Below are 576,716 nucleotides of genomic sequence, written 5' to 3' on the forward strand. Positions count from 1 at the left end.
TACAATGGCCTGAACTCCAGGAGGTAATAACCAGACCTGGAATCAAACACTAGATTTCTAAGGGACAGGAGACATCATTGTGGCAATCAGAGAGACCAAAGTGGTAGAATTCCATGCCTTTGCCTTAATACTACATTTACAAGCCCTTGTGAGAAGGTGTCAGTTTATCACATAGTGGATAGGGGCAATATCAGAGAAATAAAGTATTGCTACTGATTGTTACTGTATCATGAATATTTCTGAGCCTTTTGCCATCACATCACAAAATAAAGACTAGATAAAGAAAATATTTACAATTTTATGTGAGGTGGCAGAGTTGGGAATCATAGGTGTATGCTATTAGTTTCATCTTAAATGCAGAAATGTGAGGTGTGGTGGATCTTCAAACAAGGGCAGATCTAACACAAAGAGAGATCAAGCCTTGCAGTCTATAACTTTTAATTAAAAAAAAAAAAACTATTTTCACCTTGTCTTTACCTTGGCAATTGCTGCAAATTATCTGCATGCTAAGAAAACATTTGTGCTATGTATATGTGCATAGCTGAATAAACACATCTAGAAATATCTCTCCCCCACCAAAACTGTAAAATGGTTATTTTGTTTATCTGATCCGAAATCACTAAATTTGTTGACTTCTCACATTCTGGCTAGTTATTTTAGTTATTCTGTTAATGATTTCACTGCCAGTACATCGTTATTTAATAAAAAGCTGGCATAGATAATGAAAACATAAGCTGTCTGAAAAGGCAGCTCTTTTAACCTACCAACTATCTCACTACTTTCTTTATTACCCTAGTGCTGTTATAAAACATATTACTTTGCCTTCACTCCTAAGACGTTCCTTAGGGGCAGTATCCTACATCCCATAATTCACTGAATAGCTAAAGCTATCGTCAAGGCAGCAGTTATATCCCCAAGAGTTTTGATAAATAATTCATTGAAAACATTCATTTTCAGAAGATCCACTCAGCTATGAGCCTGGTTCTTCTTCAAGGCAGTGCAAATATTGCTTCAAAATTGAAAATCTAGTTCAGCATGGACCAACCATTGGGAAAACTGAGGCAAAAGGCACATTTTGATGTGTAAACATTGAAGTAGGTTGCAAATATCTGCTTATTTGCAAATTCATTGCTGTACTGCAGAGTAGCATTTGCAACCTAGTGTGGGATAGGGGAGAGAGAGAATCCCCACACTGGGGAGGATATTGATGGCTGTGGGCACTACCAGCTGTTCCTGGCAATGCCTTAGGGAAGAGGCAAAAATCCCAGATGGTGCTGCTCCTGCAGAGGCGAGGGAGGTCTAAGATAAGTATTTGACCTTTTGCTGGAAACCAGCAAAAATGTAGATTTGCTTTTTCTCTACATAGCCTTACTGAAAGTGAAAGTTACAATTCTCACTGCCTGTGTTTTAACAAGTAGAATTGTATTCAATTTCAACTTTGTCATGTAAGGAATACTGTACCTGTCTGTAAAAATAGTGGCCACTTGTGTTTGGTGAAAATCCTGCAGGATTTTCTTGCCATTGCTGCCCCAACATCTAAGTTCTGACATCTTTCCTTCCCAGTTACCATGACGATGTATTAGATCAGCCCACATGATCTCTAGGATTTGGAAAGTTTTGCTTAGGCATCACTGCTGGAGCGTGGGAGCCTTTACAAAAGCTAGGAGGCTTATGTACCTAGAATACAAGCAACCCACAATGAAATTTTTGCCTTTGAATGTAGCACAGTGTCTGTCCAAAGTACCTACTTAATCATGTCTTTTCTACTTTGGATACAAGCCACATAAAGGAAGAAAACAAATTTTTCTTTGCTGACTGTGTTCCTGGAATATAGGTATTTAAGAAATATTTGTTGAATGAATAAATGTTCAGTAGATGAATGGATAGATAGACAGATGGACTGAAAATAGGCAGATACATCCTTATAGGACTTTGGGCCTCACACAGTTCACTATTATTTGAAACAAATCATTCCATATCGCTTTAAAATGGCATTAGGGATATATGCTAATCTCAGGAAGAAGAAGAAAGTCTTGTTAAACCTTTACTTTGACTCCACTAGGTACCTACAGTTAGTGATGTAAAAGGAAGTGATGTACAGTTAGTGATCCACTTAGGAACACAGTGTCTATTAAACCCATTAGGATTCCTGAACTGAACATTTTTTGCATCATGTCATAACAATTTTAATTCTAGTAAATTAATATGTGAACATGTGGCTAGAGTAGGAGATTGACTAGGATCTGCCTTGTCAATCACATCTCTAAATACAATTTCAATAATTAGTACTTTTAACCAATTCCAGACCACTTAGTTTCATAGAATGTAAAATGAAGTTAAGGGGTTTTATAAGTGAGATTATAGCAAAGGTTTATAAATAATAACTGAGAGTGAGGCAGTAACATAATTAAAACTATGCATTTGAAAACCTAAAATACAAATTAGTTCTCTCTCAGATATCATAGTACCATAACCATATTATCCCAGCATTCAGAGGGGAAAAAAAAAAACACTCGTAAGCATTTTATTTTCTATGTTGAGGCTACACATAAACACCGTTGGGGATGGAATCATGTCTCCCACGAAAGGCATATTCAGGTCCTGACCACCCACCGCCACCCCCCCCACCCCCCCCACCCCTGTCCTGTGGGTGTGAATCCATTGCAAATAAGATCTTTTGTCAAAGTTAACCTCATTTTAAGATGTTATATTTATTGAAGGTGTGGCCAACCGAATCAGGATGGGTCTTAATCCTATTCAAGGAGGCTTTAAAGAGAAGGCACAGGATGAAGCTAGAAGCCTGCAGAGGCCCAGAAGAGAAAGGAGAGGACATTGACATGTGACAGGAAAGCTTAGCAACCCCAAGGATTGCCAGTCTCCCAGAACACTACCTATCCCAGGAGGAGCAAGCTTTCCAGCCTCTGAAACCGTGAGAGGTTACCGTTATTTAAGCCAACCTATTGTGTGGTACTTGTCTTAGCAGCCGAGAAACTAAAACAAGCACAAATTTATTTTCTTTTTTGTAAGGAGTCCCTGCTAACATTGATCACATAGCCCTGCACTACAAAAATACGTTCTCTCATTAGAGAATGGACATAGACAGCATCCCAGAGCAGCCAAAGCCAAAATTATTATTATTAATACTACTAGTAGTAGTAGTAGTATTTGCCTTAGCAATACCATCTGAAACCACTGGTTCCATGGAAAATGTGTGTGGATCTGCATTCACATATATTAACACTCCCAGAGAACTGCAGAAACATTGAACACCCATTCAAGGATCAAAGAAGAAACTGCTAGACTAATTAATGATACACCTCTCAAAATTACTGGTACTTCAGAGATGGGCTACTTTAATTTGTTGGGTCTTCTTATAGCTGGCAGAAGTTATGCTGAAGATTCTTTCACCTTTTCAGAGAAGGAGACAGTAGAAGAATAAGAAACAGACTCTATTACCACCAAGGCCAAAAAGAAAAAGAAAACTAGTTGTCTGAGGAGATATGATAAAAGAAAGAATCTGGAGAAATGGTATAAAATGTATAGATTTTATAAAATTTATAAAATTTGGTACCGTTTTTCCTAAAAAGAAACAAAAAATTTGAGGAAATATGATAATGCCCTTTGACTTTCACCACCCCAATAGTTTGAATACACTGAAAAATCAGCTCTCCTAATTTTTATCTTCGTCTTTGAGATTGCAACAGCCTCCCAGGACTTCGTTTTATGCATAAAGTTATTATGCTCCTTTGTATCAGGTCTGTTGTAAATGTTCATTATAATCACTGCTGCTTAATTTAGCAGATGGTTGGAACTGTACAAGTCTTCTCAGAGGAATTTAATATGGTTATGCCATTTCCCAAGTTGATTAAAAAGAAGAAATTAGAGATTCAGTAATGTTTAGTTTCAGTGTTAGTTTAGAATCATTGCTATAAATGTTTTCTTATTTCCACTTCTCCAATTTTGAATATCTGTGACGTACTGAGTTGATTTTCCATTTTGTTAGTTCTTGCTATTCTTCCATGAAGAAGTAAAGATGAATAAACCATTGTATCAAAATCCCAGGTTTTGCTATTTGATTCATCAGGAACCCAAAAAAGGACTTTACCATTATATTTGCACAGCAATGTTTCTCATCTGTTGTCAGCAAATACAAGGTGGATAGAAATTATTTTTTACACCAAACATCTGGTGTGTGTTACTTCTTCCCCTGATGAATACCTTGAGCCTGATCTTAAGATATCACTGATCAAATATAATTAGCAAAAAACAGAGAAGCTTCATCCAAAAACTTCTCAGAATTTCCTGCTTACTCAGAATGCCATCTATATTCTTTGTTCAATGGCTATTCAATTGACCAAGGCCTGTTTTAGCAGGATCAGACATTTTGAAAGACAAGAAACTAAAAGGGAGAGATTGTTCATAGTTTTGTTCTGTCTCTAAGTAACAGGGTCACTTCTCTCCACCCTGGGGGCTCTTCCAAAAAGGTAATTTTTCTAAACCAAGATTTCACTATTCATAAGGGCTTATTCTTATATGTTATTCAACCTTTTTGAACTTCCAATTTCTATGCCCTCCCAGCCTCCTACTGTTCCTGTTGAACTTTTGCCACCACAGGAAGCAAAGGGAGAGCAATATTTGAGGGTATTCATAGCTGGTTGACTTAGTCAAAGAAGCTCATTACTATGCCATTATGTTTCATATTCAGAAGCTTTCTTCTAAGGAAGTAAAGGATCTTAATTCCAAATAGGAAGTATGCTTTGCAATTCCCTTGTGAAGCTGGCAAATTATATTAAAACAGACAGACAACTTTTCTTCTATGGAGTGTTGAGATTGTAATGGAAAGCAGTTAGGAGACCTGAGTTTGTGTTTGTGTCTACCACTTACTAGCACTTTAAATCCTCATGTTTTAGTATCCACTTCACAACCAGAGCGTATAGTCATGAAGATTAACGGAATAATGTGTATATATGTGGAAGTTCTCTATGAAGCATAAAATTTGGTTTGTGTACAAGATATTTTTTTAACATGATCATCATCAGTAGACTCTCCTTTCTCCATAATGCAGTTGAAAAAGGAGTGATAAGATGCCATCTTCAAATATTCTTGTGCTCTGCCTTAGATTGTTCATCACTGCTGCTTTCCACCTAGGCAACCCCTAAGGAGATAAAAGAACAGATTTATTCTCCTCTGCGCATGGTCAGCTAAATGCCTTTTACTCCAGTCACGAGGATGGCAACTACCTGGCAGTGACGAACAGCAGCCATACCTTACTGAAACCAGACTTGAATCTGGCTTCCTAAGAGAAAAGTTCCCTCACCATGGCAAAGGTGGAAAAGCACATGTTTCATCGTCAAACTCATTTCCTAATCACAATGTATGAGCCTGTCTTTCAGCAGTTAAATCCTGGGCAGTTACTCAGTCTTGGTAATTCTTACAATCTTGGTTCCACCCTATTCTCGTAACAGAGAAAACATAGGGAAACTTCTAACAGTTTGGAGCACTTGGTATGTCTTCAAGAAATGGCATTTACTGTCTTTGTCCCATCCCCAATTCTTTTTCTGTTCTGTTGGCAGCAATCAAGAAGCAATCAGGACTATTTATTGCAGACCCCCCATCTCCCTTTAAAGGAGTACTCACCACCGCCACCTCCAAAACAGCATCTTCCTTTGAGAAAGTGTTCCCTTTTCCTTCCTATAAACTTCTACGACAGTCATTTGGACAGTTATCCTTTTGTCATAGTTCCTAGGGACCCAAAGTAGCTTTCCAATTAAATCCTCATTACAGAATTATTATCATGCTTTGCAAAACAGAATGAGGGGGAGAAAGAGTTAGAGACAGCATGTGTAATTTTCCCTTACGCTATAGCATTTTGGTTTAAGATTTTGTCTCAAACTTAGTTTCATTTGAAACCAAGGCAAAGCCTTTCATCTGTAACTCATTCTTTTATGAAGACTTACAAACTTTTACAGTCAATTTTGCTGTCGGCTTGCATTTATTTTACTTGGGCTCCCTTAGTGGTTATGCCGAGAATAAAATCAGTTGTGTGAGTCAAAGATAAATTCTTCTTGCAAACGCTGATAAAAGAGTTGTGGTTATTAAAACTCCTCATGATAAATGAGTCAATTCAAAGAATCAGAATTTTTGAACTATATGAGACTTTAAAGATCATTTACTTCATTACCTTATTTTTGAATAGTTACCATTATAGAACATTTTCAAATGTCCTGGAGTATTTTGCCAAGTGCATCACATATGTTATATTGTTTAATTTCCATATTATCTCTATTTAACTGATGAAAAACTGAGGTTCTGATAGAGAAATGAGGGAAATGAGAAGAGAATCAGGCCCTTTTCCTTTCCTCTAGGGTGCTGGCTTTTACTCTTTTACTAATCACCCCATTTTTGCACAGTGGCTGCTCACACCTCCAGATTTCACCTCCATATTCAAAGAGTTAAGATGCCAACCTGCTATGAAGAAAGCAAAGGCTTTCCAGAATTCCCCGTAGCAGACTTCCAGTTGTGTTTCATCATCATGAAATCACTGCCAGCTGGACTGGAGCCTGGAAAAGCAAGAGAAGGGAGGATTGCTATTGACTCAGACCAGGGATCAGCAAATTTTTTCTCTCAAGGGTTAGATAGTAAATATTTTAGGCTTTGCAGATGATATAGTCTCTGTAGTAACCATGCATCCTGCCATTGTAACCAAAAGTAGTCACAACCATGTGTATGATTGTCACTGTATCTAATAAACTATCTATGGACACTGAGATTTGAATTTTTTATCACTCTTCCATGTAACAAAATATTGTTCTTCTTTCAATTTCTTTCAACTAGTCAAAAGTGTAAAAAGCACTTTGAGCTAAAAAGGCTGTACCAAAACAAAAGGTGGGCTGATTTGGCCTGTAGGCTCATTTTTTGCTGAACTCTGGCTTAAATCAGTGACAGGGCATCAACAGCTCTGGGAAAATAGCTGCTACAAAGTTAGGATTCTAATTGTTAGCTCTAAGGGAGAAATGAATCCTGGATAGGTAGGTTTAATTTTCTTCATGAAAAGGGCTTATCTAAAGTATTTGGTATATGAATAGGTCATAATATTTTAGTTCCTTTCTCCTTCTTCCAGTCTTATCTGGCATCTTTTCTTATTCATAAAGGCATTTTCTCTGCACTATTAGAGCACTGACATCCAGACTCTGGTTTACAAGTAATTAATGTTAAGAAAGTCCATTGGAGAGCTATCTATTTTTCAATCAATATAGGATTGATGACCTCCTGTTGCCATGCTTTAAGGGAAAGTTGGAGAGCCCTAAAACTATGAATCAGAAACTCTGTTCAGGTTTCATGATTCATAGTTGTCTATTTCTCTATTGAGAGAAATGCAAATTAATCCCAGTGTGGAAAAAGATACTCTGTGTTCTGCTTTGGCCCAATCCCGTTATACATTCTCCACTTAGGAGAGAAAAAAAGAAATAGATTTTCAGCAAGCAAAAAACAGGCTTCCTCTTTATACATTTAATTATAAATGCAATTTCCTTTATAGCCTACTTACAGGAATACCCTAGAATGTTGCCAATAGTATCACAACTTGTTTATTCAAAGGTTATGTATTAAGAGAGCTTTTTGATATTAATAAAGCAATTTGCTAGTGTTGCTGGAAAAGGAAAATGTTAGCTTTATCCAGAAAAATGGAACAGCCCATTAATCAAGTTCACTCTATTGAAGACAATTATATGATAGAGAGGACAAACAGACCCTTCAGATAAGAAATGCCTAAACGGATGGAACTTTTAATAGGGTTTGGCATGGAAGTCTGCAGGGAAAGTGATTAAGTAAACTAACTTTAATCACCTTACAGACTATATATCTAAAGTATTAGTGGATTCAAAGATTAGCATTTAGTATTAATTGAAAAAATCCTATTGAATGTAAGAAATTCAAGAAAAAAATTATTGCAAATGGACAATTTTATTGGTGTTCATTTATTATCTCCTGTTAGATTCTAAAAGGTAAAATAGAATATGTGTGTTCTTAAATATCTGCCTCATTTTTTATATGTTACCACAGCAGCACACTCTTGGTAGGTTTGAAATTTGGTCTCCATCAATCAGAATTAAATTCTGCAGTAGGAGGCATTTAAAACTATTTGTGTAAGTGTAGCTGAACAGTATAAGGTTGCAAGATAAGGGTACACGAAAAATAATTCTGTTCTGAGGGAATATAGTACGTAAAGAGGGGGTCTTTCTTTCTAGCATGTTGAATTGCAAAACTCCATTGACCAACACTAATGAATACTTAGGATTTACAGGTCAAGCATTATCTAAAGAGGTAAATAACCTTAAAGCTACTTGATAGAAAAAGAAATGTTTCACAATATTGCCTCTTATTTCCTTGATTCATTGCAAAATCTATTTTAATTTAAATAAATGTTTTTAAAATGGTCCTAAAGAAATTTTCAAATATTTAAAAATTCTGGGTTTCCATCTTTGAACATTTCCAATACATCTCTTTAAGTCCATGTAGCAATGGAAAAAATGTATATTAATAGCACCAGAGTCACCTATTAGGGGAGAAACTGTCTGGGATTAGAGCAGGAGTCCTATACTCAAATGCCTCCAGAGGCCAGGCCAGTAATGAAATGGCAGAAGCAGAACTAGGCAGGTGACAGTTACACAAGCAAAGTCCTGATCGAAGTGGAACAGGGGCTCTCAGCTGCGCCTCTTTGCTGCCCTGCAGACACATGGTCCCCAGTTGCCAGATATTTTGTTTTTCTGGAGAAGCCAGAAACTTGTATTTTCATTTGAAAACTCCAGATTTCTAAATATTTGCTGACACTTTCTGTGGGAGCTAATCCAGCCTCTGAGGTGGTCAGTTTATAACCTCTGTTTTAGGAAAACACCTGGATAATCCACTTTAGATATAGTATGACAGCTCTGGAGAGGCCTTTGCATAAGAAGTTAACAGGAGATTGGAGATTGGGGTGAGCCTCAGGAGGGGACACTGCCTAGGAGGGGAATAAAACCTGTGGCCCCTACAGCAATTTTAAGAACACAAAATGTTCAACATTCAATTTCAAGTTATTTGCATTCTGACGCCTCAGACCTTTATAGTCTGCTACATATGCAAAGACCCTGTGCAAATGGTTTGGGGGTTAATCAGAGGAAGGTCTGTGGTTTTGCAACTGGCAAATGTCAGAGCACAAAGAAGAAACATCCAGGAGAACAGCAGAAGTAGGGACTCAGAGCCTCAGGATGAAAGAGCCTGGCATTGACAAAGCTGGGGTGCAGCACCAGATATCATAAGGATGTGGGGTGGCCAAAAAATCAGACCAAGCACAGCTGGTACCTGGATCTCTAGAAAAAACTTCAAAGAGAGGCATCATTTTAAAAAGAAGCAATTAATACCCAAACCCCAGGAATGGTAAACAAAGAAAAATAACAAGGTAGTTGGACTAAAACTAAATTATTTTTGGGAGCCCATGTTTCTTTGCATTGAGTTATCTTCTCCTCCTGCTCTGTTCATTCCCTGACCCTTCCACCACTGAGGGATGTAGTTGGAATCCATCTCCAGGCTTGACTGAAAGTCTCTGAGATGGAAACACTCCTGAATTGAATCTGGTTCTCAAAGGCTAAGAGAATGAGAAAGGAGGCAAGAATTCTTTGCTTTGTTATGTTCATACCCGTCAATACCAGCCTTGGGTTCAGACTGAAGCCATAAGATTAGAAGACAGAGAACCCGTTTTTTTTTTATTCAGTGCCATCTTGGACAAATCATATGGCCATTCTCAGCTTCTGAAACCTCATCTGGAAGTTGAACTTTAAGGCTAATGAAGTTTCTCCTGTTCACCAAGTTGTTTTGAAGAGCTAAATATAAAAGTTATGAAGCCTTTTAAAAACTAAAAAAGGTTCTGCATGTAAAAAATATAACAGGAACAAATCTCCTTTGGAATGAAAGGAGGAAGCCATTAAAGCCCTGTTCATACTGTTTTATATCTACAGGAACAACAAACTCTGCCCTGAAATTCCAAGAATCAACTTAATGGAGTGGCCATGTAGTGGGATCAAATGTCCTCTGTGGAGTTTAAGTCAAAGAAGAAATGATAAAATTGGGGTGTTCCAATGGTCACCTCATTTTCATCAGAGCTCAGGATTAGGGAGTGTGGTGCTTCCCGTATTAGAGAATTGGTTTTGTCTGGTCACTGGCTAATGTCTCCAGGACGAAATACATTTAAAACTAACATATTTAAAGGTCAATTTGGTAATTTCTCTTATCCTGCAAATGGTGAGTGGCAAATTTACATTTGCAGTATCTATTCTTTCTCTGTGTGGTATTTCTTTTCCAGAACAAGGACAGGAAAGTGCCCCATATAAAGGGCTGCCTCACTGAAACAGCAGCAGCCCGACTGCGGCAGGCAAGGGAGAGTGTGAAGGGAGAGGAGCCAAAGTGTTCGTGTCCTAACAAATGTTATCCTAACAAATGACTGCCCTCATGTTTTGACTCTTGCTTGTCTGGATTTAAATCACTCATCGAAGAACAAAAGTCTTAGTCTCCTATTTCCTGTGTTTCAAAAGATTTCAAATTATGCCACATTCCTCCTGATGACTTCTCTTCAGGAGGATCAGATGTACCAAAGTTTATGTTTAGGCTTATGTTCAGCTGTGGACTTCACAACCACATTGTGAGTGTGTGTGTGTGTGTGTGTGTGTGTGTGTGTGTGACAGAGAGGAGGTAGACAAGGATGGTGAAAGGGAATCCAATACATTAGCTAATAATCATAAAGACTTGCAGCAAATATTTTTACTTTTGTTACCTGCAGTAGGAAAATGACATGCTGTTCATATTTTATAATTATCCTCTGGCCTATAAAGAGCTTTCATATAGCTAGTGTGTTCTGAAAATCTTTAATTTCACATAGAATAGCCTCAGGGAAATATATATAAAGCTAGCCAATTTCTTATGAAGGATCAAATCCAAATTGGTTATTTTTTAAAGGAATCTTACACATTGTAGCTACAGGCAATAGGTAAATGAACTTGGGATCACTGAAGCACCATGACCAGGCCAGAAGAAATGACCAAGCAGTGTCATCAGATGACAAGAATGACGTAAGAAAATGGTTTAGTCTATCCTAATGCTGCTGTGTACAACTTTTACTTAAACCACAGGTGTTTGGCTAAGTATGATTCATAAACTTATCCTAAAATGAAGATTTCATGCCTTAAAACCAGGGCCCCATACTGTATTTAGTCAGGTAGAAGTTTCAGGTAGTAATACCTTCCACGTAAGCAATTCACAAATAATCCAGCATCAAATCTTTCCTGACAAGCTTTGTGTCCATCTTCTGTTTCAACGAGATGCATTCACAAACTGTGGTGGGTTAGTGTTGGGGTCTGCATGGCTATAACCTGCAGCTGGTACACTGTATATACATCAGATCCACTGTCAATGTGGAAATTCAGCTATGTCATCTAACTGCCCTAAACCACAGCTTCTTCATTCGTAAAGCACAGAGGTCAAATCTCGTGTTTTCTCTTGTTCTCTCATACTTTGATCACAGATTTTAAGAATATCATTTTTGTGGTCACTTGAGAAATAGCAGCATCTTCAGCATTACTCAAAGAGAAAAATTACAGAACAAATACAAGTCAAAATAATAATTGGTTCTATAAACAGAAGTGATAACAAATTAACCAGTAAAACACCTTGATTCCTTTTATAGAAAGAGATGGGCTTTGCTGGTATATCCACATTTGATAAACAGCGTCAACAGGGTAATGGGATAGAGTTAGACTCAATGGGATAAAATAAAACCTAACGGTTATTTTTTTCATCCATAGCCTTTATGCAAAATTATTAAAATTTAATAGAATTTTAAGAAAGTAATATCAAAATATTTGGTGGTATAAGACAAAGTTGTTTTTTTTTTTTTTAATTCATACTACTTTGAAGACATTCCCATACTGTCAGTATAATAAAGTATAGGCAAAGGCACATTTAAAGCTTAGTAGTGTATTGTGAAGGAAGCATAAAATGTCCATAGACATTAAGTATAATAAAATATTTAAAACAACCCAAAAAGAATAAAAATAACTGGAAACCTATCAAGGTTATTAACTGGGCCTATGTAATAAATTGATATTGCAGAATTAAAAAGCTACTTGAGAGTTGAGTCAATAAGGCCATTATTTGCTAAATGAGATTAGAAAAAGAGCCCACATTGAAATCAAAAGCAATCACTTCTTTCCATGCTCCACACATTTGTACCCTCCCTTCTCCTCCCTCACCAGTTCTGGTTTTCTGATAATAAATGATCTTTTACACTATAGAAGAAGAGTGTCTGGCTGAAAAAAAAGACCCTTTAATTCTTCTGAAATATTTTTCCTTTCTTGGGGCAAAAATTAAGTTGAATGATTTCTTCCTCAATGGAGAATTAGATGTGTTTCCTTACATTTTAGTGAAAAGGTGTATTTATGAAAACTGTTATCACTGAATAACAGTGGTTTAGAATACAAAAAGATTTAGAGTGAATTTCTAAATCTCAACTTTTTAGAAAGTTATTTTAAAAATATTATCAAAGCTCTCATGAGCAAATAGTAAATGTAATTTTCATTTATAGTACATTTTATGGCTTTCTACTCAATAATATACTAGGCTAGAAAAACATCATCAAGTAAGACATTGCCATCATTGGCTTCAATCCAAGTTAAAGTTACATCCTAATTTAAAATCAGAATAATTTATGCAATTATTTCATATAGCAAGGCCTCTTAATAACTGATGTTTCTATAACTTATTGCATAACTCCCACTAACTGGTTTTGAGATCTTGGTCAGATCACATATTTTGTGAACCTTATGTTCCTCAGATAGAAAGTACATGGGTTTAGCTACATGATCGCTGAAGTCTTTTTTGGTTCTATCTAAATTTTTACTAGTTACTTCCTTTAATCCTCTGACAGTCTACAGTACCTGAGACAGTTAAGAGAAGGTAAGTGATTTGGGGGAGATAAAATTAAAGAAATGCCAAGGGGGTCTAGAAACCTGATCTGCAGACTCACGGTTCATTGCCTGAGTGTCCATGTGGTTTGTCCAGTTATCCTGGACACCAGTGAGTACAGGACAACTCGGAGACAGACTTGCTGCCTCATAGCTTTGCAACTTTGGGTAAGTTACTTCACACCTCTGAGCCCTGGCTTCCTTATCTGTAAAAGCAGAATATAAGTGGAATATCCACAAGACATTTAGCAGAAAATGAATTCCTCATAGCTAAATTTTGCCATATATTAAAGCAATCAGGTAATACATACTCATATTATACAGCAACTTTACCAAGACAATCAAATTCTCCATTGGCCAGTGTGCTGCTTGTCTACGATCCCATGCTTCCTTACAACTGACTCCTAACTGTGCTACACCCACCTTTCTCAGCAGCATAGGACTGTGCTTTCAGATAGGACCAGACTAGATAATCTATGTCTCTTAAATTTAGTCATTTTTACCAAATAGCTCACTGACACAGGGAACTGGCAAAGACTATGTCCTGCCTGGGATATTTCCTAGAACATGTTTTCACAAGTTCAAAACCAAAACAAACCTACTAGAATGACTATTATTTAAAAAGCAGAAAATAAGTGCTGGTGAGGAAGCATAAAAATAGGAAACCTTGCACATTGTTGGTGAGCATGTAAAAAGGTAGAAATATTTTCCACTGTGAAAACAGTTTGGCAGTTCCAGAAAGTTAAACATAGAATGACCATATGACCCAGTAATTCCGCCTCTTGGTCTATAACCCAAAGAACTAAAAACATGGACTCAAACAGGTATCTGTACACCAATGTTCATAGAATAATTATTCACAGTATCTAAAAGGTAAAAGCAACCCTAGTATCCATCAGCAGATGAACTGATAAACAAAATGTAGTATAACTTTACAATGGAATACTATTCAGCCTTAAAAAGGGAATGAAGTTCTGACACTTAGTAAAACATGGGTGAACCATGAAGATGTAAAGTTGAGTGAAATAAGGCAGATGCAAAAGGGAAATGTATGATTTCACACATATGAAGTATCTGGATAAGCAAATTCTTAGAGTCAGAAAATAGATTACATGTTATCGGGCTGGTGGGGGGGGCATGGTGGTGAAAGATGGAAGTGATTGCCTAATGGGTACAGAATTTCCCTCTGAGGTGATAAAAAAGTTTTGGTAATGGATGGTGGTGATGGCAGCACAGCATTGTGAATGTAATTGATATTACTGAAGCATACACATGGAAGTGGTTAAAATCAGAAATTTTGTGTTGTACGGGTCACAATGAAAATTTATAAAAAATCAGAACAAAAAATACGGCATAGCTGGTAATATCTGCAACCCTTATTAATTATTATAATAGTAATTAAGTAATGATTAACAGTTATTGATTATACATTACTAATCACAATTTTTCTCATTTAGGAAAAATGGCTTACACAATATATTTGTTATCAATGCTTTATTGCTGAAAACAAAATTGAAATACTCTGGCACATAAAACAATTATTTCTACAAAAGGAAAGCCTACAAATCTTGATAATTTATACAAATAAGTTTCTCAAAAAATAAAATTTTAATTTAGTAAACTTGTCTGTGCTCTATATTTTTAGCACTGTCTGTAATAATCAATCATAAATCCCTGAGCGGAGACATTTTTGATCATGTTTTAACGCCCCCCCACCCCCCCCACCCCCAACTTGGTCAGTTACTAAGCCCAGCCCTGTATAAAAGGTGTCAGGGACAATTAGTTATTAAAGATCCATGCATTTTGTGACACAGGCCCAATTATGAATGCTACTTGGGAACTGGGTCAACATGGAGAGCCTCTACTTTGCAATCAGTGAACATATTAAGAATTAAGTGTTTGAAAGGAAGAAGAATAACAATAAAAAAACATAAAAGGTTAAGATCAGGAAGTTATGATAGGTCAATAACTATTTAAATAAATAAAAATGTTAGACATTGAATTCATCTCATAGTCTTATATTAAATTCTTTTTTTTTTTTAATTTTGCAATTGCCAATGCAATAGAAGATGAAAAACACACTTCAACCTACTATGTTGGTTTGACCACGGATTTGTTGGTGGTGGTGTTAAATATTCTGAAAACACAATGATTTAGTTATAATTTAACTTCTGGCCTGTCAATGAAATGTTCACAAAATAATATAATAATATACATGTTTAGGAGGGTCTTAACAATGCCATTAAAAAAACCTCTCACTACATATGCCCTTATCACAGAAACATTAATGCCACAGGGGCCCTACTTTAAATTCCTTATCCCATTGTATTCAGATACACGGCAAAACATAAAATATGGAGAAAACATAATATGTTGTGTTTGCATGTCCAGCTTCCCTTTAATAAGGATGCTGATCATATATACATGGAGTGTAAAAGGAAAGGAAAAAAAGCTAATTTAAGTCGCAAAGAACTGGTTTAATGACTTTAAGTTTTATACTGTCATTTTGATGTGGTAGAATAATAAATAAATAAATAGGGTATACTATAGCTACTTTCTCTATGAAGAACTTGAAAATAGACTGGTGTTCTATGAAATTAATTTTTAGTAGCCAAGTTTAGTAGCAAAGTTTTACTGCAGCACAAAAAATTTCATTAAACGTTCTTCTCTACCTTCATTTATAGTCTTTAACTCCTGAAACAATCATTGAAGTTGTTAATAACAGGTAATGAAATAAAATACCAAATTTGCTAGTGAAAAATAGTTTTCAGCTGAAGAAAGCATTTGGCAAAAGACCTAGAAACACGCAGGTAACGCTACACTCTATTTCAGCTTAAATAAGTCATTTTTGACATCTTATAGGAAGAACAAAGTAAGAATAAGATAAAAATTATTTCTTGAAAACTTATCAGCTTTGATGCTTAGGTATATATTAGAAAGTGATTTAGCATTCCATACCAAGTCTTTCTAAAATGCAAAATCACTGGCAACTATTATTTCACACTCCTTTGGGTACACTGGATTTTTGAATCAGTAATATTATGGGAAGCACAAATCACCTCCCTTTTGTAGATAGCTGCTGCTTAATTATTGCAATCAGAATATTTATCAACTTCCCTTTGATATAATCCTTATGTAAGCATGCGTAAACTAGAAATAGCTATTTTAAAAGGTCATTTCAGAAGCCTGAGAATTAATACAATGAATTCTACTAGCCAGTTTTGGGAAAAATGTTGGCAACATTGACAGGCCTGCCTGACAGTCATAAGGCCTTCCCAGTTCCTCTTACAACATCAGTGTAAAGTGTGGTTAGTCCTACTCTCTGATATTCTTTTCAGAACATGAAAAGGAAAGAATGTGTGAAGGAGAAAAATCTGTGACATCTAAATCATAAAATATTATGGGCACTAGCCAGGAAACAGGTGCCGATTCTGACAGATCCTGACATAGCAATATCAAAAGGAAAAAGAAAAAAAAAAGTTTTTCAAGTTGAGAAATTGATAAACAGGCTGCCCCAAGGAGGGAGGACAGCAGCATTAGGACAACCAGCCAGCTTACTCCCTATTAACGCCTGACCTTAATAGTTTACTGTGGCTGAATGGTCACTCTGACTTCCTCTCACAGTGTTTATGGAACAATTTTGAAATTAGCTTTCAAAAATGAGCACCATCCTTAACTCAGATCCTCCCCCCGGCCCCACCCCTTTTGAAAGAATGCCAAAAGATCCTGTTTTAAGTGCTCTGGTTTACAGTTCAATGGGTAACAGTTACATCCTTCAGGAGGTTACCAATGTTCCCCTTTTTGGTGTTTATGGCTGTGCCAACAGCAAAGTGGATTCTCCCTGAAGTGGCAGTGACCTCGGGAACTTCTGTCCCTGGTCATAAAGTTTAAAACGAGTCTTGCCACAGCACTGCTAGGAAGTTCTGTTTGTTTATGAAGCCAGCTTTCAAAAGTGCAAGACGAGATACTGCCCTCCTGTGTCAGGTCGTAGAAGTCTTCAGGCCTTGCTTTTCCATGATGTTCCACAATTTGCGGAGATTGGACTGCGTGATGACATCATCCGGCTTGAGCTGCAGCGCCCGCAGGTAGTTGGCCTCGGCCTTCTGGAGCTTGCCGTTGAGGTGCAGGATGGCTCCCAGGTTCATCAGAGCAGCCGGATACTGCAGCAAGAGAAAGGAAGGAAAACTATTAAGAGGCCATTTCAAGCTTTCCTTCGTGGAAGACCAAAAATCTTCATCCACTTAGGTAAATGATTCCCTTATGCCTGGAGGCATTCTGTGGCAGCAATTTAGCAATTTATATACATAGGCAAAGATAACTAAGGAGAAAAAAGTTTTCAAACAGCTGCTGTGAACTCTATGCTTTACATGGGGCAGGCAGCTACAGAAATAGTTTTGTTTTCCTTTTTTCCCTTTAATGAGAAAGCATAGGTTACATATGGAGACCCAGGCACCTAGTCAAACTCTACTCTGCAAAAAAAGTTAAACGTGATACAGTTTCAGCTGGTAAGAACAGATTTTTTTTTTTTCCAACTCAGTGCAAAGAAATAAAAAATTAAGTGGGAAAAGTTCACAAATCTATGCTTACATATTCTTTTTCTCCTTAGCAGCACCCCAGGCATTTAATAATAATAAAAAAAAGTACTATAAAAGTTTACTGGTATTTTCATGGTAAAACCATGAAAAAATTCAAATGCAACAATTGCTATCCATTCCAATTACCTAAGTAATTTGTCAAGACAAAGTGCTTATATTTTAGAAGCCAAACATCTTTTAAACTTCTAATGGTGAATGCTTGCAATAAATATAACAAAATAAAACATATCAAAATAGATAAAATATGGTATAGAAATTTAACCTTTATAAGAAAAAAATTCATGATTGTTTAAAAGCAGTTAAATAATTTTCAATCACAAGAATTTTCAGTCACAGATGTGATAACTGCAACACAAAACTATCATGTGAAAAGCGAAAGTTTTTTAAAAAGTATGTTATGTAACACTAGTTTAATGCCAGGGTTTCCAGCCCCCAATTCTTAGAAATTAATTAACAAGAATAAAAGTCTTTCCCAAAAGAAAAAAATCTTTTGCTTGCTATGTGTAAATAAGGGCTATTCTGCTCTTATGTTTTCCTTGGAACATGCTAGATAATAGAGAGCAGCTTACAGTTTGGCAATTACATAAATGCATATTTCAAATAACAATTAAAAGTGTTTAATGATACCATTATACTCTCATTTATGAGATAGTGTCAACCATTAACTGTCCTTGAAACTCTGTGCTAGGGCCTAAAAAAGTCCACAATATTTTCACTATTTAATATTTTCACAATGCATACATTTTTCAGTGAATTCATGTGACTCCATTCTTTACAGTAAAAAACAATTACTGTTGAACCATAAACAAATGCTAGGGGAGAAGGTGGAACAGCTCAGAATAAACCAACTGGGAAAATGATCGGATTTGGATTATAAAACATTTAGGTTTCAGTTCCTGCTCAACCACTAACTGTGACCTTCGTGAAGTCTCCTAATGTAACTGTGCCCCAATTCTAAATACTTAAATAACATCAACTTCTTAGCATGTTGTTAGAGAGATAAAATGAGAAAATAAGCAATTAATGTAGCACAGTGCAGATACATAGTATAGACACTTTACAAATGCCAAGTTCAGTCTTTGTCTCATTTTGTTTGAGGTCTAGCACATGCATGTACGTGAGTTTTATTTGCTGTATAGCCCTTATGCTTTTGATTTAATGGCTACATAGTATGTCCCTGGATGCATATCAATATTCTCTTATGTCCTCAATTACTGGGCATTATTTTCAATTTCCTCTTATGTCCATTTTCTTTTCCAAAAATAATGTTGCCAATATAAGCTATTCCTGACCTTCGAAAACCTTTTGGTCAAGATGACTCTATACTTATCAAGAAAAATACAGATGGTCAATTTCTAATTTTAAACACCAATCCAAATAAACGTGGCTCTAAATTATATGTGCAGTGAATTAGTTCTACAATGGAAACTGAAAATAACACCGCCTACTCTGTCTTCCAAAAAGAACTTTGTTATCAAAGCAACCTCTATTATCTGTGAGTTCTTTGATGCCTGGATACATTTCTGAATTATGTCCTTCACATTGCTTAGCACAACTACCAATAAACAGCTACTAAAGTGATGGTGAAGTTTGTTCATGGCTTGATTTGCTGGAGATGCTAAGTAGATCAAATGTTCGGACTTCTTGCTATCCTGAGGGGAAAGACAGGAAATTGGGAGGAAGAAGCACAGTAAGAAACCATTCCTTACTATCCAGAAATAGAGGCCCAGTGATGGGGCTGAGAGAAACCAGATGGCTCTGGGAGATAGTAGTTATGTCTTGAATCACTTTATTATCAAAGTGTCTCTACCTAACTATAACTATAACTCAAGGGGATTATTTAAAAACCCTCAGAGGTTACAGAGTCAGACTGCCTAAGTACAAATGCCAGCTCCACTGCAGTGATGCACGCTCTTGGACAAATTGAGTGCGTACTTGAAATATCAGTTTCTTCTATAAATGGGAGTAACAGTCCCTGCTTCATAGGGTTTCTATAAAGATTATATGAGCACACAGACATAATGGTTTTCTTCCTCTTCTTTTTATTCCTTCTCATCGTCTCACAAAGACAAAGCAGAATCTTCCTGTGGGTCAGCCCAGTGTAGCTGCAAGACCACTGAATCCAAATGCTAAGGACTTTTTAACTGGCTTTATCTTTAGCTTTGTAGCTTTTCTTATGTTAACCTTATAAGAGGTAAATATGAAAATTTGTGGTGAAGTATAGCAAGCCATACTCATAGGTTTTGCTATTAAATTGCAGCCTGAGGTTTGTCTGTGCTTGGAATGCTTCAAGGTCATCTCCCTGCCACCAAATGATGAAAAATTATTTAAATATTATTCTAAGAAATTGGGAAGTTAAATCTGTTGTCAAAAACGAATGCTAATTTTAATGGTGGTTTTGAACAAACTAATTCTGCATTATCCACACTTGTGTGTTACTCTCATTAAATAAAAATAACAAAGAGCTGACATTATGAAGTTAATGTAGGATAAAAGATTTCATGAAAGCTATCATACACTCATTAACTGCTTTCCCTAAAGAGCAAAAATCTATGTAAACTAAAAATATTCATATTTAAGTACATCATTCAATATTTTTAAGAAGCTATGGAGTTCTATGTTCTGTTTTAATCCACTGGTTTGAATGTAAATATGTCTATTTTAATAATTTAAAAAAAGGTTTTATTAAAAAACCTACATGCATTCATTATATAATGCTTAAAAATTGCTATAACATAAATAATATGATAAATGAACTAGACCTAACATATATAGAACATCATACCCCAAAACAGCAGCAGGACATACATTCTTCTCAAGTGCTCATGAAATATTCTCCAGGATAGACCACATGCTGGGGCACAAAATAAGTCTCAATAACTTTATAAAGATGAAAATTATACAAAGCACTTTCTCTGATCATAATAAAAATGAAGCTGGAAATCAATAACAGGTGAAGAACTGGAAAATTCACAAATATGGAGGTTAAATAACACACTCTTAATCCATGGGTCAAAGAAGAAACTGTAAGGGAAATCAGTAAATATCTTGAGATGAATGAAAACAAGAACACAACATATCAAAACTTACGGGATGCAGCAACGGCAGAGCTGAGAGGGAAATTTATAGCCCTAAATGCCTACATTAAAAAGGAAGAAAGAGCTAAAATACAAGACCTAACACCTGCAGAAACTAGAGAAAGAAGAAGGAAAGAAATAAAGACTGGAGCAGAAATAAATGAAATTGAGAACAACAACAACAAAAACATTAGAAAGAATCAATAAAAACAAAAGTTGGTTCTTTAAGAAGATCAATAAAATTGACAAACCCTTAGCTAGACTTCCCTTAGTGAGAAGATGCAATAAAATCAGAAATGAGAAGGTTTCATTAACATGGACCCCAAAGAAACAACAACAACAAAAAGATCATAAAAGAATACTATGAGCAACTGTATGCCAACAAATTAGACAACCTGGATGAAATGGACAAACTCCTAGAAACAAATAATGACCTACACAGACTCTATAAGAAATAGAAAACCTCAACAGACCAATTACAAGTAAAAAGATTGAGTCAGTCATCAAAAACCTCCCAAAAAAGAAAAGCCCAGGACCAGAGGGTTTCTAAAGTGAATACTACCAATCATTCCAAGAACAACAGCAATCCTGCCCAAACTCTTCCAAAAAATTGTAGAGGAAGGGACACTATCTAACTTATTCTATGAAGCCAACATCACCCCAATACCAAAGCCTAAAAAGATACTACAAAAGAAGAAAATTACTGATCAGTCTTTCTAATGAATATGGATGAAAAATCCTCAACATACTTGCAAATTGAATCCAAAAGCACATTAAAGTAATTATACATCATCACAAAGTGGGTTTTATCCCAGGTATGCAAGGGTGGTTCAACCAAAGAAAATTAATTAATGTAATACACTACATTAACAAATCAAAAGGGAAAAAGCACATGAACATCTCAATTCAAACAGAAGAGGCATTTGACAAAATCCGGCATCCTTTTTTGATAAAAATACTTTGAAAAATAGGAAAAGAAGGAAACTTCATAAACATGATAAAGGGCATATATGAAAAAGCCAGTGCTAACATGTATTCATTGGTGAGAGACTCAAAGCTTTCCCTCTAAGATCAGGAACAAGGATGACCACTGTCACCACTGTTAGTTATCACTGTGTTAGAAATTCCACCTAGAGTAATTAGGCAAGAAAAAGAAATAAGAGGCATCTAAATAGGAAAGGAAGAAGTAAAACTTTCACTATTTGCAGACGACATGGTCTTATATTTAGAAAGTCCCGAAAAGTCTATGCAAAGCTACTAGTGCTAATAAATGATTTAAGCAAAGTGGCAGGATACAAGGTCAACAAACAAAATTCAGTAGCATTTCTATAAATAGTAATGAGCTGAGGAGGTAATCAAATGGAGAAAAATTCCATTTACAATAGCAACCCAAAAAATAAATAAATAAAAAATCTAGGAATAAACTTAACCAAGTATGTAAAGGACATATAGTCAGGAAAATACAAAACATTGCTAAAATAAATCAAAGACGACAAATAAATGGAAAGATATTCCACGTTCATGAATTGGAAGGCTAACTGTTGTTAAGATGTCACTTCCTCTGAAATTGATCTACAGATTCAACGTGATACCAATCTAAATTCCAACAGCCTACTTTGCAGATATGGAAAAGCAAACTATCAAATTTATTTGGAAGGGTAAGGAGCCTTGAATAACCAAAAACATCTTGAAAAAGAAGAATGAAGTTGGAGGACTCATGCTTCCTGACTGTTTTAATTTGTTAAAGCTGCCGAAATGCAATATACCAGAAATGGGCTGGCTTTTAACAATGGGGATTTTTCAGTTTACAAGCTTACAGTTCTGAGGCCATGAAAATATCCAAATCAAGGCATCAACAGGAGATCCAGTGATTCTGGATCCTCTGTCCAATGGCAAGGCAGAGGGTGATGTCTGCTGGTCCATCTCTCCCAGGTTTCCCTGCTTTCAGTTTCTGGCTGCTCCATCTGTGCCTTTCTTTCTGAGCTTCTGTGTGTTTCTTTCTTTAGTGGCTTTTCTCTGTATCCTTCTCTCTCAGCTTCTGCTCTGTTTCTCTGAATTTTGTCCTCTTATAAAGGACTCCAGTAAGAGGATGAAGAACCTGGGACATGCCTCAACTGAAATAACCTAATCAAAAGGTCCCACTCACGATAGGTCAACATCCACATGAATGGATTAGCTTTAAGAATATAATTTTCTGGGGTTCATAAAGTTTTAAACTACCATACTGACTTTAAAGCATATTATAAAGTGGTCACACAGCATGGTACTGGCATAAAGATAGACATATTGATCAATGGAATTGAATTAAGAGGTCAGAAATAGACCCTCAGATCAATGGTCAATTGATTTTTGACAAGGTTCACAAGTCCACCCAACTGAGACAGAGCAGTCTCTTCAACAAATGGTGCTGGGAGATCTGGCTATTCATATCCACAAGATTGAAAGAGGACCTCTTCTCACACCTTATACAAAAATTGACTCAAAATGGATCAAGGACCTAAACGTAAGAACCAGTATCATAAAACTCCTAGAAGAAAATGTAGGGAAGCTTCTTCAAGATCTAGTGATATGTGGTAGTTTCTTAGACCTTACACCCAAAGCACAAGCAATGATAGAAAAAATATATAAATGGGACCTCCTCAAAACTGAATACTGTGATTCAAATACCTTCATCAAAAAGCCAAAAAGCCAGCTGACTCAATGGGAGAAAATATTTGGAAACCACATATCTAATAAGGGTTCTACATCCAGAATATATAAAGAAATCTCACAACTCAACAATAAAAAGACAAACAACCCAATTAAAAAATGGGCAAAAGAAATGAATAGACATTTTTCCAAAGAGGAAATGCCAATGGCTAAAAAGCACCTGAAAAGATACTCAGCTTCACTAGCTATCAGGGAAATGCAAATCAAAAGCACACTGAGATATCATTTTACACCTACTAGAATTGCCACTATTAAACAAACAGGAAACTACAGGTTTTGGAGAGGATATGGAGAAATAAGAACACTTATTCATTGCTGGTGAGAATGTAAAATGGTGTAGCCACCTTGGAAGATGGTTTGGTGGTTCCTCAGGAATCTAAGTATAGAATGGCCATATGATTGGGCAATCCTACTACTAGGTATATATCCAGAAGAACTGAAAGCAGGGATGTGAACCAACATTTTCACACTGATGTCCAAAGTGGCCACAATGATGTTCACAATTGCCAAAAGATGGAAACAATCCAAACCAATGAATGAATAAACAAAATGTGGTATACACACACAAAGGAATATTATTTAGCAGTAAGAAGGAATGAAATCCTGAAGCACATGACAACATGGATGAATCTTGAGGACATTATGTTGAGTGCAGTAAGTCAGAAGCAAAAGGACAAATATTGTATGATCTCACTGATATGAATTAATTATATGTAAACTCACAGAGATAAAATCTGGAATACAGGTTACCACGAGATAGAATGAGGGTAGAGAATGGGGAGCAGATGCTTAATGTGTGCAGAATTTTTAACTACATTGAATTAAATGTTTAGAAATGGATAGAGGTATTGGAAGCACATTATGGTGAGTGTAATTAATAGCACTGAATTGTGCGTGTGATTATGGCTGAAAGGGGAAGTTTAGAGTCATGTATGTCACTAAAGGAAAGTTAGAGATTAAAACATGGCACTCTATAACACAGTGAACCTTGTGGTGGACAATGACTCTGATTAAAAATACAAGTATAAAAATGTTCTTTCAAGAACTAGAACAAATGTACATCACTATTACAAGGAGTTAATAATAAAGTTGTATATGGAAAAAAAAGCACCTATTACAAACTATGGACTATAATTAACAGTAATATTTTAATATTCTTTCATCATCCGTAACAAATGTATGACACCAATGCTAGGGGTAAATAATGGGGGAACATAAGGGGTATGGGACGTTTTGGGTATTTTTTGAATAATGAATATGTTCTAAACTTGATTGTGGTGATGAATGCACAACTATGTGATGATACTGTGAATGGATGTATACTTGGGATGGATTGTATGGCGTGTGAATGTATCTCTATAAAACTGCAGAAAAAAAAATTACCATAGCTTCTTATTTCAGTGAATGGAAACTGATGAAATTTATATACAGATATGCTAAAATGTAACATCAGTAACTATATAATATGGAATTATTTTCCAAAGCCATCAAAATGCACATACAGCATACAGCCCTCTGTATAGGGGAATCACTTTGGAGACATCTCTCTGGTTTTACCTTCCTTTCTTCCATCTCCTTCCCTAAGCCAATATGCGTGACATCTTTGCAGTACGACCCCAGCAATCCTCCTTAAATCTGAATCATTGTCCCCATGTCCACAGCCATTATTCTATTTCAGGTCTATTAATTTCATACCTGACCATTTTCATTTACTCTATCACTTTCTAAGTATTCACTAAAACATTCCTACGTGGTAGCCTGATGGAGAAGACAGACACAATATCTGTCCTCATAAAACTTACATTCTAGTAAGAAAGGCAGACAAAAGGCAAGAAAGCAAACAGATCAATAAAATAATTGCAATGTGTAATTCTAAAAACAATTGGGGAATGGATATATTATAGAAATAGTAAGGTGATCAGGGAAGAACTCCGAGGAGATAACATTTAAGCTGAATATTTTCTCTCTTTGCTTCCGGTCAACTTTAAACAAAGCCATAGTATTACTCTGAACAAACTTCTAAAAAAATCTACTGTATCACCTTGTCACTTATTGAGGCACAGTCTACTTCCTAACTTAGCAATCCTAAGGTTCCTTCACACCTCAGTGCCTCCTTACCTGGTGACCTCATTGATCACTACTCTTTTTTAGAGCTTCTTCAATTTGCCAAATAAAGCTCCTTAGGCTTCCCTAAATACTTTGCCTATTCTTGCCTCTATATTTACTAACTACATCTTATTCCACCTATTTTGCATGCTCTCCTATCATTTCCTCTGACCCTTATCCAGTACTTTCATCAAAGCTTGGTTTACTTCTCTCATTAAAAGTATTTAACAGAGTATAAAGCTACTGGCCCTCAATCCTATCTGGAATTAAAATGTATGAACCGCTATGGGCAGAAAATGGAAAGGTAGGCATCAGTGAACAGGAAACTTCAGCAAATTTTAGCAAATGGAAAGAAGTGGAAAACTTTTAACTGCCTTAGAAGGGGAAAGAAAGAAGTTACAGCCTATAGACCTTGTAGAGGAAATACCAGAGAGAATGGGACCAACAGACTGTGGAAACAGAGAAAGGCCTAAGTCTTAGCGGTACCACGTAGAATGAATGGTAGGGATGAGTTTGGGGCAGGGTAGGATAAAATCGCACGTATGAAACAGTGGGGCTACTTCCCTGCCTCCTTGCACAAGACTGCCAATAGTCAGGCACTTTTCCACCAGGATTATTCTCCAGAGAAATTCTGTGAGAAAAGTGCTTTTACTGAGAATGCCACATCAAACCAATCTATTGAGCAAATATTTTAGGCATAATACATACATTTATGTGCATAAGACTCTGAAACTTACCCCTTCCCTCGTATCCTTTCTTTTTCAAAGGCTACTAGAGGGGAAGACTCACAAAATGAAAAAAGAGAAAGCTGAAACCAGAAGATCCAGGAGACAGTGGTCTAACCCGGGGGAGGGGTCAACAGAGAGGTCCCAGCTGGGCAGCCAGCCTAGAGAACCATTTAGAAGACCCCAGGATTGCACCTGTGAATGAAGCTAAAATGTAGGATATAGATGCACCGAATGATACCACAGAAACTCATCCATAAATGGTAACCAATTCTCTACACAGACCAAACACTCAGATCTACCCTAGACAGATGGTTTACCTTAAAGGTCTGTCTTAGACAAAGTGATTAACCTAAAAGAATTTGAACTAAAATACACTAAGAAGGAAAGTAAAACATTGATATATTACATCTCCTAGGTAGGATTCCATATTTTAAATCTGAACAGAAAGTATCAATATTTTACAAAAGGTTTAGTATAGTAGGTTTGGTAAATAAACTCTTCAGGAACTTTTTTTTTTTTTTTTACTTTAGATGATTAAAAACATAAGATTTTATGTTAAGAAGAGAAATCCTATCTATAACTGCTGAAACTAGAAATAGAAATTCAATTATATCATTTAAATATATGAAAAATAACCAAGAGAGGACCTAAAACAGTAATATACCTATTTTGGGAAAAGTGTGAGTAGAAACTGGTAGAGGTAAGTGAGCTAAATTTTCACCTCCCTAGCAGGAAATCAATAGATAGATACTATCTAAAGCTGAAAGTTTAAGAATATCAGGAAAAGTATACTAATTAGAGGTAATCATTAGAAGAAATAAAAATAAAAACAGCTAAAATAATTATATTTAAAACTTTTAGAATAATAGTGAGGCATCACTGTTGGATTCTGAGTATCATCACCCTACCCTAGGTAACAACTTACAAAGTGTCAACAATTATTTTGACATGCTTTTGTTAAAAATTTATGAATAAAACTAGATACAGACTCTACTTTTTCTTATATGGTTGCTTTCTCTCTTCAAGGCCAGGGGCTTTATTTTGTAAGCCTCTCATGTCTCCCCTCCATGCCAGGATAGCTTAGTAGATGCCTGTTGGAATGGCCACAAAGTGTGGTCACGCAGCAGTAGCACTTGGGAGCTTGATAAAAATGCAGAATTTCAGGCCCCCACCCCCCACTGAATCAGAATTTGAATTTTAACAATATCCCCTGGTGCTTTGTCTGCTCATTAAAATTTGAGAAGCACTCTTCTAGAGGTCGTTTCCAGATCACAGATTTTACAGCTTTTGTGATGAAACTGCCTATAAAAGGTTATAACATATAGAACTAAGTCAGTCAGATCAAATGTCTAATGTCCTTAAAAGTAGAATTGTTCTCTTGGACATGCACGTGTTTAAGTTAATAACTGTTAAAATGTAATTTTATTAAAAGAAGCTATACATGATTAAAGTGATCAGAAAGAGAGGTATGAAAAGCATTCTAACAACCAAGAGCATGTAAGAATTTCTAATCAGACTTAAAGACTTCCTAGTTATTTAACCAAAATGCAAGAATTCCAGGTGTCTGGTTGTTTGATTGTATATTGCTGTCACTGCTCTCTGCCAGTTTAACTCATGGGCTGGGAAACAGAAACCCAACACAACTGCTGATGTCTTTCCTCATGCATACTATTTTTTTTTTTTTTATTAAAGACAGCTGATGAAATTTTCAGCATTTTAACAAAGGCAGTCAGCAGGCTAAAGCAGTAACATGGGGCTTGCCGATCGGTACAAAATGACACCAACTACTACTTCATAGACTAAAAAGGAGAACCAGACATTTCTTGTTGCCTTCAAGAGGACAGACACTCTACATCAAAAAGACTGACTGGCAGCCACACTGAGGCAGCAAATGACATCTTCTTTCAAGTCTCTAAGAAATTCTGCCTTTATTGTTATTTTACTGCAGTCTTTGGCTTATTCCTCCAGCATTGAAAGAAACAAGCCAAATCAAAATAATGGCTATTTATAGGGTTGGGTAGAACAAAGGCAAGATTATGGAGATCTGATTCTAGTCTAAGGCCCGTTAGACAAGGAACCCAGCTGAGTTCACTGGGTTTTCTAAGCATACATTTTCCTGGCCTTTGCCAATTATATATTCTTTGAGGGAAACCTATGGGGGAGGAATATTAGAGACCATCTGGGGATTTAGGATTGGGGATTTATATTCCTACTGGGAATAGGATTAAAATGTAGAACTTTGAACAGAGGACTTAGTTGGGGCCCAGAAAAAGGAAAGTATGAGTTGGTTGATATTTTCTGATTAGGCAGGTGTTAGAAACCACACAGCATATGGGTTCTCTGGATTTGTGTTCTCCCATTAGTTTCCATGCTCTTCCCTTTTATGAAGGATAATCAACAAGCAAGAGAAGCCATGGAAAAGATGGGGATAAGAGCTGACAGACGAATATGTTTAATTTTATATTTCTATTCAAAGGTTCTACTCATGTTGCTGAAATTATTTATGCATTCTTCTATTTTTTATTGCATGAACTAAGTAGTTTTTAAGAAAGACTGTCTGAAGTTAGCCTTACCCAGAAAACTCTAATACACTATTATTGTACATTTTTTGGGATATTTTCAAGACAGCCACCTTTATCTTTCCTTCTGAGTACAATTTGCAAACTTAAATGAGTTCTCACAGCCTGAAGTTTTTAATGTATTCTCATTCTTTTTAGAGTAGTTACCAAATGACTTAATAAAGACTGCATACAGCCATTCAGCTGTACTCTATTTAAAATGCTTACCCAATTAAACTTTCTGGAGCAGTAACTGTACTGAGATGCTTATAAATTAATAGCACAGGCATTTCAAGAAACAGATTAACTGAAAAGAGCATTTATGCATAAATGTAAGGGATCTCTACATTTATTTGTGCTTTGTACTTGGTAAATATTTAATAAATAGTTCATTAATTAAAGTTTTTAGGATTACCTGCCTAGGCTTATGGAAAAGCTGCAGCATGGACCAAGACAAAGTTAGATACCTTATCTCCCATCAGCTCCAAAATTGCTTTGTCCCATTAGCATGTTTAATGGTCCCATGCCAATCTAGAAACTTGAATAAATAATCCTTGATTTCTTGCTTTCTTCCATACACACAAATATACATACTCAATTCAATTGTTAAGTCTTGGCAACTTTACTCCCAAATCTTCCTTAAATCTGTCCTCATCTCTCTAATTAAACCCTGCTCCCTTCTCCCACCATGGTTTAAGCTGTCATCTGTACAGCAATGACAATAAAATTATCTTGACAGTGAAAAAGAAATGAACAGGTAGCTGAATGGATTGATAAATGAGAGACTAAATAAATGAATGAATATATGAATGAACCATATGCAGGTTCCTTTCTTTAATATAAATACTTCAGGCATATAAATATTTCAGGCATGCAAAAATTTCAGATAATATAATAAACACTGTGTACCTACCTAATGAATAAAACTTTATAAATACAATTGAAGCCTCCAAGTATCCCTCACTCTCCTATACCTGATTACTCCCCAAGATAACCATTATCCTGAAATTGGTATTTATCATTCCAGTGCATGCTTAACACTTTTATTTTTGTGTATCCATAACAAATGTATAATGTTATTTCGTAAGTTTTAATTTTCTAGATTTGTTATCATCCTGGAAGCATCCATCTGAACTTGAATTGTTTTGCTCAACATTTTGTTTTTCAGATTAATCCATGCTGATATATGCAACTGTAGTTCCTGCATTTTAATTTCATTGAGTAACTATTTGTGATCGACTCTTTAAAACAGCGCTGCCATGAATATTCTTGTGCTTATCTCTATATGTACGTACAATGATTGGGTTAATGTGTCAACTTGGCCAGGTGATGGTGCCCAGTTGTCTGGTCAAGCAAGCACTGGCCTGTTACTGCAAGGATTTTGTGGCCAGTTAATAAACCTGAAGGCTGGTTAATTAAATCACCAGTCAACTGATTACACCTGTGGCTGATTACCTCTAGGCTCGCCTAAGGGAGTATTTTCCTTAATGAGAGAATCCAATCAGTTGGATTTAATCCAATCAGTTGACAACTTTTAAGAGAGAGAAAAAAAGAGAACTTTCATCATCTTCTTCAGCCAGCCAGCCTCTCCTGGGAAGTTCACTGAAGACGTTCATCAGAGTTGCCAGTTCACCGCTTACCCTACAAAATTTGGACTTGTGCATCACCACAGTTGCGTGACACACTTTTATAAAATCTCATACTTTGGGAAGACTGTTGCTGCAAAGGAGAGGCTAGGCCTCCCTCTAACTGTGCCTAAGAGCCTCCTCCCGAATGCCTCTTTGTTGCTCAGATGTGGCCCTCTCTCTCTAGCTAAGCCAACTTGAAAGGTGAAATCACTGCCCTCCCCCCTACGTGGGATCAGACACCCAGGGGAGTGAATCTCCCTGGCAACGTGGAATATGACTCCCGGGGAGGAATGCAGACCTGGCATCGTGGGATGGAGAACATCTTCTTGACCAAAAGGGGGATGTGAAAGGAAATGAAATAAGCTTCAGTGGCAGAGAGATTCCAAAAGGAGCTGAGAGGTCACTCTGGTGGGCACTCTTATGCACAATTTAGACAACCCTTTTTAGGTTCTAATGAATTGGGGTAGCTGCTGGTGGATACCTGAAACTATCAAACTACAACCCAGAACCCATGAATCTTGAGGACAATTGTATAAAAATGTAGCTTATGAGGGTTGACAATGGGATTGGGAAAGCCATAAGGACCACATTCCACTTTGTCTAGTTTATGGATGGATGAGTAGAAAAATAGGGGAAGGAAACAAACAGACAAAGGTACCCAGTGTTCTTTTTTACTTCAATTGCTCTTTTTCACTCTAATTATTATTCTTGTTATTTTTGTGTGTGTGCTAATGAAGGTGTCAGGGATTGATTTAGGTGATGAATGTACAACTACGTAATGGTACTGTGAACAATCAAATGTACGACTTGTTTTGTATGACTGCGTGGTATGTGAGTATATCTCGATAAAATGAATAATAAAAAAAACACAAAAAGACAAAAACAGAGAAACAAAACTCATTAAATCATATAAAAGTGAAAAAAAAAAATCTCATACTTACAGATATCTCCTGTTGGTTCTGTTTCCCTAGAAAACTCTGACTAATACAGTACCTATGTAAGAGTTTTCAGGAGTGGAGTTGCTGGATCATAGGGAATCTTCAACTTTGCCAGTTATTATCAAATTATTCTTTAATGTGGTTGTATCAAAATGCATTAGCATGAACATGTACAGGAGACCCCTTATGCCATATTGTTAATATAAACACTTTATATTGTCTGACTTAACTTTTACTGAACTGAAAGTTGTAAAACTGTGTCTTATTCTGTGCTTAATTTGTTTTTTCCTGATTACTAACAAGGTTAATAACATGAGTTTGTTAGCTTTTTTAGAGTTAGGAACATTTTTGTAAGTTTATCAGCTATTTATATTGTCTTTTCGGTGTCCAGTCTGTTCTTAATATTTGGGCAGAGTAAGTTTTGTAAGTGTTGTCACCTCCATGATGCTACTTGAAAGGTAAGGCCACAGAGCTCTTGCTATCTCAAAATGCCCCCGAAATCAATTTCATGGCCTTGTGTTTCCTTGATCAGAATCACTCTCTCAAGACTGGCATATGGATAATTGTTTCAAAAAAATAAAAATATGTTTTATACAAACCAGAGAACCACTGACATAGGTCCAGTGTCAGTGGGGTTATCGGATGATTGCAGAAATCTGAATGGCCAGTGGGTGGGCTGCAGAGGGGCTGCAGGATCCACACGAATGTCCACAGTAACTTATGGGGAATCCTGCACCAAGTACAGGAGAGGATGCCGCCCCTTGCCACCCAGCAAGCAGGATCAATTTTTCTTTAGGGCCCCATCTCTACTTTATCCATAGTCCTTTCTCTCTGGCCTTCCTCTTAGTTCCTTTTCTCAGGGACAAACAGAAAAAAATTTAAGATGAACAGAATGTTCACATCCCCTCTCTATACCACTCTCCATACTACTGGCACCACCTTAGTTTAGCATTTCACCCCATTCCAAATCTCCTATTGCTCTTCAGCATTTTTTTCCCTTCAATTTCTTCCCTACTCCAATCTATCTTCCACCTGGCCATTTGTCTTTCTAAAACACAGATTTGACCATGCCAATTGGGGGAAAGGGTGGGGGGACAACCCTGTGAGTATAAAAAAGAACTCAGACTTTCCAGCCCGATACTAAGAAGTACTTTATAGCCTGACAACCAAAACAATCCCTCAGTGCACATCTGGCCTGAGCTACATGACATATCTACTATTGTCATGTACTCTTTTTGATCATTCATTCCTTATCATATTATGCTCCTGTAACAAAGTCCTTCTTCCTTTGTTTTTGACAAACTTCTGCTCATTCTTTAAAATGAATTTAACAATCTCTTATTTATCGTCTACTTCTCTATGCAATTCTCTCATTCTTTATGTACGTAGTGTTATCTATGTACATTATTGCAATGCTTACCACAGTGAATTAAAGCTAGTTGTGTAAGTGTCTGTCTTCTTTGCTAGAGGGTGAGGCAGACAGTAAATGTATTTTAATTGCCTTTATAAGACTGGTGCTGGGCTCAGGAATATGAAAAACTCTCAGTGAATTCTTGCTTGCTGAAAGAAGAGAAATTCTTATGGTTTGGCAGAAAGAGCTGATCTAGTAGAGGTACATTCTAACCCAATTTCAGTGTAATTTAGCAAATATTTATTGAGTACCTACAATATGCCAAGCTCTCTACCAGACTCTCAGGATAAGTAGTAAACAAAAACAATGTTTTTTTTTAATTGTGATTGTTCACATACCATACAATTATCCAAAGATCCAAAGTGTACAATCAATTGCCCCCAGTACCATCATACAGCTGTGCATCCATCACAATTAATTTTTGTTCAATTTTTAGAACATTTTCATTACTCCAGAAAAGAAATAAAGACAAAAAAAAGAAACTCAAATCCTCCCATACCCCAACCAACCCCCCCTACATTGCTGACTCGTAGTCTTGGTATAGTACATTTGTTACCGTTTATGAAAGAAAGTTGAAATACTAAGTGTAGTATATAGTTTGCAATAGGTATATATTTTTTTCCTATATGCCTCTCTATTAGTCACTTCTAGTTATAGTGTCATACATTTGTTCTACTTCATGAGAGAGATTTCTAATATTTGTACAGTTAATCTCAGACATTGCCCATCACAAGGTTCACTGCTTTATACATTCCCATCTTTTAACCTCCAACTTTCTTTCTGGTGACATACATGACTCTGAGCTTCCCCTTTCCACCACATTCACCCACCATTCAGTACTGTTAGTTATTCTCACAATGTGCTACCATCACCTCTATTCATTTCCAAACATTTAAGTTCACCCTAGATGAACATTCTGCTCACAATAAGCAACTGCTCCCCATTCTTTCGCCTCGTTCTATATCTTGGTAACTTATATTTCATGTCTATGAGTTTACATATTATAATTAGTTCCTATCAGTGAGACCCTGCAATATTTGTCCTTAAGTGTCTGGCTGGCTTATTTCACTCAGTATATTGCCCTCAAGGTTTCATCATCAACCCATTTTTTTTTTTTTTAAGATGGTTTTGCTCACACTCCATACATTCCATACTAAGTAAACAATCGATGGTTCTCCTGTATAGTCACATATTTATGTGTTCACCACCCTCACCTCTATCTATATAAGGAAATCTACATTTCTTCCACAAAGCAGGAGGAAAAGTCAAAGAAGGTAGAGAGGCAGAAGAAAACAAACAAACAAACACAACATGACAGCTAGGAAGCAGCAAAAAGAAAGATAACCTTAGATCAAAGTAGAATAAAGAGTCAGACAACAGCACCAATGCCAAGAGTCTCACACCTCTCCCCTATGCTCCACTCTTATCTATATTTACCTTGGTGTACTGCCTTTGTTACATTAAAGGAAGCATAATACAATGATTCTGTTAATTATAGTCTCTAGTTTACATTAATTGTGTTTTCCCCCCAATACTTCCCTATGTTTAACACCTTGCAAGGTTGACATTCATTTGTTCTCCCTCATGAAAAACATTGTACATTTTATCACAATTGTTGAACACCCTGGGTTTCACTGAGTTACACAGTCCCAGTCTTTATCTTTCCTCTTTTCTTCTGGTGTCCCACATGCTCCTAACCTCCCTACTTCAACCATACTCACAGTCATCCTCATTCAGGGCACCCACACTGCTGTGCTACGATCTCCCAAAGTTGTGTTCCAAACCTCTCACTCCTGTCTTTTCCTATCACTCTGTAGTGCTTCCTTTAGTATTTCCTGTAGAGCAGGTATCTTGTTCATGAATTCTGTCATTGTCTGTTTGTCAGAGAATATTTTAAGCTCTCCCTTATATTTGAAGGATAGTTTTGCCGGATATAAGATTCTTGGTTGGTGGCTTTTCTCTTTCAGTATCTTAAATATATCACACCACTTCCTTCTTGCCTCCATGGTTTCTGCTAAGAAATCCACATAGTCTTATTAAGCTTCCTTTGTATGTGACGGATCGCTGTTCTCTTGCTGCTTTCAGGATTCTCTCTTTGTCTTTGACGTTTGATAATCTGATTATTAAGTGTCTTGGCATAGGCCTATTCAGATCTATTTTGTTTGGGGTATACTGCACTGCTTGGATCTGTAATGTTATGTCTTTCATAAGAGATGGGAAATTTTCATTGATTATTTCCTCTATTATTGCTTCTGCCCCTTTTCCCTTCTCTTATACTTCTGGGACAACAATGACACATACATTCCTGCATTTTGTTTTGTCCTTAAGTTCCTGGAGATGTTACTCCTATTTTTTCATTCTTTTCTCTATCTGCTCCTTTGCGTGTAGACTTTCAGGTGCCTTCTTCTCCAGTTCCTGAGAGTTTTCTTCTGCCTCTTGAGATCTGCTGTTTTATGTTTCCATTGTGTCTTTCATCTCTTGTGTTGTGCCTTTCATTTCCATAGATTCTGCCAGTTGTTTTTTTGAACTTTTGATTTCTGCCTTATGTACGCCCAGTGTTTTCTTTATAGACTTTATCTCTTTTGTCATATCGTCTCTAAACTTTTTGAATTGATTTAGCATTAGTTGTTTAAATTCCTGTATCTCAGATGAAGTGTAAGTTTGTTCCTTTGACTGGGCCATAACTTTGTTTTTCTTAGTGTAGGTTGTAGTTTTCTGTTGTCTAGGCATCTGACTTCCTTGGCCACCCCAAACAGGTTTTCCCAGACAAGAACAGGCTTAGGTTTGTCTTAGAGGATGGACACACCCTGTGCTTTTTTGCTCAGCAGGTGGCGCCTGTCAGCCTGTCACTACAGACTGGTGTAAGGAAGTGTGGCCCATGGCTGTTTTCCCAGGCTCTGGGGTCTGATTCTGAATGGAAGGCAGGTAGTGGAGCTGGGCCCCTCTTCTTTCCTCTTGGGAAGCTATGCCCCCTAGAGAGAGGTCAGTTGCATATAAATAGGTTCTTTATTTCTCTGACTCTGCTATCTCCACCCTTGTCTGGGTCAGAGTGCTGCGAGTTTAAAATAGCCGAAGCTTTCTCTACTGTGGAGCACTACGAGCTGAAAATGGTTGAGGCTTTCTCCACTGAGCTGCCCAGGTTGAAAGAGAGAGAAAGGGACAGAAAGTCCCCTTTCAGTGTCAGTCTGCGGCACCCAGATTCACCTGTTGGCCAGAGATAGCACCCAATCCTTTGGGCTCCCCGTCCTGAGACAGATACATCCTCTGGCTCTCCAAGGTCAGTCGTCACCAAAAGCTCGTTGAGGATTTGTTGTTTGTATTGAGCGGTTAACATTAAAACCCCAGTTGGAGCTGGGCTGAGGTATATTTGCTTGTTCAGAGAGCACTGCTCTCTAGCACCGCCAGGCTTTTCAGTTCAGGCTGCCATGAGGGAAGGGGCTTTCGGCTCGGGTCCACAGTTTTTACTTACAGATTTTATGCTGCGATGCTGGGCATTTCTCCCATTTCAGACTGTTGTACGATGAGACAGTAGCAGTCGTCTCCCAGCAGTTATTCCAGATTTTTTAGTGGTTGTTCCTCATTTTTTATTAGTTGCTCTGGGGGACTAACTGACTTCCACTCCTTTCTATGCTGCCATCTTTTCCTTCCTCTGTAGGATTGTTTTTCAGTTTTTTAGTCTATAGGGGGCTTTAGCTAACTTTAATCACATGCTTGGCATTTACTACAAACTATTAGGAGGTGTATATTCACTACCTCATTTATGCCCCGCAAATTTATGAGGTAGGTAAAATTGTTATTCACGCATTGTTCTAAGCACTCTAGTGGATTGAACCAATGAAGGATTCACTGTTCTCAAGGAGCTTACAGCCCAATGCCTAAATAGAAATTCTTCTGCTACAAAGAAGAATCAGGCTCGTCTGTAAGGCAGATACTAAGACTGAGCTCTGAAGGAGAGGTGAGGTTACTTCTGTATGCGTATGAGTCTATTAGATACTATGAATTATCAGGTCATTTCAAGACTGTTATAGTTACAGAATGAGAATGATATAAGAACTTTTGAAATTGGTGGGTCACATCAAAATCAATTTGTTAATTTTTAAAAGCATTTTTAGTAGACTGCTGAGAGCAGAACTGGGAATGGAGAGTAGCCCAAATATAGAAGAGTCTATATTTCAATTATTTGGAGATTAAGATGTCAACAGTGATGCCCAAGATGCTGACAGTTCTGGAACCAAACCAAAATGGAAAAAAAAAAACCTTATTAAAAATGCAAAATTAATCTAACAAGCTAATGCATCTTAACAAAATTCTACGATGAAGCAAAAACCCACAAGCAATGTAATGCTGCCAATTCAGAAATGACAGCTCTTTGTAGTCATATTTTGATTACAGTCATACTTTGAATAAAGAATCTTTGCAAAAAGATTTACCAAATTGTAGATATGGCAAGGAAAAATAACACATGCAATTTAGCAATGGTGAGGCAAATTCTGACAGATGATAGATACAATTTATTTTGATTCTCAGTTTCAACACGGTATTTGTGTTTTTGAAATAGCTTTGAATAAAACAAAGTGGATAAAAGGTGACAAGCAAGACACAACGCTGTAGTAAGGGAGTCATTTCAATTTGTCACTAACATATTTTATCCTATGTGCCCAGTCCTTCCTGATACAGGTGCCCCATCTCAGCGGGTGTTTACAAGAATGTTCATTTACCTTTTATGATGGTGTGATTGCCACATGTGAAGAGCTGTTCATTTCTGTGGCAATCAAAATGCCAACAGTTGTGGTTTGGGGATAGCACATAGTGATTGTAATGGATCATATCAAAGGTGGTGGTTATTTCTAACAGACTTTAAATCGCATCTACTAAATTAAGAATAGAACCTCAGAAATTACTCTTCACTAAAAATGATCCTATTTCAATAAAGCTGGATTTCTCGATGCCCTTCATTTCATGGGAACTTCTCTCACACAGTCCAGATGGAAAACCTAGATTCTAAGCCACCTAAATTTCAACTGTAGCTTATAAAATCCAATCTGTACCCTGTCTGTTTTGATTTGCAACAAGCATGTAGCTCACCATTTGAAACAGATCTACTAATTGAAAGCTCTACCTAAGTGAGAAAACATGCTGGTGACTCAAAATACATGTAGAGTAGAGAAAGAATGAAAATAAGTAGAATTTAGGAAGGTTAAAACATCTAAGTTAAGAAAATTAGGAAAGAATGCTGCGATGAGCAAACATCGTCTATATCTCTATCACACCTAGAGCTGTCTTCCCTTCTAATCTAGATTGCTGCTACAAAAGCCTACAGCATCTTCTTTTCCTTTTCTTCAAACCAAATTCCTTGCCCGTTTCTATGTCAAATGTGGTTTAAGCAACATGAGTCATTCTACACTTTATTCATTTCTTTTTAGCATGAAGAGGAGGGAAGAACATGTGCAAACTTCCTCAATCGTATTACACACAGGGATTTCCAGCTCTGTAGGCCCAGCCAAGTGTGTATATGTGAGGTATGACTTTGAATATAAGTAATCAAATGATTGTTCATGTCAAGGAACTGAAAGACATTACTGGAATAATCATATAGTTTTAAAGTCATATTTCAGAGATGTGTTGGAAATTGAGATTTTGGTTTATAATTATTTAAGAACTCAATTGTTATGAAGGAAAGAGGCAGAGAGTAAATGTTTTATTTGCTGTATTTTTTTTGCTACACAAATTAACCATGTGACCAAAAAATAAATACAGTACAGCAAGAGGTGTAGAAACACCATGTTTACATAATTCAAGGTAGACTGGAATAAAGACCCTTACAGATGTCACATAAATACAACAATCAAATTCCAGAGAATTTCTTTAACTTATGTACATCACTTTTCTAATGAATTTCTATTCTGACTTTAAATATTTGTGATCTGACAGAGGTCAATTGAGAGATACTAGGCTTATATATTGTGGAAATGATGATTTGTTGCTGATAACATAACAAAAATATTCACTTCTAAAAATTATGGAAATAAGCATGTCAGAAACTCCAAAAAAGTGAGCTAAAATAAAAAAAAAAAAAATTTTAAACTGCTCACAAAGCAGATGGGGACCATGGTGTGAAGAAGCAGAATTAATGCAGGGGGTGACAGTGTCAATCAGAGCAATCACATCTTGACATGATATTTGAAGACAGCAACTGTCCACTCTCAGAATGAATTTGAAGAAACATGTTTCACTGAGAAAATTCATCACAGCCTTCATGCCCACAGCAAGTGGAAAGTATTGTGAATGCTTGGAGTTACAATGACCAGATCAAACATAACGGGCAGGAGCAAAGCAATTCTTCCAGAAACTATAAATCTTTCCAAAGACTAAAAGTAACATGTAAAACACACTGTCTGATGCATGGCATTCTATTTGCACTTTCATAGGGCCAAGACTTTGTTGATACATGCTTGGAAAAATAATGATGCAAGGTCTTCACACGTCATTTCAGAAAAATATTCCATCAAGACACACCAATCAAGCAAGGTGAAGCCATGCTGTACTCCAAGCCATTGCACTTGCCAAGGTGTCACACCTGCTGAAAATGTAAAAGTAAAATAAATGTGGCCTATGTGTGTCTAAACTTATGCCAAATTAAGGGAGATTTAATGGCAGAACTTCTGCCACTCATATAATATAAGCTCACATAACTTCAAGATCTCTACATTTTACAGTACATCTTGCCTTTATTTCTGAAGTGTTCATATGTAAAATTGCCACATCCAGACCGTACCAATCATCTCCTAAGTAGTCACATTTTTACACTGACTTGGTGGCATTTTTCTGAGTAATAGTCTCCAAAATTTTATACAATACAGAATTTCCATCGTGTTTACTTTCTACCAATGTCTCATCTTTTCATTCAGCAACCTATTCTTGAAAACCCAACTCCCTTACTTTCTTGCTTTACATTCTTGGTCCATTCTGTTAATATAAAACAAAGAAGCAAGCAAACAAATAACATCCAACAGAGTCCAAACAACTGCTAGCCTCAAATATATTTACTGCATACTATTTCACCCAGACTTATAAATAACAATGAAAAGGAGACTTGAAAGGGAAAGTAAAACAAAAATTATTTCAGACCCAATGATTAATTCCCATAGGCCATGTCTGATTCTTTTAGACTCATCTTCAATACTGACTTAGAAAACAACAATGCTTATATGATACATGTCAAATATGTCTACAAAATCACAAAGCTGTATGTTTTTACCTACTCAAAAAAACAAAATTTTATATTGGCAATGCAACAACCTTGAACTAATGATCTGATGTTATACTACCTTAAAATTTGGCCACATATAGCTGATTCTATCTATGATTCATGTATGAACAAGCAAAACAAAAAGGCATATCTTTTGAATTCCTTTGTGTAAGAAACAAGAGGAAGAATCTTTTCTGCTATTACATATTAGTTATTTTTATAACAAAGTATTTTATGAATAATTTACTATCTAATTAAATTGTAGGCCATTTGTCTCATAAGTATTTAATGTCCACTGTACATAAGTCCAATTGCAATATCTTGAAATGGCTTATTTTCAGCTCATAGAAATTAAGCCACTCTCTAATGCCTATAATTTGACAGTTTTATTTACTTCAGTCAGATGGCAGTTGAAGAACTTTGTTAACTTCTTTGGTTCATGCAAGAGAAGTAGGAATTAAATGCTAATTATAAAGTTGATACCCTTAGAAAATTGAGTCCTGGGTGCTAAGTGAGCATTGCCATTTATAATAGCCATGTGAAAAGGCAGCCTACAGCAGAGAAGAAGGGGGTGGATGTGGCAAGTCTGTGGGTCTATACAGCTCCAGAACCTTTCCATGGAAGGACAGGTAGCATGGGCATCCCAAGAAATGGGGATTCATGCATGGAGAAATCAAACTTACTAAACAAATGATTATAATCATTAAAATGATTTTTGAAGTTCTTCAATTTTCCTGGTCATTACAGTCAACTTTCTTTACTTCCTTTTTTCAATGTAATTCTTTTCATGTGTTCATACATTCAATCATTCACTCATGCAACATTATCACACACTTATTATGGCACTGGGGATTTAGCAATACACAAGACGGACAAGAATCTGTTACATTCTATTTGTAGGATATAAATAACAAACACAATAAATAAGTAAAAAATATAAGATACCATATTGTGATGAATGCCAAGTTAAAAAAATAATAATAAAGCAAAGAAAGGGGTTAAAAAAATGTATGCAAGCAGAAGGATTAGCCAAGTCTGTGGGTCAAATCAAAGCCCACTCATTGCCTTGATTTGTACAAGCTATGAATGGTTCTACATTTTTAAAAAGTGTAAACAATCAAAAGAAAAATATATCATGACACACTAAAATTATATATAACTCAAATTTCAGGGTCCAAAAATAAAGTTTTATTAGGGTATAGCCACACTCAATCATTTAAATATTGCCTATGGCTGCTTTTGCACTACAATGGCAGTGTTGAATAGTTGTGACAAAGACTTAATGGCCTGCAAAGTCTAAAATATTTACCATCCGGCTCTTTACAGTAGAAGTATGCCAATCCCTGGTTTGCAATATTAAATAGGGAGAACTGGGAAGGTCTTAGGAGAGTATGGCATTTGAATGAAGAACTGAAGGAAGTGAGCTGTACAAAGAAGTGACATTACATGATGTATGTTTTCCCAGGACCACACTGACTGCTTGTGTTGAAAATACACTGATGAAGAAGAGTAAATTTCAGTAATATAGGGTGGTGGTGATGGTGATGGCTTTGGCCAGGGAGGTGGCAGTGGATATTGCCGAATACAACTGGAAGAGTGAAACCATTTACTGCAATGGGGAAGACCCAGGGTGGACGAGGTATGGGAGGAGATCAGGAGCTTAGATTTGGACTAGAAGCTTGAGGGGTCTCTCCAAGTAGAATAGTGAATAGGCAATTTGGACAGATTAATCTAGAGTTCAAGGGAGAGATCTGGGATGAAGATGTAAACTTGTTAGCCATTAGTGTACACTCCCTTTTAAAGCCATGAGAGAGCATGAGATCACTGACAGAGTGAGTGTAAAAAGTAAAGTGGTCCTATAAAAAACACTCATCACATGCCTGACCATTTTGCATTTTGATACAACCCCTGACACTGCAGGTAAATTTCAATTTGATGCTATCTCAGCAGCAGAGCAATTCAAGATAAAACTTAATTTCAGCCTCATAGAATGAGGAGAAAGGAATTCTCCTTCATCTGTCCTCTCTCTTTATCACTAAGCAGCAAATTAGAGAGCGAGCCCTACTTGAGCACAAGTGCTATTACTTCACAGACCCAATATATTTGTTCCTTTCTTCTTTTTCCAGAAAGAGTAAATACCACCATACCTTCCCTGCTGCCAGTACTGAAGTTTACAAGATGGGTAAGGGACTCATGCACCTGCTTTCCTTGCTATCTATACAAAAATCAAACTTTCCCTTATGTGGCCACGAATGCACCCACAGCCACATATGCACTCTAAGGACTTGATTCTAGCAAAACACTGCCCAACTAAGAGAAGCTAGTGTCAATATCTAAGCTAGTTACAGATTGATTACTGTCAGTCACCTGCAATATTTTGGAATTACCTTTATATTATTGATTTGTTACCTACTTTTTGCAGGCAGTTTTACTAGCAAGAGCAGCATTAGCTGGCTGTTAACCTTAAGCATGACAACTCATTTCCACTCTCACTGCAATCATTTGTTCAATATGTATTGCATACAAAATCCCTAAATCTTGTTCAGTCCTAGTGTCTTAATGGATCAGAAAGTCTATCTTTCTGATTAATTATACCACTCATGCCTTACATTTGTTTGCTATTTTAAATTTTTCAAAGCACATATATTTATATGGTCTTATTTATTCTTGACAATGTTTGTCACAGCATTTGGATGGACTGACAATATCGTGTAACTATAATTTAGGGGTGCAAGGTAAACTGGAGGATGGAGACATGAGAGACAAAGATATTGAGAGATACAGGAAACCCAGTTGTACCACCTTCAACTTGCTATGATTCTTCTTAAATACACTAAAAAAGTAATTTTTCTTCTATGGAATCATTTTCAATATAGCCTCTATTTCTTGCTTTATGAACTGTAAGAATGAAAATAAAATCAAAAAGAAACGACTTGAGGAAACAAATTTACATCTTTCTAATTGGCCCATTGCTCACAAACACTAGGGTTAAAACTGCAATGGTTAGGTATTTCAAAACAAAGCACTAATGACCAAGATCATTTAATCACACCAGATTCTCTATTGACATTTAGACTTTAAATGAAAATAATACCATTAAGAATCATGTTAAATGCCTGTATTATTTTAATTTATTTGATTTATAAATTTACTTGTCATTTATCAAGTTCTATTGATTGAAAACTGACTTAAAATGTGGTCAGTATTGCTTTAACTAGCTGAAGAATGAAGAAATTAAGATTATAAAAAATGAACTGCAATTTTGCTAAAACAATCCAATAATAAAATTAAGAAATGTGCTGATCAATTAGAAGCCTCTTAGAATATGCTGGTGGAGCCATGCTTGTTTTCTGAGAGAAGGTTCCAGAAGTTTAATAATAGCTACTTCAGTGTTTAATAGGTTTAGAAAGATTAGCTTAACAACAGCCCATTCTTGCTAGTATATATTAATGAAAAAATTGTTTCAGGTAAGTAAAATGTAGGACAATTGCAAACACATTAAAAGCATTTCTATAAGATTTTTCCCCAAGATGCTTTATCTACAGAATTACATTTTGTTCAGATAGATTATTCTTAATAGCTGATAACCAAAACACCTCATATTATAAGGATATTGATAAGTTCATTCGAAAATGAGGAATATCTTTTATCAAAGAGATATACCAAAACAGTAAGTATATTCCAATATGGCAAGTGGAAACAGATCTAGATATACAGTAGGAAGCCCTGGATTTTAATCCTCACTTTAGCATTTACTATCTGTGTGACTTCGGAAAAATTACCCAACATTGTTGTTTCCCAAATGAAAAAAAAATTCTGCAAAAATTAATGTCCAGCCTTCTTTCTGGAATATGATAATGAAAAAGTAATAAAGTATAAAAGTAGTCTGAAAAAATGTAAAACTCTAGAGAAACATAAGATATTTTATAGCATGTAATCAAAACAAAAGCTGTAATATTTCCATGGGAATGTGCAAACTTCCAGGTGGTATTTCCTTACTAGAAAAAAACTAAATCAAGGGTTAAGATGCATTATTTTTAAGTGTAAGGTAATCCAAAATGGGGGAAAGACAGAGAATTTTATTTGGGGTGAAACAGATTATGTTTAGTGGGTTCTTCAGTTGAAAAATAACAATAAGCCTGAAGACTCAGTCTGACTTCCTCTCCAGAGACAACTGAGGAGACATAAACATCTGTGCACACAGCATATAATAGAGATGTATTTCTTAGGCACAAAACTGATTTGTGCACTGAAATTTTCTTCCTCATACTGGAAGAGTTTAGTCTCTGGAAAACCTTTAAATGTACTAATAGTAACACAAGGAAAATTCAAAACAGATATGCTTAAACTTTTGGCTCTAAATTGGAAGTGTGCAGTTGAAATCTATAGTCAGGAGCCTAAAAGGATGTTTTGCACAGTAACAATTTTACTACAGAAAAACAATATTAAATCTTACTCATTTGTTTGCTTATGGGGTTGATTCTACTGGGTTTGGAAATTTCCATTACTGCTATAAATCATCATAAATGCCAATGCCTAACACCTACTTTGTAAGAAGGAAACATGGATTTAAGCTTTTAATTAAGAAATTAGGGGCTGGCTGGGAAATAACTAGGAAAGGAGAATATCTCATATTTCATTCTTTCACAAAGTAGAAAACTCTGGAAAAGTATTGAATCCTTATAGGGAAGTATTGGCATTAAAAAAATCTGATGATTGTCAAGAAAAATGAGGATATCTTTGCTATTATTCTATGTCAGCAACAGTAATGAGTCCCTCCATCCATGTCTTAATGTAGCATAGTATTCATTAAAAGGACATACCCTAATTTACAAAACAAGGTTCTTGGTGGGTATTTTGGTTGTTTCCCCTTTTTTCTTTCTTTTTTCTATTAGAAACAATATTGCAGTACACTGAGATGATAATTATAGGTTTTCAAGGATGAATTCACGGGGTCAGGGAGAGGGACAAAAAAGGACATATGGGCAGAAGTTGTTCAAAGGAACAGAAGAACAAAGCACGTGAAAGTTCAGAGCACTGTGTGTTCATGGATGGCAGAGGTGGTGCTGGGAGTTTAGGATGCGATAATGGGTGATGCCTTGTAGCACGGTTGTGTGCGTGGGGAGAGAGGCAATGGGGCACCCCTGCAAAGAGTGTGTCCTTTATATATTTGGTTTCTGAAAGAACTTTTGTTTGAAGAAATGGTTTTGTTTCTAGTAAAAAAGTGTGAAAAGGAATGCCATCAGCAACAAGTCAAATTCTAAATAGTAATTTGAAAAAGGGATATTTTAGAAAGGTGTGGCGCTTGTGACAACTGGAGAACAGATTTGAGGGACCTGAGGCCTGAGCATTTAGACACCTCAAATTCCAGGCAAAGAATAATGGAACCTTAAGCAAAGGCAGTGAAAAGACTGACAGAGAAGAGATATTTCCAAAAGTTATTTTTTGAGATTTTCTGGTAACATTTGGTGAACTGTTGTAGAGGTATGGGTTTTAGGGATGATTTTCCCAGACAGTGATGGTTACAGTGAAGATGAAATCAGTGAGAGGGAGTTAATAAACTGGTGAAAGAGATGGAGGTAGGAATTTAAAATTCTGAGTTGGGACTGAGTATGGCATATTGTAGCCACTAATAGAAAACAAGATTGATGAGCTCAGAGAACCAAGGTGAGAGATACGTGAGATCTTACTAAAAATATCGGCTGAGACCAAGTCATGCAGGATCTCAAGGCCAAGCTAAGGAATTTAGCCCGTGAAGACAGACAACCTACCTACATGCTGTCATTCCGGGTAGCTCCATATTTGTCACACTGGTAACACCACACTTGCTTTGGTTTATGCCTATGGTGGACTTGAGGAATGTGGCAGAAAACATTATTCCAAACTGTGGCGTTAAAAACCCACAAACTGTGGTGTTAAAAACTATAAATATAAATCATATACTCTTATAGGTATGTAGAGGGTCCATTTGAAAAATCTGTGAAGTGCCTGTACAGTAAACTGAATATAAGCTACATGCGTTGGTTCAAAGGGGTATATATTTGATGCATGTAAGACTTTTCTTACAACCACGTACACACTCATGATGTCAAATTTTTATAATAGTAAGAAATCATCAGTTCTGACTTCAGGTCTAGAGGCAGTATTCTTCATCGGAGTTTAAAATTTCCACTTCTAATATGTAAGAAGAAAGAGCTTGTTAAGCAAATTAATATTGTGACGAGGATTTCCTGGAGGCGTATTTAACCTGCTTGCAAGGCCAAGTACTTCATAATAGAAGGCTTACATGGAAATGGGAAGCTACTAAATATAAATTAGTTTGTTCATTAAAGTGATTTAGCAAGGCTTAGAAACACATTATCATCAATTAGGTCACCATGATAAAGTAAGAAAGCTACATTTCTATTAAAAGTCATTCATTCATTCTTTCACTTATTCATTTATTCACTTGAGAAATCTGGTCCTGGAGTCTTTCATATCTCAGAATATGGCAACTAGATCCTTCTGAAAGTTGCTCAGGCAAAAAAAATATGGAATCTTCTTGACTTGTCTCTTTCTCTTGCATCCTACATCAAATCTATCAGTCAATCCTGTTAGCTCCAGCTTCATATTATACACAATATTTGTATAATATATGAAAATATTTTATTTATATTAATAAAGATATAGATAGATGCAGAATCCTCCCATGTCTTAAATGATTTCTTCTCAGTAACCTTTGTACACATCTCTTGTACCTGGCCCTAATATGTCAAGTTTTTCAGAAGTTTGGGAATAATGGAACCTCCTGATATCTTTCCGTGGACTCTAGGTTTAGAACATCTGTTCTGTGTATTCTCTCTGGGTTTTATCTGATGACTCCAAAACCTGTATCCCCAGCCCTAAACTCTCCACTGATCTGACTCATATTCAAACCCCTAACAGGTTTCTAGGATATCCAACAGTTAACTCCAACATGTTATCTTTGCCTTCGAATATACCCATCCTTCAATATCCCCTATTTAAATAAGTAGTGCCAGGATCCACTTGGTTACCCAAGCTAAAAACACTCGTCTTCTTTATCTTTTTGTTCCTACTAAGGAATCATCAAGCCCTGCCTAATGAATTCCTAATTATTTCTTCAAATTTGCCTCCTCTTCCTTCCTCTACTACTGCCACTCTAGTGCAAGTCTTTATAATTTCTCAACTGGATTACTGCAACAGTATTGGGCTTTCTACCCCCCAACTCCCCTCTGTAAAAATTCATCCTTTACAATGCAACAGGAACAAGCTTCCCTAAATGGCATTTCCCACCTATAACCATTAAATGGGACCCCTTAGTGAGGCAGGTAAAGCCTTGCCACTGCAGTTCAGGCTCCAACCATTTTTCTTACCACTTTAGATATCAAACTTTATACTCTTAAAATATAGGGCTGCTGAAATTTCTGGCACACACCAGACTATTGTTCACACCTTCCTTCAAATGCAATCATGCCTCCCCCACCCCGCCCCCCCCGCCACACACACACCACCATTTCTTGGCTAAACCCTATTCCTCCCCTTCAATATCCAGACTTGGCATTCTCTTCTCCTAGGACTCTTTTCTGGCCTTTTCAACCCCCAGGCTTGACTACCTGTCCATAACCAACAATTCCATGGCACCTAAGGACACAGGATTTATAAAACTGCATTGTCCACAATCTACCAACATATCTTTATTAAATATTTTCTCTCTTCCACCATATCCCTAGCCCTTTCAAACTTCTATCATGTGCACACCAACCCTATCTCTCTTCCTAAGTGTTAAAAATACATTCTCCAAAGCTCCACTGCACTGCATTAACTCTCATCTTTTAGAAATCAGATCACTTATTGTGTCTTCAGGGAGGTCTTTCTTGGCACCGTCAAGTCTAGATCAAATTTCTCCATTAAGCATTCTCATAGATCATGTACATATATTTTTCATACTCACCATTGTTCACATTGGTACAATTATTTGATTAATGTACCAATGTCTTCTTTGTTCACTCTTGAAGTCCTATCTACAAATAGGCACCCCACAAGTATTTATTGGTTAAATGGAGGAAAGTAATTTAATCTCTGTGTTTCAAACCTTAGATGGTCTGTTTCTCCAGTGCTGATTTTAAGGAGTTTATTAGTGCTCGCTTCATTCCCTAGACCTTAATTTACCTCCTCTTCCTTTCAGGCTAAGGGAACAGGAGAGGAATTTTCTCTGCAGAGATTTAGCAGGTAGAAGTTCAGCATAAACTCATCCATCTCATTCCCTTGCTACCTTCCAGGCTTTCAAAGAAACAAACCCAACAAGCTGACAACTTATTTAATTCACAGAAAAAAGTTTAGAGTAAGCATTATAAAAAATATTTTAGTGCCTTTTCCCCCTGCTTTATATAACACATTTGGGAATTCATTGGAGGTACTGTTACATTCACTGAACCTGGCAGTTTCAAATCTCAGGCACAAAGGAAATGGGAAAGTCTGGAGAAGTCTGGAGGGTTGTGTTTTACTGTTTCTTTTTTCTTTTCTTTCTTCTTCTTTCTTACCTTCTCTCCCTCTCCTACCCTCCCTCAGTTACATTTAGACCAGGGCAGAAAACACTGTAAAAATATATACCATTTTACAGGGACTTGATGACAAGAAATTCTGTGCATCTTAGGTTTGTAAGGATTTTCTCCTCTAGTGTTTCATTTTCATTATCTTGTTAAACTGTTCCACATGCTTCTAAGACAATGACTGATAGAGGACTTTGCATGCACGTGCACACACATGTGCACACATACAGTAACATCCTGAACAAGCAATCAAGTTGCTGGCATGCCTCCAAGGGATAACGTGTGGATCTTTCAGGGAAGGCTTTGGAGAGAGAGCTTTGAAGCAGTGCAATACTTCAATACTGAACACATCATCTCTCAAAAAATGTTGCTATATTACTGCCATTAAGCATCAAATTAGCTTGCTTAACCAAAGACAGAAGGATGCATTATGCCTGTCTTTCACTTTGCCACCTATTTCTCAAGACAATGACTTAGTAATTTTGCCTTTCTTTTTACAGTTCTAGTAAACACAATCTGACACTATTTGATAGAAGGGTGCCTGATAAGGAACCCACAGTAAAAGTTTCATTTTTAATCATGGGAATAGCAAAAACACGAATGTTATTCCTATTTAATTGAACTATGCAAAACATCCTGTTATAGAGAGAAACTTGCATTCATACAGGTAAAAGTAAATAACAAAAACAATATAAAGAATATGGCAGAGAACGCTGATTGCTCTCTAGTACAATATTGTCTTCCCTTCTTCCTGCATATAAGGATATCAAGCTAGAGACAATAATTCCTAGTTTCTCCTGTGGCTAGGATTAGCCCTGTAATTAAGTTATCACCCATGAAATGTGAGCAGAAGGAATATGTGTGCCTGAATGTTATTGTGTAAAAGAAAACCTTTTCCTGAGATTCCTTTTGTTTTGCTCTCCTGTAAGCTAGGACAGATCCACACCCGAACCAGCATTGACCATGCAGAAGAAACCAAGGCTGTAAGGACTGAAAGAGGAATAAAATGGAAGGAGAAGACTCTTAGACTTTATTTGAGGCTGGGAGCAGATAGACGGGCCTGGCCTCTGGGCCAGAGGGAACACTGTGAAAGCTCACACATTGGGGGAAGGCAGGATTATCTCTGCAGCAGAGTGGCAGTTTGAAGACCATGATGAGAGGAGGCCAATTAGGGATGTCTCATGAAGAGAAGCATAGCTCTTGAAGGAACACAAATGGTTATTTCAAAAGACATTTAATAATCTCCATTTCTCCCTCCCCATCCAAACCAATAAGTGCAGGTAAATACATATTCTTTCACACTTACTTTCACACCTTCCCTGATGGGCATATAAGCTGGTAATGTTAAACTATAATGATAAATCCAAAACTTTCAGTTACATATGTATTTCCTGAAGTAAGCTTATAAACAAAATGTATTCTTTTGAATAGCTATGCAACATTCTTATATGGACTCCATAACTCAAACCATAAACAAAAATAAACTACAGTTGAATTAAAGATCAAAATCGAAACTCAAAAAAAAAACTCTCAAGGTGAGGGAGGCTTTCTTAAGCTAGACAGCAAACATGCTATAGTGGAGAAGGCAGATATCTTGATAAGACAAAGCAAATCCAATAGATAAACGGGCAAAAGATATGATAGGAAAGTCTCACAAAAGATGATAAATGATCAATAAACATTTGAAAAGCTGTGTTATTGCAGCTGTAATACGAAAGATGCAACTTGTAACAATAAGATACCAATTTTTAGTCTCCAGATTGATAATATGAAAGATTTGCATTCTCCAGATTTGTCAGTTATGCTGGTGGGAATGTGAATTGCTATGACTTTTTTTCAGAAAGTAATCTGGCAATATAGCAACTAGTAAAATTAAAAATGTTCATCTTCAAATCAGTAATCCTATTTTTAGGAACTTAGAGAAGTAAAAACAAAATATGTAAGGAAATACTTAAGCGGAGGCTTTCTGCAGCACTGTTTATAACAGAATTTGGGGAAAAATCATAACAAAACAATTGAAATGGTCATCAACAGGGTAAAAACTGACAAAATGATGGAAATTTCCTGGTTACATTTTCCTTTTCTTTAAATGGAAAGAAGTCTTTGGCTATGCCAAAGCGTAGTCTCATCTGTGCATAAGTTAAGGAAGGGAATCTGGGGCAAAGCGTAACAGAAGAGCAGTGAGGGGAACATAAAATATGATGTGGTGGCCTTTACAGTAAAGAGGGTTTGGACAGAGAAAGGCAGACATGGTGATTAGCTCTAACATTTCTCAGTTTTGGAGAACATGTTACCATTCTTTGGGAATTCTGTGAAATTATGTACGCGAGTAAAGTTAGGTCGTAGAAATTTGTGTATTAAAGGAAATGTGTGACCTTATTTGGTAGTCACAGTATATTGAGGTTTTGAGGTATCTGGTTTCTATCTAGTATGACTGGATGTATTTGCTGATCTGCGAATAGTTCAATGTCTGAAGTGGTGGGTGCAAGAAAAATTTGACTAGTGTGAACTTCACTCAGGGGAGTGACATGATCAGATTTCCATTTTAGAAATATTACTCTGTAGCAGCCCAGGAGATAGATCTAAAAAACAGGCAGGCACATCCCACAGTGGTATAATCATGGCCAGAAAGTATAAGGGCAGCGGTGGTAGAGAGGGAGAGGGGGAAGACAGATTTGAGAAAAGAGAGATGGAATATCCACCCCCCGCCCCAAGCTTAGAGCAATTAGGAATGAAGTGTCTTGCTTGGATGCCTAGGCAGATGATGGTACTACTTATAAAGTCTGGGGATATAGGAGAAAGACTTGGCATTAGAATATCGTCTTATCCAAAGAGGTTAAGATTTTGCAGAGACTTGAGATGCCTCAGCTGCATGACTCAATGCATAACAATGAAAATATAACCTTCATATTAAATTATAGCAAATAATTTTCTCTCCAAAGGGCACAAATGTGACACTCTTAGCAGGGTATGATGTTAGAATAAAGTACTTTATATTTCATTTGATTTCTCCACTGTAATTGGTTTCTTTTTTCCCCCTCAGCACATGGATTTAAGTAATTTCCTCAGAATTCAGCCTAAACCTAGGAAAATACATCTACATCTAACCTTCCCTTTCTAATGCTTCTGAAAATTACATACCTTATTGCCACACTTAAAACATCTAAACCATCATTAAAATGTTATGGAATATTATGACTATGCATAATCTTTCTAGCCCCATTAAGAATCTGGTGTGAAACTGAACGTAGAAAAAATCTAAATATTGGGACAGGCAGAAACTCTCTCAATTTTTGCTATCATGAGTCTAGTTCAAGCCCTCCAGAACACATGCCACTTACAGTCTTAGGATACATGCTTTGAATTCCACAAAATGCAAGGAGAACAAAGAGCACCTGTAGAAGCACAAAAAATAAAACTCTACTTTTTATTTTATTTTTTTTTTAATTTTCTTCTCATTATGAAGCCAACCTTTGTTTTGCCTTTATCAAATCGAAGTATGTGACTGTAAACCCTAAGGGTCAGTGCTACCTATAGAAAGAGCATGACTTCTGAGATGTCAGCATGTGGAGCCTGAGGATTCCCTTTTGCTCAGCAAATCCCAGTGCTTCAAATTGAGCTTCTCTCAGTGAGACTGTAATGATATAAGGATTAGTTGTGGCTTAAGTTGTTTTTTTTTTTAAATTAAACTTATACTTCTTACCTAGGCATCACGCTGGCTAGATAGGCCATGTTTGATTTAACTTCAGGATGCTTACTGTGCCCAGATGCCACTTAATTTGGCAAAAACTACATAAAAAAATACAAAAAATATGTCTGCAGTATTGTGAATTAGTCCTCATCTGAAACACCATATAGCTAATAATTCCAATATCATAAAGCCAATAAAAGTAATAATAATTATAGCAACATTTATTGCTATAATTCAATTTCCTCAATTAATTCTCATGCCAACCTCATGCAATAGATATCATTAAGAAATTGACTTAAGTTAATTTGTGCAAGGTAATACAGCATTTAAGTAGTTGAACCAGAATAAAAGCAAAAGTTCTATTGGATTTTATAATATAGTGAAAGCACAAATGCACAGATGCTCTGGAAGAGCACAAGTTAGGAAGTACACATAAGGAAGTGATCCAAATGCTCATTATTGCTTTCATTTTAAAAACAGATGATGATGATGATGATGATGATGACAGCTAACTTTTGAGCACTTACGTATGAGTTACTATTTTAAATGCTTAAAAATCTATTAACTCATTGGAGTCGCAAATCAATAAAATGATTTAAGTATTAATGTCCCCATTTGACAGATGAGGAAACTGAAAGACAGAGAGGTTAAGTAACATGCCCAAGGACACAGAGTAGTTGCTTAGCTGGAAATAGGTGAGGGAAGCAAAGCTGATCAAGACAAGACTCTATTCAGTACACAGTGGTTCTCATCCTGGTCCACATTAGATCACCTGGTGAGCTTTCATTGCACCAGGATACTGAGCTCCATCTTTGAGCTCCAGGTCCAGGCATTAGTTTGTTACAAAAGTTCTAAAACAGCCAGAAAACACTGTATTATAAAAAGGTAAGATTAATATTTTTATTCCTGATGAATAACATTTGGGCTAAAGGTCAATGACAGAAGGCAGATTTACAAACCAGTAGTAAATAACTAAACTATAATACTACTATTAACTTTCCAGCAGTAGAAAATTTATTAGTATTGATTATAACGAAGAAAATTGGAGATAGCGTAAAACAGAGTCCCAGAGTGGATGTAGAGTATTGGGTTTACTTAATGAGCAAAGTCCACTTTCTTATCAGTTTTAATTGGATAGTAAATTCATCCTATTGTTTCTTGAAACAGGGCAGGAATGCACTGTAGGGAGAGGCCTTGCAAGATATTTTTTAATTGAGCTCAAACAGATGGTTTAATTTCTTAGATGTTAATTTCTTGCTCATAACACTTTACTTTTGACAGACACCAAGAGCAATATTTTCAAGGCATAAAGAAATATTACTTCAATCCAAGTAATACACACCACTATTTTTCCCACTGTTAAATGAGTAGGGTTTCAAACAACAAATGAAGTCCGAAAGACAAATCTAGGATGTGAAATTGTAGCATGAAGAAAGCAATTAAAAAATTATGTCAGGGGCAAATAGAGAGACTATGAGAAAAAGGTAAGGTAAATAAAGGAAAATGCTTGGAAGAACGTTATCTGGTGGGAGAAAGTCAGAGCAAATCTGACTCCACCAAGGCACTTTCTCAGCAGCATCGGTAACAAAATGTAACCAGATTCCTGATCTTTTTACTCTCACTTTGGGATTCTTTAACCAAAGGAACTCACAGAGGAAATAACAGCAAATGTAAATCGGGGAGGGGGCTTAAAACAGAGTGCTCTTCTCCAGTGTAAGCGTGTTGATTCAATGACTCCATTAAAAGCAAACAACACAGCCAAGCTCCACATAGGAGGCATGCCAATGCTTCTGGCCCTTTCTTTCCATACCCTGTAGACTCACTAACAGGCTTGCCACACCGAGGGCAGGAAGAGTCTGGAAAAAAGATACTCTCCTGGGAAAGCATGCAAGTTGAGCCAATTTGTTATTCTCATCTTCTTTAAAAGTATTTCTTAACCACAGTCAAGTTTCTTAAAGTTCTGGTTATTTCTCTTTTGGAGACTGCGGTCTTTCTCTCATTCTTATGGTTGACACAAAACCATGATTCACATGGTTGTGGCTTGTCATATTAGGTCTTTGGCACACTTGCACACTCAGTATAGGTGCCTCACCGATGTTTTTGTCATTTCCTCCATTACCGGTGTTTTCTTCTGTTATGGCTGCAAATATCAAAATAGGTCATCCACAGACGATAGCACAGGGGAATAAGTATAACAAATTCTAGTCTTTCATTTTTTTCCCCCTAATAAAATTGGCTAAGGGGAAGGAACTCTTTGTCTCATTGTTCATATTCTAAATTTTTCCACAGACCCTATGTGCAGCATAGAATTATTTCTTTCATTTTATAAAAATGTAAATCTTATATAGGGTAAATTACCAGTTGAGCAGATGCCCTTTTGGGATTAATTTTTTGTGAAAACCCTTGGCAGATTTTTAATAAAGTCTCAATGAATTTGTAAAATCAACTTCTATCTATTATTTATGTGAATTTTCAAGGGTAACATAAGATATGTAAAGTATCCACATGACCAGACAAAGCAAAGAAGTCTAATGGTTATATGTCTTTTCCGGATAAGAATAAAATACATTTTATTTAGAATATACAGATTTGTAGCAACTGTCCCAAAGATTTATATGCATTTATTCTATCAGATTTGTTGTCACTTCCACCATGGCCTGTATTCAGAATCTGAATTGATGAACACTTAAATGGAATCCAACTGTCTGAGTGATTTTGAATTTCATGAGAGTATGAATTCCTTTTAAAATTAGCTAAGGCTCCCAGATCACTGTGATCACTGTCTCTAATACTCAAGTAGAGAGATAAGGGGACCAAAGGACCCAGAGGGATGCTCATTGGGACTGGGAAAGAAAATTTCATGGCTCTACATTCAGCAAGAGTAAAAAGTCAACAATATCCTTGAAAATCTCTTAAAAGTCTGTTGAATGGCTCCTGGAGAACACTACAGTACAGCCTCTCAATGTGTTCTTGGCAGTCAATTTTGTTGTTTCGTTTTATTTCCAGCATTTTAAAAGATCACTGTATGCTGTGCTGAGCATCTGTGTTATCACTGGCTTACATTTAGAAGCCAAGTGTTACTGAGGGGAGATCGATGTACATAACACGTTTAAAACACCAGACCTGCATTCAGTGCCATAAGATGTCTGCACTGCGAAGCACAGGAAGCTGGCACAGGCTGAGAGGACAACAGTTTTACATGAATTCCTTCACAATATTTGCTGAGCACCTATTGTGTTCCAGGTAGCACTCCATGTACAGAGTAAAGAGAAACAAAGAGAACAAAGTCCCTGCCGTTGCAAAGTTTATGTACTAGTGAGGGGAGGCAGATAAGATACAAATATACAAAGAAATACATAGACTGTGGAGAGTGATAATGCCAGGAGAAAAGGTACAGCAGTTTAAATGTTTAAATGTATGAGGTTTCACATGAGGCAGGAAAGGAAGTCTTACTGATAAGGGGCTGTTTGAGCAGGTATCTTAAGGCAGTGCTTGAACAAGCCATGTCATCCTCTGGAGGGAAAGCATGGCAGCTGGAAGAAAGAGAAAACATAACTTGCCTTAGGGAAGGAGCATTCTTGAGCTGAAGGGTACAATGCCAGTCTAATCACTGACTGTGCAAGCCAGTAGTTGAAATCAGCTTCTTTATTTAAAAGCATTCTCTCTGTGCTGTGGATTTATAAATTCCTATAGTGTAAAAAGTTGAGCAATTATTATGAACCGAGGAGTGTTTCACATGCTTTATATGTGCTATTTAACTCTATAACTAACCTTCTGAGATAGATATTATTACCTCCATTTTACAGGGTGGACAAATGAAGTTTAGGGATTTTAAGCCACAGGCTAAAGGCCCCTGAGTCAGAAATAGGTAAACCCTGATTTAGTACCCAAACCATCTGATATGGATTGAATTGCGCCCCCATAAACACAAGTTCAAGTCCCAACATATGGTCCTGTGAATGTGAACACAAAGTATATAAGATCTTTGAAGACATTATTAGTTAATAGGAGGACAAACAGGATTAGGGTGAGTCATAATCCAACATGACTTCTGTCCTTATAAGCAGATGAAATTTGGACATAGTAAGACAAAGAACAAAAGAGAACCATGTGACGGAGGAAGATATTGAATTATGCCACAAGCCGAGGAACATCATGGGCTGCCAGCCACCCACCAGGAGTTAGAGGAGAGGCATGGAACAGATTTTCCCCTTTAAGGGGATGCATGGCCCTGCTGACACCTTGATTTTGGACAAGCACAACAAAATGTGGATGGCCAGAGGAGTATAGGAACAGTGTTTGTATATGCTATTTAAGTTAAGTTGATATAAAATCAAACGTGATTGTTATAAACTTAGGATGTTAAATTTAAACCCCATGGTAACCACAAAGAAAATATCTGAACTCTATATATACAGAAGGAAATGAGAAATGATTCCAATTAGTATACTACAAAAAAAATCAAATATGAAAGTAGGAATTAACAAAAGAATGGGCGGGGGGAGAAAAAGGTTTAACACTTACAAAGACCAAACAGCAAAATAGCAGAAGAACATCCTGTATTATCAGTAGTTACTGTAAATGTAATTGGATTAAACTCTCCAGTCAAAAGGCAGAGTTTGGTAGAATGGAAAAATTAGCATGACTCAATTATATGTGTTTACAAGAGACTCACCTTAAATTCAAATACACAAAAAGCTTGGAAGGAAAGAATGAAAAAAAATATACCATCCAAATGATAACCAAAAGAAAGCTGGTGTAGCTATGTTAATAATCAGATAAAATAGAATTTATGTCAAGAAGTGTTAACAGGGACAAAAAAGGTCACTAAATACTGATAAAGGTGTCAATTCAACAAGAAGACATAACAATTATAAGTGCATATGCACCTAAGGGCAGAGCCCCAAAATATATTAAGTAAATATTGACAGATTTGAAGGGAAAAATAGACAATTCTACATTAATATTAGGAGAATTCAATACACCACTTTTGAAAATGGATAGAGTATCTAGACAGAAGATCAATAAGAAACAGAAGACTTGAACAATACTATAAACCAATTATACCTAATATACATATATAGAACACTTTATCCAATAGCAGCCGGGTATACATTCCTCTCTAATGCACATGTGTCATTCTCCAGGATAGATCATATGTTAGGTTACAAAATATGTCTGGACAATTTTTAAACTATTGAAATCATAAACCGTATCTTCTCTGACCACAATGGAGTGAAGCTAGGAATCAATAAGGGAGGGAAAAATGGAAAATTCACAAGTATGTGGAAATTAAACAACACATTCTTAAACAACCAATTTGTCAAAGAAGAACTCCCCAGGGGAATTAGGAAATATCTTGAGGCTGCCTTGTACTGCTAGAAGAACATTTAACGAGGAGATGAAGACCAGATCCTTAGTCATGCTCTGCCACTATGTGTGGGACTTCATGAAGTCTTGGTGCATGCTACAACCTGAATGAAGTCTGAAGACATCATGTTGAATAAAATAAACCAGACACAAAATGACAAATACTGTATGAGCTTACTGATAAGAAATAATTAGAAGAAACAAATTCATAGAGTCAGAAACTAGAATACAGGTTACCAGGGACTGGAGTGGGGGTAGGGAATGAGTAGTTAATGCTTAATAGGTACAGACTAATACTTTGGGGTGCTGGAAAAGTTTTGGTAATGGATAGTGGTGATGGTAGCACAACAATGTGAATGTAATTAACAGCACTGAATTATATATTTGAATGTGGTTTCTTAAAGTCCCTAAGTAATCTTTGAAGATCTAAAAAAGCAAGGTGATAGAATTCATGTATTTTTTATGCATTGTTGTATAAGGTATGGAAGATGCAAACTTTCAAGACTTAAGCTGGCTAAAAAACTCATCAAAATATGAAGGAACAATTAAGCATTAAGCCTTTTGATACTGATTGTAAGTGCACCTGCTACAGTTCTAAGAGGGCAAGGACCACAGTATTTGTTTCTCATTGTATCTCCTATGCCTGTTCTAGAATCTGACATATAACCCTATTGTCTGGCTTTAAAGCCTATGCTGTTTTATTCTTCCCGTGTTTCTCCAACAGGGATCCACAAGCCATCAGGGGGTCCAAAGGTATTTATTCAATGGTTTATAAATTAACCTCAAGAATTTATCAATTTTACAAATCAGCACTCCTCTACCAAATGACTATTACAGAATTATTCTGGACAATTTATATCACCACATTTTAAATATGAACTTCTCCTTGATTTCAGTGCCTAGGATATTATTTTTGATTGTTACTGACTTTTTTAGGTGATTAATGTAAGAAGAAAGGACTTAAGAGCATGGGTTCTGAAATCAGACAACAGACAACATGGGTTTGTATTCTAGCTCTGACACTAGCTGTGAGACCCCCTGCAAGTTATGTTGCCTCAGTTTCCCCAACTTTAAAAATAGGATTAGAACTTAACTTTTAATGTTTAATCATGTGCAGATGCTCTAAGGCTGACATTTAAAAAAAAAGTCAATTGTCTGGTTCCCACCATTATCAATTTATTCTTCTACAACTTGTAAAGACAAAAACTTTTGAAGTGAGAATTCAGGACAGGCAGCAATGTGGACTGTAATAGTGGTTTTTTTTTTTTTTTTTTTTTTTTTTTATTATTATTTTTTTTAATCATCATTTTATTGAGATATATTCACATACCACGCAGTCATACAAAACAAATTGTACTTTCGATTGTTTACAGTACCATTACATAGTTGTACATTCATCACCTAAATCAATCCCTGACACCTTCATTAGCACACACACAAAAATAACAAGAATAATAATTAGAGTGAAAAAGAGCAATTGAAGTAAAAAAGAACACTGGGTACCTTTGTCTGTTTGTTTCCTTCCCCTACTTTTCTACACATCCATCCATAAACTAGACAAAGTGGTGTTTGGTCCTTATGGCTTTCCCAATCCCATTGTCACCCCTCATAAGCTACATTTTTATACAACTGTCTTCGAGATTCATGGGTTCTGGGTTGTAGTTTGATAGTTTCAGGTATCCACCACCAGCTACCCCAATTCTTTAGAACCTAAAAAGGGTTGTCTAAAGTGTGTATAAGAGTGCCCACCAGAGTGACCTCTCGGCTCCTTTTGGAATCTCTCTGCCACTGAAGCTTATTTCATTTCCTTTCACATCCCCCTTTTGGTCAAGAAGATGTTCTCCGTCCCACGGTGCCAGGTCTACATTCCTCCCTGGGAGTCATATTCCACGTTGCCAGGGAGATTCACTTCCCTGGGTGTCTGATCCCACGTAGGGGGGAGGGCAGTGATTTCACCTTTCAAGTTGGCTTAGCCAGAGAGAGAGGGCCACATCTGAGCAACAAAGAGGCATTCAGGAGGAGACTCTTAGGCACAAATACAGGGAGGCCTAGCCTCTCCTTTGCAGCAACCGTCTTCCCAAGGGTAAAACTTATGGTAGAGGGCTCAACCCATCAAACCATCAGTCCCCTATGTCTGTGGTCATGTTAGCAACCATGGAGGTGGGGTAGGCGAATACCCCTGCATTCTCCACAGGCTCCTCAAGGGGGCACTACATCTTTTTTTTTTTTTTTTTTTTTACCCTTTTTTGTATTTTTTATTTTTTTTTTTTTTTTTTTTTTTAACTTTCCCTTCTTTTTTCAAATCACCTGTATGAAAAAAAAAGTTAAAAAGAAAACAAACATACAATAAAAGAGCATTTCAAAGAGACCATAGCAAGGGAGTAAGAAAAAGACAACTAACCTAAGATAACTGCTTAACTTCCAACATGTTCCTACTTTACCCAAAGAAAGTTACATAATATAGCAACATTTCAGTGAACTTGTTCCTACTACAACCATCAGAAATTAACAGACCATAGTCATTTCTGGGCATCCCCAGAACGTTAAATAGCTTATCTGTTCTTCCTGGATTATTGTTCCCCCTTCCTTAATTGCTCTCTACTGCTAGTTCCCCTACATTCTACATTATAAACCATTTGTTTTACATTTTTCAAAGTTCACATTAGTGGTACCATATAATATTTCTCTTTTTGTGCCTGGCTTATTTCGCTCAGCATTATGTCTTCAAGGTTCATCCATGTTGTCATATGTTTCACCAGATCGTTCCTTCTTACTGCCGCGTAGTATTCCATCGTGTGTATATACCACATTTTATTTATCCACTCATCTGTTGAAGGACATTTGGGTTGTTTCCATCTCTTGGCAATTGTGAATAATGCTGCTATGAACATTGGCGTGCAGATATCTGTTCGTGTCACTGCTTTCCGATCTTCCGGGTATATACCGAGGAGTGCAATCGCTGGATCGAATGGTAGCTCTATATCTAGTTTTCTAAGGAACTGCCAGACTGACTTCCAGAGTGGCTGAACCATTATACAGTCCCACCAGCAATGAATAAGAGTTCCAATTTCTCCACATCCCCTCCAGCATTTGTAGTTTCCTGTTTGTTTAATGGCAGCCATTCTAACCGGTGTTAGATGGTATCTCATTGTGGTCTTAATTTGCATCTCTCTAATAGCTAGTGAAGCTGAACATTTTTTCATGTGTTTCTTGGTCATTTGTATTTCCTCTTCAGAGAACTGTCTTTTCATATCTTTTGCCCATTTTATAATTGGGCTGTCTGTACTATTGTCATTGAGTTGTAGGATTTCTTTGTATATGCAAGATATCAGTCTTTTGTCAGATACATGGTTTCCAAAAATTTTTTCCCATTGAGTTGGCTGCCTCTTTACCTTTTTGAGAAATTCCTTTGAGGTGCAGAAACTTCTAAGCTTGAGGAGTTCCCATTTATCTATTTTCTCTTTTGTTGCTTGTGCTTTGGGTGTAAAGTCTAGGAAGTGGCCTCCTAATACAAGGTCTTGAAGATGTTTTCCTACATTATCTTCTAGGAGTTTTATGGTACTTTCTTTTATATTGAGATCTTTGGTCCATTTTGAGTTAATTTTTGTGTAGGGGGTGAGGTAGGGGTCCTCTTTCATTCTTTTGGATATGGATATCCAACTCTCCCAGCCCCATTTGTTGAAAAGACCATTATGGCTCAGTTCGGTGACTTTGGGGGCCTTATCAAAGATCAGTCGGCCATAGATCTGAGGGTCTATCTCTGAATTCTCAATTCGATTCCATTGATCTATATGTCTATCTTTGTGCCAGTACCATGCTGTCTTGGCAACTGTGGCTTTATAATAAGCTTCAAAGTCAGGGAGTGTAAGTCCTCCCACTTCGTTTTTCTTTTTTAGAGTGTCTTTAGCAATTCGAGGCATCTTCCCTTTCCAAATAAATTTGATAACTAGCTTTTCCAAGTCTGCAAAGTAGGTTGTTGGAATTTTGATTGGGATTGCATTGAATCTGTAGATGAGTTTGGGTAGAATTGACATCTTAATGACATTTAGCCTTCCTATCCATGAACATGGAATATTTTTCCATCTTTTAAGGTCCCCTTCTATTTCTTTTAGTAGAGTTATGTAGTTTTCTTTGTATAGGTCTTCTACATCTTTGGTTAAGTTGATTCCTAGGTACTTGATTTTTTTAGTTGCTATTGAAAATGGTATCTTTTTCTTGAGTGTCTCTTCAGTTTGTTCATTTCTAGCATATAGAAACATTACTGACTTATGTGCATTAATCTTGTATCCCGCTACTTTGCTAAATTTGTTTATTAGCTCTAGTAGGTGTATCGTTGATTTCTCAGGGTTTTCTAGATATAAGATCATATCATCTGCAAACAATGACAGTTTTACTTCTTCTTTTCCAATTTGGATGCCTTTTATTTCTTTGTCTTGCCGGATTGCCCTGGCTAGCACTTCCAGCACAATGTTGAATAACAGTGGTGACAGCGGGCATCCTTGTCTTGTTCCTGATCTTAGAGGGAAGGCTTTCAGTCTCTCACCATTGAGTACTATGCTGGCTGTGGGTTTTTCATATATGCTCTTTATCATGTTGAGGAAGTTTCCTTCAATTCCTACCTTTTGAAGTGTTTTTATCAAAAAGGGATGTTGGATTTTGTCAAATGCTTTTTCAGCATCTATTGAGATGATCAATTGATTTTTCCCTTTCGAGTTTTTAATGTGTTGTAATACATTGATTGTTTTTCTGATGTTGAACCATCCTTGCATGCCTGGAATGAACCCCACTTGGTCATGGTGTATGATTTTTTTAATGTGTCTTTGGATTCGATTTGCAAGTATTTTGTTGAGGATTTTTGCATCTATATTCATTAGGGAGATTGGCCGGTAGTTTTCCTTTTTTGTAGCATCTTTGCCTGGTTTTGGTATTAGATTGATGTTAGCTTCATAAAATGAGTTAGGTAGTGTTCCATTTTTTTCAATGTTTTGAAAGAGTTTGCGTAAGATTGGTGTCAGTTCTTTCTGGAAAGTTTGGTAGAATTCCCCTGTGAAGCCATCTGGCCCTGGGCATTTATTTGTGGGAAGATTTTTGATGACTGATTGGATCTCTTTGCTTGTGATGGGTTGGTTGAGGTCTTCTATTTCTTCTCTGGTCAGTCTAGGTTGTTCATATGTTTCCAGGAAATTGTCCATTTCTTCTACATTATCCAGTTTGTTGCCATACAGTTGTTCATAATATCCTCTTATAATTTTTTTAATTTCTTCAGGATCTGCAGTTATGTCACCTTTTTCATTCATTATTTTGTTTATATGGGTCTTCTCTCTTTTTGATTTTGTCAGTCTAGCTAGGGGCTTGTCAATCTTGTTGATCTTCTCAAAGAACCAACTTTTGGTGATATTTATCCTTTCTATTGTTTTTTTGTTCTCTATGTCATTTATTTCTGCTTTAATCCTTGTTATTTCTTTTCTTGTACTTGGTTTAGGATTGGTTTGCTGTTCATTTTCTAGCTTCTTCAGTTGATCCATTAGTTCTTTGATTTTGGCTCTTTCTTCCTTTTTAATATATGCGTTTAGTGCTATAAATTTCCCCCTTAGCACTGCTTTTGCTGCATCCCATAGGTTTTGGTATGTTGTGTTCTCATTTTCATTCGTCTCTATATATTTAGCAATTTCTCTTGCTATTTCTTCTTTAACCCACTGATTGTTTAGGAGTGTGTTGTTTAACCTCCAGGTATTTGTGAATTTTCTAAGTCTCTGATGGTTATTGACTTCTAATTGTATTCCATTGTGGTCAGAGAATGTGCTTTGAATAATTTCAATCTTTTTAAATTTATTGAGGCTTGTTTTATGTCCCAGCATATGATCTATTCTGGAGAAAGTTCCGTGAGCACTAGAAAAGTATGTGTATCCTGGTGATTTGGGATGTAATGTCCTGTAGATGTCTGTTAAATCTAATTCATTTATCAGATTGTTTAGGTTTTCAATTTCCTTATTGGTCTTCTGTCTGGTTGATCTATCTATAGGAGAGAGTGATGTGTTGAAGTCTCCCACAATTATTGTGGAAACATCAATTGCTTCCTTTAGTTTTGCCAATGTTTCTCTCATGTATTTTGTGGCACCTTGATTGGGTGCATAGACATTTACGATTGTTATTTCTTCTTGCTGAATTGCCCCTTTTATTAGTATGTAGTGGCCTTCTTTGTCTCTCAAAACATCCCTGCATTTGAAGTCTATTTTATCTGAGATTAATATTGCTACACCTGCTTTCTTTTGGCTGTAGCTTGCATGAAATATTTTTTTCCATCCTTTCACTTTCAATTTCTTTGTGTCCCTGTGTCTAAGATGAGTCTCTTGTATGCAACATATTGATGGTTCATTTTTTTTGATCCATTCTGCGAATCTATATCTTTTAATTGGGGAGTTTAATCCATTTACATTCAACGTTAAAACCGTGAAGGCATTTCTTGAATCGGCCATCTTATCCTTTGGATTATGTTTGCCATATTTTTCCCTCTCTCTATTAATATCCTTTATTGTACCCATACCGAATCTCTTTAGTACTGAACCTTTCTCCAAGTCTCTCTGTCCTGTCTTTGTTTCTCTGTCTGTAGGGCTCCCTTTAGTATCTCCAGTAGGGCAGGTCTCTTGTTAGCAAATTCTCTCAGCATTTCTTTGTCTGTGAAAAATTTAAGCTCTCCCTCAAATTTGAAGGAGAGCTTTGCTGGATAAAGTATTCTTGGCTGGAAATTCCTCTCTCTCAGAATTTTAAATATATCGTGCCATTGCCTTCTCGCCTCCATGGTGGCTGCTGAGTAGTCACTACTTAGTCTTATGCTGTTTCCTTTGTATGTGGTGAATTGCTTTTCTCTTGCTGCTTTCAGAACTTGCTCCTTCTCTTCTATGTTTGACAGTGTGATCAGTATATGTCTCGGAGTGGGTTTTTTTGGAATTATTCTATTTGGAGTTCGCTGAGCATTTATGATTTGTGTATTTATGTTGTTTAGAAGATTTGGGAAGTTTTCCCCAACAATTTCTTTGAATACTCTTCCTAGACCTTTACCCTTTTCTTCCCCTTCTGGGACACCAATGAGTCTTATATTCGGACGTTTCATATTATCTATCATATCCCTGAGGTCCATTTCGAGTTTTTCAATTTTTTTCCCCATTCTTTCTTTTATGCTTTCATTTTCCATTCTGTCATCTTCCAGGTCACTGATTCGTTGTTCAACTTCCTCTAGTCTTGTACTATGAGTGTCCAGAATCTTTTTAATTTGGTCAACAGTTTCTTTAATTTCCATAAGATCATCCATTTTTTTATTTAGTCTTGCAATGTCTTCTTTATGCTCTTCTAGGGTCTTCTTGATTTCCTTCATATCCCGTACTAGGGTCTCATTGTTCATCTTTAGTTCTTTGAGTAGCTGCTCTAGGTGTGTCTCTTCTGGTCTTTTGATTTGGGTGCTTGGGCTTGGGTTATCCATATCGTCTGGTTTTTTCATATGCTTTATAATTTTCTGTTGTTTTTGGCCTCGTGGCATTTGCTGTCCTTGATAGGGTTCTTTTAGGGTTTGTAGACCAGTTGAAGTCCTTATCTCTAATTTATCAGATCTACAGCTTCGTGGAGTACACTTTCTCTAACTAACCAGCAGGTGGCGTCCACGAGCCACCTGTTCTCCAGAAGCCAGATCTCCCCTGCTTAGCCTTTTTGGTGAGTGGGGGAGTGAGTCTTGTGGGGCCCAATTGGTGTCCCAAGCTTGCGTGTGTAGTTGGTGTTGCCTGCCCTGTATGTGGGGCGTGTTTCTGGGCAGTCGGGGAGGGGGGGTGGCCCTAACAATCAAATCTCCCTGATGATCCTAGAGTTTTAAAGCTACTGCAATAGTCTAATCCTTCAGTTCAGTCCTGCCACAGTTTGTCTCTGCCACTGACCCACAAGTCTTTGGTATTGGTGTATGGCTCCTGAGACTTGCAAGTGGGCCCCTCTTCCAGGCTGTGCACCCCGGGTCCTCTGTTGAGGGATGACTGTGCTATGTCACAGGTGAGTGCCGTCCCCCCAGGGCAGTTCTGGGCTGCTGGGCTGTGTTGGGAGGCTCCCAGTCTGCTCAAATGATGGCTGAATGGGGCTCTGTTAATTCACACTGCTCCCCCTTCCCAGCTCTGGGACATTCAGCTGAGGTTGCAGGGAAGGCTAATGTCCACGCCCAGTTTTGTGGTGTGTGCCTGTTATTTGAAGCACTTCCGTCACACTGGGTTGTCTGGGGCAGCTCTGGGCTATGGGGCTGGCGATGGGCAGGAGTGTTTCCTGTCCACCAGGATGGTGGCTGTGAGCGGACACCCCCCTTTTCTTGGGAAGTTGTGTTGTTTAGTGAATTTTCTCAGCCACTGGATTATTGCCTTTTGTCTCAGAGCTCTCTTAGTTCTGCTCTTGACTTGACGTGCCCAAATTTCAATTCTTTGAAGCTTTCTGTATTGAGCTTCTTAGAGTAATTGTTTTAGAAAAAGCAAAAAGGATTTAAAAAAAAAAAAAAAAAAAAAAAAAAAACGGCCCTCCGCAGAGATCTAATGGGTTATTGAAATGCTAATAGACAAAGCAACCAGGGCCATTAAGGAAAGGTGCCCTGGGCAGAGAGATCAGCCTTGCTTCGGGATTTGCATATGCGCCTCAAGGCCTGATCTCCGCCCTTCCCCTTTCTGTGTTCACCAGAACTCCAAAAATCCTCTGCTTTTACTTTGGAGCTTCTCGTGTTGTTTTCCTTCTATGCCCGTCTCCTCTCTGCTGGGCTGGCTGCTCTCAGAGTCTCTGGTGTCTGGCCTCAGTCTATCTATGGTTGGAGTTTGAATCAGTAGAATGAGTTTCCGATGAGAGCAGCCACTGCAATTCTCCCTTCTCCTTCCTGGAGCTGACAGCCCCTCCTCCCCCGGGACTGAGCCTGGCAGGGAGGGGCGCGGGTCCCCTGGCCGCAAAAACTTACAGATTTCGCTGATCTCAGCAGTTCCACGTTTTCATGAGTGTTGTATGAAGTATGCCCAAAGACAGATTGCTCTGTGGTGTCCAGTCCACGCAGTTCCTGGCTTTTTACCTACTTTCCTGGAGGAGTAACTAAAACATACAGCTCACCAGTCTGCCATCTTGCCCCGCCTGTAATAGTGGTTTTAATACACATTATCAATTTTAGTCTTTAATTCTGCACAATAGGTCTTATTCTTACTCAGAAGAATCCCCTCTTTTTTACATCATTAGGTAGGTGGAAAAGTTTTCTAAATTTCCAACATGGCAACACAGTTTGTACAAATTTAAATATAATGGTAATGGGTTTAAAGCAACAATATTGGTGCTATCAGGCTGAGGCTATAATCTATCATCTGTTCTCCATAAAAGTTTCCTAGTTGTAGGAAATGTTTGCAAGTTACTGTGTCAATCAGCATTCTGGAAAGTAAAATGATAATGTCATATTACGCAATCAAAGGAAACTAAGTACATGCATATGTCCACAGTAAAGATTTCCAAGGCTAATTAACTACATAATCTTCCATGGGTAGCAAAATCATTCCATCCTCAATGCTTGAGGAATCTATAATTCTAAATTCTAGCCTAAGAAAACTACACCAAAAATGAAATATTAAAGTGGAAAAAGTTAATTAAATATAGGGATATAATAGGAATATCTTTCCCCATAAGAAAATAGATAAATTCAGGTAGATGTCTATGTTTCGGGGGTTTGTTTAAACAGAGTGACCTACAGAAATGCATTTTAAAAGTCTTTTGGTCTTTCAATATTTTCATATGAAACTATTTAAAAAATATAGTTTCATAATTTGCAGTGTCATTCTAATAATGCATCTAATTGTGGTTGAAGGAGAAACGATGCATATTATGATTTGTTATTACAGGTTTGATTTGCTGATAGTTAATAGCATAGCTGTGGTTATAAGTAAAACCATAGATAGCTGAACTAGATGAAACCTATGGTTATAAACATTTAACAAATAACGTAATTCTTTAGGAACTGACAGTTGAACCCTGTTATGAAAAAAAGAAAAACAATCATTGGTTTCTGGAATTACCGTGAGAAATGTGCTATGCATTTAAGAGAAATAATTGGTCTTGCAGAAATGCTAAATTTATATAAGATGAAGATTTTTTGTTAGTTTTAATGGTTTCTATTAGGATTCTGACATAATCAACCAGTGAAAATTACAAGTGAAATAGAGAAATAAACTAGTACAAGTTTAGATTTCATCAAGGGAGATCAAGCTATCTCTTACATGATTAAGCACTTAAGAATAGAGAAACTATACGAATAACAAAAAAAGTGCTTTATAGTAATCACTGGAAAAGTGTACATTTATCTACATCTTGTTGAGATCTGTCATATCACATTTTCAAAAACAGTTGCTTATCTCTTCATATGAATTAAGAAATTAAAGTTTTTTATGGTTACAAATAATTGAAAGTAGCTTATACATATTATCATTCTGACATACAGATAACATTTCATTCTAACAAATATTTTTAAAATTGCTTCCCTCTTAAAATTCAGCTTTTCTAAAGGTGAGAAAGATACTTTTTGAATGAATCCAATTTGGTGATTAAGTGACCATTTCAAACTCTTTCTTCACAAAACATCTCTAATGAGATCACATTTTCTCTCTTTAATTTGCCATTTACTCTTCCAAAAGGAAATGTGCATAAGTTGTAAAGCTAAATTTCTGGGAGTTATTTCAGTATAGATCATTTAAGTCAGTAACATAATGAAAAATGGAGATTAAAACCACATAGGAATAATGAGAGTTTATCAAATATGAATGTTCTGTTCTTCAGAAATTGAATTCCCTATAGTTTTAAAATGTTCATGTAACCATAATGCAAGTTCACTGTAACTTATGAAACTATGAATACTGCCACAACAGTAGCAATTTGCTGTTGGCACTTGATATCTAAGGAAATAACAGTCATTTATGAGGCAAAGACTGAAAGTTTTTGTAGCACGTATATTTACCCCCCTGCCCAAAACAAAACAAAACAAAACAAAACAAAACAGCTGCTCTTCTCAGCTCTTGAGTAGGGCTTGCTATCAAAGATTACATTACAGCAATGTATTTAATCAGTTCTTTTTCAAGTGATAAACTGTTTTATCCAATATTATGCAAGTGACATGGAGTTTATATTAGTTGGGAAAATGTCATCCAGGTCATAGGACCTTTAAGAGAAATTAATCTACCAATCTATTAATTTTCAGGATACGGTCAACTTTTATTTTTCTTTAGGGTAAAGTATAATGTGATTTATCTGTAGACATGGGAGAGGATATAGATACTGATATGGGTAAGACGGAAAACAAGGAGCAGAGGAAAGGTAAGGAAACAGGAAGAGATGGGATACAGTGTTACAAGAGAGTTAGAAGAGGGACTACAGATTTATACACGTCAGCAAACCATTTTGTTGATGTTTTAGTGTATATTTAGGAAAAATAAGGCTCCGTGAGATCAGTCGGGAAGCAGAAATATAAATCTCCACAAGGATAATATAAATCAGTAGGCCAGCTGCAGGAATAACCAAAAGGGATTCTGAAGGATGTGGAGATTGGGGTTGGGGGAGAGAAGTGCCCCTCTAAAGAGAGCAGCCATTGGTTCACTCTAACTGATACTCCCAGGTAGGAACATGGGCCAGTGTGGTTAGAGCAGAAGAGTTTAAAGAGACGAGGAATGCAGTTTTCCTGGAGGAGAAAGAACTAGAGTATTAGTGCTTGGTCCCACGATTCAAACAATTATAGCTACAACTCCATGCAAATGGAAACCTCCAAGAAAGTAATAAGAGTAATAAGAAGCATGCTTGGAATCAGAATATAATTAAATGAAATCTCCCAAAGGTTTTGCTGTGCTCCAAACTAAAGTTCTCAAGTTAATTTTCTTTATAGTGAAGAGCCACTTATGATCCTGCCCCAAATTCACCCATCCCCATGCTTTTTTGATGCCTCCCCGTCCTCCCTCCCCCTCCCTCCTCTCTTCTGCTTCTTGTTTCTCCTCCTCTCTCTCTCTCTCTCTCTCTCTCTCTCTCTCTCTCTCTCTCACACACACACACACACACACACACACACACAGTGCATATATATCTTTAAAATAACATTTAAACATGACTGCATGTGGATTGTGATGAATACAATACCCCGAGGATGGATAAACTGTGAACTCAGCTTAGGTTAGCCCTAGTTAGGACTACAACAGGCTCAAACCTATAGTTAGTAGTTAAGTGTGTTGTACTAACCTTCTTTGTCTTCTAAGCATGAAGATTTATAGAAGTTGAAAAACAGAAAGACAAACAGTAAACACTTCAGAAATACACTTCTGGTTTGTGTAACACTTTCAGAATATAAATACAACACAAAGTAACTAAAACGTAAGCAGAGACAAGTGAATGCACCAGAAACTAGACTTGTAACTTGTTTGGAGAAGAGAACTTCAACATGTAAGTAATTTGGAAAGGAGATCTACATCGGAAAGGAGATTGAAGACAGAATAGGTGTGATGAAATCAAAATTCATCCAGGCAAAACTGACGTTCTCAGTTTTGTGAGAAATGGTGAGCATCTATTGTGTTGAAAGTAGGCAACAAGAATTAGATATTTTATTTTTACTGATGTGTGCAGAAATACATAATCTCAATGTGATGGAAGCTATTCATGAAAGGAAACAGAATAAGAGTTTGTTGACTTAATTTGGGTAAGTGTTAATAAACCTCAAATCTTTGGTTTTGTTTTATTCCTCTCTGGACCCATTTAATAAAAGATGTGGGGGAAGCTAATGACAGTTTCTCTCCTCATTAAAACCTGTTTATTCTGGGTTTGTCAATTTAGCTCACTCCATTTTCTTACTGTAAAATATACAGATGTATACAAAACTGAACTAATGAATGAGAGTGAGAAATAACGTGCAATTGTAGCACACAATTTACTCAGAGTCAATCTGGTGATTCTAAGAGCCATATAATATTAATGCCTCAAAGTCAAGAGACACATGGTATGTAATTTTCCCACATCACAGAAGTCTGAAAAGTTTGGAAAAGGCCATATGGTTCCACCCCCAACTATAAGAGAAATGTGGTTTAACTGCTTTCCAGACAAATTATTATTAACCCTGTCATTTTTTCCTAACAAAGTGACTACTCTCAATAATCCCTCCTCCCAAAAAACTTCCTTTTATGGTCAAATCTAAATCTGCCCTGCTTAACTTAATTTCATGTTCTCTTGTTCTAATTAGGGTCGAGGAATATTTTTTCCATCAGAAAACAACCATATACTGGAAATATATTATATCCCTTCCATCAGAACAGCCAAATAATTAATTATTAGCCTATTCCTCCAGATCCAGTCTCAGTAGCTTTTTCCACCTTGTGGCCAACAACCATATTTACCAGAAAAAGTATAGCCCAAATTGGAAGTAATATTTTGTAGAGTATGTTGACTGTATCAATTGGACTCTGCAACTGTAAGCTTATTTCTTTGAATCTTCTTTTTCCATGTTTCTCATTCTGATCTTTTGATATATAATCATTGCTAAAGAGCTCAAATGGATAATACTGGCTTCAATTTTAAAATAATGCTCTGCAATAATTTATACCTTAAATTCCCGGGAAAGGTATAATGCATGTGTGCTGTTTTCTGTTGGATAATTTAATCCTTGAAGTACATTGCCCTCTAATTCATATATAATGAATACACATGGTGGGATTTATATATCATAAAATGATATATGCTAAAAATGCAAAGTGTGAATACTGTATCAAGCTTATAAAGAGTCAGATGGCTGAATCAGAAGTAGGAGTAAATTACTGGCGATTTGGGAACTTCATTTGGAGTTATCACAAAATAACTGAATGTTTAATGCTAATATCTCACAAAAATGTACCTCAGCTGGCACTTATCACATATTGACATTACATAAGTATTATATAAAATTACATATTGATATTACTGTACGCCTCAGCTCACCCAGTTGTCCACAGGTCTTTAACCTCAAATTCTACCTTTCTTTCTCACTATTAGCAGATGACAAATGATTATCATTATGGTTATTTACTACCTCAGCTTCCCTCCCCACCATTTCTAGATTTTTTCCCCCTATAAAGTCATCTATCACTTTTTCTTCTTCAATCCCTGAGGAGAAAGTGATTCTTCAAGATCTTCGATATTTTCTTTGCCCTAGGCACTCCTTAGACACAGTTCAGCCTCATGTTTAGACACACGTGCACACACACAGTCTTCTCTTACCATGTTCCTTCAGTATTTATTAACTTCATAATTAATATTTCTTTGGTATTTCCCCTTTTCTTTCATTTACCTCCCAACTTCTTTATAGAATAAGTTTTATAGTCCCTGCCTCCTGTTCTCCATTTCCTTAACACCATAAAAAGTTCTTTCCACATTGCTTGCATGAAACTGTACTCTTTAAGGTCACCAATGATGTCTTATTCTTGAAAGTTGCTGTACTTTGGCAGTGGTCAACGCTCAGCAACACTGATTTCTTTGTCTTGCCATTGTCATGGTTCCCCTTTCTTACTACTTATACGTGTCGTCTACAATCCAAATGTAGAGGTTCATGAGGTGTTTGGAATTGGGTCTCTCCTTTCCTTTTGTATATTCTCTCCAACGGGGGTCTTATCTGCTACTTTGTTACTATCTCCTCTCTGCAAATGACCCCCACATCTCTATCCCTAACTCCAGTCTTTTTCCCTGCTTGATACGAGTATCTAAGAGAAAATCAGAATATTCTGTCACTCAGAATTTGCTCATATACTCTTCTTGAAATAAACACAGTCCTTTAACTGCCCATTTCTTTCCAAATTACCTAAATCCAAAATTTTAAAGCACTCATTGGGGCCAACTAATTTTCCTATTTACATTTTATCAAATAATCCACTGGTTATTTTGCCTGATTGACTGTTTCCACTCTACCGCATATCTGTACTTTTCGCTCTACCACTTTATGTCTGCACTATCACAAATGAACTTTTGTTTGGTATTCCCAAGGCTGCATCTGCCAACAGTACTCCCCCAAACACAACACCCATTCTTCACTGCATCACATCAGGAACCTTCCTAAATTACTACTTTGATTATGTCATCCTGTTTAAGAAAATTCTTCAATACAAACTTCCAACACTTAGCTTGGTATTCAATGCTTTGCATCTGGCTTTATCTTAGTTCCCAGACCTATCTTCCCCTTCCTGCCTCCTCACCACCCTCCACCCCCCTCCACATCCCCACCCCTGCAATATAAACTAATGATCCAATCACCACGTCTGCTTGCTGTTGCTTGGACATCTTTCATTATTTCATGACTTCTGTGTTCATACATATGCCTCTTCCTGCCTGAATTCTTTCCTTTCTCCTCCTCTTGCTAAAATCCTCATCTATAAACATCCTATCATTTCAAGACTGTCTAAGCTTGTCAACTCTGACTCAATGCTTTTTCAGGTCATTCCAGCTGATAGTAATTTCTCCCTTCTGAGCAGCTTTCAAGCACCTAGCTTATATAACTCACAAAGCACTGATTATACAGTATTACTCACTGCCCCGTGGTGTGAGGATTTGTTTTCTCCTCCATGCCCTCCCCACATTAGTACATTTCTTAAGGTAAGGGATAATTTTTCATGTAATTTTAAAACCCTACTGCACTTGGCAAAGAGCCTTATACAAAGCTGGCACTTGATAAAAATAAGTTGAATGAATTCAGATTAAATGTAATCACATCCAGAAAAATGCAAAATGTATAGACCTAATCACTGGTGATTATGGCCTTCTGACTCTAAGTTTACTAAAAGTCAAGTAAAAACAGGTGACTTTGTACTATGCAAATTCCCTATTCTTCATGTTTAAAAAATTTTTAAACCCATAAATTAATGCAGAATTAGGCTTAATTCCTACAGGAAGGACAAAGCAGTTTCACTGAAATATTCCTCTAGTGTTCCAGAGTCAGCACTTTCATGTGCATTTGTGGAAGAGAAGACAGTTGTCTTTTCAAAGTAATCTTCACAAAAAGATCAGTTTTATTTATAAATGTGTAAAACTAAAACTGGAAAAATGTGAAATGGTGATTTTGTAAAGCATTTTCCCATTATAGAAGTGTTTTAATATATATTAGGTTTAATTTTAGAACAATCACCACAAAAAAATTCAAGTAAATTGGATTAAATTCAATGGTGCCATTTATTTGTAATAGATATATTTATCTAATTATCTATTTCAGTAAACAGCAGAGTATGAAATATTCTTGATGAAGAGACAATATCAGAATATAAAATTTAGATATTTTTTGCTACTTTCTCATTTGATCGCTGGAATTATATGTACATAAAATAATCCAAAAGGTCAATTAATAATTTTTAAAGAAGATTGTGTAGAAATATTTGGCTTTTCTAGAATAGAAAAATAAAGAATTTCTTTATGGGTTATACTGAAGAAATGGAATTGAAATTTTATTAAAAGATAAATATATCCCACAGATAATCAACAATCTTTTGAATATGATGATAATACACAAGGGATGCACCCACATATTTTACTTTGTATAGTCATGACCTGCCATGAGCTTTGCTAAAATGTCCACAATCCCTCACATTCCACTTCAGATTCTTATAGTTATGGTACTAAAGCAACAGGAAAAAATGCTTGATGAATAAAAAGAGTAAGATTAGATTACCACACAGACAAGGAAAAAAAATACAATGGAAATATTTAAAAAGGGAATGGAGATTGAGGTATGTTTGCTATGTTCTTGTTGAATAAGCAATTAACTGAAATCTATTAAGTCAAAACAGAATTTAAAAAGAATGTTTTTATGAACAAAGGTGATAAAAATTTATGAGCAAGGTAAATATTAGATGGATGCTTTTAGGTCAGATGCATAATTACTAATAAACTATTAGATGGGCTATTGTTTAAATAGGTCTCTTAATTCCAGAATAGAATTTTATATTATTACCACAGTTTATACTTTATCAGTCCTGCCTCAATGACATACCTAGACTATGTACAGACACTGCAACACAAACAGATTAGGAAAGGACCAAGTCTGTTTATCCATCAACTGTAATGTCATTTATTTATTGTTAAATATCAAGTTGTCTATAAAATACTGAACTTAGTGTTACCAGGTAAGGAAAGCATCATAATTGAACAACATAAGTTTATGTTCAAAAGCAGTCTGCAGTGGTTAAGAAGAAAACAAAGTTTTAGGGCTTCAGAAAAAAAAGTAGGCTTGAGCTAGAGATTAAATATTGACTGCGTGACTTGGCTAGTCACTTAAAATAAACAATCTCATAAATCAGGGTTAAATTTGTGGTGTCTTGGGTCTTTTCATTTTTGGGTTAGGTCAGGCAGCTCCAATAGCTGTTTCCTCACTAATCTATTATAACATGCTTAAGAAGACCGTTTGACCAACCACTTAACACAAATAAAAGTGACAATCAAGTGACCAGACATCAGTGAATAAAGGTTAGACTTAACCATCATTTATTATGTATATTTAGAGCATTATATTAACACCAAGGGAAGAACAATGAAGGTGAGAGGAGGGAAACCTGATCTCTGACTTAATAAATTTAAGACCTCAAATTCAACCCTCTTTTTTAGAAGTGCTGTTCAGATGCCCAACTCAGGAATTTAAAAAGCCATGCTTCTTGCACAACTACCCCTGCTCTTTTTAGCTCCCTTTCTTGTTCCATTTTTCTCCAGAACACATCACTATCTGGCATACTGCATGTTTTGCTTATTTACATATGGTCTATCTCTTCAGACTAGACTGTAAGCTCCTAATGGGCAGGCATTTTTGTCTAGTTAGTTCACTGATTTTATTCAGTACCTACAACAGGATCTGGCACATAGGACACACTCAAAAAATATTTAGTGAATAAACAAATTAGAACTATTATTACTTTGCTCTTTCAGAATTCTGGCTTGCATTTCCTCTGGAAGATACGGCCACATTTTTTCTCCATCAGTCTTTCTCTTATGCAAGGAGGGATCTGGGTTACAATGTGACTCCACTGTTTATTACTTGTGATGCTAGGTGAGTTAACTTTTCTGGGCTTCAGCAAACTTTAGTCATGAGAAGTGAATGAGGGAACCGTGGAGCAAGCTGCTATACAGTGAGTCATGGGAACACAGGCTCAGGCACAACAGAGACTCCTAGCAAATAACAGCTTGATTACTTACACAGTGGGTCCAAAAGAGCAAGGGAAGGGGATCTCATTGTGGCCAGTGCCCCAGGGAGACCACCTGCTCGGATAAGGGTTGGTGGATGCCAGCTCCACACCCTGCTATGCCTCAGAGATGAAGGACCTATTGTGGCTGGTCCCCTGGGGAGGCTGACTGCTCAGCAACTGCGCACCACTTGCTTTGCATCAGAAACTGGGACACCTGCACTGCTTGAGTACAGAGCTTTTATACACTCCTGTGGGAGGGGGCTCTGCCAATGAGCAATCCTTACGCCCTGGCAAGCAGCTTGGGCTGGTTAAGATTTATTGTCTCCCTGTGGTCTCTCCTGAAATAGAAACATGCAGAAAACCTACACGCAAACAGCACAAGTGGAAAGATACAAAACACCTGCAAGCAAACAAAGAAGAGTGGAAACATAAACACCTACACACAAACAAGCAAGAAGGAAAAAGGAGGGGGATGGACAAGGACTGGGAGATGGCAGCTGAGTGTGACACATGATGCACCTAGCATGTTGTCTGCCTATAGTGTTTGCACATAGGAAGTGCTCAATAAATTTTAGCTGTTATGGTTCTTCCCATTATGCTTTTCTTATGTTGCAAACAGCTTACCAGTTCTTGGAGCACTGCATAATTAATGAAACTGAGGACATTTAGATTCAGGACTAAGGTTACATGTAGATGAATCTCCCCCAAAAACCTACATTCCATGTGGGCCTCTTTAGGGAGCATTCATCCTCCTCTTTAGTACTTTCACAACACTATACATACTTAGTTACAGGATTTGACACACTGTATTTGAATTAGTTGAATATATTCAGTCTTCATTGCTCCACTGTATGGTCAGTCTTTCAGAGCATAAATCACAAAGTACTATCACAAAGCAGACACTATTGATGCTTGCCCAACAGATGAGTTACTGTAAAGAAATGACTCATCCCATTATTTGTAGTCACATCGTATGTGCAATTTCATTACTGTTTCAAAATTACATTTCTCAGTACATGGTCTAGATTTGGAGAGCAGGACACAGGGTTTGAGTGTTAAGAGAGTGATGCAGAGTAGAATGTGTATAAGAATAAAAGCAACGTGCTGGAATTCAGTGATGTGCTGTGAATAAAAAGTGCCTAGAAGACTGACACAAAACCACTTTTAATTTTCTTATAAATGGTTACTCTATTTCAATAATAATGATCTAATTTATATCCACCTTACTTTATGGAATTGTGACTACTCAGGGAAGAATTCTAATGAAAACATTCTTGATAAAGTTGAAAAGCATAGTTATTAGAAATGAAGGTTGTAGAATAGAAAAGAGGCTCAAAGCTCGAGGTTTCACTGCATTTAAGAATCTAAAGATATTTGCGATGTTAAAAAGTTTGTAGATATTTAACACTGTGGCCAAAAGAAACCACTTTTCAATGAATTAATTTAAAAATTCACCCAAATGCAAAGTATTTTGTCCCGGCCCGCGGGACGATCAACGGAAGCTCCAAGTCCTGCAAAGGAAGAATGGTATGGGACAAGAGACACGAAGAACAACAGCAAGACAGGTTTCTGACCAAGCTGCAAAATTTTATTGAAGAGGCAGGGTATATATACTCTAAGGGTGGAGGGAGTGGCTAGTAAGGACGGGTGGCGATCTAGGATTGGCTGCTGCTGTTGCTAGGGTGGAAGGCAGATGTAGGGGGATTGGCGGTTGCTATTGCTGGGGGTCTGGGATTGGTGGTAACTGTTGCTGGGGTGGATGGCCAATGGGCGGCTACTGTTTAGGCGCGAACTAGCTACTGCTTAGGCGGGAACTACTGTTACTTCCTTGAAGAAGGCTAATTACAGCTTAGGCTGTTCTTGCATCAGCCCTGGTGGCCATGTTGCATGTTACCGGTATCGCTGAAGGTGAATATTATATATGCTACCTTAATTGTCCCCAACAGTATTTAGTAATGTTAAAAACTGTATTCAAATGATAAAAATTTGCATCCTTCTATACAGGCTAGCAAACACAACAATTTTTACCTCTGGAAAAAGAAAAGAAGCTTCAGACGGGCAGATTTCATTGTTCAATTCACCATTAGGTAGGTTTTCAGAATAAGAGATCAGAGAGAAAAAACCCAGTACCACAATAACTATCACATGCTGTGAAACTGTCCCTTTGAGTAATGCCTCTCATTAGAAAAGTACTTACATTAGGCCTCAGCCTGGCCGCCAGATCGTAATACTTCTCAGCTGCTTCGTTGAGGCTAGCCTGTCTGTGAAGTAAAGAAAAATCAAAACATATCATTTAATTTAAAATTGAATATGGGCAAAAAGAATCACTGTGCAGCAAAATGATACCAACACTTTTTATTACCATCACACCAATCAAACACAAAGTTGCCCAAGTGGAAAAAGACCATGAAAAATGGAATGCTTGCAGTGCACTGTATTCAAAGCTTTATATATTTTGTATCCTAACATAATCTTATTTAGTATATTGAGTGGGTATTATTATTTCAAATTTAAATATTAGGAATCAGAAAAGTTAAATAGCTTTTCCAAACTAACTCAGCTAATATTATAGTCGGGAGTATCCAACTTTAAGATGACATATAAAGATCTTAACTATTTAATAATTGTTAAAATTAATAATTTGTTTGTTTTGTATTATGGAAATAGTGAACCTTGGCAGAGGATTAATTTTTTTTTTATTCTACATCTATCTAGAAACCCACTCTCCTTCCTACTTGGGTGAACCTAGCACTGTAGGGAGGCTACAGAAAGTAAAAGGCCAGATCCTCCTCCTCCTTGCTCTGTAACTACAGGGTGGGTATGTGAGCTATGCTCTGCTATATAATGCTCTCACTTGGAACTCTGATTCCTGAGGAGAGACAGAAAGGTAAGGGATGGCTAGAATTCTCTCAAACAATGAAAAGAAATGGGACTATGTCCTGGCTAGCCTCTCCCAGTAAAGAATTGCTACTGTATGTCCTTGCTTCTTGGCCTCCAAGGCTACCCTATTTTCTATAATTTAAGCCCATGCCCTCCAGCCTATAGTGAATTCTGTAGCCCCACAGCCTTCAAACAGCCAGAGTCAGTTTCTATTGCTTATAGCCTGTGCCAGTTTGGATATATTATGTACCCACAAAAGAGCCATGTTTTAATCCAATCTTGTGGGATATCTGGACTAAGTTGTTTCTATGTGACTCGCCCAATGATAGGTGAGACTTTAGATTATTTTCAACGGCCCTGCCCATTCAGGGTGGGTCTTAATTAGTTTACTGGATTCCTTTAAAGGGAGCTGACAGAGACCCAGATGCTTGCTGATGCTTGCTGATGCTTGGAGATGCAGACAGAAACACATTTGGAGATGCTAAGCTAAGATAAACCCAGAGACATTTTGGAGAACACCATTTTAAAATGCAACCTAGGAGGAATGGACCAGCAGATGCCAGCCCCGTGCCTTCCCAGCTGTGTGTTCCAGATGCCATCAGCCATTCTTCAGTGAAGGTATCCTCTTGTTGATGCCTTAGTTTAGACACTTTTATGGCCTTACGACTGTAAATTTGTAACCAAACAAACCCCCTTTATAAAAGCCAATCCAATTCTGGTATTTTGTATAAGGGCAGCATTAGCAAACTGGAACACAGCCAAATACCATGAACACCATCGTTGACTTGTACAAAGAAGAAGTGCACTGAATTTTACAGACAAATTTGTGTACTGCCTGTTCCTGCAATTCACAGCAAGACTTAGGTTCAGCCAACTGTTTGCAAAAGACATCAAACATCATAGTCCTGAGGAAGCCCAGCAAATTAGCTTTCAAATCTCAAGATGTTTTTCAAGCATGTCATGCTGTTTCAGAAGACCTTTAAAGATGGCAGATAACAAGAAGTGACCTAAGAAGCTCTTGCAGGTGAGCTGGAATTTGGTGACCATATTTGAGGAGTAAAGAAGAAATGCTACAGGAAAAAGCCCAATTCAACTTCAAGTGATGTATACAGTGTAACTATGATGTGATGTAAATGGCTTGGGGTCCTGAAGTTAAAATAGAGTTTTTTTCTCTCGAAGCCATGATGTTAGGAAGCTTTCAAGACAAGAAGAGGACAGAAAGGTCAAGATTAAAGAGGAGAAAACAACAATTAACTTTCACAATTAGAAAACACATTCAGTTTTTAAAAGGGGAGGCTAATCATACCCATAAAATTGCATTTACACTTGGGTTAAGCCAAATAAAAACTATTAGGACATATCCTGTACAACCATTAAGTTACAGAAGAAACTGAAGATAACATCCCTCTGGAGAGTAAGGCATATTCTTCTAATTTTTTAAAGGAAAAATAATTAGAAACACTATTTTTAAAAGCATGTTACAAGGTGCTATTAAAACTTACATTCTCATAAATGTTGGGTTTCAAATTCAATATTTCAGAAAGTATTTTAGTCTGATATAGAACAGTAAAAATTTCCTCACTAGTGTATTTAATGAAGATTGTCTCCACCAAATTGTAGAATCCCTTTGGTTCAGATAAATATGGAAATTTGAACCAGAATTCATTTGGTCTTACCCTGGAAGGGTTTTCTCTAGAGAAAAATAAAGGTATGGAGGTAGGAAATCAGAGTAATTTAATACTACAAAGGAGTTACTTTGAAGCAAGATCGACCAATAGATGTCTAACATGGAAAGTATAGCTACCACTGAAAGTTACCTTAATGGATGTTCAAAGGTGATAAAATAAAGATCAAAAAAGAAACTGAGAATCCATTAGATGAAATGCTTTTAAAATGATAATCAGCTCAATTGAAAAAAATCTGCCCCCCCAAAAAAATGTTTATTAGTTTTTTCTTTTTTTTTAAATCTTCATATACTTCAGTGGTTTAATTCCCCCCAAAAAATCCAGTTTAGAAAATGTAGTTTCTTAATTTAGAGATAGAATAGACAATACTCTCATGAAATGAAGGCGAAAAAAGCCTAGAATTTATTATGTGTGTCATAACTGTAAAAATTTTCACTCTAGGACATTGCTTCTAATGTTAAATGGTATTTGGTCTTTACTGACTACTAATCAGCAGGAATTTAAGGCAGTTCATGGAAAACTGTGGGGAAAAGAGTATACCAGCTCTACCAACTGAATGTTCATTTATATTCTCATTTTATTCTCTAGATAAGACTCATGAGGAACTTTACAATGTTGATTTTATGGTGTATGCTGTATTTTATGCTTCTTTCTGCAAGAAACATCCCAGGAGTGCTTAATAAATCTTAATTGCATAGATGACTGAATCATTAATCAACATTTGAACAGTGAAGAAATTAGCATTATTCCCTCAGTCCCTTGGGGGCTAAGGGGATTTCAATAAATGTTATCGAGAACCTTAATCAACAGATTGTTTAAGGACTCAGGTTCCCAGGACTATCAGGATCTAACTGTTTAAAGAAACTGGTAAAACACACCTTTCTTGCCTGCTTAAATCCTTTCTTCCCATCTTATTTCTTTTCTTGGACAGAACATTTCTAAATCCCCTATCTATGGATCACTTAAGAATATAAGGAACTGATTCCTTCACTTACAATTTACAATAACATTATGAAGCAATTGCTATTATTGACCACATTTTAAAGTTGATTCAAATGAGGCCTAGAGGAAGTTAAGTGATTTCCTCAAGGTTTTACAGCTGATAAGTGGTTGAGCTGGGAGTCAAGGACTCTAAAGCTCAAGTTCTAAACCAAAGAGGATTATGCTGGCATGTCTGTAAACATGAAAAAGTAGCAAAATGACACTTGATATATTGTTCTGTTCTGATACATTGCTTACTTTGAGACAACAAGCAGTGTTTTGTTTTCCATTGCTCCAACACTGTTCCCCTCCCTCCTTACACGCATGCAACCATGACCACTCCTAGATCAACAACCAAGAAAAGAAGAAACCACACTCCCTGACTATTATGTTTAAAGACCACCACTTGAGTGTAAGAGATGTGGTTTGAAAAGGTGAGAATATTTATAGTTATAGTTTTTATTTCCTGCCCCACTCCATCCCCCCAAATTGATGTACTTCACCAGACCCAACTGAGCAGGAGAATTTTAAGATCAGAATGAAATGCACTGTTGTGTTTTTTCCCCTTCTACTTCATCCTCTCTCCAAGGGGGAAAGAGTAGGAACTCAAGGCAAAGGCAAAGAAAGAACGGATTTGAAAAGGTTTAAAAAGTGCCCAATACTCACTGTCTTACCCCCACAATCTAAAGGGACAATTGGATATGGATGGGAGTCATAAGTTTCCCATGTGTCCAGGTGGAAGACTCAGAAGATAGGTAAAAGGGAAAGCAGTTGACTTTGCCAAGTGATTTCTCAAGTCAGATGTGGACAACCTGTATTCTGGGTACTTTACAGAGCCGGAATGAGACGGTGAGTAAGAAGAGATCACTCGAACCAGGAAGATATCCTGGGTCCAGATGGGTGAACTATCCCCCCATCTAACATGCCACCCAGAGTCAACATTAAATTAGGTTCCATATCTAGTGAATAAAGATTTAATCACTATACCAACAATGGGCTTATCCACTGGAAACTCAGATGGAGGATCCTTTCTCATTACCAATTCCGCCCATCAGCTATATGTGAGCCTTCCTCTCTCCATACTACCTATGGCCTCTTAGGGTCAAGAAAGGAAATAGAGAAAGCCTGGATGGTATTTGTAAAGTAGACTATGAAGTAAACCTTGAATTCCCAAGAAATCACTGAATAGGGCTAATTATATTTTATTAGCCTTGAGATTCGGCTTTTCTGCTATTAATGAAAAGGTAATCTCAGAGTGGAAAACAAACAGACAATAACAACAGTAACAAACATCATCTGCATATTACAGAATCAATTTTTTGCACATGAGACTCTGAAACCTGTTTAAAAATAGAGAAATCTATTTTATATATCTAATTCTTCTGTCTCATGCTATTTTATGATAGAAAGGTATTGTTGGAACACAATTTTATAGTCCAATGTTCTTATAAGAAAAAAGTATGAAAAAAATTTGGGAATCAATTATGTTATAAAATAATGTACCTGTGAAATGTTTGGAGAGAATCTGATTAAAAAAATCACAATTACCTGCATTTTTATGTGTTCTATGAGAATTATAAAAGCAAAGGTTTCTAAATTTAAAAAGACTTCTATAAAAAGTAGAAAAAATAAATCTAATAACATTTGGAAGTAAGACTCTAACTACAATTATTAATAGTACTGAATTGTCAATTTTGAATTACAATAATTATTTAATGTGGATAATAACCACTGTTTGCCTTACCAAAAAGGTAATAATTTTTTAAAATTTTGGTGACTATATTCAAGGGTAACATGAATTGTTTTTCTTTAAAAAAACAAAAAACAAAAAACAGAAAACTGTTTGTACCATGAAAGCAGAAGAAACAGTAGCTGGGTTTTCCTGGGTTCTTGCCAGTCACTAAACTAGCACTTAGCTTTAAGTTACTCAAAGCAGCACTAAATTTTTCTAGTTGAAAAGTTGTATAGCAGGAATGGAAGTGAAACAGAAATGAACAAGGACATTAAAAATGTACTGAAAAAGCTTAAAATAGCAAAACCAAGTGATTATATGTAAGAGTTCTGAAGTAGAAAAGATTCATGACCATCAAGTCATCTTAGATGAAAATTTCTTCTCTGTCAAGACACCAAAGGAATGGCTTCATGACTTATAACTATTCTTCTCAACCTAAAGTTAAAGGATGGAGAGGTAAAGCAGAAATGTAGCAATAACCAGGAGAGACTGTGCTGTGTATGTAAGTCTATAAAAGATCCCTCTGAGTCAGAAATTTCTTGATGTCCTATGAGAGTTTGAGCCTTTCAGAGGCTGATAAGGACACAGTCAAGTCTGCATCTAGAAAGATTACGATGAAATGTACTAGAAAGTTAAAAGGGAGGAAATGAATATTAGCAATGTTAATTGTAATATTCATATATAGTAGGTTACTACTTATGTCCAAGGTGTTATGTTTGGCTATAGAGAGAGAGTTGGGAGGGGTGAAAAGGGGAAAGGCAGAATAGAACTTCCTTCTCCTTGGGATCCAAGAACCAACACAACAGCCATCACCTAGAGCTTATTAGAACTGCAAACTCTCAGGCCCCACTCAAACCTACTAAATCAGAATATACATTTTAATAAGATACCCAGGTAATTGAGAGGCAACTGGGTTGGAAGATACTTAACCCCAACCCTAACTTTTACTGCCCTTTGCTTTAAAGGACTTACATCCTATTACAACCTAATTGAAATAAGATCCTCCTGGACCATAAGTTGACAATGAAAGACAATTTACAATTGGAAAATCTAAGTGACTCTTTGTTACCAGACCTTTGGTAATAAAGTGTGAAGGAAGAAAGCATATGGCTAGAAGACCTTGGATGGCCAAAAAGGAGCAGAACCCTCATATGTAGACACATACATCATGTATTCTTTCCTCCCCAATCTGCTTTGGGAAAATAATCTGATGCTACTCTTTTCTTGCTCAAGATTTTTAGTTTTGTGTCACTTCTGTTGAGAATTATAAAGAAGTTACTATATTTAAATTCTACATTTTTAACATATTTAATTATACAAGATTGCTGCGTTTGAGTACAGAAATTAAAAACAAATACTTCTTTCTCCTATATCCACTGTGCTCTCATAAACTGGGGAAACAATGGGAACTGAGGGGTGCACGCATTTTTGTTTTCTTTATTTCCTTTGGGAGCAGTGACAGCTTGGGTCCTCAGGACCTGGAAAAAGGAAAGTGCATGCTCATCTCTCAGTAAATACCCCCTTTGTCAGATACTACCATCATGGCATTTCTTTTGAGAATCCAAACTTGGAGTTCTCTTTACTATGTATTGGAGAGAGCTTACTTCCTAGGATTTACACATTTGATAACCTGCTATTCTCTCTATAAATTCTTTCTCCATCACTAAATTCAAGAATCACAGCTTCTGGGCTGTCACTACGATATAAAGACTTGAGAGAGCCAATGTGCCACATTGAAAATAGTATTGTATTTGGCAGAAAACACTGGGTTTACATCCCAGCTTAACCAAATGTCAGTGGTATTGACTCTGAACCTCAGTATTCTCATCAGTAAAATGGGAATATTAAGTGTCTACTTCACAGATACGCAGTCAGAACTAAGAAAGTGATAGATAAGAAATGCCAAATATAGTACCAGGCAGAAAGGAGATATCTGAATAAATGCTGCTTTTTTTCCCCTTGCCCTATAAGTGGATGGGAAAAAACAAAAAAACAAAAAAACCTTTCCATGAGAGACTATGAATGAATGTTGTAAATCAGGTAAAGTTTGTTTTTGGTGCCGTTAGTCTTCTTCTCAGATATTAAGTGTTCTAGTTTGCTAATGCTGCCGGAATGCAAAACACCAGAGATGGATTGGCTTTTATAAAAGGGGGTTTATTTTGTTACACAGCTACAGTCTTAAGGCTATAAAGTGTCCAAGGTAACACATCAGCAATCAGGTACCTTCACTGGAGGATGGCCACTGGTTTCCGAAAAACCTCTGTTCGCTGGGAAGGCACATGGCTGGCGTCTGCTCCAGAGTTCTGGTTTCAAAATGGCTTTCTCCCAGGATGTTCCTCTCTAGGCTGCAGTTCCTCAAAAATGTTACTCCTAGTTGCACTTGGGATATTTGTCCTCTCTCAGCTTCTCTGGGGCAAGAGTCTGCTTTCAATGGCCGTCTTTAAACTGTCTCTCATCTGCAGCTCCTGTGCTTTCTTCAAAGTGTCCCTCTTGGCTGTAGCTCCTCTTCAAAACATCACTCTTCAGCTGCACTGAGTTCCTTCTGTTTGTCAGCTCATTTATATGGCTCCACTGATCAAGGCCCACCCGGAATGGGTGGGGCCAAGCCTCCATGGAAATATCTCATCAGTTATTGCCTACAGTTGTGTGGGTAACAGCTCCATGGAAATCTAATCAGCACCAAAACGTCTGCCCCACAAGACTGCATCAAAGAATATGGCTTTTTCTGGGGGACATAATACATTCAAACCAGCATATTAAGTTTCTTCCTTCTCTCTCCAGCTTCTAGTTCTTGGAGAAAATGGGATAAATTCATTCATAGCAAATGCTTCAAACAGAATAACTGATTCAATATTTCCCTCTCACAACTCCATGGACATAATACTACTGAAGTCTAGTAGTTTAAATTCCTTTGATATTTTCCTTCAATGCTAATGTATTAGTTTCCTAGAGCTGCTGTAACAAAGTACCACAAGCTGGGTGGCTTAAAACAACAAAAGTGTATTCTTTCACAGATCTGAAGACAAGTCTGAAATGAAGGTTGGCAGGGCCCTGCTCCCTCTCAAGGTTCTAGGGAAGAACGCTTCCTTGCCTCTTTCAGCTTCTGGTGGTCCCAGGGTTCCTAGGCTTGTGGTAGCCTAACTCCAGTGCTCTGCTTCTATCTGCACGCAGCCAACTTCTCTGTGTGTATTTCTGTGTCCTCAACTCTTTCTTACAAAGTGTCTTAGTTTCCCAGAAGCTATGACAAACACTACACAATGGTTTGGCTTAAATAATGGGAATTTATTGGCTCATGGTTTTGCAGTTAGGAGAAGTCCAAAGTTGAGGCGTCAGCAAGACAGTGCTTTCTTCCAGAAGACAGTATTCTGGTCCTGGCTGCTGGTGATACTTGGCTTGCATCTTTGCCTCACGTTACATGGCAGTGTTCTCTCCTTCTCTCTTTCAGATTTGATTGTTTTCTGGCTCCTCCCTGTGGCTTTCTGTGCTGGATTTATTTTGTTTATAAAAGACTCCAGCAATCAGAGTAAGTCCACCCTCATTCAGTTTGGCCGCATCCTGACTAGAACAACATCTTTAAGAAATCCCATTTATGATGAGCTCACACCCACAAGAATGCAGACCAAGACCAAAACATGGTTTTCTGGGGTAAATCAACCTACCACATAAGGGCATCAGTCATTAGATTTAGGGCCCATCATAATCCAGTATGAACACATCTTAACTAATTACATCTGCAAAGATCCTATTTCCCATAAGGTCAAACACAAGTCTAGTTCTAGGTGGACATGAATTTTGAGGGGATACTACCCTAATCTGCTATTATTTATGCTCTATCTGGATGTTTCCAGGACTTTCATTTTATTTGAAATACTAAAAATGTCAACATGTACAGTCAACATTCATGATGAGAGACCAATCAGTATCTGTGATTGCTCTTCATATATTTGTTAATTAGTTATATGTGAATCTCACCTTTCCAAGGCAGAAGCCAGAATTCCCACAAGTCAACAGGTTGGCATATAACTCAAGTTCCCACCAACCACAAGGGATTCAAATTCAGAAGTCAGCATAATGGGCTGGCAGCTGTGTCTAGAAGAATCATCTTCTAATGAATGTGTCATGGGCTGTGCTGGGTTCCCTGTGGGTGGTGGTTATAGGATTCCAGGACTGTTAAAGCTGCTGAGTTCTATGGAGGGCCCTGTTGGGTGGTTAGTTGGGCATCATTCCTGCCTGTGTAGAGAGCTCTCTGGCCTGCCGAGAGAGTCTGTGGGCTAAAGTACACCCTTTAATAAATGTCTTTTCTGCTTAAACTAGCAAGAGTGGATTCTGTAGTCTGTAACTAAAAACCCTGATCCATTCATGAAGGCATGTCTATGACTTGATCTATTTTCATTACTTTTGCATTTAATGTAAGATGGTTTAAGGCTGTCATCTAATCCTGGAAATTTTCTCTGTTTCTTGATAAGTGCTTTTCTGCTCTATGTTCTCCTTCAGAATTTCTATCTATATTTGCATCTATATATACACAAATAAAACTATACATGCATACATATTATTTATAACTACATATTCATACACATACTATAATTATATACATATATACACATATACATATGTGATCATATGTATGTGTGTGTAGAATTCTAAATCTATCCTCTGATCTCTTATCCTTTCAGTTATCATTTTCATATCTTTAGTCTTCCCCATTAACGTCTGGGAAAATATCCATTGTTTCTACGATCTACAGATTTTTAGTTGCTCTATCAGCCTATTAATTGTACAATGCCTCCATTGTAGTTAAAAATTCAGAGATCTTAATAATCTCTTAGTAATCTTTTCTGATGTTATACTGTTCCTCTTTCCAACTACTTATCTTATTTTCACAGATGTATTCTGTATCAGTTATGATAGGTTATGTGATATTGCAGGAATAAATATATCCTAAACCTTAGTAAATTAACATGAAGTATATTTTTCACTCATGCAATGTATCCAATGCAAGTGACAAGGGAGGTTTGTCTCCCTTTGGTCACCTGAAGATCCAGGAGTCAGGGAAAGGGAAAAACACTGACTTTAACAGCTTTGGCCCCAAATTGACACACAGCGCTTTCTAACACATTCAGTGATCCAAGGAAGACTCATGGCCATGCCCAATTCAAAGAAGGCAGCAAAGTGCAATCCTACTGTTTTTTCTGAAGGGTGGAGGGCCAAACATATTTGGTGAACACCATTAATGCTACTTCCAGACCACACAGTGTTCCTTTGAATCACGCTGATAGCAGGAATTAGAGGTATTCTAACTTTCTTGTGTTTTTAATGTAAATTTGCTTCAATGAGGACCCTTTAACCCTGATACCTCTAATTTGTTGTTTTCATCTGAATTGCCAAATTGAATTACATATTTGAAACTTTTCTATTTGCTTATTCTACAGAGAAAATATGTATCAATTATTGAGGGTTGAAATGAGCCTGTTAAAATTTTCTAAAATTTCAAGCCTAGATGCAGAGAAAAGTTACAAATTTTGATCCATTCTAGCTTCAACTAGTTTCCTAAATGATGTCTGTGGAGAGAAGGAAGGGTTTAGTGGTCTATGAGGATGAGGGCAAGGACCTAACCAGTGGGCAACTTTGACACTTTTCCCTTTGAAGTGTCATTTTCGCATTTGTTGGATTTGGCAGCCTTAAATTAACTGAGGAAATGCCCAAGCTGTCTACCTAGCTTGTCTATTCATCCTATGGAATAATTACCATCAGACTTCTACCTTTACCTGACATGCCGTCTCTGTGAAGTATAAACCAGAGTAATCTCAGTGATTTGGAAGCAAGTGCTATGTAAGCTCCACATCTGTTACACTTCTTGAAGGTCCCAGAAAGATAAAGATATCCCCCCTGATGCCTGGTCCCAGGCCCTTACTTCTTCCAATTTGTCTCACATTTATTTAGCAATTGCAATGAACAGGACTTTTTTCCCGCTTTTTAGTAGATTCTTCCGGTCATTTCAGTGGCAATTAGCAAGGGAGCATAAGTTAAATCTGCATGTGCAGACCACATCTTGAACTATAAGCTTTCCCTAAATTCTGATTTTAGATATTAGGACCTATCCATTAGTTTAGCAATGAAGTCACACTTGAGGAGACATTGGTCCTCTCCATTAAGCCCAAATGGTCACCAAACTTTGCCAATTGTGTTGCTTATATCTCTCTCAAGATAAGGGCTCTTGAGGGAAGAATTAACATCAAACTATTTAGTACTAAATGCCACTCCCAAGGGAAAATTCGTATGTATTATTAAATAAGCAAAATCTTGACAGCTAATAATTTTAATATGACTGCATTTAAAGGAAAACCAATAATCATTCTTGTTCCTTTTGGCAAGAACAAAATAAAACAAAAAAACCTTTGAATAGTCTTGATTAATAAAGAAAGAGGCTGGTGCTCAACTAACACAGCAAGCACTTAAATACTTGAATGTGACAGAGCCAAAAAGCAGGAACACTAAGCAAAAACAGTCATGGAGACCACCACCAAGTTCATTAGGATTTGGCCAGACTGCTGTGGTCATCCTTGTAATCCATATATGAAGGGGCCGACCAACTGAACATTAATGAAGAATTCAGACTGCAGAAAGCTAGCGAAGGTTCTGAAAAATAAATGTAAATATTTCCACATTGCCAATTTAACAAAAACTTTCCACTGGTTTCCTGTGCTATGATAACTAAGAAAAAGTTAAAAGTGATATATTCAACAAATGCATTTTTCCTAATGTTCTTATAGTGAGTTTCCATTGATGGACCTTGCATTTCAGGTGCTGATTCAGTATACAGCAAAATGCCTTTTAGATGAAAGCATCTATTATGATTAAGATGAATTAGCCTATAGAAATTTGTGCTTTCTCAACCTTGTCACTAAACCTTTTAGGGACAATGGTTTATTGTCACTAAAAGCATAGTGTTTCATTCATAAAGAACAAAATCCACTTCCCTATAAAAGCACCTAACCTTGTCATGCAAATTATGGTGACTTTTAAAAATTTTCCTTGCATTGAAGATTCTTGCAGATTGGCTACAATTTATTTGATAAATATACCAGTAGTCAATTGAATCCTGACTTCTCTTTGTAGGTGTCAGTCTTCTTGGGCTTATCATAAAACAAGTATTTTATGAATGCTGAAGATTAATATGAAGTGAGGACAATTAACTGATACCTCAGTCTACTTTTCCCTCTCAATCAGGATTTAAATTTCTTATTCAAAACTTACAAAAGACAATGTAGGAAGATATTATGATACAGTCCTAATAACAAACTTAAATGATAAACCCAAACAAAACTACAAAGTTTGCTTTAAATATTGGTTCTTAGTGGGTGGGGTGAAGTGAAGATGTGGTTATAAAAAGGCAACATGAGGGCAACTTGAGATGGAAATGCTCTGTATTTTGACTGTGATGATGGATACACAATCCACACGTGATAAAACTGCTTAGAACCAAATAGACATAGACACACACACACACACACACACACAAGCACGCAAGCACACAAAAGGGAGAGATACAAGTAAAACTGGGGACAGTTGAATATAGTCAGCAGGTTGTATTGATGACAATATCCTGGCTGTGATATTCTACTATAGTTTTGTAAGATATTCCCATTGGAAGAAATTGGGTAAAGGATACAGGGGATCTCTTTGTGTTATTTATTTTTTTTAAAGTTCTTGTGTCTTTACAATGATCTCAAAATAGAAAAATTCAATTAAAAAAACTCAACTTTTTTCAAATGTCCATGTTTTAAAACCATGCAAACCTTGACCAACTCCTGTGTTAATTTTTCTTCTCTTGTTATAGTTGATATAATTACAAGCCTATCTCTACAAGCCAAACACAGAGCTTGTCGTGTGGACTTCACTTAATGAACATCTAGGTGGGAACTTAATAGAGTGAAATTCAGGTAAGAGTACGGGTGAAAGGGTATACATATTGCTAACAGAATAAATTACACTTTTAAACAACCATATAAAGCATTTGAGTTTCTTAAAAATCCTTTAGTTAGCCTAAAACACCATTTCTGGATGCACTGTCTTTTAATATTCACAACAAAATTGATGACCTGCCTTTTAATCATTTTTACTCTTATTGCCATTAACCTTCATAATAACCCTTCTGAAAACAGAAACACTAAGGGTCTAAAAATCTTCAATATGTAGCAATAGTGTTAATTATGGGGCCATTTTGAGAATTTCATAGGTCTTAAATGGATTTGTATTTGATAATCCTCTCCACAATCACAATGAATATTATTCATATAAAAACACAAATTCTGAGATGCATTTGATTAAATAACATATTTTGTTTTGTAGACATTTAATTAAACACATACTAATTTTAATTTTGCAGTTTTCTTTTTGTATTTTATGGCCAATAATTGGGTGGTGATGGGGTGTCTCAACAATTTTCAGAGACTTGGAAAGTCATATGCCCTACATATTGTACATATAGAATCTAACAGATAAAATAGTCCTGACTGATTTTTACATGGCTATTAAGCATAATTCATTTTAAGAATGTGGAATAAAGTAGTATAATATAGAAATTAGTATAACTAATTCTAAGTAACAAAATAAATGCATATTAATGCAAACCTCGACATTATTTTAAAGCATATGTTTGGAATATTGCTTTCTCAAATGCAGGATTTTGGTCTTTCAAGGTATAGTAGCAAAGACTAACCTGAGCATGTGGGCAGCATTGAAGACAACATCAAATTCCGTGCTGTCTAGTTCAGCTGCCTTTTTTGCCATCTCAGCTGCTTCGATGAGGCGAGCTTCTTCCAGAAGAAATTGACCTGCAAAGTAGAAAGAAAGTGCACATAAACTTGGAGAATAATAATCCTATGAAACAATAACACTGCTATTATAGAAAAAATATAAAAACAGTGATAAGATGATTCGAAGCTGAGATTTACATGTGCTGTACATCTACACACCCATTATTTAGTTATGTTTTATATGTCTTTCAATTAATTAAAGAACATTGCAAGATTTCTTACTGGCACATTTTTAAATATTTTTTCTTAAAAATACCTCTGAAGAGTATTCAAGCAATAAATAAGATGAACAAATTTCAAGGTATATGTTACAAATATGAGTTGAACTGATTTTAATTATAGATCCTTTAAACTTCTATCTATTATATGTATGCACAAACAGCTGTATCCATACTGAGATACAGCCATTTCTTATATTTAAGTAACATTAAAATTATTGGAAGAGAAGAAATGGGTGTAGTTTGCATTAGCTCTCTCTCAGCTAGATTTAGCAATTAAAGTGGAACAAACGTTAAGTTTAGATTTTTGAGATTACTTTCAGGTCAGCTTTGCAAGGTTAGGATCATTACAACCACAATCACACAACTCTTTGAAACTGAACCTCAAGAACTGTTGTATAATTCTTTCCCAGAAATATATTGTAACGGTAAAGAAAACAACATAAAAGCTGGGCTCCATTTTAAAGCTAAAATATTCAAAAGAAGAGAGTCATTTTTTAAGCTAGGGATTTATTAACAGCAAAAGAAATGGTGGTAGACTCCATTCAATATGGATATTTGACTAAAAACCAAATCAAATCAACCCTTGGTAGAGAAATGCTGATGCCATCTGTGTGACTGCCAGGCTTGTGGGAATATGCACCAACGATGGACTCGACTTGCTTTGGGTCCCCTTGTTTGCTTAAAGTTCAAAACTTTGACAATATTAAAAACAATTATAAAAATGATATTCAAGTCCTCCTCTACACACAGAAACAGAAGAACTTTAAAAAGCATAAATGTTCCCTTGTGGTTGTTGGAAGAGCCCAGTATTTACTGTTTATCTAAGAACTATTAAAAAGTATCTTCTAATCCAAAAAGACCTAGTTCTTAAAATGTAAGGGGAAATTTTCTGTTTTAAGAGTCTGTAGTAAACCACAGTCACTGTATTTTAATATTTCTAAGGTTTAACTGATTCAAAATTGGCAAGTCAAGATAAGCCTACTGTAATATAGGCTACTTTTAAAAATAAGTAAAGTTTTGAAGACTAAGACTTGAGACCCATTGCCTATTTCTACAAAAAGCTTTACATCAAGTTCTTAGTTAATTATCTAACATTCTGTGCCTTTTTCATCTCCCGTAACAAATAAACATAATTCTTGGGCCAGAAAATTTTTTAAGGAAACAAAGTTGTTAACAATTACATTTATAAATAGGAAAACACAAGACATATGAAACTCAGAAATGCAGATATGAAATTAAGGTTAAAGTACAAGGTTTTAAAAAGTAAAACAAAAATTAGGCAGTCTGTGATATACTGAAAAATTAATATCTTCTCATATACAGCTTAATAAAGATAGCAGGCTAACCCAATTTTTCAGTTGGTTATGATTATTACAGATTGTTTTCAAATGAAAATACAATATTAATTATTACCTGTCTTCAAAGCATAATATTTAACTAAATGAATATATTAATAAACATATTAATAAGTATATTAACTGCTTAGGTGACATTTAAACAGAAGAAATGTAGGAATTTACTAATTGTTCTTTTCTTTTCCAGACAGCTATTAACTCTAAATGATTCCTATATTAACAATTAGGAAAACTGCAACAAATAACAGGTTATTTTCTTGAAATTCAGTACTCCAGACTGTAGGGGGAAAAGGAAATATAATTAGCTCTGGTTAAAAAAAAAAATAAAGAAAGAAAGGACATGATAGAAGCAGAGAAGAACATTATTAAGAAGTCTATGTGTTGAAGATAATGGTACTCAATAGCAAAAGGGTAAATTTTACATGGAATGCCCCAGGCAAAGAATTTCAAGCTTTGTCGATGCCGTTGATGCCAAACACATCTGCAATGTTCACCAACAAATAGGGAATACAACACTAATTATAATTGTATGAAACCAAATTATGTTTATCATAATTTAATAACTTCTTTATGCTTTAAGTTAATTTTTCACATAAGATTCACTTTGTAGAGTAAACAGCTTCCAAGAGGTACAAATGCTACACTGATACAATTTTTAGTATTGTAAGTGGTGAGAGAAAATGTTCCCATATCATCACAGGAATTATCAAATTAACATTCAGGAAAACAATTTCACAACCTATTAGTTATATATTTCCATAATTTTGCCCATTTTGGACAGGCCATATATTTCAATAGGACAGCTCTAGTGTTCTGCTATGATAAAGGCATAAAATATCAAGAAGCATGAACTGTTTTGTTTCATTTTTTTTAAATGAATTTGAAATTTTGAACCAAACTTGATAGTAAATGTTAAGTACTGCTATGTTTTAGCAGACATCTGTTTAAAATATAACCTAGAATTGAGGGGAAATATAGCAATAAACACTTCAAATACATAGAACCAGCACAAATAGGCAAAGACAGTAGGTTTCTTAACATCTATTTAAAGAAACTAAATTGATATGTTACTGGGGAATCATAAGGAACAAAATTTGCTCTAACCATTCCTGGGAGACCACACCTTGAATCATTCTTTCCCACCAGCTTCATGTATTATTGTTCCTACCAGATAGAGGATCAGCTACTTTTTACTACTTTACGTCAATGTAACCTGCTACTTTACATCTTTACTTGTCTTGAATCTCTGGCCTCTTTCGTTTCAGGCAGGTTTTTCTGCCCTGCCCCACCCCAATCCCCAGTCCTGTCTTGCCTACATATTAAAACTGGATATCTTTCATTTTAATGACCTAAAACTTCTATCTCCCATGAAGTCTTCTCTGCCCAGTTTTCAAGAGTGATGGAATTGCTTATAAATTTAGGTTGACCATAATATTATTTATTATTGAATGCAGGGCACTTCTAAGGATAAAAGGGGCCCAGCAAACCCACTTCTAGGCATATGCCTAAAAGAAGTAAAAACAGGAACTCGAACAGCTATCTGTACACCAATGTTCATGGCAGTATTTTTCACAAAAGCAACCTAAGTGTCCATCAACAGCTGCGTGCATAAATGAAATGTGGTATATGCATACAATGGAATATTATTCAGCCACAAAAAGGAATGAAGTTCTGAAACATGGTACAACAGGTGTGAACCTTGAAGATGTCATGTTGAGTGGAATAAGCCAGCCACAAAAGAACAAATATTGCATGATTTCACATATATGAAATACCTAGAATAACCAAATTCATGGAGACAGAAGGTAGATTACAGTTTACCAGATGCTGGGAGATGGGGGTAAATAGGGAGTTATTGCTTAATAAGTATAGAGTTTCTGTTTGGGGTGATGAAAAGTTTTGGTAATGAATGGTGGTGACTGTGGCACAATATTGTGAATGTAAATTAAATCACCGAATTGTACACATGTAAGTGGTTAAAATGGGAAATTTTGTGTTGCATATATTTAAACACAGTAAAAAATTTTATAAACAAGAGTAAACCAGGGTAGTATTATTAATTATGCCGGGACAAGGGGTATAATCCAGAAATGTACCAATATGGCCACACCACTTAAATCATATTTGGCAGGCTGTGGATCTCAATCCTCTTGTCTTTATGGCTTTTGGGAAGTGAGCTTTTTTACATAATAAGGCGTGAATCACTGCTAGTAGAAGTGATCAATATTAGTAAGAGAAATGATTGCTAGTCTCACAAGTGTTCTTTGCTGAAGAAAACAGGGGTCTACTGTTGAGCCCACCAAGACAGACAGATCCTGAGGCTTTGTAAGAAGGAGCAGTTACAGGGGCTCAGATAACGAGGGAAGGAAAATTCCAAAATGGAGCCAGGAGAGAGGGTAAGGAAAGGAGAGAGAGAGAAAACTTGAGGAAGGCATGGAGTTCAGGGGCCCATCCTCACTGTAGGATTCAGCAAGGTCTGAAAGGTTACCTTTTTCAGTGATTCTCAAGCTTTAGAGTACATCTGAATCACCTGAAAGACATGATAACACAGAGCTAGGTCCCATCCCCAGAATTTCAGATTCAGTAGGTCTGAATGAGGCTTGAGATTTGAATTTTTAACAACTTCCGAGGTGATGCTCATCCTACTAGCCCAGTGTCCACACTCTGAGAACTAGTGCCTTAAGTGAACAACTTAAAATATTTTGCAGCATACTCGACTCTGATTATGTCTGAGATTAGCTACTAGTTAGACTGGGCTCTTCTGGTAATCAACTGCATCTGGCATTCCCATCTCTGTATTATAGGACCTGCTAACCAGGTTATACATATATGTGTGGAGAGAAAGATACATGTGTATGAATAAGACATGTATTAAATATAAGCTCATTTGTTCTTAAAATAAGAAGAATTAAGAATTTGATCTCTCCTGTACAGGAAGAGATTTAAGAGGAATTGCTTGGCTTTCATACTCAGTAGATAAATACATTCTTTGTATTTAGTAATTGAGTAGAATTTTAAATAAAATACCCCTAAAATACCTCGAGTAAAATATATTTTGTTCTTGTGTGTGTTGCACTACCAATTTATCATTATTCCTTTGGTTTGTTATTGTTCTTATCCAAGTTAATTATCTTGTCTCAAACCAAAGGAGAAAAAAAAGGAAAACAAAAGATGAGGTGAAAAATTTTAAGAAAAAAGTTATTTGCATAGGGCAAAATGGAAGAGAAAGGGAAATGTAGAGAGATAGTATTTTGTAGAGGTATGGACACAAAGAGGTAAGTCTAAAAATGGAGAAGGACGAAATAGCAGTTGACAGTGCTGGATTCAACTGTTTCAGCATCAGTTATACCATCTCTTCTCTGGACAATTCTCTAACTGAACCATTTAAACAACTTAGTAAATTTTTACCAACATTTCAATGTGAGAGGCTTGTGAAGATCAGTCTGTCACTAATTCCTGGATTTAAAAGGCTGCCTGTATGGTGGAATCCCATAAAAATGTAAGGTGGCCTTAAGCCGTAAGCTCAAATACTGCTTTGTAAAAATTCTACATATGAACTCCCTGGATTAGTTGGGATTGGCATTTCTTAGTAAAATACTATGAAAAATTCACTCTATGATCAATATTACTAAATTAAGGAGTTAAAGCAATCTGTCATAGGTATCCCAATAATACAGTGCTCTTTAGAAAAAATATTCATACATACATAGCTTTAAAAATTGTTTAAAGGCAAATAAAAATCTTATTTATAAAATCATAATCTGAACAAAGCATTTGCATTTAAAAAGATTCCCAGGGAGTGGGAAGAGGGAGGAATGAGGAGTTATTACCTCAAGGGTACAGTGTTTCCATTTGGGATGATGAAAAAATTCTGGTTGCACAATATTATAAATGTATTCAATGCCACTAAATAGTCTAAAAATGGTTAAAATGGTAAATTTTACATTATGTATATTTTACCAAAAATTTAAAATTAAAAAATAAAATAGTACCCTTTGGAACTATTTCAATGTGATCCTTGAAATATAGGCATAGCCATCTGACCTTGACCGCTACCACCCTGTCTCAAGCCATCATCATCTCGCCCCTGGATTACAGCCTCCTAACTGGTCTCCCGGCTTCTGCCCTTGTCCTACTACAGGGTACTCTCAACACAGTGGTCAGAGTGATCCCTTTAACATGGAAATCAGATCACCTATTCTACTGCTCACTCAGAGGAAAAGTGAGTCCTTACAATGGCCTACACCATCTGATATGATCAGCAGTAGCTCCCTCCTTCCCTAGTTCTCTGATCTTCTCTCCTACTACTCTTCCATATATATATATTAATATATATAATATATGTATTAATATATATATTAATATATATATATATATTCCAGCCACCTTGACTTCCTTGCTGTTCCTTGAACACATCAGATATACTCCTGCCTTAGGGACTTTTCATTTACCATTCCCTCCCTCTTGCTCCAGATATCCCAGAGATATACTGTGGGGATTAGATAAATATACATTCAGTGAAAGGAGTGAATCAACTGATCATATCACTATGTTGCTACTTGCTTCATCTTCAAGAGCAGGCTAGAATCTAGCCAGCATAGTTCAACAGGCACTTTATTCATACCCTCATACCTTAGAGCAATATACAGTGATGGCAATAACTAACGGTCAGCATTTGGAATAGCTGCCTAAAGGAGATGCTGCTAAAGAGAGGTTGCTTGGTAATGCATGCTAATTATGCCTGGGAGAATTAAAAATATGGAGGAGAAACCTTTCCTTTGCCCCTCTGAAGGGAATCTCATAGAGGCTGAGGCCCCAGCTACCCTTGCACTTTAAGTATGCTCTCGCTCATTAAAACCAAACCACTCTCTTCCCTTTCCTTCTATTAGTTTTGTTGCTTTGTGTTTTTGTGCTCTAGGCAGCCCAAGTTAATAAAAGCTCTGTTCTAGTGTGACAGAGCCAATGTGATAAATGTGCCATAGTTACTGGACAGGAAAACAGGCAGGCTTAACAAGCAAGGCAAGGACACCCAGGGGATCAATCTGGACTGCTCATTTTGAGGTTGGAAGGCCCCAGATCTGTCCCTAAGTGAAAATGAGACCAAGAATTTGCTCTGAATTGCACAGGTGGCAAGGAATGTGTCTAGTGCAAAAGAGATGAGAACATGTCATGGCCCTATGCTCAAGTAGAAAAGAGGTCAGGATGGCTAGCATTGTTTTTAAAAATTTATGTCCCCCCTGATTCTTTCCAAGAGAGTGATAGAGATACCTGAAAACCACTGAGAGAGTCATGAAGACTGTAGGATGCAGAGTGGGAATTACATGGGCAAGGAGGAGAAATGGTTGGCAGGAGACTGGGAAGGTGTTAGAGGGAAGTGATGGAGAGGAGAAAAGGAGTGGAGCAAGGGTTAGAGAGGGGGGAGGAGCACAGTCCCATTACAGTTTTAAGTAACATATGGATTCCATAGAGATTAAGTATGCTTCATAAAAGATAATAAACTCATATTGGGCTTTAAACAACCTGAGGCGTTTCATCATCTAAAGATGAAGGGCAAGACATAGCCAGAGAAGGGTACAACTTAATCAAAGACACAGGGGTAGGTAGCCTCATTTTGTTATGGGATATTATGCATTCTTACACTAATCAGTTGTAAAGAAAGAGAACAGATAGAGAAAAGGACTCAAACATGGGTGCTGAAGTAACTCAGGAAAGGAGTGTGCCTCTGAAGCTAAACTATGAAGGTGATGAGAATGGAGAGATGTGGCTCTCATTCAAATTTGAGTCACATGTGGCTCAAAGAACTGAATGTTTACATCCTCTTCTTAGGAGGAGCTCAAAGTCTCCCAATGGTGCTCACACACCATCTCAGTTGGCTTCTGAAGTATTCACTTACAGATGCGTCAACTGAGGCACACTGGAGGTAAAAGAGCACACAAGCGGCCCTCTCTCTCTAGCTAAGCCAACTTGAAAGGTGAAATCACTGCCCTCCCCTCTACATGGGATCAGACACCCAGGGGAGTGAATCTCCCTGGCAACGTGGAATACGACTCCCCAGGAGGAATGTAGACCCGGCATCGTGGGATGGAGAACATCTTCTTGACCAAAAGGGGTATGTGAAAGGAAATGAAATAAGCTTCAGTGGCAGAGAGATTCCAAAAGGAGCCAAGAGGTCACTCGGGTGGGAGCACAATATAGACAACCCTTTTTAGGTTCTAATGAATTGAGGTAGCTGGTGGTAGATACCTGAAACTATCAAACTACAACCCAGAACCCATGAATCTTGAAGACAATTGTATAAAAATGTAGCTTATAAAGGGGGCAACGGGATTGGGAAAGCCATAAGGATCACACTCCCCTTTGTCTAGTTTATGGATGGATGAGTAGAAAAATAGGGGAAGGAAACAAACAAACAAACAGACAAAGGCACCCAGTGTTCTTTTTTACTTTAATTGCTCTTTTTCACTTTAATTATTATTCTTGTTATTTTTGTGTGTGTGGTAATGAAGGTGTCAGGGGTTGATTTTGGTGATGAACGTACAACTATGTAATGGTACCGTGAACAATCGAATGTACGATTTGTTTTGTATGACTGTGTGGTATGTGAATATATCTCAATAAAATGAATATTAAAAAAGAAAAAAAAAAGAGCACACAAGCTTTGGCAAAGCCAAGAATTGCTGAGTGGGAACAAATGTTTCAGTTATGTAGAAGACAGATAAAGATAGAAACTGCAAACAAGAATCTCAAAGTACATTCATCACTAAGTCAAAATAGCCAGGACTGGGAAAATGATCCTTTATGAAAGTAATGTGCTTATTATAGAAAATTTAAAATAGAAAACATCAACAACCCCTATCACAAAAAGACTTCCAAGGGTCCTCAAACCTAAAACATATATTCCTAACATGCTGGTGTTTTTTTGTTTGTTTTGCTTTGTTCTTAATGATGGAGTTAGTTTGTAGAATTTAATCATATTCCATGTAAAATTTTGATTCAGATTTTTCACCTCATATAGTGACACAGGCAGTTGTCTCTATTATTATATGCCGTTCATAAATTTAATTTGGGATTTATACTATTTCATCAAATTCAAATAACCATAATTTATTTAATCATTTCCCTTTTTCAAACATTTAGAGGATTTCCCATTTTTGCTTTTAATAAATATCAATGCTGTGGTATAAAAATTTTGTTATTATTGTTGATATTGTTGATATCAATATATTATTATTATGTTGATAATATTAAATACACAAAAACAATTCTATTAAGATATCCTCCCAAGGGAAGAATTACTGAGAGAGAGTGAGGGAATTCATTGCTCTTGGAACTTGAATTTATTTCATTTCTAATAAAATAACATTCTCCCATCTTTAAAAACAGTTGTATTTCCTTTTGGGGGAATCATTTGTTTATATCCTTTGGTCTTTGAATTCTTCCTATTTTTCCTTGCAGTTTTACAGAATTTCTCATGTCTTAAGTTGATGCTTCATCTTTGTGCTTTAATGGAAATTATTTCCTGTCAGTTTACTGGTTGTCTTTTATATTCATTCCTTTTTTCAAGCACATTAGTCCTTCACTTTTTCCTTTATTTGTTGATTTTAAGCTTAGAAAGTACCTTCCCTATACCTTCCCATTTTACTTATGGGAAAATTTTAATTCTAAACAACTTTGGAAAGTACCTCATGTAAAATACACACAGGTATGAAGAGTAAATCATTATTAAATACATTTTAATAATAGAGAATTTAAACATGAAAACCTCAGGTAAGAAATGAATTAGTTTGGAACAACTGTTAGAAAAATCCTATTGTAATTATACATCTGGGAACTGCCTGTGCTGTCCTTGAAGCAATAAAGGGACACTAAACACTGATATTAAAAAATGATTTTGTCTTTAGCATTAAACATGATTGTTAGCTCAACATGACTTCGCAATGCTTCATCCAAAATGTATTTTCATTTTTACTCAAGCCAATGCTATTATTTTATTATTTAATTTTAAAAATTACTCTTGCCATCTCTGAAGTGATTAAAAATGAAATTTTACAACATAGTCAACCTCATTCCATAGCTATCTTCTAAGTAGTTTAATTATGAATAACTAAGAATATTTACTGGTCACTCTCCAATTCAACCCATTACACATTTTTTAGCTTCTTTTTTCAGAAGAAAAAACATTAAACCTAATAATAATCTAAAAATTCCCTTCAGTGTCTACCTTTAAAAATGAAATTTAAATAATTCTTTCTCAGTTACTTATGCTGAAAATTTCTTATCTAGGAAGTCACTTAAAAATTCTGAGCTTCCATTTTCTCAGTCAAATGGAATTGGGATCCTCTCCTATCTCACAGGGGCGACACAATGATCAAAACAGATCAGGAATGAGAGAGCACTGGATAGAAGGTGAGGCATCTTATAAATGCTGTGAGACTTTCTGGGGATCCTAAAACTGATAATAGATAAAAATCAGAATATGGATTAAGGACTAGAGTAGTTAGGGCTAGAGTGGGAAAACCACTCTGTATTTTTAAATGCTAAACTTGCTTATTTTTAAATTGAGCAGACCTATTCAGTTTAGTCAGAGCTGTTACTGTACTGGTGGGTACTATATGGCTATTTGACATGCAGAGTCTGTAGCGCTCTCCTGAATCCACCAGGCCTTCAGAATATTTGACAGTAATTCTCCACCTCCTAGCATGGTCCTTCTGTCTTCTTCACTGCTTTATCATTAATACCAGGCATATTTCCAGGAACAGAGTACCCTGTCTAATAATTTGATGGGTATATTGAAGGAGAAATCAAAGAATGAAAGAAGAAATGGTAGGTGAATTGAGAAGGAGGAGGAACCGGGGGAAGAGGAGAAGGAAAAGCTAATGTGAGTCCAATATGAAGAAATCAATTAGTGCTATTTCTTGTTACTGCAAAGGCACACAGATCTAGGTATCTATTTTTAAAAATCCTACAATTTTCTGTGGGCCCAAGAGAAAGAATGACAACTGAATCTCAGTGCTGGAAATGTTAAATAGTTGTCTGGACCAGCCCTCTCCCTCTCCCCACTCCCCAATGCTTCAATTTTCTCTAATATCCTTATAAACCCATACCTTAAACCTTCAATAGGCATTCATTTCATTTGCAAATGGCCCCTTTCAGAACCAGGCAGCTCTAAGTTAGGTCATTCCTCCTTCTATTGAACCATAATGTGTCCTTTCATAACTATCTTCTTAGTTCTGCCATTGAACTATTCCCCAAACACATGTGCCTTCTGCCTGAAGCATTCTTTCTGCTTTAATGTTCTCCACTGCACCACCTCCCATCCCCCAACTTTTGTCTGGTGCACCTCTTCTCATTATTCAAATATAGTTTAAATGTGAGTCCATTCAGCATATTTCTCATGCACGCCCACCCCAGTTCATGGTCCTTTTCTCTTTCTCCTTTTTAAAACCAATTTTTTGCAATTTTGATTACATCATTATTTTACACTTTGTACCTTCCTCACCAATTTGCAAGCTCTACTGGAGGCTGTCTTGTTCCCTACCATGTCTCCACATCTAGTACTTGTACTCATATTCTTTCATGCATTCTTGTGGGGGCAGATGTATTAGTGTGGATTGGGCTGGAACCCATTGGTTCAGTATCCATGGAGATATGACCCACCCAACTGTAGGTGATAACTCTGATTGGATAATTTCCATGGAGGCATGGCCCCACCCATTCAGCGTGGGCCTTGTTTAGTTTCCTGGAGCACTATGTAAGCTCAGAAAGAAGGAGCTCACAGCTAGCTGGAGCTGAGACAGACATTTTGAAGAAGGCCGTTGGAAGCTGATGCAGACATTTTGGAGAATGCCATTTTGAAACGCAATCTGAGAGCAAGCAGACACCAGCCATGGCCCTTCCAGCTAACAGAGGTTTTCTGGATGCCAATGGCCTTTATCCAGTGACGGTACCCTCTGTTGATGGACACTTTGTGGCCTTAAGACTGTAAGTGTGTAACCAAATAAACCTCCTTTATAAAAGCCAGTCCATTTCTGGTGTTTTGCATTCCAGCAGCATTAGCAAACTAGAACAGAAGTGAAGAGCATCACCCAGAGAGAGTATCAATAATGGGGAAAATGGGACAGAAGACTTTATTCTCAGAAACTCAAAGTAAAGAGGTTGACAGGAAAAGAATAAACTGTCCGAGGTCCACATAAAAGAGTACTTCCTTTCCAATAATAGCACTCGTCACAATCTGCTCCATTTTAACCCTTTATGCTTTTGTCCTTAATAGTTGGTGAATTACCATCTGCCAGGCTTTATACATAGTAGATATCTTATAACAAATGTTTACTGAACTGAGTTGTCTTCATCTATATAAATTTACTGCATTGCACCTAAAGAGGATTTCAAAACTTATATGTTCCATCGGACAAAATGGTTTTTCTAGTAATTCTTGTTTTTGTTTTTAAATAGGGAATTTTTCTCTTGGCCTTCATTCCCTTTGCAGATGTTTTGTACTGAAGCCACAGGAGGATCCCATAGAGAACCTAATGAATATGGGGCCACATGAGACATCAAGGCATCAAATCCTCACTTTGAGATTATAAAGTAAATCCCATAAAGACTTCACTTGATCTGTTTCATATGGGCATGTGAATACACTGTAAGCTTGATGACATCTGAATATACAATATTATAACATTGCTGATACCATAGATTGAAACCTATTTTCTCCACATTCCTTAAAATATTTGATAGAAGACCAGTAAAAGATTGAGCATATACTAGAGACAAAATGAAATCTGAATGTTGGAAAATATTTTGGAAGCCCACATTACCCGTTTTACTTTACAGATGAGGAATCTGAATCTCAGAAAATAAGGGTTACACAGAATCCTATATTTAACCCAGTTACTGAACCAATTTTACAAACCTGTCTAGCTATCTTTCATGGAAACTAACTTGAAAAAAAAAATGGCAAACTGCAAGGCAGTCCCCAGACATACAAACAGCAGATTCAAAATAAAAGCAACAGATAATATTTTTAAACAGTGTTTTCTAACATCCATTGTATCCAATATAAATTCCTAAAATTTCCTCTGTATAGTACAAATTGAACAGCATTTTCCAACCTTCTTGTATCACTAACAAGAAAATCAAAAACACAATCACCCAGGAGAGTTAATTTCCAATAGAACAAAACTCACCCACAGTGGCATTTTCATTGGCATTTGCAAAAGTAATAAAAAGGCTCCAAACAACACATCTATTTCATTTAAACATTTATTTTTAAGCTAAGGAAGTGTTATTATTCATTCAATATTGAGTATAAATCCCCTATGAATATACATAACTAGTAAGTTGAAGAGGAACTAATATGATTCTCACAGAATCTATGTGCTGGACAAAAGTAATAAAACTTCAAAGGGAACGGCCTTTCAGTAAGTTATAGAACCAACATCGGATTCTAGAAGGGAGAATGCTCCTAACTGAGCTCAGCAAACATTTATTGAACATTATTGCATATTGGTGGTAGAGACATGGAAAACAGGTCCTCATTACTCTTAACTACCTCAGAATAATTTCAATATCAATATTTCCATTCCTACTACCATTCCCAACTCCAAGCCACATGATCTCTTCTCTAATACATAGCAAAGATCACTAAAGAGTTCTCCTTGCTTTATTCTGATCTTTCTCGAATCCTTTCCATTTCTCTTAGAATAAACCACATCCTCCTGAGCCTGGTCTACAAGGTCCTATGGGCTCTACCTCTCCTTCTTCTCCTGCTTCATCTCCTACCACTTTCCCATTGGGTTTAATATGCTCCAGGCACATTGGCCTTCTTTCTCTGGGGTGGACACAGGCTTGTTCTTGCCTCAGAACTCTGGACTTGCTGTTTTTTCTGCAGTAATGCTCTTGCCTGGCTTTTCAAATATCTGGCTTAAGCTTTGAGATTTCATATATCACCTCCTTAAAGATGCCTCACCTGATATCCTGTCTCAAGAGAAACCCCACTTCCCACCTCACCACCCTCTAAAGGTGACATCATTCAGCTTATTTCCTACATTAGTCACTTTCTGAAATTATCTTGTATTCTCACTTACATATTGTCTACCTCAGTACTTAAAATAGTATTTTGTACCTAGTAGACATAGCTTACGCATGTTAAACTTAAAAACCCCTTCCCTAAGAATTTTAAGCTAAGCCATTGCTTACATGACCTTTATATCCTAAAACTATGCACAGAAAGACCAATTGATCAAAACTATCTATCAATGTTGTGAAAAAAAATGAAACAAATGATATGGGGGGAGGGGGGAAGCAACGATAGGAATCAAGGGACCCAGAATTTAGTTACCTACAATTAACTTGGTCAAGTCAACTTCATTTCTCTAGGTTTCAGTCTACTTATTAGTATATCAAAGGAGTTATATTAGATCATTTTTAAAGAATTTTAAAGCTCTAAAACTCAGTCCTTCGAAGTAGATCCCCCCAAATAAAAATTATTAATATTCCTTTATATGTACATTTCTTATAACCTCAGCACAGTGACACAGGAATTTCAAGCACTCAGTTGTGTGCCTGCTGTCCATTTGTAGATTATTTTGCCTTAACTAGTGCTCCTTTTTGATGATCCATTTTGAGTCTCTTCCATTTCCCACTCCAGAGGAATGCAGTTATTCCTCCTTTAGAAAATATACTTCTAATAATATATGTCTGCCCTCTTCCCAAATATTAAAATAATCCAGAGGTACTAAGAAGAATTAGACTTTACACATGAATTAAAAGGAAAAACATGCTATTTTCCAAATAGCACAAATAATGAAGAATTTTTTGTAGTTTCTGTCAAAACTAAAATCCAAAAATTTTTCATGAGAGAATACCTCCTAACAACATCACTGAAAAAAGAATTTCAGGAGCATGATGGAAGATAAAAATAATTAAGAAAAATGGCAGAAATTGGTAAAACAGACATGCCAGAATAAAAAATGGGTCAACTCATAAAATTAACACATTAGCAATTTTTGTCAATTTCAATTAAATATGCAGCAATGATGAAGTTTAAAGGAGTTGATTTTGAAAAACCTAAAGCATATAATAAAATAGGGGAAACAAGCTTAGAAGAGACAGTAAGTAGAATTAGTTTAAGACAAAGGCAAGGCAAGTGGCAAGATAGGAAAAAAAAAAATCCTGTTTCATAAAACGCAATGACAAGAGGTCTTTTAGTACTCAGGGAAACTAATCATGGAACTTCCTTTAATGCATGGTTGCAGTACCCAAGATAGAAGCCTTGAGAAAATCCTAATTTAAAATACTTTCTACAAGGAAGCCTGCAGAAATAAATTTTATAGCAAAATTAAATTAGTTGCCTGCTATCTTAACATGGCTATATACTGCACTGTAAAAGAAAAACAGGGATGGTTATGGAATAATTTGTGTAAAATTACATGCTGTAGTATGCTGGAAAGAGTATCACAATCGTAGGTTAATAAACACACAATAGTGTAAATAAGGAAATGGACTTTTGCTTGGTTAGGTGTCACCTCCATTTTATTATTTCCATTCTTCCACCCTCGCAAGCTGTCACTGATTTATCTTTATTAGCTGGAAACTGGGAGAAGGAATTTAAGATTATACAAGCATATTGGCTATATTTGTTTAAGATTTAATTTCCATCCACCTTTAAGTTTACTACTTGAAAATAACTACTATATCAAAGCCATTAGCGATAAAAACAACATTTTTTTTCCAAGAGATCAGTGAAAGTAAATGACTGGGGTATCTTGAAAGCTATTCTAACTGCAGATTTGGTAGAAATAAGAACATTTTACCAACACTAAACCAGCTATATACTTGCCCCACTTAACACATGACTCACCACTAATGATATAGGGGAGTGTGATGGAGTGGTTACATAAACTTATTCTGGACTGATTAAGGCCAAGGCTAAACTGAGATATCTGTCCTTCATACCCTTTACAGCTTACGCTTGGCCACAATCCTAGGCATTTAGAAGCTGGTTTACCCCATATCTTTCAGAGAGAAAGATTCTGAAGCCAAAAGTAAACCTCTAAAACTTCAAAATACATGCTCAATGTGTAATACTTCATCATTTAGAATTTGAAAAGGGAGCTAACATGTTGACTATGCATCAGACAAGGAGCTAGATGCTTTCCTGATGAGTTCTCACTGAAATTCTACATTGACCTTGAAAGAAGGTAAGTGTAAAATTACCTTCCCTATTGAAATCCAATGAAAATTACCAAAGGAAAATATAATGTATCAGCCTCTTTGATCTGACTGTTTTGAATGTGAAGGTAAGAAAATTTAGCATGAGATTAAATCTGCAACAATAAATTAAACCTCCTCTCGAAAGGTACCTTGCCAGCAGGCATTTACAAAATCTGAATCTCATATCAACATTAATAGTAAATGTGGGTGCTATGGAAAAAACTATCAACCACTCACCATAATGCATGTAACAGTTTCCTTTGGTGGGATCCAGCTCAATGGCCTTCAAAAAGAACTTTTCAGCCTCATTCTTACGACCCTTGAAAAACAGAGAACATGGATGATTCAGCAACAGATCACGAGGTATTCTTCACCTCCTAGGCCCAAATGAAGTAGACTAATGTCTTCTCGGTAATTGTCACTGCAAAACACATACATACTTATATACATAAATAAATAAATAATTTTCTTTTATCTAAATGAGGATGATCCAGAAGATCGTGCTGAAAGAAGACTGAGGTTAGAATGTTGGGAAACATTAAGATTAGAAAAATTGAACATGCCAGTGAGTTCAGCAAAAAGATTGAAAAGAAGAATCCAGGGAAGCAAGAGAAAAAGTGATTAAATGGTATCACAGAAACCAAAAAGGTTTAACCAACAGTTTTAAGAAATGGTGGGGAACACTATCATTTTCTACTTTAATTTGTATTAGAAAAAGTATTGGTCATTAGAGCTTTTGAGATAAACTTAAAGATTCATTTTGTCCCACTCACACACTTCATATATGAAGACCGCACAATTTGGTTTAGCTCAAACAGCTACTGCTTATCCTTGCTTCTATCACCCAGGACTATACTACTGTTAATCCAGGATTTAATCTCAAGATAGCTCATCTTCCTAGCTATGGTTTTAAGCAAATAGTCCCATCATTCTCAGAAGAAAATAAACAAAAAAATAGGGGGAAAGCTTTGTATGAGACAAACTGAGTTTTAATGAAACCAAATCACAATGAAGGCAGAGTCCAAAAATATACATTCTTCAACTCTGCTATTCCCTGATTATTGCTTCTGAACTAAAATTGCTTACACAGTAACACAAATGGGGTGGCTCAAGGTAGGAGAACCGCCCCAAGAAGAACTGTCCTGGAGGAGTTCTGTCTTGTTGGGAACGGTGGGAATGACCACAAGTGGCAGCAAGACACTGGGTGATGTCCAGTAGTCATGATCCAAGGGAAAGAGAAACGTTCTTATCCACTGATTCCTTCTCATTTATACTATATCTACCATATGAACTCAGGTTATATTTTATCTTTCTTTGCATATATTTTAAAACACTACTATAGATGTAAATTTCTAAAAGTTAGAGGCCTATAACCTTATATTCTACATTCCATGCAACATTACACCCTGCCTCCCATTTTGTTCATTCACACCTTAAAAAAATTCACTCTGTTTCTATATCATGTTTTAACCCATTATCTTAGCAGCTGGGGACTAGCCTATAGCTTCTGCCATGTATAGCTAGTGATAACCAAATGATCAGACAACTCGCATCCTTATTTCTTCTTTCAGTTTGGTAATGCTACTAAATTCAATAACTCCTCTTCAATTCGCAAGTCTCAGCAAATACCCAATAATTAATATTTAAAAATTCCCTGCAATGTTTCCCACAGCATTTCAACTTCAAAGGAAAAAAGGAAAGCATAGGCAACATGCTTCCTACACATATCATATTTTCATGAAGTTAGGAAGAATCAGCAACAATCTTAAGAAGTTTAGGTTTCCTAAATGAGTCACTAACTGTAATGAATTCAGGCAGACTAACATTTGAATTAAGAGGAAAGATTCTGGGCAGGCAGGCTAGCTCCAACATTTTTTGGCTCTGTGACCCTCAGAAAATTATTTCATCTCTTAGCTGCAACATTTTCAATTTAAAAAAGAGGATAACAATAAACTTAATTCCTAGGGTTATAGTATTACTTGAGAAGACACACATAAAATGGTAATTACAGTAAAGTAACTAGGTGTATTGTAAGACTGTAATAAATGTTATAGAATGCAGAGTTCTTAAGGACAAAGAATATGTTTTGTCATATACACAGCCTCACAAACACATGGTCAGTCCTTGAATCATCAATGGCAAATGCCATACAAAGAGCTATCATGAGTATCATAATGACAATAAAAAGAAAAATGCAAAATGAAAGCTATCATCAATAAAGAGTAAACACCAAGGTTATATGCAAAGATAAAAAGGGTCGATGGATTTTCTTTCATTTAAGTCTTTAAGGAAAGAAGAGAAGAAACTTGGTCATTATCGATGCCAAAGTAAAATGGTCAATAAAATCTGTGTGTAGTCCTTGGCAAAACAACAGCATGTAGCTTTAAATCATGCATCAGAATGCAAAGAACAGTGGTCTCTGGTTGCTCAGTGGACCAGGTTGTTAAAAGCAATGAGCCCCGCGATGTCACAGAAGCAGAATAAACACATTCAAGGCCAGAACACTCTTTTTTCCCAGATGAAATATTGCACCACTGTGCAATGATCTGTCTTTCTCCTTTGCCCAATATTTACTTAGTCAAGTTTCAAATAAGAAGTAGGAAAACAAAATCCTTACAAGAGTATGTAAAACCAAAAGGCAACCAAATGCGTAAAGCCAACCAGACACACACATTACTGGGCCCCAGAAAGGGGTCACAGTATTTGAGAGGTAACCCTATGTTTAATCAAATGTACTCTTTCAACTATTATCATTTGCAAGGGATGGCAGTTAAGAAAGTGGCAGAAGAAAAAGTAATTTCTCAGCAGGTTTTTCTCACTGCCTTTTAGATGATGCCAGACTCTTCTACAATTAAGCATTAGGGAGTACCCACTAGTGGTACAGACTCCTCATATTAAGCGCCGTTGTGGATTTAACATATTGGTTGGATATGTGGCCACATGTGGTCATTGCAGAAACTGAGAAAAAGGGAATGTGGTGTGCTATGCCAAAAAGATAATGTGCATTGGGGGGATTCAGTTTCTACTGCCAGCTCAGTGATTTGTTAATTTGCTTGTCTCCTTGTTTTTTGCAGGTTGAAAGTGATTTACTGACTGTCTACTATTTAACTTGCACCGTTCCAAGTACTGGAGATACATCAATGAACAACACAGAGTTCTGTTCTCAAGTCACAGTAGTAATAGGCATACAATAAATGTAGAAACCAATAAATAAGGGAATGTGCCACAGAAAACTTTGGGAAAATCAGTTCATTTCTCCAACTCACTGGACTTGGAAAAGACAGGCCTGTGTTTGAATTCTGCCTGCTCTACTCATTTAACTGTGTGACTCTGGGTACATTTTATAATATCTCTGAGTCTCCTGTCCCTGATTTAGAAAAATGAGCATAGTTAATACCAATTTCACAGGGTTGTTAACAAAAATCACAAATCGACTGGAAACAACTAGCTTCATATCTGGCACATAAAGCTGACATTCTTTGATCTGTCTTCTTAATATTTGCTTGGAAGAATTCTTCCTTCCAAATTCAATGACAACAATAGATTACTAAAATTTGAAAAACCATAAATCATCTTTAACCAATTTCTCCTATTCAGAATCTCCTATCTTAGTGAAAACTAAATTTCATGATTTTCCTATAGAATATTTCTCAGTATTGATGCTTTTCCATCCCCCCAAACACAAGCCCAGTTCATGTCACATCAAGAGTACTACAATAGATATTAAGTTAGCTGACTCACCATACTTCATTTTATCGTACTTAACAGGGCCAGATTAATGTTCCTTAAACTGAAGTGTTTTTATATTATGCCATATTATGCCATTGACCAAAAATACTTATATACTTCCTGTTTCTACTCTTTCTCATAATCAGCCTGGTCTTTGAAGTCCTCCCAAAACTAGCTCAAATCTTCTTGGATAAATTCTCTGTACCCTATCATGCCAATTTCCTTATGTCCTGATGGAAGTTCTTACGTCTTCCCTTAATTATTTGTTCTGACATGGGGTGTTATTCTATTTCTTCATTCATTCACATCCATTTTAGGATTCAAGTCACAGCTGAAGTTCCTTTTATAATGTCCTGTGTCATGGCTTCAACTCACAGTGATTTCCCTTTGCTTTTAATTATGACGATACCATAATTTTTTTAAAAGAGGCATTATTACCACATATTACAGTTACAAAACTTACCAGTTATGTTTTTGCCATAATTAGCTATGTAACCTAGAATAAGACACCAGACCAAGTTCTTTAATAAATAAAATAGAGAATTTGACAAGTTGAATTCTAAGTTTTGAAAATTATAAGTCTAGGTAAGTAATTATAGTTTGTACATGATAATTCAGTCTACTCCCACAATCAAATCAGTTAAAGCAGCAAAAATCCAGTATATTGAAGCAAAGAGCAATTGGCAGCATAAAATGTTGGGAAGTAAAGGATATAAAACAAAATTATAATACAATTGGTAAATACTTTGTGCAATCTGCAGTTAGTAAATTAGTGATCATACAAAGAACTGACCAGAATAACTTTAAGCAGCACAGGATCAAGAAAGCAAGCAAGGAAGATGAGAACCAGGGTAAGACATTTTCCTGGCCAATGGCTTCAACCATACCTAGGAATTAGGGATTTGAGATTATGAATTTATTTATATTATACTTCTATTAGCATATTTTTTGCAACACCATACTGAGCATTAGGAAAGAAAAGATAATATTTAAACTCATGAAAAACAATGCCATCCCCAATAAGGCTTAGGCCTTGTCAAGTCCCCTTCTGATGGAGAGCAATAAGACAAACACATGTAAGAAAAAAAATCAGTAAAATGTATAGCCTATTCCACAGTGTGCAATCGGTTTTCAGCTGATTTATTTTGTTTTCCTAATTAAATTGAACATTACTATGCCCACTTGAGTTGGGTATACAAGACAAGCAGCATCTCTTCCTATGGCTGATGAACACTTATATCAACTACAAAATATATGAATATAAAAATAGACATATATATATTTTTATACACACACACACACACAGAATCCCCTGATAATACCTGGAACTCTCACTTAAAAAAGTATATAGGAATATGAAATGCAAGAGAAAATTACCCTGTTGTGGACTTCAGCTTGAATTTTGTTTTATTTTTAAATGTAAACCACATGCAAACTTTTAAATTTATGTTTAGTAACAAATTACTTAGGACATTCATCGTTCCCTCTGCAGCATGTCATACTATCATAGTTAAGAACTGCTGTCTTACCAACTGACACCTGAAAACACCAAGATCATGCATTCCTTATGACTTTAATGCATATGATTGTTTCCAAAATTGAAATTAATGCATTAATCTTTTCCTATAAGACAGATTATTTCCAAAAGGCTTTACTTTTTATTCTATAGCTATCCCAGTGTTCTGTAAATATAATAGTCAATAAATAAATGAGCTACCACTGTTTTATTTATATAACTTAATATCTTGCAGTCACTCTCTTAGTTACTCATGTTCACGTTAGCAGAAAAGTACACAGCTGTGAACGACATAGTAGTTTCTCCATTTCACATTTGGAAACTGTCACACCAAATAAGGTCTCTCAAACTATAAAAAGAGTTCTTCAGAACTGGTCCACATTCTCAACAAATATTTATATCCTAACCAGGGTTTGTTCAGTATTGGCAGGAATACCAATTAGAATTATACAAAGAGCAAACCAGAGCATTTCCCTTCAGAGGTCCTATTCCTTATGTAGAGGCTGCACTGAGCTCTAAATATTTTGAGCAATGAGCTTGCTGTAGGAAGAGTCTCCTTCTGCAGTTGTGTATCTAGTGGCCACTTCCGTACATTTAGTGTTTACTTTCTGGTAATGTTTGACGATTGTGTCAATTTTTATAACCAACTCAAATCATGTCTTCATTCACCTTTTAAGTGGACATCTTCATCAACAATAAATGGGGGGGGGGGGAGAGCAGGCAATAAAAAAAGGCCCAAAACCTTATGTGTAGTTTGGTAAGAGTGTTGCTTAACCATAAAGCATAGTTTAAGGAGAGCTTAAAGAAAAACAAGCAGGCTTGAAATACTAATTTCTGAGAACCATTTATAAATAAAAGGAACATTACTGGAGGAGAGAGACATACATCTAGAGCAGACTTAAAAATTTAAAAAGCTGTTTCATGGTTAAACTAAGTGTCTTAAGAACACAGAGGAAGGTCCAATTAAGTCTACTGAGAAGGGTAAGAAAATGATTCAGTTGATGTGATGTTTCACTCCAGAGGTAGATTAAGCTCCTCTTATGTGCCAGGCTGTGGCCCAGGTCTTGGTGATCAAGGCAAAGCTCCTGCCCCATGCAGCTTACATTCAAATGGTGGAAAAGACAGTTTACACACAGACAGGTGATGCTGTCAGTTAGTCTTAAGAGCTTTGGGGAGAATTAAGGCAGCCTAAGGGGATAGAGCAAGGCACTACTGGAGGGTGGGGTTATATTAGACGGTAGCCAAGAAAGTGCACTGGCTTAGACTAGGCTGAGAGCAGTGGAGGTGCTGAGAAGTGTTAGATTTGGGGTCTCTTTCAAACATAAGGGTTGATGGATTGGGTGTGGATATAAGGTAAAAAGAAGAATCAAGGATGACTCTGGACGCTTGTGGCTCCTGGGTGAGTGCAGGTATCATTTATTTATATGGGGAAGACTGTGGATCAGGTGTAGTAAGATACAAGGGTAGCAGGGTAATGGAGTTCAGTTTGATTGAAATGCTAGGACAATAGAGTTTGGAGACTAACTCAGAAAGACCCGTTCAGATAGGAGGCCATAGACTAGATATTGGCAGAATGAAAAGAAGGTAAAGGGGGAAAAAGAAATTACCAAGAATGGTAAGAGGGGCATGGATGGGGAAAAAAACAACCTCACCTACTTACATTTCAATCTTATGTTACCAATAAAAGCAGAAATATTATATTAAAAAAGCAGTATATAGCATAAGCATACAGGCCCATTATAAATTACCACTGCAAATTCTAAGTAACTTGCCTTTCACAAACTCTTATTTTCAATATTAGATATTTTAAAAAATAAAGGCTATTCAAATTTAACTCTGTTGCTTAGTACACAGCTTTGATATTATGAGTGAAAAATGTTAGATATTGAGGTATAAACACAAAATGGCAAACTCCTATAAATATTCTGTAACTGGAGGTGTTTAGCTTACTCAGATTTCTTGTTATATTACAAGTTGTCATTTCCTTTCTACATCTGTTCACTCTTGTATCTTCCCTTCAAGCTTAGAAAGGTCATTCACACATACTGTAATGACATTTCAGTGGAGAGAGTTAATTTGACAGAATACAACCACATCTTAAGCTCCACCTGGGCCACTGCATTGCATTTCTATACTAAGCTCAAAGTCAAGTTAAAACCAATACCTTATCATAACTCTTATTCATTTACAATGTTAGTTCATAAGAACAGCATTCAGATCTTTTTTAAAATGTCTGAGAAAGCTGATATGAAGGAAGAAGAATTTTTGTTGTGAATCAAACTTGTAATTGCTATAAATTTTAAAAAATTACAAATTTTATTTTACTAAAATCTTACTTTAAAAAATTAAAATTTACTTTAAATTTCCTAAAAATTTACTTTAAAGGTTTGCATATAATTTTTAAAAATTAAAATCGACCATTATTAGACTTCAGAATTATGCATACAGCTTTACCTTTGAATCACAAACCAAACAGCAAAATCTGCTTTTAATAAAAACAATGAAACTGCATCAACATAGTCAATGATTCTCTAAATTCAATAAATATTTACTGGGAATCTACCATGTGCCTAGCACACTGTTAAGTGCTAGAATGAAAATGGTGAATAAAAACAGGCACAACCCCTGCCTCCATGAGCTTCCTGACCCCAAACTGTTACAAGTGGATCAGAAACAGGGAATGTGGGTTTGCCCTGTAACAGCTGGTTTGACATAGCTGGAGTATTCAGGAAAGATTCCTAAGAAATTGATGTTTTAATTAAATTCCTGATGTGTATGATTAACTCATTAAATTGGAGCCAAGCATATTCTAAGTAGAAAAGCATCAAAAGTAAAATTCCTGTGGCAGGAAACACACAAAAACAATTGAATCCCAGGATGAATGAGGGAGAGAGAGTAAGTGAAGGTAGGTCATGTGATAAGGAAGGGAAGAACAGAGCACACCTGGATTTTAGGTCATATTAAGGAATTAGGTCATTACTTGGAGTTTTGTAAAGATCATTCTGAGTATGGTATGGATAACAGGTTGGAACTGGGACAGAAGGGACACAGGCATATCAGTTCAGACTTATCACAGAGTGATGGGGGTGAGAGCAGAGATGAAGATTAGCAGACTGACATGAGAGATATTTTGGTAAAGCAGACAGGATTTCATGATGGATAGGATGAGGAGGGTTGGGATGAGCTTGACAGGGGTAACAAGATTACTACCAGGGCTCTGGATTGTGAAACTGAAGGGAAGGTGGTAAATACCTCGTGTACTGAGACATATAATACCAGAAGAATACCAGGTTTAGGAAGTGTTGTGGGTTGAACTGTGTCCCCCAAAACAGTATGTTCAAGTCATAACCCCCAGTACCTGTGAATGTGGCCTTATTTGGAAAAGAAGTCTTTGCAGATGTCATCAAGTTACGATGAGGTCACTCTGTATGAGGGTGGGCCCTAAATCTAACATGAATGGCATCCTTACAAGAAGAGGGAGGGGGATGACATTGTCAACATGGTGACACAGGACATTCCAGGAAAAGTCTCCCATCAGAATCAACTAATAAAAGAACACATTCCACTTGCTTGGAACTCTGGAGGGTGTAGAGATTGGAGAAGGACTCCACAAATGCTGACTCAAAGAAAAAGGAAAAGAATTTCCCAAACCAGGTAGGAGATTTTTTTCATGGACCTGGCAGTCTGGACCCCTCCTTCTCACTTGGTCCCATGCAGCTCAGGAGTCACAGAAGCAGCATGGCCTGGCTCCCTTCTGCTTTGGATGCAGACCATAGAGCCACACCCAGCAGTGAGTCAGAAACCTACGCATATCCAGGCACAGGGACCCAAGTCCACAGAGACCCAGGGAGGAGCACAAGCAGCTGAGGAGTACCACATCCAAAAGGGCCTCCAGCGAGGTGGATGGGGGGTAGACCACAGCAGAACTATTGGCAAGAAGTGAACACACTCAATCCAGTCTCTGTTGGTGAGACACCTAAAAGCAAAACAGACTGTTCTGGATTGACCCACCTTCTGGATTGACAATATCTGGGTCACAGGGGTCAGACACCCTAATGGGAGAGAAACTGGAAGCACAAAAGCTTCACAGGAAAAAAAAGGGCGAGGAACTGAGCTGCTATAAGATAAGATGGGTCCCAGAACTGAAAAGTGTAAGGAAAAGGGGGCACTGAGTGAGGAAGAGAATTTAAACAAATCATAGGATCTGGGGAGAAAATTCTGCACAAAAACAAACAGAACAAAAGAGGACTTCTAAGGAAAATGGCAGAGTAGGGAGGTCCAGGACTCAGTCCTTCCACCAAAATGGTTGGTGAACATGCAGGAACTGCCTGAAACAACTTTTCTAGGGTTCTGGAGGCCAGAAGAACATTGTACAGCAATCAGGGAAGAGTGGGCGGAAGAGGCTGATAAACTATAGTGGACAACAGTGAGTTGCTCTCTCCATGCAGCAACTGCCTGCACCCAACCCCCTACTCTCAAGGCAGGCCATTCCTTGGCTAGCTCAGGGGATACAGAAAGACTTAAAAATCCTCTTCCCAAAGAACAGGGGTGGGCATGACTGATCAGGGATCATGGATTTTGATCAGCAAAGTCAGATCATTGGGTACCAGATCTGAGCCACCATTTCAAACACCCTTGGACACCAGAGATGGCAGGCACTGTTTTGGCCCCACCCTGGACAGGTGTCAAGGCAGTGGAGATTTAAAGATGAAGTGCTTCCCTCAGGGCTGAGGGGAACAGTTAGCTGAAGGGCTGCATTTGCTGGGCAGGCCAGGAAAGTACAGCTGTGGGAAGTGGTCAAAGAGGCTTTTGTCATCCTTCCTGATCCCCTTCCCAGAGTACTTTGGAGCTGGTATGCACTCCCTTCAGGGGTCCCTGGCCTCATTTGGATTTGGAAATACTAACTTGAGAGAATCTGCTCCAGGATGATACTCCTCTCAGAATTCCAGGCAAAAGTAGCTAAAGACAATGAAAGGACTGTTAAAAAACTATAGAAATGAAACAAATAGAAACAGAACAGGTCAAAATTCCTGGAGAAGGAAGAGTAGAGTGGAAGCTTTCTCCTGGGGTGAAACAATTACAAGAAAAGTACAATGTTAAAAATTGTATGGCACACCCAGGGCAAGAAGCAGATAAAGAAGAGCTGAAAAATAACCTGATCAGTTAAACACAGGCTATTGTAATGGTCTAGAATAAGTTGAACCAAGTGTCAAAGAAGACCCTTAAAACAAAGCCAATCAACAATAAAACCCTAGGCAAGAGAGAGAAACAGACCTTCAGAGTAAACTCATCAAGATAATCAGATGCTTAGACGTCTGCAAAAAATTACAAGCCATATTAAGAAACAAGAAGATAGGGCACAGCCAAGGGAATAAATTAAAGTTTCAGAGGAAACACAGAATTTGGAACAAGTAATGAAAGTGTTCAAACAATCTCCTAAATCAATTCAAAGAGATGAAGGAAAATATGGATATGGAGATAAAGAATATTAAGAAGACAATATGTGAACATAAAGAAGAAATTGAATGTTTAAAAAGATACATAACATTTTGGATGGTTTCTGTGCTGTGTGAATATATCTAAAAAAATTTTGAGAAGATACATAACAGAAATTATGGGGATGAAAGGTACAATAATAGAGATTAAAAATACACTAGAGGTATACAAAAGCAGATTTGAACAGGCAGAAGAAAGAACCAGCAAACTAAAAGACAGGACAATTGAAACCATACAGTGAGAAGAATAGATAGGGAAAACAACAGAAAATATTGAGCAGTGTCTCAGGGATTTGAGTGACAGCATGAAGTGCACACACATATGTACCCCATGTATCCTAGAAGAAGAAGAGAGGGGAAAGAAGCAGAAAGAATATTTGCAGAAATTATGGCCAAAAATCTACTAACTCTTATGAAAGATATAAATATACATGTCTAAGAAGTGTAACCATATCTCAAACAGAATAAATCCTAATAGACCTACCCCAAGACACATGCTAATAAAAATGTAAAAGCTGAAGATAAAGACAGAATTCTGAAAGTAGCAAGAGAAGTGATTCATCACATACAAAGGATCCTCAATAAGACAAAATACCTATTATCAGCAGAAACCATGAAGGCAAGAAGGCAGGGGTGTGATATATTTCAGGTACTGACAGAACCTGCCAGCCCAAAATTCATTTTCTGACAAAACTATCCTTCAAAAATGACAGAGAATTTAAATATTCACATATAAAAAGAAACAGAAAGTTAGTCAAAAAAAGACCTGCCCTATGAGAATTACTAAAGGGAGTTCTACAGGTTGAAAGGAAAAGACAAGGGAGATTGGCTTGGAATAGTGTGAAGAAAGGAATATCTTCAGTGAAGGTAACTTTTTAAAAGGGTAAATGCAAAACCCAATAGTGGGAGACAGAAGAAGATGGTGGCATAGAGAGGAGTGGAGGTTAGTTTGTCCCCCCGGAACAACTAATAAACAACCGGGAAACTAGTAAATAATTTGGAATAACAGTGAGGGGAAAAACATGACTGTCCACTCATCATACAACAACCTGAACTGGGAGGAATGCCTGAGATCACAGCATGAAATATGTAAGTAAAAACTGTGGATCCAAGTTGGGAGCCCCATCCCCCCACGGCCCAAACTGCAAAGTGAATACAGCCCAGCTGAGCTCCAACTGGGGTTTTAATTAACAAACATGGACTGCTCAATAGAAGACAAGAATCCCAACAAGCAGACAGACGCTTTGGGTGATGACTGACCTTGGAGAGCTGGAGGGTGGCCACAGACTGGCCCTGAAGGAGACTTTCTATCCCTTTTTTGGTTCAGTGGAGAAAGCCTCAGTCATTTTCAGTTCCCAGCACTTTGACAAGACAAGGGTGGACATAGCACAGGCAGAGAGTCTATTCAAATGTAAATGACCTCACCCTAGGGGGCACACCTTTTCCCTAAAAGGAAGAAGATGGTGTCAAGCTCAAATACCTGCCTTCCATTCAGAACCAGACCCCAGAGCCTGGGGGTAAACAGCCACAGGCCACACCTCCTTACACCAGTCTGGAGCTACAGGCTGACAGGCACTACCTGCTGGGCAGAAAAGTACAGTGACTTGAGGCCTCACAGGGTATACCAATCTTCTAAGACACCCTCAGGGAGACATGATATTATTGCCTCCTGCTTAGACCTGAGCCCATTCCGGTCTGGGAAAACCTGATTGTGGTAACCAAGGAAATCAGATGCCTAGATAACAGAAAACTACAATGCACTAAGAAAAACAAAGCTATGGCCCAGTCAAAGGAACAAACTTACACTTCAACTGAGATACAGGAATTTAAACAACTAATGCAAAATCAATTCAAAAAATTTAGGGAAGATATGGCAAAAGAGATGAAGCATATAATGAAAACACTGGGTGTACATAAGGAAGAAATTGAAAGTTCAAAAAAACAACTGGCAGAATCTACGGAATCGAAAGGCACAACACAAGAGATGAAAGACACAATGGAAACACACAACAGCAGATTTCAAGAGGCAGAAGAAAACACTCAGGAACTGGAGAACAATATACCTGAAAGCCTACATACAAAACAACAGATAGAGAAAAGAATGAAAAATATGAGCAACGTCTTTGGGAACTTAAGGACAAAAGAAATGCAGGAATCTATGTGTATTGGTGCCCCAGAAGGAGAAGAGAAGGGAAAAGGGGAAGAAGCAATAATAGAGGAAATAATCAATGAAAATTTCCCATCTCTTATGAAAGACATAAAATTATGGATCCAAGAAGCACAGCATACCCCAAACAGAATAGATCTGAATAGACCTACACCAAGACACTTAATAATCACGTTATCAAACATCAAAGATAAAGAGAGAATCCTGACAGCAGCAAGAGAAAAGCGATCCATCACATACAAAGGAAGCTTGATAACGCTATATGTGGACTTTTCAATAGAAAACATGGAGGCAAAAAGGAAGTGGGCTGATATATTTAAGATACTGAAAGAGAAAATCACCAACCAAGAATCCTATATCCAGCAAAACTGTCCTTCAAATATGAGGGAGAGTTTAAAATATTCTCTGACTAACAGACAATGACAGAGTTGTGAACAAGATACCTACTCTACAGGAAACACTAAAGGAAGCACTGCAGACAGAAAGGAAAAGACAAGAGTGAGACATTTGGAAAACAATTTTGGGAGATAGTAGCACAGCAATGTAAGTACACTGAACAAAGATGACTGTGAGTACGGTTGAAAGAGGAAGGTTAGGACCATGTGAGACACTAGAACAAAAGATAAAAGATAAAGACTGGGACTGTATAACTCAGTGAAACCTAGGGTGATCAATGATTGTGATAAAAGGTACAAATATGTTTTTACATGAGGTAGAACAAATGAATGTCAACATTGCAAGGTGTTAAAAATAGGGTGGGATTGGGGGGAAAATACAATCAATGCAAACTAGAGATTATAATTCACAGAAACATTGTATTATGCTTCCTTTAATATAAGAAAGGCAATATACCAAAGCTAAATACATATGGGGAGGGGAGGGGCTAGGGGAAGGGTATGGGACTCCTGGCGTTGGTGAAGTTGTCTGACTCTTTACTCTAATCTAGGTTAATACTATCTTTCCTTTTGTTGCTTTCTGGCTGCCATGTTTTTTTCTCTCTCTTTTTTCTTTTTCTTTTGTCTCTCTACCTTGTTTGACTCTTCCTCCTTTTTGGAAGAAATGGAGATGTCCTTATATAGATAGTAGTGATGGTGCTGAATACATAAATACGTGACTATACAGAGAGCCAACAATTATTTACTTAGGATGGAATGTATGGTATGTGAACAAAACTGTCTTTAAAAAAATGGGTTGATGAAGAAATCTTGAGGGAACTATATGGAGCAAAATATGACAGATACATAAAGACTAATATTGCAGGGTCTCACTGATACGAACTAGTTATAATATGTAAACTCATAGACATGAAATATAAGTTACCAGGATATAGAACGAGGCTAAAGAATGGGGAGTGGTTGCTTATTATGAGCAGAATGTTCACCTAGGATGAACTTAAACATTTGGAAATGGACAGAGGTGATGGTAGCACATTGTGAGAATAACTAACAGTGCTGAATGATGTGTAAAGGTGGTGGAAAGGGGAAGCTCAGAGTCACATATGTCACCAGAAGGAAAGCTGGAGGTTAAAAGATGGGAATGTAGAAAGCAGTGAATCTTGTGGTGTACAATGTCCATGATTAACTGTACAAATATTAGAAATCCCTCTCATGAACTAGAACAAATGTATGACATTATAACTAGAAGTTAATAATAGAGGGACATATAGGAAAAAATACATACTTATTGTAAACTATATACTACAGTTAGTAGTATTGTAACATTCTTTCATCAACAGTAACAAATGTACTATACCAAAACTATGCATCAATAATGGAGGGGGGGATGGTAGGGGTATGGAAGGATTGGAGTTTCCTTTTTTTGTCTTTATTTCATTTCTGGAGTAATGAAAATGTTCTAAATATCAAAAAAAAATTAATTGTGGTGATGGATGCACAGCTATATGATGGTACCAGGGGCAACTGATTGTACACTTTGGATCTTTGGATAGTTGTATGGTATGTGAACAATCTCAATAAAAACTAAAAGAAAACAAAACCCAACAGTACTGTATCCTCAATATACAATTCTACTCTTTAATTCCTATAAGAGTCCAAATAAGACAAAAGATGTTATAAGAGACAAAGAAGGACACCATATATTAATAAAAGGGGTAATCCACCAAGAAGAAATAACAATCATAAATATTTATACACCTAACCACAATGCCCTAAATACATGAGGCAAACACTGGCAAAAAAAAGGAAAAAATAGACATCTCTACAACAGTAACTGGAGACTTCAATATACCACTCTTTATAGATAGAACATCTAGACAGGATCGATAAGTAAACAGAGAACTTGAAGAATATGATAAATGAACTAGACCTAACAGACATATACAGAACATTGCACCAAAAAAGAGCAGGATATACATTTTTGTCAAGTACACATGGGTCATTCCCCACAATAGACCACATATTGGGCAACAAAACAACTCTCAATGAATTTTAAAGGACTGAAATTATACAAAGCATCTTCTCTGCCCATACCAGAATGAAGCTGGCACAGAACTAGAAAACCAACAAATATATGGAAGTTAAATATCACACTCTTAATCAGTGGGTCAAAGAAGAAATTGCAAGGGAAATCAGTAAATTTCTTGAGACAAATGAAAATGAAAACACAACATATCAAAACTTACAGGATGCAGTGAAGGCAGTCTGAGAGTGAAATTCAAAGCCCTAAATGCCCAAATTAAAGAAGAAGAAAGAGCTAAAATCAAATGACATAACTGCACACTTGGAAGAATTAGAAAAAGAACAGCAAAGTAACCCCAAAGCAAGGAGAAGGAAAGAAATAACAATGATAACAGAAATAAATGAAATTAGAATTAAAAACAACAGAGAGCATTAACAAAATCAGAAGATGGTTCTTTGAAAAGATCAATAAAATTGAAAAACCTTTAGCTAGACTGACTAAGAAAAAAAGAGAGAAGACAGAAACAAACAGAATCAGAAATGTGAGGAGGGACATTACTACTGACCCAATGGAAATTGCAAGGATCATATGATGATACTATGAACAACTGTATGCCAACAAATTAGAAAACCTACATGAAATGGACAAATTCCTAGAAACACACAATCAACCTACACTGACTCTACAAGAAATAGAAGATCTCAACAGACCAGTTACAAGTAAAGAGACTGAACCAGTCATCATAACCTCCGCACAGAAAACCTCAGGACCAGATGGCTTCACGGGTGAATTCTTCCAATCATTCCAATTAGAATTAATATCAATCTTGCTCTAATATCAATTAATATTAACTTCAATCAATATCAACCCTGCTCTAAAATTAATTTCTAATATTAATTTCAATCAATTAATCTCTATATCAATTAATATCAGTCCTGCTCTAATATCAATCCTACCTAATTGATTCTATGAAGCCAACATCACCATAATACCAAAGTTAGATAAAAATACTACAAGAAAAGAAAATACAGACCAACTTCTCTTATGAAAATAGATGCAAAAATCCTCAGCAAAATACTTACAAATTGAATCCAACAGCACACCAAAAGAAGGGGACCCATTAGCCAAAACCATCTTGAAAATGAAGAAAGTAGTTGGAGGACTCACACTTCCTGACTTTAAAGCTTATTACAAAGCTACAATGGTCAATATGGCATGGCACTGGCATGAGGATAGTTATTATAGACCAGTGGAATCTAATTGAGAGTTCAGAAATAGACCCTCATATCTATGGCCAACTGAATTTTGATAAGGCTGCCATGTCCACTCAATTGGGAAAGAATAATCTTTTCAATAGGTGATGCTGAGAGAATTGCTATCCATATGCAAAACAATGAAGGAGGACCCCTATCTCACACCATATACAAAAATTAACTCAAAGTGGATCAAATATTTAAATATAAGAACCAGGACCACAAAACTCCTAGAAGAAAATGTAGGGAAGCATCTTCAAGATCTTGTGATTGGCAATAGTTTCTTAGACTTTACACCCAAAGCACAAGCAACAAAAGAAAAAACAGATCAAAAGGACCTCCTCACAATTGAAAAACTTTTTTGTATCAAAAGACTTTATCACAAAAGTGAAAAGACAACCCACTCAACAGGAGAAAATATTTGGATATCACCTATACAATAAGGGTTTAAACATGTCCAGAACATATATTAAAAAAATCCTACAACTCAACAATAAAAAGACAAACCACCCAATATAAAAAAAATGGGCAAAAGCCTTGAATAGGCATTTCTCCAAAGAGGATAAACAAATGGCTTGAAAAACACAAGAAACGATGCTCACCATTTTTACATATTAGGGAAATGCCAATTAAAACCCCAATGAGATACCATTTCACACCCACTACAATGGCTACTATTAAGAAAACAGAAAATCATAAGTATTGGAGAGGATGTGTTAAAATAGGAAAACTTCTTCATTGCTTGTGGGAATGTAAAACAGTGCAGCCACTGTGGAAGACAATTTGGCAGTTCCTCAGAAAGCTAAGTGTAGAATTATCATATTTCACAGCAATCCCTTTACTAGGTAGAGGTCTTCAACTCAAAAGAATTGAAAGCAGGGACTCAAACAGATACTTGCACACCGAAGTTTACAGCAGCATTATACAATTATCAAAAGATGGAATCAACCCAGGTGTCCAACAAACAATGGAACAGATAAACAAAATGTGGTATATGCATACAATGGAACATTATCCAGCATTTAAAAGGAATGAAGTTCTGGTTCCTATGACAACATGGATGTATCCTGAAGACATTATGTTGAGTGAAATAAGTCAGACACAAAAGGACAAATACTATATGATTTCACTGATATGAAATAATTAGAACAAACTAATAGAGTTAGAATCTAGAATACAGGTTACCAGGGACTGGGTTGGGGGTAGGGAATGGGGAGTTAATGCTTACTTTGTATAGTAGTTCTATTTACGTTGAGTGTAAAGTTTTGGAAATGGATGGTAGTTACCGTAGCACAAAATTTTGAGTGTAATTAATGGCACTAGAATATATACATGAATGTGATCAAAGGGGAAATTTTAAGTTATATATATGTTATGAGAATAAAAATTAAAATATAAAGTGTAGGGCTGTACAACACAGTGAACCCTATTGTAAACGTGGACTATAGTCAATAGAAAACTATAAAAACGTTCTTTCATGAATTGTGACAAATGTCCTAATGCAAGGTGTTAATAATAGGGTGGTATATGGGGAAAAAATACAATACACCCTAATGTAAAGACAAACAAACAAACAAAAAACAAAGCTGAGAAACAGAACAATATCAGCTTTCCTGTAGTGTTTATTAGCCTATTGTTTTACCTTAAAGTCCATAGAGAACAATACTATATACCAAGCTCTATGAGTTAATACATGTATTCATGAATAATGAGTTACAACATATAATCAAGTATAAAGGCAGGCTGGCTGCTTGTACTGTCCATGTACAAAAAATAGGACATTGTTTTTCAAGCAAGGATTATTTATTTAGTAATCTGGGAGAATGTAATTGTATCTGACTTGGCTGTTAATAAATTCATTAGAACCACCCCCCCTCCCCCAAAAAAAGAAGGAAATTTGGACACAGAGACACAGACAAATAGGAAGAATACAGCCACGTGAGCACAAAGGCAGATACTGGAGCTGTGTTGCCACAAGCTAAGGAAATGCCTGGGAACATGAGAAGCTGGAAAAGGCAAGGAAGTGTTCTTCCCTAGAAACTTCGGAGCCTTGCCAACACCTTGACTTCAGATTTCTAGTCTCCAGAACTGTGAGAGAATAAATTTCTGTTGTTTTAAGCCACTCAGAATTTGGGGTACAGAAGTTCTAGGAAACTAACTCAGGCAGTAAGATTATGAGCTCAGTTTTGGGAACTGCAGAGGCTGAGATACCTTTGGGACAACAGTGATGTCAAGGATGTGATTTGTTGGTAAGACCAAATCAAGAGGCAGAAGAAAAGGTAAAACAGTATTCCAAGAAAGTAGACAAATGTGTCAAATGCTGAAAAATATTCATTGGATTTAGTGACACAGAAATCATCAAAGTCCTCAGAAAGGTGCCCGAAAGACTGGGAGGAAATCTGGGAGGGTGGTGTGTGGAAACAGATACTCCAATTATAGACAACTCTGCCAATATGTTTAGCTGAGAATGGGAAGGAAGAGTCAGCGTCAGCTGGAAGAGATGAGATGCAATGAGGGTTTCAAAAAAGAATACAGAAAATAAAAATAAAATCATGACAGGACATAAATATTAATGTCTGGGTTTTTTTTTCTTAGTTTAATTGAAAAATAGAAGGTAAATAACCAAAAAGTCTATTTTTAGAAGTCCTAGCTTTCCAATTGTGGCCAAGGCCAAATTAAACCTTCCCAGAATTCTCCAAGCTGAGTCCTTTTTTCCTGGACGCTCAACAACACTTGATTCCTACTTGATGTTGTGACATTTGGCATCTGGTACCATAATTAGCTTTTTAATCTCCTCTTCTAGGGGAATTGTTTAATCATCACTTAGTCAAGGGTCAAATGCATAGCAGGTAGCCATAATGCATGGAAAATGTTGAGTACCTTGTAAAAGTAAACACACAGTGCATGTTTCTTAAAGGTATACTCTCCTTGGGAAGTACTGTTGCTAAATTATAGAGGGTATAGTCTCCAGTAGGAAACTCTAGGGCATAGTATCCAGTGGGTATCTCTGATAAAATTTTGAGGCCTGAGTGATACCTAAAATTTCACCCCCCTGTCATCAATGTCAACACATCCTCTCCATATGAGAAAAAAATAAACCATACATTTATCAGTGTTCTATGCCCATAAGATGGCACCAAAAATTCATGGAAAATGGTGTCCAAAATGAAAGCTTACTTTAAATGGATATACAGTCAATGTGATCTCCATTTAGGGAATTTCTGCAATTGGAAATCCCCTATTAGCATCTACTCCAACCATTCGGCTTGGCTGTTTATGCAATGGGCGCGCCCTGCTTGTCACGGCCATCTCTGAGAGCACTCACTTGATCACCCCAGCCCCAAACTGTTTGACAACAGCATGAGGAGCAGCTCTGGTGACTGACCTCTCCAAGGCAGGCCTGAACTCAGAACTGACACTCAGCTGCAGTAGTTTAAACCATCTGATGATGGCTAAGAAAGCTGCTTTGTAAGAGAAAAGTAGGAGCCCAAACAACAGCTGCTTTGCAGCTGGGTCACAAAGGAGAGCAAGAAATCCCTCCACACCATAAAAGGTAGCAGATGATGGGAAGGCAATTGCAGTGCCTCCATTTGTCACTGGCAAGGTGCCACTTGCTCCCAAATCCAAATGCTCTCTCAAGAGGTTGACTCCAGATGCAAAAACTCCCTAATTTCATACTACTTAGTAGAAAGCTTCAGCAGTAAAGAACATAGAGGGTGTATTTAATTTATTTAGACATGAAATTTCTTGCTGATTTAAACAGCAAAAGAACGGTTTTCTAAAAATAGCTCTTTCTAAAAAGAGCTCTTGATTCAACAACAGGAACCTGAGTTCTAGTCTGGTTCTAACACCAAGAAAGTGAACACCTACAAAAGCCACTCATTTGAATGGTTTCATTTTCCTCAATTGAAAATCAAAGAGCCTGGGTTAACTGAACCCTAATGGCCATGATTCTCTATACTAGAAGAATAGAATTCAATTCAAGGCAGTCATTACTGTTCAAAAATTCAGATTAAAGAAAAATTAAATTCTTAATTCATGTCATCCTCTCCCATTGCTTTCCACTCTACCAGAGCAGGGAGGAATTTGCACTCATACTAACAGCCCCACTAGCAGGCACCGAGATTGCGGAGATGAGCTGAGACCAAAAAACAGGAGAAGTTCATTTTAAGTACTAATGAATGAAACTAAACAGAGGTGGGATACATGATCCATTTATCCTCTTCTGGAAGAAATTTTAAGGTAAAGATACCCATCAGAGGTAGAATATCCTAGAAAAATTTTTATATGAACCAGACCGTATACATATGGCAAGTGTAGACTGTAATTCTAAGTAGGAGAACTTTTTTTTTTTTTTTTTAACTATTTCATTATCAGTGTGATCATGAATCCCAGCTGGCCTGGAACTGTTTTGCCTATCCTCACTGTCCCATTGTAATTATTATATCACTCTCTTCCACATTTGGACAAAAATTTTACAGTCAGATTAATACTTGTTTAGTTGTCACAAGTAATCAGAGAAGTAGAATGATGGCTCTTCTATCCATGGCTGTGTCCCACCATATGAAACTACTCGCTATGACCTCAGCTTACCACTCCCCAAGACACTCTTAACACAGAGGGCATTACCAAAGAAATCCTTTCACATCTACAAGACTATAGGCATTTGTCAAGCATAATTAACTTCTCATTCATCTTCTCTGCTTACCAAAACATATTTTTCAATTGGTCTGTTGTCACAGAACACTGCAATTCTACTTTATATTAAGAACAGAAACATAGGACAGCTTACTATGTGCCAGGCCCTATCTCATGCATTTTATGTATATTGTCATATTCAATCCTTATAACACTCCTACGAGATATTATTATTATCCCTGAGTTGCAAAAGAAGAAACTGGCACAGAAATGCACAAAGAGGTTAACTACCTTGCCCAAGATACGAAAGCTTGATTTGGTGGAACTGGGATTCCAACGAAAATAAACTGGCTTCACAGTTTGTGCTATTACTTTATTTAGGCATGTCCTAGAAATTCAGGATCAGGAATCAATATGCTACTTAAAGACAAACAGGCTTTTAGAGTGAGTATCCACTTATTCATTCCTGCAGCCACTATCCATACGTTCCTCATCACGTATTTAGTGAGCAACTACAATATCCCTGGCCATTGAGTCAGGCATTAGATATAAACAAGAGAACTCCTGCTCAAAGACTGTGTCATATCATTGCAACTTTGGAGTTTGACCCTTCCCAATTGTAAGATAATATTCAAAGGGCTCTCATTAGACATAAACATAGTACATAAGGAGAAAACCAAGACCAGAGCATCAAGACCAGGCATCTATTCTGTCTGCACAAATCAGGGGAGGCTTCAAAAAATGAGGTGACATACTTTGGCTGACCCACAGATGGTTGAAAAGTTGGCTGTGCATCAACGTAACCAACTGTCTAGTTGGTTCAGTGGCAGTTGTTTAAAAGTTCCCTTTACAAGATCCAAATTTTTAAAATGATTTAAAAAGTCTGTTTTTTTCCTAATTTTAAACCAACAAAAGTACTTGTAGTGTACAAAGTTTAACTTGATACCAATGAGCTCAAAACACATTTATTTGATAGCATCAAATTTTTTAACAACTAAACTTATCAAATTTCTACTTTCCACCAGGCTAGATTCTTGAGCCACCTTCTGCGAATAATAACTTTCTGAGACTTAAAAAGAAGCAGCATTGTTTACTAAGCAACATTCATTTGCTTTTACCTCTAGTATGTGAAGTAATGAGAGGTTTTGCACATAAGATTATAGGAATCTTAAAACGATGCAGAAAGGGGAAAACACACATATACGGCAAATGGTCAGACACTGGCACACTACCAGCAGAACGGGTCTGTATGTGTAAATGCAAATGACAAGCACATCACAAAACTGAATCATTCCCAAGTTCCAGCAGTGTAGTGTGCTAGCTGAAAAAACCACGTGTGTTTTGGCATTATTACAAAATAACATTTTCTCTTTCTTTCTCTGACAGTAAGGGGAAAACGTGGAATTTCACAGGAAAATGTGGACAAAGAGTGGGAAAAAATTGAGTACCGAGATGACATGGTGATGGAGAATAAAGGTTTGAACTTTTTTGCCTTTAGATAGACAATTTCATGGTAGTTTGGCTCAGGGCTAAATTATCATTGTCAACAGCTAAGACCTTCCTGGCCTTGGTAGAAAAAAAATGTGCAATAACTGCTGCACAGGACTCACTAAACATCAGCCTCCCAAATGCTGTTCATCACATTCTGGAGCTTAATTGACACCTGAGCTGGCAGGTTTATCTGTGAGATCCAAGAACTAAATAAGTCCTGGAGACTGAATCGACAGCCCAATCATAAGAGCATTTTTACCAAAGCAATGCAGAGGTATGGAGGAGGGCAGGGCAATTGATTCGACAGCATTCCTTTCACAACTGTTGTAAATATAGAGACGTCTTTGGAAGGAACGTGCTAATCTTCTCAGCTGATCAAAATGGGATGTATGCACCCTTTGGAGATGATGTCGTGCCATGGGAAACATGAACATAGTACTTTGAAGGCTTGGGGAAAAGTAAGCTATTAAATTACTAAATCATTTGAAGTAGTTTTTAATGATAAAATAAGCATGGATATATTATCAAAAAGAAATAATGGCATAGAGGAAAGGGCACACGCTTTGGAATCAAATAGACCTGAGTTTGATCATCTCCTCAAGGATGATTCCTACAAAGCTGGGCTACTTGGGCTTGTTACTTAACATCTCTGGAAACTCAATCCCTTACAGGGATAATATTGGTACCTCCTGGTAAGGTTAGTTACTGAAACAGCACATGGAAAACTCTTAGAACACCACCTAGCATATAGTAAGTGCTCGACAAATGTTGGTTGTTATGATATTTATGTAACAGGGACAATAATAGCCACAATGCAATGTCTTAAGAGGTTTAATTGACATAAAATATATTTAAAAAGATAGCACAGCAACACATTGTGAGAACTCAAAAAAATAAAGATACTTCTTTTCTTAACTAGATCCTTTGTACCTAAATCTTTTTACCCAATAAAATATGATTATTTTTGATAAATTTAAAATACCATCCCTATAACACACCCACTTGAAGCACTTTGTGATCCGCAACACTTGGTTTTCAACCAAATTGTCTCTTGTTATAGAATGTTTCAGAAAACTGTAGGCAAATGTCACTTTTAGGGTTCAGGGAATTTGAAGAAAAGAGAAAACAGAGAGAATTCCAAAGCTTGAAACTAAAGCTACAGGAAGAAGAATGAGGGGCCTCTATTTATTAGAATGGAAACTCTTCATAAATACTGGTGATATTTTAAAATATATTTTCCCTCAGAAATATGGATTTTTCCAAAGGTCCATTTTCTCTCTGAAGTACTGACATGATTAGGCAAGCTCAGGTTGAAGTAGTTAGCATGGTTCAAGCTGCTACTGATCTTAGAATAATAAGCAAGTAGGAGAATTATATTTGACTCTGCATAATGCAATATACAGATATCTCCTATTTCATAGAAGCAAAATTTTAATCAAGATACAATTTTATTCAAATCTGTCATACTTCATATATCTTTCCTCAGCGTAAAGGCCTATAGATGAACATTTTTATTTTTAAAAATGTTATAATTAAATAAGACTGGATAGGCAATGGAAGGTAAGACAACAGGATGTGCAAGAAACACCCAGGGAAGACACTATAAGGCAGAAAACTTCTGTAATGAAAGATGAGTATGAAACAGAGTAGAAAAGGCAGAGTTTGGGTGTTGCTAGACTAACTGGATCAATGATCAGATGAAATCAGAGCAGCATGAAGTACACTAAGCCATGTGCCTGAAGAAGGGACAATTACAATAAATCATATTATCTTTAAGAAAGATTTTATATAACAAGGCATTTTCATTCTTTCAGGGATTGTCATCATTGCAGAATTGAGTGGTCTAAAAAAGCATAACTAATCCATTCATTTCACAAATATTTGGATATAGATGATGTCATTATGAAAAAAATATTCCTCAGATTTCCAAAAAATAATTGCTCAACTGTCTTCTAGTACTATCGTTATTTATATAATTGTGACACAAAAATTTGTCACACATTGAATAAGTAATATTCTGTTAAGTTAAAGTTAATACTTTTTAAAATCACAAATGCATTCTAGCATACATCAAAACCTAAAATCAGGCTGCTGCTTCTATAATATTTACCAGTGTATATTCAACCTAATTAATTCCTGTAGGAAGTATTTCATATTATTCACTATCCTATCAAATTTATATATCAAGATGATTCTTCAGGTAAAAAATATAAATATCACGATAATGCTGGTAAAATAAAATATTATTCCTGGCTTCCATGCATCATACTTTATAAAATGAAAGAATAGGGAGGGGATTATCTGTATTCTGTTATACCTGTCAAAGGAATACCACCTATTATCATCACTACCAGTGTTCAAGAAATTCTACATATTTGCACAATCTTCCAGGATTACATTCTAAGGAGCAAAATGGATGGCCAGAAGCTCATAGTCAACTACGTTGTTAAATATGGAAACAAGGGATATTTTTGATTTTTTGCTTTAATTCCTATCTTCCAATAATGATCAGTATTTTTATACTCATAGGATTATCATATCATATCATCACAAAGAAGAAAGAAATAATTTTTACATACAAAGATATTGTTATCCAACTATTTGACCCTCTAAATTTCCTTTTCAATCCCTTCTTAATCCTGAGGATCTCTGATATTTTTAAACAACAGGAGGAAACTATAAAATGTAAGACTTCTCATACCTTTTCCTTATTTTACCCACTTAAAAGCATCATTACTTTTTCCTGTTTGTCTAATTACTTGTATAAACCTTCACCACTGACATTTACTTCTTCAAAATTTTCTTTTTTTAAATTTTTTTCTTCTCTCCTCCTTTCCTCCCAACATGCCATACTTAAATAACTTATTCAACAAATATTTTTTATTGCCATATAAAGTCCTTCATCAGGATCTAAAAAATAAATTTTATTTTTAGATCTTGCCCTAGATGAGCTCCAGAGTCCAGTGGAGAAGATACATGAGAAAATAGCTAACAATAATATAAGGTTATGTACCACTTCTTGTGGGGGCAAAGAAACAGAATTAACCCAGTGGGGATGGGTAGTGGTGTGTCAGTGACAGCCTGAAGGAAGGTTATATGTGAATTGGGTCAATCTCAGCTACAGAATAATTTCATACACAGTCATTCAACAAATACTTATTAAATAACTGTGTGCTAAGCACAAAGCTAGTAACAGTAACGACAGGCATGGTCCCTACTCTCACTGCCTAGCAAACAATAGTAATACAATTGCACGCACCTATTGTGTGCAATAAGAACCCTAGAGAAGTAATACGGCTGCCTAGAAGAATCAGTGACTATTTCATGAATGAAGGAGTGACTGAGATGAGACTGAATGAATGGGGAGGACTTTGCCAGGTGGATAGAGAAGAAAAGGATATTCCAGGCAGACAAAGCAGCAGGTTTGGAAAATACAAAGAATGAGTAGATGTACATAGTTAGGAAGCTACCAGAAGTTTGGTATTGTAGAGGTGATGGCAGATGAGGCTGAACAAGGAAAACTGTGACCAGATAACAAATGATGCTCTGTGTCATACGAAGACACCAAGATATCACTGAATAGCAATAACGATACTGTTCTTGCTGCCAATGGCTAACATTCATTGAGCCTTTACAAAATGCATACCAGGTAATGTTTTAAATGCTTTATATATACGCATAGACTCATTCAATCTCTCAAAAATCCTCTGAAGAAAAATTATTTTTACCCTCATTTTAGTCGTGAGAAGGATGAGATAAAGAAAAATTAACTTGACCAAGCTTACAGAGCTAATAATTGGTGGAAAAAGCCAGGCAGTCTAGAGCCCATGGAGGTGCATATCCCTTGTAAGGTGATGGAGTACAAATGGAGAAGACAGGCAGATACATGATCAAATATATTTTTCCAAATATTTGTTTCCATATTTTTGAAATCTTCAGAAAATGTCTACTGGGCGTTTACTACATACAATACACTATGCTTTGTGCCATGGGAAAACAAAAATGTATGACATATCCCATTAACACCTGGGATTCTCAAGCTATTCAGATATAAATATAGATAAAGAGAAAGAAACAGAGATAGAAATAGACATAGAAAACTGTGGGGCAATTTCGGAATATGTAACATACATTTAATTGGAATACCAGAAAGAAAACAGAACAGAAGCAATATTGGAATAATGGTTGAGAATGTTCCAAAATTAAAGACAGACACCAAACCACAAATCCAAAATACCCAGAAAACACCAAGCAGGGGTATCTTGTAGTGCCAGAAATTAAGAAAGTGCTCAAACACACACACACACACACACACACACACAAATGATGGAAGGATGTTAAAGGGACACAGGCATCAACAAAAGAGCTCCCAAAGACCAAAGCTGGAACAATTTGAGCAGTAAAGTAAATAAAGCAGTATTGGATTATAACACAAAATATAAGATAAATATCCTTGAATCCATATTAATATAAATAAATGGTTGAATAAATAAACAAATGGGGTGAAAGAGATATCTTCCATGTATGAGAATTCCAAATAATTTACACAGACACTCTGTCTTGAAGGAGGGGAACATAACTCCCTACTCTTTAAGTGTGGAATGTGTATAGTGACCTTCTTCTAAAGAGTACAGTATGGAAAGCGAGGGAAGAATAGAATAACTTTATAGCAGAGAAACCTAACAAAAACTACCTCAAGCCAAGTCATCAAGATGAACATAAATAGTGATAAGGCGTATTGACAATACGTACCCTTGAGATAGTATGATGAGAATGGCACTTGATCTCTGTGGTCTTCCTCCTAAAAACCCATAACTTCAGTCTAATTATGAGAAAAAACATAAGCCAAATCCCAGTTAAGGGTTTTTCTATAAAATATCTGACCAGTATTCCTCAAAATTGCCAAGGTCATTGAAAACAGGTGAAGTCTGAGAAACTCAAAATCAAGAGGAAACTGAAAAAACATGACTACTAAATGCAATGTGATATCCTGGATGGGATCCTGGAACAATAAAAGGACATCAGGGAAAAACAGAAAATTCTGAGTAAAGTAGGAACTTTAGTTATAATAAGGTATCACTTTTGGTTCACTAATTGTAACATGTGTACTATGCTAATGTAAGATGTTAATAAAAGGGGTAACTGGATTTGGAGTAAATGAGAACTCTCTGTACAATCTTTGCAATAATACTACAAACTGAAAGAGTTTTTAAAGTATTATTCATAAAAACTCTGATGTCAAGGTCACAAAATTTTAGCCTTTGTTGATCCCAGTTAAAAATATGAGTCTTTTAACATTCTCTCTTTTTCCATACGTTTGAAATTTAAGAAAAATAAATTCATAAGAAAAGACTTTCTAAAAAATGAATTCCAGACGGAAGAAGGAGTGGAAGCTAGTTTGTCTCCCTGGAACAACTAATAAACAACCAGAAACAACTAGTAAATAATCTGGAATAACTGAGGGGGGAAAAACGTGATGGTCCACTCATCATATACCAACCTGAATTGGGAGGAATGCCTGAGATCGCAGCATAAAATCTGTAAGTAAAAACTGCAGATCCAAGCCGGGAACCCCCTCCCCCCACAGCCCAACTACAAAGCCTAGTGGTGCTAGAGAGCAGCAGTCTCCCAGCAAGCAAATATAGCTCAGCTGAGCTCCAACTGGGGTTTTAATTAAGAAACATGGACTGCTCAACACAAGCTATGAATCCCCAACAAGCACACAGAGGCTTTGGGTGATGACTGACCTTGGAGAGCTGGAGGGTGGCCGCGAACTAGCCCTGAGGGGGCTTTCTGTCCCTTTTTCGTCTCAGTGGAGAAAGCCTCGCCATTTTCAGTTCCCAGTGCTCTGACCCAGACAAGGGTGGAGACAGCATAGGCAGAGAGCCCATTCAAATTCTAATGACCTCTCTCGGGGGGGGGGTATCTTCCCAAAGAGCAAACAGGCGGGTACCTTCCATTCAGAACCAGACCCCAGAGCCTGGGGGAAAACAGCCACGGGCCACACCTCCTTACACCAGTCTGGGGCTACAGGCTGACAGGTGCCACCTGCTGGGCAGAAAAGCAAAGTGACTTGAGGCCTCACAGGGTGTACCAATCTTCTAAGACACCCTCAGGGAAACCTGAAACTGTTGCCTCCTTCCAAGACCTGAGACCATTCTGGTCTGGGAAAACCTGATTGGGATAACCAAGGAAACCAGATGCCTAGACAACAGAAAACTACAACCTACACTATGCAAAACTAAGTTATGGCCCAGTCAAAGGAACAAACTTACACTTCAACTGAGATACAGGAATTTAAATAACTAATACTAGATCAATTCAAAAAGTTTAGGGATGATATAGCAAAAGAGATGAACCATATTATGAAAACACTGGGTGTACATAAGGTAGAAATTGAAAGTTCAAAAAAACAACTAGCAGAATGTATGGAAATGAAAGGCACAACACAAGAGATGAAAGACACAATGGAAACATTCAACAGCAGATCTCGAGAGGCAGAAGAAAACACTCAGGAACTGGAGAACAAAGCTCCTGAAAGCTTACACACAAAAGAACAGATAGAGAAAAGAATGGAAAAATATGAGCAATGTCTCTGGGAACTTAAGGACAAAACAAAATGCAGGAATGTATGTGTCATGATGTCCCAGAAGGATAAGAGAAGGGAAAAGGGGCAGAAGCAATAATAGAGGAAATAATCAATGAAAATTTCCCATCTCTTATTAAAGACATAAAATTATGGCTCCAAGAAGCGCAGTGTACCCTAAACAGAATAGCTCTGAATAGGCCTACACCAAGACACTTAATAATCAGATTATCAAACATCAAAGATAAAGAGAATCCTGAAAGCAGCAAGAGAAAAGCGATCCATCACATACAAAGGAAGCTTGATAAGACCATGTGGGGATTTCTCAATAGAAACCATGGAAGCAAGAAGGAAGTGGGGTGATATATTTAAGATACTGAGAGAGAAAAACCACCAATCAAAAATCCTATATCTGGCAAAACTGTCATTCAAATATGAGCGAGAGCTTAAAATATTCTCTGACAAACAGACAATGACCGAGTTTGTGAACAAGATACCTGTTCTACAGGAAATACTAAAGGAAGCACTGCAGACAGAAATGAAAAGACAGGAGTGAGATGTTTGGAAAACAATTTTGGGAGATAGTAGCACAGCAATGTAAGTACACTGAACAAAGATGACTGTGAGTATGGTTGAAAGAGGAAGGTTAGGACCATGTGGGACACTAGAACAAAAGATGAAAGATAAAGACTGGGACTGTATAACTCAGTGAAACCTAGGGTGATCAATGATTGTGATAAAAGGTACAAATATGTTTTACATGAGGTAGAACAAATGAATGTCAACATTGCAAGGTGTTAAAAATAGGGTGGGATTGGGGGAAAAATACAATCAACACAAACTAGAGACTATAATTAACAGAAACACTGTATAATGCTTCCTTTACTATAACAAAGGCAATGTACCCATAATGCAGATGGGAGGTGGGGGTATAGGGGAAGGGTATGGGACTCCTGGCATTGGTGATGTTGTCTGACTCTCTATTCTACTTTGGGTTAATGATAGCTTTCCTTTTGTTGCTTTCTAGCTGTCATGTTTTTCGTTGTTGTTGTTTTTCTCTCTCTCTTTCCCTTTTCTTTTTCTTTTGTCTCTCTACCTTCTTTGACTCTTCCTCCTTCTTTGTGGAAGAAAGGAGATGTCCTTACGTAGATAGTGGTGCTGAATACATAAGTACGTGGCTATACAGGGAACCAACGATTGTTTATTTAGGACGGAATGTATGGTGTGTGAACAAAACCGTCTTAAAAAAAAAATGGGTTGATGAAGAAACCTTGAGGGCACTATAGTGAGTGAAATAAGACAGACACACAAGGACAAATACTGCAGGGTCTCACTGATATGAACTAATTATAATATGTAAACTCATAGACATGAAATATAAGTTACCAGGATATAGAATGAGGCTAAAGAATGGGGAGCAGAACATTCTTATTATGAGCAGAATGTTCAACTAGGGTGAATTTAAATGTTTGGAAATGGACAGACGTGACAGTAGCATGTTGAGAGAATAACTAACAGTGCTGAATGGTGTGTGAAGGGGATGGAAAGGGTAAGCTCAGAATCACACAGGTCACCAGAAGGACAGTTGAAGGTTAAATGATGGGAATGTATAAAACAGTCTCTTGTGATGGACAATGTCCATGAGTAACTGTTCAAATATTAGAAATCTCTCACACAAAATAAAACAAATGTATGACACTATAACTAGAAATTAATAATAGAGGGGCATACAGGAAAAAATATATTCCTATTGCAAACTATAAACTACAGTTAGTAGTATTTTAACATTCTTTCATCAAAAACAAATGTACTATAGCAAAACTATGAATCAGTAATGGAGGGAAGATGGTTAGGGGTATGGGAGGATTTGAGTTTCCTTTTTTGTGTCTTTATTTCTTTTCTGGTATAATGAAAATGTTCTAAAAATTGAAAAAAATAATTGTGGTGATGGATGCACAGCTGCATGATAGTACCATGAGCAACTGACTGTACACTTTGGATCTTTGGATATTTATATGGTATGTGAAAAATCTGAATTTAAAAAAAGGAAAAAAAAACGAATGTGACTCAATCTGCTAAATGTGGAGGGTGAGAGTATTCCAGACAAAGGAACATTCTCAAAGTCACATCAACTTCTTCTGATGTAACATTCTGTGCAAGAAATAAATAATGGCATATAGTACAGATATGTCACAAAAATGTTTTAAATATTGCAGTGAAGACATTATTTCTATTTCAGGAATTAAAGATAATTAAACATAGTTTTGCATCTGGTTGCAAATTAATAGAGTGAATTTCCTCTTTCAAAGTTATGACCAATATTTACGAAGCATGAAAAAGTTATTTTGTTCTACTAGTATTCCGGAGATTGCAAATACATCCTCAGTCACATTATAACATATCCACATGCAGCTCAATTTATTTTTGTTGCATATTCTTAAATTGGACAAATGGCTATTTTTAGGGCAGCTATAATCCCAACATGAATAACAAAATTTTTACTTCCAAAATGTCTACCTTAGCTCTCTTTGTCATCTTATCCGTTTGTAGTGGCACCTCTGTCCTGATGAAGCACACTCAGTTTTATGAAATGCTCAGATGCTTAATACTTATGAATTTTATATTTCAATAGATAACTGGAAGAAAATGCTTTCCTACATGATTCATAGTAAACTACTTGGCAAGCAAGTGTGCAAGTGTTCTGGGTTCAACTAAGTGGACCAGGCAGAGACTGCCATCACTTTTACCTACACTGCATTTCTAAAACTTCTCTATTCTCTATGTTCTGCCGTTTTCAGTTTAGTATATTATAAAATGCCTCAAAGTTCATTTGGCAGAATATTCTTTCCTCAGGACAAGAAGATGTTCAACTTGACAAAAAGTTTCCATGGCTAAGTATACTAAATGGGGCTTTAAATACTTTCAGAGTCATTAATGGCTAATATGTATACTAACATACTTTAAGAAGGAAATATAGTATACAGCTTTCCCCATCCTAATTTGACTACTAACTCATATTTTTATAGAACATCTAAACATAATAATATGATCCATGGAATACATTTTGTATTGTTTTGCTTAGTAGACACTATCAAAACAATAATGACAGTGGGAAAATCTTTGTGGCAACCTTAAATTTCACCATATTGGAAATTCCCCAATTTATTTTCACATAAAAGCAATCGTTTTATGTGAGAATAATCCATGTAACATTATTTGTTGAGTCAACCTCGCTGATATTTACAGTCAAAGCAAAGGTATCAAACACACCAAGTGATATATATATATACACACATATATGTACATGTATTAGAACTACTGAAGTGGGAAGGGGGTATAGGAATAAGTGGTAACTTGAAATGGAGCAGAGAAGATAATTACCACTTATGGCAAATGTTCACCCAAAGTAGAAAGTGGAAAATAAACACCCTCGGGAGAACATCTTGGGCCAGAGAATATATTTCAACTTAATTCTGTATTACTCAGGTAATCTCTCTGAGATAGGCAAAGAAATCTTAAAACATAAGATAATAGGCTCCTGATCAGTAAATTTTGGCTTAAAGTGAGTACATTTCTGATTGAAGAAGACAGAAAGGCTATTCCTTTTCTAGCAACTTCTGTTACATCCCAAGAAATAAGAAATAGAATTATATAGTAGATAATATCTTTGAGTTCTAGTCTTTATTAACAAAACTTTATTTGACTGACCATTATATCTAATAACTACATGACTTATTTCTCCATCATATGACATTATAATACATGGTTTTATACATCGGTCAGTGCCTGTCTTAAAACACAATGCCACATGGCGAATGTTAAACCAACCAAAGGGTCCTTTATATGTGTTAATCCTTCTGCGTGTTGCTGTCTTCCTTCTAAAGTAGTGTTATTACAGTGCACACTGAATTACAGTATATGTTCAAGGCTACACTTTTGACAAAGAGCCTCAATTATATGCACAAACGAGTGTCCTATGATTTTAAGCCTTTTAAAAGAATGATGCTTTCTACTCTGAAGAGAAATTACTAGGCAGGTAAGTGCTCAGGTGCTCTGGATGCAACTCAATGTTCTATCAGTCAACCAGGTAAAGGTCATGTCACTTCACTCAGGCCCATGCCCCAACCCCTTCAGTTTAGGATTTCATAATGTTTCCTTCAAAACTTAAAATTGGAGGAAATCTATATATATATATATACACGATATCCTCCTTCTTAAAAAAACTATATTTAAATTAAATTTAAAGCAATTTTAAAATTCAATATTACTGGCTATTTTCTTGTTACTTCATACATATAAACATTTAAATCATTTTACAATTATCCATGATAAAATTCTTTTTTATTTGAAGACAGATAATGCCTTTTCACTTTGGAACTACATTAGAAGAAAATCTAAAAATTAAATGGAGATTTGCTTTAAAAATTTGTATGCAATTTGAATTTATCAATAGGCATATATGCACATGAGACACCATGTGTGCAAGTTTTATCATAAAAAGTTAAACAAAGTTTAAAGAACAATTTAAATAGTGCAGCTTGTGGGTAAAAGAAGGGGTAGAATAATTAGTGGACTTTGAAGACAGACTTGATCCAACCTCTGTAAACCTCAACTAGGTCAGAGGATTGCATGAGGAGGCAGTAGAATAGTATATATGAAATGCCTAATTCAGTGCATGATAAATGTATGAGCTAATATCAGGAAGTACTGTGATTGAAACCACCACTACTGAAGAGGCAGGGCAAGGGACTGCCCCATGTGTTATGCTTAATTCTTCCTTAGTTAGGAAAGCAATAGATGATTACTTACGCCAAGGGAGATATGAAATGAATAAGAAGTTCAGACCATCCTAGAAGCTCAGGAATTGGAAGAAAATTAAGCTGAGCCCACAATTAACTCTGTTAGGAACAAGTATAATTTAAACAAAAACTAAGAATATAATTGACTTTTCTGCAGATCTCAGGCTTCAGACTGTTAAGGCTCATGGGCCTCAAAATAATGCAGATAAGTGTAAAGAGAAACGACAAACATGCTATTGACTTGGGAACATGTCCATAGCTGGGTTGCTTTTAAAACTACTTATGAGATTGCAAAAATGAAAACTTTTACATTCTGGAACAGATGTAGCTTCCTTTACATGTGTAGGTAAAGGTATAGTTAAATATTCATAACCAGATGCCACAGTAATAAACAAAAAACAGGTAATCTACTTTTGAAAAGTATTGGGAGGAGAGATTTTTCTTTTCAAAATGTATGTTACTTGTACCACCTTTCCTATGGATAAATGTGGACTTAAACAAGATGCTGTTTTAACAAGGAAAGACACTGAAATTTTCTTCTATTTGATATATTATTTGGAAAAAAATAACCAAGCCATGACAATGTAAAAACATAAATTAAAAGCAGAGTTTCACTTACATTAAAATGCTTTCATTCTTTATTCTATGACATAAGAGTCAACATGATGGAGTAGAAAGAATAGCAAGCTGGAAGTCATAAAGTTTAGTCACGTAGCTTAGTGTATTGATGGGGCTAATTTAACAAATTAGAGGACTGTTGAAAGGAAACAAAGATGCCTACAAATTGCATTATAGGTGATCTCCATGTCTGTAATGGAAATTGAAGAGCAAGGAAATAAGATTATGGTACCCACATAATGGACCTTTCTGAAACAAAAGCCATTTCCACCAGTCATAAGCATGGTAGCTCCCAGGTGGAGCAGCTACAGATGACTTTGATTATGAATTTCTCTCAAGTAGAATGGACTGAGGACTTCTTAAAGCCAAGCCTTACTGCTCTTTCTATCATCATTGTTTATTACTGAGCATGACACAAAGTTCAGGCTCAGTAAATATATTATTGAGTGCAAGTTTTTATAAAGGATTGGCTTTTTAGAGTCCTGCCAAAAAGCCAAGCTATCGTTAATAGGCACACCCCTTTTTCATTACATCTTTCCAGAAACATGGGATATATCAGACTACTGAGAATCATGAGGGTCTGAACCAGCTGGGCTATTTAAATTGCATTAAATAACTACTCACCACATATGGAAAACAAACCGACAAACAAAATAACAACAATGAAATGTGAGTTTGTTTAAAAAAACAATATAATCTTATTTTAAAATGTACTACCCCTAAATGAAAAGGTAACATTTCCTTTCAAGCTGCAACATGTATATGAGATATAAAGCAGCTAAACTTATTTTAGGTGGCTTTTAAGTCCAGAGTATTTGAGTATTTAAATTTTTATTGTTTCTGAAAATATCTGACAAAAGAAAATATCTCTAATGACTAATGATGCCTTCCACTAACCGATAAACCAAAACGGAATAAAAGTTTGGGACACTCTGGAGATTAAATTTGGATTTCAAGCCTCTGAGTTTCAATTGGTGCCAATAAGTAGAGTATTCATGAGACCGATTCTAGATAATAACATGCATATCTTGGGGAAAGAGGAGCTAAAAAATGAATTGCCAGATTCACTATGCTTCACAGAAAAAAAAGCAATACAATGTCAAGTATATTATCTCCAGAACGCTAAAGCATAAGGTTTCCAGTAAGACAAACTTCACATAAAATTAGCTGAATACTGTATTGAATGAAACTCTCTTCTACATTTCGTCCAATATTTTAATAGCATGATATATGTGATATTATGCCTTCCATTTTCATAGAATGAAATTTGCATCTTGAATTGGACATACCCATAATAATCAATCAGAACCACAGGAAAAGGTACTTTTTGTTCCCCTCTTCCTCTGATGTAAACAGAACTGTGCAGTGATTATAATAAAACAAGTTAAACAACTCAAATGTTAGTCAACATACAAACCAGAAGAAATTTTGCTCGGGAGGAACAAATGAAAAAAAAAAAACCAAACAGCTTTAAATAGTAATAGTCATTACAGAAGACTCAAGGAAATACACAGCACCACACTTCTAATATAGGCTATGCCAACACCATTTTTGCCTGAGGTATAGAACTTTTCTGTTGAACTTCAAGTACTTTCACAACTAGAGCTTTATGTAGCCCAATTAACTTTGGCTAGACACAGAAGTCTGGCTGAAAGCTTCCATGCAGTAGCCAAAATAAAGGTTTTCTGTATCAAGAATTATTGTCAGAGTCTCCCATATCCTTCCTTCTCTCCTACTAATATAAATCTGGAAAATAAGCTAACAGCCAAATAGCTTTAACTACAATTTAAGTCAATATTAATTTTACTGGCTCACAAAAACTGCAAAATATTTGGCTTAAATAAATCGACCAGGGTAAAAAGAAAGACTGAAAAAAAAAAAAAATCAAAACAAACATGTGCATACAACTAGAAAGCCCACACAGCTTTAGAAACAACTATAAAATCATCTTAAATACTACAATAATGGAAACGTTATTTCTTCCTTTCTCTTACTGTATGCCCAATTTTAAATTCATGGCATTAGCCCTAGGTAACAAAGTTCAAACAAGGAATAAATCACAATTTTAAGCAGAGCAATTCCATCTCAGCTGGTGTTTGGTATTTTAATTGGACATGACATGGGTATGAAAGTTCTATATATTTTAAAGGGATGTCAACTGGGCCCAACTATATTTAAACATGGAGTCTACCAGTGACCCTCAGGTGGAACTATTCCCTGCAGTGCCCTGAAAAATTTGTAGCAGAGTTAACATGTAGGACATAAAGTGCCAACAGCCTAAAGCTGAAGTCCTATGTCCCTGACCTATCATGTCTAATAATGAAAATACATTTAATCACTCAAACTAAACTAGAATTTAAAGATAATATCTAAAAATAAGTTATTAAAACATGGAGAAAAGGGGCCCTTTTTTTACATTTGGGTTACTTTTATAATCTCTGATCAGTTAGAACAGGTCTAGCAAGAAAAAATAACTCCACTTTTATAATTATTTTATACAGAGTGAAAATGAATGAGAATCAATTCAGAAAACCCTGAGGTTATATCAAATTCTACTTAATACTCTATGACCCTTGGGGATGTCCCTTCAATCTCTGAAACTCAGATTCTTTATTTATAAAAAGGGGTTACTACTCATCCACTAAGGGCTGTGGTGAGGCTTCTGTAAAATAACAAGAGACGTGCACCTCCTGCCCCCATATCCCCTTCTACGGTCTTGAAGGGGCACTCTGTGTCCACTCTATAATTGTGCCACTCTCATTCATTTATTCGGTATTTATAATTGAGGGTTAGAGCAACGCCAAAGATGGAGTGGAACAAATGAAAGGATAGATGAAAAAATGATTATTGGGCTACAGGAAACAAATATCAAAAGTCATGGACCCAGGGGAACCTAAGATGGCGGCTAGGAGAGACAGGGCAAAAAAACACCTCCATGAAAAATACTACATAAAAGCCAGAAAGTGACCCAGAACACCAGTTCCAGCAATGCACCAGCTGGACAAGGTCTGCTAATCCACAGGGACCATACACTTCGTGAAACCAGGAGTCTGCGTTCTGAAACGACTGAGTAAGACACTGCATATCTGGCAGCCATGCTGCAGTGTGGGGAAACCAAGGGTTGGCGTTTGGAGATGGACTACTTCTTTTTTAAAAAAAAAAAACAAAAGTGGCTGCAGATACGGCAGCAAGAACCACACAGTGAAGCACAGCAGGAACGGGCTGTGTGAACACCTCAAAATCTGGCTTGGAAGACAGCCTTTCATGTACCCGCTGCTAATTGTCTTGGAGCGAGGAAGGCAGAGGTTAGCCAAAAGGGGAAAAAACCACGCCCCTTGCAGCCATCTTCCCAGAGGGCTGGAAACCCTCCTGCCCGGTGCTGGGGCCACAGCCCAGAGCCGTGCCAAGAAACCCAGTATTATGGGGGGTGTTTCCAGTGGCACGCACACACACCACAGTGTTGGGAGTAGACAATAGCCTTTTGTGCACCCACAGCTAATTGTCCCAGAGCTGGGAAGGCAGAGCTGTGCCAAAGGGGGAAATTGGCACACCCATACAGCCATCCTTACAGCAGGCTGGGAATGTACCTAAACGGCACGGTGGTCCAGAACTTCCCTTGAGGGACAGCATGTACTTGTGACATAGCACAACCTTCCCTCAGCAGAGGCCCTAGAAGGGCACAGATTGGAAGAGGGACCCACTCAGAAATCCCAGGGACCATATGCCAATACCAAGGACTTGTGGGTCAGTGGCAGAGACAATCTGTGGCAAGACTGAAATGAAGGTTTAGACTCTTGCAACTGCCTTAAATCTCCAGAAACACCTGGGAAGTTTGATTATTAAAGCTTCCCTCCCTCCCTAACTGCTCAGACATATGCCCCACATTCAGGGCAGACAGCACCAACAACGCACCCAAACTTGGTGCATCAATTGGACCCCACAAGAATCAGACCCACACACACCACAAAGACAAAGTTGGGGAGAACTGACTTGAGGGGAACAGGTGACTCACAGACACCATCTGCTGGTTAGAGAAAGTGTATGCCACCAAGCTGTACATTTGACAAATTAGGGATTAGTCTTTGAATAACCCTACATATCCTAAAAGAACTCTATCAAGTAAACCAAATGCCAAGAGGCCAAAAACAATGGAAAATTTTAAAGCATATGAGAAAACCAGATGATATGAATAACCCAAACCCAAACACCCAAATGAAAAAATCAGAGGAGACACAGTACTTGCAGCAATTAATCAAAGAACTAAAGACAAACAATGAGAGCATGGCACAGGATATAAAGGAAATGAAGAAGACCCTAGAAGAGCATAAAGAAAAAATTGCAAGAGTAAATAAAAAAATAGATGATCTTATGGAAATAAAAGAAACTGTTGACCAAATTAAAAAGATTCTGGATACTCATAGTATAAGACCAGAGGAAGCTGAACAACGAATCAATGACCTCGAGGACCACAGAACGGAAAATGAAAGAACAAAAGAAAGAATGGGGAAAAAAATTGAAAAAATCGAAATGGATGTCAGGGATACGATAGATAAAATAAAACGTCCAAACTTAAGACTCATTGGTGTCCCAGAAGGGAAAGAGAAGGGTAAAGGTCTAGAAAGAATAGTCAAAGAAATTGTTGGGGAAAACTTCCCAAACCTTCTGCACAATATAAATACACAAAGCATAAATGCCCGGTGAACTCCAAATAGAACAAATCCAAATAAACACACTCCAAGACATATTCTGATCAGACTGTCAAATACTGAAGAGAAGGAGCAAGTTCTGAAAGCAGCAAGAGAAAAGCAATTCACCACATACAAAGGAAACAACATAAAACTAAGTAGTGACTACTCAGCAGCCACCATGGAGGCAAGAAGGCAGTGGCATGACATATTTAAAATTCTGAGAGAGAAAAATTTCCAACCAAGAATACTTTATCCAGCAAAACTCTCCTTCAAATTTGAGGGAGAGCTTAAATTTTTCACAAACAAATGCTGAGAGATTTTCCTAATAAAATTCCTGCCCTACTTCAGATACTAAAGGGAGCCCTACAGGCAGAGAAACAAAGAAAGGAGAGAGAGAGATGGAGAAAGGTTCCGTACTAGCAATATTGGTTCAATAAAGGACATTAAGAGAGAGAGGGGAACAATATATCTGACAAACATAAACCAAAGGATAGGATGGATGATTCAAGAAATGCCTTCACAGTAATAACATTGAATGTAAATGGATTAAACTCCTCAAATAAAAGATTGGCAGAATGTATCAAAAAATATGAACCATCAGTATTTTGCATACAAGAGACTCATCTTAGACACAGCAACACAAAGAAATTGAAAGTAAAAGGATGGAAAAAATATTTCACGCAAGCTACAGCCAAAAGAAAGCAGGAGTCGCAATATTAACCTCAGATAGAATAGACTTCAAATGCAAGGATGTTAGAAGAGACAAAGAAGGCCACTGCATAGTAATAAAAGGGGCAATTCAACAAGAAGAAATAACAATCATAAATGTTTATGCACCCAATCATGGTGCCACAAAATACATGAGACAAACACTGGCAAAACTAAAGGATGCAATGGATGTTTCCACAGTAATTGTGGGAGACTTCAACACTTCACTCTCTTCTATAGATAGATCAACCAGACAGAAGACCAATAAGGAAAATGAAAACTTAAACAATCAGACAAATGAATTTGATTTAACAGACATATATAGAACATCACATCCCAAATCACCAGGATACACGTTCTTCTCTAGTGATATGGAACCTTCTCCAGTATAGACCATATGCTGGGACACAAAAAAAGCCTCAATAAATTTAAAAAATTGAAATTATTCAAAGCACATTCTCTGACCACAGTGGAATACAATTAGAAGTCAATAACCTCAGAGATTAGAAAATTCACAAACACCTGGAGGTTAAACAACACACTGCTAAAATAAATGGTTTTTAATGTAGAATGTAGGGGAACTAGCAATAGAGAGCAATTAATGAAGGGGGAACGATAACCCAGTAAGAAGAGATAAGCTATCGTGGGTAAATTTAATGTTCTGGGAATGCCCAGGAATGACTATGGTTTGTTAATTTCTGATGGGTATGGTAGGAACAAGTTCACAGAAATGTTGCTATTTTAGGTTATTTTCTTGGGGTAGAGTAGGAATATGTTGGAAGTAAAGTAGTTATTTTAGGTTAGTTGTCTTTTTCTTACTCCCTTGTTATGGTTTGTTTGAAATGTTTTTTTATTGTGTATCTTTTTTTAAAAAAGTTTTTTTTAATATAGCTAATTTGAAAAAAAAAGAGTTAATTAAGAGTTAATGACAATCAATGCAATATATGATACTGGAGTGGATCTAAGAACGGAGGAGAAAAGCTTAAAGGGAGCATAAGGAAAAACTGGAACATAGAATTTAAGCTTTATATCCATACTAATTTTCTTGAATTAACTGCAGTTAAGTTAACAACATAAGTGAATATCCTTGTTCATAGGAAATGTACAGGGAAGTGTTATGAGTTCAAGGAGTATGATATATGCAACCTGCTCTCAAAGGTTCAGAAGATGATAAATGGGTAGATAGATAATCGATAGAAAGATAATAGATACAGTTGAAAGAAAGAGAGGGGGGGAGGGAAGGAGGGAGAGAAGAAGGGAAGGAAGGAAGGAAGGAAGGAAGGCAGGAAGGTAGGAAGGAAGGAAAGAAAAAGAAAGGTACTGCAAAGGTAGCAAAATGTAAAATTGGTAGATACAGATATCTGGGGGTGGGGGGTGTTGGAGTTTTCTGTATGGGGTTTGTATTGTATTTGCAACTGTTCTATATGTTTGAAATTCTTTCAAAATACAAATTTAAAAAAAAGAAAAAAGAAAAAAAAAGTCATGGACCCAGCCCTTAAACACCTTTTAAAAAAGGGGAATGCACAAAGGCTGGCACAGGGTTAGTTACCAAGGTAGTGAAATACTGTGTGGTGGAAGAGATGGAAAGATGAGAAAAAATTACTCTCTGCCCTATGTCTACTGTCAAAAGACAGACATTGATTTATGGCTGCCATTCAATTCGGGAAGTACTGTTTTAGAGATTCTAAGACCAGTGTTATGGAACTACATGGAAAAGACAAAAAAAAAAAAAAAAAACACAAAAAACTGCTTGTAGAGCCAGGCAAGGCTTCACAGAGGAAATAAAATCTGAGCTAGCAGAGAGAGGAAAAGAATATTTCTGGCTGAGGAATAAGAAAAGATTTGACCTATAGAATGTGCCAAAGCATTTTGGGAAACCTTAAATCTCTTTGGACTTTTCTAAATACTATAAATGACATACAAATTCTTAAAGAAAACCTTGTAAGAAAAAATATTAATGTACAGAGAATCATTCTACTGAGTAATAAAAACACCAATATATTTTTTTCTAATTCGTCCTATAAAATATAATTTTTACATGAAATCCTACTCTACAGTTTAAGTCTAAAATAGTTGCCTATTATTTTTATGTATTTTGCTTTTGGTCAGCTATGACGAAAGACTAAACACACCATTCTGTTTCTATTCTTCTTCTCTGGAGACTAGTAGCCAATTCAATTCTATAATGTCTTATTTAAAACATTCAAGATATCAAAATATAGGGCATTTCCACTTTACCAGTTCCACATTAACGGCATATTACCAGGCCAAGAAAACCAAAATTAGAAAAAGACAATCCATTAGGATCATAAATTTGCCAAATCTCATAATTTAGACAGAAAGTGTTAAAAGACGGTGTGGGGTTTTGGCACTATTCTAATGGAGCTTGTATTTCATTCCATAATACTGCTTGTATTTCATCTATCAGCAAGTTGGAAACTATAAAATCTTGGTGGTAGGGGGATTAAAATTTGGATTATGATACATAGAGTTATTCCTTCCTTCCACATTTCAGTGAATTAAAACTTCCCACATCTTATAGAAAAAAGGTCTTCTGAAAAGAATAAAGCAACTTTTAAGATCATATTTTTGGTAGAGGAAGCTTAAAATATTTAACCTTGAAAAGAAAAAAAGTAAATATATAAGGACAAAGTTTCTATACCTAGAGTAGTGTCAAAGTCTAGGCATATTTAGAATTATGTTCACCTAAATTTTCAATTTTTTTCTTTTCAAAATGACTTTTCCTTTTTGGAAAATCTGGCATTTGAAACCTTTGTGGATATGTTTTGAAGATGGTCATTATATCAACCTAATTTAAAATGTTTCTGTTTGAATTTCGTAAGAACATTTCAAAATATTGCGAACAAGAGGTATATGAATTCTACTCACAAGTGGAGCTGTATGAATTACCTTCTTACTAGGATAGAAATTGGAAAAGGTTTTCATAAAGCAAAACAAAATTTTTCCCAGGTGACTAAATTAGACATATTGTGATGTTGCAAATGGCAGAAATTGCAACTTACCCTTTCATTCTGAGCAATTTTCTCCCTTCCCTTTTCTCTGTTTATTGTATTGATTTTTTTTTCATAATTTCTTCTTTCACATAACCTATTTATTTCCTCATCTATTTTGTTTGCTTATGGGATGATTTCTCCAACTTGACTCTCTTGTCCTTCAAATGAAAATAATGTTATCATTTGTTTAATTTCTAAGACCTCTTTCTCATTTTCTCCATTTTTTTTTTTCATGGCACATGGCTTCATGAAATATTATATATTTTCATCTCTTTCTAGGGGCAATTATTTTAGTTTCTTCTGTTCTCATAGGTTTCCTTATCCTATTAATTTGTTTTAGTTGCAATCCTTTATATTTGAGGCTTTCCTAATATGACTGATAGTCCTTGGTTGCCCATTGATATTTAAAAGTGTATTAATAAAAGCCAAATGGACAGTGACCAACTTAACTTGTTCATACTGAAAAGGGATGTTGACATTATGGAGAAGAGGGCTGCATCTGATTGATGTTCTTGGAGGGCTGGTGCCTCTGGGTTTTGGGACATATCTGGCATAGGAACTGCCCAGATATCCCTGAAAATTGAGACGGTGATCAAATGAGAGAGAGGGGTAGCAACTGACAAAATAGGATTTAACAAAGGATTACAAATACTGAATCTTTATATAAATATATATATTTTTAGTCTCTAGGGTACTAGACTAACTAGAAGAAAATAACTGACATGGTGGAACTGTAACATATAACATGCTTCGAAATCTGCTCTATAACTACTTGTTAAATTGTACTTTGAAAGTTATCACCTTTCGGTATATATATATGATACTTCACAATAAGGAAAGGTGGAATGGTAACCCATAATATTCTTTGAAATTTGCTAACTACTTGTTAAATCGTACTTTAAATGTTATCACTTTTCTCTATATATGTTATATTTCACAATAAAAAGAAATAAATGGGGGCAGGGAAGGGCTGATGATCTCTGCTATCACAAAGGATGTTGTCTGCCTTGACTTTGGTTTCGACAGTTCCTTTACAAAATACTATGACTGTCTTCGTATAGCCCTAGCTTAAATTTTGAACATGACACAGCTGGTTGTCAAGATAATCAAGCTGCTTTGTCATAGAAGTTCTAATATCTGTGAAGTGCGTATGTGCGAGTTACTGTGCTGACTGGCTAACTATGATATCAAATTTGATCCTCAAAGTAAACCTATGAGGCAAATGGTATATCAGATTTATACAACGAAAACTGAGAGTCAGAGAATTTGCTCAAGATCACACAGCTGACAAATAAAAGAGCTAAAATGAGGGTGGGGGGAGGGAGCCGAATGGAAGTTGCTAACAGGCTTCCAACTTGGATGGATTCACTTTTCCATGTCTGATTTGGGAGCCAACCATTTTTAGTAGGAACTCCACATATATGTATGTGGAGAGCTTGTCCCTAGTTCAGTTTCTCCAGATAAGAATTCAACAGTCCTGAGGGCTGGTGTTGGGGGATGGGGAGGGGAGATTAATCTAGGTTGCTGGTATTCGCTGTGGGTAGAGAAGGTATATTGAGGATCTGAATACTCCACTGGAGGATTTCCAACCACTCCTCTTTTCAGCCCCCTCTGCATTGCTCCTTCGACTGTACAAGTTGTTCCTGAGTCCTGGACCTCTCTTATTCAATTGCTCCACCAATATGAGCCTCCTTTCTCCTGATTTGGAGTTAAGTATCTGGTTGCTGGCATTGCGCACATGGGGGATAGATGTGATTGAACCACATGTAGATTATAACTGATTATCCAATTTTATGCCCCTCACCTCTACTCTCTTCTAAACCAGCTGCCTCCAAGTCTTGAGCAGCTCCATGTTTCTATGGAATAAACCAGGCTTTTTCTCATTTTTATCTCATTCCAAAAGTCCTTTGGACTGTGGTTCCTCTGCTCTGATAAATCAGTTATTACACCACCATCCACTTTCTGTCTTCCAAAAATTAGCTTAAATATTGTATCCATTGACGTATCCTCTCTCATTCTGTTTGCTATTGTGGGGTAATTCTTTCTCAATATTTTATACAGTAAAACTTATTCTGATTCGTCCACCTACATGAACACAAATTTCTTTGTTCACCCTTCTTTTTTTAATGCATTTTTTATTGTGAACTTTAACATATACACTTTTCTTTTTGTACTTCACTCAGTAAATCTATATTTGCATTCTTTCGAAGAACATCTTCAGTAAGTTCTTCAAAAAAGTTTGTTAGCGAGCTAATTTTTATTTAATTTCTTGGCCTAGGAATTCCCTGACACTGCAAGTAATGTGAATTCATAAACCAAATGTCAGTAAAGGAAGGATGGAGTGACAAATTCCCTGTAGAGACCACATTCATTCTCTACCCAGCCCATGCAGAGACAGGCAAACCTTATAACTGTCTTCTTGTACCATAATGCAAAGTCTTTGTTATCCTTTCACCAAGGATATGAGGTTCCTTGCTTTGTTTAGGCAACTAATTCTTGGTCTTGGATTGGTCCAGAGCCTTGTCTCCTATTCTAACAAGAATGGAAAGTGGAAAGAAATGAAAGGGAAGGGCACAGGAAAGAAAGGAAAAGAAAAGGAAGAAAAGAGAAAGAAAGGAAGAAAGAGAGAGGCGAGAGGAAGAAAGGGAAGGAGAAAGAAAGAGAGGAAGGATGGGGGAAGGAGGGAAAAGGAAGGAAGGAAGAAAGGAAACAAAAGGGAAAGAAAGGGAGGGAGGGAGGGAGGAAAGAAGGGAGGAAGAAAGGAAGGAAGGAAGGAAGGAAAGAAGGAAGGAAGGAAGGAAGGAAGGAAGGAAGGAAGGAAGGAAATCCCCTCCCCATTAGTTTCCACAACTGGTAAACTGTCCCAAGTCAGCTGTAGGATCAGCCTACTGTTACTGTTTTATTGTTTAGTTAACTCCATATCTAGCTACTGGGAATTTCTTTTACTACCATTTAGGCTCAGCTGAACATTAAAAGCATGTTTGCTAAATTTTTTATTAAGCATATCTAGATATTTTTAGTGGGATTTCTGATTACTAGTCTCTCTCTCTTTCTCTCTCTCTCTCCATATATATAAAATCTCTTCACTAGCATCTTAATGGCTTATTAGAAAGGATACAAGATAATTCTAAGTACATAATCTACAATCTTCAGGAGAAGTCAAATGATATTACTTTTAGATAATTATAAGATACTACCTTTCCGTGAATTCACTTAGGAATCTACCTTTCTGACCATTTACTCTACGTTTATCTAATGAAAACACATAGATATGAAGCTTAGTTCTGCCATTTATTACCTATGTGACTTTAAAACATTTACGGAAGCTTTTGAACAATTCCCTACTGTGCAGAATGAATATATTAATATTACTTTGAAACATAAGAAATTGCCATATTTGTAGGTCAAAAATGGTAGAATATCAGCAATTTCTTATGATTCAAACTAATACCTCTTTCATGGAACTGTGGCTTCCCAGAATGTTTGTCACATATTGAGTGGCTAAATGATGGTTCCACTTCTCTTACAGAATGACTTCATTTAGAAGGAGTTCCAGGTGACTGTGATCAAAGTTCAAAGTTGCATAAGATGTCAGCTATTTAGAAAGATTCAAACTTAGTTCTAACATTATAGAAAATTTGAGTTAACAATGGCTTGTAGAACATCATCTTTATGTAAGTATTCTTATAATAATCAATTTAGTATATAATCACATATTTTGGGCTATTCATTTATATATTCCCATTAACTTACATCAGGGATCATGACATCTTACATCCTGTCTAGGGCAACAACCTTGTCTAGGACCCTAGCAAAAGTAATATATTTCTTTCTATCTTTTCCATAAGAGTTCTAACTTAGTACCATCATCATTACATCCTAACGACCTGTGCTATCTGGCTCAGAACAAGTGCTTCAACCTCCATTTACCCATTTCCACAATGAGAGAACCAATCTCTCAAGAGTGAGGAAGACAGTTACTCACTGTTAGAGCTAATAGTTTGCCATAGGTGAGATGAGCAGGGATGTGGTCGGTCTTGGATCTCAGTGATTCCATATACCAATGCTCTGCTTCGGGGAGTTTGCTTAATCGCATATATGCTTCACCTGGAATGAGAATTATGACGCTCAATCTGAGAAACTGCTTTCCAACCGCATTTACTATACCAGCAGCAGCAGTAGCGTCCTCATGTTTACATTCAGTGGAATTTTAAAAGCTGTGCCATTATCTCATTTGATTCCCAGAGATGTCATCATCATGTCCACTTTACAGATGAGAAAACTTGGGTTTGGAGAAATTAAGTGACATGGCTAAAGACAAAAATTTATTAAGTGGTAAAGCTTTGGTTTTTAACCTAGGAACATCTGACTCCCCAGCACATATTTTTTCACCATTTCTTTTATTATTTAGGGGCTGGTTTGTCCTTTCTTCTGTAAAATTTTTGTTCTTTTCAATACACTATCATTCCTTTAGGAATTCAAATATTTATAGGCAAACTACTAAGTGGAGAGCATTTTGCAGGCACTGGAATAAAGATGTGTTACCTGCCCTCCAAGATCTTACAACCCTGTTGAGAAGTTAAGACTAATGGAAAGAATAAAAAAAAGTTGATTAACTATTAATGCCAGACCCTAGTTTATCCAGAAATTATTTGAATTTCATATTTTAATAACTAAATTAAGCTTACCAGTCTTACTTGGAAAATCCAATGAATATACAACAATTGTCAGGCATGCCCAACACCATGGAAAAAGCTAGTCTGGGGCCTTTCAGCAATCAGTCCTTACTTTCAAATTAGACAAATTTTAGCTACCAAATGGCATTTCACTAGCAGGCAAAAATTAAAAAAAAAAAAAAAAAATGGAAATAAAGCCAAAAGTATATCAATTGCCTGCTTATAATCATCATTCCTTAAGGTATGGAAGAATATTAAGCTGATGGATAAATAACATTTTAAGAAGATTTGTATATTTAAATTAAATAATATAGTTTTAATCAGCACTGCAAGTGTAGATGCTATTCAGTTTTTGAGGCCAGGCAATAGATGGTAGCCTGAATATTTTCCAGGCAAACCTTTATAGTTTAACCATTCATAACTAAGACAACTTTTTCCATTTAGAGGCATAATCAGAGGCTTTTCCTAAATTTATTACCTTTACTAGTCAAACATCTTTGCTTCAAAGAAAAAACTAGCTTCTTTTTGTTTTAATCGTATTCCTCTCTTATTAGCACAGCATTGCCAATACAAATATATTTGATGAGTTGAATTGGTTTGAGTCTTCTGAACTTTTCAATACTCTTTACTTGGCTGGTTAGTAAAAAATACTGGTGACAATATACAATATGCACAAAAACGTATGTATCCACTTACACACATCTATGTGTTTCTAGTTATAAGAATAGTCCTTAAACTATGCTAGCATAAAAATGATAGCTGGAAAATGTTTTTCTTCTAAAGTTTAAGAATTTGTTTAGCTTAAATCACATGATTAATCACATGATTAAATCACAGGATGAGATGAAAGAAATATTGAAGTAAATAATGTTATGTAAATGCTAAACAATGGAATGGCATACACAAAAATACTCATACAGTTTGATAGAATAGTAGGATTAGGTATGGAATATTTTACATTTCCTTTAGCTTCTATAATAATTCTGTTTTTACTAAATAACTCTTTACAAAACCAGAAACACCATTAAGACTTTTTTTTTTTTGCCATGTTGAATTAACAAATACTTCCAAATATAGAAAGTAATCATTTTTCTTAGGGTGAAATGAACCACTCCTCAAACCAATAATAGATATAATTTATATGACAGCATAGATGCAAAATCGCTAAAGAACTGAACATTTTAAAGTAATTAATGGTGACTTGTATCCAAATATTTATGTCAAAAATGGATTCTAGAGTCAGTGAGAAAACACAAATTAACCATAGAGTTAGGGCTGAATGATGTGCCTGCATTATGGGTTCCTTTTGGAATCAATATGAAACTCTATTTTGGGTCTTCAAGTGCTCAGAGGTCAATTTGCAGAAGTTGTACAACCATTGCATTTAATATCATTTCTATTTTTCATTTACAAAAAAATCAACTAATTTTAGAATACTGGTAACAATAGGTCTTCTGTACAAAAAAAAAGAAAGAAAGAGCGACAGAGAATCTCAATTCCAAAGTGCTTTAGGGATCCAAATCTTAACCCAAGTTATTGAGTTCAGACATGATAATATCTGAAAATCATTTCAGAATCTGTACTTTTTCCCAAGTCATAAGCAACTTATTAATTTGTAAAACTTCAGAGACAGGGAAATATCAAAGGGTTATAAATAAGTCACAGTGCATCTTGGTAAATGTACAAAAACTGATAAGTAACTAGTCTACTTAGGTACTACTCATTTCAACGAAAGAAAACTTCATGTAACCATTCATTGTATTTCAATAATAACAACAATTGTGACAACAATTTTCACTGAGTGTTTACTGTGAATGGGGTTAAGGAGTTATGGATGGCAAATGTCTGACTTTTGTGCAGCTACTCCTGTCATCGTATATAATTTGTTTCTCAATTAGCCCCTCAAGAAGTCCTAACACATTACCCCTCTGAACCACTATATTGTTCAGATTAAGTTTACAAGATGAAACCTGTTTTCATTCTCTATACTTGGTGCTTTATATACATAAATATCCCTAAATAGCAAATGATATATATCTAATGTATATATATTACATTTGCTATTAAAGAATAGATTTACCTAGATTTTACAGATGAAGAAATTGAGAAGCAGAGTGGCTAAGTGGATGAATCTGCTGATCTCTTGACTTATAAATGCCTTTCTGCATTTCTTGACTTATTTATGCATTTTCTGCATAAATGCATTTTTTGATTTATGCATTTCTAGACTTATTTATGCATTTTCTGCATAAATGCATTTCTTGACTTATTTATGCATTTTCTGCATAATGGTAGCACTACAATTAAAACCCAGGACTACCTGAATTCAAAGCACACAAACTACCCAACTTGCCAACTCAGGTGAAAATTATACTTTCTCACTCACAGCAAATTATTTTCTAGCTTCTGACACATCAGTTTGCCTTGGGCTTAAACCATTGAATTGAAAGAACAAGGAAGAGCAAAAACAACCCATGGCTGATGTTTAAAAATGCTTCTGATGCATACAGAGTATTCAATTCTTAAGAGGGAACAAGTGGCATATAAGATGCTTTTTCATTCTAAAGTTGACCTTAAGACAAAAGCAGTCTATATGTGTGGTAATAAAATCAAGATGCAAAAGTAAAATGCAAGAAAATGATCATGGATGAATTAAAATGTTTTAAAAAGTCAACTCAATGAAACAACAAACCATATCAAAGATAACAAGTATTTGCTATATTATTGGCACTGTCAAGGTAGGAGATTTACATTTCTCATACCCATTTTATGCATGATGAGGAAGGCTCAGGTATGATAAGTGATTTGCACATGGATAATTAATAATCCTATCTTAAAAAGGTCAAATGACTCCAAAGCCTATGATTTCTTTTCCATTCCATCAAGCTGCCTACCATATAAAAACTATTATTTGTTGAATACCTATATGGTCTTAACATGTTATCTCTCATGCTTTGACATGAACCCTAGGCTATAATTAACACTGAGTCTTGTTTTACAAATGAAGTGACTGTGGATCACTGAGCTTAAACAATTTGTTCAATGTCAAAAACACGTAAACACCAGACTCAGGATTCAGATTAGAGTTCTTCCTGGCTCATTCCACTAAACCACTCAGCCCAAATATTATAAAAAATAATCAGGGAGAACAAAATAACTAAAAACTGCCATCAGTGGATTTAGTTTGGGGAGAGAATGGAATGTATGTAATACTTCAAGCTTGATTAAAATATTAAAATCATAAAAATCCCATAAAGGAAATGGCCACAGGAAAAGAAAGTTCAGTAAATTCAATAAGTAAGGAAATGAAGATAGGTTGGGAATGGGTAGGGGAAGGGGGTTAAGTCGTCTTCTCTGGTACTGTGATTTTTTCTTAACAGAATAATGGAACAAAAAATGTTTATAGTACCCAGGAGAAAAGAAACAATGATGGCTATTTTTCCTTCTCATCCTGCAAAAAATGACATAATAGAGGTACTTTCACAAGAATGAGAATATTTGCTGTGCGATGATGTAGTGATCAGGTTCATCACCCAGATTTATTTCCGATTCACTCACAGACAAAAGAGATTTGGATGTCTCCAGGCTAGCTTCAGGCAGATATAAACCAGTTTCAGACGTAGAACAAATAATGTCATTCTTTCTTCCTAAAAAGCCCCAGGACTAAATAAGCCAGGCAAAGGCTAACTCCTTAAGGAAAGAATGTTGGATTATTGATGGTGCAATAGTCTAGATCTCAGTGATGCTCATGTACCTATGTTTCAAATTACTGGACAGAGCCTGCTTGCAGATAAAGGGCAGGGCATGTAGTGGAACATATTATGCATATATTCCAGTGTAACCCTTTATTTCTCCCGCCCCTGTCATGCATTTCTACTTTAAGACTCCATACAGATCTTTTTTTTTTTTTTTTTAACTTTTCTGACTACCCTTACCAAAGTAGTCACTCTTCACTCCACTCCTATTATAACCATTACATGTTTTTACTTATTTTTTGATTCTTGAATATGTCTTTTGCATATCAATTGAGGTTAACCAAAATGGTTAAAGCATGTGGTAGTAAACATAAAGGATAAAAAGATATCATTTGTCCCTGCTTTCATGGTACTTACAAAGATACATTTTTTTAGCTTTGTATATATAGATACAAAGATAAATTTTTATGAGTGTTTCCCAAAGATTGACTTTAAGTGCACATGAAACAAACAAAAAATTTGAAAAGTTAATATTTACGTATTTGATTTAATCCGTGTTTAAAAATGTGATTTCATGATTTATGGTTTAGAATGAAGAAAAAGATTACATAATAGTACAGATGGTAAGGGCTCTGGGCACAATCATGAGTGATACATACGTGGCTGAGCGGTGGACAGTTCCGAACTGCGTATAGCTATTTATAATTCAGGGAATTATAAGATTATCAGGCCTCACAGAGGTCATGGCATTTTTGCTGGTTTCTGGAGAATGAAAGTACTTACAAATAATCCTTTGTGATTTCTAGCAGGATTCCGCTGCTAATGCAGTGAAAGTATCTCATTGAAAATACCGTTAATTTTAGAATGCACTATTTGAAGGATGAGCATTCTATCTCAATCCATCTAATTTCTGGGCTCTCCAAGTTCTTCCATTTAAAATACTTACTGGTTTTTCTACTGTTGGTTTCAATGTACTGGTTATTTTTTTCAATAAACATTTTTACAAATCTTCAAGTTTATGTTTTTTCCATTTGCAACTGGGCAGTGATCAACGAACAAAGGTTGAAATCAGTACTATCAAATGCTCTGAATTTTCCAGAAAGTAAGAGACCATGTATATATAATGTCGGGGTGGGGGTGGGGAGGCTGTGTGTGTGTGTGTGTGTGTGTGTGTGTGTGTGTGTGTGTGTGTGTGTGTGTGTGTGTTGGGGAAGGTAATACACCTGCCAAAAATGTAGTAATGTCATGGAAAGAATTACAATGATAGTAAATAAAGTGGTTTAACATAACTGAAATAATTAGGCAACACTAGAAAGAAACATGCAACTAAGTGCTAAATTCAAAATTTATACCAGGGAAAAGAAAAAAGAATCTTGAATGTGGTAGCAGCTAGGAAAGAATTAATGAAAACAATGGTATTCAGAGAAATAGGACTTGAATATTTGCAGAAAAATGGGAAAGGAGTCTATTAAGAATCAGAAAACTAAAATAGAAGCATTTTCAGTTTTATACACATCTTTTTAGGAATATATCCTGGACCAAGCAACATATCTCTATAATATATCCTGAATTAATTATACTAAAATTTGCTATATTAATGTTAATAACTAAGACATTTTAAGTCAGAAATTTAAAAATCCCTATTTTTAATGAATACTTGAAAATGAAATACTAATGGCCCACAAAGTCCCATGCCCATAATTAACAATGTTGGCAAAATAGGATTTGCATTCCATGACAAAACTTATGCTCTATTTTCATACTTGAATATGGTAATAGCTTCCATCAGTGTACAGATTCTTTTGGGAATAGAAAACAACCTTCCCCTACATATCAGGAAAACCAGATACACACACAGCAAAATAAATACAATTGGTAATGCAGTTAACTTTAACCTTAATTATATTACTCGACCATTCTAAATGTAACTTCTTGTTTTCCTGATAACTGATTCTCAAGATTGTATCCTTCACACAAGATTTTCTTTTTCCATATGACTATATCTTTTAAGAACGCCAAATTTTGAAATCCAGTCAATGAATTTCCCTTAGTATAGCGTAACATCACCTCAATTTTTCTAAGCACAATTGAATCTACAGTGAAGTATTTACTATCAAGTAAAACATTCATTCCAGGGCTTTTGCCAAATAAAAGATTCAAATATATCCTTTTTTCCATATTCATTTCCACTGAAGCCTTACGAAACAGTTAGATTTTTCAAACAGTATACATTAAAATGATTTGGGAATAAGAGAATAAGAAGGATATTATTAGGTATTAATTTGAGTATGTTGACTTTCTCAGAACTCAATTTAAAAATAAAGGTTTTAAGCTTCAATCTTTGGCTTTGCCACTAAATTGGCAGAAGTATGAATTAATGTAACAGCAGGGGTTGTGTAGTTTTAAAAACACTGAAATACAATCAACTGTCTCATATCGTATTTCCAGGAAAGCAAGTGATATCTAGACCTTAGCATGATCTGTAGGCAACCCTACTATTGGCATTAAAGTACTGAAACTCCCATAGGGACCATATATCTTCTGACCCTGGGTTTAATTGAATCTTTAAACAAAATATATTACCTACTTGATACAGTTAAACTGGAGGTTGGCCTTTGTAATGTAGAGAGTAATGCCTACCAAATGAATGTCTGTGACTAGAGAACATAATATGAAATTTATATCAAGGATAAATGGTAAAAAGAAAAAAATAAATAAACCACTGTAGTTCTATAATTAGAAATGAATATTTAGGAGGAAATTTTATGGTTTGTCAATAAATTTTATATATTTATCCTTTTTGATACATAGGCAAAAGTTCATGATTTCCTTATCTTGCTGGCTGCATATCTTAAAAAGTGAAGTTCTAAAATGTTTCAAATTTATCTTTCACTTTTTCTAGACTGATGAACCCTATAAACCTGGCACCGGTCTCCCGGTCTTATCCATTTTGATGATGTAAAAATAAAAAGCTAAATGAATATACTCATCTTAAAAAAATAGAAGTTAATATTCTTTTTTGGAGATCTATAGATTCTAATTCAGTTATATGGCCATACTTATATTTGAAGAGCCAACTCGCTGATTCCAAGAGTGCCAATGAATCAATCGCCAGAACTCAAAATAGGGGAAGCAGGTGGTATAAAAAGCTTAACACTACCGGAGTGTTAATGCTTCCACACTTGAGAGATGTGAAGTTCACATCTCACATAGTTAAAACCTTCCTTCATCTCCTTTTCACAGTCAGCATGCTAAATGCCTCAAGCAATCCACTAAAGAGCAAGTAGTCATAGCAGAAAACATTAAGTGTATAAACCATCATGTTAAAAATTTATTCGGAATATCCCTGCTTTAAATAAATTCTGGAACAAGATGAGGTGTAAATACGCATGTTCACAAACACACACACACACACACATTCACACAAAACAGAATAATCCTACAAAATAAATGATTCTGCTAAAACATATGCCATACAGAAAGCTGAGGGAGAAATGGCCTTTTCTTCAAACCATTGCACAGACTTAACACAGCACACAAAGTGTACATCTTTCAAGTATAGTTAGGATAAATTTAAAAGTGATAACTTTTTCCATTTTGTTTTCAAGAGGTGTATACGATGTCTCATTTTGTCAGTTCTTATCTCAAGAATAGTAGAAATTCTTAAGATCACTGATATACATTTATGACAATTAACTTTTTCATTTTCCAAGTTTCTTTCTCAAAAATGCAATTCTAAAATCTGGACAAGCTTTTTACACCAAAAAGTGCTCTATTAAATTTATTGTATTTCCTATCCTTGGTTCTGTCCCCATTTTCTGTTAATAGCCCATTAAACTGGGGGAATCCCTCACAATTAAAAAGCTTTTCTTACAAAACTGAAAATTAAATCAAATGATTCATCTACATCTTATGGGATAAAATAAGAAAATACCTTTTCAATTTCAAACCTATGTAAGTGAAAGATCCTAGATGCAGGCTGATGGAGAAAAATATATTTTCCAATATTGGGATGGATTTTTATAAGTAGCAGGGATGTATATATTTTTAAAAAACTAATAATCATCAAAAAAGAATAAAAAATGTATGAGCAAATTAGAGGCAAATAGGGTAATAAAAAGCAATGGGTCATTATTAAGCAATGGAAGACTGCAATCCTCTCGTAAGATAAAAACATATTCCCCATCATAAAAACATATTTTACATAAAACATAGTTTTACATAAAACCATATTTTTTAGAGAACAGGAAAATATGAGTATACATACAAATTATAGCACCAGTATCAGGAGAATTTAAAAAGCTAGATTTTTTTTTTTGTCCAGGCAACATAGTACAGCATACATATTATGGACAAAATATTCTCAGGTTTAGAGTAATAAAATTTTCCTTCTATATGTAGGCATTCATTTAGTGATGAGAGGCTCTAATGAGTTCTAGACCAACTGTGAAATCTCTTGGAAAATTCTATGTGAGAATTAACCGCATCTATGATTTACATTTCATACCACTATCACCTCTGTCCCACTCAGCATTAGTGACATTAAAAACATTTTTTTTTTTTTGCACACTGAGGTTATTCTAAACACAGTGATTATAGACTACAATGACAAGACAGTAACCCTGGATTCTCTCTGATTCTGTGAAACACATTGTGCCCCTTTGTTCTAAAGATCTATTGCCAACATGGAATAGCCTAAATCACTTACATAATGAAACCCAACAATTACTTTATGTTGAGAAAGCCAAGTAATTTTATAATAAATAGTGAATAGGCTTAAAATGACCTTTGGGATTGGAAGGGCTCAGACTGATAAAAATAATTGAAGTTACATCCTATTAGTGTCCCATAATCTCTTAGGGTTATTCAAAGGCAATGCTTCAGTAGAGATAATAAGGGAAATAAATGATCATAGAGCAACAAAAATTGAAGATGTTTAAAAATTATCCCATATTATTTAATGCACCTATGACGAGACAAGAATTTTCCATTTTATTCTTTTTAGTTAGACTGAAGAGGTTTTTGTTAGGTAGTTTATTTCTTGCTGATTATTAAATGCATACAGAAAAGCTATTTTGAAATTGTAAAGAATATATGAATTTCAATAATATAGAAAGACTAAATAGAAAGCACATTTGAATTTCAGTCAGGAAACTACATTTATGGTTCTGCCACAAACTGTGATGTAGAAAAGATCAACTCAACTCTTTGGTGTTAATTTTCTCCCTTGGGGAAAAAAAAAAAAAAGACTATGTTAGGAATTTTAAGATATGAATCTTCAAACTCTATTCTATGATTCTAAAATGCACCTATAACATGAGAATAAAAGGAGAAACTGAGGTCCAATAAAAATACTATAATGGGTGTCAGAATAAAGAATAATTTTAGCTAATAAGTCTAGAGAAAAAATGCCATTACAGAAAAGGAAGAAACTATAAACTAAATATGACAATTTTAGTTTAGAGGATGTGCTCTGTTAATGGAATTTACTTAACTGCACATAAAATGAGAACGCTGTTTCAATTTTGGTAAAGTTAACAGTAAAAGAAGGATTTTGATTGCTGCTGAGAGAAAAGGAGAAATGGGCCTGGAGAAAATACACAGCAATTCTAGATATGGCAGAACCAAATAGAATCCTTGTTGAACTTCAGGAACTGCAAGGTCATAACTATGATAAAATGGTATCTGTGGAGAAATGATATTTATACTGGTATATAGATAAAGAACTGTTAGGGAATATAATCATCGACTTTTGTAGTTTAAAACTCCCCTAAAATAATGTTATGCTGGAAGCAAACGTTATGAGACACTTATTAAGCTAGGCATTTGGCCATATGCTTTACCTTCATTCTCTCAATCAGTTCTCCAAATGACTTCATGAAGTGGTCAGTGCTACTACAGCCATCTTACAGAGGGGGAAACTGAGGCTTGGATTAGGTAACTTGCCCAAGATTACTTAGTTAAGTGGCAAAACCATGATTTGAACACAGGCTATGAGACATCAGAGTTCACACTAACTCGCCATTTAATCCAGCTGGCTTTCTAAAGAGGAAACTGAGGCCCTTATAATCACTCATCCAAATAAAGTCACTTGTCCACATTCACACACTGGCTAAAAGCAATTTTAATAGTTATTTTGTCATTTGGTCTCTCAATATTTCATGTATTCTCACACCTGAGTAATTATAACAATGCACTAGGTTCAAGATTAATTTTGGCTTATAAAAAATAGTATATATTTCATGTTATTTCTATAAGCTTGATCTTATGAAAAGAATAATGAGAATATATTTTTAAAAATATTTCTAAATGTTTACTTATAAGCTGCTATAATAAAAAAATAAATTTACAGTCTTAGAATAAAATGTGGAAAGATGTAAGTCAGGAAGTAAATGAACCAAAATTGTCACTTTCTATTAATAGATAAATGGGGAAAAGATAGTCATTTGGTGTTCAGGATTAGTCAACTGGTATGCAGTAAACACAGCAATGAGATAAGTTTTTCATAAAACGTTCAAAGAAAAGGAAAATGATAAGGACTAAGTTGTTTTTGAGAAAAGCAACTACGGTGAATTATTTATTAGATTACTTATAACAAACAAAATTGTGATTTTTTTTCTCACATATTCCTTTTTTCTCCTAATACTCAATGAAAGGAAATATAGAATGGGGAAGGCGGAGAATGTTTGTATATACACACACCAATGCTTGAGGGTAGTGGTTGTGAAGGGGTAATTGAATGAAAGACATGAGAAAAATAAATACTTACAGGGTAACTCTAGCCAGACAGTTATAATCCATCATTGATCCCTAAAGGGCACTAATAATATGTAAATGTGCAAATTAGAAAACACATTCAAGGCTGTTTATAAATTTGATAGGATAATCAGTACATGCTGACAGGCTAATGAAACTGATGAACTGATAGGATAGCTTATCTCCTGGGCCTTTTTTTTTTTTTTTGGTCAAATGGAGGCTAATCAAATGTATTAGGAGTTAAAGCAAACACTTGGGATTTCACCCACTTGATTAGGAGGTGAACTGGCTCTCTAGGAAAATTATAGTTTTGAGAACAACTGAAATGGCAAAATCCTAGTCAGGTGATAAGACTTTCACATAAAATTAAACAGAGGACAGGCATTATAATTATGAAAAAAAAATGTAGAATTTTAAATTATGTTCAGATCTCCCATAACAAATTGTTAGAGTGCTTTTCAGAGTCTGGGTAAAGCAAATACCTCCTTCTATAATGACAAATGAGACAAAGGGCTAAGCAATAACCTCAAGGGACACACTTATCTTTTGCTGCCTGTGTGTGCTCAGCATCTGCAAAACCATATGACAGAAAGATCCCAAAGTGCAGCCGAATTTTCAATCAAATTTTACTTTAAATAATTGAATGAATTTCTGAAATCATTAACTATAGTTAATTCCTATTAACAACAAAGATGCCATACGCAGTCTGTTGCCAAGGGTCTCAGAGTCCTTTCTCAATTTAAACACATCTTATTTGACAGCTGAGGAAAATTGAGAATAAGACCTCCTCAAATGTTATAGTTAAGAGTAAACTCCTAAATTAAAACTGTTGCTTTAGAGAAAGCAGACCTTTTGGTATTCATTTTGACATGAAAAATCATCCACATGGAAAAGTTAATTTAACTTATGAATCTGCATACTGTAGGAACACTGTATAGACTTATTTGTGTGGAAAGATGATGCTAAAACACTGGACATTAAAAAGAGACGTTTTAATTCAGAAAAGTTTAAGGGTAAGGATATAGTAAATGAAGAGATTTTACCTTATAATAGTAACATCAAAGAGAAAAAGAAACAGCAACTAAAAACACTCAGGTAGGTTTCTTTAATAATAGTGTTAAATCATTCCACTGCTGCACAGGTTACCTGTGGTGGGGATGGGGGTGGGAGTGGGGTATTTCCAGAGACATGGGAAGAATACATTAACGTCTTTCAAATGATAAATTTTCTTCTGTTTACTGACTGTGCCCCATAGTTCTGAACTATTTCTAAATTTTCTGTCATTTAGAAAAAGAGACTGTTCTTGCCAGGCATACATTTTCTGCTTTGAGAGGACTTGAGATTTTTTGTGTGTGCACAAGCCATATAGCTACTATGAAAATTTTCACATCATGATATATAGAAGCAAAAAATATTCCTAGAGATCATTTAGTCTAATTTCATTTATTTTATATGCATGGGGAAGGCCTAGAAATAGTAAGTAATTTAACTAAGTTTAATGAAAAGGAAAATCCTAGTTTGCAATTTGTGCTTTTTAAAAGAAACATTTGATTTTAGGACAAAAGCAACACTCCCTTCTCTTCTCTTCCTTGTCTCAAAACAGTAATGCTAATCAGCAGGGCATCTCAAAATGTAAAGAATTTTCTAATAGTCACATGCTGAATAGGTGGTTTTCAGTTTTGCGCCCCCCCCCCCCCCCCCCGTCAAACAAATATAATTTATACCTGGTAGTCATGGATTAACCACAGGTGAAAAGTGGATATTTTATTAGAAATTCTAATTCTCGAGCTCTTTTACCTAGAAAAATTCATGCCTTAGCTTAAAATGCATTCTGACTAATAAGAGAATTAAGGTAATTATTCAAAGTAGAAGCAGGAATAACTGTAGACCCATATTTACAGTCATCACAGTATTTGTTTGACTATAAATTACTACTTTAAAAAGACCTACCGAGATCCGAGCCATGATCAGTGAAAACCGTACAGTTTGACTCAGTTAGTCTCATTTTTTATAAGCATTAAACATCATGACTCTCTCCACTATAGCATTCTTACTTTTGAGAATCTGCCAATTCAGAAAATTATAGGATCAAAAATTATCGCAAATTTGATTTAATTTACATTAAAGTGAATGTGTAATTTATTCATCTTTAAACATACTTGGAAAAACTGCACATATATATAGATACTACTTTTTCAATCAACAGACTGTAGCTAATACTTGATACACAAATGGGATTGTCAGCTCTTACGATAACTCCAGAATTTACCAGTGGTCCTTGGCCAATGTGTTGAATTACTATCATAATTCATTTATTTGATCTTGTCAGAACAAGTGTACTTTGCTAGAATTTGAATGTAACACCAATTTTGAAAGTTTCTTTGTGAGAACTGATACAATTTTTTAGAATTAAATTTAGTATAAGCATGGGTTTTAATTTCTCCACAGGTCCCTGAAACATCAATTAAAATATTAACATTTTACTTACCCATCATGTTGTACAAGCTTTGTGGAGCAAACTGCCTTGGCATTTTCTGAATTGCTTCCTTGTATACACCAAGGGCATCCTAATTTAAGAAATAAAAACAAGGGAAAATTACCATTAAAATACATAGATATTCACTGAAAATAAGATAGTACCATCCTTCCAAAATTAAAACTTTCCACTGCTATTTCTAAATGATTCACTAGAGGAAAATAATTGAGCTGTTCTTTTGATACTGTAGAGTATCAATTTCATGAATGAAAATACTCAGCACAGTCAATGAAGAATGCCATAAAAAAATTTGGTTTAACAAGGAGTCTAACATTAGCTGTTCTTTTATTTTTATTTTTAAAAAGTTTTTATTCTGAAAAACTTTCAAACTTAGAGGACTGTTGCAGAAATAACAAAAAACCCATACCTCCAAGATACCCAGATCTAATTTTAACATTTTGCCACATTTGCTATATCATTCTCTATCAATCCATCATCTGTCTATATGTCTATCTATCTATCCATCTATTTTCTGAACATTTAAGAGCAGGTTGCTCATAAAACTCTTTGAACACATAATACTTCCATGTGTATTTCCTAAGAACAATGATGCTTGTTTACTCACTTAACTGACCTTAAGTGAAGTTATCAAGTTCAAGAAATTTAACATTGATATAAAGCTTACATTCTATATTCCAATTTTTTTCTTGTCTCCCAATATTGTCTTCTTGATCCTTTTACCCATCATTCTTAGATCACATCCAGGGTCTCATATTACATTTAATTGCCATCATCGCCTAGTTTCTCTTTCATTGTATGTATTTGTATATGTTTGTGTAAACATAAATACAACATAGATCTTCCCATCCCACTCCTCCCAAGCATACTATCCTGTGGAATTAATCACACTCACAATGTTGCAGTACCCTCACCACTATCCGCATGTCAGAATTTTCTCTTTATCTGTGGCATCTGACATTTTGATTATATACGCCACGACATGGACCAGTTTGGGTTTAATTTGTTTGGAGTTTCTTGAGCATCTTGGTTGTGTAGTAGTTTTTTCAAACTTTTGATTTCTACCTTATGTTCACCCAGTGTTTTCTTTATATCCTTCATCTCTTTTGCCATATCTTCCCTGAATTCGTTGATTTGATTTTTGATTTAGCATTATTTCTTTGAAAATCTTTAATTGATAATTTCATTAAAGTGAAACAATATCTCAGGTGTATCTTAATTGAGGTGTAAGTCTGTTTCTTTGACTGGGCCAAATTTTTGCTTTTCCTAATGTAATTTGTAGTTTTCTGTTATGTAGGCATCTGGCTTCTTTGGTTACCCCAATCAGATTTTCCTAGACCAGAATGGGTTCAGGTCTCAGAGAGGAGCAGTATGCAGCATCAAGTTTCCCTGAGGGTGTGTCTTAGAAGATTGACAGACTTTCCTGTGAGGCTTCTAATCGCTGCGCTTTTCCTAACCGGCCAGGCGGTGCCGGTCAGCCTGTTGCTCCTGACTGGTAGAAAGAGGTGTGGCCCCTTTAATTCTTAACTGAGGTTGTTTCTGTTTTGACTGTTTTCCCCCAGGTCCTGGGATCTGAGTTCTGAGGGGAGGGCAGGCCCTTGAGCTGGGCCCCACCTCCTTCCTCTTAGGGAAGATGCACCCCCTAGGGAGCTATCTTCTGCATTTCCATAGCACCTTTGTCTCTCTGACTCTGTCAACTCCATCCCTGTCTGGGTCAGCGAGCTGCAAACTGAAAATGGCTGAGGCTCTCTCCACTGAACCACTCAGGTTGAGAGAGAGAAAACAGGAAAGAAAGCCCCTCTTCAGAGCCAGTCCACGCTCCCCCCACCCCCCCCAGTTTTGCCTGTTGATGAGATAGAGCACCTGGTCTTCTGGACTCCCCTTCCCGGGGCACAGGTGTTTTCCGGTTCTCTAAGGTCAGTCTCTAAAAGTCTCTGAATATATTTTTAATTAATTTTTTTCCTCTCCATCCCCACCTCCTCTCCACTGGTAGCAACTTCAGGGCACTTTGCTGCTTGTCTATGTTTGTAGCTTGTATTCAGTAGTCCACATTTGTTAATTAAAAACCCAGATGAAGCTAGGCTGAGCCATATTCACTCGCTCCGAGAATGCTGCTTTCTCCCACAAGGAGGTCCTGCAGCTCAGCTTGCCATGTGGGGAGGGGGCTCCTGGCATGGTTCCACAGTTTTACTTACAGATTTTATGCTGCAATTTCAGCCTTTCCACCCAAACCAGGTTGGTGTACGATGTGTGGACAGTCACGGCTGTCTGTCAGCAGTTGTTCCAGATTATTTACTAGTTGTTCCTGGTTGTTTATTAGTTGCTCCAGGGAGCTAACTAAATTCCATACCTCTCTATGCCACCATCTTAGCTCCTCCTTGAGCCTTGAACTTTTAACCCAATCTTGTCGGGTGGAATCTTTTCATTGAGTGTTTCCAAGGAGATGTGACTCATTCAAGCATAGGTAATACCTTTGACTAGATTATTTCCATGGAGAGGTTACCCCGCCCATTCAATGTGGGTCTGAATTAAATCATTAGAGTCCTATAAGAGCTCACAGACAGAAAGAGCTGAGAAAGACTTTTGGAGAGATGCTTGGGAGCTGACTCTTTGGAGATGCTAGCCCAGAGTTTGCTCCAGATAAGCTAAGCCAGAGACATTTTGGAAAAAGCCATTTTGAAACCAGAACCTTGGAGTAGACACCAGCCACATGCCTTCCCAGCTAACAGAGGTTTTCTGGACGCCAAAGGCCATTCTTCAGTGAAGGTATCTTCTTGTTGATGCCTTAATTTGGACACTTTTATGGCCTTAGAACTCTAAATTTGTAACCTAACAAACCCCCTTTATAAAAGCTAATCCATTTCTGGTATTTTGCATAATGGCAGCATTAGCAAACTGGAACAGTTTTGTATAGTCATATCTTTTGTTAAATTTGGGAAGCTGTCAGCCATTATTTCTTTTAATATTCTCTCTGCTCCTTCCTCTCTCTCTTCTTCCGTGACTTTCACAATACGTATAATGGTTTTCTTGATGATGAGCCACAGGTTCCTCAGGTTTGGCTCACTTTTCTTCATTCTTTCTTCTTTCTCCTTCTCAGTCTGGCTGATTTCCATTTCCTAATCTATATGTTCCTCAGTTCTTCTGCAAGTGCCAATCTGCTGTTGAAACCCTCTAAGGAATTTTTAATTTCTGTTACTGTGGTCTTCAGCACTGTTTAGTTCCTTTTCATAATTTCCGTCTCCAGATTTACATTCTCTTTGTGTTCATCTGTCATTTTCCTGATTTCCTTTAGTTCTTTATCCATATTTTCATTTAGCTCTTTGAGCACATTTAGGACAATTTTTAAAAAGCCCTTGTCTGGTATGTCCCAGGTCTGTTTCTCCTCATTCATAGTTTCTAACATGTTAATCTTCTCCTTTGTCCAGGCCATCACTTTCTGTTTCTTTGTATCTTTCATAATTTTTTGTTAAAACCTTAACATATTGATATTTTAATGCGTTACTGCTAGAATTTTAAAGTCTAAGGCATTTGTTCCTTATACTTGTATCCAGTTACTGCTACGTCAGAGATTTTCTTGAATGCAACGAGTTAATGAAGAAAGAGGAAAACAAGAGAATATGTTTGCCAGTTTTTTACAGATTGACCTGTGCAAGTGCTTTCCTTCAGGGATAATCCATATAATGAGTTTATAGGATAACTCCAGGCCAAAGCATAGGGGCCTCCCTGATCCTTTCTGCACATGTGTCTTATTTTGGGTACACACATGTGGCCTAGGAATTCCTCCATTTATACAGATATGAATGTCCCTCTTTCCTGACACCCTGGCACTGCACTGTATGGCCTATAGCCACCACTCTCTTGCCCCACCAGCCATGACTTGACTGCTCTCCTTCAGCGTTATGTAGAAGAGTTCTGTGAACTGCCTTCTACATACAGGGCAAGCTCTGGGATGGCAAGCCTGTGACAGGTGTGCTGGTTCAATCCCTCAGGCCAACACCTGTTCCCAGTGTGTACACATGGGTAAATTTGCTTCCCCTGGAACTGGGACCAGGCATCCACACTGGGAGTAGGGACCACTGCAGCCCTGAGTTGGTAACAGGATGGGGGATGGGCCCAGAGCACCACAAGGTCCTACTGCTTTAGGTAGCCTTTTTCTTGATTCAGTCCTTGCCCTGTTACTGAAATCCATTAGCTCTTTTCTGGAGCCTTGAGAAAGACTTTTCTGCCATTCGTGCTGGTTATTCAAAGTTTCTGTAGGGAAGACAGAGCCCTAAAGCTTCTCATTCTGCAATCTTAGTGGGGCTTCTCATTATATTTTTTATTTGTTATCTGCTTAAATCTAGTCTTGTTAAAGGCTGCCTTATTTTCATTGTCCCATGAAAACATACACGGTAACCTCAACAATAAGAAATTCTCTATTATTCTTTGAATCTTCTATCTTGAAGCTGAAGGGAAGTTGTTCAGGGTGGGAATACAATGAATCCAATCCCTTTCTATAATTTCAGCACCAAAATTCAGATAGGATGGAGGGTAAGAATTGTTAGGCTAAATAGTTTTAGTATGATCTTCACTTTATTGTTATTAAACCTTAATCTCCTATCATGTTCCAATGCATTATGTGATTATTTAATCAAAAAAGTTGTTCTCCAGAACTGGCTCTCTCATAAAGGTCAAAACCAACTATGCCAACCCTAGTGAAGCTCTATCAACTGCCATTTGCTAGAAGTAATTTCTGGTGACATTTTTTTATGGTTTTTCAGCAAAGTCCTTGTGGTATTATACTCTCAGAAGGGTTATCCTGTTTCTCCTGCTAGATTAATGAGATCAGGTATCACCATGTAATGCTCTTTAGTTTCAACAGAAATTTTATAGTTGACACAGAAAAGTCAATAAGTGTTTGGAGGTCACCCATGGTCATTTAAGTCATAGTTACTTTAAGTTAGGCAATCAGGTGGGATCTAAATTAAAAAAAAAAAAAAAGAAAGAAAGAAATATATCTTCCAGCTACTGAGAATCAACTGAAATTATTAAATATGATTCTTTTTGAAGTTGGATCTTCATCTTTATACTGCAGTTTTCAAAACTTTTGGAAGAGTAAGTGGAGGGTGGTATGTTAGAGAGAGAGAGATGGAACGATGGTAATGAACATGAGGGTATAAATACAGGCAGACATGTTTCCCTCGAGAGAAGCTGAGTTTCTCCTATTTCCCTATTTACATCCTCTCTCCATCACTTTCCTCTCCTCCCAATTAAAAGCCATATAGTTAATTTTCCTTTCACTATAGTTTTTTAAATAATTAAGAAAAATAGGTAGGTTTTATATCAATTCACTTGTTTAATATTCAGAGTACTAACAATATATATTCTTACGATATCAAACACTGGATATAGGGTAACAATTCTAGAATCATAAAATCAAAGCGATGGTGAGCAAATAAGCTTGAAACAATGTATGCTATATCCCATTAGTTACAGTACATATTGCATGTTATAATTGCTCTGAGAAACTCCACAGTAAAGAAACATGCTAAATTTTCCTTAGCAGAGGTTTTTTCCAAACTAATTTGACCTCAAAATACTTTTAATGAACACACATAACTAGCTTCTCAATGCATAGTAGTGCTCCTGCAATGAGATTGTGAGTAAAACCCACTGATAAGTGAATATCCTCATTCTTATGAAATGTACACAGCAGTATTAACTATACAAGGAGCATGATGTATACAACCTACACTCAAAGTGTTCAGAAAATGGCTGACAAATAGACAGACAGACAGGCAGATGGGTGGACAGATAAAATGATAAGGCAAAAAAATTAAAATTGGTAGGTCTGGGTATCCAGGGGGATAGGGATATGGTGGGGCTCTCTGTATGGGGTTTGTATTAGTTTTGGAACTGTCCTGTAGGTTTGAAAGTTTTTCAAAATAGAAAACTAAAAACAAACAAACAAAATACATTGAGACTGGATCAGAACATGGGGGAAGGGAAAGGACAGATATGTTTTAGCTTACCTCATAGTGTCCCTGCTCATGGTAGAGCTTTCCCAGGTTATACAGACAGCTGGTAACAGAGCTCTTGTGTGCATGAGGGTCCTTCAAGTTTTCATCGGGAATCTCAGAACACTTTAAAAATGTTCGTCGGGCTTCTTCTGTCTTTCCTTGGTTCATTAGAATAATTCCTGTGTTTAAATATGCAGCTGAAGGAAAAAGAGTAGAAATATAAGTGTGAGATGATGATATGCACTGTGCCTAAATAAAGTTACTTTATCTTTCATTTAGTTTTGGTGACATTTTTTATTTCAAAAGAAAAAAAAATACTTATGGAACCAATACTTATGGGATAAATAAGTATTGGTTATCATTGAAACTACAGGTATCACTGAACACTACATTAAATCATTTCTGCACTAAAGGAGTTCAAATTATTTTTGAGCTTAAAATCTAGTTGGATAAAGTTGTTTCTAATTTAAACACTTTTTAATGTAAAAGGTATCAAAATATGATGAAATTGAGAGAGATGAATTGTTAGAAGCTCATCATTTGAGTAACAAGCATTCAGAAATAGAAGCCTTGTGTTTTTTCACTATCAGGTTATAAGTGACAAAGATAATTTTCACTGATAAAGGATGTAAAGGCATATTTTTAAATAATTCAAATAATACTTACAAGCCAGTGTAGGCCTACTCCCAATCGCCAATTTATAATAATGTAGTGCTTCTGCAAACCTGCTGTTCTCCTGTAGAAGTAACCCTCTGCATAAGGAAAACAGAAATTTGGAGACAGGACTGTATTACTATATATAAACCACAAATTTTTATTTTACATTCCAAAAATAAAAATGGTTAACTGGAGCAATAAAAATGCTGACCTAGTACTATAAAAAATTTTTAAAATAGAAGGAAATTATTCCTCAGGAGAGAAAATACTGGATAGATATCAGTTGCATTTATGTGGCATTAGAAAGTATTAATTTTTTCAAAAAGCTTTTTACCACCACTGAACTTTCCCCTTTCCAGCCATCATTTCTCTCCCACTAGAATTACAAACCACCTGGATTTCTTCTTGGAGCACGCACATTTTCTCATCACTTCAGAAAGGAAACTTGTCTAAGGCAGTGATATATATAGAAACATGAGATGCCTCTCTGACTAGCCATGTTGCCCAGGGAATTATTGGTCCATGACTGCCTGAAAGGCAAAACTAGTCTGGGTCAATTGGAACAAGGGAGTCAGAATTTAATCAGACACCAAAAAAAGGAACAAAGAAACAGACTGAAGGCTATTACCCACACTACTATTTTCTTATTATTTGGATTTGGTCAAATAAGCTTCAATTTCAGAACACTGGACAAATTTCAGTTCATTTTTTTCTGAGACACATCTTTCTCTAATACATCATGGGTTTCCCTAGGCAGCAGCTATATGTAATCCAGCCATTCCCTGACCCGAGCCTCATGACCTAAATGAGAATCAATTATAACCACGTCTATGAAAATGCGGTGTCAGGGAATGGGACTAAGTTCAAATAACTCTTCTGGAGTACTTTTCTACCTATCCCAGTGCAAGTATCTCACAGACACCACAGCACATTTGTGGGGACTGCGTACTCTTGTTCTCCTCAAATTGCCGATTCAACTTGCCAGCTGCTGAGGCCATTGAAAGGCTATATAATGGAGATTTGAGGGAAGAGAAGGCTACTGATAAAAATTTACCATTTTGATGAAAATTTTTAAATACTCACTTTATTATTTAATGGCCACCATTGAGAAAATATCTGAAGTAAATCGTTTTGAAATTGAAGTATGCTCATTTGAGACATCAGCATATATTATTAACAACTTCATTAATTCTAGTCTTTGTTGAAAAGTCATTTGAATAGAGGAAAGATTTCCAAAACAATTAAGAATACTTTCATATATTCATGAATGTGTATTTCCTTAAAAAATCTTGAGCAACAATTAATTTGGTTATGAAACTGATATGCTGTGCTGTTAAGGGCACTTTTCCACTGCTGGGTACAAGAACAAAGCATCTTGCAGAATGCAAGTATTTCTGAAAATGCTCAGTGGTCTTAAAAAGTGGGAAAACTATTTAATGAACACACATATATTTTCAAAAGGAATACTTTTCCTTACATCAAAAATTTTATTGCTATAATGCTCTCTAGTCCATATACATTATCTCACTCCTGAAATTTACCTACAACCTTAAATGTCTATATTGCTTTCCTTTCACATGCAAAGAAAGAAGGGCTTCTCCTTTGATACGAGGCTAATGATAGCAGAGAAGAATTACTAACCAGATATTTAATCCTATTTTTTTTACCTTCTTCAAGGATCTCCTCTTTGCCCAATATCTTCAATCTCTTTTCCCATTACAGGTCCCTTTCTCTTAAACTACAAATATGTTCATAAGCCTCTTAGAATGTAGGGGGAATAAACACCTACAGACTTTAGCCATCCCTGTATCTGATTCTAACCACTACCTTATTGTTGTTCTTCCCTTCAAAGTCAGATTTTCTTTAGAATTACCCTATGGTACACATGTCCAATGCCTCAAATCCCATTTAACCTTGAATTCCCCTGAAATGTCATGTTCAAACTTCTATTAATTATCAAACCCATGTGACCTGCCCACCAACTGCAGCCACTTGAGACTAGTGAATTCATTTTCGGGAAATTCTATACTTCTTTGGCTTCTGGGATATCAGAGTCTCTTTGGGACCATCCTACTCAGAAATGAAGAAGAAAATACCTCTTCATTCATATGAATATATGAATATGAATTCTTATAAATTCATATGAATATATGAATGAACCAAAAGAAGTTGGTAGTTCCCAAGATTTTGCCTTTGTGTCTTCTCTCTATAAACACTGTCTCTTGGTGACCTCATGCACCCATGTGGTTTGTCTATATGCCGACTGCTCTCAAATCCATGAAGTAGCAGTCTCTCTCCTGACCTCCAGATCTGTTTTCAATAGCTTATTGAGCCATGTCAAGCCAGGTGCTCTCTGGAATTTCAAAATCATCACATCCAAAATTGCAGACAATATCTCCCACTCAAAAAGACAGAAAGACAGACAGATGGTGGTAGATGAAATAAATAAATGAAATAGAAGGAAAAAAACTCGTATCACTCTGTACCCTTTTCTCATCCTCACAATTCCTGTTTTGTGAAATCTCCAAAGTCCAGCAATTCCTATTTTCTTAGACTTTTATTCTGCCCCTCAAGGTTCATCTGCATGGCTCTTTCAGGGCCCTTTTTATCATTCTGACACCTGAATAACTGCAGTAGCTCACTAATTAGCCTCCACATAATTGCATTTCTAAAGGGCAAATATGCTATTAGGCTAGACAGAATGAACAAGAGGGGGCGAGCACACGTCTTTGAAAATGTGCCTAACTAAAGCTCATAAACCTCAAAAACTGATACATTTAGTCTCATGGGATGCCCAATGCTGAGACATTATAGTCCTGTCATTTTCCAATTTATAAAATATACAAAGAGGGGAAAATGATAAATAGCATGATAACCACACCCAGACACTCCTGTCTGGCCGGATTACTTGAGGGAACCTAGTGGGGAATTAGTTGCACAGAGTCATGCAGCGGCCAAGTCTCCAGTATTATATATAATGTGGCTCTTTGAACAAGAGAGTATTGTCCTCAGTGATATCTGAATAAAGCAAGCAGTGGAGGGAGTCCAAGTTAGATGGCTACTGTGACTGATTTCTCTTGGGCTATGGTTTAATTATCAACTTGGTCCTAGTATGCATGCTACAAAAGTGAACATGAAAGAGATGCACTGGCCTTGGATGCACAGTCTATTAGAGGAGACAAACAGGAAAACAAACAAATGGTATGGAAAATTAGTATGCTAGAGGACAAGGCCACAACAATGCCCGGGAATTGACAAGGAAAGCCTCACAGAAGAAGTTACACTGGCAGAGGTTTGAAATTTCATACACAGCAGTAGCTGGGAGGAAAAAGTGTTATTATCGGCCTCATGTTGCACAGGAAGAAGAAGCAGTTCAGAAACGTTAACTACCTAACTCTAGATTTTAGGATTGTTGAGAAGCAAAGCTAGGGTTTAGGCATGGCTTCTCTGATACTCAATTCCAGAAGAAAAAATTCAGAAGAAAAAGAGATAAAATAATTCAAACCTAGTTACATGGGTATTAGATTTACTCTAAAATTCTCTGAATTTTGTTTTTTCAAAAACTATATTATACCATTAACTTCCACTGAAGCATGGAAAGGGAACTGAGTGCCATTTTGGCAGTGCAGAATGAATTTGGGTCAATTCAAGAACTAAATGATTGGGATTCTGTCACTGCTGTTTTACAGATTTAAAAAAGCTTTCTTTATTTTACTGAAGATAGGACAGTGGGATAGAAACCCTTCACAAAGCAGTAGTTATGGTAAAACTAACAACAACAACAACTCAATTTACTCAGCACGCATAGTACTTGACATATATTATGTCATTTAATACCCAACCTATGAGGCAGGTTATTATTTCTAGCCCCATTTTACAGATTAGGAACCTCAGTCAAGAAAAAGTTAAGCAATGTGCCACAGGTCATGCATCTACCAAGAGGTATGCCAAAATTTAAACCCAGCAGTCTGGTTATAAAGGAGGATCTATATTTTAAAAGATCATTCATACCAAAGGCTTATCCATAACTGTTTGACATTATTGACATACGTTGTTTACATGCTGATCATGTCAACAAAATCTTCTGGTTTCTACATATATTAAGAAAAAGATAGCATATATGACATATTATGAAGCCAGAGTCTATTCTGAAATAACTGCATTCATAGTATATGGAGTTGCCTTACAATTAAGGAAACTGGCCCAAGCTATGTATTAATGTGAAATTAAAGTGCCTTTATGAGGAAGGATCTGAAAAAAAATGTTACTGGTCCCCAAATTAGAGTGGCAGGATCCCCAAATTACAAGTGGTGGGCTATCTAAGCATGTATATGGAAATATTATAGAATTTTTAATAGAAGAAAATATTTTACTTCTCAAATTTCTCCTCCAATGTTTGTCTTTCAGAATGACAGTCACTGAAATTAAGCAGTCAGTGAAGAGGAATACAAATTGGGGAAAGAGAAAGAATGAATATTTGCTTTTAGTCAAGGAAGAAAACATGTCTGGATATATAAACTATTATTCATTGTAACCCCTAAATTCTAGAAGACCACTTTGCTTCAAGAAAAATAACGAAATGTTCTTTCCTAAATCCTTTCAGTGTTTTTAATGATTTTTGATTATATGTTTTAGAAATTACTATATCATTTGTAGAATTTCTTTCCCTTTGAGAGTTTTGCCCATCTTTACTCCAGTCTCCCTAACAACGCTGCCTTTGTCTAAGACAAATCACAATGATCTGGACACTTGATTGATGAAAACAAGTCAAACCCATGATAACAGTGGATTGGACAGAGTTAAATGCAAACATTAAATGTAAATAGTCATACAAATCCCTAGCTGGTTCTATATACTTAGAGACAGAAGTGGAACATTTATTTAGCACAGGGGTTCTCAAACCAGGGTTAACTTTGCTCCTCCCCCTCCCCCGCCATGGGACATTTGGCAGTGTCTAGAGACATTTATGCTTATCACAACAATGGCATCCCTTACTGGCATCAAGTAGATAGTCCGGGGATGCCATTAAACATCCTACAGTGCACAGGGCGGCCTGCTATAGCAAAAAATTACCCAGCTGGAAACGTCAATAGTGCTGAGGTTGAGAAACCACAATTAGCATTTCAAATTCACTAACTGCAACACATTTATTCAGAAAATAAGGGTCCCTCCTGCCCCTGCAAATCACACAGAAAGTACATAGAGAATAGAGACTACAAGAAAGCAAAATACAAGGATTATATTATTTTTCAATAAAAAGCTATCATTAGTTATACTGATTGTTTTCACACAAAAAGACAAAAATGAAATTTTCTAAAAATTAAAAAGAAACAATTGTGCCCTCTCCTATCTCTGTCAATACATGTGAAGAAATTGTCACTGCTCTTTTTAATAAGATTCCTCCCAAGATAGAACTGTCAAGTCATTCAAATCTTCAAGTAAAAGTGACCTTTTGCCTCAAGTCCCAACAAACGTCTTTAAAAATGGATGAATTGTGAAATATTCCAAAGCTGATAATAATAAACACATCAGTCAATGAAAAAATATAATGTTCAAGAATATATATTGCAATAACTACACTACATCCACAAAGAACAGCAAGCGAACAGAATGCTGCTTACAGAGAACTGACGTACCTTTAAAACTAGAGAAATACTAAAGCAAGGTAAGTTTCTTTCTTTTTTAAAATGCTATTAAATAATAATTATGTCTTCCCTACTAAGTATTAACATTTATTATACAATAAATACTTTTTTTAAAAATGAATTGCTCATGGTGAAGATTGGCAAGCAAACAATCACAACCCAGTGCAAAAAGTGCCATGACAAAGATGTTTTGTGAAAGGGACACCTTCACAAGATTACAGGTGTGATGAGGTTCCTAGAAAAATGAGACCTGAAGGATAAAGTCAAGAAAGCAGTGAACAGTGTTCCAGTTAGATGATGCCATGCACACCAAAACTCATAGTAATAGATGATGGGATCTTTAACCTACCAATAGCAAAAATGACAAGCTGCATGGAAATAAATGAAATAATCTATGTAGGAAGCACTTGGGAAGCTACAAAGCTAAAAACAACTGAAAATTAAGAGTATGTTACTGAAAATATGCCAGTAAAAAACAGTTTCGCTATTCCCTAATCAAAGGATATTTACCATTCAGAGTAAGTCAGATAATGTAATGTTTATAGGCATGGTTCACAAAATAATTTATAATCCCTACTATCCAATTACCAAGAAAAAAATGTTCAACTTAAATTAAGACTTTTAAAAAAATTTTTACTTTGTTTGATTATAGTGTAACACATATATCTACTTTGATGTGAGGATTTTTCTCTCAAAGATAAAATACAGTAAATTTTGGATGTTCAGTTTTCTCCTAATGTATTTATGCATCTGAAATTTCCCAACTGAAATTAGTTGGCTTTGGTTTGGAGTCATGTTTGAACTTTGCGCTAATCCAAATTTCCTAATTAAATTTGTTAATTTAGCTAGTAACTCTAATAATGAGGTTTTATATAATTTAACTGTCTAATGGCATGACTGTTGCATTTCTTCTATGTTTTTCAAGAGTTATGCTAAGTTTGGAGCTGTGTTTACAAAAGGATATGTGGAAAAATAAAACTTTAATCTCGATTGTCAAACAAGCAATAATTATTAGCATGGCACACTCATGCCCCCAAACTTGTTTGATAAAACAGATATTGGGCCAAAATTCTCAAGTGACCACAGCAGCAATAAATGGAATCAAACTGAAAGTCCCTTTTTGAATACAGATACTGTAACTGAAATGAATTTTCTACTACTTGGATCAATAATAGTATTTCAAAGTTTTAGAGTGACACAAAAACTTAGAAATTAAGTACCTAGTATGCAGTAGGCACTGAACACATAAAAATAAATATAACTTTATCAATCAGGCAGTACAGGTTTGGTCATGTGACTAATCTCTAGCCAATGAGATAAAAGCGCAAGTGACCTACGCAGCTATGGGAAATGTCCTTAAAGAAGGAATATGTTCTCCTTTACCCTTCCTCCTTTAAACTGACTATGCGATAGAAGCCCTGTGCTGAAGATGGTGGAAAGCAAACTAAAACCAGCTTAAGAACCTGAGTCTTTCATGAAACTACCCTAACAGTCTGGGACAGCCAACCTCCAGACTTCTTTTGGCAAGACAGACAATAAAATTCTAACTCGTCTAGCTTACTCTTATTTGGGGTTTCCTATCACTTGCAAACCAGTCTCCTCTGAGCTGATAAAATGACACATGTTGTGGTGTTTTTCTTTGTTTTTTTACTACATACGTTCATAAAATATGTAACATCAAATATAGCTCTCATTGAGAGTTTTTAGAAAAACTTTTTTTTAATAATATTTCAATGAATAAAAAGTATGAGTTATCTGGTTTTGTGTGATAACCAGACTAGGCACCTGCCAAGTATAAAAAATGAAATTAAAATATTTAATTAAAATTACATAATTTAAGAGAGTAATGGGTGCATGAAATTGGAACTTTTAAATTAAGCTCCTAGACATCAGAGTGGTCAGCATTATCACTCTTTACCCAAAAGAGTAATGGCATTAGTAGTGTTTTTTAAAAAGCATTTTAATTAATCCTCTCAACCCTCTAATAACTAGAAAGAAGAAAACTCATAGGAATTATCAAGTGAAATAGAAATATGTAGGATTTTCATCTCAGATAGAAAGACTTTGTAAGATACATGTGATTGAATTTGAGTGCCAAGGGAGATACCAGAGACAAAGCTATATTTTCTGGTCCCACATGGCACTTCTGTGGGTTTCAGGTGACCCTGGGATAATAGATTTTACATTTGAGGGCCAAGCAAAAAAATTCCCTCTGCTCCTTTTTTTTTTTCTCAAATCATACATGTAAGTTTATTTTTCTACCTTTCCTTTTCTTTATTAAAGTATTTCAAATACTGTTTAAAACATTTTTACAAAGACTGTAAGGTAGAAAAACAGTAATAGAGTCATGAATGTAAATGATTAATTTTTATTTAAAACACATAACCTCAACTTATTAGAATAAAACTTAATAAGTTTGCTAGGCAAAACATAATTGAATTGTATAGTTTTTAAACTATACTGTTATTATATATGAGCATACCATATGGGCTGTGAACAAAATAAAAAGATGCCCCCTTTTTGCAAAGGTTAAATTCCACTTGAATGGGTAATGAGCAAGGTATTTCCCACTCTGTACTTTCTTTGCATGAAGAAGAATGGAGATGGAGAAATGGAGAGAAAGACAGAACAAGCAGGTGATATGAACTAGACAGAAGAGCACATATGATTTTGTTCCATACACTGTTGCTTCTAAGTGTCACATAACTGCCAAGCAGGTTTCCGAAAATTCCGTTAAATCTCTTCTCTGGTATCTTTCGTTTGACACAGTCCTATTTATTTGTTCTAAATTGGATTTTGTTTAGACTTTCACAACTAAATAAAGTATAATAATGTCACTCTATTTATAAAAGATTTCTTTTTAATTCTAACCTGTCAAATATGGAGCAGTAACCATCTAATCAAAATGACTTTTTATAATCAAATGTGTTATGTAACCAAAAACCTTATCTATTAATATTAGGGGAAAAACAGAACAAGTTGTAGCTTTTTTATTTTCATTTTCATGTTAGGTTTGCTTAGGGTCTAAAGAAAGAGAAAGATTTTCTCACTAATATCACGTCTTAAAAATTAGTGAAGGATCAATTTCAACATTGTATTCATTACAAAGATGCTTTTCCTAAGTTAAAATTTGGACTATGATGTCTAAACAAGCCCTTATAAGCTATATGTCTACTTCCACTCTATGACAAGTCCTAAACAAGATGTTTTACATACATTATCTAATGTGCTGCTCTCAATAAATCTATAAATATACCCACCCCCATTTTAGAACTGACAGCCAAAAGATCAGAAAGTTAAGCAACTTAAGTCATGTAGCTAATTATAGTTGGACTAGGATTCACAGAACTACATTACATGCTAATATATGCATAATTCATTTTATACATCTTGTGAATATATAATTAAAGCCATATTTTCCTCTACACATCATAAAATAATAATAGGTGTGAATATATTTTCCTAGTTAAAAAACAGTATCCAATGGGAAGTTGGAAAGAGAATTAATACTGGGTGGCAAGATTATATGATACATATATAACATGATAGCTTTTCTGTATAATTCGCATGTAAAATATCATTATTATTTTCTCATTAGAGATATGAAACATGGGGAAGAGAATTTAAACAACTTATCCATGATAACACATGTGGCAAGTCTCAAGATCAGATTCAACTTCAGGGCTGCCAGGCTATCTTCCCACTATACCACACTGGTTCACTGGGAATAACTTGATGTTCTCAGTTTAAGGATTAATAATCGTCCCCCCTCTCTTGCTTATGTACATTCTGCTTCCTCATTATCTGAATCAACAAATTTCTCTTCTTTTTTCTTACTTACACATGCTCTTCTCAAATCACAAAGTATTTGGAATTTGCTTCAAGTGTGGAAAAACTGCAACCTCCAATGGCAATCACCCTCCACTTCACCAAGAAATACACCATTACCAATATGCTTTTAAAAGAATTATTCTTGTCTGGATCCACTCCTCTTCACAGAAATGTCTCCCGGTAAGTATAGGCATATTCCCACAAAGGGATATCCAGGGAATAGTTAGAAAAAGAATTAAAATAACAGCTAACAAACTCTTGAGCTCTTACTATGCATCAGAATTATATTCAGCAGTTTCCAGGCATTATTTTATTTAATCTTTATGGCAACACTAGTAGATACCGTAACCCAATTTTGCAGAGAGGAATAACGATTAATTTGCTCAAGGTCAGTAACAGGACCCCATAAATGGAAGATTAGAACCCAAGTCTGTTGGATGCCAAAGCCCATGCTCTTAAATATTTTGTGAAACTGACTCCAAGGAACAAGGGTGCCACCAAATTTCAAAAAAAAAAAAAAAGAAACTTTTCCTCTTTTCCTTCTTTCCATAAAAACAAATACTTATTCTTCCAGGCCTGTAAAAATTTTCTGGGATCACAGTCAAATCTCCCTCAAATCTTTCTTTAATCTTCTAAAAGAATTCTGTAATTTAAAACAAAATTAAAAACTGAAAAACAGCTAATACAAATTAAAGGCACTAACCACCAATGATTTAACTTTAAACATAAATAGAGACTCACTATTTATTCTTTGCTATTTATAGGAGCCACTCAATAGGGATGGCTACTTATTATGTAATTTCTTGAAGGAAAAGCACATACCAGTTTCTCACTATGGAGAAACTCATAATCTGGAATACAGGCATGGGCCACAGCCTTGCCAGATCAGTAAAAGTCAATGTAATTAGATTGTTGATTGGTTTGTTCATTCCTTTAAAAAATATTTTGAAAGTGGCATTATGGGGATTTAATGAAGAGGAGAAAGATAATCTTAAAAAGCAGTTATAAAACTGTACAGAGAGTACTATGATAGAGTACTATGATAGAGTATCAGACACTGTGGAAGTCCATAGCAGAAGAACCTAACTTAAGCTAGTTCACTCGGGCAGGAAAACAAAACAAAACAAAACTAACATTTGTGAATTCCACAGGAATCAACACACTCAAGAAAATATTAATAATAAAAAAAAGCTTCAGGGCCTGATTACATTAGAGATATGGTTGTGACATGGGTTAGAGATGTCCCTGTAGGCAAACAGTGATTTAGTGCAACGACCTGACTTTTACCACAAATGTTCAGCAAAGTGGGTGTTTTCTCTGTCCCTTAACAGCAGTGTTCTAAGAAAAGTCTGCTGTTGAAGTGATAAATTATGAAAGGGGAAAAAGTATCATGTATCTCACAGACCAGCAGGAATAGGAGTTAGGTCATACAAGCGGTTTCTAACTTAAGAACAAGCAAGATGAGTTCCAAAACTGAAAGTCTAAGTCCATCTTTTTTTGGCTTGGAATAGATTTTTCACCCTAGAAACAATTCACTTGCAGGCTTATCCTGAAATACCTGAAGGATAGAAGGAAAATATTTTTAATAGTGTTTCTAAAATTGCATTTGCAGGTTTAATTCTGATGCTGGGAAGGGACACCCCTTCATCCAATTCAGAGAGCATAGAAAGCTAGATTGAATTCCTAGCAGTATTCATTACATATATTTTCTAGCAGGGTAAGTGGGAGACAAATTGGTGGTTGAAGGTGGGGGAAGGGGAAAAGAGCTGGAGTGGGGCTGAGAGTTGCGGATAGAATGACGGTAGGCTGGGGATGAAAGAGGGAAAAGAGCGAAGTGATGATTATTGTCAGCAGCACTCGCTTTTATTTTCTTCTTTTCTATCCATTCCACCCGCACGTTTTATAAGGGTACTGGCCTGCCCTCTGATATAACCCCAAGAGAAACTTCTCTTCCCTGAGTGTTCTTCCCTTGACTTGCTTTTTTAAACAGGGCCTAGGATTTGGCCAGCTTGTCTGTCTTCTGCACCATCAATTGTTGCTTTAATCAAAGTCAAACTCACCTCTCCAACCCTAAGCTTCAGGAGACTGAATACGTTACCTTGCATTCCAGCTTTGCACCTACCCCTCAAGTTCTTAAGATTTGGAGATTTTCTAAAGCTTTTTACTACAAACAGGCAAATATGCAAGGGGATACTTAAATACAGACAGACAGAGACAGACAGACAGACAGACACACACACACACACACACACACACACACACACAAATTACATGCCAAAAAATGGAACATAAATGGTGTTAAAACCCGGTCTCCATTTAGATTTTAAGACAGCTTGGACTCTTCCCCTATCTGGGTCTTCTAGCCTTATAGAAAGTGCCTCCCTCTCACTTTCCGAGTCTGAATGATAAGATATGGTTATTCTAACCAGGCTAGACCTGATGGGATCACTCTTCCCTTTTGCCTTTTATCCAACTTCCATGCCATGAAACACTCTGGTCTAATTCTTTCCAACAATAAGAATCCCTGGGGGCAAAGTCAAAGGACAGCACTATGATTAAAAGCAATGGAGATTTGAAACAAAGACCCCCAGGGCTCTTGATTCTGCAGGGGGTACTAGGATAGAGGGTAATCCATGCAGCACCTTTCCACATGAGGCATTTAAGTCAAAGGTATTTTGACTCAATCATGAGCAGCATGAATAAACATGCACTCAACAAATATCACTGAGCACCTACTGTGTGCTAGGCCCTATCGTAGGTAACCGGGATACATACAAAAACCCTGTTTTCATGGAGCTTATATTTTAGTAATATACACAACAATTATTGCTACATAATGAATTGTTACTTCACTAGAGGATGATAAATACAATATGAAAAAAAGAATAAAGGGGAACAGGAATGTGGGACTGATGTAGACTTTTCAATTTAAATAGTGTAGGTAAGGAGGCCTCACTGAGAGGGTAACACTGAAACAAAAAATTGAAAGGAGTGATATAAAATATAATTTATCCATAGAAATAACAGTAAATATAATAATAATAATATGTATCATAGAAAAATCAGCAGCAGCAGACACAATATTATTTTTCTTAATTCATTATCATCTAAATATCCACATATCCCCAAACTTCAATTTTACTTTAAGCAGCTTTTCCATTATATAAGCAAAACCACAGTTAGGTTTTGTATGAAAGAAAAGCAAATTAAATGGAAGACAATATTACTATATTTTCTGAAGTGTCTAGGGAATAATTCTAAAGTCACTGTAATTGGAAATCTGCACAGGGCTGATTGGAACTACACAAATAAATTTACATCTGTTCATTTTTCTTCTGGAGCAGAGGAAAAAAGACACTTCTTTTTCATAATGTAAAACCTCCTCCTGAGAAAACTGAAATTAAATTACATGAAACCTTGCTGCACAGACATCAGCCTGGACTTTTCAAGTAAGAATAATTTTAGGAAACCTACTCCTCCCCAAAAATATTTCTGGCCATTTAAGCAACTTCCAATCAGTTTTAAAGTTAAACCAAACAAAAGGCATTAAAACAAGATGTGATTATGAACTTCTTTATAAACCTGTCCTACAGTCTTTTGAATGTACATCCTCAAATTTACCTACAGTGCTCTAGATGGAAATGACTATAAAATTAAAAACCATTTGAATGAGATTTCAGAAAAATGACTTACATCATTTTTCCAACATGGAAAATAGTTTACTTCACTCTATACAAATTAATCTTGAATGAAAATTTCTCCACAGAAAGGCATGACTCCCATAGTGCCTTTCTGAAAATACATTTTTAACGGAAAATCTACAATAGAAATGAGCATAACAATGATTTCTCCTTCCATGCTTCAATTTCTAAAAGGATTCTGATTTCCCCCAATTCTGCTTTGAGATCAGCTGGGGAGGGTGAGACTTAACAGTTAGTTCCAGTTGACAATCCTAGACTCCCATACCGTGACGTATATTTTCCATTACTGTAAAAGCAAAGAACATGAAATAATAAGTAATTTGATTAACTCTATTTAAAACCATTTAACTAGAAATGCCAAAGACCTCACTTTGTGCTGGAAACAAAGATGTAAATAATTTACATCCTCTTTCCCTAAAGAGCTCCTAGTGTGAATCTCAGTTCTGTGGTCACTGTATCCACAGACTTCATAGAATACAATTACTCTGAAATAGGATACCTTGTTGCTTTGTAACGGCAAAATTTTCTTCTCTGACCACTACATTCAGGAGAAATAAGTAATATTTCCAAGTTTCTAAGACACAGGATTGATGCAAATATCTTTCATTCCTATGGGGCCATAGTAACCCCAGAGACATTTTACTTGGCTTCTCTATAGTACATGGTTTTTGACCATTTTCTCCTCTTCATACTATGTCACCCATCAGCTTCAATGACATCACACATCCTGGTCTTCTTTGCTTCTCCTTGAATATAACTTAGAGTTCCATTTTTTCTGTCAAGCTCCTTAAATATTAGTATATCCCAGGGTTTCATTGTGGACCTTTTTCTTTTATCCTTATACAGAGTACACACACACACACACACACACACACACACACACACACACACAAAATATTACTTACAATAAGTTTTAATTTATATACTTACATAATTATGGCTCCAAAATCTACAGCCTCTATCTGAGCATGCTCTCATGAGCTCTAGAAGTACATTACAGTTGCCTAGTGGATGTCCAATAGTCACCTTGAATTTAAAAAGCCAAAATCCAAACACTTTTTTTCTCCAGATCACCTCATTCACATGTCTTTCTAGTGTAACTCCATGTTTCACCTCTTCAGGCTAAGTTAGGTCTCTTTGTCTTTTCACAACAAATAATATAAGCATATCCCTTAGAAAAGAAGTCACGGGGTTACTTAACTTGTGTTTAAATCCAGATTTCAAGCAGCTTAAGGACAGAAATGCATTCTCTTTGTCAGCTTATTCCCAGAATCTAGTACAATCCCGGTCACTCTAAAGGCACTCAGTATTTGTTAAATGAAATTAACTGATCCTACTTCTCACATGGGAATTTGAAAATGTGCTCGTATCTATCAGTATACTCAAAAAGCATAGTCAGCATTCATCTAACTTTACAACTGGTCGTTCTCCACAAAAACCGTGTGGAAAGTAATTTTGGCATGGGTGTGATAAGTATTGAGGAGTTTAGAATGGCAGGAAGAGATTTCCCCCACAAAGCTAATCTGTAAAGTTAACTCATAATGAATCAGAGAACAGGTGTACAGATAACTGAGGAAAGAAAATGGCTCCCAAGCTAGGAAGTATGAAGTGTCACTTGTCTGAGAGTAAGAATCAAACAACTGAGTTCAACATGCAAAAGGGTGCATGGAAAAGCAGGTGGTAGGACTTGGATGCTCTGTAAACAAAGATTTCCAGAGGCAAATGCCAACAACACATTCCGGCACTTTCCAGGGAAAGCAGAGCTTCAGCAAAAGGATTTCATGGCATCAGGCTGTCTTAGACTAATGCCATTATACATGTTTCATCCAATACTCCTTAGCTTGATGCTCCAAAAAATTAAATGGATTGAACACTCTGGTTGATGTGCTCACCAAACAAACATGATTCCCATGCAGACTTGTCTAGACTTTGGGCCTTTCCATTATCTGTGTCAATTTAATGAGGAAAATAGCATTAAAATGCTGGTGCACAGGTAAGTTCTCAACCTTGTATGTGTTTTCATTTAAGTAGGCCTTTCCAAAACTAATTGCCCCAGGCACCTAGCCAGATCCAGCCTCTTTGCTCAAACCACTGGTTAGAAACTTACTGCTTTGCTACCCAGTCCTACAAGATGAGCTTGCATGTTACATAGTCTGTAATTTTAACTAATAATCACATATATTAATTATTCTTAACATCACAAAAACTACAATAGAAAGTGTTTCATCTTGAGTGTTGCGGTTGTTTTGTTTTTTAATTGACCTGGATGGATTTTAACTCCAGCTTTCCTATAAAACAGTTTCCAACTTCCCCTTTACCATTCTGCAGAATTTCAGGACATTATATAGTAATTCTCTTGCCTTAATCCATGCCTGGCATCTTGATGAGATAGACTTAGCTAAATTGGTTGAATTTAGTACATTGTGGCCAAAACACAAGAATGGATAACTAAATACTAAAATATATTTAAGAATTTATATGCATAAATGCATATCTGTTGATGAAATCATTAAGCAAGGTCAATTTCACCCAATTTCAAATAGTCACTAATCTCTACTTTCAAAAATTTTCTCAATAAAGGTTAGAGGTATATTCTTAGCATATCTATTTGTCCTGTAGGGATACTTAATATTATGGTAAGTCTGCAAATTAGAATTGAAAAATACTAAAACACAAATTTAAATAATGTGTTTCTATGAACAAAAGTCAATTATGTAAGCACTTAACTTCACGTACGATTTTAAAGGGGCTGTTGATATCTTAAGGATGTTGCAACATTTTATCATATCCTTTTTAGTAAATTAGAATAGATTCATATATGCAATTATTTACCTTTTTGTTCCAATCAACAAATGGAAATATCAGAATTTGTTTTGTTGAAATGTTCCTTTGCTGGTTATCCAGTTAAGTAATAGATACATTACTTTCTCTTACCGATTCAGGAAAAAAATATATTTTTCAATATGTCTGTAATAAAGAAAATATTTCCAGGGTTTGGGGGAGAAGGGAAAGAGAACTAAAGCTTTGATGCCAGAGTTTGTGACAATATATTCCAAAATCTTTATCCCACATCAGTATGTTTACAATAAGCATGTTCTCTCTGTGGGATTTTATTATTCTCATGCTTTATGGACAGTGACTGTTTTCATACGTGTATGTATGTATGCGCCCATGTATGTGTGTGTCTGTATGTTTATATAAAATGTAAAAAAGCTGTGGAATACATCAACATGGAGAATCAGAGAGGTGAGAATAGCTAGTAACACAAGCTGGGAAAGAAGTAGACTAGCTATGTAGACGTATAATGTATAGGACTGTTGTCCAACAAACTTGGACTTAGATTCTGGCACTGCCTGTGGTGAAGCAAATATAAATACCTCTCATTGCTTAATTCATTAATCAAGATATGCATAGTTTAAATCCCATATGCCTAGCACTGTGGTTGGTGCTGGGGAGAGAACTGCACCCAAACATCCCCTGCCCTTAAAGAGACTACAGTATAATTAAGGGAAACAAGTTATCACAAATATAAATATGATCCAAACAAAAAAGTGCCAAGTATTAGTTGCTCTGGTGATCTTTGGGATGGGTACCCATCTTTCAACCTGAAAGTAGGGAGAGGTATTGAGAAATATTCCCTGGGAAGTATCACCTAAACTGAGATATAAAGGATGTATAGGTATTAGCAAGATAAAAAGGGTAGGAAGTAGGATGGAAGGGATCAGAAAGGTATGGGAAGGTAGAGAATGTTGCAGACAGGATAAATAGTGTGTACAGAGGCATACCAGCAAATAAGAACATTATATATTTGGGAAAACTCTTAGAAAGAAGCATAGACTAAGAATCAGATATATGATAGAACAACAATCAAAGCTTTGAATCAGACATATTTAGAAAAACAAAATCTTCACAACTAGGAATGACCAGTTAAAAATGTAATGAGAGAATTAAATAGGATCCAATTCACTTTAGCAAACATAATTTTAAATAAACTAAGAATAAATAAACCTCAAATATGTGAGACCCTTGTGAACAAAAATATAAAATCTTAATGAAGGAAATTATAGAAATTGAAATAAATGTAGAAATACATGTATCTAGAACGTAAAATTCAACAGTATAATGATGTCAATTCTCCTCAATTTAATATTTAAAATCACTACAAAACAATCAAAAACCCAACTAGACTTCAAAAGCCACCTAACAAGTCTATGATAAAATACATAGGAATAATCAAGAAATGTTTAAAAACAGATAACAAAGATGGGCTATTTGTCTTTTAAAATACAAAATTTAGTAGAAATTATAGAAAATAAAACAATTTGTTCTTGGCATAGGAGTGGAAATATTTACCAATAGACCAGAACAGGGTCTACACAGTGAACCTATGTATACCTAGAATTTACTCTAGGTGACAAGTGACTTTACAATAAATTATGATAGAAATAATGATTTTCTTTTGGAAAAAAAATTATGCCTTTACTTAATATGAAAAATTATTAAATATAGGACAGATTAGGGACCTAAACAGAAAAGCAAAAATGATCATAAAAATATTTTTAAAACATGGGATATTTTTAATGTTAGTTGCACATTGACTTCCTCACAGAGACACCAAATACAGAGGCTTTAAGGAAATGCACATACAGATATTTCCATATAAAAATTATATAAATTAAGGTTAAGTATAGTAAAAGACATGGGCAAAACTGGAAGAAAATATTTGCAAAATTCATGTTTGTTTAGGTATATGCGTAGTGTTCCAGTTTGCTAGAGCTGCTGTTAAGCAAAAATACCGAAATGGACTGGCTTTTATAAAGGGGATTTATTAGGCTGCAAATATACAGTTGTAAGACCATACAAGTGTCCAAATTAAAGCATCAATAAGAGGTGACCTTCACTGAAGAAAGGCTGATTGCATCCAGAAGACCTCTGTCAGCTGGGAAGGCACAGGGCTGGCGTCTGCTGATCCTTTTCTCCATGGTTCTGGTTTCAAAATGGCTTTCTCCAAAATGTCTCTGGACTTCTGCCTTCACTCCTCTCTCTCAGCTCCTTGCTTCTTTCTCCCAGGGTGTTTCTTTCTAGTGTCTTGGGGGTCCTCTCTTCGCTTTACCAGTGCAAACAGGCCTCATCTCTTAGCTTAGCATCTCCAAAAGTCCTTCTGTCTGTATCTCCAAGCATCTACAAGTGTCAGCAAGGGTCTGTGTTGGCTACTGAGTTCTCTTAAGGAATCAGTGAACCAATCAAGACCCACTCTGATTGGGCGGGTTCCACACCTCCATGGAAATAATTTAATCAAAGGTATCACCCACAGTTGGGTGAGTCACATCTCCATAGAAACACTCAATCAAGAGGTTCCACCCAACAAGATTGGGTTAAAAGATCATGACTTTTGTGGGGGACATAATATATCCAAACCAGCACATGTAGATACACATATACATAAAAGTATATGTAAATATATATGTAAATGTAAATGTATATGTATATGTATGTGGGGGAGGGGGTGTGTTTTACTTTAAACCCCATAAATCATAGGAAAAAGTCTACCCAAAAGAAAACTAGGCAAGAAATATCAACAGTTACTTTGCAGGAAAACTACAAAAGGCCAACAAATATTAAGAAACATTATTCAATTTCCCTTGTCATTAGGGAAATGGAAAATGAAGCAACATAGTAGTTTTGAAAACATTCCATCAGATGCTAATTCATGCATTTTATGTATAGCAGGCTGAATGGTGGCCCCCAGAAAGATATGTCCATGCCCTAATCGTGGGAGCCTGTGAATAGTACCTAATATAGCAAAAGACCTGATTACTTAAAGGATCTTGAGAGGAGATGCTTACCCTGGATTTTCCAAGTGGGCCCTCAATGCAATTGCATGCTTCTTTAGAAGAAAGACAGAGAGAACAATTAGAGACACACACACAGGACAAGGCAATGTGCAGGCAGAGCAGAGAGAGATGCCTTCACAAGCCAAGGCATGCCAGCAATCAAAAGGTTAGAGAGGCAAGGTCAGATTGTCCCCTAGAGCCTCCGTACGCCTAGTTTGTGTAATTTGTTACAGCAGCCCTAAGAATCTAAAATGTTATGTAACAGCCCTAATAGAAACAACTTAATGTTCGTCAAAAGGGCCATATCTGTACACATAAAATAAAGCAAAAAAAAAAAAAAAAAAAATCAATGGTGATGCACACATGAAAAAAACAGGAGTTTGTATGTATGACTATATATATATATATACATATATAAATACTTATTAAAAAAAACTTAAAGGATATAAATGGATGAGGGTAAGGGATATGAAGAATACTGCAAGAGGGACTTTAACACTTTACTCCATATTTTTAAGTCCTGGTTAAATGTTTTACAAGATTATGTTCACATATTGATTAAGCTATCTCCCTCATTCCAGGATGAGTTCAGGGTTGCTGAGCCATCGAGCCACAGCTCTCATGATTCTGAAGCAATGGAATTTCACCAAAATCTCTCAGTCCCAAGCACTTAAAGTCAGACATGCCAAGCACTTCCAGGGCACTCTTCTTTGATAGCCTCTTCTGACTCCTCTATTTGGGGAGACTAGTCTGCTTACCTGGCATCCCCTGGACTCGACTCTGTCCTAACTCTGTCCTCAATTCACACACACACACATCCATTGAGCCTGACAAGAAACTCCTTCCTGAGCTATAGCCATTTGGCTGTGGCTTACATCCTCCCACATTTCTGCCATCCTCCCTTTCATGGGCCAAGCTCTGTTTCTGATCTCAATGCCTTGTTTTGAATGGAGCTCAACAAATGGCTTGGCTCCATGTCAGGTAGGCCCACAACTTCTCTTATGCCATCTCTGATCCTTCTCCTTACCTCTTGTCTTAGTTTGCCAGGGCTACTATGACAAATACCACAGGCTGGTTGGCTTGAACAACAGGAATTTACTATCTCACTCTTTTGGAGGCTAGAAGTCCAAATCAAGGTATGGGCAGGCCATATTTCTGTAGCATTCCAGTTGTGGCTTGCTGGCAATCCTCCATCACTGTGCAACAGGTCTCCTCTGCCTCCTCCTGTTTCCTACTCCTCCTGCTCAGGGTCTGTGTCTAGATTTCCTCTCCTTACGAGGACTCTGGTCATATTGGATTAAGGCCCACCCTGATTCAATTTGGCCTCATCCAAATAGGATCTTTGAAGATCCTACTGACAAATGAGTCCATACCCATAGGACTGGGGGTTAGGACTTGAAAATGTTTCTGTGAGGGACATGATTCAATCTAGCACATCTCTCAAGGGTCCTCAAACATTGGCCCTGCATGTACAGATGCATCCATCGTACCCTTATTAGGATTGGATTTATGGTCAGAACTCTGGACCCCCTTTCCCTAATTACTATACTCTCCTAAATTAATTTTATCTCCCTCGGAGACCAAATTCTTGGTATCATGCAGTATATAAACTGTCTAAAGTTCTGTGCAAAATTTTAGCTTCTTAAACAAGTCTTTTACCCACCTCCTTCATTCCTGCTCCCTCATTAAAAACGATAGCTTGGGCTCAGTCTCTCCTAAAATGAAGCTCTTAATAGGGGACCAATCCGAATATAAATGTGTTTACTTCTGAAATGGCAAGAAAATGCAACAACAGTAGAAGTCTGATTCAAGAAGGCTATTTATAACCTAGAATTGTTTAGCAATAATGATCAAAATATAATTATACCACTCAAAGAACGTGCTTATCTAATACCCATTACTAATCTTATCACTTACATTGGAAAAGAGGTTCTTCTCTGCTGATACGGATTTCATAAAATCAACAAATGCAGTTACAATTCCTCTAGGTACACGGAATAAAGTGATAAATATAAAACTGCCACTATTCCAAGAAAATGAATATTAATGCAAATAACCGCTGTACATCAACATTAAATATATTGCTATTAACTTTAGACAGATATTCCTTACGGAAATATTTGTCTATTTCTAGTTTACTTATTCTTGCTTTCTGAGGCAGATATTGGTTATGCTTCCTAGTATTTCTAGAGATGATCACATTTTTTTTTAACTCCTCTGATTTTTTAAATGGAAAGAATATAGAATTGAATAGCATTATTGAAACATACCACCATAAATCATGGAATGAATACCATCTGATAATGGTGTTTAATTTTTTAATATGTTACTCCACCCCATATACAAATTTTAAGACATGTATATATTTATATTCTAAGTGTAATTGGTCTGTTGTGGATTCTGTTATTTTGTTCTTGATTGCTTGCTTTTTTACTTTGTTTTTGAATTTCTTTTGTTCCTTTTTTGGTATTAAATTTAGTCAGACATTTTGCTATCAGTTATATTTTGTATCATAAAAATAAATGGGAAGTTTAATATAGGAATTATCATTTATATGAAGATTTGATAGAGTTCACTTGTAAAATGCCTTGACTTAGTTCCTTTTGGAGAAAATTCTTCAACATATTTTTCAAATTTTTCCAAGGTTTTTTCTTTGGATTGCCTGCCTCTTCTTGGGTCAGTGTTGATAATTTATATTTCCCAGAAATGTATCCATATTACTACAATTTGTCATATACATTAATAATTTTGGGGGGGGGGCTTCCACATAGGTGGTTGTAACTGTCTTCTCATTCTCAATGTTATATATTTGGGATTTTGTATTTTGTCCTATTTTACCCTTGCCAGAAATTAATCATATTTGTTGAACTTTTCTAGAATGAGTTCTTAAACTTATTCACCACTTTTCATTGTTTCTCAATATTCTATTTCATTAATGTTTTCTCTTCCTTTCCTTAGATTTACTGGTTTATTTTATTGTTCCTTTCCTAGCTTCTCAGATTGGGTGATTATTTATATTCTTAAAACATAGAACAAAAATGACAACTAACTTTGGGTGGCAAAGATTCTATTACCCACAGAAATGAACCTCTCCATTATATAAGATAATCAAGAACTGATTATACTACATTATCTGCATTCTGTAATCGAATGCTTAAATATTCAATGTTCTATTAAATTACTTGTTTAAATTCATATGGAACAGACTGATTGGGACATATCTATAACAATGAAATGTCATCAACTGAGCATTTTTTTTTGCAGTGAAAACAATTGTTTCAGATGATCTGAGTGGTGCAGTCAAAAGGCTGAAAGCTGACTATGTTTTTATTTAATCAGACAGTGTAAATTATTGAATGATGCTGTGTCCCAGAGAAATTATTACACTTAAAAAGAAAAAAATCAATATCATAATGTCATCTGATACCAAGTCTTAAACAAGTTACCCTTATGAAGTATTAGATTTTGGCAAACTTGGCAATATGAATGAAAGGCTAAATATAAGGTTGTTCAATAAATGCAAAACATCTATTGCTATAAAAGTAGAATAAAGTACTGTTTTAAATTTCATATTATATGACAATTAGCTCTAAGCCTGTATTGATATGATATCAAAATGATAACTAATGAATTTAGAAATCAAAAACACTTTATATGGCACTATCTTCATGAAAGAAACTCTTATCCCAGTTGTGGAAACTTAATGATCTTTCTAAAAAAATTCTGCAGTATGAGTTCATAAAATCAGTAACTCATAAAAATTGAACTTACAGTCACTAATAGCTTTAATTACCAATTTACTTTTTTTATATAGAAAGGTTATTTGACTTATATTTTTTTCAGAATTTGAAGTATTTATAGAGATTCTTTCCCATGCCCTTGATTTACTTCTTCCAGCTTGAACAGAAAAGCTGTTGTTGCAATGACACAATGTCAGAACACCTAAGGGTCAAATCTTAATTCCTCTTCTTACTATTTGAGTGACCTGAGACAAATTACCTTTGAAGAGTGCTTACCTCGCTTTGTAGGCTTCAATCTAAAGAAGAACTGTAATAATACATGTAAAGAACTAAAAAAAATTGCTTGGCATCTAGAAGTAATATAAGTAATTGCTACCAAAAGAAGAAAAACATGAATTCATTCCTCCATTTCCTATATAGGAAATATATCTCTTTGTATGCAGGCTCTCTGATATAACTAGATATTGATCCTGCTGAAAACTGTCTCCAAAGTTTTAAATCTTTTTAAAAGAATGTTTCTGAACTTTCAGATTTATTCACATATCACTTGTAGTATTATTTATTAAAATTCTTTTGTCCAAATTCATCCTGTTTTTTCTTTACTCTTACCTGAAATAATATTCAGGTAAAGATAAGTTAGATGTGCAAGTTATATTTTTTAAACAGAAAACATATACAGAAAAACAAAACATAAACAAAAAAACAAGGATGTTATTAATTTAAGGATACTCTCTGACTTCCTAAATCGTCCTTTGTCTTATCACTGGTGGTATCTCATTTTAGTAATGGCTGTTTTGAAGTTACATAATGATGTATGCCTCCTTATTAGCTTTCTAATAAAAATCTCTAATATGATAAACAGGAACCTTTTCAATGAATACACAAAGTTACCTGCTACTAGCTAATAGGTTATGCACATTGAGTATATTCAAAAAGTCTAGGTTACTGACTAAAAGTTAAGGACCCAACAGAAACTTACAATTCTCAATAGATTCTAAAACTCATTAACGAATACAGGTATTTCCTGCCAACTAATATAAACAGGATTGTTAGTTTCAGGATTTGGTAATTAAACATCTTTAAAAGATATAACTACAGCTGATGATATGAGATATGGCTAATGCCTGCTATTGCCACAGAGCACAAAGCAGTGTTATCAGGCTAAACTTATTGGTGAGTGTGAGCAAATCAAATTCCTTTTCTTTCAAAAGTTGAAATAGAACAAGAGACAATTTCTGTAAATCCAAGAAAATGTTGTAATGGAAATAGTACCTACATCTCAAAAGGAAAGTATTTTATTGGCTAAATAGTTTCTAAATTGTTTAAATGAAAACTTGGATTTTTTTTTCTACCTATGTAAACAGATAGAAAAAAAAAAATGTTTGCTCCTAAAGACATATTATGCTGGTTTGAATCTATTATGTCTCCCACAAAAGCCATGTTCTTTAATGCAATCTTGTGGGGGCAGACATATTATCTTTTGATTAGGGTGAGATCTTTTGTTTAGGTTGTTTCCATGGAGATGTGACCCACTCAACTGTAGGTGAGAACTTTTGATTAGATCATTTCCATGGAAGTGTGACCCTGCCCATTTTGGGTGGGTCTTAATCAGATCACTGGAGTCCTTTAAGAGAGCTCCTGGAGAGAAGGAGCTCCAAGAAGCTGAGAGAGACATTTTAGAGAGAAGCAAAAATATCTAATCCAGAGTTTGCCCCTGGGAGAAGCCAATAGCCGACAAAGACCCAGATGCTTGGAGATACAGACAGAAGGACATTTGGAGATGCTAAGAGATGACGCCCATGGTTTGCCCCAGATAAGCTAACAGAGGACCCCCAGATGCTTAGAGAGAAACACCCTGGGAGAACAGTACAGATGCACAGGAGCTGAGTAAAGCTAAGAAAGACAGAAGCCCAGAGACATTTTGGAGAAAGCTATTCTGAAACCAGAATCCAGGAGCAAAGGACCACAGACGCCAGCCACATGCCTTCCCAGCTGACAGAGGTGTTCCAGACACCATTGGCCTTCATTCATTTAAGGTATCCTCTTGTTGATGCCTTGGTTTGGACACTTCTATGGCATTAGAACTGTGAATTTTAAACTAATAAATCCCCTTTATAAAAGCCAATCCATTTCTTGTATTTTGCATAGCAGCATTAGCAAACTGGAACACATATGATGCTAGGCTTATTTATGATAGAATTGTAAAAGATCTACCTGACATTTTATTAATGTTTGATAAAATCATCAAAGAATTCACCTATTTTGAAATATAATTATTGGGTTTCAGAACTCTGTCAACCACATGGATTACATAATCCAATACTTGCAAATCTTTGCCAGCAATTCCTATGAATCTTATGTCTCTGGATTTACGCTAACAGTTAAGTGTAGTCTGAAAACCAGTCACATTAATAAACATATTTTGGGACCATTTATGACATATCCCATTCCCTCATTTTCAAAAACTGATCTTGTTAATAACTACTTCTCTGGCATGGATTTTGTTTATTCGAGTTTGAAAGATTTATCCATAAGCTTTCATAGATTATATATGCATCCATATGAAAAGCTATAAAGTATAGCTTTTAAATTATACATAAAGTAGATTTGTCTAATTGAATAAATTTCTTTTCTCAGCAAAGACTAAGCCTGAATAAACATATTTGTTTATTCTTTCAACCCATGCCCAACAGGTAATACTAAGAAGTAGGTAACATTTTAAACAGGCTGTGGATAAAAGAGTAAAATAAATTATATGAAGAGGGGTCTGTTGTTCATCATACTTCCCCCCACCAAACTTATGAAGAATGTGCACCACAAGAAAACTGGCAAACAATACTACCAAGCATGAGGCCCCTTTGACAACATCACTTTCAAATGGAAAAAACAAAAACAAAACCAAAAACCAAAAACCAAAAACAAAAAACAAAACAAACAAAACAAAACAAAAACCCCACTACACTTATTTATTAAACTAATAAAGTTCTTTTTCATAAAATAAAAATACTGTTAATCAATAATATACTTAATTTATTTAGATGAAGAGGACATGGGGGGGAGCCTTTGTTGGAGTATTTAGATATATTCATTCAAGGAAAGAAAAAGATGCAAACTCAAATGACTTCAGTGAAGAGGATGATCATATATATGGTGAAGCATGTCACATGGCAGAGAGTGGGTAACAGACTGTGCAAAGGAAACGGTGTTCTTCATCTGAAGGCATTCCAAGTAAAAATGAAAAAAAAAAAAAAAAAACCACATAAACACTGTGCAGGTTAACACAAAACACATGTGCTGGCCTAACTCAGCCCCCAGGCCAGTAGATTGAGATCCATGTGTTAAAGGCTGGGAGGTTAAGGACAAGGCAAATGAATGCACAGGAAATTAAACTGACCTTATCTTGTCTGCTTTCCCTTCAATATCTAGTTTTGTTTTTTTTTCCTGTTTATTTTACAATAAACTTAGCCAGTACAAAAGATTTAGATAAAGATGCATTAAAAATTAAAGTTTACAAACTATTTTGATCTCTTTACCATGCTCTAAACACAAGCAGTAACACCTCATTTTGCCTGGGGCTAATCCCCTCCTTCAGGGAACTGGCCCCGGCTATTCCAGTCCAACTGTGGAGACACAGTCAATGGAGATACCTCCCAGTCCCTGCCACCTGCCTGGTGTTTCATCCTAGGGACGACATATAATCCCAGGAGGGTGGTCAGAGACATTTTTCCAGGGTTAATATGGATAACAAAACAAAAAACTTCTCTTTCCTTCTAAGATTTGAGAAGAGGCAGGATGTTATAGACATGAAGGTGCCAGTGGCCTTCTTTACCAAGTTATGAACTGGGTCTCACCAAGAATGGTGAGGAAAGCAGTCGCAAGACAGATAGATTCCTGAAACATAAACAAGAACCTGGATCTAACTGTGCCTGCAAGTAGTCAACCCCAGGAAGCTTCAGTTACGGGAGTCTAATAAACTCTCTTTTGCATTTAAGCAGGTTTAGACTAGGTTTCTGTTGCTTACAAACAACATATTCCCATAAATATTAAAGACAAGGAAAATTTCAGCTTAATTAATGTTTATCCACACTCATCTCACTGTTTCCCCTAGGGCTTTCCATTCAAATAGGACCAACTTTCCCCCAGGAATTTTTTAACTCAAATTATCCCCACCTTACTTATAAGCATCAGTACCTTTAGAGAGCAGCAAGAAGAAAAAGAGGAGGAGGAGGGAGGTGAGGAGGGAAACGAGGAGAAAGAAAGGGGAAGAGGAGAGGAAGGGAGTACAGGAGGGGAAGAGGAGGACAAAGAAGAAAAAAGAGAAAGAGGAGGAAGACAAGGGGAGAATAAGAGGAGGAGGAGGTGGGAAGGCACAGAGAACAACCATTATTTTTTCTGTAACTCCCTATACTCAGTACATACATATTCTACTTACACTTTGACACAAGCGATTTTTAAACAGAGGAAAAAATTTTTAGCAGTATTCATAATCAAGTCATCAAGAATATAAAGTACCATACATGATAGACTTATGTTATAAACCCATATAAATATTAATGGAATATTTAAAAAAAACATTTAAACAAATTTGTATGCTATATGAAATAATACTACAAAAAATTCAGCTATGATACATCAATACACATGAATACTCATGATATAGCCCAAAACAAAGAAATTGCAAATCCCATCCACCTAGCAGTCTCAGAGGCATGATTAATGAAAAGACTGTTTCAGAAAAACAGCTACCATAATCTCCATTTCCAACAGTTCAATCAATAGTCCCTCTCACCGCAAGTTTCAAAGATGAACCAAACAAGAGAAAGCAATGCATACTCACAAATTATACAGCATGTCAGCCATGTTGCTGCGGTAGTACAAAGCATTTCTATAGGCATTTTCAGCTTCAGAAATTTTGCTCTGACTCTTCAGAACATTTCCAAGGTTACCCCATGCTGCCAAGAAGAAAAAGAAGTATTCAGACTAAGCCTCAATCCAATTATACATGACATAATATCAGTCCATCAAATATCACAGGGAGAGAAAAACTTTATAAAACATTGCTGAGAAGGAAAATTTACTTCACTTATACTCCAACATTTCATTAAACCAAGAGATTAAATAAAAATCAAAGCCTACACATATTTAAAGTAATTGTTATGTCTCAAAGTTGATATACATATAATGTTCATCATAAGGCCAAGAAAAATGTTATATTAAGATCATCTGCAAAGACTTCATGCTCTTTCAAATTTCCGTAGGGGTCTCTTCATGGCCTGAAAGTACTGCCTACTTATTGGACAAAAAAACTGCAAGAAATCATCATAAAATAAACAAAAATTTCATTCAAATATGAACAAGCTGATAAATGATACAGAAAAACTGGAGATGAAATACAAGATAACTAGACAAGATCAAAGCTATAAGAGGTTTAAAAGTCATCAGAACGTATCAGTAAAACATGTTTCTTTAAACAGATAAGTCTGTATTTAAAATACATACCTTATTTGGATACAATATCTGTATATACCCTCCCTACTAATAAGCTCATTTGTGGGGAAATCAGTACCTCCATACATAATGATACAAAAAAATCTATATTCTACATGTGCTATTTATTTTTCACCCCAAATAATCCTAATTTCTCAATATTATAAAGACTCAGTATCAAGCCCACACAGCATTGCTCTCAAATAGATTTATTCCTCAAACTTGGCTGTTTCTCTTGTCTTCTCTGCCTTCTCTTAGTAAATGGGGGTGTCAAGTTCAGATATCAAAGTCCCTGCCAGAAAGAAGATGGGGAAGAGAACAACGCAATTGTCTTGTGTGTGTCAAGATACTTCTATTTGGGTAATTACTGATTGCACCTGAAGAATGACAGAAGTTCATAATGTATAAGTTCAAAATGCACACTTCCACAACTGCCTGTGGGCCTGTAAGTAATTCAATACCCCTGTCTCTCAGTTTACTCACCTATAAAATGGAAAAAATAACTAGTATCTTATGGCTTTGTGGTAAGAATTACATGAGTTCAAATATGTAAGGTGCTTAAGACAATGCTGACATGGGGTAAACATTCAAATATTTCCTATTATCTTTAATACTGTTTTGGTTGATGCTGTTTGCAATTTATAATAGTCAAGCATTGCTTGTAGAAATAATGTTAAATATATTACACATATGCCCTCATACTACCATCAAAAAACAGCTATCTTTTGTATTCAGAAATTCATATACTTCTTTTTGCCTCTGACGGAAGGCAGAGAAAACAACAGGAACTCACAATTTCCCAGCACCCAGTGATGTCACACACAGCACCAGGCACTTAATATGTATCATCTCATTGAGATGACACCACAGTTGTGCCCATAAACGTCATGACCATTCTGTGGATGAGGAAACAGACTCAAAGGCACCAAAGAATTTGCCAGGTTAATACTCAAATAATAGAGAAGGGGTTCTAAATCAAAGTTGGCTGCTTCCAAACTTGCTCCACTCTCCACCTACTTTCCCAGTCATGTTTTGTCTTTTGCTTCAATCCAACATGCACACTATAAATTAGTCTTGGCATTATGGAGTCATTAGAAAATCAAGTCCTTAAATTTAAAGATAAAACAGATTAAAATAATTGTCAATAACCCACTAAATTCAACAATGAGAAATACAAAATAGGAAAAACAAATAATAAAGTAAATTAGGAATAGCTTCTAATTTAATAGGCATACCACAGATATTTTATATCTAGCCTCCCATCACCAAAACTAATAAAGTACAGCTCTAGTGACACTTCTAATACTTAGGCTATCCCCTAAGTGCCCTGCAAAAAAATTCTGCTTCGATTTTGGCATTAGTAAAAGAATGTATATTTACATATTAATATTTTTATTGGAATCACTCCAGAAAAATGCATTCAAATATTAATTAAAGCACCAGACAAAACTCATTATAATGCTATGCCATCTAATCCATAGTCTTGCAAAGCATTTCTGAAGAAAACATTATAGCAAGGAGTTATCTGCTTGAATATTTTAAGGCATATTTCCAGAGAAACAAATTGACATTCAAGTACTTATATTGCAATTAAAATATAAAATGGCAAGTGATTCTTTTAATAGTCCATAGATATAAAGCTATGTCTAAAATATATTTTCACTCATTTGATTGCTTGTTCATTTGTTAATAAATGTATTTATGCATTAAACACATATTTCTTAAGCACATACTTTCTGCCAGGAACTTTACTAGGGGCTGAGTACTCAATACTGTACCAATAGTTACAGTCCCACTCATATGGAACTTATGTTGGAGGTAAGGGAAAGTGTGAAGAAGGTAGATTTTACACAACAAAATAAATGAATTAACTTCAGAAAATGTTAAGCACTACAAACAAAACAAAACAGAATAAGATGAATTTGATGAGGCTAACTTAGATAGATAGGGACATCTTAAAGATAAGGAAACAGGTGACATTTAAGACCTTAAGTATAAAGAGTCAGCCTTGCAAAGAGTGGCAATTCTAGGTTAAGGGGAATAGTTAGGATAAAGGATCTAAGGCAAGAATGAGCTAGATACTTTTGAAGAACAAAAAGGCTAGTAAGATAGATACTGTATGATTCCACCTATAGGAAATAACTAGAATATGAAAACTCATAGAAGCAGAAATTAGAGTATGGGTTCCCAGGGGTGGTGGGGAAGGAAATGAGGAATTTATGCATAATAGGTGTAGGGTCACTGGGGTAATGGAAAATTTTCAGTAAGGGATGGTGGTGAGGGTAGCACAACATTGTGATTAATGCCCTCAATTGTACGCTTGGGACTGGTTGAGATGGGAAATTTTATGTTGTATATATGTTACCACAATTTAAAAAAATGACAATTAATTGTAACATTGGATTGATCTAATAACAGAGGAGAAAATGCTCAAAAGGACATTATAATTGAGACAATTTAAAAATTGGAATAAGGCCATGCTTCCTATCAATGTCAGATTTCTTAAACTTGACAATTATACTTAATGTAGTTAGATAAATGCAAAATTCTTATCCTTAGGAAATATACAAGGAAGTATTAACTGGTAAAAGGGCATGATATATGCAACCTACTCTCAAATAGCTAGAAAATATAAAAGATGAAAGAGATAGACAGAAAGACACATCAATAGAGATGGATGGATGGATGGATGGATGATGGATGGAAGGAAGGAGAAAGAGAGAAAAAAGAGAGATAAAGAGAGGTAAAGACAGGAAGAAAGGAAGGAAAGAAGGAAGGGAGGGAGGAAGGCAGGCAAAATATTAATAGTTGGTAAGTATGGATATCTGAGTAGTGGGTAAATTGGAGTTCTGTAATTTTTGTATTATTTTTGCAACTGTATTGTAAGTATGAAATTATTTCAAAATAAAAGCATTTAAGAAGGGGGGAAATTAGTGAGATGGGTAGCTTAAAAAATGAAAAGAAGGCCAAGATAAGTCACAGATAGGCAAGGGTCCAATCATACAGGAGTGCAGACAACAATAGGAAGTCTGAGGGTTATTTTATTTGCAATGGATTGGGGGGAGGTTTTCCGAGAAGGTGTTTTGTGATACGATTTACATTTTTAAAAGAGCTCCTGCCTCCTATGTGGAGGTGGACCTCACTGAGAGGGAACAAAAGGAGCAACAGGAGACCAGGAGGAAGGTAATGACAATTAACCAGGTGGCAGACTGGGGTGACTTCTACCAGGATGAGAGGAGATGGTTATTTCAAAGAGAGAAAACAACTTTGAAATTTAAAATCTTGAACAAGGTTAACCATATTGATACCATGATGTGAAACTAAATGTCATACTTTTTAATCCAAATGGAAATCTCATACATCTTTATTATCAATATATAACCAGTATGCCTAGGGAAAGAAAAAGAAAGTTCCCAATGCAAACATATAAGTTTTTTTTAATTGTAATTGCTTATGGATGAGAAAGAAAATAAAAAGAGCCAGAACTTGACATCCAGAACCTGATGTCCAGAACTTAATGTCCAGAACTGATGTGACACTCACAACCAAGCCCTTTTGTCTCCTGTGCACTTAAACACTCACACAGAATACCAGAGTAACCAGAAAGGATTACTCTGAGACCACGATAAAATGAGACAAAGCAAGCCCACTTCATAATTTTGTCTAAACCCAGACAAAAACAAGGTCATTGTATAACCCACAAAATACCGAATATCCCCCTCTATTGCTAAATGCATTATTTTTATATCCAATCATAGAATTATCCCAGCATCCAATCCTTAGATCAAAACCAAATCCTCCTTTCTTAGATCAGACCAAAGTCCGAATCCTACAATAGGGGACCATAATCAGACATCCCAAGGTTACCCATAATATAGTGTAAATAATAATCAATTCTTTTCATAAAAATTTATTTAGCACATTCCAATAAGAAAATGAAAAGTGAACAAAAATATCAGAGTTGAATTGAGAAACATTATAAATCTAGCTAATACAGATATATAATAGTTTAAGGGAAAATGCATTAAAGTATAAAAAGTACATCTTAAATGGGACAACATGATGATAATTTCAATTCTATATAACTCACTGAATTTTTTATCCCATTACTTGACAAATTTGATCACATCAACAAAGTCAACCTGATATTTTCCCATTATGTAGATTTTTAAATCTAATTGATCTGACTACTTGAGAGTATCCAAACCAAAAACAGATTCTAAAGAAAATGGAGGAATATTCCAAGGCTCAAGGATGGGACTAGTTAACATTATACAGATGTCAATTCTCCCAAAATTAATCTATACATTCTATATAATTCCAATCAGTATTTTAGGGTCACCTACTGAGGAGTTCAAAAACTTACTCTAACCATAATATATAAGAGAAAAATGAAACTGTATTTTTATACCATATTCTCCACATACAGAGATAAACTCCAGATAGTTTAAAACGTTAAATGTGAAAGGTGAAACTACAAAGTTAGCAAAAGAACCATCTCTGTGGAATGGAAAAGGACTTCTTTAAGAGACTCCTGAACATGACTCAAAAAAGTAAAAAAAAAAAAAAAAATTGCTATTTGAATATCTAAAATGAAGGATTCTTATTTATTGAAGGATACCATGAAAAAAGTTTAAAACACATAGTGGGAGAAGATATTACAAACATCTAAAACAGTGAAGAGACTGTACTTAGAAAATAAATGGAACTCATGCAAAGAAACAAGGAAAAGATAGGAAACTACCCTCCCCCTCCAAAAAAATGGGCAAAGGATATGAACAAGAATCTACAAAAAGGGAAACCAAAATAAATACCAAGACTTTTAACCAATACTCTAATTCCTTAGTAATGCAGAGGAATAAAAATTACAACGAGATATCTTCTACACTTAATTGGCAAAAATTAAAAAATTGGATAAAGCCAAGTATGGGTGGGGATGCGAGGGAAGGACCGTGAGCAGTGTTTGTGGCAGAGCAGACTGGCAGCCATTCTGTTGTACCATCTCACCCAGATCAACAAATGTAATCTACCAAATCAAGCATAAGCCATGACCAGCAATCCAACTCCTGGATATATATTCCAGAGAATTTGTCACCTAAGACTGTAGAGGAACAACTATGAAGGTGTTCAATGCAGGCCTTGTTGTTGGCTGAGAGTGGGGAGTAACTGACGTGTCCATCTTGGAAGTACAATGAGGGACACTGGAAGTACAATGACTGTGCAGCAATTAGGAGCAACCAATTCTGTGTAAACATACTTACATGAACAGATCTTAAAAACCTACTAAAGATCAAAAACCAGAATGCAATCAGTGTCACAACACCCATTATAAATATTTAAAATTTATTCACCCACATTTTACAAGGGTATATTATAAATCTAAAAAGAAAAATCCAGTACGTTAGGGCAGTTGCCTATAGTGCAAGGGAAAAATGAAGTTGAGAACATGGATAAAAGGGAATAAATACAGAAATAAAAAGAGAGGAACTATGCAAGGATTGATAACTAGTCATGACTTGAGGAATATAGTTAATCTAACCCTCTGCAACTGAGATGAAGGGAAGGAGAGGAAAAGAATAAAGAGATGAGGAGAAGGGGGAAGAAATGAAGAGAAGAAAAAGAATTGAAAGCGAAAAGAAAAGGAAAGAAAAGAGAAAGAAAATTAAGGTCACACCCCACATTCTTTTAAAAAGATGGGATGATCCATATACTACGGAAAGAATAAAGGGTTTCATCATTCTTAAACTTTTTCTTATAGGAATACATTTCAAAATAGAATTTGGGATCATCTTCACATTTTCACTTTGGTACTTGTACCTGAGACCTATGGAATGTAAAGTTCTTATATTTTATAATATTTAATGTCCTTAACATTGTGTTATACTTCAAGCCAACACATTTTATTGATGAGTTATTTCATGAAATAATATTTTTTAATTAGAGAAATTGTGAGTTTACAGAAAAATCATTCATAGAATACAGGGTTCTCATATACCACCCTATTTTTAACACCTTGCATTGGTGTGATATATTTCTTACAACTGATGAAAGCACATTTTAAAAATTGTACCATTAACTATAGTCCACAGTTTAACACAAGGTTCACTGTATTGTACAGTTCCTTAGATTTTTAAAAATTTGTATTCTAGTAATATTCATACAATCAAACATTCCCCCTTTCAATCACATTCAAATATATAATTCAGTGTTGTTAATTATGTTCGCAATGTGCTACCATCACCATCTTCCAAGAAATTGTGATAAAACTAAATAAAAGTCTATAGCTTAATGGAAGATGTGCATAGACCAGTCCAAATCATACTTCAAGCCAGTTCAATTCATATTTTAACTCTCAAGATAAAATATAAATGCAGTATTTATTTGAAGTTCAAAAAAGTTGAAATTAATTTGTACTAAAATCTCAGTGTAATTTCCAATAGAGTTTCCAAATATCCAGAATACCTGGGTCCTTTCTGTTATTATACAAAACAAATATAATAAGAAATAGTCTCATTTGGAGGGAACTCTGGCCCCATTCCAAGCCCTGCCCTGCAGCACTATGACAGCTCAAGTGAAAGAAAAGAGGAAGAGGAGGAGGAGGAAGAGGAAGAAGGGAAGGGGAAGTAATAAAAAAATCATAATGATGAAATTACAATAATAAAAATGCTTATATTTATTTACTATAAGCTTGACAGTGTGCTAAAAATCTTTGTGGTATACTTAAACCTAAAAAAGACATTTGGGGCCTATTATTATCCCAATTTTACTTATGAGAAAATAGGTTTAGCTCCTTAAGTAGCAAAGTGAATGAGAAGAGAGGTCCAGAATTGTACCCAGGCCTCGGAATCTAGTTAGAGGTAGGCTATCTCATCCTTTCAATATGGAGTTTGAATACAAAACAAATAACATATTACAAAGCTCCTTATGTTTTACATATTTAATTGAAAGACTAGACTATAATATGAAAACATGGTAAATCATCCCAATGAGTCATCCTCACAGAACTGCTAGGAGCAAACCAACAATATCAATAAAACTAAGCTATCTGGTGCCCATGTTTCATAATGTATTTTCCACACCAGAGAAAAATTAATGCTAAGCAATTTATGAAGTGTTTTACATTTCTTTGGAAAATATAAATACCACGTTTCAGTTGACACATCAGAAACAGAACATACCCTACTTATGTAAATAAATAGTAGTTGCAGAAAGATGCTGGAGACTTAGGTACATCTTTCAAGATAAGCACCCTGAAGACATCTTACATGAGATCAGGGACTTAATAAGTATACTTCAACATGTACATGACTTAATTCCTAAGGCTAAGGATTTATTATGATTAAATTAAGTAAAGGCAAATACACTGTTCTATCACTATTTGAATAAGCTCTAGAAAATTTGACATTTTTAAGTTATTTTATTTTGAAAAGGAAAAATAAACTCTCCAGTTAAAAAAATTATAGGAAGTAAAAACGTAGGAATAACAAACCTCAAAGGCTCCTCACGCTGTTATTCACCTACACTTAAAATGTATCCACTTACTAAGAAACTTGACCTTAATTCACAACGAAAGCTTTCCTTGTACTTGGTCAGCAGTCAGCCACAGTTTATTTTACGTTCTCTGAAAGGCAGATGAACAATTAAATATTTCTAACTTGCTAAAGTTGTTCTAAAGAGAAAATCAAATGTGTGCTCCCTCTAGAAATACTGTGATCTGCAGCAATAAATATTCAAAAAATGTTGCAAAGTCCTCGTTCATATACAAAGTAGTTCAAAGTTTATATAGTAAAGTCAAACTTACTTTAAAGTAACTGTTACAATTTCATATCTCTGGTATATTGTGCAAAATCAATGTGGGCAGATTTGAGCAATTTTTTCAAAGATTTTTCATTTTATACTAAAAGGTTGAAAATAAACATTGATTCATTATAAAGAGGACATAATAATTTTCTTATGATTTCAGAGTGCAATGCTCTTTGGAATATTACCTAAAAGGAGAAATGAATCTCAATATTAATATTTAATATTTAGCTATTAACTAAAAGATTAATGGGAAAAGGATTTTGTTTTTTTAATTTTAAGCTCTTGGCTGCTTAATATTCATATCCACATAAGCAATGAAGCCTCCTTGGGTTTTCATCAGCATTTGCAATTCACTGTTGTCCTGAACACAGCCACCAAAATTGGTAAAGATGCTTTTCTTTTACTATTGCCTTCAGTAATGTTTATTTTTACCTTAGACTTTAATATATGTCTTCAGTCCCTATATCAAAATCTTGAATTCTAAGTAAAGATCTGCCAAAATTAAAGCACTTAACTACACTTAAATAAGGTAATAAATCCTAAACTTTATTTCCTCTTTGTGCCACTTGTTTTAAATCGGAATGTTACCTCCAAACAGGGTTAAAAATTGAAATCCTGGAGAAGATGTGGGGAAATTGGAACTCTAGCACATTGTCGGTAGGAAGATAAATGGTGCAGCCACTGTGGAAAACAATATGACAGTCCCTCAAAAAGTTAAATATGGAGTCACCATATGACCCAGCAATTCCAAAAGTGGAAACAGGGTCTCAAACGGATGACTTGTACACGAATGTTTATAGCAGCATTATTCACACTAGCCAAAAGATGGAAATAACTCAAATGTATGTCCATCACCAAGTGAACAGATAAACAAAACGCAGAACACACACAATGGAAAATTAAGAAAGAATGAATTTCTAACACATGCTGCACATGCAAGAACCTCCAAAACATCATGCTTGGTGAAATAAGCAATACACATAAGGATAAATATTGTATGAAGTGACTTATAAGAGATGTCTAGAAATGGTAAATCTGCAGAGACAGGAATAGATTAGAGGTAACCAAGGAATGGAGGGGAGGGGGTATATGTTTGGCGGCTATGGAGTGTGTATAAATAAAATTAATTTTCAAAAATTGAAACATTGCCAGTTATCTGGGCAAGATCAGCTGCAAAAGAAAATAAATATATGTGGACCTAATGTAACTAAGAAGAATAATTTCAATTCTGATTAACTGCCTATTTTTATGCTAAGTATAATATATATGTTATCTCATATAATCCTCATAATAAACGTGATAGATATCACCCAGCTGGTACTAGAAGAGGAAACTGCTGCAGAGAAGAAAAGCGACATTCAGAAAATAACACAGCTAAAAGGTGTCTGGTTTGAAAGCCTATGTTTTTAACCACTACAAGACACTGAGACTTTAGATGTGCTCCACAAAATGGATTACCAAAGCTATAATTTAAATGAGTACTATTTTAAAATATAAAGGTTAATTATATTAAACTTTCTACTCTCAATGGAGAGGGAAAAAGGGAAGGAAAAAAAAGCATGGAGAGATTTAAAAAAAAAAAAAAAAAGAGCCACTTAACTGCATGAATGTTAAGATAAACACGAATATGTTGCTTTCTTAACCAGAATGTTTTCTCACTCCATTCATTAGTAAAGACTATGAGAGAGCTAACATTTATAGCTTCTGCTTTTAATTCTACTATAATCACTTTATATGACTTCAGGGACTTATAAAATTACGAGAATTTATTTTTCCTATAATAATTATGTCCTGGATAACGATTAAAAAAAACAAAAAAGAACAAAATGTGAGTAAAAAAAAACCCAACAAAACGAATCTAAATTAAAATGTTAAGTAGCAGAAATGGACATGATTTAAAGGTTATGATTCATACTGATGCCAGCATACATATTCTGTGTACTTACATGTAATTCTAATTACAGCAATTTAAACACATACAGTTATTTCCCATTTCTCCATCTTTGGTTATTTCAGATGCACTTGAAACTAAACTATTCCTAATTAGGAAAAGAAAGCATTTAAAAATGAAAAGAGAAAATTCAGTGTTCCAGTAATATGTTAATGTTACTCTTGACAGTACTGTTAGTCACTGTAATATTTACTTGCTTATTATAATATCCATATGTGTGCAAATTCCTGTGCCTATTTTTGTTTTAACATATCCAGTTTTGTTACTCAGCATTTCACCATCTGCAATCTACATTATTTTCCTAACTTGACTATGAGCCACCCCACAGCCATAGCCTCATCTGTTATCAGTCTCACTTGTACTTGATGCTATGTCTCACCTGCTTCTGCCTTCGATCAATAATTTCCCATCTATACTCAGTTTTCCATCCAAACTTCTCTTTCCTATATCCCTCCCTTTCTAATAGCATTGTACTCTCTGTAAACTTTCTGGTGAACTAATCCACAGTTACATAAATGAACAGTTAACACAGTTGAATTTTCAAATATAATGACTGGTTAGGAGAAGAATTTGAAAGCACTGAAGCCTCGAGACTCTCCTCAAATCATACCAACAAAGGTGACCCTTATTTTGCCTATCACACAGTTGAAAGTAGTCAATAAAACACTTGGTGAATACGTACACTGGCATGCCACAAACACTGTCCCTATTATATGACAGACGTATCTATTCAGCAAAGGCTTTTTAGAAATTCCTCACTTCCGGCTAATCACTCAGCCCATGAAGTTCCCCTACCCATAACTTTAGACGGCAGATAAATTCTAGAGAGTATAGAATTGTCCCAAAGGAGCCCTTATTGCTTCCACAATAGTAGGGATCATTTGAATCTGGATCCACTCTGAGATGAAGAATCCTTAGAAAGGCCAACAGTTCTTGGACAACACTTTCAGGATTTCCAAATAACTCCAAGAGAAATAAAATCTAGTCTCAAAAAAAAAAAAAAAAAATCCCTCTTTGCTCTTTCATAATCTAATTTTATAATCTACTTTATCTCAGAGTGGATCCAGTCCTCATCTGAGTGGGTCCCTGCCACCTAAGGTTGGTTTCCTACTATATGTCACTAAAAGGAACATTGATACAGAAATGCAACATAAAAGGTCAACTGGATTTGAGTACACTCAATTAAATTACTGACTCTTTCTTATTAGCTATAGTAAAAGCAAATAATTTAGTAAACACATGTTGTAGGCCAAGCCCTGGGCTAGGAATGCTAATACATACTCTGTCCCACACAGTGGTGTTGCTAAACTTACTGCACAGATGAAGAACTTGAGGCTCAGAGGGATTTTGATGATAATGCTATGAGGAAAATGATAATGACTATTAACATCCCGGGTTAGTTTAGAAACCTCATCTACCTTACTGCAAAGCCTGTACTATTTACTATGCTGTTTCTCCTTAAGCATACTGGCTTTCTCAGTTTCTCAACTGTAAAATGGGTGCAAATTGCTTTCCCAAGATAACATACAGGGCTGCAGGGAAGATTAAGATAATAGATATGTAACTCTCTGAAAAGTACATTATTATGGAAAAGGTATGATGTTTCATTAATAGATTATTATACACAAAAAGCATAATCAATTAGATATACACTTTTTAATGTACCTCCTGTATTCAGTACATATGGGCATGAGATTAAGAATTGCATTGCCAAGCCAATACAAAAACACAACTGAAAGAAATATTAAATGAACAGTCTAGAAGCCAATTTTAAGATAAGAAAAATTAGAACTCTAAAGATTACATTAATTTTGTTTTTTAAAAATTCTGCTTCCAAGGTACAAACATAGTACATCTCAAACATGGAGGTCTGTTACAATACTTTACCCAATGCTAACTCCTATCTATTAATTTTTGGCAGGCACCTTTATCAACTCAGCAGCTAGTATTTAACAGGGCAAAAGTATAGATATAACAGAGGAAAGGGGGTTTAAAAAAATAAGAGACGGTCAGTAAAATTACAAATTTCAAGAATGAAATATTTATGTGAGTAGAAAAATATTAACACATGCAAATGAGAAGAAAAGAACAGTTATCCATTAAATAACTATATTATGAGATTACTAAAAATAATTAACAATTACCTTGGCAATTATGCACAAATTTTTGACAACTATCACTTAAAAGCATTTTCGCCTCTACTTTCAGCTGACTATTAACAACAGAAAAGGGAGAACTAATTTTCTTTGCCTTCTTTCCTAGTAAAGACAAGCAAAAATAGAGCTCTTAAAAAGGCCATATAGCAAGAGATTCTTCAAGGCTCAGTACCCCCACAGAAGCTTTGAACAACCAGCAAGAACTGGCATGCATTTTTTATTAAAGGGCTGCAATAACAGGATGAGTGCCAAATTAAGAAAAAGGCCACTTAAAAGCAGGATTTTGTGGTGTTCTGTCTTGCCTTTCCCCAACTCTTATCAACTCTGTGGAGCTGGCAGATCCCTGGTCCTGGTACTGGAGGGAGCAGAGTAACCCCAGTGCACATATTGGAGCTTGTACATCTAGCCAAATCTGTCTGATGATGGTGTGATGAACTCACCATACCACAACTTGTGTAGAATGTGGCCCATAAAGCTCTCCTACAGAAGCTGCGGAAGATAATCAAGTTCCTGCCTGGGGCAAGGTATTGCTGGCTGTAGAACATATAGTACAGTACTTGATATGGCAAGAAAACCTTTAGGAAGAGGAATCATTTGTATCCATTAAATGGAGGAACTCTTGGGACCACCTGTGCATGCTCAACAAGACACAAGTACAGAAAGGATCAGGACAGGCCCCTAAGTTTAGCCCAGAGATATTCTATAAACTCATAGTATAGATAAATCATGAAAAAGAGCACTTGCACAGATTAATCTGCAAAGTGGGAAGGATGTTTTCTTTTTTTTTCTTTATTTTTTTTTTTAATTTTTTTTGGTTACTCCCAGCATTCAAGGAAAACTCTGTCATAACACTAGCTGGAGGCAAGTTTAAGGAGTCTAAATTCCATTTAAAACACATCAAAATAGCAGTATGTCCAGGTGCTAACAAAAGATTACAGAATATACAAAGAAATAGGAAGCAATGGAGAAGATTAAGCAGTAGAAACCATCAATGAGGAGGACAAGACCTGGGACATGCCAAACAAAGATTTTTAAAAAATGGTCCTGAATACACTCAAAGAGCTAAAGGAAAACATGGACAAATAACTAAAGCAAATCAGGAAAATAACAGATGAATACAAAGGGAATATCAGGAGAGAAATGGAAATCATGAAAATGAACCAAACAGAGCTGAATACCATAGGAACAGAAATTAAAAATTCCCTAGAGGGGTTCAACAGCAGATCAGAGCTGGCAACTGAAAAGACTCAGTGAAACTGATGCTGAGACAATTGAATCATCTAGTCTAAGGAGCAGAAGGAAGAAAGAAGGAAGAAAAGTGAACAGAGCTTGAGGACTCTCTGGGTCACCATCAAGCGTTCCAATGTATGCACTGTGGGAATTCTAAAATAAGAAGAGACTAAGCAAAGAAATAATGTCTGAAAACTTCCCAGCTTTAACAAAAGGCACGAACAAACACATCCAAGACACTCAACTCCAAACAGGATAAAGCCAAATAGATCCATGTTGCAGCATATTATAGTCAAATGGTTGAATGCCAAAGATAAAGAGAGAATTTCTAAAAGCTACAAGTGAGAAACGTGTCCGGTAGAAGAGAACCTCAATTAGATTAAGCACTGATTTCTCATCAGAAACCATGAGGCAAGAAGGCAGTGGGAAGACATATTTAAAGTGCAGAAAGAAAAAAAAAATTGCCAACAAAGAATTCTATATTCAGCAAAACTGTCTTTCAAAAATGAGGGAGATTAAGACATTCTCAGATAAACAAAGAAGAGGGAGTTTGTCATCACTAGACCAGCCTTATAGCAGATGCTAAAGAAAGTTCTGCAGATTGTAAGGAAAGGACACTAGACAATAGATGAGAGCCACATGAAGAAACAAAGAGGTCTGGTAAACAGGTATATAAAAATATCAATACTATTGTATTTTTACTTTTTAATTCCACTTTTTACTTCCTACAGGATCTAAAAGGCAAATTCATAAATGTAAATGAGATATCAATGGTTTCAGACTCAACATACAAACATGTAACTTGTGCTAAACTGCATAAAGGTAGGGAGATGGAGGGAAACAGAAACATAGTTTGTGTATACTTCTGGAGTTGAGTTGTTACCAAAGCAATCAAGACTGTTATAGATTAAGGATGTTAAATTTAAGCCCCAATGTAACTACAAAGAAAATAGAGAATATGCAAGCTCAGAGACAAAGAGATTAGACTATATAATCCTAGATATGGGGAGTAAAGGAAATGGGCAGTTAATGCATACTGGGTAAAGGCTTTCTGTTGGTAGTATGGGAAAGATTTGATAGTGGAAGATGGTGAGGGTACTTTAATACAGTGAATGTGAATCATCCCACTGAGTGGGGGTGACTGGTATGTTTAGGAGTTGTTGAAATGGGGAAGTTTATGTGGTATATATATTCCCACAATTAAAAAAAAAAAAAGGAAAAAAGAAAGAAAAAGCAACTAAAGAGACAATGGCAATTAAATGTAATATATGGTCCTGGACCCATCTAACAAGGGAGGCGATAAGAGTCAAAGGGACATTATTGGGACATAGAAGAATGGAATATAGACTGTTAGCTTTATATCAAAGTTAAATCTCTTTTAACTCGATAACTGCATTTAATTATATACATGGATATTCTTGTTCTCAGGAAATGTACATGGCAGTAGTAAGTGTTCAAGGAGTATGATGTATAAAATCTAAACTCAAATGTTCAGAAAATGGATTGATAAATAGACAGAAAGATAGACAGAAAGAAAGATAGATACATAGAAAGAACGAAAGAAAGAATGATATGGCAAATGTGACAAAATGTCAAAATTGGTAGGTATCTGAGTATGTGGGGGGAAGTAGAGGTATGTTTGAATATTCTGTAGGGGGTGTGTATTATTTTTGTAGCTGAACTGTAAGTTGGTAAAAGTTTTTCAAAATAAATTTTTTAAAAAGTCTATGTAACAAATACTTTAGTGTGAGACATTTTCATATCACTTGAAAATCATGATATTGAACCAGAGGGTGCTGTTCCTCATTTAATAGTCTTAAATAAAAATATTCAACTCAGAATGATCTACTTCCAAGAAGTGAAAAGTAGCTATTACATAGAGGGTTAAGTAAGATAAATAGAAAGAATCAGGATATGTGTCAAAATCTGAAGGGTCTATATACTAAGGGAACATCAGCATATCAATTAAGCAATAGAGTAAAGAGAAAGGCTGGCTCACTCTTCTGGAGTTCCAGTCTTTTACTAGATTAAATGTTAACAGGAAATTCCCAAAGACCATTAATGGATCTTTTCACACCAAACATGTCCACTGGATGCATATTTCTATTAAGTGAGTAATGATAATTACCAGCTAGAAATCATGACTAGATATGTGGTCTTACAGAGATAAATTCATAAATCCCATGTCTGAGTCCAAAACAATGTTGATAATCAAACAGTTTACATGTCAAAGAAGGCAGGTCTTTCTATCAAATAATCAGGATTGGGATTAAGATACACTTCACTAAGTCTATATTTTTAGCTTAAAACATCAAAATATATACCCTATGCTCAATTTAGGAATGAGCTGAGAAAAAGAGCAGCCATGTCCAAAGCATGACAGCCCTCTGACCAAAGCATCACACAGGCTCCGGTTCCTGGTACAACATCACCAAATAGAGGTGTGGCACTCGGGGTGCAGTTGACTATATAACTCACCCTCCAAATGTACCTCAAAATTGTTGTTCTAAAGTGTAACAGCCAAAGAAACTGCAAAATCCTGACCTATTGCTTCCAAACAATAGAATTTCAAACACAAAAGTAATTAATTTCAAATATATCATTGTGATAGATGAGAAAAATGCAGAAAACATGGGTTTGTACAATATCAGTAATTTATATGCTAATGTTTTCATTAAATGTGCCCAGGAAATCATTTCTACTTAAAATTATTTTTAATGCTTACATGAATATAGCCAACTCCATTCAATCTTAACCACTAGAATGAACATGACTTGAAGCCATCCTTGGAAAATATTCAGATTATTCAAAAAAAAGAAGTAGGGATATGAGTTATTGCAAAAATCGCCCCACAAAAGCTTACTGTAAATCTCAAAGAGAGTGAGCCAATTGATCAAGTAAAACCAGAAAAAAATCTCAAAATGGCCCTTGACAGTGAGCTCATAAATATGAGTCTGAAAAATTTATTCTTTTCTCAAAGAACATGAAGGGAACAAAGAAAAAGGGGAAAAAATTACATTCCTTATTATAAAAACTCCAAATTCTAATATACACAGCCCCGAACATTTATAAGACCGTAAGCCACCTCTGCCACCCCAAGCAAATAACTGCATTTGATAAAAGAAACATTATACATTGACACCTCAATAATCTGTCCTTGTCAAAACTTTACTCTTAACTACTGTATTGCATATCTAATTCAGTTCGTATTTTCTACACTTAAAATTCCTAGAACCATGAGAGAGAACATTTTTATAATTAAAAAACGATGCCTACACTACTTCCCAAAAAGGATATTAATGGTCATATTTTAATATAATACCCCATGATGCTTTGCATAAAGGAAGTGAATTATGCTATCTAAGATGACTGAATGAACATTCAGAGTGGCAGGTGATATCGTTGGGAATTGAAATCCTTAAATACAAGACATTATAGAGTCTCTAATATAGCTCTCCCTCAAGAAAGTGTTTTTTTGTTTCTCTCGCTACCATTTAATCAAATATGAGTATGTTTTATGACTTGGAAAACAATATCACCATTTTTAAATAAAAACCATTACTATGTTTATCATTTAATTTTTAGTAAGCACATAACATGCATGTTCCTTCTAGATCCTTCTGTATGGTAATGTTCCTATTTTTTAAAATTTCAAATAAATTAACACTGCTACACAAAACTAAAAAAAGATGGATTCCTAATTTATACCTATGTGCATAAAAAATAGGGCTCTCAATTTGTTTCAACTGTGCTTAAGCAGTTCTCTACATCTAGGTTGTTTTTTGTTTTTTTGTTTTTTTCAGTAATTATATGACTTGGTACATATCAGATTTTTCCATCATCTCTTCACACTTATCTGGAATTTTCGCTTAAATCCAGGATCACCAGAAATAGGTACATGCGCACAATAAAGCTAAAACTACGAAATCATGTCGTGTCTGCTTCTAAAAAATCTGCTATGTCTGTGGCAGTATGGGCAACTTTGCATTACAGCAGGAAATGAACATATTTTACCTTCTGTGTTTTATAATGATCAAATACCTACAATCTGATTTTGTGCAAGATAGTATTCTTAAATACTTTTTAGCTTACGCTATTCATTTCTTGGTTCTTGTTTGCTTTAGGAGAATTAAAATTTTCAAAAAATTTCAGCTATGATCTTAAACAAATAACTCTATTCTCAAATATACGTTCTAACATAACTAATTATTCCTTAATAGACGCCAGATTTCAAAATATTTCTTAGGTTTCTCTTTCTGGTGATATGCTGAAATTCAATGTCCAGAGAATCTCACCTTGTACAGACCATGTAAAAGTGCTAGATAAACCATAAAAATCTTTTTCAGTGAACGTATTCATTGGTGGGATAATAAGGTCAATTCGAGTCTGGAAATTACACGAAAGCAGGAATCTAGAAGAGTAAACAAGCTCTGAGTTGGTTCACCCTGCATAGAAATGCCAGACGATGAAATGGGGTTTGGGCTTTAATGAGCTCCAAGTGGGAGGTCAGATCCAAGAAGTCACAAAAAAAATCTGGCCCCCCTGAAAGGAAATAGCCTGAGGAGGTAAACTAGAGACAAAGAAACAAAACACTCAGAGAAGGGAAAGGTGGGGATATTATCTGTCCAACATATGTGGACAAAACAGAGAAAAGAAAAGAAAAAAAAAAAAAAAAAACCCCAAGAATGGATATACATAAAGCCATGTTCCCAAGGTTTATTGCAATTCTAGGTCTGTTGCCCAAAAAGTCACAAATCAAGAATAAGTTTTAAACTACAGTTGCAGCAGAGATTTCTTTTAAAAGATAACATGAGATTATTAGGTATAACTCTATACAAATAAATTTGAAATCCTAGTTAAAATTTGGACAATTGATTAAATTGTACAAATCCAGGGAAAAAGAAGTACTAAAATCGACCAAAAAGTAAATCTGAACATTTCCAAAACCATGAAAGAAATTCAATCAATAGAAAAAACTAACCATCTACAAACAAAACATCTAGACTAGCCAGTTTTGCAGTTAAGCCCTACCAAACATACAAGAAACAAGAAACACATCATTCTAACTTGACACAAAATCTTTCAAGGACAAAAAAGAGGGAACACTCTTAAATGGATTCCATAAGGCTAACTGATTCTAAAAGCAGAATATATCACCAAGAGAGAACTGCCAATCTCACATGGGTGATAAACAAATCTAGCACAATATAAAAATGATATTATAACTGATTATTGGGTTTATTCCAGGCATGCAAAGTAGATTCAACATTAAAATATCTGTTAATATAAGTCATCAAACTAACAGATGGTGGGGGGAATCCCATATGATCATCAATATTAATTCAGAGAAGAATTTGTAAACTAGAAATTAAAGAAAATCTGATAAAAGCTATCTATAGAAAATTTACAAATGGTTTATAATTAATGAATGAAATTTTAAGGCATCCTTTTTTAAACAAGAATTAGAGACAAAAGTCTCTGCTACCACTACTTCTATTTGACATTGTAATGGAGGTCCTAACACAAACTAAGATAAAGAAAATGAATAAAACACATGAATAGAAAGAAAGAAACAAAACTGCTGGGGAACAAAGAGAGGTGGGGAAGAGGCGTTGTCTGCAAAGATCCTGATAATGATCCTTTTTTTAAGCTGCAAGATGGGTAAAAAATGTGTTTTAGTCATATTCTTTAGAATGTACAAATATGGCGTGTCCGCATGTATGTATGTAAAGGAATACATATACATATAAATATCTCACAAATCTTCAATAAAAGAAAAGCAAAGACATGTTAAAGCATTTTTAAGAATCAAACCCAAAAGCTAATATGGAAATCAGAATAATTAACTGCATACTTATTCTCAATTCCTTGTGAATATAAATCCTTTAAATTATATTCAATCTAAAGCAAGGCTCATTCTAGGTTTGGGGATTTTTGAAAGCCCATTAAAATTCTAAAAGATATCTTATGGATAACTTCAAAGTTTTAGAGTTAGCAGATCATCTGATTCATTGTAAATACACTAGGATCATTTTCACTCAGACTCGTGTGGCCTGGTTATCTTTTTCCACATGCTATACTCAAAATCATTAGAGCTGGGACAACAGAAAAAAACAAATTCATGTGCTCCTCCATTCTTACAGGCATGGAAGCTGTATGTTTTTTAACTTCTATACTAAAACATCCCAACTGAAAAACAACCATCCTTGATTTCTTCTAGAATCAAATATTTAAATAGGGTCTTAATTTAACAATCGAGAGAATTTGATTTACAAAATATTTTACTTTAGTTGCACCAATAAGAAACTTGGTAGTATTTTTCTCCGTTCAGCCTTCACTAGTGCTTTTAGCTAGCTCTTCCTACCACATTCTTTATTTTATACTCCATACAAAATTTGGAAATTTGTAATTTACTTTTCAATTTAGGCCAGTTATAACAAAATACTGCATTGATTTCCCTTCCTGACCTAACTGCTAAATTTTATTTTTTTATGAAATTTGAACCTCTTTTGAATAATTTTCACCTTATCTTAGATGTAATATGACAAATTATCCCATCAATATAATAAAATTTACTACACAAATTTCAAGCTAGTTAATTACAATTCACCATAGCTGAAGAGGACAAAATTAGTGCAAACAAAAACTTTAGACTATAAATCCATGGTGAATTAGAAAAGTTTCACATGACTCAAAGGTTTGGATTTCACTTCAACTCAGTTGTTTCCCCAAAAAATGATAATCCTTCAACATACATGTTTCTTGACATTTGAAACCATGTGAAACTGAAATAGAAGGATCAATTTTGCAGCGATTCCAGAAAGAATGCAAATTGTCAAACATTATGTAGATGGAATAACAATTTCATCTGCTTTTCTATATTTAAATGGGTACGATCTGTCATTTGCTAGGAAGGGTGAACGTAGAGTGCCTGGATCATCACTTTGAGAGTTTCAAATATGCCCATCCTTATACAGAAATCTTTCGTATCTACCATTTCATGCATTTACATTAGAAACAGGCATTAAAGACAAACATTATTTATAAACAAATTTTCTTTGGACTTACCCTTAACTGCTCTCAATTATTTTTTAATAAATTGAATTCAAACAATCAAAAGCAACAGCCAGTTGTTTTTAAAGCAATATCACATAGAGTTAATAAAACAAACATTCTTATAACTGATTTGAACTTGCATCTATACTTTAAAAATTAATTTTCAGTGCCCTTTAACATACCAGACATGCTGCCATATATGCTATCATTCTTTTTATGTTTGTGTGCTCTCGGACCTTTTAATCTATAATAACTGTTAGTCTGTGATTACGATCTCAATTAATAAGGAAGCCAGCAAGAGTCATTGGTTTTAGGGAAAGGAAGTGTTAAGTCTGAGAAGTTCCACAAAGACATCACGGGAAAATAACTCAGAAATTCAACAACTCATGTATTGCCCACATACTACATACCAGCTGGTATTCGAGATACTATTGAGGAGAGAGAATTAAGGGAAGTTTTGGACAGGACCTCGGAGAATGCATCAATTTAGGGAGGAGGCTAAACCAGAGAAGTGAGAGCTATGGAAAATGATAGTCAAAATTGTGTGGCACCCTGAGAGCCATGGTAGCAGGAATCCGTGGTGCCAAATTCTACAGAGCTAAGACACATGGGGATTTAGACAAGGCCATAGCTAAAGAAGGGCGATCACACTTTTAACAGCTTTGTAATGAATTAAGAAATGCTTTTTTTTAAGCAAATACTAATCAATACAACATAAAAAATGTGTTGTCTTAAAGAGAAAAAAACTTACAAAGATTATGTGGGTTGCTTATTAAGGCAGTCATCAGAGGAAATTTCCTCTTTCCTAAGCATAAAAATGCAAAGAGTCACTGGGAAATCAGTAAACTACAGTAATCAACTATGTCTAGCATTTTCCTGATGTTATCAACCACATAATGAGACAGGACTTGTGGTCTACATAGTCGAAATCAGCTATCATTTCTCCACTATACAGACTTAAACCATAAATTAGCAGCACAGTCACTATGACAAGTTTTACCCATCACATTTGCATCCAATCAGTTAATGACTGGCAGCTGTCTATGGGACCCATTACTGAAGGCAGCAGCTTTAATGTTTAATGCTTCATGAGGCTTAAAATGATATTCTGTGAAAGCACATGGGAGACTGAAGTACTCCAAAATTTGCAAAGGCTTTCAAGGGGAAAAATCTAACTCAATGAAATAACTGTAATCTCATGCAACCTTAGGAAAGACTGGCTTTAAAGGGTTTCTAATCATTTGCTAGGCTCAAATAACATAATAGATTAAGAAAAATCTGCCTTAAGGAAGATTACTGCCAATCTCATAATTACTAAGGAAGTAACTGTAGCCAGAATTATTATTAGAATGTTATAAATAGAAAAAACAAAGAACCTGGATTTAAACAGTTTTGTCTGCTATCAAAATGGAAGCATATGTCGCAAGCAGCATAAAAGGAATACAAAACTAACTCCACTTCAAATTCTATCTCTGTTATGAAACACCCTCAAGAACCTCGTGTATCTATAGTGTAGTACTTCACACTTTTGCCTGCTTTCATGCATGTAATCCCTTCTCTAAACAAATTATAAACTCCTTAAGGAAAAAGACTATGATTTTAACATTTATCACTGTATTCATTATTGAATGCCTATGTTGCTACATATATGGCAATAAAAAATGCAAAAATCACTGCCTTGTTATATCACACATTCTAGTGTATGTTGACAATACATTCAGACAATAACCACATAAATAGGGAAAATATAATATATCAAATAGTGCTAATGCCATGAGAAAACTGAAGCATGGAAAGGGGAAAAGGAATCCTAGACCAGGCAGAGGGAGAGGGATAGGTGCAATTTTTAATAAGGTAGTCAATTTTACATAAAGCACCTTAACTGATCATGCAAAGCATCTGACCAAAAACCTAACGTTGCTGAGGAAGACAGCTGAAAGAATGTCTGGAGAACAATAACTGAGGAAGAAGGAATAGTAAATGCAGAAGCCCCAAGGCAGGATGTTGTATGACATACAGAAGGTACCTCAAAGTGGCCAATATGGCCGAGGCCCAGTGAATGAAAGGAAGGCAGGTAGGAGACGAGGTCAGGTGATAGAGTAGTGCCAGTCATTTGTTTTACTTTGAGACAACTGAGGAGCCAGTAGAGTATTGGGAGCAATAGAGTGCCAAGCTCTGACTAGCGTTTCAAAGGAACACTCTGGCTGCTGGTTGTAAGTAGGTTCTAAGGATGTAAAATGGAAGCAGAGGGTTCAGCTTTCACATTTAAACAGCTTGATGTCATCACTCTCTGTCCTTAAAACAAGAAAAAAGCTAAAGAAACTAAAAATCTAAAGAAACTGAAAAATCTATGAGTTTTCTTGTATCCATCAAAGAACTGAGGTTACAGAGCAAACTGCCACCCTTAATTCTGGAGAGGCAGGAACTACTGAGTCACAGCTGAGGTCTGCCTTCATGGAGCAGAAGCACCAGAGCCATAAACAATTACTTAAACAATAATTTTGATGAGTTGCTGGAGGCTGAGAGTGAGAAATTCATAGGGGCCAAAGTCTTGGGGGATACCCACACTTTTGTTGTGTTTTTTTTTTACCTCTAGGGACCCCACCAGACTCTCACAGTAAAGAGCAAAAAAATAAAATAAAATAAAATACATACATACATACATACCCTCCTGGCTCTGAAGAGGGGAGAGCTTTCTTTCTAATAAAGGCCTACGCTCCAGGGAAAAGAACTGAACCAGAGCCTTGTCCCAGGGCTGTGGGCAAAGGGCAATCCTCCCACTCACTCCAGTCCCCTCCAGCCTTTTTGTCTCACTTTAGGCAGGGAGGTTTAAAATAATAATAATAATAATAATAATAATAATAATAATAATAATACACCCTTCTGAAAATGACAGCCCAGGGACACATGCCTATTTCAAGACTGAGATTTAATAGGAACTTCTCCTCCCCCACAGCTAACCATACAGCAGGGCTCCAGTGTAGTAACAGTGGGTTACAGCTGAAAGAGCAGCAAGACACAGATTCTGAGTTCTTAGAGAAACCCAAAGACAACAAGAGAGAGAAAAAAAAAAACAAGGATGCTAAAGAATTTGAAGACTCTGGCCCCAATGGCTAGAGCAAACATTAAACACAGCCCCAATACTAGTCACATTAGCATAAAACTTCACACTAAGGACCAATGTTTCTCAGTTCTTACTACTTGGAACATCAGAGCTGTGCTGTTCTTGTAACTTCCCCAAAAATATTACAAGGCATTCTGAAAGACAAGAAAATGGAAGCAGGGAGATCAAGTGAGAGACTTCAAATAATAATCCAGATAAAAGATGACGGTGGCTTGGACCTCGGTGGTAACAGTAAAGGTGGTAAAAAGTGGACAAGTTCTGAATGATTTTTAAAGGCAGATGAGAAAATTTGCTGAAGTACTGGATGTACAGTATTAAAGAAAAAGAGGAGCTATGGATGCCTTCAAGGTTTTTGGTCAGAGCTGCTAGGAAAAATGGAGTTATTAACATGAGAAGGCTGCAGATAAAGCAGTTAGCTGGGGTGGGGTGGGTGAGGAAGTAGGTTTCAGAAATTCAATTTTTGATGTTTCAGAACACTTATAAAACCATCATTTGTGTATTCATTTAACTAATAATATTTTGGAATGCCTTTGCATCACATATCACTTCCTATGTATTACGAAAGAGACATGGAAATATGTTGGAAACCATGGAAATATGTTGGAAACCAAGGAATACTTAATAAATTGTTTCCTGAATGAATGGATTAATGAAGAGAGGATTAAACACTTTATCCAGGGCACCAAAATAACTTAATCAGCATCACAATTATAACTGTCAACCACAATAATAGCTAATGTTGGAAAATACTCAGATGTTAACAAAATGCTTTCACCTGCTCTGGGACAGAGACTGCTACTTGTTCCCTTCTATTTGAGTATCTGCCCCCCACCCCTTTTCCCAGAGTAAGAAAATTTGACCAGGCATTTGGCTTCCCAGAGTAAAGATAACATTTCCCAGCCTGCTTTGTAGTTAGGTGTGGTCAATGGTATGTGAGCAAACATGGTGTGTACCATTTTCTATGAAGTGCTCTTAAGGGAAATGGGTACACCCACCATTTTCCCTTTCCCGGCCTCTTCCTGTTAGCTGAAGTGCTGATGTGATAATGAACCATCTTGGACCACATGGACAGTGTCACACCCCCGAGATTGCCATGGAACAAAAGGGAAAGAGCTTGGATCCCAAAAACCACGGCGCCATCTTATCAGCTCTGGGCTGCACAAACTCAGGCTGTTACACGAAAGAATAAACCTTCTATCTTATTTAAGTCACTGTTATCTTGGCTCTTTGTTACAGTAGCTTAACCTGAAACCTAACCAATAAATTTAATAAATCCTCAGAACAATTCTCTGGTGCAAATAATATGTTGGGTTTTTGTTTTAATTCCTTACTATGTATCTTTTTTAAAGAGTAGAAAAATAAATTGGAAGCATAGCCTTGTTCTATATAATTATATCCAACAGTGAAGAGAAACTAGCTGAAAATAATTCTGTTAAAATTGATTGTAACAAGTTTTACTACAAGGTTTGGATTTGGGCATTCAATACACAGTACAATATTCACTACCTAGAAAAGCCATGTGGTAACAATTTTCAAAGATAATTGAAGAATTATATGCACTAGCTCAATGTTAATGCTTCTATTCTCCTTGAAATTCCTGCAACTATTAAGCATTGTAAGTACCAACAATTAGTTCCTTAGTTTAAAATTGCCTGTGTTGCTCACTGAACTCTAGACCTAATTTGTGCCAATCAGACAGAGATGCCAAAGTTGCTGTTGAAGTATCCAGATCTTTGGATATACGTGTATGTATGTATATTTATCTCAGGAGACCATTCCATACATTTGGAACAGTTTCACACCTTAAGTGTTTGAATCATGATACAGACTTGAGTTGGAAAGAGTAGGAAAAAAAACCCCAACAACATGCAAATGCTATACAAGCAACCATAACTTACAGAATAAATAACTGAAAAATGGCTTATGAAGAACAAGACTCTTTGGCACTATTTACTGTGATATATTTCTGCACTAAAAATGTATACATTTTCATTCAATTGCTCTCCAACTTCCATCACTGTTTAACTGCCTAAGCCAGAGTAATTCATTATAAAGGCTTTTGACTATTCACTTATGCTTTAAAGGAGAATACTTTCTACTCTGGCTATATATTTTGAGATTTGCTAAAATAATATCCTAAATTAAAAAAAAATAGAAAATCAAAACCCTGATCAATATTTTATATAGTGAAAAGTTATTTCCCTAAATTAAATACACTTAAATTACAAACCTGCTAACTGCATGGCAACACCCAGATTACTGAACCCATGCAAAGCTAGGGAGACTAACACCTACAGGTGGACACACTGACAACTACAAACTGAATTCCAAGATTCAGAGGTGGTCTTACCTCCAAATCTTTTGGTATTTTCTGATGTGATGCTTGGAAAACAAAAGAGCTTAAATATACTTAAGTGGGATAACCCAATTTTTACTACTCAGTGAAAGAGATGTCTGTATCAGTATTTTAAAATACAGCAACCACATGTTTTTCTAAATTCTTATGATAGTATTTCTAACATCAGGGATTCTAATTCTTCTAGACAAATGTAATCAGGAGCACGGGAAAATACTTCCCTGTTCCAAATAGGGAAAGCTAGATATGTCTCTAAATCAGTTTTATTGCTCAGCTCTTAAAAAAAAAATAAAAAAGAAAGAAAGATATAGGTAATGCATATAAAGAACCTCTTCTTTTATACTGTGTTTCAAGGCAACAAGCAAAGATACAAAAAGGTAGAAAAAGTAAGCTGTCAAGTCGAAACCATAAAATAAAATATTACCTTTAGCTGGGTTTACTTTTATCCCTGACCTATACAGCATTTCCTCATTCTGCCAGTCTCCATTCCTGATAGCAGTCTTGAGTCCATAGAAAACAATTAACGTAGCTGTAGCATAAAAAATCAGGCTCTTGAGGAACCGCTTTTGTACTTTGACATAAAGGGCTCTGGCACCCACTGTAATCAGAAGGCAGAAGCCCATACTAGGAATATACAACACTCGCTCTGCAATTACAAAGCCGACATAGAAAAACAAGTTTGTAGCAGGAACAAAGGGTATTACTAACAAAGATAAAGACAGAACAACAATGTTCTCTGTAGAAGGAAGTTGTGTTCTCTGTAATACATTATTTTTAATGCCATTTTCTACTTTGGATGTAATACTGGGCTTAATCTCTGAGTTCCTGTATTCCGCATCTGAAAGGCAGCTATGGCCATTTGCATTCTGCTTGCCATTTGTTACAACCTTCTCATTGCATTCTTTTCCTAAGCTTGGGCTCTTCAAACTATAGTAGGCAAGGAGGAGGAGTCCAGAATAGAAGGCCACAGTGTGTAGGTTTCTCCAATCACAAATTGTTTTGAGCAGAGGCACAGCATCCATGGACCAATCAAAACTGAGGGTATCTGGACACAGCAACAGCCAGAGGTTCTTGGTTGGCAAGTAGAAGAAGGTGAGGGTGCGAGCCAGGAAGCTGTCGGAATCAGCAGCTGGGTTGTCAGAGTTGGAAAAGCTTGGTGGTTTGTTTCCCATCCAGTATAAACGGGCACCCAAAAGAGAGGTCCCCCAGAAAGTTAACAAACTAATGCTGAGAAAAAGAGACAGGTTCTTCCCCTGAAACCAAAAGAGAGGGAAAAAAAATGTAAGATCATCATCAACACAGAATAGAGCTATTTCACTAAAATTTAGAGATTAAATACATTTTAAAATGAACAATTTGTAATGCACCATTACATTTCAAGTGGCTTCATTTCCATCTCTTTTAAAACGTTTAATGAAATTTTAACCTGAAAAAAAAAAAATGTGGGCTCCTAGTTTGTACAAAACTTTGAATGATTGTTTTTTCTTGTTTCTTTTTAAAGTACCAATAACCAAAGTCTCAATTTCTTAACCTTTAAAAATGAGCTCAATGTATTTCTCTTTCAAATAGGTATTAGGGCAAAATGAGACCACAGTGTAAAAGTACTTAGTGCTCTGTCTAGAATATAGCAGGCATCTAATAACTATACTCTTTCATCTTATGGTTTGGATTCTGGGGAAATGTAAAGAAGGAGTATGTCATAGAATATGGGGTATGACAGCATGTTCTGTTTAGCTCGAAGACAGGAACAGCATTTAGCTCTGTCTATGCCAGTTCCCATTTCATTGTCTGAATTTCCTTGAAGAATTTATAAACTAGGCTTTCATCTGCTGCTCCATGCTGTCAATGACATCACTTACACCAAACATTTAATCACACTCTCCATGAGTCTCAAATTTTTCATGTTGATGACAACTTTTAAAGATAAAATGATTTTAATCACATACTTTCTTATTTCAAGTGAAAGGCAGAAAATCATGACAGAAAGGCCAAAGGACATTCCTGTTAATGTGAACGTTCTGCAAAACCCTTTCAACCTGATTAGAATTTAGTAACTTCTAACAATTTAAGTCCTGAGGAGGCAGGGGAGTCCTGAGGGAAAAGGGACAGAATACCCCAAACTTCATGATTCACTAGTAATCTGATCTCTCATTGCAAATATTTTGGTATTATATTAGAACTGTCTAATTCAAAGACATTCAGACTGGTGCCTGGAACCTCATAAAAGATATGTCAAATACGAAGTTTGAAAAGCAATCCATAAAGAGCAATATCTTGAGCATGTACGACATCTACTAAAACAGTCTCAGTATTGTCCACAATTGCCACACTGGATTCTCTTGCTCAGGCTCCTTCTCACCTCTCCCCCTCTGACTGCTGGAAGCTACACCACCAGTCATGGACCCTCTTCTCTATCTCCAACCTCAACCTAATAAGCTCAACAATGCTCATGACTGTAAACATTGTGAATATATGCTGATTAATCCCAAATCGGTATCTTTAATAAGTAGAATCTAGGTTTGCAATATTTAAGTTCTTGTTGCAACATATAGAAGACAAAAGATTCATTCCTTGAATTAAAAATAAATAAATCTTCTAAATAGCAATCACATACACAAAAAAATAATAAACCAACAAAAAAATAGATGGAAGAATATGGACAGGAAATTCAGAGAAGGAAAAAACTCAAATAACAAGAAACATATGAAAAGATGCTCAATCTCAGTTAATAAAACTATAATTAAAGCAAAAAACATATTTCAAATGAATCAGTTTGGAAAAATTAAAGAGAATGCATATGAGAGTTACAAATTGTGTGAGCACTATCACCCATTGTTGGGGGAATATACATTGTAAAAGTTGGGGTGAAAATTTGGAAATATTTAGTAAAATTAATATTTTTTCTCATCTATGATTTGGTAGACTGTACTCAGTTATATATTCTCTAACAAAACCTCTTGATTCTAAATACAAGGATGTCTAATACAGTATTTTTATAAAAGGAAAAATCTGGAAATAGCTAACAATTTAAATAGGGCAATATAGAAAAAAATCATGGTATACCATATGATCAGAATCTCTATGGCAATTAAAAGGAAGGAACAATATGTATATCAATATATCTATCAACATGAAAAATACCATGTAGCAATTAAGTCAAATGAACCAAACCGTTATGCAACAACATGACTAATGAAAAAGCACGTTCAAACAATGTATATTATAGAACTATATAAATCATTCAGAAAAAAACACCATATATTTTTCACAAATGTATAAATATGTAAAGTCTTTTTCAAGACTGGAAGTATTCACAGCAAATAGAAGATGTTGAAATTTTTAGGGCGGGGTGGGGGTGGAAAGAGAATGTATCCATGTATAAGAGACAAAGATTGCTTCAAATTTATAAGGTATTTAGCCCCAGTCCCCCAAAAATAGATTGGGAAAAAATTAAGGGTGTGACAATCCGATATGTGTTAACTTTCATCTCCCACATTAAGAAAAATATTTTTTGAAATAAATATATGGAAAATATTTTTAAAAATATAAAATCTGGTCTTAGGTACCTATGTGCCTGATGTGTTAATTCCTATACTTTTTTATACTTATTATTTAGTGTAACTTTTATAATTTTTAATTCCCCAACATTAAAAAAATACTTTTCCATGTCCCAACTCAAACTATCTCCATTGTATTTTGTGATCCTTATCTTAATTTTGCTAGAAAATCTCCTAAATCTACAAGAAAATTAGATTAAAACACAATGGAGGGGGCAAGATGGCGGAGTGGTGAGGAGTAGAATTTCGTCTCTCCCCTAGAGCAGCTGGCAATTACCCAAGAACTATATGAAACAGTGTTTTCGGGGTCTCCAGTAACCAGTCACACATTGGACACAAGTTTGGAATTGGAGGAAAAGCTGAGATCGCAGCGAACATTGTAAGTTCCCCAGACCAGGGGTCTGGCGCCCCTCCCCACCCAGACCTCACAGACTGTCTTCCTTCCAGCTCCCTGAAAGGGGGGAAAAAAAAACCCAAAAAACAGCAATCTGCTGAGGGCAAGAAGGGTGGCTCAACCCAGCATCAACTGCAGAATTAATTAACAAATTAATTAACTAACTTTGGGAGCTGGGGTGCTAAAGAAGGGCTGGACTCCGAGAAGTCGGGGCACGTAAAAGCAGGCACCCATTACCAGACTCCAAAAAAGCCATTTTTTTTTCCCCTACATTTTGTCCCTTCTGGCTTCTCACGGATCCCTTATCTTTTTGCATTTCAGTAGCCCCCTGCACGGGTGGAACTGAAGTGGTTGGAGAGTAATTATCAGACAATAGTCCAAAGCATATCTTTAAAGGCTCTATTCTGACACTGACAAAACTTCCAGGCTGGGGAAAGACTTTTAAAAAGAGACTCTTTTTTTTCTTTTCTCCTTTTTTCTTTTTCTTGATTTCTTTTCTTTTTTTTTTTTTTTTTTTTTTAAATCTAAAAGTAATATATGTGGTTATTTTCTATCGGAAAGCCCAGGTTGAGGGACTAGGTTGGGCTTGGGGGAGACAGAGTACCCACAGTGTCTCTGAATTCCGTATTCACTACTGAAGGCCTCCACCCCGTCTTTAATTGGCAACTCAGGCTGACCAAGGAATCTACCTGGAGAGGCCCCAAAGAGGAGAGGGGAGAAGGCAATAGTGTCCCTGAGAGACAACTGGAGTTCTGAGGATTGGGAAAGCGGAGTGAGGTCCAGCTCAACTGGCAGTCCTCCTTCTGGGAATTCAGACCCCAGGGGATGGAATTCAGATTCCTGCTTCAGTCAGCCACGCCCCTGACAGGATCAGAGTCACCAGGAGAACTAAAGGCTCCACACCTCCTTACACTGGTGGGGGAGCTGCGGGCTGGCCAGCGCCACCTGCTGGACAGGAGAGGAAAAGCACCAATTCTAAAGGCCTCATAGGAGGGTCTCATTCTCAGGAAAACTCCATACCCTCCCAATGAGACCTGGGCCTCACTAGACTGGGAAAATCTGACTAGGGTCGACCATATCTGAAGAGACCCACTCACAAAAAGGTTACATAGAGGCAGAGCAAGAAACAGAAAAAACAAGAGGGGAAAAATTCTGATCAACTAAATAGAACCTAAGTTACAGGTCTAGAATAAGTTGAACTCAATAACAGAGGCCAGAGAACAAAGCCAACCAACAAGAACACCACTAGGTAAAAGACAGAAAACAAGCTCCAAAATAAACTAATCAAGAAAATCAGATGCCTAGACAACTTAAGATAACAAGCCATACCAGGAACAAACAAATAGCTCAGCTGAGACACAGGAGTGGAGGCAACTCATGCTAAATAAATTTGATGAAATGAAGGAAGATATAGCAAAAGAGCTGAAGGATATAAAGAAGACACTGGCTGACCATAAAGAAGAATTTATAAACTTAAAAAAACAAATGGCAGAACTCATGGGAATGAAGGCCACAATGGAGGAGATGAAAAACACAGTGGAGGGACACAACAGTAGATTTGAACAGGCAGAAGAAAGGATCAGTGAACTGGAAGACAGGTCATTCGAATTCATACACACAAAAGAACAGATGGTGAAAAAAATGGAGAAATATGAGCAGGGTCTTAGGGAGCTGAGTGACAACATGAAATGCACAAATATACGTGTTATGGGTATCCCAGAAGGAGAAGAGAGGGTAAAAGAGGCAGAAAGAGTAATAGAAGACATAGTCACTGAAAATTTCCCAACTCTCATAAAAGACAGAAAATTAGAGATTCAAGAAGTACAACGTACCCCAAATAGAATAGATCCAACTAGACCTACTCCAAGACACTTACTGGTCAGATTGTCCAATGTCAAAGACAAAGAGAGGATTCTGAAAGCAGCAAGAGAAAAGCAATCCATCACATACAAGGGAAGGTCAATAAGACTATATACAGATTTCTCTGCAGAAACCATGGAGGCAAGAAGACAGTGGCATGATGTATTTAAGATACTGAAAGAGAAAAACTGCCAACCAAGAATTCTATATCCAGCAAAACATTCCTTCAAAAATGAGGGAGAGATTAAAACATTTTCAGACAAACAGACACTGAGAGAGTTTGTGAATAACAGACCGGCACTACAAGAAATACTAAAGAGAGTGCTACAGGCTGATAGGAAAAGACAGGAAAGAGAGAGTTGGAGAAGAGTGCAGAAATGAAGATTATCAGGAAAGGTAAAAGGAGAGGAAAAAATAAGATATGACATATAAATTCCAAAAAACAAAATGGTAGTAGAAAGTACTGCCCTTACAGTAATAACACTAAATGTAAATGGATTAAACTCCCCAATAAAAAGACACAGACTGGCAGAATGGATTAAAAAACAAGACGCATCTATATGCTGTCTACAAGAAACTCACTGTAGACACAAGGACAAACATAGACTGAAAGTAAAAGGTTGGAAAAAGATATTTCATGCAAACAACACCCAGAAAAAAGCGGGAGTAGCTATATTAATATCAGACAAGTTAGACTTCAAAAGCGAAACAATTAAAAGAGACAAAGAAGGACACTATATATTAATAAAAGGGTCAATTCATCAAGAAAACATAACAGTCATAAATATTTATGCACCAAGCCAGAATGCCCCAAAATTCATGAGGCAAACACTGCGATCACTGAAAGGAGAAATAGATACCTCTACAATAATAGTTGGAGACTTCAATACACCACTCTCATCAATGGATAGAACATCTAGACAGAGGATCACTAAAGAAATGGAGATGTAGAATTGTATGATAAATGAACTAGACTTGACAGATATTTATAGAACACTACATCCAAAAACAGCAGGATACACTTTTTTCTCAAGTGCTCATGGAACATTCTCTAGGATAGACCACATGTTGGGTCACAAAGCAAGTCTCAACAAATTTAAAATATTGATATTATACAAAACACTTTCTCAGACCACAATGGAATGAAGTTGGAAATAAATAAAAGGCAGAAGGTCATAAAATTCACAAACATATGGAGGCTAAACAACACCCTCTTAGAAAACCAGTGGGTAAAGGAAGAAATTACAAGAGAAATTAGTAAATACCTCGAGGCAAATGACAATGAAAACACAACTTATCAAAACTTATGGGATGCAGCAAAGGCGGTGCTGAGAGGGAAATTTATTGCCCTAAATGCCTATATTAAAAGAGAAGAGAGAGCAAAAATTGAAGAGTTAACTGCTCACCTGGGGGAATTAGAGAAAGAACAGCAAACTAATCCCAAAGCAAGCAGAAGGGAAGAAAAAACAAAGATTAGAGCAGAAATAAACGCAATTGAGAACAGGAAAACAATAGAGAGAATCAACAAAACCAGAAGTTGGTTCTTTGAGAAAATCAATAAAATCGATGGACCACTGGCTAGGCTAACAAAAAAAAAAAGAGCAGATGCAAATAAATGCAATGAGAAATGGGAAAGGAAATATAACTACCGACCCTGCAGAAATTAAGGAGATAATAAGAAGACACTATGAGCAACTATATGCTAATAAACTAGACAACTTAGATGAAATGGACAACTTCCTAGAAAAGCATAAACAACCAACATTAACTCAAGAAGAAATAGATGACCACAACAAACCAATCACAAGTAAAGAGAATGAGTCAGTCATCAAAAAGCTCCCAAAAAGGAAAAGCCCAGGACCAGATGGTTTCACATGTGAATTCTATCAAGCATTCAAGAACGAATTAGTACCAATACTGCTCAATCTCTTCAAAAAAATTGAAGAAGAGGGAAAGCTACCTAACTCTTTCTATGAAGCCATCATCACCCTAATACCAAAACCAGGCAAAGATACTACAAAAAAAGAAAATCACAGACCAATTTCTTTAATGAATATATACACAAAAACCCTCAACAAAATACTCGCAAATCGAATCCAGCAGCACATTAAAAGAATTATACACCATGACCAGGTGGGATTTATTCCAGGTATGCAAGGCTGGTTCAACACAAGAAAATCAATTAATGTAATACACCACATCAATAAATCAAATCAGAAGAACCACATGATCATCTCGATTGATGCAGAAAAGGCATTTGACAAAATTCAACATCCTTTCCTGATGAAAACACTTCAAACGATAGGAATAGAAGGGAACTTTTTCAATATGATAAAGGCAATATATGAAAAACCCACAGCTAACATCACACTCAATGGGGAGAGACTGAAAACTTTTCCTCTAAGATCAGGAACAAGACAGGGATGCCCACTATCACCATTATTATTCAACATTGTGCTGGAAGTTCTAGCTAGAGCAATTAGGCAAGAAAAAGAAATAAAAGGCATCCAAATTGGAGAGGAAGAAGTAAAACTTTCACTATTTCCAGATGACATGATTCTATACGTAGGAAATCCAGAAAAATCTACAGCCAAGCTACGAGAACTAGTCAATGAATACAGCAAAGTAGCACGCTACAAGATCAACACGCAAAAATCTGTAGTGTTCCTATACACAAGTAATGTGCAACAAGAGGAGGAAATCAAGAAAAAAATCCCATTTACAATAGCAACCAAAAGAATCAAGTATTTAGGAATAAACTTAACCAAGGACACAAAAGACCTTTACATAGAAAACTATAAGAAACTGCTAAAAGAAATTGAACAAGACCTGAAAAAATGGAAGAACATACCATGTTCATGGATTAGAAGACTAAATATAGTTAAGATGGCAATTTTACCTAAACTGATTTACAGATTCAATGCAATACCAGTTCAAATCCTAACAACTTACTTTACAGAAATAGAAAAACCAATAACTAAATATATTTGGAAGGGTAAGGTGCCCCGAATAGCCAAAAATGTCTTGAGAAAGAGGAATGAAGAGGGAGGTCTCACACTACCTGACTTTGAAGCATATTACAAAGCTACAGTGCTCAAAACAGCATGGTACTGGCATAAGGACAGATACACTGATCAATGGAATCGAATTGAGTGTTCAGAAGTAGACCCTTACATCTATGGACAACTGATCTTTGATAAGGCAGTGAAGCCGAAGCAACTGGGAAAAAGCAGCCTGTTCAATAAATGGTGTTTGGAGAACTGGATATCCATTTCCAAAAGAATGAAAGAGGATGTCCATCTCACACCTTATACCAAAATTAACTCAAAGTGGATCAAAGACCTAAACATTAGCACCAAGACCATAAAACTCTTAGAAGAAAATGTAGGGCAATATCTTAAAGATCTTGTGAAAGGAGTTGGTTTCTTAGACCTCACACCCAAGGCACGAGCAACCAAAGAACAAACAGACAAATGGGATCTCCTCAAAATTAAACACTTTTGTACATCAAAGGACTTTGTCAGAAAAGTAAAAAGGCAACCTACACAATGGGAGATGATATTTGGAAACCACATATCAGATAAGGGTTTAATATCCCGAATATATAAAGGAATCCTGCATCTCAATAACAGAAAGACAAACAATCCAATTAAAAAATGGGCAAAAGACATGAACAGACATTTTTCTGAAGAGGAAACACAAATGGCTCAAAAGCATATGAAAAAATGCTCAACTTCACTGGCTATTAAGGAAATGCAAATCAAAACCACAATGAGATATCATCTCACACCTACCAGAATGGCCATTATCCAAAAAAACAGAAAATGACAAGTGCTGGAGAGGATGTGGAGAAAGAGGCACACTTATTCATTGTTGGTGGGAATGTAGAATGGTGCAACCACTCTGGAAGACAGTATGGAGGTTCCCCAGGAAGCTAAATATAGATTTGCCATATGACCCAGCTATTCCATTGCTGGGTATATACTCAGAGGAACTGAAACTTAAGACACAAACAGACATTTGTAAACCAATGTTTATTGCAGCATTATTCACAATTGCCAAGAGATGGAAACAGCCCAAATGTCCATCAAAGGATGAGTGGATAAACAAACTGTGGTACATACACATGATGGAATATCATGCAACTGTAAGACAGAACAAAGACATGGATCATGTAATAATGTGGATGAACCTTGAGGACATTATGTTGAGTGAAGTTAGCCAGAAACAAAAGGACATATTCTGTATGGTCTCACTGATATGAACAGACATTAATGAACAAATTTTGGGAGTTAAAAGCTGACAACACAGGCGACCAGGAGATAGAAAGAGGGCAGAGATCAGCCATTTGATGCTGAAGGACTACAGAATGTTTAGGATTGATTGCATAGATCCAGAAATAGATAGCATAATACTGTGTGATGGTAGCACGCTATTGTAAGTACACTGAACAAAGATGTCTGTGAGTAAAGCTGAAAGAGGTGGGATAGGAGAATGTATGACACCAGAGGTAAAGATAGATGATAAAGACTGGGACTGTATAATGTGGCAAAAACTGGAGTGGCCAATGACTGTTACTAAATACACAAATATAAAAATGTTTTTGCATGTGGGAAAGCAAATGAATGTCAACCATGTAGAAATTTGAAAAAGGGATGGTATTCAGGAAAAAAACATAATCAAAGCAAACTGGAGTCTATGGTCAACAGTAACATTGTAATATACCTCCATTAAATGTAACAAAGGCAATATGCCAATGCTAAATGTATATGAGAGGGGGATATCGGGGAGTAATATGGGATTCTTGGTAGTGGTGTTATTTGCTGTCCTTACTAGTATATTGTATTGTATGGCATGTTATTTTTCTTTTTATCATTTTTTCTTATTGCTTAAAAAAAAAAAAAAACAATTTTTCTTGTAGTAATCAGTAAGTTCAAGTGCTGACTGTGGTGATAAATGTACAACTTTATAATGATACCATGAACAACTGATTGTACACTGTGGATAAATGTATGGTATGTGAACATAACTCTATAAAATTGTAGGAAAATATATATATAGGAGTAACAGTGTTGGAGAAAACATGGTGAGAGGGATGATGCCTCACCAATATGGACTAACTACAATGTGTAAACTCAGAATTGAATCTTAGAACATAGCCTAACGTGGACACAATAATTGTAATAGTCCCTAGATTGTAAGCTCTTACAGCAGTTAACTCTATCCCTGAATTGTAAGGCCTATCTCTAAACTTTGAGATGCTGATCCCCTAGCGTATAACCTGATTGGTCTCTGGAACAATGCATATCTCTTAGACACCTGAAACTCAGAGCTAGAGCTCGGCAGAAATGAATGTCAGTATTAGTGCATACAGCCACTGTCAAAAAAAAAAAAAAAAAAAGCTGAAAAAGAGCCCAGACTTCAATTAGTGATATGAATGAAGCAGGTCTGGTTAAGACCAGGGCAAGCCAGGCCAAAGGGTAAAGGTTGAAACTGATTGTGTTTTAAAACTTCAACTTTCATATGAGACCAAGGGAATAGATATCTATTTGGTACAGGATCTAAATTTTCTAAACGGTACAACTCTACAGTCGATTTGTTCAAACACCACAATTGCATGGAACTTTGAATAGGAAGTGAGATACGGTAGGTTAGTATAGGCTGGAGTGAAATAGTGACACATCCTAGAGTAATTTGGGCAGATAATAAAAAATATATTTACAGCCTCCCCCTCTCCAGCCCCAAGGATCTGGAGGAAGGTGCGGATGTGTTGGACATCCTCACCTGGAGTGGTGTTGATGTTGTCACAAACATTGCGACTGGCAGTTTGATGTGCTGAGCCCTCGAGCATGGGACTTGCCCTTATGAAGCTCATTACCACAAAGGAGAGTCTAAACTTGTATGTAATGGTGCCTAAGAGTCTCCCCCTGAGTACCTCTTTGTTGCTCAGATGTGGCCCTCTCTCTCTCTAACTGAGCCATCTCGACAGGTGAACTCGCTGCCCTCCCCTCTACGTGGGACCCGACTCCCAGGGGTGTAAATCTCCCTGGCAACACAGAGTATGACTCCCGGGGATGAATGTGGACCCGGCATCATGGGACTGAGAGTATCTTCTTGACCAAAAGGGGGATGCAAAATGAGACAAAATAGTTTCAGTGGCTGAGAGATTCCAAATGGAGTCGAGAGGTCACTCTGGTGGACATTCTTGTGCACTATATAGATAACACCTCTTAGGCTTTAATGTATTGGAATAGCTAGAAGTAAATACCTGAAACTACCAAACTCCAACCCAGCAGTCTGGACTCCTGAAGACAATTATATAATAATGTAGATTACAAGGGGTGACAGTGTGATTGTGAAGACCTTGTGGATCACACCCCCTTTATCTAGTGTATGGATGAGTGGAGGAAGGGGGATAAAAACTAAAGGACAAATGGGGTGGGATAGGGGGATGATTTGGGTGTTCTCTTTTCACTTTTATTTTTTATTCTTGTTCTGGTTCTTTCTGATGTAAGGAAAATGTTCAGAGATAGATTGTGGTGATGAACACATAACTATGTTATCATACTGTGGACAGTGGATTGTATATCATGGATGACTGTATGGTGTGTGAATGTATTTCAATAAAACTGAATTTAATAATAAAAAAAAAAAACACAATGCATACAAGTTAGGAAACAAAATTATGATAATATTATCCAAAAGTTCTCTCTTAGATCTGAGATAGTACACCTGACACATCTTTGAATCCCCAGCTTAACAAAGAGCCCGGCATCTGCAGGCATTGAGATAAAAGCTTCTTAAACTAACTCTGGCCCTCTAATCAAGAATCAGTGTGTACCTATCTTTACCTCCCACATTTTAAAATCCTGTTATACTAAATTCAATTCCCAATTTCCCCCATGAAGGCTCCTGAAGTAAACAATATTGCACAACTCCAAGGCACTATTTTACAATAACATGGTTGTCACCACTGTGACATACAGAAACTTCATCTGTCACCTTTATATCACCCCACATATTTTTCCTGTCACCATCTCTTGCCATGAAAAGTACACATAAAAGCAATGGTATAGGAGGTTCTGGAGGAGCATTTTCCTGTCTAAACTTTCATTCCAAAAGTAGAATTAGAAATGAGACACTTACTACATCCCTAATAAAAATTCTCATCAGAAACATTTCATGCCAATTAGTGAATGGGCAGAGTCCCTTCATGTTTTAATGCATCTGTTTGTTTACAAAATGATACAGAACTTCTTTATGGAAGCCTATATTTTTTTTAAAAAAGTTTAAATATTCTTCATTTTTGTTCAAGTTCTTCTTTAACATAAAAAGGAAAATCAGCCCTAAATTCCATTTTGTGTTTTTAAAAATAGTACAGATTGCTAATCACAAAACTCTAGTGGGGTTTTTCCCTATAGACAGAAGGAGTCATAGAATGGAAATCAGCCAGGAATATTAGGTTCATAGTTGACAACTTTATCTCTAGTCTTTTGACATGCTAATGATATGAAAGAACATAGTTCAGTAAGCAAATAATGTGACATTTATCATACACCATCAAAATATTCCCCACACATCACCTGAAATTTGAAGGAAAAACTAATTAGAAGACCCTGCCTTATTAATCAGTGGTAATGCCTTTACAGAAACCCTGCAGTGAATTATTTTTCCGTGGGAATCTTTGAATAAAATAAAAAGATCCACAAAAGTGAAGTGAAAATGAACTGTAACAACTCCCCTCCTCCATTATTCAAGAACTGTCACTCAAATGATGTCAAGCTTTAGCATTGTCTTCTGATCTCAGGATTTCAGGAACATAAATGAAACTATAAAGGAATATTCAAACCCAGTGAAAGAAAAATGTAAACATTCTGTCTTGGAGAAATAAAATCATCATGAGGCTCACTGTTCGTCAAAATAATGAAAATAAATAACTTCAGCATAAAGCTCATTTAATTTCAAATTAAGCCTTTGGCAATGATAGTAGAGTTGTAATAAAGTTGATAAGAATCAATACCTGAAAGTTATAATAAGCATAATTGAGAGAAAAGGCTATCCAGACATAACAAAAATCTAGCATCCTCTATTTTGTATCCAACATTCATCACTGAAGTCATAAGCTTTCCTTATAACAACTAACATGGGATTTCTTTTAGCTGCCTTCATTCCTAAAATAGTTCTCACTGGGTATTCACCCCAAAATATGAGTTTAAAAGCATAGTTTTCCAAACATTTGATAAGAAGAACTATATGGCTGAAAGTATAATAGGGATTGTTTCTAAAAAATATTCATATGATTTATCAAGTTTTTGCCATAATGAAATTGTGAGGGTTGGTTCTATTTTTCTTTAAGTTGGGGTTTTCTTATTAAAAATCAGTAAAACACTTGAAACTTTTTCCCACATCAACTAACAGAAAAAAATAAAATAATTCCAATGTTTGGTATCTAAAAAAGATATAAAGAGGTTCAATGGATGGGCATATCCCATCATTGTGGAGAAAGAAGTTAAAGATTAAGGATATGAAAAACTTGCGTTATTGAGATATTTAGCACTTAAGATGATAAGGCACTCTTTCATTTACTTATGCAAACTCTACAATACTTCCCACTGAGTTTTAAAACGCATCAGAAAGCATTAGTACAGATCCAGCTAAACCTCCAATAGCTAAATAAATCAATTTACAAACGTGAATTATCTCAAGAAAATTTACAGATTTTTTTTCTAGACCACATTAGAGCTTACCAAACAAGGTTTTCATCAAGGAAGATTGGATAAAAGCATATTTCATTTTTCTGATTTAATGATATAATATTTAACCAAAATTTAAAATCAAACATATTTAGATTAATTTAGTATTAGAAAGTTGACAGGGACAACAGATTTTTTTTCCTTATTTCAGTTACAATCACAATTTGCCTATTTGAAATTCCTTATAATCTTCATTTATACATATGATACTAGGTAACATTGGTAAAAATAAACATTTTATTTGTAATATTAAAAAATGTAATGTAGAGAGAAGAAATCTAAGATGGCCATCTATTCTTTAATTTTACCACACTTGATGAAGACTTTTCTTAATTTTACTTAACTTTTTAAAAAATTTATAATACTCTTCAAAATGGTAGTTACCAAACACCAAGACCTTGGTTTCTAATACCATTCTCCAATAAAATGAACCTGAACCAGGTTCCACTGGAAATGGCTGGTTTAGGACTGGGGCAGGGAAGACACAAAATAAGTACTGCCAGAAAGTGAGGAAGTACTCAAAACACACACGCACGTACACACAACGATGGGGGTATTTCACAGGCGCACAGGAGCCAAAGCTCCCAATGGCCAAAGATGAAACAATCTGAGCAACAAAATAAACAAAAGTGTATGGGATTATAGCCCAAAGTATAAAATAGTTATGAGTCCATGATCATATAAATAAATGATATAATAAATAAATAAATAAATAAATAAATAGGGTAGGTGAGACAAAATTTCTGTGCAGAAGAATTCATTTTGGGGGGGAGGGGCTAGAGAAATTTATTAAAATGTTTAAAATCTTATATCCAGAGTATCCATCCAGCTGCCTTTCAAATGGTTAAGGGCTGCATGGTTATTGTTGCTGTCATGAGAAGTCCTTGAAACCTTCAGGCCAATGAACTGTCTACCTGTGTTCTCCCCCTAAAGTGAATTCCAAATCCTTGCTTTCTAAACTGTCCCATGCATTGCAGCCAAAGTGTCTTCTACACCTTTAAAAGGTCTCCACAATCTGCACCCAAGCACGCTGTCCCATAGATAAAGATGTGTACCATGGAGCAAATACAAAGCTTGTCCAAACAGGTCAGACTCCACCATTACTTCTGGCTTAGTGTAAGTAATTTATGGAAATACTCCACCACAAAGGAGGTAGAGCACAACCCCCCACTCCTGAGTGTGGTTTCTTCCTTCCAAAAGTGTTATATGGAGAGGGGGAAAAAGAAAGTAACTTTACAGTGAAGAAACCAAACACTACCTCAGCCAGGTGATCAAGGTCAACAACATCAACAGTGGTAAATCATGTGGATAGTAAGATACTATCAAGGGTATTCAGTTAATATTATGTTGAGAATGGGACTTCATCCCTGTGGTCTTCCAGTATAAATCGTGAGAAAAAACATCAAACAAATCCCAATTGAGAGATAGTCTACAAAAGACTTGACCAGTACATCTCAAAACACTCAAAGTCATCAAAAACAAGGAAAGTCCTAGTGACTGTCACAACTAAGAAGAGCCTAGAAGACATGACAATTAGTGTGTCCTGGACATTAGAACATGAGGTAAAAACTAATGAAATCTTAATAAACTATAGACTTCAGTTAATAATAATGTTTTCAGTATTGTTTCATTAATTGCAACAACTGTACAATACTAATATAAAATGTTAATAACTGGGAAGAATGGATGCAGGGTGTATGAGAACTTCCCATACTACCTTTTCAATTTTTCTGTAAATCTAAAACTATTCTAAAACTTAAAGTCTATTAAACAACTGATCATCACAAGAAAAAGCTCTTAGATGCCAAATAAAATTAAATAGATGGGCTTCTAGAGATCAGTATCTGAAAACTGGCTGTCCAAAGAAAAATTAGCAATCAAAAATGAACGCCAATAACCATTTTAACTGCCTTTCAAATTATTCAAAAAAAAAGGATGAACAGCAGAATGAAGTGATGACATAATTGATTTAAAATCCTGTTTGGTTTTGTCTGACATTCCACTGCATTTGAATTACATCCTAAAACTAAAGTGGGATGCAAATATCAAGGGAAAGATGCCTCTGAACCCACTGCTACAGTGTTTGCATTGGCATGATGACCTATTTTTCTTCATTAAGCTAACATGGGGAAATCAAACAGCAATTTCTGGCATACTCACGGCAAGCTCCTTCTAGAGCCCACTATTAGAAGCTGAAGTAACTAAAGAATTCAATTACTGTAACTGCAAGGGGTGTGCCACAGCCACTAACCCATTACACTAAAAGCCCCTGAATGCCAGCCTTTGGAGTAATCTTGTTTAGCTTAAAATAAGAGATTAAACACTTCCCACTAGGCAGGGCTCGATGGTCAAGTCAGGTAGCCACAAAACAATCCAGCTTTTAAGAAGAAAATAATGTGAAGGAAATATCCTTTGTGACCTAAGAAATTTTTTTTAAAAAATGCTTTAAATAAAATTCAAGAAGAAACTTCTCTTTGACTATCAAAACACTTTTGGTTCTTATTAAATTTTCTGAACTTGAAGAATACACCTAGCGGGGGAAGAAACAAAAAAAAAAAAAAAGGAGCTTAAAATTAATTGAATTTGGAAAAGAACCTCTTTCCCAGTGATCTCTCCTAAACTGGGCAACTGCAATGCAAATGCATTTCCTGTGCTAATGGCTTAAACTGCAACATTCTTTTTACTCAGTGTGGCTTTAGCGACAAACCAGCCATTATGAGATGCGTTCCAGTCTCATTAATGAGTTAAGCATGGGAGTCCAGCATTTTGGAAACATAAAGAGACAAATTATAATGAGACTTCACTCAGTGGGGAGGCTAAAATACAGCAGTCTTCTCTCAAATATATCATAATAGACTGCTATTTAATGGGTATGGGTATTTCTCTATGAAGACACAAAAGACACCAACAAGAAAAAAAGATTTTATAATCACAAACAAAAATATACATACATTGTATGTATTCATTAATAAGAGTATAATTTCAACAGTTATTATTTTTAAATGGGAATACGCTCCCACTCTTTAGTTATACTTAAATCTTCTGTTAAATAGAGTAAATTCAATGTCAAAATAGACAAATGATTACTTACTTTTTTCACAGGTAAAATGCAGCCCTTTATCTATTTCTCTTGTGGCTTTTGCCTATATTCCCAAAATGCCAAATTGATTTATAAAATAACATTAGTTTTCTTCATTGGGAAACTGAGTAATTAGGGTTTTTGAAGGGGAAAATTTCACAAAGCATCCAACAATTTTATAATTCTCCTTTCAATACCCAGTGATTACAACTATTCAGAAATTCCCAGACAATACTGTCGCACTTACTTGGGCAACATCTTAATTATTAGTCTTCAGGATAGAATCAAACAGATCTGGAATCCTCACCAGACCAGCTGAGTAAGACATTCTGAGTTTACTGAGCAAGCAAAGGGAACATTCCCACCCTCCCCCACCCCCACCAGCAACTATGCCAAATGTTCAAGTACATCGGAGTTAGCAAAGGGAGTCATGGTTACTAGAATCCATTATGGAAAAAAATAACTCTACTTCTAAATCTTAGTTGTATTGACCTATTTGGTTTACTCCTTTTAATACAGGAAGAGATGTAAGGAGGATGAAAGTAGTGATATCAGCTGTACCCTAAGTCTAGTTATTTGAAAACACCTTGCAAACCAAAACAGAGTTTGGGGAAGGGTGACGTGGGAAAAAAAATGAAAAATATAATTTGGGTTTTCATGAAAAGGCAAGTCATCTTTCAAATCTATGTCTCATCATACTCTGAAGATTAATTTTTTTAAACAGCAAAATAGTAAACTTAGATAGCAATGTTAGTAAGCTTAAATAGGATAACTGTCCTAAAGCACAAATTAACATTTGTACCACACCAAATAAGCATTTTTAAATGCATACTTTTATTAGCTGGAATTAATCATCAAAAGGGTGACCCTTAAATTATATTAACTTTATGTGTAATTATCTAGTTGCATATTTCATGTTATTCAGGCACAGAAATCACCAATACAGCTGCCAAGTGGCAAAATACATAAGCCAGATGTGTAGGAACAAACAAAACTATTAAAGTCTTTAGTTCAGGTTCTGTTCTGATGGCCCCTCTAAGAATATCTTCTTGCCAGATGCAATGTGGCAAGGGGCAATTTTTTTGGGCACATTATTATAATTGCTATTAACTATAGTCCATGGGTTAACTTAGGGTTCACTGTTTGTGTTGTGTAGTTCCACGGATTTTTTTTTTTTTTAATTTTTTATTCTAGTAACATATATACAAAGGCAATTTTTGAAGGCTGCTGGTAGTAGGTATCAATGTAAGCAGATTCAATCTTTCTGTAAATGTAGTCTACCTAAGTTATTTCGTTCCCTCTGTTAAATGCGAGATTTAAAATTAAATTTTGATCATATACTAACTTTTAAAGATTACATATGAAAATTAAGATGCTCAGAACATTCAAAGGCAACTTCATAAGATTCCCAAACAGAAAAGCACTGTAAACTTTGAAACCCATACAATCATTGAAGTATTTGTCCTCCATTTAAATAAGACTTCAATGCAACCCAAAAGTTACTTCAAATTAGTTGTAAAAGTATTCTATATTTATTAAATACCTATTTTGAGGATCACTAAAACTCTCCCCATTAATCTTCCTTTTTAAATTATGTCTAGACTTGGTAGCCATAATTAAAGTACTGTTTTTTTTAATTACTTCAGATTGTCCTAAAATTTGGTATTGTTTTTCATGATCTATATCTTTGCTTTTTAGCATTTCAGTAAAAATCTAGAGTTAAATAAGATTCATTGCAAAAATCCCTGATAAGTCTTCAAAAACATATCTGGATAATTCTCTCAGCCTGATACAGCTCCAATTAGCACTAATCATTGCCATGCCTCAATTATTTAAAATTAAATAAATTGCACTTACATGCACAAACATTTTGCAATTCATCCTGCATCCACTTCTCTATTCGCATTAACTCATAAGATTAGACAATTTGTTTTAATAGATTATTATCATTGGATTAGGTACAAAAAGCATTTGTCTAATGGGAATTCTGTCTGCTTTAACAGTTGTGGTTTAGTGAAGGCTCTCTGACTGACCTGTCAATCATTTTTTGACTGGTCCAAGGCCCTTAGAAGCCTACTGAGAGACATGCAAAAAGTTTTTGCCAGGTGCATGACTGGCACTCAATGAATTTGGACAAGCAAAGGGGAAGAGGTGGGGGCTGGTTAAAATACCTAACTGGAACCTGTGGCTTCCTGCTTTATTTAAACAGGCCCCAGGTTCAAATGCACTGGCTGTCCCTGACCCCTTGAGACATGCACTGCAAGGCTCCTTCAGCACAGCAGTGAACACCAGCAATCCTCAGAAGGACAGAGAATTCAGACCATGAACAAGTCAAGCATTAATAAAACCAAAGGATGAAAAATCTCAATGCTGTGCTATAAGTTTTGATTATCAGAAAATAATAAAAATTATAGGATATGCTAGAGTCTTTATTTAGCTTCTTTAACACAAACATACCCTTTTAGTCACATCAGGAAATTCCATTCTTGAATAGTTTTCTGTAATAACTCCCAATCTAAACACACCAGATATTTTGCATTGAGGATCATATTTCTTAACAAATCCACTTTAGTTCTATTCTGTACCATATCTCAAATCAGCCCGTGTATTTCGTACTTCAACAATCTAAATGAATGCCGGTCTATCCAAATGACACACTGAAACAAGTACAAACTAAGCTCCATTATATTTTTCCTTGACAGATGAGATATTATGAGGAAAGAGAAAATTTTGTACAATTGCCTAATGAATCCAAACACCTGTTAAGTCAACTGATAACTGATGAGGTTCTGGCATCTGGGAAGTACCTAGAAAATAGTGTTCTATTCTATTATTATATTTCACTATGGGTGTGGGGGAAATCACTTAGTATATTAATTATGAATGTTTGTTAAACATTTTGCAGAGTATTTTAAATACATTATCTCAAGCATTTCATTCTAAGACCTTGTGATATTTGTAAACTTTGTGAATTAGTATTTTACAAAAGGACAGGTAGAACTCAGAAAGGTTAAATATGTTACTCAGAATCCCATAGCTGATAGGTAAAATAATAAGACCAAAGTCAGGTCCTTTGGTTATAAATCCAGGGTTCTAAACTACTCTAATCCACACATGCAGCCTCTACTTGCCCAAAGAAATGCTTCTTATCTGTTGGCCACCTCCAGTTCTTTACCAGCCATCATTTCCTCAAACTGGTCTCACTGTCTCTGAACTTCAAACAATATCTGGCATAAAAGACCATTAAAAATTAAGGGAAAAGCTCATAAAGCCATAGATTAGTAAATGCTGGAAGGGATCTAGAAATTCGTATTTGTAAATCTCCGGAATTTTGGAGTGTCTCCTCAACATTTATTTTATTGTGAGGAAACTAAGGTCCATAGGGGTTAAGTGCCTTCCCAAGGATAGAGAGCTACTCAGATCCAGTCAGGACCAGAAATCCCATCTTCCTTTGTTTCATGTTGCTGTACTTTATCCCTTCATCTATATTTTTAATCACTCCTCTCCATCAAAAATCTAAGTAATGTTGGTAATCTTTATTGTTGGCAACTTCAAACTCCCCTAAGTGGCATTGGTCTCCTTATTATTTTAGCTACAAACCCAGTTCACACTTATCTTCCTAATGTTGCCATCATTTTACATGTTCTCCCTCACCAGTTCTTCTATAAAACTTTCCCAATTTCTACAAGGTACATTAATTTCTGCCACATTAAAGCTCTCTAGACTTATAACTTGTACCATATATGAAAGATACCATATATTATAAAGGCTAAGTCTGAAGTATTGGTAAAGCCAAAAGAGATACCAAGCATATGTAAATTCATGACTATTACATCTTAGAGAAATAACTCTCACTGCCCCCACAAGAATATAAGCTCTGTCAGGGCAGAGACGGGTCGGTTTTGTTCATTGAAATATATTAGCCACACCAATTAGAACTGCTCCAGACATTCAAATATTTGATGGATAAATGACTGCATGAACCATTGAGCAAATGACTGAAAACAAACCAAGACAGCAGTCTAGAAGGAGGGCCGAGGAGCCAGTCTCTGAGGGCAGTTTTAGATATACTAGAGTCTTGATTCTAATGGCCAAATAGTCCAAGCTGAGCTCTCCCATGTACGTACCTATATGGAAAAATATTTAGAGGGATTCTTTACACTGGGATTTTTTTTAAAAGTCTATAGCTCCCGTAACTTTAAATGTTATCTATAGTTTAACAGTTTAATTTTCTTTTTCGGCTAGTAGATACTTTATTAAACTGGGAATTAAAACAATGGTAGAAGGTTTAATGCCCCTTTGGCAAATATCCTTATGGCTATTTTTAATCAATGAGGGATAGGAAAAGAATGCGGTGTTTTAAGGAAGTGAAAGAAGAAAATGATGGAAGAAAGAGGGAAGGAGGGAGACAGGGAGACAGGAAGACAAGACTTAGTGAAGTTCATTTGAACAAGATGACAGTGACCAAATCAGGGGACACCTCTGAGGCCCTTGTATGGATTGAACTGTACTCACCAGGGAGACATTTTCAAGTCCTGATCCCAGTCCCATGAATGTGCACTTATTTGCAAAGATGATCTTTGAGGATGTCATTAGTTAAGATGAGGCCAAATGGGATTGGAAGGATTAGTGTCCTGATCAAGAGAGGAAATTTGGACACAGACAGAGAGACAGAAACACAGAGAGAGGAAGAGCCACGGATGGAGGCAGAGATCACATTATACCACGCAAGCCAAGGAATGCCACGGATTGCCAGCCTTTCGCCAGATGCAAGGACAGAAGCATGGAACAGATTCTCCCCGTTAAGATGGCCCTGCTGAAACCTTGATTTCAGACTTCCAGCCTCCAGAACTGTGGGACAATAAATTTCTGGTGTGTAAGCCAACTAGTCGGTGGTGCTTTGTAACAGCAGCCCTGGCAAGCTAGGACAAGATCTAAATGAAGAGTCTTAAGATACCCACTTCACTTGTCAGGGTCTCTAGGAGGTGAGCTGGGTTGTTAGGAAGATTTATAAATGAAAGAGCACTAGACACTACATTGTAAGTGGTTAAGATATGAAGGATAGGATTTTCGTGAAACAGCAATATCAGTTTCTTTAAAAGGAGGCTTGTGGGATTTGAGCAACTTCTAAGTAACTGCATACTTCCCAGTGAGCAGTGAATGTGGTCCCAGGGAGGAAGCTATTTTTAATCTCATTTCCAAATATCTGTTAAAAATACAGCCACTTCCAAGTTTAGTGTTGCAGTGAATAACAAAATTTAACAATTGTAGCATATAAAAATGGAGTACTGTGTCACTGCAATGTCATATAACAGTACCAGACTCCTCACATTTATTACAATTCCTCTAATGAACTCTAGTTTCTTAAAAAACAAAAACAAAAACAAAAAAAAACAGGAACAGCCAAATATATGATCTTTATGGCACGTGTTTTAAAATTAGCCAATTTGCAGAGAAGTTGGCCATCTGAAAATAGTTTAAAATAAAAATGGCTCAATTAATTGAAGATTTACTATGGCTTAGGCACTATTCTTACAGATTTCTATGTATTAATTCATTTAATACTCAAAAAATCCTAAATTTGAGATAAGGAAAGTGAGCTACGGAAAGTAAAAGCAAGATTCCTAGGCCATGTTGTTATTTAAGAGATAAACATTACACTGCCTTATGTGGCCAGCTGTCTGATCAAGAAAGAGAAGAAAGTATTACAAATCATTGCAAAAAAATGGAAATAACTTTGAAAGGGGCCAAATATGAGGTTATACTAAAAAAAATTTACAATTAAACAAAACTTATTAAAATGTATTTACAGAACATTCAGGATTTGAGCTTTTGGCTTGATGAGCTTGAAATACAGCAAAAAGAGGCCAAACTCATATTAATCTTTGTAGATTTAGTTATCTTAATTTTCTTCATTCTAAGCCAATATCTCAAATGGTTTCAATCGTCCAAAGTGCTCCTCATTTGGACAAAATGAATGCCCATTTTCAAGAAGACACGATGAAAGCTATAGCACAGAAAATGTAACATCATTAACCTTTCTGTTACTCCAGACTGAAATACATCACAACTGCAAATACATTTGTCACCAAATTTAAAAAACAAAAACAAATAATCACTGCCAAACCCAATCACTTCCTATCTAACTGGCAGGTAAACAAGTAAGAAACACATCATCATCTATGCGCCCTCTGGCCAAGGAAAAAAGATATTAAACTGGTACAAGATTTACTTCTCAGTTTTTCTCCAGTGACAGCTCTCCTTCATGACAGAAGTATTTGGCTTTGTACTAAGAGCAATAAATAAATATGCTCAATATATCTTCCTAAGCAATTTGGAAAAAAAGAATTAGAAAAATTTAATTATACTGCAAACTAAATTTCAACTGAAGATATATTTTTACAGCTGCTATGAACTTCTAGAGCTCGTTATTCTTGGAAACCACTTTCTTGCTTACTTGGGCTTCCTTCAGAGGGGAACTGTTAGCAAAGTTTACTTTTCACGATTATTTTGAATGAACTTGGTACCCAGTGAGTGGTCATAGTGCTAAGTTTGGACTTGAATCTACTTTCAAAATTCTGGGTTAAAAGAGACCATGCTCAAAGGAGGATCAGAGAGACACCTGCTCAATGTGCTTCCTAGGACTCAAATAAAATACAAAAAAGTAGAATAATGATCTGCTACTCTCAGGGTCATCCTGGGCAAATTACACCTCTCTAATCCTTGGTTTCCTCCAGTGTTAAAAAAAAAGAAAAGGAAGAAACACATCCTTTTGACAGGCGTGTTTAAGACCAAGATTTAAAAAAATGAGACTACGAAGCCCTCTGTAAAATGAAGGCATTTGTAAATGATATTAAGATTGTATCAGGATAACTTATGATCAATATACATGTAAACTGTTCACTTCCTACGGACAGGGTGTTTTGAAAAGTTGTCACAGAGTCCATGTGGCCCAAAAAGCAGAAAATATTTACTAGCTGGCTCTTTAGAGAGAAAATTTGCTAACCTCTGATGTTGACAATAAAGAATGGTGAGTTCTCAGTCTAGATCAGTGAACAACAACTCACTGTTAGATACTTCATAATATTATTTCTTTAGGTTTTTTTTTCTCTTAATTTCCCTATAGGTGATGATACATTAAGTTCTCTAAGGAAAACACGCTATTTTTCTTACACAGAACAAGGGATCAAAGTCAATGTATGATTATATGCAAAGAATGATAGTACAGCTAATGTAAAAATCACATAAGATTTGCTTCTGAGAGACTCCACTTCAGATAATCAACTGTATTTAATTCTAAAAGATAATGAAAAAGAAGACTTTAAATACTCATGGTAAAAGGAAGATATGTAGGTACTATTTTAAATTCAGAAAAATTCCTCTGAAAGGTGAAACACAAAACATACAGTGCACTTGTGTTTGCAATAAACACATAGCCCTCAAAAATCATTATTGTAAGCACTTGGGGATTTAATTTGTTGTTCCTGGGAATGAGGAACTTAATATCTCTGACAATAAACATATCATTCCAGTTAGATTATTTCAAAGACAAGGAAAGTTATGATTTTACCAACAAAACAAAACAAAACAAAATCTATGATAAGCGATAATATTATTTTTTTAAATTATGATAACAAATGGCATGATAAACTGGTGTCTCAAGTATTCTCAGACTGGCCCATTTTTGGAAAACCCCCCTTGATGAGGTTAAATGATTTGTTCACAATTACACAACTAGGTAGTGGCAGAAACTGTATGAGAATCCAGGCCTCCTGATTATAACTACAGGACTTAGGTCATTTTGCCATATGGTCATACTTTTCACAGCTTGTTCTTTATCTCTGAAATCACAACTTCTCTCAAACCTCTAACATTTTTCAGAGGCTCTCATGTAATTACTCCAGAAAAAGGCTACCAGCTTGATGCAAAGGTGGAGGCGCAAACAACCTTTTATTTATATCTGATGTAAATCAGCAAATGTCTTACTGGAATATTAACTTTTTTTATAGAATTGGTCTCCCATAATTAACTTTATGTTACTGCTCTTTTACAGCTGTTCAGGAAGTGAATTTGCCTCTAGGAAGTAAGCCGGGACATATTTTAGGATGTCCATTTCTTTAAAGGGGTAAAGAAATACTCCAAATTAAAGTCCTCTCTTTAAATATGTTTAGTTTATCTAAAAATATGATTTTTTTTCAGAAAGGTAAAAGAATGGAAATAGGGTTTAATCCAGATTTTACAAGTATATTTACCCTTTGATAAAACTCCTACTCAAAACAAAACAAAACAAAAAACACAAAATTTCATATTTTAAATAGATCCTAATTATTTCTGCATGTGCCAGACAGGTGTAAGGAAACACTGAGAGGCAAATATATGGGGAAGAATAAGCAGTACCCAAATTCAAATTTACACTGAAACCACATGTACTCATTCAAGAAGCAAGATATGCATGTATCAAATACACAGCCAAGAAAGCAATCAAATGTTGACAAAATATTCTTATTCCAGAAAATTGCATTTATGCAGGGACCTACAATTTATCGTTTTGAAAAAATAAATTAAGGATCCAAGCATTCTAATCTATATATAACATTGAAGATAATACCTTGATCACCCCAATGCCATTACCAATTTGTTGAAGAGTAAATAAGATAGGCAGGCATGTTAAAGACGCCAGTGAAAATATTCAGGGGTTTCAATAAGACTTTAACCAGGATTACTGACCCATGTTGTTCAAGGTCAAAACTTTTCACCATATATCCTGTCAAATGTGAAAAGAAAAAAAAAAAAAAACCTACATCTTTGAGAAATGGTAACTATGGGTCCAAAATCCCTTATCCTTAATTCTAAAATACAGAAAGTTCTAAAAACTGAGTGTTCGTAAGTTGGCACCCAAACTTTCTTGACTTCAAAACCTGACCTAGTTGGGGTGATGAAAGTATTCTAAACTGAGAGATCATGGTGATGGGACTCTGTGAATAAACTAAAAACCAATGAATTGAATACTTTAAATAGGTCAATTATGATATAGGAATTATATCTGAATAATGCTGCTAAAACAACAAAAGCCTGACATAAAACTGACATGAGGCTGTTTATACTTTTTATTTATTCACTTACTGTAATATTCATGGATTTCCCTGCAGAAATATTAAGTTTTTATTACAAGGTGCTGCTTTGTAAGGGTTATTATATAATAAAGGGTTTATGCACTCTAGTATCTTTGAGTAATTTTTTAAAATTCACAATTCTGAAACATATGGCCTTAAGGGTTTCCGATATTGAATTGGAGAATACATAAGTCCTCTTTTGAATGGAGAAAAGCTTGGATTCCAAAAGAAGTCTTCACAATCCACACCAAAACAAGACATGACACACTGTGCAGTTTAGGATATACTGAGACACAGAAACCTCTTGGCCTCACAACATTGTCAGTTATTACAAGCCCTATTATATTTTAATGAAAATTTTTGGGAAAGAGTGTTTTTATCTGAGATTACACAACCACCTCTTTTGTACAGAATCATTCTCTCCCTTAAAAAGCTGTTAGGAATGTACTATTTGTCAAGGACACATAAATAGATTAATATGGTTAATAAACATGTAAAAATAATTACCACTTAGGGTTATTATAACAGTTAACCTAGAAAATAAATGCAAATTCCAAGAGAGCTGGATGTCTCTTTTCTTCACTAATTCATCCTCAGCATCTAAAGTCACTCAGTAAAGACTTCTTTTAAAAATGAATAAATAATACAGCATCTAGCAAATTTCTTGGCATATGACTGACACTGAGGGAAAAAAGGGAACTTGAGTTTGAATCCAAATGAAATGTACAAGTATGGAATGGTTTTAAATTAAAAAAAAAAAAAAAATGAACCCTGGATAAGCTGAACTATTTAGATGCCACTACTTTTCTGTCACTCTCCCAGACCTTAACCAGGGTAAATAAATTTATCTGGCATTTGTGCTTCCCCAGCATTTTATACAGAGTTCTATTAGCACTTAGTGCAAGGTAATATAGTTATTGTATACATGTCTTATGCTTCCCAAAGAGCTGGGATAATATATTATTCATCTTTGTAATTTTAGCACCCATACAAGTCTCTGTTGTATGTGGAAAGTGCAGCTTATTTGTATTTAAAAGCAATTGTATGTAAGCAACACTCTTGCAGAGGCCAAGTAAAATGAAAGAATTGCTGTTTCATAATACCGTTTGCGTACCTTCCATTACAGCAAAATTGTAAGAGCTTTGGGGTCAGACATCTGGAATGAGATCCATTCTTCACTATGTACTTACTATATGTGAATCCTTAGACAAATTATTTCCTTTCCATAAACCTCAGTTTCTTTATCTATAAATGAGGTTAATAATACCTACTCTCATAATACCTACTCTCCTAGAGTCAAACAAACAAACAAACAAAAAACCCACAGAAGTCATGTCCCATGGTGCTAGCACACAGTTATTCTCAATAAATGGGAGTGGTTATCATTATTATTACTGGCTCTGTGTATATGGAAATGAAGGCTAATGAATTCAAACAGGTTATTTCTCTTCTTCTTTGAACAACATGGAAGTCAGCATAGCCATGGAGAAGATTATACTGCAGCATGCAAGAGAATCAAAGACTGCAAATTAGCCTGTCAAAGGACCAGCAACTCCAGACTGCGGCTTTGACAACTCGCATCAGCCCTATTCGCTCTCCACCAGCCCATTTTTCAACTGGTACCTCAACATCTTCTCCTTTCCTGTTAGTTTAGCTCTGAAATATTCATTTTTAGAGTCATCTTCACTTTTAACATTAGGGTTGCCACCCATTCAAATATTCATCCAACAGTGAGAAACTAAAGTCATATTATATAGTCAAAAGAAATTTTAAATATCTTTTAAGGCACTAGTGGTGGCATTTGTAAAAATCCCACTACCTTCCTAGAGCCATGAGTAACAGAGTAAATGACTATACACCCAGATGATGTGCCTATGGCCAATATCTAAAATTCTCCTTGCTCCCTGAGTTGGTGCAGTGGTGTGCACCTTGGCAAGCTGGAAAAGGGTGGAAAAGAGTCGCTCTAGTATTTATAACTCTACTTCTAGATTAACTCCAGGCCATCATAATCAAAGAGAAGAACCTTCTATATAGCTGTAAACTACTTCAAAAAATGCCAGTCTGTTATCAACTGAAATGAACCAAAACAAAGAGAAAAATACACTGCGATGTCAGTCTCTTTGTGTTAAGTTCTTGGTAGCTGCATCTGAAATGCAGGCTTAAATCAAGCCAGACCTCTAAGTTGACAAAACACAAATATTTAAGTCCCTCATTGAGGTTAGTTGCAGGAAATATATACATACATACAGCTAAGGGGAGGACTAACGGTAAGCAGGGGGAGCAACAACAAAACAAAAATCAACAACTCAGAGGGGGCAGGGCAAAATGGCAATGCAGGAGGTGTGGAATTTAGTTAGTCCTCTAGAGCAGCTAGTAAATAGCCAGGAACTGTTTGGAACAAGTGGTTGGGGAACATCTGTGATGGAAACACATCATATACCAGTCTGGAATGGGTGAAAAGGCTGAGATCACAGCATAGGAGTGTAAGCAAAGCCCCAGAACTGCAGATCCTGGTGCCCCTCACCCACTGGCACAGTAGACTGAGTTGGAACACTCTCTTGTGGGAAAAAGAAGCAGTCTCTATTAGGAGAAAGGGAAGGTAGCTCAACCAAGCTCCAACTATGGTTTTAATGAACAAATCTGGACTAGTGAATACAAGCTATGAGCACAGATTAAGTCCAGAGTAAGCAGGAAGGGAACCCTGAGGTTTCTCATAAGCAGAGAGAAGGGGGGTTGACAGGAAAAATAAATAAATAAATAAAAAACAGGCTTTTAGAGTTGGCCAAGCTCAGAACACTAGAAAAGGGCTGTGCCCTAAGAAGAGGGGCACACAGAACCAGGCATCAACTTTGGCTCTTGACAAAACGCTGGGGTAGGGATTGACTCTGGAAAGGGGATTTTCCTTTTTCTTTCTTTTTTTTTTTAATTTTTTTAAAACTATTTTAAGTAGCTCATCAGAGAAAGCTTCAGGCATTCTCAATTGTCAGCCTTGACCCAGGCAAGGGTGGAGTTAAGATGTGTTTGAGAAACAAAGTGAGGAGTCAAGTTAAGGAGATAATTTCCTAAAGGGCATATCTTCCCCAAGAAAAGGGGGGGGGGGCTCAAGTGGCAGTCCTTCTTCAGAGAATTCAGACCACAGGGGCAGGGAAAAAAAAAAAAAAAAAAAACAGAAACAACTTAAGTTTGCCTTCTACTTCCACTGGCAAGGACAGGGTTTGGTGAGAATTAAAGGCACCATGCCTCTTTACATCTGTGGGGAGATGCAAGCTGACAAGCACCACCTGCTGGTCTGGATAGCAAAAGTGCTGACTCTAGAGGCCTCACAGGGAAGTCTGACAACCTTCTGGCTCTCATCCTCAAGGTAACCTGACACTGATTACACACTCCCCCTGAGTTCTGAGCCTGTCCAACCTAGGAAAATCTGATTAGGATCAATCATATCTGGGTGGACCCTCTTCAAAAAAAAATAAGTAGTTCCATATAAGCAGGGCAAGAACCTGAATAACAATAGCTAAAAAATTCTGCTCAGTTAAACAGAAGCTATGCTAGAGGGCTAGAATAAGTTGAATGGAACACCAAAGAACAGATAGAGAACAAAGCCAAGCCACAAGAAAACCCTAGGTAAAACAGTGAAAATGACCTCTAGAATAAGCTAGTCAAGGAAACCAGATGCCTAGACACCAACAAAAAATTACAAGTCACAGGAAAAATGAAGATACAGTCCAATCAAAGGAACAATCTTACACCTCATATGAGATACAGGAGTTGAAACAACTAATTAAAGATATTCAAACAAGCATGCTAAATCAATTCAAAAATCAAATCAATGAATTGAGGGAAGATATGGCAAAAGAGATAAAGGATATAAAGATGACATGGGGTGAACACAAGGAAGAACTCAAAAGCTTGAAAAAAACAAATGGCAGAACTTATGGGAATGAAAGGCACAAGAGAAGAGATGAAAAACACAATGGAGACTTACAACAGCAGATTTGAAGAGGCAGAAGAAAGGATTGGTGAACTAGAGGACAGGACATATGAAATCCTACACAAGAAAGAACAAATAGGGAAAAGAATGGAAAAATACAAGCAGGGTCTCAGGGAATTGAATGACAACATGAAGTGTATGAATATACATGTCATGGGTGTTGCAGAAGGAAAAGAGAAAGGAAAAAGGGCAAAAAGAATAATGAAGGAAATAATCACTGAAAATTTCCCATCTCTTATGAAAGACATAAAATTACAAATCCAAGAGGTGCAGGCATACCCCAAACAGAATAAATCCAAATAGACCTACTCTAAGACACTTACTAATCAGATTGTCATTAAATGTCAAAGACAAAGGAGAATTCTGAAAGCAAAAAGAGAAAAGCAATCCATCGCATGAAAGGGATGCTAGCTAAGTCTATATGTGGATTTCTCAGGTGAGAAGGCATTGGTATGATACATTTAAGATACTGGAAGAGAAAAACTGCTAACCAAGAATTCTATATCTGGCAAAACTGTCCTTCAAAAATAAGGGATAGTTAAAAATATTTTCAGACAAACAGACACTGAGAGAGTTTGTGAACAACAGATCTGCTCTACAAGAAATACAAAGGGAGCACTACAGGCAGACAGGAAAAGACAGGAGAGAGAGGTTTGCACGAAAGTGTAGAAATGAAGACCATTATTAAGGGTTAAATGAGAGACAAAGAGGAAATCTCTAATACAAACTAATATTAATGAGCAAACTTTGAGAGTTAAAGTTGAGAATACAGGTTATCAGGAGATAGAAAGAGGGTAGAAATTAGGCACTTGATGCTGAAGGAGTAAACAATGTTTAATAGGATTGGTTGTAAAAATGCAGAAATTGATAGCATAATACTACCTGATGGTAGCACAATATTGTAAGTACACTGAACAAAGCTGAGTGTGAGTATGGTTGAAAGGGGAAGGATAGGGTCATGTATGACAACAGAAGGAAAGACAGAGGATAAGGATTGGGGCTGTATAACTTAGAGAAACCCAGAGTGGACAACAATGGTGATTACATGTACAAATATAAGAATGTTTTTACATGAAGAGAACAAATGAAGGTCTATGTTGAAAGGTGTTGAAAATGGGAGGGTATATGGAAAAATACAATCAATGCAAATTAGAGTCTATAGTTAACAGTAACATTGTAATATACTTCCATGAAATTTAACAAAGGAAATATACAAAAGCTAAAACGTCAAAAAGAGGGGGATATAAGGAAAGGGTATGGGATTCTTAAGTGTTATTGTTGTTTCTCCTTTTTATTTTATTCTTTTTTATTCTTCATTTTTTTCTTCGCAGAAGAAATGGAATTGTCCTTATATAGATTGTGGTGGTGAATGCATAACTATGTGATTATACAGGGAACCACTGATTGTTTACTTAGGATAGATAGTTTGGTGTGTGAATAAAACTGTTTAAACAGAAAGATACAATTGCTGGAGAAAATGTGAAGAGCGGGATGTACCTATTCACTGTAGGGAAGCAGAATGGTGCAGCCCATCTGGAGGGCAGGCGTGGTGGGTCCAAAGGAGGCTAAGTACAGGGTTGCCAAATGATCCTGTAACCCATTAGGTATATACTTGGAAGAACTGAAAATAGGGACATAAATGGACATTTGCACACTGGTGTTTATGGCAGCAGTATTTACGATTTACAATGGATGGAGGTGTCCTAAGGGTACATTGACTGAGAAACAGAAGGGTAAACTCTGCTGTATACATACAATGTAATATTGAGCATCTGCAAGAAGGAATGAAGATATGAGGCATGAAACCAGGTGAAGGAAGCTTGAGGACAGTATCCTGAGTGAAATAAGAAAGAAATGAAAAGACAAATATTATAAGGGCTCACTAACATGGACTAAATACAATGAATAAACTCTGAGAATTGAATTCCAGAGTTATCAGGGGAAAGTTTATTGTAAAGGTTCCTAAATTGCAACCTCTTACAACAGTCACATCTATTCCTGAGTTGTTATGGTTACATCTAAATTCTGAGATGCTCAACTCTTTGTGAATAACCTGGTTGTGCCCTGGAACTTTGGGTATATGTGAGACATTTGAGGCTCAGAGCTAGAGTTCTGTAGCTATGAAAGTCAGCATTATCCCATATAGCAACTGTTAAAAAAGCTGAAAAAAAGTTCAGACTTCAATTAGAGATATGAATGAAGCTAATCTGATTAGGACTTAGGCAAATCAGACTAAAGGATACAGGACGATACTGACTGTATTTTAAAACTTCAACTTCTGTATGAGACTAAAGGAAGACATGTTTATTTGGTGTAATATTTATATTTTCTGTAGCACACTCTCTAATTTAACTTGAATTGTCAAATTACTCCAAAACCATAATTAACTGGAACCTTGAATAGAGAATGAGATCTTGTTGATTTGTACAGTTTAGTGTGATGCCCCGATACATCCCAGAGTAATTTGGGCAGAGAATAAAAAAGTATTTGCAAAGCCCCCTTGAGGGACTGGGGAAAAATGTGGAAATATTAAACTTCCCCAGCTGGGGAATTCCTGATATTCTCACAATCATTGCGGACTACCAATTTAGTGGGCTGAGCCCTCAGTCTTGGGGCTTGCCCTTATGAAGCTTGTTACTATAAAGGAATGGCTAAGCCCACTTAAAGTTGTGCCTAAGAGTCACCCCCAGAAAACCTCTTTTGTTGCAGATGTGGCCTCTCTCTCTAAGCCAACACTGCAGGTAAACTCACTGCCCTCCCCACTATGTGGAACATGACTCCCAGGGGTGTAAACCTCCCTGGCAACGTGGTACAGGACTCCTGTGGATGAGCCTGGCCCAAGCATCATGGGATTGAGAAAGCCTTCTTGGACCTAAAGGGGGAAGAGAAAATGAAACAAAATAAAGTCGCAGTGGCTGAGAGATTTCAAATACAATCGAGAGGTCACTCTGGAGGTTATTCTTATGCATTATACCTGAAATTCTTGAACTTTAATCCAGTAGACTTGCTTCTTGAAGATGATTGTATAACCATATAGCTTTTACGGTGTGACTGTGCAATTGTGAAAACCTTGCGACTGATATTCCCTTTATTCAGTGTATGGACAGATGAGTAAGAAAATAAAGACAAAAATGAATAACTCATAGGGGAAGAAATATAGTAAAGGATGTTTTGGTTGTTTTTACTTTTATTCTTATTTTAATTTTTCTTGTAGTAATGAAAATGTTCAAAAATTGTGGTGATGAATACACAAGTATATGATGATATCGTGAACCACTGATTGTACACTTTGTATATTATCTGGTATGTGAATATATCTCAATAAAGTTGCAGTTTAAAAAAAAAAAAGCTAAGTGATGACAAGCCCGATCTAGAACTCAAGAAAAAGCCCAGACCAATCCTCTTACTAATAACGACTGAGTTCCTGAGCTGAATTAAAAAAAACAAAACAAAACCAAAGCAAGCAAACAAACAAAAAACAACTCTATTTCAAAAGAAGGCCTGGAATTAATAACACAGAAAAAGAGAAGTTAAGGTGAAACAAAATGGGCAGAATCCTGACAAATGATGAACATGAGTACATGGGGGTCCATTACTAGTCTCTAGCCTTAAATATTCAGTTGAAAATTTCCATATAGAACATTTCTAAAACTTATAGGAAGGGTGGCACTGGGTGCAGTGAAAAAAGCACTAGACTGGGAGGGAAGCCAGTACCGTACAGTTTTGGCTGTACTCTGAAGTAATCCTGTGCCTAATTTCACTGGGCTACAAATTCTGTTAAAAGAGAGAGAAAGAAGAAAGAAGAGGGGGGAGAAGAAAGGGTGGCAAGGATATGAGAGGGGATAGATGGATGGTTTCTCATCTCACTCTCCAGTCTCAAAATCTTGTGTTTTTATGAACATTTTATAATGTTTAATAATAGATTCTAAATGTTCATCAGAGGGTCTCAAGCCTAATCATCAGAATCACAGTGAGAGCTTTCAAAATAAAGATTCTCTTCCCCCTACCTCTCTGTCAGCTCCCCATCAAGCCCTTAAAAACAAAAAGTAAGAAGAACGAAATATTCTTTTCCAGTAGATCTAAGGCTGGTGCCACAATCTCTAATTTAAAATAGTTCCCCACAAGAGACCTGATGACCATCCAAGTTTGGTATTTTCAGGGGAAAATTGTGATGAATCCTAAGGCCTTTTAAAAGTAAACAGTCACTCCTTCACTCTGCATACATGTCAATTAAATCAGATCTTTAAATATTTGTTTAATCAAAACAATGTTATCTATAGATTGGTCTCAGCAAGCCAAAGTTACTAAGATGTAGATTTCTGTTAAAAAACAAACAAACAAACAAAAAAACATGGATTGAAAATTATTAAGGTGTCCAAAACATTTTATGAAATCACTGGCACCTAAGAAGTAGTATCACTTTAAAAACAAAACTTTCTGCCTTTAGTTCTCTCCCTAGGAGTTGGAGAAATAAACTAAACCAGAACAACAAAAAAAAGGCCTTAGTGAATCCCTGAAAAGGTTTGTTATAATAGAGACTCTGCAATCAGCTGCAACAATATTACCTACCAGGTAGGGAAGAATAGTAGAGGAAAGAGATTAACATTCACCTTTAGGCAATACCAGAGCTTCCTTTTTCTCAAAAGAATGAGACTTGAATGCTGTAAGTTATTGCAGCCATTGAATTAATCTTCCTTGCTATAAACCTGGCTAAAAGGAAATATATAGAAACAGGGTGGCAGGGGAGGAGAAAAGGAAAGCCTGTCTCCCCTCCACTTTCAAATATATAAGCAACAGCACCCTCCTGAGCCCAAAGGGGAAAAAATCAGGCTATAAAAGCAAGATACCAGAAAACAGCAGGAAAGGGTGAGGAGGCAGGAGAAATTAAGGACTGACCTAAAGATACTTGTTTACAAGCAATGAAAGAAAAGATAAATTATCAAATCATACCATACAAAAGAATTGGTCTTGAAAAAGGTCTTTTCCTTAACTTCCTTTACATTATCAGCGTTAGTGAGCAGGATAACAAACTCTCCATTCTTTGATTGACATTTTCCTGTGCATTCCATTAACTAGCCTATGTGGCTCTAGAAAAGTCACAACGGTGCTAATTGAAGGCTCTGTAAAATGACAGGCAAAGAGTTCACTACTACTGACATGCTGCTAAAATGCAGTAAAATACTGATGACGATGAAACCTCCCCACAGGCAAAGAACTAACTCTCTCTCCATACCTAAGACTAATACTGCAAAGTAAATATTACGTTCTTGATTTTACAGATCAAAATCAGTTATACTGATTTTTGAAGATGTTTCACTAATTTACCCAATGTCACACAGCTAGAAAATAACAGAGTTTCTATTTAAATCTAAATCTGGAAATTCTAGATCCATGGCCTTTCCACAATAGCCTTACTAAACACCCCTGCAGGAAAAGATTAGCCAAACACAAAATGGTTATTCAAAGTAAACAGCAGTTCTTTATACAGTATTAAACATTCTAAAATTTTCATCATGGTATGTCTTGAAATCTTAACAAGAAACTGAACTCTATGGACCACATAAACTGGCAAATTTTTGCCTGAATTTTCAAATCAGGAGGAATAAAAATTCTATGCAGTATGTTTTCCATTTCACAAAAAGCTATGGAAATACATTCAAACCATTCATTTATAACCTTGGTATAAACTGACTACATTGTTGTCAGTGTGTGCTGGAACACAAAACAGATTCTCACATACAGGACAGACCCTGTTACAGAGGAGAAAATTTACTGTCTACGTATTAAACGCTACGATAATGCCCTTAACAGACTGGACAACCAGTATAAAAATGCAAAGGCCATGAAATTAAAATTTCAAGTTTTTTCATTTTTGTTATTTTTAAACACACAACATTTAATTACTTTAAACACTCATCACTGATATTACATATAATCAAGGCCTCTGTATTAAATGTATTTGATATATACCTTTTGTTTAGCAATATTTTCATGGAAATCCTGAATATACTTTCCATTTCTCTACTTTCTAAAAACTAACTCATTTAGTTTCTAAATGTTCTTCATTTTATTCAGGTTGTTCCTGCCAATTTCTTTGACACTAACATTAATCATAAGCAAAATGATAACCACCCACCAAAACACAGGCATCACAGATTCCCAAATCATATCAGAGAGAGGTATTATGGTCTCTGCATTGTATTTTATTTCCTGAAATTAAATGAATAAACATGTGGAAAAACAAAGTGTCCGCTAGAACGGAAACACTGACTTCACTAATCAAGGCCATAATTACTGAAGAAACATGTATTAAATCCCAAATTCACACTATTTCAGTTGATGTAAGAATTATAATCAGACCAACAGAGCATACACAAGCCATCTGGGCGCTGCGGAGTTGTAAGAACAAAGTGGGAGAACAAGGGCACATCGATCTTCCTGCCACCAAATCATCAGCGACTTTTGCATCAGGAGGTGCTGCTCTTCCCTTTTGATTTCTTATTATCCTTTTTGAAGAACAGAATACTGTGATCAATGGGTATGAAATCTCAATGTTTAAAACAAAATAAAACTTGTAACACTATACAACCTCACCATGGTGTCACAATTCATACTTAATTTAACTACCAATGAATTTGATTAAATATTATTTTATCCCACCTCCCAACCCACCTCCACTCCACCACATTCCAGCCTTTTAAATAATCTCCAATGTACTCATGGAATCTGGGTTTTTAATAGCTTAAATTTTATTTGAGAAATCAACACTGAATTAGCTTTTCCATTGTTCCAGACATTTAAGACATGAATCCGACTGTTAGGCAAGGACAATGGATTTCAAATTTGTGCAAGCCACATCGTTTCCTGTGAAACTGACAATACAGAGTTGACTGAGTAACTTGAAAATCATTAGATCCCTGTCAGTCAATTTGATGCCTCCAAGGCATCAGGTTATCAAAAATTGAGCCAAGTGATGTAATATGCATCCCAGATGCGGTGTTATGAGAATAGCATAAATGATTTCAATAAGACTCTATTTATTCATCACATGGTCCAATTTGTGTGTCATTTCCAATGACAGTATAGTCAATTAACTGATTGAAATGCAGTGCTAATAGAGTATTTTATTTTGTACTGTTAATAGGACCCTTATAAAAAAATTTTCAGTCTTCCTGTATGAAAGAATATGAAACAAAGAGGGATGTTGCACTTGTGGTCATTCATGATAATATCTGAACACTGTTCAGCAATGCAGGAAGAATGGACATGGGAAAAAGTCCTTAAGGTCTCCCTGGTTTTCTCAATAGGAGTATATAATAATACACCAAGTAATATTAAGAGAAAAGTAAAATAATGCTAGGTCTCAGAAAATAAATGCTTTTTTTTTTTTTAATGGTAAAGAATGAGAAATTCACAGATACAAGACACACTCACTGAATGTGATACAAACCTCAATTCATAAGTCTGATGCTTCATTCCCTCACCAAAGGAACCCTCCCTCAGGTTTAGGGGAAAGAATGAGAGGACGTTTCCCATAAGCAGCAAGATGGAACGGGCTTACACGTTCCTAGGCTCCTCCCATGGACCGGCAAAAGTGCAAGGACATTTAAAGACCATACACTGTCTCTCAACATTGTTGGAGACACAGCATACCTTAAAAGGCCCCCACATACACAGTACCCTGTCTCAGTCTACCTTTCCAGAATCATTTCCCTTTATAAACTTCAGGCACTCTATGTATCTGCCAAAACAACTGTTCAGGGGTCTCCAATTACTTCCTATGTATTCCCCTCTGGGCATTACTTGCTTGTACCCTCCACTCTTCCTCGCCTCTCCAATTACGGATGCATAAATCCTTCCTATCCTCCCAGGTGCTGCTCAAATGTCTCTGAGTCCAGAAGGCGTTTCCTGATCCCCTCTGCTGAAAGTGACCTCCCCTTCCTCTAAACTCCCCTGGTACTCCCAGTGCTTCTCCTACAGCCCTCAACACTAGCAGCTTGAATTTCAGTTCTTTACTTACATGTACTGTTCTCAATTTCATACTAGTATATAAAGTCCTCAAAGGGCAGAATCTTGTTGACTCATCTTTGAATTCCCACATCTCTAATACAGTGCCTTGAACAAAGATGAGGCTTTTTTAAAAAAGATAATTTGTGAATGGATCACTTTTCCAAGTATGTATTCTTGGGGTTCAAACACAGCATTACAGAAGCTTGCAATAGTAGTCAGACAGCTTCTCAAATTTAAATTATTCAACCTGAACCTAAACTGCAACTAGAATACAGAATCATCTAAAATCAGCTGAGCAAAGGAGCCAACCTGCAGGAATAAAACACCTTATTAATCTTTGACTTCTTGAATTTTAAAATATTTTTGAACCTCAACTCTATTTGTGATATTATCTGGTTAGCAGTGTTGGCAGCTGTTCAAAGTTTTATAGGACTACAGGTCATGAATATTAAATGCTACAAAAAGTTTAGTGGGAGGAAATCCAAATTCATTTGTAAGTGCGTGACAAATAGTCAAGCCCTCTAGTTTCAATAAGGCTAGGAAGTACTGTGATCAGAATCAGAGTAACTCACTATATCTGGAATCACACAAAGAGAAGTATAAGGCAAAAGAAGGGAAAGAGAATCATGAAAATTGGGAAGGAGAGTGGCAAAGATGTTGAAGAAAATCAGAAACAGCCAATATAGAATATTTCATTCAGTGCAATAGACATGAGGGTCACAACTTGAACAAAACCACGACCTAGTCTAGAAAGAAGGGACAAAACCATAAATGATAACAGATTCTGCCAATGCCATCGCCAGCAGCTAATCAAATAAAAAGGCAGATGTGGATTCAATGTACAAAGACCTGCAGGCCATGTGTCTCCCCTTCCATGCTCTTCTATAAAAGGGAGTCACATAAAATGGTCAGCTGTACAGAAGCATCACATTTAACATCCTTAGTGTTCAAAGTGAATAATCAAAAAACTTCAACAGAACATAAACTCCCGTCCTCGCAAAACCATTCCCAATTTAAAACTCCTCAATGGTTTAGAAGCGTAGAGTTGCCTGTTAGTTGAGTCTGATCACTATATCCTAATATACAACCCAAGCTTACATAATAGCCAAAATAAAAGTAAACTTCATTCACCATAGGCAACCTCCATCATTCACATCCCATTTAGCATTTAAAAACATAATAGTAGGTTATTTTCTCAAAGAGATGACTTGTTTTATAAAAGTGGCATTGCCTCCCATTTTCCTCTCAATAACTTAGTCTCTTTATCTCATTTATCTCAAATAGTCACAAAATTTAATTTTTAGAAAAAGAGGTTGCCCAGATAATGCCCGTCTTGGAAACAACTATAGCAAAACAAAGGTAATCACCTTCAGAGAAATTCTTAAAAGATCAAAATGAAAAGGTTTCATTTCTCCAGCTTATCTTGTGCTATTATTAGAATTGCTACATCGACTTTTAGATTTACATTTTTTCCCCACCTGTAACTGAATAAGTGATTATGAGGCTAATAAAGAGAAAAAGGATGTTTCCACATTAAAACACTTAACAGATGTTAAATAAGCTCAGAAAATGGCCACTGGGCAAGCAATGACTGATGCTGGGAAAGTAAGAAAAATGTTGCTTTTACTGATTTTATTACCCATGTACCTCCTGGGGTCATGGGAGGCTTGTAAAAAGTTTTGTAGGCAGATAAAAGTCTAGTATTTATTTGCAAGGTTAGTTTAAGTGCATTTCAGTGTTGTTAGGTTTTTTACCCTTTATTTTTTAACAACATTAAACTAAGTAAATGAAAGTGATCTAAGGAATGCTAAAACAACCATTTGGTGTGAGGTCAATTTCTTTTTCAACAGTTTTCTGACACGCATGTCTCCTAATCCCACCTTCCAGACCCCACTAACTCAGAAATGAAATTCTGATTGTTTAAAGGGGAGTGTACAGACTTTCACTTTAATATTTCAGGTAAATAGTTTAAACAGGTAACTGAAATAAATGTGAATTCAATAATTTAATGAGTGCCTACTATGCACCAGATACTGCACTAGCTGTAGGAAACACATTAAATAAAATCCTGAAGCTAAGAACTAGGAATATTTTAAAGCGCTGAGTTTTATTCATACATATTCTGAACATTTTATGTTTAGTATTTTCTGGCAAATCTAACTATTAATAACATTACAGTTTGTCAATAAGTCATTCCACAAGTTCATTCTACTTCTCTCAATAAGCATTCATTAAATAAGTTAAATATGTTAACATTTTTAATGCATACAGAAAAATGCCCGGCAGATATAAACACTAAAGTGCTTATTAAATACTAAATGAAATATCTAATATATCCCAGGTGCTTATTATTTCTTGTACACTTTATCAAAGAAAAATATAAAAAAGTAATGTTCCTTTGCAGAAACACAGAATTCTTATACATAACATGGACTTGTGCATCAGCTATATGAATCATAAAACATGAGTAAAAATTTCACAGCCTAGAATTCTGACCAAATTTGACCATCCCAAGAATTTATTTGGCCCAAACAGGTTTTATTTTTTTTGTTTTTTAATTAGTAACCAATGATAAAAAATGGGAGACGTCACAGAAAAATCCGGATTTCTGTCTTCTTAGAAAAATCTTAAAACTCTATCAAGCTGAAACCTGCACTTTCTTACTGAAATAACAGTGGAGAGCAATAGCAATGTCTACCATTTGGGTGGCACATGCCTTCTCTAGTACACCCCAGTCCCCTCTGCCTGGCCCTGGTAGACATCTGAGTTCGGGGACCAGCATCTGATTCTGATAAGAGTCACAGAACTGAAATCACCAGGACTGAAGAGAGAATCTGAGTGTGGTTGCTATGGTAAAAACATTACCGACAAAACTATAAAAATGCAGAGCCTTGCTCCTCTGGTCCTAATAATTTCCAGCTTTATGAGGATCACCACTTTTATGTTTCAAATATTTGGCCCATTCTTTAATTTGCATAATGGAGTTAAATATTTGTGCACTTCAGTTTTCTGTTTATATACAAGTTATGTTTTAATGGGGCAGGGTCATTTATTTCATCTGGCAAACCACAATAACTACGATGCAGATTTCATTGGTAAGATATTTAAGATGATTATTCTTTTAAGGTTAAAAAGGACCTTCCAAAGTCTTTTAATCCACTTCCTACAGAAAGAATCTCTTCTAACTCACCCCAGGCATAGAAATGTATATATTTTAGAGGCAGAATATGGAATGCTCTATAACTTCCATATGTAATCTATGCCAGAGTTTACAAACCTCACAGTCATGAGATGCTAAATGAAAGTATGCTCAAATTTGCATACTTCAGCATTAAGTAAAGTCTTAACCATTTCTTTTTTCATATTCTTGCAAACCACCATATGTTTAAAGACAACTATAAGTTTATCTTCCCGCCTTCTCTTTCTCAAGCTAAAGAATTACAATTTCCATTGATCTCTCTTTATTCCCTTCAACTAATTTATATTCCATGCCTTCTAAATACAGGGCACCCTAGCTCACATTGAACAACCTACAACGCATTTTCCTGTGTATTTTTTCATATACTCGTCACAATTCTACGAGCAAACAATGACTGTCTCCATTTCCAGGTAAAGAAACAGATCATCGAACTTGCCCAAGGTTACTCATCCAGTGTGAGTTAATATTCTACTCCACATATTTTCCTCTCTACTGTGCAGCCATGTGACTGTACATCATCTGACTGTACATCTGTTTGTTCATTCTCACACCATTAGTGTGTAGAAAAAGGATCACTAGACAGTAGAAAATATGTGTTCTTGCCTAGCAATTCTCTCTTTTTCTGTGTGACCCTCAGTTCTCTGGCTCTCTACAGCTCCACTGGAAGTAAAGGGACTGGTAAAGATGATCTCTACAGTTTTTTACAAATCTATATAATCTGTTACCCCAATGTTCTCATTAAGCTCACTGGCCCCAACCTTAAAAGTGAAAGAAATAGCTAAACTGAGATAGCAAGTATTGGATGAAGTGTCTTGCTGTCCCTTCTACTACCCTTGCTGCTGTCTGGCCCTACAAGCAGTGGCAAATTTCCATTTGGAAACTTCTCAGGACACTGAACTTTCAACAGTGTGAAGTTCATTCCTATAGCAAAGGAACTTCATGCTTTCTGTTCTGAGGGGTTCCTTCACTACTGGCATTTCTCATTTTCTTAAGCCACTATTACACAAGCAAGGCCGCAAGATAAAATACAGGATGCCCAGTAAAATTTTAATTTCAGATGAACAATGAATAATTTTGTATTCTGTCCTTGAAAATATGCCTGAAGAACTGAAAAGATTCATGATGCCTTAAAAGCAAGTCCTGAGTTGACATATCAAAATAATACCCTAACTCAGGAGATGGTAAAATGGAAATATTATATAAGAAACCACAATGTGTCAAAGACTATCAGTGTGAAGCCCTCAAATAGCCACTGTCCACACTCATCTATTACTAGTAGATCCTGCAATGTCAACTACATCACAACCTCAATAAGGACGAGGACATTGAATTATATTTATTTTCTTTATATTTCCAGTAAAAACAAGAAAGCTTGTTATTGCTGATGACATCATTTTGGAAGGAAAAGAGAAGATTCGTCTCCCTAAATCTCCTTGAAAGAATAAGTAAAATTGATTTGAAATTGAGGGCTCGACTTTCAAACCATATGTTGTTTTCAAGAGTTTTCTTTTAAAGTTTCAGCATTTAATTGAAATCACAAAAGAACTTCATCAAGCACCTGATAATTGCATTCTAACTGGAAAGGTAATGCATTCCCCCACAGAGCAGAAGCACAGCAGTGATTACTCTGCCTAACAGGTGGAAAAATTACCACCTTTTTTTTTTGGATGAATGTTTTGGTTTCTATCTCCCTCAATTCTTTTTCTTTATTTCAATTTCTTTTCATTTCAATCTTAAGTGAAATTGGAAATCGAGGGAAGAAAAGGTAGTCAAAACCAGAATAAATTGCTGCCTTTCTCAGGGCAAGTATCCAAAACCATAATCCTCACTGAAGTGTCCAAAAGGAAGGCAGGAGTTGGCCTAAAATAGCACAGAGGTTTGCAAACATTACCCAAATTTCAGTGTCTATACTGAAAGTCAGCACAAAGGTGAATTTACTCTGCATGAGAAAGGATGGTAAGATGGGAAGGGAGAGAGTTTCTCAAAATGCCCTTGTCTCCCCACTGCTTCCCCTTAACACTCCACTGTAACATTATTCACTTGTCTTTAAGAATATGGAGGTCCCAACATGCTTTGGTGACATTCAAACAACACTGCATTTGAAGTCTCTACAGGAATACAGAAGGATAAATATTAAGCCCTCAGGTGAAAGGTCTAAATTTGACCTCAGAGCAAAACTATGTATGACCTCTTTCTGTTTTGACTTCTCTATTCTTATGCACTACAACAAGGAAAAGGTGAATATGAGTCATTGTTTAAGAATTTGAGTTTCCAGTACACTGCACAGAGGGGTTGTTTTCCAAAGTCAACTCAGGAAAAGTAATATTAACAAATGGCAGAGGATTTCCCTTCTGTAGAGTCTAGCATCTAGCTCTATTATCAGCTGTGGTATTTTCATAAACACACATTATAGGCAATTTATTGAATTCTAGAGAATTTGGAGGAAAATAGAGAATAGTCACAAGACACACATTCTTTACAAGGCAACTTATTCTTCTACCACCTTAAAAATCATGAAAATAAGCCAAGAAACCCGAGAAATAAAACAATCAGTGATTGAAAGGCAGCTTAGTAGAGAAAGGTCAAAAGGAAGCTTCCACTTACCAAAGATCAAAAAGTAACTCATTTTAAATGCTATTTGAAGAGGAACAAATTTGCTTTTTTAAATGGTGGCAGAGGACCAAGGAGATTACTCAGTAATCCAATGCTCGAGAGCCAACAATCACTTACTTTGTAAATGGCAGGTAAGATCTGTTTCATTTTCAGCCTGTGAAAGACAAAGACATCATAAACTGCTGAAACGGCAAGAACAGTCACTCCTTGTTCTTTCCACAACATGCTGCATCCTGCACACAGTCCCGTCCCTAGGAACCAGCCCCAAGTCCTGGCTGAGTAGCCTCTTGTCGAACAGTGTTTAATATAGCAGAGCAAGGAGAGGAGAAAGAAGAGACTGGCGCCCACATCGGCCCTTCCCACGATTCCTGCTACTGCCTCCGTGTGAATGGGATGTGAGGCGAACATCAAGCCGGCCATGAACGTCCAGTATCCGTCCCCAAGGAGGATCTTGGAGAAGCTCGTGAAGAGACCAGTGACTGCCGCATGCAACAGGACGTTGACAAGATGGTAGCTCCAGGGATTCAACCCTCCGATGGCATGGTTCAGGCGAAAAGAAAGTGTGCAGAGGGGCCGGTAAGACTTGTGGCTGCCACTGTGAGTTAGAAGAGTCCCCCAAAAATCATTGTAGAAAATGTGTGTCCATGGAGTTTCTGGGAGAAGGTCTTGGTTAGTCTTGATAGCACGGCTAAAAAACAAAATGTTAAAAAAATAATAATAATCAAATGTAAAATACAAAGAAAAGACAAGACATGACATTGCTAAGGTACTGTATTCCTTGGAAGATTTGTTACCATGGGGCTTCATGTTGGGATTCCAGGCAGGCAAGATCAATGCAACAAGGCCACCCTTATAGAAGATTTTCCACACAGGTTGAGTTCAGAGATGCCTTTGTCCCCCGCTAATGCCTCCCCTGAATCACTTTTTAAAACCACAATTAGTATATCTCTTTCCTTAAAACTTTTTCCTTTGCTGGAATGCAAAAAATCTTTGAAGAATAAATGCAGTTTTGGTCAGTGGTTTAAGCTTTAGTGTGGCAGCTGTCAAACCAATGTTCATGAAAATAATTTTTACTGGCAAAAAAAAAATGGAAATCTCAGGTCCCAGTTGGATGTGTAGCCTAAAAATCTGCATTATTAAAAAAGTATAGCTCCTGGTGATGCTGATGCAGAGAATATGCTTAGAGTGAGAGAACTACCTCCTCCTGGAAATAAATTTTAGAAAGGATATCAGTACCCAGATTAGTGTTTCTCATACATACAAATCACATGGAGGAACTCATTAAAATGCAGGTTCTGATTTTGTAGCTCTGGTAAGAGCCAAAGATTCCACAGTTCTATCCAGTTCACACGTGATGTAGATACTGCTGGTCCTTGGAGGACAGTTTGAGTAGCAAGGGCCCAGGGATAGAACACAAACAATGGCTCTCACCCCAAGCCCCACCCTCAAATCTTTCCCTTCCTCCTTCATTCTCGTCAACTTTGTCCTTTCCCTCTTCTGAACTCACACAGTATTTACTATCTTCTATAGCAACCATTTTAGCACCTCATTGTCTCTTGCTTTCAAGAATTAATAATTCCAGATTGGCATACCTGATATTTCCAAACAGAAGTTCAGGAAGAACATATTATTTTCTGAGCATTTGCTATGCACCAAGAACCTTGCTGTTCTCCTTGGCTACAATTTCTCATTTAGTCCTTAGAACCACACTGATGAGGGAGACATTATTATCTACATTGCTCAGATGAGGAAATTATTGTTGAGAAAGATTAATTAATAACTGGCCCAAAGTCACAGAAGTAGGAAATAGCAGTATAGAGGTTTGGGCTCAGGCTCTTTCTACTATGTGGGCTTCCCAAAATGTGATCCACATACTACTGGTGGCATGTCAGAAGACAGGCAAATTTTTTAAAAATGTTAGTGGTTCCATTTATTTTACTGTGTATTAGAAAGAAAATTAAACATTAAAGCTGAATTTCATACATGTTTGGTCAGGATGAAGTTGTTAAAATTTTAAAGTCAATATAAAGAAAAATATTAAGGAATCAACATATCAGTGTTTTTGGGTAAGTTACAAATGTTGAAGGTGGTGTATAAATAACTGTTTGGAGGATCCATGCCTTATGACATCATACCTCCTACATTTCAAGATGGCATCTTGAGTCTTTTGCATCTTTAGTCTCTATACTTAAGAACACAACAGAGGCACAGAGCTAGAAAGGAAAAAGCAGTCTGGAGATGAGGGTTGCTCAACTTTTGAGAAAGGGAGGCCTCCCTGATGAGCTTTACCCCTAGACTCTTTACAAATTCGGCCTTCTGATGGGAATAAGGTGCAATCCCAGGTACTTGGATGAGTGGCACCACAAACTTTCCTTTCCAAGGCCCTCTCCTCCTCTCCTGAAACTCCCATATGAACATCACTGAAAATCAGTTTCAGAAAGCTGAGGGAAAATTTTTCCTGAGTACCAGCTATGAAATTTACTGTTTGACTTCAAAAACAAGGAAATGCAACAGATTCAAACAGTTTAAAAAACTCATCCAAGATGACACAGCCAGTCAAAAGAGCAGGGCTAATGTTCAACGTGAAATCAAATGACTAGGCAGTAATAGTTTTCAACTGCTCCTCTAAATTGCCTCCCAGTTAACATCTCTGAGCATCAGTTTCTGTTATAATAATAGTTTGACTTTGAAATCATTCAAGAAACACTTGTAGTTGTTCATTTATCTTCTATGCAGAAAAACAGAGAACATGGCTTTACAGACACATGAGTGCTCCAGAGACCTGAGAGTGAGTGACATCTCTGCTGTGTTAGCTGCTTCTCTCATTATTAAACAAAGATGGGGTACAATCTGTAAAACACCCCTCGTCAAGGTCTGCTTAATCCCATAACCTCTGAAATTAGTTGCATTTGGGGTTTAGAATTAAAACAGATTAATCAGTAGTTGCTGATTTTCTACTATGTACAAAAGACCTTCAAGACTTTTTACCATATATTATATACTTTACTTATGAAAACTAATTGATATTTTCTGAGTGTTAAGGAAAAAAGCAGAAGATTTGTTAAAATCATGTCTTAAAATTTAGTACTCAATATGGTAGGGATATTAATTATTCCCTAATGTCTATTCTTCCTGTTTCCATACTGATACAACTCTAATTTTTAGCAGGGTACTATGACCATCTGGGGGAAAAAAAAAAGACTCCATTTCCTCTCTTCCTCTGCTGCTAAATATGATCATGTGACTAATTTTTGACCAATGGCACACAGCAGAGTGCTATAGAGTCCTTCCAGGAAGTGTCTTTAAAAGAAAAGGGTTGACCTTCTTCCCCTCTACCGCCGCCTCCTTCCTGCTGAGTGGAACACAGATGTTGGAGTTCTAGCAGCCACCTTGGCCTTAAGGTGTCCTTAGGATTAGAAACCACACACAGCAGAGAGGAGGAATAAGACTGAGGGAAATCAAGTCCTTGTCATGGTGGCCTTGGGAGTACCTCTCTCCCTGTTTCCTGAGTATGAGAAATAAATTGCTCTAGTGTTTAAACTGTGATATTTTGGGTGTTAGCTAGTGGCAGTTGAACCTAGTCATAAGTGAAATCCTTTGTTAAGAGAAGACCTACTATATCAAAGTGGTGTTTGATTTTCTGTTTTGATTTTGATTTTTACAAATCTCCATGTATTGACTCTGTATTAAATGAATTTCCATATGAATTGGCTTTTAAAACATTAGAAACATGTTATTCTGGATCCATTAAATGAAAACACCCTGCTATGACATTCATCAAGAATCTAACCCAGAAGTAATTGCTTAAGACTTGATGGGTTATAATTAAAATTTAAAAGAAATATGAAAAACTCCCTACTAACAACAATGTTGTCAGTGAGAGCTGATTTCAAGCAATTCAGAATGAAAGCCCAACTGGCCTCCACTAAACATTAACTTAGATATTGATGTGGATTTCTCTATCAATGTGCAGTATCTCCCACTTTCAAAGTCAGAGCAGTACCACTCAATGGCAAAGCATTCTGTGGCCTTTTAAATACAGTGAGGAAAGTTCAGAAGCACATTTTATTTTGGACAATATTTCACCTTTACCGTGGCAGCTCCATAAACGATGGAGAACTATGTTCCCCAAACCAGCTTTTCTACGTGCTATTAGTTCAGTACCATAAGCAACTTGGTATAGAGTTTTTTGAGGGGGGAAAAAAAGCATACTTTTAAAAATATGTTAAAGACTTCCGTAATTTCTTACATTCACAGTGATAAATCTAGTAACCTGAAGCAGCTACAGGATATACTACTATTTATCTAACTCTCACAAAGTGAGGGCCTCAAAACAAAGAACTAAATTTTTAAAAACCATAATTTAATTATGAGAAAAAACTTTGAGGCACAGCCTTAAATTTACATTGTAAGAAAAAAGTCACAGGCAACCAGTGTTAATAAAATGAAAATGGAAGGAGAAGGAAACACCTCACCCACATGCAAAGCATACTATACTAAGGGAGACTTTAGAATGATAAAATTCCCTGATAGGTTGCTATCTGCTTAGGCAGGATTTTATTTAAACGATGAATATTAGGACAAAAGAATAAACTGTAAATCTAAATTGTACTGGGCTTTAACATGTAAGTCATGTCAAATGAAATTCAGTGATAAGGGATGCATTACACCACCTAAACTACATTTTAGGAAAGATACAGACTGAAAGGTCTTTAACAGAATCTGAGTATTCTGCCAGCTAAAAGAGAAGTAAAGATTCAACCCTAAGCAAAATAGATTTTCATCCATTTGCATTTCTTACACAAATCCACAATGGAAATGGTAAAACCTCTTCAGCTGTTTCTCAGCCAATGAAAAGCCTTAACTCAAAGCAAAATTTCATGCTGATATCATGTCTGATGTTATTTCTGTACATTGGTATTGGAAATTCAGAAAGACACGAGGGGATGAGGAAATTTTCCACCCCAGGAAAGGTGGGAAAAATCAGAGCAGCAGATGTAAAAAGAAACAACTGTAGGCAGAAAAAAGATCCACTCTCTCAAGTCTTCAAGGAGGTCTTGACCTATGCCGGGTTCTGTTCATTTGAGGTTCTTTGTTTTTGCTACCTTACGAGTTTTCCTTTAGGAAATACTGACAAAGGCCAATGCTACGGTAAAACTGATGAATGATGTGACACTGCCATCTAAACTGTCCTTGTGTGTGTTTCTCTCGCTGCTATTTTTTCTTATTGGCCTTTTCAGTCACAAGCCCCCGCAGAAATGATGAACATTAATCCCTCTGAGCAAGAATGATGCTTAAGATTGTTCAAATGTCAAATGGCACACTGTTGTGAAGCACTTTCCATTGTTCTGCTGAAAGGCAACCTTAAATTTAAAAAAGAGAAAAAAAAAAACTTTTACAATGGGTTGAAATTTGTTCTACAAAAGAAACAAGAAGAATAGCCTTTGTTAACTTGCTCAGCCTCAGTGCTACCCAAACATTCTTGTCTATGCACAGAAAGGACAGTGCAATGCGGTGGGGTTAAGAAGGCTGACTCTGGAGCCAACTGGACTGAAATTCAGGCTGTGAGACACTAGAAACACACACAGAATTATTTTAAGTCTCTGTACCTCAGTTTCCTTAACTGTAAAATAAGGATAATAACTGTACCTGCCTCATAGGATCACTGCCAGGATTAAATTAGTTACCAAGTATAAAGTACATTGTTATATGCAATAGAATGTATATACGTAGAATGTAACAGAATGCTCTGTATAATAGAATGCATTATATACTATTACATAAAATTTATTATAATAAAAGTAACAAATGTTAGCTGCCATTATTTTTAATTATTATAGTGTTGCCTTCAGTACCAAACAACTGATGCTAGCCATCAATGCAAACTTAGTTTCACATTTATTGCTTTCAAAATCTATGCATTATGGTCATGTGTATTTCACTTAAATTCCATTAAGCTTTAATGACACTATCAAAAAAAGATAAGAAGCATTAGGAAGTATTTCCTTTGGTCTTTAACATATTACATTTTCATTCCCCTCCTCTATTTTTTACTACCTATTTTGAATTCTCCTTGGCCAACATGTCTCACATTTTTCCTCCTAAATGTAGATGTCTTTCACCTGATTCTGTCTAAACTTTCTCTCTAAACTTCCCACCTCAGGGATCATCTCCTTCAATGACTACAACTCAAGACTTGTCTTCTCCATCTATACTTTCAGCCGGGGTGTTGGTCATGAACCTGCACATCTAACTGCACCTGAATGGAAGAAAAACTACTTAAAGGAGGAAAGTGAAATCCTGGGTCGTCTACTAACACCAGGTGTGTTACCTTTGACCAGTTAGATTCTCCTAAATCTCAGCTTCCTTATCTATGATTTGTGGATAATAGTGCTTCTCTCAAAAGATTGTGGCGAAAATAAAATGAGGCAATGTTATTTTAAGATGTTTGAAAATTACATAGCCTCTGTAATGGACACTTGCTATTTCTGAAAGCCCCCTTCTTCTATTAACAGTTCCCTCTTTTTCCTTTAGAAACAGCCTACATACACTCTCACTTGGTCTATGGGATTGGGTGAGGCCACCCTCACTCCCTGATGAAAGGCCATCCTAAGATCTGGCGTATTACTGGCCCATCCCTGACCACAACAGTTGATTTAGGGCCAAGCCAGGCCAAACAGAGTCAATATGGCCCCAATAATCCCCTAGGAAAGGGTCTCTTTTAGAGGTTTCTCAGAAGACAGGGTCTGAGAATGAAATCAACACAAAAGAACACAGATCAAAGAGGCGTTGGAGAATTTCCTAGTGTAGTGGCATCCAGTCATGCCTGAAGGCAACACTATTAATGAAGCCAATAAATGCACTTTAGTCACATGCAAGTTTGAATGTTATTCTGACATTGGCAACAAAAAGAGCCCTAAATAATATAGCATGGTGTAAATACCACATAACATTGGTAGCTGCCCTTTCAACATGAATCCAAACTAATTTCTCCCATAAACCTTTTCCTTCTCATACATGCCTCTTATTAAGTACCATCATTTTTCTAGTCACTGACATCAAGGTCAGACAGGAAGTATCCTTCTCCCTTTGCACCTATGTCTACTTTTAAATTGGCTAAAGACATTTGAAAGTCATTAGGACCTCAGAGAAAATCCAACTCACAAGTTTCCCCTAAATCCACCTCTAACTTCCCTTTTCTACTACCCTTCTTCAGGCTTAAATTATTTCCTACTTGCACTGCTTAGCATGCTTATTAAAACTGCCTATTCATTTTCTCTTTGTACCATTAGCTATAAGTATCCTCAGGAAAGGAATTATGTCATATGTTTTCTCCCAGTGCCCAACACATATTACACACATAATAAATATTTGCTAAACTGTATGAAATAGTTATCCCTGCCTGCTTTCATTCCTTCTTTGATCCATTACATATGCTGTGAATAGAGAGACTTCCTGAAATGTAACTTTAACATCACGACTCCCCTCCAAAAAAAATTCCCTCATCATGCCCTATTTCTTCCCATAATAAATATACCCTTCACAGCCCAGCTGTGAAGTCGTTCCCTTCTGCCCTCCTCCCATTATGACCTCTGGGCCAATCTTCTCCCATTACTTCTCCATATGCACTCTAATGTCAGCCAGACTTTCCAGCCTTTATGCCTTTGCTCCAACTATTTCTTCTCTTCCTCTGCCTGCATTGCCATCTTTCAACCAGTTACATGTGTCCAAATACTCTTCAACCCCCAATGCTAATTTCTGAAGCCACTGTCTCCTCAAAGCCTTTCCTAGTTATTTTTGCAAGATATTCTTAATTTTGACTCAGAGCATATGGCACATCCTCACTATAGCAATGATTCCTTACTACAATTAACAGGGATCTGAAATGGAAAGAGACATGGGAGACATATCCGAAGGAGTAGGAGGAAATGTATGCTTTGAAAATGGGCCACAGGTGATTTTAATATTCTCCCTTCCATCACATATTGAAAATCATTGTCCACTAAAAAGGACTGGTTCTGTCACAAGAAAATTATTCACTCACTCACTCACTCACTCACTCATTCAGTAATGGACTAAGCACTTGTGAAAGGCACTGCAGATACAATGGTGAGCAAAATAGACACCCTGACTTGAAGCACTCAATCTAGTAGAAAAGGCAAGTAAGTATACAGGCAATGTCACGGCAGTGTGATAAATACTACTCTAACACAAAGAACTGAGTGCTATGGTAGAACACAGAGCAGACTCCTAATAGTCTTAAAAGGGTCAAATGCTTCCTAGAGGAAAGCATATTGACGTATACAGAAGGTGAATGAGTTGTGGAGATGTTTCCAGGAAGATGGTCAATGTTTTCAAAGACACGGGGGCAGAAGAATGTGTGATAAATTTGAGATCTGAAAATACAATAGGTATGTTTGGCTGGAGTGAAGTTTGAGGGATAGAGTGGCAGGAATAACTGGTATGATTCTATCTTGTACTTTAGTCCTTTGTAAGATGGAGAGGAATTTGGCTGGGTATCAGTCTCCCCGGTGGTCTCCAGGTTTGATACAGCTGTTGTCCTGCTGAAACCTACTTTATCTCCCCAATCCACCGTTAACTTCTTAGGAGTAGACAAATGCATATTATTTATATTTCGAAGCCTATCACACCAGTAGGCAGTCAATACATATATAATGAACTGCATTCTAATTAGAGATGATCGGCACTTAAGATAACCTGCATTCACCTTTAGGAAAATTTCTGGATTGTTTTAAGCATGCAGGGAATTATCACTTTCATCTAAAAGTAGTTCACTCACTCTGGGCACTAACTTCCGCTCACCCGATGATAATTAACTGTGAAAAGCTATCAGGTTAATTGGCTTACCCAAATGTCTTTGGTATTCATGAGCCACTTAACCTATTATCCCTTCATTAGAGTCCCTCTTTAGGGATAGGCCATTATATTTAGAAACCTCCAGTTATTATGCAAATACTTGCCTGTTAGGGTAGGGGAATGAGAAATACTATAACATCTAGAGCCTTAGTTTTGGGGTAAGTGATAGCTTTTAGATTCCTAGAGGAATTGAAGGTAGGGTAAATAAATTTCAGTATGGAGAACTGAACTGTCAGGGTTAGCGTTGGGTTTGTAAGTCCCTGTGGAAATGAAGGCACTGTGATTTAGCCATGCATCTACCTGTCACACTTTGCCAAACTCACTTGTTTCCATCTTAATCTCCCCCGACTAGATTGTAAACCCTTCAAGGGCAGAGCTAATGACTTCATAAGCAATTGCACTTAATAAATTGCCACCCTGAAGATGCTGAATGAAAAGAGACCTCAGGAAGTAACAAAAAAAAAGGCCTGTTCTCAGACAATCAAGGGACAGGGAGAAGGTAAGTCTTGCTCAACAGTTCATCTAAAGGAATATGCCTAGTGGATCCCTCTACCTTCCCGCTGGAAGTTTTCCCCAGGTGCTGACCCATAACCCATTGAGAAGTTTTATGAGCTACATCTGCCACACCACCCTTCCCCATTCCAACCAGGCACCCAACCAAAGAAAAGACAAAAAAAAATTAAAATTCTGATTAAATGTGGTCCACCTGCATCTGAACTAAGCCCTAGAGCTACTGGCAAGTCCCTCTCATAGGGCATCTCTGAACGAGACAGCTCTGTCCTCACCTCATGTCAAGACCTTGCCCAGACACTCTCCACTCTTAGTGGGAGAAAATGAGAAGGAGGGGCATTGGCTAAATATTTTTATGCATCTTTAGTTCCCCAGAGAAATCAGTGCTGCCACTGTCATAATTTCTATAAGAAATAACCAAGAAAAAATTTTAAGTGATCTGAAAACTAATTAATGATCCATTTAAAAGCTATTTAAACTCAAAACTTGCAGTTACCTAAGTATGTTTTTAAATGTATTTATATGAAAATTATTTTGTAAAATCAAAGCAAAATCTAACAGCTTGAAAATATCAGGAATACCATACTCCAAACGTTTAATTTCACTGATTATAAGAATCCTCTACCTTAATTATTAGCTCCTTAACAACCTGAAATATTTTTCACTGTCTTGCAATTTGCATGATGAAAAACAATATTACTATTTTCTACAAAATTATTTAGTTCCTATATACAAATCATGCCATTCTAAGACAATAAAATGTTACCATACACCTTCTCACTTATGAAATTGAATCTCAACTTAAAAGCTTAAGGAAGGTACTCTTTCCTAATTTTCAAGACTTGAAATTACTAAGTACCAGAAGAGGCAATATTAAGCTTTTTCACTCCCAAAAGTTAACTCAAGTATATGAACCACCTTGGTATGCTAGTTTATGAATTTCAGTCAGTTCCATAGGTTTTCATAAATTCAGAGCTATAAAAAAAGGTTTTTGGTTTTTGTTTGCTTCTTTTTTTTTACATATCATATTATGTTTCTCTTTCAATGGAGTCTCAAGCATTAATGATATGATACAAAGCAAGAGTGGTTCCTTATGTTTAATTTTTCTACATTAAAATACTCCAAATGTTTGGTTTTAAGAGGCAAAATGAATGCAAGATTATACTGCTTTATGAAGTTCAACTCTTTCAAAAACAAATGGGTTCTACTAGACACTAGATTACAAGAAAGAAAACACAAGGGTAACCATCAGACTACAAAAACACCTATTCTGTACATGGCAGTGTCCTGTGTGTTTTTACAAAACAAAAGATGTAATCTTTGTGCTTAAGGATTTGATTATCCAGACACCCTTTTTATACAGGTTGGCATCATAAGCTAAGAACAGTCAGTTAAATACTTGCCCTCATATGTAAATATGCTATACAAATTTCAGAACAGATATACTAAAGTTCATGGTAATTTCCACAACTACTCAAGCATTAACTTAAATTAAAAAATCATCCTTGAGAAGGAGTCATAATCTTCACTTAAGGTAAATAGGAAAAGAATCTTCTGACTACAACCACTGTCTGCGAATTCACTGAGCACTGCCAGACCATAAATGTTACTAAAAAAAAAAAAGGAGAAACTAGCAGGCTCAATGCAGAAAATGAGCACTGGGGTGTGAAGAAATTTGTGTTGCATTATCCAGATGTTTGGCTTATCTGTTAGCCTAACTCCAGCTGCATTCTCTGAATGGAGCCTTAACCAAATCACCTTTCTTTATCCATGCCTCTATTCAGCCAAACATATTGGCCAAGAAGTTTATTTTGGCCAAAAGTTTGCAATGATCCTTTGCCTTTTTGATATAAAATTTTGCACATGTTGCCAGTGTATTCCTCACAGGTATTCATGTTATAATACCAGCTTGCATTTGTATAGTGCTTTCACACTTTACAGCATTTGCTCATGTTCATGACTTTCTTCAGTCCTCATCACAACCTTGTCAGTAAGATTACTTCTCAAGGCCCAGGGAAGTTAATGGCCCTGCCCAAACCATGGTGTGCCAGTTTGAATGTATTGTGTCCCCCAAATGCCATTATCTTTGTAGTCTTGTGTGGGGCAGAAGTTTTGGTGTTGGTTAGATTTGCTTGGAGTGTGCCCCACCCAGCTGTCGGTGATAATTTTGATGAGATGTTCCCATGGAGGCGTGGCCCCACCCATTCGGGGTGGGCCTTGATCGGTGGAGCTATATAAATGAGCTAACTTGGGGGGAGTAAAGAGAGTGCAGCTGGGAGTGATGTTTTGAAGAAGAGCAAGCTTGCTAGAGAGGAACATCCCGGGAGAAAGCCATTTTGAAACCAGAACTTTGGAGCAGACGCCAGCCATGTGCCTTCCCAGCTAAGAGAGGTTTTCCGGACGCCATTGGCCATCTCCAGTGAAGGTACCCGATTACTGATGTGTTACCTTGGACGTTTTGTGGCCTTAAGACTGTAACTGTGTAGTGAAATAAAACCCCATTTTATAAAAGCCTATCCATCTCTGGTGTTTTGCATTCTGCAGCATTAGCAAACTAAGACAGATTTTGGTACCAGAGAAGTGGGGTGCTTTTGCTGCTGAGTCTGCAAATACCAAACATGTTGGAACGGCTTTTTAAGTGGATAAGGGGAAGATTCTGGAAGAATTGTGAGGAGCTTGATAGAAAAGGCCAAAACTGCTTTAAAGAGACTGTTAGTGGAAATATGGACTTTAAAGATACTTCTGATGAGGCCTTGAACAGAAATGGTGAATGTGTTGTTGTAAACTGGAAGAAAGGCGATCCTTGTTTTAAAGTGGCAGAGAATTTGGCAAAATTGAGTCCTGGTGTCAGATGGAAGGAAGAATCTGGAAGCAACAACTTGGAATACTTAGCTGAGGAGATCTCCAGACTACGTGTGGAGGACGTATCCTGGCTTCTCCTTGCAGCTTATAGTAAAATGCGAGCAGAGAGAGATAAACTTAGAACTGAACTCTTGGGTTCAAAGAAACCAGAAGTTGATGGCTTGGAAAATTACGGGCTTCCAGTGGGTAGAATCCCAGAAGCTACAGCCCAACCTGAGGACAAGCCAAGATTGGATAAGGAGTTAAGCAGAAAGGATTTGTGGAAACTCCTATTGTCTGATGGCTTTGACCCCTGCATGCTTCATGCAAAGCCAACAGAATTTTTGCGAGATCTTTATAGACGGAGCCATTGCTGGTCTGGACTGGAGGAGACAGACAAGGAAAAAATTAAAGGAAAAATTTCTTCAAAGACAGAGCCATGGAGGTTGAGGTCTGGAGTCAAGAGGTTTAGGGCTGGGAGAACGGAGCAGCCCACATGCATGGAAAGGGTGAGTTTGCCCTGGAGGTTGAGGGCGGGCTTTCCGCCTCGATGCTCTGGAAGAGTTTTGCCACCTCAGGTCCCAAAGAGGGTGGAGCACATTTCCAGGGAATTGGGGAGAGCCTGGCTGCCACCACACTGTTCGGAAGGGGTTGAGCGTGTGCCCCGGAGATGGAAGGGAATCCGGGAGCTGCCCCGATGTTTGAGGAGGGTGGGGCCGAGAAGGTGGTCTCCCCAATGTGTGGAAATGTTGGAGCACTCACCTAAGTGTTTGGAGAGGAACGGGCTGCCGAAAAGGCCCTTGGGAAGGGTTAGGCTCCCACTCTCTCAAGCCCCAAGGAAATGACTCTCGGACTTTGAAATCTAATGGACTTTGTCCTGTGGGTTTTAGGAACTGTTTTGCTCCTGTTAACCCTGTTTTCCTTACTGTTTCTCCTTATGGCAATGGAAATGTTCGTCCTATGAATGTCTCTCCTTTGTGTATTGGAAGCACATAACTTGTTCTAGGTTCACAGATCCACAGCTAGAGGGGAATTATGCCTTAGAACTGACCAAGCCTAAACTGATTTTGATGGGATTTTGTACTTAACTTTTGTTACTGAAATGATTTAAGTTTTTGTGAAATGAATGTATTTTGTATTTGGAGAGATAATGTCATTTTGGGTTCCAGGGGGTGGAATGTGCCAGTTTGAATGTATTGTGTCCCCCAAATGCCATTATCTTTGTAGTCTTGTGTGGGGCAGAAGTTTTGGTGTTGGTTAGATTTGCTTGGAGTGTGCCCCACCCAGCTGTCGGTGATAATTTTGATGAGATGTTCCCATGGAGGCGTGGCCCCACCCATTCGGGGTGGGCCTTGATCGGTGGAGCTATATAAATGAGCTAACTTGGGGGGAGTAAAGAGAGTGCAGCTGGGAGTGATGTTTTGAAGAAGAGCAAGCTTGCTAGAGAGGAACATCCCGGGAGAAAGCCATTTTGAAACCAGAACTTTGGAGCAGACGCCAGCCATGTGCCTTCCCAGCTAAGAGAGGTTTTCCGGACGCCATTGGCCATCTCCAGTGAAGGTACCCGATTACTGATGTGTTACCTTGGACGTTTTGTGGCCTTAAGACTGTAACTGTGTAGTGAAATAAAACCCCATTTTATAAAAGCCTATCCATCTCTGGTGTTTTGCATTCTGCAGCATTAGCAAACTAAAACACATGGGATCGGTAAAGATCAGAGTCCACACTAGAATCCATGTCTCAACTCCTTGTCTTAATGTTCTCCCTACTTCACCATAAAGAAAGTCAAATATAATTTATATACCCTATCCCATATGTCCTTCAGAGTTTCAAGGAATTCACATGGAGGCCATGTTTCTCTCATACTATGTCTGCTGTTCCATTTTTGATGACGGGTTGAATGCTTTGCAAGTATAAATAGAATTTTAAGAGGTATCTTATTCTCAGATCTTCCAGGATTGGTCTAGGTTCTCTACTAGAGAAAAAAAAAAAAGGCCTGACCATGCCAGTGGAGCCCTCACACTGAGGCATCAAAGGTAACTAAACATACATAATAGAATACGTGTTATTTCACATTTACGTTGAGACTGGTGAAGTTTAGAAAGAACATATACATTATCCTCACAACGCTATAAAATAGGAAACTCCAGCTGAAGGGGTTAAGTTTGTTAAAGAAGAGCACACACTTAATAAGAGTCACAGATAGGAGTTGAGCCCTGTTCTCCAACCTACTCCATTTAACCTTCAAGGCAGCCTCTGCTCTTCCACATGTATAATAAGTCTCCAGGAGAAGTGTTGGTAAGACCATTTAAAAGTAAAATCCTAATCTATTATTGCATTTTGTCTGGAATCCATATATCTGCCCTCAAGACTCAATGAAGCTATTAAAAAATGCTTCTGTACCATATTATTTTAATTCTGCATTTCAAAAAGAAAGTCTTCTTTTAACACTAAGGAATCTTGGAAAACTGAGTCAAAGGAAGGTGTTAGTTGTCTTCAAATGACAAGTGAAAAAGGCAGCTTTAAGAAAGCCACAAACGAACCTATAATTTCATATTAGAAAATATAATAGAAAACATATCCTGGAAGAAAGTTTGCCTGCCTGCATCCCTTTTCAGCTATAAAATAGTTATACACACACACATACATCTGAGAAAGATCAGACTTTGAACATACTGCAGCAACACACATGCAAAACATGGGAAGTTTCACCAAGGCTGCCTGTGATGACAGGATATACAGACATCCCTACAATAAAATCAGCCTCACAGCTAAATCAGAAAGTCTTTTTGGGTGCAAAAATCTATAAGCCCTGATGGAAAACACTAGCGAAGGAGGAAAACACTCTAATTTAAAACTAACACAGATGAGACTACAAAAAGTGCCAAAATATTTGGTCCACAAACCACCAACAACTCTCTAATTTGTCATGGAAGGCAAGAAATAGCTTATCCAAGAATTAGAAGAAAAAGGGATACTTACTCTCATTAAAATGTATTGGCATTCCAACTTGGCAGGTGAATTCACCACTCTCCCCTCTATGTGGGACCCGACTCCCAGGGCTGTAAATCTCCCTGACAATGCAGGATATGACTCCCGGTGATGAATCTGGACCTGGCATCGTGGGATTGAGAACATCTTTTTGGCCAAAAGGGAGATGCGAAATGAAACGAAATAAAGCTTCAGTGGCTGAGAGATTTCAAATGGAGTCGAGAGGGCACTCTGGTGGGCATTCTTATGCACTATATAGATATCCCTTTTTAGGTTTTAGTGTATTGGAATAGCTAGAAATACCTCAAACTATCAAACTGCAACCCAGTAGCCTTGACTCTTGAAGATAATTGTATAACTATGTAGCTTACGAGGGGTGACAGTGTGATTGTGAAAACCTTGTGGATCCCACTCCCTTTATCCAGTGTATGGATGGATGAGTAGAAAAATGGGGACAAAAACTAAATGAAAGATAGGGTGAGATGGAGGGATGATTTGGGTGTTCTTTTTTACTTTTATTTTTTATTCTTATTTTTATTCTTTCTGGTGTAAGGAAAACGTTCAAAAATAGATTGGGGTAATCAATGAACAACTATACGATGGTATGGTGAATAGCTGATTTTACACCATGGATGACTGTATGGAATGTGAATATATCTCAACAAAACTGAATTTAAAAAGAGAGGGAGAGAGAGGCTAAGCCTACTTATAATTGTGCCCAAGAGTCACCCCCATGGAACCTCTTTCATTGCCGCAGATGCGGCCTCTCTCTCTAAGCCAACTCTGCAGGTAAACTCACTGCCCTCCCCCCTACATGGGACATGACTCCCAGGGGTATAAATCTCCCTGGTAACGTGGGACATGGCTCTTGGGAATGAACCTGGACCTGGCATTGTCGGATTGAGAAAGCCTTCTTGACCACAAGGGGGAAGAGAAATGAAACAAAATAAAATTTCAGTGGCTGAGAGATTTCAAATGGAGTCGAGAGGTCACTCTGGAGGTTATTCCTATGTATTTTACAGATATCCCTTTTTAGTTATTAGTGTACTAGAACAGCTAGAAGGAAATACCTGAAACTGTTGAACTGCAATCCAATATCCTTGATTCTTGTATCTTGAAGATTGTATAACTATATAATTTATATGGTATGCCTGTGTGATAGTGAAAACACTGTGGCTCACATTCCCTTTATCCAGTCTATGGATAGATGAGTAGAAAAAAGGGGGACAAAAAAGTAAATGAATGATAGGTGGGGAAAAGGAGTATGCGATGTTTTGGGTGTTCTTTCATACTTTTACATGTATTTTTATTCTTATTTTCATTTTTATTTCTTGGAGTATTGAAAATGTTCAAAAATTGATCGTGATGATGAATGCACAATTATATGATGACACAGTGAACAACTGATTGTTCACTTTGGATGACTGTATGGTATATGAATATATCTCAATAAAATCACATTTAAAAAATATATTGGCATCCCAAGATATAGTACTGTGCCACAGTCTTTGATGCAATCTTGTGGGGTAGACATATTAGTTGGGATTAAGCTGGAACGTTTGGATTAGGTTGTTTGCATGGAAATGTGCCCCACCCAACTGTAGGTGATAACTCTGATGACATATTTCCATGACTGTGTGGCCCCACCCATTCAGGGTGGGCCTTGATCAGTGGAGCCATATAAATGCGCTGACAAACAGAAGGAACTCAGTGCGGCTGAGAGTGACCTTTTGAAGAGGAGCTACAGCCAAGAGGGACACTTTGAAGAAAGCACAGGAGCTGCAGATGAGAGACAGTTTGAAGACGGTCGTTGAAAGCAGACTCTTGCTCTGGAGAAGCTAAGAGAGGGCAAACAACCCAAGAGCAACTAAGAGTGACATTTTTGAGGAACTGCAGCCTATAGAGGAACATACCGGGAAAAGAGGTTTTCCAGACACCATTGGCCATCCTCCAGTCAAGGTACCCGATTGCTAATGTGTTACCTTGGACACTTTACGGCCTTAAGACTGCAACTGTGTAATAAACCCACTTTTATAAAAGCCAATCCCTCTCTGGTGTTTTGCATTCCAGCAGCATTAGAAAACTACAAGTACTTTCTAATCTAGATGTCCTTTCTTGACCCAACTTCAATAAACAAGAAATAAATTAAACTTTAGGGAGTTCAGACACTTTGCTTAAATAAATCACAATACCTGGTACATGATAGGTACCCAATATATATATGCTGAATGTTGAATGAAAATGTTCAGCACTTTCAAATGTCATATCATGAAAAGGCAAATTATGAAGAATCAACATCCCCTTCAATTATAGTAGAATCTTAAGGATGGTATATTTGCCCTTTGGCTGGCAACAAAATTCCCAAACTTGGAGCAGTGGGATATAAGTAGTGTCCCTTCCTGAGCACTGAATATATCCGACTCCTAAATCAGCTAATCTCGCAAATCCCAAAACAAGGACCACAGGATCATTTTTATCCAATCCTATCACTGCCTTCACTAAAATGGCCATTGCCAATAAAAGAAAAAGAAATTGACATACAAGTACCATGCTAAATAAATTCACAAGGCTAAGTATATAAGAATGGAAAATGGCATTTAATCAGAGGAATCTAAGCAAAACTTACCTAATTTTACATTCCAATCCGTAAAAAAAAAAATAAAAAAATTACATTCATCTGTTATTGGAAGCAACTCCTAAAATCCACACATACATACATACATACACACACACACACACATACACACTCACATGCTTTAGTGTTAGCCAAATCTTGGTTCAAATCCTCCTTCTGTACTTACTATCTATATGTTTCAGTTTTCTCACCTAAAAACTGGTGTTAGTGAAAATTAAAAAAGGTAAACTGTGTTAATCCCATAGCACGGTGCCTGACACATGACAGATGCTTAGCAAATGATTTTTGTTATGATTCACCTCCCTTATCTTCCTGGACACCACAAAGGAGCAGTTTTTTTCTGAATCACTGGTCAATACTACCACATCTGGCATTCACTTACTGCTGTCATTTAATGTTTCTCTTAGCCTATTCTCCAGGGCCTTTGCCCCACTCTCCTCCACTTAGCACCTATGTGAAATTGTTCCTGTATTAATCATAAGTTAAGCCTCTTAGCCAATTTAACAGCACAAGAATGATGTTCACTGAAATCTAACTCTACTGGGAGTATGGAAGGCAGCAAGGTTAACTGAGGTGATCAAAAAACAGCCAAGAAAAAAAAAAAATTCACAGGATTTATATCACAGCTCACCACCTTACTAGGCTATTCTGGAGAGAAGCCTCATTGGAAGGACCACAGTTGCACACTACCACCAAAGCCGGGCTTTGGTAAAGATCATTTTAAATAAAGATTATTGATTCTAAAAAAACAACCATAATATGCTCTGCAAACAATTTTTTAAGCTATTAACCCGAGGCCTATTTTTTTCTTACATGAAAGTGGGAAAGAATTAGTCCAGGCATTTTCAATCACACATACACATCTATTACTGCTCTCAAACATAGTAACTTTTAAAAAACAGGACAATGTATGTTAAGCCTCTTGAATCATTGCTAATAAAAAAAAAAGGTCAACATAATATTAAAAAATGCCCTCTTTGCATTCCTCAGATAAATAAATCCTATGGAGGTTGGTAGTGAGTTGGGTATAATTTGTGATGGCCTAGAGCACAATGTAGAAGAGTTTAAGATCAAAAATGTGATCACTTTGTTTAAAAAAAAGGCTATATCACGTACTCTGTCACGGTCACTCCACTCAGAATAGATGGATTTTCACATTGAAAAACTAACATTAAAAGCCGCCTTCAGGAGAATAACAGAATAGGCATCCCTAAATGCTATATAGGTCCTGCCTTCTAATGGTTTCCCTTCTGAGGGCAACCTGGGGTGGGGTTCATTTTTTCTGATGGGAATATAAGAGTACTACAACTCTCCAAGGGATGTGCCACTTTAAAAAGGAACTCCAAGCTCCACTGTCTTTAAAAGGCAGTAGGTCATTGGGAAAAGTCATTTTACAAAGCTCCAGTGAACTGCCATTCTGCTCTCAGCCAGCCACACAGATAAGGCGTACAGTCTCAGTAACAGAATTGCCTTTCTTTCATTTTTACTGCCTGTCCATTTCAGGGCTCCCAAGAGGCATCAATGACTTACTCATGGCATCATAAATGGCTTGGACTGCACATACGCATCTGCTTTGACAAAGCAGGAAGGAAAATCATCCATCAACTATTCATTTTAGATGAAGATTTGATAAAGGTTATAAGAATACAACATAAAGGCATCCTCCCATCCATCCTGAAAGGAAAGAAAAAAAAAAGAATAATAACCTCATCATTGTCACCCCTCAGATGAACTTAAGTGAAAATAAAGCTCCCATAGGGGAAAGCATGTGTTTTTTATCTCCCAGTCTGAAAGCACACACAGGTATAAGTATGTTCAAATGGTAGTGGAACGGTGGAATTGTCTGGAATGTGAAAGACCAAGGGGTTCACACATATAAAGATCAACAGTTGTTTTAGAAATTAACTATACTACATCTTAAACTCCTACATAAGTTCTAAACTGATCCAGGTGTTGTCATCAGGGTAGAAACAGATGCAGTGTTAGCACATTAAACTGTGAATCCAGCTCCAGCACTGCTTAATAGGCGCCACATGTTGAAAACGATCATCAGGGTAGGAAGTACATTCAATCCAAAGCCTAACTTTCAAACAGAACAAGAGTTTCACTCTCTGTATCATGCTCACAAACAACTACTTGGGGACTAACATCATTTCTGCATTGATTATGGTGTATTAGTAGTTTTGAGAAGTGTTGACATCATGATGCCAATGCTGTCTCCAAAATCAAGTCAGCACTAGTTGCATAATCCTATCTTATCTTGTGATTCCATCTGAACCCCCAACATGGGTAACGGAGATGGAAAAAATGATGGGGAACTTTATAACTTTATATAATAACCACCATTACCTAATGTATGAATAGAACTTTCTACTTTTCAAAGGATTCTTATAGGCATTATGTGATCTCACAAATGCTTTCCCCATCTTTTTAGTGAAGAAAATAAAGGGTCTCCTCTAACACTGCACAGTGTGTATGTAGCAGAATTAGGAAAAAATCAGATCTTTGGACTGGTGGTCTAGTGCTCCTTCTGCAACTCCAGCGTCTCCAGTGGTGAGATCCCTTCAAGGGGGAGGCCATTTGCCCCTTTTACTGATAAAAAAACATATACTCAGTATACTCTAAAAGAAAGAATAATGAGCAATAAAGCAGCACAACTGTGTTTTAGTCAATTCCCTTTGGCTCACACCATTTATTTGCAACTACACGCACAGGCTAAAAGGTCTAAATGATGCTAAATTAGTGCAAGGTACTGGAAAGCTGTCTGACACGAAAGGGGTTTCACCATGGAGACTTCCACATTTATTGACTTTTCTATTGACCCAAATCCTTAGTCTTCAAGTTACAACTTCAAAACAGCATATTAAAATAATGCCACACTATTTTTCTATAATTTCTACTTCCAGAATTTAACTCTGATTATAATAGAGGATTTTTTTTTAACTCTGTCAAAAGGTTACCATAGTATATTTCTTGAATCAAGTTATTTAATTTTTAAGTCCATGCTTATTTACTGAACTTCATCCTTAGTACTGGTTTGGCATGAAGCAGACCCCAGTAGATGGTTAATCTTGATGCAAACTAGCTCCCAATGTAATTCATATTAAGTGTTCCAGTTTGCTAATGCTGCTGTTATGCAAAAATACCAGAAACTGACTGGCTTTTACAAAGGGAGTTTATTTGATTACAAAGTTATAGTCTTAAGGCCATAAAGTGTCCAACGTAAGGCATCAACAAAGGGTACCTTCACTGGAGAAAGGCCGTTGGCATCTGGAAAACCTCTGTTAGCTGGGAAGGCATGTGGCTGGCGTCTGCTTGCTCCCAGGTTGCGTTTCAAAATAGCCTTCTCCAAAATGATGCCCTGGGGGCATTTTGTCCACTCCTAGCTGCAACTCTTCAAAATGTCATTCTCAGTTGCTCTGAGGTCCCTCTGTTTGTCAGCTATTTTATATGGCTCCATGGTTTAATTAAGACCCACCCTGAATGGGTAGGGTAACACCTCCATGAAAATTACCCAATCAAAGGTCTTGCCCACAGTTGATTGTGTCACATCTCCATGAAAACACTCAATCAATAGGTCTAAATATAGAATATTTAGAATGTAGAATGGAGAAGCAACTAATGGCACTGGAAAAACTGGAATTTGGAGATTTGATAGACAGAAAATCAGAAACCAAAAATAAATCTTAATGGAAAAAAGACATTGAGCTGTGTTTAAGGGGATCATGTGTGATGGAACATTGCTCTACATCCCCCAACCCAAGGTCCACAATGGACCTAAGCAATATTACTGAGGGATGGCAGATGTCCGAATGCCCTAGAAAGACTCAACAAATCAAAGCAGCAATTCCCTTCTGCATGGATATGTCTCAGAGTCAGGGAAAAGGCTTATCTTTCCAAACTCCCAGAATTATTTCCAAAAATTATTATTCCTTTTAGATTCCCCTAAGAGGGTGACAGAGTTCACAGTGGGGGTTTCTGACCAGAGGTAAGAATGCCCCAGTAATGTTCTATTAGTAAGTGGATACTTTTGGTCTCTGTCAGATGGTAATTTTGTATTATAATATTCTGAATATCTATTAACTGATGTGTTAAATATCAAATTTAACAAATCGCAGACTGCTATATAGTGTCAGAAAATAACCATTCCCTAGCAAATTGTTTTCCTTTTTGCACTCATAAATACACATGCCAGCTTAATTTCTTTCTTTTAAAAAAACAGAGCATAAAATAGGAAGTAAAAAATATTGTGGCTTTATATAAATTTGACTTCTTGAAATTTTCTGACTATGCTTGAACACAGTATCTTTCTAATAAAGGGATCATTTTCTGGTTAAAAAAGAGGATATTAGCATTTTAATCAAAAGATCCTTTGGAACACTGGACTTCTGTTTTCATTTTTGATCTAACATGATCTTATTTTGTCATTTTTGACTAACATACACATTATATAAATTGGAAACTAAGTGAAACAGAGGCTGAAAAGTTAAAGAAAAAAAAAAAAAGACAGCAGAGTAGCAGTAGTGATTTTGGGGTAGGTTTGGGAGAGAGAATACCAACCAACCAAAGTCCCAAGCCTTCCTGTTTCAGCAATGATGAGGGGACAATGGCAGGTCAAACTGACTTGCTAGGTTCTTATGCCCTCTGGCTTGTTGTCATTAATAGAAGAATTAAGTTCAGAGAATAGTAATTATTGGCACAACAGATGAATTATAACCCCAAACATAGGTGCTTACACCTGTATCAGTTTCTTACCGTCGCTATCACAAATTAACACAAATTTAATGGCAGAGAACAATAAAAATTAATTCTCTTACAGTTCTGATGATCAGAATGGGTCTCACTAGGAAAATCACAGTGTCAGCAGGACTGCATTCCTTCTGGAGCTACTAGGGGAGAATCCAATTCCTTCCCTTTCTAGCTTCTAGAAACCACCTGCATTCCTTGGCTCATAGCCCCTTTTTCCATTTTCAAAGCCCACGATTACATCACTGCAACCTCTGCTTCCATTGCACACCTCCTTCTCTGACTCTCCTGCCCCCTTCTTTCCCTTATAAGGACCCTTGTAATTATATTGGATCCACCCAGATAATACAGGATAATTTCCCCATCGTAAAACCTTTAACTTAGTCATATCTGCAAAATCCCTTTGGCAATGTCTGCTGGTTTGGAGCTGTTATGCACCCCAGAAAAGCTATGTTCTTTTAATCCATTCTTGTGGAGGCAGACCCGTTACGGGTGGGGCCTTTTGAATTAGGTTGTTTCCATGGAGAAGTGACCCAGCCCACTCAAGGTGGGTTTTCATCTCTTTACTAGAGTCCTTTATGAGAGGATAAAATGGAGGTGAAACTTAGCAGAGCACAGAGAGACATTTTGGAGAGACATTTTGGAGACAGGCATTGAATTCAGAACTAGGAGAGAAGCTAAGAGATGAAATTCCCAGAGTTTGCCTGGAGAAGCTAAGAAAGGACCCACAGACACTCAGAAAGAAAGCCACTGAAAACAGAAGCTAAACTTGGGAGAGAAGGACCAGCAGACTCCCGCCACTTTCCTTCCCATGTGACAGAGAAACCCCAGATGCCATAGCCTTTCCTCACAGAATGTATCCTCTTGTTGATGCCTTAATTTGGACATTTTTTATGGCCTTACAATTGTAACTTGTAACCTAATAAATCCTCATTGTTAAAAGCCAGTCCATTTTTGATATATTGCATTCCGGCAGCTTTAGCAAACCCAAGTACCATGTAAAATAGCATATCTTTAGGGGCAATTATTCTGCCTACCACAATGTCTCTCTTAGCTAGGCTTAATCAAGTAAATTAACAAGGATTACCAAAATCACTTCCTTAATATACATACAGCATCTCCAAGGCATGCCTACACTCAAAAGAAAAGTCAACAGTTTATATGTGTACATAAATGAAAAAAAAATGCCATCATCTCTCATTTTCTACTTTTTTATCAAAGTAAAACAATGCAAAGAGCTGGAGATAGGCTGGACACACACAGAAGAGAACAAGGTAAATGGAGAATAAATTAATATGCAAAACAGAGAAAGAACTGGTTCCCAATGATAGCCAAGCTTTTCTTTATTTGAAGGCCAGTGTCAACTTTTATAGCAGAGCTCCATATAATTTTCATCATACATAATTCTCTCTAAAATCCCCTGCTGAACCATGAATAAAATCTAGAGGACGAGAATCTTGTAATTGAGTTAAGTGGTCAACTCATGAGCTACTATGTTATACCCACAGGTGGTATTAAAAATAATTAACAACTAGCACAGAATGGACACTGTCAAAAGTACTGAAACAAGGTTTTACAGGGCCTTTGCTATGTTCAGCCAACATTAAACTTCCAGTAGCTGGACAGTGGGCAGGTCCAGGTGATCCTAGGTGAGGGCCCAGGATGGTCAAGGAGGAGGAGAAGCTAAGGAGAGCAAGAGGAAAGTGCTATTCACCAACCACGACTGTCATAGAGAGAACTGGCCTAACAGGAATGTCCCCAAGCAAAATAGCATAGGTGACCAATGATTGCCACAGTGAGTGTAAGTCACATTCATAATCAGGGATGTAAGTTAGATTGGAAAGAATGCTGAACTCGAAAAGAAAAATAATATGTTGCTGCCAATCTATGTGGGGAGGCATTATTTGTTTAGAAGAGTACAGAATCAGTGTCCAGAAAGAACCTGAGAATGCAATGGCCAACTGAAGGAAACAAAGTTAAGTTTAATAGAGATAAGAATTAGATCTTAAAACCTAAAATTGGGTGGAAAAACCAGCAGCTACAGGATGAAAAAACATGAGTCAGCAGCACATGCATGGAAAAAAGTTGAAAATTTTATGAAAAAGGAAGTCTCAATGAGTCAGAGTGATGTGGCCACTAAAAAATTAAAATTAAAATGCAAACAGACTGCAATAAAAACATATACAACACAATCAAAAAGCTACTGTGTCTAGAATGAGGAATAACCTCAAGACATTTTTTTATTATCATTAAGTATTATAGTTAGCTATTATCACTATGACTACTATCGTTATTATACTAACAATAACAGTGATGATGATACCTATTAACTTCAGATTATGTGGCAGACTTGAAGAATTCAAATTTGCCATCCACGTCTCAGGTTTTTGTGACCATTTTCAGAATGGTTAAGTAAATTTTCAAAGGTCACCCAACTTTTGGGAACCATTTGGGAAGATACTTTAAAACTAGAATGCATTTGAAGAAGCAAACAAGCTGCTATGGGGATCTTGGAACCATGTCACTTTGAGAAATTTGAAGAAAATAGGTTTATTAACTCAGTAACAGTGACCATTAGAGGAGGGAAGATGATAAATTTTCTCAAATTCTTCAAACTGCATCACACCAAAGACGGCCTGGACTTGTTCTATACCTATGACGAAGTAAGACTGTGATTCATGGAGTATCTAACAGCCAGATGTTGAGTTATACAGAACTTTAACTGTTACATATATACAGTGATGGAACATACCACCCCAGGAGTTAGAGAGCTTTCCATCACTGAAAGTCCAAAATCAGAGGCTAGATGGCTGTGACAGAGCAGTAAATGAGGGCTACAGTAGACAAATATCAAGGTTACTCCAAATCCTGAGATTCACTGCTTCCCATATCTCTGTAGCAGATACTCATAACTCAGTGTTTATCAAGCATTAGTCTCTCACATTGAAACTTCATGATTTCCATCATGTTAATTTACCAATTGTACTACTAATTTAATATTTTCCTTTAAATTGCCTCAGTTTTGTTTCCCTTACTATATTTTGCCTTGTTCTTTGCTATAATACCCATGGACTATCTGGCATGCTAATTATATTTTAATAAGCAAATTTTGATAAATAAATTTAATAAATATTAAGATAAAATGTTCATGTGTATATCCCCTAATCAGTAGCATATACATCACACTCTGAACACATTTTGTAGTGTCTCAGTTGTAAAAGTCCAAAGGCTTTTTTCATTAGATATTTATTCTAAATCTCAAAGCCTTCAAAATCACCGTAAAGAGAATTGGTGGATAATTATATTTTTGCACAGTTCTGGTATTGGTGTTGTTGTGTTTGTTTGCTTTGTTTAAGACAGCACAGTAGAAAAACATCCCGCAGGCCTCCTACTTACTTGGCTGTATTTGCTTCACATTTTGGAAACCAATTATTCATATAATGGATAACAGCCTTAAGTGTCAAGACAGAGCTCTGGTCAATGTTAAAGTTTCTCAAAGTTGAGCCCAAAAATCTTGAATATATTATTAAATCTGTCAGTATTCCAATTAGCTACCGATTAACAGCTGCATATTTGGCTTGTTTGTGCTTCATTTTCATTACAGACTTATTCAATAATATATTGTACATTTTGGGAGAGTGGATCAACTCAATACATAAAGAAGAATTTTGAGGAAAAGAAGTAGAAAGGATATGAATTACTGATTTTCTTCCATAATCTCTTTAAGAAAGAATATCAACAAAGAGCAGAGACTTTTCAGAGCCCAAACTTATGAAATTTTAAAACACAGAAGCTTTTAGATGACTTACTTTTAGTGGGCACTTCTTTGTAGCTCACTAGTAATTTTGAAAATATCTGCCATAAATTGAAACAAGGCTCTTAACCCATGATCTAGCTCCATACAGGGATTCTCACCTGGCTTTAGCACCTATTTTAGTTGATAAATGTTTGTCCAGCTGGTTTTATTGGTTCATTATGCTTCAGTGAAGCAAACATTTTCCATCTTATTGCCTTAAAAAATAAACAACTTTGTCATTAAAAATCAGTTTAGAAAATATAGCAGCATTATATGCTCTACTACATAAAGTTTATTGATTTGGGGTGGGGGGGGTGGACAAAAATGCAAAAGGAAGGGAAAAGTCTCCATTGAGAAAAAGTAGCCATACCTAACTACAATTAGACTGGATTTTGTGCTAGACTGAAGCCATCTTGGAGAGCACGTGGACAGTAGCAAATCTCTTGGATAGTGCCTCCCTGAAGATGACCCAAACTTCACATTAGATTTCCATGGGAAGTAAGGGCATCAGGGAACCGGGACTGGAATTCTGGAATTAAATATCTGGTTTCCAAGATTGACCTATAACATTTCTTTCATCCTCCATCCCTCTTTCCCCCTTTTAAAGAATTTGTTTCATTGCTTTCGATGAGAAATTAAGTTAAAGCTATAATTTAGAGAATTTATAAACTTTCTGGTTATTTCAAAAGCTTCTTTGAATTACCAGCTGCCCCTGGCATGCAATTCATTTGTAGTGAAGACTTGAACCTTTCAGTAGATTTTATTGACTTACTCATTTTTGGCTAAGCCTTATAAAATTAATAAGAGTTTAATACAACTTCACCACTACTTTGGAAAAGAAATATAGTTGAGATTATAGAAAGACATACCACAGGCAATTATCTAGGACGAAACAGAGAGGTGCTTTATCCTCTAAGATAACGATTTACAACATATATAACTGACGACACAGTCCACAGTGTTATATTATTTATTCAGCATGAAGATTTGTAGTACAAGTTCCACTTATAAAAGAATTGCATGCACAGTGAAAAACAGCAACTGTGTTTCAAATAAAATGTATATAAAGTCTGGAGATGGTAGGGAAAACAGGAAATGATTAAAACATGTTTAGCAAGACATTTTTCTACCTAACCAGTTGGCTTGTGAGTTATATTTTCAGTTTAAAAAAAAGGTTCACTGTTATGCACTCGGTTAGAAAGCCACCACAAGAAACTTATCTAAGGCACCAAGCTTATATGATGCCATGAATAGTAGTTATTAACCTGGTTGTCCAGCCTGAGAAGCTCAGATCTTCAGGTCACTTTAAAATGGTATTGGTTGGTTATTTCACTTTTAAAATGTCCTGTATAAACCATTTCCTATCAATTATCCTGGCAAGATTGAGTCATGCAATCAATTTTGGCCAGTCAAGCATTGACATAATAACACTAAGGGATGCAAAAACGGACTTCTATGCTTCTCAAAAGCTTTTCTTAACACACATTTGAATTTCACCAAAAGTTATTAGTACAATTCTTTAGGAGATTTACTGTGCTGACTAGATTCCACAGTTTCAAAAAGGAGCATTCAGAGAGCGCACTGGCACAGAAATCAAGGAAGTAGAGTTCCAGTGCCAGCCCTGCCATAACCTGTTCGAGCATCTGCTTCCTCATCTGGGACAAAGTAAGGGACTGCCAGCAATGACCTCTCATCTCCCCTTCAGTTCATTAAAAAGAAAAAAAAATATGAAAATTTCTAAGCCAAGCATTAGAAACCATTTCAGAAAAAGTATAGCATCAATAAAGAAATGGCCTAAAGATAAAGAACACACACAAACCCAAACTTCATAAAACAATCATGACAATCCCATTACTCTTTACTAAAGATACATTTATTCATTGAAGAAATATTTATTAAGCAACTACAATCGGCCAGGCACTATACCATGAGTGAACTCGGGCCCTGGTCATTGAGCCCTAATGGACTCTTCTGGGAAATATGTTCACACTGATAAAAAGAGAGGAGTGTTCCTCACATCTTCCCCTTCCCACTTCAGATGACTTCCACTGAGCATTTGATGCTTGGATTTTCAGCCACCTTACAAATAGGAGGAGACAAACTTCTGACACATGAGGGTTACAGGGAAGGAGGGACAGACCATGAGTCCTTGATGTCATGGTTAAGTTACCAAGCCAACCCGAAGACCGCCTTCCTCTAAGACTTCTTAAGTTAAGCAATAAATAACCTTTTTATAGTTTAAGCCACTTTTAAATTTCAGCCAAATTTTATTTATTTATTTATTTGATATTTCACATACACCACTGTCCTGGTTTGGATCCGTCTGTACACCATAAAAGACTATATTCTTTAAATCTAATCTTGTACAGGCAGACCTATTGTGGGTGGGATGTTTTGATTAGGTTGTTTCCATGGAGATGTGACGCTGCTCATTCAAGGTGGGTCTTAATCCTTTACTGGAGTCCTTTAAGAGAGCTCACAGAGAGAGAGAGCTTAGAGAAGCTGAGAAACACACTTTGGAGAGAAGCTAAGACATGTAATCCAGAGTTTGCCTTTAGGAGAAGCTAAAAGATAAGCTAAGACAGAAGCCCAGAGACATTCTGGAGAAAGCCACAGAAATCAGAAGCTAAACCCAGGAGAGGACCAGCAGACTCTGGTCATGCGCCTTTCCATGTGATAGAGAAACCCCAGATGCCATCAGCCTTTCCTCAGAGAAGGCATTGTCCTGTTCATGCCTTAACTGGGACATTTTCATGGCCTTAGAACTGTAAATTTGTGAACTAATAAACCCCCATTGTAAAAACCAATTCATTTCTGGTATATTGCATTTTGGCAGCTTTAGCAAACCTGAACAACCACCGAGAACTAACATTCAATTTTTGTGATATTTATTTCAGCTATACTTTTCTTTGAGAAATAAAACATAAAGTCCACTCTTAACGTATCTCTGTCTTACTCCTCATCTTCCCTTTCAGAAGATACCACTGGCTTGGTGTTTTTATATTTTGCTACTTAAATATCTTCCCATGTAAAATACATAATATTGTATTATATGTATTTAAAACTGACTGAAATGTATCATAAGGTAAGCATCATTCTGCAACCTGCATTTTCACTCAACAGGTTTGTGAGATTTATCCATATTTTTACACCTCTACCACTTGAACTGCTACACAGTATTCTAATGTGTGAAGATTCCACAATCCGTTCCCCTACTGATAGACATTTAGATTGTTCCCAATTTTTTTTATCTGACATGTATTTCTTAACACATAAAAACTAAAAGTTATTGCCTAGTCTTCCAATTATGCAGTAAACAGAAAAGCAATTAAAACTGAAGACACATAGTACGTCTCCTGGGAGACTATTAGACAGCATGGTAATAAGGCATAGTAGTAAGAAAGAAAGTGACCAGAATATACTGTTCTTTAGGGAAGCACCACAGATAACATCATATCCAGCTATTTGCAAATCAGTATCAGTATCACCAATGAACTATTCTCAACACTAAAAGGCAAGATATACTATGCATCAATGGAGCCCTAAAACAGCCAGTTCAGCTACACTGCAGAGACATTTATATAGGGGTAAGGGAAGATGAGATCAATAAACATTGCATTGGGCAGAGACACAAAGGTACAAATGTAAAACCACAACAGAATTCAATTTGAGACAATGCAGTTTTGTTTGTGAAAATGCTGTTTCAAACCTTCCAATCTTGCATTCAACATTTTGAAACCAAACAGATTCCTCCATAAAAAAAAAAATTTTTTTAACTCAGGTTGATTTTGCAGTAAATCTCATCTAGCAACTCCATTCTTTAAAACATTTTTAAGTGCATCCCATTGCTTTTGGGATAAAAAGGAAAACCTTTACCATTGTCAATATGGTTCATGATTAACTGGCCTGTGCTCACTTCTCCGGGCACATCGGAGGCCACTTCTCCATTAATATCAACCCTTCAGCCACGTGGACTTTTATTCTTACCCTCAAGCCTCAGTCTCTGTAAAGACTAGCCCCTTGAAAGCCATTCCTCTGTCTCATCATCTTACCCCACCCACCTATATCTTGCTGACCCCCTCTGGCCAGTCAGTCAGCTTCAAGCTAACTTCCAAAGCCTTCCTGAAATTTCAGAGCAACTGAGGTCTCTTTGTTTTGCCTCTGTAACACTCAACAGAATGATAATTGCTTGATTAATGAATGTCACCTCCACTAGACTACAAGGGCTATATATAAAGGTAGGGACCATGCTTTGTTTTTTCACCATTATATTCCTAGAACACAGAAGAGTGGGACAGATTAGGTGCTCAAAAAACTTCAAAAACAATAAAAATATTAAAAGGCAAAATTTACGTATTGTTTGACACACAGCAGACACTCCACAGATGTTGGCAAAATGAACAAATCACAAATAATACCTAGCACAAAATAGGAGATAATTTGAAATCTCAATGATAAGCTTGGCATCCGTTTAGGGTAAAAATATTGCTGAACAAATTCTGGTCCTCTCAACCTTAAGAACATGAATATAGAATTATGACAATCACTATCATTACCTAAAATGACTCAATCAAATATTCTTATTCACAGACCTGACTGCACTAAAATTATGCTGTCCTGACATATGCACAGTCTGTATTTCCATTGACATTTACTTTTACTATGTTTTCAAAATAACATCAGTTGAATTAAAATAAATTTGGGCAGAATAAAGATTAAGGGTTAACTAACTTTTAAAAGTTATAATTTAATATTTAATATTTTAAATTACAGTTTTTAATCTGGCAATTCAGAAAATTGAGATTCTTAAAATTTTCTTCGATTGCTTCTTACTGAAGAAAGAGAAAGCACAGACCATGGATTATCACCTATTATATATTTAATATTTATTTAATATTTATTAACATATTTATTTAACAAACACTTTTATCATGCTCGCAATGTGCCTGATACTGTTCTAAGAACTTTACAAATATGGGTTCATGTAATGTTCTTAATGATAAGGAGTTGAACAAAAAAAGAAAAAACTAATATATGTAATTAGCATTAAGTATAACTTTTTAAAAAGTAAAATATATCAATTAGGGATGACATTTGCCAAAATTAGCTAATGGCATATTTATTAGTGCTAATTTCTATCATAGAGCTAGGATTACTTTGATAACCTCTCTTTTTAAAGTCAATGATCTCTTCACTTGGAAAATATTTTTTAAGACATTCAAAAAACAAAAAACTCCGATGGGATAAATTGTCTTCTAAATGAAAACAAAATGCCACTATAAATATTAAATTCAAATAAAACCTTAGCAGATAATCCCGATTTGCCTCTCACCAGCTGTGCTGGAAAAGGCCTTCTCTCAACCATAAATGAGAGGTTCACAACAGCTGGTTTTGAGTCCCCTTCAAATTCTAGCACTCTATGTTTCTGCAATTTCATCATCAAAGTAACACAAACACTAGGAAGTATGTTTGGTTCTGGTTCTGGATTTTTGTGAGGACTCTGAAAAATTTTCTGAATCAATTATGTTTCTGGTTCCTCAATAGCAAAGCAAACCAAATCAAAACAAACAAACTAAAGGAGGCTGACAAAATCACACTGTAGTCAGGAAATATAAGGTGTTTAAGACCTACTGCCTAATAGGGACAATCCTGATACCACCTCAAAAAAACATTATCAGAATAATACAATCTGGGGTCTCCACATTAAACACTATTTTTAGGCAAAGTGCTCACACTGTTATAATTTTCCCTTTTTTTCCTGAAAAGTACCGAAAATACTACTGCTTTTCAACAAATAATAGTACTTCCACAGATATTTTAATCACCATAGTAGGCAATACAAACTTCCCAAATTATTGCCCCTAAAAAAAGAACTTTCTTAGTTTGTCTCTAGAAATTATCTTAATGTCTAGGTTTTCTTCCCTTAAGTCACAGTGCCTATCATCTGTGCTTTGCATTAACCTACTTTAGCAATTACTTGGACACTATATATATGGTAATCCAAGGCTATTACGGGTATAAATAATATTCCTCCCGCCTCCCAATTAAATTGTAAATACTTTGAAGACAGAAACCCTTTCCTATGGTCTTTTTATTCCCTAAACAACCAAGCAAATCTCTCACTCACAGTAAGTGCTTAATTGACTCTTTTACAAAGAATATGTCTTCCTAGGATATATAACAAGATTACAGAGTTGAGTGCATTTAAGAGGTTTTCATTCTCACACTAAGCTTACTAGTTAACCTTGCCCCCAAAGAACTTTCTTCACCTTCTCATAAAACTCCAGATCTGCGATCTATTTTCCCAAAATAACGATAGAATAAAAATTTAACCTAGGTTATACAAACTAAATCGTATCTTCAAACTACTCAAAAGTCACAAAGATGTTTCCCCCTTGTATTTAAAAGGTGATATTATTTGATGCAAAGAGCAATAAAAGTTTTGACTGGCAGCAAGCCTGAGTCCTTTTCCCAGCCTGCCCCATATTAACTGAGTAAACTTAAGCCATTTCCTTAACTTCGAGCCCCATTTTCCTCAACTGCTTGGCAAAGTGTAGGTTCTTGATAAATGTGACTTAACCTCCTCTTGCTCGCCTCACATGAAAGAGGAAAGAAACAGGTAAATGTCTTTAACATTTTTAACTATACACAAAACCAGCTTACTATGGTTACTTAAGAAATCATGATTAGCTCATTTTCAATTCTTTTGAGGTTTTATATATTATTCCTAATTTTCGTTTTGACCATTTATTTACATTAATAGAATGATCTGCATTATAATTTCATCACATAATAAAATTATAGAGAGCTACAATGAAGTCATAATGTTGGCAATTTAAAAAATTATTTTCTGCCATTCATTTCAGACAATGACACTTCACTCTCTGCTATCAGTAAAACAAGGGAATTAGTGCTCCCTAAAATCATCTCTAGCTAAAAAATGTAAACATAAAATTTAAGATTAAATATGTTGATCTAATAAGTACATTTTCAGAGAAAGGGGACCAAATTTCAGGCACTGATACTTCACCAATATGGACAGGGCCCTGGGCATTCTCTCAAGTTTGTTCACAAACAAGGCATTCCAAATCCAGTAAGCAAAAGAGTACATGTTGCATGGCCATGTCAAAAAGAATTTCAAATACCTCATCAGGAAGGCCACTTACATTCAGGGAGAGAAAAATCAGTCCAGCCAGTAATTAAGAAATACTTTCTACCCCCACCAAAGATGTGCAATGATTTGAAGCAAATGTTGCTGGATAATTACTATGAACATAATTGAAGCTCTCCATCGCTGCAAGTCCTTTTATGTGAGTAAATGATTCGAAATGGAATGCAAAATTAAAAATATCTTTTCTAAGCAGACCATTAAAATTATACTTTGGACTCTAAAACTTAGCAGGCAACAAGAAAAATGTTAAGAGGCATAAAGAAAAAGCATGAGAAAGCACAAAGTTAAAAATTAGAAGACTATATGCAAATTTAGTCTAAAGCCATCACTGGGCAACATCACTATGGTATTCCAGAGTTCTAGCATATGAAAACAGAAAGTATATCATGCACTCCCACATATACCTCTACCATAACTACACTATTAATCTAAAATCTCCATGAGAAGGGAGGATATATGAGGAAAAGCACAGTACTGTTATAAAAGCTCAAACTACAAAGTAACGTGTACTCATTTACCAATTTCCTTCACTGGATGAAAAGAAAATTCAAATTTTACTTCCTGATAGATTAATGAAACTACTTCTTAAATATGATTTTAAAAAAATAAAATTTGGAGATAAAATTGACATGTATAAGTTTACCCAAACCCAGCATCATATACTGCCTTCACTTATTTTACTGTAGTTCTGAAAACTCTGGTAAGAATTTCAATTCGTTACTATTTATTTCTAGGCACTCTCTCACTTACTGGTATTGAAGAAACTCAGTTAATCTCCAGCAACTTGGTGGGTTGTTTTTTTCTATTACACAGTGTATTTAGTCAGGGCACTTCAGAGAAACAGAACTGACAGAATATAGATATATAAAGATATTTATTCTAGGAATTGGCTCACAAAACCATGGGGATTGGCAAGTCCAAATTCCATAGGGCAAACAGAAAGTTGGAAACAAATGATCGTGACATTCAATGCTCTAGGAGAAGATGGCTAGCTGAAGTAGAGAGAGAAATTCTTTTTTTTCTGAGTGCTGAAAGCAATCTCCTTTGTTGATTGTAGATGTAATCAGTCATAGATGTGATCAACTGGCTAATGATTTAAATCCATGTATGAATTATCCATACAGTAACTATCAAGCCAGTATTTGCATAACCAAACAACTGGACACCATGAACTAGCCAACCTGACACTTGAAATTAACCATCACATAGGGTATCCAAACTGAGACGATACATTAAGGAACAGTAACAAAAATATAAAACCTTAAGCAAACAGGAAAAGAAAAGTATTTCTTACAGTACATAAGGAAGAGTGATTTATTTTTCTTAAAGGTAAGCCTAACACAAAGTATCCCACTTAATTACTTGAATATATGTATTTGTATAATAGATGGTAAATATATACACACATTTGGGAGAGTTCTTATTTTTTAATAATATATAATAAGTCTTTTTTTTTTCATCCTATCAGGTTGAGGAGATGGTAGACAGACAGACTATAGAAGAGGGGAAGAGGAAAGAGAATAGAAAAGGAAGCAATCATCTGTAAGATGCCTGAAATGCAGAAAAGAAGTCACCAGTGACAGAAGAAATTAAATACAAAAAAATTAAAACATTTTGCTTGAATCAAGAATCAAAGTTACTTTAAAAACAACTGTATTGTTCCCATCAAATGTCCAGATTCCACACCGATTCCCTCTCTACTCCCCCTGCTTATTAGATCGGGAAATCCCTCCCGACTGCCCTTTCCATTCAGGTTTGACAGGGAAAACGAGAAAAGACGACACATCCCACCTCACATTTCCAACTGCATTTTGTCCCATTATAAGTATTCGTCTCTGTTTCCAGTCCTTAATAACTTATTAATAAAAATTTAAATAAAAATTATTTGAGATGTCAAGTTTGCATCAATTTCAGAGAAAAAGTCCCCTTAAGTTTCTTACCTCGTCTGTCAAAGCAAGGGACACATCACAATTAAACATCAACAATGGCTTCTAAACTGCTTAAGTACATATTTTTAATAGATTATTTCCTGAAAAATATCCCATGGGCAATTAGCATTCCTGTTACTTAATTAGGGAGTTTAAAATTCAAATGCAAATTTCAATGATCACAAATATGGAATCCATGGCAGTCATTCTCAGCATCTGAACAAAAAGCATTTCCCAGACCATTTAATTTTACTAAATTTTGACATAAGAAATTTTTATTAACTTCTTTGTAATAAACTAATTCTGTATCCCTTCCTTATGTAAAGTAATGGTAGCAAATATTCTCTGCATACGCTGCTACATGTGATATAAATTAATTTTCATCCAGCCTAAGCAACATTTCATTCCTACTCATTTAGCACATTGTTTCTGACTGCCTGCTAAATATGTTAACTCTATTAGCTGAGTAAGGAACCAAATTATTATAATTTATAGTGTACATTTGTATTAATGTATCAAGGTCACAGCCTGACCTAGTCTGGCCACCAAACCTTATTGGCCAAGGAAAGCTCTGGGCTCCACTAATGGACTCAGCCTGCTGTATAAACTGTTGTGTATTCTCTTTTCAAAGTTCAAGTCTTTGCAATATAAATTATAAGACTCAGACATAATATGTATTAATCAAGAGAAGGAATAAAAACTAGTACCTAGGCCAGCATTTAATGTTTACACATTTCTTTCCTTCTCTCTCTCTCTTTCTCTCTCTCTTCTTTGGGGGGGGAGACAGGTAGGAGGAGAGGGTAAGAAAGCACAAGAAGAGACTCAAGATTAAAACATTAAGAACCAAAGAAGAAATATCTACTCATCCCTCTCACAAGAACAGGGCTAACTAGCCAACATTTAAAAAAAAGGTCCAAATACTAAAAGAGCAGTGTATTCTTCAACTGGAAGTTTTTCCTATCCATCCTTGAGACAAGGGAAATATCAATGCTAATAATTGTTCACTTTCATATTTAGACATACTAACAAACTAAATACTTTTTTCATTTCATGGCAAATCAGATTTAACAAATCAAGAAATATGGAAAGCCTTGGATGAACAGCAAGAAGTAAGACCTGGTAGCTTAAGGAAGAAGGAAACACACACACACACACACACACACACACACACACACACACAGAAATTCCCATTTCATAAAGGGAAAAAGTCCCCTATACACAGAGCAAGCTCCTGAATGCATTTACATATTACTGAAAAATATAATATTCAATGATCTTAATGTTAGTACTGAATCTTTAAAAGAATAAATCTAATCTACTTTAATTACGAAGGTTACTATGGAATACATTTTAGTAAGATTTTCACCAACTTACTAAATTAAAAGTTTAAGAATAAGAAATGATGATGTTAAGGTAATAAAAGAATTGATTTATGGAATATCTTATTTCCTAGAAACACGAAATAAGGAGAGGAGGTGTCGAATACAACAAATCCAATTGCCCCAAGGACAAAATGACTGTACCATGGAAGGATAAACACAAGCATTTTTATAAAAGCATTCTAGAAAAATATCAACTATTTTTTGTCACATTCTCAGATTTTCTATTTGCTACTGGGAATTTCAAAGGAGATGTGCACTGAAAATGAGGTATGCTGCAAAATCAGCTAAGAACATTTTATTTGGTTCACAGGCTGGTAAGTTTCAATTTGCATACCTGGAGAGAAACTGGTTAGCAAACATTTAAGTGTTAGTTAGGTATTTCATGGAGCCCTCAGAATATCTTTATAGACACCTCCACACAAAAGAAGGGAGAAATGTAGGCTATATTAGAGAATTTTGGGTGAAAATTTTACAGCTGCTCATAAAAGCTACAAAGCAGGGGCCCCATCTGTCTTTTTTGAAATGTCCATGTTCCCATCATAAGGCAGGTATCCAGTAAATAACTTGGTGAATGAATATATTATTGAATGAATGAACATACACTTGAAATTACTTAATCTCTCTAAGCCTAATTTTCCTCCTCTGTAAAACAAGCCTACAGAACCATATAAGAATTAGAAAAATATAGAAAAGGGGAACTATTATCAATTAATAGTCGCTATTATCATGGATCAATGTTTAACTAAAGCAATAATTTCAACTGTAGGCTGTGTAACTTTTTGTTCCAGGAAAATGAAAGTGGCAAGGGAAGGAGGGAAGTAGGGTCATGACAAGGATAAGGCAAGAGAGGCACTGCTTGCGGTGTCAAGATTCAGAAAGTTTTCAACAGCCTAGTAAAAAGGACCAAAACAAGCAAGATAGCATTTAACGTATCTGAATATAAAAACCTATGATCCAGGTCGACAAATCAATTACAACAGTAAAGGATAAGGGAGCTCTGCTTTGACAGCAGAAAACATAAGTTTTAATAAAATTATTATTTAATTTTTAAATTATTAAATTATTTTAATTAAGTGTTATTAAAGATCAATTGTTGATTATTTGCTAAAATAACACAAACTGAGACTAAATTAACATAATATAAAATATAAATATATTTTTCTGAGAAAGTAATATAGTTCATTAGCAGTGTCTTGTTCTGAATACCCCATTTCAAAAGGAGGTATAACAAACTGGAGATTATCTAGAATACTACAAGAATAAAGGAGTTAGGAACCATGTTATCTAAACAGTTGGAAAATGAAAGATGTTGAGTCTGATTAAAGAGTTACCATTGTAAGAGAAATTAAAGTTCCAAGTGATAAGGAAGAAAATTACCTTTCAATAGAAGGGAAAATTTTCTAATAATTAGAGTTGTTCAAGAATGGAAGAGATTGTGTCCTAAAGTAGTAATCCTCCTTTCAAAGGAAGTATTCAAACAGGAGCTAGATGATCATTTCTAAGCAATATTATAGATGCTGTGATTCTATAATTTTCCTTCTAAAAACCAAGTGAAAAACTATTTATACCCTACAGAATGCACTTTAGACTAATTCTTAGGAAGTTAAATCTTAACTTTGTTGCCTAACTGTGAATTTGGTTCATAAGCCCTATAAAATTTATTTTTATATAGCACAATTTAAAAAATTAAATGCATAATATTGGCAAGTAAACTTAAGAAACACAACTACTACTCAGATTTAGATGAAGTTTATGGCTGCACATTTAGCCATCAAGGAAACAATCCACTTTCCTTTTTCATACTAAATTAACTTATAATTAGCATGATAGCTCATGAGGTTCAAAACAGATCTGTTTTCAACACAAACCTCATCATTTCATCATAAAATTCTAACAGGCTAAACACGAAAGAGTAAAGAAGTGGTTGACAAATGCTAGAAAACCTTATTTAACACTGCAAGAGTATTCGTTAAGCAACTCTTAGTGGGCACTGCTACACTAAGTATGACAGAAATGCACAGGGCCCAAAAAAAATGTAAGCAATCAAACGAAGTGAAGACTTTCCCTTGACAAATTTATACATGAAATAAATACAGATACTTCACCTGCATCCATGCTCGTTGTTATGAAAGACCTAGAGTAACCTTGCAATTAACCTTTCCATTAGATCATGGTCTATGGCCTGTTGGCAAGTGCACAGACAGAGTTAAGCAAATTCTTGTTATATATTTATTGGGGAAAATCAGAAGCATTAAAGTTAAGCCATCCATCACTTTTTAGCCTCCCGTAACTAAAAAAGAAAGTTTTAATTTTGCCAAGACATACCACAGAAAATTTATATTCAAAAGAAGTGGCCACAGTATGAGCAAGAACAAAAGAAATTGTTTTTTTTTTATAACATACATTATCTGGACATATTTGGAATTCCACTTTTTCATTGATTAACTTAAAATTAACAACAACTAAAAAAAGCCAGTCAGAAGCAATATGGCAATTACTAGAATAAAACACAGATCTAAGGAGGCTCAAAATTAAGATTCCAGGTCTAGAAATGCAGAACTATTTTCTTGAAGAAAAGATGAGATCCAAGCACCCTTTGATAAAATACAAGGGGAAAAATCAGTACGTTTACTCCTATCTTCATATTACGGCTCTAGCTCATTTCTTCTTTTAAAATATATAGTAAAATGCCCTGCTTAATACAAAACAGAAAATGCCACCCAAGCTAGAAGACACAGAATCAGTGTCCTAAAACTTTATATTATTACAATGGCTGGTGTGTGCCACAAAGCTTGAGCCTGCTGGTGAGAAAACGCAGAGAAGCAAAAAGTAACTGATAAAAGATAACAGTTATCAGGCCATCTAATCAAAGGGCTCATTTAGAAGTACAGAAGTCCACATTATGGAGTAACTGACTTGCCCATTCTCTTCTTTTATGGTCTCACTGTGCCCTCTCACTGAGGAATGAGACAAAGTTTAATGACTGAAGACACAAATGACCTAATGAATACAGTGAAGAATATGCTTCAAAGGAGTTACTGGTAGTAAACACCGACACAGACGCAAAATGATTCTTTTATTCCTTTGCCAGGGGCAATAGATTTTAACAGCACAAATGGCCTTCTGTAATCCCACTTACAGAGACTCACATTCAAGAATTATTACATGATATAGGCCAAATTGTAGCATACAAAACTACTGAAAAAAAATTGTATAACAATAAAATGAACACAAAATGGTTTCAGAGAAAGGAGAAAACTGCTTAGACACCAGGTAAAAAGTACAAAATAATGTAGACTTTTATGGAATACCAATAAGTACCAATAAATTAGTGGTACTTATGACCTTTGCTCCTATGTTCATATACTGTGCTAAATCTATTTCAACAATTCAAACTACACAATTTCTAGACAGTGGATTGTAATAAGCAGAAAAAAAGTCCTATTTGCCTAGAAGAATCTTATCAATTCTCCCTGCCAATGGATAATCTTCTCTACATTTCCTGATCTCTACTAAACATTTCCAGTCATGGGGAAGTTACTAACTTGCTAGCCTGTCCATTCCACTTTCAGAGAGCTCCACAGGTCTTCTGGCCCTTTGTAAGTCCCGTGGTCCTAATCTTCACCTAATGTTACTTGAAGTTAAAAACTTCAAGGAAATGGAGACACCCTACACACACACTCAGGAGGATAATGGAAGTCTATTGTACAGGACACATACTCTAATTTCAGACCTACACTAAGTCTCAGAGGACACAACGTTCTAAAAGCATCAGGGCACCATCTAAAAGTGAGCTTCCGTAAGACTCCCTGGCAAGTCTTCTAAAAACTCTGTGGACCCTCAGAAATTAACAAGTATTAAAGTAGCTCCTGCTTCTAGAATGATGCACATAAACTATGCAACATTTCACATTTATCAAATGAATGCCTTTCAATTTTAAATAGAATCTTTATAGGTAAAGCTTAATTTCAATGAACGAATATTAGTTACTGCTATATTTGGCCATTTTGAAATTACTTAGGTTTGTCTTATTCACTACAGTTTATACACTATATACTAGCTACAACGTTCTCTACATGGAAACCTTCAGTCTTAATTTCTAAAATGAGGAACTAGAAAAAGAATAGTCATTCAACTGAATAAAAAATTTTAAATGAGCAAACATTCTTTTAGCAAAACCTTTTCATTCATACATTTATGTAAAATTATTTAATAAGTGCCTACTATATCAAGTATTATGCTGGGTGTTAGAAATGAAAAGATGAGCACATTCCACATTTAGAGGGAAGATGTATGGTGCTTATATAGATCTATTAGAATCCATTGGAAGTAAGGGGAGGGAAATTTCTCAGAATGAACTGTTCCCACTCCACCTTCAACCAATGTCCCATCAAGAATCATCCTGTAAAGGCTGAGACTGATCCTAGCATTAAGGAATTGAGAATATCTTCTTGACCAAAAGGGGGAAAAGAAATGTAATAAAACAAAGTTTCAGTGGCTATGACATTTCAAATAGAGTTGCGATATTCCTTTTTAGTGTCTAGTGTATTAGAACAGCTGGAAGGAAGTACCTGAAACTGTTGAACTGCATTGCAGTAGCCCTGATTCTTGATGACAATTGTATAACTACATGGCTTTTATCGTGCGACCATGTGATTACGAAAACCTTGTGATTGACACTCCCTTTATCCAGTGTCTGGGTAGAAGAGTAATAAAATAAAGACAAAAAAATATAAATAATGGGGGGAGACGAGGGTTGTGAGATGTTTTGGGTGTTCCTTTTATTTTTTATTTTATTTTGGGGGGGAGTAATGAAAACGTTCTGAAACTGATTGTGGTGATGAACGATGATGATGATACTGTTATCATAATACATGATAATACATGATGATACTGTACCACTGATTGTACACTTGGATGGATTCTATGGTATGTGAATATAGCTCAGTAAAACTGCATACAAATAAATTTGGTAAAAAAAAAAAAAAAAAAAAAAGGAATCAAGCAGTATAGAAGTTAATGAGGCCCATCATTCATTCTCTGCCGGGAATGGACAGTATTATCTTTCGCATTGATTCAACATGTCAACATGAAGCATATTGGGTTCTTTAAATCTGCTGGGCCATACCTTCACCACACAGTTAATTAAACGTTTTAGCCTATAACTTTCACTTCCGGTTCTTCCTGGGATGGGTACTTATCTTCAAGCAGAATAATTGCCAACATCAAGAAAACTTGAGGGATCTTCCACGAGTAAAGCAAAATAGGATTAACTGTTATGATCCTTTTAAAATTCAAGGATAATACAGAATTCAGTTCCTGACCCTGAATGTCAAGAAGAGTTACACTTTCCTATCAAATGTTAAATGTCAGATCAAGCCCTAAGGGAATTCTTATTTATTTTTTTAAACTGATAAAAGTAAAAGCATGGTAAGCATGGTACTTAAAAGGGATGATTTGTGCATACCTTCAAATGTAATAATCTGACCACTAATCAGTTCAGACTTGATTGGTTGCCAGAGGCATGTTAGGTCATGGGTTTGTAAGACTCTGAAGACCAAGCAGGAAATCCCAAAGAAATTGTTACCAAACAATATAAATCAAGCTGCATTTTGCAACTACAGAACAAACAGCAAGGCTTTACAGCAACCTGAAGGAAATGAGTATACGTGGCCTGCCTGAGAATGAAGCATACATAGGAGCAGAAGATGCTGGCCCCCAAGATGCTAACTAGACAAGGAACTTCAGAATACGGACTCTCTTAGAAGAAACAGAATTTACAGATTTACAAAAGGAAAGAGTTCAGACAAATCACCATGAAGAATTTAAGCCAAGTGATAAAAGGGATGAAAATAAGGCAAGGATTTGGTTGTAAGATTTAAAATAAATTCAAATGGCATCTGGTCTTACAAACGAAGTGTTTGAGGTTAACCATCTCACAGAATGAAGCATGAACAAAGAACTTAAAATGAAATTGTATACATAGTCCTTAAGAAAATGTTCAAACCGATGCCTGTCACACACACTTTCAGAAAATCCCACTAGTCATCTCCAAGCATAGAAGCAGCATCTCTAATGCCCCCCCTTGTCTGCCTGCACTTAACTATGCCCTGCCCTGTCTCCTCCCTCCTCCATGCCCGCATGCCCTGTGGCTTACCCTTACCCTCTTCTCTGCCAACTTTTATCTTTTTTTTCTTACATATATATCCAGGCTTTCCCCTCTATGCAGCTAACATTCAGAATATCACTCCATTCCCAACTTGCTCCTGGCCATGGTGCTGATTCACAAACTGCCTACTAGATACTTCCATCTGGATTTAGTAGCAGTCCTTCCAACTCAATCTTTCTAAAAGTCAACTCATCATCTTCTTAAAAAAAAAAGTTCCTCAACTACATCTGACTATTTCTGTCAGCAGCATCTTCATTTTCAGTTATCGCTTCTTACTTACTCCAATATTCATTTGATTTCAAAGTCAAATGATTCAAACAATGCTATGACTTTTGTACCTCTCCCTTACTTTATATTCATTCCACTAATAATTGGTAACTCTGGTTCTCATTACTTCTTAGTTTGATTATTGAAATAGCTCCTAATTTGTCTCTCATTGGATTTTTATCAATATGCTCCCTTTTCAATCCGTACTGCAAGATTACATTTTTAGGCATGAAATGACTATAGAATATCCCTGCTCAAAAGCCATTCATGATTTCCTACTATTTGCCAAAAAAGAAATGCACTCATTTTGGCCTGATACTTAGGGTTCTCAACAATCTGTTCCTAATCTCTTTTTCTATCTTATATTCTTCAACATGCCTATGCATACGTCACACTATAGACAAATTATCCAAAGACAATTCCATCTTAATGGTTTGTACTCTCCCACCTTGGGGTCTCTATCTGGTGATAATTTCTCTGCTAGAAACATCTCCCTCTGTGATGGTTAAGTTCATGTATCAACTCGGCCAGATTATGGTGTCCAGTTGTCTAGTCAAGGAAGCACTGGTCCAATTGTTACTGTGAGGATATTTCATGGATTTAAATCATCAGTAAGTTGATTGCATCTATGGCTGATTACATCTACAATCAATAGGAGATTGTCTTCAACAATGAAAGAAGTCGCAGCCAATCAGTTGAAGACCTTAAAAGAAGCAACTATTTCATTCAGCAGTCAGAAAGAATTCCCATCTCTATTCAGTCAGCCAATTTCTAGTGGGGAATTCATCGAAAGCCTTCATCAAACTTCCCAGTTTGTGGCCTACTGTACAGAATTTGGAATTGGAATTGCCATCCTCACAGTCGCATGAACCAATTGCTACCGAAAAAAATCCTAATATTTACATAATATATGCAGACACACACACATATAAACACACACACACATACATCCTTTGAGTTCTGTTTCCCTAGAGAACCCTAACTAATATACCTTCCAAAGCTCATTTCTCCCAGGAAGCTTTGTTGATCTGAAAAACAAACTCGCTGTCCCTTTTAAATAAACTTCTATAGGACATTTTTTACTGTCTTAGCAGTAAAATGGACTTAGGAAAATGGACTCTTCAAGCAGAACATGTGATTCTAGTGCTAGTTCTGCACCCACAGCTGTGTGACCATGAACAAATTGCCTTACCTCTATAAGCCTATTATAACTGTCAAAATTTTTTGTACGCTTCCTTGTCATCCATCTTACTTTAGCTAAAGCCATTTGCCTCAACACTGACCTTTGGCCTAGTCAATAAGCATCTTTCTAGCCCTGGGGCATAAATCCCCCCAGAGCCAAAATCCACATCTAGGGCCTCTACCCACACCACCCAAACACCACCCAAAACCCACAGCTGGTCCCAGATGATAAGCTAACCACCCCCACTGCCCTCTGACCCCCAGTCACTTTCCATTTCCATGCAAATTTGCATTAAACAACCGATCCTCTACCATGGGAAATCTACTGACCTCTACCCCTGGACCGTGATAAAAGTACAAACTCACAGGTCCCTCTTGCTTTGCTTGTGTGCTCCCCACCTCCTGGTTGGGCCCCCCAAGCCTATCACACTTCCCTTCAACCTGTCATGGTACCTCTCTCCTTCTCTGAGACCTGTGAGTAACAAACTATCTTTTCTCAGGCATTATGGCCTCAGTCTCCCATTGTGTACTCCTGAACTCCAAGGGGACCTAAAGCTAAAATCTAACTTAAATAATTTGAAATAAAGCCATAGTTTCTTAATCTGCACTTACACCACAATGACTGTTGAAAGAGCTAAATGTACATGGTACCTGTAAGAACTCCATACCTGCCAGGTGTCATCATAACCTGCAGCATTATCTTCATCACTGCACAATCTCTCTGATGATATAATTAACGGAATGTGATACAAAAGGAAATACAAGATTTGGTACTATATCTTTTTTTCTTTAGCTTTTTATTTTGAAATAATTTCAAACTTCCAGGAAAGTTGCAAAAATAATTCAAAACCAATAAAGAGAACTCCAATATACCCTCTGATGGTTAGCTGCATGCATCAACTTGACTAAGATATGGTATCCAGTTGTTTGGTCAAGCGAGCACTGGCCTGATTATTACTGTGAGAGTATTTCATAGATGGATCTGCATCTATACGTTGATTGCATCTACATAATCAATAAAGAAGACTGCCCTCAGCAACTATTTAACCACATTAAATACACTTATCAAGTTCAATCAATATTCCAATTTTTTCAATTGTCCCAATAATGTCCTTTGGGGCCTTTTCTTCTCCACTGTTAGATCCAGTCCAGGATCATGTATATTTTTTAATTGTCACTGTCTCTTTAATGTCTCTATCTGTTTTTAACTGCAGAAACATATATACAATATAATGTTTCCCATCTCAACAACTCCCAAACATACAATTCAGTGCATTAATCAAATTCACAATGTTTTCATACCATCACAACCACCATTACCAAAACTTTTCCTTCACCCCCAAATATAAACCCTATACTCATTATGTTTTAACTCCCCATTACACCTCCCCTCATCCCACTCCTGGTAACCCATACTCTACCTGCTGTCTCTATGAATTTGCACATTTTAGTTATTTCATATAAGTGGAATCACACAATATCTCTTTTTTGTGTCTGATGTATCTCACTCAACTTGATATTTTCAAGGTTCAACCACGTTGTAGCATGTATCAGAACTCCATTCCTTTTCACAGTTGTATAATATTCCGTTGTGAACATATACTTTATTTTGTTTATCCATTGATTTGTTGACAGACACTTGAGCTGCTTCCATCTTTTGACTACTGTAAATAATGCTGCTATGAACACTGGTGTACAAGTATCTGTTTGATTCCCTGCTTTCAATTCTTTTCGGTATATCTGGCAATATATCTTGATTATTATCATCTTCCAGCATATACTGTCCCAGGATATCTGGCACAAAAAAGCTCAATAAATATCTGTTGAAATTCATATGACTGAATAAATCCATAGACATTAGATCAAATGTTAGGCTTAAAAGTAATAAAAGCAAATCTTAATACTATGGTTAAAAAGCATGCGTGCATACAGTAAAAATGAAGGAACTATAGCTTAAAAGAATAGGGAAGATCAGGAAATAATTTCCCAACACCAGGACTGTAAGTCAGCTGGCAGAAAAGCTTATGCAAACTGTAAAAATGTAGCTGAGAGAACAAGGGAAATGGGAGTCTCCCTGTGGTAGTGAGATCACCTGTGAATGACTGCTTCTATCTATGGCCATAATTTAATATGGCATTGATAAAATGGAATGTGTCAAAAGAAGGGTGACCAGAATGGTTCAGGGTTTAGAAATGAACCCAAAAAGGAAACTCTTGAACAAAGGAACTAGAATATTTAACCCAGAACAGTAAAGCTAAGTGGAGGTGGGACTACTGTATAAAACTATCTGAAAGGTTCTCAAGTGGTAAACAGTGTGGCTGATTTCTATGTAGCTTCACAAAGCTTAATAAGGGAAAATGGAACTAAAGAATATTTGGATTCAATATAACAAAACAACTTTCTATTAAAGATGTCCAGGAATATAATAGGATGCTGTTACAGAGTAGTGAGTCCTCCATAAGCACAAGCATTCAAGCAGAAACTAGATAGCATTTGCCAAAGAAGCTAGAAAATTTAAAAATATACATGTTACCATAAGCACTGGGTAACTGAGTTCACACACATCAACTGAAAAGATGTTGCTAAATGTTATTGCAGTGCAGTTGGAGAATATTTGAATAAATATACTGTCCTGATATTTTTTTAACATCTGAGTAACAGAGCAATAAAAAGAATGTAATTATGATTGCAAACAAGTAAAATTTACATACCAGTTAAACCTAATAATCAAATATGAAAAAGGTTATTCTAGAATGATAGGTTATAAGTAATTTCACTTTTTTTTAAATTGTGTTTAATCATCAACAAATCATGTTTTAGTACAGTCACATTTATTGCATAAAAGAAATACCCAATTATCAATGTTTATCTATAGGCCTATAAAATTTTCATAAAAGAAATAAGGAAAGATGGAAGAAAGGAGACTAAGCCCATCAAGAATTTATAATCTAATGTTGCTCATTGATTTCAACAGCTACACAGACACACTTTTATCACATGTAATAAATGGTATCCAAAACTCTGTCTTTGACATAGCTATTTCATATGCTATTTCATATGATATAGAAAACATCCAATAGATTAAATTAATAATACTCCACTTAGTTTGTTCTATCTACATTTTCAAAACAATTTGATGTCACTTTAAATATACCCTCCCTTCAAAAGAGTCGGTTAAGTCTGTCGATACTTTCCATTAAATGACAAGTTGTATTACATACGGATTTCCAGTTTAGCCATTACTTGAAAATGGATTCCTAGTACCTATGGGATTTTTTTTTAACTCCCAAAGAACTTAAGGATTCATGAATCAATTTTCTCCATACAATCACTATTATAGAGATAAGCATTTAAAATAACATCCAAAGACAGCTAGTCAAAGACAACTACAATAACTAACTGACTTTATGTTTCAGTCAGTGAGGTGTAGTGGCAACTGGAAAATAAATGAGGCACTAAAATTTCCCAAAGGTTTTAGTTATGTTATGATACCTTAAAAAGCAGAGTGTACCACAGAAAATCTTCAAATAAACTTCAATAAAATGGACTAATTTTATGTATCACAGGGATCTAATATTAAATATTTTTTCATATTATAAATGTTTTTCATGCAGAAAAATATACATCAAGCTCTTAACATTATAAATTAAAATTAAATTTTGAGTTCCTAAAATTTTAAATTTATGAAACTTTAGATCACTCCTTTGAAAATAACAGTTTTCACCAAAATTTCCCAAAGTATTTCTTACAACATACACATTCATACTGATTTCTTCCATTTCTATTTTTCATTAAAGCACTATAATTTATGCATAAAACTGGATTATGAAGTAGGAATGGCAAGCAACCAAATTAACGCCATTTTTGTGAAATATAAGGATAAAATAAAGTGCCCAGAATTTTATTAACTCACTGGAATACTATTTCTACAAGTGCAATTTTTTCTGGAGCACAATGATTAGAAGAGTGTGTAGTACACAGTCGGTGTTCAATAAACATTCCCTGCATAAAATGAATGAAGAACAGTAATTTTTGTTTCATAAAAAACTTGTTGGAAAATGTAAAATTTCCCATGCTTATGCTGAAGCATATCTTACAGACCCAATTTCTGGGTCAATGTTTTCTGTGTGAAATGTAGGCTTTGTTTTCTAATAATTCTGTTATTACTATAAAATATAATTAATTTCTATATTGTTTAAAATTAAAACAGCTTGTAATGTAGAAATCATATAAATATGGTACCTTGTCTTTTACATGAAAGACAAATTAAAATCTCAGGCATTATGCTTTAAAAAAAACCAAGATCTAACTTTTAACAGTAATCAGCGTAAACTTCCTTTGACAACAGTAGGGAGAAAAAACACCCAGTTCTACTATGCTTTTTTCTTTTAAGAAAATGGCATGTAGAAGCAACTCATTGTACTTAAGTATTCTCATTCATTAACTGTGTATACACTCTGATTATAACATTTGCACACTGTGCTGGTTTGGATATTTTATGCCCCCCAAAACTCCATGTTCTTTGATGCAAGCTTGTGTGGACAGACATATTTAGTCTTGATTAGGTTGGAACCTACTGACTGAGTGTTTCGAAGGAGATGTGACTCAATCAATTGAGGCAAAACCTCTGATTGGATCATTTCCATGGAGGTGTTACCCCACCCATTCAGGGTGGATCTGAATTAAATCACTGGAGCCGTATAAAAAGTTGACAACAGAAGGAACTGGAGCAGCTGTGAGTGACATCTTGGAGAGCAACTGAGAGTGACATTTTGAAAAGCAGCTGCAGCTAAGAGAAGACAAAATGCCCCAAAAGCAGCACTTTGGAGAATGCCATTTTGAAACATAACCTGGGAGCAGGCAGACACCAGCCATGTGCCTTCCCAGCTAACGGAGGTTTTCCGGATGCCAGTGGCCTTTCTCCAGTGACAGTACCCTTTGTTGATGACTTACCTTGGACACTTTATGGCCTTAAGACTGTAACTTGGTAACCAAATAAACCTCCTTTTACAAAAGCCAACCATTTCTGATATTTTGCATAACAGCAGCATTAGCAAATCAGAACACCCACCATGTCCAAAAAAATAAAGATCATTACATACGACCAAACCATTCTAAACTTCTCTAGAAAATTCTGTAAATATATTTTCAAGCTCCCCAGCCCCAATCAAGATGACAGTGTGAATAACCAGCAAAAACTTGCAGAAACATCTTTTGCAAAGCTCCAAAAAGCAAATTAAGGAATGCAGTAACAGCATGAGCCCAGAATCAAGGAAATGGTTTCTTAGAAACAGTAAGATCTCCTGGTGACCTGGCTGACCCCTTCTCTACCCCTCACTGGCCTGGTGCTGGACCAGCCCATACCCACTGTGCAGATACCTGCTCAAGCTTCCAGAAGGAACTGAGTAACCCTAGTATCCATAATGGGAGCTACTATCTGTCTGGTAGTGGCCTAAGGGACTTGCCATCCCAGAACTTTCCCTGCATATAGAAGGCCACGGAACTCTCCTACAGAATGCTGTGGAAGACCAGTCAACTAGTGCTACCTGGAGAGCAAGGAGATGGATGCCTGTAGGACACACAGTATAATGCCCAGATGCCCAGGCCCATGAGGAAACTGTTTCCTAGGGAGGAGGGGACAGTTGCATTCAGGTAAACAAGGGATTTCCCAGGGCCTCATGGGCATATCTAAGACAGGATCAAAACACACAAAGGATTAGGGAGACTCTATGCTTTGGCCTGAAGCAATTCTCTAAACTTTCTGTGGATAAGCCTTTAAAGAAAGCACTTGCACAGATCAATCTGCAAAGAGTGGCGAAAGGTGTTTTCTTTTTCCTTTCTTTTTTTTTTTTTCTTTCCTGTTAGCTTCTGGCATTAAAGGAAAACTCTGTCGTATCACTAGTTGGATACAGCTTAAGAAACAGACACTGGAGAGTATAAATTCCAAATACAATATACTAAAATATCAAAATGTCCATATTTCAACAATCACAAAATATACAAAGAAACAAGAACTGATTGCCCATTTACAGAAGTTAAAGCATTAGAAACCACCAAAGATGACGACCAGACCTGGGACATTCCAGGCAAGACTTTTACAAGGTGGTCCTATCTATGCGCAAAGAGTTAAAGGAAAACATAGACAAAGGACTAAAGGATCAGAAAACAAAAGAAGAACATGAAGAGAATATGAATAGAGAGATGGAAATTAAGAAAAGAAACCAAACAGAGCTGAAGACCAAAGGAACAGAAGTTTAAAATACTCCAGAGGGGTTCAACAGCAGATTGGGGCTGGCAGAAGAAAGAATCAGTGAACTTGATGATAAGACAACTGGAATCATCCAAACTGAGAAGAGGGAAGGAAAATTTTAAAAGGTAAACAGAGCTTGAGGAACCTGTGGAACACCATCAAGTACATCAATACATGCATTGTGAAAGTCCCAGAAGGAAAAAAAAGAGAAAAAGGAGAATAATATTCAAAGAAACAATGGCTGACAACTTCCCAAATTCAACAAAAGATATGAATATATACATCCAAGATGTTCAATGATCTCCAAACAGGATAAACCCAAATGCATAAAATGTAACATGAAATCAGTGGTTTGGGACACACAATGTATAAACGTGATTTGTGATAAACTACATAAAAGTGGGAGGATGGAAGGGTATAGGAACATGGTTTGTATGTACTATCAAAGTTAAGTTGGTATCAAAGCAAACTAGACTTACAGACTAAGGGTATTAAATTTAAGCCCCCATGGTAACAACAAAGAAAATATTTGCACATATGCAAATTTATGAAGACAAAAATTAGAGTCCAGGTTGCCAGGGATGGGGAAAAGGGGGATGGAGAGTTAATGCAAAATGGGTGTAGGGTTTCTGTTGAGGGAGAAGGGAAAGTTTTCATAATGGAAGGTGGCAAGGATACCCAAACATGGTGAATGTGATTAATCACACTGAATGTTATGTGTGGGAGTGGTTGAGACGGGGAAGTTTATGCTGTATATATGTTCCCACAATAAAAATAAATAAAGAGCAAATAAAGAGATAATTAAAGGTAATATATGAGCCCAGGAGAGGTCTAACAAGAGAGGAGAAAAGGCTCAAAAGTACATTATTGGAACATATGAAAAAATTGGAATATAGACAGTAAACTTTATATCAAAGTTAAATTTCTTGATCTTGATTACTGAACTTGAAGTGCAAACATAAGTGAATATTCTTGTTCCTAGGAAATGCACATGGCAATATTAAAGGTTCAAGGAGCATGATAAATGCAACCTACACTCAGGTGTTCAGGAAATGGATTGATAGATAGATAGATACACAGACAGATAGGTAGATGGACTGAAAGAATGATGTATAGATAGCTAGAATGATACAGCAAATGTGGCAATTTGTTAAAACTGGTGGATCTGGGTATCTGGGGGGATAGGAGTATGTTGTAGTTCAATGTTGGGAGTTGTATTATTTTGCAACTGTCCTGTGTTTTAAAGGTATTTCAAAAGAAAAAGTTTAAAAAAAATTTTTTTCAGCCTCTCAGCTCCACCAAAATGGAAAGAGAAGATTAAGGTAATATATGTGAAAAGGATGAGCCCAATTCATAAAATACTAAAACTAAACAACCCATAACACAAGCATTTCCATCCAATATAAAGACAACTGCAGGAAAAAAAAAAAAAAACTGTACTTCCTGAGTAAGGAAGAATTAATTCTTTTATGTTATTCACCCCAATACGAATCCCCAACTCATCTTCACATTTCAGTCCCCAAATCACTGGGATCCAGTCAACTGGCAAGACTGACTACATGTACTAAATCTACACCTGCTTCCAATCCCAATTCCGTGCCAAGTGAGTGCAGATTCAAAATAGAAGTATGTGGGTCAATAATTAGGTGTATGTGAAACTGTTGAAAAGCAATAAAACTTTTTCTAGAGAACTCATTTCTGGTCACATTTATATCCTGTATTTTTATGCTATTTCTGTGCTTTTTTCATGCTGTGACATCTCAATATGTCCATGTTCCCTACAGAAATCTCATCCTGTAAAATACGTTTGAACGAAATTTTATTTTTAATCCTACCAAAATTGCACCCAAAGAATTTTAGCATTCCTTGTTTTGGGCTATCAAGGAATTTTGCCTTTCTGTCTACTATCGCACTTATCTTACTCCCCACTGTCATGTAGCTATTGGTATGAATCTCTTCCCAACCAGATTATAATCACATTAAAAGCAAGATCTGTGGCGTTTTCATTTTTGATCCTTAGCATAATACAGAATAGACATTCAAGAAAAAAATATTGACCTGTATTTGGAATTTTATTACTAATTTCTAATGTATAGTACCTGTCATTGGTTATAATATCCTTTGTTTCTATACCATGGATAGTTTCATTTACTGTTTCTAAATACTGGAAGGTTTAGGAATAAATCATTTCTGATCCTTCTAATTTTCCTTTTTCATTAAAAAAAATCAGTGAGAAATAGATTATTAAAAAAATAAGAAATCTTGAAAGTGGGTGGCTAATAACATTGAGAGATATTATGTACGAGTTTTAACTGTATTTTAATACAATAGTGGACAAAACTTTTGCCTAATGCAAATTTACATTTGAAACAAAAAACGGAATACAGAAAACCTATCCACAAAGATGCGAACAGAATAGAAAATACATTAATTTGTCATAAAAGAAATTCTACACTAATCCTAACCTTGCCTAGTAAAAGGGCTCATTATAAAATTGAGACAAATAATTACTTCAATTACAATTCTTCTGAACTACATTTGAGACATGACGAATAGTAATAGAGAAAGAACAATGGACCAGAAATTAAAAGATCTAAGAACAAAGTGAACAATAAATAAATGAAGAAATGAAAGAAGTGACAGAGTGTATAATGCTTGTTGATTAATTAATCTTCAGTTTCCATATAAAGTCATTTTACTATAATTAACATATTATTATATAGAAATAAATTACACTGCCAACTATTTTTCAAGCAAGCCTAATAACAAAAATTCAGAAAAAGATCTTTTTAAAAGGAATACATTTACACTAATCATATTACTATCCATTTTCTTTTTCTGAAACATTTCCAAAATGTTCCTGTTGGTTTTAGGTAATTCAGTTAACAATTTCTACTTGAAGTATCTAGAATTTCAATGGAAATTTGGTTCAATTACATTAATATTTTCAATTGTTTTTTAATCCCCAGAGAAGCAATCACAGTTTAAGACTGAATCTACTGATGTCAATTTCTGCATCAGTCATTATTAAACAATCTCAAACAAGAATTGAAAATTTTTAAAGCCTATTATAAGGTAAGAAAGGCTTCATAATTTTCAGACAGCTACACATATGAATATGGTAATTTTGTTTATAATAATCCATGTATATTTTATATACTTTTACTTTAATTTTGTTGTTTGTATTTTCTCTTAAATGCAAACGCATTCCTTTATGGGCTAAATCTCAATTTAAATCTAACTATTAGGATGACTCTAATCACCTACTGGAACCAAATTCTGTCACTGTTCTATTCATGCTGTCCCAGAATAAATTAGTCCAGATATTTTTGTGTTCACTTGTTATCTTATTGAAGGTGGATTCACTCAATTTGGCCATACATTCAGAGACCACATACAATTTACCTAAGGTCCAGAAACAGATTTATGGAATATTATTTACATCAGTCAGATGCATTGGCAAATATGCACTGGCTCACACACTGCCCTTTTGATGTATCTAAGTCTATATTTGGTACATAACATTACAGATGAAACTTACACTGCACTTTATCTCATGGAGGTGGCACTCACACATTGTATGCAAATAAACTGATATTTTTCCAACAATCGACATTAAACCAAAGGAAAACTAGTTATCCCTCTTTTTGCTCCATTATGAACAATACAATTTAGAGGCTCTGGTTTAAGCTTCTCTGCTGCTCCAGTCTTCTGTCAAGTAGTTAATGGTCTGGAAACTAACACTTAAATGCTCTGGGTAAACTTCCTAATTAAAGGAACTCGGTGAACCCTTTTACAAAGAGAGAAATCATTTGGCAGCGAACACAATTACCTCCTTACATGTCTATTTCATAGGTTTGAAATCATATAGTCAGTGACATGGCAATTTTGTATCTTTAAATGTTTCTAAATATTTGTTAATTACTTAGAATTTGAAGATCTACACTCCAATGACTGTTCACTCCAATGCCTGTTCATTTCAAATAACCTCTTGATCAAGCAAAAATCTTAAGTCTCTGTTCTGAAGTGAATGGGGTTTAGCACTAGGTGTCATAAAATCATCAGTAGATTTTCTAAGAGCAGATACAACACACACATAACCTATTTATTTAAGAACTGTGTATACATATCTGCATTCCATATTCTTCTTCCACTGGGAAATAAAATTAACAGAAAGGCCAAATGCCAAGAATAAAATTAATAGAAATGCCAAATACTACCATTTGAATATTTAATTTGGCCCTTGTGGGCAAATTGAAAAGGAATTTAACTGTAGTTGCCATGGAAAATCATAGTCATAACTATTAACTACTTGACTCAAGTAATTTTAAGTGTTACTGTTCTTGTGTTACTAATTGGGCCATTTCTTCTTTCCTTTCAAGAAAAATGCTCTCAGAGTTGATAGGAAATAGTAAATTAAACAATTTTTTGAATCATTTATTAGTTGTGAACCAGTTTGCTGCTACCTGACAATGTTTAACTCAACTATACAAAATAAAAGATTTCCTTCCACTACCTCCTAGCGTTTCCCTCCCCTCTCGATGCTCACACAGCATGTTGTTCATACCTTATGATGGCTCAAGCGTGATTTATCTGTTCACTTCTCTGTCTCCCACACTAAACTGCACATGCCCCATGGACCATGCCATCTATCTCTGTATTCCCGCACCAGCAGAGTGCCAAGCACAAAACAGATCTTCAATAATGGCTTGGTAAGTTAATTTTAAAACAAAACAAAACAATAACAACACATACACACACACAAAAAAAAAAAAAAAAAACACTCATGCAGCACCACTGATGACAGCAATATAAAACGAATGACTTTAGAAAGTTGAAAAGCAAATATACTAAAGGACAGTCTACCCTGTTTTCGCAGGGCCCATGTCAAGTTCAGTTCCACCTGTTTATGCCTGTGGTTCTTAAAGATGCCAACTTTCAGGGTCATCAAATGCGGGATTTCTCATGAAAACAAAGTTCCCCTTAAATTAAAGAATTTTCTGGATAGCAAAGCCTCACTGCATTATTCGTTGTTGAAATAAATTACTACAGAAAATCAGCATTTCAATTTGAAATTGATATTGATTGATCAATAAGCATTTGATAAGCCCTTGCTTTGTAAAAGCCGTTTTATATTCAGGGCAAGAGAATAGTTTAAACAAATACCCATTTAAGCACATTTTATGTCCCCAATAAAGCCTGTCCTTAGTTATTAAAACCAGAATTTAATCATCGCTGCTTTTTAAAGTTACCAGGGGCAAAGGAGTGACACCCCTTCAATTTTAAACCCCAAGTTTGTCTTTCATAAACTTAAGCTCCAACTAACAAAAATTACCCGTTGTGATTCTTCAAAGATATTCTATAAATTTTCAGGGAAAATAAAGTCAACATTAGCAGTTTCCACTTTTTTAACACTTACAGACTCCTTAACCCACACACTTTGAGCTGGATTCCCCACCTCCTGGCTAAAACTACTTTCTGAAACACGACCACAAAGCTCACAAAAACTTTTAATACTGTCAACTACTGAATTTCCTTCTCGCAACTCTCCTCTTGTATTCTGTGTTGCTGTACTCCTCTTTTTTGCTCCCTGAAGCTCAGTTTTTCTTCTTTTCTGTTTCTACTCCCTCTCCTAGGACCTCAAGTTTTGAACTCTTATTTCTTCCTTGGAAATCACATCCACCGCCACTGAAAACAACTGACTTGTCTTATAAGAACGGCTCCAATACGTGTGCCTCCAATCCAGTCTTGGTCACATCTCCAAATGCCTTTTGAGGGCATCCATCTGGATGTAATGATGTCACACTGGCCACTCAAACTCAACATATCCAAAATTTAAAGTATTTCTTCTATATTCCCACATTTGATAAAGGCACCCAGTCTTCCCAGACACCTGGATCAAAACTCTGGGGTTGTCTTTGACTATCTCTTATATTCTAATATGCAGCAAGTCCTGCTGATAATACTTTTACATCATCACACATATCTTGTCATTTTCCCTACATTTCAACCTCCACTAACAGCACTCAGGTCCTCATGGCATCAAGCCCAGGATACTACAAAAGCTCCTTAATGGCTCTGACAATCAGACTGTCTCCTGTAAGGATCCTGCACTACCAGGCTACACTTTCTGCTGCAGAGCCTGCTCAAAGCAGTTGATGCTTATTTCCTACTACAGAGTCTAAATGTCTTAGCCTGGCATCTACCACCTTCTACAACCCATTCTTATTCTGTCTTTCCAACATTATCTCTGAGCATAATTAATCAAACCAATGAGTTCACTTTTTTGTATGTCATGCCTTTTACTTGGAATTCCCTCCTTTCTCCTATTTTCTGCAGCAATAATCAGAATCATCCTTAAAGGAGGAAAACTAAAAAAAGCCTTCTTGAATTCCCCAACTGGGAATCAGCTCTTCTTCAAATGCCTTTAGCCTACTCCTTCAAATGCCTTTAGCCTACTACCATATGTCCCTTATTTCATTGGAAGCTTCCCTCATCACCACCTCACAGCTTCCCCACACCTCCTAGCACACAGCCTTTCACATAAAAGATCCTTTAGTGAAAGAGCCAAAATCAAAGAACTAATGGATCAACTGAAGAAGCTAGAAAATGAACAGCAAACCAATCCTAAACCAAGTAGAAGAAAAGAAATAACAAGGATTAAAGCAGAAATAAATGACATAGAGAACAAAAAAACAATAGAAAGGATAAATATCACCAAAAGTTGGTTCTTTGAGAAGATCAACAAGATTGACAAGCCCCTAGCTAGACTGACAAAATCAAAAAGAGAGAAGACCCATATAAACAAAATAATGAATGAAAAAGGTGACATAACTGCAGATCCTGAAGAAATTAAAAAAATTATAAGAGGATATTATGAACAACTGTATGGCAACAAACTGGATAATGTAGAAGAAATGGACAATTTCCTGGAAACATATGAACAACCTAGACTGACCAGAGAAGAAATAGAAGACCTCAACCAACCCATCACAAGCAAAGAGATCCAATCAGTCATCAAAAATCTTCCCACAAATAAATGCCCAGGGCCAGATGGCTTCACAGGGGAATTCTACCAAACTTTCCAGAAAGAACTGACACCAATCTTACTCAAACTCTTTCAAAACATTGAAAAAAATGGAACACTACCTAACTCATTTTATGAAGCTAACATCAATCTAATACCAAAACCAGGCAAAGATGCTACAAAAAAGGAAAACTACCGGCCAATCTCCCTAATGAATATAGATGCAAAAATCCTCAACAAAATACTTGCAAATCGAATCCAAAGACACATTAAAAAAATCATACACCATGACCAAGTGGGGTTCATTCCAGGCATGCAAGGATGGTTCAACATCAGAAAAACAATCAATGTATTACAACACATTAAAAACTCGAAAGGGAAAAATCAATTGATCATCTCAATAGATGCTGAAAAAGCATTTGACAAAATCCAACATCCCTTTTTGATAAAAACACTTCAAAAGGTAGGAATTGAAGGAAACTTCCTCAACATGATAAAGAGCATATATGAAAAACCCACAGCCAGCATAGTACTCAATGGTGAGAGACTGAAAGCCTTCCCTCTAAGATCAGGAACAAGACAAGGATGCCCGCTGTCACCACTGTAATTCAACATTGTGCTGGAAGTGCTAGCCAGGGCAATCCGGCAAGACAAAGAAATAAAAGGCATCCAAATTGGAAAAGAAGAAGTAAAACTGTCATTGTTTGCAGATGATATGATCTTATATCTAGAAAACCCTGAGAAATCAACGATACACCTACTAGAGCTAATAAACAAATTTAGCAAAGTAGCGGGATACAAGATTAATGCACATAAGTCAGTAATGTTTCTATATGCTAGAAATGAACAAACTGAAGAGACACTCAAGAAAAAGATACCATTTTCAATAGCAACTAAAAAAATCAAGTACCTAGGAATCAACTTAACCAAAGATGTAAAAGACCTATACAAAGAAAACTACATAACTCTACTAAAAGAAATAGAAGGGGACCTTAAAAGATGGAAAAATATTCCATGTTCATGGATAGGAAGGCTAAATGTCATTAAGATGTCAATTCTACCCAAACTCATCTACAGATTCAATGCAATCCCAATCAAAATTCCAACAACCTACTTTGCAGACTTGGAAAAGCTAGTTATCAAATTTATTTGGAAAGGGAAGATGCCTCGAATTGCTAAAGACACTCTAAAAAAGAAAAACGAAGTGGGAGGACTTACACTCCCTGACTTTGAAGCTTATTATAAAGCCACAGTTGCCAAGACAGCATGGTACTGGCACAAAGATAGACATATAGATCAATGGAATCGAATTGAGAATTCAGAGATAGACCCTCAGATCTATGGCCGACTGATCTTTGATAAGGCCCCCAAAGTCACCGAACTGAGCCATAATGGTCTTTTCAACAAATGGGGCTGGGAGAGTTGGATATCCATATCCAAAAGAATGAAAGAGGACCCCTACCTCACCCCCTACACAAAAATTAACTCAAAATGGACCAAAGATCTCAATATAAAAGAAAGTACCATAAAACTCCTAGAAGATAATGTAGGAAAACATCTTCAAGACCTTGTATTAGGAGGCCACTTCCTAGACTTTACACCCAAAGCACAAGCAACAAAAGAGAAAATAGATAAATGGGAACTCCTCAAGCTTAGAAGTTTCTGCACCTCAAAGGAATTTCTCAAAAAGGTAAAGAGGCAGCCAACTCAATGGGAAAAAATTTTTGGAAACCATGTATCTGACAAAAGACTGATATCTTGCATATACAAAGAAATCCTACAACTCAATGACAATAGTACAGACAGCCCAATTATAAAATGGGCAAAAGATATGAAAAGACAGTTCTCTGAAGAGGAAATACAAATGACCAAGAAACACATGAAAAAATGTTCAGCTTCACTAGCTATTAGAGAGATGCAAATTAAGACCACAATGAGATACCATCTAACACCAGTTAGAATGGCTGCCATTAAACAAACAGGAAACTACAAATGCTGGAGGGGATGTGGAGAAATTGGAACTCTTATTCATTGTTGGTGGGACTGTATAATGGTTCAGCCACTCTGGAAGTCAGTCTGGCAGTTCCTTAGAAAACTAGATATAGAGCTACCATTCGATCCAGCGATTGCACTCCTCGGTATATACCCGGAAGATCGGAAAGCAGTGACACGAACAGATATCTGCACGCCAATGTTCATAGCAGCATTATTCACAATTGCCAAGAGATGGAAACAACCCAAATGTCCTTCAACAGATGAGTGGATAAATAAAATGTGGTATATACACACGATGGAATACTACGCGGCAGTAAGAAGGAACGATCTGGTGAAACATATGACAACATGGATGAACCTTGAGGACATAATGCTGAGCGAAATAAGCCAGGCACAAAAAGAGAAATATTATATGCTACCACTAATGTGAACTTTGAAAAATGTAAAACAAATGGTTTATAATGTAGAATGTAGGGGAACTAGCAGTAGAGAGCAATTAAGGAAGGGGGAACAATAATCCAGGAAGAACAGATAAGCTATTTAACGTTCTGGGGATGCCCAGAAATGACTATGGTCTGTTAATTTCTGATGGTTGTAGTAGGAACAAGTTCACTGAAATGTTGCTATATTATGTAACTTTCTTGGGGTAAAGTAGGAACATGTTGGAAGTTAAGCAGTTATCTTAGGTTAGTTGTCTTTTTCTTACTCCCTTGCTATGGTCTCTTTGAAATGCTCTTTTATTGTATGTTTGTTTTCTTTTTAACTTTTTTTTTCATACAGGTGATTTGAAAAAAGAAGGGAAAGTTAAAAAAAAAAAAAAAAAAAAAAAAAAAAAGAAAAGAAAAAAGACAAACAAGGGAAAAAAAAAAAAAAAAAAAGATGTAGTGCCCCCTTGAGGAGCCTGTGGAGAATGCAGGGGTATTCGCCTACCCCACCTCCATGGTTGCTAACATGACCACAGACATAGGGGACTGGTGGTTTGATGGGTTGAGCCCTCTACCATAAGTTTTACCCTTGGGAAGACGGTTGCTGCAAAGGAGAGGCTAGGCCTCCCTGTATTTGTGCCTAAGAGTCTCCTCCTGAATGCCTCTTTGTTGCTCAGATGTGGCCCTCTCTCTCTGGCTAAGCCAACTTGAAAGGTGAAATCACTGCCCTCCCCCCTACGTGGGATCAGACACCCAGGGAAGTGAATCTCCCTGGCAACGTGGAATATGACTCCCAGGGAGGAATGTAGACCTGGCACCGTGGGACGGAGAACATCTTCTTGACCAAAAGGGGGATGTGAAAGGAAATGAAATAAGCTTCAGTGGCAGAGAGATTCCAAAAGGAGCCGAGAGGTCACTCTGGTGGGCACTCTTATGCACACTTTAGACAACCCTTTTTAGGTTCTAAAGAATTGGGGTAGCTGGTGGTGGATACCTGAAACTATCAAACTACAACCCAGAACCCATGAATCTCGAAGACAGTTGTATAAAAATGTAGCTTATGAGGGGTGACAATGGGATTGGGAAAGCCATAAGGACCAAACACCACTTTGTCTAGTTTATGGATGGATGTGTAGAAAAGTAGGGGAAGGAAACAAACAGACAAAGGTACCCAGTGTTCTTTTTTACTTCAATTGCTCTTTTTCACTCTAATTATTATTCTTGTTATTTTTGTGTGTGTGCTAATGAAGGTGTCAGGGATTGATTTAGGTGATGAATGTACAACTATGTAATGGTACTGTAAACAATCGAAAGTACAATTTGTTTTGTATGACTGCGTGGTATGTGAATATATCTCAATAAAATGATGATTAAAAAAAAAAAAAAAAAAAAAAAGAATAGGCTAATCACAAAAAAAAAAAAAAAAAAAAAAAAAAAAAAGATCCTTTAGTAAATAATGGTCAACTGGTGACATTTTAGATGTCAAAACCATTCCCTCCCATTTAAAAGTTTATAAATACAGTTGAAAAATTCTTAAGAGTTAACAAAAATATAGCCTGATACCCTAAACTTCTATTAACAGTCCTTCTAAGCATGCCAATGTGTGTTTCTGATTTAACCCCTCTTTGTTGTTTAATAATGATCTACAATCAACAGGGACAGTTCTAAGCCACACACAAACACATTCCATATTTCCAAGTAAATGCTAACGGGAAAAACCAACAAGGGCAAACCCTGTATTCTTCCTACCCCTGCCAAAAATATGAAAATGGCATTTGTATTATTTCATTAGTAAGAATAGAGCACACATTTCCAAGTTCACAAGTGTGGGAACAGTAAAACTACTGGGGACTGTTAGCTAGCATTAATTACTTTAGGAGCCAAAGTCCATTCTGACGGTTATGTTTTTCCTTCCCTTTTTCTCCAATAATCTGCTTTAATGACAAAAATATGAGCTCCACTCTGAAAACACAATAAATGAAATAACTTGAAAGGGAAGAAAGAGGCTTGATGTCCAGCTGGATGCCAACTGCTCAGATCAAGTGCCCAGACACAAAAGTTGAACAGAGCAGAAACCACAGAACGCGGGATTGTAACGAACACTGAGGGGCCACACTTGAAAGGTATGAGCCAGTTGTTCGCTAAGCGCTAGTGAATGCCTGCTACCCGACACCTGCAATGGCGGCAGGCATTTCTGTTCGACTTATTGTTAACCATAACATAGTATACGGTTACTACATGGCCGGCACTGTACTTAGGGTTTTTAAGAGTATTATCTCATTTAATCTGCAAACAATCCTCTGAGATGAAAATACTTTTATTAACTTCAATTTACAGATGAGGAAATTGAGGCTAGAGCAGTTAACAGCTTGCCCAAGGTCACATATCTAGTAGAGTCAGGATTTGAAACCAGGTCTGATTCCACAGCTTAGATTCTTAGCCTCTATGCTTTAGACCTATGAATATATAGTATATTGGTTTGTCTTTGTTTATATTTGCATACTTCATTATTTATCATTATTGTTTTATTATTTAATTCTATGTGTGTATGTGCCTCACAAAAAGCCAGAAGGCTTGACTTGGCCTACTGGGGGCACGTGTGCTGACAGCTTCATCACGGTGCTTCTTCGTGCTCTGTGCTGGTACAATGCCACAGTAAACAACTTTGAGGCACTCACCAGCAAGACCCCCCTCCTCAGAAAAGTTTCAAAGACAATATAGCCACATTAGCAAGATAAGAGCCCATGTTTTGGTTCTACCTCTCTATGTATCCCCTAGGAAATGCCTCTTAGTACAGAAAGCTCACTTCTCACCCCTGGGAAGTAGCAGGGCACAACCTCTGTTACCTGCAATACAGAGGCTGGAAGCAAGACAGCCAAATGATTCTCCATCAAGGCAAGCCTTTGCACCATCAGTTTGCAACTCCCTGCTCTCTGACCTGCAGGACTGAGTACCTTTTCCATCACTGAGTACGTTTTTCATCAATGCTATCAAGTGTGTAATAATTCTAGATACATTTTTAAATTATAGGTACCAACTATAGATAATGCCCTGGCAGTAACTCTCCCATAAAAGTATTTTATAGCTAGGATATCAGCTAGACTGATGGATGGGTTGGCAGAAGTTAGTGACCTTATAATGTAAAGGGGAGAAATGATATCTTTTGCTGGAGTTACAAATGCAACATGAGCCTTTCTGAGTGCATCAGGTAGAGATCACTGTGTCTGAAAGCAAGTTCTTTTCCTGCAAAATGTCATCATTGCTTGGATTTGTTCCAGATGTACATTTTCTTTTACCTTTGGCTGTTCATTAGTCACAATTTCTCTAAATAGCAAGCCTTTACATCTTTTAAAACAAAAATTAGACCAGTTATGTAAAAACAACTGCTCTGCAAAATTTAGAGATGTCCATAGTACCTAGGAATTATAAGTTTAATAGCATTTTACATAAATCACATGTTCCAATCTTCCCACACAAGCCTAAAATGACTTAATATTGTCCTGTTCTGTGTACACAAATCCCTTAAAAATATGCACTGAATATATGAATAAGCCAGCAAGCCATCACCAGATAATTCAAAGTCTGATGAACTACAGCCTGTTAATCTTAGGGGCAGATGTCTTATATAATTCACATGATATAAAAAGCAATCAGAGATTCTAAGGTATGTTTTTACATATGCTTTTGACATGACATATTTTTTTTATCTGCCTAGACCTTATTGTATGCAGCAATCAACATATATTATGACACCTGAGGAAAATAGTGCTTCCTAAAACACCACATATCAGTATAGCAGGAGATGTGGTACCCGGTAATTTCTACAAAAAAAAAATTCAAGTCAGTCTACTCACTCTAACAAAGAGGAGACCTATTTCTCTGAAGTACATAAAAGTGATGGTCTAAACTATAGAAGCATAATGAATGCCTTTGCCAATGAAACAACAAATGAGAGGACAGCCTGTTTATTAAGATTATAATAAACACATTACCTCATTGGAGCACCTAGGCTATATGGGAAATAATATTTCACTAAATTATTTTCTAATAGTATAAATAAAAACTCCAAAATCACTTGTAGAACACACATATTAGTGAAAATAGCAGATCAGTGTTGCAGAAAGCAAGGCAGGGAAGATAATGATACTATGAACAATATAAACAGTGGAATGTAGATATCACAATCTCTTATTTCAGATCCCCTATTAATACAAATCATAACATGAACCAGAACATTAGCCTTACACTATATAGAAATAACAAATAATAACAATTTTTATTATAACTAACTTTTACTTTGAGCTTAGTATATCTAGTCCTAAGATAATTTCAATAAGATTTCCCAAAAACACAAGGCAAGAACTCTTAGATCCCCATTTTATGGGTGAGGAAACTCATGCTTACAGTGTAACCTGCCCAAGGTCACAAATGTTAGCCAGCAAGTTCCAGAATCCAGACTCACAGACCCATCTGACTCTCAAAATAACTTGCTCTTGGTCCTTGGGCACTGACTCTTTACTAGAAATGGTCTGAGAAAAGAGGGGCCTGGCAGAAGTTTTTACCTCCCATGCTGGTTTTGAAGTATTATGTCCACCAAAATGCCATGTTCTTTAATGCAATCTTGTAAGGGCAGACGTATTAGTGTTGATTGGGTTGGAATCTTTGGATTAGGTTATTTCCATGGAGATGTGACCACACAACTGTGGATAATACCTTTGATTAGATTGTTTCCGTGGAGGTGTGACCTAGTCTGGGTCTTGATTAGTTCACTGGAGCCCTGGAAGTACAGAAGGAGCTCAGTAATGCAGCTGAGAGAGACATTTTGGAGAAAGCCATTGAAAGCAGACTTTTGCTGATGCTTTGGAAACACTAGCCCACAGTCTGCCCCGAGAGGCTGATGCAGAGACATTTTGGAGAGCGCCATTTTGAAACGCAACCTGGGAGCAAGCAGATGCCAACCACGTGCCTCCCAAGCTAACAGAGGTTTTCCAGATGCCAATGGCCTTTCTCAGTGAAGGTACACTCATGTTTATGCCTTGGTCTGAACACTTTTATGGCTGCAGAACTGTAAGTTTGTAACCAAATAAACCCCCTTTAAAAAAGTCAAGCCATTTCTGGTATTTTGCTTAATGGCAGCATTAGCAAACCAGAACACTTCCCCTGTTGAGGTTTACCCAAAAAGACTGCTGAGGATACCTACAACTTCAGATATGGCCTCTGAAAGAAATGCTATTTCTGATGCAGGTGGCCCTTCTTTGCAGAGCATGGCTTTCAGCACCTGGGAACCTCCTTATGCAGCCTCAAAATCAATGGGTGTAGGAATCATCTTTAGATTAACCAGAGAATGCCTAGTGGCAGAAGACCTCAAAGGAAGGATTCATTCCATGCCATTGAAATTGCTTTTCTAATTCTGGGTAACAAAGTCTCTGACAGTCAGGTGGTATGAATTTTGTGGCATTTAGCTGTATTAAAGGTATGAGATTGGCACTAAATAAATTCAACTTACATCCATATACATTCAACTTATATGTATGAAGCACCCACTAGATGCTAAATATTGTACAAGGAGTTTTTTGTTGTTTTTTTTTTTTTTTTCAATGATTTCTTTGTACCAGGTACTGTGCTGGATAGTTAACAAATAACAATACTGAGGTGCTCAGAAGTTGGTCACATCCTCCAAGGTCACAAAGTTACTAAGCGGCACAGACTAGATCCAAACCCAGGGCTGTTGGATTTCATTACACCACTGTGCCATATTAAGGGAATGCAATGATTATCCAGGATATGAAACGGCTCAGGAAGATTCTGAGATTCAATTAGCCATGCACTTCCCTTCCCCTTGGCTATAATTCGTGAAATGGCCATATTTTTAAAAATAATACTACATTATTCATATATACTGCATTAACACAGTCCTATTAAAGAAAGGATAAAAAATGAAAGCTAAATTATGTGGCTAATATACACCTAAAAACTAAACACAGATAGAAGATTCCTTATCACTTCTTCCTCATAAAATTAAATAGCTTTGTCTTATCAGCTAAGTGTATACTACTCTTCTAAAATTCTCTACCTTCTACTTTTTAAACTCTACTCCCCTATGGTTGCACAAATAGCAAATATCATTTCTTCTTAAAATATATTTTTTAGGATATGTAGGACTATGTCAAACTTCAGAAAGACACACTGAATTTAATAAATCTCTCACCTTGTACAACATATGAAACATGCTATACAGGATATTTTTTTTTTTTCCTAAATTAACCACCTTAACAAAGTTATTTTTAGATCAGCTACTAACATTAAACTGCTGGAGTAGACAGAAGTAAATTTTATTAATTATTTTCACCAGAAGATAAAGGAGGCTGTTGATTAAGTTAATTATATGTAAAGAACCGGAAATAATTAGTCATTTTATATGCTGGAATAAAAGCCACAAACTTTTCCTGAAATTTTTTCACTAGCAAAACCAGAAACCAAAGGGTTCAATTTACCACCAGAGCCTTCGGCTGGTGAATCACCCTATTATGAAACCTATTTTTTTTTACAGCAAATAAAATCATTCTTTAGCCTTGTTTCAAGATACCTTAGTAACCAGCTTTTTTTTTCTTTTTTTTTTTTTTTCTTTTTTTCCTTCTTTCCTTTTCTCCTACAGTTTTCAATGCCTTCATTGAAATACAGGGCTGCCAAGAATCTGGCCAGGTCATCTTGGCTACAAAAACACCCTCTCCTCCAACAACCTCCATCCCCACCCCCATCTTATTAAACTCCAACAACTCACAAGGTCCATAGGAAGCCTTCCTTATTAATCTCAGATACACACATTGGGTGTCTTCTACATGACTGGCCGTGTTCTAGGTTTTTGATGTTCAGAACACATCTGGTATTCTGGTATTCAAGTACATCTTACTATCTTATGTGATAACATATAAACCCAAATCTTCAAGAAAGAAAAAGGAAAGTTGGGAAAATCATTTAGTCATGCTCTCCATCCATAAACCTGTAGAAACCAACATTCATTTAATGCAACCCAATCTCTAGCCCTCAGACACAAATACTAGGCTAAATATGGGACCACAAGAGTCTTCTATTGTAGGCACAATTTATGGAATGAACAGGCTGTCTTTTACCATACAATGTTCACAACTTCTTCTGGTTTTAGAGATTCATTAATGAACTGTTCCATGCTGCGTGTATTTCCCATGATCCAGGGCTCCTTTTCTATGTTTTTACCCAAAGGTATCTGCAGTGGTTTGAAGCTATACATTCCCCAGAAAAACGTGTTCTTACATTTAATTCATTCCTGTGGTGTAAACCCATTGTAAGTAGGATCTTTTGATGAGGTTACTTCAGTTAAGGTGTGACTCACATCATTAAGGATGGGACTTAATCTTCCTATCCCTTAATCCATTACTGGAATCTTTTATAAATAGAATGAATAAAGAGAAAGAGAGAGAGAAGCGGGTGGGGGGAGGTGGGAGTGGGGAGAAAGCCACGGAAGCAAGAAGCTGAAATCAACAAAACCCATAAGAGAAGGGAGAGAGCTGCAGACACAACCATATGCCTTGCCATGTGTCAGAAGAGCCAAGGTTCACAGGCAGTTGGTCTTTAGGAGGAAAGCATCACCTTGATGATGACTTGATATGGATATTTTTCTGCCCTCAAACTGTAAGCAAATAAAGTCCCACTGTTTAAGCCAGCCCATTTCACAGTTATCTGCTTGGAGCAGTCTAGGAAACTAAAGCAGTACCTAGCAGCATCACTGCTACCTTTTCTTGAGTGTCTACTACATGGCACATCATTATCAGAGCTTTAAATAAATATTATCAAGGACCCCCTGAGTATTGCCTTTTTTCTGCTGATGGAGAAACTAAAACTTAGAGCAGTTACATAACGTGCTCAGAGACAAACAGTCAATAACTAAAGACTTCAAACTCTAATAACAACTATACTTTCAAGAGGTGGTTAAATTTCTCAAATTGTAATATCACATATTAAGGTAATTGGGGAACCTTCATTTTAGTATGTTCAAAATAGAAGCCTTTGAAAAAACATAGTAATAGGAGTACCTCTTTTGATATAGCACAAAAGAAAACTATAAGATACTTTTACATAAAATGTAAAATGGCAATATTCACAAGATGTACAGGCCGCCACTTGTTTGTGAAGTCACTTTCTGTAATGTCACCAACAATATACCTCAATTTATTTCCCCCAATGCAAATCCTTTTTCCACATGAGTGGGTAGGTACAGGCGAAGAAGTATAAATGTGCATCATCATTTATAACTTTCAAAAACAAAAGATGAACCAAATTTCAATGACAAGCAGTAAAAACAGACAGGACAAAAGCTAAGAGGAGGAGTTAGGAAGAAAGAGGGCCCTGCAAGTAGCACTAGCTGAACAAATTGCAGTCCTGTGCCCTGTCCCACAGGCCAGCCACTGAGGCCAATGAACTATCCCAGGACAAAGTCACATGTGTCCTCTTCTCATGCATCAACAGACTCTGTGCAAATAAGTGAGAAGCCACAGGGGAGCGACCACAGCTCCCTTGAGCCATCAAATTGTAAAGACGGTTTTCCATCAGAAAGCTGGAAATCAAATACGTAAGGTTTACATTAAGAGTACAAAGCAGCTGACTCTGAAAACCTTTCCTAGAGATCAAGGAAGCATAAAAGTTGGGTCATTTTACCAAGTCTCATATACAGTAGATAAGCCTGTTAAGAACATTGTAAGCTATGCTAATTGGTTCTGGGGTTACACATCTCTTTTGATTGTTCCAGCTGAGCCTTCACACACTGCACTGAATTGAGGAGACAGTGTAATAAATCTATCCGAAACAAAACAGCATCAGGGTTTGAAAGATGCTAATGAGCTCCAATGTTCCAACTTGAAAAACTCTTCCCAGCCCCAGACCATATTACTAACTCCGAAGTCATTTCTAACTGGCACAGGAAATTAAAAAATATTAAAATTCTCCAAATCCTCATACTAGTAATTTCTTATCACAACTAATACCTTAAAAGTTAAATCAATTGTCATCTGAGATAGTAACACTAGTTCAGTCATTTAGAATGAAAGAATGTTCTGCATATCAAATATTAGGGGTAAATTGTACTTGTGTCATCTTATTAGAAAACTCCGCTCAACATAAAAAATTTAATCAACATTAAATAATACTTTTTACAACTTATTTTTTTCAAAGTAAATTTTTGCCTAAAGTTACAACTGAAAATGTGTTTTAATTAAAAAAAAAGTCCATTGTTTTTTTCTCCTAAGAGAGAGATCAAATGAGACATGTAAATGAAACCACTACATTAAATACAAAATCCTTTGCAAATTTTAAATATTATTTTGGTTTTAAGAACCCAAGACCCAGAATGTAAAAGAGAGGAGCCCTACCAAGGAAAATATCCTTTGCATCACTATTCAGAATAATTAATCATACTGCTATTGTATAGTTAAATACTGTGTATACATATGTATGTATTCATTCTATCAAAAGAGACCAAGCACACTTCAGGAAATTGCAAAGGAAATATAAAGCCTATACAGCATATATTTATTTCATTTGGCAAAAAGTGAACTTGTTTGGTGGTCTGATTTAGATATTCAGTACTTTTCATTAACCATAATTAAAACAATATGAATTAAACACATACTATGTGGCAAGCACTCTGTATAGTTAGAAAATCCAAGATACAAAGCTCCTCCCTTTGTCAATCTCTCACGTGAAAAGAACATGTAAAAGTAATATTGAGGGAAGAAAGGGGGAGAAGAGTAACTGTTTAATGGGTAGGGGTGTCCTTTGAGGGTGATGAAAATATTTTGTAAACAGATAGAGGTGATGGGTGAACAACATTGTGTATGTACTAAATACCACCAAACTGTGCTTTAAAATGGTTAACATGGCTAATTTAACATGGTCATTGTTAAAATAAAAAAGCAATATTGAACTCCAATAAGATAAATGATAGACGCTTTATAAAGAGCATCTCATTCAGTCTTTACAATGATTGCAATGCATCACTATTCCCATTTTTTGAAAAGAAAAGCCAGGCTAAAAGTCAAACAATTTACCCATGGACACACATCTAGTAAGGGACAAGAGACCCAACCCTGTTATGTGCTTTCCACAATACCTTGCTGCCTCTTGTATCTGTGGGAATTCACCAAGCAGGAGGGTAACACTGAGTCCTGATTCAGTCGGAAAAGTTTAGCAGAGAGCAGGACGTGTAAGTATACATCATATTCTGAAAATAAGTGGTCTAGAATGGTTGGGGGATGTGCCAGTTTGAATGTATTATTCCCCCAAAACACCATTATTTTTGATGTAGTCTTGTGTGGGCAGACCTATTAGTGTTGATTAGATTGTAATTCTTTGAGCGTTTCCGTGGGGATGCGACCCACCCAACTGTGGGTGATAACCCTGACTGGATAATTTCCATGGTGGTGTGGCCCCACCCATTCAGCATGGGCCTTGATTAGTTCACTGGAGCCCTATAAAAGCTCAGACAGAAGGAGCAAGCTTGCTACAGCCAAGAGGGACACTTTGAAGAATGCACAGAAGCTGAGAGTAGCTAGAGATGAGACAGTTTGAAGACGGCCATTGAAAGCAGACTCTTGCTCCAGAGAAGCTAAGAGAGGACAAATACCCCATTTTGAAGAGGAGCTATGGCCTAAAGAGGAACGTCCAAAGCCATTTGGAAAACAGAACTTGGAGCAGATGCCAGCCACGTGCCTTCCCAGCTAACAGAGGTTTTCCAGACATCATTGGCCATCCTCCAGTGAAGTTACCCTATTGTTGATGCATTACCTTGAACACTTTATGGCCTTAAGACTGTAACTGTGTAATCAAATAAACCCCCTTTATAAAAGCCAATCCATTTCTGGTGTTTTGCATTCTGGCAGCATTAGCAAACTAGAACAGGGGAGGAGGGTGTTGAAAAGTTTACAGCAGTGAAAGTTGAGGCTTTCTGAACTTAATCCCATTACTTACAGCATGAGTTATCAAACTGTAGAGTGCATAAGAATCACCTGGAGGGCTTCATGAAACAGATTTCTGATTTACTTAGTCTATGGTGGGGCTTGAGAACCTGCATTTCTAACAAGTTCCTAAGGATGATGATGATGCTGATCCACTGAACATAATTTACGGTCCTATGGCCATAGAATAATCAGAGATTTTTAAGCAAGAGAGCAACACAATTTTATATAAACAAACAAACAATTAAGCATTTTTATTTATGACTGGTAGCAAAGAGTAGGGAAGAAGGTACCGCAATGGCCAAAGCAAAATACAGTGACAATATCAGTAAAAAATAAACACCCTCACAACTTAGAAAGTTATAAAGCTTAAGAATTAGAATTACGCAGTACAGGAACAGACTTTTTACTGACTCGACTAGTTAGCAACTACTTAGAAAGGAAGTCATGTACAAAGAATAGTCAATAATGAGATGAGTTTTCCAGCATAAATTACAGAGTGAACGGTTAAGGCACCACATCTCAGAAATAAAAATCAGCCACAGTGGGAGCAATGCTCCTTACCATAAGGAACATGGTAAAACCATTTTTCGTACTGATAAATACCAACTTCAGAAGGGAATGGATTCAGTAATTTCTCTTAAGGATAAAATTTCCAGGGCTATGGCTTTCTCAAGATTCTAGGCACATGTCTCCTCCTGGCTCAATCCTGCAAGGACTGTCTAGTCAGAAAAATTGAATAATGTTTTAGCTTCTTTCACTGACCATGGCTAAATCTGAAATTGAAGCATAAAACATATATTCTTGTATAAGCTTCCATCCCCAGGGCAGGAACAAAACACACATGAGATGATTTGTTTATCGGGGTGGATTTACAGAGTGCCTTCAGAGAGGAGCATCTGCCCCTATAATACAGAAACCCAGAAATGATGCTCACCCCCATCTGTTCATTCACTGGTAGAGAGGTGCTTATTTAATCAGGTCTTCTAAAAACAGAAATGCCATCAAATGACAGTGCCAAACCCAAGGAAAACAAACTACTGCCTTTAGAAGTTTCAAATCTTTGAAATCTCTCAGTGTCAGTAAACCACAGCTAGAGAGAGACAACCAAGTCTCACAGGCCCAACATAGACCTACTCTGATGACAATGGAACCCCTGGTCAAAATCCTGGGCTCAGCTTGGAAAAGTGCAAGCCTATGACCCCACAACATGGCTGTAAGTAATTTACTCATCTTTCCTGAGAAATTCCTTCCTCTGTAAAATAGGGGATATTATTAATACTGCTTGCCTAGTTCACAGGTTAGATGTGAAGATCAAATATGATAGAACGTAGAAAGCAAATTGAAAGCATAATGCATCACAAACTCTTATTCTGTATATTCCAATCTATCTTATTATTAATAGACTTCAAGGTAACATCCAAAGGAGGGAAGATGAATCAAATGCCTATCAGTCAAGATTCTTTCTATGGTATTATTAACAACAGAAATTTCTTTACATTTTCTCACTGCATTTATTGCTTCTGTTTCTCCACAGGTGATCAAGAACCAGAATTGTTTCCATATCCCAGTAAAGACCCTGGCTCAGTCAATATTTCTACATCCTTTTAAATCAGAGCAGCATGTCACTTCAACTTAACATTGTACACACTAGATGAAAACAAAATTTTTTATGAATCTCTTCATTGCCATTCATTTCATCAGACTAATATTTAAGTATAGAGTTCATGTATCTGTTTATTTTATATTTTAAATGTTTCTTGACCATGATTGTGGTGATTTCGAGCTGTATGCACCCCAGAAAAACCTGTTCTTAAACTTAATCTATTCCTATAGGCATGAACCATTTTAAGTGTGACCTTTTGACGAAGTTACTTCAGTTAAGATGTGGCCCAACTCAGTCAGAATGGGTCTTAATCCTGTTACTGGAGTCTTTTATAAGCAGAACGAAATTCAGAGACGAGAAAGCCATGGGAAGTAGAAGCTGAAATGCAACGGAACCTGGGAGAGAACTGCAAGGCCAGGAGAGCCTGCCATGTGCACTACCAGGTGACAGAGGAGCCCAGGACCAAGGATCACCAGCAGCCAGTCCCAGAATGCCACAGTCTTCAGGAAGAAAGCATTGCCTTGATTATGTCTTGATTTGGACTCTTCCTGGCCTCAAAACCATAAGCCATTCAATTCCCATTGTTTAACCCATCCCTTTGCATGGTATTTGCTTGAGCAGCCTAGGAAACTAAAGCACTTATACTTAAACCTTTTCATTCTTCCCTCTTTGTTGACAGCTTCTGGAATTCAACATAAGCACATTATAACCCATAGATTACAATTCTCCTTCTTTCCTGACACTGTGTTGGATGATTCCAATTGTTCCACAAGGCTCTTTCTCCTACATCTGCAATTCACAAGATTAGAAAACACATTTACCTTTGCTCACTCATGTTTCAGTAGCTGGATTCAAAAAGACAAAAGGAATAAATCTGGAGACTTTGGGAAGCCAGTTGGCAAAAGGCAGTGCTTTATCGCCTGAAAGGAGAATGTCCCTGGGGACAGACAGAAGTATCTAACTGGCTTTCCTTTAAAAGTCAATTCAGAACTTCTTGGAAGGGAGTAGAGAGCTGCAGGGGTTTAGTTCAGAATTCTGCAAAGAGGAGACTCAAATAGACCAAGATCCCAAGAGCCAGGTAAGTGTTTATGGTGAGGACAACAAGATGTTAAGGTCATAATTATGACACACACACTCCAGGGATGCTGGAGAGGATAGGGGCATCAGATCTTGAACATGAAAAAGGCTTGGGAGGGCTGTGCGGGAGAAAAGATAAGCATGCTAAGCTAGGTTAGCAATTTCTTCTCATCATACAGGGAGGATGGCAAATAAACAAATTATTAAAAGGGTGAAGATACATGCAAAATACAAAAAGCATTGGACAAGGGTAAACTAACATTGGGGGGGGCTGCCCTGGAGAGCAGACGTCTAAAATCCCAGCCATGCCAATTCCTCATGCAAGCAACCCCACTGTGCACCTTACTGCAGTTCCTAGGTTTCCAAGCATTGCTCTTAGAAAAAAAAAAAAAAACCATGTAATCAGAATTGAGTCCTCAAGAAACTTGTACCATCCACTCTCATTTTTGTTGGTAGTTACAAATAGCTGCAATGACATAAGAATTTTTACTATTTCTAGAGTTTGTGAGAAAATACTTATTTCCTCATCTCAAACATCTATAAAAAAGAGTAGGAAGAAGCACTAAAACATCAACTCTATGCTCAAATAATATTGCTATAATAACCTTTTCCCAAAAAGAAAAAGCATTTTACCAAAAAGATGTTTCCAACATATTACTAACATAGGATGTTTCTATCAAGTCATAATTAAAATAAATATTTGAGCTGACTTTTTTTTTTTTAAGAAACTCATGACTGATTTTTGCAAAGAATTCATTTAAATATTGTTGGGACACTGGGAAGTATAATTCTATCTCACACCAAAATACTACTTTTGGAAACTACATATTACATTCTTAAAATAGGACGCACATTATCAGGATGAACTGAGGAAAGGAAACTTTAGCCCACTGCTGGTCTAAAGACATTTAATTTCCAATATCTAGTTTTTTTGTTCGTTTGTTTGTTTTTACTTTTTATTTTGAAATAAATTCAAACTTACAGAACAACTGCAAAAATAATACAAACCCTATACGGAGAACTCCAGCATACCCCAACCCCCCCCCCCCACCACTGATACCCCGATCTACCAACTTTAACATTTTGACACTTTACCATTACTTTTTTTCCCTCCGTCCTTCCCTCCCTCTCTATCATCCATCATCTATTGCTCTGTCTTCTAAACATGAGAGCAAGTTGCACACATCCTTGAACAAATAATATAATTCACATATACATTTCCAATGAACAAGAATATTCATTTATGTAATCACATTAAGTGTAGTTAAGAAGTTCAAGAAATTTAACATTGATACATTCTGTATTTCATTTTTTCTTATGTCCCAATTGTGTCCTTTTGAGCCTTTTCTCCTCTATTCTTAGATCTCATCCAGGATCATCTATGGCATTTAATTGCCATTATCTATTTAGACTGTCTTTTTTTTCATTTGTGGAAACATATATACAGCATAAATCTTCCCATTCCAACCCCTCCCAAGCATTCCATTAAGTGGGATTAATCACATTCACAATATTGCAATGCCATCACCTTCTCACCATCCATTACTAGAAATTTCCCTTCACCCCAGAAACCCTACACTCATTTCTCATTAACTCCCCATTGCCCCTTCCCCCACTTCTCGTAACCCATACTCTACTTTTCATCTCTATGATCACATTCTCTGATACTTTCTTTGTGTTTACCATGGGGCTTAAATTTAACATCTTAAATCTATAACAATCTTGTTTTCTTTGATACCAACTTAACTTCTATAGGACACATAAACTATGTTCCCACACTCCTCCATTCCCTCACCTTTATGTAGTTCTTGTCAAAAATTACATATTTTACATTGAGTCCAAACCATTGATTTGTCATTACACTTTATGTATTTTAGATTCTGTAGGAAGTAAATAGTGGAGTTACAAATCAAATATATGGTGGTATCGGTATTTATCTTTACCTTGTGATCTTTACTGGAAATCTTTATTTCTTCATGTGGTTTCAGTCAATTGTTTAGTGTCCCTTCCTTTCAGCCTGCACAATTCCCTTTAGCATTTCTTATAGGACTGACCTACTGGTGATGAAGTCCCTCAGCTTTTGATTATGCGGGAATGTTTTCATCTCCCTCTCATTTTTACCCTCCAGGTGTTTGTGAATTTTCTAAGTCTCTGATGGTTATTGACTTCTAATTGTATTCCACTGTGGTCAGAGAATGTGCTTTGAATAATTTCAATTTTTTAAAATTTATTGAGGGTTGTTTTATGTCCTAGCATATGGTCTATTCTGGAGAAAGTTCCATGATCACTAGAGAAGAATGTGCATCCTGGTGATCTGAGATGTAACGTTCTATATATGTCTCTTAAATCAAATTCATTTATCAGATTGTTTACGTTTTCAATTTCCTTATTGGTCTTCTGTCTGGTTGATCTATCTATAGGAGAGAGTGATGTGTTGAAGCCTCCCACAATTATTGTGGAAACTTCCATTGCTTCCTTTAGTTTTGCCAGTGTTTGTCACATGTATTTTGTGGCACCATGGTTGGGTGCATAAAAATTTATGATTGTTATTTCTTCTTGCTGAATTGCCCCTTTTATTACTATGTAGTGGCCTTCTTTGTCTCTCATAACATTCTTGCACTTAAAGTCTATTTTATCTGAGATTAATATTGCTACTCCTGCTTTCTTTTGCCTGTAGCTTGAAATAATTTTTTCCATCCTTCCACTTTCAATTTCTTTGTGTCCCTGGGTCTACGATGAGTCTCTTGCATGCAGCATACTGATGGTTCATATTTTTTGATCCATTCTGTCAATCTGTATCTTTTAATTGGGGAGTTTGATCAATTTACATTCAACATTATTACTGTGATATTTCTTAAATCAGCCATCCCATCCCTTGGTTTATGTTTGTCAGATATACTTTTTCCCCTCTCTTTTTCTTGTCCTTTAATGAACCAATATTGAATCTCTTTAGTACTGAACTTTTCTCCATATCGCTCTCTCCTTTCTTTGTTTCTCTGATGGTAGGGCTCCCTTTAGTCTCTGAAGTAGGGCAGGTCTTTTCTTAGCAAAATCTCTCAGCATTTGCTTGTCTGTGAAAATTTTAAGCTCTCCCTCAAATTTGAAGGAGAGTTTAGCTGGCTAAAGTATTCTTGATTGGAAATTTTTCTCTCTCAGAATTTTAAATATATCATGCCACTGCCTTCTCGCCTCCATGGTGGCCACTGAGGACTCACTACTTAGTCTTATGTTGTTTCCTTTGTATATGGTGAATTGCTTTTCTCTTGCTGCTTTCAGAACTTGCTCCTTCTCTTCAGTATTTGACAGTCTGATCAGAACATGTCTTGGAATGGGTTTGTTTGGATTTATTCTATTTGGAGTTCGCTGGGCATTTATGCTTTGTGTATTTATATTGTGTAGAAGGTTGGGAGGTTTTCCCCAACAATTTCTTTGAATACTCTTTCTAGACCTTTACCTTTCTCTTCCTCTTCTGGGACACCAATGAGTCTTATATTTGAACATTTTATTTTATCTATCATATCCCTGAAGCCCATTTTGATTTTTTTTATTTTTCCCCATTCTTTCTTTTGTTCTTTCATTTTCCATTCTGTGGTCCTCGAGGTTGCTGATTCGTTGTTCAGCTTCCTCTAGTCTTGTACTGTGAGTATCCAGAATCTTTTTAATTTGGTCAACATTTTCTTTTATTTCCATAAGATCATCTATTTTTTTATTTACTCTTGCAATTTCTTCATGCTCTTCCAGGGTCTTCTTCATTTCCTTTATATCCTGTGCCATGCTCTCATTGTCTTTAGTTCTTTGATTAACTGCTCCAAGTACTGTGTCTCCTCTGATCTTTTGATTTGGGTGTATGGGTTTGGGTTATCCATATCATCTGGTTTTTTCAAATGCTTTAAAATTTTCTGTTGTTTTCAGCCTCTTGGCATTTGCTTTACTTGACCGGGTTCTTTTAGGATATGAAGGATTATTCAAACACTAATTTCTAATTTGTCAGATCTACAGCTTGGTGGCATACAGTTTCTCTAACTAACCAGCAGATGGCATCCGCGAGTCACCTATTCCCCTCAAGTCAGTTCTCCCCAACTTTGTCTTTGCGATGTGTGGGGGTCTGATTCTTGTGGGGTCCAATTGGTGCACCAAGTTTGGGTGTGTTGTTGGTGCTGTCCACCCCGAATGTGGGGCACGTGTCTGAGCAATTTGGGAGGCAGGGCAGCTTTAATAATCAAACCTCCCAGGTGTTCCCGGAGATTTAAGGCAGTTGCAAGAGTCTAAACCTTCATTTCAGTCTCGCCACAGATTGTCTCTTCCGCTGACCCACAAGTCCTTGGTATTGGCATATGGTCCCTGGATTTCCGAGTGGGTCCCTCTTCCAAGCCGTGCCCTTCTAGGGCCTCTGCTGAGGGAAGGTTGTGCTACGTGACATGTGTGCACCATCCCTCAAGGGAAGTTCTGGGCCGTCGGGCCGTGCAGGGGCATTCCCAGTCTGCTGTAAGGATGGCTGAATGGGGCGTGTTAATTTCCCCCTTTTTGCACAGCTCCGCCTTCCCAGCTCTGGGACAGTTAGCTGTGGGAGCGTCAAAGGCTATTGTCCATGCCCGATATTGTGGCATGTGCCGTGATGCTGGAAACACTTCCTGTCACAGTTGGTTTTTTGCTGCGGCTCTGGGCTGTGGCGCCTGTGCCAGGCAGGAGTGTTCCCAGCCGCCAGAAAGATGGTTGCAAGGGGCATTGTTATTTTCCCCTTTTGGCTCACCTCTGCCTTCCTCACTCTTAGGCAATTAGCAGCAGGTGTGCAAAAGGCTATCTTTCACGTCAGATATTGAGGCGTTCACACAGCCCATTCCTGCCATGCTTCACTGTGCAGTTCTCTCTGCCGTACCTGCAGCTGCTTTTGGGTTTTTTAAAAAACTACTTGTCCACCTCCAAACACCAACCCACAGTTTCCCCACACCGCAGCGTGGCTACCAGATATTCAGCAGACTTATTCACTTGTTTCAGAACACAGACTCCCAGTTTCACCAAGTGCATGGTCCCTGTGGATTAGCAGACCTTGTCCAGCTGGTACATCACTAGAACTGGTGTTCTGGGTCACTTTCTGGCTTTTATCTAGATTTTTCACAGAGGTGTTTTTTTGCCCTGTCTCTCCTAGCTGCCATCTTAGGTTCCCCCAATATCTGTTTTTAAAGGGCTATGAGAATTACAGAAACATGAATGTATGCTTATATGATAAAATGAATGAATTCAAAGATCACTGTAAGGTACTGAAGACTTTATCAAGAAGCAAATCTAAGCAACAATCTGCAAAAGTTTAACAGAAGAATAACACTACAGGGGACAATGTAAATTCATTTACATATAGATGGGTTCTGTATTACTCAAACAACCCTTAAGAACAAAAATCTAAACACCATTATAAATAATTCCTTAATGGTATCCCCTTTCCTATTCAGTAACAGTTAAAACAGCAAACAAGGTATAATATGAAAAATGGAAATTCAGTATAGACAATACATCTAATACTATATCATAAATAAAACTCTTTGGCCATCTCATTCTATTCAAATCATATATAATTAACTAGGGAGGGGTAGGGGAACACATGAAATGTAGGAAGTGACAAAAAATGCTTGCCTTGGTAAATAGTGAAATATAAGTATAAATATAAGTATGGAAAGATTTTACCAGTTTCCTTTGGGTATGACAATTAAAATGGACAATCCTACCTCCCCAATCAAAACATAACATTTGTTAGAAAGAAATAGTCTGATGAAGCTCAGTGAACACACAAAGCAATATATATTAGGACAGACTGCAGCATGATGAAGACAAATAAAACAAATTAAGCACTTTTCATTTTCTCCAGCTTGCAAAGGGGAAATAGGTATGCATGAGGAATTCCTTCTAAAATGTTGTTCCAGTTTGCTAATGCTGCCATTATGCAAAATAACAGAAATGGATTGGCTTTTACAAAGGGGGTTTATTAGGTTACAAATTTACAGTTCTACAGCCGTAAGAGTGTCCAAACTAAGGCATCAACAAGAGGATATCTTCACTGAAGGACGGCCTACAGTGTCCAGAAAACCTCTGTGAGCTGGGAAAGCACGTGGCTGGCGTCTGCTCATTCTGGGCTCTGTTTCAGCTTCTCTCTCAGCTGATCTGCATTCTTGGTTCTTTCTCCAAGGATGTTTGTCTCTAAGTGCCTGGGGGTCCTGTCTTAGCATATCCTGGGGCAAGCTCTGGGCTTCATCTCTTAGCTTAACATTTCCAAACATCCTTCTGTCTGCATCTCCAAGTGTCTCCAAGTGTCAGCTCCCAAGTGTCTCTCCCAAAGTCTCTCTCAGCTGCTCTTGGGGTGTTTTGTCCTCTCTTAGCTTCTCTGGAGCAAATTCTGGGCTAGCATCTCAAAGTGTCAGTGTCAGCTCTTAGCTTCTCTCTAAAATGTCCCTCTCAGCTGCTCTGGGATACTTCTGTCTGTGAGCTCTTCTTACAGGACTCCAGTGATTTAATTAAGACCCACCCTGAATGGCCAGGATCCATATCTCCATGGAGAGAAGTTAATCAAGGTCTTGCCCACAGTTGATTGAGTCACATCTCCATGGAAACATGCAATTAAAAGATTAATCAATCTGTCCCCCATAAGACTGCATTAAAGAATATGGCTTTTTTTCTGGGGGACATAATATATACAAACTGGCACAAATGCTATAGACATAAATCAAAATACAGCATAACTGAGGAGTAAAAATGCTTTTTGAAAGAAAACACAACTCTACAACAAGATCCCTTGGAGGTGGATGAGGTGTTTCAACTCCAAAGTACTCAACTGAGACTAAGAGAAATCTCTCATTAGGAGTTGTAAGGGGTTTGTTTGAGACAAGCACTACCGGAGACAAAGGAAAATAATGTATCAAGCAATAACCTAATCAAGAAATTCCTAGTAAATGAGTCTATAAAGCAAGCATTTAAATGCCAACTCATCAGGTTTACTTCAAAAGAATGGTTGATGCCCCCTTTTTCCCAAAAAAATTTTAACCAAGATTCCATTTCCTTAATAAAAATACTAACTGGTAAAAATAATTTTCCAAGCATAAATTGGAGGTAATTAATTTAATATCACTGACCTTTGTGTCAACATCACTAAACTGACTGCAATAAAAGCAATAAAATAGTCCGCACTTCTACACTGTTAGAGACATGACAATTTATCATATATTGTCTTACATTGTTACTTAAATGTTTGTAGAGGGGAAGGTAAGTATTTACCTTTCCGGGTACTTACATCATAATTATATTTGTAATTCCTTTGGGAAGGAAGCTAGAAGGTAAAATGTTTCTTTGTATTTTTTCTAACACTGTGTATACATACAGATAGATACATATTGGATGATCCACTCTATTTCTTCTTAATGAAAAGTAAGGCTTAGCAAGCAGAACACAGGGAACTCATTACGGAAGGAAGGAAGGAGGGAGGGAGGAAGGGAGGGAGGCAGGGAAGCAAAACAAGAATCAAATAATCAGGTCAGATTAAATTTCTGTATTGTTCTGCAGGCAAAGAAAAACACTTAAGGACAATAGCAGCTGCAGTGACCAGAACCTAGGAGGAAATCTAACACTCAGAGAGGACACAATAAAAACGTCTTCACTCATTCAGAATTTCAATACTTCTTTAAATCAGTGGAGACAAACTCCTAACCAGCACCTTCCACTCATGAGATATTTAGAAAATATCTGCAGAAATAAGCCAAATCCTGTATGGTCAGCCATCAGTTCTGACTCCTGGTCTTTAGAATCATAATGACTAGAGAGAATCTTAAAGCAACAAAGGGAACCAAGCTCCAGGCTTGCAAGTCATTATCTTTAGGATATTTGGATTTTAGAATGAATGTGTAATAAACCATTCCTTTGGCTGCTACAGTGTCTTGTGAAGTCTGCTTAAATCATGCAACCAATAGATGAATAAAGGTATAGATAAGATATAGATATATATGTATACATACAGAAACATATATAACGCATATACACAAACAACCACAAGTTTATCTCCTATAAAAACTTAAATTCTGTATCTGAAAACCAACTTCCCTCTCTCTGAAAAGAGTGCAGAAGGTAGGAGAGAGGAAACAACCTCTATGGCAATTCTATCCATCAAGCAAATAACTAATAAGCTTTCTACAGTTTTTAATTTATTGGAAAAATTAATAATTAGTTTTGAATTTCTCTGAGTGGACAAACCATGTGGGAAATGTGTATTGATAAGAATAACCTCAATAGACTTTGTTAAGTATGGGATTTATACAAAGTAAAAGCAGTAACAGTACAAAAATATTTGAAAGATTCCTTCAATGCACACTTTTTTTCCCATATAATTCAGCCCCATAAGAAAGAAAAAGAAAAATTCTCACCAAATAATCCTTTACAAAATATACTTTCCTGTTTGAAAACAAAGAATTTTACTGCCAGCTAGTTGGTAAGCCAAATAATACGTAATACGAATAAAAGTTAAAGTCTTATCCCAGCACAGGAAGAACGTGCTGTTTTTTGTGTACGTTGTTTGTGCTTTTTGTTTGCTTTGGATTAAAAATTAAAGTAGTTGATACTATGAGAAAAAAAATTAAAGAGCTCTGAATCAAGCACAGGATAAGGAAATTCTTTTTCCGGTAGCATTTCCCAAATATGACTAAATCAAAGCAAAATGGAGTTTCTCTACTGAGCCTTTCCAGTCTAATGTTTTAGTATACAAAGAGATTTTTCTCATCTGGCTTCAGGCCCTAAATAGATCCTTCAAAGAAAACTGAGTCCTTCACTGAAATGAAGCTAGATGAATCCAACATAACTCTACCTTTAAAAGAATCAAAAACCACATGGGTAGGACAAATCTTTCTATGCCAGGTAATGGTAACTTTTAATTATTCATTATCATTCCCAAACAAAAAATGAAAAAGAACATAAAAAAATTAAAAACTAGGCTATTTTCTGAAAAAATCTAAAGTGGCTGGAATAAAAATACCCATAAGGAAGAAAAATCAATGACATTTGGAAAGCTCCAGGGCAGAATTCTGTAACAAAGCCATGCTCTCCAAGAAACAAATTAATATGCTGTTTTAGCTCCAGCCGAATATATGCTGGGAAAATTAATCCAAAACTAAAAAAACGAAGCATGAAATCACCCTGACAAAACACTAACCCCACATTTCCTAATCATTTTCAAACTTCCAGATGGAAGTTAAAAGGAAGTCAGCCTTTCAACTTCAGGGAGGAAATAAGTGAGGCATCCTTAAGGTCAGTGAGTTTGCTTCATTTAACGCCCACAGCTTCAGCCTAGACATTGGCAGCAGAGCAGGAAACCATGGTACGGATTCAAATCATGACTTTTAGCAGAGAAGGAGAAACACCAATTTTATCAGGCCATGGGAGAATAGCAATTACATGAGACTTAACCCTCAACTTCATCTAGGGGATTTACTCAACCATAACATACCAAGTCCACCTGTAAACCATTTCCATCTTCTCAATTTGCAGGTTCTTCTACAACACAGCCCATCTTCACCATTAAATATAACCACTAAAGGAGGAGAGGTGGCACAACTGGGATATGGGAGAAATATACTGTAGTTTCTATTTATACTTCATTCTTTTGTTTCTATTTTTGTAGCTTTATAATATATAAAATATATTACTACAGTATTCTAAGTATATATTTTTAAGATATTTATATATTGTATATGTATCCTCAAACTTTTCGGAATTATAGGGTAAATTGGCCCAAAAAAAGGAAAATTAATTACTCTACCTAGATCCTAGATTCAGGTCTATTCTACATATTTATACCTGCCAGGGGTAATTACTGGCAAATATAGTTGTAGTCAGAACTCTCATCATCATCATTGTGCACCCCACTCTACATACAACTTGAAGACATTTTCATAAATATTCCTTCTTTTTATCACAACTTGTGACATAGCAGGTAGAGGGGAGTAGAATCCCAGTTTTTAACAATTGAGAAATCCAAGACTCAGAGAAAACCATCTGCAGTTGATTGCTGCTTTGGTCTTCTTCCACAGCCTGCATCGCTGTCCCTCCACTGCTTCACTTCATTGATTGGAGAGGCTTGTACCCTTGAGACAAAACTCAACCCCTTGAGGATCCTTCCTCACCGGTAAGACGCACCCTTCCTGAAACAACTTGGTAGTGAGCCCTATTTCTCCCAGATTTCCAAGACCACATAGCCATTTTTTGAGCAAGATAAAATCCCAGATGAAAGCTTAAGTGCTGGTCTCCCACTTAAAAGACTGAACTTAGGCAGCAAGAAAAATTTGACCTACTAAAGCAAACTCCACACTCATAATTCTAAAGGCAGGATACATTCTCCTCACTGGGCTAAAAATAATATACTAGCATCAGATAAACCTCAGTGAAGCTCTGCCTGAGTCCACCTCCTTCTTGTTTATATTTGAAAGGAGAGAGCTGAGGGGACAAGGGGCAAGGGAAATTCTTTAAGGAGGCCTTAGAGTCACTCAGTCTCCTCTTTCTTAAACACACTCAAACACCTAACTTTGTGTAAAAAGGATTACTAAAAAAATACTTAAAAGCTGAAAACCTTCCAAACAAGAAAACAGATTGATCTTCAATGCCATGAATTGGTCTAAGTAAAGACTTCTATTTAAATGACCTGCCATTCTAGCCTTTCAATACCTATTAATTTCAAAAATACAGGAAGTTACTCAAATCCTTTTAGCATCTAAGTTCATTTGCCCTTAACTGAAGCATTTCAAATCAAAACTTCTAATTCATCCTATCTCCATTTTAAAAGAAACAGCACAAACAAGTCATCAAGCCAAGTTAAGCAGCATGTCAACATTAGATTAATTATACCCATGAAAGAATAAATGAAAGCATTTCCCCCCATAAACCCCACATATTCTTTATGTACAAGAAGGAACATTCAGTAATTTTTATTAATTTCATTGCAGTAAATATGTCACATTATCAAAATTAGGAATAAAGAGGCTGCTCGGAACTGACCCAAAGTACTGTGGCATCACATGGGGTTGAATCCTAATGCTGTCAACAGCCAACCATATTGTACTTAGTCTAGGAAGAGGGCAGAATATCAACGTCCATAGGACATGGACTTCTTTTCATTGCTCTCTGTTCAGCAACTGCACCAAACACTAATCTTAAATGCTGCATTCCAAAATGTGCTTTTGGAACCATCCCTCCAAAGTGATCTGGGTGAAGTCTTTGACTTGTACTGGTTTCAGTTAACACTTCCATAAGATTAGAAAAGCAGAAGGCAGGCAGTGTTGGTCAAAGAGGTTTGTAACACTTTCCTGATTCTTCCATTAGCCAAGCACCAGGAAGGCCTGCAGAGCTCACAGCTGAAATGCAGCAAAATATCTATTAAATAAAGCCTGTAATAAATACCAGGACCTAAATTTACCAAAGTCAGACATGCATCAAGCATGGAATCAATTGTTTTTTCTTTTGTTCAATCAATTTAGTCAAACAGTAGAGAATCATAATACAACTATTTCCTAAACTTGAAGCCATTTAACCTACCATCTCTTTTTCAGCACTCCTATCATATCTTTATACTATGGTCTCAGTGGGAGGGGATATTGAGATGATCTATTTATTTTTTAGGAGCCCAGAGTTAAGAATTAAAGCAACTTCCTAAGGATCATCCATCATTAAGAAGCATCCAGACCAAATATTCAGTTCTTTGCTGTTCATTTACTTATGTAAATGATGTGACTGTTATATATTTCTATATAAATAGAAAAGATACCAGGCTTTTCTCTGGGGATGATGGGGGTGTGGGGCTTCAGTCTTTCTAGTTCAGTGTAAGACCACCAATGTGGTATTTGGAGAGGGCCCTGCTTTTTAAAGCACACAGTTGTAAACAGCAAGTGGTTGAAGGTCTAATTAGCATTAAACAGGCCCCACGAATGAACAGCAAGATGACAAGGGTCACTAAACTAAAGAGGAGGTCAAGCTACCACAGCCCCACAGAACAATGCACAAGGTACCCATGCAAATTCGAGAAGCAACCCAGGCGTGTACAGGATGAGCGGTGGCACGAAAATCTCCAATCCTCCTTTCACTTTCCTCTCCTAAGAGAAAGAAAGAAAAAAAAAAAGAAAACCAAATGGCCCACTTCTTCAGTGCAGCGTGATACGTAATTAGTAATCACTTCTGTCCTGGAGAAACAACAAATAAAAGGCAGCTAAGAACATCGCAATGGCAACCAAGAAGAATTACAGAATACAATCAGCATCTGTGTTAAGATGGGCAACGGTTTTCTCCCACAACATCTCAGTATTTCTTCCACAAAGAGAAAGACTGTACAATCAACTGCCAACTTGTTGATTGTTTTTGCCATTTAAAAAAATAGTAAATAGCAAACTCTGCACACATATTCTATTCAAATGTGACAATGAGCCCTTTTCTTAAAATGAACTAAAAGGACTATTGGTTTTTCCATTCCCCTGGCAATAAAATTCTTCCTTCTTCAAATTACCACAAGATAAAGCGAGAAATTTATTTGGAAAGTTTGAGAGATATATTTTCAGCATTTTAAACATCTGAGCCCTATTAACTTTGATCTGATCATTGACCATAATCCCCTGTCCTGTTTTGATTTGTTTTCTGAGTTTTGTTTTTTAATCCTGCTTTTGTTCATATCCAGCTTGTGAAAAGTTTTAGCTACTCTGAATGAGAACAGACTTTATATCAGCAATCAAATTATTTAAGGTCACAAAATATTGTAAATTGCAAAGACAACATTTTTCCAAGGTAACTCAAAAAGAAACAGTAGTTCAAAAAACTAAAAATGAAACTTAACATTTGCTATTCTAGGCCTACTTTCTGAAATATAAAGTTGTCTTTGTAGCAAAACACTTGAGAGACATAACACTGTTAAGAAACTCCACACTAGACTGGAACTTTTAAACAAAAGTATTTCCAGCCAGAAAATCCATTAAGTCTACTCAAAAAAAAAACCTCCTGAAATGTTGAGAAATCAATAGCATAAAAAGGAAGGAAGATATCAGAACATTTTTAACTAAACATGCAGTTACATTTTGTGTTCCACAGATTCTTCAAAATTTTATCCTTATGAATATAAATATAATTTTTACCACAAAATTCAAAGTGTTAGTTCAAATTTCTCATGGGGAAAACAGCATCTTTTTGTTTATATTTCTAAGAGATGTTTTAAAACACATGTACTGATCTTCTTCACCATTCCACTTGACTGTTAAAGAGTGTGCAAACTAACTTTTTGAACTTCAATTATGATATTACTTATGCTTTCTCTATATTCTTACCATAATGTATCAGTTTAATACATAGGATAGTCAATATATTCTATATATGTAGTTAATTTATTTTCTGTAATACATTCTTTGTATATTCTCTCTACATATTCCAATATAATCAATAATATCTAAATAAGATAAACACTGAACCAAAGAAGAGGTTATTGCTGTAACAAAGAAGCACTGGCTTTGTTATTTTAGAGAAATTATCACATAGCTATCCACCCCCCGTTTTTCACAAAGCGGGGGCGGGGGGGGGTAAAGAATGTTATTGCTCTTTGAAACTGGAGAAAACTATTTTTCCTAGATGTTAGAATGGTCAGTTAAACTCAGACAGTTAAGGAAAATGAGAAGGATACTTGCTTTCATTGTAATATCATCCAAAGCAGACAGGCAAGCAGCAGTTTTGCGTGAAATTTTTAAGGCAAAAGCTTAAAAGCAGATATTGGCAAAAAGTTTATATTGTAGTTTGCTCAATTCATTAAAAACTCAATCTTACAGTGGATGTGAATGTACTAAAAAACATACAGAAAAGATTGAGAACAGATAACTGGTAAAAATATTTTTACTGTAATTAAATATTTATAAATAAATGGTACAGAAAGGAACCTACAAAACACCCACTTTAAAGAAAGAGAAACTACATCCGAAGTAGAAATCTGGTTGATGGCATGTAAACAGAGCTATTAATCATAAAATTATCCCCATAGGTTTTACAATGTACAGTTGTACACTGAATATTAAGTTTCTAAATAAAAATAGATATGAGTTACATATGAAAGGCTTATAACCTGAAAGAGTTGTATTTGCTATTCTACATGAGTTACCACACTAGAATAGCCTATTTAATGATACTTGACATCCCCTTACCTAAAATCCTTCAGTATCTCCCCATTGGCATGAATATATGTCCTGCCCAACCTTTCCAGTACCTACCAGCTCCCACCACTACTGACATCACCATCCAGCACAGTAATGACTTCAAACTTCCTTATACTTCCTTCACTACCATGATGTTAGGATTCTTTGCCTTGCATACGATATGCTTTCTGGAATGTTCTCTACAACTGTTCCGGTTTGCTAGAGCTACCATTATGCAAAATACCAGAAATGGATTGGCTTTTATAAAGGGGATTCATTAGGTTACAAATTTACAGTTCTAAGGCCATAAAAGTATCCAAACTAAGGCATCAACAAAAGGATATCTTCACTGAAGGAAGGCCAATGGCATCCAGAACACTCTGTCAGCTGGGAAGGCACATGGCTGGCATCTGCTAGTTCTCTGCTCCTTCTCTGCTCCAGGGATGCATTTCAATATGGCTTTCTCCAAAATGTCTCTCTCAGCTTCTCTCTCTCTCAGCTCCTGTGCCTCCTTGCTTTTTTCCTCCTAGGGTGTTCCTGTCTTAAGTGCCTGGGGGTCCTCTCTTAGCTTCTCCGGGCAAATTCTGGGCTTGTCCTCTTAGCTTAGCATCTCCAAACATCCTTCTGCCCTGCATCTCCAAACGTTCTCCAAGCATCAGAAACAGCGCCTGTATTGGCTCCTGGCTCTAATCAAGACCAACCCCAATGGGCGGGGTCCACAACTCCATGGAAATCATTTAATCAGAGGTTCCCACCTTAATCACAGACGAATCAGTCTGCCCCTACAAGATTGCATTAAAGAATATTGGCTTTTCTGGGGGACATAATAGATCCAAACCAGCACAACCACATTATTTATCCAGAGAGATACTCAGCCTTGAAGTGTCAGGCTGTGCAAGAATTCTCAATTGACTGACACCCTGATAAAAGAAAACCTTATTTCAAACTTTTTCAGAAGGATGAAGATGAAGAAAAGACTCTCAACAAACCTAGAATGCTCAGTATTTAAATAAATAAGGAATTGTTTACTCTTTGCTACCCTCACAGTTCTAGACATGGTTGGAGGATAATAAAACGTTACAAGATGTGGTCTCTGTCCTTAAGCTATGCAGAACATTGTTGGGAAAGCAAGACTATTATACATAAAATAATTAGTAAACTCAATCAAAATGTGATCAAAAATAAGAGATGGGAATAATAATGATAATATACTATTTTACAATTTATAATATAATGTCCATATATTAACAAATATAATCCTTGTAATTGGATAGAAAAGTGATTCTTACTGTACCCAATTTACAGAAAATGGAACTGTGTCAGGTTAGACAACTAGACCTAGTGACAGATGCAGGACCTGATTCTAGGAAGTTATTATAACTCATTATCCCTTCACATTCTGCAACATGGTACAGGCCCCATAGAGAGAGAAGGTAGAGAAAAGGGGCCTTAATGTAAGAATAGGAAGGATTATGAAGCCAGGTTGAAAGGGAGAGAATAACCAAATTATGGTGAAAAACAATGGAAACAAAGCACAATCATCAACAGTTTAAAACCACTGAATGAATGTGCAAGAACAAAAAATTAAGCTGGGGGTAGGAAATGTAGCTAGTACATAGGGAGGTTCAAAGCCAAAAAAAGACATTTGAAATGATAGTAGATAACAGTTTACTACTGTCAATATCATGACTTAAAGAATTTAAGAGACAAATATTTTAAATAATAGTCTGCAGAACATTTTAATGGGACATTTTCACCAGGATTCAACGTAAGTTCAACAGCTTAGAAACTAGAGAAATTTGGGGTTGTACACATAAAGAATAGAACATTCTGAATCCTGTAAAGATGGCCACAAAACAAAAGATAACTGCATCCTCTAAAGATTTCTTTTAGAAAATAAATGTTATATAGAGAGGGAATCATTCTTATTGTACATTTTCTTGATTCTTTTGTTTCTGTGCTAATCGATATCAAAGGAAATGCTGTAAAGGAAAGCTTCTTTAATCTATGTCAATAACCAATCAGGTTCTGTAATGATAGCTACATCAAGGAGAACCAAAAGTGTCTTTTTTCCCAGGAGAGACCAGGTTTGTGCTTGTTGTTCTGGGGTAGTTATTAATTGCTTCCCCTTTCACTCTGAAAAGTGTTCCAGTTTGGACAATCAATGATAAAGTCATCCTACCTATAATGTGCTAAGATAGCAATTTCAAGACAGAGACTTCACATTACCCAACCCCCAGGGGCACCACTGACACTGAACTCTATGAAATGGCACCCCCTAGAGCTGTGCAACACAGAAGACCAGGGACCATGGAGATCCAAGTGTGCTGTCTGTTCCTACTTTCAGAGCACTTTAAGGTATAATTTTTATTTTTTTAAGAAAAGCTTATTTAACACGTCACACATTTGTCCAGCAGATTTTATTGTCCAAGCTAAATCCAAGTAAGACATAAAACAAAAATAAAATGTGTGGTAACCACCCCAAACCTAGCACACACCCAGCGTGGAAACAGGATGCAGTACTCCCTCTGCCTGGGGACAAGTTACAGACCCAGCATCCAGCAATGCCCAGGAACCATCAGGAAGGCCTGCGCAGGCTTTTTCCTCTCTTTGGCCCTTGCCATGTTGTATTCAGCGTAAGTATGTTTCAAAAAGGACCTAAACATAAACAGGCACTATTAGAAATGGTGACATGAATAGTGATATTTATATCACTATTTCCAGTCTCTATCACTGGAAAATCAAAAGTTGTTTCAATTCAATGGGATAGTCTATTCATATACATACATGATTTCCTTGGCAGAGCCAGAAATGTGCAAACACAAATGACCTATTTCCAGTTTTTTCCTAAATTATGTTTTGTCTCTAAAGGAAAGAACACAGCCCTCTCAAAGAATAAAAATCTGCCAAGCCCTCAACTAGATACTAAAGAAACTGAAAGATTATCGATGTGTCAGAGAAAAATCAAACCAAGCATAAAAGGAAAGTGGGCCAAATTTTTTCTTCTTCCACTAGACACGACTTGGTACACTGACACTCCCTACCACAGTGCTACTGAAAATGGAAGAAATATGAGCATCATTATATATCACAGGCTTTTATTGATACTGGAAACTAAGGCTGGCCTCAAGCAGAACATTTTTATTCTCCAGTAAAAATATTTTTCTTTTTGAGATTGTGAAAAATTTCAGTCACCATTATTAGTTACCTAGAATTCTTCGTATTTCACTAGGCCTAAAATCGGCCATAATTGCTGACCTGCTTTTCACTTCCCTTTCATTTGCATTTCACACATGATTTTACTCACTAGGCCATCACCCATGGCTCCTGAGTCTGGGAATCCTGTATCTAACTGTTTTTCAACACAGTCTTTAAAATACAGGCAGCCTCTGCTTTACTTTTTTCTTTACTTCAAGTTAATATTTTTGTTAATAACAAAATAAACCCTGGTCTACTACGGCATTTTGGGAGCAATGTCACCAATGCCAAGATTCACAACTTATTTGAAAGCTGAATGGAAATCAAGTAGTTGATGTGTGGCAGAAGTAACCTATGGTTCCCTGGGACACTTTCCTCTTATTCCTTTAGAGTAGAATACCCTAATTTTGGCTGAGGATACAAATACTCGAAGACTATTTCCCAGCTTCCCTGACAGCAAGCTGTGCCCATGTGATCAAATTCTAGCAAGTGGGACATAGTAGAAGTGGTAAGGACAAATTCCAGGTCCTTCCTTTGATGGAGGGAGTGCTCCATCTACTTCCTCCTCCCCTGCACTAGCTGGAATGGAGAAGACACTGGAAGGTATGGCAGCCATCTAAGTCACGAGGTGAAAGCCAGTTCTTGAGGATGGCTTAAACAAGCTGTATCAGTTCTAAACCAGAATTTTTATATGAGAGAGACATAAATCACACTTAAGCCACTATTATTTTGGCATTTTTTTATAGCAGCAGTAACCTATATAAATTGATGCGTAAATAAATGTTTCTCTTCATTTCCCTTCACTTTTCTTCATTTCTTATATAAATAATAGGTCAAGACGTCTTGGATAGAAGAGGTATTCTTCTTAATCATTGGTAGGGCAATATCAATTCTAAAGAATGTCCTGTTTTTAGATTTAAAGATACATTTGTATAACTAATACAACGAGGGCTTACTCTTTTCATTCTGACACAGAAAAATCTTCCCTAAAATTCTTATCTCTGAACCCTGCCAAAAAAAGGTAACATCTGCTTTAAGAAAATGGAAAAAAAAAAAGTTTCCAGGGGACATTTTAGGGCTCAAGCACAATTTCCTGGCTAAAGAAACAGCCCTCTTCGTTTTGCTGCAGATAAATTACAGTCTAGACAAATTTTCTTTTGTTTCCAGGACATAAACTTCTACCTAGGAAACTCCAACAGTCCGTACAATATTAATTATTTATCACAAATCAACAGATATTTTATCACAAACTGCAATACAATCAAAAAAAGCATTAGGTTTAGCAGTAACAAATCACTAAGATTCTGACTGTACATAATTGGAAACAAGACTCTAAAACTGCCAAAAAGACATAGAAGCTGGTAAGTCCCCTGTGACAACCAATATAACTAACTCAGGAATAACTGTGAGAAGGTGGGAGAAAGTTTAGAAGGAGCGAAGCAACATACAACATTTCCACTTGGGCTCAATTTTCCCATCCAAAAACTGTATGGTATATAAATTATAAGAAGAAAAACTATATTCATCAAAATACCAAACCACATTTAAAACAAACAAACAAAAAACATCTTTTTTCAAACCTTTGTCAATAAGGAAATAAGAGGACAATTTTCTAAAGGAATTGACAATTATTCGTCCCTTTCTGGGAAAGTGATGTTTCTGCCCACCTGAACATTGCTTTCCAGTTTGTATCAACAGCTGCAGATCATTAATTAAAACAAGCACACAGTGGAGAATTTAAAAATTCCAGAATTTTTCTTGGGAAATTAGCATTATCTGGCTTAGGCTTTGGTTCCAAAAAAAAAAAGAATTAAATTTATGCTTCAAGTGCAGGTGGGTGGGGGGAGATGGGGGCAGGGAGTACTTTAAGTTACTACTCCCCACTTCCCTGAACACAAGTCAAAATTTTTTTTAACTCCCACAATGACACCCACCGCTACCTATGCCTGCAAGTGCTGGCAGCAGAACTTCCCGTGATGATGGAAATGTTTTGTGCTTTCCAATGTGGCCACTGGCCACATGAGTTCACTGCATTCTCAAATTGTGGCTAGCGCGAGTAAGGAATTAAATTATTTTATTTTAATTAATTTAAACTGAAATTGTCACAATGGCTAGGGGTTACCATATTAATTAACACAGGCCTAAAATGTTCTCTACTTTCACCATTTTTCAAGTTTCCATTCAAAAGCTGTCTGTCTCTTCTATGAAGCATTCCCAATCCCACAGCCTAAAAATTTGACCCCTCTCCTCTCGTATGCACAGAAATTTAAATAAATATAGAAAAGACTAACTTCTTTTGCATGGGATTAGGTCAGCAAATAAGGAAAAAAAAAAAAAACGGACTTAATCAACATTCTCTTAAAAATCCCTTAGAAAGAAAACCAGTAATTCATAAATCAAGTCAAGCCAGTTTCTCTCCCAAGTTGGAAACAAGTTCAAGCTTGTGCAGTTAAACACCAAATGAAGTATCAGATTTGCATTTCAGGGCCACAAACATTTCACTCTAAATAGCCAACCAGCAACAGTAAAGGGAGATGCCCTTAGTATGAGAGGCACAAGGTAAATGAGCCCAACAGAGTGAGTAGAAGATTCACTTGTTCTATCTCACACACTTCTACGAGCATGGACACTGCACTGGCAGAATCCAGGCAGTAACATCCCTCTCCCTCCCTCTCTCTAGACTCCCTTCCTCCTTCTCTCTTTTGCATCCAGCCCAGATATTTCAATATATATAATTTAAATGCAGTTATGATGAAATCTACTAACATAGACTAAAACAGACAATAAAATTCTACTGTTCATTAGTTATGTATGTATAACCTCTCCGTCCTACTCAGTTATTTATCCTTGTCTTACTTATATGTCAATATAATTTGTACTGCTGTCCAGTACAAAAGCACTGCATTTGAACTACACCATATTTGCTTTTTTTAAAATAAAATTAAGAACTGGTTTGAAAGTAAGGATACCAAACTCAAAAGTCTTCAATGGCCAAGCATGTTGGAAAAAAAAAAAAAAAAACCAATGACACCAGAAACTAAGATGTTTATTTGAAAAAAAATTACACAATTTATAAACATTTAACTTATTCAATTAAAAGAAAAAAGAAAAGATAATGAATGCCAAACAAATGTCTCCTGGCAAGATCCTACAAGCCACTGATCTCTGACCACTGCTCTAGAGGATAAGAGCTCTAAGCAAATGCATTTCCATATATTTAATAACTCTTCTCTGCGTACTTACTACATGCCAGCAAGGATGACTTTGGTGAATAAGACATTCAAGTTACTTGCTCTGGTGCAACTAAGTTTTGGCAAAGAAGATAGATAGATAATAAACAAGAAAATAAAATACTAAGGTAATTTTAGATTAATGATAAGGTTATATTTAAAGCAGAACATATGAATAAAAAGTGACAGGCTCATTGAGATTAAGTGCTTAAGGGCAAATCAATCTCCCCCTTGTTTGTTCTTATATACATAGAAGAAGATAAAATTTCCTCAAGGGAAGTCTCAGGGGGCTTTGACTGCCTTGGGGGGGGATGAATGGGTTGATATACACACAAATGAGGTGTCCTTCCCCACTTTAACTACTGTAGTGGTAAAAAGTGGGGGCCCTGGAGTCAGAAGGCCTTGAACGTGAACTGCTATTTCTGCCTTTCTCCCCTGTAACTGTGGGTAAATTGTTTTGCTTCTCAAAACTCAGGTTTTCTTAAGCAATAAAATGGAAAACAAGAGCAATCTCATGGTGTTGTATGAATGTTAATTTAGGTATATAAAGTATATAGCTCAGGTGTCTGGCACATAATTGATGTTTATACACAGTAGCCATCATTAGTATGTGGACAGATAGAAAGATAGAGACAGAGACAGAGAGACAGAGAGAGAGAGAGAGAGAGATACATGGACATGAAATTAATGACACTGGACTTTTTGACATAATGGTTCGTATGTCCTATTTAACCTGCTTTGAAGATTAACACATCCTCTTACATATGCCATACTCAACTGAAGCAAGTTATTGAAGCATTAAACAATGGTAAAAAACTCTGCTGGTCTACATATACCACTTTCAGTAAAAAGTCACTTCGAATATATAGGTATCTTGATTCTTCAGATTTGAAGAGAATTATATTAAAAGGGAATAAAACACACACATATATATATACATCCATGAAAAATAAGAGTTCTTACATCACTTCTCACTTTCATGCTCCAGAAACATCTAGGTAGGACGATGGTTTGAGCACAAGTTAATTTCTAGGTCGTCATTATAATTCTCGAGAGTTGCTCTTAACCCCCACGTCTCATGTGCAGTGGGGAGAGACCACACGGATGGCAGCAGTACCGTCAGACTCTCATGGGCCCTCAGTTGGTCCTCCCGAGAGAGAAAGAGAGGCTTGCTGGGTTGGTGAGCTGGCGACTGACTGGACATGCGTGCTCCGTCCCTACTGGTACTCTGTGGAATCCACCTGCCAGCAGGGTGTATGTTTTGTTCTGCTCTGGGACCATGCAGCAGCTAGGCAGGTTCTGTCCCTGGAAGAGGAGGCTTCAAATTGCCACCATGCTCCTTGTGTCTGGGAATGGAAGCTTCCAGAAGGAAAAGTATTAGCAACCTCAATGGTCACAATCTATGCTAGATTCAAAACCAGCTTTATCAGTAATCAAGCAAATAGCGGGATCTCCTCTGATTCCTATAACTCTCTCTCTCCCTTGATTCTGAACTTCATGAAAAAAAAAAAAAATTCAAGGCTATCAGAAACCCAACTCTGATGACTGATAAATATACAATACAGAAAAGCCTCATCAACACAATGAGCTAAGGAAGTCCACCATCAACATGCCAGAAACACTGAAGAATTTCTCCTGGATATAAGGCAAATGGAACCTAGTTTAAGAAGACATTAAGGGCTTAAAAAAAAAAAGGAAGAACAGCCTCTCATTCCCCCACCAGAAAGCTACCCAGTGTTATGAGAAGTAAATAAAAGGTGTGTGACAAAATTCCAATAATGCATCTTAATTTGCAAGGATGGAAGCTATAAGTGAGAAGAGGCCATGGGGAATGGGATGGATACAGTTTAGCATAACTCACAGCAGCTCTGATGAAAGGTCCATTCACACAGCCTCTATAACAGCCAGAAAATCAGAAGTATTTTACTGTCTTTCCCTCCTCTAAGAAGCTGAAGTAGTCAGGCACAGATACAGCACACATGTGACACTGAGGTCAAAGCAAAACCAAAGATACTAAGAAGTATGAGATCTGGCACAGACACACCAAAAGGCAGAGGGAAAAGACAGTAAACACAAAATTCCATCTTCTCTTCTCCTTCCCCTTTAACTTCTAAAACCTTCAACCTATAGTGTCAGTATATGTCAACTAGCACTCCATTCCAACTTCTGAAAAAGGGAGCCTCACAGCAAAAATGCAGGACAAGATAAACTGTAGTCCTGAACCTCTCCATTTGTAAAGATGAGTTAGCAGGAAAAAAAAATATATGAAATAACTTAAAACATAAAATAGTATTTAGAGTAAAAACATTCTTCAAAAAAATTATTTCAGAAAACAAATATAAGTTCTTAGAGTCACCTTTGTATGTTCAACACAACTTGAGAAAACAGGGTCTATGAAACAAGAGATAAAACAGAATGAGATTTTGTAAAGGGGCCACAGGAGAACTAGGTGAGGAAGGAGCAGGAATGTAAAAATAGTTGAGTTCCTTTAAGGAAACAGTTTACTGAAATTAAAAAATTAACAGCAGAATTAAAATCCTCTTAAGAAGAAACAGAGTAGAATCAATCAGTAGAGATCAAATTTTCACCATATGTGGAAGAAAAGACACAAAGAAAAAAATGAAGAAAGGGAAAGCAGGTATCAAGTAGAAGGAATAGAAACTCAACAGACAGGTAACCTTAGAAGAGACAAAACAAGTAAAGGGAGAAATTATCAAACACTTGTGGGGAAGGGGCTTTTACGGGCTGATGAAAGGCTAATCTACAGACCTTAAAGACTCAGTACAAGGCAATACTCGATACCATGCAAAATTAATGAAAACTGACCAAAATCCTGTTATATTTTTGAATTGTAAGCATTAAGAATCTTAAAAGGATTAAGACAGAAAGGTAAAAGACTTAAAAAGGGAAAAATCAGAGTGACCTCAAAACTTTTCCAGAATTCAAGGAAGTAATATTGTAACACAAGAATAATGATTCATTCCTCTTACATATTTATATTTAAAGACAAGATTCACACATATACAGTGCCAATATAAAGATGAAAAAATAGCTCCTATAATTGCTATTACAAAAGAGAATGCAAATGGCTTAATTCTTAAAAATATAAATAAATGAAAACATAAGAAGAAAAATAATATGCCCACAAGATACTGAAAGAGTGGTAATTGACAATTGAGTAAATATTGTCAATTTTAAAAGAGAAGTTCCATGTATCTTTTCTTATATTAATAAATTAATCAATAGGAAAATATGTTCAAGTTCTTTAAAAATTAAAGATAGATATTAATGAAACTACTGAGTTAAAAAATAGAAATCATCAAAAGCATCAAACTACATTAGAGAAAAAATTTTAAAATATTTCAGTCAAGGCAGTATGTGAAAGTGATTTATACTCCTATATTTAAAGACAATGTCTTAAAATAAAAACATAAGATACAACAGAGGAGATATACACACACACATTTATTGAGTGAGAGAGCAAGTGAGCTAGGTAAGTATGCAGGAGGAGAGATACACAGATACATATAAAATACAGACACCGTATTCAAGGGCTGTGTGAAGAATGCACAGATAATCTGATTATAATTAATAACGTGTGAAGAATGTACAGATAATCTGATTATAATTAATAACGTTGATTGAATAAATATATATTAAATTCTATACTCTCTAAAAGGCCTACTTTTCATTATTTCAGAGTACTTTTAAAAATAATCACGTATTATACCAGAAGGAAAACTTCAGCATATTTCTAAGTTCTTCTTTTAACACAATGAATTGAAATACAAATTTATTTAAAATGTATAAACAAAATTTAGAAATTAAATATTACTTTATTATATAACTAAAAAGAAGCCAAAAATAAAAACAGAGATATTAGAAAATAATGATTAAATTAACACCTTTGTTTTGTCGATAAATAGTAATTAGAGGTAAATTTATAACAGAATGCTTTCATTTCTAAAAACCATGAAGTAGAAAAAATTCAAGATGTAGTCAACTAATGTTAGAAAGATAACCAAAAAAAGACTAAAATTAAATGAGAAACTGATTAAAAGACAGAAAAAAACATGGTAGAACTGATTAATAAATCTAAGAGCAAATATGAAATAAAAGCAAAAGAAAAAAAAGAACCTTCCAGATCAGTAGTTCTCAAATTTTTCTGGATTACAAATTACTTGGGGAAATTACTTTAAAATATTTTAAAAATACATTAAAAACGTACTGACTCAACTAAAAGGGTGGTATCCAGGATTGTCCACTCTAAACCAGCACCCTATGGTTCAAGGATAATACTTTAAGAAAACACTTTATACCAAATTCAAGTCTATTTAAAGAGACAAAATAAATAAAAGAGCTCAATAATAAAAATAAGACACAAAAATATAGGACCAAGTTTTCAAGTTATAATAGACCACTATCCACCGTTTTATTGTAATAAATTTGAAACTCAAAGACATCAATGAAGCTTTAGGAAAAAACAAGATTCAAGAAGAAAAATGAAACTGAACAGCTCCATAGCCACAAAAACAATAAAAATTTGTCAAAGAAATATCTTCTAAAGAGAATCAGGCCAATTGGTTATAGAGATAAATTCATAAAACCCAAGGGACAGATATCCCTGCCATATAAAATGTTTCAGAGAACATAAAAGCTTCCCAAATCATTTTATGATGCTAGTATAATCCTGACAAATATAGCCTAAAAAAAGTGGCATGGTCCAATCTCACTCATGAATACAGGTGTACAAGTACAAAAATAAACACTTGGCAAATAGATTCTAGCACTATAATAATACAATATACTGTACTTAGGTTGGTTTTATCCTCAGGTGAAATATTCATTAAGTTATAGGAAAATTATTAGCTTGTATCACAGTACTTACTCATTTAGTAAATAATTGGTTTTAATATGTCCTGCAGTATATTACATGCTCTTTACTTCTCTCCTTCCCCTAAGTAGGCCTCAAGCTCCTGAAAAATGGTACCCTGCTATCATAGTCATCACTTTCTCATCCCTGTCAAAACTTTTAGGTCACAAAAGCTTTGTCAAAAAAAGAAAGAAGGTATCTAGGGGAACAGTACTTAAAAAAAAAAAAAAAGGGGGGATTATTAAACAAATATTTTTAATTGAAAACCCTTAAAAATGTTCAAGAATCCAGTGAATCTCAACATCATCTCACTCTCACTACTCAAGGCTTCTTTGGGTGTGACTAATTCAATGTAAAACAGCTTCAGGTCTTGGCCCAGGCTCTGCTGGTTCGGAAGTATGTGACAGCTTCAGAGTTAAAAGGCTCTTGCTACTTTGGCTCATAAAGGCTTGCAAGTTTCTCTGTGTCTAGGTTTTCAAAGCTGATGCTAAAATGCCCCAGCTTTCTGCCTATTTCCAACATCACAGTGGTGAGCCAGTTTTGGGTTTTAGCTGGCCCCTTGCCTCTTCCTTCAGGCTGCACACTTTCTACCTTAAGCTTTCTAGAACATCACAACAAATGTGTATCTTATCTGTGACTACACTCTAGCATTCCTGGGAGAATTCCTCTGAACTAAGTTCTGTGTCTCTCCCAGCTTCCTGTTTTTCATCAACTAAATATCCCCAAAGAAAGAAGATGGTGTTGACTCTGCTTCCCCGGAGATGATCCTTCCCTGAGCCCTGCCCAGTGACTGATTACCCATTACATTGTTTTGACTGTTCCTGCACTTCATTTCCTCCTTCTTAGAGGAACCGCAATTAACAGTGAATAGATTCTGCTGCTGTCTCCCTTTCCATACTTGCATTTTTTACCCTAGGTATTACTAAGATAACTACTCCAAATCCAGCCAGATGAAAATATCAAATATGGCAAAGAGCTCCTGAAGCGTCTGCTACTTTCCCCTATGTCAGGTTTTTTTCATCAATTAGCCCATTTGCAGTGGAGGCAATACCATTCTTCTAGTCTCCCAGTCTAGAAATTCTAAACTCATTGCTCTCTCTTTTTCATCTCGGGATTAAATCTCTCAAGTCTTATCAAAGGAGATAAGGTCTAAATCAAAGGGGGGGGGGGTAGTGACCACAGCACTCCTCTGAAGAAGAAGTGTCTGGGGCTAAGTCTGGTGTTAGGGTCTTGATAAAAGCCAGAATGCTCTGGGTTAAGATGCTTAAACAGCCCTGAATCAGAATAGCACAAAGACTTGGGGGAACTGAGATTTCTAAGAGTCTGTTTTAAGTTGTTGCTGTGTCACCCTGCAAACCCCTCACTTATGTCAAACCTCCATCAAAGTCTATGTACAAACTACTGGCATCAGTAGGGCTCTTCACTTCAGCCAAGCAAGGTTCAAGGGAATGGAAAAGTGACATGACAAGAAAGAGATACACTATTTAACAGAGACCAAGAATTCCATAAAAGCAGAATCTTACAGTTGGTGATGGCTAGGAAAAAAAGTTGTCTTCCAAGAATCTCTATAGATAGTGAGGTCACAGGGAATTCCACCATATGTGGGATAGGAGTTCAAACTAAAACTTACTTGAATTTCAAAGGATCACATGGCTATGGCTTGGGTTACATAGGTCTCCCTAATTAGCTACGCCCAATCTAACCAACACCATACTTATCCCAATCTTCACTGCTCTGGAATTTCCCCTACCTGATCTGCCTCCTGCCTCTGAACAACAAACCACTACTGAGCATTATATGTCAGAGAAAATGATAAGCCCATTATATCAGTATCTCCTTTAACATTTATTATAATGACAAATATATTTTGTTATTTCAAAGGAGAGAAAATGGAGACTCAGAGACGTTAAGGAACTTTTTCAAGATCACTCTGCTGCTAAGAAGCAATGAAACAAAACCTCATGCTCCGAATAAAAATACATATGCAGGGACCCCCTAAGGAGTTGAGTGAAAATTCAGAGGTGTTGGACTTCCTCACCTGGATTGTTGTTGATGTTCTCACAAACATTGAGGACTGATGGTTTGGTATGCCAAACCCTCTACCTTGGGGCTTGCCCTTACAAAGCTCATTACTGCACAGGAGAGAGACTAAACCTGCTTATAATTGTGCCTAAGAGTCTCCCCCTGAGTACCTCTTTGTTGCTCAGATGTGGCCCTCTCTCTCTCTCTAACTGAGCCACCTTGGCAGGAGAACTCACTGCCCTCCCCCCTCTACATGGGATCTGACTCCCAAGGGTATAAATCTCCCTGGCAATGCAGGATATGACTCCCCAGGGATGAATCTGGACCCAGCATCATGGGATTGAGAACATCAGAGATGCAAAATGAAATGAAATAAAGTTTCAATGGCTGAGAGATTTCAAATGAAGTTGAGAGATCACTCTGGTGGACATTCTTATGCACAATATAGATAATGCTTTTTAGGTTTTAATGTATCGGAATAGCTAAAAGTAAATACCTAAAACTATCAACTCCAAACCTGTAGCCTTGACTCTTGAAGACGATTGTATAACAATGTAACTTATCAGGTGTGACAGTGTGATTGTGAAAACCTTGTGGCTCGCACTCCCTTTATCCAATGTATGGATGGATGAGTAGAAAAATGGGGGAAAAAGCTAAATGAAAAATACGGTGGAATGGAGGGGATGATTATGGTGTTCTTTTTTACTTTTATTTTTTATTCTTATTCCTATTCTTTCTGGTGTAAGGAAAATGTTCAAAAATAGATTGGGGTAATGAATGCATAAATATATGATGATACTATGAAAAGTTGATTGTACACCATGAACAATTGTATGGTATGTGAATATATCTCAATAAAACTGAATTTAATTAAAACAACAACAACAACAAAAAAAAAACCTCATGCTCCTTACTGCTCACTCCACTACGACTTCAAGCAAAATTGTTCCTTTCTTGTAGGTGAATGCTTAGCTTCTGTCAATTTGCCACTTGAGGCTCTCAAAAGAAACCATGAGTGTATCACAAGCCAAGGCATAGCAAGGCATAATTTTAGTAGACGATTTAATATTCTCCTACAGCTAAGAAAACACATTCTTTAATTGAAAATGTGAGAATATTTACTCATTTCTCTGGTTTGAGACATTGACTCTAAACAGAAAGATATAGCCAAATAACCACAGAAATCTCTCGCAAGGAAGACATTCAACCACAAATGTCTATTTAGAGACTTAGAGATTCAACTAAATGAAAGCTTCTGAAAAGTGCTGACAACACACTTTAAAAAAAAATTAGAAAACAAACCCATTCATTTGCCTTATTCAAGTTTTTTTACTTCCCATATTTACATGGTTAGTTTGTTTTCTTCTAATCCTGAGACCTGACTTTGGACAGAGGTAACTGTATGAATTGAATAACCAAGAAAGTAAAAATGGAAAAAGGAAAATGGCATTAAAAAGACAGAAAATATACGAGCAGCACCGTGATTCACAAGATAATGGTTTTAGAATATTTCTGTAAAAATCTGGCTGTTGGGGACGATTAAGGTACCATGTATAAAATCCACCCTCAGCGATGCCGGAGATATGCAACATGACCGCTAGGGCTGATGCAATAGCGGCTTAAGTTGCCCTCAGCCTTCTACGGAAGTGATAGCCGTTCTCGCCTAAGATTCGCGCCTAGAGTGCTAGCTTTACTACCTGCCTTCTACCCCGGCAACAGCATCTACCAATCCTGTGCTAGCCTTACATCTGCCATCCGCCCTAGCAACAGCAGCAGCCAATCCTAGATCGCCACCCATCCTTACTAGCCACTCCCTCCACCCTTAGAGTATATATACCCTGCCTCTTCAATAAAGTTTTGCAGCTTGATCAGAAACCTGTCTTGCTGTCGTTCCTCGCGTCTCTTGTCCCATACCATTCCTCCCTCACAGGATTTGGAGCTTCCGTTGAACGTCCCGCCGGCCGGGACATCTGGCTATTGAGGTAACCCAAAATCTGTTGAAATGATATCATTTGCATTCAGCTTAAAAGAACAGCAAAGGTTTTAAACAAGCTCACATTTATCCAAATCACTTTATCCATCAACTCCTAGGTTTTAACCCATAGGCATTAATCTATCCGAGCAGAAATTCAGATGGACATTTACAATTTATTTACAGTTTATGGACTAGCCTTTGGTTGTCATCTGTAAAGTGGCATGGCTGCTATTTGTTACAAAAGCTTGGAAAAACTATAAATTATTTCTTTCAATTTTACATTTCCAGCTTTTTATAATTTTTTTTTAAATTAGTTTTACTAAAGTTATCACTCTGGTACTATGTCAAAATAGTATATTAGATACCAATCAAATGCTAGAATTTTGCCAGAAGGCATGACCTAGAACTCAATGCTCATATATTAATCACATCAGAAAGCTACTTGTTCTAGTTTGCTGATGCTACTGGGATGCAAAACACCAGCGATGGATTGGCTTTTATAAAAGGGGGTTTATTTGGTTACACAGTTACAGTCTTAAGGCCATAAAGTGTCCAAGGTAACACATCAACAATCGGGTACCTTCACTGGAGGATGGCCAATGGTGTCCAGAAAACCTCTGTTAGCTAGGAAGGCACGTGGCTGGCGAATGCTCCAAGTTCTGGTTTCAAAATGGCTTTCTCGCAGGACATTCCTCTCTAGGCTGCAGTTCCTCAAAAATGTCACTCTTAGTTGCACTTGGGGTATTTGTCCTCTCTCAGCTTCTCCAGAGCAAGAGTGCTCTCAATGGCCATCTTCAAACTTTCTCTCATCTGCAGCTCCTGTGCTTTCTTCAAAGTGTCCCTCTTGTCTGTAGCTCCTCTTCAAAACATCACTCACAGCTGCACTGAGTTCCTTCTCTTTGAGTCAGCTCATTTATATGGCTCCACTGATCAAGGCCCACCCTGAATGGGTGGGGCCACGCCTCCATGGGAATATCTCATCGGAGTCATCACCCACAGCTGGGTGGGGCACATTCCAAGCAAATCTAATCAGCACCAAAACGTCTGCCCCACAAGACTACATCAAAGATAATGGCGTTTAGGGGACACAATACATTCAAACTGGCACACTACTAAATGACCCCATGGAATCAAGACCTCAATTTACAGTGTACCCGCTTCACATAAAAGTGCTTTTGTATCATCCTTGGGAATTTTTCCAGAAAGAACAAAGAAAATATTCAAAATTTGCAATTAGAAGCTTATCCCTCTTTTAATATAAGTATTAGACAAGCTATCTAGAGAATAAAATTTATTTTTAAATTCTAATGACAGCTTCTTGGTCATCTTATATAACAAAATACAAGCAAGTTTGAGTATTAGCTATGGTCCAATGCATTCTTTTAAAGGAGGCAATTTTAATATGCACTGAGGGCACTGAGACATGTTCTTCTGACATAAATGCTTCAAAAAATGTGAGCTGGATATGCTTCATAAAGCTGAGTTTTCAAACAACAGTGATGATAACAATAATAATACAAACATTATCTTGCATACTTTATAACCGAAAAGAATTTTCCCATATTCTATTTCACTGAATTGACATAAAGTCATAGAAGCAAGTCATCCCTATTTAATCAATGATGAAAATGACTTTCAGCAATAACAATCTCATGAGGATTGAGAGATGTAGCACTGCCTACTGCCAATTCTTAACCACCCAATCCAGTGTCCCTCCCTTATAGCTACACTGCCTCCTATAGTGATGCCTTATATATTATGGTGATTTGTATTTCTCAAATCACTTCCATGTTAAATATTTATCAAATGGGGATGTCTCAATGGAAAATATCTTTATATCAAACAATACCTACATTAACCTGAATTTACTTCCTAATACCTTTAGGGTTTTTTGTCATTGTTAAAACCTATTCTTATCACAGGGGTAATAAAGTTTGGTTTTAAATAGTGGACAGAATAAAAAATAATTATTCTGCAGCTTTGTTTTCAGATCAGTGGTATTCTTTATGGGCCATACATTTAAACTTCTATGGCACACTTATAAAAATGAACACTGTTATAGACAATTTTACAAAATTTATAATTCAAATTTATTATTCTAGATCTAGGATCTATACCTAGAAATGAAACTGCACAAACAGCATTACAAATTAATGCCAAACTGTTTTTCAAAGCATTACATCAATTTACATACACATGGATATCAATGAACAATCTAGAACTATAGATCACCACATGGGTGAATCTTTAAAACATAATATTAAGTTGCAAATGACATAAGGCTTTCTAGAGTTCAATGTCATTTTTATAAAGCTCAAAACCAGAAATATCTAAATATGAAGATACACATACATATATGGCAAAACTCCTTTTAAAAGACAGGGGAATAGTAAGATGTCAGTTCTTCCCAACTAGATATAAAAAATTCAATGCAGTCCCAATCAAAATATGAAGTTATCTTGCACATATCAACAAACTGATTCTAAAATTCATATGGAAAGGCAAGAGAAACAGAATAGCCAACATGACCCTGAAGAAGAAAAAAACTGGAGGACTGACACTACCCAACATAGTATGGTATGCATGCAATATGGTACTGGTGAAAGAAAAGACTAATAAGTCAGTAGAACAAAATAGACAGCCCAGAAATAGACACACACAAGTCTGTGTGTGATCTTTGACAAATGTGCAAAGGCAATTCAACCGAGAAAGGCGACTCTTCAATAAATGGTGCTGGAACAACTGGACATTCATACACAAGAAGTGAATCTAGACACAGATCTTACCCTTTCACAAAAATAACTCAAACTAGATCACAGACCTAAATATAAAATGCAAAACTATGAAATACCTGGACAATAATAGGAGACAATCTATGTGACCTTTGGTTTGGCAATAACTTCTTAGATATAATCACAGAAGCATGATCCATGAAATAAAAAATGATAAGTTGGACTTCATTAAAACGAAAAACTTCCACTCTGTGAAGGACATTGTTAAGAGAATGAAAAGACAAGCAACAGACCGGGAAAAAATAAATAAATACTTGCAAAACACATAGCTGGCAAAGGAATTGTGTCCAAAATATACAAAGAAGTCTTAAAATCAATAAAAACACAATCCATTTTTAAAAACTGGGCAAAAGAGCGATAAACAGATACCAAAGACATAGAGATGGCAAATAAGCATATGAAAAAATGCACATTAGGGAACTGCAAAATAAAATAACAAATGAGATGCCACCACATGCCTATTAGAATGGTTAAAAAAAAAAAACAATGCCAACAGCAGCACATACTGGCGAGGATATGGAGCAAAAGAAACATGGAGCAATAGGAGCTGATAGGAAAACAAAATGGTACAGCCACTTTGAAAGGCAGGGTGGCAATTTCTTAGAAAGCTAAACATAGGCTTACAATATGATCTAGCAATTATGCTCCTAGGTATTTGTCCAAAAGAACTGAAAACTTATGTCCCTACAAAAGCCTGCACATAAATGTTGATAGTAGCTTTATCCATAATTGTTAAAACTGGAAGCAACCAAGATGTCCTTCCATATGTACAAGGATAAATAAACTGTGGCATATTCAAACAGTAGGATGTTATTCAGCAATCTAAAGAAGTGAGTTATCAAACCACAAAAAGACATGGAGAAACCTTAAATGCACATGGCTAAAGTGAAAGAAGCCAGACTGAAAATGTTACATACTGTATCATCCCAACTATATGACATTCTAGAAAAGGCAAAGCTACAGAGAAAGTAAAAAGATCAATGGCCGCCCTGGGATCAATGGGGAAAGAGAGTGGATGAATAGGTGGAACACAAGGCACTTTTAGGGCAGTGAAACAATTCTGTATGATACCATAATGGTGGATACATGCCATTATACATTTGTCAAAGCCCACAGAACCGTGAAACAAAAAGAGTGAACCTGATAGAAACTTCAGTTACTTATAATGTATCAATATTGATGCATCAGTTGTAACAAAATTACTACACTAATGCAAGATGTTAATAATAGGGGAAACTGTGTTGCAGCGAAGTTGGAGATTAGCATAGGAACTCTGTGCATTTTGGGCAGTTTTTCTGTAAACCTAAAACTGCTCTAAAAATAAAGCTTATTATTTAAAAAAAAGTGGGAGAATAATCAACACAAAAATTCTGGATCGTTTTCCCAGGTGGAGGCAGAAGGATGTGACTCAGGAGAAATGCACCAAAATTTTGTGTTTCATATATTTTTTTACAACTATAAAATTTGCATTTTTAAAGTGCCAACAGCACCATACAAAAAGTCTTACTTCATATTTAATTTTTAACAAAATCTTTAAAAACACCTTTTCTGCCAAAATAATCAACACTTTTGATCTTCCTGAGAGTCTCACCTAATCCTTTTATATTAATCATACTCCTTTGAAGGACCTCTCTTGCTTTTATCCATGTGATAATTGCTTTATCCAATTCTACCATTCCCCCATTTGTCTTTTTGGTTTTGTGTATTATCTCTGATCTTACTGAGTCACTTCCACTGACTCATGGAATCCAGCATCCTTTGCAGGATGTATAATTTCACTGTACATTTTGCATTGCATTTATATGTGGTTTTGAGATGTTCACCGAAGACAGCAAAAGACTAATCAACAGTTGATGCCAAAGAGTGAGGACAGATGACAGTATTAAGCAGAGCGGGATGTTTGAGTAAGGAATAATTTGACAAGTCATTAGTCAATATTTTCTCAAAACCCGTATCATATCTCAACCTCATAAATACAAGAATTCTGATAATAAGAACTTGTACAAGTGGGATTCCTAAACTTTCTAGCTATAAGTTACTAAGTACCCTTTCTAATCTATAAAGTGCCACAACTTGCTCTACAATGAATGGAGAGGAATATTAGTAGACTATTGGCCCCTAAATGTTGTTAGGAAGATAAACAAAGCAATTCATATGAAAAAACTCTTCCCAAACTCTCAAAAACATTTATATAAATAATTTAAAGAGATTTTATTGATGAGCACATTGCAAGAGAAAGTAGTTACACAAATGAAGCAATATTTATTTCAACTTAGAACCAAATGGAAAAAGCACACAATGAGAAATAATAAAGGAATTCTTCACTAAGTACATCCCAAAGATCGCTGGAGGATCACTGGAGATTCCTAGTAGTTTCCCAGTGGAATTATATGAATTGCAAGCTCTGTAACTATATTTAAAATAGGATCCACTTACCTTCGATTTTAAAGGAACTTATCTGTTGAAGTTAAGGCCATCTGCACATATAAGTCACGTCAAAACAGAATATTCAGGGTTTGTTATGTGTTTTCTTTTTTTTTTTCTTTTTTCAGAAATTGGGTTTTTGTTTCAGGAAAAAGTACATGGACTAAAAAACACAAGCTATTTCAAGAATTTCTAAAATAGCAATAATTTTTATTACCACTAGTACACTAATTCAAATTTTCTTCATAGGAAGAAAAGGCCTCCAAGGAAAGGGCTCAGTTGGAGCCATTTGGGTGAATCTTACTGTAGCCGTGTGATATTTGGATTGGTAGCTACCCATCTGTGTATAGAGCCAGTAGGGCCATCATTTTTACTATGCAGTGGATCCTTGCCAAAAAAGTAAATACAGCGAGGCCAAAGGAAAATGCTATCAAAATCGACACATGCCTCCACACTCAACAGAGTTGGTGATTATTGCTGCATAATTCCCAAAAGCCAAATATCTCCAGGTTCTCAATTTGCTTGCTTTGTTTATATCCGATCACTGTTCAAGATACTATGCTGATGCTGATTATTCAAAGGCAGGAAGGAGGTCTGTATATTCCTTTGTCCCATGCTGTGACCAAATCTGGAAGCAGTAATACCTGCCAAGCAGCGAGGCCACATCAGTAAGGTGAAATAGTCATGCCGTTTTATTGACAGAATGATTGCTCCCAAACTCACCCAACCTCCTCTTTCGCAAAGAAAATGCAAGCTTTCTTTTCAGCTGTTTGACATAGACTATAATAACCCTGCTACTCTGCTAATCAAGGTCTGTCTGTCCTTGGAAGTGTTTCATATACCTCAAAGTCCTGAAGTTCTTACATGAGAAAAATTTAAAGCATTATAAAGGGGATGGGCCTCGGGGGTTAAGGGATATTTATTTTATTTTGTCAGAAAAATTAAATTACTTGTTCAAAAACAAAAATCAATGGTACACATGCTAAAGCTCACTTTGGAGATAAAGATAGAACTGACATTAAACTAACAGAGAGTGCCAATCAGGTCCATTTCAGTTACAAGTGACAGAACCGACTCGAATTGGCTTACACAGAAATACAGAATTCACTGGCTCATATAACTGATCAGATATTCACACAATGTTTTCAGGATTCTTCATATCCAGCTTTGAGCTAGGCCTCCTTTTTAGGAGTGATGGTAGCAAGAGTTACCACCACCACCATGCTATCTCACTTACTACTAAGAAATCCTGGGGTGGGGGGTAAAGTCTCCTCACCAATAATTCCAACAAAATTTCTCGGAATTGAGTCTCATTTGACCACTTTGGCTATCTGGCTATCAATTAATCATTGAAGACAGAAGACAGGTCATTTATCCATTACGGCAAGTGAAGGGGTGTGAGCAGCCCCTTCTGAACTACACAGATTGAGGATATAGGACAAAGTTCCAGATACCTAAGGAGAAAAAAGGGGGGATTGATGCTGGGGAGGCACAAACAACATATATCCACCACTATCAGTTAATGTTCCATATCTTAGGAGAACAAAGAAACAAATGGCTGTCAACTGAGGAAGGCAACCTGATTTTCTAATCAGAGGTGTCTGAGGCACCGTGCAATGGAGAGATTCAGCCCCTATCTTCCACAGTCAGAGGTAAGAACAGCTTGATTCACCTGTCTCCCACCTCCTTCTGAAACACGGTTCCCAGGAATCAGAATTTAAATTACATTTGCCTATAACACTGATGAATCTGAAGAGCTTTTCCCTCAAAGTGACTGTGAGTTGGAATGTTGGCAGGCACTCCAAATACAATAGTATACAGATGAACTTTGATTGTAATCTCTATTTCCAGGGAGCTTTGATTTGTGAAAGCTGCTTATAGATAACACTTGGAAAATAATTGCACCTTGCATGACATCTCCTTCTAGGAAGCTTTCTACAGCTCATTTAACCCAGCCTCAAACATTGCTGTTCACAAGGAGATGAGTGCAGTTGTACTGCAATTTGAGAAAATCAAATAAAAAAAATTCTCCAGGGCATGTAAATTCAGGAATGCTTATTCACATTCCAAAATGATACATTATTGCATGAACTGGCATAGCTAAATAACTTTTTAAAAGAAAGTACCCCTCATACTATTCAAATGTTTAATTTACAACGTTTTATTCTATGAATAAATTAGCAGAGACACTCTATAATTTTAACTAAGGGCTATCTATGTGTAATACAAAGTTTCTAAGTCCTAAAACTCCATGAACTTTTAATTTTTGTTTTTTTTTGTTTGTTTGCTACTTGTCTGTCTGTTTTAAATGACAGTTTTCCTATCTTGATGAATTAAACTACTGGGGAGAAAAATCAGTAACTCTGAATATTTGTTTCAAGAAGCCATTAAGAAAGGAGAAATTCTCATATTAAAACAATGCAATTCCTCTCATTATTCTCTAAAAGTACATTAATTTCCCAATCTTCTCTCAACTTATTTCTAATAAACAAAAGGCAGAAAAATGGAAATGTTAGCAGATGTCATTCCTTTGGGTGTTCTCTCAACTTATTTCTAATAAACAAAATGCAGAAAAGTGGAAATGTTAGCAGATGCCATTCTTTTGAAAAGCAAGTGAATTCCCAGGCATAAAGCTCAATCCCCTGATTCTGGTGACATCTCCACTTGTCCCTTCAGAGATATGACTGTAGGATCCCAGAATGTCCCAATGCCTGAAAATAGGACCTACTAAGACTTCCTAAAGAATCCAATCAATGAAGGCTCCAACTCAAGTTTTCTAATATAGCAAAATTTAATTTTACCTTTATTTCCTTCAGAGAGCTAACCATTTTCATTGCCAGAAGTCAAAGGCTGACACTTTAAATCAATTAACTTTTGATCAAAAACTAGAAATGCATTTTGGAAGAACTTTGAAAATTTAAACAACTTATCAATTGGCCTTGTGGAGAATTTATTATGCCTTTGGCTATATCATGAGAAATTATATGGAAAGTTTTTCATGCCTTCTTTGAAAGAAATTAGATTTTGAAGTTCTCTTTTTTACGGATTCTTCCCAATTCAGCAAACACAAGTGAATAACTATTTTCCTAATCAATTTTCTCCAGTTAAAATTATTAAAATTATTAATCCACCCAACAATCTTAAACCCTGGCAAATAAGAAAAACTAGTTGGTAATAAACATTTGTAAAAACATCACATTTACTTTTTTTTTTTTAATTAGAGAAGTTGGAATTTTACAGAAAAAATCATGCATGAAATACAGGATTCCCATATACCACTCTATTATTAACTCCTGCTAATAATACCTTTGTTACAATTGATGAAAGCACATTTAAAAAATTGTATAGTATTTACTTTTAAACTTCAGTCCTCCACACAGTAAAACCATGAATAAGGAAACTTGTTAAAGAATATTTACACATGGTCAGTCATTTTGCTTATTTCATTTAAAAAAAAAAAAAGATATTTGGTTTTCAGCTAGTGAAAGGCTATGATGATATGAAGTTGCAGAAATAAAAGATTAACTTTCTCCTCATAACTATTTAAAAAAAATAAACTTCACTCAATTAATCCATAGAGAATTACTTGGCTCCTGAGTGCCGAAGGGCAAGAGTGTGAGTAGAAATGATGAGCGGTCTACAGGACCACCCGGACATCTGGTTATCTGCCCAAATGCCCCTTCATTGGAAAGGAAAAGTCATGAGGTCAACAAGGTACATGCTTCCATCTTGCTGGCTTAAGAGCACAGCATTCACCTGAAAATATGATAAAAAGATCCAGAGAAAAAACATTCTCTGTAGCAGTCCAAGGACAGCAGGACAACTGATCGAGGTGACCTAGGGGTAGGTGCCTAATTGAAAGCAAGGCAGAGACACCTGATATGAAAGATTTCAACGCAAGCTGTGCCACTCCACAGCACAGCCGGGAGTAGAGGCAGAAAGGAGACAGAGGAGATGTGACTGTGACTCAGTATAATTCTAAAATTACCTTAAAAAGTCTTAGATTAGTATTTATGAAGTTCATTACTCCTACAGGAAACAAAGCTTTAATGTAGCATTTGTTTATTTTTGAAGTGCTATATCCAAGATGTTTATTCGTATCTACTATGTATATAATGATGCTATGGAGTTATAGATGCCTAATTAAAAATTTTAATTTTCCAGTTGTTTATAAGTTCTCTAAAACAATTTTCCAAAAAAGTCGTTGGCCAGCTGCTAGTTTATGCTCCAAGAATATAAACAGCTCTCCTATTAGTAACTCAGGAGAGTTCCAGCCACAAGATTCTTGCAGCCAACTAGAGAGTTAACCAAAAAAAACTGAAACTCCCAACAGATGAACGAAGTAACAATAAAAATAGAGTTGTCAGAATGGTGCATCTAATAAATAACCATTCAGAAAAATGTCTAACATCACCAAAAACAAGGACTGCAAATTAAAATGGAGCACCATTTTTCTCCTACTAATTTGCAATAATTTTGAAAAAATAATAGCCAATAATATTGGTCAGAAGAAAATGCATGTTCACAGTGTGCTGAAGACAGTGTAAATCGGTACAATCCTTTTTGAAATACCTTGACATACTGTTCACCCTTTAACACAAAGCTGTTTAAATGGAAGCACCCTAAGTATCTAAGTATGAAAAAGGTATTTCAAATTCCATAAAATGTACATATTTTTCATTGCAGATATTTTTCTAAAAAGGAAAGAGAAAAGCATTAAGAATTAGTAATAGTAGGACCCACTGTCAATAAACTTTGAAAAGTTATACTTTAATTATGTATTATTTTTTATGAAACAGCAAACACTGGCAAACTTTGCTGAACTATACTTTCAGTTTAATCTTTTTTAAAAGGATGAGTGTATAAGATTAAGAAAAAAATTACTGAATATATCACAGAACTTTAAAATACTCATATACATTCATATACATGTTTCTATATTCATATGCATTCATATTCTCCATAAACAAGCAACACTTACATTATCTATGATTTCTCTCAGGTTAGACACCTCTAAATCTCATCTTTTTCCCCTTAAGAGATGATTTACTACAATTTCAAAATTGCCCAATATGTCTTTTCTCTATATCCTTTATTTAAGAAACCCAAATTTATATATCACTCTGCCTCAGAATACAACATTATCCCAGAAAACTGTTAATGTAAAAATAACTCTCAGAGCACATGGGTTAAGACCACAGGCTCTGAAGTCACACTTACCTGGGTGCAAATCCCCCCTTCACCACTTGACTTTGGGTAAGTTATTTAACTTCTCTGACAGTTTCTTGTCCAAAACATGGGAATTTGTTCATTCAATAACTATTGTACATGAGTAAGTCACTGTACTATGTGCTGAAGATTCAGCCAAGAAGAAAAGAATGAAACAAAAAAGCAGCCACTGCCCTCATGGAGCTTATATTCTGGTGGGACAATACCACCTCAGAAGGTGTGATGAGGAATTAGAAAAATAATACACGAAAAGAATTTAGCACAGTATCTGAAATGAGGATGCACTCAATAGGTGGTAGCAGTAAAGTCAGAGGATTGATACTAGCTATTATCTCACAGGAGTGTTGTGAAAATTAAATGAGCTAATTCAGGCAAAGCACTTAGCCTTAGGTTAAAGAACAAACAAACTCTATACATATCAGCTATTATTATAAAAGAATTACCATCACAATTATTTCTGGTATAATCTTTACTAGCTGGAGGTGGTGGGTGGGGAAAGTAGAGATTCTTTCCCTCCTTTAGGCAATGGCAAGTCCTACACTATTTTGGGTCACCTCACAAAAACATTTAAGAAAAAGATGTGAAATGTCATCTATTCCCTTCATTTTAACTACGCTTTCTAGCAGAACTGTTTGATTTGGTCAGCATGATAGAAAAAAACTAACAACCATTCATTGTTTTAAAAATGGTTTTAACTTTTAGAGCTCAATAATATAAAACCTAGGAGGCATTTCATTATTTGTTGAACTAAATATGATTAAGGGGAAGAAAAAAAACGCAAATAAGTGTATGGAATACCATCAAATGAAACATTTGAATTGGCTATTGAATGTTTTCCTATGAAACCTACTTCCTTTTCTTTCTTCAAAAACGGCCTTAAAATAAATGGTTTCTATCTGTTAGCTCAATCTTAACCTGCTTTCCTGAAGCACCAGCCTTGCTACTGCTGATTTCTGTTCCAAGAGGCCACAGAACAAGTTAAGGCTGGGAGAGATAAAGACAACAGGAGCACACCTTGACCAAAAAGGAATGGCAGACATTAGGTTCTACATGCTAAGGTTGGGTTTTGTAATCAAGAGCTCAGCTACTATACAAAACAGCAACAAACTTGCAAGATAGAACTGTGACCAAATTTTTAGACTCTGGTAAGAGAAATCAAGAAGATAAGATTATGATTATGATTCTCCACTAGAATGTAAGTTCAAGAGGACAAGCAATTTATTTCCACTATATGTGACTATGAACGAATGAATATTAGTTTCTAAAGTGAAAGTTCAAATTTTAAAAGTTTGGCACACTCAGGAGAAGCCAAAATGATTCCATGTTAAAATTAAAATTGGTCCCCAGGGCAGGCAAAGGTTATGAAAACAGAGAACCACCCACTCTATCCCCTCCTATTGTCTGCAGATGTGCTCTGAGCCACCATCAAAGAGGATTTCTACATGGGTTTACTATGAAATAGGTAAAGGAGAAAATTCACTGGGAATACTGTTTCTTGGGTTCAAGTAAAACATGAAGCTACCTTTATTCATCAAACCTGAACACATTATTTAACCACCATTAAAAATAACTACCATTATCATTTTTTTTTAACTTTCCCTTCTTTTTTAAATCAACTGTATGAAAAAAAAAGTTAAAAAGAAAACAAACATACAATAAAAGAACATTTCAAAGAGACCATAACAAGGGAGTAAGAAAACGACAACTAACCTAAGATAACTGCTTAACTTCCAACATGTTCCTACTTTACCCCAAGAAAGTTACATAATATAGCAACATTTCAGTGAACTTGTTCCTACTACATCCATCAGAAATTAACAGACCATAGTCATTTCTGGGCATCCCCAGAACGTTAAATAGCTTATCTGTTCTTCTTGGATTATTGTTCCCCCTTCCTTAATTGCTCTCTACTGCTAGTTCCCCTACATTCTACATTATAAACCATTTGTTTTACATTTTTCAAAGTTCACATTAGTGGTAGCATATAATATTTCTCTTTTTGTGCCTGGCTTATTTCGCTCAGCATTATGTCTTCAAGGTTCATCCATGTTGTCATATGTTTCACCAGATCGTTCCTTCTTACTGCCGCGTAGTATTCCATCGTGTGTATATACCACATTTTATTTATCCACTCATCTGTTGAAGGACATTTGGGTTGTTTCCATCTCTTGGCAATTGTGAATAATGCTGCTATGAACATTGGCGTGCAGATATCTGTTCGTGTCACTGCTTTCCGATCTTCCGGGTATATACCGAGAAGTGCAATCGCTGGATCGAATGGTAGCTCTATATCTAGTTTTCTAAGGAACTGCCAGACTGACTTCCAGAGTGGCTGAACCATTATACAGTCCCACCAACAATGAATAAGAGTTCCAATTTCTCCACATCCCCTCCAGCATTTGTAGTTTCCTGTTTGTTTAATGGCAGCCATTCTAACCGGTGTTAGATGGTATCTCATTGTGGTCTTAATTTGCATCTCTCTAATAGCTAGTGAAGCTGAACATTTTTTCATGTGTTTCTTGGCCATTTGTATTTCCTCTTCAGAGAACTGTCTTTTCATATCTTTTGCCCATTTTATAATTGGGCTGTCTGTACTATTGTCATTGAGTTGTAGGATTTCTTTGTATATGCAAGATATCAGTCTTTTGTCAGATACATGGTTTCCAAAAATTTTTTCCCATTGAGTTGGCTGCCTCTTTACCTTTTTGAGAAATTCCTTTGAGGTGCAGAAACTTCTAAGCTTGAGGAGTTCCCATTTATCTATTTTCTCTTTTGTTGCTTGTGCTTTGGGTGTAAAGTCTAGGAAGTGGCCTCCTAATACAAGGTCTTGAAGATGTTTTCCTACATTATCTTCTAGGAGTTTTATGGTACTTTCTTTTATATTGAGATCTTTGGTCCATTTTGAGTTAATTTTTGTGTAGGGGGTGAGGTAGGGGTCCTCTTTCATTCTTTTGGATATGGATATCCAACTCTCCCAGCCCCATTTGTTGAAAAGACCATTATGGCTCAGTTCGGTGACTTTGGGGGCCTTATCAAAGATCAGTCGGCCATAGATCTGAGGGTCTATCTCTGAATTCTCAATTCGATTCCATTGATCTATATGTCTATCTTTGTGCCAGTACCATGCTGTTTTGGCAACTGTGGCTTTATAATAAGCTTCAAAGTCAGGGAGTGTAAGTCCTCCCACTTCGTTTTTCTTTTTTAGAGTGTCTTTAGCAATTCGAGGCATCTTCCCTTTCCAAATAAATTTGATAACTAGCTTTTCCAAGTCTGCAAAGTAGGTTGTTGGAATTTTGATTGGGATTGCATTGAATCTGTAGATGAGTTTGGGTACCATTATCATTTTTAAGTACAAACTATGCTTAAGGACAAACTATGCACCAGGTTTACATGTAAGAGGTTTATACAACTAACCTCATTTAATTAACTCATTTCATTCATTTATTGGGTAGCTACTATGTGACAGGTATAAAGTTGATGATATTAGTATCCATTTTACAAACAAAGAAACCAAGGTCTGCAGAAGTTCAGTAACTTGTCTACCATCACACAACTAGTAAAATTTCAGGTCAGGATTCGATTCCCTCCAAAGCTCATGTTCTGTTAACTACTCAGCCCAAGAGATGGGATAATTACTCCCATCATGCCACTATTGCTCCAAATGACTTCTAAACTTTTTTTTTAACTATAGCTAGTCAGAAGTCAGTTAGGGAACAAATAGGAAATTTAGTTTTACTACTTGACACCAGTATTTCTTTTTATTATATTACCCAGAACAGCCACCCAATCTTATTCATCGTACTAGAACTATCCAAAAGCTATTTGGAAAGAATAGCAAATTCACCCTCAAGGAGAAAATAGCTGCTATCACTGAGAATGTAAAGTACCAAATATGAACATGTTGGGGAGGCGGGGACAGCTCCCATGATATTATGAATAACAGTAACATCATTGGAAAAACTCAGTAGTGGATCTTCAATTCCACTGAATGAATCAATGCTGTTACACTGGTGACCAAACCAGTTACAGCCATGTTCTGCCATACTTAATGTCATGCTTTATGATCTTTAGGCTAAAAAATAATAACTTACTTTCTCTTCCATTCCTTTCCTTCTTTATATTTGGCATTATGACAAAGAAGTTGCCGTATTTTGGGTTCTTTACATTTTGGTTCCAATTTAAAGCCAGAATTCATTACGTACCACAATGAGAAACAATGGAAAGGATTCTGGACCTTGAATTAGTAGAACAAGCTCCTCTTCCACTTCTGTCACTAGCTAGTTCCAAAACCGTGGACAAAACCTGAGCTTCTCTGAACCTCTATTTTCTCATGTGTAAAATAAGGATGTCAATAGTAAATTTAAAATTCTGTTAATATTATCATCAGACAAGACTTTTTTCAGCCCTGAGAACTGAACTTATTTCTGCGTCAAATATTCTAATATGTTCTGGCAGAGAGGAACCACCTTGTCTGTAGGTATGTGTGTATTTGTTTTTGTACAACAAATTATCACAAATGGAGCAGCTTAAAATCCAAATTTACTAGTTCACAGCTCTGTAGGTGAAGTCTAGCATGGCTCAGCTAGGTTCTCTGCTTAGGGTATCACAAAGCCAAAATCAAAGTCTTGGCTTGACTGGGCTCCTATCTGGAGGCTCCAGAGAAGAATCCACTTCCCATGTTCATTCAAGTTGTTGGCTGAATTCCATTTCCTTGCTGCTGTAAGACTGATGTCCCATTTCCTTACTGGCTGACAGTCAGTAGCCTCTCTCAGCTTCCAGAGGCTGACAACATTTCTTCTCACCCTCATCTTCAAACCAGAATGGCAAAGCAAGTACAGGCTTTTAATTTCCCTGACTTCCTCTTCTGCCACCAAAGCAGGGAGAAAGAAAACTCACTGCCTCTAACGGGCTCACCTGTTTGTGTCAGGCCCATTCGGATAATCTCAGTATTGCACAGTCAAGTGATTTGGGACTTCAGTTACATCTGCAAAACCCTTTACAACAGTACCTGGGTGCATGTTTGACTGAATAGTTGGGAGATGGGAATTTGGGGTGGGGATGGGAACTCTGGAATTCTTTGGTTTGGTTCCAATTTCAAGCTAGAATTCATTATGCAGCATACTGAGATATAATGGAAAGAACACTGGATCCTGTGTGTGAGGTTGTACGTGTGCCCTTTCACAAGGCTCAAAGTTATCATCACTTTTGTATCCCCAGGGCCTAACACACATAGTGCTGAGATATAAGTGTTCCATAAATGTCTGTTCAATTCAACAAAATTAAACTAGTTCCAATAGCTTCTATTGGAATGGAACCAAATAGCTACTCTACTATTAATTGAGCTCTGACATTAAAGAAGAGTCAGAAATGACGTGCCCACCTCAATGAATATGCTTTATCAGGCAGATGGACAAGATGTTGGTATTAGTTGTTTCAATACAAAAAAAATGCAAAATACAAATCAAAAGCTAAATAACTGAGCAAATGGGGAAAAATATTTTTTTAAATGCACAAACCATTCTTGGTTATTCCAAAACTTTAGTGCCCATACCTTTTTCTAATAGCTATAAAAGCTCTGTGTGTCACTAAAAGAAATTCTAATATAAAAAAAAGATCTCTATATGAGAATTCTTACATGATTTCCACAATGCATTCACTAGCACAGTAAGACAAGCGAACAATGCTCTCTCCAGCCAGAGCCAAAAGGTATTACAATTTAGGATCAGCACCTTGAATAGTGTCTACAAGCAAACAGACTGCCCATGTGAAGAACAGGACAAAAGAAACAAATCATTCTGCCATAGTTCCTAATTCAGAAGCCTGAAGCACTTTGCAGCCCTCCTTGAATTTTAAAAAGGAGGCAGGGGGTAGCACTAAAAATGTATACTAAATTCTTAGATGATCTGAATTACTACTAATTCAAATAATTTATTCTTCAGCAGCTATTTGCCTGCTCTGCAACCTCATAAAAACAACATGGTATTTTTTTCCAAAGCATACATAATCCTGTTCTGTTGCAGGCTGATGTGACATCTGCATAAAGATAATTAATTCCCATCTTGCACTATTATCTATTTGTCCATTACCAAAGAGTAAGTGGTATTTTCTCCAGGCTCTTGTGTGCTAATGTACAATGTTTTACTGGTAATAAGCATTTTAAGCTACTGAAGAGCAGCTTCAAAAGAACATGAAATTAGCTAAACATACATCACAACACTGTGGTATTTACAACAGGCTCCCATGGATAATGAAACTTCACTAAGGACACTCTACTTCTGTTCAGTCAACACACTTCAAATATTATTAAAGGGATCACTACCTGCAAAGGACCTCAACTTATCTAATTCAACTTTATCTTGTAACACCTGAGTAACAGCATTCCTTGTGACGGCTATCTTTTCAGACATTACAAAAGGTTTTCTGCAACAACTGTTATCTGTCCATCTCAGGAACAGCCAGATAAGATTTAATCATCATGTGCTGCACAGCATGAATGGCTTTAATTTGGGGTTGCCTGAGCTCTGCTTGAGGAATGAAAAAATTAAAGGGCACACACCAGAACAGAAGGGAAAATAAAAACCCATTGTGTCTTTCAAGATGCTAACTGGTACCTTATTCTTTTTTTTTTCTTTCAGCAATAAAAAAGGATTTATATTCTGAATAGTTCTTCAAGCTAAAACTGAGATGGCAATATCTTTCATTCACAGTTTTTGACAACAAAAGGAAAACCAGTAAGAATCAGAATCCCTCTCAAAAAGTATACCGACAAATTGACCATATCCTCCAGACATTCACTAGTAACATTTTTTTAAATCCTCTATTATTAATGCAGGAAGAAAAGAAAAAAGAAAGAAAGAAAATCAAACTTCCAGGGCTCTGCCCCATCAAGCCCATCAAAACGGCAGGGTGAGAAGCTTCAGGGCTCTGCCCCCCAAAGAAGCGTTAAATAGCAAGCAAGAACTGTCACAAACATCTTTCTCAAAGCTCCAGAAAAACCATTAAAGGACTACAGCAAAAATCAAGAAAAAGGCTACTTAAAAGCAGAAGGATCTCCAGGCACCCAGGCTGGCCCCTCGCCAACCCAGCATGGAGCTGGGTGCTTACAGTGAGGATCCCTGGTCTCAGTCTGGAAGAAGCAGAGCAAGCCTCAGGCACACACTAAGATCATGTATGTTTGGTCCAATCTGTCTGGTGGTGGCCTGAGGGACTCAGTGTCCCAGAACTTGCTGTGTGTAGAAGGTGGCTCACGGAAAGCTCCTAAAGAACACTGTGGGCAAGCAGTCAAATTGTGCTGCATGGAGTACGAGACTGCCGGCTGAAGGACAAATAGTGCAGTACCCAGAACCATAAGGAAACTGTTGCCTAGACAAGAGGGGACATTTTTATCCATGTAAATGGGAGAGAGGGAATTCCTAGGGTCACTGCTCATACCAAAAACAAGACCCATGCGCAGAAAGGATCAGGCTGCCATCTACACTTTGGCCTGGAGCCTCTCTCTAAACCCACTCTATGGATAAGCCCTAAAACAGAGCACTTGCACAGGTCAATCGGCAAAGACTGGGAAAGGTGTTTTCTTTTTCCTCTATTTATTTTTTGTTATTGTTACTAGCTCCTGGCATTCAAAGAAAGCTTGTCATAATAACAGCTGGATGTAAGTTTAAGGAACAGAAGCCTCAGAGTCTAAATTCTAAAGACAGTACATTAAAACATCAAAATGTCCCAGGTTTCAACAAACAATTACAAAACATACAAAGACACAGGAAGTGATGGCCCAGGCGAAGGAGGAAATTAAAGCATTAGAAGGTATCAGTGAGCAGGACCAGACCTGGGACATAACCAGAAAAGGACTTTTTAAAAATGGTCCTAAACATGCTCCAAGAGCTAAAGGAAAACCTGAACAAAGAACTAAAAGAAATCAGGAAGCAAAAGATAAACACAAATAGAATATCAATAGCGAGGTGGAAATTATGAAAAGGAATCAGAGTTATAGACCATAGGAAGAGAAATTTAAAATTCCCTGAGGGGTTCAACAGCAAATTGGAGCTAGCAGAAGAAAGTCAGTGAACCTGAAAGTAAGACAACTGAAATCATCTAATCTGAGGATCAGAAGGAAGGAAAAATTAAAAAAAAAAAAAAAAAAAGTGAATAGAGCCTGAGGAACATGTGAGATATCATCAAGCATTCCAATATATGCACTGTGGGATTCCCAGAGGGAAAAGAAAAACAGAAAGGATATTCAAAGAAATAACGGCTGACAAGTTCCCAAATTTAACAAAAGGCACGTGTGTACACATCCTAGAGGCCTGACAAACTTGAACAGGATAAACCCAAATAGATCCATGTCATACCATGTTATAATCAAACTGATGAGTGACAAAGAGACAATTCTGAAAGCCTCAAGAGGAAAAGAACATGTCATGTACAAGGAAACCTCAGTAATACTGTTACCACTAGACCAGCCCTACAAAAGACGCTAAAACGAGTTCAGCAGGTGTAAAGGAAAGGACAATAGACAATAGAATGAAGCACATAAAGAAAGAGCTCTTCAAACATGACATGGGTAAATACAAACGCCTGTACTATTGAATTTTTGGTTTGCATCTCCACTTTTTGGTTCCTACATGATATAAAAGGCAAATGCATAAAGTGTAATGATAAATCGGTGGTTTGGACTCAATGTACAAACGTGATTTGTGACAAGGACTACATAAAAAGAGGACAGAGGGATACAGGAACATACTTTGTGTATACTATTGAATTTAAGTTGGTAATAAAGCAAATGAGATTGTTACAGACTTAGGATGTTAAATTTAAGGCCCTCGATAATTACAAAGAAAATATTTGAAAATATGCACACTCATAGCAACAGAAATTAGAGTACAAATTGCCAGAGACAGGGAGCAGGGGGAATGGGGAGTTGATGCAAAATGGGTAGGGTTTCTATTAGGGGAAATAGGAAACTTTTAGTAATGGAAGGCAGTAAGGGTACTGCAACATAGTGAATGTGATTAATCCCACTGAATGTTATGCTTGGGGGTGGTTGAGATGGAAAAGTTTATGTTGTTTATATGCTCCAACAAAAAAAAAAAGGGGGCAACAAAAGTGACAATGAAAATAAAGGCAAAACATAATTCTAGATGGGATATAGGAGAGAAGGCTCAAATAGATATTATTGGGGCATATAAAAAATTGGAATATAGACTATAAGCTTTATATGAATGTTAAATTTGTTGAACTTGAAAACTGCACTTAAAGTGGATATATATAAGTGAACATTCTGTTCTTAGGAAATGTACATGGCAGTATTAAGGGTTCAAAGAGCATTTCATAGACACTCAAGTGTTCAGAAAATGGACTGATAAATAGACAGACACAGATACACACAGATGGATAGACAGATTGATAGAATGACAGATATATACCTAGAATGATACAGCAAATGTGTCAAAATGTTAAAATTGGTGGATCTGGGTATCTGGGGAGATGGGGCATATTGGAGTTCTCTTTATATAGTTTACATTATTTTTGCAACTTTTCTGAAAGTGTGAAAGCATTTCAAAATATTTTTTTTTTTAAAAAGCATATTTCTTTTCAGAAAGTAAGTTTAGTTATTTCATTGGCCTGAAAAGTTATTTTTCTGGAAGATATACAGTAGAGAGCACTTTCAGAGTGGGGCCTCAGATGGGAAAATAGCCATTTAAGCTGTTGCTTAATGTTTACATGTTGGATACCATCAGTTGTCTGCCCTAATCCTCATCTACACCCTGACCCCAACCACATTCCAGAGAGGGGTAGCCATGTGACATTATTCTGGGCAAGGAGATGTAAGTAGATGTTTGTTGGTGGGGCTTCCATAAAAGTATATGTTGTCCCTATTAAAAACAAACCCCACCCCACCCCCCCCCAAAAAAATCAGACCTGGGAGGTATTCCCCTTTCTACCCTTTGCCTCCCTACCCCCTAACCTCTGCTTTTTTCTTTCCAGAAGGTGGACTGGACACTTAAAAGGCCACCAGAAGGTGGACTTGACACCATGCAAGAATGAGGTGTCATGCATAAGGATGCTGAAGACAGTGGAAGGTAAAGGAAAGTCCTGGCTGCCAATGTTATTAAGCAGCTATATTAGCTGCACAGTGCTGGCTCCAGATTTCTTGTTACATGAAAAAAATAAACTCTTACCTGTTTAAAGTCTCAAAAGCCAGTTCTCCTATTACTTGCAGATAAAAGCGTTTCCTACTGAGATGGTAACTGATTCTTACTCTCTTTGAAGAAAGTCACTAAAAGTTCAAATTTCAGATTTACATAATATTTGCTAATATTCCAAATACACAAATACCAAATACCTGTGGTATATATTATCAACAGAAAGATATGTGGGTCTAATACATGTAATTTAATAGTTATTACTGGTCAACAGTAAAGTTTTATGATTATGCAATACTTGGTTACTTAGCAGTTAATATATGCATCCTCAATTATAAAAAGGGACAAAAAACATTTCCATGATCATACAATTTACTTGAAGAAGCTAAGGAATGCAATAAAAAAAAAAATGGGAGAATAAGGGAACAATGAGAAAAAAACAATATATATACATATATACACACATACACACATACTTGAAATAGGTAAATCACAATGTATTGTGAGTCAAGAGTCATGTTTTCAATAAGCATTAAAGTGGTTAAAAGATAAAGCATGTTAGTAGGAAATAAAGAATGTTAGTAGGAAATAAAGCTATCAGAAAAGCACCTGTAAAATAAACAGGGCTTGTGCTGAATTATAAAGGATGGGTAGGATTTAAGTAGGCAAGGTACTAGGAGAAGGACACTCAAAAAATTATAGCATAAAGACAAAATTTGGGAACCCAAGACCAAAACTGGTCATGGAATGTTTAGGAAAATAAAGACCCCTATTTACTTGAAAGGAAACACTTGTGTAGGGAAACAATCGAAAGAAATAATAATAAAACCTTCCATTGATGAAGTCCTTGCCTGTCATGGTACTAAATGTCCTCTCATTTAATCTTCACCGTAACTGTTTAAAGCACATATTATTATACCCTAGTGGGTTCACTAAGGCCCAGAAAATAACTCACCTGCCCACTTTGTGATGGATCCAGGATTTAAACCCTAGATTTCTAATGGTAATAAGAAAGAGGAATTGGAGAGGTATGAGACTGATGGAGGGAAAAAAGTTAGTTAAGAAGTTGAGGCAGTAATACCAAGACATAAGATGATGGAAACTTGGGATAAAGTAATTATAGTGGGAATGGAATAAGAACAGCTGCAAAAAAAAAAATTATAATAAAAATTGTATTTAGGTATTGAAGAGACACAATAAAAAGTATTATAGAAAGGTGACTGTTTACATATGAAGCATTCACGATGCACTAGAGCAGGTATAAGAGATCCAAAGAGCCAAAGTGATCACCTAATCCGAGGACGAGATGATGAAGCAGTCAGTGGTAATGAAAATAAACTGGACCCAGAGAATAAAGAATATGCAGGGCATAGTGGAAAGCCATCTTCTTTAGAAGACAGCTATTTCTAAATTCTTATTACTTCTCATTTGAACACTATATAGTTACTTTCTGTACCTACCTACCATTTAGTGGTTAAATATAATGCAAACATTGTAGGAACCACAATATCTATGAAAGACTACTTGATTCATGTCCCCTTGTCGCTATTCTCCAGCACTCCATCTGCTATTTAGGCTTGGCCAAAAGGTAGAAGACAGGAAGAAAAAGACATAAAATAGGGGAAGTTTCAAGTAGAGAAGAAGAAGTAAAATAAAAGTATACCTCTTTCTGTCTTGAAGGATTTGGGATATAATGATGCAGGAGGTTTCAAAAAGTAATATACCATGGTCCTGCACTCAAAGGGGATGGGATGTGCTTTAGAAACATCTCAATAGTTATGTAAGAAGACACCGAAACCATCAGGGGCACTGACAACCACTCCTGGCATACTAGTTTTGCAATGGCCTCCACAACGTATGCAGGAGACCCAGAACTTTCATGTGTCCAGAAGGGGAAACACGAATACTAAAAACACCTGCAGACTCAAAGAAGAATCCTGAAATCCAAAGGGACTTGTCCAGATGCCCTCAATATAAAGACAGAACTACTTACATCTCGGCAATCACTAGTCCTGATCACAGTCACGGAAGTAGTAAAAGTCCTGAGGGCTCCATATAGACCTAATGAGACAGGTTAGATGTAGGAAAGCATCTCACAGACCCTAGGGCACCTCCAGGGCCCCGTGCAGGGGAGGGGGAAACTGTCCACACGGTTATTTCAGAGGCTTGATAGGCTAAATTACAATCCTTAATTTGAATGTCTACACAGCCAATTGTAATAACCCACTTACAATCCTTAATGTTTACTAACCAATCACAACATACCCACATCTCAAAGCCCACCTCCCTTTATTTAATCTAAGAAAAACCCATGTGCCAAATAACCTGGGACATGTCAAGCATGCCTATGCTCACCCCTTGAGCATGCACTTTCTTCTCTTCAATAAACTTTTCTCACTTGTTTATACCTACTTGTCTCATCCTTAAATTCCTTCTCATGAGGAGACATCGAGCCTGGAACAGGGCTCCAGCGACAAAGGAACTCTGGCAACACCAAGGAACCCTCCTCCCCCTGTATCCAAACTCCCAATTACTCCCCCATATACCCAGATGCTATCCTGAAAAGAAGCAGATAGGAATGCAAACCCAAGAGCCTCCACATTTCACCTAAAGAGATCATTTAATCATTGCCTGAGACTAAGTTTCTTCTATTTGACTATGTAGTGGTTCTCTTCCCTGCTGTCCAGGAGTGACGAAGAAAAGATCAGCTAACAGGGAAATTAAAAAGTTCCCATTTTCTCTGTATATCTGAGCCAAGATTCAATAATTTAGCCAAGCATTAAAATTAAAGACACACACACACACACACACACACACACACACACACAAACAAAACTCTACCCCTAGGAAAACGCTCCTTAGAGAGAATACAAATAACTTTTATATTTGAAAAACTTTTGGAAATGGATATTAAAATGAGAATTTTAGCCAAGGCTGCGAGGTAAGTATCAGATACTCAGGGAGGTGCAAATCGAAATGCAGATTTCGAAGTAGGCATCCAGAACCATTTGTCCCCTTGTTGATTTAGTGTCAGGTAACAGAGATTGGGGAGAACAGGGGTTAGAGGCTACCTCCTTTGCTTCAAGAGAAAGGATCCTCAAGGATCCTCACTAGAGCTTGACTGGAGTCTCTAACCTTAGAAACACCAGGTGGCCTAGGGCAGCACAATAGAGTGCTGGATTTGGGAAGCCCTAACGGCTCTTCCCTTGAGGGCAAGTCAAGTGGACAAGAGTTCCCTGTGGACTGGCAGCAGGCCTGGCAGAAGGACCAGTTGGCTTGGAGCCATTTTGAATCCTTCCAGAGAAGGTCACTTGAGAGGGTCGCCAATAGAGAAAGTCTACGTGGAGGAGACCACCCAAAAACCAAGGCCTAAGGGGAAAGTTCAGTCAGAGGAAAGGGGGGAAAAAAAACCAACAAAAAAAAACACTGCAGTGGAGCTGTGGTCAGAGGATTCCAAGCAGGGAAATCTCTGGTTAATCCAGAGACACACCCATAAGAAAATGAGTCAACTTTGAATAACTGTTAGTTCCAGATTATGCAAAGTCAGTGTATTCCAGAAGGATCTGTGACAGCAGCTAGTACATGGGGGAAGAAGTATCAAGGAAAAAAGAAGCAGCCACTAGACAGTATGCTCATCGCACATTAAAACTTGAAAAACGTCAAAAAACCAAAATGAGCACGAAAGCCAACCTGTGGCTTATGTCTCTTTAGAAAGGAAAACAAGTAACTATGAAAAATTCTTGGGCATTCATTTGTAATTCAATTTTTCTGTCACTCAGTAAGTGACCACAAAATTTAAAAGGCAACAGCTCACTCTTCTAGTATAATCAAAACCATTAGAAATGTCCTAATACATTAGTTTGAAAGGTAGAAGGCAAGTCTGATCAAGTAGCTAAACCATGGAATGAAAAACCAACTTCCCACACTCTGTCACTGACACAGCTCCCCTCAGAACTCCTGGGAGGTGAGAGACGCACAAGGATTCTTCCATGAGACCCACTCGAACAACTCACCATCGGTAAAGATGCACTTTGATGAATACTGAAGGTGCTGCTATTTGTTTATCACAGATAATGTAAGTGTGGCCCCTGGCATATTAATTTAAGGGAAAGCAGTAATTTATGCCATTTATCCTTTCCAAAACTGCAAATCAAAAGAACAGACCAAAAAAACAAACAAACAAAACAAAACAAAACAAAAAACACTAGCTGTTCTGGATTAAATGCCTTATACTATTTTGTTTTACTCGAAACTATTAGAAAGCCTAAGGAAGGCAAAAATAATTATAATAATAATAATAACAGCAACTCAATGTCTCCTAATAAATTAAGTTGAAGGAGAATTTAAAGCTTGCTTTCCATGCCAGTGGACTTTCTTCCCTTCTACAAACATTTACTATTCCACATCACTACCAAAAATACTTTCTTCTGAAAGTGATCCTTTGACGAACAACAACGTGGACATGTCTCCTTTTGGGTGTGGGCATTTAGGCATTAGAAAAGTAAAGTATTCCCCTTTAAAACAGCATATAAAAAAGCTCATTGGGGTGTTTGTGGTTTACTAGCAATAAGCCTGAATTGAGGATTTAAATCAACCTCAAATTTCTTTATAAACAATCAAACCTGTAGTTGGAAAGTTCTGTCTTTGACTTCTGATTATTTATCCATTTATATTTCCGGTACTATTTGCAATATGTATACAAACAAAATCAGTGACACCTACTTCCTGCTCTTTTCTGAACAGTAAGATCTGCTCTCATTTTACATAAATATTTAATAATGTTACTATTTTTGTAAGTTTTCCACAGAGTGGGTGCCTTAAAGTAGTAAACAGTACTGCGGAGTCACAGTGCAGATGCCTTGAATATAGATTTAAATTCATTTTCTAAACAGAGCTGCACATAACAATTTTAATTATTAACATTACTTTCCCAGTAGTGTCATTTTAGACCTGACATAAAGACTGCATGTTAGACTGACTGTTCAGTTAAGCCTAATGTGGGAAGAAATAATTTGACTAAATTATTGTTAATTTCCTGTTATTTAAATTTATAAGTATCAATGGGATATAAGTTTCTCAAAAGGATGAGATTAAACACCACCAGAGTTTTACAACTCTAGTCAAAATTTTATTCAGAAAAATGCTCATGGCATTAGTCATGCAATACTTACAACCAATCAGAACAATTTCTAAATGGAAGTTATCATTCCCTCTGATCAATTTTTACTAGTTCTCTGAAGATTTTCAAGGCCATAAATTCTGATAATTAATTGCTTACATTTATATGATTTAAGTATGTCTAAAACCATGGATATATAAGTATGCAAAAATGAGACATTTGTTCATTTGCAAGGTAAAAGAAAAAGATCAATAAATCTTCCTACTATGTTTTAAAAGCACTGAGCTCTGTAACTGGAGCATTCCTTTTACCTTGGATTAGCTAGAAACATCCAATATTTTCCTTTTCCTACTATCTATTCTTAGGTAAAACAAAATGTCTGGAATAAATGCAAACATATTCGAATAAATTCAAATAGCAAGTGCCAATCTTGGTTTGTACTTCTCAGAAACGTTAAAACGCAAACAATAATATGGTAATCCCGGGATTAAGTATCAATCATAAGAAAAATGCCCAGAACATAGAAAATGTTAGCCTTTTCTGACATGGCTATGGAAGATAAACACAATGGAGGAAAGATTTAAAACAAAAAAGTCATTTGAATATTATGTTACAATTGCCCTAACCACTTCCATGTCTGGAAAGCGTGCATAACAGAATGCAAGCTAAAAATAACAATGATTATAAAGCCACAGAAATCATAGAGGGATTAAACAAAAAAGTCAAAGCTGGTAGACTTGTTATTGTAAGGACATTATAATGGGATTTTACCCACACTAGATGTTTCATTTCCGAAATGAAAGGGAATTCTGATTTTTAAAACTAGCACATGGTTTTAAAAATATGAGTTAATCATCTTTACAATTGATGAAAATTATTTTAATAAATGAGGAAATTGAAAACTCCTGAAAATAATTCCAGGACATTAAACTAAAAATAACATTTAAATGTAGTCAAAATAATTTTCAAAATGAAGTTTAAATCTGATGAATTTTTCTGTTCCATATATTTAGCTATTCCTCACTTCCTTCGGTCCCTGAATGGAAAAATAAAAGCCTATACCAGTGAGCAGGGCCAGAACTAGGGTGAGGCTGAGAAACGCATGCACCTTGGGTATAAAACTCAAGGGGGCACCAAAAGTCTCAATAATCAAGATAAATAATAAGTTAATGGAATATTTCTTTTAAATCATAATTAATGCAAAAGATAAAAAAGTCTTGATGGACTAAATATCACAATTTTAAATAAAGAAAGAATAAGTAACAGTCCCGGGCTGAGTCATACTGGAGTATGAGACAAAAGGAAAAATCAGTAATAAAGAGCCAGTCTTTATTTAAAACTGCAATATCTGGTACACTGTACACTGTTTGCATTTGTTTATATTTTTAAAATATTACATTAACTCATCATTTATTTTATTACTGAGTTTTTTGGAGCCCCTCTAAAATTCTGTGCTTAAGGAGAGTACCTCATTCATCTCATCCAAGTCCTGGCCCTGCTGGCTAGAATTCAGTAAATATCTGCTGAATGAGGACAGAATGTGTGAACTAACTTATGTCAATATTTCCTTACCACCTGCATTGAATCTCAGACTCTTTCCAATACCGCTCATAGGCTCTCTTGACAGCTGCATTTAAGAGTTCCCCTTTGTGTCAGGCAATTTATATTAACTTTATTCTCACAAGAATCCTTCAAAGTAGATATTACGATCTCCATTTTATGACTAAGGAAAGAAAACCTCTGATGGTTCAGTGACTTGCCCCTAACACATGCCCCCAGTACATTAGGCTGGATAACAACAACATAGCCAATAAGAAGAAAACTAGGCTCTAATCTAAGTGCATCTTCCTCCAAATCCGGGTCACCCTTTCCAGGAAGCTATTTTTAAACCTCCTTAACTTGGATTTTGGTGCTGCTCCTCTGTTTTCAACAGCAACTGTGGCAGGTGGAATTTCAGGATGACCCTCGTGACCTTTGTCCCTGGTATTATTCCTGTGACTATGGAAAAAAGCAATTATATGGATGGGACTAATCTAATCCCACAACCTCTTTAAAAGCAGAGTTTTCTCTAGCAGGTAGGAGAAGAGGATATCAGAGAGCACAAGAAGGACTCGATATGCCACTGCTGGCTTTGAAGATGGAGGGGGCCACGTGAGAAAGAGCAGGGCCTGGCCCCCGGCCGCCAGACAGCAGAGAAACAGAGACCTCACATCTACAACGGCAAAGAACTGCATCCTGCCCACAGCCTGAATGAGCGTGGAAGCAGGTCTCTCCCAGACCCCACATCCCAGAGATATGAGCCCACTCCATCCCATGGCCTCAGCTTTGAGAGACCCTGAGCAGAGAACACAGCGCAGTCTGCTCAGACTTGTGGTAATTTGCTAGGCAGTAATAGGAAATTCAAACATCATCCCATGCATAACTTCATCATCATATGATGTAGTATGACAATTTTCTCTTGATATGAGCTCCTTGTTATCAAGGCCCCAGGAATTGACTCGCATACCCTGGAGCGACTCACCCAAGAACAGGAACATTATAGGTACCAAGTTAATGTGGAAGAGAGAGACGGATTCACACCCTGGTTATTCAGTCAAGGTTTGGGGCCACTGACAGCAATGAAAAAGAGAAGGAAGTGAATCAGCTCTCACATGGGCCCTCAATAAATATTTGTGGGCCCTCAGTAAGTACTTATAAAAAAGAATAAATATTTTTATAACGTGGTACTCAGTTAAAGGAACATACCTTTACAAAGTCCAATTCTACAACTATATAAACTTGGGATATAAACTTAACCTCATTTCGTAATCTATAAAGAATACCTGAGCTTAGATATGGAATGCTTTGGCATTATGTCCTGCACAAAGCACACAGGCAAAACATTCCTCATGTCACCATGTTCCTTACTTCTCTTCACTTCAATTGCCCTGTGTTCCAGGTTCTTCTTTACAGTCTATATAACAACCAAAACCATAATCTCTGTGAACACACTCACCCAAAACTACTTCTACCTTCTAAGAGGGATATACTCAAAGGCATGTCTTTTGAAAGGAAAGAATATGAAATAAAACTAATCACTCAGACTGAATGCCCATAAGTGCTTTTTAGCAAGGCACCCCTCTCCCCCTGCAACACGCACGTGCACACACACAAAGAACACTGACATCACACTACAGGACTTAGCTGCTTAATGTTAACCTCCCTCCATAACCCTAATTCTATACAAGGAGGAAGCTGGCAAATCCCAAACACTTATCACAATACTTGCAACATGTTTATTGAAATGAAATAGCACTAAAATGGTCTATGATGATTGCTGGTTTTCTTAAATACCTAAGTTACCCTCACCTCACAGCACTTAGTTTATTGTTTGTAATTCAGGCTTAAATAATCTTTTCCAATATTTACCCTGCTTTTTTAATTGCATCGTTGCTTTAACTGCATTGATAAAGACAGAATGGAGAAAGTGCTTTAAAATTTAAAAAAAAGATTTCCTACATATTAGTCAATGCCTGTAATTGTTTTAATTACGCAAATAAAACCCACTAATATCTCACAATAAGGCTTTAGAACTCATTATCCATGCTTTGAAAGTCCCTTTCAACAAGGTCCTTTTAGGGTAATTAACCCTATTTGGATGACATCTGCATTAGCTTCCTAGGATTGCCATAACAAGTTACCACAAATTGGTTGGCTTAAAACAACAGAAATGTATTCTCTCACAGTTCTAGAAGCTAGAAGCTGGAAAATCAAAATGTGGCAGGGCCATGCAACCCCCAAAGTTCCAAGGATAGAATCTGTTCCATGCCTCTCACCTGGCTTTTAGGGGTTGCCAGCATTCCTTGGCCTTTCTTGGTTGTAGCTGCATCACTCCAATTTCAGGCTCCGTCTTCACAGGGTCTTCCGTCTGTGTGTCTCTGTGTCTAAACTGGATTTAGGGCCCATCCTAATCTAGTACGACTTCATCTTAACTTGATTACATCTGCAAAGACTCTATTTCCAAATAAGGTCACATTCACAGGTTCAGAGCGGACATGAAGTTTTAAGGAACACTATTCAACCCAGTGCAGACTCCAAGTGGTATCTATGCTTTATCATATTCTAAGCTCCAGCCAACACTGTTTTAGGTAGATGAAAGAATATTCCAAATAAGAACTCTAAAATTACTTGTGTGACTTACAGAGATACAGATAAACCATGCTTTCACATGGTTGGAAACCTAAATTAGTCTTCATTGGTCTGTCTACAGCTACCAAGCTAGTTGTTCATGGAGTGCCTTAAAGATGACAAGAACCAAAATACAAGGTGGTTATTCCTGTTCTTCAAAAAACATCAAGCAAAATTACAAATAAACACCCCTGAGAGGAATCTGTATAAAAATGAACAGTAAAGCACGATATAGAATTTTAAACTTCCTGAATCAGTATTTTCAATAGTCAACTTGAAATAGCCTTTTGTAAAGAAAGCTGAATAATATTTTAAATACATGAATAAATAATCCTGAAATTTAATAACAGCAAGATATTTTAACAATTCTTAAGCTTCCAAATGTATCAGCACAAATTTTCCTAAATAAATTTCCCCTCACTCTCCTACCCAAACCATTTCTGACTGACATGAAAATGAGAAGCAGAATGGGAAGATGAAATAAATGAGAAGAAAGAAGGGAAAAAGCCTTCATGACTTACAAATTACATAAACTTCCTATTAATCAAAAATTGGCTAGATAATGTTTTTGCATATATTAGCATGATCCAAGAAATGAAGCCAGAGACGTTTAGTCATTTATTACACAAACCATTCATTGTAAAAGAGAACCCTGTCAGTTCAACACTGGGTTTACTAGTTCCTGATTACACATCAGTCTAATTGAAGAACACACACATAACTAAACTGTACATCCAAGAAAGTACTTTTGCTAAATTCCACAGTTGCTATTTTTCTTCCCTTGGCCAAAAATGAAGCATTATTTAGAGTAAGATCCTGAAACTTTGAATAAATAAGTAAGCAAATTAATATACATATCAAGTATTTAGGTGTAAGCTTCTAATGCCTGGTTTTGTTAAGAGCAAACAGCTATAAATCTCTAGCCAAAATTCCCACTGTTCTAAAATTTGTATATGGCCTACTAAATACTTCTCATAAATTATGTCCTGACAGCATGTTATTTCTACTTACTGAAAATATTACTGTTCTCACTAACGTATAATTTTCTTTCTTTAAAAGATGAGAAAAAACCCTGAACTCATACATGCCAAGTCTTACCACCACACGGCCAGACACTCTGGAGCCCCACATTGGCAACTTACGAAGTAACATTTGCTCAGTTCAGCGATAAGCTTGTAAGTTACCCAACACGATCTTTTGTGCTACACCTTACTCATCAAGTTTAGGTGGTAACAACTATCAAGTGGAGTGCTCTGCAAATCTCTGAGACAATGCACATTTGTAAAGGTGGCAGCCAATACTAAATACTTTTTTTTTCATTTGTTGAATGTATAAACACCGATAAATCTGGCACTTGATTCTAAATTCGCCAACTGTAATTACAAACACATGTGCACATTACATAGCTACAGATGTACTTAAAATAATTACCCTATTGAAGATGTCTGCATCTCCACAAGCTACTAGAAATAGCTGCTAGCTACTCTGAAAGCAATAGTTTTCCATGTGCAAATATGTTCATCAGAACAACTTAAAAGGCAAAATCGATATCTAGATACATCATTTCTTCATTTTACCTCCTTTGTAAATTTTACCTAGCAAGTGTACCCATTAGAGTTCTAAAGGAACCAGTACCTATAAATCTGTTAAAAGTACTGATGTATGGCCACAGCTTTCTTCTCAGGATGCCTACATCAAACCTATTTTCTCATTCCACCATCCCTGATTCTGAGACTACTTAACCATCTCATTTTTGAACTAATGACTTCACTAAAGAATATTTATGTGATACACAATTGTACAAGATAATGTGCTAGGGCATTCATCTCTACAGTAGACATGAGTTAAATAGGATGTTCAATAGTCATTAGGCACTCACATATCTGTCTCTACTAAAGTCAAGGTTGGTCAAAGTGGACAGAAGTAGGCTATTTATGCACCTCTACTTCTTTTCTAAGGGCCCATAAAGGATCAGTGGCAAAGCTGGGATTCAAGTCCAGTGGCCCCAAGGCCACGGTCTTATTCCAATACACAGAAACCCACAGCAGAAGAAAATCTTCAAGAGCTGAAAGCAGCTGTTTTGGGGTAACAACACTCTAAGATGTGGAGAGGGTGAAACACAGTTGGCTGATTTTCATTAAAAGCCTTTTCAACTTTTCAAATTGTAAGAAGCACTTTAACAAAAACAAAAAATTAAAAATCTTAACTAATCCCAAACCAATTTTAAGTGATAATGTTCTTACTATATGTCAGGTCTTGGGGATACAAAACTATAAAAAATAGAATAGGACCTCATCTCTATTACCAAAGTTCTCTCAACTAGAGGATAGGCCGAGAACCAGTTGTTCCTTACAGGTAAGTGCCTCTGGGAGATGTGAGGGACAGGAAGGCCTGGCATTCCTGGACATTTCAATATGTTTTGCAAATACTGCAGGCTGCCTGGTACTGCCAGAACACTCAAGGAGGAGACAAAGACCAGACCCTTAGTTGTGCTCTGCCATTATGTGTGGGACTTCACATCCTTCGCTGAGCCACTCAAAGCCTTGGCTTCTACCTCAAGAGTGTGAACAGAGACCCCAAGTATTTAACAGCTGTAACTTCCACAGCCATCTAGTATTCTGCCATTTCCTTTACTTTTTTTTTTCCTTGCCTTTCTTAGAATGGCCTGTGGCTGTGTTTCCAAGCAGAGCTGTGTTATGGAGTGACTGCTTCCCCAGCCCCCCAGGTTTCAGGGTGAAGGCTTAAGGGGAAAAAAAAAAATTGTGGTGAACCTCCCAGTCTTGGGAATGATCCCAGCCCTTCCATCCACAGCACTTCTGGAAAAGAACCAGTCAGACTAATAAAGGAGATTCACATTGAAAATCCAAAGGCATACAAGGAGATTTCAAATAGTTAGTACAGTTTAATTTTAGTTTTAAAAAAAAATAAAAAAACCATACATACTTGGAGATGGACCAGAAGAAAATATAACAAAAAGTTAAACCTGATGAAATGCTTGAGATGGTATAAGTACAATTTTCTCTATTTTTTCTTCTATTTTCTGTATGAGCATTATAATGGGGGAAAGAATGTAATCAATGTTTCAGGTTGGTTTTTCTTTGTTTTGTTTTGTTTTTCTTTTGTTTTTTTCCTAAGAAACCCACACAAAAGATCAGAATTAGATCTGGTTTTCTTCATTTAATAGGTCACTCAACTGTGGCTCAAGAAAAAAAAAGGGGCTTTCCTAGGAATAAATAATAATTGAAAGGCAATAAGGCATATTGGTTGAGTGTACTGTTTAGGCTCAAATTCCAGCTTTGCCACTTTCTAGCTTTATGACCAGGGACTAATTGCCTAACATCTCTGGGCTTGTGTCATTATCTGCAAAATATAAATAACAACAGAATCTTCTTCCCAGAGTGGCTGGGAAGTCTATGTGGGGGGACGGTGTATGCAAAAAGCCTGGGCTATGGCACATACTAAAATCTTGAAGAACGTTTTCTGCTAGGAAAGAAAAAAAAAGAGACTACCATTTTCATCTCATTAATATCATCCAGCATGCTTCGCACATGCTATTCAGTCTTTAGTTTCTCCTATGATTTTACACACAAACACAGAGTTTTCTTGTTTTTAACATTTTGCATTAATATAGTATCCCATGTTTTTTAATCTCAATCTGTATGCACAATTTATAAACAGGAACTACCTCTAGTCAATAACAAACAGTCTCAGAAGAATTTGTCTTGACATGTTATCAAAGCAGTAAAGGGAATAAAAATTTTATGAACTACTCACTATTCCAAAAACATGTGATCCCTAAATTATAATTCCAATTTTCTAAAGCAACTTGTTCAAAAGAAAATTTAATATTCAGTACAAATAAATTCACACCAAATGAAAACACCTCCAGCTATCAGGAAGCTTACAGAAAATGTAAAAGTAAGCCCAGAACAGTGACTGGTGAAAAGAAAGCTTACTTTGATTATAAAGATTGGCAAGATCTTTTAAAAATAATTCTCTCCAACCCCACTTTCAAATCTGAGTATTTTCCAAAAAAGTTTTACCAACACTGTTACAGAAAGGAAGGGCCTCTTGCTCTAAATCTAATTTATAATTTCCCTTCTTGGTCTCCTACTGCTAGAAAGTACACTCTGAAATCTGGGATAATTAATAGTAAGAGCCCTCAAGAAGTGCGAGGTGATCACCTTGCAATTTTCCTGTAACTCCCCTGACTTCCTGATGCACTGTGGTTTGCATGTATCATCTCACACCCAAAGAACAGAGGCATTTATTGTATAAAAACATGAATATTTTCAGGTGTCATGAAGTCACTCAATATTTTTCCTAGAGAAGTATAAATTGATACAGTTATCTTCAAGAAACAAAATATAAGACAGCTGAGTCATTCAATGATGATCTCAGAGTCACACCAGTCTATCTCTAAAGGATTTATGATGGAATATAAATGTGAAAATTATCAGTCTCTCCTCAATTTCCATCTAACAATTTTTATTTTCTTCAGTTCTAATAAGTACCATAATTGTTGTGTTCTTCATATTTAAGACTGACAGATGAGAGGCTCTGACTAACCATTCTCTTCTCCCTTCATCCCTTGTAAGACAATGATAGATACTTAATGTCCACCATGGCACTCACATTTAAGACTCCAAAATTAATAAATGATTGTTTCAGCATTTCCAGTCTGGTTTGCAGTCTCCATACCCAGTGCTCAAAATTGAAATATTTCAGAAGGAAACTGGACATTTGCTCTACTCAGAGCATTTTACATATATTATCACTAATTATTAGAACATATCTGAAAGCTCCTTGTATCTCCATTTTATTGATGAGGAAATTAGAGCTCAAAAATTTTAAGTGGCTTGTCCAGGACCAGCCAGCTATAAGTGACAAGGTACAGCTAGAACTCAGGTGGTCACTGGGCTAGAAAGCCTAAACTGTTTACACCTTATCATGTGCCTAGTAGTGCCCAGTGTGGATGAGGTATGTTTGAAGAAATCCTAAGTGGCTTTGCAATGTAATCTAGCCTATGATTTCATTGGTAATGCAGAAAAGGCCACGTTAGGACCCAACTCTTGGAAGGTGTTATTGCACACCCACCAGCCAACAGGGTCCAGGAAATTGCAGGAGGGGTTTCTAAATGAAAACAAATGAAAACCACCACTCAAGCTTTCCTCAGCACAAGCAGAATACCTGGTTTGGGGTAGGTTAGCTGCCCCACTTTCAGCCTCAAACTCCCTCCTGCACCTAATTATAAGACCTAGGAAAATTTAAATTTTCTCTTTAATTCTGTGGCAGTTTTCCTCCTTCATTTGCAGATAATGAACAACTGAATCATAATCATTCACTGAACCTAAACTTAATGAGCACCTATTATGTGTCTGGCTCTGTAGTAGGTACTAGGAAAGAGGCAATAAACACTTGACATGAAAAAAACCAACAGCCTTTCAGTGGGATTAGATAGAAAACTGAACATGTTAAACTCAAATGACTATAACAAGAGACAGAAAGCGAGGGCTACTGGTGAAAATCACTTTCCTTCTTAGAACAGATTTTATCGACAACAAAATGGGGGAAAATAAGTAGAATTTTTCCAATAACACTGAAGCTAATTTTTCTTTGAAACTATCTCTACTCTACAGCTTAGTAAATCACATGTTTTTGAGGTGGCAACATTATTTTAGGTTTCACATTAGTATTTAAAATTTTAGAGGAAAGAAAAGCATGTAAGAAGTAGTATGTTTCCATGTGAGAATACTACTTAAATCCAAGTCCTCTGATTTTCTTTTTGAAGTCAAATGCTGATGCATAATTCATTAGGAGAGTCTTTATAATGGCAGGCATGGGAGAGCTGGTGAACAATTTGCAAAATCCACAAAGAAAAAGCTTTACAGATCTTCCAGAAGCAATCCAGCAAAAGCAAAAGAGCCACAGTGTGTGTAAGAAAAGGAACTGCTGATGTCAGGAGACCCAGATTCCAATCCTGAGTCTATCAATAACCAGACGACAGACTTGGGCAGGTCATTATCACCTTGCGAACTCAATTCATTCCTCCATTTCTAAAATAAGGATAGTACGCTTGCCCTATTTATGCCATATAATTCCAGAGATGAGGCAAACATGTGCATGAGAAAGTACTTCGAAAAACTTTTGTGTTCTACATAAATGGTCACATGTAACAATACAGAAATCCCAGAAATTAGACAGGGCAAGTGTGCTGGTTTGAATGTCTTATGTCCCCCAGAAAAAGCCATATCCTTGATGCAGTCTTGTGGTGCAGACACTAGTGGGATTAAGTTGGAACGTTCCACTTAGTAGTCTGCATGGAAATGCGCCCCATCCAACTGTAGGTGATAACTCTGATATTTCCATGGAGGCGTAGCCCCACCCATTCAGGGTGGGCCTTTATCAGTAGAGCCATATAAATGAGCTGACAAACAGAACGAGTGAACAGAACGAGTGAGCTTGCTACAGCCAAGAGGGACACTCTGAAGAAAGCACAGGAGCTGCAGATGAGAGACAGTTTGAAGACGGCCGTTGAAAGCAGACTCTTGCTCCGGAGAAACTGTGAGAGGACAAACACCCCAAGAGCAACTAGGAGTGACATTTTTGAGGAACTGCAGCCTAGAGAGGAACGTGCTAGCAGAAAGCCATTCTGAACTCAGAACTTTGGAGGAGATGCAAGACTTTGGAGGAGATGCCAGCCACGTGTCTTCCCAGCTAACAGAGGTTTTCCAGACACCACTGGCCATCCTCCAGTGAAGGTACCTGATTGCTGATGTGTTACCTTGGACAATTTATGGTCTTAAGACTGTAACTATGTAACCAAATAAACCCCCTTTCATAAAAGCCAATCTATTCTCTGGTGTTTTGCATTCTGCCAGCATCAGCAAACTAGAATAGCAAGGCACTGACTTTTACATAAAAGCTTAAGTAACTTGGGTATTTTAATCCTATTTTTGTCCTCTCTCACAACTTCAAAAAAATTAACTTGGAATATTTTTCAAGGAGTGTGCTAAACTGGTCAGTTGTCCTCTTCCTCTCCACTTTTTTTTTTATCTTCATTTTATTGAGATATATTCACATACCACGCAGTCATACAAAACAAATCGTACATTCGATTGTTCACAGCACCATTACATAGTTGTACATTCATCACCTGAATCAATCCCTGACACCTTCATTAGCACACACACAAAAATAACAAGAATAATAATTAAAGTGAAAAAGAGCAATTGAAGTAAAAAAGAACACTGGGTACCTTTGTCTGTCTGTCTGTCTGTTTCCTTCCCCTATTTTTCTACTCATCCATCCATAAACTAGACAAAGTGGAGTGTGGTCCTTATGGCTTTCCCAATCCCATTGTCACCCCTCATAAGCTCCATTTTTATACAATTGTCTTCGAGATTCATGGGTTCTGGGTTGTAGTTTGATAGTTTCAGGTATCCACCACCAACTACCCCAATTTTTTAGAACCTAAAAAGGGTTGTCTAAATTGTGCTTAAGAGTGCCCACCAGAGTGACCTCTCGGCTCCTTTTGGAATCTCTCTGCCACTGCAGCTTATTTCATTTCCTTTCACACCCCACTTTTGCTCAAGAAGATGTTCTCTGTCCCACGATGCCAGGTCTACATTCCTCCTCGGGAGTCATATTCCACGTTGCCAGGGAGATTCACTCCCCTGGGTGTCTGATCCCACGTAGTGGGGAGGGCAGTGATTTCACCTTTCAAGTTGGCTTAGCTAGAGAGAGGGCCACATCTGAGCAACAAAGAGGCATTTGGGAGGAGGCTCTTAGGCACAATTATAGGGAGGCCTAGCCTCTCCTTTGCAGCAACCGTCTTCCCAAGGGTAAAACCTATGGTAGAGGGCTCAACCCATCAAACCACCAGTCCCCTATGTCTGTGGTCATGTTAGCAACCATCGAGGTGGGGTAGGCCAATACCCCTGCATTCTCCACCAGCTCCTCAAGGGGGCTCTACATATTTTTTTCCTTGTTTTTTTTTTTTTTTTTAAATCAACTGTATGAAAAAAAAATTAAAAAAAAAAACATACAATAAAAGAACATTTCAAAGATAATTTTTAAAAAATTATCTCAGAGTCAACTGTTAGATGCAGAGGATCTTTTTTTAGACAATAGATTGATTGCAGAATTGTAGATACAGTCACTATTCAGGAGTAAATTACAATAAGCAAGTCTTTTTTTCTTATTTTTTTACTTTAATATTGAAAGGAACCAAAACATAATTTGATTCAAAATGGAAAAGCAACTAGAAAAACCTTTTTTGTTTCTTGGCCTGCTTCCTTATCAAAATGCCCATGTTTTCTGGTCCACATAAAAATTGAATGAGTGTGAGTCTCTTCCCCAACTGGGCGACATACACTCATAAACCCACCCAGCAGCTGCAACCCACGAGAACACAGGGAACATGGAAATATAACGCTTTTCTGAAGAGTAACTTGTATTTACAAGAAACTGGAGGGGAGAAGAGGAATTATAGCTATTTTACTGGAACATACACAGATTAAACCCAATGACTTGTGTGTCCTTTTAAATTAACTCCATTTAGACACCCTCTCATTAAATGTAATCTAATTTAAATGCGTATCAGAACTACTTATATTTGTTACTCCTCTCTTGATGAGCAATTAGCTCTATCCTTGCTTTCCTTTCCTGATCTACTTACAGCTAAAATAGAGCAGAGGTGAAAAATAAGTATTAAATCACCTTGTGTTGAGTTTTCCAAACCCAAGAAATGTTTTACTGGCCTTTGTGAAGTAGGACAAGACCTATAAAACAGAAAAATTAGAGCTTTTTGCTTCATTCAAGTCATAATTTAAAAACAAGGAAGTCCATGAAAAGAAGTTCAACATCATTAGTCATCAGGGAAAGGCAAGTCAAAACCACAATAAGATACCACTTCACACCCACGAGGATGGCTAAATCACAAAGTCACATAATAAGAAATGCTGACAAGGATGTGACAAAATTGGATACACTGCTGGTGGCTATGTAAAATGGTGCAGCCACTTTGGAAAACAGTCTGGTAGTTTCTCAAATGGTTAAACAATGAGTTATCATATGACCCAGCAATTTCATTCCTAGTATTCAAGCAAAAACTTGTGTACACAAATGTTCATAACAGCACTATCCACAATAGTCAAAAGATGGAAACAACCCAAATGGCCATCAACTGATGAATGGATAAGCAAAATACAGTATTTCCATACAATGGAATAGTATCCAGCCATAAAAAGGAATGAAGTACTACCACATGCTACAATGAGGATGAACCTTGAAAACCTTATGCTGAGTGAAAGAAATCAGTCAAAAAAGATCACATAGTATATGATTCCATTTTATGAAATTTCCAGAATAGGCAAATCTATACATACAGAAAGAAGATTAGTAGTTGCTCAGGGCTGAAGGGGACAGGGGGTGTTAGGAGTTTGTAGGTAAAGGATAGCGGGTTTCTTTCTGAGATGACTAAAATGTTCTAAAATTGTGACGTAGTCATACAGATCTGTGAATATACTAAAAACCAAATAATTATACACTTTAAATGGATGAACTATAGATATGTAAACTATATCTCAAGGAGAGCAGAGCAGAAAGTGCAATTTTAGAGCTTCAGGTAAACTGATTTTTCTTCAAAATTGGAATCACTGTAATCATAAATAATTCATGATAAAAATAGTTTCCAAGAACAAAAATACTAATAAAAACTACCATTTATCTGGACATCTCATCTCAAACCCCCCTAACATACTGACAGAGTCATTTCCATTATTCAGTTGAATAAGAGTCTAAGAGAATACATAACTTGCTTGTTGCCTGTAGTCACACAATCAGAAAACTAATGGAAAGACAACTTGTATTCAGGGTGACCTGACACCAAAGGTATACTCATTCCCCTACATTATAGCATCATGATAAAAAAGAGACAAGAAAGCAAGTTTTCTCTACAGGTATCTATCCAAAGGAAATTACTACATGAGTAATTTAGGTATAAAGAAGTGGAAAAAAAAAAAATTGCCCAAAATTGTTGGACCTGCATTGTATGATATTTTCTCTCATTCCTTAAATAAATCTTTTTTGAGAGTCTACTATTTGCAAAGTACAGAGCCCGTTATTTAAATACTTCAAGTGAACATTTTAATCATTTTCAGTCTTTGCTTATTTATATTGTAACTGTTTTATGATTCAAACTTGTTATGATCAAAAACCATAGAAATATATTAGACTCTGTATACTAGCACTCAGTATTCTAAATATATAAGGGAAAAGTGCTGCTTCCTATTTGTCATTAACAGAATTAAACTCTTAAAAAATACAGCATGGGCATGAATGTGGTACTGGCAAATCTGCAGTCTATAGATATATGTACTTAATATTCTCATTTGGATCCAAAATTTCCATTTGGGTCTTAATAAACCTACTCCAAATTTTCTGCAAAGCTACAGAATAATATCAACATCCAATTGCTTATGAAAATGTAAACCTCTTAGAAACATAATGTAAAACATATCAAAAATAATAGAGAATAGAGTAGATCTCTTTAGAAGTAGTCAACTGAACCACATGAAACCAATCTTTGACCATTTCTGACAGACAAAAATTGCACTGTCATAAGAATTACTCATTTTCTAAATTTTGGGCTTAGTTTTCAGATTGTTGGCCAACCCTTGATCTTCATGTTATTCCAAGAGCTCCAGCATCAAGGGCTAAAGAACCAAAGTCTTCATCTGGATGCTGACACTTAGTAGATTTGTAACCATGAGTAAATTATCTCAGAGGAGCCTCAGTAATTTCCCTTAAGACACCTGCCTAAATTTACAAGGTTATTGTTGGCATGAACTGGTATAATTCAGATTTCATAGATTTACAGCATTCCCATATGCAGGAAATTTTTATGTTTATTGCTTTGTTCGATTTGTATCCTCCGTGATACAAAATGGAAGAGTAGAAGGAACATGCTTTGTTTTGTTTTGTTTTTTGATTGGATTAGATGAAGTTAGAAATGTAACTCCACAATAAAAAGTTATGGATCCTTGGGGAATTTGCCTACCTGTGTTCCTTAAGTTGCCCCATCTATAAAACCAGTAACGACGGGGCTGACACTCTTTTGCTCCTACTAATAGTTTCCATGCAGGAGTATGAGTCCACTGTTGCCAAAACATTTTTTTTTTTTAATTAAGAAAGCTGGAAATATAGATCAGAGTAAAATTTCCTCATTTTTAAGTATTTGCTACTAACTTCTGTGCATTCTGGGTTTTTTGTGTTTTTTTGCAACCCAATTCAGGACAAATAAAAGACTTGGAGCCATTTCAACATCAAACCTAGCAAAATCTTGATGCACTGTCAGTGCTAAAAAATTTACTAATGAATGCCCTCTGGATAATTAATGGGGTATCTTGAAGATTTCCAAGTGTCTCACATAATTCACTCCCTGCTTTGCACTCTCCAATTGTTACCAATTTTGTAAAGAGCTGATTTTTATCTGTTCAATTTAAGAACCTGAAGTAAGCCTCTTCAAGTATACAATGGAAAAATTACCCTTTGCCTGTGACTTTTACAAATAAAATCAGCAAACAGATAATAAATTTGTCTTGGGAGCAGGTTCACAATGTGGTGAGGAAATTTTATCACTGCATTGCTGGAGGGACCTCAACACTGGGCATGCTAGGGTGGAGGTGATACATTCCCCATAAACAGGAGCGCCCCAGTAGTCTAAATCACCCTATCATCTTCAGCCCTTAGATTTGTGACGCCTTAAATGTGATAATTTTTATTTCTCCTTTGCAGGATCGGGTAGGTGTTATCTCTTCTCTCAAAATATACATTCCCTTTCCTCTGCCAAGCACTGTCTCTCAACAAATAGCATAAAGAATAATGCTGGTATGGTAGAAGCTGAAAAGGGTCATGGGCATGTCAATAACTAAGTATTGGGTTTATGTGGCCTTATCATTCGCTCTTCAATGAATGATGCAACACACAACATTGTTGCGCACAGCTTTACATACATTCACTTGAAATTTGGTGATAAATGCAGGCATGTGACGTATGCCTGTCCCCACATTTAACTGGCACTCTCAGAAACAATGGACCAAATATGCAAAGTAGCCAAATGTTAATGTACCAAACACATCTAAAGCACAAGTGTCCACTAACTCTGACAAGAGCACCATTATTTCTTTTTAATTCCACCACCAATGAGTTCTCTGATGCCACAGATAAGAATAAATACAGAAATAACACTTGCTCCTTAGAATAAAATATTTACACTAATATATTAGGTCACCATTTTGCCCAAAGATTTACCTGAGTCCTGTAATAGAAAAGTGCCCAATGCATTCCAAATTGGATGGGTTTGGCCAAAATAAAATAAGAAAAATTGATTTAGATACCAACTTTTCCAAAACAAAGCAAAAGTATCAGGTTACCTATTATTCCTCTTCTATTTAATTTTACATAGCCTTAGACAGTCTAATATACTACTTCATAGTGAAAATAACAAAAGTAAATGATGATTATGTCTCACAGGATTTGGGACAAGGGAGTGAGTGTTTTCTTGTCATTGTTATCTGGCTTCTAGATGTGTCATAGATAACAGTCATAGGAAACCCTTTTTCAGTTATATAGGTAAAATGTAAACTTTCCTAAACAAAGTGGTACCCCCTACCTTCAAGCCCCCTGAACAAAGAAACCAACCAAGACTGGTAACAGTGGAGCCATCCCAGTAGAAGTCCTCCCTCTTCTCTATGAGAGAAGACTCAGAGCCCATTGAGCCTTTTTTAATATCTAATTTTAGAATGAGAGTTACCTGAGAATCTTTTATCTCCTTTTTTTTTTTTTTTCATTTTTTTAAATTTCCAGTCCCTAAGACAATTCCTCAGTAAGGAAGGTAGGAAGGGAGCAGAGGCGAGAGTAAGGGTGTGGGGCAGACGGCTTAGCTATCTGAGGTGTTATCACAAAGGAGATAAGAAATAGCAAGTGAGAGGCAACAGGAGAAAGCTTCACTGATAGTAATCAAGCAACAGCTGAAAGACTGCCTTTAGAGGAAAGACCAAAACACAAGTTAAAGTAAACACACATTTTCAGGGCACCCTTTCTGATAAAGAAGCATGAAGGCATGCCTCGATACCTTGAAGATCATTTCTCCATTACAGTCCATGAAAAAAACAGCTAAAGTAAAATATTTATAATAAGCCCAACTCCAACCACTTTCTTTTAAACAACTCTATTGTGCTATAATATTACATATTATCAAATGCACGCATTTCAAATGTACAATTTGGTGATTTTTAGTAAATTTACTAAGTGATGCAATCATCACCATAAATCAGTTTTAGAATATTTTCATCACTCTAAGTTCCCTTCTGTTCATTTACATTTAGCCCCTTTTCTATCCCCAAGACAACCACTAATCTACTTTCTGTCTCTATAGATTTGCCTTTTCTGGGCTTTTCATATAAATGAAATCAATAATATCCCATCACTTTCTAAATGTGTAACTTTAGTGAAGTCACTTAACTTTGCTGCGCTTCGTTTTCCTCACAATAAACATCCCCAACTCACCAAGCTATTAGGAAGAAATAAGATTATCCTTCCGAAAAGCTTAGAACACTTGCTGGCATGTATCAAATGCACAAGAAATGAATTGTAAAGTAGGTAAGCAACTACCACTGTTTGCTTGTAACTCTACCGTGCTGTCTATAACTGAGCCTCAAATTCATCATGTTCAAAAATGAACTGTGTATCCCTCCTCTCAAGACTGCTTTCTTCCTATGTTCCTTCAGAAAAGGAATACTATGAACATCCAGATATTCACCAGAAACTGGGACAAATTTCTAGACTGCTTCTTTTTTTTTTTTTTTTTTTTTTTTTTTAATCATCATTTTATTGAGATATATTCACATACCACGCAGTCATACAAAACAAATTGTACTTTCAATTGTTTACAGTACCATTACATAGTTGTACATTCATCACCTAAATCAATCCCTGACACCTTCATTAGCACACACACAAAAATAACAAGAATAATAATTAGAGTGAAAAAGAGTAATTGAAGTAAAAAAGAACACTGGGTACCTTTGTCTGTTTGTTTGCTTCCCCTACTTTTCTACACATCCATCCATAAACTAGACAAAGTGGAGTTTGGTCCTTATGGCATTCCCAATCCCACTGTCACCCCTCATAAGCTACATTTTTATACAACTGTCTAGACTGCTTCTTACCCATCCAGTCACTAAGTTCTACCAAATCAACCTCTTTCCTGCCTGAATTTGCATCATTCTTTTCACTTCCTCAGCTTTTGTTACAACTCTCAACCTTTTACCTATTAGTAAAAGCTTCCTGGATGTTCTCCCTGCTTCCAACTGGGTCTTCCTCTAATCTTTCCATCTCCTAAAAATATTAGACTGATCATTTCATTCATCTTTGAAGGGCTCCCTGTAGCTGTCAGCATAGCTCTTTAGATTGTCATCACAAACTGGTTTCTGCCTACCTTTGTATTTCCATCTCCAGCCAGTCTTCAGAACACACTCTTGCAACAGGTCATTTTGAACAGCCTGCAACTTCCTCAGTGTATGAGCTGGTATTAAGCCTTCCAGCAAGCTAGTCAACCCCCAGCAATCCCAGCAATGCAACAACTCCGAGCATCTTGAAGACCACCTACCTTTCCCAAAGCTTAGCTCAAGTATAACTTTATCAGTAGACCACCTAGTGTGATTTAAAGGTCCCTGCCCCGTCCAGAATTGAATGAGATGTTATAAAAAAGGCAGCTCTCACAGTGCCATCCACTCATTGAGGTGGCTCTTCTTGAGCCCAAGTTCAGCATCACTTACAGGTGACAGGAGTGGCAAGAGGTGAAGGCATGGTGGGGAGACAAAATAGGAAGAGAGAGAGAAGAGGTAGAGAGGAAGTGGGAAGAGAAAAGGGAGGGAAGAGAGGAGAGAGATAAGGAAAGAAGGAGAGGGAAAAAAGGGAAGAAGCTAAAGATACAAGGAACTCCCAGAGGACAAAGGCTAACAGAGGAAAAAGAGGTAGAAGTAAGAGGGAAACACTTCTCTGAAGGGAGGTTTTATGGAGTTTTTTTTTCTTTTCGTTCATTGTTTTTTGTTTGCCAGGGAGACTCATTCACCTTGGGGGTCCTGTTCCATGTGAGGGAGAGGGTGATGAATTTTTTTGCAGAGTTGGGCTGAGAGAGAGAAAGTCTACATTTAAGCAACTAAAGAGATTCTCTGGAGGTGACTCCTAGGCATAACTACAAGTGGGCTTAGCCTCCCCTTTACAACCATAAGTTTCAGAAGAGTAAACCTCTTATGGGATTTTTATTGAAATGAAATAAATAAAAACATGAACCCTTCCTTTTACTCCTACCTGTAATGGTAATCATATAATTGTCTTTCTACTGATTGTGAAACACTACCACTCATGGTGATTCTAGCTTAAACACGGAGGGAAAATTTACACACTTCCATCTGCTGAAGACAACATTTCATTTCCTTTCTAAAGCCTTCTCCACATTTACTGTCAATCACCCAAGAGTTACTTTTCAGGTTTTCCATCTGTTTTCGATTTTTTTCTTTTCTTATGTCAGAATCCATGGAAAACTAGACTTATTTCAATACGCTATACATAACAAGGATATTTGGATAAAATAATCAGAGTTAAAATATGTGTTACCGATTAGCCAAATCAGTGATTTCCAACATTTTCTCCACAGACCCCTTTAAGTACAAGAACTCCCACCAAACCCAAAGCCTGGCTTTCAATTTTGTTTATTAACAACCCATTTCCCCATTTTATTAATCATAAGTTAAGGCTGACAATCAGATTTTCTGACCAATATAAGGTACCTAATGCTAAGACCCTCAGATTTATATAATCATTGACCAAAACCCAAAACAAATGAACAAACAAATCCTAACATTTTGTTAGCCTATGTGATCTCAATTCGGATAATTGTAAGCTTTGGAGGTTTTACTGGACATCGGTATGGACTCTGATTATTACTTCCTCATATCCTTCCCAGGCTTCAAATTGCTAAACGCAGCCAAACTCCCCAAGCCAAATTCCTTCCCAAAGCTCTTCTACCTCCATACTTCTGATGACCCTTATTTTATGCCTCATTTCATCACAGGATATTAATAAATGGCACCTTGTCCACCAGGGGTTCTGATGTTTCCGTGGAGAGAATTCAAAGAGTCCATGAACTTGGATGGGAAAAAGAGTATATCTTATTTTTCACTAGCTCTAATGAAACTTGGCATTGCCTTTAATTATGAAAGAAGGCAATAAATCATGGCAATATTAGCAGTTCCTGTGACTTTGTCACCAGTAGACATCACAGATATTTTCCTATTAGAGTTACTGACAATTTTCAAAATATAATTTAAGCTTATCATTACTTTGATATTATGGAAGTCAACAACCATACCACTTGTCTTTTTATTACTTTAAAATGGATTAATAAAGAAGGATATATATTATCATATAATGAATGCGGGGTTTTAGATAAATATATTTCAGCATAGCAGTTTCTATGTATTTTGTTTTACGCATTAAGACCTTACCCTGAGAAGAACGCTACAGTTTTCACCAGACAACCAAAGAAATCCATGACTTAAGAAAAGTAGCACTGAAAGTAAAATCCACTCAATTTCATCTTTAGATACCCTGCAATAACAAGACAGGGTAACACTAAGTAAATACTTGCTTAAGGAAATATACAAGCTTACAGAGTTACTTAGTGGGAAAAATCATAATTTGAACGTGGATTTCCTGCCCTTTAGTCTATCCCAATGCTTCTGGACTGATCAGGAGGCTGAGCCGCAGTGACAGACACATCTAGATTCATCATTTAATGGCTCAATGACCTGAAGCAAGTTACTTAACCCCGCAGAGCCTGTTTCCTCCTGCATAAAAGAGGAATAATAATAACTGACTCACAGAGTTGAGAGGATTATTTGAAATAAAATGTGTAATGAACTTAGTATATTTTTCACATGTTTAAATATTAAAACATCATCATCTCCTTCATACCTAAATATTTTTACAGAATTTTTTTATAACACTATCTGTATTTCCATATAGCTTTGCCATTCTCTAAAGCTCCTTTACTCCCAGTATGAAGCCACTCTCTACATAGCTGTCAAAACCTAGACTACTTATTCTCTAAACAACTTGAGGACAAGATGATTTGAAGCCAAGAGATTGTCTTAGTTTTCCAGGTATTCATGTGACAAATACCACACAAACGTTTGGCTTAAACAATGGAAGTTTATAGGCTCCTAGGTTCAGATGCTTAGAAGTCCAGTAACGAAGCATCAGCAAGGCCGTCCTTTCTCCTGGAAGACTGTGGTGTTCTGGTGCTGACTGATAGTCTTTGGGTTTCTAGGTTCTCCATTCGCGTGGCAATGCCCTCTCCTCTCTCTTCTGGGTTCCTGACTTCCAGCTCCTCCCCATGGCTATGTCTGACCATGTCTAAATTTCTCTTGCTTATAAAGGACTCTAATAATCCAGATTAAGGCCCAACCTCATTCTGCTGGACCAGAGCTTATTTACAATGGGTTCACACCCACAGGAATGCAGACCAAGACCAAGAAAATGCCTAAACTGGAATACATAACTCAATTCACCACAGAAGCACAAGATCCACCTGGTCCTTGTTTCCATCTTAAGACTACTGTGCTAGAAACTTCATAATTAAGTCCATCTTTACACCCCACATCATCAAGTGGCACTAATTCTTCCTGTCCTCACTGTCTGCTAGGCCAAACACTTTTAATATTTAAACCATCATCCATTATTCTTTTCTTCTACCATTATCCATGCTGCACTTATGTGCAACATCCTCAGGTCACAGCTCCAAGGTTTCGGCCACTCCAACAACCTATTTCCTCCATGATCCTTTTCTTATTCCCCAAAGGGAATCATTCTTTTTGGGCTTACAAAAAGTTTTATATATATACCTCAGAAAAGTGTTCATTCCTGTGGGAAACCAAAATAACTCAAAAAACCCATGTATGGGTGTGTGAGATCCTTGAGACCACAGACCATATGACTCATCATTTGCATTGCACTCCACCACTTAACACAGCACCCAAAAGATTAGACGGAAAATAGAAGTGCATGAAGTTGACTTGGATTTCAGGCTTCTGACATCCCTATGAGATTAGGAATTACTATTCTCTTCACAGGTGAACAAACCAAACTTCAGACAAGTCACTGATTTGTCCACCATTAATACTGTCAGAAAATGAAAGATTTCAGAATAAACCAATGGACGCCCATTAGTCAATGATTCCCCAAACTTGGCTTCCCTTCAATAAGTTACAAGAAGCAGTTAGCCCATTTTCTCAATTTTTTATTCCCCTGGGAAACTAAAATGCACAGCTTTTAAACACTCTTCTTTTTAAATGCATTGCTCATTTATCATGTTCCTAATTACCATAATTCATTCAGATGTTGACCTGGGTACACAACTGGTAAACTGGAAACAGGCTGAGAGAAATACTGTGCTGTCTAAAGGGAGAGAAGAACCCTCACAGAAGCAACAGCCCAACCCAAGCCTGTTTCTAGGAACCACCCTTGAGTAAGAAAACAGATAAATTACAAGCACCAGATCTCAGGAGGAGCAACTAAAAGGGAGACTTTAATAAAGCGTGAACTTTTTGTAGGAGAATACGGGGCATCCATGCTAGAAGCTGTGTTTTCCTTGATGACAGCTCAAAATGATCACTGTGATTACAGCATAGCCAATATGATGTCTGGATTCAGACAAGAAACCTTGCCAGAGGGGAAACTGCGACTCAATTGATCACAGAACACCAAGTGAAGCCTTTAAATCTGAAATGTGAATTGGGAGGAAAGAATTCAAAATAAACACTGATTTTATGGATATGATTTCAATGGTACACATTTTCCTATAACCCCTATAAAGTATTTTACTGATATCAAAATACCTCAAAGCCTTAACTAATGTATAAGTGCTGCCCGGACATGTTCACATATCCCCATATTTTTGGCTCCCAGCAATATCAGCAACTCACCACTTGCACATTGGAAAAAAAAAAAAAAAAAAAAACTAGGGAATTACAACATCCCCAGAACCACTGCCAACAAATTTACTGCCTCTGTGTTATTTGTAAATTGATTGTTTCTTCTTTGGCTTATGGCAAGTAGAGAACTGCACATAAATGCATATATATTACATATATATTCATAAAGTTTAATAGTAGGATTGAACTTTCCTCAAATTCAGAATATTATGATAGTCCTTAAACAAGTACTGTAACGTACATTGGATTTAATGTCTTCTCTAGCTTAATTTTTACAAAATTAATTTCACTAGCTCCATGTCAAAAGTTCTCTACGTAAACATCTGCTTCCACTGAAATGGGTTGCTACCTGGCTTACTTATTAAGAGTTTTTAATAGATTCACTGAAAATCAAGTTAGAGGTTTCTTTGGTTCTGTTTTAAGTGAAACAAGTAGCTGTTGGCTAAAATATATCCCATTTATTTGTCAGGTCCTACAATTTCATTTCATATACATATATAATTAGCTATTTTTCAAATTCAGTATTGAAAATAATACCAAAGGCAACATTTTTCCTTCAATAAGGATTAATCTATGTATTATTGTAAGTCTGCAAAGCAACCTTTGAGCCAAAAATTATTAAAAGCCAGATGCTACTGTTTTGTAAAACTAACATTTCTAGCCACATAAATTAATAACATTCCTGAAAAGTATAAGAAACAGACATAATTCTGCAACGGACAATCCCAGACCTGACACCCATTTTTCTAACTGAGGATAAGCGTATCCAAACTGTAACCGTTTGACAAAGGGGGACATTCAAGGAGTATAGAAGATCACAGTTCAGTTCAAAGCAAAAACATAAGGCCTTTTTCCTTGCCACCAAGAAAAAAACTACCACCACAGTGCATTACTGAACACATTTTATCACGGGTGCCTCCTGAGTAGCCCAAAGAACAAAAACTCTTCATGGCGAGGCTGTCAATGAGGCTGTGATGCAGTCACTTTGCAGGTGTCAAAACCTCAATCACAGAAAATCAGGACCAGTGGGCAGGCCACACGAGAAAATGGATACCAGAAGAATACCAAACAGCTGCTTAGCGCTGAGCTAAAGCAAGTCTGAAACCCACAGGGAGGTCAAGCAAAACACTTAGAGAGCAACGCTGAGGCACAGCCTGAAACAATGTAACAAAGCAGCAGACAGCTGGGAAACAACTGCTTGGAAGCACAGGCATGCAGCTACAGAGGCAGGGGGGGCCCAGGTTAGCAAACAGCAACGCCAGCATCCTAGAGGCTGCCTCTCGAAGAGGAACCAGCAGGCACTTCCTGTGGCCAAGTAAGACTTCCAGGACCACAGGGAAGGGGCTGACGGGAGGTGCTGGCACACAAAGACCTAGTGTTGTAGGAAAACCACTGTTCACCAACACGCCCAGGATGGCATGACTAGTTGGGACAAAACCTGTAACAGGCCATGGGGTGCATGCCCTTGAGTCACCTACTGCTATCCTAGGCTCCCAGGCAGCACGTTACCAAAGTTCTACATTCACATGGATCAAAGAAACCAGATAGTACTCACTGTAGTGTCCTCCAAGGAAAAGAGAAGTGTAAAAGTTTACATCTGTAAGTCTGACCTTCAGCTTTAACTCCTAGCAATTATATCTTAGACCCATGTTTCTCAGCTGTGGTCAGGAACCCCGTGAGAGTATTCAGATGTGCTCTCGGGAATAGGGAAGGTTGCTAGAAGAGTTTTAAAATTTTATGTTTTCATTTAGATTAGGGGTGGGCATATTTTTTCAGTAAAGGGCCAGAGAGTAAATATTTCAGGCTTTGCAGGTCACAATGACTCAACTCTGCAGAAGTAGAGGGAAAGCAGCCATAGACAATACATAAAAAAAGACATGGTAGCCTGTAAAAAACAGGCTGCAAAGAGAACGTGGCTCACACATTAATCCAAAATACTCAAACATACACACGTATCTATAAGAATATTCTACCACGTGACTTCTGAGATTGAATTTATGGCTGAGTTGGCACCAAAGAGGACCGCCCTCATTCTCAAGGGTAATGAGAATAGAAATGAAGTGGGGTTAAAAGGTTTCATGGGCATCGGTGGACTCCCCCTCTTGCCGGAGTAACCTTCCTCCCTCCTCTACTAACAGAGCCCCTCTTTCCTGTGTGAACCTACTCCATATTGTGTGGGAAGGGCAAACTGTCCACTCTCCATTCACAGGTCAGGCCACTGAAGCAGGCATGCGGCCAAGAGCCGACCAAAGTCCCCATGTTCCCCTGGCCAGCACTGTGTGACCCAAGTCAGGACAGTTAACGCCCTCCCAGGGGGCATTTCTTGAAACTCTAGGCTACCTGTGGCCAGGCCAACGGATGGAGAAAAAAAATGAAGCCTCATTGAAGTTCTTGGGTTCAGACAAGCAAAAAGCTCTACCTTCCCTGAACTGGGCTTATGGCACTTACAACCAAGAGACCTTATTATGAAAATAAATATCATGCCAGCAAAAATATAGGCCCAATGGCCAAGTTTTAGCAATATTCAAAGTAATACAGGCATGGAAAAGGAGGAAAGTAAACATGTCTGTCCATCTCCCTTGGACCAAAATTAATATAACTTTGTGTCTCCTTTTTTACTCATTTATCCAAAACAGAAATTTGAAAATAGTCTTTAATTACTTTCATCACCTTTAGCCTCCACATTCAGCCAAACGTACTAAACTTTTCCTTGTCTCTCCTTTTCTAATTCACCCATATTTCATTTTTGCCTCTATTGCTACCTTATTTTAAGCCCTCATCACCACTGGCAATACAAATCCTCCAAGAGAAGCCTATACTGAATCCTATAATAGGCACCTTTCTGATCTCCTTACTTTGGATTTTACCCTATTTCCAAGCAGGCACCAAACCTTATCGTGGCATACCAAGTCTTTCAAGATCAGGCTTCTGCCTACCACCTACCTTGCAAGTTCATCTCTCTTCCTGTCCTCTCTACACCCCCTCCTCCAGCTATTTGAAGTGCATGCAATTCATGGTATACACCCAGCTCTTTGGACATCAAGCCTTGGAATGTGCAGTTTCCTCTTTCTGCATATTTCTGCTAAACATTCCTCCTTCTCTCTCATCTTTATTAAGCTAATGCTGATTTGTTTGCCAGGCATCAGTTCAGGCACAAGCTTCTCAGAAGTGCCTCCTTAACTGCCCTCCTCCCAGTGTGCCACTGTTCTGTACTCACTTAGAATCATAAGCATGTCTCTATTTTGGAGTAACTGCCCGTTTACTTGGTTGCCTCCCCCACTAGACTATAAAAACCAAGTATTTTATGAACCCTCCTTCATAACAGGAAATGAAAACAGCAAATCATAAACAAGAAAGGGGAAAATTCCTTCTCAGAACAACTTCTCTCCATTTCAAAGTTAATTTAAAGGCATGTCATTTTTAAAAATTGTATTTATGTATTTTATTAGAGAAGTTGTAGGTTTACAAAAAATCATGCATAAAATACTCTACTATACTAACATTAACAGCTCATGGTACATTTGCTGCAATTGATGAAGGAGTATTTTTATAATTGTACTATAATCTATAGTCAATGATTTATCTAGGATTCATTGTTGTGTTGTACAGTCCTATGGATTTATTTTTATTTTTATCCTAGTGATATACGTATAACAGTAACTAACATGATACCTGACACAACTAAGCATTTACAAATGCTTGTTACAGGAATAAAGGAATGACATGAGCTGAAAGCATCCCATACTGATGCTTTCTCGGGAAATACTTCTCTAAATAAAAATGACTTCATATTTTCATATCAAAGGCCAATGCCTATTTGAGCTGATTTCCTGAATTTAAAATAAATGAAATTCAAATCTTTCCACCAAACCTTGATTCGAATTATCATATTTTTACACAATAATTTGCAGAAATAAGATTACTTAAAACAGTAAACATCCTTTTCCTTTCTTTCCATCACTTCCAAATCACAACAGCCATCTCTGTCCTCAGAGATAAGTGCTAAGAATATACAAAAGTCAATCTACAATGACATTACCAAATATTGTTAACTCTTTTGGTTGCTGACATGTCTTTAAGTACAACTATCTCCTTACCATGTTTACAGCTTTCTTGATTTCCTTTCACCTCCTCCATTTACAATACCAGTAGAGTACCACACAGAAATGGGTTTATGAAGACTAGTAATGAATTAGAAGCATCTGATGTAATCTTCTGGAAAAATAAATCCTTAAAATACAAATAATTTTCTTTAAGTGACCAAATTTCAATAGTATCTTATAAAACAAAGCATTCACTAGTTTCCATTTGTTCAAGATTTTGAGGGAGAATGCTGTTCCAATTTTCAATAAAACTACAGCCAGTGTTACTCAGGCCTATTTCTAAAAATTTCAGTTTATTCTGGTAAACTCTTTTGGAACACACAAATAGCTTGCAGACACACACAAAAGATTTTCATCAAATGCAGTAGGTAAGCTGCATGCAAAGCATTTACTCTATTTTTATATAGACTTCCAAAGATGCTCAAAGAACAAACATTTCGGGATAAATTTGGGTTTGTGTGTAAATTTTCATTCAGGTTTAGAGAAAAAGTTCAAATTGAGTAATATTCTTGTCAAACCTGACAGTTTACAGGAAATCTTGAACTTTGTTTTCAACCAGGTTTCATAAATAATGTAAAATGAAATTTAATATTATGCTAAGAATTAAAAAAAATTTCAACTTTAAATATCTGTGTTCTATCTCAAATCTAGAAGATTTGGCATATATAAATAAGCTGCACAATTTAAGTAAGCTGGCTAACTATTGGACTTTGATTTGGAAAATGACCAAAAAAATAAATGAGTAAATTCTCAGAATTCAAATAACAAACACAAACACATGATCGTAAGAATATTTACACTCTGTTGATAGCTTTTTTAAAAAATCCAAATACGGAACCATATTACAGCATATATTAAAAATTTAACCTACAATAAAAATATATCAAGAAAAAAAAAAAAACACCAAAGAGCTACTTCCACAACACAGTTAAATTCTGAGAGCTTCCATTAACTTCACTTGATTTAAACACAAGAAAGTGATCATCATTTGCTGCTATGGATACCCTTTACAAAGATGCTAACCAAAACTACCTACCTTCCATTGAAATACCTCTTTTTTCCCCCACAGAGAATAAGTTCACCCAAATTTCCCAGTAATCAACCCTCCTTCATAACAGGAAATGAAAACAGCAAATCATAAACAAGAAAGGGGAAAATTCCTTCTCAGAACAACTTCTCTCCATTTCAAAGTTAATTTAAAGGCATGTCATTTTTAAAAATTGTATTTATGTATTTTATTAGAGAAGTTGTAGGTTTACAAAAAATCATGCATAAAATACTCTACTATACTAACATTAACAGCTCATGGTACATTTGCTGCAATTGATGAAGGAGTATTTTTATAATTGTACTATAATCTATAGTCAATGATTTATCTAGGATTCATTGTTGTGTTGTACAGTCCTATGGATTTATTTTTATTTTTATCCTAGTGATATACGTATAACAGTAACTAACATGATACCTGACACAACTAAGCATTTACAAATGCTTGTTACAGGAATAAAGGAATGACATGAGCTGAAAGCATCCCATACTGATGCTTTCTCGGGAAATACTTCTCTAAATAAAAATGACTTCATATTTTCATATCAAAGGCCAATGCCTATTTGAGCTGATTTCCTGAATTTAAAATAAATGAAATTCAAATCTTTCCACCAAACCTTGATTCGAATTATCATATTTTTACACAATAATTTGCAGAAATAAGATTACTTAAAACAGTAAACATCCTTTTCCTTTCTTTCCATCACTTCCAAATCACAACAGCCATCTCTGTCCTCAGAGATAAGTGCTAAGAATATACAAAAGTCAATCTACAATGACATTACCAAATATTGTTAACTCTTTTGGTTGCTGACATGTCTTTAAGTACAACTATCTCCTTACCATGTTTACAGCTTTCTTGATTTCCTTTCACCTCCTCCATTTACAATACCAGTAGAGTACCACACAGAAATGGGTTTATGAAGACTAGTAATGAATTAGAAGCATCTGATGTAATCTTCTGGAAAAATAAATCCTTAAAATACAAATAATTTTCTTTAAGTGACCAAATTTCAATAGTATCTTATAAAACAAAGCATTCACTAGTTTCCATTTGTTCAAGATTTTGAGGGAGAATGCTGTTCCAATTTTCAATAAAACTACAGCCAGTGTTACTCAGGCCTATTTCTAAAAATTTCAGTTTATTCTGGTAAACTCTTTTGGAACACACAAATAGCTTGCAGACACACACAAAAGATTTTCATCAAATGCAGTAGGTAAGCTGCATGCAAAGCATTTACTCTATTTTTATATAGACTTCCAAAGATGCTCAAAGAACAAACATTTCGGGATAAATTTGGGTTTGTGTGTAAATTTTCATTCAGGTTTAGAGAAAAAGTTCAAATTGAGTAATATTCTTGTCAAACCTGACAGTTTACAGGAAATCTTGAACTTTGTTTTCAACCAGGTTTCATAAATAATGTAAAATGAAATTTAATATTATGCTAAGAATTAAAAAAAATTTCAACTTTAAATATCTGTGTTCTATCTCAAATCTAGAAGATTTGGCATATATAAATAAGCTGCACAATTTAAGTAAGCTGGCTAACTATTGGACTTTGATTTGGAAAATGACCAAAAAAATAAATGAGTAAATTCTCAGAATTCAAATAACAAACACAAACACATGATCGTAAGAATATTTACACTCTGTTGATAGCTTTTTTAAAAAATCCAAATACGGAACCATATTACAGCATATATTAAAAATTTAACCTACAATAAAAATATATCAAGAAAAAAAAAAAAACACCAAAGAGCTACTTCCACAACACAGTTAAATTCTGAGAGCTTCCATTAACTTCACTTGATTTAAACACAAGAAAGTGATCATCATTTGCTGCTATGGATACCCTTTACAAAGATGCTAACCAAAACTACCTACCTTCCATTGAAATACCTCTTTTTTCCCCCACAGAGAATAAGTTCACCCAAATTTCCCAGTAATCAACCCTCCTTCATAACAGGAAATGAAAACAGCAAATCATAAACAAGAAAGGGGAAAATTCCTTCTCAGAACAACTTCTCTCCATTTCAAAGTTAATTTAAAGGCATGTCATTTTTAAAAATTGTATTTATGTATTTTATTAGAGAAGTTGTAGGTTTACAAAAAATCATGCATAAAATACTCTACTATACTAACATTAACAGCTCATGGTACATTTGCTGCAATTGATGAAGGAGTATTTTTATAATTGTACTATAATCTATAGTCAATGATTTATCTAGGATTCATTGTTGTGTTGTACAGTCCTATGGATTTCTTTTTATTTTTATCCTAGTGATATACGTATAACAAAAAAATTCTCCCTTTTAACCTAATTCAAATATATATTTGAGTGCTATTAATTACATTCACAATGTGCTACTATCACCACCTTACATTACCAAACATTTCCATCATCCCAAATAGAAAATCCATACAATTTAAACATTAACACCTCATTCCCTACCCCCACTCTGGCCCCTGGTAACATACACTCTAGTTTCTGGACCCTAAGAATTTGGTTATTCTAATTATTTCATATCATTGAGAGCAAACAATATTTGTCCTTTTGTGTTGAGCTTATTTCACTCAGCATGAAATCTCCAAGCTTCATCTGTGTTGTCCCATGTATCAAAAATTCCTTCCTTTTTACAGCTGAATAATAATCTATTGTGCATATATACCATATTGTATTTATCCATCAAAAGCAGATGGACACTTGGGTTGCTCCCATCCTTAAGTAATTGTGAATAATGCCACTATGAGCACTGGTATTGAAATACCTGCTTGAGTCCCTGCTTTCAATTCTTTGGAGTATACACCTAGAAATGGGACTGCCAGATCATACAGTAATTCTATATTTAACTTTCTGAGGAACCACCAAACTGTATTCCACAGGGGCAGCACCATTTTACATTCACAAAAACAATGAATGAGTTTTCGTATCTCTCCACATATACTCCAACACTTGTAATTTTCCATTTTTTAATGTAGCCACTCTAGTGGGTGGGAAATGGTATCTCATTGTGATTTTGATTTGCATTTCCCTAATGGCTAATAATTTCGAGCATTTTTCATGTGCTTTTTGGCCATTTGTATAGCTTCTTTGGGGAAATGTTCTTGTCCATTTTTTAATTGGGTTAATGGCTTTTTTTATTCTTGTGTTTCAGGATTTCTTTATATATTCTGGGTACTGAACTCTTATTGGACATGTTTCCAAATGTTTTCACCAATTGTGTAGGTTGCCATTTTACTTTCATGAAAACATCCTTTGACGCTCAAAAGTTTTTAATTTTGATGAGGTCCCATTCATCTAATTTTTCTTTTCTGCTTGTGCTTTAGGTGTAAAATCTAATAAACCATTGTCTAACACAAGATCCTAAAGATACCTCCCTATGTTTCTTCCAGGATTTTATAGTTCTGGTTCTTATATTTAGGTCTTTGATCCATTCTGAGTTGATTTTTGCATAGGGTGTGAGGCAGGGTTCCATCTTCATTCTTTTGCAAATGGAGATCCAGTTTTCCCAGCACCGTTTGTTGAAGAGATTATTTTTTCCCCATTGAGTGTACTTGGCATCCTTGTCAAAAATCAGTTGGCCATAAATGTGAGGATTGACTTATGAATGCTCAATTCAATTCCATTTGCTACACATCTGTCCTTGTGCCAGAAACATGCTGTTTTGATTATTACATCTTTGTAATAAGTTATAAGACGGAGAAGTGTGATTATCTCCAACCTTGATCTTTTTCAAGATGGCATCAGATATGGAGGGTCTCTTATGTTATACATAAATTTGATAATTGGCTTTTCCATTTCTGAAAAAATTCTTTTGGAATTTTCATTGCAATTGCATTGAATCTGTAAACCACTTTGGGATGAATTGAGATCTTATTAATATCTAGTCTTCCAATCCATGAACATGGAATACACATCCATTTACTTAGGTCTTCTTTGATTTCTTTTAGCAATGTTTTGTAGTTTTCTGTATACAAGTCCTTTACATCTTTGGTTAGATTTATTCCTAGATAATTCATTCTTTTAGTTGCTATTGTAAATGGAATATTTTTCTTAATTTCTTCTTCATATTGTCACTACTAGTGTATAGAAACACTACTGATTTGGGGGATATTGACCTTGTACTCCATCACTTTGCTGAATTCATTTATTAGCTCTTGTAACTTTGTTGTCAATTTTCCAAGATTTTCTGTATATCGGATCATGTCATTGGCATGTCATCCAATCTTATTGGGTGGGAACTCTGATCATATTATTTCCATGAAGATATAAACCTGCCCATTCAGGGTGGGTCTTGATTAGTTTCCTGGAGCCTTTAAGAGAGCCATGGAAAGAAGGAGCTCAGAGAAGCTGAGAGAGACATTTTGGAGAGAAGCTAAGATATGTAATCCAGAGTTTCCCCCTGGGAGAAGCTAAGAGCCCACACAGACTCAGATGCTTGGAGATGCAGAAAGGAAGATGTCTAGAGATGTTAAGATAAGAGATGAAGCCCAGAGTTTTCCCTGGAGAAGGTAAGAGAGGACCCCTAGATGCTTAGAGAGAAACACCTGGGAGAACAAGCAAGGACGCACAGACTTTGAAAGACAGAAGTTAAGAGAGACAGAAGCCCAGAGACATTTTGGAGAAAGCCATTTTGAAATGCAACCTGGGAGCAAAGGACCAGCAGATGCCAGCCACATGCCTTCCCAGCTGACAGAGGTGTTCTGGATGCCATTGGCCTTCCTTCAGTGAAGGTATCTTCTTGTTGATGCCTTAATGTGGACACTGATGGCCTTAGAACTGTAAATTTGTAACCAAATGAACCCCCTTTATAAAAGCCAATCCATTTTTGGTATTTTGCATTCTAGCAGCTTTAGCAAACCAGAATAATCATGGTGTATAATCCCTTTAATGTGCTGTTAGATTTAGTCTGCTAGCATTTGCTTGAGGATTTTTGCATCTTTAATCACAAGAGATATAGGGCTGTAATTTTCTTTTGTTGTGGAATCTTTACCTGCTTCAGTATGAGGGTGATGTTGGCCCGGTAGAATAAATTAGGGAGTGTTCTCTACTCCTCAATTTTTTGAAAGAGTTTGAGCAGGATTAGTATAAATTCTTCTTTGAATGTCTGGCAAAACTCCCCTGTGGAACCAACTGGTCCTGGGCTTTTCATTGTTGGGAGGCTTCTGATTAATGATCCAATCTCTTTACTAGTTATTGGTTTGTTGAGATTCTACTTCTCCTTGAGTATGTGTTTCCAGGAAATTGTCCATTTCATCTATGGTATCTAATTTGTTGGTATACGTTTGTTCATAGTATCCTCTTGCAGTGTTTTTATTTCTGTGGGGTTAGTAGTAATGTCCTCCTCTCATTTATGATTTTAGTTGTGCCCTCTCTTTTATTGCCTTCGTCATTCTAGCTGGTTTGTCGACTTTATTAATCTTTTCAAAGAGCCAACTTTTGGTTTTGTTGATACTCTTTTTTTTTTTAATTCTCTATTTCATTTATCTCTGCTATAATCTTTGTTATTTCCTTCCTTCTGCTTGTTTTGGTTTTAATTTGCTCTTCTTTTTCTAGATCAGTCAGTGTTAAGATTAGGTCTTCTGATTTGCAATCTTTCTTCCTTTTCAATGTAAACATCTAGAGCTATAAATTTCCTTCTCAGCATTGCCTTTGCTGTATCCCCTAAGTTTTGGTATATTGTGTTATCATTTGCCTCAAGATATTTCCTAATCTCCCTTGTGCTCACTTCTTTGACCCACTAGTTAAGTGAACATTGTTTAATTTCCACAGATTTGTGAATTTTCCAGTTCTCCCATTGTTGTTCCCAGCTTCATTCCATTGTGGTCTGGAAGATACACTGTATCATTTCAATATTTTTTTGAAGTTTTTTAATTATTATTAAGACTTTTTTCATTACCTAACATTTGTCCTATCCTGGAGAATCACCTATGTGCAACAGGGAATGTGCATTTTGCTGCTGTTGGGTGAAGTATTCTGTGTATGTCTTTACGTCTAGTTGGCTTCAAGTACTGTTCAAGTTTACCATTTCCTTTTCAATCTGCTGTCTAGATGTTCTATCCATTATCAAAAGAGAGCTCTTACTATCAGTATGGAACTACCTACCACTCCCCTCAAATCTATCAGTATTTGCTTCTTATACATTGGGGCTCTGCTGTTAGGTGCATAGATATTTACAATTGCTATGTCTTCTTGTTAAACTGATTCCTTTATCAATATATAGTGACCTTCTTCATCCCATGTAAGTTTTTGACTTAGAGTCTATTTTATCCAATATTACTGTAATTACCCAAGCTTTCTTTTGCTTACTGCTTGCATGGCACTTTCTTTTCCATCCTTTACTTTCAACTTGTTTATTTCTTTGACTTCACGGTGAGTCTCTTATAGACAATATATATAGTTGTATCATGCTTATTTATCCATTCTGCCAACTTCTACCTTTTGACTGGAGAATTTAATCCATTTATATTTAAAGTAACTACTGATAATGCAGGACTTCCTTCTGCCATTTTGCTATTCAATTTTTGCAAGTCTTATACCTTTTCTGACCCACAATTATTCCAGTAATGCCTACTTTCATTTTTTTAAATTATTTTTTGTATTATACCACATTGTGCTCCCTCTCATTTCTTTATGGATATATTTTTCATATATTTTCATTTATGGTTACCAGGGGGTTAAAATTTAACATCCTAAATATATAATGACCATTGTTTATTTTATCCAAACTAGACTTCAATAGCAAACACAAACACTATTCCTAAACCCCACTCCCCCCACTATTTTTTGTACTTGCGACAAATTATATCTCTGTACATTGTATATACAAAACCACAGATTTATCATCACTTCTTATGCATTTGCATTTTAGCACCTATATGAATTAAGAAGTACAATTACATACCAAAAAAACAATACAATAGTACTGGCATTTACAGTTACTAGTATGGTTACCTTTATTGGAGGTCTTTATTTTTTTATGCCTCTTTGATCCATTGTCTAGTGTCCTTTCCTTTCAGTCTAATGAACTCCCTTTAGGATTGCTTGGAGGGCAGGTCTAATAATAGTGAACTCCCTCAGCTTTCACTTATCTAGGAATGTGAATCTCCCCCCTCACTTTTTGAAAGAAAGCCTCACCAGATATAATTGTTTTCTCACAGCATTTTAAGTATTTCAACCCACTGCCTCCTTGCCTGTATCGTTTCTGATGAGGAATCAAAAATTAATTAATTAATTTTAATTAAAAATTAATCTAATTAACTCCTTGTACATAATTCATAGCTTTTCTCTTGCAGTTTTCAGAATCCCCTCCTTATTCTTTGCACTCAATAGTTTGATAAAATGTGATGGTGTGAAAAGGTATATTTTCTTCAAGTTTATCCTGTTTGTTGTTCCGTGGCCTTCTTGGAAGTGCATATTCGTGTCTTTTGCTAAGTTTGATAAGTTTTCTGTCATTATTTCTTTGAATATTCCTTTGCTCCTTTCTCTCTTTCTTTTCCCTCTGGGACTCCCAGAATGAATATAATGATATATGCTTGATGGTGTCCCACGGAGGGCTTAAGTTGTTTTTTGCTTTTTCTCACTTTCTTTTTTTTTTTTTTTTTTCCTGCTCCCCATCTTGACTTATTTCAATTGTCTTGTCTTAGAGTTCACTGATTCTTTCTTCCTCCACCTCCAATCTGCTGCTGAAATACTTTGGGAATTTTTCATTTCAGCCACTGTAGTCTTCAACTCCAATAGTTCTATTTGGTTCCTCTTTTAAAATTTCTGTCTCTTTATTGAGATTCTCAAATTGTTCACTCATTGTTTTCCTGATATACTTTGGTTCTTTCTCTGTATTTTCATTCATCTCCTTGAGCATATGGAAGAACATATTTTTAAAGTCTTTGTCTAGTATATCCACCATGTGGTCTTCTTTGTTGATATTTTCTGGATCCCATCATTTCCTGTTTCTTTGTCGTATAATCTTTTGTTACACATTGTACCTTTGAACATTTTAATAAAATGTTTCTGAGCTGTGTGTTTCCTGAGTTTGCATCTAGCTAGTGATATGACAGCTATATATTCTTGAGTGCCAGGAACTAATAAAACCAAGCAAACCAATGCAAAAGAAAAAGGAAAAAAAAACACCTTTACACAGCCTTTGCAAATTGGCTTTGCATTGGCAGGTTCTCTCCTTCAGCACTCAGCCCTCCTATCAATAAGGCCAGTCCAAGGCAAATACAAAGTGCAGGTTCCTCCCTATCTTTTCTGGGCCTGTGTTTGTGCTTGCTAGCGGCCTTAGGAGTTCCCTTGTTTACAAAAATTTGAATTCCCCCTCTACTCTCCAGGAAACAGGCTTTCTCCCTCTCCTGGGTGCTCTACAGCAGGACTTAAAGCAGATAAGTCTCTGACCCAGTCGCTGGACTCAATTGTTTCTTACACAGCTGTCTCAAGCTGTTTTTGTCTGGAAGGCAAATTCTGGGAGGGGGAATAATCTGGAGATGAGTTTCCCAGCTGGAAAGAGGCTGGGGACCCACAAAGGGAGTGCTGACCAGCTCCACACTGCCCTGGGGAGGTGCTGCTGGAGGGGCCAGGAAGGGTGCCAGGAACTTCTATGGTTCTGTGAAAGTACATTTTCCTGATTTGCCTCTTAACCAGCAAACAAAGCCTTTTAAATGTTTTCGGTAGCTTTGAGGAAGAGTCTTTAAAGCTCCTCTGCTGTTTTTGCACAGGATGGGTTGGAACAATGTCCACCCTCAGAGTCAGGCCCCAGCAGTCTGAAGTAGCTAATTAAAAGCAGTGATCAGCTGTTGGCACACAAACCCTCAGACCTAAGGGAACTAGGTTTTTATATCCCACCCTGGCACCAGCAAGCTGCACCATGATCCAGGGTTGAGTACCTCACTGCTGACAGCCTCATGCCTGGGAATGGACAACAGCCACTGCCTGGAGAGTACTATTCACTGTTATTTACCACAGTTTACCAGCCTCTCCCTTCCGGTCTTCCCTGGATACTGCACAGTGTTCTATAAGATTCTGGGGTTTGAAAATAGTTGTTTCAGACAGTTCATGCCTGTTTAATAGTTGTTCTAGTGGAGGGACTGATTCCTGGAGCTTCCTACTCAACCATCTTTCCATATTCCTCTCCAGAGATGTCGTACTTTACTCTCTCCCTCATAATAGATAACCACACCTTCCCACCCAACCCCCAATGCTGGAAAAATCCAATCTCAAGTCTTCTGTTCAGTCTTGACAATCAACAGCAGAAGCATGTTTAATAAGGTCTTGAATTATTGGTTTCTTGTACAAATTTAAATTAATTACAAAGAAATAATTCCATTAATTACAAATTAATTACAAAAAAAACTATACTATAAAACCCACTTATTTCCTTTAATACCTTTAAAACAATCTGATTGATTTTTTTAATCCACTGCTAAAATACTGGGTGAATTTTCACCTGAATAGTCTAAAAATGTTCCAAGGAACAGCTGTGCACTAGAGAAAACTAGGCTGCTGTCCAATAAGAACCCAAAGTGTTCTCCTTTTTAGGAGCTTGGCACTTGCTGTTAGAATTTAGTTATCAATAGGAATAGAGTAAACATTCCAACTGAGAATAAGGCAACACATAAGAAAAAAAATTATGATTGTTACTGAGGTAAAACATCTCTGGTTGATGTAGTTGTTCTATGTTAATGTGCCTCATTTTCCACCCTATGTGTGGCAATATGGTCAAAGTTTTACTCAAAAGCATTATTACTTGCTCCAAAATGCCCAATTTCAAGTATATATATTTTAGGCAGATAAACCCAAATCTACAACCATAGAATTGTGATATGCTTTAATTTGAAAGGAACCCAGAGGAATCAATATAGCCACACCCTGGCTTTAAAGAGGCCATGCTTTAATCTGGTAATGTGTCATCTTCAACATGCTTAGCTTAACTGCACTGTGAGAGGAAAGTTTCTCTCTTTCTGGGAATAATAAAGGAAAACAAGAAGTACCAGTATCATAAGGTAACGTATATTCTCTTTATATAGAGAATCCCTAGAAAAATTTTTAATAAACACATGAAAGATTTCTTTTAATTAGGAGAGAGATCAATATTCTTAAATACAGAATTTCCTGTAAATAAATTAATGTCTGTTGTAGGTCCTGGAGAGAAAGCGAGTGAGGGAGAAAAGCTTCCCAGAAAAGTTATCAAGGAACAAAGAGAGCATTTATATTCCATTCTGCCCCCTGTAAAACGTACAGAAATGGCTTCTTGGGACTTGGATAAACTCTTAATTCAACATAATCATCCCCTCACATAACTGAAAATAAGGCTATATTTTCATTATTTAGGATATTCCATTGATTAAGATAGACATTCACAGAATGGAATAATTCTTACACTTTACACTTTTGCATATGCTTCTTCTATGCACAGTATCATCTAATTTAAAAGACAAACACTAATTGTGGTGAGGGAGACAGAAGGCATCCTAGTTAAATTTTTCACATGTGCTTTTAATTGACTATACTCTGTAAACAACATATCAGCAAAATGTGTGTGAATATGTAATTATTGATTCAAGATTCAACAAAATTTTTCTAAGTTCAAAACTCAGGAAGAAAATTTAGTTGCAAATTAATTAATTAACATAGTTCACTGAATTCTTTCAGTTACCTTAAATCGATCTGAAATACTAGGTTAGATATTCCCAGAAATAAGATTAAATTTTGCATATTAACTTTTAAGAAAAATCACTTAATGCTCTACCATAATTTCAGATATTTTAACACAGTGATTTTTAAACTATCTGCAATACAGTTCATGAATAGCTTCCTGATCAAGATGATCAAGATGAATATTTAATAAATAGACATCAGACACTGTACCAAGCACTTTACATAGCTCATTACATACACTGTACCAAGCACTTTACATAGCTCATTATATTCTCCCAGAACTCTGTGAAGTAAGTATTGCTATCCTCCTTCTACAGAAGAGGAAGCAGGAGCTCAAAGTGGCAGTAACAAAATCAAAAATAAACAGTCAGCAAGGAACAGTTCTGTGATTAGATCTCTAGATCATCTAATTCCAAAGTTCTTGTGGTCTTAACTCTTCACCACCATGTCGCTTGACAAGGTCTAAGTGAAAAAAAAAAAAAAAAAAAGAGTTTCTAACTAGTTACCCAAAATGTATTACCAGCTTTAGATATTAGAGTTTGCCATCCAGTACATGGGCTAAGCATATTCTCAATACATGACTGATTAACACAAACATTTCAATGCAAGAAACCTTCAGTTTATCTGACATAGCTTTCCTAACCGCCAGCCACCAGAGCTGCTCTGAATCTGAAAGTACTCCAAAAAATAAAAAGGCTTTGGCATTGAAGAGGGGGCCCATGAGTACTCAGTAGCAATACGCCCTGCCAAGCAGAACCAAAGTACCAAAGATTACTTACACCCAATGCACTATAATTGGTCCTTTTACTCTGCAGAAAAAAAGGAGTGCTCGGATTGGCCAGAATGTCTATTCAAAATAAGCCTTCATACACAGAGACCAAGAAATACAGGGAAAGCAACAGAAAGGAAACAGAGGACCGCAAGAACTGCTAATGTGGTGAGACTGGGGGCTGCTGGCCACAAGGGTCAAAAGATATGAGAAGTGGAGATGGGCAGGGAGCAGTAGATGCTGGGACACATCAGCAGCTCACAGACTCCAAAAAGAAAGGTTAGCAGCAACACAGAGATAGAACATACTTTAGTTCTCGGGGAGAAGAGAGAGATGCTCAATGAACAGTGATAACCTGAGTCATTCAGCCCTCTGGTCCAAAACTCTCGACCCTAAGTGTACAAGCACACAACTTTTTCAAATGCAGAGAATGTTCATACCATTTAATCTTCACTTACTCTGTGGTTGGCAATTATTATTATTATTTTTCTCCCCCTGAGCAATAGAGAAGACCAATTTTAAGACAGCAAAGTAGTTTATAAACTAGGAATTTCCAGATTAGAACTCTAGTGTTTCACATTGGTCCAGTGTTTGTTCATGACTGCACTGGACAGTATTTTAAAAAGGAAACAATAAGTACAACTCATTTTAGAAAAGATTCTATTATAAGGGATTGCTATTAAGTGAAAATTAAAACTTTAGATATATAAGGCTTTCACCTATTCAGAAATCCCAAAGATGCCCAAAGGCTAAGGTTTAAGAGTACCAGGTTAAGAAATCGTAACAGGTACAAGCATTTCTAATCCTATGTAGATACCCTCACCATTTTTGGCATCACCTGATGCCTGGACATCATGAATAAATCTTTATATTTCCTACTCTCAGCTGCCTAAGCATCTATATTTTGCTGCCTATGCAAGCCAAGTTTACTTGCAATGGGTTGTTCAACAAAAGCACAAATCAATAAAAGCGCTGGCTCTGGAGACAGTTTTAGGCATTAGGAGCTATTCAAGTCATAAGTCCAAGGCAATTACTTATCAGTTTATTTATATGTCAAAATCAGAATCCAATTATCTGTCTCCTACCTATTTCACAGTAATGTTACAAAGAAGATGATATGGTTATACATGATGGTAACAGACATTTCACCAGAGATCATCTCCTAGAATTTCAACAGACTCTGTTTTCAAGATCTAAACTCTAACTCAAACGCATATGATCACTGTAAAGAAGATATTCTTATTGAACAATTAAAAAAAAGCAAAACATAGAAAGATTAGATAAATTGGCCAAATTCACACACAGAATAGAAGCATCCTACCTCAGCCTCTTTTTTTTTTTTTTTTTTTTTCGATCCAGGAATTCAGGCAACCTCTCCAAATGTCTATAAAACACACTGAACTTATCTGTAATAACATTTAGATGATGTAAAGCCTTATACTCAAATTGTGGTCCATGGACCAACAGCATTGACTTCAACTGGGAATGTGTTGGAAATGCAGAATCTTAGGCCCACTGGAGACGAACTAAAGCAGAATCTGCATTTTAACAAGGCCAGATGATTTGCATGCAGACTGAAGTTTGGCAAGCACTGGTCTAGAGACATAAACACATACACAGATGGAAAGTAATCAAGCAAGAGGACAAGCTCAAAAATGTCTCTTTAGGAGAGGCATAGGGAGACCCAGCTGGTTAAAAGAGGCTGAGGCTTAAACTGCTTTTAAACAGATAAAGAAAAGTTACTTGCCCAGATCAAAGGATGAAGGGGGAGTGAGGACGAGGCAGGTAGTAGAGGACTTCTCAGCCACAGGCATTCTCAACATGGTATCAGGCATACACTTAAAAGGAACCATTAAAAACTTTCACACAAAAGTGGTTTACCTTATTTATGCTGATGACATAAAAAGTTTTAATTTTAAAACCCTTAGTGAAATTTCACATTCTGTCAATATGGAACAAAAGCAAAAATTACCATTGCTTTTTAAGGAAAAAAAATTCCTAAATATAGATGTAGAAGGAAGCAAACCTAAAAAGATAATTATTAATGTCATATTTTTAAATAGATTAGATATTCATAGAAAATTATAGAAATTTCAGGCTGTACATCGGTGTCTTTAATAGATTTTTATTCAAATCTCAAATTCAGCTGCTTTGGTTAAGTCAATATATGTCCCAATAAGACAGGATTATACTGTAAAACCTTAGTTCTTTATCATAAACTTAGTAACACAGTTCAGTACCATCATTTTTTTCTTTCAGTAACATAAGAATAACCTTCCATTTTTAAATGAAGTTTATGAAATGAATTCAGGTATTCCAGTTTTTCACATAAGCTATAAATAACTGCTTCCCTCTAAAGAACCTATTTCTGCAAATAAAATTGTCTTTTTGCCTGATTAAACTTCATCCTCTGAGAACTTTTCCTCTGCAAATTTGTAGTTTGAAATTTTATCATTAGAAGCTTGCTTTGTCAAAATGAGCTCTTTTCAGTTGCTTTGGGAAAGCAGTCCTGTACTTAATTATTTGGGGGAGGAGGGGAGCCCCTTGTTCGAAAAGAAATACACGTGGCAAAATATTTGGATCCAAGTATTCTACCTTAAGACATCTTTTACAACCCAAAGCAGCAGGCTCAGTATTTATAATATTTTTTAAAACATGAACATAGGAAAGCAGGAGTAGCTAAAAGTTTGCAAAGCAATAACAAAAGTCCCAAAGGAACTAGTACTACTCAATGACAAAAGTCCCAAAGGAACTAGTACTACTCAACACGGCTGCCAGACTTACCTCCAGATGCCTTCTACCAAATGACTTTAAAATGATAAGCCTCCACCCCAAACAGAAATAGAGTCCAGCCTGTGAATATATTCTCAATAGCCACCACCTAAGGCACTCCCTGCAGAGGACACAATTTGCAGAGATGTCACTTCAACATGCACAGGTGTCCGGTAAGTCCTTGTTCATTCTGGAGAAGCCTCTTACTAAACAGTTTCACTACTGACTCTCATTTTTAATCCAAGAGATACCACAAACAGAAAAGAAGGCAGGGTAGACATGCTTTCATTGTAGCACTAATTGGAACTAACAAAAATAAGATGTTTACCTTTCCCAAAGTGTTTCCACTTATCTGCCTCTCTCAAGGCCTAGTTTTATAATCTTGGATTTATAATGGAATCTCAATAACAATATCCTTTATAACAATGTCCAACACATAGGCATATAATCTGACTAATAGATTAAAACCAAAAACAAATAAATAACAGGGCTATGATTTGCCTCTTTTCAATCTCTTTATAGAACACTTAATAGCAATTGAAAAAATAAAAACAAAAATTCATTAAGACACAGCTGCAAAAATTTAACTAGCCTAATTTATTTAAAAAAAAACTTTTATTCTGTAAGAAGCAAACTTGTGAACTGCATTTAAAATTAACACCCAAAGAATTCTAAGCATTCAGCGTTATATGGATTGCTGTTCTTCGCACTAGATATTTAAACAATGTTGAAACATAGCTGTTTGAAATACTTCAGTCCCACTATTTGACACTGTTCAAAATGTCAAGAGCCATATTGCGCCCCAGTGGCCACTCTTCAGCAAAGAACGCATCCTTTGAAGTTAAAATACTCCTAAATGACACCAAGAGAGAATTTCTAGGCTAGTATAGTCGAACTGTTCTACTTGCAAGGAATAAATTATCCCTGGAATAATAATTAGGATAAAAAGCACTTTCTTTATCAAAACTTGTGAATTTTTCACAGTTTCAAATTTCAATAAATGCCTTCACCTCATGCAATGTTTTTATACATTGTCTCCTAATTAAATAAACCATGGTGGTAAGTCTTTACTGAACTCACTTTTTCAAACTTGATTTTCCAAAAACATAATTACACATTGTTATAATAAATTCCACAGAAATGAAGGGTAATCATCAAAGACAAAGGGATCTGACAGCATTAACAGAAACATTTTCTTTGGCCACAACACCTAGCACACAGCTGCTATTCAAGGATACTAATGTGTGTTTCATTTGACAAATTGTGTGATTTACTCAGTCTCCTTGACTACATGCTGTGCCATGCTTCATACACTGTCTCACTCTGATATCACAAAATGCTCCAGAAAGAAATCAAGAAACAAAAAACTATGCCAAATTATCATAAGCAAATAGCATCTCTTCTGCCAAATGCCAAGGTACTTCTAAAACAGATACAGTAGCACTGCCCGCAAGCAATGTGGCATGGTATAAACTACAAATACACATAAAATTTACTTGATTCAACAATAAAACGGGATCTGAAGTCAGTTACATTTTTCAATTCTAGTCTCTTTTCCATAATAAAATTTTTAGGCATAATCAAATCTATATAATCATTTCTAGTTGTTTAAATTAGGTACATTTATGAAATGTCCTTAAACAAAATAGATTACCCTAAAAACAACTGTAAATGTAGAATTCTGAAAACATATCATCCCAGTGCTCCTGTCTTCTCTGAAATTCCCCTGAGTAGATAGGTTTGCTCAATACTTTCCCATTTACTTGTAGAGAAAAAGGGCCATAGTGGTAAACCCAAGAGTAAAGCCAAAAAATTTCTAAAACACTAAAACAAACATTTATACTATTTATTCTGGAAACCTTGAATACCAGAGAAACCTACTAATGTGACTGAAAAGCTACTCTGCCAGAGAGGAGAGAAAAGAGAGATCAATAGAAATTTGATATAGTGCTGCATCTTGGTGGAATTAACTGCTTAGAAAATATAGCCAAAAATTTCTGAAGGCAGAAGTCTACAACCCCTATGACCAATCGAGGAAAAGAGTTCAGCCGCTGCAGACCTCCAAGGAGAGCAACTGACCCGGACAATCAGTCAGGAGGCGTCTGGGCAAGGTATTCCAGAGCTTCCACACATGTGAAGGAAGAGACAGAGAGCACCAGATCAAGAAGAAGGCCAGTCCGAACCACCTGCCATGGATCCCGAGCACAGGTTCTGGGAAAGAAGGCAACAGAGGCCCAAGAACAGTTTAAAAATATGTATATCAACCAAAATACACATGAAGAAGAGATTAAAAGTGAACAAAAACGAGGCAAATTCGAGGGATATTCTACCTGCCAAACTACAAAACATGAGCAGTTTCTTAACTTTATCAGCAGACTCTTAGATTCAAGCACTTTACGGTAGCCGCTGAAAGTAGAAATAGGAAATGACAGATAATGTTAGATGAGGTGCTTGTTAATAAGGGTGAACATCTGCTGAATATGTATTAAGTCCCATATATATATATATATATATACACCAATGTGCCCAGGAGTATCCATTAATTGGTGATTAATGAATTTAGCTGTTTATTCCTCAAAGGAACATACAAATAAAATCTTCAAAGGTACTAGCTATCATTGTGCATAATCATACCTGTAATTATTCAAAATACTATTCCTTTTCATACATGGAAAGCAGAAGTTGTACAGTTTCTCCAAATTTTAGCCAAGCTCTTAGATGACCAGAGCTATTCCTAGGTTTTCACACTGAACAACCTGCCCATCCCTTCAATCAAGGCTGCCACGCTTGTCATTCTTGTGAAACCATTAAAGTTGGTACCCAATGCTAATACAATAAATACTTAGCTTCCAAGAGAGAACAGAAACGTTTACAAGATATATGTTTTTATGTTGAAAGTATTTGGGTGAGAATAATAAAGTTAAGAGAAAGTAGGTTTGTCAACTGCCATTTTTTCTTCTATTAGAGCACCTTAAGGGTAAACATTGTTCTTTTCTGTATTATGTAGACGCTTGTTTTAGAAAAAAGCACCCTTAGCCTATGATAAACAGCTGCACCATCAAGGGCATTTTAAACAAGTGCTTTTAATGTGCTTAGCAGCAACAGAGATTAGGAAGACAAACTATGCTCCTAACCCATGTTGGAATCTAAAAGGTTGCAGTCACTTCAAAATTATAGCAGCAGGGAATTCCATGTTACCAGAAGGGCACATTAGCACTGAAAAATTAAGTACAGATGACAAGACAGCAGCCCAAAGAATTACCAATGTAAATTAATAATCAAATGTATCCTTACGAAAACAACTAAGAGACAGATGATAAGCAATTTTACCTATGGTATTTGTTCATGATCACTCAGTGCTTGTATCTGAATCTCTTGCTAGAATAAACCCCATGAGACAGGCCCAATGGAGATAAGGCAAACTGGTCCATACTGGCTTTATCTAATTTTAATTTACTGGTAAGAGATGTGCATGTTCAAAACAGCAAAATGGACATTTTCCAAAAAGACGTGTCTAAATAAAAACTTAGGTAGAAAATAAAATGCTACATAAAATAATTCATAAACTATAAATTGCATCCAACTGCATTTTTCAGTGTCTTATAAACTGGGAAGAAAATTAATAAATAAAACAATATCCCTGTAAACACTGGCTTCTTCTGATAATGAGCTGATGAGACACCTTTGATACAAAACAAATCTCTCCCTCTCTACTTTAATTTTACAGTAATACTTTCTATATGTGCTTTTACTAAATACCATGCATGCCTTCAGTGGCTGAATAGACTGGAATTTCAAGATAACAATCCCAGGTTGGTCCAAAGGCAAATGTAGTAGAGACTACTTTTAAGAGGGACACTAACAGTCACAAAGGATTGTTTATCATACCAGGTCAAAAACTCTAACAAGCAATAATTTAAAAGACCAACTGGAAGGAATAGTAGAATATCTTTAGGAAAAAGCAGGGTTTTTCTAACTGTTAATATGCCTTAAATCCTCCATTCCTTCATTTTAAATACTGTTATCAAAATCCTTATGAGTTAAGGAAAAAAAAATCTTAATATTTCTATAAATACCAAGATTTACATTCACATCCAAATGTACATCTAAACTATGAATGTGCTATTAAAAGCTCTGAGTAGCTGTAATTCAAGAGTAGAAACTTCTTCCTTCAGCTTTCACACAATTACTGCACAATGGAAGAACTAAAAGAATTATGGGTAACATTAATGATTGTGGTTGGGTTTAACAAATGCAAAAAATGGGCAATAAGGAAAAAAACACTCATCAATACAGTCACAAACACCACAAATATATTTCCCCCTTTCAAAATATCAAACTATCTTTTTTTAAATAATGCATTATTTTACTATAACATGAGAATAGAGGCATGTAGAAGTTTTATGTTATTTACTTGTCTATGTATCATACCGGACATGCCATCAATTAGATGGTATGGGCAAAATGAAACCCACCTTTGAAACAACAGTTATAGTTTACCTTTGTTCCCTTGAAGTAAATGAATTATCTCTTAGTGTTATCTCTGTGGGAAATGTATAGCAGTATTTTTTAAGGGGATAAAGATAAAATGAGGCAATGTCATCCATAACAAATATTTGAGAGAACAGGGAATCTGGGGTCAATAAGTTTTTTTCACTGACCCAAATAACAAATTTTTCCAGTAAATAAGAGTGGGTCCTTCGATGGGTCACATGTAAAATGATTTAAAATTTGGCAAAGATTGCATATTTGTAATTCCAATTTTAACCACAAACGTAAGATTCAGCACAATCATTGCTAGATTGAATGCAAGGGGAAGGAGAAATGAAGTTGAAACCATATGTGCTTTTTCAATCAGATATCAGGAATTCTACTCTTCTGCTGTTGTTTCATCACATCACAGGCATACTCTTAAGTTTAGTACAAAAACACTTGTAAAACATTACATTTTACTATAGGGAAATTGATTTTGCTATATGAAAGTTTCATATTACCACTTAAGCACAACCAGGCTACATCAAACACTGAAAGTAAATTATATATGTAATTTATAAAGTTAACTTGATCACTATATTTAAAAGAAATGATAACTTTGAGAAGTACCACAGCAATAATGTTTAATCTAAAGAAATATAAAGCCTCCTAAAGTAAATGACAGATTCTGCAAGCTAAAATGCAGTGTCTTGACTTTACCAAGTCAGGCATAAAAGCCATCTCCCTTCTTGAATGCTGCTCTCTTCAGTTCCAGCCCTGACCTCTCCTTACAGAAATGTATTTCACAAAAGCTCCTGGGGGGCAGTGGAATCCACAGATGTATTTTAAACAATGTTTTAAACTTGAGTCTTGGCGGTCTGAAATGGAGTGGCAGAAATAAACACATCATCATCCTACAGTTTCTACTTGACACCCTAGCCCTCTTCCCCCTCCACACCCCAATGCATTACAGTAGATTGACAGAATATCTGAAAAGTCACAATTTACAGTACACCCTGAACTGAATGGTCTTAACATGCTTAATATGCTAATGATTCACCAAACAAGTTTAGTGCACCTATGCATATGCATCTTATCATTTCTAGGATACACAAAAACCATGTTTAATACTTTAAGATTTCAAACTCTTAAGAGTATGTGATTGTGTATTTCTGCTTCTAGGAAATCAGAGCAAAATACACTTTTCATGCTGGAGCAAAGTATAACTTGTATTCAGAGAACCTCAACATTAAATCAGTATTTAATGTCTATGCATCATATTGTGCGTGCCATCAACTATATGATATGGGCAAATCATCACACTAAATTCATCTATGTAGCTAGGTAGAAGTCAGGAATATTAACACCATTTAACCCTACAGCATGTGAAGAACCTTTAACAACTGTCAACCATCAAGGCACAACTAATTCATCATCACATTCACATCCTTTTCCCCAAGTTACCAAGTCCTAGCATTTCTGACTGAAGAATAAGGATCACTGAATAAGCATCAGAGCTATAGAAAAATGCACATACAAAGTTAGTTTAGTTCTAGCTTTAACGTTAAAGAAAAGTCTCCTCTGGCATACTTTTTAAGAACCAGACAGCAATTTAAAAAAGCATATGATAGGAATACTTGCTTTAATCACAGTGTTCTATAATAGTTTACAGTATTACAGTAAATTACTTTTTCTTAAGCTCTGTATTCTTGGCTTACATGCTTACTATTTAAATTGCCCCCGAGCTGATTTTAGTGAAGTCACTCATCTTTGCAAGCAAGGGCTTATTCTGCCAATACCTCAGCAACAGCAGGTGCATTATAATATAAAACTGGAAAAAAAAAAAAAAAAAGAAATAGCTCAACTCATTCTTCTACACAGACCATTTCTCAAAGAATGTAGCATGATTACTAAAATCTGTGCACTGCTTAAAAGTTGAGGAAAAGTGTGCACTTAACAGTGGCTTCTTATCAACTAGTACCTGATAAATGCTACATAAAATGCATTAAGAGGGGTTTGGTGATGTTCTTGCACCTATTATCTGGGAATTTCATAAGAGATAAATGGGTGTGAACCAAGATTCAATGACAAAAGGAATACATCCATGAACATACAATTAGCCTGAGAGTGGGAACACCAGAGAATACAGAATATGGCTAATTACCACCAGAAGATTCAGCATTCACCTCCCCTCACTATCAACTACTCTGCTGAAGCTCACTCACTGCCTCACCCTGACCCTGGGGATCCATTCACTTTCCATAGCCCAGAGAGGCTGCTGAAAAGCTGTCAAAGTAAATCTGTGCTCACTTTTTGGATGGTTTAATTTCAATGGAGCATGAAACGCCCTAGGACGGTTAATAAGTTTGGCCAGGCGTGCTGTTCTCCCTAATATATTTTAATTATGCATCTGTTTTAATTGTAATCAGATTAAGTCACCGGAAAGGGCACAAATTGGAATTTCCCCTAATGGCTAGCGGAGCTTTTCATAAGTTTCTGAACACTAACAACGCTTAAAAAAAAATAGGTAGAGACACCAGCACAACTGTGACATTTTCCAGAAATCGATGCAGTTTCTTTGACAACACAGTCCAGGTCTCATTAGCCACCCAAACTAACCCAATGCAGAAGACAACTTCAGTCTCTAGAGGCGTCTTCTTCCCCAATTAATACAAAATAATAATTAACATCTAATGTAAAACTCCCAAAGAGAACTGAAAGCTGAGGCTTTTATAAAGTGCTACCCCATCGATTGGTGGGGAGTGGAGGCGGAGGGCGGGGACGGGAGAAACCATCAGCAGCATCTTGGCTCAAAGTAAAGTACCCTACACGCCAAAAGGGAAAGTTGAAGCGATGTACGATCCCAATTTCCACTATTTTTTCCAACTGTCAGACGTGTGTTTTATCCTTGGGAAATAAAAATGTCCCATCAATAAAAGGAAACGTTACAGGGAATATCTATTAAGAAGCAGGGAGAGGCTTCCTTCCAACCCAGACGTAAAATCGCTTAATGTGCTTTTGTTGCATCAAGGAATACCTAAGACTTTTCAAAAATATGTTCATTAAACAGTTTCCCAAATTGCTGGGATTTCCGTTAAAAACTTAAGCGTCTGCCAATAGCCGAGAAGCAAGCGAGAGAACCTGCTACAAACTAGGAGCCTAAACTCCCTCACCCCGCCCAGCGCGCTCGCGTTTGTGGTGTTTGTTTTAGGTGTTAATATTTAGGTGTCTCCTAACCCTTCTGGTCCCGGACCAAATCCTCCAATATGTACGTCGAGCTTAAAGCAGGACGCTTCAGAGCCAACGCGGAGTCCCCCACACAGCCCGTCGACCCTGCCTCTGCCCCCCTTACCTGTCATCATAGCAGAAATCCGCATTCAGGGTGTTGAGATACAAGGCGAGCCCCAGAGCGCTGCTCACCAACTCTGCAATCATCTCTCCACCGCCTTCCCTCCGGCTCGGCTCCCAGCACGAGGGCAGCAGCGGCAACAAAAAACAGAAGCATCAATCCCCACCTTCTGCCGCCTTCTCCTCCCAGCTTCACTTTTCTCTTGATTCCCCACCCTTTCTCCTCTCCCTCCCCTGGGTCCTTCCAATCCACCGCTCCTCTCCTCTTCCTCCTCCTCCTCCTCGAGCCCGTCTCCGCAGCTACTGCGTCCTCCCAGTGCGCGAGCTCACACCGAGCTCCCCATGCTCGGCACCCAGGAGCGGTGAGCGGCGTTCCGGCTTCGCGCCCCCCGGCGGAGGCGCAGAGCTGATCCTTCGCGCGGCTCACGGCCCCCTCCCTAACCCATGGCAGTTCGGGTCGCCCTAGGTGAGGAGTGGCACTCGGAGGAAGTGGGAGAGTGCGGGGTGGGGGCAGAGGGATCGGACCCAACGAGGCTCTGGGACCAGCTGAAGGGAGAGAGAGAGAGGAGCGGGTGGGAGGGACAGGGGTAGCCGCCTCCCCTCGCCGCCTCCCGGGCGCACTGCTCCCGTGCCGCTCGGGCTGACTCTGGCTGCCACGGCAGCTGCAGCTCATTCACTCTTTATTAGCTCCCTCCCGGCCCCAGCCCCTTCTCCAGTAAAGTGAGAAGCGGCGTCTGGGGACTCCAGAAGCTCCAGCAAGGGGATCGCGGCGCTGCCCTTCGCGCCTGCGTGGCCAGCCCTCCATCTCGGGTTTGCCCAGCCCCTTTCCCCACCCATATCCTCCCTGGTGACTCCTCCCACTTTCCCTCTTGGCTGGAGGCTCCTCCTACCTGCCCCTCCTTACTCTATTTCTTTCACCTTCGATTTCTCTCTGAAAAGCCCCCGAGGACTCTGGGCATCTGCTGGAAGACAGCCCAAAAGGGTGGCTGGAGTGCCCCCTGGGGGAGGGGGCTAGAGGGAAAACGAGACCGAGGAGGACGTGGTCCTTCGCCCCGCTGCTGCCTCGGGAAGAGGAGATTTCAGCTCCGAGCCTACCGTTGTCCCGGGATATCACTGAAAATACGTGTGAGAAGGGAAATGTTCCTGCAGTGTGATTAAAAAGAAAGGATGCAAACAACAGGGAAGAATGAGAATCACCCCACCCCCACGCCGCCCCCGCAGCGACTGTCAGGGGGACTTGTCAGGCCGACCCTGAGAACACAGAGAGAGTCGCCTCTAATGCAACGCGCTACAGCGCTATCTTTTAAGATAAGCGGGAAGCTAATGCCCTCCTTTCCTTTCCGCCCAGACGCAGGATTGGATGGCTAGACTCCAACATGATGAAATATAGTGTAGGAGAAAGGCCCGTGTATACGAACGCTGGGTACTAAAGTTGCAAGACCAAAGGGAACCGCGGGCTGACTGCCACACCTCCTGGCTTGGCCCGGTTCTGTTAGGACAAGCGTCAACCTTGGAACACGATGAACACTCCTGCAGCGCCCCCTGCTGCATGGTCACTACAAGGCGTTGTAAACAGACCAGTAGCCGATGGACTTCTACCCCTCCCCCACGAGGGCAGCGCCTAACCAGCCGGCTCTCCAAAACTGCCGCATGAAAGTGAGCCCTCTGGACGTCTGACAGTGCTCTGAATAGCAAATACTGTGGTTTGTGCGTCTGTAAACAAGAGCTACATCTTTTTCTGATTTCACAAAGAAAACCTGCCCAGGTGTGGACACAGATGAAATGATGATTATTGATTACACCTATTATGCCATCCACGATGAGTACATTTTTGTGCCCTCAGAAAACCATATCTAAATATACGTAAAAGGAAATCATATCTTTAAAGGCAAGAACTGTTCTTTTACCTTTTTGTTTTCTTAACCTTTGCTCACTCGTGAAAGTTTTAAAAACCCTATAGATAGGTCCATCAAGGTCCTCTGTGAGTGCCCCTCAGCCACCCTTACATCTTGATATCAGATCTTAGCACACTGAGGGGAATACTGAGCCCTCGTTAAGAACATGCAGAACTCGAGTCAGATGCCTGGGTTTGAATCCTCCTTGTGCCTCAGTGTTTTTTTTTGTTTTTTTAAATTTCATGTTCAACGTATTTTTTTTTTATTAAATTCAGTTTTATTGAAATACATTCACACACTATACAATCATCCATGATATACAATCCACTGTCCACAGTATGATAACATAGTTATGCGTTCATCACCACAATCTCTCTCTGAACATTTTCCTTACATCAGAAAGAACCAGAACAAGAATAAAAAATAAAAGTGAAAAAAAAACACCCAAATCATCCCCCCATCCCACCCCATTTGTCCTTTAGTTTTTATCCCCATTCCTCCACTCATCCATACACTAGATAAAGGGGGTGTGATCCACAAGGTCTTCACAATCACACTGTCACCCCTTGTAATCCACATTATTATATAATTGTCTTCAGGAGTCCAGACTGCTGGGTTGAAGTTTGGTGGTTTCAGGTATTTACTTCTAGCTATTCCAGTACATTAAAGCCTAAGAGGTGTTATCTATATAGTGCATAAGAATGTCCACCAGAGTGACCCCTCGACTCCATTTGGAATCTCTCAGCCACTGAAACTATTTCGTCTCATTTTGCGTCCCCCTTTTGGTCAAGAAGATACTCTCAGTCCCACGATGCCAGGTCCACATTCATCCCCGGGAGTCATACTCTGCGTTGCCAGGGAGATTTACAACCCTGGGAGTTGGGTCCCACGTAGGGGGGAGGGCAGCGAGTTCACCTGTCAAGATGGCTCAGTTAGAGAGAGAGAGGGTCACATCTGAGCAACAAAGAGGTACTCAGGGGGAGACTCTTAGGCACCATTATATACAACTTTAGACTTTCCTTTGTGGTAATGAGCTTCATAAGGGCAAGTCCCATGCTTGAGGGCTCAGCACATCAAACTACCAGTCCCAATGTTTGTGACAACATACGCTAGGGGATCAGCATCTTAAAGTTTAGAGATAGGCCTTAAAATTCAGGGATAGAGTTAACTGCTGTAAGAGCTTACAATCTAGGGACTATTACAATTATTGTGTCCACGTTAGGCTATGTTCTAAGATTCAATTCTGAGTTTACACATTGTAGTTAGTCCATATTAGTGAGGCATCATCCCTCTCACCATGTTTTCTCCAACACTTTTACTCCTATATATATATTTTCCTACAATTTTATAGAGTTATATTCACATACCATACATTTATCCACAGTGTACAATCAGTTGTTCATGGTATCATCATAAAGTTGTACATTTATCACCACAATCAGCATTTGAACATACTGATTACTACAAGAAAAATTGTTTGTTTGTTTGTTTTTAGCAATAAGAAAAAATGATAAAAAGAAAAATAACATGTCATACAATACAATATACTACTAAGGACAGCAAATAACACCACTACCAAGAATCCCATATTACTCCCCTATATTCCCTTCTCTTTTACATTTAGCATTGGCGTATTGCCTTTGTTACATTTAATGGAGGTATATTACAATGTTACTGTTGACCATAGACTCCAGTTTGCTTTGATTATGTTTTTTCCTGAATACCATCCCTTTTTCAAATTTCTACATGGTTGACATTCATTTGCTTTCCCACATGCAAAAACATTTTTATATTTGTATATTTAGTAACAGTCATTGGCCACTCCAGTTTTTGCCACATTATACAGTCCCAGTCTTTATCATCTATCTTTACCTCTGGTGTCATACATTCTCATATCCCACCTCTTTCAGCTTTACTCACAGACATCTTTGTTCAGTGTACTTACAATACTGTGCTACCATCACACAGTATTATGCTATCTATTTCTGGATCTATGCAATCAATCCTAAACATTCTGTAGTCCTTCAGCATCAAATGGCTGATCTCTGCCCTCTTTCTATCTCCTGGTGGCCTGTGTTGTCAGCTTTTAACTCCCAAAGTTTGTTCATTAATGTCTGTTCATATTAGTGAGACCATGCAGAATCTGTCCTTTTGTTTCTGGCTAACTTCACTCAACATAATGTCCTCAAGGTTCATCCACATTATTACATGATCCATGTCTTTGTTCTGTCTTACAGCTGCATAATATTCCATCATGTGTATATACCACAGTTTGTTTATCCACTCGTCCTTTGATGGACATTTGGGCTGTTTCCATCTCTTGGCAATTGTGAATAATGCTGCAATAAACATTGGTTTACAAATGTCTGTTTGTGTCTTAAGTTTCAGTTCCTCTGAGTATATACCCAGCAATGGAATAGCTGGGTCATATGGCAAATCTATATTTAGCTTTCTGAGGAACCTCCATACTGTCTTCCAGAGTGGTTGTACCATTCTACATTCCCACCAACAATGAATAAGTGTGCCTCTTTCTCCACATCCTCTCCAGCACTTGTCATTTTCTGTTTTTTGGATAATGGCCATTCTGGTAGGTGTGAGATGATATCTCATTGTGGTTTTGATTTGCATTTCCTTAATAGCTAGTGAAGTTGAGCATTTTTTCATATGCTTTTGAGCCATTGTGCCTCAGTTTTCTCATCTATAAAACAGTGATAATAATACCTATCTTTTGGCTGCTATTATTATGAGGATTAAACTAATTAACATGTGTAAAGCACTTGGAAGAGTCCTGGTAAGTGTAATAGAAGTGTTAGCTATTTATTATTATTATTTGCTCCAATTTCATCTTTTCCTTTTAGTTGTTAACTAAAACTTAGATGTTTAACTCCAAAGCATATCCCAAATCTCAGGGACACTGCTGCAATCCTATTCCAAACTACCTTCATCTTTTGCATGGACTAATGCAGTAGCCTTCTAAGGGGTCTCCTTGCCTCTTTGCTGCAATCCCTCTACTCCCCACAGCTCCCATCCCCACCCCAGTTTTTACTTAAGGCATTAGACAGAATGTTCCTTTGAAAACCTAAAATCTTCCTACTTAAAAATGTTCAACTGGCAGCTCCAGAGCTGCACCTTCTGTATCTCACTGGGGCCTCCAAACTTGTTGAAAGACAAATGGGAGTCGAGTTTGCAGATTACAGCATTTTATTCAGGACACCAAAGGTTTTGTTGCAGCAGGGAAGCTGCTTCAAGCTTCTAGGGATGGCAGGGGACTTTTATAAACATAAAAAGGAAATTAGCTTGACAACAATTGACTGGAGGGTTTATGACTGGTGGGCTTTATTTTGTATTAGGTCAAATATAACTAATAGAGACTTGATTAGCTATCTAGGTCAATTTCAAATTTCAAAAGATTTCAAGAGGAAACTAACAGGGAGTTCAAAGAGGAAGTAGAGCATGGTTTTGGTTTGACTTGGTTTGTTTGGGGGGAGTATGGAGGCTCCATGGGGACAGTGGCCTCATTAGTCCTGTTTTCCACATAATACCCACTGCCCATAAAATCTGCACAGGTAGAAGAAACTTTTTTTAAAAAAAGTTGACTGAATTTATAAATGAACAAATTAATGTGCTTTTATTTGTTTATTCGTCAGACTGAAAACCCACACATTTTTGTCATGAGAGGATAAACTGAAATGTTGTCCATGTTTTGAAAAATGAACTAACATAGGTGAGAGAAGGAAGTGGGTTAAAAATTTTACAGAATGCATCAACTTCTGCAGGAAAACCTATGGTGGGAAATCAGACACAGACAGCCCTCTTCAATAATTAAGAGGACTCTGAGGCATGAAAGTATTAGAGAGATTTGAGTTGAGCATGCTAAGAGCTTGTAAGCATTTTCCAGAGCTGTCTCTGTTTTCAAGGCTTCAATAGTTTCAAGGCTTCCTCTAAACTGGAAGCCTAGAAGACTGTGAGATATGCAGTATAGTGGCACATTTTGCCATCCCTGATGAGTGGAAGGCTGAAAATCCAGCTGTGTTTAAGAAATCCAGTTGCTTTTAAGAAATGTTCCTATTATAATTTAACATGGGTCTCAATATCCTTCCAGTGCATTATTCCCCATTCTCTTTCAGACTGCACTCCAAGGGCTTGAGAAGCCAATGCCTACATTTTCTATCTACCTTGAAAAACTTTGCGGGAAACTTGGATTAGAGATATCATTATCCTTAGAGATCATTTAAAGTCTGGGGGCATTGCTTTTTTAGTTTATCAAGGTATACTGATCCAATGTGAGATTGCTGTTTAGGTTCTGAAAATATATATTCTATTTAAAGCTACTATTGCTCTCCACAGATGAAGGAAATTAGACTGGTTGGCTTGGGCTTTCTACCTTAGACACAAGACTGGCCAAAAAGTGCTAAACTCTTATTTTCCCGAAGTAGGTTCCACACATCTGCTCCCTCCCCACTTCTTCAATGAATTCTTTTTTATAGTTGCCCCAAACTACCCTGCATTTGTTCTGCATTCCCAGCTCTTTGTTGTATAAATCATACCTTTGCAGTGCCAGTTCCTCAGGGTAAAGATTTCCTTATTTGCCTAGGACATTTTTAGTTTATTGTGCAATACCATCTTCCCTCTGGGTGTTGCATGAATATTAACTAAAAATCCACATCTGGTCTTGGTCGTCATTTCTATTTGTCCTAATATAACTTCTCTTTGAACAATTCATTTGGAAAGTGTGCCAAGGGTGAAATGTGGCACATAAATTCTCTTGTTGCACAGAATGCTTTTTAAAATGCCCACAGATTTGGTTATTTATGAACAGAAGACTTGCACTGCTTCCTTGCTCTCTCAATTCCAAAACTGCACCAGGCCAAAGTAATTACAATCTCCCATATGTTTTGTGAAAAAGGTATCCAAGAATCTCATGCTAGAATCTTAACAGATTGACTAGGAAGCAGAAAAACACTAGCCCAGCAGGTGACACTGCCTGTTTAGGGAGGTCAGAACAGAGATCTCTGCTGGGCTTTACTCTGGAAATAACCCTGCAGGAGAAAAACAACAAAGCTTGGATGAAATGTGGGTCAGGGAGCTGAAAGCGGCACATGGGCGGCTTGGTTAACTAATGACAGTAAATGCATTGGCTACACATGTTACATTTAGATGTTTCCCAGCATCTCATAAAGTGCTGGCCTGCAAATGCTACAATCTATACCACTGCTTTATCCCAAGACTTGTGGTTCATTCGGAATATAATTAGGACAATGCAGCCACGGAAACAGATTCTGTCACCTCTATCACAAAACCAAAGCTGTTAAGAACAAGCTGCATCAAAATGATCACTTAAAAATCTCACAGTCCCCCACTCCCACCCCTGCCTCCAAATCAGAGGATATGAAGATGGGGGGGAGGAGTAGAGGAGGAGGAGAAGGCATGTAGAAATAACATGTTAACCAGATATGGATAATTGCAGAGATGTTGAACTAATGATAGAATTCAGAAACACAGTCAAGAAAAGCAAAGACGGCCTCCTTCATAGAATCTCTCTGAATGAATTTAAATGCACTGGTATAAACAGAGATCAAAAATATTTTAACAGCCTGAAAAATTGCACAGAATCGTGGGTAACATCATTCTGAATCTTTTGGGTTTTGATAAGCCTCAGATTCTGTGAAATAAAAGATAAATAATAGAGGAGAAGGAAAATTCATTTTGGTATGGACTTTAGTTAAATCAATCAGTTGTTAAAGAATATTGCCTTGGTGTCCATCCCAACACAGACCCATTAAGCTAGCACTGTCAAACAGAACTTACTGCAAAGATGGTTTTATATCTGTGCTGTCCAATATGGTAGCCAATTACTACATGTGGCTATTGAGCACTTGAAATGTGGCTAGTGCAACTGTGGAGCTGCATTTGTTTTTTTTTAATTGTAAGTAATTTAAATGTACATAGCCACATGTGGACAGTGACTCTATTGGACAACAGAGTTTAAGCTGTCAGAGTCTGCCCTCTGGTCAAGCTTCAGGCCTGAGCCACTTGCTCTAACCTGCTCTGAACCGACTGCTGACCTGCCTTTATTTATGACAATAGTTAGCAGCTATTGAGCACTTTTCAGGTATTAGGTACTTCACTGAGCACCTGAGGTTCATTATCTCATTTAATAATCATAACAACCGTGGGAGAGAGGTACTAATAGTATCCCTATGTTCTAGTTTGCTAATGCTGCCAGAATGCAAAACACCAGAAATGGATTGGCTTTTATAAAAGGGGGTTTATTTGGTTACACAGTTACAGTCTTAAGGCCATAAAGTGCCCAAGGTAACACATCAGCAATCAGGTACCTTCACTGGAGGATGGCCAATGGTGTCCTGAAAACCTCTGTTAGCTGGGAAGGCACATGGCTGGCATCTGCTCCAAGATTCTGGTTTCAAAGTGGCTTTCTCCCAGGATGTTCCTCTCTAGGCTGCAGTTCCTCAAAAATGTCACTCTTAGTTGCACTTGGGATATCTGTCCTCTCTCAGCTCCTCCGGAGCAAGAGTCTTCTTTCAATGGCCGTTTTCAAACTGTCTCTCATCTGCAGCTCCTGTGCTATCTTTTAAAGTGTCCCTCTCAGCTATAGCGCCTCTTCAAAACATCACTCACAGCTGCGCTGGGTTCCCTCTGACCATCAGCTCATTTATATGGCTCCACTGATCAAGGCCCACCCAATGGGCTGGCCAACATTCCATGGAAATTATCCAGAGTCATCACCCACAGCTGGGTGGGGCACATTCCAAAGAAACACTCAAAGAATTACAATCTAATCAACAGTGATAACATCTGCCCACACAAGATTACATCAAAGATAATGGCGTTTGGGGGACACAATGTATTCAAACTGGCACACCCTATTTACAGGTGAGGAAACAGAGTCTCAAAGAAGTTTAGTAAATTGTCCATGGTCTTACAACATCTAAGTGGTGGCGCTAACATTTGAACTTAACATCTTTTAACTCCAAAAGTCTATGCTTTAACTGTTACTCAGTATAGTCTTGTTGCTCATTCTCCCCTTCCAAAAGGTGACATCCCCATTAGGATCTATTTCAGGAAAGGGGGTTCTGGACCACAGCTGTGATCCTTTGAGTAAACGCATAGTCTTACTCCTCTATCCTCCCTCAGATCATTTTGGATAAAATACTGTGGAAGCCTCCTTGATTTACCACTTCTGTCTGATTTTTCCCAAATGTGGTATCAGAAACCTGCAAATACTACACGTTAATTTACAATAGAAATCTGCTCCCATATGTATGTATGTATATGTACACATATATGTTTTAAGAATAAATATATTCAAATAATGCATAGACATTTTTCCTAACTCACCTATTGGAAAAGTAGTGGAGGTAAGTATCATAATCCAGACTCTACAATAGCAGAAGTATTTATGTGAATTACAATTTGGAAAATCAAATAAAGCATTCTTAAAAGTGACTTAGTATTATGTTTAAAATCCCACTAAAAATGTGTACCTCATAATTCATGAAAGCAGCTTTTATTAGATTCTGTTAAATGTTTAATCCATTTATTATTCCTATGAAATGATTGGAAAAGTCTATTTTGCAATTTGTCCTATTAATCTAATAATAAATGAGAGAAAGTCAATTTATTTAAAACTTTCGCAGCAGATTTAATTAAGTTGCACATTTAAATGAATAAATATCTTGTTATTTGTAATACCATTACTTTATTTAGTAATTATATGTCAACCACATATTTATAGCCCTACATGCAGATTTCTTTTTACCATCCTGTGTTTTTCTTTCCAAATGATTCCTTTCTCTCATTTCCTTTGTTCTTGTCAATCTCTTCTTTCATTTTTCATCTTTTACTCCTACAAAAGTATTTAAATCTTAATGCACAAAACAACATAGTCATCCTCACAAATGTTGTGAAGATCTGCCCTGAGATATACAAACTGATAAGAAAAGAGTTTGTCTGCAATGGTCTTTTTGAAGCTAAGACATTTATGTTCTTGGCAGTCAGCTCCAGGCAGGCAGTCCTTGGATCAAAGTGTACAAATGATGAAAAGACATTGAATTCATCAGTTCCAAGCTGAGCATCAGTGAGCCTGGGTCAGGAGCTTCTGATGCCTCCACAACACCTTCCCTGCCATTAATCCCATGCTAATTCTCAGCTTCAAGGTTATGGCCCTTTACCAAGGATGATTGTGGCCATCTCCCTTCATTTATATTGTAGTCATGTGGCTGAGGCAACCACTAATCTGCTTTCTGTCACTATAGATGAGGTTGTATTTTCTAGAATTTTCTATAAAGGGAAATAACAGTATGTACCCTTTTTTTTTTTTTTTGATTGGCTTCTTTCACTCAGAAATATTTTGAGATTCATCCCTGTTGTTGCATGTATTAATAGTTATTTTTTTTTCTGAATAATACTCCATTGTATGGATATGCCACAATTTGTTTATCCATGTATCTGTTGATGAACAATTGGGTTACTTCAGTTTTTGACTATTAAAAAGCTGCTGTGAAGATTCATGAAAAGTCTCTGTATTAACATATACTTTCACTTTTCTTGTATAAATACCTAGAAATGGAATGGCTGGGTCATTTTGTAGGTGGTGTTTAATGTTTTAAAAAAGTAAGACTGTTTTCCAATGTGGTTATACCATTTTACATTCCAACAGTTTATGAGAGTTCCATTTGCTCTACATCTTTGCCAATGCTTGGTATGGTATGTATTTTAATTTTAAACATTCTAATAGGTGTGTTATGGTAATTCATTCTATTTTTAATTTGCATTTTCCTAATGCTAATGATAGTGAGCATCTTTTCATGTGCTTATTCTCTATCAATATATCTTTGGTGAAGTATCTGTTCAAATACCCCCATCCCCACTTTTTGCTGTCAGCAGCTTAAAGCAACATGAATTTATTAGCTCAGAGATCAGTGGTCAAAAGCCCAGCATGGCTCAATTGACTTCTCTGCTCAAGGTCTCACTAAATGGAAATCAAGGGATTGGTCAGTTGGGCTCTTATCTGGAGGATATGGAGAAGAATCCACTTCCAAACTCATTTGAGTTGTTGGCAGATTTCAGTTCCTTGCAGCTGTAGGACTGAGGTCCCCATTTGCTTGCCTCTCAACCCTTAGAGTGCCTGCATTCCTTTGCATGTGGCTCCCTCCATCATCAAATCAGCAACAGTGCATGGAGTCCTTCTTGCACTCCAAATCTCTCCAACTTTATTGCCTTTTTTAAAAATTGCATTGTTTTCATATTACTGAGTTTAGAGAGTTCTTTGTATATTCTAGATACAGTTTCTTTTTAAAATACGTAATTTGCAAATATTTTCACTCAGCTCTGGCTTGTCTTTGCATTCTGATAGCAGTGTCTTTCAAAGAGCTGTTCTTAATTTTGATTAAGTCCAATTTATATATTTTTTTATTTTTTATTATTTTATTTTTTAGATTGTAATTTTGTTGTTTTATCTTAAGAAAACTTTGTCTAACATAAGGTCATCACAAAATTTTTCTCCCATATGTTTAAAGTTTGGGTTTTTCGAGTTAGATCCATGAACAATTTTGAGTTAATTTTTGCATTTGGGGTAAGTTATGGCTCAAAGTTCATTTTTTTTGGATTTTGATATCTAATTGTTCCATCACCATTTGTTGAAAAGCCTATTTACTCCACTAAAATGCCTTTGCATTTTTGTCAGTTGACATACATATGCAGGTCTATTTCTGGACTTATATTCTGTCCATGAATTGTTTTATTTATCTTTATACCAATATCATATAGTCTTGATTACTGTAACTTTATAAGCCTTGAAGTTAGTGTAACTCCTACAACTTTGTTCTTCTTTTTCAGAGTTGTTCCCTACCTCTATCTAATTACAACATTTTGATTATATTTCAATTTGATCTAATAACTCCCTATCATGTGATTCCTGTTGTCTTCTGTCTCATCTTAATCTAGTTCTTGGTATATTTATATGTAAGTGATTATGTATGTTTGTGCATTTAGAAACATAAATGTAATTGTATCTGTCCCTGATCAAGTTTCTCTATATGAGAAGTAGAGTGGACATTTATGACCTAAAAAATCAATTAGGAAAACAGGCATAGTGGGATTAAGACAAATGTGTGTCACTCCTTCAAACTAATATTCTTAAAGTATTTGTTCCAAGCATATCCCTCTTTCTGTTCAAAATGAGGAATTTATTATATGCATTGAATGTAGCAAAAATAAACAAACTAACAAAACTTTGCTGGAATTGTCACTCATATCTCAGTTTTTTCCTGTTCTGTCACTAGCACTAGTCACTAGCACTCACAAGAAATACGTGATTTTCATGGATATAGTTAGAAACTTTTTTCTAGTATTTAAAATTTCTCTCTATCACTTTGCTCTCATGCCACCAAAACATTTCCTATTTTTCTGTAGTTCCTGTTTTTTCTTGCTTATATTTTGTATGTATAGTACCAACCCCATTTTTGAAAATATATTAGAGTATTTAAATCTTAGATGTAAATCACTGGATCTCAGCAAACAGCATATATCATATACTCTAGTCAGTTTCAGCATTTTGGCTGACAGCAACTACAGACCTCAATCTCAGGGGTTAGTGGTCCAGACAGGAATTATACTATGTCACCTGTTTAGGGGGAACTGTTTTAAAAAAAACAAAAACAAAAACTGAGTGAGAAAGTTTTAAGTAACTTGCTAGTAAATGATGAGTCAGGAATCAGGATTCTAAACCATGGCTGTCTTCTCCCAAAATCCTTTTATTTTATTTTAAATCCATTAAAACATCAGTCTTATAAACAGTATTGAGAATCAATCTCAGAATGAGATGACTGTTTTAGACTTGAAATGGTAGCTCTTTCCTTTAAGCCCTACATAATACGGTGAAAGAACACCTTTTGGGAGGATATCAAAGTGTTCTCTTCTTGGCTCTGGTGGGAGAAAATGGAATGGAAGGAAGTAGCCTTTCCGGCAAAACAAACATAACCGTGTTTAGGCCTTGCATAGACAAAAATGGAGGCAAAGTTCTGACAGCTACTGGGTCTTGGCAGGAAATGAAGAATTTGGAATTTAAAAGACAGAAATGTTAGTGACAGTAGATTCCTATAAAGAACATCAGAAAGCTAAGATACAGGCAGGGAAAGCACTAACTACCACTGTTGGAAGTTTTATCTCCCATTCCAGTATTTAAGATTGAGAGCCAAGCAATGGGATGCCACTATGCACAGACAGACACTAAGGAGTGTCTTACTAAACTATCTTGTAGGTAGAAAAAATTAACGTATTACCACAAGACCAGATTCAAAAATTAAAGAAGGTAGTGTATGAACAAGGATGCACAAACTGCACTTTCTTTCTTTTCATCTGATTAAATTACCTCTTAAAAATTATATTTTATAACCAGAAAGCACTAGATAACAAAGAAGTAAAAATGGTCTATCCAGCCCTGGAGAACATTCAAATACTCCAGAAACAATTCTTCAGTAAAAGCAACTCAAAACAAAATTTTCTTAATTATATATATAGCTACTTTTGATGAATTCTGGGACTATACATTATGAAATAAAGGTTCATTTATTAAAAATGATACTGGGAAATAAATTTTAAGTGATCATTAATGAATACTTACAGAGTACCCCTTTTTATGCCATTTTTATTTTTCAGGATATCAGATATCATTGGCATTAAGAATTATTATTCATTTGTTTATGCTTTGTAAAGCTGACCTACCAAATACATATTTTTTAAATGCACATTACAGCAAACCTCTGTAGTACAAACACTTATTTCAATACATGACTGTTTGTAGAAAAATTTCAATGAAATTGGAGCATATTTAAGGGAAGACTGATCAGTTGACTCTTCTAAAGGATATAAACAGGAAATAATATGAAACTATAGTTAAAATCAAAGTGTTTGCCTGAATATCAGCAAAATAAGTCTTCCACCTTTCTGGAAAGGTCATTTCCTTACTAAGATCAGTCTATGGAGCTACAATATAATTTAAAATAGGATCTTAGAATAAAAAAATGATTTTGACTTCCTGTAAGTTATTGATTGCCACTTATTATTAAAGTGCAGAGGCCCCAAATCTAAATGAGTCCTTGGTTCCTTGATTATACTTCCCTCTGTCTTATCAAGAAAAAGACAGACACTGATATGAACTTTTAAAAAGCCAGTTAAAACAGATAAATTCAACTCCATCCTTGCCAATCCTTTGAGACCCAAGTTTTAAATCCAAAACTTTTTTCTTTGAAATCCCATACAATGTCAGTATTACTGACAGCAATGAAAGCCATCTTTAGAATGTAAGAGTAATCCATAATTACTTTTCCAGACTTGAAAGAATGTCTCCTTTCTTTTAAAAATCCTGTGTTCAGAAATTTGTGTTTCAGTTCTATCTTTTCAGAGGCAGCAATGATCCATGGATCCGCTTAGTCTCATAATAGAGATATGTGTTTACACTTGATTCTAAAATGTAGTACACAAGTTCAGCCTTTCAGCATGTTCACAAAAACTATCCATATTAAGGTATTTGCGGAGTAAACAGGGCCCCAAATTGACTCACAGAGAATTGCTGTTTCAGGAGTCTTAGTGTATATAACACAAACTTTCTAAACCTGATTTTATATGTATCTTTCCATCAGAAACCAGTTAATGAAAACATGCATAATATTTTAATGCAAAATTTACCCATATATATCAAATCAAAATGTTACAGTAGTAAATGTTAAATTAAACTTCACCAGTAAATTGGACCTATGGATTAAAACCATCATAATTGCCCCAACAATTTCATATATGCACTTAAAAAAATATATATGCCACACCATGGCACTATTTTAATATTGTTCAGCCCATGTCTTCCTGAGCTCCTTTCTGCTATAATCACTATTGCCCTACCCATACAGATTCAAGCTCAACCAAAATCAGAAACAATTTCTCACCATGGAAGAAAATACATCTGCAAGCGGAGGGGACTTGGGGTCCACCTGCTTTCCATTCCACCCCCACTATTTACCTACTGAATCATTGCTTTCCCCTCACCTGGTTGTATTGACTGAATCTATGTATACAACCAGACATCTGCTTTGTTCTTCTTCTATCATTCCCAATGCCATCTGGATGTATAGATTTTCCCTGTACCCAAGCCCATTTGGCTGCAGTCTTGACATCCTGCCTAGTTTTGACAGTCCTGCATATGCAGGTTAAGCTCTGTTACCTGTACCTTCCCACTACTCAAGAAGGTTCTGCCATATATCACTCAGAACCACAATTCCACCCATCTCTTGACTTCTAGTATTGCCTGATGTATATGGACTCCTTTGGTGCATTCCCACCCAGCAGATTCAATCTCCTTGGATGGCCATACTTGCTGGAATCAAGCCCAAGTTCATCACACATCTATGGGCTCTGTAGTTGGACTGCAAGAGAGCTCCCTCATGATGCCGCCAAACAGCTGGGTTAGTTTCACCTTTCCCCAGAGCCTGCGTTTTCACCACCCTCAACCATGTTGTCCTGCTTAGGCCCCAGTGTGCCTTGCTTCTCTATATGATCTGATATGTGATTGTAAAAGTATTACAAATAGAGAGTGGTGTTCTCAAATGTTGCACATGATAGCTGAAGACCATTGTGGAATAGTAAACAATTCAATTCTGTTAAATTTGTAGATCCAGCAAAAAAAAATGTGCAGTACCAATTCTCTACATTGACAAATGCATGGACCTTGAATGGTAGAATTATGAATTGATCAAGGTTTTAAAAGAAAGATTTTTTACATAATTTTGATTTAAATATTGATATTTATTAATTATAATTTTTATTTTTTCTTTAATGAATATTTTTAAGTATAAGTTGGTTTGAAAACAAATTAATTCAAACATTTATATGTCTTCATAAACTTACATTCCTGATGAAAATATATTCAAGCTTTGTACACTTTGAGTATAATTATATAATTTAGTTCTTTGGGTCATTACTGACATCAGAAAACAAATTATGTAAATATTTTGATCTTCAAAACACAATTAACGAGTTTGTGGAAATGAATGCAAGAAAATAAATTTATAGAAAACATATAATTCGTGTATATTATGTTTGTTTATTTTATGATTTATCAAGACATCACTAGGCCATCAATTGAACACCTAACATTAGTAATAATAATTAAATTTATTTAGTCTTGGTATTTTGCCAAATTTCAGTCATATTAAAAAAACAGAGCTTTTCACATATTTTCTGATTTTGTTGTTATGAACATCTTTTGTCACAGTAGGAGAAGAGATTTATATGTTTGATTTAAATGATATATGGTATATAGATCTCCATTTGTACTCCTGCCCTGAGCTCTGCAAATGTTAGAAGAGGCCTAAATTCTACTTTATAGGGCAAGAGCTGAAAAATAATGTATACTTGAAACAGGGTAACAGAACCTTGACCCTAACTTCTCTTAGCTTTGATTGTTTTTTTGTTTGTGGTGGTTAATAGTGGTGGTGGTTTAGTTTGAAAGTAGGATTCTACTTTCTAGATTTGTGTTAGTGTGAGCCTCTGGTAACTGATGCTGAGGTTGTTTTGCACTTCTTTCTGAAGACTGTCACAAAATGCAATATTTCATATGAAAAGATGATTTCTCTTCACGGGTAGGTGTTCTGCACTTGAATCAAGGAAATGCTGTGACAAGTCAGGATGTGATGCAGGTGGTGGGAGCATGTGTGTGTCACAATCTGTGTATCCTCCTTTCTTGGCAGCTTTGTTGTCCAATAGAGGAAAACCTTGAGGAACAGCTGAAATCTGTTTCTTATCATCATATTTTCCAGAGAAGAGAGCAAGTCCTCTTGTCATCTGTTGGCTCGGTATCCATCCATGCTGTTGATTCCATAAGATTTCCCTTGAGATAAAAATGTTGAAAGACAGCTTCATTCCTTTCCTTTTGTGCTCCAGTCTTTCGCACAGCACCTGCTCCCTAAATGCACACTGCTTGGGTGGGATTGAGAGTTGCCCAATTCGCAAAAGACCTGTTTTTTAAATTTTAATTTGTAAAATAACAACACTTTATTTAGACATTTCACTATGCTGTAATCAAACTATTCTATCTGTCCTGCTATTTATCTTTTACTTTGTATTCTGTGTATATATGGTTTCATAAACTATGAAAATGGCTTTATGTCAAACATACATTTTCAAGAAGCTGACATTCATATATCATGCAGGGCCATTGTGAAATAATAGTAACCCATGAGAAGTCATGAGGACAGACAGAGGAGCGCCTGGGAGAGGACTTTGTCCAAGATGAGTGCTTGACTTTGTGCAGTGACCTGGCTCTTTCTGTGAAAAGACATGTTTGCTGCAGTATTCTGGCCACTTTCCAAGTTGGCCAATGGTATGCTGCCTCCTTATATTCTGCGTCTTCAATTACATTCACTGTCCTAACCTACTTCCTGTCTGAATGGGTGTGCTGATGTGCCGGCTGAAACAGCTGTTGCATTTTACGCACGAGAAGCTACTATCAGGACAGCAAAGTGATCCTCCTGTGCTTTGCCAATGTAGGATTTAGAAATCAAAAGCACAGTGCCCCAAACATAAAAGAATAAAATAATATCCTTGTGAAATAGTCTCAACTGCTCTCCATTTATATTCCCCCACCCTACCATCACTTGTAAAATAATTTTTTATAAAAACTTAGTTATACTTATTTTTAGCTTTTAAGATTTTCTAGACCCAATTAGAATACACAAGCCAACTCCTGTTAGTGAGTACACTAAAGACAGATTGTTTTAGTGAGTCGTTTTGTGTGTATGCAAAAACATCACTAAAAAGTCATACATTGAACACATTTTGTTAGCATAGCTCTGTTAACATGGTCTCTATTCAGGAACACCAAAAAAATAAAAAATGTTACCAAAAGTGTTGCTTCCAAATAGGCATTTTAATCAGAAAAGAATCTTTATTTCTTTCTTTAACTAATAAAATGATCTATGTCTATCTTGCCACATCAAGGCAGAGAAGAAATGAGAAGTAGTTTCCACCCACATGTCTATTGCTTTATCTTTTCTTCAGTTTCCAAATAGAGCGTCAAGATTTTTTTTTAATTCAAAGAACATGAAAAATATTTTAGAAGATTAAGATAAAAAGAAAATAAATTCTTCCTTCTTACTATGGTTAAACACAATTCCAAAATATAGGGCTGGCACATAGTGAGTGCCTAGTAGTGCTTGCTGGACTGAATTATTGCACTATTTCCTTGAATTTTTCTCTACAAGAAGAGGTTTAAAGTAAAGGATCAATTTGAACATTGATTGTTTTTAAATTTGGCTTCTATGATAAAGTCCCAGTTAATAACATATGTTAAATTGTTAACTCTATTCAAAAGTGATGAGTACCAACGGTGGAGAGAAATATGCTCCAGTTACTTATTTATACACACAGTCTTCCTATTTTCATATATTTTTTTCAGTTTCTAAAATGGAACCATAAACCAGAGGGCAACACATTCCTTTTCTCTACAACCAGATGAACAAAACCATTGCTCACAGAGGATGCTTGTTACTTCGTATGTGATGATCAAAAAACAGATGGAGAGTGATTATGTGATCTATGTCCTGCTGACTGTTTTAAAGCAAATAAAAATTAATCTGCATTTTCTGAGTTTCAATTGGTAAGCAATGATCATTTAGAATGGGTTAGAAGCAGCTCCAGAGGTATGATTGTCACAGATATAAAATGATATCAAGAGGTCAAGCCCATTTAGTTCTGCTAGACAAATCTTGGTGGAAATAATTGGTATACTATTTAGTGAATAGTGAAGTATTTGCAGAACTTTTCCCAAAGTTTTTATATAAAGCAGGATTCAGTCGATTATTCAATCATGTTCAAGGAATTTTTATGGAGAATTGTGCATTTACAAGATGCTGGGGTGTAAAGATTAGGAAGACATAGCTCTTACCATCAAGAATGCAGAAATGAGATGGGTATCATCACTGCTCTTGTATTTTGCCATAGGTGGCAAAGCTTAAGCCAAGCTTTTAAGGACAAAGGCATTGGGTTCACTGGGTGGGTTTTTTTTTAATTAAATTCATTTTTATTGAAATATATTCACATGCCATACAATTATCCATGGTGTACAATCAACTGTTCAGAGTACCATCATATAGTTGTGCATTCATCACCCCAATCTATTTTTGAACATTTTCCTTACATCAGGAAGAATCAGAATAAGAATAAAAAATAAAAGTAAAAAAGAACACCCAAATCATCCCCCCATCCCACCCTATTTTTCATTTTGTTTTTGTCCCCACTTTTCTACTCATCCATCCATACACTAGATAAAGGGAGTGTGATCCACAAGATTTTCACAACCACACTGTCACCCCTTGTAATTCATTGTTATACAATTGTCTTCTGGAGTCCAGACTACTGGGTTGGAATTTGATAGTTTCAGGTATTTACTTCTAGCTATTCCAATACATTAAAACCTAAGAGGTGTTATCTATATAGTGCATAAGAATGTCCACCAGAGTGACCTCTCGACTCCATTTGAAATCTCTCAGCCACTAAAACTCTATTTTGTTTCATTTTGCATCCTTTTTGGTCAAGAAGATATTCTCAATCCCACAATGCCGGGTCCAGATTCATCCCCAGGAGTCATATCCTGCATTGCCAGGGAGATTTACACCCCTGGGAGTCGGATCCCACATAGGGGAGAAGGGCAGTGAGTTCAACTGCCGAGGTGGCTTAGAGAGAGAGAGAGAGGGCCACATCTGAGCAACAAAAAAGTACTCAGGGGGAGACTCTTAGGCACAATTATATGCAAGTTTAGCCTCTCCTTTGCAGTAACGCGCTTCATAAGGGCAAATCCCATGATAGAGGTCTCAGCACATCAAACCACCGGTCCTCAATGTTTGTGGCAACATCAGCATCAGTCCAGGTAAGTCCAACACTTCTGCACTATCCCCCAGATCCTCAGGGGGGCCTGTAAATATATTTTTATTCTCTCCTCACTGGGTGTTTTATAGATGACTGTTGCCCAGAAAGTTATGCTCATGCTCCTTAGGAGGGATAAGGTGATAAATGGAAGCTCATGACTTTTGCCCCTTTGGCATTTAACCACTTAGTTCTCTTATCCTTTGGTCATAATTAGGCCTTGTCTCCTGTCTCATGTGCAGATATCTTTCCTTTTCTTATGCTTTATCACATTTGATATAAATCTCTTTTCCCCATCTCTTGTACTTTACTGTCTAATGTATATAAGGCACATCCCATTAATTTTGTTGAATCAAAACAAATCTGACTAGAGCTCCTATCACATTGGGATGTCTGGAGATTAAAACGCAATCATTATTTGGGCAACAATTCCCTTTCCTTGGGCTCTCGTAACTTTCCAGAGGCTTATGCGGTTCACTAAAAGGAAGAAGAGCCCTTCATCTTCAGTCTAGCATGGTTGCTTACAGATAATTTTCGTTGTGTAAACCCATGTGAGTCATCTGTCCTTCTGCTCTGCTTGGGACCCAAGAATCTTGTTGGTTTTTGTCTCTCAGGGCTAAGAGTTCAGCATTCCAAGGTCCAATAAGCCTTTTTTCAGATCTTGCCACTTCCTTTCCAGTACTGCAAGGGATTGGGCTGAGCATCCTTGAGAATCTCCACTAATCCAATGCACTAGTAATCTCAGAGACAGCAAACATATTCTAATCTAGGGATTTCAGCAAGAAGGGTTGCCTGCTGATACCTTTGTTTTAGCTGTGTGCCACAAACTCCTCTTGAGAAAAAGAAGCCTGAAAGCCCTGGATAACTTCTTAGATCTAGTGGGGAGAGGGAGTGAGTACAAAGAAAACATAAAATACTATCTCATAACCACTTTCTCTCTCTCTCTCTGAGGACTTAACCCTCTGCTTCTTCCAGCTGGTCTCTTCTCCTTTCTGTTAACAAACCATTGAATGCCTACTAGTGGCCTTATAGCAACCCTAAGAGGTATTATTAATTTCATCTGGGAGTTGTAGAAACTAGAGAGCTGAAAAGTTAAGTGGAGTAGTGGAACAGAGATTTGAAATTGTGTCTGTTTAATTGAAAAGCCTGTGCTCTTTGCAAAACAGTCTCAAAGGAAGTATAGGTTAAATGGTAGGAAGTGCCGAATATGAGACCAGAACTCCTGTGTGATGCCCAAGTATCTACAAATGGGTGATCTTGGCTAAACCACATAATCCCTGGTTTTCTCATCTAGAAATTGATCTACCTGCTCACAGGGCTTCTCTGTATATTAAATGAGATAATGAATGATAAACTGCTTTGGGGGGTGGGAAGCACTGTACAAATGTAAGATACTCAGATCATATTTACATATTACATTATAGCTCTACAAATTATACATCTAAGGTGATAAATATTTGGTGGTGATTGCCCAGCCAATGAGCTGATTGAGATATTGCCAGGAAATCAACAAAAGGAAATCTATGTATAGGACAATGGGGATCTGATTCTAAGTGGGGAGGAGGTTAAATAGGTGTCCGTGGCATTAGAAGGGTTAACTCAGAAAAAAGTAATAGGTTCCTCTGGAAGATTTAGAGATATGGTGATTCTTAGCATAGTGAGCACAGTATTAAAAATCATATCTAGTGCTTCTAGGCTACTAAAGATAGAAAAGGCATGTAAGCATGGCTGAACACCAACTAAGAAATAAATTTGAATCAAAGAATCTAAACTTCCCGACAGAGCAGGTTATAGATGCCAAAAGAAAATAGAGTGACAGTATGTGGTATAACTAAAGACAAAACAAAAACAGAAACAAAAAATTAAGGCTCCAAACTAAGGAGAAAAGCCTGTAATATTTGCCATTTTTACCATATTCCTAGCAAGTTCTAAGCACAGTGCCAAGTACTACTTGAAGGTGTGAGAGTCCTAGGTTAATCATCCATGTGCCTCTCTCTATTCCCTTTAAATTCCAGTCCGATTGGGAAACTACAGACAGGAGCCAGAGAGAGATTTAAATCAGACCTTTATTACTATTAACAAATTATTAATTTCATTACTATTAATTTCTTTTGAGAATTGACTAAGTGCTCTACAGGGATTAATTAAACTAATTTCCCAATAATGTTTTTAGGTAGGCTTTATTATTATCCCCATTTTACAAATAAAAAAAACAAAAAACAAAAAACAAAAAACAGAGAGGTGAGAGAGAGAGAGAGAAAAAAAAGAAGACATGTTCTGAAACTGAAATGGACATATGGTTAGTAAGTGGCCCATCAGTATTTGAACCTAAGAAACCGATTTCAGGCTCTAGGACCTGGCACTCAACTAGTATGCTATAAGGCCAGATGGGAGAACATAACTTAGCCCTAAAGCAAGAGGAGGCCTCCTAATACAGCTGCCCAGGTTTAGATCTCTGGACCCACACAGTGTGAATCTGGGCTTACAGAAGTTCATGGAGAATTACGGCCTGCCTCAAACCCCATCAAACAAACAGAGAGGCCAAAAGCCTAAGAGATTACTGGCTTTTCAGCAAAAATTTCTGACGCATGTTTTTAAAACCCAAGGGTTTTAAGAAGGAGTGTGACTCCTCCACACTGTCTTTCCCTGTCTGCCAGTGGAATGCAGATAAATGCAAGGCTAAGAGATGGCAAAACCACAAGATGGAAGGATCCTCAGTCTCTGACCACCACGTGGAGGAAATGCAGCTACCAACCAGCCTGCCCTGGACTCTTTTATGCGAGAGAAGCAAACCTTTATTGTAACTGAGCCATAACACACATTAGGGGTTGTTATGGGTTGAATTGGGTCGTTTCCCCCCCTCCCCCCAAAAAAACAAAAGACATGTTTATGTCCTTACCCCTGGTCCCCATGAGCATGATTTTATTTGGAAATAGGGCCTTTGAAGACGTTATTTGGTTAAGGAGGCCAAACCGAATTAGGGTGGGTCCCTAATCCAATATGCCTGGTGTCCTTATAAGAGAAGGAAATTGGACCCATTCCCAGAGACAGGGGAGAAGGCCTGTGACAACTGTACCAGAGAATGCTGTGGATAGCTGGCAAGCCAGCACCAGAAGCCAGGAGAGAGGCAAGGAACGGATTCTCCCCTACAGTGGACTTTAGACAAAACATGGCCCTGCTGAAAACTTGATTTCAAACTTCTGGCCTCCAGAACTGTGAGACAATACATTTCTTGTTGTTTTAACCCACCCAATTTGTGGTACTTCATTACGGGAGCCCTAGAAAACTAACACAGGGGTGTATGTATTACGGTAGCCAGTCTACGTTAACCAAAATAGAGGGGTAGGGAGTGAAAGGCCAAACGCGTACACCAAGCTTTAACACATTATCTCTACCCAGTAGAGAAATATGTATTAATGGATGTCAGACTCTCTCCATGTCACCAATTATAAAAATTGCTTCTCCTCCTGTGGGGACAACCTAGTGAGAAAGATGGGGGAAAAATAGCAGAAAGCTCAATCTGATCTCTCTAAGAAGCAGAAATTTCTATTTGGAGGCAGAAATGAAAGCAGAGTGAGAGAACAGGGAGAAAATCGCTTCCCTTATTCTGTAGGTATTATTGTCCTCATTTAAGAGATGAGAAAATTGAAGTACAAAGAGGTTAAGTAACTTGTCTAAATTTGCTTCTATTTATACTTTTATTTTAAGACATAATTTGATTACATGTCAGCAAAACAAAAAGTCTGAAAAGCAAAATGTGTCAAATGTGAATGCAATCATGGAAACGTGAACACACATTCACTTACTAAAGACCAAAATTAGGGAAGAACCTTTTTAAACAAATGCCTTTGACAATAAAAGTATAAACCAAAATACAAGAGATTTGCCCATTATACTCCCCTACAGTAAACATTAATCACTATTAATTATGAACTGCTTTTCATTCAAAAAAATCTAGACAATGTGATAGTAATTAAAGCTTGCCTGACTGGTTTTGAGAAAGGAATTCATGTAACAGAGCAGCCCAGGTTTTCTACAAATTTCGACCCTCAACCTTAAATTGGGTCATTATTGCTAGGCAATTGTTAACAATACCTGTAGAATCCTCTAGGACTTCACATAATGCTTCTTCCTAACTGTTTCCACCCTCCTCCAGCTCCAGGTATCTCCAGAATCTCTTCACAGCAGGACCTTGCTCTCTGCTTCATGAAAAAGATTGAAAATCAGGATGTAAAAAGAAGTAAGTACTAGGAGGGACTGAAGTGCTATCTTACAGAAGGGAGATACCCGCTGGATGTGGCCGTTTGAAGGCCACAAAGACTTCAAGACTCCTCTCGTGTTCTGAGAGACTCACTCGCCATATCTGAGATGCATGAAAGTGAGATAGCAGCAGAATACAAATTTATTCATTTACAATACAAAATATAATTGTCTCATTCACATGATCTGCACATTCCTCCTCATGTGCACCTACACACGAGAATCTCAATCATTACCAGAAACAACTTTCAAATTTATTTTTTTGTGAAAGGGCTAGCGCAGTAATGAGGACACTTGACATCCCCAGCACCAGTGCTTTTCCTTTTTGTCATGAGGCCACCCTGGAATGAGAAGGTTGCTGGGAAAAGTATTTGAAACAAATGTTGAACCCTCACCAGCTTTCCTCCTTGGCTCTCTTCTTCTCCTTCTCTGTGCTTTCCCCAGGCTATCTCGCCAACACACGTAACTTACACACTGCACAGAAGCAGATGACTCACACATTTTTATCCTCTAGTCCCAACCTTTTCTCTCAGTTCAATCCCTATGTCTAACTGCCTACTTGACACTTCTGCTTGGAAGTTTCAAAGGCATCTCAAAATAAATATGTTCTGCAAACCAACTCACGAGCTTTCCCCTCGAACCCTTCCTCTCCTAGTATTCTTTGTGTCAGCGACTGGCACCGCCTTCACCAAACTACATCAGATAGTAACCCAAGAATCATCCTTGATAACGCCCTCTCCTTTACCACTCTCATAACTGATTCTTCCCCAAGTTCTGTTGATTAGAACATCTGAAAAATCTCACCAACCTCCACACCTCCATCCATCAGCATCAACAAAATTGTTGTCTAAATTACCCTCACCTGGACATTAGCCTCTACTTGAGCTCCATGCTTCCACTATACATTCCATTCTTCATATTCTGACAATAAGGATTTATTTAAAACACTGTGCCGGTTTGAGTGTATTGTGTCCCCCAAATGCCATTATCTTTGTTGTCTTGTGTGGGGCAGAAGTTTTGGTGTTGGTTAGATTTGCTTGGAGTGTTCCCCACCCAGCTGTGGGAGATAATTTTGATGAGATGTTCCCATGGAGGCGTGGCCCCACCCATTCGGGGTGGGCCTGGATTGGTGGAGCTATATAAATGAGCTGACTCAGAGAGAGGAGACTAACTGAGCGCAGCTGGGAGTGATGTTTTGAAGAGAAGCAAGCTTGCTAGAAAGGAACGTCCTGGGAGAAAGACAGATTTTGGTACTGAGAGTGGGGTGCTTTTGCTGCTGAGTTTGCAAATACCAAACATGTTGGAACGGCTTTTTAAATGGATAAGGGGGAGTTTCTGGAAGAGTTGTGAGGAGCTTGATAGAAAAGGCCAAAACTGCTTTAAAGAGACTGTTTGTGGAAATATGGACTCTAAAGATACTTCTGATGAGGACTTGAGCAGAAATGATGAATGTGTTGTTGCAAACTGGAAGAAAGGTGATCCTTGTTTTAAAGTGGCACAAAATTTGGCAAAATTGAGTCCTGGTGTCAGATGGAAGGAAGAATTTGGAAGCAACAACCTGGAATACTTAGCTGAGGAGATCTCCAGACTACGTGTGGAGGACATATCCTGGCTTCTCCTTGCAGCTTATAGTAAAATGCGAGCAGAGAGAGATAAACTTAGAACTGAACTCTTGGGTTCAAAGAAACCAGAAGTTGATGACTTGGAAAATTACAGGCTTCCAGGGGGTGGAATCCCAGAAGCTACAGCCCAACGTGAGGATGTAATCAAACATGGAACCCAGCCACCATTTCAGTACAAGCCAAGATTGGAAAAGCAGTTAAGCAGAAAGGATTTGTGGAAAGTCCTATTGTCTGATGGCTTTGACCCCTGCATGCTTCATGCAAAGCCAACAGAATTTTTGTGAGATCTTTATAGACAGAGCCATTGCCGGTCTGGACTGGAGGAGACAGACAAGGAAAAAATTAAAGGAAAAATCTCTTCAAAGACAGAGCCATGGAGGTTGAGGTCTGGAGTCAAGAGGTTTAGGGCTGGGAGAGCGGAGCAACCCACATGCATGGAAAGGGTGAGTTTGCCCTGGAGGTCGAGGGCAGGCTTTCCGCCTCGATGCTCTGGAAGAGTTTTGCCACCTCAGGTCCCAAAGAGGGTGGAGCACATTTCCAGGGAATTGGGGAGAGCCTGGCTGCCACCACACTGTTCTGAAGGGGTTGAGCATGTGACCCGGAGATGGAAGGGAATCCGGGAGCTGCCCCGATGTTTGAGGAGGGTGGGGCCGAGAAGGTGGTCTCCCCAGTGTGTGGAAATGTTGGAGCACTCACCCAAGCATTTGGAGAGAAAAGGGCTGCCACAAAGGCCCTTGGGAAGGGTTAGACTCCCGCTCTCTCAAGCCCCAAGGATGCAACATCGTTCTGTTAATGACTCTCAGACTTTGAAATCTAACGGAGTTTCTCCTGTGGGTTTTAGGAACTGTTTTGCTCCTGTTAACCCTGTTTTCCTTACTGTTTCTCCTTAAGGCAATGGAAATGTTTATCCTATGAATGTCTCTCCTTTGTATATTGGAAGCATATAACTTGTTCTAAGTTCACAGATCCACAGCTAGAGGGGAATTATGCCTTAGGACTGACCACGCCTAAATTGATTTTGATGGGATTTTGTACTTAACTTTTGGTACTGAAATGATTTAAGTTTTTGTGATATTGTGATGAAATGAATGTATTTTGTATTTGGAAAGATAATGTCATTTTGGATTCCAGGGGGTGGAATGTGCCGGTTTGAGTGTATTGTGTCCCCCAAATGCCATTATCTTTGTAGTCTTGTGTGGGGCAGAAGTTTTGGTGTTGGTTAGATTTGCTTGGAGTGTTCCCCACCCAGCTGTGGGAGATAATTTTGATGAGATGTTCCCATGGAGGCGTGGCCCCACCCATTCGGGGTGGGCCTTGATTGGTGGAGCTATATAAATGAGCTGACTCAGAGAGAGGAGACTAACTGAGCGCAGCTGGGAGTGATGTTTTGAAGAGAAGCAAGCTTGCTAGAAAGGAACGTCCTGGGAGAAAGCCGTTTTGAGGCTGGAGCTTTGGAGCAGACGCCGGCTGCCTTCCTAGCTAGCAGAGGTTTTCTGGACGTCATTGGCCATCCTCCGGTGAGGGTACCCGATTGCTGATGTGTTGTCCTGGAAGCTTTGTGGCCTTAAGACTGTAACTGCGTAGTGAAATAAACCCCCGTTTTATAAAAGCCTATCCATCTCTGGTGTTTTGCATTCTCCAGCATTAGCAAACTAAGACAAACACCGATCACTACCTCCAGCCTCCACTGGCCATGACTTGCTACACCTTTTAGGATAAATAGATACAAATCTTCTAAGTCACCATTTGAGTTTCTGTATGATCTGAGTTCCCCACTCCAACTTTGTCTCCCTGTAAGTGTCCCCCCTCCCACAGCTCCAAACCACCCTGATATTTCAGCCTCTCATACTTGTTATATCTCCTCAGTGACAGCAAGATGGCACATAATGTTCCTTACATCTAGCATACCCTCATACTCATCCGCTATGCACAGAGTTAGCTGCTGTCCATCACTTCCTCAAGGAACCCTTTGCTGCCCTCACTGACTTGGACAAACTGCCCTTTTCTAGGTTCTCATGATTAGCTACATTTACCTCTCCTTTGCAGTGTTTACTGCCATTGCTATTTTATATTTGTAAGCTCCATGATGATAAGAATTGTGTCTATTTTTACTCATGATTTTGTATTCTGATGCCTTACACAGTTTTTGCCATAATAGGTGTCCCAGTTTGCTAATACTGCTGTTTGCAAAACACCAGAAATGGACTGGCTTTTATAAAAGAGGTTTATTTTATAATGCTATAAAAGTGTCCAAACAAAGGCATCAACAATGGGCTGCCTTCACTGAAGAACACCAATGGTGTCCAGAAAACTTCTGTTAGCTGGGAAGGCACGTAGCTGGCATCTGCTCCAAAGTTATGGTTTCAAAATGGCTTTTTTCCCAGGACATTTCTCTCTAGGCATCTGGGGTATTCTCTTAGTTTCTTCCAGGCAAACTCTGGACTAGCAAAAGTCTACTTTCAATGGCCATCTCCAAAATGAATCTCTTGGATGCAGCCACTCCTTCTGTTTGTCAGCTCTTTTATAGGACTCCAGTGATTCAATTAACACCCACCCTGAATGGGTGGGATAACACCTCCATGAAAATTATCCAATCAAAGGTCTTGCCCACAGTTGATTGAGTCACATCTCCGTGGAAACACTCAAACAAAGCATTCCAATCTAATCAACAGTAATATGTCTGCTCCCACAAGATTGCATCAAAGAACATGGCATTTCAGGGGACATAATACATCCAAAACAGCACAATAGGTATTCAATAAGTATTTGTCAAATAAGTAAATTTTTTAAAAAGTAAATGGAATATACACTAGTGGCACCAGGATAAAGAATTCCTGATGCATCTCTCTCCCTAACAATGGGAGTGCATTTGAAACCAAGCACTGGAAGTTGAATATCTTGGTTCCGTGTTCCAGGATGGTTCTTACCGACATCTGCATAGGCCCTGGAGCCAGAGTGCCTGGATGAGAACTTACACTCCACTACTTAACCGTGTGGCAAGGGTGAGTTATTTAACTGCTCACCCTCATTGTCTTCTCATCTATAAAATCAGAATAGTATTGGATATTGTTATTAATATCCAATAATATAACTGGATAACTATGAGCTTTAAATAGCACTGTGGCTACACAAACTAAGCTCTCAATAAATGTTACCTATTATTAGTATTGTTAATTCTCTCTTCTTTCTGTTCTTCCAAGTCTGACAAGATGCTTCATAGTCTAATTGACTAGGTGGTCTTTCTGTAGATATTTTAATATTTAAAGTTGGTATCCATAGTATCCCCTCTTCCTCCTCTCTACCCCAGTAGCATGTACCCAGTAGCAATAGACTCCTTTAGGTCACTTTGAATATCTATGCTTGGACCTACTATGTGTTTATTTCACAATTCCCTTAATTCCAAATTCTTGGGATTGACTTTCAATAGCTCCTCAGAGCTAACCACACAGGAAGATGTTCCTCAATCTGTCCTCAATTGTTGCCACAGGCATTTGTATTAATATTTTGATTGTCTTAATGACCAATCTAAAGGTTTTTAAAAATGGAACAACATTGGTTATGCTCTTCTTATATTAATCCAAAACTAAATATTTACGGAAAATTGAAAATATGGACTAATTTGACAATCTTCTATCTTGTCCCTCCTTTTGAGGTCTCCTATTTAGGTATCAAATTTAAAAGTTGGCACTTCCTTGACATGTGGTCAAGAACACATTTAGCCCACTGTGTTTTCTCTTTCCCCCTGTGAACCACTATCCCTATTGCTACTATCACAAGCTTTCTGCATGCCAACTCTGCTAGCTTGTCCCCTCCCTTTCGCCCAGCTTTTGCATTGGAAATATTCCTGTCTTCATTTCCATTTCAAATACAAGGCCATCTCTCTAAGGAAATGATGACAATGCTTACCAGGTCTCCCCATTCTGATGCTTCTTATATCACCCCTCACATACCTACTGCCATGACTCTGAATTAGATTATCTACCATCAATAAGTCACACTTGTCTTGTTTAGTGGCAGCACTTACTTATTGAGGTCTTGCTATGTACCTGTGTAAGTCACAGTGATAGAATTCTCTCTTACTCAGGGGCTGGGACAAGTATCCAGAACTTACCCTGAATAAAGCAAATCTAACTACAAGCACATCTTGAACAATCTTCTATATCTTCAGTGATGGTGCAGCTAAAGAGTCAACATATAGTCAACATATTACTGTAAAATGGAATGCCAAAAATTAAAACCCACAATAAAAACCAGTGGCTTCAGTCTCCGCAAGGCACTGCCAGAAGGAAAAATTGATGCTAGTTTTAAAATTATGGAAAAAGCAGAGGCATTAATATGCATGTCTTATATTACTGTGTTTACAATCTGTTATGTTTCAGATAAAGGTCTAGAAAAGATTTCTCATACTTTGTGTGCAGCTCAGTTTCAGTGTATTCCTCCAGGGGAAAAGAAAAAGGAAACATCAAATAAATATGTTTGTGTGTGCACAAGGAAAAAATAAGTGGGTTGCCAAAGGGAAAATTTATCAGGTTGAAACTTTCTAGGGATAGTTTCTGTGAAATGAAGGTTTGCATTTTTCCCCTTCAAAACTTCTTTGATCTTCCATTTGTCATTTGTGCAGAGGCTCAATGTCATGAAAAGTATCAAAATATTTAGCCATTAAAGCCAAAAATTCTGAAACAACACATATGTAAAATAGGAATTCAAGTCCTTAAAAAATACCTAATGTACCCAAAATCAAAGCAGTCTGTTATATCATTAAAATTAAGGTAAAAATAGTAAAGCACTCACTCTGTGTTCCCTTGGAGCAAGAGGATTTAATCTCGGGGAGTCTACAGGTAGATGATGGATTTCAGGGTGTCTCTGAGGCTCATGAATTTGATTTCAACATTTTGATTGTGGATTTATTTGCTTTATTCTGAAATCAAAGTCTATTATTTCATCAGTTTCTCAAAGGAGTCCTTGGCATCTCAAAATTAAGATCCACTGCAGAGAAAAATCCCCTCCAAAGTTTTAAAATGAAAACTTGGATTTTTATAACTTAAGTTATGTAAAGATAATTAAATGCTAGAAAACTTGAAACATTTATTTATATTTTTAGAAAACTTGTAAGGATTTTGGTTTATTTTCTTTCAATAGGGGAAGGAACAGAAAAGGGGGAGTAAAATATTTTGTTTTAGGAAAGGGTAGTATAACTATGACTTAGGAAAAAGGAATGGGAGGAAAAGAATCTAGGGGTCCTGAAAGCTTTGCTAAACGTTCCTAAAGGACATAACATATGTCATCCAATACCTCCTAGATTAATCAAAATGCCCACTTCCCCTAAACCTTAAACTTCTTGAAGATCACCTTCTGTTCTCATTCTATTTGTTCTCCTCCTTACTCAGGACCTCAATAACCATCTGTTCTTTAATGACCTCCACATTTTTCCTGCTCTCTTCTGAGAGCCAGAAACTGTGTGCATCTGCCTAGGAGATTCAACCACTTGGGCATGTGGTCCAAAAGTCACATCAAAGCAGAACATCCTAACTAAGCACGTGCTGCTCCTCCCTCGGAACCTGGATGTCCTCTGAGGGTCCCTGTCTCATGAAAGGCCTCATCCAGCTTCACAAGCTGGAAATCTGACTCATTCTTGACTCTTTCCTCTTTCTCACCCTCATATCCTATTTTTCCACAAAGTCCTGCCAGATTTGCCTTCTTAACATGTCTCAAATTTGTTCTCATCTCTTGATCTCCACTATCTCCATTCTGGTCATCACTTACTTGTATGAGAAAGTGCCGATAACCCCTTGCCTATTTACAAATAATTCTCTCTCTGGGAGTCAGTTATTATTCAAAAATACAATCTGCTTAAAATATTTCCATGACCTCCAATAGTTCTTAAAGTTATGACCAGAATTTTTAACATGGATGAAAAAGGCTTAGTAATTTGGCCCCTGACTCCTTCCCACATTATCTTGTACTGTTTTTCTTGCTCTCTGGAATCCTGGTTTACTGGATTAAAGATATCTCAAAAGCATTAAGCTCTGTGTCTGCTCAAGGCTTTTACACATTTTGTGGTCTACTTGGAACTTTCTTTTAACCATATTACATGCTTCCCCTACTCCACCTCTACTCTCAGGTACTACTCTCTTCCTTCAAATCTCAGCACACACATCACATACATCATGAGGAAACTTCCATTAACTGCTCCCAACCCAGAATTAACCAGCCTCCAGCATCCGTGCTCATAGTTCCTTCTACTTTCCATTATAATAGTTGAGAGTTTTTAATTTTATTCTTGTGTGATTGTTTGCAAATTTCCTCCCTACATCTCCTTCCACTTGGCTGTAAGTTCCAACATTGTCTGTTTTGCTCATAAAGTCACTATTTTATTCCAAATAAATTTTGAAAAGTGAATGAATGTATGAGTGATTCTGATCTCTATGAGGGAACTGAAAAATATGTGTGAGAGAAAGAGCAAGAAAACAGAGAGAGAACAGAAAAACCCTAGGGCTACTTCTTTTTTTCATGGCTGCTTTTATATATCATCTAAGCATAACTCATAGTCCTATTGACCTGGAAATCTGTTTGTATTACTATTAACAACAACAACAAAACGTCCTTTCTGAAAAATTTGCTTGGGGCTATTGTGTCAGAGTACCAGCAGAAAACAGGATTCATTTCAAATGAGACTTGTTGCAAAACTGCTTATAAAAGTATGGGCAAACAAAGGAAATAAACAAGAGATGGTGAAGCACCAGAGACCAGTGAAAGCAGGAAGCTATTAGTATCCTCAGTAACAGAGGCAAAGTGGGAGGAAATAGAGACACCAAAGCTCAGTGAGAGCTGAGACTGTGGACCACAGGCCTCCCGGGGGAAGCTGTGGTGCAGGAGGAATGTAGAACCGACCCTATGTATATATGGCGCCCAGCAGTGAGGGATCAGGGGCCAAATACCTCACGCTCTCTCCTTTCCCATCCTCTGATCTCCTGCCCTTGCCTCACATTGGTTGAACTCATTTAGGAGAAAGCAGGGAAGCAAACCTGGGATTTGTATCCCATAGGGATCAGTTTCATGTGGAAATAATACATGATACAGGAGCAGAGAATGGATCTGAGGCAGCGGGCAAATAGACAATGACCAATAGGCACATATTTTCTACTTATAGTGAAGGGGGAATTAAGTGTATCCATTAAGAAATGAAGGCTTTTATTTTACTACAAGAAAGAGATATTTAAAACATCAATAGTTCTGAAAACCTCAAGAAATGTGGACGGTATCTGTGTACTAATCAACTCTATGTCATAAAGATGGGTTAGCCACATGATAAGATTAAGAAAAATTCAAATTCTTTTATAATGAAGAATGAAGATGCTCTTGCAAAAAAAAAAAAAAAAGGTTTATCTTAGCTAAAAGAGATAGGAGAATAAATTTAATCAGCAATGAATATCTAAATAGCTAAAGGATAGGTAGCAAAAATTCAAATGTAAAGTCACAAAATGAATCCAAACCCTAGCAATGCCAATTTGACATGCGCAAGCCTCAGTTTCTGTGGCAGACAGAATAATGGCCCCCAAAGATGTCCAAGTCATAATCCCCAGAGTCTGTGACTAAGTTAGGTTACATGGCAAAGGGAATTAAGATAACAGATGGAATTAAGGTTGCTAATCAGCTGACCTTAAAATAGGTGAGACACTTCATTCAGGTCTCGTCCAACCAAAGAAGCTTTGAACAACCAGCAAGTACTAGTGGAAACATCTTTCTCAAAGCTCCAGAAATCAGCTAATGGGGCCAAGGCCCAATCAAGGAAAAGGCCACTTAAAAGTAGTAGGATCTCCTGGCATCCTGGCTGGCTCCTCTCTCACCCTTTACTGGCTCAGTGCGGATCGCTGGTCCCAGTTTGAAAGAGAGCAGAGTAACCCTCTTGTACATACTGAGAGCATGTATGTCTTGCCCAATCTGTCTGGTGGTGGCATGAGGAACTTGCTGGCCCAGAACTCGCCCTGCATTTAGACGGTAGCTCATGGAACTCTCCTGCAGAAAGCTGACGGAGATCAGTCAGTTTGTGCTGCCTGAGTCAACGGATTGCTGGCTGTAGGACACACAGTGCAGTGTTCGGGACCATGAGGAAACTGTTTCCCTGGGAAGAGGGGACATTTGTATTCATGTAAATTGTGGAATTCCTAGGGCTCTGCCTGCATACCTAAGACAAGATGTATGCACAGAAAGGACCAGGGTGGCCCCTAAGCTTAGGACTGGAGCTATTTTCTTAACTCATTGTATGGATAAAACACTGAAGAAAAGAAGAGCACTTGCACAGGTCAATCTTCAAACTATGAGAAAGTATTTTATTTTTCTTCTTCCTCCTTCTCTTCCCTCTTTTTTTCTTCTTCCTTGAATGCCAGTAGCTAACCAAAAAGGAAGAAGATGGAGACTAAGACAAAGAAGGTCCTGCCAAAAGTTTAAATGAAACATTGAAAATCCTTTGCTACACAAGAATGATGATCTACTATTCTGGAAGAGGGAGAAATGCAACAATAATTAGAAATAACTAAATAAGCATTTCTACAGAGAAAAGAATTATTTAAAAAGAAAGGAACCAGAACATTGCAAAGTACCTCACAATGGTTTTAAACTGCTGGGTTACTTACCAGTGTTCAGATAGGTCTTGATTCTCCATGCTAAGGATATGGAAGAATTGCTTAGAAAAATCTTACTTTAGCCATTGGTTTCAGTCATAACTTTATGAGTTCCTAATATACAGCAGAATTGATTTCTTTTTTTCCCCACTGGATCTCTGAAAACATGAATCAATTACCAAAAGATGTGCAAAGCAGAAGAAAAGGGTAAAAAAAAAAAAAAAAAAAAAAAAAACGGATAATCCACATATTGGAAAATCTATCCCAGATAATGAGATGACTGTTTCTTGATGGAGAGAATTAGGTCTCATGAGATAGAAGTCTGGAGAGAAAAAAGAAAAGCAGAAGCTTAGGATAACATTTTGAGAATAATCAGGCAGTTAAAGTGTAATTAAAATAACAAAAAAGAACATTCTAGAATGAGATGTACTATCTTTTAACTTCTAGAGACCACTAATACGACAATTTGTTGCCAGCATAAGGCTTTGTGAAACAGACTTCAGGATACAGCTTCTCCTTTCATCACTATGGTATAATTGAACTGTTGCGAATGTTTCAAGATTGGGGAGGTTGCAGCACTGGGCTGGCCTTCTATTTGAAATGTACATCTGCATGCCCACTGACAGAATTGAGAAGGTTAAGTGCAGCACTCTGTCCATGTGCTCAGGGCTAGATTAAGTGCCAGGTCAAATGACTCACTTCAAATTAGGTGCATCTGCTCACCTACCATTTTTTCTGTGATAATATTCAGTTGTGTACATTTCAGAGAATACACCATCATGCTGTTACAATGTATCAGATTTACATATTCCCTGTTTATTTTAGGTTTGAGCTTTCAAGGGAAGGAAGCAATTGGTATTTATAGCAGGTTATTAAATTCTGAAATAAACAGATTCTGTTTATTAAATTCCAAATTAAAATGACTCTGGCTCAAACAGGACTGTAAGCCTGAAACACACACACACACAAAACTAGTGCGTAGAGACTAGAAAGAAAACAGTAAAAGGTTCCACAGTTTGGTCTTCTCAATTTTGAACACAAAATTGAGGTAGACCACCGATCTATTTGGGAGGATGTGAGGGAGAACACACCACAATGGGCCTTTTAAAACAAGATCAACCCCCACCCCACACCCACACAATTCTGAAGAAAACCAGGGAAATTAGTTGAGTGCAGGTGTTTCAGATCTAAGAAGTCAATTGTTCTGTTTGGAAATGTAAATTGGGTACCTTATAGCAGAACCCTCTGTATATTTAATTGTCTCTGTAAGAAACATTAATTTTTAAAACTGCTCATTGCTTGCTCTCAGGGACTTGTGAGATTTCTCCTTCAGGCAACTGTTTACAGGAAATCTGAAGCTGAGGCTGGAAACATTAGGGGGCTTATCCTAACTCTGGAGGAACTTTGATGTTGCATTTGTCAAGGTTATCTAAAATTAAATAAGCTGAATGCACCATTAGTCCACTATTTTGTTTTGCTGAGTCATGGGGCAGCACCACAGCCTTGTGGGTGGGGTTTCCTTAATAAGAATGAATGTTCCCACCTCAGTCATCCAGAAGAAAGTTAGTTTGGGGGCAGGAAATGAGGCAAGCCTTAGCTGAAATGGTGTCAGGGAAAAGCATTTCTCTGAGTCTGTTGGCAGTTTGAATTGCATTCTTGAAGCATGGAGGAAGCCTTGTTGCTTACAAGTTAAGTATAAAACCTTGAAGTCATAGGAATCTTGATCTGCTACTTGTTAACAAGATGCCCAAACATGCTACTCAAACTATGTCCTGGTACAGAGCAGTCCAAGAAATTTAGGTTATCACTCGATGAGAAAGTATAGCCATGTAGAATGTTTACAAACCCTTAGAGCACATTGATAGAGTAACTTTATGTCTGTTGAATCTAATAAATAAACTGAGCTTTGTATTTTATAGCTTTTTCTATATCAATTTTTCATTATTTATATTTATTATATTTTATTAAAGTTTTGGTCCATGACAGATTGGAAATAAAACATCAAATGATCCTTTTCCACGGATAGTTTGTGAGAGCACTTGCTTTAACATCTTTATTTAATTTTCTGATCTTGAAATTATCATAGATTCATTGTAAATAATAAATGGGACAATGTTTGGAAAGTGCATAGCCACTCAATAGATAGGCGCTAATATAAAATGTTATTATTTAAGTAATGAGGAGGAATTTACTAGATAAAGGAGGTAGGGGTCAAAATTAGAGGGAAGGAACAGGATATAAAAAATATGAATTTGTGAAAGGACATGTCAATCTGTCTGAAAACTTGAATGAGCAGGTCAAAGACATGCAAACTAAAATATAGGGATGGCCATTAGGTGCCCTGGGGTTTGATGGCTAGTCTTGTTCAATTGTCACACCCATTTTCCTTAAAAATTATTTTAAGGTCCTCAAATTTCCAATGTTTATGACTCTTATATTTGTCCTAATTTTAGTTCTGAAAGTAAGTTCACTACAAGTATCAGTGGTTTTTGACATTCTTATCTTAGTGAGATTCAAAATGATGAAATATGAGCCCCGGAGATCATTTTGTATGTTGTCAAATGTGTTCAGACACAAAATAAAATTTGTTAAAAGATAATAAAGGAAATATTGTATCTAATTAAGAAGATTAAATGTTTATAAGTATTCTAGGATAGTTTTCTTTAGGCAATCGTCTTCATTACAAACACTCAAATTTCAGACCCTTGGATGGCCTCTAGTTGGAAAAAATTTGTTATTCATTACATTGAGAGTGTGCCCTTGAAAACAATAAATTTTTCTTATAACTATCTCTCAATTTACTTTTCATTAATTGAACCATTCAGAATCTGTGAGGTTTAAGTGCAGATGCTCTCCTATTCTAGAAATTGGCTTCATAACATTGTACTTCTCTTTATGTATCACAACACACCTACAATGTAAGAAATATGCAAAAATTCTCTGCATTAAAACTTTTTATTCTTAATTCTTTGTTGTTTTCCCTTTTCCTGCCAAGAGAGCTTACCTAAAAATTTTGAAGGCAGGTTTCCATTGACGTTTGCATTTCCCACCCCCGTCTAATTTAGACCTTCATCCCTTTGAATCACATACTTATCTAATTTTTAACTAAAACCAAATGACTGTCTCATTCTTCTTAATGAGTTATGGTCTCTGGTTTTAATGTTAGAAAGTTATCTTTCTCAAGAAAAATTCTAATTGCCACACAAAGGATCTATTAGCAGTTGGTGGGGGTATGGTCTCCCTTCCCTTCCTTCCATGACTATCATGGTCATATTATTTGATGTTGTGGAATTGTCATTGTTTTCATGACAAAGTGTGACTGCAGCCACCTCTTGAAATGGAGAATTGTAAGATGGACTAAGTCCTGAAAAGCCCTTAGCGAACACAATGAAATGGTTATATTATTTTATTAGGAAAATCAGATTGTGATTTGGGCCCTGAATGACTTGAATGATACAGTTAACAGGCAGATGTTGCTGGACACTTGCAAATTGTCTACTGAAATTAAAGGGTTTGAAAATTAAAGTGGCCAACTAAATGCAAATCATCACTGTTTTCAGGACAGGTACTGAGGGATCTAGCCTGTAAGGCAGGCTTCTTTGATTACAGCAGCCATTTCCCCTTTAATTCACAATGGAAATCAAACAGAAATCATAAACACTTATTTGTGCAATGAAAAATCAGCTTCCTGCTAGACCTTACACTTGAGGTTTCCCTGCTCACAGAATGATTTGTTTATAGTTTTGCAGGGCCTGCGCCTCAATGTTCTGTCCTCCCATCCCCACCCCCAGATATCTCCTCCTTGGAGAGGACTTTCCTCCTCACCTTATCAAAAATAGCATTCCCTTGCCCATCCCTCTATGCTTTTACTTTATTCATAACTCCTATCTTCATGAGAAATTATCTCATTTACAAATACCATGCTTACTTGTCAGTTGTCTGTCTTCTCTGAATAGAATATTACTCCATGAGAGCAGGACCTTGCTGTTTTTTCACTGTCTCCCCAAACCCTGCCTCAGTAGGCGTTCAGTATATTTTTGTGAATAAATGAATGAGTGAATAAAACAAAATTTAAAATTGAGAGAACATAAAACAAAAATTATCTCATGTTACTTTTTGAACTAGACACTAGAAAATACATTGATTATTTTATAAAGTTTTTTCTTACAACTGCTAAAAGTTCTACGGCCATGTCTCTTTAAAACAGTTTTTGAAATGCACAGTCCTTGGCACCAGAATCTAAGGGAATAAAATAATTTAAAGGGAAGGTAAATAGCTGATTAATAGAGTAGTAGAGCTATTGGTAGTACACAAGGTTTTGCTAAATATTTGCCAAACACATTTGTGTGTGTGTGTTTCTTTGTAGGAATTTGCTTTAAAAGCATTACTGTCAGAATAAAAAAGAGTTTTCCTTAAACAGGTACGCAGAAATACATCCATTAACCATAATGCGTAACAATATGGTTGTTTTTCATCTGTTGTTTTCCTCTAGTTGGGAATTTAAGCATAGAACAGTATCATTAAAGCCAAGACATCGGGGATTTGAGGATACCGTTACCATATTATACAACTCTCTACATAATATTTGTTTTCTTAGTTATCTAGTATTTGTTCTGAGTCAAATCCTACTTCAGCTTCAATCTATTTAGCCTGTACTTAGTCTTTATTGATCCTTTTTTTCATAAAAAAGAGAAAAATCAATTTTCTATTATGTTTTTTAACAGGTAGAGTAAGATTGTGGTAGGAATGGCAAATAAAGCAATTGATAATTATTTGCTGAGATGTTCAATTTAATATACTAAAGGGAAACTACAAATAAGATAATTAATCACCACTTGATCTATATTAGTTCTTCTGTTTATCCTGAACATCCCAGCCTGTCTAAGTGTGTGGATTCAAGCATAAAAACTAAAAGTAATTTTTTAGAGTGCAAACAGACATCTTTAAAACTATTTACAATTTAGATTTCTAATTTTAATATATCTCCAGTGTACGTGAGTTGGAAAACAAAATATGTAAAGACATGAACAGATATTAAATTAGCCCAAGGAATCTGGCATATAAGTAGAGGTTAAATACATCCCTGCCCACCATTTAAATATAGCATTCCCAAGGCAGCTATATTTAAGGTTCTATCATTCTTAAGCTTTTAGCTTATTCAGAAGCTGAAGCTTATATAATTAATATTCAAGGATTTACACTGTTCATTACTCCTAAATTCTAGAAAAATGATACAGTGCAGAAAAGGATCTCTTACATAGTCTTGCCATTCTATAACCAGACTTTTCGTTTATTCCAACATAGAGAAAAACTGCCCATCTATAACAGGAAATTAAGCATAGAACATTCGCATGCATTTATTTTATGCACCTGTTAAACATCCATTACGGGCAGATTGTCACTTGAATACAGAGAGTTATGAAAACCAGATCACCACTTTCAGAGCTTAAAGTCAAAGAGGATGATGACATATATGCAAAGCCTTTGAGGACATATGCAATGATTATGAAAAGAGTCTGAAAGCCTTTCTCACAGGAGAGGAAGCTTTATGAGAATATGCAGTATCCAAATAGGCAAATAAGTGTCTGGCAGGATTAAGTAAGTAGGATGGGGCAAGAGAGTGCACATGGGAGCCATTTAAAAGCAACAATGAGCTTCCTTTATAATGATTATTGAAACATAGGTGCATTAAACACAATGACTTCTAAAATTTACCTCTAAAAATAAAATAGTCTAGGGTTATTATTGTCATTGCCCTCAGCCTGTTAAATAAGGAATACTGTGCCCTTTCAGTAGCTTTGCCCTCAAGATCTAGGGACACTGAAGGCAAATTGAAGATCAAGCATTGTCAGTGCAAAGTAGAAAACATAAATCTCTGGTTCTTGCTTGGTACTGGCCCTACCATGAAGCAAACCTAAGAGGTTGATCTGGTCATCTGCAACTATGGTGCTTCTTTCTGCCAGAGGCTGACCATGACCCAGGGAATAGCTGGTAGGGGAAAATGAGATGTCTCTGTCCTCATCAGTCAACCCCCAAACTATACTTTAGGCTGATACTCTCTAGCCTATCTGTGCACTGGAATTACCTGGAGAGCTGTTTAGAAGTATTGATGCTTGAGTTCCATCCAAGGACTTCTGAATTAATTTAATTACTCTGAGGTGGCACTCAGGACATTGGTTAATGCTTATAAGCTTCATAAGATGTTTCTAATTTGCAGGCAAGGTTGTTAATCACTGTTCTAGGCAAAGAAAGGAGAATGATCCTTCCCAGTGGAGGGCTGCCCAAGCCTTGATCTTTAAAAAATCCTTTAAAGATATCATTTCATGACTTTTCTCCCTCTGACATGACCCTTGATGTTTATTTGAATCTTGTTTCCTCTAAGTAAAAGTGTTCACAGCATTAGAAGATGCAGTGAAGTGCAAGTGTGTCATTCACACTGGACTTCACAACCTAGTGGGAAATCTACTTTTTGACCAAAGTGCTTAATGTGGAACAAATCAAGACATTCATTATTGAATGTTTGGAAGTGATATAGGACATGAAGATAAATATATTTCAGTAATTGCAAATTTTCATTTTTATTCGATAAATGAATAACCAGCAAAAAACTTGATGTGCACATTCATTTGGCCCTGTCGGAGAGGAAGAATGTCTTTATTATCAAACAGATTTTGACGTTAAGTGTTTTGGAGTCTGGGGGACTATTTCTAGATATTAGAAGTCTTCAGTGAAATACAAATGAGAAACACATTGTAACACACAAAGTCTGGACTTCTAAGCACATGTGTCTATAATCTTGACCAAATCCATGGAATGGAAAAGTTGCAACTAGATTTTCAAGACGCCTAGATTTGGGGGTCTGGAAAATATTAGCAGACCAGGGAATGAACAGGACCAGTTGTATGTAATATTCTGTTAGTAACAGCTGTAGCTCACTCCTGCGTAGCTATCTACCACAGGTCAACTCCACAGCTGCAGATGTGTTGTCATATTTGATCCTTTACTTGCAAAGGTAGATCAGCCAGCTGCACACATTTTAAGTTTGAGGATTAACAGAAAGTCCTAACCCCAAATCCCCACCTTTGCCTTTCTGTGCTGAAAATTTCCAGCAATGTACTAAGGAAAGGGTTCGGATATGAGTACAGGATCTGTGGCTAATCAGCTAGTAAACTTGGGCAAATTGTTTAAACTCTAAGCATCCGTTTCCTTGAATTTAAGTTAAACTTAATAAAGGTTCCCTGCCTTGCCTACCTCCCACATTATAAGAAGCAAAGAATATAATTTGTTTGGAAGAAATTTAATGTGCAACCTGTAAAGTACTGTGAGATTGAGGGTATCAGCATTATTAAGTTATCAGCTTTACAAATTCTCCTTTAAAGAACTATCGTGAAATAGTAACCAAGTCATCTGCTTTTAATGCTGTCTAAAAAATCACCACAAAACTTTACTATGCTGGTGAATTCTAAGGAACAGAAATTAGGGAATGGTTCAGCCAGGTACCGCTCACTTATGATATCTTTTATTGCAATCAGATTTCAGCCGGAGCTGCAGTCATCTGAAGGCTTGAATGGGGCTGGAGGATTCACTACCACAATGGTTCATTCACATGGCTAACAAGTTGACACCAGCTGTTGGCCACAGGCCTCTGCCCCTCCTCGTATGGGCATAAGGCTGCTTGAATGTCCTCGGATTATGACAGCAGGTACCCATGAGAGCAAGCAATCCAACAGACCATGGTGAAGTTGCATTACCATTTATGACCTACCCTTGGAAGTAACTCACTATTGCTTCCACTTTGACCCCTGTTCAAAGTAGAGGGTTATTATACAAGAATGTGAATACCAGGAAGTGAGCCTCATTAGGGGCTATCTAGGAGGTTGGCTATGACACTCAGCTATTTATATTTTTCTACAAATTAGATTATCAAGCGCCCTCGGACTGAGTTTGATGAGGAAATGAGAAAGGAAATTCTACCTGAAAGATATGCCCAAGAAAGACAGACTTGGATATGCAGCCCAAGCCAAGAGGACACTTAGAGGAGAGAACAAAGCACATTGTAGAAAACCTTGAAAAAAAACATGGAGGAATAGTGAAAATAACCAACACTATATTGCACAATTTTGTTAGGACTAATCTGCCTCTCAAATAGTTCAAAGTGGTCCATGTTCAAGGGTCTTATAATCAAATTGGACTTTTGATTGAAGATAAAATATTTGTAAACCATCTTTGTAAACAATCAGGTAAAGATAGCATATGCAGTAAATATTTGATTAAGCAGGCTGTGCCAATGATTTGCCTGCATGTTCCCAGAACCATTCTCCACCCTTCCCTTGCTTTGCTCTGTATTGCAGGCAACTGATCTCTGCCGACTCTATTTCTCAGACTCTCTTGCCAGTTGGCTTCCGGCTTCTTTCTACCAGTGGGACACATTGGTAGGAGATTGGAGGGTGTGGCAGATGAAGAAACCAACATATTTTCCCCCTTTCCTCCAACAGATCTTCTCCATATTTCCAACTACCACCAGACAGCTGCTGCTTCTGCCACCCTAGCTCTGTTGGACAGCCTCTGTCTGGGTTCCGGTTGCATGAAGAGGCATTGGCTCTTGGGCTCTGTTAACCCTACTTCCTCCCTTGAGCTTCCTGCTATTCCTATTTTCTGGATTGCCTCACTATCTCCTGCAGACCTTTTATGTCCTCCACATTCCCTATTTACGTAACTGATAGGGGTTCTGATAATTAAAACCCCTAACTGATCCTGACTGATTCTGACTAAAAATTAAAAAGAGATCATAGATGGCCCCAAATATTGCTCAAATCATGGAACAAAATGTTAATTTAAGTAAAATTATGTGTAATAATTAGTCTAGGATTTAGATTAATGCATAGAGATCATGATGTATCTATTAAAAGAATGGGACAACCTCTTTTGAATCTCAAGGATCATGTATTTGTGGGGTTTGGGAGATGGTTGGGCAGGTAGGAAGCACAGAAGGGTGAAAGGCCAAAGATAAATAATTATAACTTACCTGGAATATGTTGGAAAAACAAGGTACTATAAGACATCAGAGGAATATGAAAACAATTTACCTTCAGGGATCAGGACAGTGGGAACAGAGGCAGGGAGTTTTGAATAGGAACTTAAAGGATGAGTAGATTTTGAAAACTTAAAGATGGGAATAACAATATTCTAGAAGTAAGGAAGAGCATATACAAAAATTCAGCATCAAAAAATGATGAGAAATTTACATTTCTCATCATGGAGAGTCTACTTTGACTACAATACTGGAAGAAAAGATGGAACAGTGAGTAGGGTCCAGAGAGTTGAAGGACTTAAGTGATATTTGTGGGTTGGGTTCTAGTTCCTATTTTTCATATACGCACGACCTGTAACTAGTGGAGAAGTGACATCTCTGTTTCATGTGCAACAATATAACAGGGACTTTGTTTACTGCCCGATCTGTAGTGCCTAATAATGAGATCTGCATATAGTAGGTGCTCAATAAACATTTGTTGAATCAATGAGTGTGGCACAGGTCATTCATATAAAGATCAGGGAACCTATTAAGTGAAAGGCATTATTAAAATGTCTTCTCCAAACATTTCACAGGACAAAGCACAGAATTAAACAACCTTTCAAAGTATATTACCAAGATAACTGCCAACACTTCTCAAAATGTGAGCTTTGAAGCACAGGAGTCTGTGAGACATTGAAGATTATTTCGTACCATTCTTTTTCAGCACAGTTTGGGCTTGGGTTCAACAGGATTCAACACTTATTTATCCCTTAAAAAATGTTTGTACTAAAATGTGGCCCTTAACAGGGGTTAATGGATCTTCAAACTGGAACGTCTTTCCAAACTTACACAGCTGCTCTGAGTAAAAACACCAGGCTCCCAGATGCCAGGCTTCTGTGACAGAGAGTTGGCACCAGCTGAGCTTGCTATTCATTATTCCATTGTCTCACAACACACCCGGAAAACAAAGCCCTGTAGATGGCTGGTCCTTCCCTGGCTCAAGAAAGAGCAAGGGTGCAAAGGGCAGGGCTTGGAAGAAATCCACTTGTGGGTAGGGACTTTTAATTGAAATCTCAAATATACCCTTGAGCTCTGGAATGCCACTTCCTGGAGCTATTGCTCTTTTCCCCCGCTGGGCACATCATTGCTCAGACTTTTGTAAGGATGGGAAGTTGGTCCGTATGTACTACAGCCTGGTAAATGTGGCTACAGTGAGACATTAACAAATCCTGCCTTTGGGAGATCATGGATGCCTGCTCTAGGCCCATCCATTTCAATCAGTGAGATTTAGTTTTGCCTCCTTTAGTTTCTAACTTGGTCTGTTTTTAACAAGCTGAAAAAAAAAAATCCCATAACAATGAACATGAAGAATGATTTGCATTCTTTGTAGTGGGACTGTTCATTTAACAAATGTCTCAAACAAATGGCATTTTTTTTTTTAATAGATTAGATTGCCCTTGACATCCATAGAAAAAATAAAAAGGTGGCATTGATAATTGTGTCTAACAGGGAGGAGAGAAAGAAAAGTTTGGGTGTTGGTCGCTTATTAGACCACTGCTGGAGTTCTATGTTATAACACTTGGAAAAGAAAGATTTTTTTTCTATGATAAAGTGGATAGATAGATGGAAAATGGTAACATTCTAGGGATGGAAATAAGGAGATATTTTTACTTCTTACTCTTATCTAAAACCAAAGGATTTTATCGGCCAATGGCAATGTATGGTTTAGCAAGTGCAAGAAGCACTCAGATGTTACACTGAGCGTGGGTCCTGGCAGGAGTGAGAGTAGAGCAACTGGCTGAGATTCTGGAAATCCAGGACACAAGAATGTTACAGAAACATAATGATGGCCACGTGGTTCCTCTTGCAATCAGTTATCACATATGATCCTAATTAACACTATAAACATCTGAGATTTGTCTGAGGAAGGCTTTTACATATCCTTATAAAATCCCCATATCTATTTCAATTACAGTTCTTTCGACAAAATGTAGGGATAAGTAACGTGTTGAAAATTATTGCCTGTTCAGAATAAGAGATACTCCCAGGCACACTGGATGGAGTTTGCTTTGTTAACAACCTGAGCCTTCTCAAAGAATGTTTGAAATTTGATCTATATATAGAAGGAAGAATTTGTATTTTTTCATACTTTAAAATCTTAAAATCCAAAGCAACACCGTGTGATTGTCTTTTACTTTGGTGAATTGTTTCAACATATGCAATTTTTCAAAGCACATTCACTGTTACTTATAGAAGTAACATGAGATAAGAAAAAAAGTACTGGGAAAGAGTTTGCACCAATCTTACACAGTTACAGTCAGAAATAAATGCAGCTTACTCCTGATTTCAAATTTATTACTGATTCTCTTTTTTTATATACTTGTTCCTTATCTACCTTGTCCAATTGTGTTGCCAATACTTTATTTGCTATTCTTGTTTTACAAGGATTTTATTTTTCAGTGAAAATTATGCTTTCACATTATTTTTAGAAAATTGAAGCAATACAAAAAATACAAAACCATTTTTTCAAAAGTCCCACTACCCTGAAATTATCATTATTAATACTGAATTGGACATTAATCCCCACACGTCATTCTAAATTAATTACTGGTATTCAAGGCTAGGTTCCCTGGGAGCAGATGCTTAGATGGAGTTTGGAGTGCAAGATTTAAGAGATCAATACCTGTGAAGGGAAGGAGGGGTAAGCAGAGTTGGGAAAAGGGACAAGTCAAACATGGTACAAGTCCAGAAAAGGCTCGGCCAACCCCAGTGGGAGTATCCTTCCAAAGGTCCCTCATAGGGCCTTCATGCCCCCATTCAGTCATGGAATGCCAGCTGTCTCCCAAAAGGGTATGATATGGCCAAGTTGTCTCCATGTAGCAGTAACCAACCCTGAAGGAGCTGTCAGCCTCAGGCTGTCTGCTGACCTCATTCCCTCAGCTGGGCAATGAGTCCCTCCTTGAAGGGCAATCTGGGTGGTGCATCTTCATGCCCACTGCAGCAGGAATCTATGGCAGTCTGTCTTTGCAGAAACATGGCCAACAAACAATTCTTCTAGTGGTATTAGAAAGTCCAGGAATTAAATTAAACATCTTCCTGAAGTAGCTTATGTAACATCTGGCAAAGTAAATTTAGATTGTGTTTCACCTCTTTTCTAGTTAAACAATTGCTTTAATAACACTGATTGCCTTGTGATTCAGAAACTAATCCTCATTACCATGGTGCATCGAAAATTTTGAATCCTAATTCTTATTTGTAAGTATTGCTTATTCTATAGATTCAAGGATAGAAAAGATCTGAGAGCTCATCCTGTCCGATTCCTGCATTTTACGTGTGAAAATTCTGGCTCATAGAGTAAAGTCACTCCTCCAGTTACACCATGTTGCAGAGTCAGGGCAAGAAATTGTCCTTTAATGCCTAAGAAAATTGTTTTATAAAAGATGAGGTAAGGCTTTAAAAAGCCCAATTAAAAGGTGGGGGGAGGGATGAAAATGCACCCCCAAATCATAATCTTGTAAAAATTTATCACCCAAATGTATGAAGTTTCAGAATTTATCAGGGTGGTTTCTGATAAACATACTATCCAATTACCAAAGAATTAAACCATCTTAGATATGATCTTACATGAAAAATATGAGCAGTCAGGTTGCTCTAAAGAAGTTTAGCACATCTATACCCCAAGGAAACTGAGAATTTTGAAAAATTATATCCTATATTCATTCCAAGGTATCACTGCTGAGAATTTTTAGAAAACCAGAGGTACATGTGTATCTTTCCATTCATCTTTTAAATAACAGTTCTGTAGATAGTTACATAAAGTTTAAAATTTTTAGGAAAATAAAAAGCCCTAAAAGCTTAGTCTTACTGCTTATGGGTTATGTCTTTTCATGGCTAAAAAGTGTTGGGGGTGGGGGGAGCCTAAAAAATATATCTGGCCATCTAAAGGGCTGAAGAGGTACCAAAGCCTGACATCAAGCAGAGTATTTGCAAAGACAAGCTCCATTTTGTCTGACACACCCTTTATTATAATGCTATCCCTTCAGATTCCTTGAGCAACATAGAGAAGCTGAGACCTGTGTAACTCAAGAGAATCTTGGGAGGTTCTATCAATGCCATAGTGCTCATAGCACTTTTAAAGCTGGGTTAGATAAGTCTCCCACCCACCTCAGATTCTGTATGAAAATATTTCAGAATCTTCACTTAGTAACTGCTTTCTCCCATCACCATGACAACCAAGGGTATTTTCAGAGAAGAAACCAGCCAGCTACCAATATCTTCTCACCCAATTCTGAGACATGGGGTTTCAGAAGCCTCATCTCTTCTCATGAATTTTTAGAATCTTGTGACAATTGACACTAACTCATAAGCACTGACATCTTGGTGCCAAGGTATATTTAGTCAAGACTATTTGGTTCCATGTGCCAAAAACTCAACCTAAATCAATTTAATGCAGAAAGGGAATTTGTTGGCTTATATAATTGGGTTGTCTAAGAGATGAAGATGGTTTTAAGAACTGTTAAATCCAAGTTCAAAAATGTCTTCCTACAGGTGCTCCCTTTTCTCTATTTCTCAGTTATGTTTTTCTTCGTGATGGCCTCTGTTCTGGTTTGCTAAGGCTGTTGAAATGCAAAATACCAGAAATGGATTGGCTTTTACAATGGAGGTTTGTTAGTTTGGAAATTTACAGTTTTAAGGACATGAAAGTGTCAAAACTAAGGCATCAACAAGAAGATACCGTCACTGAAGAAAGGCTGATGGCATCTGGGGCTCCTCTGTCACATGGGAAGGCACATGGTGAAGTCTGCTGGTCCTTCTCTCGAGGCTCCAGTTTCAAAATGACTTTCTTCAAAATGTCTCTGGGCTTCTCTTAGCTTCTCTCTCTCAGCTCCTGTGTATCCTTGCTTGTTTCTCTCAGGGCATTTCTCTCTAAGTATCTGGGGATTCTCTCTTAGCTTCTCTGGGACAAACTCTGGATTTCATCTCTTAGCTTTGCATTTCTGAACATGTTTCTGTTTGCATCTCCAGGCATCTGGGTCTTTGTTGGCTCTAAGCTCTCTTCAAAATGTCTCTGCCTGAGATTGAGAACATCTTCTTGACCAAAACGGGGATGTGAAATGAAACAAAATAAAGTTGCAGTGGCAGGGAGATTCCAAATGAAGTTGAGAGATCACTCTGGTGGGCATTCTTATGCACTATATAGATAACCCTTTTTAGGTTTTAATGCATTGACATAGCCATAAATTAATACCTGAAACTATCAAACTGCAACCCATTAGCCTTGACTCTTGAAGACAATTTTTAGCAATGTAGCTTGCAAAGAGGTGACAGTGTGATTGTGAAACCCATGTGGATCACACTCCCTTTATCCAGTGTATAGATGGATGAGTAGAAAAATGGGGACAAAAAACTAAATGAATAATAGGGTGGGGGTGTGATTTGGGTGTTCCTTTTCACTTGAATTTTTTATTCTTATTTTCACTTTTTCTGGTACAAGGAAAATGTTCAAAAAATAGTTTGGGGTGATGAATGCACAACTATATGATGGTACTGTGAACAATTGATTGTACACTTTGGATGATCATATGGTATGTGAATTATATCAATAAAATTGAATTTAAAAAATTTCTCTGCCTTTTATCCTCTCATGGAGGAGCCAGTAAACTAATCAATACCCACCTTGAATGGCTGGGTATCTACATCTCCATGGAAATAATCTAATCAAAAGGTCCCCCCTCAGTAAGTCTGCATCCCCAAGATTGGATTAAAAGAACATGGCTTTTGTGGGGTTCATAGTAGATTCAAACTAGCACAGCCTCAATCTCCTGTAGGCACCAAGTACCCTAAAATATCCCCTGGTAGCTTTAGACTTACACATACTTAAAGCTAGCAATACTAAAGAATGAGTGATTCTTTTTCCAGATAACTCCAACAAAACTCCCAGGTAAATCTCAAGCCTGGTCTTGTGTCAAGAAATCTGGAATTTGGGGTTCAGCTAGCACCACTAAACTAACTGGGCTAGGAATAAGGGAAAACTGATTCCACAAGGAGATATTAGGAATTAATAAAATGTCCACTAAATAAGTATACAATTCATGCTGTCTCTTATGAATAACATAAGATCAAAACAAAAATATACAAATTCTACATATCAACTAGGGGAAGGAAGAAACATTCTAAGTCAAAAGGGTGCAGGCTGAATGACAGATGGTTAAACATTATATAATCATGAATAATCACGGAAACGCAATGTTATCTGGAGTGACTTTGCCTCCATATAGTCCTCAAAGCCACTATAATTGTTTTCTAGGATTGTACCACATTTCATTTTCTTTTAATCAGATAACTTTATATTGCAAGTTAAATAAACTCAGCTTAACTTGCTTAAACAAAATAGGGAATTTATTAGTTCATGTAATAGAAGTCAGGGCTAGGTTTCAGGCAGAACTTCAGGCCCACAGCTTAACCATTGTCATATGGATCTCGTTTCTCTCTCTCCATCTCTCAGCTATGCTTTCTCTATATTGACTTCATAAAAGTCCTGGGGAAGAAGTGTATTGTCTCTGATTGGCCCGATATGGGTCATGTTCCATACTTGAAACAGTTACTCTAGCCAGACCCAAATTACATGCTCTTCCTGGGAGCCAGGGGTTAGAGTCGACGTCATTTAAACTGCATATACAGGGAAGGAAGTAGTCAGAAGAAAGTTAGATGTAATACCAAAAAGAGAAAAGTATAAATATCCTTTTCATATTTTGTAGATCTACATGGTGTGGACTCCTGGATTTTACATGGAATCGAGATTTTCTAAGACATAAGTAGCTCTTCAGCCATATAAGGACAGGAACTTTTAAAAAGCCAAAAAGGTGAAGTAACAATAACTGGGTCACCACTGACAAAAAACCTTTCAGCAAAATCTATCTTGGATCCCTGTGTTGCTATGACTGAATCCATTTCCACTCTTGATTTTTAATCTGTCTTTCCACTTGACTATGAATTTAGCTGCTACATTTCTGTTCTCATTCCATTTCTTCTCTCTTGGTTTCTCAACTCTTAACCTACCTTGATCCTGTGATTTGGCCTTGTCTCTAGATACCTGGTCATCCATACCTGTCCTTCCAGCTGCACTCCTTTGATATCTCAACTCACAAATCCTATAATCATTCCCAGAACTATCACCTCCCTCTTGCCTCCATCTGCCCCTGGGCAGCAAGAATCATTCTTCCTTCTAGAACCCATAAGTTTCTGACTCTTTAAGTTCAGAAAGGATTTAGGCTTTTGGATTTTGGCAGGGTTTTCCGTAGGAAAGAAGAACAACATTTCTCTTTTTATGCACATAAGATGCAGAGGAGATGGTATGAAGAAATGTTGAGGTGGAGGGGAGGGAAGTTGAAGGCATTAATGTGATACAGCCTTTGTCTTGGCAGACTGACAGGAGTGAGCAGCACATGCTCAAAGAAATGGAGGAAGAGTTTGCAGGAACATTTGTGAGGAATGTGATAGGTAAACTTTCAGGTGGATGAAAATATTGCTGAGCTGCCTGGAGATCCCAGTTGAGGTCACATAGATTGAAAGTGTGTTGCAGAAGTGAACTCATTGCATTGTTCTTCTCTTTGTATTTGATTTGCAAATATTTTTAATATTTGTTTTCTAAATAGGTTTGCAAATCCATTAATATTTGCTTGCTTATGCACATGTGTGCTGACCTATTTTATTTTTCTTTACAACAGTTGATGGCATAATCACCTGTCTTCTAAGTTAGTAAAAATCGTTAATGACTAATGGTCCCATGAATTGATTCTAAAATTAAGTTTGTGATCTTCAACCACATTTGATTAAAAAGTTGTGTGGAAAAACCAGACGGTTAGCACAGTTTTTGGTTTTAAATTTCAGGCTTGTATGCTTATAGCCTTTTCCAGTGATTCTTCAACCTTTGTGTTCATAGATTCATTTGTGGTCTTTTAAAAAAGGCAGACTGCAGCCTTAGAGATTCTGAATTAGTAGGTCAGTGTCGGAGGTCCTGAGTATACATTGTTGAAAGCACTCTGTGATTCTGAGATAGTTGTCCTCTAGACCAGGCTTTAGAAACACTCCTCCATGAGAAGAGACAGGCCCAATATCTATCAGTCTGTACAATCCCCATGCTGGAATTACCCCATCAAGTCATCATCCCATCAATTAGTCCACATTTTAAAGGGTTGCATTTGCTCCTCCATTTCATTGAAGTATTGTGTATTTTGTTAGCTTGCTGAAATGGAATATGGTCCTCAGTAATTAGCAAAACAGTCCAAATGGCAAACTGTATTTACAAAGGAATCAAAAGATGGAAATGAACAAAACTAAAAGCCTCAGGCATCCCATTTTAATGGTTGGATGACAGGAGGCCTCTGCTAACTGATCGTATTTTATAACCACAGTATAATAAGGATATTCATCTTGAAGGATTGCCCAAAGTCCTACACATGAATTTCCTAGAAGTGATAAAGTATTGGTAGAGATAATGGCACATCTTACATACGAGAGCTTGTTGTGATAAATGTGACTTTTATAATGTGAAGCTGCGGAATCAGCTATAATTTAACAATCTAAGAAAAGGAAAGCAGCAACTGTGATGAGACATTTGTTATGAACTTAGAATAACTCAAATCACCTGTCTAATGTCTCTAGCTGAAATAAATGTAGCCTGAATTAGTAGGGAAACATTGATATCTTAGTCTTCGGGAGCACAGGACCACTTCTCCACTGCTTTGCAGCGGGCGTGGAAAACTGTGCATACTCCCTGCAATGAGAAATAATGTAATTTAGATTTAAGGTAAAAGAAAGAGATGAGACATGATCTGATTCATTTTTTGAGGGGATGGATTCTGAGGGTTCCTCTCCAATACATCTAAAATCCAAAGTGAAGATAGAAAGTGTGTGCAGAGATGCGATGGAGTCCAGTGATAGGGTCAAGTGAAGGATGGAGTCAAAATGAAAATAATGAATAACAGAATATAATGTTGTCCCTCCCCTTCTCTCCTAGTTCAAACAATTCAAACCTAATAGGAATTTTCTATCTTATTAATTTACTCAGTTATTTATTCAACAATATTGCACTTCTAATATGTGCTGAATTTGTTAAGCTCTATTCTAAGGGATCTGTTTTCCCCTTCACATTATCAAAAGGAGAAAACTGAAATGCAGACGATAAAAACAGCACAAAATTCAATTCTATTCTTAATACCAATAATGAGAGAGAGAAAGAGAGAGAGAGAGAGGACAGAATCATTTTAATTTGAAACATATATGACTTATAAGAACTCTAAAAGCCTTGTGGAGTACTAAAGACTTGAGTAAATGTGAAAATATATCATAACCTGAAAAGGAAAGTCTGAGTGATACAAATAAATCTATTTTTAGAAAATAAATATATAGAGTTAATATAAATCCAGTTGGTACTACAAGAGGATTTATATGTCCAGAAGTTGTTAAATGTTTTCTAAAGTTCATACGGAAAATAAGCAGGTAAGACATAACAAAAAACCATGAAAATAAGAATAATCATGGTGTGCTGATTTGGATGTATTATGTTCCCCCAAACGCCATGTTCTTTGATACAGTGTTTTGGGGGCAGGCTTATTAGTGTTGATTGGGTTGGAATCCTTTAACGGCAGCATTAGCAAACTGGAACACATGGTATCTAACCTTAGCAGACAATAGAGCAGATTAAAAGCTGAAATAAGTAAAACATGTAATGATGATATGAGAAGATATAGTCTAATGAAAGAGAAATGCCCAGAAAAAAAAAATTCATTATATGTAAAAAATAAATATACAATAAAAAGTTCCCATAAATAAATGAGAACAAGAAGAATTTTCCAATTGATACATTTTTTTTCAGTCTCCAAATGGTTATTTTATCAGATTGTGTGAACATTAAATTTATCCTCATTTGAAATCCAAAATAGTTACCTGAAATTTGCTGTTTTGCTTATGTGTACATATAGTTTCTTTTACTGTGTATTGTTTTGTAAACTCTTTGGCACAATTTTCTCAATTGATATTTTTTGACATAACATTTTGGAAAAAAATTTTTCTAATCACCCCATAACATGTACTGATGTAAATTGCAAGTGAACTAATAATTGATTTAAAAGAAAACACTCTATTATGAAAACAGAACCAAACAGTTAAATATACAACCCTTGGGGTGGAGCAGAAGGCTTTGCTAATTTACAAGGAATAAAAAGAAAAGAAAGGAAAACAGATAAGTTAATAGATATAAGGCTAGATTAAGTTAATAGATTGTTTGTAAGTCAAAAAAATAAAATTAAAACACAACCAAAAATAGAAAAATGTTTTTAACAAATATGACAGCCAGAGGAAAAATATTATTTTTAACAGAAAATATTAAAATTAGTAAGATAATTAGAATAAATTGGCATGAGTAGATAATACTCAAAAGCAAAACACAAAAGTTAATAAATTTCTACTTTACTAGGAAGTAATCAAGGAAGTTCAATGATATACTACTTTCGCCTATTAAATTAGAATGCTTTTGAAGTAGAATACCTCATTGTAGGTGAAACAGTCTGTATAGGTTGAATTATGCTCCCCAATGAAAGATATGTTCTTAATTGTAAACCATGTTCCTTGTGGTATGAACTCATTTATAAAAGACTTCTTGAAGATGCTCTTTTTAGTTAAGGCATAGCCCAACTGAATCAGGGTGACCCTTAATCCCTTTTAATAGAGTTCTTTATAAGCAGAAGAAATTCAGACCCAGTTATTCAGAGAAGGCCACAGGGAGAAGCCAGAAGTCAGGGGAAACAAGAAGAGCAGACAGAAGGAGAGAGAGATGACCATGTGACAGGAGGCAGAGATGCGAGTCAAGAAACCCAAGGTTGTTACAAGAAGCACCAGAATGCCACAGACTCCTGGGAGAAAGCATAGCCTTGATGACACCTTGATTTTAGACTTCTAGCCTCCAAAACCATGAGGCAATACATGCTTGCTGTTTAAGCCAACCCACTGTGTGGTATTTGTCATAGCAGCCTGGCAAACTAAGACATAGGCCCTCTCAAAGATTGTTGGTACTAGTAATAATATTAATAGGTACTACCATTTATTGAATGGTTACCACACAGTGGTCTTTATGTAGATTTATGCATGTTACTGAACACAATCTTCCCAGTCCTATGAGGAAAATTCTCTTAAAGAGGTTGAATCCAGGTCTGATTTCAATGCCTACATTAAACTAGTTTTGAAATCCATTTGCTTATATAAATCAGGAGTTTTCAAACAGTCATGCCCTTTGGCCCAGTAATTTCATTTTGGGTCATCAAGTCTAAAGAAATATTCCTAAGTATGGAAGAAGGTATATGAACAAAGATGTTCATCTCAGCATTATTTGTAAGAGTTAAAAAGAATAAACAATCTATATTAATAATTGTAGGAGAAAAGGTGTGTAATCTATGGTATATCAACTAAATACTGAATATTATTCAATCATTAAAATGTGATTAAAAGCATAAATAGCATGAAAATTGCTTATGATATTATATAAAATGTAAAAACAAACAGTAACAAAGTATAAATATGTATTAAAAACAAAGTGACTATAAAGACAAAGGAAATTAATCAAAATATTAACTTAGTCTTGCTGGGGCTGAGTGTTCCTTTTTTTAATGTACTTCCAGATTTTCCTTTATAAAAAAACAAAACATCTTATAAAAGAAAAATATGTATCATCTTCTAGAAAATGTCTAATTTTGGCTGTGTATTTTAAGCATAGACCATGGAGTGTTTCTCCTGAATATTTGTTACTGATATTTTCTAGGGTCTTACCTAGCCTTTGAAGTCAAACATACATAATGTATCTATTTATTTCTTGCACACATGCATATCAATGAACTATCATCCCATATTTACTACCTAATATGACAGACAGACTCACAGATCCATGGAGGTTATGAAATTGTGATGCAGCCATCTTTACTTTCGTTATCTGGTGCTGCTCTAATTTATTTTGAAATAAATAAGATGATTTAAATGATCTAATGATCACTAAAAAATAGTCTAAGAGCACAACATAAAATAAATTCTTCCAGTGGTTCTGAGGTTTTTTAATTAACCAGCACGTCCATGAGAAGCCTGTGTGTTAAATGTGTGGTTTCATGACATGAATGAAATATGCAGAAACATCTTCCCCAATGTATCTGAGAAATTTGACATCACCGCAGAGTTGAAAATCACCTATTTGGCTCAAGACATAGATGATTCTTCAATCCTTTGCTTCATTTACTGTCCTGTGCCTAATTGTAACATGCTCAGTGAAAACTCATTTACTTATTACAGGTTAAGAATTACAATGGTGTCTTGAGCTATCTAGCAATTAAAAAATATCTTGTAAGTGGCAGAGATGGATTTTTAAATATACTTAATAAAACAAAACATTTCAAATACATTAGAAATGGACATTTATAGCTATTTTATTTACCCTCCTCCCTTGCCACCAGCTGGGGCCTGGGAAACATCTTCAAAGTAGGCTTAAACTAATTTACATTGTTGTAAACTTGATTAGTTCAAAGCAGCAAAATTTTAATAAAATAGCACCCTGAAACTTCAGGATAATGGTGTTTGTACTACATGTGTGTGCAAGAGTGTGTATGTGTGAGTATGTGAGCGAGTACAATTTTGTGTTTGAGAATGCGTATGTACCTTTCCTGAGGTGGGGCAGGGAGCGGTGATGGTTGGCTTGAGGGCTTTACTCTCCCTCCCCATTTCCATCAAACTCCTTTCTATTTTTTTTTTTTTTAATATGGATGGTAGGTGTTTTCTTAATCTTAAGACAAATGTTATGCAAATACAGCTTCCCAATGCATCCCACTCTTTCTCCAAATAGATGGCCAACTTTAAGACTCATACAAATCATGTAAGCCTACGTAAAAATTCCAGAGCTGCCATTGTTGGGAAGATCAAGGGTCTCTGGAGGCTCTTCCTGCAGGGAACCTTTTGCTTCTGTTACCTTCTCCTGGATACCAGGTAAAACTTAGTATCTCTTGCATAGATGTTTATAAGGTATGAATCCCGTTCCAAAACTTCAGCTGTGAAAGAAATAAAATTAAATCTGACTCTGGCACAAAGGTCTGGCTTGGAAGAAAGGGGTATGCAAGAAAGTGCATGGAAGGATAACAAAACAGAAGTTTACAGGTAATAAAACACCTTGAGGGAAGTGTAGTGAGGTCCTACAGAGTGTTCACTCTCCCACAGCCATTTCACCTTTGGCTTCCCAGTGACTTTTTACAAGTTCAGTCTGACCCTTTATGAAATTGAGTATTATTATATTTTTGAAATAGGACAAAGTTCAGATCTCATGAACTTTATCTAGGATTTAATATTTATGTGGTTTTGCAACTTAGTTTTATAATGTGAACCAAAGTAAAAATGGATAATCCGGGAACATTCTGGGCTTTTAAGAGTCAATTTTTTCCTGTTAAAGTCTCCTATTTCCTTTATTCTTAGCTAATTCTCTACAACATGGACACTATTAATGCAATTCTCTTGGGATCAAAACAATGAATGTAAGAGACCAACATTTGTAGTAGAAAAATCATATATATTTCATTCATGTCTTTGGTGGGAAAGTGGTATTCAGTCACTGAAATAAAGGAAGAACAAATAGATCATAGAGAATTTCAAGAATGCATGATATTCAGGCTTTTTGTGATACTTTAGCTGTTTCAGAATCAAAAGCTAAACTTGGGGATTTTAAAGCCAGCATGTATTTGAGAGTCTCTAGATATCAATGAACAAAGCATATAATTTGATCTTGGAATGGTATACAGATAGTACTGTGGATAACTGAAGGGTACAACTGCAATAATTTGCACAATTTTCTAAATCATCTTCACAGCTAATTTCATGGAATTTCATTTAACGTTGACCTTGGACAGCTTTGACATTTCTGTGCTTGAAGGGACTATTGATTTTTTGACTCCTAAACCATTTATCACTTTTTTCTATTTACCTTTTTGCCAGTTTTTGCTTCAGAAGAAAGGCTTGTGAATGGGGTAGAGATTCCTACTTTATCTAGTCCCTGCCATCCTCCCTTCAAACCATTCCTTGTCTGGTTACCAGCATATGTCCCGTATAGTACCCTTTCCTACCTACGTTGGTAGAAATCCAGTTTTCATTTCAAATACGAGGCATTGCAAAAATAATTTATATGAAAACAAAACAAAAAATGCTTTTATTGCATGTTGGCTGAGAGACTTGATAACTTTAAAGATTTATTGCTCTTAAAGGCAAAAGTGCAAGAGGTCCAGATCAGAAACATTGATTACCTTACTACCAGGAAAGCATTTTTGAGAGTTGACTTTTGCTAGAATCTGGTCTGGAGAGTGTTACTTAAATTTTAGTAATACTGCTTGAAATTTCTTACATTTCTAAACAATTTAATCAATATTTATTGTGTAACTCTTATGTGTTAGAGCTGCTTCCTCAGATTCTTTGCAGAAATGAAGAAGTGTCAAAAGAAATAATTTACCACATATTAATTAAAGCATTAAGAGGGTTTATTGAGAGAGAAAGACTTTTCACAAGCAGAAAATCTCAAACCGGGGGAACCAGAGTGCGTCTCGATAGCCATCTGGTCACAGCTGCTTATAAAGGCATTTAGGGAATTTCCAAGTTGGGTGTGAGTGTGGAAGTGGGGGTGAAGATGACTACCTGGCATTAAAGTTTCTTATTACATTGGGGGAGGGCGGAGGGGGGATCCTTACAAAGTGGGAGCAGATATTCATTGATTACTATGGTATGCTTGTCCACTCTGGAAAGCTATCTCTACTGGACTGAAACTGGCTTATCACTAGGTGTACTTAACTACAATTCTGTAGGGTGCATTCCATTGTCTCAGAAAACCCCTGTGGTCAATTGTTTTTTTTTTCTTCTGGAAAATCGTTATTCAGAATGGGGACATTCACAGCAACACCCAGTGTGGACAGTCATTTTATTTACTTAACAGAAAAAAGTAGGGGATGAGAGGAGAAAAAGAGAATTAAATGTGATTAAAGGTGTCCAGTATAACTTTTCTAGGTATTTTAATAAAGCATCAATGCTTAGATCTATAGAGTTTGGGGTTAGATTTATTACATTATTTATATTTTTTGGAAACATTTTGAATTTGAGAGTCTATGATTTCACACAAGAGCCTGAAATATTAATTTACATGCCTAAGCACATTAATCAGCCTCAATGTCAGGAAGACCCAGAGTGAGTGACTACAATGAAGCTGAGATGGATCAGACTTTCCTTTTTGAAATCATCCTTAATGGTGAAAAACACCCACTTCTCAAAGAAAAACAATCCTGTACAGAATTAAAAATGCCTAACATAAGCTTTTTGCATCCAAAATGTAAAGGAGCAATGTTTTCTCTTCTCACTAAAATAATAAAAACCATGTATTGAATTCTTTCTATGTACTAGCGATTATGCTAAGGTCTGTACCAATATTCCCTCCACTGTCCCATTCTGAGAAAGATACAATCCCCTTCACTTTATGAGGATCAGTCTAAGTGTGTACGGTCCCACGGGTATTCTATGGTAGTCTAGGATTCCAACCTAGTGCTGCCGAACTCCAAAGTCCACGGTCTATAACACTATCTTATAGCTATGATATGAATATAACACTGAGGCCAGAAATTAAAGGATGATGTTTGAAGGAGAAAGCATTTAGGGTCTTGGGCCTGTGACACTTAGGTTGGACTTAACACAGATCAAGTTCAAACAGAGAGAGCACTTAAGAGCTGGTCAGCAACCCTAGCCTGGGAAAAAATCACAGAAACAGAATAAATGTTGAATTAAAGGCAATCAGCAAAACTAACTTAAAAAGACAGGGGACATTTTTATCTGACTCCTAAGCCAGCAAAGAACATAATAAGGAAAAGTTTATTTTAAGAACATGTGCCAGGCACGAGGCTCGTGCCAGGGATGCAGATATGAGTCTTATGGAGAAAACAGTGTGTCAAGCTAGGTGCCTTTGGCTGTGGAATACCTGATCCAAACTGGCTTAAGCAAAAATGGATCACATTGGCTCACCTAACTGAGATGTTCACAGGCCACCAGGCTTTAGGCATAGCTTGATTTGGAGCGCAAACAGTGTCACCATATATTTCTTTATTCCTATCCTCAGCAATTTCAGGCTTCCATTTGCCTCCACTCTATACTGAAGGTGAGAGAGTGAGAGGGACCATGTAACCTCACAGGAGGACAAAATTCTGAAATACTGAATCTTATTGGCTCTGATGTGCCTGGCTTGGGTGTACTCATCAATGAAGCAGTCAGGAAGGGGATGGAGTCCCCTATTTGGCTTGGCCTAAGGCAGGTTTTCTAGCCTTGAGGCCCACAGTTGATGAAGTTAGCAAGAGCAAAGATGCCATTTAAAAGACAAACCAAAATCTGGATCCTAAAGTTGTAACCCAAAAGATTATGATTACTGAATCATTATGTAGCTATTTCTTTTTTTTTTTTTTATCATCATTTTATTGAGATATATTCACATACCACGCAGTCATACAAAACAAATTGTACTTTCGATTGTTTACAGTACCATTACATAGTTGTACATTCATCACCTAAATCAATCCCTGACACCTTCATTAGCACACACACAAAAATAACAAGAATAATAATTAGAGTGAAAAAGAGCAATTGAAGTAAAAAAGAACACTGGGTACCTTTGTCTGTTTGTTTGCTTCCCCTACTTTTCTACACATCCATCCATAAACTAGACAAAGTGGAGTTTGGTCCTTATGGCATTCCCAATCCCACTGTCACCCCTCATAAGCTACATTTTTATACAACTGTCTTCGAGATTCATGGGTTCTGGGTTGTAGTTTAATAGTTTCAGGTATCCACCACCAGCTACCCCAATTCTTTAGAACCTAAAAAAGGTTGTCTAAAGTGTGCGTAAGAGTGCCCACCAGAGTGATCTCTCGGCTCGTTTTGGAATCTCTCTGCCACTGAAGCTTATTTCATTTCCTTTCACATCCCCCTTTTGGTCAAGAAGATGTTCTCCATCCCACGATGCCGGGTCTACATTCCTCCCCGGGAGTCATATTCCACGTTGCCAGGGAGATTCACTTCCCTGGGTGTCTGATCCCACGTAGGGGGGAGGGCAGTGATTTCACCTTTCAAGTTGGCTTAGCCAGAGAGAGAGGGCCACATCTGAGCAACAAAGAGGCATTCAGGAGGAGACTCTTAGGCACAAATACAGGGAGGCCTAGCCTCTCCTTTGCAGCAACCGTCTTCCCAAGGGTAAAACTTATGGTAGAGGGCTCAACCCATCAAACCACCAGTCCCCTATGTCTGTGGTCATGTTAGCAACCATGAAGGTGGGGTAGGCAAATACCCCTGCATTCTCCACAGGCTCCTCAAGGGGGCACTACATCTTTTTTTTTTTTTTTTTCCTTGTCTTTTTTCTTTTCTTTTTTTTTTTTTTTTAACTTTCCCTTCTTTTTTAAATCAACTGTATGAAAAAAAAAGTTAAAAAGAAAACAAACATACTATAAAAGAACATTTCAAAGAGACCATAACAAGGGAGTAAGAAAAAGACAACTAACCTAAGATAACTGCTTAACTTCCAACATGTTCCTACTTTACCCCAAGAAAGTTACATAATATAGCAACATTTCAGTGAACTTGTTCCTACTACATCCATCAGAAATTAACAGACCATAGTCATTTCTGGGCATCCCCAGAACGTTAAATAGCTTATCTGTTCTTCTTGGATTATTGTTCCCCCTTCCTTAATTGCTCTCTACTGCTAGTTCCCCTACATTCTACATTATAAACCATTTGTTTTACATTTTTCAAAGTTCACATTAGTGGTAGCATATAATATTTCTCTTTTTGTGCCTGGCTTATTTCGCTCAGCATTATGTCTTCAAGGTTCATCCATGTTGTCATATGTTTCACCAGATCGTTCCTTCTTACTGCCGCGTAGTATTCCATCGTGTGTATATACCACATTTTATTTATCCACTCATCTGTTGAAGGACATTTGGGTTGTTTCCATCTCTTGGCAATTGTGAATAATGCTGCTATAAACATTGGCGTGCAGATATCTGTTCGTGTCACTGCTTTCCGATCTTCCGGGTATATACCGAGAAGTGCAATCGCTGGATCGAATGGTAGCTCTATATCTAGTTTTCTAAGGAACTGCCAGACTGACTTCCAGAGTGGCTGAACCATTATACAGTCCCACCAACAATGAATAAGAGTTCCAATTTCTCCACATCCCCTCCAGCATTTGTAGTTTCCTGTTTGTTTAATGGCAGCCATTCTAACCGGTGTTAGATGGTATCTCATTGTGGTCTTAATTTGCATCTCTCTAATAGCTAGTGAAGCTGAACATTTTTTCATGTGTTTCTTGGCCATTTGTATTTCCTCTTCAGAGAACTGTCTTTTCATATCTTTTGCCCATTTTATAATTGGGCTGTCTGTACTATTGTCATTGAGTTGTAGGATTTCTTTGTATATGCAAGATATCAGTCTTTTGTCAGATACATGGTTTCCAAAAATTTTTTCCCATTGAGTTGGCTGCCTCTTTACCTTTTTGAGAAATTCCTTTGAGGTGCAGAAACTTCTAAGCTTGAGGAGTTCCCATTTATCTATTTTCTCTTTTGTTGCTTGTGCTTTGGGTGTAAAGTCTAGGAAGTGGCCTCCTAATACAAGGTCTTGAAGATGTTTTCCTACATTATCTTCTAGGAGTTTTATGGTACTTTCTTTTATATTGAGATCTTTGGTCCATTTTGAGTTAATTTTTGTGTAGGGGGTGAGGTAGGGGTCCTCTTTCATTCTTTTGGATATGGATATCCAACTCTCCCAGCCCCATTTGTTGAAAAGACCATTATGGCTCAGTTCGGTGACTTTGGGGGCCTTATCAAAGATCAGTCGGCCATAGATCTGAGGGTCTATCTCTGAATTCTCAATTCGATTCCATTGATCTATATGTCTATCTTTGTGCCAGTACCATGCTGTTTTGGCAACTGTGGCTTTATAATAAGCTTCAAAATCAGGGAGTGTAAGTCCTCCCACTTCGTTTTTCTTTTTTAGAGTGTCTTTAGCAATTCGAGGCATCTTCCCTTTCCAAATAAATTTGATAACTAGCTTTTCCAAGTCTGCAAAGTAGGTTGTTGGAATTTTGATTGGGATTGCATTGAATCTGTAGATGAGTTTGGGTAGAATTGACATCTTAATGACATTTAGCCTTCCTATCCATGAACATGGAATATTTTTCCATCTTTTAAGGTCCCCTTCTATTTCTTTTAGTAGAGTTATGTAGTTTTCTTTGTATAGGTCTTTTACATCTTTGGTTAAGTTTATTCCTAGGTACTTGATTTTTTTAGTTGCTATTGAAAATGGTATCTTTTTCTTGAGTGTCTCTTCAGTTTGTTCATTTCTAGCATATAGAAACATTACTGACTTATGTGCATTAATCTTGTATCCTGCTACTTTGCTAAATTTGTTTATTAGCTCTAGTAGGTGTATCGTCGATTTCTCAGGGTTTTCTAGATATAAGATCATATCATCTGCAAACAATGACAGTTTTACTTCTTCTTTTCCAATTTGGATGCCTTTTATTTCTTTGTCTTGCCGGATTGCCCTGGCTAGCACTTCCAGCACAATGTTGAATAACAGTGGTGACAGCGGGCATCCTTGTCTTGTTCCTGATCTTAGAGGGAAGGCTTTCAGTCTCTCACCATTGAGTACTATGCTGGCTGTGGGTTTTTCATATATGCTCTTTATCATGTTGAGGAAGTTTCCTTCAATTCCTACCTTTTGAAGTGTTTTTATCAAAAAGGGATGTTGGATTTTGTCAAATGCTTTTTCAGCATCTATTGAGATGATCAATTGATTTTTCCCTTTCGAGTTTTTAGTGTGTTGTAATACATTGATTGTTTTTCTTATGTTGAACCATCCTTGCATGCCTGGAATGAACCCCACTTGGTCATGGTGTATGATTTTTTTAATGTGTCTTTGGATTCGATTTGCAAGTATTTTGTTGAGGATTTTGCATCTATATTCATTAGGGAGATTGGCCGGTAGTTTTCCTTTTTTGTAGCATCTTTGCCTGGTTTTGGTATTAGATTGATGTTAGCTTCATAAAATGAGTTAGGTAGTGTTCCATTTTTTTCAATGTTTTGAAAGAGTTTGAGTAAGATTGGTGTCAGTTCTTTCTGGAAAGTTTGGTAGAATTCCCCTGTGAAGCCATCTGGCCCTGGGCATTTATTTGTGGGAAGATTTTTGATGACTGATTGGATCTCTTTGCTTGTGATGGGTTGGTTGAGGTCTTCTATTTCTTCTCTGGTCAGTCTAGGTTGTTCATATGTTTCCAGGAAGTTGTCCATTTCTTCTACATTATCCAGTTTGTTGCCATACAGTTGTTCATAATATCCTCTTATAATTTTTTTAATTTCTTCAGGATCTGCAGTTATGTTACCTTTTTCATTCATTATTTTGTTTATATGGGTCTTCTCTCTTTTTGATTTTGTCAGTCTAGCTAGGGGCTTGTCAATCTTGTTGATCTTCTCAAAGAACCAACTTTTGGTGATATTTATCCTTTCTATTGTTTTTTTGTTCTCTATGTCATTTATTTCTGCTTTAATCCTTGTTATTTCTTTTCTTGTACTTGGTTTAGGATTGGTTTGCTGTTCATTTTCTAGCTTCTTCAGTTGATCCATTAGTTCTTTGATTTTGGCTCTTTCTTCCTTTTTAATATATGCGTTTAGTGCTATAAATTTCCCCCTTAGCACTGCTTTTGCTGCATCCCATAGGTTTTGGTATGTTGTGTTCTCATTTTCATTCGTCTCTATATATTTAGCAATTTCTCTTGCTATTTCTTCTTTAACCCACTGATTGTTTAGGAGTGTGTTGTTTAACCTCCAGGTATTTGTGAATTTTCTAAGTCTCTGATGGTTATTGACTTCTAATTGTATTCCATTGTGGTCAGAGAATGTGCTTTGAATAATTTCAATCTTTTTAAATTTATTGAGGCTTGTTTTATGTCCCAGCATATGATCTATTCTGGAGAAAGTTCTGTGAGCACTAGAAAAGTATGTGTATCCTGGTGATTTGGGATGTAATGTCCTGTAGATGTCTGTTAAATCTAATTCATTTATCATATTGTTTAGGTTTTCAATTTCCTTATTGGTCTTCTGTCTGGTTGATCTATCTATAGGAGAGAGTGATGTGTTGAAGTCTCCCACAATTATTGTGGCAACATCAATTGCTTCCTTTAGTTTTGCCAATGTTTCTCTCATGTATTTTGTGGCACCTTGATTGGGTGCATAGACATTTACGATTGTTATTTCTTCTTGCTGAATTGCCCCTTTTATTAGTATGTAGTGGCCTTCTTTGTCTCTCAAAACATCCCTGCATTTGAAGTCTATTTTATCTGAGATTAATATTGCTACACCTGCTTTCTTTTGGCTGTAGCTTGCATGAAATATTTTTTTCCATCCTTTCACTTTCAGTTTCTTTGTGTCCCTGTGTCTAAGATGAGTCTCTTGTATGCAACATATTGATGGTTCATTTTTTTTGATCCATTCTGCGAATCTATATCTTTTAATTGGGGAGTTTAATCCATTTACATTCAACGTTAAAACCGTGAAGGCATTTCTTGAATCGGCCATCTTATCCTTTGGATTATGTTTGCCATATTTTTCCCTCTCTCTATTAATATCCTTTATTGTACCCATACCGAATCTCTTTAGTACTGAACCTTTCTCCAGGTCTCTCTGTCCTGTCTTTGTTTCTCTGTCTGTAGGGCTCCCTTTAGTATCTCCAGTAGGGCAGGTCTCTTGTTAGCAAATTCTCTCAGCATTTCTTTGTCTGTGAAAAATTTAAGCTCTCCCTCAAATTTGAAGGAGAGCTTTGCTGGATAAAGTATTCTTGGCTGGAAATTCCTCTCACTCAGAATTTTAAATATATCGTGCCACTGCCTTCTTGCCTCCATGGTGGCTGCTGAGTAGTCGCTACTTAGTCTTATGCTGTTTCCTTTGTATGTGGTGAATTGCTTTTCTCTTGCTGCTTTCAGAACTTGCTCCTTCTCTTCTATGTTTGACAGTGTGATCAGTATATGTCTCGGAGTGGGTTTTTTTGGATTTATTCTATTTGGAGTTCGCTGAGCATTTATGATTTGTGTATTTATGTTGTTTAGAAGATTTGGGAAGTTTTCCCCAACAATTTCTTTGAATACTCTTCCTAGACCTTTACCCTTTTCTTCCCCTTCTGGGACACCAATGAGTCTTATATTCGGACGTTTCATATTATCTATCATATCCCTGAGGTCCATTTCGAGTTTTTCAATTTTTTTCCCCATTCTTTCTTTTATGCTTTCATTTTCCATTCTGTCATCTTCCAGGTCACTGATTCGTTGTTCAACTTCCTCTAGTCTTGTACTATGAGTGTCCAGAATCTTTTTAATTTGGTCAACAGTTTCTTTAATTTCCATAAGATCATCCATTTTTTTATTTAGTCTTGCAATGTCTTCTTTATGCTCTTCTAGGGTCTTCTTGATTTCCTTCATATCCCGTACTAGGGTCTCATTGTTCATCTTTAGTTCTTTGAGTAGCTGCTCTAGGTGCTGTGTCTCTTCTGGTCTTTTGATTTGGGTGCTTGGGCTTGGGTTATCCATATCGTCTGGTTTTTTCATATGCTTTATAATTTTCTGTTGTTTTTGGCCTCGTGGCATTTGCTGAACTTGATAGGGTTCTTTTAGGGTTTGTAGACCAGTTGAAGTCCTTATCTCTAATTTATCAGATCTACAGCTTCGTGGAGTACACTTTCTCTAACTAACCAGCAGATGGCGTCCACGAGCCACCTGTTCTCCACAAGCCAGATCTCCCCTGCTTAGCCTTTTTGGTGAGTGGGGGAGTGAGTCTTGTGGGGCCCAATTGGTGTACCAAGCTTGCATGTGTAGTTGGTGTTGCCTGCCCTGTATGTGGGGCGTGTTTCTGGGCAGTCGGGGAGGGGGGGTGGCCCTAACAATCAAATCTCCCTGATGATCCTAGAGTTTTAAAGGTGCTGCAATAGTCTAATCCTTCAGTTCAGTCCTGCCACAGTTTGTCTCTGCCACTGACCCCCAAGTCTTTGGTATTGGCGTATGGCTCCTGAGACTTGCAAGTGGGCCCCTCTTCCAGGCTGTGCACCCCGGGTCCTCTGTTGAGGGATGACTGTGCTATGTCACAGGTGAGTGCCGTCCCCCCAGGGCAGTTCTGGGCTGCTGGGCTGTGTTGGGAGGCTCCCAGTCTGCTCAAATGATGGCTGAATGGGGCTCTGTTAATTCACACTGCTCCCCCTTCCCAGCTCTGGGACATTCAGCTGAGGTTGCAGGGAAGGCTAATGTCCACGCCCAGTTTTGTGGTGTGTGCCTGTTATTTGAAGCACTTCCGTCACACTGGGTTGTCTGGGGCAGCTCTGGGCTATGGGGCTGGCGATGGGCAGGAGTGTTTCCTGTCCACCAGGATGGTGGCTGTGAGCGGACACCCCCCTTTTCTTGGGAAGTTGTGTTGTTTAGTGAATTTTCTCAGCCACTGGAATATTGCCTTTTGTCTCAGAGCTCTCTTAGTTCTGCTCTTGACTTGACGTGCCCAAATTTCAATTCTTTGAAGCTTTCTGTATTGAGCTTCTTAGAGTAATTGTTTTAGAAAAAGCAAAAAGGATTTAAAAAAAAAAAAAAAAAAAAAAAAAAAAACGGCCCACAGCAGAGATATAATGGGTTATTGAAATGCTAATAGACAAAGCAACCAGGGCCATTAAGGAAAGGTGCACAGGGCAGAGAGATCAGCTTTGCTTCGGGATTTGCATATGCGCCTCAAGGCCTGATCTCCGCCCTTCCCCTTTCTGTGTTCACCAGAACTCGAAAAATCCTCTGCTTTTATTTTGGAGTTTTTCGTGTTGTTTTTTTTCTATGTCTGTCTCCTCTCTGCTGGGCTGGCTGCTCTCAGAGTCTCTGGTGTCTGGTCTCAGTCTATCTATGGTTGGAGTTTGAATCAGTAGAATGAGTTTCCGATAAGAGCAGCCACTGCAATTCTCCCTTCTCCTTCCCGGAGCTGACAGCCCCTCCTCCCCCGGGACTGAGCCTGGCAGGGAGGGGCGCGGGTCCCCTGGCCGCAAAAACTTACAGATTTCGCTGATCTCAGCAGTTCCACGTTTTCATGAGTGTTGTATGAAGTATGCCCAAAGACAGATTGCTCTGTGGTGTCCAGTCCACGCAGTTCCTGGCTTTTTACCTACTTTCCTGGAGGAGTAACTAAAACATACAGCTCACCAGTCTGCCATCTTGCCCCGCCCTCTCTTTTTACTTTCTAGTATATCAGAATAGACAGAGGGAAATACCTGAAATTAATGAACTGTAGCCCAGCTGCCTTGATCTTTGATAATGATTGGATAACTATACGATTTTATCTTGTGATTGTAAAAACCTTGTGACTGGCCCCTTTTGTATCCCCTAATCCTGTTTTTCAACTTCAGAGTCTTATGATCACAAAAAGCCCCTGATGCTTACCAAAGAAAGAACTTGAGTCAGCTCAGAACTAACCCATCCCCAATCATAAACTATCTTGCTAGATTAATCTGGCTCTAACAGAAATTGGCCCATCTGACATGTGCAGCTTAAACTTTAACCTATAAAGTTATAGGTTAAATGAGGTATAAGTGACCTATACCTTAGGTATAGGTATTTTCATCATAATACTAAAAAATCACACCCATCATATATTAAGGCCACCATGTTTTTCTATATGTTGTGTGACTGAGGCAGACTATAGCAGGGACCTGTGAGGGGAGAGAAGATACTGTACAGAAGCCCTTTAGCAAGGATGGTGAATCATGGTCAGGAGGGACTGTTTTGGACAGACATCTGCCTGGGGCTACTCACCCATGTGCAGCTGACACACCCAAGTGTACTAACTACAACCAGGAGCCACCCTGGGGAGCAGGGAGGGTAGGAGAAACCAGCCCAGAACAAGGAGGGGGGAGGGGGAGTAAGTAAAGCTAAGCAATAACAGCGAATGGCTCCACAGTGCCGGCACCTCTTGCATCTTTCCTCTTGTGAGAGTGCCCACATGCTCCTCTTTGCATGTGTACTTCATAAATTTCTGCCTGCTTTCTTGATCTGTGCTGTGCCCTAGAATTCTTTCTTGTGCCGTGACCTAGGAATTCAATGCCAGCAACATGACTAAGCATGTAATCAATATGCGCATGCTCAATAATTAGACCATCTCTAACTTCGTCATCTCAAGCCATTGAACTCATTATCCTAAAACCTGCCCATCTTTTTTTTTAATTTTTTAACTTTTTTAATCAAAAAATTAAAAAAAACATTTCAAATAAAACAAAACAAAGGAATAAGAAAAACAAATAACCTAAAATATCTACATTGTTTCCAATATGTTCCTACCATATCCCAAGAAAATTTACAAACCATAATCATTCCTGAGCATTTCCATAACATTAAGATTACCCTCAATAGCTTGTCTGTTCTTATTAGATTATCGTTCCCCCTTCACTAGTTGCTGTCTATCTATTCTACAATATAAAACATTTATTTTACATTTTTCACTGAGTTCACATTAGTGGTAACATACAATATCCCTCCTTTTGTGTCTGGCTTATTTCACTCTGCATTATGTCTTCAAGGTTCATCCATTTTGTCATATGTTTCACGACCTTGTTCCTTTTTACTGCCACGTAGTATTCCATCGTGTGTATATACCACATTTTGTCTATCCACTCATCTGTTGAAGGACATTTGGATTGTTTCCATCTCTTGACAATTGTGAATAATGCTGCTTTGAACATGGGTGTACTAGTATCTGTTTGTGTCACTGCTTTCAGATCTTCTGGGTATATACCGAGAAGTGAAATTGCTGGATCGAAGGGTAATTCAATATCTAGCTTACTAAAGAACCACCATTCTGTCCTCCAAAGGGGCTGTACCGTTATACATCCTGTTTCAGTTTGCTAATGCTGCCATTAAGCAAAATACCAGAAATGGATTGGTTTTTATAAAGGGGATTTATTTGGTTACAAAGTCTGAAGGCATAAAGTATCCAAGGTAAGGTACCTTCACTGAAGGATGGCCATCAGTGTCCAGAAAACCTTTGTTAGCTCGCAAGACATGTGGTTGGCATCTGCTTGCTCCCAGGTAGCATTTCAAAATGGTGTGCTCCAAAATGTCTGCATTGGCTTCCAAAGGCCGTCTTCAAAATGTCTGTCTCAGCTACAACAGCGAGCTCTGTATGTCTAAGTTTATATAAGGCTCTAGTAAACTACTCAGGGCCCATGCTGAATGTGTGGGGCCACACCTTCATGGAAATTATGTAATCAGAGTTATCGCCTATAGTTGGGTGGGTCACATCTCCATGGAAACAATGTAATCCAAAGTTTCTGACTTAATCAACACTAATACATATGCCCACACAAGACTGCATAAAAGAATATGGCTTTTTCTGGGGGACATAATATATACAAACCAGCACACACCCTCTCCAGCATTTTTAGCTTCCTGTTTGTTTACTGGAAGCCATTTTAATTGGTGTGAGATGATATCTCATTGGGGTCTTAATTTGCATTTCCCTAATAGTGAAGACGAACATTTTTTATGTGTTTTTTAGCCATTTGTATTTCATCTTCAGAGAAATGTCTTTTCATATCTTTTGCCTATTTTATAATTGGGTTGTTTGTACTACTGTTGTTGAGTTATAGGATTTCTTTATATATGCAAGACATCAGTCTTTTATCAGATACATGGTTTCCAAATATTTTTCCCATTAATTTATCTACCTCTTCACCTTTTTGACAAATTCCTTTGAAATAAAGAAGATTTTAACTTTAAGAAGTTCCCTTTTATCTATTTTTTCCTTCATTGTGCTTTGGGTATAAGGTCTAAGAAGTGACCTTCTAATACAAGGTCTTGAAGATGTTTCCCTAAATTATCTTCTAGGAGTTTTATGGTACCGTCTCTTATATTGAAGTCTTTGATCCACTTTGAGTTAATATTTGTGTAGGGTATGAGGCAGGGGTCCTCTTTCATTCTTTTGGCTATAGATATCCAGCTCTCCCAGCCCCATTTGTTGAAGAGACTGTTATGTCCCAGTTCAGTGGGTTTGGGGGCCTTATCAAAGATCAGTCGACCATGGATCTGGGGTCTATTTCCAAATTCTCAATTAGATTCCATTGATCAATATGTCTCTCTTTGTGCCAGTACCATGCTGTTTTGACTACTATGGCTTTATAGTAAGCTTCAAAGTCAGGAAGTGTAAGTCCTCCTGCTTTGTTTCTCTTTTTAGAATGTTTTTAGCAATTTGAGGTATCTTTCCCTTCCAAAAAAATTTGATAACTAGCTTTTCCAAGTCTGCAAAGTAGCATATTGGAATTTTGATAGGAATTGCATTGAATATGTAGATGAGTTTGGGTAGAATTGACATCTTAACAACATTTAGCCTTCCTATCCATGAACATGGAGTATTTTTCCATCTTTTTAGGTCCCTTCTATTTCTTTTAGTAAAGTTATGTAATTTTCTATGTATAGGTATTTTACATCCTTGGTTAAATTTATTCCAGGTACTTGATTTTTTTTAGTTGCTATTGAAAATGGAATCTTTTTCTTGAGTGTCTCTTCAGTTAGGTCATTTCTGGTGTACAGGAACATTACTAACTTATGTGCATTAATCTTGTATCCTGCTACTTTGCTAAATTTGTTTATTAGCTCAAGTAGCTGTGTTATTGATTTCTCAGGGTTTTCCAGATATAAGATCATATCATCTGCAAATAATGACAGTTTACTTCTTCTTTTCCAATTTGGATGCCTTTTATTTCTTTGTCTTACCAGATTGCCCTGGCTAGTACTTCTAGCACAATGTTGAATAACAGTGGTGACAGCGGGCATCCTTGCCTCATTCCTGATCTTAGAGGGAAGGCTTTAGTCTCTCACCATTGAGTACTATGCTGGCTGTGGGTTTTTCATATATGCCTTTTATCATATTGAGGACGTTTTCTTCAATTCCTACCTTTTGAAGTGTTTTTATCAAAAAAGGATGCTGGATTTTGTCAAGTCATTTTCAGCATCTATTGAGATGATCATTTGATTTCTCCTTTTTGATTTGTTAATGTGTTGTATTACACTGATTGATTTTCTTATGTTGAACTTCCTCGCATGCCTGGAATGAACCCCACTTGGTCATGGTGTTTGATTTTTTAAATGTGTCTTTGGATTCAATTTGCAAATTTTTGGGGGGGAATTTTTGCATCTATATTCATGAGGGAGATTGGCCTGTAGTTTTCCTTTCTTATAGCATTTTTACCTGGTTTTAGTATTAGGGTGATATTAGCTTCATAAAATGAGTTAGGTAGTATTCCATTTTCTTCAATTTTTTTAAAGACTTTCAAGTAAGATTAGCTTCAGTTCTTTCTGGGAAGTTTGATAGAATTCCTCTTGGAAGCCATCTGGCCCTGGGCTTTTACTTGTGGGAAGCTTTTTGATGACTGATTGGATCTCTTTACTTGTGATTGGCTTGTTGCGGTCTTCTATTTTTTCTCTGGTCAGTCTAGGTTGTTCATGTGTTTCCAGGAAATTGTCCATTTCCTTTAAATTATCTAGTTTGTTGGTGTTCTGGTTTTCTAGTGCTGCTATTTTGCAAAACACCAGAAATGGATTGGCTTTTATAAAGGGAGTTATTTGGTTACAATGTTACAGTCTTAAGGCCATAAAGTGTCCAAGGTAAGGCATCAGTAGTCAGGTATCTTCACTGAAGGATGGCCATTGGCATCTGGAAAACCTCTGTTAGCTTGAAAGGCACGTGGCTGACATCTGCTTGCTCCCACATGGTGTTTTAAAATGGCATTCTCCAAAATGTTGCTCTTGGGGCATTTTGTCCTCTCTTAGCTGCAGCTGCTCTCCAAAATGTCACTTACTGCTGCTCTGTGTCTGGGCTTGTGTGGCTCTTTTTAAAGTACTACAGTGATCCAATAAAGACCCACCCTCAATGGGTGAGGCAACACCTCCATGGAAACATTCAATCAAGAGGTCAGACTCTAATCAAAGGTGCCACTCAAAGTTGGGTGGGTCACATCTCCATGGAAACAGTCAATCACAAAGTTCCAACATAATCAACACCAATACATCTGCCCCCACAAGATTGCATCAACAATAATGGCATTTTGGGGGACATAATACATCCAAACTGGCATAGTTGGCATACAGTTGTTCATAATATATGCTTATGGTTTTTTAAATTTCTTTGGGATCCACAGTACTGTTCCCACTCTCATTTATGATTTTGTTTATTTGGGTCTTCTCTCTTTTTTATTTTGACAGTCTAGCTAAGGGCTTGTCAATCTTGTCAATCTTCTCAAAGAACCAACTTTTGGTTTTATTTATTCTCTATTTTTTTTTGTTGTTCCCTATATCATTTATTTCTGCTTTAATCCTTGTTATTTCTTTTCTTCTATTTGGTTTAGGATTAGTCTGCTGTTCATTTTCTAGCTTCTTTACTTGTTCCATTATTTCTTTGATTTTATCTCTTTCTTCCTTTTTAATGTATGCATTTAGAGTTACAAATTTCTCCCTCAATACTGCCTTCACTGCATCCCATTAGTTTTGATATATTGTGCTCTTGTTTTCATTTGTCTCTAGATATTTAGCAATTTTTCTTGCAATTTCTTCTTCAACCCACTGACTGGTTAGGAGTGTGTTGTTTAGCCTCCAGATATTTGTCAACATTCTAGATCTCTGATGGTTATTGACTTCTAGTTGTATTCCATTGTGATCAGAGAATGTGCTTTGAATAATTTCAATCTTTTTAAATTTATTGAGGCTTGTTTTATGCTCCAGTATGTGATCTATCCTGGAGAAAGTTCCATGAGCACTAGAAAAGAATGTGTATCCTCATGATTTGGGAAGTAATGTTCTATATATCTTTGTTAAGTCAAATTCATATATCATATTGTTTAGTTTTTCAGTTTCCTTATTGGTCCTCTGGTTGGTCTATCTATGGGAGAGAGTGATATATTGAAGTCTCCCACAATTACTGTGGAAACATCTATTGTTTCCTTCAGTTTTTCCAATGTTTTTCTCATGTACTTTGGGCACCTTGATTGGGTACATAGACATTTATGATTCTTATTTCTTCTTGTTGAATTGTCCCTTTTATTAGTATATACTGTCCTTCTTTGTCTCTTATGACATCCTTGTATTTCAAGTCTATTTTATCTGAGATTAATATTCATTCTCCTGCTTTCTCTTGGCTGTAGGTTGCATGGAATATTTTCTTATGTCCTTTCACTTTCCATTTCTTTGTGTCTCTGGGTCCAAGATGACTCTCCTGTAAGTAACATATTGATGGTTCATATTTTTTAATCCATTCTGTGAATCTATATCTTTTAATTGGGGAGTTTAATCCATTCACTTTCAATGTTATTACTATGAAGGCAGTTCTTGAATCAGCCATCGTATCCTTTGGTTTTTATGTGTCAGATGCATTTTTTGCTCTCTCTTTATCTCCTTTAATGTACCCTTACTAAAACGCTTTAATTCTGTGCCCTTCTCCAGACCTCTCTCTCCTTTCTTTTTTTCTCAGCCGGTAGGTCTCCCTTTAGTATTTCTTGTAGGGCAGATCTCTTGTTAGCAAATTCTCTCAGCATTTGTCTGTGAAAATTTTAAGCTCCCCCTCAAATTTGAAGGAGAGCTTTGCTGGATAAAGAATTCTTGGTTGGCAATTTTTCTCCTTCAGAATTTTAAATATGTCACACCACTGCCTTCTTGCCTCCATGGCAGCCACTGAGTAGTCACTACTTAGTCTTATGTTGTTTCCCTTGTATGTGGTGAATTGCTTCTCTCTTGCTGTTTTCAGAACTCTCTCCTTCTTTTCAAAATTTGACAATCTGATCAGAATATTTCTTGAAGTGTGTTTATTTGGATTTGTTCTATCTGGAGTTCATTAGGCATCTATGATTTGCATATTTATGTCATTTAGAAGGGTTGGGAAGTTTTCCCCAACAATGTCTTTGAATACTCTTCTTAGACCTTTACCCTTCTCTTCCCCTTCTGGAACACCAATGATTCTTATAATTTCGTGCTCCATGTTGTCCATCATTTCCCTGAGGTTCATTTCAAATTTTTCAATTTTTTCACCATTTCTTCTTTTATGCTTTCACTTTCCAACACATTATCTTCATGTTTACTTATTCTTTCCTCTATTTCTTCAAATCTGGTGTTATGTGACTCAACAATCCTTTTAATTTGATCAACAGGTTCTTTTATTTCCATAAGATCTGCAATTTTTTAATTTACTTTGTAATTCTTCTTTATGCTCTTCTTGGGTCTTCTTGATGTCCTTTATATTCTGAGCCATGGTATTGGTGTTTGAGATTACTTCTTTGATTAATTGCTCCAAGTTCTGTGTCTCCTCTTTTATATATATATATATATATATATATATATATATATATATATATATACAATTATTTTATTTTACACTTGTTTACTTCACTTTGGACTCAACATGTCCTTAGGTTTCAGCCACTCATCAAACTGCTCTGCTGTGAGATAGCCAAGTTCAACAGCAGTTTCCTTTAATGTTGATCCATTTTTTGTGTGCTGTCTTAGCAATCTTTGCTGCCTTGTCATACCCTATATGAGGATTGAGAACTGTCACCAACATTAAAGACCCATTCATTTGCTTGTCGATCCTTTCTGTGTTGGCCTGGATTCCCACCACACAGTTTTCTGTGAAAGAAATTGAAGCATCCCCCAGCAGTCTTGCTGAATGTAACACACTTTTAATCATCACTGGCTTGAAAACATTCAACTCAAAATGTCCATTGGTGTCTCCAACAGTAACAGCAATGTGATTCCCCATCACTTGTGCTGCAACCATAGTCATCACTTCACTCTAGGTAGGATTCACCTTTCCTGGCATGATACTGCTTCCAGGTTCATTTTTAGGCTAGATCAGTTCTCCCAGACCTGAGTGAGGACCAGAACCCAGCAAACATGTATCATTTGCTATCTTCATAAGACTACAAGTGGCAGTGTTCATGGCTCTGCTGAGTTCAACCAAAGCATCATGAGCAGCCAGAACTTCACATTTATTTGGAGCTGTGACAAAAGGAAAGCCTGTGAGTGCAGCTACTTTCATAGCAACCTTTTCCACAAAGCCTATTCTAGTATTTAAACCAGCACCAACAGCAGTGCCTCCAGCTGCAAGCTCATAGATTCTTGGCATGGCAGCTTTCATTCTCGCTATTGCATATTTCACTTGTTGAACGTAACCACTGAATTCCTGTCCAAGAGGAAGTGGAACAGCATCTTGCATATGAGTATGCCCAGTTTTGATGATATGGGCAAACTCTTTGGATTTTGCATCAAGAGCATCATGTTGCTTCTGTAGTCCTGGTAACAGTACTTCATGAACTTACATTGCAGCAGCAATGTGCATTGCTGTGGGAAAAGTATCATTTGAACTCTGGCTTTTATTAACATGATCTTTGGGATGCACAGGGTTCTTGCTGCCCAGTGCACCTCCAAACATTTTGATTGCTCTACTGCTAATTACTTCATTTACATTCATATTTGTCTGTGTTCCTGATACAGTCTGCCATACCACAAGAGGAAAATGATGATTTAATTTGCCTCCAGCTACCTCGTCTGCTGCCTTCATTATTGCACTAGCAATTTTTGGATCAAGACCATAATCCTGGTTTACTCCAGCAGCTGCTCTCTTCGAGATGCCAAAAGCTTTAATAACTAGGATCGGCATGTGTTCTGCTGCACCTCCAATCTTAAAGTTCATTTTAGATCTTACAGTTTGGGTGCCATAATGCTTATCATTTGGGAGCTTTAGTTTACCAAAGTTATCATATTCTATCCGAAAGGAATTTTGGCTTGCCATTCGAGCTGCCTTCAGGGGCCTGAATGGGAAAACAGCAGTGCCACCGAGGCCCAGAGCTGAGACTAAGGCTGGCACTGGTGCGAGACAATTCCAGCACACAATGAACCACAAGGCTCGGTACATGGTGCTTCCTGAATGTAGATAGAATGTCTGAGCAGTTCTCCTCTGGTTTTTTAATTTGGGCATTTTGGTTATCCATATCTTCTGGTTTCTTCATATGCTTTATAATTTTCTGTTGCTTTTGGCCTCTTGGCATTTGCTTATCTTGACAGGGTTCTTTCATGATATGCAGTCTCATTTAAACAATTATCTATAATTTGACAGAGCTACAGCTTGGTGTAGTACACTTTCCCTGATCTACCAGCAGATGGCACTGTTGAGCCACTTCTTACCCTCAAGCCAGTTCCCCCAATTTTGTCTATGCGGGGAGTGGGGTTTCAAACCATGTAGAGGTCCAATTAGTGTCCCAATTTTTCTATGTGCAGTGGGTATCGCCAGCTGTGGGTGGGGGGCATGCCCTGTGCAGTCTGGCAGGGAAGATAGCTCTAAGACCCAGTACTCCCAGCCATTCCCATGGTTGCAACTGGAACACCCTGGGGCTGCAAAATACGTCTAATCCTTCAGCTCAAATTTCCCACAGTCCCTCTCTTCCATGGGCCCAGGAATCCCTGGAATTGGTGTAGGGCTCCTGGCACTTCTGTGCAGCACCCCTGCTTCTAGGCTTGCATACCGCGGGCTTCCGCAAAGGAGGAGTGTGCACCATTACCAGCCAGCTGGATCCCGAATTCCCTTGAGGAAGCTCTCGGCCACGGTTCTGTGAAGAGGTGTCTTCCAGCCTGCTGCAAAGATGGCTGCATGGGGTGTGGAAACTACCCACTTCCACGATCGTCCACCTGCTGCAGCAGCCCGTAACTGGCTCGGGGGCTCTTAGCTGAGGGTGTGCGAAGGGTTATCACCCACTCCAGATACTGAGGCGGGTACCCAGGGCGTGGAAGGCACTCTGCACCGCACTTGGCTGCGGCTCCTGCTGCCGGCTGCCTGGGTCGGACACCAGCCCGCTTTGGAACACAGTCTCACATTTTCTCTCCACCATTCAACCGCAACTCCGGCTGCGTTTCCCCGACAAGTCTCGGGACAGGACACTCACGCGACTCTGAACATGGTCTCTTGGTTTCTCCAAGTGCTCAGTCACTATGGATGTAGAAATCCCTGCCCACCTGGTGGAACCCTGGAACCGCTCTTCTGGGGCACTTTCCATCTTTTAGCTAGTGTTTTTCATGGAGGAGAATTTTGCTTTGTCTCTCCTAATACGCCATCTTTGACCCCCCTGCCCATCTTTTAATACCATAGAACTGTCAGAGTTACTGCGGTTTGGGGTCATCTCATCTCCTTTTTCATTCTTAGCAATAAACTCGTTCTCTTTGAAACCCTTTTGTCTCAGAAATCAGTCATTTGAGTGCACTGGGCAGAGAACTCCCTGCTTTTGACTGGTTATCAATGTTACAATAAGAGAGAATGGAACTTAGGTGACAAAAACAAATGTTGCCACATATATGCAAATAATTATTTCAGACCCTGACTTTGGACTTTATTTACTGAGTGACGTGGTTCACTGAAGTTTTTCAAACAATTCTCTAAGATAGGAGTTGGCAAACTTTTTTTGTAGAGGCCTAGATAGTTTAGACTTTGCAGGCCATGTGATCTGTATTACTCATCTGTGCCATTGTACTATGATGCAGCCATCAACAAAACAAACTAATGAGCTGGGCTGTGTTCCAATAAAACTTTACTGATAGTCCCTGAAATTTGAGTTTCATACAATTTTCACATCTCTCAAATTATTTTTCACTTTTGAAATTTATTTTCCAAAAATTAAAAAAATGTAAAAACCATTCTTTGCCGGAGGGTGATAAGAAGAAAAAGAAGTGGTGGGCCGGATTTGGTCATTGCACATGGTTGTAATTCACTGACTGTAGCAGCCCCTGGCCCCAGCAAAACAGGCTTGCAGACCTTGGCGCACAGCACTCTGCATGACCTGGGCAGCTGATGTTTAACCTATCATCTTTGTAAACCAGTGGAGAGAAAATGATAAATTAACCTTAAAATGTAACTTTAAAATGTGAAGTAGGCAGGAGGTGAGAAACTCTTGGTCTCACAAAGGAGAAAGAAGTAAATGTACAGTCAGATCTCCCACCTTGAAATGTTAATCTAGTTTATCTGCTTCCTGACTCCCTAAAATATTATCACTCTTGTGGTTATCTACAAAGTCCTATCCTATGATCTTCCTATCCTTCCTGCACCAATTTCTCTCCCCCATATCACAAGACCTTGTTCCTGTGTCTATGCTCTCCCACCCTTAGGTATGTCTTTGTCTTAAACCCTTTTAACTAGCTCGGCTGACCTCTTTAAGGTTTGCCTACCTGCTGAATGCTGCACTCACCCGGCAAGAGAGAGCCATCACGATCTCTGCACTGACTTCCACCCTGTAAGCAAGTCCTAAATAAAGGTTCATGTATCAGAAAATGCCCAGTGTCTTCTCTGGTCTCTGTACTGGCAAAGCCATCATGGGCTGTGACACTGACCCCTGCTATAAAATAATGAGTTCTTTAGAAGATTACCTAAAATAAATGTGAAAGAAGCATTAGGATGAAAAGAGAGGGGAAAGAAGTCCAGCTATTTAGGAAACCATTGCACTAATCCAGGCTGAAATGGGTTCGTTGTAGATGAGGATGTCAAGTAATTGCTAAGTCTTTGTAAGAAAAGAAGACTGTGAACTAGGTGCCAAGGTAGATAGCTTATGTTATGGAGAATTAGGCCATCATAGAATTAAATGGAATGAGCAGAGAGAGGTTAGGGATGGAGACTGGTGTTTTAAATGTGAAGAAGGAAGTAATCCAAACCTAGGGAGACTTGAGACTTGAAGGATGTGGTTGTGGGTGATGGGTCAATTCTGTGGTGGAAATCCATGAGGTGCTAAGAAGACTTCCTGCGGGGAGCACAGCTATACAGATAACTTCTGCTCACTGGTCAAGCTTGATGCACAAGGAGTGAGTTAAGGGAACAGATGGCTTTCAAATGCTCTTCATGGGCCTGGAAAAGATGCATCTCAGTGGTGATTATTATGGTAGCTAGACCAAAAGTCTTCCCTCTTCTCTTGGAATTCATAAACCCCTGGGTTCTTTTAAAAATTTGAGAGAATGGGAGGTGTCTTTTGGGAACTTAGTTGTACTTCCCACTACTGGATGGGTAGATCTTGAGCCATATTTAATGCAGGAAATGTGATCTTTTCTCAACTCTAGTGTTCTGGTAAATTCACACCAATGACAAATAGGATCTTTTAATCTGTGCTAAAAACACCTGAATTGAGAGATTGAATTGCATCTCTGCTTATTGACTCAACTGAGTTGGGATGTACTAAAGGGTAAGGAGATTTCATATTTGACCAAATCACAAATTCCAACTACATGTAGCAGGAAAGAAGCAGCTCTGCCCTTCTGAAAATCCAGTCACTGTGTATAAAGTGATAAAGTGAGTATCAGTCTATATAAACATGACTCATCCCAGAGAAAGAATCCCCAATCATGGGTCTTTTGCCCTTTGAATCAGAACACAATCCACCCAAGTGAAGGACAGACTGTAACTGAAGTATTCAAGAATGAAGAACAGCATTTAGTCAATGCACAATGAATGTAGAGTTTCTTTGTGAGATAATTTATCAAGGACAAAAGAATTTACAGACATAATGCAAGAGAACTCTTGCTGGAATACATTTGGAACTTTCTTTCTACTTGCAGTATTCATTATATTAAAGTCAAACTCAATATACCTTATGTGAATAAATTTTTTCTGAGATTTTTTTCAAAGGGCCTATTCAATGAAGTACAGCTAATGACCACTTAATCATCCTACTAAGGCACAGATAAAGGACTGTGCAAAGTAAAATGGTTTGCTCAAGGCTACTCTATTCATATAAGCACTGGAAAGCAAATGTAAAATTTAAAATTCCTAACTAAAGTGCCATTTCTACTTCTATTATTCTCCCTTTTTATTTTTCTCCCACAATTTATACTAGCATTTACTCTTTAGTCATTTTGGCTAATTTTTGATGAAGAAGTGAAAAAAATGATTCTGTTTAATATATTTATTTACTCTGTACATGGAATGTGTTCATTCCTGCATTCTTTCATTTGAAAATAGTTGAGTGCTTGTTAAATAACAGTCATTGGACTAGATGTTTGGAAAACAAAGGTAAATAACAGGTAAGACAAATTCAGAGTCTAAAGCAATGGCTCTCATAGTGTGGCCAATGACCAGCATCACTGGCCTCAGCTGGGAATTTGTTAAAAATGCTAATTCTTGGGCTTCACCCTCATGAACTATGGGGATGGGACCCAGCATTGATGTTTTAATAAGCCCTCTGGGTGATTCTGATCCATACTCAAGTTTGAGAATCACTGGTCTAAGGAAAGAAAGACAAGCAAAGAGAGGTACAAAACATTTTGATAACGTGAATATGAGTGGAGCAGAGAAGAGGAAGCTTCTAAGCTAGTCTAGATTTGATATAGAAAATAAATGTTCTATCTAAAATGCACTTCTGTCCTTGGCATCCCTCCCCTGCATAAGATCTTTCAGTGCTCCCTATTGCTCTCAGGATAAAGTTCAAACTCCCCAGCATGCCATTTTAGGCCTTTCAGGCTTGGGCCCCTGCCAGCTCTCAGACTCACCAAAACTGTTCAGTCTGCAGCATCCACACACACTATACTATTTCCATCTTCCCTCTGTCCACACAATATTGGACAACATTATGACTTTGCTAAGGAGTAACCTCCTTAGGATAGGCTTTTCTGACATTTCCCTGTGACTCCAGCAGCTCCAGCTGTGTACAACACCATCACTGAATTTATCACACTATACTGTTTCTCGGTTTATCTGTCCATCTCTGCCTCATAACAGTTAGTTCCTGCAAACAAGAATGTTTATTGTTCATCTTGATGTTCTTAATGCCCATGAGTGCCTGGAACTGAACTACAAAAAGCATCTAATGAGCAAAATTTAAAAAAGGAATCTATTTCATTTGATAAGTTGCTCTATAATATGCCCAGCATCTCAGATAGATGTAACCTTGCCCTTCAACTCTAGAATTATTAGGGATGTCCACTGTATCTTTAAAGTTCCTAGGATTTCTGAAATTTTTGAATCATAAAATATTGCTGGATAGCTGCTGGGACACATTTTAAAATAAGAATTTCAAATATTCTCATTGATATTTATGACAGGAATATTTATAACTTTAGCTGGAAATTTTTCCATGGATGTATGAGGAAATGTTTCATTCTCAGTTGTCTGAAGACTTGCCCAGGCTATAGAGACTTGTTGCTGTTTGGAGAAGGTATGTTACGTGACCACTTCCTTATCTTGTTGTGTTGTACCAACCTCAGGGCTCTGTGTAAGTTGACAGTTTGTCTCCATCCACTTTATTTAATATTTATTCAAACATTTAATGGACACCTATTATGTGCTAGGTGTTTTAATATATTGGAATAACTAGAGGTAAATACCTGAAACTAGGTAGAATGTAGGATGCTAAACTGTAAATACTACATATTGGGAACACATGTACTAAGCATTGAGAATACTATATACATACTACTGACTTTACTCCTGACCATTCGCCATAAGATAGGGACCACTATATCCTTACAAACAGAGATTTGAACAATTTGTTCAAGGTTACGTGGTTAGTAAATTACTGAGTCAGACACGACAGTATCACTCTGATAATACTGTAATAACTTTATTATTCTTATTGGCCACATTCTATGTTTCATGCTAACTGCTTTTGGATATGTTTAATCGTATTTTCTATACCTTTATTTGCCATTTGCAAAATTTTGGCATGCCCAGAAATCAAATCTCACTTTAGATTGTCAGCCTTTAGAGGCAGGCAGCATTCCTATGTACCTTATACAAAAGATCTATATAAGTAGTACCTTTTAAAGAGAACTTAGATAATTAGATACCACAACTTGCTTGAATTCAATTTTCATATCATTAATTCTTCCACAAATGTTGAGTAAGCACTTAAGTACAAGATATGACAAGGCCCTGGAGCTATATAGAAAAAGAAATAAGGTTCTCTCTTTGGAGAGATTATATCAAATGGACAAAGACAGACAGATAAGCAGGTAATTACTACACAGAGTGATCTGTGTCTTGGGAGCAGCAGGCACAGAGTACTATGGATATACAATGGAAGGTCACCAGAAAATTTTGGTGTGGGAAGGAGATGTCATGAACAGATTCCAAGAAAAATACTGAAGAGCTGACAACTGAAGGCCCCGAAGACTCAGAAGATGTTATGCTAAGGGAGGAAAAGATTGTTCTGTGCAGGAGTTGTGGGGACAAAAATCTGGAAGGCAAAGTTTGTAGTCTTAGTACATGTGGGAAAGGGCAAGGCTACAAGGGTAGGCTGGAGGCCTTTTATTTCACAATGAATTTAGAGCATTGTGATGGTTTGAAGCAGCATGTACTCCAAAAAAGTATGTTCCTAAAGTTAATCCATTCCTGGGAGTGTGGACCCATTGTAAGGAGGATCTTTTGGTGAGTAGCATCTTAACATGTAACCCACCTCATTCAGGGTGGGTCTGAATCCCCTTACTGGAGTCCTTTATAAGAGAATGAAATCAGACACACACACACACACAAAAGGACACAGATGCTGAGAAAGAAAGCCACAGACAGAACAGCCAGAAGCTGAAAGTGATGAAACCCAGGAGAGAAGGAAGAGACCAGCAGATGCCGCCATGTGCTTTGCCACATGACAGAGGAGTCCAGGATCTCTGGAAGCTGATCTTCAGGGAGAAAGCATTGCCTGTTCATGCCTTGATTTGGACATTTTCATTGCCTCAGAACTGTAAGTTTGTAAGTTATTAAATCCCTTTTGTAAAAGCCAACCCAGTTCTGGTACATTGCATTTTGGTAGCTTTAACAAACTAAAACAAGCACATTCTGAAAAAAAGGTGAAATTCGTGAAGGGATTTAAGCAGAAGAATAGCAGATTTAAGTTTTATAAAGTTTCCTTTTGTTGCTGTATGGAAAATCAAATGGACAAAATACTGGAAGCAAGGAGATCCATTAAGTGGTTGTAGCCCTAATCCAACAGCACATTATCATGACCAAGAAGTAGTAGCATTGGCACTGAGACAAGTAGGTGGACTGGAAATGTGTCTAAGAAGTACAAATTGACAGGACTTGGTGGTGGATTGCAGATGGGGGAAGAATTTGAGGGAGGAGATGAATGCTTTTTATAGAGGAAGATGATGAGTTCTGTTTTGACAGGTTGTCTATGAGCTGGTAGAACATTTTAGAGCAGAACATTTGGAGTCTGCTGGACACAAAGAGATTTATTGACACCTTAAAGAAGATAAGTATCAGAAATGAAATGTCTACAGTGTATCAAATGGTTTTTTAAAAGCTTAAATTATTCTTAGGAGTTAACTCTTTTTGGGTTTAGTGTAAGCTTGAAGGTCAAAAGTTCCTTACAATCCATAAAATTATTAGATGAAATCCCTTATGATGCTTAGTAAGTACTTAACAAACTTAGTTTCAATTGGCATGATTCCAGACATTAACATTATACAATTAAAAACTGACATCTCTATGTCTTCAACACATCAATCATTCCACAGGCACTACTAAACAGGTATTTTCCTTAATACTTCAGAATTTCTAAGTTCAAATTTTAATTTTCATTCTAGGTTATTCTAGAGAATCATACATGAGTCCTAGGATATCCTAAACTCTGGAATACATTTTGGTAATTTTCGTTAATTTATTGAGGAAAGAATAGTATATATGATCACAATATCTCAGGAGCTAATTTTTTTTTGCTTCCTTCACAAAGCCTTGATTCCGGTGTGATCCATCCTCCTTACTCTATTAGTCTTGATAGAAGGAGTGAAGAAATAGCTCATCACCAGTTAACGGAAAGTGCCATTGAATCATCATTATCTGGGAAGTCAAACTGTAATTTACTGTAGTTAGCCTTGGTAGGTTGGGTTTTTTGTTCTATTAACTGATTGCCAATAAATGCTGCTTTTAAATGTTTAAGTTGATGCTTTATATTTTACCATTTTGAATACCTGAATGATATCTTAGGTATGTGAAGAGCCTCAACCAGCTCCTGTGGCAGAATCAGCACTGCAGCCACACACCCAAAGACATCTCTGTTGTTAAAAGTGTTGAACCATGTTTCTATGGCCATAGCATAGCCCTCCAAGAATACATCAACACGCACAGCATCAAATAGCGAAACATGGACAGACTCAAATAAGCTCAGTCATAAAAACAACTGGTCTCATGAAAATGATCTGATTCAAATCCCTGAATAAAGACTATGCCACTGATAAATTCACTTGAAGAATATGCTTTGTAGGTTTCAAATAAAAATTCATTCACTCCACAGTAAAAGTAACACTTGGGGGACTTTTATGTTCATTGGGAAGAATCATTCAGATTAGAGCAACCATAGGTGAAAAGCACAGCACCTAGCAAACTCCATTGAATTTGAAATCTTTCTGGGTATTCAATGAAATATTTTAAAGTTCTTTTTCAGTGCTACATCAACCTGATACTCAAAAATGCAGCTGAGAAACAAAGTAACATAATCACAGAGGGTATTATGAGGTCTATTAACAAAGCTGCTCAGTCACATCAGCTGAAGGGAAACAGCTGGAGATGCTGAAGCCCTTAATAAATTAACCCTCCTGTTGCTATTTACAAGAACTTTCCGTCTGTCATCAGGCCTGTTGTGTCTGCCATCTGCACCTGGTACGAGGGTCTTATGGAGCTATCACATATCATTTACATGCAGTCAAGTGCAATAGCATTGTAGCATCATTATTTCTAAATGCTGATTCCTTTGAATTTAAAGAAAGAAAATGCTTGGGCACATCGTTAAATAGATAACACACTAAATTGAAACTTATTAACTGGAAGATGTGCATAACTTAAAATTTTTTTTGAGTTCCTGTGCTCTTTGACTGGTGAGGCTTAATTAATCCTATTCATTGTCATATCTAACCATGATTTAGGATGTCACTCAAATTTATGCCTCTGCTCAAAATGCACACTGTCAATCAACTTAAAAATACTGCTTGTTGCATACAGCCACTGTCAAAAACAAAAACAAAAAAAGCTGAAAAAGAGCCCAGACTTCAATTAGTGATATGAATGAAGCAGGTCTGATTAAGACCAGGGCAAGCCAGGCCAAAGGGTAAAGGTTGAAACTGATTGTGTTTTAAAACTTCAACTTCCATATGAGACCAAGGGAATAGATATCTATTTGGTACAGGATCTAAATTTTCTAAATGGTACAACTCTACAGTCGATTTGTTCAAACACCACAATTGCATGGAACTTTGAATAGGAAGTGAGATACGGTAGATTAGTATAGGCTGGAGTGAAATAGTGACACATCCCAGAGTAATTTGGGCAGATAATAAAAAATATATTTACTGCCTCCCCATCCCCAGCCCCGAGGATCTGGGGGAAGGTGTGGATGTGTTGGACATCCTCACCTGGACTGGTGTTGATGTTGTCACAAACATTGGGACTGGAGGTTTGATGTGTTGAACCCTCGAGCATGGGACTTGCCCTTATGAAGCTCATTACCACAAAGGAGAGTCTAAACTTGCATGTAATGGTACCTAAGAGTCTCCCCCTGAGTACCTCTTTGTTGCTCAGATGTGACCCTCTCTCTCTCTAACTGAGCCATCTCGACAGGTGAACTCACTGCCCTCCCCTCTACGTGGGACCCGACTCCCAGGGGTGTAAATCTCCCTGGCAACACAGAGTATGACTCCCAGGGATGAATGTGGACCCGGCATCGTGGGACTGAGAGTATCTTCTTGACCAAAAGGGGGATGCAAAATGAGACAAAATAGTTTCAGTGGCTGAGAGATTTCAAATGGAGTCGAGGGGTCACTCTGGTGGACATTCTTATGCACTATATAGATACCACCTCTTAGGTTTTAATGTATTGGAATAGCTAGAAGTAAATACCTGAAACTACCAAACTCCAATCCAGCAGTCTGGACTCCTGAAGACAATTATATAATAATGTAGATTACAAGGGGTGACAGTGTGATTGTGAAGACCATATGTATCACACCCCCTTTATCTAGTGTATGGATGAGTAGAAAAATGGGGATAAAAACTAAAGGACAAATGGGGTGGGATGGGGGGATTATTTGGGTGTTCTTTTTTCACTTTTATTTCTTATTCTTGTTCTGGTTCTTTCTGATGTAAGGAAAACGTTCAGAGATAGATTGTGGTGATGAACGCATAACTATGTTATCATACTGTGGACAGTGGATTGTATACCATGGATTATTGCATGGTGTGTGAATGTATTTCAATAAAACTGAATTTAATAAAAAAAAAAAGATTGCAGCAAAAAAAAAATACTGCTTGTTTATTACTTTTCTCCATGATGATCTTAGTTTCTGTGGATAAAAGAGATTCCTCTGTTCTTTATGCAGAGCTTGTCCAACAAGGCAATCACCTGTCAAAGGGTTTCAAAGCCCTTTGGACAATATGGCACCTTTCAGTTCAACCAGAGACAATTACAAGAAATAGACACTGATTGAACATACACCTGAATGCCTGGTCATCCAAATTTCTGGAGCAGGAAGAAGATGATGAAGGAGGATGTTTGAAGAAAAGGAAGAAGATGAGGGCTAGGGAGGCAGAGAAATTGCTAACACTCCAACAGTGCCTTCCATGCTCCTGGTTCACTTGGATGCATTGTCATTCTTAGCTGGACTCCCAAAGTCATATATTGCTTTCCAATTGTTTCAACTCAGCTCATGCTTTGTAACCCTAGAGCTGCACCCACAAAGGCCTCTTTGCTTGACCTTATACTCCTCTAATCTATAAATAAAAAAACACTGTACATCCTTGAGGTCTCTGCATCTATCTGTATGAGTTTCTGCTGTTAGCAACAGTTTCTAAGGACTTCCTTTGGAGACTTAATTCCATAAAGTGTTGATGTCACATCCCTTAGACATAAATTCCTCTTTCATTTGAAATCCTTTGGGCTGTAATTTCTGCGAAGAGGAGCAGCATGAATATATATGTCTTGTAGATAAGGCCCCATTAGCTAATTAAAGTGGCCAAGATGCTCATGCCAAGGAAAGCCAAATAAGTGGTTTTTGGCCACCACTCTTTACATTCTCTTTTCTTCAGAACTGTTTAGCATTGGCAAATGTTTGTGGTTTACTGGAAATATGCAAGTGGTTCCCAGAAGACCCTGAACTCTGTCCCTGCTCCTAATTTTCGATTTGACATACCCAAAGATCGGACATACCCAATGTTCAACCAAGTACAGAGGGAGAAAGGCCATCATTGAAGTAAGCAAATTTCAAAGAGAAAGAGACTTTTACCCCGATACCCCCACAACTCATAAGCACACACTAGCATTGTATAAAGAAAATTATAGAGGCATATTCTTAGAGTAAGAATCTCCCTTATATAGCAGATAGCTTGCTGCTTTAGAAGTGGAGGCAGCTTTTCTGAACATTACAGAGCAAGACTGTTTCTGTGGACTAGGGATTGCCCCTTTCTGTTTAGCATGAAGCATGCTCCTCCAGCCCCTAGCTAAAGATTTTGCCATCACCCAATTCACTGAAATAAATAGCTTACACTTTCTTGTGGGATTCTGTTGTCTGCAATTGAAATCTGACATACAAAAGGGCTAAGAGAAAAGTAGGCTAAACAAGACAGCTGTTAATATGTATTGAGTACTCTTGTTCCATGTACTGTGCTAATTTAAATTCAATTCCTAGAATGATATTCTAAAGTAATTATTTTAATTTTATAGAAAAGTAAACTGCACAGAGAGGTTAGGAAAGTCACCTTGATATAAGCAATAAATTCATGATTTGAAGCCAGATCTTATTTCAAGTCCCATGCTTGTGGTCATTATACTGTAAAGGAAAAAGAAAAATTGGGTCACTTTCAGAAACTTGAGAGGCTATGATCAGGGCAAATTTGTCAAGAACAAGAAACAACTTCTTATATTCTCGAATACTGTCTCATATTCATTAGTACTGGTCAATATTTGTGAAATATTATATCTCCTCATCCACACTCAGGGAGCAACTTGGGACTTTGGATTGACTATTTAAGCACCAGGTTAATGCACTGTCCCTGTGCTCTATTGGTACTTCTATGTTCATGAAGAACTGTATATGGTCTTTTCTCTGCCCAGAAAACATGGCTGGGTTTGTGCTTAAGGTGACGAACCATCTCAATTTGCCCAGGGCTGCCCTGGTTTTAAAGCCGAAAGTCCCACCTCCCAGAAAATACCTCAGTCCCAGGCAAATGGGGATGGATGGTCACTCTATTTGTACCCTCCCTTCTCAGCCTGCTCTATCTTCCTCCTCTTCCCTATAATACCAGATTTTATGTATTGGAAATCCACAACAGCTGAGTTTTTTTCTATAGCTACCAGTCTCTTCAAAGAGCAAACACCTGCCACCTTTGTCTTCTAATGAGCCATACTACCCTGGGGGCTGCGAGCTGTTCTTTTTTTTTCTTTTCCCAGAGGATCAATTGGCTCAGTCCAGCCTTAGCTGCTAGGCTCTTCCTTGGGGCATGAATAAAACAAAATAGCCCCCAAAGCAGAAATAACTGAAGACAGATATAGGGCTTACTTTTGGTAGCATGGCAACCACTGCCTGCTGTTTTTGAAGCTTCTTGTTAGTATGAAAGTTATTTTGCATAAAGTTACTTATTAACTGGGCTAGATACTTCCAGGTCCCTGGAAATCTTGCTTTCTTAAAGATTATTTTCCCCTTCAAAACCTTTATTATCAAAAAAAAAAAAAAAAAGATTTGCTGATATCACACAAATAGGAAATTTCTGTCTCCAACTTTACAAATGGTTGAAGGTATCCCTGTATCTTCAGCCTGAATTGCTCTAGGTTATTTCCTACTCCTTTGACTATTAAATGATAGAGAACAAACTATACCCAATATTCTTTTCCTTCAAGTCAAGATAACAGCTTACTCATTCAGCCAGGTAAACGCATCACAATGACAACTGAAAATTAGTAAGGGAATTTATAAGTATCTGTCCACTGTGTCTTCATTTGCCAGGTTGCTAGGACAAATACCACACAATGGGTTGTCTTAAGAATTTATTGGCTCACAGTTTCAAAGGCTTGAAGGCTGGCTTCCCCCTGGGGTCAGTAGCATTCTAGCTGGCTGGCAGTACTTGGGTTCCTTAGCTTTTCCTTAGAGCTCCCGTCACAAGGCAATGTCCTCTCCCTTCTCTTCCAGGTTCCGTTGACTTCTGGGTTCCGGCTCCTCGCTATGGCTTTCTCTCACAAGCCTTCCAGTTTCTTCCCCTTTATAAAGCCTCCAGGAATCTGGATTAAGACCCAACCTCATTCATTTGGGCCACACTTTAACTAAGTGTTCTTAGTTAAACTAACTGTTAACTAGCTGTTCAAGAGAGCCTATTTACAATGAATCCACACAGGAATGCAGATTAAGATTATGTCTAAATTGGAGTATATAATTAAATGTAAACACATTTTTGCCCTCAACAAAAAAAATTACTGGTCTTAATATTATGCAATCTATTCTCAATTTAGTTGAATATTTTTATTTTTCACTACTTTCCAATCCTTTTTACACTGTAACTAGGTAATATCACTGATTTAAAAATAATTTGTGATTATTTCCAAATCTCTATTTATCCTTTTGTCACCTCTATTCTTTGCTGATACCAATACCTCAACTCAGATAATTACTGTACAGCTACCATTACTAATACTGCTGCTGCTGCTACTACTACTACTAATAGTAATTCTACTCATACCTCAAAATCTTTACTAAGTGCTAGGATAACAAGAGTCTATATTGAGCATTCTCTATTTTATGCTTTCATTTGAACTGTCACTAAAATTCAATGAGCAATGATTATTTCTGTTTAATGCATAAGGAAATTGAGATGTGAGATATTAACTAACTTTGAGGAAGGTAAAAAAGAAAATAGGTGGGGGAGCAGGTCTTACTGGCTTTAAAACTCATGGACTCAAGAACTCTCCTGGGTTGTTTATAGCAGTGTTTGTAACAATAGCCAAAAGGTGCTAACACCACAAGTGTCCATCAACGAATAAATGGATAAACAATATAGTACATACACACAATGGAATATTATTCAGCCATAAGAATGGAGTATGAGACATGCTGTAACATGGACAAACCTTGAAAACATAATGCTCAGTGAAATAAGGCACACAAGACTCATATTGTATGATATCATTTATGAGATAACTAGAAATAGCAAATTTGCAAAGACAGAAAGCAGATGAGAGGTTACAGGGGAGGGAGAAGGGGAAGAGGGAAGGGAGAGTATAAAAAAATTTTTAAAGGCAAAAAACAATATATCTTAAAATACATTTGAACTTCATAAGAGTAGCATTTGCCTACATTGCAGAAATAGTAGTTCCACATATGTACAAAACATGTAATTTATTCATCCTTAGGCAGTGCCAAAAAAAAAAAAAAAGACTTTTATTTTGAACTGTTTTAAAGATGTCTCAAATATCAAGCAGGATACTGGGAAAAAAAAAAAAAAGGAGTCTCCCATGTTTCTCTGCCCAGGGAATTCTTCCTTGATAATTCCAAGCTGTATTGATACACTTTCCTCTAAGGCCCTTATTTTCTGTATCATTCATATAAGCAGTAATGGGATATTGCCTAATGTTATTTTACTAATTGGCATGTACATATATTTTCACTCACTGAAATAGTAAGAAGTATATTTCCCACCTCCATGCCAATGATAAGCGCCCAGTTGAAGCTTAATAAATATCTTTGGAATTGATTTAGTTATTAAATCTCACTATCTCCCTTAACAAAGTAACCAAAAAAAAAACCCTTTGAATTTTTTAATTCAGAACATATAGGTTGTGGTTTCAAATAAATGAAAAGACAATGATCTACTATGATTAATATATAAAATTTTGTGGACTTAATGAAATGTGTAATTAATAAAATTCAATTTTAGAGTAAAATTTCAACAAATTTTATGAATAATGTAAATTTCAAAGCAAGTGACAATAAAATATTAGCGATTTATGACCCCTTGAGAGATGTTAATTATAATCATCTGCCTGTTGGTCAAACTCTTTGAGATTATTAATTCCCTTTTTTAGAAGTTATCTAGGAAGTTATTATAGATAACCCTCCCTTTGAACTTGGGAGTTTGATTTTGGAGCATGATGTCCTTACTAAGTTCTGTCCTTGCCTCTGTAACTCCACACCCTCCCTATTAATGTAATATTAACTAATTGAACTTTCCCCAATGTAGTTCTCTCCTTGAAATAACCAGATATATTTCCCTCCCTGAAGTAACCTAGTATGGTCATCCTCAGATAAACAGTCCCATTGTCTTTAGCAAATGATTGATTTTACGTTCTTCTCTCTTGTACTGTCACTCCTCAGATTGTCTTTCTTAAACAAATATTGAGTGCCTCTCTGTGTAAGGCATTCTACTAAATAATTGCTGGGGATACAGAACTGATTATTTAGAAAGGGAGACAAGGTAAGTAAATAAGAATTACACTAGGCGAACAGTGGTTTGTTGTTGTTTTACCAAGAGGTACCATGGGAATAGAACAAAAGAGCCACATGCTTTTTTAAGGGATTATGAAACTGCTTGATGCCTGAAAAAAAACGGCTCCAAAATATGAAAAGTCAGCTGCAAAATTCAAATAAGATATTTAATTTTACTTAAATATCTATAAATACCATTATATCATTATAGCTTAGTAGTAAGTTTACAGTGTTTTGAACAATGTCATCCTGGGTTTAAATCCTTGTTCTATTATTTACTATTTATGTGAACTTGGGCAAATAATTTAGCCACTTTTTGCCTCACTGGAAGAATGTAGATGGTCATAACACATCAATTATATAGGCATAAAATGTTCTGACAGTGTCTAGCAATAGGTAAGTGCTCCAGAATGTTAGCAATTATTAAGTGATGTCATTTTGTGGGATGTGGAGGTATTTTAATGTTTGATGTTATACCAAATATAAGGGTGTCCAGAACTTCCATGGTCTTAGAATGTCTCTTGGCAATTGCCAAGGTGTTTCTTTGATAGAAAGAAGCTAGGATGGTGATCTTTCTTCTTGGGCAGGTCAAAGAAGGATTAAAAGGGAAGGAAAAGCTTGAGATGAGTTTTAAGCTGCCACATTTGCCTTTTTAATACATGTGTGATTCCTTGTTTCCAGTTTAGAGAAATATAAGTGGGGATAGAGCACTGTATGAACTCTTGCTTTTCTCATTTTAATTTGTATAAACTGCCTTTCCATAATGCTTTTGAACCCATGCCTGATTTAATGATTTTTTTTTTCTTTTAACTTCTGCACAGGTCTTTTTTCCCCCCTTATATCTTTCTCTCATTGGTTTGCCTTACTGAGTCCTTTTTGAATGTTTATGTTAATAGCAACATATTTTTCTTTTTCTTTTCTTTTCTTTCTGTTTTTTTTTTTTTTTTACTTTTTTCTTAGAGTTAATGCCTAAACTTTATCTTAAAATCTCAAATATTCTCACTTTTGCTTAAGCAATTAAGTAAATAGAATGAAAACATCTGAGAGCACACTAGCTTACATTGTAGCTGGACATGGCTACACTTACTATTAAAATTTTATTTTCTTTCAAAGGCAGGAAAAGCTTAAGGTCATACTGTGAAGTCAATTCTTGAGTGATTCTTAACACATGAAAGCATTTTCAAAAAGGTATCTTGCAATCATTGTTTCTTGTTAATAGCAATGTGAAATCCTGACAGCTAGAAATGAGCTGTTTAAATGAGCATTTTGGTTGTCTAGAAATACTAAGAATTTTGGAGGTATTTATATGTGTTGGCTCTTTGCTCATACTAAAGACCAAAGACTTCTCTATTGCTTTATACACTGACAGGTTTTTACTTTTGGAACCTGAAAATAATTACATTTGTGTTAAGCCCAGAACTCCTGCATAGGAAAACAACCTCATTCAATTAGTCCCAGCTTTGTCAAAAGCTTATTTGATATTGCAGTTCAAAGATAGGCAAAGAAAAACATACTCTCCTTGGTAATGGATCCACTTTGGAGAAGCTTTTTATTGGGAAAAGGTCATACTAATAATAGTTTAATCTTCCTATGTAAGATATAATAAGGTTTTGGAAATAGTGGTTTTGGAATCAGTCAATACTAATTTCAGTTCAATTCCTGGCTCTCTTATTAAATTTCCTAATATCTCCTTGCATATGTTTCACCATTTATAAAATTAAATTGATAATGTCCACTTCATAGGTTTATCATACAATTAAAAGAGAAAATTTGAGTAACACAATGTTATTCTTGGAACATATTAGGTCAAGAAATACTTGTGTCTTTTCTCCCCTCTTTTTTTAAAAAATTCAGTTTTATTGAGATATATTCACATATCATGCAATCATCAGTGGTATACAATCAGCTGTTCACAGTACCATCATATAATTGCACATTCATTACCACAATCTATTTTTTGAACATTTTCCTTGTACCAGAAAAAGTAAAAATAAGAATAAAAGTGAAAAAGAACACCCAAATCACCCCCCTACCCTATTTTTCATTTAGTTTTTGTCCCCATTTTTCTACTTATCCATCCATACACTGGATAAAGGGAGTGTGATTCACCAGGTGTTCACAATCACACTGTCACCCCTTGTAAGCTACAGTGCTATAAAATCATCTTCAAGAGACAAGGCTACTGGGTTGCAGTTTGATAGTTTCAGGTATTTACTTCTAGCTATTTCAATGCATTAAAACATAAAAACCTCCCTTCTTTTTAAAGTGTAATTCTAAGTTTATTTATTTAACCAGAAATTCTGTCACTGACTGTCACTAATGTATTTCAAAATGATGATAAAGAGATGGGAAAAACCCTTGGCCCTGAAATCTTTTCGTTCCACAAGTCACCCTGTAAGAAAGGGATAAGTTTAGCTTCCACATAGAGACAGCAGGGAATAGGGAAAATGGAGGCAGAACCAGCTTAAACAAGCCCTGTGGTAAAGGGAAGAAAGAGAGACTCTGCACCAGCTCCTTATATGGGAAAGTAACCATGGTTACTGGAATGTAAAGAGATATGAGGTTAAATCAGAGGCAGGAACTCCCAGCAGAAAATTTAAACTGAATGAACTCTCTCGGATAGGCTGATCAATTCAAAATCTCAATAATGAGCTAGTTGGCTCTCTCGGATAGGCTGTACAAATTAAAATCTCAAAGACGGGCTAGTTAGTTCCCTCGGATAGGCTGTAACCTCTGTAGTACCCAGCCAATGGGGAAACAGGGGAGGGAATTGCGCATTAGGAATAGGAGATTAAAAGATCACCATTCTCTTCCTCTGGCGCGCCAGCCTACCACGTTTTTGGCTGTGTGCCCTTTCTTGCAAGATTGTAAATAAATTATTTTCTCCTCCAGAACCGGGTGAGCTTTTTTTTTTTTTTGTATAATGCTTGTTTCTAACAGCCCTTATCCTAGGGGTCACCAAGAAGACAAGGCCAGGCCAATGCATGCCCCTTATCACTCAGAGGCTTTCATTCTGATAAGAGAAAAACTCACACAATTTAGGATCTCACAGCTTGACTGAGCTGTTCATGAATCAGGCAGCTTCCCATTCAGGAAGTAAAAGGGAGCTCCCAGGGCAAATGTGGAAGAAAGTGAGGAAATGTTCTGATTGGCTGACATTAAGTTTCCATTTTACTTAGGGGGGCCTTACAAAGTGGGGAGCAGATATGCATTGATTAGTATGGTTTACTTGTCCATTTTGATAAGCTCTCTCTATGGACTGGAACTAATTTTATCACCAGGTATTGTTTATCAGTGACCCTGTGTGTTCTGTTTTTTTTTTTTTTTTTAAAAAAACAAAAAACAAACCTGTATGTCAATTGTTTTTGTCCTTGAGAAAAGCCTTCTCTGAAAGGGGTTTTCTCCAGGAAAAAAAGGTCTTCACCCAGCTATGCCCAATGCAGGCTGCCATTTTATTTTACTTAACAATCCTACACCATGATGCACTGCCATGTGGGTAACTTCTTTCATGTAATCCAGGGGCACGGCCTCCTTTCCTTCTTTTCTCCTAAACCTTATGTGAATCTCGCCTTCCTTTGGGTATCAATCAAACAATGGGGCAAAGTCCTGAATGATGATAATATTCTGAGGGGAGAGAATGCTTCTTTCTTCTCTTGAAAGAAGTGACTTTAGCAGAACCCTCTTGGCCTCTGTCCACCTCTGAACTACTTCTTCCCCATGGCAGTTTGGGACAGAGGACAAAGCATGCATAGTTCATTAAACTCCTTTCCCCTGTTGTTCCATTTGGGAGCCCATGGAGGGAGTTGCTACAATGGTGCATCATGTGAACACAGGTTCTGGGCACAATAGAAATTTTCAACAAATGATCCCTTTATTGCATAGAATAAAAAATCCAGAAAGGGCAAATAATCTCCTTGTCACTTACTCAGCACAGAGAGCCCAAAAAAGCAGGAGAAGAAGTCCCATCACGACTGGTCTCCCAGAGTGACCGAAAACTGCTCCAGGTCATGATCCATAGATGGCAGCTCCACACGACTCACTTCAGGTTGGAGGAGAGGGATAAATCTATACTCTTTGAATGTGGTTTTTATCCACCTCTGGGTGAGGGGGCCTTGCCACAGAGAATTCCTGTTCTGATAAGCATCTGAGGCTGCTTGTTCCAGGTTTTCCAGTTTAAGGTCTGGCTAGGCCCTTTCATCAGATTTAACATCTCTCCCAAGTTGTGGAATGGCACACAATAGAAAAAGAGATGGGGTAGCAGAAGCCAGCCAGCTGGATGGCCACTTGGCATTGGTAACCTCCCCAGAGAAGCAGGTGGAGGTAGGTGAGGTCTGGGTGATAACTGCTTAACAGATGTGTGAGATTTCCCTAACAGAGCCAGGTGCTTTCAGGACACATACATTCTGCCCTTTCCTCCATGCTGCAAGTTTTGTAGGGGTAGGCACCGATGGAAAACCTAGTGGTGATCTAATGTTGCCTGGGACGTCTGTCTAAATTTGACATCAATATAAGGAAGTAAATTGTTGCCACACCCCCAAGCCATATTTACCAATATCACCTTTAATATTAATAAGGTTATATATTTTTTCTCAGATCTTTGTCTGATCTCTCATTAGGTGCAGAGTTTTACTAGTGACTCAGATGTCTTTTGTGCTCCAAGTTGTAGCAACGCATTTTGCGTAAGTGTACCCTAACAGCAGTTGCTGTACTTATCTCTCATGCTCTGTGCCCTAGGGCTTCTCAAACTCGATAGCTTTGCATGCCTGAGAGAATTTTCTAGCATTCAAGTTTGTGTATGCCTGGCACTCATGTATGCACAACCAGGAAGTTGTTGTGCATACGTCTCTTGACTAATGAGGGACAGGAGCTGGTAGAGAAACACTTGCATCTCTCCAGTGGGTAGTTCTAAGGCGATTGTCACATGGATCCTCCATAAGGTACTGATAGGATCACACCTTGGTTGCTCACAATTGCGACCCCCTCAAGAATACACCCTCATATTGGCTTTCTCTCTACCCCGTTTCAGTTTCCATCCTTCACTCTTATTGACTGGAATCACTTCCCCAAATGAATTACCTAGGTGTAAGCCCATGTCTCAGGCTCTTCTTTCAGGGACCCAGCTAAGAGAAGCAGGAAAACATAGAGCTATGTATGTTCCTCCCTTGCCACCCTGGAGCCTTCAGAAATGGAATTTAGTAAAATTTGAGGATCAGATTAACACTGGGAAAGTGAGAATTTTGGTGAGGACTTTTCCCCACCTTGGTTGGTGATTGAACCATATCATATGGCTGCTTTATCCACAGGCAAAGGGAGTTTTAATAATGGGCAAACCAGCCTCAGGAGAAGGCACTCAATACTGAGGCTGCTGGGGTTTAATACTGAAATATGCAAGTACAGCTTTTTCTAAGCAGGTGTGACCTGAGCAGAGTTTTGATTAATATCTTTTAGATAATGGGGAACCAAGAAGTATTTTCTATTAAACTATGTTTTAAAATACTATACAAGCCATGGCTTTAAACTGCAACTAAGTTTCCCGTGGGCTACAAGAGTTCTATTGTGTAAGCTTCTAGCTTCAAATCATTTGTGCCAGAGCTAGGTAGGGAAAACAGATATGCTGCCCTAGATTCTGTCATTTTTCTCTGTTTTCAACTACATTTAGGACCAATGGAGGAAATTACGGAGGACAGAGGAAGATTTAACCTGAAACTAGTTAAACTTCTGCTTCAGGGATCCTTCATTTCGTGGGCCCCTTTCAATAAGCTCATATGATTATGTTTTCATGAATATTGAGAATTAAGATATTTGAACTGCTATCAATTAGACTGCTTCTTTTAATGAATGGTTGCAGGTTGTTTGGGGATCCTGCTTAGGGTATTTAATTTGGGGATTGTGGGGACCCACGGCCCAGGTCCCCTCCCCTCTGTAGTGAAAATGAGTTATTTCATGTAGCTGCCTACTTGACCAGGACAGACATCAAAGGTCATCAGACCTCCCCAGGGGGGACAGAACGTACAAATGGTATCCTTAAGGAAAGCATTAAAACTCCTCTCCCCTAATCACTGTTGATAACAAATCTCCACACCCCTGTGTCACAAGACCCTGTGGAAACTCTGTTCTCACTCCCTATGGAATGTCTTTGTCCTCACCCTTCTGAACCACCCCCTGGCACAACCCCTGCTCTTTGCAGAGTGCTCACTTCTATCTTTCCTGACTGTCTGCCACCTGTGGGAACATCTGTCCTGCCTGTAGGTCCCATTAAACTCATGCCTAACTCCATGCCTGGTGTGCTTTTTGATCTTGGAGCTGAGCTGGGTTGGAACAGGGATACACTGGAATTGGATTTAGTGAAATACATTTCTGGTTTGCAGTCTCTTTCAGTGAAATCATTGCTTGTCATCCCTGGGTAGGAATCGCTTCTAGGAATTCTTCAATGCTCAATATCTCAACTCACCTAGCAATGACATACAACACTACAGACCCAGAGATCATATCATGATATGAACAGAAATATGTGGGCACTGGGGGAGAAACAGAGTTTGAAATGGACAAATGGAATGCTAACGAGTTACCAAGAATTAAGAATTAACAAATAATTATGAAGACTGAATCATCATATAGATGCCTTTTTCTTATTTTCAACTATATTGTAGAATAGCCAAAAGGAGATACCTGAAATAACTGAAACCTACTGAATTGCAAATTCTAAAAACCTCATGACTGGCCCCGCCTTGTACCCCCTTATCCTGTTTTACAACTTTACAGTCTTAGAACCACAAAGGCAACCCCCTGTTAGAAAAGGAAATTGAGCTAGCCTAGAACTAACCATTGACTTGTTATTGTAATGGCTAGCCTAGTTGTAGCAGAGCTATACTCCTTTACATGTGTAAATTGTAGTTGGTTATACTTATTATTGTAATGGAAACAGCTCCATCTCCCTTTGTTTGAATCCATAAAAACTCTAAAATCCTTAGACTCAGAGAGACATTCTTAATAATTAACTTTGTGCCTGCTTATTCTATGCTGTGCTGTGCCCTTGAATTCTTTCTCATGGCATGACCAAGAACCAGGAAAGCGAAATCCAGCAATGATACCAATCATTATTTTTCCTTAATTGATGTTAATCAGGTAGAATATAACACAATTCCTCTTCTTACAAAGTCCATCACAGTAAGGCAAATAGCAAACACATCTGTAAATGAACTCAAATACTCGATGGATCCTGATTATCAATAAAAAAAAATCATTCAACCTAGAGAAAAGACAAATCCGTCATTCTATCCTCTCTTTAGAAAATTCTATTAAAATATCATTTTCCTATAGAGATGTGATCAAAGAATACGCAGTTAAAAATGTAGAGGAAAAGTATTATACATGTGTATTTAGACAATTAATTAATAAAGATAATGTTCTGGATTTTGTGATTTTTGTCAGATTTTAAAGATTTATAATTTATTATGATTTTTTCTCACTCAAAATAACTGTATTTTTCTTTCTTAATTTTTTATTCAAAATTTTGTGTTCTTTTTTCTTAAACAGAGCCCATAAAATTATTTATGTTTCAAGACCAACAAACTTACTGCTGTCTCTGTTGGGCTAACTCCTTGCATTTGAGCTATCTGTTCACAGAATCTTAAACATTTCTCCAATTAATGTGAGGCCATGTTGGCTTTGGACTTGTTAACTACATGCTTTCTGATTATGTCTTTAGATTTTGGAGCTCCAAAATGTTCTCACATGGAGGGATACTCACTGTCAATACTAAATTAATAATTACTAGGAATTAGGGGCCTCTATTAGAAAGAGATATGTCATCTCTTTATCTACTTATCTCTATTAGGATGAGATATGTTAAAGCAGAGAAACAACTCAATAAAATGACTTAAGGCAATGAGGAGACTTATGCCTAGAATGTTTTGTTTCTCAGAATTAGTTTTGCTCAGGAAATCAAGGAGAAACTAGAGTAACTGGCTGACAAATATCTTTCAGTTTTATGATCAGAAGAGGAGTAGTAGAAGGATGAGAACAAATAAAGAATTTAGATGGAGGAAGACTTCTTCCTTCCGTAGGCAGAAATTACAATTTTAGTGGTAGACCAGAGAGATATAAAGGGAAAAATAAGATTATGAAGGCTAGGGTAGACAGAGATAAAAGCAGAAAGGTGACAGATCTGGTTCTAACAGTTCTTAAAGTGTACTTTAGAAACAGGGCTGATACTTTACTTTTTGTTAGATTGGAAACTGTGCTGAATTCTGAAGGAATCTAGCAAAGAAAGAGGCAAAGTCTCAGAGAGCTACCTGGAATAACTCCCCCCAAAGGTTTAAGGACCCAGGAAAACACAGTTTTGAAGGAAACTCTCTTAGAATCCATAATAAGAGTTATCTGGAAATCACCCCCTAAAGATTGTAACAGCTTTTCAAAATGGATAAAGTAAATCTGGACCAGTTCACCAAAGGAAGATCAGATGATCATAAAAAAAAATATTCAAAGCATTATTGGGTGAGGATCACAGTGCAACTCTTATTGTGATGAGGCAGCAACAGTGATTTCCTGTGTCTGGGAGAATCTGATTAAGACATTTATGGAATTGAGACTCCAAGAGAAGGTGTAACAAAGATAATAAAGAGGAGCCAGGCAGGAGAATAATAGATCAAAGTCTGGCCTAGGACAGATGTTGGTCTGAAGGAAGAATTTTTTTGGGGTGAGAATATCAATCCACAGACATAGTGATGGACAAGATTTATTTGAAAAACAGTTGTTCAGCAGGTCCAGAGCTCACAAATGTCCTATTTCTCATTATAAAAGCTCTTTGTTGAACCAAATTTATGAAAGAACATCACATAGACAAATGTCTGCCTAGAAAGCAAGGCAAACATGAAGCAAAACAAGGCCTTCAGATAGAGCAAAGGTACTAACTTTACATTGGTTAAACAAGGAAAGGATCCATTTAAGAAGTGTGTTCAAATCCCTCAAAAGGATTCCTGAAAAGGCAGTTGAAGCAGAGAAAGAGGTAACAGGACATTGAAAATGTGAGAAAACTCTGTCTTGGGGGCATATAGCCAAGATATTAATCCACGCTAGAACTCTAGGGGTGCAAGCTACAGGAGCTTCGAGAGAAGTTTGTCTTTGAATCTGATGAGGGTGACTCTTCTGCTGAAACAAATGTATGACTGAAAATACTGGAATATAAAATAGAGTGGAAGCTATGTCACTAGATACAGCTCACACTCAATTTAGCATTGGAGTGCCAGAAACAACTCTCTCAATGAGGAAATGGAAATTAAGGGGTATTAAATGTATGCAGAAAAGGGACCTTTATTTAAGACCTGATGATATGGTGACCACCACAGGAGACTTCTAAACTTTGTAAAAAGTCCGGATGTAAAAACTGTTAGTCTCTGAGAGAGAAAACAGGTGGATCTACCTGCCAGTTGTAGTATAACCATAGTGCCAAGATCAGCTTCTTGATGGGATATTTCTTCCAAGTTTAAGGATCTGGGCCATGGACTTTGAAAAGCTGACCATAGACTGATTAGCACCTCAGTGAAGCTGAGATCCAAAAGGTGTTATTCTCTGTCTCTCCTCCTTACCTCATAAACAATTGAGTTTCTGCTATGGCCTTCTGGGAATTGGTTTATTTCCTAAATTTGTGGGTCCAGAACTATTGTCATTTTCCATGTCCTCTTAACTTTTTGGGCTCTTCCTTCTGAGGCCTTGAAGGACCTTCATTAATTTCAGTGAGAAAATATATTACATTTGACTGCTAAACAACCACCATGAAAATCTTACTGTCTGGGACTGAGTGAAAAAAGAAAATTGGGAAGGATGAAATTCTTAACTTCAATTTATTTGAACTTTAATTCAAAGGGACAAAAAATTTGATTTTAAAACTTAGTCTCTTTGGAATTTAACTTAGAGATTTTGCACCTTCATTTCTTTGGTCTTTTAGCTCACAAGTAAAAGACAATTTGATTTCTAAATGTATGCCCTTAAACTACAACTTTCAACAGGATTTCATTTTTGAAATTAAATTTTTCCTGGAAATTCATAATGGGGAAGTTTATATTGAAATTTAGGCCATCTCTATATTGTTGGCAATTTTTATGTTGTCTTTTTATCTCTGATTAGTTGAATGGAAAGTGTAGTTTGACATAATTTAGGCCCTACTATAGAGTAGAGAATGAATTTCCATCCCTGGGAGAGAATGCCCTTGGAATTATTGAATTCATTTATTGTTCTGACAAATTTCTGGACACCAAAGAGCCAAATATACTTTGCCCATTAGCATTCCTGGTGGTGGTTCAAAGGAGCACTGGTGCTAATTGGAGCAATGGCCCATTGAGGTTGGGAAGGGGTGCTTTTAAGATAAATTCCTTCCCTGGGAATAGCCATTTACTAGTTGGTGATAGGCTCAAGACAGATTGATTGAGTGAAAAGAATTCTGAGCAATATTGCATGGGAAATACTCCTTGCCTCTCACCTCCTGTGCCCATCTAAGAGGGACAAAAATTAGTGTAACAACGTGTGGCATCTCCGCATTCTGCTGCTCACTTTTTCATGGTGGAGGTAGAGTGACTTGGTGAATTGGTGAATTTGGGACAAGGATTTGTAGCTTGCCCTCTTCTTAACTCTCTTCTTGGGAGCTAGCTACTCTTATGCTTGCTCCTACATGCACTGTTTCCCAGAGGCAACTCCCTTTCCCCCCCACCTACTTCTCCATCATGGATGGCTCATAAAGTTATAGTATTGTCAGTAACTGGGTGACTAAGGCTGTCTAAGTGTAACATTCCAGGTAAGGAAGCCCATTGCTGCCATATACCTAAGCTATATCATATCCAATGTCACTTTCATCAGTAAGGAAAACTGGTTAGATATTCAGCAGAAACATGGTAGTATGACTGTATGACTGTAACAGTTAAGATATTAAAAAAGCTTATCTATATGTTTGGTAAAGAATATAACGGTAGCTATTATAATTTGGGTTATTACTTAATATACATTAAGATATAAATTAAATAGTTGAACGTGATAAATCATGTTTCTCTCATAGTGATATCTGAAAAGTCTTTGAAATTAAGCCTTCTACAAAAATGCAATAAATTATTTTTGTGAGTCAGTCAATAAAAGATTTACTGAATAGATGATTTCAACAACATGGTGTCATAAGACATCCCCTGGAAAAGTTTTCCATCAGAATCAGCTAATAAAAGGACAAATCCCACTTGCTTAGGACTTTGGTAGATCATAAAGATTGAAGAAGGACTCCACAAATGCTGAATTGAAGAAAAAGAAGAATAAAATTCACGAGCCAGTAGGAAATTTCCATTCCGTTCTGTACCCCTGCCACTCACTCAGTCCTGTGCAGCTTGGGAGTAGCTCAGAGGCATGGCCCAGGTCCCTCCCGCCATGGACACAGACCGACAAGGTAGAACCCCATAGATATCCAGGCACAGGGATCAAAGTACACAAAGACCCAGGGCAAACACAAGCTGCTGAGTCATGCTGCATACAGAAGAGACTCCCCCCCCCCAGGAGGGAGGGAGAAAAAGGAGAGACTGCTGCAGAAATGTAGGCAAGAGGTGCACTTACTAAGCCAGTGCTTATTGGCTGGACATCTAAATACAAAACAGACTTTTCTGGAGTGACCCATCTTTTCCGGATTGATCCCATCTGGTTCCTGGGGCAGGATACCTTTATGGGGAGGAAACTGGAAGAGAAGCCTCACACACAAAAAAAAGGGTAGTTAAACTGAACTGGCTGTATGACAAGAGGGTTCCAGAACTAAAAAGTGTAAGGAAAAGGGGACACTGAGTGAGGGGGTGAATTTAAACAAATCATAGGACCTGGGGAGAAAATTCTGCACAAAACAAACATAACAGACCAAGATTCCCAGAGAAGGAACACAGGAAAGGAAGTTTTCTTTTGGCGGTGAAACAACTGCACAATCTTAATAATTGTACCATATACCCAGGGCAAGAATCAGATGAAGAAGAGCTGAGAAAATCTGAACAGTTAAACACAGGATACTCTGAAGCCTAGAATAAGTTGGTTGGAGTATCAAGGAAGAGTTTTAACACAAGACAACTAACAATAAAACCCTAGACGAGGGAGAAACTGACCTTCAGAGTTAACAGGATGATCATATGCCTAGACATCAGCAAAAAATTACAAGCCATACTATGAAACAGGAAGATATGGCTCATACAAGAAATAAAGACTTGTGGTAAAAGTAGCCATTTGGGTAATTGTAAATGCCAGTTTTATTGTATTGTATTGTTTGGTATGTAACTCAACTTCTTATTTCCTACAGGTGCTGCTAAAATGCAAGTTCATGAAAAATAATGACGAATCTAGGTATCTGGATGTACAATGTACAAAGATATAAGTGGTAACAAGTACAAAAAAATGGTAGGGGGACAGAAGGGTATAGGAAAAGTATATGTGCATGCTCTTGAAGTTAAGTTGGTTTCAAACCAGATATGATTGTTATATATTTAGGATGTTAAATTTCAGCCCCATGGTAACCACCAGGAAAATAGATGAATAATACATCCAGATAGATTTGTGAAGTCACTTGTACCGGTTTGTATATATTATGTCCCCCAGAAAAAGCCATGTTATTTGATGCAATCTTGTGGGGGCAGACATATTAGTGGGAATTAAATTGGAATGTTTGGATTAGGTTGTTTCCATGGAAATGTGCCCCACCCAAGTGTGGGTGATGACTCTGATTGGATAGCTTCCATGGAAGTGTGGCCCCACCCATTCAGCATGGGCCTTGATTTGTTTACTAGAGCACTATATAAGCTCAGACAGAAGGAGTGAGCTTGCTACAGCCAAGAGGGACACTTTGAAGAATGCACAGAAGCTGAGAGAGTAGCTGCAAATGAGAGACAGTTTGAAGATGGCCGTTGAAAGCAGACTCTTGCTCCAGACAAGCTAAGAGAGGACAAATACCCCAAGAGCAACTAAGATTGACATTTTTGAGGAACTGCAGTCTAGAGAGGAATGTCCTGGGAGAGAGCCATTTTGAAACCAGAACTTTGGAGCAGATGCCAGCCATGTGCCTTCCCAGCTAACAGAGGTTTTCCGGACACCATTGGCCATCCTCCAGTGAAGGTACCCAATTGTTGATGACTTACCTTGGACATCTTATGGCCTTAAGACTGTAACTTTATAACCAAATAAACCCCCTTCATAAAAGCTAATCCATTTCTGCTGTTTTGCATTCTGGCAGCATTAGCAAACTAGAACACCACTCAATATGGTAGAACACAAAAAAGCAAATAAATATAAAAGTAGGCTTTAATGGAAGTGAGGAACAAAGAAGGTATGACTTATAAGGGCTAAATAGCAAAGTGGCAGAAGAAAGTAACGTATTATCAGTAGTGACTTTAAATGTAAATGGATTAAATGTTCCAGTCAAAAGGCAGAGGTTGGCAGAATGGATTAAAAAAAAGCATGAACCAACTATATGATCTCTGCAAAAGACTCATCTTAAACTCAAAGATACAAGTAGTATCTTTGAGAGTGAAGGGTGAAATAATATATACAATGCAAGTAATATCTCAAAGACAACTGGAGTGGCTATATTAATACAAGATAAAATAGACATTAATTTAAAACCAGTTACATTGGACAAAGATGATCATTATATACTGGATAAAGGAGACATTTCAACAGTATAAAAACATATGCACCTAACAGCAGAGCCCCACAATACGTGAAGTAAATACTGACACAACAGGGAGAAATTGATGGTTCTGCATTAATAATAGTATACTTTAACATGCCACTGTCGATAATGGATAGAGATCTAGTCAGAAGATCAATAAAGAAGTATAGGACTTGAATGATGCACTAAATCAACTAGACCTAACAGACATATAAAGAACACTGCACCCAAAGGAAAAAGAATATATATTCTTCTCAAGTGCATATAGATCATTCTCCAGGATAGACCATATGTTGGGTCACAAAACAAGTCTCAGTAAATTCACAAATATTGAAATCATGAATGTATATTCTTGGACCACAACAAAATGAAGCTATAAATCAATAATAGAGGGAGAAAAGGAAAATTCACAAATTTGTTGAAATTAAACAACTTACTCTTAAATAACCAATAGGTTAAGGAGGAAATCAAAAGTGAAATTAGGAGATATCCTGAGGCAAAAGAAAATGAAAATACTACAAACCAAAATTTATGGGATGCAGTGAAGGCAGGGCTGAGAGGGAAATTTATAGCTCTAAATGTTTACATGAACAAAGAATAAAGACTTCAAATCAGAGACCTAACCTCAAAACTGGTAGAACTAGAGAAAGAAGAGCAAGCTAAACCCAAAGTGAGCAGAAGGAAGAAAATAACAAAGATTAGAGTGGAGGTAAATACCACAGAAACCAACAACAACAACAAAACAATAGAGAGAATCAACAAAACCAAAAGTTGGTTCTTTGAAAAGATCAATCAAATCGACAAAGTGTTAGCAAGACTGACAAGAAAAAATGAGAAAGGATACAAGTAACAAAAATAAGAAATGAAAGTGGGGACATTACTACTGACCCTGCTGAAATAAAAAGGACTATAAGAGAATACTGTGAAGAATTGTATGATGATAAATTAGGTAACCTAGATGAAATGGACAAATTCTTAGAAACACAAAAACTACCTACATGGACTCAAGAAGAAATAGAATATCTAAACAAACCAATTATAAGAGGCATCAAAAACCTCTGTACAAAGAAAAGCCTAGGACCAGATGGCTTCACAGAAGAAAACTATCTAACATTACAAGAAGACAACTCCAATTCTGCTTAAACTCTTCCCCCAAATTCCCTAACTCATTTTATGAGGCTGACATCACCCTCCTACTGAAGCTGGATAAAGATACAAGAAAAGAAAACTACAGACCAACATCTCTTACGAATATAGATGAAAAATCCTCAACAAAAAACTAGCAAACTGAATCCAAAAGCATATTAAAAGAATTATACACCATGGTCAAGTGGGATTTATCCCTGGTATGTAAGAGTGGTAATTGATAAGAAAATCAATTATTATAATACAGCGCATTAACAGAATGAAGGGGAAAAAACACATGATTGTCTCAATTGTGATGTACAAAAGGCATTTGACAAAATCCAGTGAACTTTCTTTATACAAATTCTTAGAAATACAGGAATAGAGGGAAACTTCCTCAATATCATAAAGGACAGATATGAAGAACCCACTTCTAACATCATAAGCAATGATGAAAGACTGACAGCTTTCCCTCTAAGATCTGGAACAAGACAAGGATGCCCACTGTCATCACTGCTATTCAACATTGTCATTATACTGGAAGTTCTAGCCAGAGCAGTTAAGCAAAGAAAAGAAATGAAAGACATCCAAATCAGAAAGGAAGAAGTAAAACTTTCACTATTTGCAGTTGACATGATCCTATATTTAGAAAGTCCCAGAAATCTACAACAAAGCTACTAGAACTAATAGATAATTTCAGCAAAGTGACAGGGAACAATAACAACACCCCCAAATCAGTAGTGTTTGATTGGGATTGTTGTTCATGAACAACAGAAAGAAGAAATCAAGGAAAAAATTCCATTCACAATAGTAACTAAAAGAATCAAATATCTAAGAATAAATCTAAACAAGGATGTAAAGGACTTGTACACAGAAAACCACAAAACATAAAAGAAATCAAAGAAGACCTAAATAAATGGAAGGACATTCTGTGTTCATGGATAGGAAAACCACATTTTGCTAAGACATTAATTCTACCCAAAGTGATTTACAGATTCAACCCAATCCCAATCAAAATTCCAACAGCCTTCTTTGCAGAAATGGAAAAGTCAATCATCACATTTATATGGATGGGTAAAGGGCACCAAACAGCCAAAGCCATGTTGAAAAAGAAAAATGAAGTTGGAGTACTAACACTCTCCAATTTTAAAACTTATTACAAAGCCACAGTAATCAAAACAGCATGGTACTGGCATAAGGACAGACATATTGACCAATGGAATAGAATTGAGGGCTCAGAAAACAACCCTTACATTATGTCCAACTGATTTTTGACAAGGTGGCAAAAAATTGCGTGGTGTATACTCAATAGGGAAAGAATAATCTCTTCAAGAAATGATGCTGGGAAAACTGGATATCCATCTGTGAAAACAGAAGGAGCACTCCTATCTCACACCATATACAAAAATCAATACAAAAATCAACTCAAAATCTGTCAAAGGCCTTAATACAAGATCAAGAAATATCAAACTCCTAGAGGCTGTAGAAAATGATTTGGCAGTTTCTCAGAAAGCTAAATATAGAATTACCATATGACCCAGCAATCCCTCTACTAGGTATATACCCAAAAGAATTGAAAGCAGGGACCCAAATAGATATTTGCATACCAATATTCAGAGCAGCATTGTTCACAATTGCCAAAGGATGGAAGGAACTGAAGTGTCCATCAACAGATGAATGTATAAACAGAATGTGGAATATACATGAAATGGTATATTATTCAGCTATAGAAAGGAATGAAGTTGTGATACATGCAACAATATGAAGATGTCATGTTGAGTGAAATAAGCCAGAAATAAAAGAACAAATATGGTGTAATCTCACTGATATGAAATAATTTGTGGAAGCAAACTCATAGAATTAGAATCTGGAATATTGGTTACCAGGGCCTGGGTTGGCAGTAGAAAATGTGGAGTTAATGCTTAATTTGTACAGAATTTCTATTTAGGCTGATTGTAAAGTTTTGGAAATAGATTGTGGCAATAGTATAACATTATTTTGAGTGTAATTAACAGCACTGAATTGTATAGGCAAATGTGGTCAAAAGAGGAAATTTTAGGTTGTATGTATGTTAGTAGAATAAAAATTAAAAGATAAATCATAGTATTGTATAAAAGAGTGAACCCTATTTTAGATGGACTGTGGTTAATAGTATATGTATAAAAATGTTCTTTCATGAATTATAACAAATGTACCACACTAAAGCAAAGTTTTAATAATAGGGTGCTAAATGGGGAAAAATACACCTAATGTAAACTGTGGACTACAGTTAATAGTAAAAATTGAATATTCTTTCACTAATTATAACAAAGGTACCATGCTAATGCAAAGTGTCAAAAATAGGGAGTATATGGGAATGCTGTAATTTTTCTGTGATTTTCTTGTAAACCTACAACTTCTCTAATTAAAAAAAAAATTAAGTAGAAAAAAATACCAAATATATAAAATTTCCAGACAGACTTAGAGAATAAAAGTAAATATATCTTAATATTGGTATATATTAATTTATATCACCATACAGAGTGTTTAAAAAAATCCTTCTTATGGTTTTAACAAGACTAAAATTTTTAAAATGTAATTGCATTATTTCAACAGAAGGTATAATCTAAATTTAGTACCATGAATAATATAACTGATATTAAGTGATTTTTTTACTTATTAAATTACAAGTCATCTAATGAATGTAAAATGAAAGGGAAGACAAAAAGATTAATGGGACTCCTACCTCATGGCTTAGACAGGTGCATTATTTAACAGGTCACAACTCTGTCACATAAAAGATTATAGCAACAATTATAAAAATCAAGAAATGATTCAGAAATTATTAGAGTTATATGACATGATTTGTATTATAGGTTGTATTATTTAGCATTTTGTAATATACTGTTTATTTAAAGATTGTACGGTAACTAATTTTAAATATTGATTTACATATTAATTTATATTACCATAGAGATTGTGAAATATTTTGAACATCATCCCTGAATGAAAGGGGGCATTTATTTTCTCTAACTATGAGTCATTTATCTTATTTCTTAAGAGGCTGAGAACTTGGGTGGAGAAAGAGGGAACTCATATTTTTGTATATTCCAGTCATCAGGAAGAAAAAAGGGCAAGGGGATATATCCCAAACTCTAGAGCCTCCAAGATCTGGGCAGCCCGTCAACCTTTCCACTCATCTTTTGTCGGTTGCACGGGAGAGCTACAGTCAGAGGACGTCAAAGCAAGAAACCCCAAGTGGGGAGAGGTGGCCAGGACTTATCCCAGCAGGTAATACCTCACTGTAAAATCTTTCTGTAGGAAGAGAGAGTCTCTTACAAAATAGAATGCCAAATGACACTGAGTCTGGATCCATGATCTAATGAAATTCTCTTGAAGCTGACTGTATTTAATAGTTTTCTATTGCTGCTCTAACTAATTACCATTAATTTAGCACCTTAAAATGACACTCATTTATTAGCTCATGTTTCTGTAGGTCAGAATTCAGGGTGGTTTATCTGGATTCTCTGCTCAAGGGTCTCATGAGATCAAAACCAAGGTGTAGGCTGTATGGGGCTCTTAACTGGATATGAGGAAGAATCTGAATCCAGCCTAATGCAGATTGTTGGCAGAATTCAGTTCCTTGTAGTTTCTTTGTTGGCATTAGATGTATGACACACTCAGCTCCTAGAGGCCCCACCCTGGTCCTTGTGTGTGGCCCCCTCAATCTTTAAAGCCAGTAAGAGCACATCAAATATTTTTATTCTTCAAATCTTTCTGATTTCCATTTCTTCCACAAATTGGAATAAACTTTCTGCTTATAAGGGACTCACTGATTAAATTAGGCCCTATTTTAAGGCCCTTAGTTGCATCTGCAAAATTCCTTTTGCCATGTAATCTATAATCATGGCCATGGTATCTTATCGTATTCACAGTCTCAGAAATTAGTATGGAAAATCTCAGAGGCCGTCTTGGAATTCTGCCCATTATACAGGCCAGTCCTTGACAGCACTACTTCCCCTTTTGGTGGTACAACAGGGTAGTGGGAAAAGGGCAAAAGCATTGAAACTGCCAGATATTCATCTTCCCAGGCTTTTTTGCGGCTGTTATCCAGTTGCACCTAAATGGGATTTTTTTTTTTTGTCTTCGGGAGCTGGGGTCGTACAGGAACAGGGAATGCACAAAACTGACTCCTTAAGCTCTGGTAAAACTTCAGCCAACTTTCAGAGGCAGCAGTGTAGCAATTCCAGCAGGAGCATCAGAGTTCAGCACTTGGGGTGTATCAGCTGTGTCAGTTGTGGCACCTGTGTCCAATTGTGTGGGCCATGGTTTCCTCATGAGATAAGTTGCTTGGTGTGATGTTGGTTCTGGCTTCCAAGTCTGGTTCCTCAATCTTTTGGAAAACTGTGTGAACTCTTCAAACACCCTTGAATAAATTCCTTCTCTGCTCTAATTATCCAGAGTTTGTGTTGCTTTCAACCCCAAAACCTGTACCAACCTACTCCATTGATTACATTTCTCACACTCACTCTATTTTTAGCATTATTTGGTACAGAGACAGGCAGAGACACAGGGGTGAAGGCCATGTGGAGATGGGGGCAGTGATCAGAGTTATATGGCCCCAAGCCAAGAAGGCCTAGAGCCACCAGAAGCTGGAAGAGGCAACGAAGGAGTCTCTCCTAAAGCCTTTGGAGAGAGTGTAGCCCTGTCAACACCTTGATTTCAGAATTCTGGCTTCCATAACAGTAAGAGAATAAATTCCTGTTGTTTTAAGCTACCTGGTTTATGGTCATTTGTTACAGCCACCCTATGAAGCTAACACAGATATTATCATTAAATGTTCAATAGCAAACTTTCTAGGTATGTGGCTTTTATCACTGAATCAGAATTCCAGTGGTGCTAGGATGGACAACTGTGGTTTTCCTATCATCAAGCCTCATTCTTCTGGGAAGAGCCCCTACTTTATTTTGGCTACCTATTTCTCCCTTTGATGCAGCTGCCAGTCAAGGTATCTTGGATTCTTCTAGCCAAGTGAAGGACATAAGACCCAAACTGGGCCAGTTAGATGCTCCCTTCCTGGAATTTGAGTCTTCAGAAAACCAAAGCAGAGACTGAAAATGAGTGGAATTCATTATCCTGAAGAGGTGTCCCAGAGAAATTTCCACAAATTCTTGTTACTTAGATTACCTGGGTTTCCTGGTGTTTGTCCTTTGCAGAGTCTGGTTCTTCAGTTATTTTTAAATTCAATAAGCATTAGGGGTTGGTTTTTGTCCTCCCCCAAAATATGTTGAAAGTTCTAACTTCCAATACCTCAGATTGTGAACTTCTTTGGAAATGGAGCCATTGCAGATGGAATTAGTTAAGTTTGGATAAGAACTTAAGTAGGGTGGTACCTTAATCCAATATGACTGGTGTTTTTATAAGAAGGGGAGAGAGGAGACAGATTCAGGGGATAATGCCATATGATAATGGAGGCAGAAATTGAAGCACTGCAGCTGCAAGCCAAGGAATGCCGAGGATTGCCAGGAACTGCCAGAACTTAGGCAGATGTAAGGAAAGATTTTCTCCTATAGGTTTCAAATGGAGCATGTCCCTACACCTTGGTTTCAAACTTCTAGGCTCCAGAACTAGGAGAATATAAATTTAAATTTCTGTTGTTTTAAGCTACCTAGTTTGCGGTACTTTGTTATGGCAGCCCTAGGAAACTAAGACAACAAGCTACCCAAAATCTATCTAAGACCAATTTTTATGCTTAGGTTAGCAGAGTTAGTTCCTTTCTTTGCAATCAAAGATTATTACCTGAGATAGGCACTTGTTAATATCAGAGTTTTGAGGATGGCTCAGAAATCTGCATTTTATAAACTCCTTATGTGCATCTACTATCAATAGCACTTCAGTTGAGGCTAAAATATTTAGAATGGCCAAATCCTAAAAATAAGGTTTGGATTTACCCCAATCTTTAAATGCTGATGGAAACATCGAAATTGGAGGGGGGAAGCTGTTGTCATGACAGCTTCTTAGATATTTATATGCAAAGACTACAGCCTAAGAGCAATTAGCATACCCCAGTGCTAAACTAAGTAAATGTATGTACTTTGGTGGTTCTTAGACTTCACTCTTTTTCTCTGGGGCAGCTTTTAGACTGGACAGTAGATATTTTAATTTATCAAGCTGTGATGACAAATAACATACAATGGGTTATCTCAAACCACAAGTATTTATTAGCTCACGGTTTTGAGGCTACAAGTCCAAAAACAAGATATCAATAAGGCTTGCTGTCTCCATCAAATCTGTAGTCTCTTTTGCCGGCTGCCAGCTCACCTTGGGTTCCTTGGCATGTATTTCTGCCTGCTGTCACAGGGTGATGTTCTCTCCTTTCTCTTGTAAGTTCCTGCTGACTTCTGGCTTATGGATCCTCTCTATGCTTTCTCTGACATCTCTGTATAAGGCCTCCAGTTATATGTATTAAGACCCATCCTCATGCAGTTGGGCCACACGTTAACTTAAATAACATCTCCAAGAGGTCCTATTTACAATGGGTTCACACATAGGAATGTGTGTTAAAATTAAGAACATGTCTAATTAGGGTATATGATTCAATCTATCTCAGTGAGACAAGGAATACTTAGGCTATAAATCTTGAATCCTATGACCTCTATTCAAAACCTAAATGAAACCAACAACTTTCAGTAGGAGGCACTTATAAATATTATTTTGGAAAAACTCAGGTATTAAAAAGGTAACTTTTAACATTTGTCTATACACAATACAACACGTTTATTCACAAGGTCTGTGTCTGTAATGGTAGAAAATAAAATCTGGTCAAGAGAACTCAATCACTTCCACTATGAAATATAGTCACTTTGAGGTTACTCAACCAATTTAGAGTTTGTTTCTTAGCCCTCTTCTTTGTTCTGTTCTCTGTTGAAGCACCATGTGTTCCTAGGAGCTCATTTATTGGGGTGATGCCAGTAGTGATAGGATATCCCAGATCCATCTCCTGTCTTCTGTTCTTACTGGCCTCTGCTGGAAGTAGGTCAACATTTCTGGTAACAGACACTTGGTCTTTACTGCATATACTGCTAGAATCCCTAGTCCCACAATGGCCTATGGTTAACATGAATGTAGATCCTGAATTCTTATATTTTTCCATACTGCTAGGCTTCTTCTGGTCTACAGGCCTCAGTATTTCCTCTCTTCCCCTTGGGGTCTTGAGAATCTGTGAGATTGCTTTCAGACCCACCAGTGATACAGCTTCCTCTATCCTTCTATATTATCACATAGGGAATATGTTGGAAGCTTGCAAGTAGTACCTTAAAGAAGCTTGTAGTCTTTTCTGTTCTGGGAGATTCTGACATGTGTTGGGTTTCTATCACAGTTTTCATCATGTTGCTACCCATCCCCCATCCTGATTCCAGATATATTGAAATCCTTGGGCCCCCATTCATGGATCCACCATCTAAGCTCTAGCCATGTGTTAGCTTGAAGCTGCTGTGCACCCCAGAAAATCATGTTCTTAAATTTAATCTGTTCTTGTTGGTATAGACCTATTGTGAATTGCAACTTTTGATTACGTTACTTCAGTTGAGATGTGATCCACCTCATTCAAGGGTGGGTCTTAATGTTCTTACTGTAGTCCTTTATAAGAGGATAAAACCTATAGAGATGAACTTAAGAGAAACTCATGGAAAAAGCCCCTTGGAGAAACTAAGAGAGGACCGCAGAAAAAAGAGAGAAACACCCAGAGAAGTTTAAAGAGAAAGCCACAGAAGGAGAAGCCAGAATCTGGAAGCAACGAAACCTGGGAGAGAAGGACCAGTAGACATCACCATGTGCCTCGCTATCTGACAGAGAGCCCCAAGTTCCCCAGTAGCCAGTCTTCAGAGAAGTTATCGTTCTGTTGATGCCTTAATTTGGACATTTGCATGGCCTTAGAATTGTAAACTTGTAAGCTAATAAATCCCCATTGTTAAAAGCTAGTGCATTTCTGGTATATTGCATTCTGGCAGCTTCACCAAACCAAAATACATGTCTTTGATGATTCTACTTTGTTACCCACTAGTTAAACTTTCCTATCTTTTTGAGGTGGGAAATTGCTCTTATATCATCATGCATTCTTCTTCACGCTCTGATTTATGGCATAAACATTTTGCTCTGAGAACTCCAAGGATCTCAGGCTTTGGAGATCATTCACAACTTTTTATCACTCAAAAAAAAAAAAAAAACAAAAAAAAACAAAACCTGAGAGGTTGATTGATTTATAATAAAGATGCTATCCTCAGGTAATCCAAGGATAAGGACAGGGTGCTAGGCTTCAGGGGCAACTGAAACCAGGCACATGTACATCATGACCACTGCTATGCCAGACCAGCTCTCCCAACTTACCAGAGTGGATTGATAAATTCAGAAATTTTGTGAGCTGTTTGTTATACACAGCCATTAGTAAAAATCAAACTATAAAAACTTATAATTAATAAACAATATTCAGGGACTAAATCAAATCTCATTTCCTAATTATTTTATTATTGTATGTATTAAAATTATTTTATATTTTACTATATCTATGCTCTTGAAATTATTCACATCTATTGCATCTATATATTGCAAATAAAATATAATGTTGTGCTATAAGGAAACTCTTCCCATCTCCATGTTGTGTGACATCACATTAGTATTTTGAAATCACACGTTAGGAGAATTTACACCCCAGAAATTGGCAAATGCTACAATCAGTCTTTTTGTACGGTTGTTAAACATTTTCCATACCACTGCTTAGGGCTCTATTTCCTATGTCTCTTATTTCATTCTATTATACCCCTGCTTCATTATTCCTTCTCTCTTTCTTTCTGCCAGTCAGCTATCTCTGTGTTTTATCCATGTGGCAAGAAATATGGACACTGACAAGTCCTAAAATTCCATAATTTACAATCAAGGCACTCAAAGATAGTATTCTCATGGCAGCTCCTGTGATAACCACGGGGATGGACTGGGATAAGAGATAATACCCAGATCAGGGGTGCTGGATAGGTAATCCCAAGGTTGTCCACTATATTGCCATCATAAGAGGCCTGTTTGGGGCTTTCCCTTGAAATAATTTCCCAGACAGATGCTCAGTATATCGCTAGTCAGTCCATCTCTTGGTATCCTAATTGCCCACTCTTTATTCTGGCTAGTGGCCACTGTTATCAATGCAAGTGAAAGAGTCCTTTCTGCAAGAATCAAATGGCTAGATTGGTCTCTCCATCTGAAAGTGGGACTGTGACATACATTTAAGGGCAGAAAAGTATTCTTTCAGTCTACTTTCAGGGCTAGAAAAACAGAAGGATTCACTCTGAAAGCAAGTTAAACTCTCCTTAACCCCAGGACATTCAGATGACCTATTTACCAAAACTCATAACTTTAGTCAGTTTGTTGAAAAATGCGTTCTACAAAATGTGAAGGGCTCTTTTAAAAAATTATTTCACACTAGTGACTCTCTGGAGCTTTCTTCCCAGCCAAGATGACAGGAAAATGCTTACTGTACAGAACAATGCAACTAAAGCCCCTCTACAAAAGTGATGTATTAGTCCAATTACATGGCATAACTGGTCATGCTCTCTTTGCTTGATAAGGAAAAAGTAACCACTGCAGGGGCTCCATGTTAAATTCTGTCAAATAAGATTGAAAATACAGAGTTCTCACAACCCGAAACCTGTTTTTGGACATTTAAATATCAGCTGAGTCTTCTAGAAATCTTGCTCTTCTGTTTGATTTTCATCATAAAACCATTTATTTTTAACAGGTTTTTTTGGTTTGGTTTTTTTAAAGCAGATCTGTAACTGAAATACCTGTTAAACAATTATAAAAGTTCATGTTCAAAAGCTAACATGTTTTCCAATCATTCTTTGGATTCCAACAATTCTACATAAACTTGACTTTCAAATCATAGAAACCATGAACAAATTGAAGAATAAAATTATGTTATGATGCAATATGAAAATTTACATTTTAATTTCCAAAATAAAACTCTTGCCATTCCCTTTTCATATCGTTCATTATAATTAATATCTATTTTATCAGCTATCAGATATGCAGTAATAGGTCAGTGCTCTTTCAACTACTCTATTCCCACTGTTTTAGCACAGTTAATTCATCTTTAGAAGTGTGTCCTAGTCTTTGAGAAAACAGTGACCTCCTCCAGAACAGATACTCTAATATGCATATCTGAATCCTTAATACCTAAGGCCAATGAATCCTGGTTGAATATATGAATTAACGAATGACAAATAACCTTCTGGAGATCATTTTATACTTCAATTAAAAGGTACAATCCTTGAAAATACTAATCATTTAGTTTCCATGATAGCTCACACTAACAAGTTATCCTCAAATGAAGGAAGAGAAAATAGAAATATGGAATAACTGAATTTGGTGTCATTTTGTGGGGTCATTTAATGTGTGTTTCTTTACATACTTCTTATAAAACTGGTTGTTAGACCTACAGGCTTAATGAAATTCATGTTTAAAAAAAATCTTTTTTTTCCAGCAATATTTCATGTATGGTTCTATGTTATTCCCACTGCATCAATTAAAAAGGGGTATCAGGTCTGGTTGCCCCACTTTTAGTGATATGAAAATTAATCAGTGGGTTCAAGGAATGTCAGTTTAATCCATCTATTATAAAGTATTCCATCATCCTTTAACCTAATGGTCTTAGCAGTCACTGATATTCTTTGACCAGATCTATTATTTTACTAAAGTTTGCAAAATGTTGACTTTCCTAATTTTATTATTCCTTTTGAGTATATCTGTTCTACTATAATGAAATTTTCCACATTAACTTGTTACCCTGAAATACAGTTGGTACAGGAAAGGCAGAGTAAACAGTTGATTTATTTCCTTTATTTACCAATTTTTGGAATAATAAATTGGTGCCCTAGTGAATCAGAGACAGCAGTTTAGCATTTATTTTTTTTTTTTAGTATCATGGAGAGTACATAGATTTTTATACATTTGATCTGTTTTATTTGGTGCAGTCATAATCTTTTATGGTACTCATTTTTTCCATTTTAAGCCAGTGAGAATGCCTTCAGGTTGGCTCCTGAAAACTGATATGATCCCAGTAGTCTTGGATAGTTTTTGCTTTTAGTGTATATTTGCTTGGATATACTTTGCTTTTAGCATATATTTCCTGTCCCAGATATGGAATTAGTCAGTTCTCCAAGGATTCATGGATCCTTTTAGTAAGAAATGATATTTAGAGATCACAAGCTGTGCAGTAGGATTGCTCATTGATACTAAGCTGCCATGGTTTTTAGGCCTTTTCAACAGCGAGAGCTAGGCAATAAGTTTTTTTTTTGTTTTGTTTTGTTTTGTTTTGTACTTTCAGCAAGAATCAAATAAGTTGTACTGATATAATCAACTGAAACAAAAAATTACATGACTTTTACTTAATTTCACTGGTTTTGTATTTATATCTTTTGTTTTACAACTCTTGGTTTCTAAATACATAAGCACAATTGTTTATTTGCTTTACCCTTCAACATTCAATTAGCAGTTTCAATATAAGAAGATTATTATGAAAAATATAACTTAATGCAGTTTAGTGTCTTTTATGATTCTCTTTTGTCCTTTGTATAAATCACACTAAGAAAGTAAAAGTAAAATTACCGTGTTTTAGAGTCATTCAAAATAATTGTTCTCAATGCTCATTCACTTCATATATTTTCATCACCAATATTTCAAATCTCCATTTTGAAGTTAAGGATGTAAGTATCTCTAATTTTTCTTCCAGGTCTTCAAATCTCTATCTTAGCCTTATTTCTAACAGTTGTACTTTCACTAGTAATGAACAACTGAGGAGCACATCCAGAAAAAAAATTCCATTTATAATAGCAACTAAAAGAATTAAATATCTAGGAAGAAATTTAACCAAGGATGTAAAGGATTTACACATGGAAAATTACAAAACATTTTTAAAAGAAATCAAAGAAGACCTAAAGGAAAAGAAGGACTCACTGTGTTCATGAATTGGAAGGCTGAATATTATTAAGATGTCAACTCCAATCAAAGCAATTTAGATTCAATGCAGTCCCAAACAAAATTCCAATAGATTTCTTTGCAGCATTGGAAAGGCCAATCATCAAATTTATAGGGGAGGTAAGAGGCTCTGAATAGCCAAAACCATTTTGAAAATGAAGAACAAAATGGAAGACTTATATTTCCTGATTTTAAAACTTATTACAAAGCTAAAGTAATCAAAATAGTATGGCACTTGTGCCAGGGCAGACATATAGACAAATTAAATTGAATTGAGAGTTGAGAGATTAACCTGCCCATCAATGGCCAATTGATTTTTGACAAGAGTACCAAGTCTACTCAATGGAGAAACAACAGTCTCTTCAACAAAGTTTCTGGGAAAACTCAGTATCCATATGCAAAAGATTGAAGGTAGAGCCCTTCCTTACACCACATACAAAAATTAAGCAAACATGGATCAAAGACCTAAATATAAGAACCAAAATTCCTGGAAGAAAACATATGGAAGCATCTTCAGGATATATTCAGGATTGCATTAGGCCATGGTTTCTTAGACAATACACAAAAAGCAAGAGCAATAAAAGAAAAAAACAGATAAATGGGAATTCATCAAAATTTAAAACTTTTGAGCATGAAAGTAAAAATACAACCTATTAACTACAATGTGTAAACTTGGAATTGAATCTTAGAGCACAGCCTAACAGGGAAACGATTATTGTAATGGTCCCTAGATTGTAAGCTCTTACAGCAGTCAAATCTATTCCTGAATCATAATGGCGATCTCCAAACTCTGAGATGTTGATCCATTTGTTTCTAACCTGATTGGTCTCTGGTACATTGGATATCTGTGTGACACCCAAAACTCAGAGCTAGAGCTCGGCACATATGAATGTCAGTATTAATGCATACAGCAACTGTTAAAAAAAAAAAAAAGCTGAAAAAGAGCCCAGACTTCAATTAGAGATATGAATGAAGCATATCTGGTTAACACTAGGGCAAATTGGGCCAAAGGGTAAATGTTGATACTGACTGTGTGTTAAAACTTCAACTTCCAAGTGAGACCAAGGGAAGAGATGTTTATTTGGTGTAGGATCTATATTTTCTAAACAATATAACTTCTACAGTCATTCTGTTCAAACACTACAATTACATGGAACTTTGAATAGGAAGTGAGATATGATAGGTCTGTATAGGTTAGAGTGAAATAGCAACACATCCTAAAATAATTTGGGCAGAGAATAAAAATATATATTCAGTTCCCCACTGAGGAGCTGGGAGAGAATGCAGAGGTATTGGACTTCCTCACCTGGATAGTTGCTGATATTCTCACAAACATTGGGGACTGACAGCTTGGTGTGCCAAGCCCTCTGTCTTGGGGCTTGCCCCTGTGAGGCTTGTTGCTGCAAAGGAGAGGCTAAACCTGCTTATAATTGTGCCTAGGAGTCTCCCCCTGAGTGCCTCTTTGTTGCTTAGATGTGGCCCTCTCTCTCTAACTAAGCCACCTTGACAGGTGATCTCACTGCCCTCCCCTCTATGTGGGACCTGACTCCCAAGGGTATAAATCTACCTGGCAATGCAGGATATGACTCCCAGGGATGAATCTGGACCTAGCATCATGGGATTGAGAACATCTTCTTGACCTAAAGGGGGATGCGAAATGAAACGAAATAAAGCTTCAGTGGCTGAGAGATTTCAAATGGAGTCAAGAGGTCACTCTGGTGGACATTCTTAAGCACAATATAGATAACACTTTTTAGGTTTTAATGTATTGGAATAGCTAGAAGTAAATACGTGAAACTATCAAACTCCAACCCAGTAGCCTTGACTCTTGAAGACGATTGTATAACAATGTAGAGTAAAAGGAGTGATGTGATTGTGAAAACCTTTTGGATCGCACTCTCCTTATCCAGTGTATGGATGGATCTGTAGGAAAATGGGGACAAAAACTAAATGAAAAATAGGGTGGGATGGGGGGATGATTTGAGTGTTCTTTTTTTACTTTTATTTTTTATTCTTATTCTGATTCTTTCTGGTGTAAGGAAAATGTTCAAAAATAGATTGGAGTGATGATGCATAACTGTATGATAGTATGGTGAACAGTTCATTGTACACCATAGATGATTGTACGGTATGTGAATATATCTCAATAAAAACTGAATTTAAAAAATACACCTATTGTGCGGGACACTGATTACGTGCTTCAACTTGGCGGGCCTGGGCTGGGGGACCTGATCAGCCCCTGGGGAGGGTGGTGGGCACGGGCGACAGCGCCCTCCGCAGCCCCCCGGGCCTGGGAAAGTGAGGCCGGAGGCAGGTCCCATTTCCTCACCCAAAATACCACTGTTAGGGGAGGCTTGCCGGAGGGAACCGCCTTTTCCCCACCCCCTTATCTTGCCCGTACACTCCCCGTTGCCAGTGCAACTCCCATCACCACCAGTGCGCATACATTGTTGCCAGACACCGTTACTGGAGCAACTCTCGCCCCTTTTCAATCAACCTCCGCGCCCTCTCAGAACCAATCCAAGCCTTTAACCTCTACAGCTACCCCGCCCTCTAAACGCCCGATATAAGCTTGTACTCTCCCCTAATAAACTCTCTTGGCTTCTTCACCCCTAAAAGAACCGTGTCCCGCCTGTTCCTTTCTCGCCGCCCTCCATACTTTGCACACCTCCGCCGGGGACCTGGCCAAGTCCCCCGCCTCGCCCTCGCCTCCGGGAAAGAGCCCCCGCCGCCGGTACCCTCCAAGCAATCCTGAGAGCCTAGGATTTAGCAACCGGCCGCCCCCCCCTCCCCAGACAAGTCAACTGCGACTGCACTATTGAATGGAAGAAAATTTGGAAACCATGTGTGCTGGTTTGAATCTGTTATGTATCCCATGTTCTTTAATGCAGTCTTGTGGGGGCAGACCTATTGTGGGTTGGATCTTTTAATTAGGTTGTTTCCATGGAGATGCAACACACCAATTGTGGGTGGAACTATTTGATAAGGATTCCATTTAAGGTAGGTCTTAAGTGTTTACTGGAGTCCTTAAGAGAGCTCACAGAGAAAGAGAGTTCAGAGCCAACACAGACCCAGATGCTTGGAGATGAAGACAGAAAGACATTTTTAGATGCTAAGATAAGAGATGAAGCCCAGAGTTTGCCTCAGAGAAGCTAAGTGAGAACCCAAAGATGCTTAAAGAGAAAGTCACTGGAATCAGAAGCTGAAGGCAATGCAATTCAGGAGCAAAGGACAAGCAGATGCCAGTCACATGCCTTCTCCACTGACAGAGGTGTTCCAGACACCTTCAGTGAAGGTATACTCTTGTTCATACCTTGGCTTGGACACTTTTATGACCTTAGAACTGTAAATTTGTGAACTAATAAATCCCCTTTATAAAAAGTCAATCCATTTCTGGTATATTTGCATTCTGGCAGCTTTAGGAAACTGGAACACCATGTATTTGATAAAAGTTTAATACATAGAATTTATAAAGAAATCCTACAACTTGATAACAAAAAAACCCAAACAATCCAATTTAAAAATTGGAAAAAAACTTGAATAGACATGTCTCCAAAGAAGATATACAAATGGCTACAAAGCATATGAAATAATTCTCAACATCATTAGCCACTAGGGAAATGCAAGTCAAAATCACAATGATATACCATTTCACACCAACTAGAATACTATTTAAAAAAATGAAAAAATAACAGGTGTTGGATATGGTTTGGAGAAATAGCAACACTTTCCATTTTTGTTGGGAGTGTAAAATGGTGCAGCCTCTGTGGAAAACAGTTTGGTGGTTCCTCAGAAAGTTAAATATAGAGTTATTACTTTATAACTTGGCTATCCCACCTTTATATATATACTTAAAAGAACTGAAAATTGGGATTCCAACATATATTTTCACACTGATGTTCATAGCAGCATTATTCACAATTGACCAAAGATGAAAGCAACCCAATTTCCATTAACCTATGAATGGATAAACAAAATGTGGTATACTCATACAATGTAATATTATTCATCCTTGAAAAACAATGAAGTTCTGAGGCATATGACAACAAGGATGAACCCTGAAGACATCATGTTGAGTGAAATAAGCCAGAACCAAAAAGACAAATATTGTATGATTTCATTGATATAAAATAATTAATATAAGGAAATTCATAAAATCAGAAACTATAATACAGTTTCTCATTAGCTGGGGTGAGGGTAGGGAATGAGGAGGTAATGTTTAATTGGTAGAGAAATTCTGTTTGGGATGGTGAAAGTTTTGTTAATGAATTGTGGTGATGGTAGGACAATATTATGAATGTAATAAATGCCACTGGATTATATATTTAATGTGGTTAAAAGTGAGAAATTTTGGGTTGTATGTATGTTACTAGAACAAAAAAAAAAATAAATCAGAGGGCTTTACAACACAAACAGTGAACTCTAATGTAAACTATGGACTATAGGTAATAGTATAATTATAATAATATTGTTTCATCAGTTGTAACAAAAGTACACACTAATGCAATGTCAATAATAGGGAAAACTGCATGTGTGTGTTTATGCATGTGTGGAGTAGTATATGTGAACTCTGTATTTTCTGCATGATTTTTATGTAAGCCTACAACTGCTCTAATAAAAAATAAATTAAAAAAAAAGTATATGCATGTGGGCTAAAGTAAGAGTAATGTTCTTTATTCATTCATTTATTCAACAAATATTTTTTTGTGATAAACCCTATTGTAAATGCATGGGATTCAGAAATAAAATAATGTTCTTATCCTCAAAGGGCCTATTTCTAACAGGAGTAGATATATTTTCTGAACACATACTCTGGTAACTTCTCAGTTATGATACACCTTTCTTGTGTTTTAACTTTTGTCAAAACTGTTCTCAGAGCCTCTGCTTTCATTTACAGAAGCTGCATAACCTGAAGGTTGGCCTTTGAAGCTGCCAGAAGAATCACAATCTCCTTTTCTTTAGGTAACTGGTTATTTAAAACTTCTTTCTCTGCCATGGCCGAGAAATAGCTATTCACAACAAA

General features: G+C 36.7%; 1 protein-coding gene, 1 long non-coding RNA gene and 1 pseudogene across 2 annotated transcripts; 1 reads left to right on the top strand and 2 right to left on the bottom strand.

Annotated features, from left to right (window-relative positions):
- Window positions 1–14,720: 14,720 nt before the first annotated feature.
- TMTC2 (transmembrane O-mannosyltransferase targeting cadherins 2) lies at window positions 14,721–453,202 on the bottom strand. The gene is made up of 12 exons (XM_037847587.1): window positions 452,997–453,202; window positions 273,674–274,244; window positions 229,415–230,243; window positions 202,665–202,779; window positions 175,086–175,171; window positions 174,432–174,616; window positions 168,415–168,493; window positions 154,785–154,906; window positions 107,917–107,998; window positions 91,793–91,907; window positions 77,990–78,053; window positions 14,721–17,149 (listed from the first exon to the last, which is right to left on the bottom strand). Exons 1-12 carry the CDS (start codon window positions 453,077–453,079, stop codon window positions 16,970–16,972), a joined length of 2,511 nt encoding a protein of 836 aa, XP_037703515.1. The 5' UTR covers window positions 453,080–453,202; the 3' UTR covers window positions 14,721–16,969.
- Window positions 273,751–283,297, top strand: LOC119543011. Its single transcript, XR_005218508.1, has 3 exons — window positions 273,751–274,132; window positions 279,778–279,878; window positions 282,786–283,297. It is a non-coding gene; the product is annotated as an uncharacterized LOC119543011 (long non-coding RNA).
- Window positions 453,203–527,865: 74,663 nt separating the features above from the next.
- Window positions 527,866–529,285, bottom strand: LOC119543157 (annotated as a pseudogene).
- Window positions 529,286–576,716: the final 47,431 nt, after the last annotated feature.

The sequence above is a fragment of the Choloepus didactylus genome, chromosome 8 (assembly GCF_015220235.1).
Source record: "Choloepus didactylus isolate mChoDid1 chromosome 8, mChoDid1.pri, whole genome shotgun sequence".
NCBI classification, from domain to species: domain Eukaryota; kingdom Metazoa; phylum Chordata; class Mammalia; order Pilosa; family Megalonychidae; genus Choloepus; species Choloepus didactylus.

Excerpts from the sequence above, each read along its gene's own strand:
- TMTC2 (XM_037847587.1), bottom strand. The coding sequence starts at position 453,079 with ATGATTGCAGAGTTGGTGAGCAGCGCTCTGGGGCTCGCCTTGTATCTC. Across the intron at positions 274,245-452,996 it reads GATTTCTGCTATGATGACAG|CCGTGCTATCAAGACTAACC; the intron begins GTAAGGGGGGCA and ends TTTGTTTTTTAG. Across the intron at positions 174,617-175,085 it reads GAGTAGGCCTACACTGGCTT|CTGCATATTTAAACACAGGA; the intron begins GTAAGTATTATT and ends TTTTTCCTTCAG.